General features: G+C 39.0%; 8 protein-coding genes across 34 annotated transcripts; 6 read left to right on the top strand and 2 right to left on the bottom strand.

Annotated features, from left to right (window-relative positions):
• The first annotated feature begins 131,029 nt into the window (after positions 1–131,029).
• Positions 131,030–182,414, top strand: MINDY3 (MINDY lysine 48 deubiquitinase 3). Of its 6 annotated transcripts, XM_051802650.1 has the most exons (16): positions 138,627–138,655; positions 139,306–139,365; positions 139,464–139,543; positions 141,454–141,511; positions 141,952–142,125; positions 145,656–145,707; positions 147,600–147,714; positions 148,126–148,199; positions 148,651–148,730; positions 153,593–153,663; positions 154,851–154,931; positions 171,334–171,406; positions 172,219–172,291; positions 177,220–177,307; positions 180,455–180,526; positions 181,363–182,414. In XM_051802650.1, exons 1-16 carry the CDS (start codon positions 138,637–138,639, stop codon positions 181,510–181,512), a joined length of 1,320 nt encoding a protein of 439 aa, XP_051658610.1. In that variant the 5' UTR covers positions 138,627–138,636; the 3' UTR covers positions 181,513–182,414. The 6 variants fall into 6 exon arrangements, with proteins under 6 accessions (XP_051658609.1, XP_051658614.1, XP_051658611.1 ...); XM_051802649.1 differs by lacking the exons at positions 138,627–138,655; positions 139,306–139,365 and adding an exon at positions 131,030–131,228; XM_051802654.1 differs by lacking the exons at positions 138,627–138,655; positions 139,306–139,365 and adding an exon at positions 131,574–131,591.
• Positions 182,415–187,339: 4,925 nt separating this feature from the next.
• On the top strand, positions 187,340–548,776 carry ITGA8 (integrin subunit alpha 8). Of its 4 annotated transcripts, XR_007907024.1 has the most exons (31): positions 187,340–187,690; positions 187,894–188,018; positions 199,168–199,268; positions 201,716–201,839; positions 203,316–203,377; positions 204,360–204,405; positions 205,367–205,492; positions 206,616–206,660; positions 208,576–208,619; positions 209,591–209,647; positions 209,834–209,886; positions 215,329–215,534; positions 217,678–217,869; positions 229,772–229,817; positions 231,733–231,840; positions 237,671–237,726; positions 238,264–238,418; positions 239,548–239,685; positions 240,149–240,216; positions 241,179–241,326; positions 246,589–246,681; positions 253,028–253,107; positions 256,143–256,223; positions 261,824–261,929; positions 263,737–263,895; positions 268,805–268,930; positions 272,173–272,286; positions 284,499–284,600; positions 292,690–292,812; positions 294,068–295,424; positions 548,765–548,776. XR_007907024.1 is itself a non-coding variant. In XM_051802543.1 (30 exons), the coding sequence occupies exons 1-30, from the start codon at positions 187,506–187,508 to the stop codon at positions 294,152–294,154; spliced, it is 3,156 nt and encodes a 1,051-aa protein (XP_051658503.1). In that variant the 5' UTR covers positions 187,340–187,505; the 3' UTR covers positions 294,155–298,153. The 4 variants fall into 4 exon arrangements, 3 of the variants coding, with proteins under 3 accessions (XP_051658503.1, XP_051658504.1, XP_051658505.1); XM_051802543.1 differs by lacking the exon at positions 548,765–548,776 and having other exon boundaries at positions 294,068–298,153; XM_051802544.1 differs by lacking the exons at positions 292,690–292,812; positions 548,765–548,776 and having other exon boundaries at positions 294,068–298,153.
• FAM171A1 (family with sequence similarity 171 member A1) lies at positions 350,981–439,524 on the top strand. Of its 3 annotated transcripts, XM_051802559.1 has the most exons (8): positions 350,981–351,449; positions 402,100–402,327; positions 408,171–408,263; positions 413,279–413,437; positions 418,425–418,601; positions 432,066–432,182; positions 434,669–434,783; positions 435,420–439,524. In XM_051802559.1, the coding sequence occupies exons 1-8, from the start codon at positions 351,356–351,358 to the stop codon at positions 437,119–437,121; spliced, it is 2,685 nt and encodes an 894-aa protein (XP_051658519.1). In that variant the 5' UTR covers positions 350,981–351,355; the 3' UTR covers positions 437,122–439,524. The 3 variants fall into 3 exon arrangements, with proteins under 3 accessions (XP_051658519.1, XP_051658520.1, XP_051658521.1); XM_051802560.1 differs by lacking the exon at positions 402,100–402,327; XM_051802561.1 differs by lacking the exons at positions 350,981–351,449; positions 402,100–402,327; positions 408,171–408,263 and adding an exon at positions 411,451–412,442.
• NMT2 (N-myristoyltransferase 2) lies at positions 449,674–485,444 on the top strand. The gene is made up of 12 exons (XM_051802569.1): positions 449,674–449,943; positions 458,162–458,297; positions 463,103–463,247; positions 468,077–468,195; positions 468,290–468,381; positions 468,488–468,604; positions 469,294–469,464; positions 470,593–470,701; positions 474,175–474,345; positions 476,573–476,740; positions 480,835–480,972; positions 481,174–485,444. Exons 1-12 carry the CDS (start codon positions 449,834–449,836, stop codon positions 481,192–481,194), a joined length of 1,497 nt encoding a protein of 498 aa, XP_051658529.1. The 5' UTR covers positions 449,674–449,833; the 3' UTR covers positions 481,195–485,444.
• On the bottom strand, positions 485,653–488,740 carry RPP38 (ribonuclease P/MRP subunit p38). Of its 4 annotated transcripts, none has more exons than XM_051802588.1 (2): positions 488,621–488,740; positions 485,653–486,700 (listed from the first exon to the last, which is right to left on the bottom strand). In XM_051802588.1, the coding sequence occupies exons 1-2, from the start codon at positions 488,699–488,701 to the stop codon at positions 485,822–485,824; spliced, it is 960 nt and encodes a 319-aa protein (XP_051658548.1). In that variant the 5' UTR covers positions 488,702–488,740; the 3' UTR covers positions 485,653–485,821. The 4 variants fall into 4 exon arrangements, with proteins under 4 accessions (XP_051658548.1, XP_051658549.1, XP_051658551.1 ...); XM_051802589.1 differs by lacking the exon at positions 488,621–488,740 and adding an exon at positions 488,201–488,252; XM_051802591.1 differs by lacking the exon at positions 488,621–488,740 and adding an exon at positions 487,782–488,035.
• On the top strand, positions 488,663–494,801 carry ACBD7 (acyl-CoA binding domain containing 7). The gene is made up of 4 exons (XM_051802607.1): positions 488,663–489,922; positions 494,168–494,285; positions 494,389–494,451; positions 494,536–494,801. The coding sequence occupies exons 1-4, from the start codon at positions 489,911–489,913 to the stop codon at positions 494,607–494,609; spliced, it is 267 nt and encodes an 88-aa protein (XP_051658567.1). The 5' UTR covers positions 488,663–489,910; the 3' UTR covers positions 494,610–494,801.
• Positions 494,828–517,513, bottom strand: OLAH (oleoyl-ACP hydrolase). 12 transcript variants are annotated; one of them, XM_051802595.1, is made up of 10 exons: positions 517,233–517,513; positions 505,533–505,672; positions 505,249–505,411; positions 503,206–503,361; positions 500,121–500,259; positions 498,362–498,500; positions 497,669–497,768; positions 496,502–496,677; positions 495,508–495,593; positions 494,900–495,295 (listed from the first exon to the last, which is right to left on the bottom strand). In XM_051802595.1, the coding sequence occupies exons 5-10, from the start codon at positions 500,248–500,250 to the stop codon at positions 495,162–495,164; spliced, it is 765 nt and encodes a 254-aa protein (XP_051658555.1). In that variant the 5' UTR covers positions 500,251–500,259; positions 503,206–503,361; positions 505,249–505,411; positions 505,533–505,672; positions 517,233–517,513; the 3' UTR covers positions 494,900–495,161. The 12 variants fall into 12 exon arrangements, 11 of the variants coding, with proteins under 11 accessions (XP_051658553.1, XP_051658555.1, XP_051658556.1 ...); XM_051802596.1 differs by having other exon boundaries at positions 505,533–505,628; XM_051802598.1 differs by having other exon boundaries at positions 517,258–517,513.
• CROT (carnitine O-octanoyltransferase) lies at positions 517,676–538,605 on the top strand. 3 transcript variants are annotated; one of them, XM_051802563.1, is made up of 17 exons: positions 517,676–517,699; positions 518,281–518,404; positions 523,848–523,972; positions 524,900–525,081; positions 525,264–525,388; positions 527,805–527,913; positions 529,848–529,941; positions 530,044–530,169; positions 530,601–530,702; positions 531,310–531,393; positions 531,496–531,603; positions 531,840–531,970; positions 533,276–533,399; positions 535,359–535,437; positions 536,217–536,310; positions 536,486–536,605; positions 537,670–538,605. In XM_051802563.1, the coding sequence occupies exons 2-17, from the start codon at positions 518,290–518,292 to the stop codon at positions 537,788–537,790; spliced, it is 1,839 nt and encodes a 612-aa protein (XP_051658523.1). In that variant the 5' UTR covers positions 517,676–517,699; positions 518,281–518,289; the 3' UTR covers positions 537,791–538,605. The 3 variants fall into 3 exon arrangements, with proteins under 3 accessions (XP_051658523.1, XP_051658525.1, XP_051658524.1); XM_051802565.1 differs by lacking the exon at positions 517,676–517,699 and adding an exon at positions 517,715–517,735; XM_051802564.1 differs by lacking the exon at positions 517,676–517,699 and adding an exon at positions 517,746–517,836.
• Positions 548,777–554,223: the final 5,447 nt, after the last annotated feature.

Here is a 554,223-nt window from a genome sequence, read left to right as displayed (position 1 = left end):
TTGAGCATGCTTAGTGATACCAGAAACAAGGAACTTTGCTGATGTGCCTATTTGTTACCATAATCCCACTGTTCAAGTGAATGTGATCAGCTGGCCCAGCTTCATGCAAGAGTTGCTTATACTCAAAGCTATGAGGCTTCCCAGGTTCTTTGTGTAAATATTTTCCTTTCCAAATTGAAAAACAGGACTCCATGTCTGAGTTGGATCTCTCAAACATCACTGAGTCAGTGTGGATGATTCCTCCACCTTTTGGGTTTCATTGTGATTTGTGTTTAATGATACACTTGTGGCTTTAGTTAAGAAAGGATTTTCCTTCAGTTACACATCTGCTATTGACAGCCAGCTAATCACAACAATTTGAAATCTTTGGGCCAGAAACACCACTGGTGTCATTTCAGTTGACGTGTACTGATTTCCTGAAGGCAGCTGAGGATGTGGCAAGATACACAGACCTGTCTTGCGACTTCTTTTACCTATCGATGGTTTGAGTGATCAGCTTCTACTGAAAGACCAGCTTTTTTTTTTTTCTTTGACCATAGTAAATCTGTAGTCCCTTTTCCCTCTTCTTAATCATGTGTGATGTTTGTTTTGGTTTCGTTTTTTGCTTCCTGTTTGTTTGTGATCTGTTTTCTGAATCTTCCTCTTAATTCCCTGTTTTACTCATTTCTCTGTGCTTCCTGGAAAAAGTATTTTGTTTTTTATTCCTAGGCAACATCTGACCATCTCTTCTGTCCTTTTTGCTTGTCACCATACTCCTTGCCAGAGTCAGCACAATAAGAAACAAATGTCTTGCTTGTCAGTGCTTTTTCCACGTCCGGCTGTTCAGACTGCAAGGGTTAATTCTCACTCAAAATTCAGTCACAAGAAACCTAAAGAGGGATTTTTCACACTTGCCAAAATATCCTTCCTCCATTAAAACTCCTTTTGAAATAAAATTATGAGATTTAAGTCTAACCATGCCCAGGTGAGTAATCAAAAGAATTTTCTCTATTACTCCCCGGAAGTGCTTTTATTTTCCGCTGAACAAAACAAATTTATTTCTTGCCAGCCTCCAGCTGTCTCAGAAGCAAATCACAGCAATTAACAGGTAAGACTGATATTCTGCAACTCGGTTGCCACTTGACTGCAGGATTTCATCAGCACTTAGCTGCTTTTTTCACTTCCTTGGGGTAATGTTTCTGATGGTAATCACCTCATCTATCAATTACAGTGGGTGTCTTCTCAACCAGGGTTGGGACTTTGCAAACTCTCGTCACTGTGACTAGTCACACTCACACCAAGAGAAGGTATTTCTGGTGTTTTAGGAGAGCAAGAAAAATGCAGAAATTTGGTATGGAGCATTTCTACCACCAAAGGAATGACAGACAGAGGAAGAACTGAATGGAGAAACACGTCCAGGGAATCAGGGAAACAGGGAAACATAGGGATCAGGGAAATGGCAAGTTTACTTTTGAGTTGCCTATTGAGGCAACTTCCAACAACCCTGGCCTTTGCCCAGGACAAGCCGCCCACCTAAAGTTTTCTGCATGTAATTTTTCATGCTGCAAAATGATCAGGAAGTCAGATGAGGCCAAGTGCAGCTCATTTAGATTTGTATAGCTAATTTAAATAAACTCGGTGGTTGTCTGTACGCCAGAAGAAAAAATAATTTTATTTCATGGCAGTTTTGTGTCAGTAGGACTGATAGTTTTCCAAGTTCTATTTGCACACAGCTGTCTCAGCTGTCCTGAGCACCTGTGGCCACCTTTACTCTCACAGCAGATAGGAGCTCACAGTCCCTAAGAAACTCATTGGTTCAGTTTTTGGCTTGAAGGTAAGATGACATATTCCAAGGAAAGATCCAGACTTTCAGCAGATGCAACTAGTGAGTAATAGCTATTCTAGAGCCTATCATGCACGAATCCTGGCTTTCTGCTAGAAGTAACTGTTTTTATGTATATATGTTTTGTTTGAATCCTTGGCACCCAGGGACTGACTGGATTCTGTCGTATCCCAGAAAGCAAGAAGAAAAGGGAGAATTTAGCAGTTTTCTCTCACTAACAAACCATGCTTTTGTTGATTTATTGTTTATTTTGCTTCTACTTTAAAATGTGGTGCTTAAGAACTGTATTTTAATTGCAAATGAAAGAAACATAGCCTTCTTGCTTCCGTGGGATGAATGCCTGCCTTCCAAGAATGACTGAGAGGAGAAGGCTCTTTTGGCTTTCCCCTCAGAAACCCTGGGGAAGATGAGGAGCGTGGATGAGCTCAGTAATGCCGGGGCTCCATTGGGCGGCCGGCGGGTGTTGTGACTCAGCCGGCGTGGGAGGCTCCCTGGCACCGGCGCTGTGGCTGTGTGGGTGGTGGAGAGGAGGCTTGTGAGAGTGCCGCGCCGTGTGGGATCATCCTGCAACAGTTCCTCTGAGCTGGGGTATCTCAAGGAGCCATTAAAAGCAGGTTGGGGCCACTATCCTGTGTACAGGATTTCTCCATAACACGTTTTCCCTTCCCCTCTCTGAGATCCGTGTTTGTTGCCATAGTGAGGGGACATAGCTCAGACAGCAAATGCTTGCTTTTATTTGACAGAAGTCTAAACAAAAATAAGGGCAGAACAGTCCTGCGTAGTCCTAGAGAGAACCCTTCTCTGCTTTCAGTGTTTGCCTCTCATCCAGTGAAAATTCATGCTGTTGCACGGAACCATGCTCAGGATGGCACACTGCAACCTGCCTCGGGGAACCCCACTCAGGACTGGAGCTGTTGGGACATAACAGGAAAAGGGACTACAAAAAGAAGATACAGGAATAGAGGAAAGGTAGTTCATTTCCAGGATGAGAAGTGTAGATGGTGTGTGAAGAAAGAGAAAGAGAGTTCAAGAAGTGTTTGGACAACACTCCCAGGCATGTGGTGAGATTTTTGGGGTGTCCTGCGCAGGGCCAGGAGTTGGAATCGATGATCCCAGTGGGTCCCTTCCAACTCAGCATACTCTATGGTTCTGTGATATCTGTACTGCTCACAATAGCCACAATAGCATGCTATGACCTCTCCAAGGCAGAGGAGAGCAATCCCATAGCCAGGGAGGAAGGACAGGTTTCTCCCAGGACTCAAGCTAGCAGTGCTGCATTTGTGGACCTCTGGAGTGCTCTAACATAGAGCTTGCCTGTGGTACCTGCATATCCTAGGGGTCTAAGAAAAAGCTTGTGTTTGATTCGTGTGCCCTGCACATCAGCAACTAGGTTTTCCTGCCTACCAAGATATTTCTACACAGTTTTTAATCTAAATACAAGTAGATACGCGTATTATCACCTACCTAGCTATCTCTTTCTCTGTTCTTACACAGAGAAAGACTCAGAGGTGGGCTTTTGCTCACCTCTGTTAAATGACCGTCTTTATGACAGTGCCTTGAAGGGAAGCCCTTCAAGGAGAAAGAACAAGAGTACTAGTAAGAAGAAACTCAGTCAAATATCTCCTAAAAAGGAAAACAAACATCCAGGTACAGAAGGCATTGATCATGCTTCCTGTGTGATCAATGGGAGTTTTGCCAATGACACAAATGGGAGTGAATTGGCAGGAAAGAGAATGGGAAATATTTGTGGAGAAGTGCATCAGCTTTGCATGTATAGAAGAAAAAGCAGCTACATTAGCAACTGTCCCATTAGAGGGTACTCAAGGGAATCAAGATTCATTGCTTCTATCTTCCAGGCATTAACTATAAGTTTTTACTCTAACTTCCAATTAGAAGATTTAATTGGGCCAAGTCCCTTTACCCCCCTCCCTGTATGCAATGTAATAGGCTCAAGACAGAAGTTAAGTTTAGAAGAAATGAGAGAAGTCTCACACAGTAGAGTGTATGAGGGTGTTCTTTCTTCAGAGACTGAGATTTCTGCAATCCCTCCCCAGCAAGTGCTCCCCAGCAAGGGGACAAGAAGTGACACTCGTCAGTGTCTCCAGCTTGACATGCATTTAAACATGACCTTCTCTGCTGCACATACAGCAGACAAGGGGTATCAGCCCTCAGCCATCTCACTCAACCACATCTTTGTCATTACCAGGTTTGTGAAAATTTTATGAAGACTTACCAAGCACAATGGGTGGGACATTAAACGCAATTTGCAAATTTGGAGGCCCCTTCTGAAAACAGGATCTCTGATGGTAAAAGTTTGTCTGGGAAGATACAGTAGTGTAAGTGGGAATAGTCCATGATTTCTTGGGTTGGCAAGTGAATAGTGAGTGCTCTTGAGGATACTCCAGAGTGCTGATTCCCTGCAGGACCTAAAACTGATCCCTTGAAAGAGTGGATTGGCAATCGCAGCTGAAAGCAAAACTGACCAGAACACCAGATACTGTGTTAGATTTAAGCTTTCTGGATTACCAGAAAGTTTTTCTGATTAAATAGAAGCATATTCAATGACTCTACTAATCAGCTAGGTTTCCATATGTGATGTTATCCTCTTCATTAACCAGATTTGTTCCTTCATCTCAGTTCTCTAAAATACCAGCTTTGCTGAACTACTAATTCTTACTTTCCAACAGCCAGTTATGAAAAACTGTGGTTTTGAAAATATTGCTCTTCTGTGAGCAGTCTCAGCCTTCTGCAGTAATGATATCCTAAAATACTCCTGGAGAAAAATGTCTACCCCTTTATTACAGAAGCAGGTGCTCCTTTCAGTAGTAAAGGGACAGTTACTTACATAGCACCCTTCTTTATCAGTGACATGGAAAAATTAAGCAATACTAAAATATGGTTGCAGCAAAGATGTCTTCTGATATGTAATTTTTTCCCTCTTTTATGTAAAGAGCATATTTGTTTTTTACATGAAATATATTCTGAATATAGGAAAAGAAATTGTTGCACCAGAAAATAATGCAGAGACACAAATCAGAATAATATGAAGAACTTGGTAACCAGAGGACTAAAACAGATTAGGTAATAAAATGGGGTAAAATGTAATTGCACTTAAGGGAGAGTGATGTAATCTTTTAAGGTAAACTGGGAATTCATAGGTTTGAAATGAAAAAGGAGAAGAAAACTGGAGTGTGTCACTCAATGACAGTGGTTGTAAGCAATAATTGTCATGCAATTGTGAAAAACACAAATTTGATACTAGCATATGAAGCATTTGCAGAAAAAAAAAAAGAGAAAAGTATAAAAGTCGTTGTACAATATAGATTATTGGAAATAGTTCTGGCTATCTGTGTGCTAGAAACATGAATTAAAATTAGAATTAGTGGAGGGAGTGAGGATGGCCAGAGGAATGGAGATCAAAACAGTTGGTTGGTACAGCTTAGCAGACGGGCTGGGTGGAAACTGGGAGAACATATGATTGTGCTCTATAAATGTGTAAAGGACATATGTAGTCAGAGTAAGACAAGCTATATAAGCAAAAGAATCATATAAGCACAGAACAAATAAATATGTATTTTAAGAGGGGAAAATAGGAGAAGCGTGTTTCCAATTGCTGATAAGATTCTGGAACAGCCTCACACAAGAGGTGGTTTCAGCAGTCTGAACACGGTGAGTTTATGAGAAGTACCTGAAGTTGCAGAATAAAGGACACAAGAGTTATCTTCCTATTCCAGTTCATAAACTGTGTTTCCTCACTTTCACATACAAGTCAGTAAAGAAGAGACAACAAAGACTTACAAAAGGACAGGAACTTCCAACCAGCAGTCCACACCCATCCATGTTTTCTCAAGATGAACAGCCATAGCCAGATAACCATGTGTGTGACCATTGCAATGGCTCTTCTTCAGACAGCGTACAAAGAGTCACCGTCTGACACCAGGGAGTAAACTGTGTGAATCACTGTCTTCAGTTAAATGTCATCACTGCTGCAGTATCTCAGACAGCCACTTATAGGAGGCATCCTTGGTTTGGGCCCAGCAGCAGAAGCCTGTGCAGCAAAAAACAGAGGGTCCTCCCTCTGCTGTACACACCAAAATGCTGCAAATGCAACATTCAGTTGCTAATGTGACAAACGACAAATTCAAACCGTGTTTAACTGATTCAAGGCTATTATGGAAAGTTTCTAGTCAAGGCAGCAAGTCCCTCTCTGGAACAATTTCTGTCACAGAAGAATCTAAGAACAGAAGTAATAAAAAATTATTGGTTTATAATAAAAGAATCAAAATGTTTGCATTGGCTCTCCTACCGGCTCTCTGAATAATCATTCCTGCCCTAAAACAGGTAATTATTTTATTTTGTGTCCATGAAAAGCACCCTTTCTGGTCTTGCATGACAGATTTTCAATTCTGATTAAGCTTCAAGCACAATTTTCTGTCGGGAATTGGACTTTCTCAGAACAAAGCAGTTTTCTACTGTGCACTGTAACTATGTTCTCCATGGCTGAGTAGCAAAACCTGCAATTCACCCCCAGCACCCAGTTATGCATAGTATCTGGGGAAAAGCAGTAAATTAAAATGACAGAATTGTCCTCAGACTCTGAATATTATACTAAGCATGCTTTGGCATCTTATATTTAGAGTGAGCTATTTTATGCTCATTTCCTCTTGATACAATTTAGTTAATAGCTAAATTCAGTCACAAAACCACTTGTAAATAAGCACCTTGTTACAGATTACAGTGTTCTCAATCCTCATGGCTCTTCGACCCAGTCTATCAGCCAATAAAATCTACCAATACAGTATATAATTTCTGTCATGTTTGAGTGTTTTTATACATTAATGGAGCAGCTTGTAATTTCACCATATAGGCTATGCACTCCTGGATGTACAGGATATATGAGATAAATAAGCTGTCCAAAGAAGGCATTTGTATTGGATGTTCACTGTTGGTTTCTTCCCATACTGCCCTCAGATGCAGAAGCTGCCCTGGGAAATGAATGTGCCAGGATAAGTTATCTGGGGCTCATAAAATCTTTTTTAGAAGATTGAAATAAAGTCAGTGCTTGCAGAAGACAAATCAATTGTGACATTTCTGAATAGAGTGCGATGCATTTAATTAGCACAAGACATACTGGCAAATGCTGAATTACCCAATAAATCACTGAATGCTGGAACCCATACAGAGCCAGGAATCAGCTGTCTTGAGAGATGTACAGCAAGTGATAATAGGAAGATCTGGCCATTTCTCCTCCATTTTCTGCTAAATTTCTTCCATTTTGACATTTGCATGCCAGACCATTTTAATTATTTTAAAGTATGAAAGAATTTCTCCAGCCTAATCTGAGAAATCTGTGCCATTATCTGCATCTGCTGAAGAATGAAACACATATCTTACAATATGCTACAGTTCTGCTATTCAGTTCAAGGCAAATAATGGAATTTTAGCATCTAGGAATAAAAGTATTTATAAGAAAATGTACAAAGCTAGTCCTAAGGGAAAGCGTCATAGGACAGGCCTTGTAGTGACCACTGACATTGGCCTTGATGTGTCAGGGTCTCCCTGTGTGATGAGCAGAAGGGGCTTCAGGCTTTTTGCATCAGGGAGAAAGGGGAACAGTGCTTCAAGGTTTACATGTGCAGCCGTGCTGGAGATTCCTGGCCAGCAGCTCTCTCTGCTCTACAGCAGAGTTATGATCACATCTGTATGCATGTAGGCAGAAGTGTTGTCCTTAATGCACAGTCCCCATGCACTCAGTATGCCCTCACAGAGCCGCTGATATGCCTGGTATGTGACGGGAGTAGTTTGATAATAACTTTTATTAACGTATAAGAAATCTTTCCAAGTGTTTACTATGCTCTCACCACCTTGCTACCAGAACTCCTCCCTTTTATCTCGCTTCTCTGTACTCCACTTCTAAACATTACAAAAAATTTGGAAGCTAGGTGTGGTTTTCCAAAGACTTGGGCATCTAGAGTACTTCAGAAACAAGAAAAAAAACCCCAAACAAATAAATTGTAAGATCCTAAGCTATATATGTGCTTTACATCAGATTCTTGTTTGCTTGTTGCTATAAAGCTTAATCACAGCTTAAAAATACAGTTGTTTAATGGGGAATGATTTTACTGTTTCAAAACAGCCTCAGGCTAGACTGAGCTGTCTTTAGGAATAAGATACAAAAGACATACACAACTGTACTGCTGATTTTGTGCCTACAGTGAAAGAAAACTGCATATGCAACTACAACCATGGGATAAAGATTTTGCACTCATTAGAATGTCTGTGATTTTTAAAATTTGGCATTTCATGATATCCAACCATTCAGGAGTGGCCTACAGTCCCTGCCTGGCATCCTTCATTAGGCAAAAGACCAGAACATAGCCTCTTCTCAAGAAGAAATCCAATTGCTTTGGGTGTTGTTGGTATTTGATATTTATTTAAATCTGTGTTTATCACCAGTATAAAATAAATATAAATTTAGCTTCATTGCCTAATTTCTCTATTTCTCCTGGCTGAATATGTTCAATTCAACATTGTGAATATTTTGTAACCTATCCTTCTTCTGTAGAGAGTTTATTTTATTGTCAGTTTTAAATGGTCTTGTGTTTGTGTTCAACCTAGTTGATGTCACTTCCCTGCAACAGATGATCTAAACCTCTCTACCAATCTTAGAAATTATAGGTACAACTCAGATGACACTTTTGTCTTCTCCTTATCCTCAGGGAATCACTAGGGTGTCCATTGGTGCTAGTTGAGGTTGCCCAGGAGTAGAACTGAAAAAAAAAAAGGCTGAGTGGTTTCTAACTTTTGTTTCTGTCCTGTTCATATAACATCAGCAGCCTCCAGCTTTTCGAACTGATTTAAATTATTAAGAGTAATTAGTCTTTGAAATAATTGTTGTAAATAATGATAATTAGCAAATACATACACTTATTCTTATTTGCAGAAAATTGAAACAGAGGAAATTAGGAGACCTTAAAATCATAACCTAGTAATTTAAAAATCAGAAAATCAAGATCAAAGCAGCAGTCTGGTACATGGGTAAAGATGAGATGAGGCGAAATCCTCCTGTACCCTCTCTACCCTCTTGTGCCTAATCCTATAGAAGGCTGATTTCCCTCAAGCTCCAGAAGCTGCAAAGTTTCCTCTTGCTCTGAATTTCACTAGTTCTCCTGAATGTTAGGGTCTTTTAAGGCAATGAAGCACATTGATTCCTCAATTAGCCATGGAGCAATACACTGCCTTCCCTTTCCTGTAATCTCTGCTTTATCCGTTTATGAAGGCCACAGAAACAGGTGTAATTTGCATTCCTCTGGTTCTCTGTGTCTTTCCTTAAGTTCAGAGCAGTAGAACAACAAAACAACAAAACAGAGATGTGAGTCCTTTTTATTATCTATAAAGATGATTCTATCATCACTTACTGAGGTATTAAAGTTTTTATCATAATCAGTCTGCCAAAGGCCAAGGACCTAGAAACCCATTACTGTACTCTTCTCTGAGAGTGCTTACAAAACAATGTTTTCTGTAAAGAAATAAATGGTTAGAAATTCTTAAGCTTCTTAAAATGAAAGTACATGTGAATTAATGTGTTTAAACTAGTTGATATACATATTAACAGAGGGATTTCCAGCCTGAGATATTGCTCAGGTTGGGGTTGTCCAGATAAGGGATGCTACTTTTCAAGCACATCCTCCTCTATCTGTCTTCCAAACAGTGACTGTTATGTTGTGTCCCATAGATCTTTACGCTGGGATGAAAAAATGTAGCCATGCACACTGATTCCTTGGTCACCAGCACAGACAAAATCGGAGCTTCCGTCCCAACTGCCCAGACTTTTGCTTCCATTGTAATGCTGCATTATTTCATCGGTAGACACTATTTCAATTATTTTTTAAAGCTGACTGCAAACCAGCATCTGATTAAAACCTTTGTGAGCCTCTGTGTCTAAAACCACCCATGCAGAATTACACAGAGCACTGTCAAAGCAAGCATGACACCCAGCAAGACCATGTCCCTCTTCATCCCCTTCATTCCCCATTGCACTGCATGTTGGAGAGGTGACCCAGTATATCCCACTGGGGACCAGTGCCGAAGGTGCTCTGAGAGGGAACGGGCTTTTGATGTTAGTGCTTCTCGAATCCTTCCTCCCAGCTCTCAAGCCCCAGGGCTTTCAGATCAAAGCTGAGGCATTACTGCAGAGAGCAGAACGGTTTGCCAAAAAGAGAAAGGATAGTCTGCCAAAAAGAAAGCTCACTGAGCTTTGGGGTGTGTATTAGAAACATCACCTTTGGTTCTCACTGGAGCTCAGGAGCCCATGCAGACCTGTTTGCCATGGGAGCACCAGCACCTGTCTCCTTCCCAGTTTTTCCTAGGGCTCCTGCAGCCTGGCGTTAGAACAGAGAAGCTGCCCCATCCCGGAAAGGGAATCAGCTTCTGATCCTGATAAAACTCAGATACAGGACAACAGACATCTCTGTTGAGCATTTTATATCACTTTGACTTAAAAATTCATAGTTCTGAGATAAGCTATTTGCTACAGAATTTAGACTGCTATCTTGGAGTAGCCAAAAAGGAATTTTTTTGCCCCTTCCTACTAAATCCTGGTAAACTTCTTGTGCTAATTGTGTTACTATTCTGTTCCTCTCCTCCCTGTCACTAAGTTACTGCTCTTTTCTTTTGTGTTGTTTTGAATCCCCATCACGATGCTGGTACTCCCCAGTAGGGTGTCAGAAGCACCCAGATCATTTTGTGCATCCTTCTGTTTGTGTCAGTACCATTAGTAAAAATTTTAAGCATGCTACATCCTAAGACTTGTGTTTTGGGAGTTCCCCCAGTAACTTTCCTGTTTCTTTTCCCTTTGCCATCACAGTCAGTTTCTGAGCAAATTTATGATTCTTACACTAATACACTTACACTTCAGTAACAGCTTAACTGTTTCTCATATGGCACCATACGTAGATTATCTTAAATTTAGATAAATGAAATTTAGGACAGATCATCAGCAATTACCATACAACTCCTCAAAATATCAGGATAGTTTGGCTTTATCTATTCTGGAAAAAAAGTATATCTCATTTCCTATATGTTTCTATATCTTTCACTTTTCTTTCCTTAAGAATTCTTTCTCAAGTCTTGCATACTGTTGATGACCCTCATAATTATAGATTTTCAATTAATTGATGTTTGATATGTAGCACATCACGTGCCCGAATAGTTCACTTGAGACCCTTCATGGAGAAATTCTAATCCTTTCTTTCTTTTGCGTAGGGATTTGGCTTCCACTTTAAATGTACTATTTTCTATCTCCCTTCTTTCACTGGTGCCAGTGAGACTTGAATCTGGCCTTTTGTTGGAAGCAGCAAGCGACAGCGTGTACACAAAGCTGGGAATGCAGAGGGGCAGATGGGATTTCAGAGGCTGTTTTTGATAATTTGTCCTTACACATTTGTCCTAGTACACATGAGGCATAATAGTAAGCAAAAAAAGGGAAAATTAATCATCTTGCTAATGGACAATTTGTCTCCTGGATGGTCTCTAATGAGAGGCATCCCTCACAGGCTGTTGTCTTTGTAGAGCTCAAGCCCCATGCGGCACTGTATGTATTTTGCTCTGTAATGCAGAGTTTACCTGCTGCATTTGCCTTTTAGAGAAGCTGAATGTGAACTTCACTGAGTTTTTTCTGGATCATAGATATCTGACCTACCTGAGCCAGGGCAACTGCCTGGTATCTGTACAGGCTGGGGGATGAAGGGATCAAGAGCAGCCTTGCTGAGAAGGACTTGGGGGTGCTGCTGAGTGAGAGGCTGGACATGAGCTGGCAGTGGGCACTTACAGCTCAGAAAGCCAATTGTGTCCTGGGCTGCATCACCAGCAGTGTGGCCAGCAGGTCAAGGGAGGTGATTTTTGCCCTTCTACTCTGCCCTTCTAACTTCACCTGCAGTACTGCATCCAGCTCTAGGACCCCCAGCACAGGAAAGACACAGGCGAGTTGGAGCAGGCCCAGAGGACAGCCACAAACATGGTCAGAGGGATGGAACACCTCTCTTGTGAGAAAAGGCTGAGAGAGTAGGGGCTGTTCAGCCTGGAGAAGAGAAGGCTCCAGGAAGACCTTCTAGCAGTCTCCAGGCAACTTATAAGACAGATGGGGACAAGCTTTTTAGCAGGTCATGTTGCAAAAAGACAAGGCATAATGGTTTTAAACCAGAAGAGGGTAGATTTTAACTCACTAGGAAGTAGACAATTTTTACAATGAGGGTGAGGGACTCTGGAACAGGTTGCCCTGTGGATATCCCATCCCTGGAAACATTCAAGGTTAGGCTTGATGGGCTTCTGAGCAGCCTGGTCTAGTTGAAGATGTCCCTGCTCATTGCAAAACTGTTGGCTCAGATGACATTTAAAGGTCCCTTCCAACCCAAGCTATTCTGTGATTCAATCATCTTCATAGTCAAGAACATTCCTTGCTAGTTCTCTTTCTTCAATACCTTGCACTAACAAAGTAAAATAAGATTTAATTGGTTATATTAAGACTTATGTATTTCATATATTACATTTATTGCAGCTATTGTATCTTCAAAATACCTTTCTCCTTATCACTCAAAATGTGAGATGGCATTTGACAGTATATATATTTTGGTAGAAATGAGAGCAAGTTAACTGGCTGATGGCATTTTAATTATTTTATTGAGATGGCATTGGCCCAGCATGCTTGGTGGAATTTACAAATGTGCGTTGATTTATATTTTATTTTGTAAACCAGGCCCAAGAGGCTGACTAATTAGAAACATGACTCAAAGCTATAAGGGGTACTTATTGATTCAGATCATGAAAAGACCAGAATGATCAAAAGTAAACATCTATCTCCCTCTTCATCTGGGGTTCAGGAGGTTAAGTGCCATTTGTCTCAAATCCATGGCATTATCTCTCTCTGTAATGGAGCAGACAATTAGCATCTACATCTATCCAGTTTTAGTATGCAATGTATTATTTAAAACAATGTGCTTTTCATGATTAAACCATGCACAGTAATCTATTGTCAACTTATTTCATTAGCTGATATTTTGCTTTTTTCTCCCCTTAACTTATATTTTTCATTCTATTTATCTAGAGTTTGAAATTAAGGCTTCATTTTAGAAAAAATAATATGATTGTCTAAATATACAAGTTTTGTGCTGCACATCTAATTTACATACTGTGGCAGCATCTAATCACTTCATTACTTACTTGGGACCAATTTAAAATGGCATCAACACTTCAGTGTTGCCACAATGCAGCAAAAATGCTAAAATGTTAATGCATTCATGGGGTTGTCGCAGAAAAGGCAACTCAGAAGCGTTTTATACTGTCTGGCTGCTCCAAGTCTTCACTGGAACCTGGCTTCAGGATTGAAAAGGAAGGCAATGTGTATGTTGAAAACAGAGAGATAATTCAAACCCCTCCTTAATGCAGCTGAGAGAGAATTTGTTTTCTGGGGAAGAGAGCAGGCAGCATCCGTACCTGCTTCCTTCTGCCCCATGTTCTGCCAGGATGGGCCCAGTTTTGACCTGATCTGAGTCCATTCTTCTGTGCCACCAAGGCACTGCAAAGGGACATTCTGTTTTCATGGGTGTCTCAGATTCTTAGGCACCTTTTTCAGACTGAAGAGCCTAAAGTAAGAGCTGTGAATTACTGTTTAGTATGTAAAAAAGCACAGATAAATGTCAGAGTCTTTAGAGTACTCTTCTGTTGCCCTGGCAGTGTTGTCTCACTGTGGTGCACACGCAAAGCCAAGCTAATTGCATTAGCACTGGGGTGCAGCAAGAAGCATATTGGAGCTGGGCTTGGAAAGCAGTGCTTGCAGGCCTATGCCTGCTGCAACTGCCTGTGCCAAAGCATTCATTACTATGAGCTGGAAATATTCACACCCTCCCACACACAAGGACTGGATTGAGAAAGCTTCATATTGCAGAGTTACTGAAATTATTAAATAGAAAAACAAAGGATGTCTGATATAGGAGACTGATTGAGGTTTAGCAGTGCTAATGGGAAGCAGGACTTTCCATTCCAGATCAATGGGCTTCAGTAACCACAGCCACCAAATCATTGCAATCTCATTGTTGCTCAGTGCCACAGCACAAGTGGCTTAATACTCTATACCTTCAGAAGAAAATAAAAGGTATTTTCTCTAGTGACAATTTCACAGCCTCACGTGTGAGACCAAGCATTGAGCATCCTCAGCTTTCCTTGCTGGTGCAGGGACCTGAAGGTGCTCAGCATGGGGTGCACTTGTGCTCTCTGTGCTGCATTCCACTTTCTTTCTCAAAGGTGAGAGTTTCAAGTTGGAGCTCCAGTAGTCACAGGGTGTCAGGCAAAACCGCTTTGGATGTCTGCCCACTTTGTTCCTGCTCAGTGGGTGACCATTTTGAATAGGAGTGGAAGCAATGGTGCCATGAAGTGATCCACAGGTTACAGATACAGCTAAAAGGTTTCTTCCTCCCCCAAGATACCCTATCCCAGCTTGTGACCAGCTGTGTAGTAGTCTAAGTCAGGTCACTTCCAGTTTGCTCTGATTCAGGCTTTGGCATGGCAGAGCCGTAAATGACACTGACACGGCATCTATTTACAAAAAAAGGAAAAAATATCTGCAGACAGCTTTTAAAAAACAGGCTTCTATAACCAAATCTGATTTCAAGTGCAGCCTACAAGACAGATGATTTAGTTGAGCTAATCTAACAATTACCTCTAGGGAAAAAAAAAGTGTTTGTGAACAAGTGCTTTAAAAAAAGCTCTCCCACAGTGGAAAAGAATGGGAACCACTGCTTAAAGCTTTGTCAAGCAGAAATTTCATTTACAAAGGACTTAAAAGAGACATTATCATGTGGCTAGAACAGTAGGTTGGAATCATCCAACTAAATATAGCTATCCATATCTGAGTTGGTCAGCTTGACTATGTTACAGTCAATGGAGGAACGCTTTATATGATAAGTAGAGCATAAAGCATGATTCCTTTCTTCCTAAAGGTATCCAAATTAGATGAATCTCAGCAATTAAAATGCTTGTTTCTCACCAGAAAGGAACCTCTGGAGACCAGCTCAGACACGGATCCTTGCATTATAGATGTGTGAAGATAAGTGAACAAACCCTTCTCAATGTGACAAGTATTTTTGCTTTTTCAAACATTCTTACCATTGCTTTTGTTCAATGAAATATTTGAACTGCAGTCACCTTGCCTCCTTACTCTTATTGTTTTGGTCTGTACCTTATTAATTTCTTTGTGCTGCAAAGGCTGTCAAGAGGACATTGTTCTTTGCCTGACATACCTACTTACTGCAAAGCACTGTGTACACTACTGTATAAATAACATCTCTGGAAAAAAAAATGAATAATTGAAAGGGATGGAAAACTTTTTTCAGTTGACTGAAATAATCTAGTAGAAGCTAAATGAGAACAGAGTCTACTGGGACAAAATTTCCCAAGCATATATCTTAGGAATTCATTTTGGCAGTTCTGAACAGAGTTCTGTAAAATACAAACCAGTCAACATACGGTTTTAGAGAACACAAGTGGTTAAGAACAAACCATGGAGCCCTGCTGCAGCTGAGGATAAGCTTATTGATGTCTGTTTCTAAAAATCTTCCATATGTGGAATAACCAATAAGAGAACTTAAGGAAGCCCATTTCCTAATGGACTAAAGTGTTTTATTTTCTATCTAGATTGCAAAGTGTTTGGTAGCACCTTTTCACTTTTCTTGATTGGTGCTGAACCTGCAACCATTTCCCTGGTACAGCACTGTCCCACTGCCTGCATTGACAAAATACACAAGGATTTTCCAGGATGACACTTTGAGGCTGGGTAAAGGGCTAGTCAGGTTCAATTTAGATTGCACTAGGTGAGGGATCTGTGGTAAAGATTCATGAGGAGTGGATGGCTTTTGAACATTACTGTAGATTCCTTCACTGGTCATGAACAAAATCAAATAATTTTTCTTTTCCTTTGTGTCCTGCTAAAGATTTTGGTACCCTAATCAGACTTCCTTTCGTGTTTTACACCTGTCTTATTTAGATTAAAAACTTGGTGTGCTTTTTACTGTAGTAGCAGGCTGACTGTTGCTGGATTCCTCACACTCTTCTCTTGCTGCAGCGTGGGGTCCCTTCCACGGGAGACAGTCCTCCATGAACTTCTCCAACATGAATCCGTTCTGCAGGATGCAGTTCTTCAAGACCTGTGCCAGCATGGGTCCCTTCCATGGGGTGCAGTCCTTCAGGAACAGTCAGCTCCAGCATGGGTCCCCGTGGGATCACAAGCCCCGCAATCAAACCTGTTCCAGCATGGGCTCCTCTCTCCATGGGGTCACAGGTCCTGCCAGGAGCCTGCTCCAGGCTTTCCATGGGGTCACAGGTGGGCGTCCACTTGCTCTAGTGTGGGGTTCTCTATTAGCTACAGGTAAGTACCTGCTCCAGTGTGGACCCCTATGGGCTGCAGGGGAATCTTGGTTCCATTGCCTGGAGCACCTCCTCCCTCTCCTTCGACACTGACCTTCGTGTCTTCAGAGTTGTTTTCTCACATATTTTCACTCCTTTCTCTGGCTGCAGGTTCTATTCAGGATTTTTCCCCTCATCTTACCTGCATTATCCCAGAGGTGCTACCACCATCATGATGGGCTCAACCTTGGCCAGCAGTGAGTCCACCTTTTAGCCGGCTGGCATTGGCTCTGCCAGACATGGGGAAAGCTTCTGGCACCTTCTTACAGGAGCTGCCCCTCTGAACTACCTCAAGGGCCATCTGAGGGAGGCATCATTCCAATGCTTAGGAAGTGGGAGAGCTGGCATTCCTGCAAGCAGCAGTGGACACCCACCCCAGGCCCATCCTCACCTAGGTTAGATGCAACCAGGCAGGGTCTTGGCAGAGAAGAACAAGCTCTGGAGCAACAAGATCTTAAGAGGAGGAGCAGAGACTGTCCATTTGGACACACTACCAAGTAGTAGTGTGCTGGGTAACTGGTAAATGCAGGCTTTCAGCCTCCCCCTCTTGTGAATGTGCTTACCCCCGTGGATAACCCCATTTTATCATCTTCGTATGTTTGTGTAATTTTTGTCTCGCAGATAGACAGGGTGTTAGCAAGGCAAATACTTCCCTGAAAAGTAGCATCTTCTGTATGCCCACATCAGTACTGTCTTTTTTTAGCTCTAGAGCTGAGCATTTTATTTTGTTTGAAATAATAAGTTTGGGGTTTTTTTTAAAATCTTTTCCTGGTTTGCATTGAATATAGTGTTTGTGGGGGTGGGACTAAAAGAGAATTTTGTTTTGTTCTAGTGACTGATATTTTCAGTAACTGTTTTCTGCCCATGGCTGTGTTGTTGCTAACAGTCAGATTTGGCCTTTCTATATTTGCTATAAACTGGACCATGAGATCACACAGCTGATAAAGCCCTTCAACCTTTGCAGGCTGTGCAGGTTGCCAATCAGTATTAGACATTATATTGTAACTTCTCACAGTATGCATACCCTTAAGAAAAAAAGAAATATATTTAACCTTTTATATAAATATATATTTATCTTTTATGCACTTTTGAGCCACTCATAAGGAACTAAGAAAGGTGGTATGAATTTGTAAATTATCTATTACAACACATGACTTCCTACTCCAGTAAAACCCCCTCACATTTACATACAAAATGCATCCAGGAAGAAAAAAAATCTGGCCAGGATCAGACTACTACATCTCTCCTCCCTACCTTGCCTCTGCCTCTGCTTTTCCTCCATGCTCCTGGTTAGAAGTGCGGGGACCCAGAGACTGGCTGGTCTCTGTAGCTGGGTGTCTGTCTTTGAGGGAAGCGCTCAGAGCAATGCACTGAGCCAGGGGGCTGCTGCCCCCACCTGCTGAGACATCCCTGGAGGAGGGCAGGCAGCAAGTGGCCTTGGTGGCCATCAGCAGATGCACTTCCTGCACTTCCTCTGCACTTCCTGGCCATGGGGAAAAGCATCGTGTGGAGAGACAAGCTTGGGGTCATGTCTCGGTGCAAGGCAGCATCTCTGAAACCCCACTTACTGCAAAAGGCACATGCCCCACAGTCAAGCATGTTGTCCTCAACTGGGCTATATACTTGAAAATGCATTTATTTAGGTATCAAAATTAAACATGCAATAAAGACAGGCCAGTCATTCTTCTGATTTTGTGTCATTTTCTTGTAATAAAGATAACAGTAAAATATCAGCAAAATATGAAAACCAGGGCTTTTTAAAAACTTATGGCTATTGACTGGTATTTATTTTAATTCTTAATGCTAAGTCTGTAAAGGGATGGTCACTTCTGACCTTGAGTTACAGCAGAGTCCTTACAAGAAAATAAACTCAAAATCTTGTAGCAATGAAAAGCTAGGTGCTTTTTGGGAGTATTATTACTTCTACATTTCATATAGCTGCTTCATCATGTTCCTTATATTGGCCAGTGATCCCCCAAAGACTCCTCTCAAATGTGTTGGAGGTCAGTCTGACCTTGTTGAACTGCCTGCCAGCAATTTTACTTGCCAAGATCAAGGTAATCAGCATCTGGAAGTAGCTCTCTCATGATTGCAAGAAGATACTACATAACCTATTGTTAAAGATGAGAAATAGATGAATCATCCTGATGGATCACCAGAATAAAGTATCAGTATTTCAGCTGATTTGGGTCTCTTTATGTGGCACTGTGGTGCCCTGTACAGGCATACATCCACTAAGCTGTGATTAGGTACCACAGGGTGACCACAGTGTCTACAGTCCTATGAACCTTCCTGTGCACGCAAGCCTCCTGGTTTCAGCAGCAGTTTCAATGCATGCAAAGGGCAGCAGGTGGCTCCTACTTTTAAATGACAAAGAACTCCTAGATCCAGCCTGCATAGAGATGGTACTGCAGTTCATGAATCAGATTCGCGGAGAGGGCTGTCTAGAAAAATTTGGATGCCCGTAGCCTGTAAATGATTCTGAGTACGTGGAAGAATAAGTTAAAAGATTGTACAAACAGATGACCTGGCAACATTAAATGATGACAAATTGAAAGTTAAATGCGAGTAGCAGTATTGGAGGACATTACTAACTAGCTTAAATGGCAAAAGTTTTTATGTATGATATGATGCCAAAGTGAGTGGGTGACAACGGAGGTCCAAATACCAGCAGGATTTATTAATGTTAATATTGCCTTGAAAAGTACTTACCAAACATTTAAAATCATGTTTCCACATTCCTCACTCAACTACAGTCCCTCACGTCTGATTTCCATTCCAGATAAGTTGGCAGATAAAATGGATGGGTTTCCCCAGGATTGGATGTTAGTTTGTGTTATTTGTAGACGTTTTCCTTTATTGCCTGATGGCTTCCATTGCTATGGAACCTGTATCCTTCAAATACACTTAATCTGTCTCACTGTATGTGTCCGTAGTTTTCTGTTCTGACAGATGATGGCATGATCCTAGGCTAGGCTGAATGCCTTGCTGTTGGCAGTGGGACATTACTCCCACAATATAGGTGTTCCTGTTGTCTCCAGGTTCACCAGGAGACATGATGCCTAAGCTGCCTCAGAGTGGTTGGTCACATGGGAGGTTGGGGGCAGGTTCAGAAGTAGCATCTACATCTTATGAGTCCATTGGCCTCCCAGGAACTTGCACCACCTTACATCCCCTCAAAACATCTGTTTCTTCCACTACTGTACCATATAGCATCACAGAATGGTTCAGGTTTGAGGGGATCCTGGATGTCACATGGTCAGAGCTGGACTAACTTCAAAGCTAGACCAGATTGCTTGACTGCCCAGTTGTGTTTTGGGTGTTTTCAAGGATGGAAATTCCAGAAACTTGCCAGGTAGCGTGTTCCAGAATTTGTTTAGTTTCACTGTTAAGATACTTTTCCTTATGTCTTGTCAAATTTCTCTTACTGCATATATCTTACTGATATATTCCCTATATACTTGCAGGAATTGGTTGAAGAAGACAATAAGATCTTCTCTTAGCCTGCTCATCTTCAAACTGAACAAATCCTGATTTGTGCTCCCACCCTGTAATTTTCTTGTTATCCTGTGGAATCTCCCATTTGTTAATGTCTTTACTGCACTGGGGAACGCAAATCTAGACGTAGCACACCAGATGTGGTCTCATTAGTGCTAGAAAAAGGGGAATAAACACATCCCTCGATCTGTTAGCTTGCTTTTCATAGGCAGCCCAGCACATGGATGCCCTTCCCTGCCCCAAGAACTCATTGCAGACTCAGGTTCAGCTGCCCCTCCACCAGTGCCCACACCGGACCCAGCCTGTGCTATTGCAGGGGTTATTTCATGCCAGATGTACGGCAACACAGTGATTTGTGAGCTAGATCAGGTACAAGAAAGGGGATGGTCTGCCTTTTGAGTAAAATTTGGTGTGATTAAATTTGTGTAAATGGCATACAAGGTAGTTGTAGTACCTCTCCCACCGTACATGGTAAGATGTGCAGGGCACTTCACACCTTTCTATTTAGTGATTTAGGATTAAATGAAACCCTGCTTTACTAAGACAGACAAGGACTAACTACTATGTGAAGAGGGTTTAGGCTTATCTGTTAAACCGAGTTCACAGTCTTTTACTAGTGAAATGAACACAGTGAGGGGGAAGAAAACCCAAACAAATAGGAAGGCTCACGTGGGCTACAAAACTCCTTTCCTTTCTGATTTTCATGAGAACATGCAGATAGGAGGTAACTGTACCTCTGTTAGTCTCCATCATGGAATGAGACAGGGTACGAGGCAGCAATGAGGCAGCATCACCATTATAGCAGTGGGGCAACATCTCTGTAACATGTTGAGCCCTCCATACCACACTGGCAAGGCTCTGTGCTGTGGTCAGTGGGCAGCAGGAGGCTAGTCTGTGGCTCTTCATTGCTCAGTGATATGCTGTCAGGCAGGAGACATCTGTTCTTGAGAAATTATAATAAGAAAAAACTTATGGTCTGAAGAGTGCTGGGACCAGTCCTGGTCAAGAACTGAATGAGACAGAGCTTATGTGTGCAGACTGATGTTGCATGACAAGGATCATGAATTGCCTGTTAAGGAGTCATTCAAATCTCGTCAGCTTGGTAGGCAATGTTTTTACAATGAGTTGAAAGCAGATCAAATATTAGACCAGCCTATAATTTCTCTGATACTTTCTGTGGTTTTATAGTCTTTTATTTCTGGGTTGGATTTTTTTCAGTTTTAGTTTGTGAGCCTGTGTGTGTGTTTCTATAATTGAAGCAAATGTCAGGTGACTGGCTAAATTCCTTTAAGAGAGTGCTCCCAGAGACACAGTGTCAATAAACTGAAACATGAAAGATTATAATTATCTGTGATCTGTCTAATAGAATAATAATTTAATATGGTTAGGCACAAAGGGTCAGTTCTGTGGTTCAAATTAGCATGTCTCCATTGAATTAAATGGAGCTCTGACAGACTTCAGCAGCTGAAGAAATAGCTCAGTATCTTCAGGCAAATTGTGATTTCAAATAGACAGTTCACCTTAAAAAGTGTGTTCAGCAGTGGTGCACTCAAACTGCATCACAGAAGAAGATGTCACTCTCTGTAGAGTGATTTGCTACTTCTTTCTGTATGGCAGTCTGGAAGTGTGTGTGAGCTCATTATAGTGTTCAAAGAGGAATTCCACAGTTCCAGAAAGTGAATGCTGATCTTTACCATCAGCAAGGTGCTAAATGGGGTACAATTTAGTATAAGGAATTAGTAAAATAATACAAAACATCTTCTCTCCCATGAATGTAGAAGTGTTTTTTTCTGATTCCCAGAACATAACCTGTGTTGATTGGATGACATGACATTAAAACTGTTGACATCCTCGGAGATGGGCTGCTTGTTTACAATATATTGAAATTCAGATCCATAGTGTCTGAGCAAGACTGACTGCAGACAATTTCATATTGTTTTCCTTTTTTCTGAACCATTTCTCCAATGATGTGTTCCCCCAAGAAGTACTGGTTTCTGCCAATGACACAAAATATGTCTGTGCATCAAATTCAGAAGCATGTGCTGGCTCAGGGGCTTCATGGTTTCTATGATCCATTAAAAACTTTATGATTTTATATTTTTTATTTTCAGAAGATAGATCTCTAGTAGACTGGTCATTTAAAGAGGCTTGTGGGCTAAGAGCTAGGCTGGGCCATGCTGAAGCCTCATGACTCCACCTCCTGGCTATTTGGAGCTGAACATAAAATCCACCTCTGATGTTCCTGTGGTCAGGAAGGGAGCAAAGATTTGTGGTTTAAGGCATTGCAGATAGTTTGGAGAGAAACTCCTGAGTTATGGCACTCATTGTTGTACTGATTTGTTCTAAAGGCATAATTGGTTAATGTACATCACCGCCCTCTGTTACTCAAAGGAGACAGGCTTGAAAAGACAGCAGTAATTTTGAAATGGGCCCATATCTACTCAGGCTTAGAAACTTCATAATTGTCCATTTCCTGTAAATGATAGAAATAGAAGATAATTCTGAGTCAGTATGAACTGAAGATTCATGTGATTTAAGACTTTTTTTTTTCATATTGGAAGTTCCCATACTACTTGCTGCTATGTGAAATGTGGTAGTTATTAAAACATATGGGTCCATGGAGACCATTTACTCTTTAGAATTTGTGTATGGGACACTGAAGATGGGATGATGCCCTCTGATGACTGGCCTGTTTGCATATGGCTGCAGAACACAATTGGGAAGAGGTACAATGTTGCATCACCCAGGGTATGATCATTCCAAATAAAAGTTTTGTACTGGAGTGAGACAGAAAAACTGATGAGATGTTTTATGGCCAATGTGTATTTTGTCGTGATATCTGAAGATAGTGATGATTTCTTCCTATCCTGTTAGAAGGCTAAAGCTTACAATGTTTTCTTTTTGCAGGCTAAGTTTATTGCAAAGAAGATCTATACGCCTTAAGATATGAGAGTTTCAGGGCATATGAGATCTATAAAATAAGGAGCAGCTCAGAAAGAGTTAATGGGGAATCAGTGGTGGCTCTGACACATTCACTTACAAGATCTGAGGAACATATAACTTCACCAGCAGGTAGAAAGTTCAAAGCAAACAAAGGAGATGGTTTTTGCATACTATGAGATAATCTGTAACCCCTTGAGTCTGGATTCTGTGAATACTAAGAATTTGCACAGATTTAAAAACACAGCTAGATAAAATTCACTGAAAAGAACCCATGAGCATCCTTTAAATGGAATGGCAACAGCTCTTGTTCAGAAAGTCTCTAAGCTACAATGTTTTTTGGAGTCAGGGACAGAACTCATGGAAAATATAACTACCTGCTTTCCTTGCTTTAGTATTCCTCCGTTGTTGACCATAGTCAGGAACAGTGGTCAACAAACCTGTGATCTGCCTCAGTAACACCAGTCTTGTGTTCTTATGTTGTGCTGCATTATTGGACTGGATCTCAAAATTACTGTAAAGACCCATTATAACTGGAAAAACAAGGGGCTGAAGGACCTCTTCTGAGACTCATCTCTTGTTGTTAATTTGCTTGTTCATTGGAGCAGTATTTTGTGCCATAAAAAGTTGCGGATCTAGACCACAATGTATTCATTCTATTTATCTTAGTTGAAATGCTAAGGCATTTTCAAAGGCTTGATAACAATTGAATAGGAACCTCAAGTACATGAGTTTTGAAATGGAGTCTCCATTTGTATGATCCTTCTTCCTTACACTCCAAACCAACGAGGTAGAGTCGTGCTACAAATGTCAGATCAAGCTAAACCAGTTTGCATTATCTGAGGTTTACATATATGCAATCTTGTCAAATGAAAGCCATAACAAGCTTGATACAATAAAGGACAGAGTGAGCTCCTTATGCTGTTTGTAGTGGGAGCACATAAAGCGTCATCCCTCCTATAACGGCATTATGTTTAAAGAGACTGGGAAAGATGCCCATGTTCTAGCAATTTTTTACTCGTCTGTGTTAAACAGAAAGCAAGTTACTGGCACAGTAAGAAGTCAGACTTTAAAAATGGTAGAAACATGAGTCTTGGACCTGTTATATATACATACATTTATCAGCCCCTACAGGAGAAGAAAGCATATTATAGTGATTACCCACAGTGAGGAGCTGCTAGAGTGCTAATAGCAATCTGTCCTCTTGAGCTTGCAGAGCTCTCCACTGAGCCTGGAGACTCTTCTCACTTTTAATTTAAGCATATTGTCTCAAACAGAAGTTATTTTGCAAAGCACAAAAAGGTATTTTTGTAAAATGGTCCAGCCTGAATTGCTGACTACAGGACAATTCTGCAGCTTCACAATAGGAATTGTAGGGTTCCTGCTGTCTTCTTAACTACATGATAAATTGCAAATCTCTTGCTTCTGTGCCACAGGCTCAGAGAGTATTGTGTGATCACCATTGCTTTTCTGATTTAATTTTCATGGCTACTGGTGCCCATATAAAAAAATATCTCTGTTTATGCTCAGGCTTCCTCAATTTTTCTCATGGGTTATATAGTGCAACAGTCAGATTGGCAGTTAATGTAAGCATATATCATGTATGTAATGTTAATCACATTTTAATTCTCTATGTCCATCACATCTGTCATCTCAGTTTGTGCACTGTAGCTATGAGGCTGTTAATCCCATCATCAAGGCTCTGAAGATCGGTTTACTCAGGTTTGCACAAGGCCTGGATCTGCACAATTTTGTGTACATAGCAACGCCAAAGTTTTCTGTTTTCACACAGAGTTTGCAGAGTATTTTGCTGTGCAGTGCAAGGTGTATGTACCTGTTCTACTTTTCTTCTACCTATTGTCTATTATGGCTGGAAGGTGCCCTCAAGCGTGAGTAATATATGGGGGCTTGTTTTCACCCAAATCTCTGTGACTAGTGTTTTTCTTTGTAGAGGTTCTCAGGGGCATCAGGGAGTCAGTTTTCACCACTGTTAAGGTACAAGGAATTGATGGAATTTTGTTTGTTTGAATATCTCACTGGGGACCTTAAGTTCACTGAAATTAACAGAAAGCCTGGTACTGGCTACAATGAGATTTTGTTCCAACTCAGGAGTGAAGACTTTGCCCTGAACACTGTATAACTTGAATAGGTCAGATGAGGAAAATGCCAGATAAGAAAAACAAGAGAGTAGATGTGAATATATGACCACAGATGTAGGGGCTTTCATAAGAACCTTTCTGTGCTGGTGAGAAACTGAGCTGGTTAGTCTTCTCCTAAGCCTTGACCTTGCTGGGTTGTAGGTGTAATCTGATGGCTTCTGCTCCTCAGTGAAGAGATTGAACACATTTGAGCCTAAAAAGAGCCCCCACCAATGATTATCTCTGAGATCCACCCAACTGACAGTTTTAAATCTTTTTTAGTTTGTGCCTCAGTGGTTCATTTAAATGTTTTTAATCAGGATGTCATACTATATCAAGTAAAAGAACCTTTGGAAATCTAAGTGTATTATGTCAGCTGTCACTTTTTATTAATTAAGCTTGTCAAAAATACTAGCAGTATTTCAGTGTTAAATGCTAACATTTAAAAATTTACATTTAACAGGGATGCTATTGTTTTCATTAAGGTGTGTTGTCAGTCTTTCTTATTTGCATCTCACATTGTACTTAAATCAGTCTTTAACAATAATACATATGTCATGCTCAATCTTCCCTGCGATTTTGCTTAGGATGAGTGCTAAGCTAACAACCCAGCAGTCAGCCATGTGTCGCCTTTTAGCCTTTGGAATTTTTGCCCACCAGTAATACTTTACCTATTCATATATCTGCATCTGTCATTGTGAGCATCAAACACAGACAGCTGTTATAAAAAAGATAGATTTTGGTGTAGGTTATATATGTTCTGTATGCAAAAATTTCAGCTCTACCAAAAGCACCTACAGATGCTTTTACAAATATTGCAAAGATAATCACAGCATAACCTCTAAATTTGGATGCAGCCTCTGGCTCTTAACTCCTGCATTTACCACAAGCATTGTTTGGTGGAGTTACAATATGTCTACATTGGTTAATATTTACACAGTGCTTTGAAGATACAAACTACTGAAGTCCAAAATGGTATTCAAACCTACATAAACTTACTGGTTTAGTACTAGCACTAGAAATATAGGCCACCTAAGGCAATATAAGATCTTGGTGAGCAAGAGTGTAGTTCAAAGCTGATGTTCTAGAGTGACAGACAGGGTCCTGCTTTATTGAAAAATACAGAAATATCTTACAATTAGCTGGCCATTATGAAACACTGTAATGTCTAAGTTGTGACGTGGTTACAAGGAAAGGACATACAATGACACTGAGCAATTGAATCAAATATGCTATAAAATAACAGTCCTAAAATAGTAAACGTTGCAATGAATTATTAAACTTGCTTATTTTAACATTTTATTTACTGAATTTTGCATTATTAAAATTACAAATCATCAACTCACATTGTGCTGTCATTGAATTTAGCCTTCCTGAGATTTGCTTTATTCCCATTCAGTCTATCCAGCTAGTTAACATGAACTTGGCTCCTGACCTTTTCTTCATTACACCCTTGTGATTCATGCCACTGACTCCTTGGTGCCCATTCTGCCTCATTTGAATTTTCTTGGCTGTGCCAGGAAAGCTTTGCAAAGCTCCAGCACACCATGAATCTCTCATCATGTGTTTTCCCATGTGCAACACCTCTTGTCCTCCTTGTCCCAGGGTGCTAAGTTACTAACTTATTTCATTTAATTTTATCCCTGGCACTCATCTTTCTTGCAATACACAAATGAAAAAAAAATTAAAATTGCTTTGTAAAATGAAACTCCTCATGAGATGCCCAGTATATGCCAACTTTCCTTTGATTGTTTTTATACTGTATAAATTTTCATATATATTTTTTCTCAAATATGTAGCATGGTTTCATGTACAGGTCAGTCAATGATTTGTTTAGCATGGTGACAAGGACAGACAACTCCTGTGACATACCCCAAATGGACCAAGACTTTGAGATTAAATTCCCTAAAGGGAAGGGAGGAATCTGTAATGCTAAAAAGGAACACATGAAACAGATAACTTTTTAGACAGAGTGAAAGTACAAAGGTATAGAAACGGTTCTACCTATACTCTTCCGAGTTCCTGAGAAAAGCCTCTGTCCCATCCAAGGAAATAACGCTGGCCCAGGTGCAGAATGACATCCCGGTCTTTTCCTGCTTGTGTGTCTCTCCTCCTCCATGTCTTCTCCGATGACCACCCACAGCCTTTAGTGTAAAACATGATGTGTAGACACACAAAAAAAGGAGAATCACCCATTGTGATTTTAAAGAGACCCTGAGAGGGCAGGTCTCATGGACTCTTATATCGTCTTCAACATAATTTCTGTCCTTCTTTGAGGTCAGAGAATGTTGGTAATGCTGATTCCTTCTGGAGCAAAGTCACAGCACAGATAATCCAGGCAGCAACAGCATAAAACAGGGTCTGTCTTCTCTTGTAGCTTGGATGCTTTATATTCAAAACTACCTAATTATAACATTTCTCATATGAATGCTAAAATAGTATCTGCCATTTTTGAAACAACACTTATCTGTTCTGGTGAAATCATTTTATTTTTGAAGCTACCTACCTTATGAACGTAGTCATACTGCTGGCAATGACAGCTGCGCTTTGACTCAAGTCACTCTAGAAACAGTGTTTTGCCATTACACCTCACTTGCCTTTTTCTCTTTGAAACTTCTCCAGACAGATGAACTTTTGGATATTTTCAAAATACCAGTTCGGTGGCTGGTTAATTTTGAGACTATCAGTGATGCCTAACGTCTGAAAAGGGATGCTAAGCTGACTATCTGAGCACAATGCTCACTGTCCGTGGAGCAGTCTGTGTGGGAGGACAGGCTTCCCTGCTCATCAGCCAGGGTAAGGCACGTGTTTAACTACAGATGGATAGTTGACAAGTGGCACTGTTAAACCTGCTACTCATCACTACCTGAGTCTGAGATTTTCACCTTGCTCCAGGGAGATGCAGGTGGTGCTGGCCAGTGAGAGTAGTGGGAGCTTCACCCTAGCCTGACACAGGTGTCTAAGAGCTGGGCTTGTTCAACTGGAGGAGAGACATGGAAGTGGAATGTGATTGCTGTTCTCAGGTACCTGACAGGGGTTAGAGGGAGGGCAGTCAGATTCCTCACGGAGACAAGCAGTGAAAGAAAACCTTCCCACACTGCAGCAAGAGAAATTCAGATTAGAATCAGAGAATCATTTAGGTTGGAAAAGACTTCTAAGATCATGAAGTCCAACCATAAAATTTACAGTGCCACTTCCACTACTAAACCATGTCCTTAAGTGCCTCATCTTTTAAATACCTCCAGGGATAATGGCTTAATCACTTCCCTGGACAGCCTGTTCCAGTGCTTGAATTTTCATGCTCCAGTTTTGACTGTAAAAGAGATTTGGTGAGTCATGCCATAAGCATGTTTTGGGGGCCATGCCTTCCCCTCCAATGACCCTGCAGGGGAGCTGGGGTGAGCAGTTCAGCTGGAGGTGGTGGCACTGCAAACACCAGCTGTACCACAGGAGCTTCTTGTCTACCCTGCTTGGAATCACCCATCTGTTTGCCCTTTGGTCCTTTAAGATATTTTAAGAATAATAATAGCTTCCTTAGTAGTCACTGAACTCTTTTTAAGGACACATAAAGTAGAATCCATACATTCTAGCTTATTGTTATAAATGGGCATGCATTTGATATACAGAGAATGTTTCTACATACATTTTCTTTTTCCTAAAAATGCTATTGCTTTTCTTGGGCTTAAGCTCTCTTTGTCATTAAAAATGACAGGTGATCAGGTAATCATTCCCAGAATATTTCCATTTCAGGCTAACAATCGGGAAAAGCAACTACTGAGGTAGAGTGTAATTTAATACTGCTGTCAAATTCTTCAGGTTTTTCCTATAGAATTATTTATGCTCCCTCACAAATGGTTCCCTGGAAGGTTAATCAAAATAATGTCAGCGTGTATTTTCTTCTTTGGTCAAGCTATTTGTTCCAGAGCAGTATGTTTATGTGGAAAAGCCAAGATACTTTTCCAAATGTAATACCTAGCACCAAGGCTTTCTGTATCTGACAGCAATAGGAAGAGGACTTGCAGATGTTGGCCTCTGCGATGTACTCTGTTAACTTGGCACAATCTTGTTTTGGTAGGATTCCACTCTTGCTGGGATTGTCACAAAATCTGTCAACGTAGGTGGATGTTCAATGCTGAAAAAGCTTTGTTTACTATTTTTGCTAGAAATGAGTCAAAAAGCTCTATGATCATCTTCTGGCCAAAAGGTAATGCTAGAGTTTTCTGTCCAAAGATAATTTGGAATCTTAACATTTTCAGAATCATGTAGAAAAAAAAAATTGAAATCCCACAGAGACTGAATAACATATGAAATATGGTTTATGTGTGTCCCAAAGACTTCTGCCCAAGCTGGAATGAGGGGATACTTTCTCTTCCTTTTGTTTCCAAGGCAATTTTTTTGCACAGCCTCAACCAGTACTCTTGACAGAATGTAAAAGCAAGAAAGTTCTCTTTATAGTATTTGGAATTAAGTACTGCACAGATATTTTGCTAACATCTGTCTGCCTCAGTTTAGGGAACAGAAACTCATTCATCTGAGGAAGCTGCTGGCAACTGACATACAGAAAAGCTGAATCACAGCCAGCATCAGAATCACAAAAATCCACTGTTTTGTTCAGAGAGAAGAATTTTGTCATTAGCCATGCCAAAACCTGCCTTCCTTGACAGAAATGGATGAGAGCACGTTATCTTATCTCAACATCCAGTTTAGCAGGTCACACACTTACAGAGACGTAATTGCATGTGGGATCTTGCAGAGGTGATAAAGCCAAGCTTGTTCCTGGCTCAGGAGAAGCTTCTTTATATGTGTGTCTTTGAAAATGGGTTATGTGGCCATCCTCCCCCATGGCAAGAGGCAGCCCTTGTGGGGAACCCCCTCTATGATACTGCTTTTTTCTCTTCTTCATCCCCTTTTGGAAGGGCTCTGTTGTGAAGGTGATGATATCTGGAGACACCAGAAACCACTGGTACTGTGGCTGCTCACTAGTCCTACACTGGTCCACTCAGTGAAGTCCTCCCTGAATAAAGGTTTTGCCACCCCAAAAAGCCTGTCAGGTGAGAAATGCACCGTCAGGAACAGGAGAGGTCAGACCTGCCCAAACCCTCTGTTGCTGAGGATGGGAATTTTGGGGGACAATACTTTCAGCAAGGAGGCCAATGGAAAACATTGTTCTCTTCTCCAGTCGAAAAGTCATTAGAGAAATTTCTGAGATTTTTCAAAACATAAATTTCTTCTGAACATTTCTGGATTATTTTAAGAGGTATTTTTTTCTTACTCATTGGTTCTGAGGCCCTATTAAGGAACACTGCAAATACTGAAATGAAAAAAAGAGAAGGAAAAGTCATATATCTTCTAACTTTTTTTGCTTTGTCATCTTGGAAGGAGCCTCAAGTACTTTTTTTCTTCTCTCAAGTTGTTTATACCTCCTGGGAGAGACTTTTAACAGAGGAAAAACAATTAGATGGCTCTAGGAATGTCACCAGGAAAATACTGCCTTCTCTTGACTATGTGAGAGCAACCGTGCAGCTGAGCCTGCTAATATGGACAGATGCTTGTACAGCATCTTTAGCACTTGTGATAGAAAATGAAAGACTGCATCAATTTAATAGCCCAAGCTTCTATTCAAACAAAGAAATTTTTTACATATAATACCACAGTTAAAAGACATTTGGAAGTGATAGGCAAATAGCTTAAGCTGAGAAATAAAAAAACAATATTAATAATACAAGTAATATCAGGCTGTGTTGATCTTAAGAGAACTTACTCCTCATTTCAGCTGGTTACATCTGACTTTGTTACTGTGTTGCATGACTTATATCCAAAACACATAATATTGAAGATTTTTCCAAGTCTTTTAAGGAAAATTTGAAGACAGCAGGGCCTTTAGGAACCTATCAGCCTTTGTGGTAAGCATATGTTTACAATGATCCATTGAGTGTTCACTTTAGCAACAAATGTTCAGGAGGCAGAATTATGCACCTTTGCTCATGCATTTCACAGTTGATTAGATTGTACAGCAAAGGGATCTCAAGCTGTTTGCATACTCATTTTCAGGTATTCTCTAAGAAGTCATCTAAGGATTTGAGGAAGGACTGCAGTAATTAATTGAATTTTAAATTTTTGAAAAAAATATTTGACATCTATATGAGGAGGCTGGTTTTTACTGTTGTGACACATATCAGAGAAGTTTAGTGTTGTCGTGAATGACCATGTACTTCTGGAAACATTTCTAGGAGACTTCTTAGGTCTCTAGACCTTTTGGAGGACCTCTTGCATCAACTGAATTTCTTAATCTGCATTATGCCTCCATAATAACATTGCTGGTTTAAGTTGATATGAAACTAGAGATACACTGGCTCAAGTCAAACTCCTCCTTCCCTGATCTCATTGTAAGTGCCTTGAAGATATTATAGGTGAAAAAAGAAACATTTTTTATGAAATTATACAGCTACTCCCATATACTCTATATGCAGGTATGAAGAGCTCAGATGGAAAATACTTGTAGTAATACCTTGCTCATCCACATCTTTTAGAAGGTCTAAAAAAACCCAATAAAACCAAATCTGTATTTGTCTTTTCCCAAGCACTTCAGGGAGGTTATTGTAAAAGAAATTACATTGGGTTGTCCCATAATACTAAGACAGCAACATTGTCCAAATATGCTACCAAATATGTTTTTAAGTCATTGTAGCTGAATCACTGAGCTGGAGTAAGGCAATGAGGTCCTGCAGTGTGCTGGGTGCCTTCTCAAAAGGCAGTGTACAGGGGAAGGCCTTGAGCACAGGTCATGCCCAGGAACTTGCAGGATGAGTCCTCTTGGAAATGATTTGACCATCCCTAGATGGTTTCATATGTTTTATCAAAAACTTCCCAAATAAACTTGTTCCCAAAGGAACCTCTGTTATTCCCAGAGTTGGGAAATGACAAGTTTCTGCTCTGATGAGGAAAATATAAATAAATAGAAAGGACACAATGTAAAGTGAAGAGTCAAAGGCATGCTGCTCAGAAGTTTCTTATCAGAAAGCAAGACCTATCTCAGAGCTACTGTAAATTACTCACTTCCCTGTAAATGATCTGAAACTTGTTTGTTGCAAAGTGCCCCGTGACATCCTTCCAAAGGATGCTGTGTGGTAGTATTTTTCAGTAACTAAAGGATTTTTTGCAATAAGGGATAAATCCATGGGGCTGTGTTCCTGCAAAAGATTAGCCTTTGAATGATAGTTTCATCGATGAGACATTAAGACCATGAGTGAAAAGATCTGGAAAATCAGATAGAGAGGAACTGTGATCAGGTAATAGATGAAACTGTCCTGAGAACAACATGGCTACTAGTGACCTTACAAAAATCAAAGTAAGTACACAAAAATTTGGCAGGTTTAATTCAAAACTGCACTTTGACCTCTGTCTACCATGGTTTTTTTAAAGATCATTTAAGAAAACATTATCCTATAGGTGGCATTCAAGGATAGCAAATTACTCCAGTTTTGCACACAGGTGTAGTGTTGCCACACTTGATCACACAAGAATGTTATGAAAGTGCTAATTTTTTCATAAGCTGTGAGTATTACAGTGTCATTCTTTGTGGGACAGGCTGGCCAGAACAGGAAATGCATTTTCCCTGTCATTGTTTACAAAATCAGAGAACCATAGAATATTCTGAGTTGGAAGGGACCCAAAGGATCATCTAGTCTCTTGAGTGAATGGCCCATATGATGATAAAACACGATACTGGCATTATTAGCACCAGGCTTTAACCAGTTGAGGTTCCTGGAAGCTGTCAGCTGTCTTTCTCCACAAAGTTCTGTGCCACACTACAGACCCTCCATTTTTATTTTTGGTGCTGAATTGGCAAATGGACTGGGTAACAGGGGGTCCTGGGCTACAGTGTGAGCTGAGCTCCAGCCTCATCTGCCTTACCCTGGCCAGGGTGCAGCGTGAGCTGCATTAGCAGAGCCAACATACCCTCTGCCTGCTGCCTGCTGCTTGGAGGGAAAGGTCTAAGCAGACTGCAAGCTCCAGCTGCCAAACCTGGATGTCAGTGGCAGTGCCTGTGCTGAGCTGGCACTGCAGCAATATGGATGTCTCCCAAAGCCAACCCTGGCTATGCTCTTACATATTGGTCTGTACTGGAAATAAAATCCCAAGCAACTTTATTTCCTAGCAGAGACCAAATCCTGACAACCCCAGTGCCTGTAGTCTCTATGAGGGGCCATTGGATGTCTTCTCTCTAGATCATACCTAGGTAGGATGACCAGACTGCCAAAGGCAGTGAAAAAATAAAGTGTTTGAAAAACATAAAGAAAGTAATAGTATCACCATTTTCTTTCTTGCAAACATTAGTGCAGCAGAACTTGAGACTAGATGTGGATGAAGAAGCACCTGGGAAGGCTGAGGGGCAGTCTGGGACTTCGAGTATTTGCAGGGACAGGGTGTTGGTTTGCAGACAAGAATGATCCCATATGACTTGTTTTTCCCAGACATCCAAACACTGCCCAAGCGGGTCCCACTGTACCTGCCTGAGCCCACCCCTCCACAATGGGATTGCACTCCTTCCCTGTTGTCAGCATTCAGAACAACTCACACTGCAACTGTGCCCTGGCACCCAGGCCACCCTCAGAAATGAGAGGTTTGCGTCTCTTTGAACCAGCACAGCAAACCATCACCTTGGTCCTCAGCCCAACATACCCAGGAAACAGGGTATACAGTCAGGATAACACAGCATAGCACCATCTCTTTGCTAAGACACAAACTACATAGGAGTGTTGTCACCTGTGCAGAGCAACCTTTTCTCCGAAGTGAGCCTATATTCTATCCATCAGCACAGGCCAATCCCTCAGAACAACTTCCTGTGATTGGGGGATTTTATCCCCCAATACTGCCCTCATACCTCACCCCGACTGGCACTGGGGGACGCTGGTGTGCACCTACTTCCATTCATGTCATTGGACTGGAGATCCCCATTAGGAGTAAAAATCAGACACAACCTTTTTATCTCCTCAGCATAGCTGGTAAACTTCTCAAGTCTCCTCCCACTCTTACAGTGTGTGGTTGGTGAATTCAGTGGCCTTCTTGCAGGGCAAAGCAGGGAGTTGCTCCCAGCATTGTCTGCCTTTGCTAAATTCAGAGGTCTGCAAGGCGTGAAGTCTGCTAATCCTTCACTTAAAAGTTTTTCTTACTAAATCTATGTTCTAGCCAAGGTCAAACCCTGTTTTGCCATTGCTGTGACATTCTCCTTTGTAGAAGAAACTTGTCCGCAAAGGACTTTTCCCCTGTAAATTTTGCAAAGCATTGTACAGGGGGTAATTAAAGCAGTCTGTTTCTATGGCACGTTCTGTCTGTTTCTTCTTTTCATTATTAGATGTGATGACACATTTGCCTGTGTGGCTTCCCACAGATGGCACGGAAATTTTGTGATCAAATGGTAAGAGTAAACCAACTGTCAGCTCCGATCACAGCTTCCCATGTTGCTCCGCTGGTGTAAGAATACCGTTTTAATAAGGGCTTCTTCTTTTTAAAGTGATAGGGTTTGCAGCAAGGATGAAGAGAGTTTGAGAGTAAGATGTCTAGTTCAATATTAACAGATTCAGGGCTCCATTGAGAAGTTCTATGTTCTAACTATAGGTTTTATTTGCAAACACTTTTTAAAAGGCAATAAGAAGTGAATATTATTAGAGAGTGTGTTTTAATCCACAGGAAATTTTGACGGCAAGCTGAATAAAATACAAAATAATGTGGGTGGTGAATAATTCAAATGCTTTGAAAATTCTGACTTCACAAGTGTAATGTAATGCATACACATACACACAAAAAAGAAAAAAAGTCAGACGTTGCATGATTTTATTTGGTTTAAAACAGAAAGCTGGTTTATAGGGAAGATAGATTTTTCCTAGAGACGCCCAGCATAGTGCTAATACAAGGCATATACATGCCTAGCACTGACCAGCTCAGCTCAGCCTCCTCTGAACAGATCAGACTTGTCTTAGGGGCAAGCAAATTTGGATATGACATTGAGGAATCTGAGTAGGAGTTCTGCTTGATAAAGCAGATGTTGACAGAACAGCATAAAAGATGCAGATCAAACATTTATTTGCTGTTTTAGCTTTTTCTGCTATTCACAAATTGTCTATGAACAGAATTTGATTTTGACAGATTTGTTCAATATTCAAAATAGGCAAAACATATTCCAGGTTATATCTTGTTTGCAAATCATTTGTTTTCAGCACAGGTGTGCATTCAACTGTTTGCTGAGCATCATCCTCTGCTGCTGGTTGGAGGAGCAAAAGATTTTACAACAGAGAAAGGAGAAATCTAGCTTCCTCACACTAACAGGCACCTGCATGAGCAGAGCAGACTCTGCCAGAAGGGTTGAGATTTTCTTACAGAGAACTGATGGAACCACCTGGTATTGGCTGGCCTTCTCCCTGCTTCACCCAGAACCTTGAGCCCCCTGGACACCTTTCCCCATCTTGATCCCTCCCCTAAATGTCCCATAGGACATTTCACACTCAAACCCTTTAAAATGTCCCATAAGTTTTGCACAGCTCTTCCCCCATACGGTCCAAACTAACTCCCACGCTACTGCGTGCAACGAGCCCTTCATTTGCTGGAGATGGCCAGGGAGGGAAGGATCAGTCCTTGACCCATTTCAGTGGGTTTTATCCCAGGAACAGTGGTCTGCTTGGCCTCCTTGTATTGCTTCAGAGTAGCTGATTTGGGGGCTCTGGTTTTGTTCTCTTTATTGGGACCTGGTGTTTCATTTGCTGAGTCTTTGGTCAGGGAACCTAACCAAAAGGTTTGAGTGTCCTCCATTTTTTTTCCATTGTCATTACAAAGGGAGAGGAAACCTGCTTCAGTGGGGCAAGTGGTGAAACCAGCCAGCGGTCCAGGTTTGTGAGTGGAGAGGGGAAAGCCCTCAATATGAAAGCCGGGTGCCCAAAGCTAATCCCAGGCTGACACTTCCACACTAATCAGATACTCTTCCATCTTTCTGGTGCTCTCAAGAGACTGATTAAATCGAGGGATCAATGGATGGCTTCACGGTAATTTCACACTCAGAGAGGATTCCTTTCACCTCTTGTTATAATTAAAATAACTGACATTTTTCTATGTTAATAAGCTACTTTATTGCTTGGTGTGGCTTGGTAGGGCATAAGAAACTCCAGCATGGACTGGTTTGCTAATGCATATTGTCCTTTTTAGTTCTATAGATACAGATAGTTTCTCAATACCACATGAAAGATCAATTTGACTAAGATACGGTATTTAGTATTAGAATTTCTCATGCATGTATTAAACAGTATATTTAAAGGTCATAGCAATTTAAATTGTGATCTGATGAACCTTGTAGTTTAGTGCATTATACATTAGATGTAAGTATGTTCAGATTTTTAAGTCAAAGACATTAAAAACCATTCTTTTATAATTTTATTCTGAAATCGTTGGTTTTTGTACTAGTGACCTTTAGTGCTTTCACCTTGGGCAGAAACCGTATGATTTATTTTTACACCAGCTCCTCTAATCCCCTTGGCAGTGGGGAATGCCCAGCACAGAAAAAGGCATGATCACAAAAAATAATCTGGACTTGGAAATATTGTATACCGTCTTGTTTCAGCAACACAGAAATAAAATGTCTGGTTTTTAGAAAAATCAGATCAATTTCCTAAGGGTCTGGTTAAACTGCCGAATGTAAATTGCAATTGGAATTGACTGTTAAAGATCTTGGTTGAGCAGGTTAAACATCTGCTGGATGTATTACAGTTTTATTTGTACTTCATCTGTAACTGGTACGATTAAGCCAATCAGAGTAAGTGAATCAAATCTAATTTACTCTCTAATGGACCAAAAAGGAACGAATAAACACAGCAGTATTAGATCCAAATGATTAAACATGTCTCTGAGGTATTTTTTTTTTCTATTTCAGCGTACAAGAGTCACAGTGTTTATGCTGTAATTAATCACTAAGGGGTGATGTAAACTAGTTTGAACATTCATTCATTTTTCATATGGTTTCATAAAAATGCTAAACAAAACATGTGAATGCAATGAAATAAATTCCATTGGAATTGGATACATTTATTCATATAACCATTTACCTTCTATCTAAAATCATTATTGGATTGACACAGAGAGGCACATTTATCAAATTGGATGAAAATTTGTTGTAGCAATCTTTTTCACATTACTAGGCCTTTGGAAAACAAAATTTAGCCTGTGTGTACATAGCTGTCTAAGATACACATGTCATGTTCAGGTTCATTAGGTGAGCATAAAAGCTAAATTTCCATAATCAGGATTAATTTGATATTTTAAAACTATGCAAAATGGAACTGCTTCTGCTCTGCATTAGCTAGAAGCTGCACACTGTAAGTTTGGAGTCCTTCCTGCTTCTCAACACCAGAAAGTAAACCTCAGCCTACAGCTGTTTGCTCACACTGCCAGCTGGAAAGAGGATTTAATCTAAAACAAGTAAGCTAAAGAAGAAAACTATTTAAAGCATTAATAAACAGAGTACACAGAATGATTTAACCATATCACATGAAAATAACCCTTTCCTTTGGAATGACTTGCTTTTTTTGTGCCAGTGTGATGCCTATAGGTTTTCATACTCTGGGAGGGCCCATTTATTAAATAGCTTCCTTTGGTGTCTCTGGAGACATTTTACCACGACAGGAGGCAGCTGCAGTCCCCATGGGGTTGCTTCACACCCCCTTGTTTCTCATTGCACCTTTTCTGTCATCCTTAGCCTATATGATCTTACATGGAGTTATGTTTTGGCTCTTCTGCTGTGGCAGAGAAAGCATAATGTCACATATGAAGAGACTGGAAATAACAACTACTTGATACGTGTGAAGGTGTTTTATTCCATGGTGAAACATCTTTACAAATATCAATATTCTGCTATGAATGAGTGTTTCCACAACCTCTTGAAGTTCTTTGTCAGGACTTTGTTAGGGCACCTCTAGGACAGAGTTAAAAGGAAAGTCAGAAATTATTCAGAATATTTTGTGAGAAAGCATGTTGGTCTGGAACTTGTAAGTTTACTTGGATACTTAGCAAACAACTGAAGATAAAAATAGCAGGATTTGTACTCTGGAACCAGTACTTTTTAACAACTCAGGCTATCATCATTCATCAAATCACTTACTTTAAAAAGCAAATTCTCAGTGACAGTTTTCAGTCTGGGCTTGTACAGTAACTAGTGTGAGGAGTCCTGGCCCACAGCTGAGGCTTCGGAGTAACATAACCATCAGACATACTATGTTGCTATAGCAAATTTACCACTGCCTTGGCACAGACTATAGCGCATATTTTTATCAGTCAGTACCATTCCCAAAAATATTTTTGCAAGTGGGGCCACTAAGATGAAGGAATCGTTTCCACAGCCTGTGTCAACGTGTGATTCCTGACCCGACTGGGATGTGACTTGCAGTGATGGTACGGGGAGCTCCTTGTTACCTTGGTGAGCTGCATAGCCCCACAGAGGCATCGCATTTGTGTCTGGGCTATGCAGACTGTGGTGGAAAGCACACCAGCACTAAGCCTCAACACTTATCCTGGCCTTTGGAATGCTAAGAGAGACAACAGACCAGGTGTTGCAGCTGTGAGGCAATTTCAGCAGGTCCTCTGTGCTGCATCCAAAGGGCTGGGCGGGTAACCCCATCCCCCTTGTGCCTCCAGACACTTACAAGCCAAACAACTGGGTTCCAATATCACACAGCCTGTGAGCCCAACTTGGCTGAGAGGAGATGACATTTTAAAATCACCTTGTGGTTGTCCCTAATTGTATGAGTTTTCTTTTCAGAGCAAAATCAGTTTAAATCACGACTGACCTGTGCAATTTTGCCCTGAAATGGCATGGGAGAGCCTGGATAGTCAGTGAGAGCTGAGAAGGCTGGAAATATAAACTTGGTGTAAGTATATGGAAGGATTCAACCCGTACTAAATGTCAAATACAGATGAAAGGTTTGATTTTTAGCAGGTATCAAGGGAATGAACTCAGCACTAATGCTCAGCCACCTATCTGTGTAAACATGCTATTCACACACATCCTTCCTTTACTTGGGTTGCTGCTGTCATGTGACACAATCCCGACGACAAGAACCAGACTCCTAGGGCATTTGTACCGTGCATATGTTCTATCAGGAGTGAGATGCATGCCACAAGCCTGGTGGATAATCTGCAGATCTTTTTTAATAGTCTTTTCTTCACAATGTTTTATTTAAGGAATTGAATCAATAAACCTCTTCTTGTAATACTGTCCTGTTGCCTTCAGTGAGTGACTTTTGTGATCAATGATCCATGGAGTCAGTTCAAAGGATGCATGTACTCTGCTTGCTGCCCTGGTGTAATTGCTGATGCCAAGTCACTGGTTATGAAGTGGATTGGCTTGAGGAAAGTGAAATCTGCACATAAGATTTTCAGAGCTGAGTGTGAGAATGGATGTTGAAATGCAACATCTGCCTACAGATTTCTGTTTCTTTCATTTTTACTCAGGCTTACAGCTGGGTGTTAAGTAATGCAGCTCTAAAACATATGTAAAGGGCAAAACAAGCTGTTTATTTTCAAAGTGGCAGACAAATTCAAAATTACAATGAATAATTTAACTAGCATGATTAATAATTACTTCCTCTTAAAAATATAATGAGTATGGCTTTGATGGGTGGATTTAATGCACTGTACCTAGCAAATATTGTTTTTGAAAACCACTTTAAAATACCCTAACTAATCACCTGGAAAATAACTGTGTGCCAAATGAAAGGGACAGGAGCAAGCAATTAATTAGCAGCATGACAGTGAGAAAACACCTTTCCAGAGTCATGACATCAGAGCTAAAATTCAAAGTATCTATCACTGAAGAAGCAATGGTGCAGATATACAAAGGAGTTTAAACGCCTACAAATGGAAAAAGAGTAAGGATGAAAGACAGAGAAAGCCTAGAGCTCTACCTGGAGATGGGCTAGAAATGGGCTACCAAAGGGAAAACTGCAAAGATGGTTTTGGTGTGAGGCTTGGTCAGAGGCAGGAGCGGGAAATAGCAGCTAGAATAGAAGTGAGAGGTCTTTGCTCAGAAACAGGGATATAGACGTGCTAGATGTTTATAGCATTTGCTTTTCAGAAGGATTCTTGGGGTTTAATTCTTGATCACCATATCATTTCTTTTATGCAGTGTGACTGCATGAAAACTGTTTAATACTGTTTAATGCATGCTTTTACTCATGTGTTAGGGCAAAGCTTGAATTAACGCGCTCTGTCTAAACTGCATGCTATCTTTACAGATCTGCATCATCTTGCTTTCTCCTACTGTCTCTCCTTCTGACCATAAAATTTTTCCCACTGTTTTGCACAGTAGGGAACATGTACCAGGCAGGAGGCTCATCCCAATGTGCCATACAGATCTGTCTGCTGGGAAATGAGCTTGATCTGCCTCATGCTGGAAAGGACTCAGATCTGAACACCAGACTAGCTGATAAAATTATGTTGCTTCTGACTATATTTTTTAAAGAAACAAAGGGAGCTGGTTGTCTGTACCCAAAGGGATGATTTAAGTGACAGAGTGTTGGTCTGTGAATCTCACATATGTTTTTTGAGTCTGGGGCCAGAGAAGGAACAGATGTCTAAGTCTGGAAGAAACACTCTTCCTTTTTTAGCACTTCCTATTGACTATTATAAGGTGTCCCCTCATTCAGTAGTGATTCCTCCACATCTAGTTCTCCCTGTGCCTAATGTAGATGCCTAACTTGGCAGTGAGAGCTCAATGGAGGAGCAATGCTCCTGATGTAGTGCTCCCTGGTGAACACCTCCACATACGGGGGCTGCAAACCCACGATCGTAGCGAGCAAAGGGTGCAGTACCTGTCAGGTTCAACTTCAGTCTTTTCATCTCAGCTCTTTATAAGTGTGCTTAGGAGAGCAAGGTTGGTATGGAAACTGCCACTCACAAAGGAAAAGTACTTTGTACCAGAAGATCCTGGAGGAAGAAGATGTGTCAGGAACTGAATGATTTTTTTGTTTGTGGCAATGACCTCTCCAGAAATGCTAATAGTCTCTTGGTAGATATTGCTATACAGATTAGCCTTTGTACGGAATAAAGAGCTGTTGGAACCCTTCAGCTCAGAAAGGGGTGGATAGATATTTCATTTTTGAATCTGTTGTTCTTTACCACTTGCTGTAGGTATTGCTAACTCCTTTGGCAGAAACGTTGTAATCAGGAGGACATTGATGACTGAATTGCCAACATTATTACTTGCTCTCTTTGTTCATTAGAGACATCATAGTATCTGCTGTTCCTGAAGCAGACTTTCAAACGTGGGAAGGGCATATTTTCTTTAGGTTAAGTGGGATTTACTGTTATTTTGAAGTTAGCATGAGTTCTGTTGTGATCTTATCTTAAAACAGGAAATAATAGTCATCCATTCTCATTCTACAGCACCTAAAATACTGATAAAAATCCGTTTCAAGTTTAAGTGCATGGCACTGTCTTTGCCATGCAACCTGTGGGCTGGCTTCCTAGCTGGCTGCAGAGCACCCCTCGTGGGTTTTTGGATCCCCAGCAAAGCCAAAGTGAGAGGTTGAGACTGTGCTCTTCACCCCAACTCCACCTTTGAAACCTGCACAAAGAGTTGAGGTCACACATGGCAGGAATCCAAAAGGTGACTTGAACACAGAGGTTGCCATGGAAGCCCCTTTTCCTCAGAGGTGCCATTGCCAGCACCTGTTGCCAGCAGAGAGCCCCTTGAGCTGCAGGCTGTGTGCCAGCCCACTCACCCTTTCACTCAGACCCCCTGGCACCCCTCGATCATCCCAACTAACCTGGGACTCAAGTGCACACCATAATTTACCCAATCCACACAGCTAGCCATCTGAATAATCGTTCCCAGAGCACATCCCACTGCAGGACCTGTCCTCCTACACAACTCCCCCTGTCAGGTACTGTTACCTCATATCCTCCTTCAGCTCTCTCTCCTGCTCGTGGATGCTGCAAAGATGAGCATTCATAATTAGTTTTTGTTTTTAATAAGATCCATTCATCCATTCTGTGACACGGTTCATTTGTGACTTTATTATAGAAACACAAAATTTTATTTTAAACAGAGGTAATTTTATGAGTGAAGTACAGAGTGCTGCCAGTTTTCTCCCCTGTCGCTCATCTACAAAAGTATTTGGGTGGATATAGGAGAAGGTAGATCAGAAACTTCTTCACACTCTGCCAGAGAATATAAAACTCGAAGGCAGCTGACAAAAGGTGGCAATGAGACAGTAAGAGAACCATGTTGTTGCAGAGGGATAAAAACCCAATGCCATAAAGAGAGCATTACTGAAAAATAAATTTATGAGCACACATTTAAAGAGTACTTGAAGAAGGCAGCAAAATCATATTTATGTAAAAGAGGTAAAATCTGTGGTTGCAGAGTTTCGAGAAGCTTCCAGTTGACAAGACCATTTATTGGCCTCGGCATGTCATCAGGCTGGGTTAGCACATCACTTATCACAGCCAGGTTAGCCCATCACTTATCATAGCAAACTCCTAGCTACCCTTCCTTTATATTTTTCTAAACATCTAAGGTTCAAGCTGCCTCTTAATGTCTGAAAATACTGATTACACATACCTTACTGATTAATTGCAGTCTGAATACTAGTATTATAGATGACACGATTTAAAATACCCTTTTTGATGATACAGTGTGGATAAATTTGGATTACATATGTCTCCTTATGTAAAAGAGATCTTCTTCTTTTGGTAACACATTGTCTGCTGCGTTTGCCTAGCACCCCCTACCATATGCTCTTTAAAACAAGCTGTTGCATTTCAAGAATTGTCCCTAGTAATTAACAGGAAAAATATTGTTAGTTTTTTCTCTGAATAAACTAGAACACCTTGCATCAATTAAGACTAATTTCTTCCCCTCTGGCTAGTTGTTCCTGTAAGACATAAAATCACTTCCTTCTGTTTAGTTCCTCACCTCCTGCCTGTCAGTTCAGCCTTTAGCACACTCCTCCCAGTAAATACAAAGCAAGCTTTTTCCAACCATCTTTTCATCTCCCTTTTCCACTTTGTCTCTGAGCTTCTTAAAATCCTTAAATTTAATTTGCTCTGAGATCTCCTTTTCGTCTCTGTTTTGCTCTCTTTATTCTTGTGCGTAGGTTTTTCCTCTCTTGCTTCCAGAAACCTATGCCTAAACCAGTCTCAGAGCTGCTATTTGCATCCCCTTGAACCTCTTTCTTGTTTCTGGATCAAGAATTAGCTTCCTTCTTTAATTCCAGAAAAATTTTGCCTCTGTGACTTTCTGTTCTTCCATATAATCTCCCTAGTACTTGATCAGTCAATGCTCTGGGCCGTATGGGCTCTCTGTTCCCTCTTTCCCTTTCAGCCACTGTAAGACTTAATCTTCAAATCCTTTTCTTTTCCCTCCAGTACATCAAATTCTGGCCCATGACATTTGCTTATTGATAGCTATAGGTATATTATATACATGCGTATTTGTGTCTATAACTATGAGTCTCATAGAGTCCCTCAACTCTGATTTTCTTCCTTCTTACAGTTCCTCTCCTTTATGGTCTGTCTGATATACCCTAGATACTCCAAAGCTTTCTTAAATCCAGAGTGGTGGCAGTTGAAAAGTTGTCCATCACTGTCGAGTTCTCTCCTTTTTGTGACAGTTGCAGGTTTGCTTGATATCTAGCCATCCAAAATTCAGAAAACAAGATAACTGTCCTAAGAGAAGAATGTTTTTCATCTCTTGATGCCTAGAGTCCCCTTCTTCAAAGTTACCAAAATGACTTTGTATTCTATTGGTTTTAAATTATTTTCCACCACTATCACATAGGAACAGTTTTCATATAAACCTATAGCTAAGTTCCCAACAAAATGAGGAACCTCTTCAACCAGAATTTTGCCTAGGTTTTGTTTAATTTGTGGTGGGTTTTGTTGGTTTGGTTTTTTTTTAAATGGGGCCAGAAAATGAGAAGGTTGCTTAAATGGCAAGCTTCTTCTTTGGCAAAGAAGACTTTTTCAGGAATATTAACGAGTCCACAGCTCTAAAATTAGATCCTCTTGACTGAACACGCAAAAGAAATCTTGAGTTAATTGCTGTCTTAAGAAATAAAGCTGTTGTCAGAATCTGATCTTAATTTCAACTTTAGGTATTGTAATTCCTTGTGCAGGTGTATTGATTATTTTGGCCTGCTCTTCAAATTGGAAAGAGATCAAGGTTTCCTAGAAAGTTAACAGGAAAAAAAGGTGTTCTGAAAACTGGTTCCTTGTTACTTGCTTATCTGGTTTTCACAGGGTCTGACCAAAGTCTGAAGATGTGCACGGTTCACTGCAGAACACTGAATGCAGTGGAAGACAAAAATAGTATCTGAGGAATACTTCAAAAAGATTGCTGCTTTTTTGACTAGGACATGTCTTGCAAGGTGTAAGCAAAACTAAGCTGGAGGTAATCTTCTATGGGTATTTTGATATTTTAGAAATAGTGGTGGTTTCCTCAGTTGACGGTGACAGTTTTGTACTCATTTCAAGAAAGCTTTCTTTCAACCTTGACAACTAGTTTGCATGTCCCACCTACCCAAACAAGTATCTTGCAAGATATTTCAAGGGCATCTCCTCTTGAAAGATTTCTACCTTTCACAAAGCCTCCTTCAAGAAAATTGGAAAATCCCTGTTTTCTTTAGATCGAATCTCCACTTAATTTTAGCATGCAGGGGCTTTGTTCAATTTACAAAGACCATCAAATGTGTGGAACAAATACAGCAGCAGTTCAACTCTGCCTCACAGAGAAATGTTAATCCAACACTTGGACGCATCAAGTGATGATTTGACTCCTCTTGGAACTCATAGGTGATGGATTTGCTTCTTCTAAAACAGCAGCTGTTTCAGTTATGTGTTACCAATTAGGAAATCATTTTCCCATATATTGAGCCTGTAGAACATATGGTATTTTGAGGTCCCCATAATCACATTCGTATGCACCCTCACCACTGATTACAACCTAGAGAATCTAAAACTCTGCTAAATACAGTGTATAGTCCCTGAAAGAGACCCCTATAAGGTCCAGTCATTACTACTACAGGAGTAAACACCCACTGGTGTGGCCTCCAGCTATCCCTCCAAAATTACCCTCCTCTGGTGAGATGGCTATCAACATAAAAAATTTCAAAAGTTCAATTATATATAATTTTGTAACAAACATTTATTTCTGAGCATTTTTTTTTGTTGTTGTTGTTCTCTGTTGTTTTCCTATTCTAAACTCCAAATAAGATGATTTTTCCCTTGGGTCTCATTGCTGTATATCCCATTCTGCATGAAAGGATATGATAAAGCAGAAAGGAAGTGTTTGCGTTTTCAAGCCAGTCCACAGGTCTCAAGTGGAAATGTGTAACGGTTGTACTGTACAATGGCATCTTGTGAGTGTCCTAAGTGGCTTAGGGGGCCAGGCAAACTGCCATACAACAGTGACATTACACCACAATGTGATAAAAGTGGATCAAAGGGAAGATCTTAGCCATACCCTGTGGAGAAGTGCAAGAATCTTGGAGAGACTTGTTCTGTCTAAGGCAGGAGAAGATGTTTTTGCTACTCTGCATTGAAAAGCACCAGGTGAGTTCTTCTTATTCATTCCCTGTAACACTGAAAGCTGCTAAAAGCTGGTTGAAGAGGAGGAGTTTGTCTGCTCCACTGGCTTGGGAGAACCTTCAGACCAGCTGGTGGAGAATCTGCAACCTGCCAGCACCTGAGTGAGGGCTGCCCACAGACGCCTCAGAAGCCTGTCTCATTCACAGACTGATATTTTGCCACCTGACTCAAAACAAATCTCTGCTCAGAGCATGCTTTTTAACAGCCAGCTTTCATCGCTGCTTCCAGATACCATCTTCTTCTTTGCTGCCTGGAGAAGGATGGTGGTCTGGGTGATTTCCAGAGAAGTAAATGTTAGTGGTGCTGGGAGCAGCTTCCCTGCATTCAGATGTAATGGTAATGAAACAAAAACAGTGTTGCCAAGTATCACATCTTTTTTCACGTATCCTGTAACACATAATGTTCTCTAAAGCTTCAGTTCAGAATATCATCACAAGAAAAATCTATCTTGTCTTTAATTCAATTGCATATAACTTCATAGATATACCAAGGTAAAGTAAGTTTCAAACAAAATTTAAAACATCTAAGAAGCTCAGTTTACATTGATGTTCACTTGGTTTGTGTACTTTGGTATAGTAATGAAATTAATGCCATTTACAGGTAATCATAGCAACTATCAATGAAGCAAAGTTTCTAAAAAAGAAGTAAAAATTAATGACATTTTTTTGAGTTGTGTTGCTGGGTATGTCTTCTTATTCTGTTATTTTAACTCTAGCTAAATCAATTTTTAGGCTTCTAAGTTATTTTAAATTTTAAATAACATTATTTAACTTAGTTTTACCTAAAAAGTTTTCAACATTCTTTTAAATCATATTCAAGCTCTGACACTTTAAAAAGCACTGATACATGAATATACACTGTGGAACTTAGTCTTTAAAATAAATTGTGCTGGGATGGCAAGGACAGCCAGTAATGGTAACAAGGAACACCACACTCTGGGAGGGGAACTGTAGCAAAAACCAGGTATTGGCTGTCTCATGTATCATCAGTATGGAAGTGAGAAGTTTTTTATCACTACTCTCAGCTAGTTACATGAAATTTATTTCTTCCAAATTCAACTAAAAAATACATAATTCTAATTTTGCCTGTGCATACGTCCTGTACAGGGCCAGGAGTTGGACTCAATCCTTGTGGGTCCCTTCCAACTTGGCAGATTCTGTGACTCTGTGATTCTGGTTACAAGAAGACTATACCTGTGGCAGATGCATCAGTCATTCAAATTAGTAAAGACCAGCAGGAAAGACACATTAACAATAGGTTCTTACTGTGGAGTTAATATACAGGACTCTCACAGAGTTAGTGGTATAATGAATGCATAGGTGAAGCAGGTAGATCTTCCTTTTTATTGTGTGGGTTTTTTTCTTTTTTTTCCCCCATCCTTAAAAGGAAATATTTTAAAAAGTGAACTATTTGCTAAAAGAAACCATATGTACTATCAGTTCACTGCAGTGGGAACCACTGGGCTGTACCAGATGGAAACTCCTATCTCTGTGTGTCTATTGAAGGATGACTTCATGAATTTCTTGCCTGCTCTACATTATCTAAACATTTATAAATTACTTTTAAACCTGAGATGAAATACAAACGTGTGGGACTTCCTGTCTTTGACAGAAGTGTATTTAAAAGACTGCTGGCCATATTCTGGTCTATGAAGTCTCATACATACAACCTTTGATGCTGCTCCTCCCACAAATCATTTGTACCTTAAGCACACTGTATTTTTAAAGGTGCAACTAATAAGACATGTTTACTGTCTGCTGGCTCTGTCTCCCACAATCTCTTCCTTTTGTTAATCTTGGAATAAAGTCTCTGAAAACTAGCAATATCCTTGGTGTATATATAGTTCATTGGGGCACCAACCAACTGCTGCATTACAAATTACTATTAATAAATCATTGCAAAAATTCAAAGATCTTAATTGCAGCAGAATAATGGTTCTGCTATAGAGAGAATGCACAAGGGGTAAAATTGCACTGCAGGATTGGCAACTGTTTGCCTTTAATATTAATAGATTAATTAGAGAGTGCATTTGAGACATGATTGCCTGCAAAAATTTTCTTCCCAAACTGATGCAGTGAACTCAACAAGATGAAACTTTGGTTGTCAATGGTTACTCTGTAGATCTCTGAAGAAATTTATTTTTGTAATAACTTACAAAATATTGGCATCATCATTACATGTTCAAATGTGATTAAGAGTTCAGTGAGTGTGATATTTCAAAACATGTTCAAGATGTTTAATGCTAATGCTCTTGAAATAAATCTTATGCCTTCCTAAGGTAAAGATTTCCTTTGGTCTTTCAAGACCCATACCGTCCCACGAGACATACAAGCCCTATGGATTTTTTGAAAAGATTTTTTTTGTTAGTAAGTGGAATTGCCACAATCTGAGCTCAAGTTCCAACAGTAGCAGCTGGTCTATGGAGAAGTGCCTGGGTGAAAAAGAACACAACAAAGGAAACAGTGAAAAACATGATTCTGAAATGCACAATGGTACAGTACTGAATCAGTGCAGCTGGGAGTGTGAACTGCCATTCAGACTAATTGGTGATGTATTATCAATGCTGGAGTGATGTGTTTGAAAATAACTACCTGTGACTGCAAACACAGCACTGGCACCATCTACCAAGTACTTATGCTTGTATGAGAGCCATTGCAAACCTAGTGAAACAGCATCCCTGGATAACCTGTGGCAGAATATGTAATCACAGTTTAGAGCTATAGGGAGCAACACATGTCTGCACTGAAAAGTTACAAACCTAAAATCTTTGATTTCTGACAGTTTCTTCCTGCAGCAAGTGAAGTATGACAGTTTCTTCCTGCAGCGAGTAGATTATTGTCCAAAGAAGCAAAAGAGCAATGAGTTTAACTCATGGCAAAACAATCCCAGGTGAGACAGTAGGTTAAATTCCATAATGGCAATGACACAATAAGGCAGCAGGATGCAGAGGATACAGGCATGGCTTCTCTGGAGCTGCAGAACTCTGAGCCCAGCTGCTGTGAAAAGCAAAGGCAGAGCTGATCCTGCAGTGGGGAAGAAGGAAGGGAGCAGATCATATGTGAAGACTGTTCCTAGATTTATTTTTCCATATCTGTTATTTTCTTGTTTTGCGCTCTTCATTTTGTTTCTGTTTTGTATGTTCACCTCAAATATAAATATATGCTGCATCTAAGTTTAAGTAGCATCTTATGTCTATATAGTTATTCTGTCCAGTAACATGAACTGGTTTATACAACTGGGATGCAGCATTTGACGTTACAAAATGAAACAAAAAGTACAAAAGCATGGTACTACACTGACGTGAATTTCTTTGCAGATTGAAATTCTTAGCCTCTAGCCCTAAGAAACTTGCTGTCTTCCATTTTAGAAACTTCAGAGCTCTCATACCTTATAGTTAATTAATAATAAGCTGTTACATATAGTCAGAAAAAGCTGTCAGAAGTTGATTTAATCCAATATGATGCAAGCTTGTCTTAGAAATATTCCTAAAAGGCATAATATGAAGGCATGGTACTTGAATAGCAAAACAGCCAGAGACAGACTCTACAGCAACAGGCAGCTGATGATCCGCCTTCCCCAGCTGTTAAGCTGCTGTTTTGCTAACAAAGAATCTGCTAACCTCACTCTTCAGACAAGGTGTTATTAGGAATTAAACCAACTTAAGTGAAAGTGGAAACACCTATGCAGGTGTTTCAACAGCAATTAAAAGATTACTGAATTTTGTCTCTGATCTTCAAATCAGAATTTTAATTAACTTTAGTTAACTTAAGGGCAATGAGAAAAGATGAGAGGGAAAAAAGTAACAAGACAACCAAAGCTCCTGTATTCTCAGAAAGAATCATATTGCCTTCATGATTTCAGGAACTACTTGCAGAAGTCTTTGCAAATGGAGATAAAGTGTAGGTCTCAATTTCAAATGTATGCAAGTCATTTATGTTCAGCAATGGGCTATCCAGCTGAAGAGCTTGGGTCAGGGTTACTGAGGTTATTTAATTCATTTGAAATCAATGGATCTAGAGTTGCTGAAGATCTTTATACATCCCTATGAAAGTTTTGTGGTTTTCAATGGCCTCATAGCTAGAGAAAATAGGAAATACTACTTTGGTTACAGACATCCTCAGTGGCTTTGAACAGATGTTTCTAGCAAGGCTGTGTGCCATCTCCACTTTAAAAAACCAGTATTTTTTCCTATGGCCTTCCTATGTGCTGTGAAGAAAAATCTGATGGTAGAGTTTTGACGGTCTCAGTCTCAGCAGCAGATATTCTGGCTGCAAAAAATGACACCCTTTCATAGCAGGATGAAACAAGAAACACTCCAAATACTGAAGAACAATAAACTGACCCACCATGAAATAACCAATTACTAAGCATTTAGGGTGCTAAAGGCAGTGGGAAATGCAGGCTGAAATCCTTGTGTACTTCATGCAGAGCAGGGAAGGGAACCACGGTTTCTATGCCTTGGATGACCAATTATGGGGAGAAAAGCTTCCTTTCCAGTTAAAAATTCTATTCAAAGCCTGAAAGATCTTTTTCAGTGAAACTATATACTTTGCCTCCAAGTGCTTTTTTTGACAAATGCAAGTTTCCAAACAAAATTGTGTTGCCAAAACATTCCAGTCAACTCTAGCACTCAGCTGGTGTGCAAAAGAGCCCACCTACACAGATCCCTGGAGAGGAGCCCCAGGGAGTCCCATCACCATCAGAGTTTACTCCTGTGTCACTGGAGTTTCGAGACCCCTTTGCTTTCTCACTTGTGTTGTTTCATTGGATGTAATGTCAAAAACAAAGCACAAAGATCTAATGCAGCAAAACACAAGGAAACTCAGAATCAGAGACACCCTGTCCAGTGTGTACCTTGTCCTAATGCAGCAAAAGAGATAATTCTGTCAAAGACACAAAATAACTAGGTTATTTAACATTGTCTACTGAATTCTTGCTAGGTAACCAGTAAAGGAAGATTAACCCATAATCCTCCACCTGTTTCTAAGGGATGCTGAGCCACAAGTGTCTTATACTCCCTCTAATGTCACACTTGAGTGACAGTCCATCACCATTTATGTTCACTAATAGGATGTTGAGAATGAAATCTCTGCTTTTTCATTGTGTAGTGCTCCTCCATGTATATATCCAAAGGTTGGCTATCAAGACTGTCATGAGCCTTCAACTCTCTTGGGCACCACTGTGATGAGTACAAAGCATAAATGTCTGGATTGATAAAATGAAAAGTTGACAAACTGCTAAGGCAAGATCAATCCTGAAATCACAGCATGGTAAGCCATGGGAATGGACAATTCAGCTTCTAATATACAGTATAACAGAATGATAATTTTTCTTTACCTTGCTGCCTATGGACTTCTGTCTTAGACTAAAGTTGCAATTTCTGTTTGTCATGGATCCACCTTTTCCTTCTGTTTGTACAATGCCTAGGACAGGGATGTTGAAAGTGTAATGTGTCCCCCTACTTAGGCAAGACTGCTCCTACAACATTGATAACAATTATATAGTCAGTCTTTCCAAGAAGGAAGGTTGCATGAAAGGAATAATGAAATTGCACCTGCTGTTCCTATATTGTGTAAAATGTCTAAAATGTCCATTATTTTCTTATTTAATATACATGTAATGCTATATATGTAATAATATTCCAGATCACTCCAAAAACAGTGAGACCCTTATTAATTTCACTTGTGATCATAACGCTAGCAGCAGTGCTTCTTAATCATTTGAATATGCAATTAAGAAAATGGCATGCAACTTCAAATTGGCAATGCGTAGGATAAAACATGTCTTCACCCTGAAGGGACTGAGTTAAGCTTCCTTAAAGCAACATCTTTCAAGGCTGCCCAAGACTTTTTTTTTCCATTTCTCTCATTCTTCTTGTTAATATAACCGCACACCAAGCCATACGGGCAGCATAAACCTTTTCAAATATCTGGTGTGCTCTTCCTGCACAGCTGAGAAAAAGAAATTGGAAAAAGTCAAATTGCAAAGCTGGTCCTTTGCTTTCCATGGAACCAAGCCCAGGCTTTGGCTCTGTAGTCAAAGCTCTAACCATGGCAGGAGTAGAGCAAAGGGTTAGAGTTCATGTTTAAGTCTCTGTTTCCTTACACTTTCAACTCCACTAATATGCTTTCATTGACACTCAAATTTATACAAAAATTACAAAACCCCTGAAGTCTCTGCCAACCAATAATAATGAGTGTCAGTATTTTGATACATGAAGCAGCTGGTATCTCCTACTAATATTTCAATTAGCAATATGAATGCTAGTTATAAATATTTCTGTGCACTTTGGAAATCTACAGTTGGAAGGCTTGGCTGGAGAAGATTTGGAATTACTAGCATTTAGTGACATAACCTGAATACCTCTTGAAGCAGCAGGTGGAGAGGCTGCTATACAGATACTACACAGGTATGTTTTCATATTGCAAACAAGATCCTGGCACTGCTTGTATATAAGATTTGGTATTGATTCCCATTTTAGCCCCTCTTTTGGTTGCTTATAAATTTGCAAAGCTGTAAGTGCTCATATGTGCTGTGTCTATGAATTTCTGTTTGGAGAATAAATTTGGTTTTGCAGGACTCAGCCAAAAACTGTTTGCAGAAAAGCTGGTGCTCTCACACAAGTTAAAACATTTGAGGGGCTGACAACTTCCAGTGCCCCAAGCAGGAGCATGAGGGAACCAGAAAGCTCTGTTTATATGTGTCAAATTTCTGCCCAAGTTACAATTTGAAAATTCACTTGGCTTAGGATCAGTTGAGGTTTATTTAAATTTAGGTTTTTAATGCACTGACTATTTCATGATATGCATGACTTGTGTGAGCAAACTGAGAACCTGCAGGTAGGTGAAAACTGAGATGAAGGGAAGATGTGAAGGAACAAAAATGGGACTGGATAGGAAAGGGTGCAATTTACTGATGAGGTATGAACTAGATCCCAAAAAGATCCAGAGTCAGCAGGCACGTGAAAGACTGAAATCCAGGGAGGGGAAAGGAGAGAGTCTGAAACTGAAGACTAGGATTGCCTGAAGGAAGGGATAAAAGTGGTCACACTTTTGGAGAAGCTTCACTTTCGACTTTGCCTTCCCCCCCATCATGAATTAAATATACAGCACAGCAAGGGCACACAGATCTTTGGCCATCCCAGGAAAGCAATGGCCTTGTAGTACTGGCATAGTTTTCTTGTTTGGATTTTCTTTTTCCTTTTAGCTAGAGAGCTGCATAGCTATTTCACTTTATCTTATAAACAGAATTAGAAGAAAAAATCACTCTTGCTGTTATCTTTCTGTTCCCAGAAATCCCCACCTCTGATGTGGAATGCTGCTCTCTGTTCCCTGTTCCTGTGCTTCCTTTCTCCTCTGCTAGATTTGTAGTCTGGCCATGTAACAGAGCATGTGACTTTTTATATCCTGAAAACTAATGCAGAGGTGTTAGAAATACTGTCATAATTGTTTGAAGAAAACTGCTAGCCTTTCCAGAAGGAGAGGGGAACAGCAGGAGGGTTCTTTTAATGTAAGTTTAATTATCATGGCCAAGTAGCTCAGCACCATCAGAGCATAAGTTACAGCTCCTTGTTTATCATACACCTGCCAGGAGAAATTTCAGATTCTTTAAGATATGTGTCTAATAACTGGTGTCAGTCCCTAAAGGCACAAGCCTTCTGCTCCATATCCTTTTCCACTTTAAACTGATCATTTTTTATTGAACTACGAAAACACATAGCAACAAATCCTCCAAAATTAATAACTTATACAATGAAGTGAGATTAATGAAATTCTTTATAAAACAGCTTAATCAGCGACAAGGCTAAATGCTGCAGTTCACAAGTTCTGAACTTGGAAATTCGCAAAATAAATCACTTCTGTTTACTCACGCTGAGTTTATGCAATTCAGACGGTAACAGTAACCTTCAATGGACGTGCGAAGATTCAGCGGAAGAAGAACAAAGCCAACAGATGGTACCACATGTAATTCCTTAGCAGTGTTCGCTAACTTTTTATTTCATTAAATTATCTAATTTTGCATGGCCATTTGTGAATGCATCAACAATACTCAATTTAGTATGTGACACAATGTTTCTTCATGCCCATGAGTAGCAGGTCTAAAATTTTCAAGGCCAGTTTTAGCACAGCTATAAAAGCTTGAATGGAGTCTCAAAATATTTTATATCTGGAAGCTGTTTTTTTTTTTCCTCTCTGCTTTTTCACTGACTATCAAGACTGTTGCAGAAACACCTCCCAGGCATGTCATTGTAGAATGTCTGGTGGGTGTGCAATGGTCTTCAGCTGTGCCTGTTGTTGTAGGAGTGCTGGGCAGCAGTTTTGGACTGTATTATTGACTGTGTGCCAGCCTTCAAATCTGGTGCTAAACTTAAATGCTTGTTGTCAGTGGTACTATTCCCTTGAGTATTACTTGCAGGATTAGGTATTACGTGCACAAAATTACCCAAATTGTATGGTTGCTGCAAAGCTGAGAGTAAGTGTTCTGGAACTATGCTCTGAGATTCTATGATGGGCTTTGCTTATTTTTAACACTAAATCACAAGGAACGTCTTCTACCAAGATACCAGTGGTGTAAGTCACAGCTTAAAAGACAGCCAGAAACAGAATCAGGCAAAACTCTCCAAAACAAATGACATTTTTATAGTACTTTAATTACACATCTGAGAAAGAAAAAAAAGAGGTTGGAAGAGGATGATTCCTCCCACAGACCTTTTCTGGCAACACTATGTCTCCTGGAGACCAGAGTACATAACAAAACCCAGGGTAGAGTTGTAAACTGGTCTTTTCTCTTCTTTTCTCTTCATCAGTGCTTGCCAGGTTCTCCACTTCCATTTCCTCAAGTTCAAAAATAAAGTATTGTCTTCAAATATAGAAATTAAATTTCATCTATGGACAAGAAGAATCTCTCATCAGAGGTCACTGATGGAGCTGTAACATCTCTTGAACAGTAAGAAAATATATGCAAAACTTCAGGTGTTTGTCTGCTGTACAATTCTGATGTCCACTTCCACATTTTCTGTTGAAATCTGCTTTTCTCTTCCATATAGTGTACTCACCTGCTATATACTTGAACACCTTATCCATTGGAAAAAAATACTCTGGGTTTCATTCTACTGCATTCGTTATTTAGACATTGTAGTAGTAGTATATTCATTATCAAAGCAAGATATTTCTGGGACAATGTATTTAAACACAAATTAAAGCACTAAAACCATTTTTGGACTTCTAAATGAGATACTTACTTTCCAAGAGTTCAGAAGTAAAATGAAGCGGGTTTGAGCCTCCCTGGATATTGGGACAATACTTTTATTTAGATATCCGAAAACTTTAAAAGGATCCCAAATTTGGATGAATCCAGTTGATAGTGCTAGCCCCATATCTTTCTCCTGAAGCTGGAGAGATGTGGAAGATGAAATGGGGATACTCAGAGGATGGGAGAGAGAAATGCAACATCTTTCTGGTAATGTTGTCATTGCCTTTCCCTACCCATTGATATAATGAGTATTTCACAAATACACTTTGTTGTCTGTTCCCCAGGAAAAGAAACCCTAACATCAGCAGGGAGCCCTGGTGCCACGAGGCCACACTACTCAGCTGCCACTGACCCATGTGGGAGGGGAACAAGAAGCCCAAGGAAAAATATAGCCATTTTGCATAAGTCAGAAGATCTACAGCTGCAAACCTGAAGAGCACTTTGTTACCCTCCTAAATCAAACAGTATTTAGGAATATTAAACTTGAATTTACTGATGTGAACAGTCATTTGGGAAAGGAAACAGATGATTGTGTGGTAAATGTCAAAAAAATCCCAAAGCTGTTCTCTGGTGAAGTTTAGTAATGTAAGCTTCCCCTACTTAAATACAGACTGCTGTTTAACAGGGCCAGTGCTGAGCTCTTGCTGAGCAGGACGACCCTATCACAACATTCCAGTACCAGCAGCAGTGACTAGCAGGGGCCAGGGGCCAACTGGACTCTTCTGGGATGATGCAGCCCATGCTGGTACAAGGATGAAGGGACCACTGGGATGAAGCAGCCTTCAACAGACCTGGACCTGTGATACCTCTTTGGGACCCACTAACCGATCTGGGGCAGAGCCACCACAGACACTTGAACCTGATTCGAGCGGGCAACGAGAACTGTGCAAATATATTCCTCTGATCAGTACTGCTGGGCCCTTTCTGTGCCAGAGGTGAAAGGCGAAAAAACAGGTTCTGGGGCTGAACTTGGTGACAGTGGGACAGCAGCTGCAAACCCAAGGTGCCTGGTGCCCCAAGGGGCTTGGCAGGGGCTGCTAGAGCCCTCCCAAACATGCCCTGGGTTTTTGACAGGGCTTTCAGAACGGGGAAGTGAAAATCTGAGGAGTGGTTGCAGGAAGAGAGGGGAGAAGTGAGAGGTGGAGAGAAAGCAATGACTGAAGGTGATGGAAGCATCAGTGGGAGCAGAAATCAGAGTAAAGTCTGTACAGAGGTGGAGTTGGAGGGGACGAAGCATTGCAGTGGAGAGACGGAAAAGGAAAGGAGTGGTCTGAGAGCCTGCGTGTCTCTCGTGGGGAACAACAGTGAATCTTAACAAGACATTTTAGTTATTACAGGAGCATGAGTTTAAGGATAAAGAGCAAGAAACTGCTATTTTACACAGGTGGTAAGTTAACCTGGGCAGCTGACACTGCTGGGCATTCTTCATGGGCGGTGTGGTCAGGAAAATATCAGAGGCGTCAGTGCCAGGGGTCCTCAGGGAATATGCTGGAACTACTCAGTTGTGCCTGCACTCTCAGCACCTTACTCACTTGGAAAGTGGTAATGAGAAGACATTTACTTAAAGGCTGATATTTAAAATAACAACTACGAGTTTTACAAGCATTGACTTGTACCAGTTAATAAGTGTGCCAGAAAAATGGAAGGTATTTTTAACAGCCAGTTCCTCAATCTGAAAGCCCTGACATGTGAACAAGCTACTCCTAGAATAACAAGTTACCAGAAGGTGATGGCTAAATTAAAAATTGCACCACTATGGCTTTAGATCAGCTTAAAATAAATTTAATTAAATCAAGTAAAACCTCTATTTCTTCCAGTTTATCCAAAGGTCCTACAGACTTAATCTGAACTGTTTTAAAATCATATGAACCTTCTTTAAATACAGTCAAGAAATTCCTGTGGGTCAGCTGGGCCTTGTGTCTGCCAGTGGCAGAAGCACACAACTGAACCGATGAGGTGCCTATGACCAGAGTCAAGTTGGGTAAATGGGAATGTTTTTCCTTATTAAGTAAGGTGCCTGTCTGTGTGCTTATTTGGGCTGGGAAGATGGCCCTCAGGAACCGGAAAATGAGATGGCATGGTAGTGGTGCAGAGATTTGCACGTGTCTGATCCCTCTTTCTGTATACTGACAGCTTTTAGGTGGCAGCCATATTAAAAATAGACAGATCTTTTGCATAGTAAAAAAGCAGTAACAGAGAGCTGGAGAAAATAGTCTTTTTTTTCATTTTGTTGTCTTTTTCACACATAGCATTTTCTGTGACTGTTTAAGTCTGTCAGCAAAACCAAACTCTCCTTATTAAAAATATATGTGTTTCTGAAGGGAAACACGTATCCAATATAACCTTCATTACGATGCTTCTAATTAATCAATCTGCTTCACAATAAAGTATCTAGCTGTCATCAAAATCAACACTTTTCAGTTATTAATAGATTAAGGAAAGAATGTTAATTCTTCTAGCTCCATTTCATTTGGTCTCATTACTTCACAAGCCAGATGGTTGCAGGGCCAGACCTGTCAGCAGACACCAGGAAGAAGAACACACTTGCCGAGTGGTAAGCTGCAACACACACAGCATTTGAAAATCCACACTCTGGGGCAGCTGCTTACAGTTCCTGGGAATTATTCTGCAGAGAGAAAAAGAAATCATGACTTGATGTAGTTTGGTATTATTTTTCTCACCTTTCCCTCTATGGTATCCAACATCATCTCCAAAATAGCAGTGTAGTGCACGTCCAGCTTTGAAGGAGGTAGCTCTCTGTTCATTTTAGGTAGCCAACTAATTGCCTTTTCCGTTATGGTAACGGGTTTCTTGGTCTCTTCCAAATTGGCTAAGGTGATGCCAAGTTGGAAGAATTTGCTAGAGTCTTTCTTTCTTCAGTATAAGTCTTAGGACTAAGAGAAAAGCACTTTGTCTTGCTGATCAATCAAAATTTGTGGTGCGTTCCCAGGCTCACATGGCAGTCAAACCCAGAAAGAGAAGTTCACCTCCATTTACAGCCCAGGTAAAATGGCTCTCATGTTGAAATTTTAAGAGGGTTTTTTTTCTCGTCTTTTAAATAAATTAAAGAATTCAAGGGTTTGAAAGATAATCACCACTAAAACTTCAGGAAAAAAAAAATCCCATCTGTTTTTCATAAAATCTCTCCAAGATTTTATTTTTAATCAGAAAAACAAGAAAAATTTCGATTTGACCTGAAACTAAAATTTGAAAATGATTTTCTCAGGTTCTGTTTTGTCTTCTAGAAACAATACAGGGAAGGTAGTTCAGGACAATACAAGTCTGGGTCAGGTTATCTTTCCATAATCAGACATACCAAGGCCATTCTGGAAATATGTTCTTGAAACATTCCATTGGGAATTCTGCTATTTCTCTGAGTAGCCTGTAACAGTACTTTTCTATTGTTAGAATTAGCAAGGTTTTCCTAAAGTCAAACCTAAACCTTCTTTGCTGCAAATTAAGCCAAAGTCATCTTAACCTTCCCTATGCTGAACAATGGATTATTTACTCCTTTAGCATCCATTTTGTGTAAGATTATTAATGTTTCCCTACCTTGAATGTCACTTTCTGTGTATTAAAAGGATGTCTTACTTACAACAAGCCCAAATTTTCCAAGTTTATTTCCATTCTTGGTCCTCTGTCTGTCCTCAATGATGTTTTCTACCCTCCCCAGCTTACCAGTGTATCCATGACTGATTTTTTTATCTTGTTCACAGCTGAAAAGCAAAACTAATTTAAAGTAAACTGGAATGTTTGTCTCAAAAAAAAAAAAAAAGGAAAATTATGAACATTTTCCAGAAAAAGAAAGTTCCACTTTTTTATAGAAAATGGCCTTAGATTAAAATATTTTACTACCCCAAAACCACTATCTCATCAACTCCCAAAGTGTAAATGTAGAAATGGTAATTTTTGTAAAACATTACAGTGAAAAGGCTCTGAATGGAAGCAGAGCACAAATATACTATGGCGTGGGGAAACCTGTGAAGAAAATATATCTGTGTTTATCCACCTTTTGTTGCCTCTTGTTTTGCTATGGGGAGGCCAAGTTGCAATTTCCTTGTCCATTTTAGATGGGATGAGCAGGATGATGCAGGCAGGCCCCTCCCAGCCCCATCTCACCATGGCTTGCAGCCCAGAGAGGGAGCAGCCACAGCAGCTGCTGCAAGTTGGTGAACTGATAATAGTAGTGGTAAAACTAATGGCAGACAGAGATTAAAAACTATCTGATGGCTCTAATTATGGAGTCAGTTTATAGAGTTTAAATATAAAAGGCTTTCATGCAAACTCGCACATATGATAGCCATATCAATTAGATATTGCAGAAGACCTAGATTAATAGTAATAGAGGCCATTTTAGAAAGGCCATCTAAAACTACTCAGAAAATTAATTGTCAGAGGAAGAATAGAGGCTTTGATGGGGAATTTATCAGAAAAAATATCTTGTCCTTCATCTGAATAATACCGAGGAAGGGGAAGCAAGTAGCAATATCAAAATGGTAATCTGGCAAGAAAAAGATAATAAATCCCATAGTTTTTAGGAAACAAAATGATCTTCAGCTGGTACCACACATAGCAAAAAAGAACTATTTTTCCATTGTGCACAAAAAGGCATTGCTCCTGCAACTTTGTTTTGGCCTTCACCAACCTGTTTTCTCATCAGAGCAGAAGAAAACAAGCTTAAGACCTCGACTGCTACATTTGTTAAAGTTGAATTTATTTCACTTATACACTTTCTTGGTGAAGAGTCTTTATATACAGAGAGGATAGATCAGCAAATGCAAGCAAGGTCAGACCTTCTCTAGACTTCCCAATCTTTGCCGCAGGGTCATAGGCCTGAAAGGTTCTGTGGGGATCTTATAATCTGCTCATTATCGAGGCAAAATCAGTGATAGCCCGGACTCTTCTGAGAAAAGCTATTTTAATCTCTTCTTTAATCGTTAATCTGGAGTTCTTAGAGAACTCCAATAGTGGAGGTGTTGCAGATTTCCTTGCCAATTAATTCTTGTCCATTTTTTAGTACACACATATGATATATATATATTAACATGTTATAAAACTTTCTTGCAGCAATTCAAGTCCATTATTTCTTTTTCTATTTACTCCGGCATAGATTCCTCCCATCCTCGCTGCAGTTGTGCTGAGGATTGTTATCATTAATTCTCTCACTGTCTTGTTTAGACAGTCCCTGTTCATTTGTTCTTGCCTCATACATCACTTTTTCAAGTGGTTGATCATCCTTGACGCTCAGCCTGTGAGCCATGTCTCACGTTAGCTTGAACTTCTTCTTCTCAGGGATGCATTTATCTGAAGCGCAAGGTGTGGTGGTAAGGCTAGTTCAGTCAGGGCTTTTGTCTCCGAAGATCTGAGATATGGCTAACATCAGGATAAACCAAATTCCTCCCCTGAAGCAAGTCGCTTGTCCTCTAAATGCCTCATTTCCTTAAAATTTCATAACATTACTTGCCTTTGCCCCTACATGATAAGCTAAGAAGAAAACCATTAAAAAAAGCAGAATGTCTGTTGATCTTGGAGGTCCCTTCCAACCCAGCTGATTCTATGATTCTATGATTCTATTTACTATACAACAATATAAATGCTAAAACTACCAGTAGTATGGTATAAGATAGGTTGGGATAGTGCACTTCATTGAAGCAATTATTGAAACAATTATATTGAAGCTAGCAAAAAAGAATTATCAAGTAGAGATATGATGTAACTCACCCATACCAATGCTCATGAGGAGATCTCTTTTTCTCAGCCTCCAGGAGTATCCTTGGTGGGCGTCCCCAGCCAAGGGAGGAATCTCCACACATACACACCAAGAAGGGTGATGTTAGAAGAACCTGACTATGAGAGGGGACTGGACTTTTATAGTGTAAAGTGACTGACTGCTAGTCACAGATCTACAAGCCTCCTGAGTAGCTTATCTGTCCAATTGTGATTCAATAGCAGGATGTGTATTCAAACTCTGGTGAACCAGGATGGTCTTAGCATAGTTTAACACCAAGACAGCATCCTAGCCCAGCAGCTGATAGCTTGCATTGTATTAGATTTTAGGTCTGATCTCCCAAAGAAAATGAGGGGGAGGGGAAACTAAAGGATTCATATAATTAAAAATAAAAGGAGTTAGCTGCATTAAAAGTAGGAAAGAGTGATTAAAGATAGACTGGATATGGCCTAAAGATTGATGAATATGAGTCCTTAATTTTCAATAATGGTATACCAAAAATCTTTCCAACATTTAAAAAAAATAAATTGTAGAAAAAGATTTTTGAGACACTCGTAAAAACAGGGATTATAGCAAAGGACTGGAGACTAGCAAATATGGTAACTATTTTTAGGAAAAGGAGGACAGAAGAAACGTAATCCTCACAACCACACTATAGTTCATGGTCATCCCAGAGCACTTTTGAGAACAAAGTATGAGAATGGTGTTATGAAAGACTCAGAGACAAAGAGATGAGGATTTATCACACCAGGAGAGAGAAATTAAGGGGCTCTGTGTCCTCTATCCCAGCAGCACTGGTTGGTGTTACATAGGTGGTACAGCCGCTGGAAGGTTGGTAGTCAGTGGTGGACGAGCTCTCACGTAACTGTGCAAAGGCACCATTCAGAGCACTGATGTTTCCAGTTTCTGCCTGTAGGAAGAAGATAGGATAAAATTCAGGATAAGATTCCCAATTCTCTTCTGATATCCTAAAAGTATCTACTGTTAGAATAACCCAGTATCTTCCCTTGACAATTTGTTTTTCCATGGCAGGTGGCAGCGATTTCTGTGCAGGAGCAATGACCGAACAAATGGCAGATATGGAGAAAGGCTGCTGGGAAGACAGCTAGGAATTAAAAACCTGAGACCTGAATCATTTGATTTGCAAAGTCTCTCAACAGGTAGGCTGACATGATCACTTCATGGATGCAACAAGGAATGACAGAAGGAAGGACAGAAGGAAGGAAAAGAGCTGTTCCAGTTAACAGACTTATATTAATCTATGAAGAGTATTGAGCTGAGGACAAAATTAGGCTGGACACTAGTGGGGTCTCCTACCATAAGAAAAATTATGTTCTTGAATTGCCCTCCTGCAGAAAAACTGGGAACAGAAAAATCGCCTAAGTCATTCTAAGATGAAACAAGATAATTTTATGAAAAGAATTACATGATACGACTGACTGAGACAGCAGTAAGGAAGATTTTATAATTAAGGAGGACACTTCCAACCCTTCTCTCCTGTTTCTATGTGGATCAACATTCACTTTGTGTGTTAATCAAACATTTTAATTTCTAATAGCAGCAAGAGAACAACAAAATGTCTAAATAATTCTGAGGGTTCTCATAAAGAGCCCAAGGCTTTCCCACAGAAAACTGTGAAGAAAAATCAATCTGGTCACCCTTCCCTTCCTTCAGGCTACTGGATAGCCATGGAATTTGCACCTTTGATACTTAATATACTTATTTCAAATGCAGCCCATAAGTGACTTGCGAATTAGTAATTAACAGTAACAGCCTGACAACTCTAAAATGCAGTGCTAAGTCTCCACAGCTGTGCAAGTGTGCTCCAGCTTGTGGCCTCTAGATCCAACCCTCTGGCATCTAGATTGCAGAGGCTCCTGGAGCTCAGTGTAATTCTCTCCTTTTCTACTCCCATGAGTTTCCTACTAAGTGTACTGCCTTGCTATGGTTAGCAGTGACTACAGAGGTTAGGGAGCAGCTATGTGTCCCAGTTTAAATTTATATGATGATAGAAAGGCAGGACAACCTCAGCGATAATCTGGCTCTGGAGGAATTTTATGGATCTCCTGCATTGCATACCTTCTCTTTGACCAAGTTTCCTCAGGTGACTCTGTCAAATGAGTGTGGAAATCATCATCCCAGCTTACTGGATAAGGGCTTGAGAAAGTGCACACCTGTGATCATAGGAAGTGGGCTTTTTTAATTCAAGAGGGTAAATATGACATGTAGTTGAGTTTCATGTACACAGGTGTCCCATTAGTAGGCAGAAATGTTTGCTTTGCCAATAAATGCCCATTATTAAATTCTATATTGAAATATAATGAGAATAAAATGAAAGATAAAATCTTAGCTCCAGAAAAGGTAGCAGGAGATTGAATACTTATAGGAAAATATTAAATAACTAAAATCTAAATTTCTAAATTTCCTTAAAGAAAACTTTTTACAAAACCCAGACTGTCACAAAGTCTAGATTACCTATGTAAACTCACTAAAGCTTAAACTATGACTTTTCCCAGGCTGATTACAACTCTGTTACCCTTCAGTTCTGCCAGGACCTTTTGACCAAAATGTTCTTAGAAAAGGAATCTCTCTGACTTTTTCTGGGGAAAATCAAAGCAGGATGAAAACCTTTAGAAATTCAGTGTTAAGTCCTTGGAAGTTACTTGTCCTTTCCTGTTGTTTTCACATGATTATGAGCAGCTGCTGCAGTCTGAGCCCTGGTGGACTGGGAGCATCTGAAAGCTGCGGGGCATCACTGAAAATAGGTTTAGGCAGCTCTGTAGAGAACCCTGGAGCTGGTGAGTGAGGGCTGATTGCTTTACTCTGGCATAGCCTCCTTAAATAAACAGATTTTTTCTTTCCATCCCCTGCTCCTAAATTTGCTACCCAGGAGTCCCTCGGGATGCTCACTGGTGACAGGCAAGCACGTCCACCCTGAACGTTCTGCCCCCAGGGCACTGGCACAGCCCAGAGTCCTTTGGCAAACTCAGCTTTGCTGTTCACAGTTGTTTTCCTTTTCTACAGAGCTTGACTGGGAAACTTAATAACTTGCCGGAGACAGAGTAGGATTCCCAGTCTTTCTAACCCAAGTTAATGCCAGCATGTCTGATGATATGGGATAAGCTCAACTGCAAATCAGGTGTTTTTCCAAGCTAAAGCAAACCAAAAGATTTCAAAGACTTTGCATGCAGGTTTATAGGAGAAAATCCTTTTTGCACTTGCCTCTCAGCTTTTAAATCCTTCATCCATTTCCTAACCCATCTTCTTTTGTGATCTGAGAGAAATAAAAGGGACTAGAGCAGTTCTTTCCTTATATCTCATCTCAGTTCCCTTTTCTTCAAACCACAGGAAACAACAAGAAGGATAGCACAAGTATTTTTCATTTGTTTCGTAAATTTGCTTCAAACACGTGATGCACTTTGCTGAGAGCACAAGACGTTGTCTCTGACATGAAACGGTTAAGATGAGGGAAAGAAAGAAAACACTATTTACATGAGGGAAAGACATAAAATGTAACTGAAAGGGAAAGACATAAAATGTAACTGAAAGGAACTAGCTGACAAGAGCATGTGACTCGGTAACTACCAAGTTTGATAAAGATTTGTCTTTTTGGTAGTTGCGAAAATCAGGTCAAATTCTGTGCTCTTTAATCTGCCTCAGCAACTCAGTCACCACCAGCTCCATACAATACTGGTGGGATCTTTATCAAGCTACTTTGACTTATTCTGAGATGTTTTCTTGTGCTGTTTCAGCAGGCAGGTATTTCAGATGGGCCCACACAGACAAAAATGCAGGAAAAATAAAAAACGTTCATTTGCAAAAGGTTAAAACAGCACCCTAGTAGTAGAGCACATTTTAAGTAGTTTTAAGGATTGATCTAAAATGCTTGGGCATGGGTGATTAGTGGGGCTGACTGGGTTGTGCTTCTACAAGAACTTTCTCACAGATCATTGCTTACTTAATGATTTCATTCATGGTTACACACAAAACCATTGTTAAAAACACTGGCACTGACACAAATGCCAGCAGAATGGTAAAGAGCAATGAGACAGAATACACAGGTATTTTAATTAATGACAGAATACACAGAGCCGTGTGTGTGAAACAAAGCCAGATGTTGAAGGGGAGATGGGAATGTAAGACTCCCTGGTAAGGTTGTAACTTTACATGCTGATCCAGGCTGTCTTGTCCAAGCATTCGCCTGTAACTTCCAGTCTCTGGTTTTTGCAATGCAGGGGCACAGCTTCAGAGGAACACCATTTCAGATTAGCTAAACTGGTCAGAAGAGCAACTTCTAAAAAAAAAGAAAAAAAATGAAAAATTTGATTTGAACCTACCACAATGGCCAGAGGTTAATCGCTTGCTTCCCGTGAAAGTGTCTGAGCACCAGTCTGTTCTGGAAGAGACAGGTACCTTCTCCTCCAGATTTAACTTGTGGGCTTTTATTTTGGGTCCCAAGTCAGAATGATGCTGAGTCAGAAAGGTCAAATATCTCCTTTTAAAGAGGTGACAGTTACTAAAAGGAGAGTGTTGATTTTGCTTTTGAACCTAATATCAGTAAGGATAGCCACAAAAGTCTGCATTTAGTTCTGATATCCACATACTTACAGGCTAGTTTGAAGGAGAACACAGAGGAATGATACAGCAATTCAAAAGCTAGAGAAAACACTTGCAGAACATCTTTGCACCCAGCTACCAGCCAGGAAACTAAGGTACATTGACTATAATGTATATTTTTGCAAAGAGAGGATGCCACATATCAAAAGATTGCTTAAAACCTAGAAGCTCTTTTTGTACTCTGTCAGTTTATAAAGTAAATGTGGTTATAAACTACAAGTAAATGTAATGTTCTAATGTAATTTTTTCAGGACACTAGGAAGAGTATTGCTGCAAAATTTTCATACCTGTTCGGGCTCTACAACCCTTTTCTGACCAATACTATTCACTTCTTGTTGGCCATTTGGGTGGGTTTGAAGTTCGTAGTTGAAGTCTTTCCATTCCTACATTTTTCAGGAAGGGCTTTTACTTGCTTGAAGTGGCTGATGGTGCCCCATAACTTACTCTCAAGGACATTTAATGGTAGTATGAGCTAACGTATATATGTAATACTTCCAGAGGTTTCTCTGATGTGCACCACAGAAGCACAGAGAACATTTTTTATATGGCAAAGTGTGGCCACTTTGCCTTAGACCAGCACTCTGCTAGCCCTAAATAACTCATGAAGCCTTTTGTCTTTTCTTCTGACACTAGCATGCTCTTGTTTTTATCCACATTTTCTGCCAAAATGCTTTCAGGAAATATGAGTGTCTGTATCTTGTGACCCCCTCTAGTTTCACACAAACTGAATCATGCTGTACAGTTCAGCTGAGTAATAAAATATAATCTGATTGGCAGGAGGTATTAAAGCAGGCCACATCATTACAGATCCTCTTTTAACCCAGTTTAACAAGTTGCTCCTGAGAAGTTATTTATTCTAGCTGTCAACATCTTGTTGTTGAGATGACAGCGATCAAATCTCTGTTAGATCCTAATCTTATTCTTCTTACTCCACCTTCAAGTATCTGAGAGCCTCATATAAGCAATATCACTTTTTGTCAGCAAAATGATTTGTTTGACACTGATCGTTTGCTAAAAGCCACAACAAAGTATTTTTTAATATCTACAACAATTATTAGCATGAGATAGGGATGGAATAAATAGCAGGCAATGGTGAATCAGAGACCACTGAAAGCCTGAATTGTTGCTATGTTGAGCACGCTGATCTGTATACAAAACAAGAATGTATTTCACAATTATGGAAACTTAGCAATGCATTCCCAGGTGCATAGATGTCACAGCAGCAAATTATTAGTCAGAGACTGATGTTCTTGTAGTGTCCTGGGGACATCTCACTAGCTAGCAGAGTGCCAGACCCATCTCTGTTATGAAGTTATAAGAGTTCTTTTATTATGACTCTTGATGCTAGGAACTGGGGAGGGAAAAGCTATATATTATTTGTCAGGCAGACTCCACCTCAACTTGAACAGTCCTCTGACTTAGGAAACTCTAGTCCCTAAATGATGTGTTCTATTCTGATTCTATATTCTCCAGTTCCCCAGTCCTAAGAACTCCTGCAACTCTATCATGCCATGCATTATACTGGACAGTGAAATTCCTTCGAAATTCCTTGAATGTATTTGCAGACTACTTTACAAGAAGGTTTTAAAACATAATTAAATCTTGAAAAATACCTGGAGTTTTCCTGAAAGTAAAATTTAGTATGTTATTTGGAATTTGTGATTTTTTTTTTTATTCTTGGAAGCTTAATATTTTAGGCTTAAAAAAAAATTGAAGGAAAACATACCACCTACTGAGTTCAAGCATATTCATTTAAGGTGTTACCTGTCTCTTGGGCCATTTGTGAATGCTAGCACATCTCATTCCTTCAAAGGAGTCTGAAAGCACATTCACTTTCAAATGTGGGTACTTCAAGGTAATAAGTCTCATCTGACTCATCTGAGATCACCAAGGCATATCCTTCTAGTGAAAAAATTTTAAACTCAATGCACAGTATATTTATGTCAGAATGGACCCAGTTGGTGTTTTTGAAGGTATTCACAAAAGTGTGAAAGTATTGCAATTGGTGGAAAGAGAGCCAACCTAATTAGCCCTGGACCTAATTGACTGGGCAAGAGGGTTGTTCTGCTGGGGGGTAGCAAAGCTCTGTAGAGGGATTTGGGCAGGCTGGATCACTGAGCTGAGGCGAAGTGCTGGGTCCTGCCCTTGTATCACAACAACTGCATTCAGCACTACAGGCTGGGGTAAGAGTGGCTGGAAAGCCTCCCAGTGGAAAAGGACCTCAGGGTGCTGGTCAACAGCAGCTGAACATGAGCCAGCAGTGTGCCCAGGTGGCCAAGAAAGTCAATGGCATCCTGGCCTGTATCAGGAACAGTGTGGTCAGCAGGACCAGGGCAGTGATTGTCCCCCCTGTACTCAGTACTGGTGAGGCCACACCCTGAATCCTGTGTCCAGTTTTGGGCACCTGACTACAAGAAAACCATTGAGGTGCAGAAGCATGTCCAAAGTTGGTGAAGGGTGTGGAGCACAAGTCTGATGAAGAGCAGCTGAGGGACATGGGGATGTTTAGTCTGAGTCTTGGGGGGAACTTGTTGCTCTCTACACGTACCTGAAAGGAGGTTGTAGCAAGGTAGGGGTCGGTCCCTTCTCCCAGGTGACAGAACAAGAGGAAACAGCCTCAAGCTCCACCAGAGGAGGTTCAGATTGGATATTATGAAAAAGGTTTTCACGGAAAAGGTTGTCAAGCATTGGAACAGGCTGCCCAGGGAAACATTTGAGTCACCATCTCTGGATGAATTTAAAAGACGTGGATGTGGCACTGAGGGAATTGTTTACTGGTGGACTTGCCAGTGCTGGGTTAACAAGTGGACTTAATGGTCTTAAATGTCTTTTCCAACCTAAATGATTCTGTGATTCTATTTTTATTATGCTGAATCACTGCTTTTATTTTGGGATCTTATATTTTGGAGACTAGCATTTTTGTACATAAAAGGAAGATACGTTACTTTCTGACTCCCCTTGCATAGATTGGTTTTCTGCGGTGATTTTAATGAACTATGTATTTCATACATATAAGAAAAAATCTGTATCACACCTCTAATCCCTCTTATCTCCTCCTCATTACAGCAGAGATTCTTATATTTTTTACATTATTTTTCTCTCTCATCAATGAATCAATTTGGCTTCATATTTTGATATAGTTATTTATGAAAGTGAAAAGCCTTGAAATTCATACTAAAACATTGATTTCTACATTTTGTTGGCTGGCTTTCTTTGCAATTTCATAGCAGATTTTATATAATTAAAAAATAGTACTTCTACATCGGTTTGTACACAAAACAAGAAGAAAGTCTGCTTTTTTCCCCCATAGGAATATTTTTGAGAAATATATTGATTTCCCTCTTTGTTGGAACTACAGATGTAAGCTATGGGGAGCTTTTCATGGTGTCTATTTATTTCTGGCATTCCTGCAGAAATTTCTGCATTTCAGAGCATTTCAGAGCATTTCTTTTTGTCTGAATGGGTGAAGGAGACGTTAAGATAGGAAGCTGCTCGTGAAATGCTGTAGAATTAAAAAAAATTCTCTTAAAGCAAAATGACTAACAAAGGTTACTTCCCATGACTTTGGCTTACATTTGAATTCTGTGGTGTCCAGTAATGCTCAAATCTAGATATACTACTTTGTAGAAGACTTCCTTGAAAGCAAGCTGTGAAGCAGGTACAATGGGAACTGCCCAGTTGCTCCTACTGGAGAGAGTCACCATGCTCCAGAAATGCATGTCCCAGGCAGGAAACTGGAATGACACACTCTTGGGAAAAGAAATTCTGGACCCATTCAATGAGATAATGGGCTGGTTTGAGACAGTGGACGGGTTTGAAATGGGTGCTCAACATCATTCCTTCACAGCAAAGTGTTTGATCATGACAGGATGTGATTCCGTGACAGGAATTCTCCAGATGGGAATTTCTTGCAGTGCTGGAGATTTTCCCCAGGCAACAATTTGTATGCTCAGATGTGTTGATTAGTACCCTGACTGGAATGTCCTAGAGATGCCCAGGCTGCTTCTGCTGTAGAACTGATATGTGTGCATAGATAAGACACTTGAAAATAGTGGAAATGGTTCCTGCAGCTACAGAAGTAGTCAAAAGACCCATTTTTTAATATGTAGTTAAGATATTTAAGAGTTGTTTTGTATGTAGTTAAGATAATTACGTGCTGAAGGTGGTCACGTGGGACAATGAGCCAACGAGGCTAGAACTGAGCAAAGCAGCAGCTCTGGGAATTAAGAAGACTGAGCCACAGTCCTCTCAGTGACACTCAGTGACAGGACAAGGAGTAATAGGCACAAACAGAAATATGAGAAATTCTGCTTAAACATAAGAAAAACCAGTTTTTTACTTTGCAGGTGGTCAAACACTGGCACAGGCTGCTCAGAAAGGTATGCCATCTTCATCCTTGGAGATATTAAAAGTCTGACTGGACATGGCCCTGAGCAACCTGCTGTAATTAACTCTGCTCTGAGCAGGAGGTTGGACTAGTCTATCTCCAGAAGTGCCTTCCCATAATTCTGTGATTCTGTGGAAATTGTTCTGATTCATAGCATCTATGCTAAGTCTAGTAATTTTTTATATATTATTTTCTTTCTTTTTATAGTTTTCCTTAATCTTAAGGAATGTGCCGTATCTCTAGCATAACATTCCACGAAAATTTTCTAATTTCAAAGATTTTATGATTCTCCTAAACTGACCTTCCCATAAAAATTTTCATATATAATGAACCTGACAAAATTGTCTAATATTTAAGAAATTGGCTTCCTGTCACAAAAAAAAGTATGTAACAGGAACTTGGTCTTTTGCTTGAGAATTTATCTAAACATGAGAGTCTTGTATCTGAACAATTACACTATACAAGTTAATCTTATATAATCTTTGTACAGGGCTTTATCTCGAAACCCTTGCTCAGGTAATAGAAATTTTCTCTAACTAAAGATCAAGAGGAAAGTACTTTGAAGATATATTGCCTCATTATGTAAATTTAAAAAATTTACTGAGCATTTGGAGCATGAATTCCATACTCTGACCTAATTCTTGCCTACAAGTACACCATGAACATATTGAAAAAATGGAAAGTTTATCTTTTGATCTCCAACTCTGCCTAATTAGGACAAAAGACGTGTTTTCAGTAATAAAAACAAAATATTCCATAGGAGAAAGTTGGGGTTTGTTTTACTTTCTTGTGTGAAGTTAAACCTGTAGAATACCATTGCAAGAAGGTTAAAATCATAGAATCATGGTTTGGGTTGGGAGGGACCATCTATTTCCAACCCCTACTGCCATGGAGAGGGACACCTGTCACTAGACCACATTGCTTAAATCCCATCCAACCTGGCCTGAAACACTTCTAAGGATGGGGAAGCCAAAACTTCTCTGGACAACCTGTTCCAGTGTCTTGCTACTCTCACTCTAAGCCTACCTTCTTTCACTTTAAAGCCATTCCTTCCTTGTCCTGTCACTACAAACCCTTGTAAATAGTCCCTCTCCAGCTCTCTTGTAGACTCACTTCAGATACTGGAAGGTGCTCTAAGACGTCCCTGGAGCCTTCTCTTCTCCAGACTAAACAACCCAAACTATCTCAATCTGTGTTCACAGGAGAAGATGATCATGTTCATGGCCCTCCTCTGGACTCACTCCAGCATGTCCATGTCCTTCTTATTTTGGGGGCCCAGAGAGCTGGATGCAGTACTTCAGGTGGGGTCTCATGAGAGTGGAGTAGAGGGGCAGAATCACCTCCCGTGACCTGCTGGCCATGCTTCTATTGATGCAGCCTGGGATACGTTGGATTGCTGGCTCATGGGAAACTTCTCATCCGTCTACACCCCCAAGTCTTTCTCCGCAGGCCTGTTCTCAGTCCATTCTCCCTACAGCTTGTATTTCTGCTTGAGAATGCCCTGACCCACATGCAGGCCCTTGCTTTTGGCCTTGTTGAACCTCAAAAGGTTCTCACAGGCACATCTCTGAAGCCTGTGAAGGTCCCTCTAGATGGCATCCCTTTCCTCCAGTGTGTCAACCACACCAAACAGCTTGGTGTGACTGGCAATCTTGCTGAGGGTACACTCAATCCCCCTGCCTATGTCACTGACAGAGGTGTTAAACAGTGTCAGTCCCAATACTGAACCCTGAGGCAATGTCTCCAGTTAGACATTGAGTCATTGGCTACAAGTGTTTGAGTGTGACCATCCAGCCAACTCCGTATCTACTGTTATGTCTGTCTGTGTGGTCTCTCCAGCAGATATCAGGGTGGTGGGAGATCTCCATGAGGACCATGGCTTGTGAATGCAAGGCTGCTGCAATCAGTCTATCGAGGGCCTTATCCACTGAGTCTTCCTGGTCAGGTATCCTCTGGTATGCTCCAGATGAGGCTGACTTACTGGTTGGAGTGGTTGGAACAGCTCTGTGATGCTTTTCAGGAGCTCTCCTGCTGATGTGTGATGCCTCTTCAGGTTCTGTGGGCATCACAGTGGTAAGAATGGGATGGACTGAGGTTCCCCTCCCCTGGCAACTTTAGTTTAATGCCCTCCCCACCACAGATGCTCTTCCCCTTCTCTGACAGATGAACCCCACCAGCCCCCAGGAGATGGGGTTTCTCAGTGCGAGACCCATGACCTGAAGCAGCTGAACCCCTGGGCTGTGGCCCTTCCCTTTGACCAGGAGGATTGATGAAAAAAGTATCTGCACTCCAGAGTCCCTTACCACTCCTCCCACTGCTCTGTAATCCTTGATATTCCTTAGGCTGCTCCTGGCTGTATCACTGGTGCCTACATGTAACAGCAGCAGCACATAATAGTGTTACGACCCGCCCCAGAAAAGGGAGGGGGGGTAACCCAGGTCCTTATCAATAATCCCCTTGGGGTGGATTAGAGTGAAACAACACTAAATAATCGGTGTTTGAAAACATATATAGGTAGGGTTTATTTTAACAATTTTGTTTAAATAGGTATGTTAGCATTTTGGGTGTTATCATCTATATCATCTATAGCAATATGGCACAGAGATAACCTTTAGGGAAAATGCATAAGGGAGAGAAAGGAAAGACAGGATAAGGGTAAGGGAGAATAAGGGAAAGAAAAGATGAGAGTGGAAAGATGTATATAGTCACTGCCCACGGGGTCCAGCGATGACACTTGGTAGTTGCAGCTTCCATGTCTGTCAGTCGAAGTGGTGGCCTTGATCCACTGAGGGTGAAGGAGGGAAGCCCCCATACTTAAAGAAGTTATGAGTTACTATATCCATGGATAGTGTCACGGGCTATGCCACGAGCCTCTGACATCTCCTGGGCCTGTGCAGAGTTCCTGTGTGGGGCCTGGCAAAAGGGTTTTTCTTGCCTTTTAAGACTGGGAGGGGGGGATGGGCTTTGATGGGCCATCGGAGGTGTAAAGCAAAAGTCCTGCAGAAGCCTACAAAAGTCCCTTGGCAATCCTAGAATGCATAAATCATTAACTGTTTCAGTCTCTGACAAATAGTCAGTGGACTGTAAGAGGCCTGGTAGTCTCTTGGTGGCATCCCTGATACAAACACCTGGTAAGCAGCACACCTCTCTAGAGTGTGCATCAGGTTGACAAATGGGTGTCTCTGTACCTCTCAGAAGAGAGTTGCCTCCTATCATCACCCTTCACCTTTTCTTAGTTGCTCTGGTTGTTCTATGAGGAGCAGATTGGGCTGCCTTACTCAGCTCCAGCATCTCTCCTGATGTGTGTTAAATTAAAATTAGACTTTTTTATGTCAAAAGACTCTCAGAACAGCATCTTTGTGATATTGTACTCAATAGAAGACAAAAAAGCAATATTCCTAGTACTAGAAAATTAGGGCTTAGAGTTTCTGTCTTTGAACTACAGCAAAGTATTTGACTAAAATTCCAGTGGAGCAAATAATGCATCAATAATGTTTGCAATGCTTCCTTAGGTTACTTATGCAAAACAAACAAAAGATTTACTTAAGGTTGGCATAACTATTCTCCCCATTAGTTTTGATCAATTGCTTTGTGGTCATGTTCATTAGACAGCCTAATCTGAACTGCAATTAGATTTTATCCTTTTAAAAGACAAAGCAGAATCCCAAGTCATTAATTAAAGGATCTGACTACAGTTGGTTACAAGATGGATGTTGCTTACCCTTTAGTGATGACTCAACTCAGCAAAACAGAGCACTTTAGTTTTAAGTGGCAAATATACTCTAGCACTAATTGAATGCAAACTTTTGCTCTGGTACAGCTGGAGAAAAGGCTGTGTAGATTCTTGAAGACATGAACTGCTAATGAGAACTGTGTGAATAAACTAGATTTACATAGGGCAAACTGCAAGTATGAGGAAAATGTTTAAAATAAGAGAGAGTGATTAATATACATTCCTGTACCATCTATCTGTTGTATTATTTCTCTCAGACACTGAAAACCATTAAATATTTATTTTTCAAACCCACTGTATCTAGTGCTGCAGTATCCCAATGGCAAAAACCAATTTATGATACCCAAGAAATCAAAAAGGTTATTACTTTCTCACTGATAGTACTCCGTGGGTGTTCCCCACTTCTTGCTTTGTGGTAGGCTACTCCCTCATACTGTCCAAAGTGTAGGATATTCCCCTTTCAGATATGAATGAGTCCGTATTCTTCATCCCTCTTTCCTAAAAACACAAAAAGTCTTTAAAGAGTTGCTGATTTTTAAGGTCTGATGTAATTTGGCCAGACAGCAAGCTGCACTCTACCATTCACAAACCATGTTACGCCAAATGATCCAGGTTTATGTTTCTGCTTCTCCAAAGATTTCCTGTACAACCATGGATAATATCAGAGGCATTTTAGCCACTTTTGAAGACAGGTAAAACGTGGTACCTTTAATGCATGAGACTCAGGTTTTGTGGATAAAATGACAGTATTTCTCAAACTCCCAGTCAAGGCTCTCAGCACCAATGGCAACTGGGGAGAAGCACAAAATGTGAGGTTGCAGGTAAAGGTGAAATTTGGATTCAGTAACTAAAGGTTTAAAGGAATTTTTATGGGATTTTTTTTCTAATTGAAAATAAAAAAAATTTTTTTAAAATGCAGGACTCACTGAGGCTATTATCTGGTGTCTGTTTGGATATCTTTCCCTTTCCATGAGTTTGGAATAACAAGACTTTTACCAAGAAGCTTTAAAAGGAGGAGGAAAAGCTGCTTCCTGCTAGTGAGGGAAAAATATAATGCAGACCTTGGCAATAAGGGCCTGCAGCTCTACCAGTCATCTCAGCATGTAGCTAGAGTTGCTAACTCAGCTATAAGAGAGCCAAAGCACACAGAGAGGCTTTTTTTTTTTAATTATCTTATTTTCCATTATTAATAGGAAACCCACAGAAAATAGAAATACAAATTGTAGATGAACACAAAAGCCTATTTTTAGTCTGTGAGATATATAAGAAGGTATATTGCAGCCACAGGAGGTTATCTTCCATTTCTCTGAAGTTTTCATCATAAGTTTACCTACACAGCTGTCTGCTGCATATTATCTGCCAGCAATGCTCTCTGGCACTACCAAATGCCCTTACATTGGGCTGAGGGGATGGCAAAGAAGAGCCTTGCAGACAGTTTGAGGAAGGTTGTCTGGTATAAATGCCAGGATGAGACTGAAAATGAAAAAAAGAGCTGAGTTCTCCCACAATAGCCAAACAGACAAAAAAAAATCATGAAAATATGGGACCATCATCAAGAAAAGCAACAAAACTAAATAAAAAATTGAAAGTTAATAGCAAGAACAGGTTTTACTTCAGCATTACTAGCACAGGGAGTCAGAATTTAGTAAATAATATTTCTCTTCTGCTTGTAATGATTTTCTTGTAGATATTGATAGACCTTTGAAGAAATCCTAGATATCAAACCTCTGTTTCATCTCTTTCTGATAGTGAGCAGAACGCTGAGCTGAAAGCACTGAGGTAGATTATCATCTTTATCAGGTTGTTTTCAGCAGAAAACTGATAGTGAAAATCATGCTCAGATTTATATGTGATATATCATTCGAGATTAGAGACACATGAAGGAAATACATCCATGAATAGGAGGAAAAAAGGGAAAATGTTCCTGGTTTTCCTGGTTGTGGGGAATCTGCAGAATTGTTAATTGAATAAGTAGATAATTTATTGATAAAGAGTTTTCTTATTGGAAAATGTTTAAACCAAAATATGGGAAAAAATCTATACTTTAGGTTACTAAAAGAAAAGAACATTTACATAAACAACACAAAACTTTTGATGTTACTATTCTAAGAAAAGGATATGCTAGATTTTCAGTTCAAAATTACTTCTGTACTGACATTTAAGTTACTTAAAACATAGAAGTTGGAAGCAAAATAAAATATTTGAAGCCACAGAAATGACAATTTCACCCATGTTATTGCTTAATGAAAATTCTCAATATTTTGATTTCTGGTATTTCTTTGGTTTAAATTGTCAACATTTCTGAATTTTTTTAGGACAAAAAATTGGTTTCTCCTTTTTATTAATTAAGTCTTTTTGAATGGGATAATGAAGACACTTAAAGGGATGCTTTGCCTGTGATGATATATATTCCTTAGAGGAACTACATCCAACCTTAAAAGTAAGAAAATTAAGCATTTGATTGAATATTCATGGATTAAATGAGCATTTCCTCATTGATTTCAGTGGACTATTTTTCTAGTACAACATGAAGGGCTTCACTTTCAGAAATGCAGATGTACTGTTGTGTGTTTAAACACTAATAGGCAAGTAATTGCGAACTTTCCCACTGATCACATGTAGAGATTGTCCTTCCAGTCTTGCAGACTTTTACACATACCAGAAGATGACATGCATATTTGTGTGCCTATCATGTATCTGTATGGAAAATAACATAAAATATTTATATATTTGGGGCTGCAGCTTCAGATCGAGTATGCTTTTCTCTCCTAAAAGGAACACCAAAAACACCCCAGAGATTGGTAGAAGCCTAGATTTGTTTAGGGTTTTTTGATATATTGCTGCCTACTTGCTCATTAGACAACCTCCCTCTTGCTAATTCATCACTTCAAAATCAGATTCAGCACAAAGAACCAGACTGCAAAAGGTAAAAAAAAAAAAATAATTATAAATTATACTGACCAGTTCACATTAGTGTGAGTGTTAGCAACACCAAGGTGTTTCTATTTATCACCATTTGCTTTGATGGGGCACCATTCATTTCATTTATCATTTGATTCCTTTCAATTATTTCTTCTTGGGAAGAAGTAGAATCAGCATTATTTAGGTAGGATTGTGTTTGCCCAACAGGTTTTGTAAAGTGCACTAAAAGAAAACAGTTGCTAGATAGTTGTGCATTGGGTCTGGAGTTTTCCTCCGATATGTGCCTACTTGGTGATTTTAAAATCTATTTGGTTTTTTTAGTATTACAGGAAGCCAACATAGATTTAGGCATTTAAGTTCAAAAGAGTGTAGCAAAACGATATGACTACTTTTTTTTACAATTTCAGGGTAACACACTCCTGTCAGGAATAACAGGCAATTTGAAAATCTACCAGGGATTATTGCCGTCTAGCTTATTGTTTGGGTTGGGGTTTTGGGGTGTTAAGGATTGCGTTGTTTGGGGTTTTTTCCTCAATCTTGGAAGCATTGGCAATCCTCAGTAAAGATATGGAACACATGATTCTAAACATAAAATAAAAATCCCAAAATTATCTCTAGTTTTGCACAACCTGCTCTGGTGCACTGAATTATTATAGGTAATAAGTCTGCCACCTCTCACACCTCTCCTTCCCCTACCATCATCTTTCCCAAGCAAGACTGACATAGTTGCATATATCCAAGGGACAACTCAGTTGTGTGCACCCAAGTTCAGGGAGGGCTTCTGGAATGTAAATCCCAAAGCAGTTCTCTGAGCATTTCTGCATTATTCCCTACCAACCGGCTGGATATGCTGGGCATCATGAATTTAATCCAAGAGAGTTGGGTATCATGAATTTAATCTTAACCTCCAATTTGCTCTGGGAATCACATTTCTGGACCCTGACATTTTATGCAATAGCAACCATTTCTTGTATGAGCACCTGACCCTCAGCCCCTTTGTTAATTTGAGCCTTACTCTTTAAGTATCAGAGGATGCAATACGGTGAATAAGTACAAAAATGGTGCCCAGGAGGATGAGGCGACAGTCAAATGTCAGATGTAAATTTACAAGTGTGAGTTGATACATCACTAACGAGCTGCTTTTACTTTCAGTGACAAATTTCTCTCCTACTTCTGACTTTTTATGTGGCTCTGGGCTTCTCTTGCCCCAGTCATGGAAACCTAGATGTTAAAGAATATTGAAAAGGAGGAGATCTTCACCTGAGAGTTTGTACTGACACCAAGGAAACAGTATGTTTGAGGGTCCAAGACAAATTCTGGTAAAGTAAGAGGAACAGTACTCATCTCTCAATATTCAAATCATTACACTTGGATGAAGAAGAGTCTGACTTCTATGAAACGTTAACAGTTCTTTCAAATTTTTCATTTGGCCCACCTTTACAGGAGATGGCCAAGATCTTTCTGAGTGCCATTTTCAGACTGCCAGTTAATCATTTGGTTGTCCCTGCAATTAAATACTTTTCTGTGCTTCACTTAGCCCCAGCTGAAAATGAAGATAAGGACAGTGATAGGTTTAGCTTGAGGCTTTGAGAACTGTGGAAGAGGAGCACTGTGTTTAACACTACCGTGTGAGACACATGCCACCCCCTGAGCTTTACAAATCTCTGTCTTTCTCTGGGTAGTAAAGAGAGGCAGGGAAAAAATTCGTATTGTGGGAAATAAAAGCAATTTTCAATAGCTTTTTAAAGAAGAAATTGCAAAAGATGCCCCTAAAGTAAGAAGTCTATAAATATTCCTGCACCACCACAACAGTCACACAGTCCCAAAAATTTCTGCACAAGAAAACCTCTTGCAGCTGAGGCTGATCCTATTTGGCTCCGGGACTCCCGTCTGTGACAAAACACACCAAACTCATGGCAAAGAGTATAACCTGCATCCTCTTAACCTCTAAATAGTAGGAAAGTGTTGTGATTAGATGTCCGGAATATATCTGCCTATGTGTTTTGTTTGTTTGCAAAGCAGGGACTCTTGGGGGCACAGCAGGGCAACTGGGCCTCCATCTGTTGTGCAGAGCTACATTTTTTTTCTGCAAGGTATACAGGAAATAACCAACACTTCATTAGGAAAGAATAATTTGACCTTCACTTTAAAATACGCCTTAGTTTGCCTAAGAAGCTATAGCCTGATGTCCCCAACCTTACCAACCAGTAGTACTGAGAAGACAAGAGTCATGAAAAAAAATAGTTTGTGCACCACCACAAATATCTTGAAGGATCATGTGGAAGCTATAGGCTCTGAGTTTTATTCCCATGGTGCTTCCCTAAGCTACAGGAATGATGTGAGAGCCGAGGACACTGACATATTCTGTGTGTTGCAACGTGTGGAGAACAGCGGTGATTTATTCAAAAAAGTAGGATACAGATACAAGTTTCCCTTTGAGTATTGGTTTGAAGGCTTGAAAAGGCAGATTCAAGTGCTTTAAGTGGTACATAGATATTTGATGATTTTTACAAAAGTCTGTCATTATTTCATTATCAAACTTAGGTGTCCCCACCTTATATGCTGTCCAGTCCTTACCTGCAAAATCCTATAAGGATTTGCAGATGTTTGGGACAAACAGCTTCCTTCCCAGGGAGATACCAGCTCTTCCCCAGTACCACCTTTACGCTACCCCAAGACAGCCTCCAGGACACCACTCAGCTCATCACCAGGTCCCCCTGTCTGCCTCAAACCTTTGATGTGATATTTCCAACACAAAGCAATGTTACCCAGTTGTTCAGTCAATACTCCCATGATCTTGGAAGTGGAGGAGGAAGTTATGGAAAGGGAGATGGATATGGAGAAAAGGTTTAGGGATTTTTGTTGATTATACCTGTTAGACTTTCTGAGGTACCTGGATAGAGTGGTTGTACAAGCCATGACTGGGTTAGACAAACAGAATCTATATACTGAAGTTTCTGAAAGGGCACAATCTGCCAGACATTCCCCCATTCCCCATCACAAGAAGTGAACATGATTCTGACTAAAGTTTTCTTCATAAATACTTTCCTTCTCCAAAGGGCAGCATCTGGACTTTAGAGTGCTATCATAAAGCCTATCTTTTGGGGTACAAGATGTACAGCTTAGAAATAGTTTAGACAGTAAACCTGGAGGGCTATTAGACATCAGGAAAAATACCAAAGGAAAGAACAAGTGCAATTAATAAAACATAAAACATTTGCTCCATAAAAATCTATAATATCATCATTACTGCTTCAAATTAGTTGAAGAGTAATTATCCCCAAGATGTTCCGTTACCTTCTACATCTTGCTTGCAAAAGTTTGACAAAACAGGAAAGACCTGGTAAAGATAAGGCTATAAAACTCTGTTGGATTAATAAGGGGGAAAAAATTAAAATAAATTAAGTGGAATGACAATACAAACAAAATTGAACAGCACTAGTTATCTGCGTAGGGAATGTGCACATGCCAGTATCTGAACCTCAGTGAAGGTGACCTTGCATAGTCTCATCTGATAGAAAAGCAGATTAAAATTCCTATCTATCTCAACTATTGTCATTACCACTTTCAATAAACAATACAAACCTAGTGGAAGAATCCAGCTGATTGTTTACGTGAGTAAGTGCTTGATTTGCTGAAATTGTGCTGCCTTTTGTGCTGAAGTGATTTAGACAAAGATTTTATTAACCACTTTTAGGGGCAAAGGAATGTTCTGTGAACAGGGTGGAAAAAGTCCTCATGAAGCTTTACTTTAAAGAAGGTCTTCACACAAGATTTGTAACATGGGATTCGATATCGTAAATATTTCCAGCGGTTATTTGTGAGAAGGAAAAAAGATCACCTCTATATCCCAGTGTTGTAAAAGCAGCAGAAAATTCAAGGTTAAGATTGTCTTTGAGGCATATTCCTCCTCTGTCCTTTGAGGCATATCCCACCCTCTTTCCAAGACCAGGTGAGATTTACCAGAGACAGCAAGTGTGTGCTCCAGAAAGGGGTGAAGACGATGAACTCTACAACCCTTCAGTGCCCTGAGTGAGTGTCAGGTACAGCAGAGGAACAGGCATCTCTTCCTTGCACAAGAAAAAAGGGTGTGGGGGAGGAGGATGTGCTGAGAATGTATGGAGAAAGTGAAAGGAAAGAAAGATGGGCTGCTGGATGCCCTTCCCTCCCACCAGCTCCTGAGAAGAACAATACTGTGCTCTATACTGTGCTAAAACATGACATTTAGACTTAAGCACTTTAAACAGTCCCCCGAGCTATGTTGAGGGTGCAGAACAGCTGTATGTATAATTAAGTAAAGCTAATTACAATAAATTAACTAGAAAATCAGTCATAGCTTTTATTCCTAAAAGATCTGTTGTTGTTGCCAGAGATGAAACTACTGCAGGGCAAGATGCTGGGCCACCCCAGATTGTCAGAGATCTAGTCACTTAGTTTTATTTTTAAAACAAAATTGGTAACTAGAAAATGTTGGAGTAATGGGAAGGTTGTTCATGTGTTCCAAATTTAGCAACTAGACAAGGCTGCTGATCTCTCTGGGATAATTGTAGAGCTGAAGTACATGCCTTCTCTTTCTCTTGGCTACAGAAGGCTTCTGAATGCTCAAGTTGGCACCAAAATATGCTGTGAACATTTCCTTTGCCCATCAGCCCAGTCATGCCTGCACAGCTCTACTCTGAAACTGTAACAGGTGCAAAAACTTTTGTTCTAGTTCAGCTTTTAAACATAACACAGAGTCCCGTAAAAACGTAGTCCAGCTTCACCAAAGTCAGCAGTTATATAAATTTGCTGATAGTGAGTCCATTCAGAGAGCAGGGTTTGCCTACCCATTTATTGAGATTCCTCTTTTGAGTTGTGCCAGGGAAAAAGAGGCAACTTGCCAGGAGCAAGCTTTATTCTGTTGCAACTGGTGGAGAATGTAATGCAACCAGATGAACGGTAGATACTTTGGATTTACGGTGGCATCACTGCCCTGAGGATTGACTCCAGGGAGAACAATACACAGTATTGGTTGCAAAAGCTTTCTGAAGAAAACGTTGTGCAGAATTTGGCTCTAGCTGAGGAAATGGGTGAAGCACAAACCCCTGGAATCCAGGTAAAGACACCAGGAAAGTGTCATTGTTGCCTTTTTCTTACTTTTCCACAGAACATCTGCTGCTGTCCACTCTCAGAAATAGGATAGGGGGTTGAAAGGATCTTTGATCTCCCCTTATACGAGTATGATGATTGCACAGTCTGCTTCTTCAGTTTCTGCTCCTTCAGTTGCAGGATGTATTCAGGAAGGAACAAACTGTGGTTCAGCTGGCACACAGCAAAGAGAAGCCAAAGGCTGTGAAAATTCCTCCTGTGCCTCAGAGCTGGATGCTGGATTTAAAGACCAGATTGTGAGAGGGAGAGCGATCTTTCTTTGCAGAGTAATGACTTTACTCTGTGCAAGGAGAAAGGAATTATATTGGCAGCAGCTTTGATTCTGCCTTCTCCCCACAACAAGGCAGTTCCCTGTGCTAGCAAATATAGACTGCTCCATGCATCACTGCCTCAAAGTCCTTGCTTTTCTTCAAGCCTCTCCTGGAACAGTGCAAAAAATGCCCCTCCATTGCCCTAAACTTGAGTAAAACCAGGAGTCAGCCTCCTAGCAGCAAAAATACCATTGAAAACTACTTTCAATTCATCTGCATTTACCTTATTGGATAAGAAGGGATGTCACCACAGTAAAGATTTTTAGAATAAAAATGAGTCAGTAACTATCTTTAAGGGGCTCAGTTTAAGGGTAGGCATAATGCAATCCACACAGACTGTGAAACTATTCTCATCAGGAGGCTTAAGGGAATGTTTCTGGGAACCAAGGTGAATTAAAGTTTGACCTTCTTTTTAATATTGTCTTTCTTGCCACTTTCCCTTAAATATATATACACTTATTCTCAGGTTTCAGGAATGAGCTGCATTGATCCTGGTTTTGGAGATCAGTCATAGTGGTAAACAGCAAGTCTCTGTGATTTATGACCAGGCTTGCTGATAGTACCTTAGAGATGTCTGAGCACCTGCAGCTGAAGATCCAGCTTTAGGAACCAGGTATTTAAGCCTTTCAGGTATAGCCTTCCCAGCTGTGGTCATTTGTGAGATGAAAACAAATCAGATGAGACAGCAGTGATTATTACCAGTGATACTGATCACCGTTCAGTACATGAAAAACAGATTGTTCTGGTTTTATAATATTCTTCAACATCCCCTTCCCTCAAGCCATCCTTTATCAACCCTTTAATAAAAGCTAAACATGCAAAATTTCTAATAACACCAATAATAATGAAGATATACTGTCAGTAACTATTACGCATGTCATAGATTTAACAAGATTAGTAGAAAATTTTTTAGTTCGTGAAGTATTCAGACCAGTCAAAAGTGTTTTTATTGTTGTATTGACTCACAATGTGATTTCATACCAGCTACTCCAAGAACACAATTACTATGTGTAAGTCCTGGTTAGTCATCCTAAACGGCAGTAATACAAAGTAAAACTGTATTTGTGAACACTAAGATTAATGTGTTTGCTTGCCATTATACTTGGTGAAACCAGGGGCAGCACAGAACACACTCATGCCATAGCCATGCTCACACCATTATCTTTTCTTTCTGTCTGACAAGGATGGATATAAAGGCATCCTATATTACAGATAAACCTGTCAGTAACAGGAAAGACTGAGTCGGGAAAGACTCTCCTTAAACTCCTAGCTTTAAATTCAGCAATTTTCACTGCAGACTAAGTGATACAAGAATAAACTTGACTACACAGGGCTGGATGTTGCCATGATATTGATAGAAAAGGCTGTCGTCCGCTGCAGCTTCACTTCTAGCTGCACAGCATGGAGCAGAGCACTTGAGGGGAAGTCTACCACCCTCTGAGCCACTGCTAAATCTACCCTTTGGTACTGATGGGAAAATGTCAGAATGCCTGAGATTCATAAGCTGGTTTGTAACATTACATCCTTTGACACGAACACAGCAGCAGCAGCTAACAATTGTGGGGAAAATCCTGCAGGTAAATGGCACATCTGTATTGATCAAGAGCCACTTAGAAAGGCATTGAAAACATGCCACTCTTTATTAGCAGTGATTGAAGGCACAGATTTTTAAGACTGGGAGGAATCATTATGACTTGATAGCCTGGTCTCCTGTACAACATGGATCAGAGGAATCCTCTGGCCCCAGGCCAACTGCCATGTTTCCAGGGCATATTTTCTAGGAAATAAAGTGTAACCTTATTTTTTAAAAAAGTCTTTGAAAGAAGAGCCATCTCAGTCCTTCATAATGTGTTCCAATTGCTAATCACACTGAGTAGTACTGTACTCTACTCTACTACTCTTACTAATCTCTACTAATCATTTTATAGATATTAAGAGTAAAACTTAACCAACTTTGGACAACTTCAGTTGTGGTCTGCAACTGTGCCAGTCATACTATAGGTGCCTTTCACAGACCACAGAGCAAATAGAAACTTTGAGTGATTCATCTAACCTGTTTCAGATATCTGCTTTAGACTGAGATGAATTGTGCTTTACAATCCGCTGAGAGTATTGCTTAGATCTGTATTGACATACAGAGCTTCTAGATGGACCAACTCAAGTACAGACATCTATATTTAGCCAGATGTATCTTACCATCATGCATGACTTCTTGCTGCTGAAGAGTTTGGCCTTTCTCATCTAGATACTTTTGGATTATAAGCAAACTATCCCTCAGCTCTGCCCTTGTTAAGGGAAATACAACAAGGTCCCTTAGTATTTGACTTGTTTCCTAATACTAAAAAATATTCTTGCACTCTTCAAATTTTCAGTTTCCTTCTTGGACTGTGAATATCAGAACTAGAGAACTAATCATATATCAGTAGCAGGAACAACAACATATGACTAGCTGTACTAGGTTAGACCCAAGGTCCATTTAGATAAATGTCTTGTATTTGACAGAGATGCGTAGTGTATGATTCAGGGGAATTTTAAAAAAGAAAATATGAGTGATATTTTCTGGACTCCTTTACCAGCCTCCACTTTATGAAAAATACAGACACCTCTGTGCTCCATGGAAGAGGCCTCCATGGGAGTAAGAATTTGCCTCATTAGCATAAGCTTTTGGTCTCTATAATCATAGAGTCATAGAAAAGTTTGAGTTGGAAGGGACCTTAAAGATCATCTAGTTCCAACCACCCTGCTGTAGGCCGGAATACCTTCCTCTAGACCAGGCTGCTCAAGCCCCAGCCTGGCCTTGAATACTTCCAGGGTTGGGGCATTCAAAACTTCTCTGGGCAACCTGATCCAGTGTCACCACCCTCACAGTAAAGAATTTCTTCCTAATAGCTCATCCAAACCTACCCTCTTTCAGTTTAAAGTCACTATCCCTTGTCCTATCTCTACATGCCCTTGCAAAAAGTAATATTATATGCCAATTAGTTTAGTAGTTTACTTATGGAGCATTTTAAAAAATATTTCTTTTTGTTTTGAATCTGCCACTCCTTACTCGAGATCGTCCTGTTTATCTACATTAGCGGTTTCTTTCCACAGCACTGAGCAGCAGATCATCTGCTCCAAATCCCAAGATGTTTTCCCAAATTTCTCTTTCTAGAGGTGTGTTCTTTAATGTCGTAGTCTTTATCCCTGATATTTGGGCCCATACTGTATTGTTTAGCATTATCTACCAAGCCTGCAGTCTCAAGAGGAAGCACCAAGAGACAAGAGCTGTTCTCTTCACATCCACCTTGGTGGAGGAGGGAAACTCCTTAGTGCTGTTTACAGTTTTGTAAACAGAACTATAGTGAAGTGCTTTGTTAAAAACTGTTATGAATGAGTAAAAGCTTTCTAAGATATTTTTGCCCATTATTGTCTGTCATATTCTTCCTTCTCAAGCTTCTTGGGAGCACAAGAAGCAATTCAGAGGCTATAATTAGACTACAAATTAAGCACAGTCTGCAGTTTAGATCAGGCTCAAACAAATCTGTTCTTTACTGGTTTGTGTGCCTAGTTTTTCTACCAGGAACACAGTAGGTGTCATGGTACAAGCCCAGACATCAGTGCAGAATTGCTACCTGGCAGGCTAGACTTAACTGGAGAAAACACACGGGAGCAATTGGAGCCTGTGAGTGAGGAGCTTGCTTTGTAACCTGAGGTACCAGCCAGCAGAGATGCACTTACTTTAAAAAAACAAAGAAACAAACAATGAAGTATCCAGAATTGGGAGTGTGCAAAGATGAGAACCATGAATATCTACGGCCCAAAATCCTTTGGCTGAGAAGAACTTGGGACCAGCAGTAGAGCCCAGTGTCTTTTCAGAGACACATCAGGTTGCAGGAGACTGCATGCAATCAGATCGCTGTCTTTCCCCAGCACATTTGTCTACAGAGCAGAATAAAAATATTTCTCTTTTAAGTCAGGTAAGAAATGGCCCTGCCCCCTGCTCAGAGCTCAGTCATCACAGCTCAGTTTAACACAGTGCTGGGCTGGTGCAGGGGTGGTGTTCATGCCGTGGGACACATCCAAGTTGCAGCACGATGTTACAGAAGCAGCAGCACGCATGGCAATCTTGCCACCGTGACTGTGGCAGTAACTCTGCCCTTTCTGATTTTCCATTTTTCACTATATTTAAATCTCACTTGTGCTACTGATCGCTGGTCTGTGGCACTTGTACTTGTAGAAATATCTTCTGTCTTCTTTCCCTGACTTGCCTCAGTCAGATCACACAAAACAAATTTCTGAAGGAGAAAATAGGACTTTCAGCCTATGCATCATAGCCAAAAATAGTTAACTCTTAAATGTTATTTACAATTTTATCTTCTTCCTCCTGGAGGTAGAAATGCTCCTGGCATCCTCTATAGGAAAGATGCTCACCAGAGGGTGGAATATATGAAAAAGGATAATTTCCTGAATCATCCTGTGAAGGCGGCCACACTATGGAGGAGGAATGGAGCGACCTCTTTGCTTCTTCCCTGTTTTACTCCATCTGGAGATGGATGTTGAACACAGGGAGTAGGAGGTAGAGGGGAGGCACATGGGAAGTTTTGTACCTCCCACTCGTCACATTTGAAGGCGCCATCCCACTCGCACAGGTTTGCCCTCTCTGCTTTAGGTTGTTCTTTCATATATTAAAGAAGACCAGGGAGCTATACCAAAGCAAACATTCTACATTCAAGTTAAAACGGCTATTTTATACTTTGATATTTTCAAATACACTCTGGCTTGCTCTGTGTGCAAAACTTAAGCACAAACCCTGGATCCTGCTCAAAGCCTCAGATGTGAGGGGTCAGTCTTTATACAGATCCGTCATAGAAGGTAATTTTTGTTGCCTGCGGAGATGAAAAGAAGGAAAGGTAAAGTTTCAGAATATTTGAGGTAGCAAGGGGCATGCTTAGCTCTGTGGAAGCAGTACCTGTGAGAAAGACATATCAGTCTTGCTACACCTATTAAAAAAAATAAATAAAATTGTCCCTTAAAAAATTGACTCATCAGTGCTCAGGCAGCAACTAATATCTCTTATGTTACCAGAAATATGAAGGGTTGATGGAGATGTCAGTACACAGTCAAAGAACAGACCCTTCTGCCACCAGGCTTTCATTTTTACACTATCAACAAAAAGATTTTCTTGGGGTAATCACACAACCATAAATCCTTAATGTAATATGTCCTTTTGCGCACTAAAAGTGCACCTTAAAGTGTCCTCTGATTAGATAATCTCAATATTTCAATTGACTAAAGAGTACCTGTGCTTGTATATATGTATAGGAATGAAAAGAAGACAAGGATAGACCTAATGAAAAGGTTTATCATTAAAAAATGGTTTAGGCTGTCATCAGAACAGCTAAATATAATTGTATATGAGCTATGTCATTTCAGGTTTAGTTAGGATTTTGCAATCTGTGTCAGTGATCTAGAAGACCAGTTTCTACTGACACTACTGTCCCCTGAAGACTTTATGAGTGTGGCCCAGGGTGACATTTTCCCTGGCTCTATAGCTGCTCACCAGCACAAATACAACTTAATGCACTGCATTTGAATTGCCAGAGATATGTGGATCTATAGGATCTGAAGGAACTATATTTTTCTTAAATTTAGTGGCTCTATGTCTGAGGAAAATTTGGTATTGGAATTTCAGCATCAAAAACTGAGAAAAAAAATCCTGTGGAGTACATCCATGGTGTAATTATGGACCCTAAATCAGCCAGCTCCAGAGTAGCACACAGTGAAATGCCCATGACCAGTAACTCAACATCCACTTTGCTTGATCTTTGTATCCCCACCAAGAAAGGATAAAGCTTCGTGTCTGCCTGTGAAGAGTGAATATAAATTACCATCATTTTTGCTATCAATACAGTAGCACAAACATCAAGACAAAGCTGAGCAGATCGGCATCTCTATGGAATATGTGGTCATACAGATGACTGACACAAATGCTTCTGCAGGATTTGCAATAGTATAAATATGAAAACTGACTTTGAATTAAAACCATCTTGTTAAATAAGCGTTCATGTCAATGGCATGGACAAAGCGTTTATTTTATCAGACATATCCACTTACTCCACTAGTTCAACAAAGCATTGTACATTGATTTGACAAAGATACTGTCAAATCATGCTGAGTGACTGCTGTTGGTACCAGTAAAAACCTTAATCTATATTCTGGAATTGTGCCCTCTCTGCCATCTTGGATCTTCCTATAAAATCTTATAAGATGCATGAAAAAAATCTATTCCACATTTTTCAGATTTATGACTCTCAAATGAAAGAAGGAACAGAAATAATCTTTCCATTTGTCAGCCTGTCACCTACATGGAACATACAGAGCTACTGCTGATGCAAGAAAATTCTATTACAGGTGCAAAATGGACATTTTCTTCACAACTTTTTTTATTAATTTTGCATAAAAATCTATGAAATCCTAGGGCAGGAGAATGCTCTTTTCATCTTATGAACAAAAAGACAAATTCACTTCAGGTTTTGACTTTGTTATTTTGTGCAGCTGAAAAGGTAGCAAATTCTGTGTAGTGCTCAGAGATGCACGTGCCTGGGTTTGAGAGAAGTAATGTGCAAAGCTGCTCTTTCACTTGTCTTCCACCAAGGAAACAATGATGGGAATCCCCACAATATCCCTTGAAAGTATCAGGGGACAAAGGTCACACACTCCAGCAACCTTGCTCGCTTATCTCCTCAGTCAGTTATGCCTGAGCACTGTCTCTAGACTAGAGATAACTAAGAACAAGTTATTTTTTTAGGGAAGAACATGTTGCTTAGGAAATACACTCAGGTGTGACCCTTTCATCAGTAAGCATCACTTTGACAGTAACATGAAAATATATCTGAAATATGAAACAAGGAACAAAATTTAAATAAGAATAAAATCAATGTAAAAGAAAAACTTTAGGAGAAAAAAGAAGTCCTTACCTAACTCACCATAGTGGCATGCAATATCCCTGTGCTCTGTCCCAAACACTTTCACAGGAGACAAGTAGGAATCTGGAGCATGAAATTTGACTGGAAATGTGCAAGGTGCAAAGAGTGCTTTGCTGTGTGCTTCCCTTTCAACCATTCACTCCTCGGGAGGAAGCAGCTATCTCATCCTTATACAGCAGTTCATTCGGAATCCCATTTAACTAAGGACTTGACCATTGCTTCCTGCCCTGACCTAGTGTAGTCAGACCTTGCCCTAACTGTCTTTTGTTCTCCTGGGTCCCTTGAAACTATTTATTTTTCTCAAATTTGCATGGGTTCCTTTCTCCCCCTCCTTTCACTCTTCCCCCTCATGTCCCACATGTAACCTGAAGACCCCTGAGACAAGGGGTTTGCTGGCACCTTGCAAAGGGATGCCTCACTGTCCCCCACCTTTCTACCTTCTCCCTTTCGTCTTCCTCTCCAAAGTGTAGAAGAACTAGTCTCTCTGAAGGTCAGTACAGAATTTAGCATGATGTTACCTCAATAATATTTCTGTAACAAAGTTCTGAGAGATGATTTCCAGAAAAACGAAGTTTCCCTTTTGCAGTTACTTCTTAAAGCAGACTGTATTTCAAAAAGAGAGATCCTATAATGTAAACAGATTCCAGCGTGGAAACTTGATTTTTGCCCTATTTTGAAAAGTTCTAGACTTCATACAATTATTTTCAATTAAGAGATACTTAACACTGGTAGGATAATAGAAAAATCTGCTGCATTCAGAATTCAGGCATGTTCTGCAGCTCCTGTATTTAATGACATATTATAGATGGAAGGAAATTTTTTTCATATTCTAATTCCTTACTAACAGAATATATCTAATACAAGTAACAGAAAAAAGGAAAAAATAACTAGAACTCGCACTCTTTTCCTTCTCTCATGATGACATGAGTAAAGCTCTGATTTTCTGAGAAAAGTTATCTTAAAGTTTTGAGACCAGAGCACTAGATAACTCACCATTTTTATTCTAAGACTACTATGTTTATCCTTTGGTTTTAGTGGAGTTGGCATGCTCATAAATCCCACCTTCCTCTGGCTGTTATTTCTGTCTGGTAAATTATTTTTTTATTCACAAGGCAATAAAAGGTCACTGGAAAGAGGAATATAATATTCACTCTCATAAAATAAAGTTAAAGAGTATTTAGCATTTATATCTTTCCAGGGTGGTAAACAAAATATGGTTTATTTGACTCAATGAAGACCTATGATACTGAAAGAGATAAATCTAATGACTTGTTTTAACAAAATAAGATAAATCTTTCGAGACAAATCTTCAATAATGCCCTGTTGTTCCTGTGGAAGTCCACTACACAATTATACATAAGTGCACATAGAAAGAGCAGCACTTCGGCTCTTACCTGCCAGAATTATATATGAGATGCACAAGTAGATTTCTTAAACACCTCTGGAAGTACAACACACTTCTAAAGTGTTACTCTATTAAATTATAAAAGCAAAACATTTCTTAATAAAGTTTAGTACTAAATTTGTTCATAAAATTACCAGAATAACAGAGATTTTCCATTTTTCATCAAGATCTGTTTTGACTGAGGGCTGGTTCATGGGATTTATTTTTGAGAACTAAAGCAAATTAATTCCTTTTGAAAGGAAAATTTAATTCTGCTTAGTAGGAAAATTTAATTCTCTAGCTTGGTTTAAAAAAAGATATAGCAGCTAACCAGTGAATGTACCTAAGTGTATACCACAGACAGCATAAGCCATAACTTTTTAGAACAAAATTGTATGTGAAAACACAGTGAAAGAATGCATAATAAAAATATGCTTTGCATTTTTCCACAACAATATTCACTTTCATTTTCTTTTTTCTGTGATTTCTTCATATTAACATTTTTTAAATGCAGACTGTAGGAATGGGAGTTCTGACAAAGAATTGTTCTGGCCCCAGGTAATTCCTTAACAAGGAGGAGAATTTTATATTCACAGCCCAGATTTTTCCTGGTTGAACTCATCTATTAATTGTGATCTCTTATGTGGACATCTGACAGACCTAAAAAAAAAAGTTATTCTGCCAATAGAAAGTTGAAACAAGTTTTTCTCCTAAATGTGGACTCAGTTACAGAGTTTAGAAAGGAAAGTCCAGTAATACATAGTTCTTCATCTGCTCCGTGACTTCTGATCAGTCTCAGCCTGTTCAGCTCTTTGCAAACCACAGCTCATTTCATTAATCTACATTTTGCATAAGTAACAGCAGTGGAAGCATTCATTTCTCAATAACTATTTGTTCTTGTACTTGCTGGCAAGCTGATGCCCCACCATGGGGGGGGACTATTGTAGGGGAAGTCCTTCTCAGTGCCAACAGCACCAAACAGTATAAGGCCAGTCATCCAGCTGGGAGGAGGGAGGGTGATGTGGGTGTGTGTTATTTGCCCAGCACACACCTGTGCACCCACTAAGCATATTGCAGTAAGACAGAATTTTCATACAAAATGCTGTTGGTAGACTAAAAAAATTATCTTGCAAAGTTAATATTTCTGTTCTCTGAGAACCCTAGATCAAAATGACTGGCCCATGTCGACATATGGTAGACCTTCAGATTTCAAGTTTTTACTGAAGGATTGCTGTAAAAAAGCCCCATAAATAGCTTTTTTTAATTTGGGCAACAATTTCTTTATTCTTATTGCTCTCAGAAGTTACTGAAATATTTTTTATTTAAAAGGAAGAAAAGAAGGAAAGAAAGTACAGAAATCTGGGGAAGGGAAGGGAAGGGAAGGGAAGGGAAGGGAAGGGAAGGGAAGGGAAGGGAAGGGAAGGGAAGGGAAGGGAAGGGAAGGGAAGGGAAGGGAAGGGAAGGGAAGGGAAGGGAAGGGAAGGGAAGGGAAGGGAAGGGAAGGGAAGGGAAGGGAAGGGAAGGGAAGGGAAGGGAAGGGAAGGGAAGGGAAGGGAAGGGAAGGGAAGGGAAGGGAAGGGAAGGGAAGGGAAGGGAAGGGAAGGGAAGGGAAGGGAAGGGAAAGTGTTTTGAAAGAAATTATGGCATCTTCAATTTATGTCTGACGAAGACAAAGAACTGGAGTTTTAGATAAATTGAAACCCTCAGTTGATACTGATGAGAAAGAACCTGAAGTAGAGGTACTATCAATAGCTTTGTATAAATTATTCATATTTTCAATCAAAGGCTCTTAAACTATTTCAGTTCTGGGAGGTGGGAAAAATGAAAAAGAAAAAAAAAACAAATCTTGTTACCTAAAGCTAGGAATCTAAACAGAAGTGATTGTGTTTTCCCTTATTGGTTATTTCCAGCATTCCCACTGGAGTTATGGAAAGTTTCAAGCACTTAGCATCTCCTACAGCTCAGCTTTTTTGTTTAGGTACCTATGTTTAAGCAGACTACGATGTTGTTTCTTTCTGGTAAATAAGCCTTAATCTTTACATAGTTTTTCTCTCAATTACTGATACACCAGGCATGTCTGCTTTGAAAAAAGACTGATCTACTTACTGCTTCATGCTAATAGAGTCATAAAGAAAGTGGAGAAATAGTCACAAAAAACCATACAGGAAATAAGAAAAGTGCTCACTGTTTTGCACAGTCATTTTGAATATCAATTTACTTGCATTGACAACCATTTCCATACTACTCCATTAATTAGATACTAGAACTATTTTCAAGAGTAATACAAGCAAGGATTTGGCCAAAGCTGAAAAAATCCTTTATCAATCACAGTTATCCACATTCAAAATCTAAAAACTAATTCTTCCCTTGTTCAGCTGCCAGTTGTAGGTTTGGAGAATTCTTCTCCACTTCCATGATCTAAACAGTCCAATCTTGTAGAAGAAAAAGCTGCCCCTAATCTGCCTGCTTAAAATCCACATCTCCACTAAGGATTTGGTTTTTGACTATTACTTTTTTTCAGTGAAGGACCATCCTGATTGGATGCTGGAAGCTGCCCTAATGCCATTGTATCTGGTAGAAAGATATTTCCAGAACAGGATCTCAAAGAGTGATTGAGGCTTGATGGAACTTTTTCTTCCTTTCTATCTTAGTATTGAAAATCAAATATAATCACTATTTATCCTCTCACCTGAACAGCTCCCTGCCTTGGGCTTCTCAAGTGGCACCATGTAACTTCATAACTCCCATAAATCAGGTAATCCTGTGTATTCAGTCCTACAGGTGCCAGGAACTCATTTTTTAACCCAACAAGATTTATCAGATGGTGATTTTTCATGCCTTCTGGCACCTCAAGACAGCGGATATTTATATTTTTCCTCCCAACTTATTCTCTAACATTTCAAAGCAATGACTGTATATCACAGTTTGTGTTCTAAAAGTATCACCTCATGACGAACTCCCTACGCATTGATACGTAAAGGATCTAAGAGTTTTGCCATTTTTTTTCCCATGGCTGACTGTGCTGCAGGTTTTTGTACAAGAGAACGGATGTGCCTGGTACAGTGTGCTTTGCATTGCTGTTTTGAAAGACCTGATGATGTACCAGCATAATGGATCTCCCCATTTCGGTGTTTGTAGAAACTGGCAAGCTACAGATAGTACATTATGCCCCAAATGACAATCTGTTACCAAATCTTGTCACCAATTTTTCAAGAGACTATTAAGAAGATAAATTACTTGTAAACAGGCTACTGCAGGGGGTTTCTGTCCTAATACTAAAGTGTCCTCACACTCCAATGACCGAAGATGGAATGATTGTCATCTTTGTCAGGAAAACTAAATCTAATGTAGGAATTGGTGATAGTACAGTTTTACAGATGTAATATTGTCATATATACGAAATTTCCTATTCTCATACTGAAATAATGAGAATTGAAGGTTCCTGAAAAGAAACCATTATGAAATTTATAATACTAGAATGCCAATAATACTTATTTATTATTTTCGCTTCACCCTGACTATTTTCTTTCTAGGAGGCATTTTGCAGTTTTAAACATTCCCTGATTATATTTATCTGTAATCCTACTGTTATCTCTAGGAAAGCTGCTGCTCTACTATATGCCATCACTTGTCATCATCTACATATGCATTTTATAACGTGAACCAAAGCCCTGTTTGAGTCTCTCATTATTCAATATTTGAGAAGTAGGGCCTAGAAGTGAATAAAACACAGAAAAAAAACCCCTGTATTTTAAACTCACTATGAGTAAAGCATGACAGTTAGTGCCTGAGAGTTTATTAAAGTTGCAGAGACTGCTTTGATCTGCATTGTACTTTAACAGTAAAGGTGGAATAGCTACGATTAATCTTGGGGTTGGGGGCGCGACTATAAAAGAAAGTGCTCCCACAAGACCAAAGAACTAGGAAGAAGACTGACACTGGGAGGAAAACAAACAATTTATATGGCAAGTGTCCCAGACTGTTTTTAAGTTCAGGGTTAGGACTGAGTCGAGGTCAGGGTCACAGAAACATGCTAATTTATACAGCTTGATGTTCAAATCAATTGCAGTTTGGGAACAATTTCTGTTCCCATTAACTGTGTCTGGATAATGGCTAGCACTAGGAAGTGCTCTGATTAGATTTACAAAATGTAGATGATAAATTATTACTTTTGCTACATGATCTTAGAAGAACAAGGACTCAGGAAAAGGACTTGGGCCAAAACAAGGAGTACTTTTTTTATCCTTTTTTGCTACTAGCTCTAAAGGTGGAGTTTGATCAGTGCCATAGACACCAGGAACTGACTTTTTTCTTATTACTTCTGTATGAAACTTAACACCTGAAGAGATAGGATGGCAATGGATGCGAAATGGAAAATCAGTTATGCTTGATTTTGGCCAGGGGAGAGGTGTCTAAAGTGCTATTAAGGATTATTGTTAACATTAGGACGAAGGCTGGCAAAAAGAATTAGAACAGCGCCTGAGGTGCTCAGTTTATTTCTCTATCTTGCCAAACCCACAGGTTAGCCAGCAAAGCTGTCCCAGCTTACAGTTTTCCAACAGTCATTTTCATAGTTGGAAAAGAGTGTTTATGATAGACTGTGAGGACCTCCAGCGACTGAGCAATAAAATCAACACGTGCTGGACCTCTGCTTGCCTGTTACCTAACTCTACTTGGCCTCTGTTACATGTCTCAGAATAGAGTGAAATAGAAACCACCATTTTCTCATCAGTCCTCAGCTAAATCTGTGTGCAGTATCAGTATCAATAACAATATCAAACCACTTATCTAGCAGTTCACACAAAACCAAAGTTTTCTTTTTTGTGAAGATAAAATCCACACCCTGCCTCAATCAGATTTGGCTTCATGTGGCCCAACATGGCTATGAGCCATCCACTGCCTTTACAGCATTGTGCCTAACAATAAACTTGAGAAGGGATTCATGCCTGAGGCTCCTCTGCAGACCTCCTGAAGGGCCTCTTCAAAGCCACTGGTGGTATGGTCTCCAAGTTGGCCTGGAGTGCAGGCGGCCTAAACTGCAACCTGCTGAATCTTGGTACAGGATAAATTAATGATAAATTTAAAAAAAATCTGCAAGAATGAGGATTTACATGGGCAGATAGTGATAGGACAAAGAGGAACAGTTTTAAACTAGATTTAGATTAGATATTAGGAAGAAATTCTTTCCTCAGACTGTGGTGAGGCACTGCAATAGATTGACCAAAGAAGCTGTGGATGTCCTATCCCTAGAAGTCTTCAAGGCCAGGTTGGTGGGAGCCCTGGGCAACCTGATATAGTGGATGCTATCCCTCCCCATGGCAGGGCTGTTGGAACTAGATGATCTTTAAGGTCCCTTCCAACCCAAACCATTCTATGATTCTATAGCACTATGATTCTATGATTTGTGTATTCCACATGCCCAAATTAACTAAGCTCCAACTACTTTCCATTACTAATCTACATCCAAACCTATCTTTAACTTTGCTACAAAAACCCACACTCAACAGGTACACAAAGTGTAGGACCCTGTGCGTCTCAGCTCTCATTCCCACTGTAGGAGATAAGCAGAATTCAAACATGAAGCAAATCTAACAAACTTATAACACTATCCACAACCATATAGACACTGCTATACCAGCAGCACTCACAAAGCTCTTAAACCAACACAGACAAGGTCTCAGAGGATTGAGGAGTAAAACAAACATCTCAGGCCTCAGTCCCAGTCTCAACACTAATTCAAACTGTAACTTTGAGTCTAGTCCTTCTTGCCCCTTGCTCATTCCTGTTTTGTCCTATAGAACAGTCTTGTACAATAGAAATTTGAACAGTAAGTCTATCTCTTCAGCGTTTCCCATATACAACAATAGGTCAAGAAGAAATTATATGTTAATCTTTTGTCATAAATCAATTTCAATTCAATTGTCACAGAAAGCCCCAATACCTGGCTTGGTTAAACTACTATCAATAAATCATTATATTTCATATGCTGCATTTTGAAGACTAAAACTAAAAGCAAATTTTTATCCCCTGAGACTTTAGTGAAGAGTAAACTAAGTCACTAACATCCATAAAAATAATCTGTTTCAAAAGTTTAAGATATTCTACAAACAACATTTATTCTTCTGAATGCTCAGTTGTTTTGGAACCATCTGGAAGGAATTCTTTTGAGAAATACCAGATAAAAATACCTAGATAAAAAAGGCTACTATTTTGGCTCTCAGAAACATGAACAGACTAAAGTTAGGACCCTGAAAAGCAACAAAACTGAAGCATGTTGTAAACTAGAAAGATATTGGAGAGATGTGGAACATTTAGCAGGATTGACTGAATCAGAGGAATGATTTAAAAATTTACAGTAGTTCTGTTTGGAAAATTTTAACCATGTAGAGTGTGCCTTCTTGAAGCCACAGCAACTGTCAACATCTCTCAAGAGAGGGACAGCCCATATTTTATGCCTATCAGTCCAAAATTTCCTTCCCAAAGCTTTTCAAGTACACATATATGAAATGTGAAGAAAAATTCTTGGGAAATATCTAAAAAAAAAATCAGTTAAGATTTCTATGGTGCATACTAATTTCATATGTCCTATGGATGTATAATTTAATAGATGATACTGGAGAATTTAATATAGATTATGTTAATAGGTTATGGATTATGCTAACGGAGTGAGTACTTGAGGAGCCTAGAGAATAGGATAGAAAATTTCTTCTTTTTTAAAAACTTTTTTGTCTACAGCAAACACAGAACTGTTTACTCAATTAGAGAATTAAAAATAACTTAAAAGATTTTGCCTTATGCTTTCCAGTATGAGTAAAAATGACAAAATCTCAAAAGGTGACAAAGCACATTTAGGCTCAGCCCTGCCACCTGTCTTGCTGAACTATTTGATAGCACCTTATCACCCTCAACACCAAAAGAGCAGGTGACATGTCAGCAGTGGTGACACTGGAGCTCAGGAGGCAGCTCTTTGCAGGGCTTGGGGAAAGGACTCGGCTTTGCTCAGCCAGAGGTGCTAGAGCTGCAGCCCACCCCGCCAACAAGGTTGCCAGGGTTACCACAGTCATCCCAAGTGTGGAGATTCAAGATTGTAATAGAGAAGCTTTGCTTCACTAAACAAAAAAATAACAGAATAGAGAGAGATAATTAAATACTAGAGGATTGCTGCAGAAATAAATAAAACCGAATAAAACCATTAACAACTACATACAGGCAAAATGCCAGAGACAGCAAAATTATCGCTAAATCCTGAACTATATGTTGATTTTTGAAAGTGTTTTATAAACCCATGGGGAATTTTTTGCACAATTACGTTGACACTGCTGTCTCTGTTATACCCTTTGCCACTCTCACAGTATGCTCACATTTATCCCAGCTATATCATGGGGAGACAGAGGTGTCTTGTTCCTCGTGCAGGACAAGATGAAGCCTCAGATTCAGCCATCTATGCTGGTTCAGCACAGCTCCTCCTGCATTTGGCCATAAAAAGTCTCATCCAGGAATTTTTTAGCTGAGCTACAGGTTAATTCAATGTTCAAGTATAAAGCACTGTTTGAATCAGGACAGCTGCTGTGCATTGTCCCTTTTTGGTAGAGCAGATTTTTATATCAGGGTACCCAAAGCCAAACAGCAGATCACAGGCATGAATTCGTGCTGCTGAGTGTGCCACTAGTAGCCCTATATAAGCACAGCAAGAGTGTAGCTAATTCTATAACAAAAAACCTAATTATTACAAAATTACTCAGCTTGTATCTGAGTACAGAATTAAGCTCCTGGGATAAACATATCTTTCAAATATAAGTTCAGAAACTACCACTGGATGCTGTGAAATGTAAAAACACTTCAAAAGCCTCCTAAAATTTTGAGAAAATTCTATCGGAGTCTTAAAACTGCTCATGCTTTTCATAATTTTCTTTTATGGGTTTTTTTCCACATTTTTCTGCTTCTATTTTATAGTCTTTCATTGAAGAAATGGCCTTGCTTTTGCCTTATTTAATTTATTTCTTAAATGGAGGCACATACATTTTCATGATACCCGTGCAAATTCTTATATGATCAGCATAAAGTCAGGCAGAGGTGACTTATGTAGTAAAAGTTTGAGAGTAAACTTAAAAGACCATCGTCCCATCACTTATATAATTATTTGCAATAGAATATCATATTGAGAAATTACTTTGAACAACATTTACACTTTTTTTTTTGAGGAATTGTATTTTGTATCCGAAGTCCAAACATCTCATGCCTGATAATTCCTTCAAAATATTATTCCTTACCATAGACTGTTTCTTTGGCTGTGAAACTTAGGTTGGACACTTGTGCATTAGTATTCTAAAGCACTGCAGTTAGACAGGATATCTGTTTCTACTATAAGCCATTTCTTTTTTAAGTTACTAGTTTTAAAGACAGCTGAACAGGAAATGGGTGTCTGGATGTATTTACTCTATAAGCACCTATTAAAAAATAAAATTAAGAGAGCAAATATAAGAATGAAAAAGAATATTTAGTAAATCTAGAAGAGAAGTTTACCTAGTGAAAAAAAAAATGTTCTGAGCTTAGCTATTTAAGCTTGCATCTTTATTGATTGTGCAGGTTGTCAAGCAGTACAATCTAACTAGACAATGTTGATTCATTATCTTCAGGTTAAGCCCACATTGTGAAGAATTCCACAAGGAAGCAAGAAGGTTTATTGTAACTATTTCTGCTTTTGCTGGTTTATATTGGTAAATCTCCAGTGATTTTTGGAGACGAAGGAAAGTGACATAGGCAAGAGGTCCAGGATACTTCTATTTGCAGGACTCAAATCAGTGTAAATGAGTAATTTGTCTATTATCCTTGGTAGTGATTGGTTTGAACACGAGAATCTTTTCATCTGGAGTGATGAGTCTTGTATCTCCTGGACACTTATAGAGGATTTGACCTTCTAGGGTTTTTAGGCACCTAAGTATCAATTTCTGTGTTTCTGAATGCTTGGCTTTCTCATAGGAGAAAAAGGGAAAGTCTTAGGTTTCTGGACATTGTACTCCGATCAGCAAACCTTGTATTTCTGTCTCTGTCTTCCTGTGGACACACTCTTCAAGCCATTGTGTGTGATGGGGATTACAGGACCCGACTCTCCCTTCATCTTACGGAATTTGTAATGCCTCCACAGCCTCTGCTTAGCACACTGCAAGAGTACCTTCTTCTGCTGCTCTTTTCAGGAGATTTTAAGCCTCTTTTCCTTTTGCTCTTTTCATATCTCCAATTGGAAGAGACTCAAACTGCAAGAGAATGTAGACAGGAGACAAAATACTGCATATGCTTCATCAAAATCCCTTGGCAGTAGAATTTTATGTCACAGACAGGTTTGGGGTTTCATTGAGGTATAAAGCTGAAGAAGGAGATGATAAAGATGAGAAAAAATCTCCCAGAAAATGGAGAAAATGTAAGAAAAAAATTAATGTAGCCAGATAAATTGTTGTGCATACAAATGGTGTGAAAGTCTATTTTCAAAATATTCAACATATACATGGATTTATTCAATATTTTTATGTCATTCTATCCATCACCAGACTTCTGCAACTCTGAATTGTTGGACCAGATAACTGAATTTTTAAAAATTATGCTTAAGTGTTTAGCAGTAACAAATGGATATAATATAATTTCAGTAATACAATTATCGCATGTTTCTGGGAGTTTCACAAAAAATGGATATAATATCATTTCAGTAATACAATTATCACACAATTCGGGGTTTCACAAAATTAAAGGGATTAAATGTCTCTCTAAAGGTTTATAGTTTGATGCAAATCTATAACTCAAAAAGCCTGCCTGCAATTCAGCTGCCTAAGAAATATATATTTAAAATGCACACAGAGCTTTTGATCTAAATGAGAAACATGAAGAAAAAAGTTGTCATGTTAAAAATTTGAGGGTACATTGAGGTTGACTTTTTGAATTTTGTATTTTTAAGATAAGTTTAGGGGCAACTAAAAGTATTTTTCCACCTTATCTAAACTGAATGTGAGGACAAAGGGAAGACTGTCCAGAGTACAAACGATGACCTATGAGATTAAAAAGAAGTCTCTTTGTTGCAATTCTATCATCACTTGTAAGTGACAAAGTGCCAAAAGACAGGTTTCTGGCAGCAGCAATATATTTTCTTCGGGGCAGGAAAATCATCAACAAGGTGTCTGTATACGTGTAGCACTGCTTGAATATGAAAGCAATTTTCTGAAGCCCTGTGGCTTAATTCTATTGTTTTCATCAGGAACGAATATTCTGGATCACAATCTTCAGCAACTGATAATAATGGACACACTGTGAAAAATGGATGAGCAAGTTCCTCAGATGACTGCTGGACAAGGCTCCAGTACCATAGACAGCAATATTTGCATTTATCTAAAAAGAGATTAAATGCTAACAAGGTTTCAGTACATTTATCTGTCTGGCTTCTGTGTATGGTTTCCATTAGATTAAAGGGGGAAGGAAAAAATGCAAAGGGAATAAAATGTAGATTAAAAAAAAAAAGGCATGCTGCATGTAGAGAGTCACTATAATCTTCCATTTCCGAAAATACAAATATCAACTAGAGATGCAGAAATACAAGCAGAGATACAACTGCTCAATCAAAGTATAGGTAATGTGGGATAATACAAATTATTGCACGATCTACCTCTAATGTAGTAATATACCTTCAAGAAAGCCTAATTATGCATCAATATTCATACTTAATACCTTCTGAAAAATGCCTCAGACATATGAGAACCAGTTATTTGGCAGCAGAACCATATCCTCCAGCATTTGATGGCAATATAATTTATAAGTTTCTTTAATTATTCATTTCCACCCAGCCTAGCCGGCACCTTTATTATCTTCCCATGCAGAGTATCCTCCAACTTGGAGCAAAGACTGTGTATGGGAGCACGTTCTGTAGACAAGCTCAAGAGATTCTCTTTATATTGGCAAGTAGAGATAGTTGTTGACTTCTACAGCCACTCAAAATCTGCCCAAAAAACCACTGGGTTTGTCCCAGTTATGGACCTGAATTAACGTTTTTTGTAAAAAAAGTCTACATTTTTTTCATTTTTACACTGCCTTGAAAATTATTTCAAAGCAATGTAAAATATTTGCATTTAATTCTACTCCTTCTGTAAATAAAGGGAAAAAATGTATCTTAGGTAGGAACAAGATGAGAGTCCAAAGGCATTTGACTTCATATAAAAATTCTAGATTCTGATCCTGATCAGGCAAGAATATAATCTAGGTATAGACTTTACTTTATGCACATAAGCAGCTTCATTTCAGACATGGCAGGATTAAAGTAGATGGAGTTAAACATGGGAAAAACTGTATGTTCAGTTCTTTTCACATTTAAACTAAGGCTTATATTCCCAAAATTTCAAAATTATTTGGGTACCTTAAAAACTCTGAGAAACTAAAAATTACTCAGAAACTGTTGAGCCATGTTTCTCCACTAAACAAAGCTGTAAGAAAATGGTATTTTAATGAATTTATGTGATTAATCTTATTAGAAAAATATTATGATTCTGTATTCAAATGTATTGTCTTGATTTTGACTTTTTGCATTTTTCTCACTAAAAAAAACTTTTATATGAATTTTAAACCACACTGTCTAGTTAGTGCAAAAATTAAGCTATTAAAATAACATTGGGAAAATAGGTTTTGGAAGTACTAATTATTTGTTTATTTACAAATGGAAACTTTCCAACTCTAATCACACAGAAAGGTTCACTGGCTCTCCACTACAGGAGTAACACAGTTCTGCTTAAGACACATGTTATTTATTTATTATAAAGTTCATAAAGGTGGTTCCCTAAGATCAAAGCACTGCCCATCCACAAAATTCAATGGAAGCTAGCAGCGCTTAGTTAAGAACAGCCTCTGTCCTTACCTTTATCTATTTCTGCTTTTCCAGGGTAACAAAATTTTATAGCCACCATAGAACATGATATCCAAAATGATAACCAGTGTATGGGTATGCATATGGTGCTATCTCTTCAGTTGACAGAGAATTCCCAGGCTGCAGTGTCTGGTTACAGGACCCGCAGTCTACAAGGTGATGGCATCTCCCATAGTGGGACTCTGTGTTGGTTAAGCTAAGAAATATTTTTGCCCAACCTCCAGGAAAAATGTAAAACTACAGCAATCTGTCTTTAACTCCCACTCTGATAAACTGTGAATAATAAATGGCTGAATACAACTATCACAAGTCAGGCTGCTATTTTGGATAAATATAATAGCAGGCACTGAATACATGAAGGGCCATAAGGACAAACGGGAACAATTGGTGTTGTTAAACACTGACTGCCTAACTAGTGAAAAGAATGTTCTTTATACCTCAGATATGAAAAGGGAATCATGGATACATTTCTATCTAATTCCTTTCAATGGCAGCAATTTTTGACATGTTTTGCTATAACAATGAATTTTATAACACATTTAAATAAACATTTTGCACATCTATTATTCTTGTACATATAAAACTGATATGAAACCAGTATTGTGAATGTCTGTGGTGTCTGCTATTGTCTATTTGAAGATAGAATTGAATTCACCATTGAATGAGTTTATCTCACAGCTGTAAAGATAACTCTTGGTTTTTAAAGGAAAATCATAAAAGAATATACTAAAAGATAACTCTTATTTTTTAAAGGAAAATTGTAAAAGTATATATTATTACAGTATAAAAAAAGGTAAAAAGTGTTTTGCAGTGAATTTCAATGCCATATAACCAGCCTCAGATCCTGCACTTTGATTTCTTAAATTTCTTCAAAACTGAATCTCTCCATGAAAAAATAAAGCTAGTAAAAATGCAAGCCCATTACTGAATTGTGGAGGCCAGTCCTATTAGGATCTGGGACTCTGGGAGGGAGCTCCAGAAAGATCAGAGTATCAGCAAGAAAAATAAGTCCATTATTTACCAAGGTATTGGCATTCTGTCTCTTCATTCAACTACTTCTAACGCTGCACATGAGAACTACAGTAGTGAAAATGTACTGCATCAGGAATGGCACACAAGATCTATGAACAATTTGTCCCTCCTGTCATTGCCAGAACAAGCCTTACCACAGATCAGAAATGAAGCAAAACAAAAGAATAACCCTAAAAAACTTCAGGTAGCAGATACTCCATTCAAACAACTGACATATCAGGGGCTAAATTTTCAAAATTTGCAAGGTTCAAATTGCGTGACACAATATTTATATGAAAATGCACAACACATACATACATCAGTGAGGCATTTCTGAGTGTACCTATCCAATTTCTCAGTTAAGGTACAGGTATCTGTATTTTATCCTGTACTTGATACAGCTAGAACCCAAAATCACATAGATACTTTGTTCAATGTAAACATCATAAAAAATTTCAAGAAATAAAATTATTTAAATCCTTACAGGTTAAAAGAGCAACTAAGAAACTGTAACATTGGAATGCTTTTTATGAACCATATTTCTATAGTATTTGGCATAGATGAAATAAGATAGTCATGCAATGATCTCTGAACCATCAATCATATAATTCCTTTCCTACATTCCTCAAGATCCACCTGAGAAACTAGATGTCTTGTCTCCACATCCAACTATGCTGGTTTTGCCTGGGATAGAATTCATTTTCTTCACAGTGGCTGGTATGGGGCTATGTTGTGGATTTGTGCTGAATACAGGGTTGATAAAATAGAGATGTTTTTGTTATTGCTGAGCAGGGCTTGCATACAGCCAAGGCTTTTTTTGCTTTTTGTACTGCTACTGGCAAGGAAATTGGGAGTGCATGGGAGATGGGGAGGCGACACAGCTGGGGCAGGTGATCAAAGGGATGTTCCATACCATATGACATCATGATCAGTATAAAATGTGGGGGGAAGAAGGAAAAATAAGGGACATTTGAAGTAACAGCGTTTGTCTTCCCAAGTAACTGTTATGTGTGACGGGGCCCTGTTCTCCTGTCAATGGCTGAACACCTGCCTGTCCATGGGAAGTTGTGAATTAAGTCCTTGTTTTGTTTTGCTTGCATGCTCAGCTTTCTCTTTCCCTAATAAAGTCTTTATCTCAACCCACAAGTTTTCTTGCTTTTACCCTTCCAATCCTCTCCCTGATCCTACTGGCAGGGGAGTGAGTGAGTGGCTGTGTAGGGCTTGGCTGCTGGCTGGGGTTAAACCACATCACCCACACACAAGATTTGCACAAACTCTCTTTCTCAAAGGTTGCAATATTTCTTTATATTTTAGCCTAAATTTATTTATTCATGTTTACTCATCTATACTCATTTGAGTCAACATTGCCCTTGAGTTTAAGCAATTCTCAATTCTTCGTGTCCCATTCCTGATGTAATTAAAGCAATCACATCCTCTTCCAGCTTACTTTTTACAAGACTAATAAAACCCAGCTATGATCTCCAGCTCCTTGATCATCCAGGAAACTTTACTTTGCAATTGTTTTGACTTGATCTCAGCTTCATTGCATATAAGTGTACAAAATTGATCAGTACTCCAGACGAGATCTCACGTAAGGCCTTATAAAATGGCATTCACGTTTCCTTCTGTCTTGGAAACATTTCACCTGATATATCCTAAGACTCTTTACTTCTCACAGTCCTGCATCCAACCCATTTCAGTTGTCCTTTGACCAACTAAGACTGTGTCCACATTGTTTAAAGCACCTTCTACAGGCTACAGCAGAGGTCACAGCGACAAATGATGCCGAATTACTCATGCCCACACTGCTTGCAGTCCTTTTCTAGTGACCACCAGCCAAGTCTAAATTGCACAGCACTTGATCTGGGTCCCCTCTGGTATCTGTATGACACTCCTGTGGCCCTAACAATTAATACTGATTCTCTTGTGGCTTTCCAGTTAAAGTGCCCAAAATAAAAGGGAAACTGAGTGTGCCAGAGTAATGCTAAACCAAGGACACTGTTTGGAGATGGGTGATGTGTGAGAGGTACTGGGTTTGCTTAAACAGGTTTGGATGGTTACACAGTGCCCCATAGGTCTGAGCTCTCCCTAGCCCTGTATGAGAAACAGTCCTGGGAGTAAGCTACACCTTCTTACTAATAACACACTTGGATTTTCCCTAGGAAGGAATTAACGGTGAGGTCCAAGAGAGAGCTTCATACATGCAGTGCAGCTGATGAGGAAAGTAGCCAGAAACTGGTTGAGAATTTTCATCATTTCACCACTGTATACATATATATTCTTTTTCCTCCGCTATTTCCAAAAGATGGTGACCCCTCACTTGACAGAAAATGTTGCTATTGCTCTCCGATGACCAGGTCAATGCAAATTGCTTTTGCATTTTCTTTATATTTAATAAAAAAATATTACAGTCACCTCTTTGATTACTTTTTGTAGCCATTTCACCCTTAAAATCTCCACTATTCCTCTACATTGAATATAAACCATCAACTTGTATTGATTCAATGATTGTTTATTGAAGAAATCAGTCTGATCTCTACAGATACACCACTAAACAAAACATCAGCAGTGAGCAGTGAAAGTCCTCCATCATGTAATTATTAGAAAAGTCCATGGTATAATTTTCCCCCGTGCCAACTAGCCATCTCAGTCGACTCCAAAGCACAATTTACAAAAGCTGGCACAGAGTGTCAGTCTGAGCATGCATGGAGGTAAACTGCTGGAAGACTAAAAGCACTTAATAATATGGACATGGGTTATGCTATTCTGTTGGCTTCTTCATCAGAAAATAGCCCCAGGCCCTCTGAATTTTCTGGTGTAGACTTGGATCACATGATTATTAGCCTTTCTTAAAGATATTCAACTGGTATTATTGCAACCTCTTAAATACATTTAAATCTAAATTATTTTTAAAGTGTGCAATGGTTTGCCATTTTGTCAGATCTTTAGGAGGTGAGATATTCAAATAGAGTCTTCTAACCTTGTTTGAATATACTGAAATCTAATCGTGAACATCCCATCCCACTTTATCTCTGTGATGAACAGAGGCAGTCACTGCATTCAAACACCTCTAAACTTTGAGCTGTGATGAATAGAATCAGTCCCTGCATTCAAACACCTCTAAACTTCAGGCATTTTGCCCAGTTTTGCTACTGGCATGGAAAAACTGATATTTTAGTATTACGGGGTTTTTTACTATAACAGTAAACCCATCAAATTCCCGAAGGATATTTTTTGTGCATAGAAAAGTGAACATAAGAAAGAACATAAACCTGCGAAGGTGGTCAGAGATTGTGATCATACACAGTTTGTGAAGATCATACAGAGTTTCAGAGGAAAAACCTTATCAACAAAGACACAGCAGCTCCAGCCATTATCCTGCAGAGACACACACATCTGTATTGCCCCCTTGCACACATCACTGACTCCAGAAGAACTACACATACATACAGAGCTCAGCAGGATCAGGAACTGCCTGTTTCAGATTCTTCCATGACCCTGACTGGCTCCTCTGGGTTTTTAGCAATTAATAAGTGATTACCATAACGCATTATGCATTCAAAAGTCTTTTATTATATGGCTATTCCTTCATTCTCCCAATAACATATATGTTGAATTCTTACTAAATGCATCGCTCTAAGTGACTGTTTTATACTTAACTTGGGCCGCATCTTTGTGCCCTTGCTTTCTCAGCTGCTCTCACCAATGCTCAGGAAATGCCCAGGTTGATTTTGTTAGCGTTTTTATAGTACTGGGAGCAAAGAGGGAGGGGGTAATGAAAAGGAAAAGGATCATTTATCAAGACAGAATTAAAAGCAAGACTTTAACAAAAATATATTTGGGTTAAGATTTTAAATGGCATTCGCCTGAATTGTCTGGGAACCAATTTCCATCTGCTCTATCCTCCTGTGGCCAGAAGGCTTATACAATGCATTTTACACTGTGGTTTTCCCCATATTATGAGGGGGGAGTTATTTCAGATTCTACCATGCTTCCAGAGTTTCAAAGCTGAGTCTTAACCTTTCAATCTGCTTATTAATACTCATGTCATGGCTCCTATTGAGAAAGAGGTTTAGTGTCACCGTCCTCAATCAGTGTCCTTTCACTCACTTTCATTAAAGAACCATGTTTTCCTGACAAAGGATAACAAATGGACCCTGTGGGTCCCTAATGTGCTTTTTGACTACAGAGCCTGTACCATTTCTCTGAAGCAATGGCAATTATTTGTCATTTTAATATGACTTGGCAAGGAGATCCAAAAACATATGACCATTATTCATCAATATGTATATCTTGTGCTTGCATTAATATTAGAATATCATTATTATTACTCTGACATTGTATGAGCTAGACAAAATTACATCATGTAAAAAATGTATTAAACTATGTTCAGCTATATCCTTGCAGCAAAGCGAAAGCAATTTAAAGATCTGTAGCAGCTCTGTGTTGAATGCAGCTATTCATTCTGATTAACAGTAAAGTCCTTTTACCTGTGTGTTAATGAAATATATTTCAGTATTGCTCCACTGTTAATTGAAAACAGCATAGTTCTGTGTTACTGTTGTTACCACACATACAAAACGATCACACCAATTTTCTTTGTTCCTAAAATCTCTTGATATTTAATACTCCCGACATTCCTGGCAAATGCTAAAAAAAAAAAAAAAGTCAATTTATGTTAATTTTCGGGAATGGCATAGCCATGTTTTTTCCCATTTATTCTAGGTGTTTTTTGTTGCTACTGTTTTTGTTCAAGCTATTGCACATTTTAATAAACTTAGCTTGTATATGATACTTGAGTCCAGTAATAAGTTCATTATAGTTTTCTACAGAGGAAAAAAAGAGTTGTGCTTATGTCAATGTCTGTTTTTTTGAGATCCAAAATTACTGGTTAAAGCCAGAGAGATACTCCTATTGTTTCTTGGGTTTGTGGAACATGGACATAAAAGTGGATGAAGAAAACATCCTAACAATATTTAACATTTTTCATCTCATTACACTCCACCTGATAAATAACACTGCTCTGTGAAAAAAAGTGAAGTAGAAAAGTCTCAGAATAAAAGCTCTGTAATGAAATGCAAGAACTGTTCTTTCCAATCAGGCTATTCTGGTTATTGCTCTCAAGATAATATGACTTGAGGGAGAAAGACCCCACCATGAAATAATTCTTGAGTAGCTATGTTTTCCCAGGTGACATACTTATCTTTTGCATGACACTAACAAAGCTTAAAAGGATACATTGCACTTAGCAATGCAACAAGTTCAGGCATTTAAGACACTTTCCTGGTAAATTGTTAGAAAATACAATTAAAAATTAAACGGCAATAGCAAAAATTATGAAAGGTAATGTCAAAGGCAAGTGGCTTCAAAATGCTCAAAATTTAAAAAAACTTAATTTTTATTACAAAGGCAGGAACCAACATGATGTAGCAATTAGTTTGATAGCTGACAAATTGTGTAAACTTGATTTTTCACCTATTCCCCTCTCAGTTGGAATAAGTTACAATGAGCATGATAGCCTACTTACAAACTCATGTGTGAGACTTTTTCAGGTCACTTAGCCCCAGGTATCCTGGTCCCTTCATTCAGTAGGTCTGGACTAATATCTGCTAGGATCTCCAAAGGGCATGGGACTCTTCTCTTTGTTTATTCTCCTTACCTTCCACTTAAAAACAAAAGCTACATTATTTTACATCTTTTACATAATTTTCCCATTATTTCCTATTTTCTCCAACCATAGCAATCTATCAATTTTGTATCAGACATTTCTGTTAAAATTAGGTTACTCTAAAACATTTAAACACATCACACAAACCATGTACCTTACTGTGCACTATGTACTTAGATTAATATCCATTCTAGAAAGGGCTGCACTTTGGTCACTTGAGTACTTTCTGAGTAGGCAGAAAAAGTGAATTGTAAGATGCCATTGAACTCCTTCATGGAACAACATAATGAGAAGCAATAGTTACATCAACTTAGGAGCAAGCACGTATGACAGCCAAACAAAGGCACATCAATTATGCGGGTGGAGGGATTTTTGCAGAATACCATTTTGTGCAATTCAAAGACATGAAGAGAAAGAATCAATAAATCAACACTATGCACCGAACAGCACTGTGATTATAGCCCTAAAAAAAGCCCAGCAAGAGTTATGCTGAGTGCTATCTGAAAGAGGCTTATAATTCCTATCATTTCGAGCACTCTTTTCTAAAAAAAAGGATGATTCCAAGACACCTGACTCCCTCAACAACTTCTCCTAGAAGAAATATCTCATTGACCAATTTCTCAAGCCAACAAAAAAGATATGGGTGTATTCTTTCCAGTACTGTTCATACGTCTTCTTCACTTATGTGCCAAATAAGCAGTTCGGCCAGGAGATAAGTAGGTCTGGCCAGAGCAAAAGCAGGATGGGGAGCAGAGGAAGTGAAGATGTCAGCATCATAACGACCACACAGTGTAGTGAAGAACATGCAAAGAGACATCTGGACTGCTCTTAAATATGTATTTTTATAAAGATTTTTGAGAAGGGATTCCACAAGCACATGAAACTTCATGGTCGTTTTCCATTCTTCATTAAGTATAGGAATGTTTTAGATATCTCAAGTTGGAAATATATTTCTTCAGAAGTCAAATCCACAGAGACTCAGCTGCTCTAAGACTGCTAGGGATTTGACAAATATTGAAAAAGAGTGAAATCAGGAAGATGATAGCGAGCTACCCTGTTTCCATCTCAGAACTCATTTCTGTTCTGTAAAACATGACAATCAAGTGAACAGTAGTGCCTAATACCTTTGTCAGGGATATAGACGATGAGATCAAGTGCACCCTCAGCAAATTTGCAGGTGACGTCAAGCTGTGTGGTGCAGTTGGCACACCTGAGGGACAGGGTCCCATCCAAAGGGACCTGAATAAGCTCAGGAAGTGCGTCTGTGGGAACCTCACTTTGTTCCCCATGAAAAAGTACAAGGTCCTGCACCTGGGTTGAGACAACCTCCAGTATCAATATAGGCTGGGAGATGAAGGAGCTGAGAGCAGCCCAGCTGAGAAGGATTTTAGGGTGTTGGCGGATGAGAGGCGGGACATGAGCCAGCAGTGTGCGCTCACAGCCAATCGTACCCTGTCCCTCTGCTCTGATGAGACTCCATGAGGAGTGCTGCATCCAGCTCTGGGATCATCAGCACAGGAAAGACATAGACCTGTCGAAGCAGGTCCAGAGGAGGGCCAGTAAGGTGATCAAATGGCTGGAGCAGCTCTGCTGTGAAGACAGACTAAGGGAGTTGGGGTTGTTCAGCCTGGAGAAAAGAAGATTCTGGAGAGACATTATAGCAGCCTTCTAGCACCTAAAGGGGGCCTATAAGAAAGATGAGGACAAACTTTTTACCAAGACCTTTGCAATAGGACATGGGCTAATGGTTTTAAGCTAAAAGAGGGTAGATGCAAACTAGACATAAGGAATAAACATTGCACAATGAAGGTGGTGAAACATGTTGACCAGAGCAGTGGTAGATGCCCCATCCCTGGAAATATTCAAGGTCAGGTTGGAGAGAGCTCTGAGCAACATGATCTAGTTGAAGATGTCCCTGCATGTGGAAGAGGAGGTGGACTAGATGCCTTTTAACAATTACTTCCAGCCCAAACCATTCTATGATTCTACGTACAACAAAACAATGAAGTAGTTGGAGAGCATGGTCAAAGAGGAAGGATCCAAAGCTTAACTACATGGGGTGGCTCTCTGAGCAACGACAAGATCTGGAGACAGTGAGCTATGGTTAGGTGTTTAACACCTGCTCAGAGTGGACTCACTAGGATGTACTTTTAATATCACTTTGGGACTGACTTTCCGGTTCCTAGCTTTTGATGCAAAATGCGGGATGGCCAAAGTAGCTGCACCAATGTTCAGTTATTGCCTGGAGTACCTAACAAATATGCTTTTTTGGGGTTTTCTCAAGTTCATATGTTATGGTAAGAGCAGCAATATTTCTTCAGTCTTCTCTAAGCAAAATGGAAAACACAGCACAATTAAGATCATCATCCTTAAATAAGAATAGCTACACTGTAAAGCATTGAAGAAAATCACACCAATTCAATATTTTTAATATGCATGTGTATTTGGCACTTTAGTTGTGAATCTTTGAGATTTGGGCTGTTTATCTTTTCAGTTTTTAGTGAACAAAATACAGCTGGAATAAGTTGCAAGAAACCACTTTGTGCAAAATCATTTGTGGAACATTAGAATAGCATCTGAAATAGCAAATCACCTGCTGGTGCTGTAGAGACAGATGATATCCTAAAAATAACATAAAAAAAATTTCAAACTGCAGCCTTTACTAGTTTTCTGACCAGGCTTACCAATGGGAACCACACTACTGGGCCCATTGGCACGGCAGTGGGGGAGGCACACAACAGGGCAAATGGCTTGAAGTGAACAGTGGTGACAGAAAAGTTAAGGGTGCTACTGAAAGAAATTTACATTAAATGTGGCACAGTAAAATAAATCTTGGGTAAGTTTTATGTCTTTTTAGGACTGCACATCTATGTAACTGCTTAGAACACAGCAATATTTTTTTCCTCATGCTTCGTTGGAGAGGACCCACAGGAATACATTGTACATGTGCTTGGTGGCCACTAGTAGTGGTATGAGAAATGAAACCTTGTATGAAGTTTTGAAGGATGGCCACAGATATTTGAAGGATACAAAGAATAGTTTCTCAGGATAATCTAGAACAAAGATATTCAAAGCCTGGAAAAATATGGAACCAATAGTAGAAATCCGCTAATGATCTTAAGGATTTGGAATAGACACAGAAAAGCAGTAATGGCTTTGCTGTCATGGAGTTCCATTATAATAAGACCAGATCACTGGAGAATAACAATGATGAAACAAGACTTTTAATTTCTATGATTTGGGCATTCTCTTTCATCACTTGATCAATTTCTACATTGTCTGTAGAAAAAACAGAGACATAAAAAGAAAAAAATGCAAAAGGTACTACAGACTATGCTAAAATACAGATAGAATTTAATAAATCTAAAAGTCTTTTATCTTCATGCAAAAAAAATTTCTCACTTTTCTGTTTCTTGGATCCATCACATTTGCTGTTTTTTGAAACATTTCACATGATGTAGCAATTTTCTAGCAAACTCTCTGGAACAAGGTTTGTCTCCTATATTTGTTAATACAGTGCACAGAATACTGAAACTTTTGTCCCTTTTTAGGTCCCCAAGCAGTGGCACTGAAAAAAAAAAGAAAAATTAAAAAAAGGTTATTATCTTGCACATTTTAAAGCTGCAGATGATATGTATTATATTTTTGTTGCTGCTTTTCCTGTTAAGGCAAATCTTTATCTTGAGAGGTCAACTAATGCATAATAGCAGAAGGTATCCCAGACAGTACAGTGCTTCACCAAGAACTTCTTCAAAATCCTCTTTTAAAGGTTATTTACTGTCCTTGACCTTGACTGTCCTTTTGGGAAGGAGAGAAAAATTGGTCTTAGCTTTGCAAAGCAGTAGCAAAAGCTAATCAAACTCACTTTCACTTCCATTTCCAGCATGTGTGTTGCCTTCTGATGAAGACTGCTGCACACTGAGAGCTTAACCCAAATCAAAGACATTTCCCACAGGATCTCCAGGTGAACTGACATAGTAAATAACTCCATGTCAACTTCAACAAGTTCTTAGCTAATCTGGGGTCTTCTAGAATTTACCTTCAGCATCCCAATTATGTTTTGAGCTGGTTAGCCTGGCATTTTATGATAAACTTGTGACAGTAAAGAATAATCAAATTCCTTTAGTCTAAGGGGAAATTTTCCAAAAGGAAAGAGGGGTTTTATCCCATTCTAGCTTCCTCTTAAATAGAAACACCATATATTTCACAGCTTGTAGCTCCACAGTGACATACTTATGAAAAGACAAAAATAATTTCCTCCTAATAGATATAATTTTTTTAAGTGAATCTCTTCTATAAAGGTAGAGCAACCACAGCAACAACAGAGGCTGAGCTCTACCATTGGCTTGTGTGATACAAGAATAAGTGGGTTGAACACCTTTCACATCTATAAAATCAAGATATTTAATGTATAAAAATCAAGATAGTGCTCTTAAAAATGAAACATTACAGTTGTATGATGTTTCCAAGAAAAAAGCTTGCAATAAAACATATTTACATCTAGCTGACCCGTACCCAAAGGTATCCTCATAAACATTTTGCAGTCAAGCAAGCTAGAGCTACTTTAAAAAGAAACTGTCAATAATTTCTAAAACAGAGCATAAAAATAGCTAAGGTGTCATTTTGATCCTTCTGAGTATACTTTATTTGTCCTTGAAAAAAATATATCCAATGTACCTTTCAAAATGATTTATTATGTGTTATTGTTACAGTGTTCAATATTGTTCAATACTGAACTACTGTACTGATTACCACTCTCCCAGTCTGCTTTAGTTCTATCATGTGCTTTTATTTACCACCTGAGGCAAAAACATTTTAATTGGTTTAGGGAAGCTTGAACTCTCTTTTATCAATGACACATTTCATCAAAATAGAACAAAGCCAGAGCTGTACATACTCTCCCAGTGTTGCAAAAGAATGGGTTTGTTTGAGGGCTTAAGTTTGGAAATGGATCTCTGCAGTGTAAATTACTTAATCACTTGAATAGCAATAGCAGAACATCTTGATTTTGTTCTTCTTTTTTTTTTAATAGTAAGAAAATTTATAAACAGGTTGCACTAAATTTCCATATCTGAACTTTATTCTAGACAAATACATTCTGCAAATTGACACAAAATCTACCGAAGATCTAGAATATAACATTACATGGTTCATAGTACTGCAAGTGAGTGACTGAGCTAAATTAGGTACTAATGCCTGATTTAAGAAGTTTCTGTTAAAATAATCATTGTGCGAAACAGAGAATTGTAGTCATGTTTGAAGTAAGTTTCATTGTTTGCACTGATTTGAAAAAAAAGACCTCATTTTTCCAGATTAAAAATGCACCTTTAAGAAAGTATATAAATTTCTTAAGGAAGATATCATATGTCTTGTGAACAAGTAAAAGAACCTGTCTTTCTATTTTTTTTAAAGTGCTTACTTGACTAGGCCAAGACCCCACTGGAAGCCTCATATTTTTAAAAGTTGTTGAAAACAAAAATATATGTATAACTACAATATATTAGTTAAAATTAATTATAAAAGAAGGAATAAATCTATTAGCTCTATCAATATTTTCAACTAAGATAATAAACATTTTACTTTGAAATTTAAGAAGAATTATACACATAAATATTTTTTCATGAACAACAGAGTTAATCAGCCCTTTTCTCCTAACATGTTGCATAGCACACCCCTCACAAAGCTTGCTGCTACAGCTCCTGCTTTTGTCCCAGCTGTCTGTCTGGGCAAAAGGTGCAATAGCTGTCTGTTATCATACACATAATCAGCCAGTTTCTGTTTCAGCACATGTTACCAGCTCCACGTGTACTTACACATATAAGGGTTTTTTGTCTTTTCCTCAATGACATAGATATTAGCTATCCAAATACCAATTTTCACAAAACATCTCAAAATTCATTACCTTTCGGTTCTCAGATCCACCCTGTCCATATTGCTTGAAATTAGTTTTAGGATTCAAAAGTTTTTAGATATAGTTGGAAGGAAAGATGCACAGACAGGCTGAAAGAATAATTATATATGCTTTGTTTGCTTTAGGAATTCAAGCTCAAAAAAACGGAATTAAGACACACTGATAATTATATTTACCTCCTGGTTTGCACAGCAGTACTTTATTGCATGTCAGAGACCCTTCAGTGTTACTGTAAAAGATTTCTGCTTCCCCCAACATCTGTGGTGCTTGCTTTCTGCCTGTTTACTGCAGAGGGAACAAAGGGAACAAGTCTGCAAACTTCAGACACTGCGGAGGATGTGCCAGGCATCCAGGGCACTTGTTATGATGTCCAATGGCCCTGCTTCACAGATTCTTTACAGGCTGGGGTGAGGAATGCATTTTAACCCTAAATCACACTTAAGACTGGTTGAGAAAAAAATGGAAAAAAGCGCATGACCTCCAGAACAAATAACACATTTAAAAACATTCACAGAATACATTGACATAACTTTCTGTATTGGGTTTGTGTTACAAGTAGTGGGGGGGCTACAGAGATGGCTACTGTGAGAATCTACCAGAAGTTTCCCTCATGTCTGACAAATCCGATGCCAGTAAAATGGCCAAAGCCGAGTCCATTGGTAATGGCAGTAGTGCCTCTGGGATAACAGATTCAAGAAGAGGGAAAAAAGTGCTGCAAAACAGCAGAAGAGACAAGTGAGAATATGTGAGAAAAACAACTCAGATGCCAAAGGCAGTGAGTGGCAGGAGGAGGTGCTCCAGGTACTGGAGCAGAGATCCACCTGCAGCCTGTGGTGGACCCCATGTCAGAGCAGGTGGATGACTGAAGGAGTCTGTGACCCCATGAGAAGCCCATGCTGGAGCAGGCAGCTGGCAGGACTTGTGGCCCAGTGAAGGCAGGAGCTCATGCTAAAGCAGGTTTGCTGGCAGGACTTGTGACCCCATGTGGGACCCACACTAGTGCAGCCTGTTCCTGAAAGACTGCACCTCATGGAAGGAACCCAAGCTGGAGCTTTTCCCACGGGAAGAACTCACATTTTAATACAGTTTTTTTCCCTTTCTGTCTCAGTTTGAAGAGACTGGAATGTTTGCTAAAAAGGATGAGTTATGAGACAAACCAAACTCCTCTCTCTCATCAATTGTAAATTCAAAATTACGGGGCTTTAATCAAGGAAGTGTGGAAAAAACAGAAGAAATAACAACCCTTTATTAAAAGATATATGTATGTTGGCAAGAACAGTAACAGAACACACAAAAAACCTAGACCATAGTCCTGTACCCAAAAGTCCCCTCCAAACAAAAGAAAAGGTCTGAACACTTCCCTGTCCTTAGCGCAGTTCCAATCCCGGCCGGCAGGGGGCGCTGTTGGGTCGCTGGAGGTGCAGGGCCTGCAGTGCTCGGTGTTGGCCTGCAGGGGGCGCTGTCGGGCTCTGGCGGTCACCATGAGGGGAGGGGGCTGGGGGGGGTCTCGGATCGCGGGAGAAGCCGAAAAGAAAATGGAGACCCTTCCCCCAGTGGAAGAAGGGGGAAAGGAAAGCAGTCCACCCCCACAGAACTCACTGTTGTCCTCAGATGACGGTGTCTCAAGGCTCCTTTTTTTCTCCCAGTGAGCACAAAAACTCTCCGATGAAAACACAGCAGGTCTGAGCTGGAGACAAAGACAGCTACCCCGTCTCCGTCCCAGAGAGAGAACCCAGCAAAACTGACTTCTCCCTCCCATGAGCCTGGCCAGCTACCAAAAAAATCCCAACTCCTCCCCCCCCTCTCCAGCCTTCAATGGGCCATTAGCTAGGAATTTGGCTTTGCCAGCCAGACCTTCTGTAAAGCTAATTGACCCCCTTCCCTCTTCCCATTCGAACTTGGTTTTTCTTACAGTGGAACAGGAGAAGGAAAAAAATTCCCTCCTGGGATTCATAGCCTACAACACTTTCACAGTTTCATAACAGTTTCTCTCACAGCTAGTAAGGAACTTAGAAAAATGAAGTGTTATGAGGATTGTATTTTTCAGTGGACTCCTATACTCTTTATCCATTTCTGCATTAGAAACATACATGAGTCAAATATCTAAGGAAGCTGGCTTAAGAAGACACAAATATTTAAGGAAACTAGTACTGAGTAGCTTATTGCTTTTTCATCTTGAAACATGATCTTGGCAGTTATTAACCACTTCAGGGTCTTGGGTGACTGATCTTCAAGCTTTTCCTTTTAGGCCTACCATAGCAATATGGTTTAGAGAAGCTTTTGAGTGCTCTAGTTGGAGCTGAATGTATCATGTGGGGGATTATTTTGGTGAAGCTTTTCAGTTAGCTTTAATTGTAAAATAAAACTGATCTCTCCCATTTTTTCAACTGTTCATGATTCTGAAGAAGTATTTTTATCCAAAACCTCCATAGATGAAGACAGCATTCAGCACTGGGAATCCATACTGAGATACGGGGAACAGGATTTATATTTCAAAAGACCAAGCAGACTTTCTATTGCCTTCAGTGTTCCAGGTGAGCGGCTGGAAGACCATTTGGCAAAACTCCGCCAGACTCTTAAGCTAACACAAAGTTGAAGGTCTGGCACCAGCATTTGTGCTAAATTTCAAACTAACAGAAATTTGGGCAGATATTGAACATGACTTTTATAATGTACTTGGCATCCAACATCAAAATATTTCCAACACCATCTCAAGCAAGATTTTTATATAATTTATTCAGAAAAAGGAAAGAGACTATCTTCTATCTAGGGAACTAATACCAGTATTTGTGTGATTATTAAAAAAAGTGAATATATAATTTTAAATAACTTCCCCTGTGAAAGCTGTTTTGCTGTGGTTCTTGAATTATGCTCTATAACACAGTTTTGTTGACAAGTCATAGGTAAGTACAGAAAAATGACAGCCCTTAAAAACCATTTGTTGAAAATCCATCCAAATTTGGGCCTTTTTGGCCTTAAGGTTCTGATCAGATAGTTGACATTACTGTATTTCTTTACAGTTATATATAAGAGGATAACATATTTTCATGCTTATTAAAAACTTGCTGGCAAAAATGTTAGTAAGATGTTTATTGAAAATACTCCAAAATCATACTGCAGGAGACAATGCTTACAGACCTCACCTAGTTTCCAACAAGTCAATAACAAATTTTTCCACTGAATCCTAATTCTGTTCAGTAATCTAAAATAATAATTTTGACATATCAAAACAGAGTCAAGAAGGGAAACCAAATACTGCAGACCATGACTATTAAGAAGCTCAGAGACAGCAAAAGACCCAGCTATAGCAGAATCTATATGCAAACAGCAAGGTTGCTATAACATTCGGTAATATGGGAAACATTCGGCACATTATTATTTCAGTCTTTACTTACACAAACACAGTTCAAAAGAGTGCACTGCAAAATTACGTTCTGTGGTTTCCTATAAGGCCTGGTTGATCTTACATAAAACAACGATATGAGGAAACTAAACTAGGTCTTATGATTTACAATAATCTTTCCGTGTTATTTATTACACTGAATTACTTGGGATATATAGTATATATATTTAATATTAATCTCTGGATTGTTTTAAGTTAGCATATTATTTCTTAAATTCTATTCCCTTTCTTTTCTTCTGTTTATGGGGTGTAATAAATTCTTATTGTTTCTCTTTCTTCATTTTACAAGGTAAAAACTGTTCCTAATGCCTCATCTTACGGGTATAAAAATGGAAGTTGATGGAGTACACGCTTATGATTTATACAACTTCACCCAGAACTGTCTGTGTATTTAACCCCATAGTGAGACTATAATGTGTCTGTAACTACCATTTATTTCTGATTAAAATTATTGGATACTATAAATAAATATATAACTTTGGCAGGGGGGAAACCATTACAAGAGAAAAAACCAAGAAAGGCTAGAAACAGATCCATTACTAACATGAAACAGTCAACCTATCTGAACATATACTTGAGTATATGTTGCACATTGGTTTTGTCTTGGTGCTTTTCCTCTCTGAGCATTGGCCTGAGAGAACAAAGATGATCCCATAACTAAATACTACCTGCATACAAACCTTTCTCTTTTAAGCTTTCAAATACTGGACTGCCAGTGGGGGAAATCTCAAAGCCTGTAAATTTTCTAGCTAGTAGTGGGGTGGGAAAGCACCAGGAGACTTCAGTTCAAGTAGGAAACTGTTAAGCTGTTAATCAAAGCACTTGAGATATACAACTGTATATATCTCTGTGTGTAGTTGCTGACTCCAGAGAACTTAGCTTCGATGAAATTACTTCACCTCTCCACTGAAGATGAGACTTCAAAAAATACTAGTAAACTTCTCTCAGCAGTAGGAATACACATCATCATCTTTGTCATCATAATTACAGTTAGTCTGGGAATCAGAAGCTACAGAAAAAAACCAACAGATCGGTAGGTTTCAGATGGATCACTATCGGTGTGTGCAAAGTTACATGGCGTGATTATCTCCAACATGAAAGTGAATGCAATTACTAGAAAGCTCTTATGAGAAAAAAAGAAGTTATGAAATTAAATATCAAAAAGACACAAAGATGACATACATCTTTGTGTCTTTGTGTCAACTTTGGAAGTCCATGCACTTCCAAAACTCAAGTAACATACTATACAAATGAAAATTCACAATTCATTTCTTCTTCTTTCATTTTAATTGTTTCATTTTTATATTGTCCCCTGAAAAACAAACATCCATTGACCTGTACTTTCCACTTCAAGAATAGGAATGAAGAGAGATAGATGTCTCTTAGTGGCATCAGTCCATATGCATTCAATGACTACCATGTAATGAATCCCTTAGACAGAATCAGGACATTTGGAAGGAACCACGGGAAAACACACCAACGTCCTACTCAGTGTGGGTTATTTAGATCCATACGCTGAAGACAGTGGCTAGTCAAGTGTCAAGTATGTCCTAGTTACAGGGGCCAGGACAAGTTTATCACTATGTGGGCATAACCAAAACTGTGTATTCTACACCCTCTGTGTAATTTCTGATGGACTGTTAATAATGGATCATTTTCAGCAGGTGACCAGGGCACACCTGACACCTCAGGTTACAAGCTGGGTGTTAAAGAAACCTGCGAGGCAGAGGAGTGTTTCTTTGTCTTCACACCAATGTGACAACTTCCCTCTGGGGAGGCATTTGCACCTTCATGCCCAGCCTGAGGGCTCATCTCTGCTAATGGGCCGTAATGGACTGTCATAATAGGTACCTGCAATGACCTGGACCATCAAAGGTTCCAAAAATATCCCAGAGTTAACTCACAGAGTTAAACCAAACGTTGCAAAATTCTCTGCCCTGGGGGAGGTACTGGGCATTCCCACCTGAACCTGAGCATATATCATCTTCAGGTTTTGGGACTTCTGGTACCACTCGTCAGATCCAGAGGAGGACCAGAACTTCCACGAGACTGCGACTGCCACTCTCAACAAGACTGTGATCATTACCTCAACAGAACTGCCACCATCATCTGAACCAACAAGTTTCCTTTCCTTTTACTTTGCACCCAGGGGGGTCACATGGTTCTCAGCACAGGGGCTAACAAACACCATTCTGTTCTTGTCCCAGGGTGTTGGGTTATACATCTATATTTATAGATTAAAACCAGTTTTCTCTGTATCATTTTATTTATTGTAATATTTTTTAGTGATTTTTAACTCTGACTTGCAATCTCTCAAGTCGTGTTCATTTCATTTAAACATTTAAACCAGCACAAAGTATCTCCTTGAATAGATATTCCACAAGTATAACGGCAACCTGTTGCAGCATACTCTCAGGGCAAAGGTTTTCCACTTGCACTAAGATGGGTTTCCCATGCTCTAACTTCTGGTCACAGCCTCTTGTCCTTCCACTGCTTCTCTGAGAATGGTCCTCTGTCTCCTCAACACTCTCTGGTAAGGTAGTCATAGAGTAGTAAGTTTCCCCCCCACAGCATTAGCTTTTTCCTCTTAGGACAGAATCACTGAATCACTGAATCAACTAGGTTGGAAAAGACCTCTGAGATCATCGAGTCCAACCTTGTCTACTAGACCATGGCACTAAGTGCCGTGTCCAGTTTATTCTTAAATACCTCCAGGGACAGAGACTCCACCACCTCCCTGGGCAGCCCATTCCAATGCCAAATCACTCTCTCGCTAAAGAACTTCTTCCTAATGTCCAACGTAAACATCCCCTGGCACAGATTAAGACTGTGCCCTCTTGTCATAATGCTGGTTGCCTGGGAGAAGGACGGAACATGTCTCTCAGTCTCTTCTTGCACATCACGTGCTAGAGCCCCCATAACATCAAAATGTCCCTCTGATGCACTCGCTCCACTATGTCTATGTCTTTTCTGTGTTGGGGAGCCCACAACTGGACACACCACTTTTGAGGTCATGGCAAAAGTGCCAGATAGAAGGAAAAAGACACCATTTCCCTCCAGCTGCTGTCTACCCTCCTCCCAGTGCAGCCCATGGTGCCTTCTTTGCCAGAAAGGCACACCAGTGATTGTGCAACTGACTGCCCACAAGGGCCTTGGGTCCTTTCTTACAAAGCTGCTTCCCAGCCAGCCAGTGCTGCCCTGTCCTGTTGCATGGGCATATTCCATCCCAGATGCAGAACTCTGTATTTGCCTTTGGCGATTTTCATGTGGTTCCTGACAGCCCATTTCTGGAGCCTGACTAAATTCCCCAAACAGCAACCTTGCACTTCAGTGTACTGAACACCCTTCCCAATACATATATCTCCAAACTGGCAAGGGATACACTTGATCCAGTCATCCAAGTTGTTACTGAGAACAAGCATGGTTGGCATCAATTTCTGGGTCAAGTCACTCATAACCAGCTTTGTACCAGTGATCACTACCCTTAGAGCTCAATGGTTCAGAAAATTTTCCACCCATCTTACTGTCTATTTATCCAGTCTATGGTTCAGCAGTTTGGCTGTAAAAACACTAGGTACAATGCTAAAGGCCTTGCTAAACTCAAGGTATACAACATCCACTGCCCTACTCTTATAGGCTTAGCCAGTCATCTCAACACAAAATAGAAGGCAGATGACCCTCCCAGACCACATAGCACAGAGGATATATAGGTAACCTAAAGAAAGTTATCACACATGAGAAGCAGCCAGAGTACACAGGAAGGAGTTGCTCAGCAACTGTTTCCAACTGGTGCAAATTAGAAAATAAAAATCCAGAAATCTGGGAAGACATAGCCAGTTCCTTGCTGGCTTTGCATTTTCTTCTGAAATTTTGTTGGGAAACTTCTCTGTTCCCAAGGGTTCTGCTCATTGCAAACATGATGTCTCCTGAAATTCAAAAAAAGGAGTTAGGATTTTAATTTTCTCTGACAGTGTGGCAACTTCTCATGCAAATGCAACAACAAAGGAAGCTCAGAAGTGCAAGATTCCTAGGGTATACATCCTCATCACTTATTGACTGAAATGAATGTATTTCTTCACTAAAATACACAAAGCTTGTTGAAAATTTTGCTGTGCTAAGCTGCATTTCTTTTCAATGTCATATGAAAAAGGTCCCAAGGCAAAAATGTTTCTCTGCTGTCATGCAATTCATCATAGGACTAACTTACATTCACATCTCCTGATGAGCTCCTGAGTTTTGTTTTCAGTTACACTGCTCCAGAATGAAGCTATCACAGAAAGAGGAAAGCTTCACTGGGACTTCTCTGTATATATGTGATATTGCTGAAAGTATATTCATGTTAACTGCTTATGAAGATTTTTAAAACAAAAAAACTAGTGAAATATTAGGAGAGACAAATGGATTTTGAAACTCATCCATACACACTGCAAGCAATGCTAAGTTTTGTATAACACTATGCAAGGATGTACCATATGTCAAATTGCAGAACAGGCTCTGATGCTACCAGTTTCATACAATTTAATAACAAGCATTTAAACTTCAACCATTTCTAGTGACTCAAGTGACAAGATGTTTGAGTATCTGACTGTCTCCTCTGTTTTCTACAGCCAGCCACCTCAAGATGAAAATTGCCATAATACTTAAGATTTATCTGCTGATTATTTTTTTGTACCAGCAGTGTTAGCAGCAGTCCCAATGTTGTGCTAAATAAGTTTTCTTTTTAGCCTTGATTTTCAGGAGTTCATATATTTTTTTCTAAGCATATGTAATACCTAAAGCTACTTAGTATATTTCAAAGAAGCAGGAGGGAAGCAAGAAAAGAAAAAACTCCACCTCTTAAAAGGCTCAGGCCGTTCTGGAACTGAGAGTTTCACAAAACCCAAAGAAAACTGAATTTGTACAAAACAGGGAAACTTGTTTATTTCCATCTAATGGTAAAATTTCAAAAAAACCCCTAATACTTGCAATTATGGTTCATAAGGACCATAAATCATTCCAAGTATTTTATTTCAGGAATAGATGGTTTTAACTAACAAGGAATGTAGTGTTGAGGAAATACTCCTATTCATCTACACAGTTTTTAACTGAGAGGAATGTTTTTAACTGAGGATATGTTCCTAATTAATCTAGACAGTTCTAGATCACAATTATCTCTTGAAGCTTTGACGTCTACCAATTGGTACTTAGAATGATAGGAGAGAGGTCACTAGATTTTACTAGTCTTTATTCTTCTGTTTTTTTAAAAAATAAGAGAATGGGAAGAAAACAAAAATATCAGCATAATTTTCTTTGGGGAGAAATTAAAAAAAAACAAAACAAACCTCAAACCAAACCCTAAAACGATTTACATGTTCAAGAACAAAAGTTGTCAGTAAAAATGCCAACAGTTTGTAAAACAGAGAAAAGTCATGGTTGTTGTGGGAAACTGTAAATTTGAATCCTTCCCTTTGTGTGTTCCAAAGCAGATGTTCAGCTGCTATAAATCAGCAAAACTGACCCTTAATTTCTTAACCACAGGAATGCGCTGAGGATTTTTTTTTTCACTGAATTTAGTTAGACTAAGTAGCAGTATTCTAGCTATTCTAAGAACTACAACACCCTCTGTTGGGCAAAGAATTTTCATGCAGATACATAAACCAATTAATTTCAATGAACTGAAGCAACAACTGGTTGCATTCTTCCAAAGGCTGAGTTTGAGTGCATGATGTGCTCATATACAGCTGATACAAATGAGCTATATATAACTACAATGAAGTATAAATTCCTATTATTTGTTTTGGTGTGATGATAACATTCCATAAAGAGGAAGTAGGAATTCATCTTCTGATGAAAGAAAAGACCCATCTCAACTTAATTCTGAGGTTACTCATGACATCCTTTTCCCTGAGGTTTCTCATCTGATGGGTGCTTTTCCCAATACTGCCCAGCATCTCCTCTGAAAAATTATTGTCCCCAACATGGTTGCTTCCTTTGAATTTGATCCTTGCATTCTTACCTATGTATTCTTAAAATGTCACAAGTATGTAATACTTTTGCAGATTGCATTGCAGACATAAATGTGTCACAGGCCCAAGGAACTCACAGACTTGCAGAAAAGGTATCAGTATGAAAGCAGATAGGATTTTCAGCTACCTCTGTGAATTTTCATCACAGATCTGAGGGACAAAATGTCATACAGGAAGAAATAGAATGTTGCAAGAATAAAAAAAGCAGTAACATTTAGATTAATGCTTAGGAGATAAAAAAATGGTTAAGGACGGAAAATTATAAAAAGGCAAGTATCATTAAGTGTAAGTATTGTAGATGAAAAGGAGATGAGAACCAGTGTGTCAGGTTTTTAGAAAAGAGGAGTTTGAAACAGAAAACCTGTAAGAATAAGAAAAAGAATTTAGGGAGCAAGACACTTAAATGGTTTTGAACCTCCTTAGAGAAGGAGGTTCCTGCCCCTCTAGTACAGACCACTTTCTGAGTATCTTTGTGTTCTCCTACAAGCAATCTGAACCACCTCATCGTTCTGCATTTTCCAACACATTACCTGCTTGGAAACAAAACTTCCCTACTAAAACCAACTTTTTTCAATCTCTCCAAGATAAGAATTAAAGCTAGTCTAAATAATTTGATGGCACTTTCTGCAGGAAATCAGTCCTTTTAGAAGACTGGAACTTTCCTGTTCAATATTGACTAAATTATGCATATTTAATTCTTTTAACATTTCAACGCAATTAATATATTTCAATTCAGCTTTATTGAAATCAAACCATTCAGTCTTTTGCATCAAATAACTTTTTAGTTTGAAATGTAGTTCACATAACTAAAATTGATGACTCTACATACCTCTTATGTTTTCTTCTGTGCATTATCATTGCTAGGTAAACTCCACAATTAACCAGAGGGTATTGACAGCATAGTAAGTTATTAGCCCATTCATGTTGTACTGAGCTTGTCTGAGCCACTTCTTACTAATAATGCTAGAGATATAGTACTAGCATCACTGTGTTGGAACTTGACAGTCTTAATTTAATCATACTCCTAATAGTCTTAATAATTACAGGCTTTTTCTTGCTAATTACAATGCCATTTTTTTAATTTTTCTTCAATAAATTTGCAGTCCATAATCCAAAGACGTTTGCTGTGAGCTACACACTGACCATACAAAAATAATAGATATTTAAATTTACCTCTCTCTGTAAGATCATTTTATTTGAAAATAATAGAAAACCTCAGTATACTTTGGAAGAGAGAAGACAACTCTTGTCTTTAAACAACGTGAAAATGGCATGGTAACTTGTAAAAAGTGAATAAATGACTGTTTCTAAAACAGTCCATTTTCTGTCATACTTTTTTTACCACACATTTATGAATCTTAAATGAAACACAACAGTGAGTAGAATTGTTATCTTCTGATGTAGCTTGTACTGTGAATACAGGGGTATTCGTTCATTGGTGTTTCTGCAAATGATGGAGTTTAAGCTCCAGCCGTTTTAAACAGTTTACCTGAAACAAATCTATTGTCTGTAGTATTAAGACACTATATATAAGTTATATACACAAGAAATAACTCCTTTTTCACCTTTCTATATGGGTTATCACAGAAAGATGTGATTCTCCAGAAATTCCTTCCCATTCCATATGGATGTCAATCCCAAACATTCACATGCACAGGACAATCACTGGCTTGTTTAGTCTCATCAACAGATTCTGAGGGCAAATACCTATCAAGAAATTGCCCATTTTCTCTTTTCTATAATTTCAGTAGGAGTCAGTCACCTAAGAACTTCTTCTAATTCAGCACTAATTTGTCATTTCAAAACAGAAAATGAGACACATGAGAGCTTTCTGTTTCTTAGACTTGGACTTTAACTTCTCAGAGAATCTGGTGCTGATACACAGGTCAAAATATAATTTTTACCCTCTTATTAAATAAGGAGGCCTAAGGAGAGACAAAAGGGACCATGCAAGTGTCAGGGCCGTAGTATGTCCCTTGACAGCTGAAGAATTTAATTTTTGTGCCCCAGTTTCCCTCCCCATCTTCCTGCTGGCAGAAAGAAACTTATTCTGCCCATTCTCTGGACTGTAGGGTCTTTTCCTTTGCCAGACAAAAAACCCTGCGGAGCTATCCCAATTCAGGATGGGGACACTAAGCAGATGAGCATGACACCATGGCCTTATCTCTTCCACATAGTGCCTCACTGTCCAACCTAAGCAAAAAACAGGGATCAGCATCTCACTTTGCCATCACTGCTACTACAATTATCTTTATCTCTTAACCAAGAACTAGCTGGAAGAATCAATGTCAGCCACAGTCCAGAAGTTATCTCTGCTGCAGGGGACAGGCTAATCAGCACTTTGTAAGCTGGTGACATTCTTTATTCCCCAGACACAAATGTGCACACAATGGAATTTTGAGTATGACTTTTGATATTAAAATTTCTTCTCAGAGATCACGCTGAGAGCAAATAGGTATATAACACTTCATGCTGCACTATAAACGAAGTCCAGATACATTCACATCAGCAGTAAATAGACATCCAAACAACAGGCAGACAACTAAACACTTTTATGATTTGGTTCAACAGCCTTTTCTTGTCCACTCTGATGTTTCAAATTCTTAATAACGTTTTTTCTCTATAGACTTGATAGTTTGATTTTTGTTTTGTTGGGGTAAGGGGACAGAGGGACAGGATGATATAATTAAAAGATAGGAGCAAACAGAAAAGGGAACTGGAGAAAACTTTAATTTAAAAAATCATTTCTACCTCCTCAGAACAATTTAGTAACACACCACCACTGTGATTTCCTTTGGAGCTGTACGGACCAAGTAGCCTTGCATTTATTAATGTTTTTGCTACAACCCAGGCCAGTACTTTTAAAGACAAGTAAGGCAAAGCTACTTCAGTGTAGATGAACTTTACTGAGATTTGTCTGTCAAACATGTACAACGTCTATAACTTGTACTGCTGTCTGTCAACAGTTCATAGCAGTAAACCCATAATTCTCAATTAACCCAAAAACTTTTCTCCCGAAGATACTTAACACTTAAAATATAAATTAAGTAAACCTAAAGGGATTGCACACATACAGAGTATATGCTTATGTTCTTTACCTTCTCCTTCTGTCTAGTGGAGAAGTGTTCTAAGATGTTACATACTGCTACCAACAGAATCAAACTAATCTGAGTGAAGTTGAATTAGAGATTAGAAGGGAGACAACAGCAGCTGCTGTGTTTTCCTAAAACCTCAGCCCCACCACGCCAGCCTGCAGAGGGAATTAACAGCATTTCACACACACACACACACACACACACACACACACACACGCACATGCACACACACACACAAAGTGAATAGTGCATAATGTTTAAAAGAAAAAACACCATGCACGTATTTTTAAAAGTGCACGTTAAGTCACCAAACCAACCACATGGTGGCAGTCTAACATTAAAAAAAAAAAAAAAAGGAAAAATGCATGTAATAGAAACTATTTGAAAAAGTAGTTAAAAATCTATGCATACTACTCAGAATATAATCAAACAATGCTGTGGAGCAGTAATTTTGAATCTTTTTTGATTTGCATACCTCTAAATATTTTAAGCAGTTAAAAACTCAATATGCAGATAAGTTTCATGTTTATCTTCCATGAAGGCCTGTACCTTTATGGTACAGTTTGTACATCCCAGAGTCCACAGAAACAAGATTTAAAGACCAGTTTCATCATTCTAGAAAATACTATTTTCATGTATTTGTATGCAGATTTGCACTCTCTTTGTTCAGAGTTTTGACTCCAATCCACTCACATTTATTTCTGAAATACAGCATAGATGTCAACCTGGTATTAGATATAAGTGAGCTTATAGTTTCTCCTAATCCTTCTTTTTAGTTTCCTCCTCACTAACTGCAACTCAACTGCCTACATAAATTCACACACAAATCTTCCTGTCCAAATCTTTGGTATGCATATGCAACATATCACTGATGAATGCCCAACACTTAAAACATAGACAGTGAGAGATCAAACAGCATAACTGATGTTATCCACAGCCTTATTTGCTCGGATTTGGTTGTTATTGCTACAGTTGACTGTACAGTTTGCCTTTTCCTATTTGTATTAGTGAGGGTAATGATTCCAGTGTTATTTTGTGGTATTTCCAAAATAATTTCCTATTGCTTTTCCTAACCAGTACATGGCAGATTGTTCCAGCTGGCATGCATGCCCAAAATTGCTCCCTTGTCCCTAGATTCATTACTTTTTATTTTTCTATATTGAACTCTGTGTGCTGTATGCCAGCCAAATCAAGATGGGTCAAATCACTTTACATCTTGTGTCTCTCATTACTGTCTTTGCTTTTGTCAGTATTGTGACTAACTCTGAAGAAGCATTTTCTTATATGGAGCAAATTAGCAATATCAGTTATACATCAGTTGCTGGTGAAAGCATTTTTACACAACACAAGGCATTAGATTCAAGCTTGTCACTGCTACACAAAAATACTGCTACTGCACCAAAATGTGGCTATTCATCATTATAATTCAGGTCAGAAATATAGATCTAATTTTATATTGTGACTTTACAGGAGTGTTAGCTGCTACCTCACCTGTAAATCATCAGATTTGCAGCTGATAAGCATTCTTCCACTCTATGATGAGAAAGTAAAACTGTTGCACTTTAATTTGGAGTGCGTTAAACTGCAGGATCTCTTCTTGCTCACAGCTCTCCAGGTTGTGACTGAGCTTTTACTTCCATATGTTTCATTGTGGATACCTGTTTGCACCCATGAAATCAAAGGGCACTCTCATTCTAATTAACTTGCTTTCCACAATCATCATAGAGTCATAGAATCATTTAGGTTGGAAAAGACCTCCAAGATCATCAAGTCCAAACTTGGACTGATCACCGTGTCAACTAAACTGCAGCACTAAGTGCCACATTCAGTCATTTCTTGAACACCTCTAGGGATGGTGACTTCACCACCTCCCTGGGCAGCCCATTCCAATGCTTGACAACCCTTTCTGTGAAGAAATTCTTCTTGATGTCCAACCTGAACCTCCCCTGGTGCAGCTTTAGAGTATGTCTTTTCGTTCTGTCACTAGTTGCCTGGGAGAAGAGCCTGGTCCCCACCTGGCTACAACCTCCTTTCAGGTCATTGTAGAGAGCTACAAGATCTCCCCTCAGTCTCCTTTTCTCCAGGCTAAACAACCCCAGCTCCCCTAGCTGCTCTCCATATGACTTACTCTCCAAACCCTTCACCAGCTTTGTTGCCTTTCTCTGGACACACACAATGTTTTTCTGGAACTGATGATTCAATGCATCAGAGATGGAAGTGGAGGAGGAGCTTTTCCAGACTTTTGGTTCCTCTGGGTGGTGCCACACAACTCCTCTGCCATACAGCAGTGGGTGTCATCCAACTGTAGGTTCAGCACCCTTGTTTTACAGTGCCTTCTCCTCTCCGTTCTCCACTTGTTTACTGAATTGTTTTTCAGATTGCACCCTGAGTATCCATGACAACATAAATTTGCTTCCTTAGAACAAGCCCAGGAACTTAAAGAGATGGGCTAAAACTTGCACTTCTTTCCTCCACCTCATAAAGCCTTCCTATCAATGTATAGTTTGAACTTTGTTGAGCTAGCTGACTTAGACTTGCACCATCAGACCATTTTGGTACGTACTTCTCTGGAATATTTCAAGTGTATATACAACACCACACTTTAAAATAAATGTACTTTGTTATTTTCCTCTTGCTCGTGGAATGTTTACAATTTCAAGTCTGGTATACCCAGTATTAAACTCAAAGTACTACAAAAAAAATTTGTATTTTACTGCACTATTGATTCAAAATGCACAAAAAACTAGCAACATGATGGCCTTTATTACAGTATGTAAAGAACACGATTTTGCTGTTATGATGCCTTTAATTCTAAATAAATTCCTTCCCGTTGTTTCAGAGTTCTTTCCTTATGCTAAAAATGAAAACGTGTCCTTATAATTGCATTAGTTATGCAAGTCCAGATCCATTCTGTTCATCAATACTGAAGGAAAGTGATGACTTCTCAGTAATTATTTAAAAAAAAGCTAAATTGTACACATAAATGAAAACGTTTAAAAATCAGAAGTACAACCACCCCACCTTCTGATGAATTTGTGGTATGACATGTCAGAAAACATAAACACCCTTGATGTTGGCTGCTCTCATACTTAATTCAGAATGATTGCCTCAGTATGTGCCCAATCTCCATAAAAGCACTAATTGTATGATGAGAGACAAGGAACTATTGGAGAGGGTCCAGAGAAGGGCCACAAAAATGATTAAGGGGTTGGAGCATCTCTTATGAGGCAAGACTAAGGGAGCTGGACCTGTTCAGTCTAGAGAAGACTGTGAGAGGGGATCTCATTAATGCATATAAATATCTCAAGAGCATGTGAAGAGGACAGTGACAGCCTCTTTTTGGTGTCCAGCAATATGACGAGGAGCAGTGGCCATAAACTGAGCAAGAGGTTCTGCTTCAATTCGAGGAACAACTTCTGTACACTGAGGGTGGTAGAGGACTGGAACAGGCTGCCCAGGGAGCTTGTGGAGCCTCCCTCTCTGGAGACACTCAAAACCCACCTGGATGCATTCCTGTCACCTGCTCTAGGTGACCCTGCCTTGGAATAGATGACATGAAGATCATCACAGGGGAGATTCAGATTAGGTATTAGAAAACAATTTTCACTGTTAGGGTCGTCAGGTATTGGAATATGTCGCCCAGGGAGATGGTGGAGTCACCGTCCCTGGAAGTATTTAAAGAGGCGTCCGGATGTGGCGCTGAGTGATGTGGTTTAGTGGTTTAAGGGTTACAGCGGTAGTGCTGAGTTTTTGGTTGGACTTGATGATAATAAAGGCCTTTTCGAACCTTGATGACTCCAGGACTCTATGTCCAGAGGTCCCTTCCAACCCTAACGATTCCGTGATTCTGTGAAGCGGGTGAGCGCAACACCGCAGCTCAATTTCGGCTGCACGCCGCACGAAGAATTCCAAGTGTGGACACACAATCGTTTCACCTGGGTAACCTTCCCCTCGAAAGGCTCTTTCCTAAGAGCACACCTTCGCCCCGGTTTTATCGGGGCAAAGCTTAATCACAAACGCCTCTCACGCACCAACCACTCCACCCCCTCGGGCCCGCGGAAGCCGCGGGGGCTGCTGGGCAAGCGGAAGGGCCGCCCCGGCCCCGCCCCCGCCCCGCGCGCGCGGCCCCGCCCCTCCCTGCCCTGCGCAGGGGCCGCCGGAGCCGCTGGAGCCGCCGCGCCCGCCCGGCCCCGCGGCCGCCGCCGCCCCGCCATGTCCGAGGCGGGCCAGGAGCTCGTCCACCTGGTGTGGGGCAAGAAGGCCGGGCCCCGCGGGCTGGCCGACACCATCTTCTGCCGCTGGGCGCAAGGTACCTGCGTGCGCCGTGCCCCGCCCGGCCCTCCCGCTGCCCCGGGGCCCGCCCGCCGGGTCACACCCGAGGCTCCCCCGCCGCCCTCGCGGGGTCCGCCCGTGGCTCCGTGTCCGTGCCCTGAGGGGCGCCGTGCCCCGGGCACTGCTCGTGTTCCTGTGTCACCTCGGCGTGTGGCCCACGCCAAAAGAACGATGCAGCAGCTTCACTTGCTAAATAATTATTTTATTTTTTCTCAGCTCGCTCGTCTTTAGCCACAAATCTCCAAGGGAAATTAAAATTGAGTAAAAAAAGGAAATGCATTTCTTGGGTATTTCGTCTCATGCCGTGATTTTACATAGCTTATGGGAGCATGAGCTTAAGGTCTGCTTCGGTTTTCGTTGGTTTTTGTTTGTTTTGCTGAAAATATGTGAGTCACGAATAGACTTAGGAAAAGTGGGGGCAGGCTTGGGACAGAGACCCACAGATTTTTTTTTAAACGGGTTCTTTGGCCAAGGAAGCAGGTGCATACCATCTTTAGAATGTGGCAAGAGATAAAGCAGCAATAATGATGGGACCTGGGGTATTTGTAAGGGTTTTTTTTCTATATTTAAATTACGTAGCCTATGCATTGTTTCTTCTTGGTGGAGACTTACTGTGTTCTCTTAAAACTACAATTGCAAGGTGTAATATGGAGGCTTACCTATAAAAATGATACGCAAGAAATCAGTTTGTGAACCTGCCCTGGCTGAAAGAAGGGAATAATAGCCTTCTCTATAACTGACTGTGGGCTTTGAAGAGTTCTAGTAATGGTTGCAATGTTCCTGAAAAAACCACTAATTCCTGGAGAAGATTCACAAGTGATAGTGGAATTTACAGATTAAAAAAAAAAATTGCATTCAGGTCTCAGGGTAAAGTTGGTTGAAAGAGAAGTTTCTTGGTGTTTTCTGTTCCTTGCTTTTTTTTTTTTTTTTTTTTTGGTAATAAGAGTGTTGTCATCTATGTAGTTTCAGTAGATGCATGTGTGGTGTTGATTTGGGAGCTGCACAGCTACTCCTCATCACAGGACACAGTGTATTACCAAACTCATATCTTTTTCCCTAGGTTTATCTGTGTTCAGATAATTCAGTGATAATACCTGGGGGGAAAATGCTAAATTTCTTCCAAGATCTAGAATTTAAGCAGGCATAGTAAAGCCATTACTTTTCCTAATGAACTGATTATTGAAATATAATTACTTTCTGAAATATCTCTTTTAAGTTTTAGTAATGTTGCCGTTTCAGTACAAGTTTTGTGCAAAGTCTGAAAAGAAGTATCGGTATTAAAAAGCTTAATTATTTATTTAACTGGTAGTGTTGGATTGCCACGATTGACGTTTTGAAGATAATTTGTATGAAAAGTTTTAGCAGTTTCAAAATGTATTGAAAGGTGTATTATAATGCCCCACACTTGTGAAGTGGGCATAGTGAAGGATTAATTGAAATGGTCTCTGGTGTTCTTGGTGGCTTCTGCAAAGGAGCTGTTACTTCCTATCTGTCTTCAGAGAAAGTCCTGTGACTATACTGTGTGGTGTATCTGTTACCTTCTCTATATCCTCCTTAGTATAATCAATTTTGTGTAGCAAAACCCAATAACTATGAGTGCAGCGTTTGGGGGTCTCGTGCTGAGAATCAGAACAGTCAGTTTGAGTCACTTGTGTAGCAGCATAATACTTTTATCCAGCTTTCTGTTTCTATGCAGTTGAAAAAGTTCTGTACCATTTGCTTACTGCAAAGCAGTCATGTCAACACTGACTCATGAAGATTTAACAGAAGAAAACCACAAATAAAAATATCAAGCTGTATTATTTACAAAGACTTCAGAGTTTAAAAGATAGGCCCTCGTTTCACATATGTGCAGAAAGCATCAAACAACTAGTTTGATGTTGGGAGTTTTTTGTGTCTGTTTTTGTTTTTTTCATATGTAATGTAATTATTTCAGATACTTGGTAGATGTTGTCTGATCCTTTCTCAAACCCTTTGGAAATTGGGAACTGTGATTTTAATTTGGAAAGAAAAGTAGAGAGTAAAGGAAAGAAAAGTAGAGAGGATGTTGAGGAATATAAGACTCAAACCAATCAGTTTTTCAGTGAAGACAGCAGTATTCCAGGAATCCCCCTCATGCATCAAACTCCATGACCTCATTTGGTCAGGACTGAAGGAAGATGGGCTGATCTGCAGGCAGTTAAACAGAACTGACCCCACTCATGTGCATGTGCTGTTGGAAGTTAGCAACAGTAATTCCCTCAGTTTGCTGCATTGGCAACTTTAAGTATATTGTTTTTATTCCTGACTTAACAAAGGCATGGCTACAGATTTGCTGTTGCAATTGTTGTGAGGTTTTTTTTGTGGGGGGGTTCTTTATAGAATTTTTTTTCTTTACGATTGCAGCAGAATTTGCAGTTTGAACCTTGTGGAGTCTGTTTACCAGAATCCTCAAAGCAGACACAAGAATGTAGTGCAAAGCTTCAGTCTGTGCTTGGGTATTTCCTGGCATAGATACAATGACTTGGGAAGGAGTTAGTAGGAACACTGAACCCTAAAGAAATATACCCATGTTAGGAGTCATTTTCCTCATTGATCCAAGAGTCAAATTCCATTTATAAAGCTGCTCTTCAGATAAGCCCCAAGGCATCACGTATCTATAATATGAATGTCTGGCAGGTTTGAGCACAGTAGCCTTTCAGAATTGCATAAGCTGTAAAAGTATGGGACAGTCTTTTTAAAACAACCATTTATCTGCAAAAGCATGGTGTGAAGGTATTAATAGTACAGTTTGTGTATATATGGGTGATGTACAATGTAAAAATGTCCATTTTATCTGGATCCTCTTCCAGTTTCCAGGTTGAAAGCTGGGTGAGTGGGCTGAAACTTTCCTTTTCTTCTCCAGTCTTCTTTCCAGGCTTCCTTTTTTCTCTCCCATTCTTTCCAGGTTTCCTTTTTTTATGTGCCTGGAACTCTTCTTTCTGACCAAACATCACCAGATGGGCTTTTATTACATGGTTAGTTTAGAAGCTGCATCCTGTAATGTTTTTAAGTCATTTGACTTGTAATATTGTTAGACTATGATCACGGCAGTGCTAGTAGGAAATAATATTTTTACCAGACAAGCAGATACATTTTGAGTAAAAAGAATACACTTGCCGTTCTTCAAAGTCTGAAGTAGAAGTACAATTTGAAAGTGCTCCTCTGAGTTTAATTTAGTAACGTTTAATTCATTTGCTTGTTGGTATCTGTGTAATTTTCTTAATGTTTTGATGACTGTCATTTGTAGAATATTTGTATTTGTGTGCTTTCCATCTCTTCAAGTTCCATATTACTCAGTGCAATCAGTTAATCACAAAGAGGAGAAAAGCATTTTTCATTTAATATTCACAGTTAGGGTATAGACAAGTGTGGATTGTGCAGACAGCTGGAGGAAGTGATTACACCTGTTGACCCAACTTTGCCTACTTGCTGCTGCTTGTTTGCCATAAGTATTTCCTCTTCAGATCTCTTGGTGGAACTGCTTTTGGAGCCTGTGCTTTACTGATGCTGGTCACACTTAGCAAAGGAAGCCTTTGTGAGTAGTCTTCAAGTCATGGTTTGTGAACAGCTTTTAAGGCATCTGTTGAAATTAGGCAAGAAGCTAGATGCCAAATCTGCTTCCAGGAATTTGCACATCATGGGGAAAAAATACTGAGGTCTTCGAGCACAGAAGTACTGATGATTACTGACTTTGAGCTTCTCTTTAAATAGAAGTAGGTAGTACTTGACAGTAGGAGGCAGACTGTCCTGCTAACACAGGCTGCACTGTTAGTAAATGTGAGACAACAGTAGTTTTTGGAAAAACAGCAGGGACAAGCTACCTAACAGCCTTCTCCAGGGAAGTTTTTGTTTTCAGTTTTATACTTGTGGGCTTTTTTCTTCTTTCCTTCCTCGGAGCGAGGTATTGCTTTTGGGATAGTGATACTGTCTTTACAGAAAAAATAACCACATCTTGCCGTTTTAGACAGATTGTCCAATCCCTTTCTGTTATATATGACATTTAAATGTTTATTTCGTACTTCCATAATACAGAGTTATCTTGATAAATTCATTCTGAAGAATGCAAAACCTCATGTGAAGCTTGCTGAATGAAAAGTTAGGCTTTAGGGTGGAAATATGGGTTTTTTTGAGGGATTGTGTCGTGTAACAGCCCTTTCAGCACTCTTATACTGGAAGGAGAAAAGGAGGTAGCATTCACTGTGGAAAAAAATGAGGTGTGAACATATAAGTTAAGCTGCTAAGAAGGTTGTATTTTCTGGCTAGTGGGTGTGGTGGCCAATGTAGTTGGAATATGCATAGAGCAGTAAGAATTTGAAATGCCCTGTAACACAATTATCTGAATAATTAGTGAGCCTGAAACTCTCTTCTGCTGCCTGGGCCAAAAAAGGAATAGCTGGAAGCTATTGTCCTTACTTTAAGAAAGAATATAGTGCTGGTGAGTCCATTCCTTACTCTGAATAAGGCTGACAGGCTTAAAGAAAATGAAAGACCTAGAGGAGCACTCACATAGAAAGCTCTTACCAGGATACAGATTCAGAAGTTTTCAGAAGTATCTGAATTCTGTAGTAACAATATTCTGTAGCTGTTTTGGTTCGTGGTTTTTGGTTTTTTTTTCAAAGGTATTAACAAAGGAAGACACATTGAAATCTTACCTTGTTTTCTGGAACTTTGTTACCCAGTTTAGTAGTCACCTACTAGGTAGTTTGGATATTTTCCTCAAACCCTTCCAGGACTTCCTGGCTTTTTATCCATAACCCATTAAGTGGAGTTTTGTTGTAGTATTATACTAGTAAGTGCTCCTTTCTTTTCGTGTGTGGGAAGAAGTTGTTTGGTGTGTTGAGGATTTTTTTTCTTACAGAAAGTTTCAGAAGTTTTATTTTACTGTAAAGACACACTTGGAACACCCAAAACCATAAGCAAAATGTCTCTATGATTCTACACCTAGCTCTAAAGAAAGGGTGAAACGTTAAGATGTGTTGTAAACTTCATGCTTGGGTAATAATGGGTTATTCTAGTATTTCTGTCAGGCAGTTCTTGTATCCCAAAAGAGAAAAAAATTAGAGTTCCATGGTGAGAGGCCGACTCAACAGAGAATAGGACAAAAAATTAATAGCACAGCATCTTCATAGCTAGATTGGATCAGAGAGAGAGCAAGGGTTTTTCTAATGTGATTGGCATTGCATGCTCTTTGCTATTCCCTTGACTCTTTTATTCAGTTAGAGTTGGTTCTTGCACAGAGTGAAAATACTGAAAAGACACAGCATCCTCTTTGAAATGATGGTGTTATTAATGTCTAAGGTGCCGTGGGTAGAAAAAATAATTTTAGAAATAGGCTAATAATAAAAAGATGCAGAAAAGTGGTGGAGTAGTCATAATAGAAGAATGAATGGTTTTTGTAGTGCTTTGGATCATGATGTGGTGTATTAGATGAAGGACAAGAGTAGGTAACTAAGTCGTAGGTTAATTTTGGCAAACTGTACATAAAAGAGCTGAGAATTAGGTGTGAGAAAGAAACATGGGCCTTGGTAAATGCTATATTTGGGGGAAATAAGGAGAATAGATCTTTTTGTGATTTAAAGATATAAAGACAGATTTGGGAATGTCATAGCTCAAAATGTTGGGCAATACACTGATTACTAACATGAATCTAGATCTACTCCCTCCCCCTTCTGCCCCAAATGCAGTAGAGCTGTAGTGATGTTGAAAAAATTGTGTCAGTGGAGCATTTAATAATGTTATAAATGACACAGAAGATGAATGGTAATGGTACTATTTTGTGTTTCTTACAGATAAATAGTGATAATTGCACTTATGGATAAAAGGCAGACAAATCAATTAAAGAATATTATTTTGGCTGCATTACATCTCTTTTCTTCATGAAATTTTATCTTGAGTGAAAAGAGCTGTATGATAGATATGACTGGTTAAGAGTGAGAGTAAGTAGAAATTAGTCTGGATCAGAGATGTTCATCTTAGTTGGTAGCTTAGAGAGTGACCAGGCTATTCTTACAAATCATAAGGAAGAATGATGAATATTTACAGAGATTGCCCAAGATGTGACTGTTGTGGAGGGTTAAAAAGGTAAGTAGGTCTGATTGAAGGCTGAGGTAGACTTGAATCCAGCTGGACTTCAGACTACTGGTTTCTGAAATTTTATCTGAGCTGACTTCAGATTTTGTTGAACTTTTTTAAAAGAGAGCATGACCATACTATCTGAAGCCTACTTTTCTTTAAGATTCTTAAAGCTTCTAGAACATTTATGTTTATTAAGCATTAAAAAGCATATAAGTAAATAGAAAACACGTGTTTCTTCAAGTAATATTTTTTCTGTGGTTGTATTCTGTCAAATTCTGTGTGTTATCAACTTTACCTTGTCTGTCTCAAATTTGTATTTGTTCTGGTGGATCATGCTCAATGTTCTTTATTTTTAGGAAGCAATTGTGAAAAAGAGGGCAGGGTTAAACTGAGAAAGTTCATGATTTCTGTAAGAAGCCTGGAGAATGTGAAGCAAATTCAAGATTTCTAAAGTGTTGTTTAATGGTACCACATCCAAGTATGTTGTTTTTCTGCAGTGACTGAATCATTAAAACAACTAAAAAAGTCTTATTGTTGCAGTGTGTTTAGATGGCATGCAGTAATGCTTCAAAGTAGAGGAGGACTTACCTTTTAGTATGCTAAGCCTGCACAAACTAATTCAGAAAGTTTAAAGGACTGGTGATATTTCCTATTAGGGCATGTTAACGGAGGAGTGAAATGACACTACTGCAAACTTTTCTTGAAGTATGAATTAGTGAAGCTTTGTTGCTACATTAGATGAAGCTAGATCTATGTATGTAGGCTTGGCATGCATCTGGGTTTTGGATATAAAATACATCTTTGTAATGCACATTTGCACATGTGCTTAAAAACAGACCTGGAACCTTCTGTCAGATACAGGGGAAACCCCATGGCTACAATGGTCCTTTTTAGAATAAAAAAATTCACGTTGTTGTGAAACAACTACCATTTCTGTGATGAAATGTGGCCTACAAAACGTGCAGTAGTTCTCTCTTGCCACTTTGATGATGTACCTGTCATGCTGCAGTGTGGGGGGGGATGTGTTTCCCCAGCTCAAACTCATATCCAGGGATTAGAGATGCTTTTCATATGGCAGCATGTAATGATACAGAATTGGGAAAGAAGAAACTGTGGGAAACAGGCATTGAATATTCTTTCTGCTGAGACTGACACTGTCTGTGAAAAGATGCATGTGTGTTTTTGCCTGCCCCCACTTGCCTGTTGGTTGCTGACTACAGTTGCATGGTTTCCAGGTTACACTGGACTAGAGTCACTTTGGCACAATCTTCTCAGCACTTACAAGAATAATGCAAAATATCACTCACTGTAAGTGTCCATGTATCAGCTTCATCAAATTAATTGTCCATGTATGTGCATTTATCTATGATAAATGAAAGCTATGAATCCCCATATCTTAAAGACAAGTTTAAGGGCAAGATGTTTACAGAACAATTTTACTATAATTTCTATGGCATTTGCTTTATTATGTGACTGTAAGATAATTCTGAAATGCAAATACATTAAAGATGGAGAGGGAAAATAGGTGATGTTGCCTCTCAATAAACCTAGTGTATCTTCTGTGAAAGAATACCATTAAGGGGCTTGAGTCAGTGGTTACAAGAAAATATTTGTTACTCAGCATATTTCAGTCTTAATAGAACACACTGATAGGCCAAAAATTAGATCAGTGGGAGGCATAGTGTGCCCTTCATAGGGAATAGAAATGTATTATGCATGTTCAGTGACGGTTCAAAGATGTATTTTTTTTTTTACAGATGTGAAACAAAATATTATCACAAACAGATTTTAATGTATCGATAAAAAGTACACTATCATAAAATAAAACCTATGGTTTAAGTAGAAATTCTTTTGTTTAAAAGCTTAGCTGTTGGTGCTTGGTGGTTATGATTTAATTGCTGAGATAAATAATTAATTTCTGTCCTTTTCACCTGACTCATGACTTTTTTTTTCTTCAGATAGCTTAACCATATTCTGTTGCATTATCAGGGAAACAAAAACTTATGTCATCTTTAAAGGTGAATAAATCAGGTGTCATTTCTGTTAGGGAAGGAATATACATAAACATGTTCTTATTTACATGTTTCACTAAATATAATCTTTTTTCATTTGGCAGGATTTGTCTTTAGTGACTCTGAATCAACTGCATTAGAACAATTTGAAGGTGGCCCTTGTGCAGTGATAGCACCTGTACAGGTAAGATACCTTTATTATAGGAATGGTTTAAAATTAGACCAAAATTTATTCTTTATATATTTGAAATTAAAATAAATATGAAAAAAGGAGGGTTAGCTGTATTTTGATTTCATAACTGAAGTGTGGAGGAAACAAAGAACTCTATAAAAAAGCAGAGATGGGCATGGGCTGATTTTGAGCCATAATTTTGCAGAAGGACGTTTGTTTGAGGAAATGCAGCAGGTTGATTCAAGCAAAAGTAACTTCAAAGTGGGGAATGCAGAATACAGAGGAGAAGGAAAAGATCAGATGTAAAAGTAATCCTCATCCCTTCTCATCTCTTGAACTCCCTGCCTAAAAGGGTAGTATCAGTGTCACAATGACTGCTTTAGCAAACTGTATTAGAAATACTTGAGGTAGTTGATTTTCAAACCTAAGAAGGTTTGCTGTGTAATAAAAGGGGAAATGTTATACTTTCAAAGCCCTAGCAGAATAATTGACCTGTAGAGCAGTTTGTCTAACTGTGACCGCTCTTCATTCTCCCAGGAGCACCCTGCAGAGACAGGCAGGTACTGAGTCATGGGCCAGATTACTTTTTCTGGTAACTTACTCTTGACTTCTCTTAAAGACAATTCAAATTCTGCAGGTATGTCTCAGTCTGATTGGAGGCCTTGTCCACTGACTGGGGACATATTGAAGTAATGTAGCAGAGTGAATCTGATCCTGAACTGGAAGTATCTGGGTCAGACAGCTGACACTGTGGAATTGTTTGCACCTCTGGTGTGTACAATGCAATTGTCATATAACTCTGTTATGGCTACTTCAAGACACTCTAAACACTGGTCCCACCAAAAAACTTGTACTACAGGAAGGAGCACTGATTATTTAAGTGGCAAACAATAAATTAAAAAATAATTTTATGAATTACACTCCACAGTATGGCTCTGTCTAGTTCTGTGGTCTTAAAACCAGATGCAGAGTGTCTGGTCTCTGATGTTAGACTTAAAAGTCTTTTATTTGTGGGGAGTGGAGAGAGTAAAGAATAGGACCAGTCAGCTCCTCTAAGGCAATGCCAAGTCTTTACCATATCAAATGTTCTTATAGACAGTGTTTTTTTCAGATTTATATATAGTTCAACTTCCTTGAAATCAAGTGATTAAAGCATGATTAAAAGTGAACTGAGTTCCAGCTAGGGAAGGAGGAAAGGATCAAACAGATCTTGCAGTGCCTGCTGCTGCTGTGAATTACTAAAAAGGTGGGCAAAAGATCTTTGATGGGAAAACAGGGTGAGTGTGTCAGGAAAGAAGTGAAAGTTGAACCAGCTGTTTTTGAGGTACTGTGATTAACTGAAATGGCATCTAATAGAGTAATTAGAAAGACCAAGACTCTGCTTCTCAAAGTTTGTTCTTTCATTATTCTTTCTGTATAACTTAGAGCATATCTTTTTTTTAATTGCAGCATTAGTGTTGATGGAAAAACAAAGCAGGGATGTGGAGATGCATAGGTTTTCTTTAACCTGATCAGCAAGTTATGACTTGCAGTGGCTTAAAAGAGGTGGGGTTGTTAACTGCTAAAGGGTTTTGTCTGAGTAACTAGGGATGTCTTGTACTACTGGTCAGTTATCCTGAAATATATTTGTGACTCCATTACTGCAGTCCTGTGAATGTGGAGGTGTTTGTGTCAATATGCATTCTGTGCATTGGAGGTGTACTGAAGGATCAAGCTCAACAGTGTTGAATGTTATGAGGCCACCTTTGTAGCTGGTTTGATTGGGAAAAGTCAGTAAACAGTGCAGACTCATGGTCTCATGAACGATGAGCAGCTTGAAACCCTTCTAATAACAAGCAAAAATGCTTTGGTATAAAGTTTGTGACATAATGTAAAAGTTGGTGTTCTGTATTTTAATATTATTTTATTCTTTGATAACAAAGGCATTCCTTTTGAAGAGGCTTTTTACCAGTGAAAAGTCTACTTGGAGAGACTGTTCAGGTACTGAGACCTCTTTTCCTCCCCTCTTTATTTTTCCATTTTATATTTGTAAAGCATGTCTTAGTACAAAGAATTTAAAATATTCCACACTTTCTTTTTGTTTAAGTGTGCTCCCATGTCATATGTATAGTAAATGCTTCTAAATTCCCATTTGTGAGGTCTGTCCTTGTTCATAATACTTCTACATTTTATAAATATTTAATTGAAATCTATTATTAAAAAAGAGAATGGATTAGAAATCATGTAAAACTACATTTTTCTAAAGACAACTTTTTAATTCTTTGGTCCAGTATGGTCAAAGAGCAGTTAACATTATTGCTTTTATCTCATTATTAAACTCCATTATTTAGGTAGCATTAATGTATAAAAAAAGATACTAGGATCTTATATACAACAGTGGTTATCAGCAATTGAACTCAAGTAGGTTTCTGATCTTTCAGAAGAGGAGCAGAAGAACCTTCTCTGTCATACATTATGTGATATTTTGGAAATGGCTTGCTCTGATAATTCTGAGTCATACTGTCTGGCAACATGGATAAGAGGAAAAACAACTGAAGAAACTGCTAGTATTTCTGAAAGTCCTGCAGAATCTAGTCGTCAAGAGGAACAACCTTGTAAGATGTATTTCTATACTCAATTACCCGTCACTCAGTGAATTATTACATAGTTTTTGAGGGACTGCTGCTTTTTATTAATTCACAGATGGGGTTTTTGCCTTTGTAATTCTGTTAGCAACAGACAGATTTTTTTCTCTTGTAATTAGAGACATTGATCCTTTTTTATTGAGAACAATGTGCTATCTATCACTGGAGTTCTAACATACATGTTTCTTTTGAATTTCAGCAATTTCTGTAATCTTCTCAATTTTGTTTTGTAATTTATTGGCACCTGATGTATTTTTCATTTTGAAACATCCGTGCTTCCTAACACAGGAATAACGCTTTAACTTGTCACTTGTTGCTTTATTTCAGAGGAGCTTTTGTAGGAAATTCTGCAGTGCTTTATCTGTTCTAAAATATTTTGGATCCCCTGCTATGGAGAAGTAGCCTTTTTCTTAAATCACCTTCTAGTAGATTATCAGAATTTTTCTGTAGGTTGGAATTTTTCAGTTGCCTGCTTTTTGCAAATGTCTTGATTCTTTCATTAGTTGGTGGCATCAAGGATCTAGGGAACATCATCTGTTGCACTAAGATACAGCATCCAGTCATATCTAACTGCTGCAGAGCCAGTGACATGGAAAGTTTGTCTGTGCACATATGATCGGAGAGACATTTATTTATTAATCTTTTAATGGGAGAGATCTAATGTGTTAAAAGATAAGCTTCTTTTTCTTTTAGTTTTTGTCCCCAATGTGTCCCTTAAGAAGTATGAAAAACTCTTCACATGAGAACATGCCTATAAAGGTGCCATCTTTTGATGGAAGGAATATGTTATTCAGCAGTTTGTGGCATAACTACAAAGTAAGAATTGTACAAATAGATTTATACATGTGCAGCTAGCTATAGCAATTAGTAGTGCTGGAGCTCTTTATGTTACAAGTCATCTTCATCTGCTTCTGGCAAACGCTCCATGTGCTTTAGAAGGCTCAAACAATAAGAATAAAAATCTTTACTTAATTGAAAAAACAGAATATCAGCACTTAAGTGTTCCAAACTGAGCATTTTTTTTTAAGTAAGAAAAAGTATTATACAGAAAATTGTATCTGCAACTCTTCTGTAAAAAAGAGGAATCTTCCTTTGCAAGATAAGGCAATTGTAACTCAAATTCTTAATTTCTGTGGATTTTCCAATTGTCTCTGAAACTCTTGCTGATATTATGAAGTTTCCTTTGAAGAGAAAGTGAAGCAGAGCCTAGTTGTCTATAGGTTTTTACTGTCGTGCTTTTTAGTGCATTGCCTTATTCCTAAAGATGTTTAACTGTAGAAAATGTTCAACAGAAAGTCTTTTTAAATACACACTCAGAACTCTCAACACTGACACTTGTGACCTAATCCATTCTATTGCATAACTACTTTTTTCATGCTTCTGTACAAGTCTTCCAAGTTCTGCCTGACTTGTCTTTAATATCATGGAATGTGCTTAGGAAGAGCAGGATGCATTTACCACTAACAGTGTGCTTGTGTCATGGACAACATTAATCTCTTTCATTGTTCCTATTCTACATTCCCTGCTAGACACTGAATGTACCTCTTGTATGTACTCTACAGATCAAACTGTATTTTTTCTATACATATAATGCAATACACTTACTGATTTAAGACACATTTGTTAGGTTTGGGATTTTTTTCCTCTCTTCTGTCCTGCTATTTAACTGTAAACCAGCTTCTTAACCTGGCTAGGTGTGGGACGAAGATGTGGAGGAGAAGATATTGTTACTAATGCAGAGTTGTGTAACTACTAGTGCAAAAGAATAAATTTATTTCTTGCTTGGCTACTGTTTTCAATAAAAATAGAAACTGGCATTGTCATAGTTGGTAGGACTTAAGAGATGAGTTGGGAGGATAGGGAGTGTTACAGATACAGTTCCATATGGCAGGCTACTGCTATTTGGGAATTAATTATGGGGATGTATTTATAATAAACCCATGAAATATGGTTAGACACAGCATGATAGAGTATCATTTTAAAGAGCTTCTATACAGATGAATTTCTCATACATCTCATGTTCTCTTGCTGTTAGTTCTTTTTCTTTCCATTAAGTATTGTCTCTATTTAGCATTGTTTGGGTTATGTATAGCTACACTTCTCTTTAGAATTTCTACTTCTTTCCCTTTATTTCAAATAGTAATTCTCTTACCATTTCACTCTGTTCTTTAGTAACAGAATGAAACTGCCTGTCATCCTGCTGTGTGAACAAAAGGCGGATTCGAGCACACTTACTGAATGCAATAGCACTTTTCATCTGCTTTTGTGGTGTATAGCAGTGACTTGTTGGCCATGTGTTGGCTTTAGTAGTGCAAGTTCCCAGGTTCAAAATTGCTTTATATGATGTAGTCCCTCTAACTTTCTGCTTACAAAAACATACGTTCTTGAAGCAGGTTTAGTTTCTGCAGCATTTTCTGCAATTTGGATTCATTGTTTCATATTTTTTAAAAATACATTTTTTTAAGTCTAGTTTTGCTGTGGTAACCAAATTTTATCAATTCCTTGTAGTTTTTCAACAGATAAAAACTAACACTCTTAAGACTGCTGCTGCCATATTTCTGAAGTAGAAAATTAAAGTATTCTATTACTGGAGAATCAGTTTTATTTGCACGTAGGCAAATCAAGTACATCTGTCAAAGTACAATTGGAATGGGCATAAAAAGCCCTTTCTGGAATCTTGTGGTAAGATTTGATCATTAGTATTAGCCCTAATGGCTTCAGGTCTTAACTAAATTGTATGCAGTCAAATTCAGTAACTAGATGATCAGACATTGTTTAAATATTCAGCATAAAGTGGCCTCCATCAGAAAGCAGATCTGTTTTGTGTATTGTTCTACTAGCAGAAAGGTAAAGAAAAGATAAAAGAGAGGTATAAAGCCTGTGTTGAACTTGGGAAGACACTAATGCTGTATTTTTTTTCTTTCTTGGGCACAACACTTACTTGAAAGGCTGTTTATTATTAAAAGAAAATAGAATTTGTTTAAAAACAAAATGTGTAACACTGTATAGAATAATTCTACTCATTTGTAATAATGAACACTAAAGGGAAAGGAGCCTACTAAATTTTAGTAACAGAAATGTATATTTGAAGAAAAAATACAGCTTACCTACATTAATAAAATGATCCAAATAATTATGCTTGCTTTTTTAGGAAGAAATACTTCTTGCTGACCTGCAAAATTATATCTTAGTATGCTTGGTGACTTGGTAACAGCCACGTTTTGTACAAAATCAACAGCTTAGTATTTGACAAATATTTCCAAGGCTATACACTCCAGTGGCTTAGTGCTTTTAATAAATTGATTAGTCCAAATAGAAATGTTCTCACTAATTTGTATGCTGGAATCTTAATGTTGCAGTAAATTAGTTTATACTAATCAGTTAAATGTCAAGGGAGGATTAAAAATATAATTAGAGCTTGAAAGTATACTAGCTTGCTGTGTGTATCTTGTGTCATTTTTTTGCCATGTGTAGTGCTGAAAAGTGTCTCTTGTGTATAGCTGCCTTGGCTGTCGAAGAGCTTGGCTTTGAGCGATTTCATGCATTAATTCAGTAAGTAATATGTTGGAACATTTAAAATACAATATTTTGAAGTTACATTAGTATTCACAGGCCTGAAAGGGGTGTGTTGAGGAACTTGGTGTGTTAAATTTCAGGTTAAACTTCGATTTCAAATTCTGGTTTGGGGGTTTTGGTGGTTTTTCTTTGCATTTTGCCATTTGAAATGGAATATTATTTTAAGCGTAAGTATTGGGCTTTAAAATCAAACTGGAGCAATATAATGTGCAGTATTGGCCAGATAGCTTGTGCCTTTCAAGTATGTGAGCACAGCCAATCAAGGTTCACACTGAAGTTAAAGATGTTAATTCTCTATATTTATGCACCATGTTCTCAGATGTTTCTATCTCAAATATTTGTGATGTATGTACTAAAAAAGAAAGTCATCTTGATTTGAGATACCATAAGAAACTTTTGTAAAACTATTTCATATAAAAGACTCACACTTTAAAAATTATTTTCTTTTTGGGGTGTAATTAGAGAGCTCACAGTTCTAGTGAGTTTGTATTTAAAGGTAACAGCTTTTTATTTTCAGAGTGGACAAATAAGTTCCCAAAGAGGAAATAAAGAGCAATAGAATTCCAGAAAACACCTGAGATGGAAAATGTTGCTAACTAGAACTGAAATTACCATTGCTTATTGTATCATTAGTAACTATAATTTATTTTTTAAACTCATTACTCTATAAGGAAAAGAGAAAGAGGAGAATAGAAATTTTTTTTAACCTTATCAAAACAGTAATTTCCTGCCCTCCCTCTCTCTCCTACTCACTCCCTCAATCTTTGGACTTGTGATACCCACTTAATTTTTCTGTATTTCTCACTGGAAATGAATGCTCTGGCATTTGCTTTTAGAGCAAGCAGAGCAGTGGATTTCAGAACTGGCTTTGCCTTGTGTACCTTGTATGCTATGTATACTCCACTGATGCAGAAAGGTAGTTTAAAAATCTCAAGTATTAGCCAGAGTAAACCTATCTGTGGATATATTTTTGCAGACGTTTGTTTCTTTTGTAAACAAAACTTACTAAAAGTGCAAGAAATCAAAAAGAAAATAATATATCTAAGTTTGTGTAAGATAAGCAGAGAGTATGATCTAGTTCAAATTAATAAAAACTAATGTCCATGTTCTGAAAGCAGTATTTAGCTCAAAATATCTCAAGAAATAGAAAGTGTATTGCTTCACTGGAATCTTGATGGTATCTTCCTTTCCTCTGCTTTTATTTTACTTTATTCCTTTCAGACATATGATCCCATGGTGTTACCTTGTCATCCAGGCAGCCACCATATTTCACAACCAGATAGTGTCCCAAATGTTAATGTACCACTTGTGGTTGTGAACATTTTGCTTTTTCCAAAGCTAGAGTCTAACAAAGTTAAATTCTGATGGGAAATGTAATAATTTCTTCAAAAACCTGGAAGATAGTTTTACCTGGTTAAGTAGAAGGGTTTTTTTTCTCTACTGTTTATGGGCTGAATGTCTTTCAGAACACATAAGGCAAATGTTGTTTTGGTGGCATGCAGTCTATTTGCAATTTCAGTAACAGTGTTTTGTAGAATTACTGGTTCAAGCCACCCAGCTCTTTCACAAGTAAATGTATCTTCATGGTTAGTGTTTGCATAAAAAAAACACATTCATTTTTGCATATTGCTCCAGAATTATTTATCATCTTCTGATGGGTAAATACTAATGACTCTATGACAGTTACAGTAACTTCAGAACAGCTGCTCTGTCATTCTGTATATAACAGCAGATCTACTATGACTTGGATATTTTCATATTAGGTATTAGTAATTCTTTTTTGTGCTTTGTGACACTATTCTAATGCTTCATCTAAATACATTCTTCTTTTCTGCTGTTTGTTTGTTTGTTGGTTTTTTTATCTTTAGCAAACGAGCATTCAAAAGCTTCCCTGAACTGAAGGATGCTGTTTGGGATCAATATTCAGCATGGACAAACAGATTTGGAGTATTACTCTTTCTGTATTCTGTAATACTGACAAAGGTTTGTGGGTTGTTTGGTATTTTTTGTGTGAGTTTTTTTTTATTTCTTTAAGAGGAAATTTGATTGTAACCCTTTTTCTGTAAAAGGTGATAAACTGATAAACTAAGTCAAATCTAGATAAATGTATGGAATGATATCTTGACCCATATTGCTGTACATTTCCAGCCTAAATGCTTGAAAAGCTCAGTCCTTTGCTTTTTGGGTTTTGCTTTGGTTTTTTCCTTTTCTGACCTGAGAATTACATGTTTTGGAAACATCCTTCCTTATATATATCAAGAGAAAGCTGCCCATTTAGTTATCAATTCATATAAGAACATCAACCTCCTAATGTTTTACTATTGAATTCTGTTGTTGTATAAATATTTTAATTTGTTCCTTCAGATAGAAAAAATATTTGCAATTTTTCTGCAGGGTATTGAAAACATAAAAAATGAAATTGAAGATGCAACTGAGCCATTGATAGATCCTGTTTATGGTCATGGAAGGTAAGCTGCAAAATATGGTAGCTACCACTTAAAATAGCTTCGTGGGGTAATTTTTTATGTTTTTCTAACTGATCATTCTTTTGGAAAATCACTGACATGACACAGATTCAATTATAACTTTAACTAAAAGCCACACTGAAAACTGTGTGCCTTTTTCACTGCTAACTCCGTTTAGTGCATCAGTTCTGAGGAAATACTTCTGTTATTGCTGAACTTCAGAGGAATAATTCTCAAATTCAGGGCCACATTTTTATATGAAGTTTTTAGTTGAAAAATGGAGATGATAATTAGTGTTGCTGAATTACAAACACATGCTAACTAATGGCAAATAGTTCCAAAATGATTAGCTGGGTAATGCAATAATTTTTTCATTTGTTAGACATAAACACATTTTCAGAAATAAATTATACATCCCTTTTAATTTCTTATATAATTTCTTTCTGTCATATAGCCAAAGTTTGATTAACCTGCTCTTGACGGGACATGCTGTTTCTAACGTGTGGGATGGAGACAGAGAATGTTCAGGAATGAGTAAGTTGATTCTAGTTTATGCTTATTTGTAATTTTTACATACTATGAGACGCTGACCTACTGATTTGGAGTATGCTCCATTTCTGTTTGGACAGTCTCTTTGCTTACTGCCCTTTGATTTAAGCAGACTTCAAATGGAAATAAAACATCCTTGCATGAAATTTCTCATGTTAGTATCTGGAAATAAAGGATTGTCAGCTACAAGTTGAAATTATAAGGTACCTGATGACCTGGATGATGGAAGGGAGTACAGTCTCTGCAAGTTGGGAAGGTTGGCCAGAGTACTGGGGACAGGGCTGCTGTTCAGAGCAGCCACATCAGAGTAGAGAAATGGACTGACAGGAACATCCCAAGTCCTGGTTGAACTGAGGTTCCAAACAGATCCATTAAAGACTTGAAGTTAAATGCTCTGGTTTGACAATGAATGAGTAGTATAATCTCCTTTGAGACATTTTAGACTTGCACTTGATTATGATTCCCTACAACCTGTATTTTTTGATGTATAGAATGTCATTTGGGTATTTTATCTAACATTTTTCTATTTGGTAGACTTCTTACCAGGGCATTCAGAATGGGTTATTGCAGTGTATTATTGATGAGCCAATAGTGGCTGCTTTTTTTTGTTTGGTTGGTTTTGGTTTTTTGTTTGTTGTTTTTTTTTTTTATCTTCCTAGTAATGCAAATTGATTACTAACCCTTTAGAGCTTAAAATCATCCTTTCTTGTGGGTTTCTCCTCTAGCTTTTTATGTTGTTTTTGCTAGGGTAAGGACCTGGTTTTCCCTTTTCTAGTTTTCTGACAATTCCTATATCTTTGATATGTGAGGTAATCATTAGTGCTTCAGAGACTGACTTTGTCTAGCTACTTGAGTATTATATAATGAATTTCATTAAGATCTCGAAGCTTGAACAGGCCTGTCTTATATGCAGTTTTTTAGCCAATTTTATTCTTTTTTTTATGGCCGACGGCATTATCTCATCATTACTCATCTTGAGTATATAAAGGTATATCATATACCTTTTTGTTAATTAAAGCAGATGGCTTTCAATACTTGTATTTTCTTTATCTCATTTCATTTTGTGTTTTATCACTCAATTCCTACCCTGATTCCTGCTGCATGTATAAAATATTGTTGTCACTTATCCCCCCTATTTCTAACTGAAATTTGTTGTCATTAGCCTTCTGGGTTTTATCTGTGTGTTCTCTTAAGTATTTTTAATTTCCCCTTTTTGATAGTTAGATTATTTTTTATCATTCTGAATTTTTAGATTATGGTCAATCAATCTGAATTGTTCTTGCAGCTTTCCTTTACATGGAGATAATTTTCTCTTCTGCAATTCAGTAAACTGTTTATGAAACCTGTGAGTTCATTCCCTTTTTTGTCTTTCAGATTATCTTTGTGGCAGGCCTTATTCCGTAGTTCTTCAAGTTGGAATTCTTTCCTTTTCTGAGAATGCTGAACTCATTTTGCACTGAGTAATATTCCACATTTAGATTCTCAGTCAATTCTGCCCTAAAAATCCAGAAGCAGAATTCCCAAAGAAACATCTCTCTTTTTTGGGGGAGCAGAAAATGATCTGTAGTACTTCTTGAGGATTTGGTGTTATATGACCTGCTAGTTTTTGACCAGTCAAGTAATTGGACTTTACTATTGGGAGCTCTCCATTTTCTTCAAGCCCTTGGGATAATTATAGTCAAAACCAGCTTATTCACTGTCTTAAGTCTCTAATCATATCTGTTATCAACTGATCAAGAGATCTATCAAGTCTATCAAAAAGAAGGAGCAACCAGTACTGTTCACAAGTTCTTAGACAAGACTAAATTTTGGATGCAGCTAACAATCCTTTTTGTCATCTTTTTTTCTTCCATCGTTTCTTTTGTATTTTGTGTCTCTTTGTACCCTTCAGCTTTTTTCGGGCCAGTGCTGTGAGTTTGTCATCTGGAAGAGTTGCAGATGTCAAAATAACAAGGACTGAATACGTTTGGTGACTTTTTTATTCACAAGTTATCTGAAGTCACTTGACCTCTTGTTCAGCTGTTTAGATAAGCAGTTTTTAATTATTAGTAAATCATTAAAATAGTTTATAAACCACTTTAAAGGTACTGTCAGTAATTTTAGCAGTGACAAAGAACATACTGAATTCCAAACTTGAGGAATTACCAGGTAGTTTGCAGATTGTACTTAGAGCTCTGACTTTTACACTATTGCATATTTTCCAAATACAGTAGGAGTTATTAGCTGGAATTGTTCTTGGCCACCAGTGGTAAAAATACCTCTTCTTTGACTGTCTACATATTCTCCTTTAAACCTTTCTTCTTATTGTAGTCGCTTCTCCTGCCACAAATATCCACAGTGGTAAGATATGGGGAAGTAGATTTTTTCTGCTTTTTCCAGGACTGTCATTCTTATGTGCAGTGTATCAATTTCCTGTGGGTTCAGAGGAGGCTGTAACTGCTTTTCCCAAGCAGTGCCCGGTGTTTGTGGTGTTTGGTGTCGCCGCTGGGTGGCGATGTGCCGGTGCGGTTGGTACCAGAATCCTCACGTCCTTAGTTTGACTGATAAACCATCCGTAGTTTGGGCCTGACTTTTTTTAAAGGCTCCGTTTTTCCATCTGTTTAAAAATTTGAGTACTTTGTAAAATACTTTTCCAAAAAAGAGAAACTGACTTTCTTGCAAGGGGCATAGTTATTGATTTTCGCAGGTGATCTGTGGTGTTATCAGATCTCTTCCAGGGGTCTTTTCTTTTTGTGGAGTGAGGATATTCGCAGGATGAACTTTGAGGACAGCTAGTCTTCCTTTTTTTTTTTACTCATAAGTCATCCAGAAGTGATTTTTGCTTTTGTGTCTGTCTTCTCCGTTGGCTAATTCTGAAGGAGGCATGAGTAGACACCAATGACTACAAGCTGAAGTTAACGTAGTAGCTTCCAGACACACAATCGATTGAACTACTAACTATTCAGGATATTCACACTCTGTGGCTACTGTTGTGCCCAGAATCCCATCTTTCTCCTTTTCAGTCAGAGTTCTCATGTAGCTTTCTGTCGGGGAACAAAGTATGTGATAATAGAATCATAGAATTTTTTAAAGTAATTTTCTGAATAATAAATACTGTTTATATGTGGCTTTATTGTTCTGTTCCAAGCATTGGATCCTAAACCTGAAGCCTTTGTTTAGCAGACTGAACCTTACATTGATTTTTGTTTTAGAGAAATACATGTGATATTTTTAAGAAATATATGTGATGTATAAAATTATTTCTTAAACGTACTATTGCTTACTTTTGCCACTTGTTTCCTGTCACTGCACATATAAATGTACTGTTTCTGTATGATAGCTATTCACTAGTTTGAAGGATCCTTCACTATTTTTTTTCAGTTGGGCTATAGCTCCTCTTGCTCTCGGCTCAAAGAAAGGATGAATTGCCTCAGTGTAGGGCAATTTATAGCAACACACCTATAAGTCAGTGAGATAATGGGGTTCTGCAAATTGTTTTTGTGCATCCCTGAATGTTTTAATTCCAAGCAAATTTGAAGATAATCCATGAAAGCACAGTTTCAGATCAAAGAATTTTGCACTGCAAGAGCCTTTTAATATGTATAGCCAACACTCTAAGGAAGGAGTTGTGCTTCCAGGCCACAAAGGTAGTGAACAAGTTTGTAAGTTTTTTGGGTTTTGATTTTCAGAGTTGGATGAATTTTTTTTCACTTAACAGTAGAGGGAAAAGTTAAACCACTACTATAATAATTGTTCTACACTGTTGCAAAATTCAGTAAGCTTGGAGTTGGTGAAGGGAGCATGGTATACCATGCCTAGTGCTGTGAGTTACAATGAAATGCAGAGTTGATTTCTTCCAGTCCAGAATTTTTTAAGATTTAGAATGGTTTCTTACACTTGCTATTTTCCTGAGGCTTTAGCTCATAAAGACTTCATAGTTTTATGCTGGTGTACATGAATCATCAATGTTAAAAAATATAGTTGCAACTTGGTGTTTTAGAGGGAGCTTTCAAATGCGAAAGTCAATGTTCACTGGAAAAAAAGGAAATCCAGATCTTATTAAATTGATCACGGTGTATGTTTCCAGGTATGTGTTGCTCTTGTTTAGGCAGTGTTTGGGGACCTAGCAGAGCTGTTCCAAGCAGACAGTACTTGGAACTGTTGAGATGATGTATATGTAAGCCCAGACATTCTTCCAAATCCTTATAATTCGTTTCAAAGCTTGAATTTTGAAGTACTTTCTCGTTCTTTATTAGAGAACCTCAAATAAGGCTCTGTAAGTGCTCTTTCAATCAGTAGTACATAAATATTTGAGCTATTCCTGACAGCTGTGTGTGTGTTTGAGAGTTCTATGATACATTAAGTGGAAGTCAGTACAGGAAATCAAATTAATTTTCCTACTAATGAAACTATTTTTTTGCAAAATTGTGTTTTATTACTCAGAATGTGAAATGTTTAGATAAATATGGCCAAGGAACTCTTTAAGAAAAAAAAAACAGAGGGAGGGAGGAAGAAAAATACATATGTGCATATATATGGGATTTTTTCCTCTCCAAGATAGCTGTTTTTTGTAGGTTTTTCTGAGAATAATTGTGGTGTAAGTTGAAAGTACTTCATCTCCTACTAATTCCAAAAAAAATTGAAAAGAGGCTATCAAGAGTAAGCTTTTAAAACCATGAGTTTGACTCTTACTTTATAGAGAGGGAAGTTATTAAACCTTTATAATTTTGGTTGTACCTTAATGATTTGCAGTTACTAAAAGTGCATGCCTTAAAGTTATTACTTGACTAATTTTAAAAGTAAGAAAAAATGGGTTGAAATAGGATTTGCAGATTTTTCTCGAACAAATGTTGTTTTGTTTTGAACAGAACTTCTTGGCATACACAAACAGGCAACAGTAGGCTTTTTGACATTGATGGAATCTCTGAGATATTGTAAGGTAAGCTGTTTTCTATATAATTTAAAAATTTTATTTCATTAAGGCATTGTGGGCTTTTTTTAACAGTTTTACTGAAAGCTTTACTATGTACAATTTGAGATCTTAACTTTCAAATTATGTTCAAATTAAAACTGAGACTAATATGTTAAAATAGTAGAAATATAATAAAATTGTTAAATGCATCTTATTGAGTAAATGTTGTTTGATGCTACTTAAATTAGAACTTTATTGCACTCATTTATTATAGCTAGTTAAAAGCTTATGTTTTTACTGAAATAACTCTTAATGCAAGTTATGTAGATGGTTATAAAACTGTGAGGTCCCAAAGTGGCTTCCTGTTGTGAATGTGTTTATCTCTGAACATCTGAAAGTAACTGATGGACACCCTAGTCCATATTGTTTCTTCCTGTTGTGACACAGAATCTCTTGATTTCAGGTTCTTACTTGAGAACTTTTGTGCCTTACTGTTGTGGTTTAACCCCAGCCAGCAGCCAAGCACCATGCACCCACTCACACACTGCCCCACCAGTGGGATCAGGGAGAGAATCAGAAGGGTAAAAGGTAGAAAACTTATGGGTTGAGATAAAGACAGTTTAATAGGGAAAGCAAAGGCTGCTTTTGAAACAGTGTTAATACTCTTTGTTTCAAAAGCCTTTCTGGTTGTTCTTTGCTGTCTTTTCAATCTCTATTGAATTCCTTTAGCTTATCTCAGGGTTAAAGAGGTTAATGTAGGTGGCAGAACGTTGGTGTGTTGACTAGCTGTCCCTTCATTTATTAAATACATGTCAATTCTGAATTGATTCATCCAAAACCAGCTAATAAGTCAAGTGGACTTCTACCTCATTTAGCATCCGATTTTAGTATTGCTAAACATAGGAGTAGTGTGCAGTGTTCGGAGCGTGTCACCACGGTTGAAGTGAAGGATATCATTGATACCACAGTCTTATATATATCTGATGTCTTATATATCCTAAACTATGTTAATTATCCTAAGCTATGTTGTTTTCCAAGTCAAACAGCAATCAGTGATCAAAATTGGAACCTAAGTATTTTACACAATTATGTCATTTTACTGAACATATTATATTAGTTGTCAGAGCACTGACTGAATTTTCATTAACTTGGTCACTAACTAGGTGACTTTTCTGGGTTTGCTTTGTGTTTCTGATTTTGTTGTGTCTTTTTAGGTTGGTTCCTATTTGAAGTCTCCAAAATTTCCTATTTGGATACTTGGCAGTGAAACACACCTCACAGTCTTCTTTGCCAAGGTATGTTAGATGTGATTTTTGGTAACCTCGGGCAGATAAACACCACATAAATTCAAATTACAGATCTTGCTACCGTGTGAGTTTCATGTGGCTTTAATGTAAAAATATAGTCACCAAACCTTTCAATTAAGCCTTCCCTTGAAGGTAGAGTTGTTCACATAATTTAGTGATACCTCATAAATTTCAGTGAAGTCTTTTGGTTTTAGCTTAATTTATTGGGCTGGGGGTGGGGTATGCTTTAGAACACCATGCTTGGGGTAAGTACTATCTTAAATTTCTACAATGCAAGAGAAACATAAAAAGAAAGTAGTTAGTGTAGGTGACTTTAGTAGTTTAATCTTCCTAACACAATTTTTAATCTATAATGATAGTTGGTTGTTCTAGATTAAAAATAGATATCAGCACTGTTGTGATATTTCCTTATATTTACACTGTCAGGTATGTAATCTGTGAGACATCCTTTTGAGAGTACCTCTCAGTTTAAAATCTTAGACCAGGTTTTCCAAGGAGAGAATTCTGTTTCTTTATTGGACAACTGCAAGTTGTTTTCCCTACATTTTATTTTTATAGAACATTTGTTTCTGATTAAAAATTTTATTGAAACTTCAAATGGTACTTACTAGTGTATTTATTAGTACTTATTAGGAATTAACTTCCCTGTACTTAATACCTTAAAAATTAATATTTTAGGTATAAATCTTAAAAATAGATAGTAAAACATATGACAAAGATAAAGCTATAAATTCTTGAACTGTTGAATTTCCTTAAGTAAAATTTTTACCTAATCTTTAAAAAGACAACACAAACGCTAAGATTTTTCTTACTAAAAACCTCTACTTAGGCTGTGGAAAACTTCAGCTTGTGGTTAATATCTTAGGAACTAAAAAGCAGAATAAGGAATTGACATGGTCTTGGCAAAGAATTCCCTAGGTTTTTTTTTTTTTTTGTTATTATTAAACAAAGCAGGAGCTGAAGATGTGTAAAAGCTCTTGAGTCCTTGAATTTGCATGTCTGACCTCACCCTTTGTAAAGTAGTGGTTGTTGAGCATTTCAGGTGGAGCAGAGATGTTGACTATAGTGGAAATATGAATCATGTTGACAATCCATTATTGTATCAATTGAAGCTACATACCAAAAACTACAGGAAGAAACTTGAATTAATTGCCAATGGCTAGTCAGCAAGATGTTAAAATAGCATGTGTAGTTGTGTAGATGGTGTTTGATACTGAGGATGTAGCTTCTAGTTTGATGGCGAGTTTGATTACATGAGAAAGAAATTTTCAGAATGGAAAGAGAAAAATGAACTGTGGAGTCGAAACCAGTGCTGATAAAGCTTTTTTTTTTTAACTTAAATTCTTTCAAGCTGTGTATGTTTTACAGGAGCCTAACCCCTTATGGTTAAGTAGAAGAATGTTAGGCAATTATTAAGCATAATAGTAGTGACTTTTGTCATTAGCTGAGTAATTGGGTCTAGAAGTCTAGAAACAGCAATCTTCCTAGGCTGCTGTCACTATGGACAAGTAGCATGGGAAAATGAGGGAACAGGACAGTCTTCACTGCTATCCCAGGGACTTTTCATGAGCATGGAGATTTAACAAGCAAAAGATTTTACTCAAATTCTGCATACTACCCTACTTAAAAAAGCTGGCTGCTGTTCTTTAATACTCAGATTTTTTACATTTGATGAATGATAAACATTGTGGTATGAATGATAAACCACCTTTACTATCTTGGAACATTTTGATTTAAATACTGTAGACATCTATTGCTGAATGCCAGAATATATCTGCACTTCTCTAAATGTGGACCATTCCTCTGTAGCTGTGACTGTGAAAAATGTTTTTCAGTCATACTTTCTAAAATAATTAAATCTATTTGTAGCTGCCATTCTAAAACTTTCTGTATTTTCAATGGATTGTAATAAATGGGCAAAACGAAGCACAGTATCTTTGAGCTGAAGGTCACACAGCTTAAAGTGAAAAAAAAAATAAATAACTGAAGTATGTAATTTGGCTTAAGTTCTCTTGCAACTGCTGCTGCATGAAATAACCTTAAATGGAGACAGCTGAGTCATCTCCTAGTTTTAACAGAAGTCTGCAGTGGGTCCGCAGTTTCTCTCGTTAATAAAAGAACAAGTTTTATTCTATCTGCATGGTCTTCATCTCCATATGTTGATTGTCATAGCATTTTGTATATACCAGGATTATTAGCCTCATTTTACTACAAAGAATTGGATGTAGAGAGAAATAACAAGAAATAATTTCTTCCTTAAAAGTGCAATTTTGACTGAAGCACATTTTATTGAAGAGAATATCAATAGTTTTGCTACCTGGCACTTAGTTGACCTGTTATCAGCCAAATGATTTTTTTGTAGTTAGATCTTTTGGAAAGAAAATAGAATCTGGAAACATCTGAAATGAAACCTCACGTCTTCCATATATTAATTTCTAAGGTTGACTGTCTTGGCCAAAAGTACTACAGCACGTTCTGCTGATGAGTATGTTATGAAGTCAAAGGCCACGTGAACATCTGTATTACCTAAGTAGTTCTTCAGAACTCTAATATTTATATGTGTCGTAATAGAGCAGGAAAAACATCAATAGTTGGGAGGGCAGACAAATCCTAGCAATGAATTAATTAGTAATTAATTATTAAGTCACTGGTACAATCATTTTCTTTCAATTACAACTGTGTGTGTAAAGTCAGAAAGTTGCTTAATGCTCAGCAGTCCAATTTAACATTTTCTGAAAAAATTCGTATGGCTATTACTCTTAGCGGTCATGGACTCTGCATTTTGCAACAAGGTAGAGTTTCCCTGTAAAGGTGAGTATGTAGATTCTTCATAGGCAACTAAATCAAAGCAGCCATCATTTCTGCCTCTCCCTGCCCTCCCTTCCTTTCAGTGAATAGGGAAACTTTCAAATGGCCTCAGTGCAACAAAAGCAGACAAGATAGCTTTCAGTCTGACACGCGGAGACAGGTGGTGCGAAGGCAGATATATGGTATTGTAAATGTCCTCTAAAAATCAGCTTTAAGACTACAGGGGTTTTTTATTTTTTTGTCTTCTTTATTGTAGGGAAGAGGAGTGAGAAGTGGGGCAGCTCTATTTAAGGCTGTGATGTTTTTGATGAAATGCTGTATGGGCAGTTCTTAATTATTTTTATGATACTCATAACATAGGAAGTTATGACAAGCTGAGACTATTCAGAACCTTAAGGAATGTCCAAGTGTGGTCAGACACTTTATAAAAGAATACCAACAGGTTGAAATGTTATGCAAAATATAGTAAGAAAATGTTCCAGTGCAAACAATAGGAAGACCAACAGCAGGTTAACAGGTGCTTTCCAAATACTATCTGCTGACATGCAAATCCACACAGTCTGGAAGTTTGAATTCAGACTCTTTGAAAGTGAAAAGAGCATGGAATGAATGTCTGGTGATTGAAACTGTCCGTGGGGACACTTCAGCTGCCTAAGTTTTAAAAAATTCCCTTAGTTTGTGTCTAGGTTTTGGAGCACACAGGACACAACAGAATTGGCTATCCATTTTCAGTTATGGTATTTTAGCATTTCTAGACATGAAGAATCACAGTTGGCAAGGGGCACCTCAAAATAAAATACTTCTGAAAGGTATCTACCCTATTCTAGCTTTGTGAGCTCACAGAGCTTAACTTTTTCTGCTCTTTGTGGGTCTACTCCAATTTTACTTGCCATGAGTTTGTTCCTGCTACAGGTGGTTCTTTTTATGAACAGGCACTTCTGGACAGTTTCTTTATTGATTGTTTGAGATGTTTTCTGTGGGAGAATTTGTGCTTTTTTCATTCATGTAAGTGATTTTCAAACCAGTGTTATCAAGTAACTTTCAGATTTTGTCTACAATAAAAACTGTAGACAAAAAGAGACTGTATGTGATGCAACAGTGTGTGGTGGCATATTTGTTTCTAATGAAACCAGTTCATGATATCAATTTATCCAAAGTCATTGTGGTTTTATCTTCTTTGAAGGTAACAAATCTGGATAGCTGCTAGGAAATACCAGATCTCCCTGTATGCTCATAGTTTTTGATGGTCTGTACTTCAGCTTTACTAAAAGAATTTTTAAATAGTGGAGAAAGCAAAGCTCCTTTGAGTGGCTATACCAGCTTTGTACAGAACATATTCTTTTTCACATCTTGCACAAAGTTAGGGAGAGAGGAAAAAGGTTGTGAAGACCCAGGTATGCCCTCTCCAGTCCAAGAGATAAAGAACTAATTCTGTTTTTGCCACCTCCCTGGCATCCACTCAGGCCTACAGAGTGTCTTGGAGAACTCGACTTCCAAGAAGAGCAGAGATATGTGGAGGATAACAGAAAGGTTGAGTGGGAAGATTGAGGTTTATGTCTCTGGTAGACAGATGGGGCTGATCTGCAGAGCTAAGGGGTAGGGCTCATAGATCACTGTGCTATAAGAAATTCAGTAATGCATATTACAGAGGCCAAATAATGTTCTAATGCTGGAAACACTGTGATGATGACATACATTGTTACATCTTAAATCAGAGAGTCAAGAGGCCATACTAAATTTCCAGGATTTTTAGTGAACCTGACTTAGATTTTCAAGTTTTAGAGTCGGTGGTCACTCTTTATTCCAGAGTCAGGCAGGACTCTAGTTGCTCAGCATTTTTGGATGTTTCAGGTATTATTAGAAGGATGGAGTGCAATATAAGTTCCTGTCACACAGTTATAAAGAGACTTTGAAGTGGAGATCTAGATGTAGAGATTTTATTTAGGTTTTAGCCTAGTATAGTAGCTAAAAATATTGAGCTAGGAAGAGCAAACCATAACCATGGAATCTAAGATCTCATGGCTGACTTTTATCAAGACTGGAGTTCAACTGTATACCTGTAGATGTTGAGGAAATTGCATGTAAAAAGTATTAGAGAGCACTTTGGTGGTCCTCCAGTTCCTGAGGTTGGGTAAAAAACTCGATGTCTTTGAACAACAGAGAAATGAATCTTTGGGCAGTGGTGGGCATTTTGACAATTTGTGGCAAAGCTCTGAAGCGAGAACATTTAGAAATTAGGTCCAGATTGTATTGCTCTTGTCAGAAGTGCTGTGCATACCATAGTAATGAGTAGCAATTATGAGGACTTGCTGCTCAGATCATAAAGAGGTAACTCAGTCATGAGGTTTTGCATTGTTTGTTCTTACACACAGAAATTGTAGAGATCATTAAACTGAGAGACACAAGACTCTGCATGTTAATCCAGCCAATTATTTGGGATTTACCTTCCTAAAAGAGTTTTATTTGCTGTGTTTACCCCATTTGTCTGACTGATTTCAACTATTTAGTCATATCTGTATGTTCTCTGAAGTTTTAGAACATTTTTAACTTTCATCCCATTATATACAGCTTTCACAGTGATCATTTAAGGACATTTTTTCATGGTTGAGTGTTACAGTCCATGAAATGTAATTGTATGTGCCCCTAAGCAAATAAGCAGATTACTTCCTTTTAGGAAAAAACTTCTCATCCATCTGTTTTCTTTCAGAGAGGGAGGTTCATTTTTTATATATGAAGTAGCTGAGAGTAGGTCTGTTTGGACACCACTTGTCATGTGTTTGAGTTGTTCCAATTTTTGTGTCACTGAAAAGAATTCATCCTGAAATGTTACACATTTTGATACTGTTCTGTGCTCAGGTAGATGAGAACACCTTTGTACTGACTCAGGGCACACAGTTTCAAAGCCTAGATGAAAACTTGTAAAATGGGGTGTGGGGAGTGGTTCTAGCAGTTCCAGTAGGAACTTTTTATCCACCAAAATTTAGCTTATAAAAATTGACAATAAAACACTACCACTTGTTGAATGAAATACCCTTTGAAATGAAGGAAAGAAGGAGGCCTGAAAGATGGAAGACTAGAAAACCAGTGCAATGCAAGAACCTTTTCTAGATCCACAAGTGAAAAAATTAATTACCTACAAACTGCTAAGCTCTCAGTTTAATATGTTGTAGGAGCACTTCCGAATTGGAAAACTTAGAAAGCAAATATGCCTAAATAATGACCATGAATATCACATTAAACATTTTTAGGATATTTTTAAAGTCTCCTTAATCATTTTAAGCCTGTTTTAAATACAGTTAGGATGAAAAGTGATTCTAGAGGTCATTTATCAATTCACTTTTCCAGCTTCTTAGTTCCCTTCCAAGTGTGTGCTCTGTTGACCTTCCCCTTGCTGAATATGCATCAGTTGGTTAAAAAACAAACTTTTGTCTGATTTTTAAAGATAGTATGGGAACATATTTGAGACTAATGTACAGTCATCTCCATGAGACAGTATTTTGACAATAACTTGTCAACTAGCTGGCTCTTTTTTCAGTTGAACAGCTTGTAGTGGTGAGCATGTAAAGCACATGTAAAAAAGGCAGAGCGGTATAGAAATGGTGGATCACTTACTCCCTGTTCATAGCGCTGTCCTGAGGAATACCTTTTCTTTTTCTTCATATTAGAATGGATGATTTTCATATGTAAACTGAAATTGGGGATTGGAAGGTAACAGATTGGGTCCTACCCCATAGGAGTACTTATTAGCTTCTAGAAGGAGTTGCACCCTCCTATTTCTGGAAGGAGGAGGGTATGAACAACATCTAGTTTGCATGTATGTTAGCCTATCGAGTGAAAGACTGATATTTAAAGAAATACATTTTAGCTGTTTCATTCTTTTTGGTAGACTGTGCAGAGTGGCTTGCAAATAGTAAATATATCAAAGAAATTGCTAAATGCAATTTTATAATTTATAAGGCACTGTATCAAGTAAACTCTGAAAGTAAAAGTATTGCATAGAAACAAAGGCTGAGAACTTGTATCATTCTGTATCCCTTTTAGGTGTGAAAACAATGTTGGTTCCAGCTATATTTGATACAGTAGCGAAGACATTGGGCCTGAGTCATCACATGACGGGTAGATATTCTGTTTTTGAAATCTGGAGGAAAGACATACTGGCTCATTGTTAAAACACAATTAATAAATTGATAAGAGTTTTTAATAGTATTGTAGTATTTAAATATCAATCAAATTGATATTTAAAGAAATGTTGTATAAAAAAATGTTATTCGTAATTCCAAATCAAGTGAAAAACAGAATACTGATGGCTTTTTCCTCCATCATTTGGTTCTTCCACTAGTCAGGTGCCCTCACCTTTCCAGGTACATGTCTCACTTAATTCTGACACAATTATTTTATTTTCAGCTACATAAAATAGCAAAATATTGTTTCTGCTGTTGCTGGGGTAGCAAGGCAGTAGGATGCAGCCATCCATAGAGAACTCACCTGAAGTTTCCTCAAAAACACCTTTTGTAATATAATGTCCTCCTGAATGTTGTGTTTCTTTTTTTATTCCTGCTGGGGCACCAAGCACATCCACCTCACTTAATGCATTAATATTTACCACTTGATTCTGCATTTGGCACGTGTTATGTTTGTAGCTATTGCAGTCTGCTGGTAATGTTCTGAAATTAGGTATTGTTTATAGATATGTCTTTGCATAATTGTTTTACAGTGACCTTCCTTCGGTGGGTCATTGTTATGGAATATTACGAGGCACAGCTTGGAATCCTTCCGGTGTCTGATGGTGAATGAGTTAATGATTAGTTCATAGTAGATCTTGGCCTGAAAAATAAGCTCTTCTTCGTAAACCCTTTGCTTGTTTGGATGTTTATGTCTTGGTTTTTAGTGTTCAAAATTATTTTGCACTACACTTTAGCTTTCTGCATGTATTAGGATACTTCTCAAATTTCCCCAAAATAATAATACTGTCCTTCTTATTTGAGCCCTCTGATAGTAGAGGAGGTAATATTACATCCTAACCAATTTGTAGTTTGTTCAATATTTGTGAGTAAGTGGAAGGGAGAGGCATAAACTTCTCATTGATTCCCTCAAAGGCCTTCTAAAGTCTTAGACCAAAAGTTTTGACTTCAATAAATTTAGTGCATTTTCATTTCCCAGTAGTTTACAAGTCATTGAATGGTACACAAACAGTTAGGAAGAAGACATTAGCTTAATAGTTATTCTGGCAACAAGTGAAGAATGGAAAGAAGGGAGTTAGTTTTATGCAGTAGAACACTCCTTTGCAGAAATTCTGTAAATGCAGTGGTATGCTCCAGTGGTCATATCAGGCTTTGACGTGATGGTGTATTTATGAAGGAGATAAGGCAGAGGTCAAAGATGCTGTTCTAGTCATAAGATGCAATCTCAGCAAATGGAGAGGGGAAAAAAGCTGAGTTTTGTTTCCTTTTTTTTTTAATTTTATTTTAACAAATGTTTGTATGCATAGATGTCAAAGTTTCTAAACCAATGCAGGTCAGTAAATAATGAATTTAGGACAGCAAATAGTGTATTTGTAGTCAGGATTATCTTCATGCAACCATTTCAGAAATGGAATTTTAAAAGAGAAATGTTACTGAGTCATTTCCACACAGAATTTTTTATAAGAGCCCTAAAATCTAAACCACTTTCTTCCAAGTTACCTAATTTAATATGCTTATAGTATCACAATGAAGAGACTTTATAGGCAAGTAGAATGAATGTTCCATGTACCTTTAGACGAGGTAGGAGGTAGATGTCATAAACCTTGATAGTGCCAGGCTCACACCAGTCAGCCTGCAGAGTCTTTGCTCTACGAGCCATCTTCCTTTTTATTTTACCTTACCTTTTAATTGCAGCCTGCTAACTGCAGATTTTTATTACCAGATAATGATACTGGGAATACTATTTTTCCCATTTTTATTAAGACTTATAACTGGGACTTTAGTATTCACTATGTTAGCAAACAACAGTGCCAGTGTGTGAACTGATGATCTGCCTGTCGTATCTCCTGTTTGAAAAAATTAATCTCCATGAGTGGCTGTTAATCTGTGCACACATTATAAATACATGTTCTAGATTGATTCCTCAGATTCTTTCTTTCCCTTACAGTTTTTCTTCCTGAAAAAAAAAAAAAAAGATGTCCTGAAGGCATTAATGTATTGCAGAACTTTGGAAATAGAGTTTTAAATATAGTTATTGAATGCCTATTAAAGATATTTTTAAGTGAAGTGTTCTTGGGCTAAAAAACAGGGAAATTATTTTGTGGCCATTTTCTCATTTTCTGTCTCTATGCATATTTTTTCTCCAAAATGTCTGAAGACCAGATGTTCTTTTTGAGCGGGGCACCATGTATCCTTGAAAGTGGAGGCTGACATATTTTTTTATTCTTTGTTCAGCCTGCTTTATTCCCATGTTCCCAAACCCTACTGGGATAGATGCAGGGAACTAGAAACAGTGAATGAGACTGCCAACATGCCATATGCTTCAATAATAAAAATATACTTTAAAATAGTAACTCTTGTGGTCCTGTTCTGAAGCCATATGCCAAGTTCTGCCTTTTGCAGAACTCACAAACTGCCTAAGAAATGCGTGACATGACAGACTGAACTTGTGTAGCGAATCAGTGTCATGATACTTAAGATAATTTTATGAACAGCAGGAACCTAAATCAGTTTGGTTTGTAGCTGATGTTTGAACCACACAACCTTAATGCATATGAGAGCTGTTGAATCCCCAGGAACATTGGGGTGAATCCATATACAGCATCTGATTTAATCCTTTACAAGTACAAACACAAAGACCTTTAGTAATCCATTTCTAACCACTTTTTAAGAAGTATTAAAAAATAAGTTTTTAATCCCTTTATTGACTTTTCATACCAATAGCAACATTTTTGTGTACAGAATAACATCTTTACCTCTTTTGATAAGGCAGCTCTACTTTCAGGTTAGGATATATGTGAATGAAAGAATTGAAAATCTAAACATGGAAGGAGGAAAAATATACCAAAAAAAAGAGGGGGACAGGGATTATCTGTGGTGGAGGAAGTTTTGAACTCTTCCTAGCAAAGGTGAAGAATATCTAGTGATATTTAAGACTTTACCTTCATTTTCTGTCTTTACTTCTCCACTTATATAACATCGGAAGTCACATCTGAATAATAGATTTGTTTGTTTCTAAGACTGTAGTAACCTCATTTCAATATTTAAGTGCATTTTTCCAAATATTGCTTTGTTTTATTTAAGAGTATGAAATCTGTTTTCTCTTTGTAATTTGTGTTATGGGTAGTCCAATGCCATTTTCGTTTACCAGTGGATTGTTTACAGTATCCTTATATACTTATACATTTATATATGTACTTTAAAAATAGCTGCTTTATGTTACAGAGTAGTGCCAAAGTTGTCAGTCAAAGACATAGATAAGACACTTAGATATGGAAATACTGAAACAGCGCAGATGTACTTAGAAAACAAGTTCAGTCACTGCCTACATGTAGTTAAGAAAGCTCGTAATTGGTGTGAAGTGAGATGGGCTTTATTAGCTTTAATGAAAAATATCACCATTTTTGTATTAATTAAAAGAATGATACTGTTTTTCATAGAAGCTAATTGCTCTATTCTGCTGCTGCTGGAATTAGCTACCTGAAATACCACATTCAAATATGAAACTCAAAGGCAACACTGTTTTAGTAATATGTGAAACTGTGATGTTTGTGAATATTTAGTGTTTTGCTTTCTTCATTGCTTCATAGAGCTCATGCATTTCACACGTAAAGACATAAAATATTACTGTTAGAATAATTAACCAGGCTAATAATTGTCCTTTAGAAACACTTTTGTCTTATTTGAGTTATAAAATAGTAATCTGGTCTGTTTTCAAAAACATTTCATCATTTCTGGATTAAAGCAAACTGGAGGGTTTTCGTCATGCCAAGAGAGAATTATGTGGTTTAAGTGGGAAACTGAGCACTGTAAGCTGGTTTCCAACATTAAGTGCAGCTTTTAGTACTGTGAGAACTGTATTTAGGAAGATTTGAATTTCTGCAGTAAATCTTCACTGGCTTTAAACTTCACTATCAAATGTTCCTGACATACTTGTTCATTTCCCACATCCTTATTGTAATTGCCAAATAGAACTAGTATGTTAATACCACAGCTGGTATAGCAATCTACTCATGTCTATAGGCTGAAATAATATTAGATATAGAAATAGTATAAAATACAGATATTATATTTTTTACATAGAAAAAAAGGTAACATGATAATAGAAGCTAAAGTTAATACTGAGTGAACAATATTGTGAAGGTTTTGGAAGTTGTAAAACATGGAATTTGCCCACTTACAGCTTGATCCCTTTTAGGCAACAGATAATTTGAGAAGCTCCTTTCAGATTAGACTTGTGATTGGTGGGTAGTATGTAATTTAGTAATTAGATAAGAATTCCAGTAAACTCAAATTTGCTGACTCCTTGTCTATAATTCCAGTAATGTATTTTTGCTTTCAAAATAAAGACTTTGTTCTGTATTGCTGAGCAAAACAAGCTAGTAACTAACAAAAAGACTACCTAATCTTTATCAATTTACAATAATGTCTTGTAATATGTCTGTCAAAGCAAGGAACATGTTGAAGAAGCTCTTATTTTTTTAATGGGTCAACAAGTGAATTGTTGCCTTCTTGTAATATTTAAACTAAACCATAACCATCTTTGGCAATATAACTGTTAACATGTATTCACTGTACTTTGAGTTTCTCTTATTTTTTAAAAACTGCACTGCTGTGGCTTTTTTTGTTGGCTGTCTCATTAAACCATCCTCTCCTACAGGAATGGAGGATATATTGTGATTTCTATAACTTGAGTGTATGTTAAAAGCCCAGATTTCTAGATGGGTAGGCTGACAGGGTCTTCAGATTCCTGTTATTAATTCTTGCTCTGTTTGCTTTTCCTCCTCAGCTTCACCTCACCTTTGGATCAAGTAGGCTCTCTTTTCTGTCAGGGTAGTATGGATGAAGGTGAAAAAGGATTTGAAGTAGTCCACATGTAGCATTTCATTCTGCCCTATTGAGAACTCTCTTCTGTTCTCAGCAAGGTACTGCAGGTCCTGTCGAGTAAATGCAGTCCTTTCACTCTTACAAGACAGCACGGCAGCTGGTGCCAGTTTGCTTCTTTTTAATGGCCATGTTGCAACAAACTGCTTACCATGAATGCTTCTCCTCCCACCACATCTATCCCTTTGATATAAACTGTGTCATCTTTTTCTGGTCTGAATTGCAAGACCTGTATTTTATTTTCTGACCCCTGATAAGAACTCAGCTACTTCGGGTGTGGCAAAATTCCTTTTGTGCCTCTTTCCTCTCTTGTTCAAGGAAAGGATTTTCTTTTGGCATTTTCTGAATCCCAGATAGACTCATAGCCCTTCTTCAAGGCTGAGGAGGGTACAGTATATGACATTTAACACGTGCCATTCTGAAGTGGCTGCAGAGTTCTTGTATAGTGACAGATAAGTCAAGGACCTTTCCTTCAGTTCCTCTATATACAGCTCTCAAGGGGGGAAAAATCTGATATTCCTTCAAGTATTCTTTGGCTGTGTTCCAGTTGTTTGTCATTTTTTTTAATGCCTTCTCTCATAGAAGATAATATGTAGCAGAGTAATCTCATATTCCACTGGCCAGCACAAGAAAATAATTGTAAGCAGTCTGTACAGGATACTCCCATCACTGCTACAACCATGGGCCAGTGACCGTCCAAACTATTGGTGCAAATGATCTCCCTGAAAACAAATGGGAGTTTTGAACTAGTCTTCATTGGCAATCTGCCTATTCAGAACCAGACTTGTACTCCTTCAAACTACTTTTATGTCAAATAGCATCAAATGCCTTAGGCTGTCCTAACCTTTGCAGGTTAGGGCTCTAGGATTTGACTTGCTTTGTTGCCATGGCATAATTCTCAACTCTGTCCCTTTCCAGACAGACTCTTTACAATAGTCTGCCTAAATTGACAGTAGACTGTTGGTGAGTATTTTTAGAACAAGTAACTTCATGCCTCAGGAATCTCAATACCTATTCATTGGTGCCTGAGAGGAAACAAGATCTATGGTCTTCCCATACCTGTTCTGTTCTTTATATGATGGTAATAATGGCCTCCTGATTCAGGTCTTAAGGACTCTCCTTTCCTTGATTTGATAATTATCTCCTAGAAAGACCTGCAATAAAGCTGTTATTTAATTTCAAGCAATGCCCAAGTTCTATTTAATCTTCTCCATCTTAATGAGAATCAACAACTAGATTTTATATCACTGCAAGACTTTGAACCTCTTTTTACTTCTGTAGTGATGATAGCTTTCCCACTTGTGAACTGATGCCAGCCTATGTTAAATTTTACTCTTTGGTTTACTTCTTAGCCAGTCTCTACAAGTGAAAAAGTATCTGACACCTTTAGGACACATAACCTCATTTGTATGTGTGGTGATACAAATGGCACTTCTGCTCCTTGCCTCCACGTAAAGCTGCCTTCAAATCTATTCTCAGTTAAGTGGGTTGTTCTATCTCAGGCTGTAAAGAGCATTTCCTCTATTCTGGCTTGGGAGCAGGATTCCCTCACCTTTAAAAAGAAGAAACCTCTGTGTCCTCCAGGATACTGGCATAGGATGTGGAGATTCATTTCAAATGAAAGATTACAGCCACAGGAGGAACTGAAGCTTCACATTCTTATTTCAGAGCATTATCCAGTTTGAAATGCATTCTGATCATGTGTGAAAGACTTATGCATCCAAATTATAATGATAGTTACCTAGTACATCAGTAGGATTGTGTTAAGTGTCTTTTCTCTTTCAAAAGATAATCTCCAAAGGAACCTTACTGATATATAAAATCAAATTTCTTTTTGAACCAACTCCACAGTGAGATGCCCTGCCTGGCATCCAGTTTCAACAACCAGTTGTGAGACTCCATTTCCTCTGTAAAACTGAAATTGGCAGTGGATTCAAACGTCAGCTGGAGAGATGGGAATCAGTTACAGAGATCCCATCAACCTTGTTTTCTTAGGAAACCATTTTGGAAAAGTTGATGCCTTTAAAGCCACTGATTATAGCATTGAAAAATACACAGTTTTCTCTGTAATACAAGACTGGAATAAATAAACTTCGGTCCTCCAGATCTGATTAAATTATAGCAAGTTAAAAAGTTGATAAATAATAAGTGTTTCTGTATTGTCTCTAGGCAAATTTTTAAAAAGAAAGTACTGCAATATATAATTCTTCCACGTATCACTCAACAGTGGTAGTGTAGAACTGTAAAGGAGGGAGTATGAGGGCTGATCTCATTATACAAGTCTTTCAGGGTACAATCTTTGTAAAAATTCATAACCAGGATTTCTGTGTGGCTTAACCATTATGTTCTGCTTTTGGTTTGTAGAATGAAAGCTTCTGGTATGTTTTCACTAAAACTTATGAAGAATATTTTTTGCCTCTAAGGGTAAACATGGGATCTTAAAATAACTGGTACTACTGATGAGAATAACTTTTCAAAGTAATATAAAATGACTTGTTTGTGTATCACAAAAGCCAACGAGTGAAACATGATTTTTGGGACATGTTGTACTTAGTATTGGAAATAATTATTGTAATTGACTGTTCATGGGATACCCTTATATGGAACTTTCAATGCATGGGTTACATCAAAATACAATTCATAGGGCTGGGATGGGGAATATATTTTGGCACATATGGTGAAATATCAGCTTGGGCAGCTGAACTATGTTTTTGTTAGATGTTTGTCACGTTTTCAGCTTTATTACGTGAAGGAGCTATGGTATTTTTTTCCCCCTGGATACAAATATATGGACTAATTGAACTTTCAAAGCTTTATGAATAGTGTAAATGAATTATATGCTAAGTTAGAGGTTGTATGGGATTTGTATATAAAAATTGAAATATTGCATTTTTAACTTTTTATAAGACAATAGTCTCAGTGAAAAGTTAGAATTATTTTGCGGATAGAGGAGTGGGCTTTTTGGTCATCTTACCAAGGCAGGTAACTTTTCTAAGTTTCCTTCTGAAACTACTTGCTTAGAACATCAGTAAATCACATTTAATGAACAAAAAGTGGTAATATGTAATAACTTGGATACTGTACCGTATTTAAAAGTTCAGTTGAAAGACACAGAGTTTTCAGTATTGGGCAATGCATTCAGTGACTTCATCTCTGAAGTTTTTCCTGTGTACACATATGTGAACTGAAATAACTAAGGACCTGGAGGACCTGGAAAACTAAAATGCCAATGGAAATATACACTATTTGCAATTGGACTATCAAAAAAAATTGTTGGTAGTTGCAGAAAACTTACTTTAAAAAATCCATTTTGCATCACATGACACTGTAGAAAGTACTTTATTGACAAGGTAATTTGCAGGGAGGGTAGACAACCCAAATTATAGTCTTTATTCTTGTATTACATTAAGATTGTATGGAAAGATCTGCATATTCATAAACCAAAGTAGAAATATGGAGTTTACATTTGAAATTATATGTGCAGTTGGAAGTTACTTTGGGTTATATCCTTCCATGCCACTGGAAATTTTAATAGTTCTCTCTTGTTACGTTGGCTCCATGAGCTGCTAATTCATTAATAAGAACCTCCCATTATCCCTTCTTTAGAGTTAAATCCTGAATATTAAAATTGCTGATAATTTTGTTGTTAATAAGCTTTATATGCTATGGCATCAATTGTAAACTGAGAACTATTTGCATTGGTTTACTTTAATACACTGTGACAGTGAAATCTACTCCTGCTTAGGATGTTTTGTATTCTAAATTATTTAAGAGTTGATCACATATTATGAAATTTTACAGTCTATGTATGTAGCTTATATAATCACATAAGTGTTACCTATTATGACAGGGTGTGTGGTCAACAACTGCACAACTTCATGCATCATCTGGCATCATGAAACTAATGGTCTTTCTATCTGAAAGTACTTTAAAGAACTTGAAGATACACTGTATTGGATACAAGTATTGGTTTTCTGTAGATGTTCTAGTTATTAATTTGTGAAGTCACTGGAAAACTTTTCATTAAATAGTGGGTTTGTTCCAAATAAGTAATTTTTATGGAACTTTAAAATTACATTATTATGATACTGAATTACTATAAAAATCTAGTGTTTCTATTTTCAGTATGCAAAGCAAGGAATTTTCAAGTTGTTCTCACCAGGAGAGATTAGCAGGATGAAGGAATTCCTCCCAAATTGGTTCCTTCCATATGCTTTTTCACTTGGGGCTCTCGAGTACAGAATGATTGGAACTGTAGTTTCCAATTAGCTTTTGTGCTACAACATCTGCATGAAAATACTTGCATAAAATTTGTCTAGAAATTTGTGACACAATTTTTAGCGTGTTTCTTGATCATTTTATGTCACTAAAAGCAAAATTGCCAAATTACCTTAATTTTTTTTCCTGTTGTATTTAAATTTTCATTAATTTAGGTTCCAATCAGGTGTAGTATGGCTTAGTAATCTGTATGTGAAGTAAGAATATTCTGAAGGTTTTCTTCTTTCCCCCCTCCATAGGATATGGCCCTTGTTGCTCCTGAAGCGCCTTCAGAACAAGCTAGAAGGGTTTTCCAGACATATGACCCTGAGGGTAAGGGCTGTACTTCTTGCTGAAATAAGATTTTTAATAGAAATGTACTCATTAAGAGAGGAATGAAATGCTGAGTACTTAAGAAATGTCCAATACAGTAGTCAGTCTATAAGTGACATTGAGCACCCTGGTCTAGTGGAAGGTGCCCATGGCAGGGGGTTGGAACTAAATGATCTTTAAGGTCCCTTCCAGCCCAAACCATTCCATGATACTATGAAGAAATTCTCTGAGACTTCTGAAGTAAGGGAAGTTGTGCAATAGGAATTAGAGTTCTTAAACATACATTTTTTTAACCTTGTAATGTTCTTTGTAATTAGCATAAAGTTAAATATAATTTGATTTCTCCTTCATTACACTTTCATAACACAACTGATCTGATGTGATTCATTCTTCATGAGATTTTGTTCTTGAATGTGTATAACATACACTGAGAATTTTCTCATGGTTTGGAAAACAGAGGATATCTGACATTCAGGTACTATTTTATCTAATCAAAAGGGGAAAAATGTACAGTTATTATCCCTAGGTATTTAGTGGAGGTGAAGATTACTATACAAGATTGAATTCTTAGCAAGTATTAAGCTTCTAAGTGTATGAATGATAAACCCACAGTTTCTGTATTGCACTCTGTTGGGTCAAATACAGTGGGAGAGAAGTGTTTGAAAACTCTGTTCCCTCTAGAACCCCACCGTTTGGTTGCAAGTTTTACAGATGTAAATGTAATATGTAGCGTCTGTATTTTTGAGTGAAATTTTTACTCCTGGAAAGCATTTTGTTTCTTTTCCTCACAAGAATCTTTGCTGTTTCTTCAGATAATGGTTTTATACCAGACACTCTGTTAGAAGATGTAATGAAGGCTCTGGACCTTGTTTCAGATCCTGAATAGTAAGTATAATAAAATTTAAATATACAGAAATATCAATTAACCACATTAATTATAATATAGGCCTTTTTTCTGGATTCAGTTAACCGTATATTTATTATCATTTCAGGGTTGTTTGGTGTTTTTTTTTTTCATAACTCAGATTTTTTCTTCCTATCTTGCATTCTGGGAACAGAATGTTATTTTGAAGTGTTTAAGTCAGCTTTAAATTAAATGGGAGGAATGAAAATTAAGATATCTCTAACTTTGGTAGAGATAACTAGAAGCCAAAAAACCCTCAGACCTGTTGCATTACTATATATTGAGGAGATAGTCATGAATGTATTTCTGTATGTTAAAAAGGGTGAAACTGTGTGACAGGAGAGCCAAACAATCAAGGTATTCAGAGGCAGATTTGCATTATATTACCGTTGGATCTATCTACAGCGTTTGTAGCTGAAACTGTTTCAGTTACACTTCGGTTTCCACCACCATTCAGGACCTTGTGGTGTTTATAATTGTAATTTGTTTCCAGAAATGACACATTGATTCCTAGGATTAGAGTTAAAACTCTCAAATTAAAAAGGTAACTTGTTTTGAATCTAATGTGGACAGACAGGACTAACATTAGGTAACAACAGCTGTCTTTTGGTGTCAAAACTTACCATGTTTTGCCACTAAATGCTTAACTCAGAAAGATGAGTTAGGTACTTGAACTTTCTTACTGCTACAAATGATGCTTCTGCCCTTTTGTAAACAGGTGGCCTAGTTTAGTTGGGACTAAACGGGTTGTTCTGCAGAATGGCTGTGGTGGAGACTGCAAGTTTACTTCACACAGCCATCTGAAATGTGATTGAGGCCGTTTTCTCTCCTTTCAAATGTTAAAGTATAATGAAGTTTACTGAGCTGTTCTCTGGAGAATAGAAGTGAAAATAGAAATAAAGAGATACCATGAAACTAAACCATAGTTTCATGGTAACAATAAGTGGTGAAATCTGCAGAAGATATTTTTTTAAAGGGAGGGAAAGAAAAAAGACATAGTTTAATAGGTCTGAAAAGCTTTCTTTTGGCCTTTTTGTTCAGCTGTCTCAATAAATCTTCAGAAAACCTCTTTCCTCATTTAGCATTGTTTCCACTTGGCTGTGTGGCTTTTAGGTTATTTGTGGCATAGACCTGTCCTATTTTATTGTGCATAGTACATCAAATATAAATTGACATAGGAAGACTCAGTCATAATATTGATACTTGATATGAATATAGCTATATTGAAAAGCCATGGTCAAACCATGAAATATGCAGCCTTGAATCATCTCCTCTCAAATAAATATATTGCCTAATATTACTGTCTGGAGGACCTGCTCTGTTCTGGTCCTGGATGTCCTATCTATTTAATGTGGAACACAAGTATAAATCACACATTTCAAATTCCATATAGGCTTTTCTGTTTGGTTTTTGGTTTTTTTTTTGTTTTAAAGTAAAATTAAAGGCCTTGCCTCTAAGTATACTGTTTACATTTCTGTTAGTCTAATTCAAGGTGTTAAGCTTCTCAGAATCTCAGGATGTATATGGTCAGACCTGCTTAGAGTTTTAGAACTATAAAGGAGAAAACTCTGTAGAACAGATGTGAATTAGAAGGGTGGATTATTCAATACTGAATACCATTGCATGGGATTTTAGTAAAATTTTCTAGTCTTCTAGTAATTAATCTGAGAATCCAGATGTCTCGTTTTGCCTTTTTGTTTCTAAAAATCATTTGATGCTCTTCAGGGCACCGATTTCAGTACATCTATCAATCTAGGTTTAGCTTGTTTAAAACATTTTACCCTGTCTCTGTATTTGACCAGTAGTGGAGGCTTTTGTCCCCACGCACTTCCCAGCCAGGAGAGTACAAAGGCCATCGGTATCATCACCCCAACATCCATAACCTGTTTGGTTCAGGTGCCTGAGGAGACCGAGGCACAAACACGTGTGTTTGTAGCTCTGCTGCAATACCAGTAGCGCTGAACAGCATCAGCCATTTGCTGAATGAAAAAGCCTCAGCTGAAACGTATCACAGTCAAAGTTTATTAAATCTTCCCTCCTGCCTAATTGATTGAATTTTGTACACTGACCACACTTAAAAACTTAAAATGGCTCTGTATTTTTAAACAGTTCTTGTATTTCATCAGTGAGTATATAGCTTGCTTTAATTTTATTACATGATTTTAAGTGCATTTTCAAAATGAACTGCCATGGTTCTGTTTACAAACACAAATGTTTTTACAACTGTTACAGCATTTGAAGAATTTGAGCAGGTTTCAAACAGGCACTGAAACATCCAAAATTTTGTACTTTGAGAGCAGTGAGAATGAGGAATAGAAGGATTGAAGTCCAGTATCTTGCAAATCCTCAGTTGCAGTTTCGCTTGAGTAGTAAATTTTTTTAAGATATTAAATTAACAGTTTATAGGATATCACGTTCAGTTTTATGGATTTTAAAATTCCTCTTCCAAGGACCCTAACAGAGCCACTCTCTTAAGATTTGCATAATGTATTCTATGTGTATTGAGGGAGAAACAAAAATAAGGCAAATCATTTACTAGTAGTGCTGTGGTAGGACCAAGAAAGGAAGTTACTTGAAAATGAAGACACGTAAGTGGTTGTCTAAAGGATAAAATACTTCCACACAACAATCAAAAAGACCTTAGAAATTATACCTTCTGCCTGCAATCCCCAGCAAAAGGCACCTTTTGGCAGTTAGAGACCTAGGTGGTAAAAGAGGGATCTATGAGAAGCTAAATGTGTCCTCTGAAAGGAAGATGTAGTACCTACATGGAAAAAATAGGGAAGAATCTAGATTTATGAAATGTTAAATGTAAAATACAAAGTAAAGCAGAGCTAAAAATCTTCTGAAGACTAATCTGCAAAGTTATAAAATAATAAATTTATAAAAACTAATAGTATTCAAATGAGTCAATCAGAACCAGGAGACTTGCAAGAAGTCTGTAGTTTGGATAGATGATCCCCAGTGTGTAAAAGTATTCCAAAATAGTTATTCAAGTCTAGTGAGTTCTTCATATTCCCCGGGGAAGATGATAGGGAGCATCCTGAAGAATCCTAGGGAGCATCCTGAATTCTTCTCCTAACTATTTTAGGTTACATACGACTGTGAACTCTGCTGGTACCAAACAGTATCAGAATAAGAAGTGACAAATGGAGAATAGCACTTAGAAAAAGATTAAAAGGCCAGTCTGGGGAAAATTCACATGTAAATATTTCATGTGTAAACATGGAATAGGAAGTAAGTTTTTTTTTGTAGATAAAGAATTAATCAAAGAAAAAAATAACAATTTTTCATAGTGGTGGGAGATCATTAGAGGAATTTTACGGGACTTTGTGTTACATCTGTGAAGTTTATTGTGGCACCAGTGAGGATATGGCAGTAGGGATTTGTATAATAGTTTGCTGCTGATACAAAAGTGTTCAAGATGTTAAAAAAAATATACAGGAGAGCAGTAGAAGTTACTAGAAGGTACAGTAACAGAGAAGTCTCGCTACAGTAAATGTAAATTGTTTTATCCCCCGAGCAACAATCTTGATTTTACATACGCATTGTTGGCCTGTGAACTAGATATTACTGGTCAGGAAACAGATCTTAGGTTTAAACTGATTGTGATAGACAGACATATGGAGTAGGATTTCTAGGAATTATGCCATTATATACATGCCTGACATTTCACTCCATCTTAAAAAAAGAATATTGTAGATGAGTATCAGGAAGGCAACAAGGCTTATTGAACGTACAGAGTGCCATTAGTACAAGGAGAAACAAGGAGTACATTAGGACTGTTTGACCTGGAAAAGGTAGACAACCATTGGCACAGTAAATAGGGAATGATTGTTACTTGCTTCACACAATACAAAAAAAGAGGTGTCAAACTGAATTATCAGGTGACAGCTTCAAAACAGAGAAGATACTTATTTCCATAATCTACAGCTCAATTTCAATTTTCTGAGTGGAGTTTAGTAGGTACCAGAAGTATATATGGGTTCATAGCCAATTAGGCACATGCATGGAAAGAAAAATATATATCTTTGTGTTTTAGATACTGCCTGTCACTGAAGATGTCTTTGAGCAGCAGACTGCTGGAAATGGGGAGGGTAAACTAAGGATGTATGTTTGCCCTGTTGTACTCTTGTCGTAAGCACCCACTACTGACCAGGGTCAGGAACAGGACACTGGGCAAGGCGCTCTGTTGGTTTGACCCAGGGAGGACGTTCTTGTGTACGGTACAACCTGTAACTTAGGCAAAAAGGCCATGTAGATGCAAATAGATGTGATCTCATGCCTGTAGAAATATATTGCTTAAATAGAAATATAGAGTTATAATTGATATTCATTTGTAGGGACCTGGAATTATGCCATAGTTGTGTAGTAAGGCTTTGGGATTAATATTGTTAGTATTTCCATTGTTTGTTGGTTCTGACTTCTTTGATATCAAGTATGCGATGTAAATATGAAATGTATCTGGTAAATTTGAATTTATTTCAGTGTTCTTAGAAAATCTTGGAAGCTTTTCAAATCTCTATTTAAAAACAGGTTGTTTGGCAGTTACAGAGCTGTTTTTGAAAGATGACTGGTTTTTGTATCTTTAAAGAATGCTTACAAGACAGCAAAATGCCTTTTGGGCTGTAAACCTTGTTTTAGATTATATGGGTTTCAAATTATTTTACCAAATATGGTGGTCCTTCAGAATTATCACTTATTTAATTTAAAACAACAGATTACTTTTATTTAAAAATAACCATGTTTTGGCAACTTGCATGCCATTCTGGTGCAGTTGTCACTTACGATTAAAAATAGAATAGTATTGCTATACTTGGCAGTAAGTACTGTGGTAGCACAGCATAACTTAGTCATGCAAGATAAAAGTGTCTTACTCATACTTTTATATTCAATGTTTTTGTCTTAGTGTAAACCTCATGAAGACCAAATTAGACCCAGAAGGACTGGGCATCATATTGCTGGGTCCCTTTCTGCAAGAATTTTTCCCTGAGCAGGTAATCAATATAGTTTTATTGCTGAAGAGCATTGTCTATTCTGTTTGTCTTTGAGATTCATTAAACACTTTCATCAATATCACAAGAGTTATTTTTAATAAGTATTCCATTCCTTTGACACAGCTGACCAGCAAATAACTTCTGTATTACACAACAAATGGTAGACTTCTGTTTTGCATAACATGGCCATGATTTTGTCAGCTTTACACTGGAAGGAAACTCCATTATAGTGACAAGTTCTAAATTTATCTTCAAGAAATACATAATCATTTTGCATATGGAATTGAACTGGTTTCCTACTCAGAAAGTTCATCTGAGTTTGTTTTTTCTGAGAATAAGTGACCTCAATGTTTACAATAATCAATATTACAAATGTTGCTAGCAAATGGAAAAAGGTTACAAACATATTTATAACTGTTTTTATGTATGTCTCTAATAGTGTGAAGTTGGTGACAGTTTAACAAAAAGTAATGATAGACTTATGTTTAGCATATATGGAAGTCCGTATCTGCCAGGGTAATCGAAAATTATTTTCAAATTCTGTGTGTTCCATATATTCATTGAGACAGCACCACCACTGAGACACATGTGTTAACTTAGCACTGCTGTCCCAGAGGGTGGGTGAGCAGTGGAACCGGCCACTGGGGAAGTGGTTACAGCACCAAGCCTGACAGAGTTCAAGAAGGACAATGTTCTCAGGCGCATGGTGTGATTCTTGAGGTGTCCTGCACAGTGCCAGGAGTTGGACTCGATGATCCCGATGGGTCCCTTCCAACTCAGCACACTATGATTCTATTATTCCTCTTCTCCATTTGCCCTGGATCATTTTCCTACCCTTACCCTGCCTCTGTCCTGCCACAAGGAGCGTCTTTGTACAGATATGTGGTAAACCAGAAGAGGGAGCTGGTCGGAATAAGAGCTCTCTGTGCAGGTTTACAGAGACTTGTTCCATGGCCAAGCAAATGCTCCTGAGAGAAGTACTTCTTTGGAGGCTTTTGTAGCCTAACATGTCATTGAAACTATGTGACCTAATTTTTGCAACCCAGGAAATGTGAAACTAATTTTTAAATGCCTGCAGCAAGACTCTTTTTGTTGAAGGTTGTATAGCACTGTTTGGATGTAGCGTTCTATACTATGAAACAGTCTGGTCATTTAGAAGACACTAGAACTGTGCTGCCAAAGATGGTAGGGACTGAGTATATCATTAAGAGGTTATTCATCACCCAGAGGAAAAAGAAGGAGTTAGTGTTCATTTTCTCTGGACTTTTAAAATTATATCTGCATTGTATATTTGCCAGCTGTTTCTTGTTCCTTTCATTTGTTTATCCAGAAGTGGAAATATATGTACAATTAAATATAGTTTTGTTCTAAAAATTATATTACACTTGCAAATCTGGAAGACTCCACTGCTTAATTTTAGGCCTCAGATACTTAGAATGAAGTTCAGAAAGCCAAGCACATCCTCCATAATTGTGCCTAAACTGTCCACTAGCTAAGAGTTGCTGGGGCAACTCTTTACCTGCTGTGTGGTTGAGCCCCCAAGTCAATGCCTGTCTGTGAAGTGCTAATTCCCTGCTTTATGTGATTTCCCACCAGTTTTGCCTGTGCTGCTAAACTTTTGCTGACTCCAGCACAAAATATGGAAAGTGTTACTGCCTTAAGAGTACGGTTTGAACCATCAGGTGTTTCGGACTGGAACCTGCCAGTTCCCATTACTGAATGCTGAGGGCATAGATACAATATCCAGTCCTTCTGTGCTCTGTGGATCAGGTAGCAATAGCCCTTACCCATATTGACACCTTGTTCAGAATTCTTTCTGAAAGTGAAATTCTACAGAAATGAAGATTAATATCTTTCTTTAAAATACTGTGAGTAAATAGCAGATACCAGTTATAATTGGAATTGTTGTGTTCCTCTTTATACAATATTTGACCATGTAGCTAGTGCTCGGGAGATCCAGATTCAATTCCTTCTTTGTTGAGAATATTCAAACCCTTATTCTTACTCTCCTAGAAAGTACTAAACTCCACCTCAAAAGCAGGAAGGTATCTTAACTTTCCTTCTCAAAGCTGCTGGCTTAGAAGAAATTTATTCAAAGCTGTTCAGCTATTCCTGAGAGAGCAAGGTGACTCTTTACTGCTTAGGGCAGTCACCTGTAAAGGGGAATTCCTGGATTCCCCAGTAGCCCTTTTTTGGGGGGAACAATAACTGCACAAAATTCTTAATATCCAGGGGACAGGAAGTGGAAAACAGCATTTCTTTTCCTTCAGGGTGAGCATAACTTCCTCAGGGAAAAGAGTGAGTGTCCTCTTTCCTTCCCAGCAAAGCCTAATTTTACCTCTTTGAAGCCACTTCTGTAAGCAGAATTACCACTTAACCTTCCTTTTGCTACCCTCCCTCCACTGGATAACGAGTTGCTTTGAGAGACCCATACACTGATAGTTTGTGAATCATTCAAGAATAGAAAAATGAATGAGGGCTTTTTGTAATCTGATGGATGTACTGTAACCTGAGCAGATCTATTCTCATTCCAGCCTTTACTTCCATGTGCTTAAAAAAGGGATAAGCTTTTGTTTGAAGCCTGGTCCAGTAGGCATAAAAGAGATTATACTACACCTGGTTTGTGGTTCCTGGTGCAGTTAAATCCAAAGCTTTTCAGTCCTTTTAGGATTAAAGCATTAGGTCAACAACTGCAGTACATTTGCAGTTAGAACTCGGCTGAACGGGTGTCTTCAAAATTAGTTTACTCAAGCAGCCATGGGTGTAAATTACTTTTTTGCTCTCAAATGGAGGGCCAGAGATTGGATCTGGTCCTTGGTAAAAAACTTCATCGAAACAGTCGTAAATACACGTGAACATGACTACTGCATGAAAAATCAGGACAGCTTCTACATGGTCAGTACTGAAATTAAAGTTCAAAGTCGCCCTTGGGGGCATTACCCTTTGGTTTACTGACATCTGTTCTTTTTATTTCTGATGAGAAAGGTGAAATTAACAAAATTTTCAACATTACCACTGAAAAGAAACTGTACTATTTTACAGTTTCCTTGAGTCTTCCTGCTGGAACGCATCTATCTAGTTGTAAAGAGAAGAGACTTAAGGCACAATGTATACGTCCCATGAAATTAACTGTCTTCTTTCTACTAGGACTCCAGGGTTTCAGAGTCATTCACTGTTTACCATTACAATGGACTGAAGCAATCTAACTACAACGAAAAGGTAAGATTTACAATTAAACCCTAATAACAGTTGGTGTGCAAAACTGAATATAGTTACAGGCAAAATGCTCTAACTTGAAACAGACTTTTTACAAGGCTGTTATTTTGATAATTTTCTTCCAAAATGATGCATTTGGAATTGGGAACTGCTTTGTACCCTTGATGATGTTTGAACTAGTATACTTGAGCTAGCATATCACTTGGCCAGAACACATCTCTTAAGCTCTGTGTTTTTAAAGGGCACTTACCTGTCAGAAGGGAATCTGAACTGTAAGGGACAATGGAGACGTAATATACACAAAGTGCAACTTCTATAAGTAACCCTACATCTAAATTAAGATGTTTGGAATTTTCTATGAAGTATTTTAGTAGTCCAGACTTGCATCAAAAATCAGTGTTTTTTGGAACCACTTAGTGGGAGGACAAAAATTACCTATTTCACTTTCAACTTTCGTGAAAGGAGGGGTATATGTGACACACCATGACTGCTTCTAAGTTAGTTCCTGAAGCAGAATTAAGGGTAAAAGATTGTGAGGCATTATTAGACATAAGAAAAAAATTACTTCAAGTAAAAAAGACTCTTTGAGAAAATGTATATACTCAGTCTTTGGAATAGCTTTAGTTAAGTCCTTAAAATTACTCCTGTGAAATCTCCAGCAGTTTCATACCCCAAAATGTAGGCAGAAGATTAAAGGTTTTCAATTTCAAACTTCCGTTTCATAAAAAAAAAAAATATGTAAAACTTCACAGATTTGATTTTTCTAGTAAAGTGATGAAAAGAGTCACCTTATCTTAGAGTTTCTAACCAGGCTGACATAATGGGGTTTATTTTGACAGGTCATGTATGTAGAAGGCACAGCAGTTGTTATGGGATTTGAAGAACCAATGCTACAGACCGACGACACTCCTGTGAAACGCTGCTTGCAAACCAAATGGCCATATATAGAACTGCTCTGGACCACAGATCGATCTCCTTCTCTAAACTGATATGTTGCCCATAAAGAACATACTGCTGTCGGATCCTCGAATGGGGATGCAGGAGTTGGTATTTGCTTGGAAGTGGTATACTTTGTGTGGAGTTATACACTGGTATCATTGATGAATTGTAAATAATGATTACAAACACTTTTTCAGTGTTAATTGGAATATTTAATTTTTTAATCAGATTTATTTCTATTATAATAGTTTGTCTTTTTTGGCCACTGTAGTACTGTTAATGTGAGTTATCCTAAAAAAAAAAGCCTTCTTATAAAGTCTTACCATTTGCCATCTCATGAAGATTTGAAAAATTCTGATATTGCAGAATCTGCATATTAGATGTCAGATCTTCAAAACATAAAACATATTCAGCTTTCTCAGAATCATATAGGCATGTTTTATTATTTAATTTATACTAGCTTACATTACAGTACCATAATATGTGGACTAGACTGGCCTTTGCACTGGATATGTTTTAATGAGTTTAAATTTTCTGCAGTTTTTCCTAAAATCTAATTTTACCTAAAGAGCTTGCACAATGTGACATAAATATGATACATTTTTAGGAATAAGTATAATTCTAAATATTCTTTCTTGGCAGTTGTATATTACTGTGGCTTAGTTATTGGGCATGTTAAAAGTGAAGAGAAATTCTGAGAAAAAAATAGATGTATTAATATTTATTTGAATTTGTATAAAAGAAATGTAAAAACAGCAGAAAGAATTTCTTGTTCTATAAACTATTCAAACTTATAATATTGCCAAATACCTCTTAATTTGTCCAGACAGCAGTGTAAGCCAGCGTTACTGTATGTGTTAAGTGCATGAGAACATCTGGTATTACATTATTATATTCCTTTATTTATTATCAACTTCTTAGCCCTAAAATAAAATCTTTTCCTTGAATCATATATTATTTAAAGTTTGGTTTAATTGGACTTGTTTACTGCATCTCTGAGATTCTGAAAAGGGACCACAGGTTTAGAAATGTCAGCTTTCAATGTGAATACATCTCGGGGGGGTGGAAAAAAACCCACACCAAAAGGTAATTTCCTAACTTCAGAAATTACCATGACCATTATTTAATGTAAACTGACAGCAGAGTATCTTAACTTTTTTCAGATATCTTTTTCTGAAAAAAATAATTCCTTTGCAGATAACAATAATTTGAGAAGATTCCTTAATTCATCTTAGGACTTACTTTGAACACAAGTTTCCTGTCTTGTGGTGTGGGCCTGATGTGAAAAGGCTTGTGCAACAGTGGTAGTACTACTCAAAAGTATGGATAATAAATGAAGATAATCTGCTTGGCAAGTGTGAAACTTTGCTTTTCAGTAAATACTCAACTTGATAGGTATTCCCTTCAAGTGGTTTTGCACATTTAAGATAAATGTCTTTAGGCAGCGTTCTACTGATGCCTTGGAAGGTGAAAATTCACTTTTCTTGCTCTTTCTCCTGAATTCTGTTGTCTGTCTTGACCTGTGCAAGAGTATCTCACACCAGAGTTTGCACTTAATCATAGCTTGATTGTTAGAATAAACATCCTTTTTTTTCTAGTCCACTGTCAGATAAAATTTATGTGCTTTCTCACAGGAAAAAAAAAATTAGAAACCCTGGTGATGTGAGATCTGTGTATAAGCATTACTCTGGATTAAAACTTCTACTATACTCCAGAGAAATTTAGCTGATGGTGGTGTGGTATAAGACCCCTTCTTCCTGTATCCCTTTTCCTTCATACTGCTTAGTTGTTAGAGGCCTGACTTCTTATTTTTGGACTACAGTGGCTAACTAGCTAGTCTGAGCCTCTGCCAAGTGAACCTTTCTGTCCTTTCTTCCCTGATAAACAAGATGGGAGAGCTTCTACCTTTACGAAAATTCACCTTTTTCCCCTAAGAGTGTGGTTATTTAAACGACAGACACATATAATATGTTGGATAATTATGTCTGGTAATTTAGATTTGTTTTCATGGAAAAATGACCAGAAACATAAATAATTTTCAGAGGTTGATGTGCTCCAGGTACTACATATGTGTATGTGTATATAATTGCAGTTTGCAACTGAGGCCTAGTCAATAAATAAGACCAGAGCATTCTATGGGATTAAATACATGCTTTAAGTAATCAGAGCAAATTGATTGTGCTAGATATAAGAAAGCACATGAACTAAATATGCAGTTAAATTACATTTTGATTAATACTCTAGGTGAATGATTTTTTTTCATATTGCACAGTGGTTCAGTTTTAGAGGAAAGATCAGTATCTTCTGGGAAACAACTGATGTCCCAACTGGCAACATAGTACAGTTAGCAGGACGTTGGACAGGTGGTCTGGAACACTGGGTTCTTCCTCCCATGTCTCAAAGCCTTTAGAGGCAGAAAGTTGTTCAGATACATGTTGGTGGCTCTTCGCTTTAAATTCACTTTCTTAATAAAATGATGAGGGGGAAAAGAAGGGTCCTGGGGTCAACTGCTGGCTAAAAGGTAAAAGAAATTATTCCCACTTCAGTGTATACTGAGGTTCACAGTCAAGATACTCTAAATAAATTACCTAAATAAATAATGGAAAGACTACTTTCAGTGCATCATATTAGCCCAGGTGAGTTATATTTGAAGGCTGAAGGCTAACAAATACGTATGTGCTTTGTTAAAGTCTGAACTGTTCAAGGTAAGCAGCCAAATCCAAATACCCTCGTTATAGTCCACACAAAGAGCCCTTTAAAGCAGGGAATCACTTAAATACTGGCTGGGCATTTTGGTTTCTGGATAATTTTTATCCTTCAGATAGTTATAATTTCTGCTTATCTGGTCCATCTGTATGCTTTTTTATTCTCTCCTGTGAGTATGAGTTTAGGGCAAAGAAGAGATCTCTTGAAAAAAAATTTTCTACAGTCTATATGCTTTGATTGATAGAAGATGTAGTCTGCTCTCTCTAAAATTAGCTTTAATGCTTTTCACATATGAATTACTTTGCAAAGATTTTTGACTTGGGCAATGTTCACAAAGGTAAGGTTCAAAACAGAAAGCTGAATGTCTTCTGTTGGCATGTCATGCTGAATTCAGATCCCACAAGCTCCTTCTGTTTGTAGAGCATGGTCACATCCTTGTTTTATCCTCTTGCTTTGAGACAAGATAATAAGTACAAAATACTGTCTTTTTGTAATGGCACCAGCCTACAGAGACAAAACTAGGAAACAAAGAAAAGGTAAGGTTTTTTTATGGAATTTGGATACTTCAGCTTCTGTATTGCTGTGTTTTGAAGAGATTTAGAAAATTGTCATTAATTTTGATAAGATTCATCTTAAAAGCCCCTATGATTCTTTGAAATACTTGCTCTTCCTCTGCTAGCAGGAACATTCCAAAATAATGGCATAAAAAACATTAAAGCTCTGATAATAGTCTTCTATGAAATATTAATGTTTAAGTTTTGCTTGAGAAAAAATTTTCATAGAAGATTTGACTGATCCGTTTTTAAGATTGGAAAGATCATAATGACATATTAACTTCACCAACTGCACGTAGTCTAAGCTATAGAAATCCACACCATGAATCTTACATTTATCTGCCTAAATTATTTGGTCCCACATCTGGCTTTCCAGTTATTCTGTAAGATAGATAATGACTTTTGGACTCTTAGCTAAATGATCATAAGAAAGCTTTCTATTCTGGCTTCAGGTCTGGTCCTAGAGCCTGTTAAGACTTTTTAGTTTGATATTCAAAGCAATTAATGTATCTTTTAGGCCACAGGTATGGTGAAGTCCAAACTTCAGTAAGCAGTTGCTTACCCTTGAAGTAGTGCAGATCAGTGTCCACTCCAAAGATTTCTAAGGTCTGAGGAAACTGAAATAAAGTTCCAGTGATCAGAACAGGTCCAGGTTATTTAGAGAAACTGCAAATCCTTAAAAAACAAAAAATAATATTCTTTTTATTTCTCTCTTTGATTTAGAATATCCTACACTCATGTATCTCTTCTTTATATGAAGGGAGAGGGGGAAAAAAAAAGGAAAAAAGGGGTAAGGGGAGGGAGACTGCTCTATGTTAACATTTTAGAGGTAACAGGATCTTGAAAGAGATTTCCTTCTTTTCATTCCACGCTGCCCTCCATGTGGGTTTTAGTACTTTTAGCCACTTGAAGCACTTTTTTCCTCTTTTAGCTCAAACCAACCAGGTTAGATGCCATATTTTTCTAACTATGCCCCTTTGGCTTTTCACCTGTGGGAATACCTATTTCCTATTGTGCTCGTTACTGAATTTTAACTCTGTTTTGGATATGTCTTACAAGATGGCTACAGTACCAGAATGTGCTGCCTTCTCACTCCTGAGTGCCACAGGTCTGGAGTGCAATCTGAGCAGTGCTCCAAGCCCCAGAAACTTCCTTTGTGACACTCAGCCCTGTCACGGACTGTTGTGCTGAAAAATAACAAGGCATTATTATTAGCATAAGGCAACACAACTTTTAAATGCCTTCAATTGCCTTAAAGTTGAATGATTTTTAAGAGTAGGTTTTAGTCCTACAAGTGATTGAGGTCCTTCTGAATTTATTACTGGTGCTTAGATCTCTAAGAGATACTTGTTCAATGTAAAAGAGTGAAATAGCATCAATGGTGATGTTTCGCTCCAATGGCAAAAGTAAATTTCATATAACTGTAAGGCAAGTAGAATTAAGGAATATTACAAGCCTGTGAGGACAGCTAAGGGTCATACAGTTAATGCTGGAAATAAACACACAGTTCTATTTTTGTGAAAAGGAATGTTAGTCTTATCTGAACAATCTTGCCATAAAGCACTTAAAATAAAACAAACACAGAAGAAACCAGAACCTCACAACAAAACTACTCTCAACTGCTTTCATAGGTATGCTCTACTGTAACATGTTTATAAATGGGTTCTCTGTCCTTCTGATCTTTCTCTGATATTGTTTTGGACACATCTGTGTTTTAAATTATGAAAAACAATTCTTTTTTCCTTGTAACAGTTGATTATGTGGAAAATAAAATGTTTCTCCTTTTCTTTCTAGCTTTGAGTTGGCCAGGAAAAATACAAATCATGCTGTCACCTCAATATGTGGATGTGACACCCCATTTAGCTTTGTAGGGGAAGGGAGCATTTCAGGCAGTCAGGGATTTTTTTATATATTCTTAAGCAGTTAAAACTCTATGGTGGGGCTTGCAGGGGGCAGAACAACTCAGGACGGGAGTTACACAGCCTCATCGGTTTTAATTACTTTTATGAAGAAATCACAAGAGGAGCCTTTTAAAAGTGCCATTGTATGCCCCGTGCAATGTACTAGTATTGGTTATTTCTGCGGCAGAAGAGGCAGGACACCTGCTCCTGCACGGAGCCGTGCTGAAGGCTCGCAGCAGTGCAAGGTTTTCCTCCGGTGCGAGGTGCCCCCTTCAGCTTTTGAAAGCTTTACGTAGCCAGGCGGGCACCCACGAAGAAACTTGAGAGGAATGCGTTTTCTAGTGCGTTCAAAACTGTGTGACTGGGTTGACACCTTTCCAGTGGTTAGAAGGGGTTTTTTCATTGCTGTGGTTGTTTGGGTTTTGTTTCACAACAGCCACGCCGGGCGTAACAGTCTGATGAATGTCTACGATTTTTTTCAACGCACTCCGATTTCCCAAAAGGGATTTTCAAGTGTCAGGCTCTGATACTTGTTTAAACTCAAGAGTTGAAACTCTTGAAAATGCTACAGGTCCAGAGAAACTCGACTGGAAACCACCCGCCCTCACTCGGTCGCCTGAGGGCGAAGCCGCTGCCCCCGGTCTGCCGGGTGGGCGCCTGGCGCGGGCCGCCAGGGGGCGCCCGAGCGCGCGTCCCCCGCGGAGGGTGAGCGGGGCCGAGCGGGGCCGAGCGGGGCCGAGCCTCCCGCGCCGCCCCCGCCCGCGCACCGCGGCAGCCGGGCCGCGCCGATCCGCTCTGCCCCGCTCAGCTCCGCTCTGCAGTGCTCAGCTCCGCACTCCCCAGCTCCGCTCCGCTCCGCTCTGCCAGCGGGAGCCGGCGAGGATGCTGCGCCTCAGCCGCGGGCGGCCCCGCCACCGGCAGCGCCCGCTGCTCCTCTTGTCAGCGCTGCTGTGGGCGCCGGCGCTGGTGGCCTTCAACCTGGACGAGGAGAAGCGGACGGTGTACAGCGGACCGCCGGGCAGCTACTTCGGGTACTCGGTGGACTTCTACATCCCCGACCCCAGCACGTGAGTGCCGCCGCCGGGGCTGGGGGAGTCCGGGCCGCCCGCCCTGCCCGGCCGGGGCCGGGGGGCTCACGGGCTCGGGGAGCGCTTTGGGAAGGAGCCTTTGGGAAGGCGGTGGGCCAACAGTGGCGACCCGGCCACGGGGTGACAGCGCCCACCGCCCGCCGGTCCTCATCGCCCCAGTGACCTGCTGGTTTGTTTGGCAGGGTCAGTGTCCTGGTGGGAGCCCCCAAAGCCAACACCACGCAGCCCGACATCGTGGAAGGAGGAGCGGTGTACTACTGCGCCTGGCCCGCCGCCCGCTGCCGGCAGATCCCCTTCGACAACACCAGTAAGTGATCGGCTGGTCCCAGCGCAGCGCTCGCTGTGCCGCGGTCCCTTCACTTGGGTCACTTTGATCCGAGGATCTGCACTTGGCCGGAGAAATCCCCCTCCTGGGGGTCCGAATGCATGTGCGCTTGTAGAGAAGGGCTTAATGGTCCCCAGGGAAATAATAGGAGTATGACCTCCAGGATCGGCACGTAGTTCATCTTAATAACTGCCCTTTCTTTTTCCTTTTTTCTTTTTCTTTAATGAAAGGTATTTGTGTCAGATTCCTCCTTTTGAAAATAGTTTTGAGTGTTCAGAAGGCAAAGCCCCAAAACCCACATCTCACACTTCTCTGAGTCTTGGAAATAACAAGATTTCTAGTCTTTGCTGTTATTTTCAGCAAGGGGCTTTCCGGCTCTTCAGATGGATGAAGGACCTCATGCGGCATGCTTATTTAATTCTTTTCAGAAAGCAGGAATTCTGTTTCAGAACATTGGAAGCTAGATGCAAACCCATTTAGGCACAGTGTGGATAGATGATATCCACTTCTAAAATCCCAAGACAGATGTTTCTTATTTAATTGGAGGGAACACACATTTTAAACAATTCAGGCTGTTTATGTTTTCTGTTGTCTCTTTATAGGTCTTGAAAATAATTTAAACCTAGTGTTTGCAGAGACTTTAAAACAAATTCCTTTATTTAGATAGACTTTGGTAGTTTGAGCATTAAGCGAGAGTTGGTATTCTTTAGGTTATATTTAATCTTAATATTTGTGGTTTATTGAAATGGAAACACAATATAACTCCGTTTTTTTCTGAGAGCACAAGTTAAATAAGAGAAGCTTACTTAAATGTAGCAAGTAAGCAGTGCAGTTCTTTACCCCTCCCAGCTCCAGCCACCCACATCCTATTACTATATTAGTGTCTAGGAACTCTGATCAGGATGACTGTCCAATCACGCTGGGAATTCTTTAAAACAGAGTAAGTGGTAGTTCCTGAATGTGTATATGGTTACTTGGGCATATGAAACTATGTACAGCATATTGTAATATATATAAATGTAAATGCACACAGACAGTATGCATGCATTATTTTTATTGTAATATGCCCTGAGTGTACGTATTTTAAATAAAACCAGGAAATAGAGAAAACATTCATGTATTTCCATCTATGATTAGATAGTTCATGTAACAAAAATGGAATGTTTTATCTATACAAACGAATTGCAGGTTTGAATAGAAAACTTACAGACCAAATGAAAACTCTGTCATGTTTTCAAAGAGGCATTTTTGAAAAATGAATGAAAACCTATTGATGAAACATACAAGGACATCTAACTTTCCTGTGGGAAACTCAGGACAACTCTATACTCTTGACAGAGATGTCCTTTTGCAGATACTGTGTTTTGAATAAAGGCACAAGCAGACTGATAAGTACATCAGTAAGGCTTTGGACTGTATCACACAACTATTCAGCTTGGAATCTCCAAAGTGTGGTTCATTCAGTCTTCCAGAGATGGCTGTTTGTGTCCTCTAGATACAATCCTGACTTGTAGGTAGCTGAAGTTAAGCCAGAAGGAGCCCATTGTGTAGATAAAAGTGCATGGTCCTTAGAGAAGGGGTAGCAGCATAGGCAGGTTTAGCAGTGTTGTCATTGGCTGTCTAATTCCAGTTCTAAGGGCAGTTAAGGTGTCATTTCACACAATTCAGCAGTGTCCAGCTGCCTTTATAGACAGGGACCCCAGGAACGTTTGCATAGCTTGTACCAACCTCTATTCTTCATTGCCAACAACAGAAAGGCCACCTCCAGTAGGCCTTAGATGACAGGTTTTGCTGATGTATGGATGTGTTTTCATGTAATTTTTTTTCTCTCCAAAATCCACTGTTTACAGGAGCAAATCTTCCTTTTTTCCACTTTTCCCTCAAGCAGACATACAGTCCACGTGAGCTCTATCCTAGATGAAACTATTTCAAATAGTCTGTGACACACAGTTCCTTTTGAAGCCTTTAACCATTTTATGCCTAGTGGGCATAAAATATTTATCTATATATATACTATCCTTAGTAAATGTGGAGAGTGTTTTCAGTTCATGACCCTTTCTTGTACAAGCGTCTTCTACTCACTATGTGTTTTCCCTACAACATCACTAATAAATATTGCTATTCCCATTTCATATTTATATTCCATTTTAATACTTATTCTAGTAAACAGAGTCATTCTGGGTTGTCAAAGATCATACAGGAAGTTGGTGATGATACTGATAACTGACCCGAGATTTTTTTCCTTCTTCCTCCTGTTCCTGAACCACAAGATAATTCTTTCTTCCAAAGCAGAAACACCCAGAAGTTGTTAGAAGACTGAAAATTCAGCTCTAGCAGCTTTAATTTTAAAGATTAATGCTTCATGCCTCATAGGAGATCTTTAAAAGTCTTTTAAAGCTTTGGGAATGTTTTCTGAAACAAAACAGAAAAACGACAGAGGCTGATACAAGGCTGGAAGATTTCACTTTGATGCATTTTTATACAAAGCTTCCATTTTTAAGTACTTTTTTCTTGACTCTAAATAATATCAGCTCTTTCAGTTAGATTCACTAAGCACAATAAAAGAAACAAAACTGCTGAATAATTGGAAGCATTCTAAATTAAGTTCAGACATAAAAACTAAGTGGAACTAGAAAGAAAGGGAGAGTATAATGTAACATTTAAAGGCAGTGTGAACCAACAAGTAGATAAAGAATTTGTTAAATCAGTATTTTTCAGCCAAGAGTTCAATGGAGGACTTCTAAAGAATTTGTAAAAGTAAAGCAGATATATACTCTATCCAACGTTAGAGGTGTGAAATTGCTTCAGGTAACAGAAACTGTGAAATTTCCACTATAACATAAAAATTCAAAAGATTCAGGCCAAGAGATTGACAACCACTGGCTTAAACTGCGTATGAGCATGAGGGCTCATGTCTTCCATTTCTGCAGACTGGATGCACAAATGAAGCTCAAGTATATTACATTCAATGCAACTGTTCATACTTCTACTGCCACAAATAAGTGTGCAAGTGGGCATCTAATTGGTAAGAAATGTGTAGCTGTACAGATTATTTCACTTTTTCCACAAGACCAGTAGACCTAATTTCAAGAAAGGTTCATTTTTTTTTGCATATACTTTGATGTTATTTATATTAACACAATATCTCTGTCCTACTAACTGAAAATAGTGAGAACACTGACTAGTAACATGTGATGGTTTAAGTCAAGATTCTGGACATTTTCAAATATCATGGTGTTACAGATGTGGGGTTACTTTGTAGTAATTTATAGTTATAATGTGTTTTACAGTTATTGAGGTGTTCATGTAATGAAAGGGTAGATATGCCTTGTTATGGAGGTGTAAAGTATAACAAACTAAGAAAGAGCAAAATCTCTCTTCACCAATATTTAAGGCTTGTTAAGAGGCAACAGTGAACAAGAACAAGCTCATGAGTCAGGGAAGGGAAAGAAGAAAAAAAATAATGTGTTGGGTTTCTAAAGTATATATTGCCTTAGACAGAGGGGGCATTTTTTCAAGAAGTGATATCAGGGAACCAAGTAAGTAACAGACACCTTCGTGAAAAATTTAGTTGTGCTTAGGTTAATTTTATGATGTTATGTGCTGAGATAGGATGGTCTTTGGTCCTGTAAAGGCTGTTTTGTTGAGGAGTTTTATTTATATTGTCGTTGTTGCTATTATTATTATTATAATAACTAAAGTGTTAGTTTAAAGAACCTTATTCTATATCCTATATGCCATGGAGTCCTGAAGGGAGAACACGAATGCTAAGCCTAAGTGAACATGACATTCTGATATTGGTGTGAAACAACTGCCATGTCCCAGTGTAGATCAGGGATATGACACTGCAAGGATTGCACCCAGAGTCATTGGCAAGGTGTAGCTAACCTACCTGTCACTACAAAAGACTGTGGCACTCAGTCCTAAACTTTTTTTTTCTGGCTCATGTAAGTTTTAAATGACAAAAGAAAAATCCTTATGGTTTGTGAAGCCCTCTTGCTCTTTTTTTTCTCCTCAGAAACTAAGATCACATGAGGGAGTAGACATTGCATTGAATAACATATACCCAACAGGAACACACAGTGTTCACCCACTTCACGATGAAAGATATCAAAAAAACTTTAGAAAACATGTTATTACTTCTGAGTGCCATGTTCTACCTGTCAAACACAGACTGATGAGTCTGGGCACCTTAATACCGGCAATGATATTCAAAACCAAGAGTACTCCTGAAATCATCTCTGTGGCCCTGTGCATACGTCAGGAAGCCCAAGCTAATCTGAGTGCTGTGGGCAGCTGCATAACTTGTGTTAATGTGGAAATGCATATGGGCTAAACTACTCTGATGAGAAGATGGTTTAATTGAAGTTAATAGAGGTGCAGGAGTATCTGCAGCCATTCCAAAAAATCATACCACCTAACTGAAATTGTTCTACAAGTAGTTGTCCCAGATTGTCACTAATTTCTCAGATCACAAGGAACATATCTCTGTTCTTCATAGTAGCTAATCCAGAGATTTCCAAAGCAATGAGATGATTTAATTGCATCAATAATTAGTCCTATTGCTGAAATCTAGTTCCTGAAATGCAACAGAGGGGCAGAGGAGGGAAGGAGGATAAAGTTTTGACATGCTGTAGGATTTGAGCCAACCCATCCATAAGCAAGTCATGTAACTGGACATTCCCATATGGGTTTGCCAGTGATATGGCCTCCAGCCAAGAAGGGGCTTTAGCAGGAACTCTGTGTTTCCTGCTATTGATACAGCACTGACTCTGCAGTCCCATGTTTGCAGTTCTTTAAAGCTCCATAAGTCTGTTCGCCGGGGTCAAGACCCTGGGAAGAACCTGCCCCTGAGAGCAAATGGGTGCTTTAACCTGCTCCATTGCAGCAGGTAGCTGAGGTAAAGTATAATGGAAGGGCTTTTAGTATCCACTTACTTCAGGAGATACGGATTGAAGGGCAGAGACTCTTCTCCCTTGTTTCCCTATTTTGTAAAGCTGTCTGGCTGTATTGCAGCGTACAACTGTGATACTCTTTGAAACTCAATGAGAGGACAGAGAAACAAGCTTTGGCATCATATTAAAGGCTTGTGATCTGTCTTTCCTCTCTTACCTACACAAAGCTAAGTTCTTTTGAGTTTCACCTGTATGAAGTGAGGTTTACAATGACTTTTTCTGCTTTAGCATTGAGGTAGAATTACCAAGACTTTGTTTGAGCTGTGTGCTCTTCCAGTCAGCCACCAGGAGAGGTAGCAGGAGAGCAATATGAAGGAAACTTTCTCCCCACTTGATTAACTGGGGAACTTCTGAACCATTCAAAACCTCTTGCAACCAGAAGTAAACTTAAATAGCCCCTAAAATGCACTATTGCATTTGAAATCTGGTAAAAAGCTACTAGTTCAAATTTCAGAAACTCATTATAATGGTCACTTTTAGTTATAATACATTACAGAGTGCATCAAGTTCTTATGTTTTAAGTTAGCTCCCTAAGGCAGAATTTTAGATCCTACTTCCTCTGAGTTTCCAGAACTCACTGAGGTGTTGTCTTTGGTAACTATACCAATTTTAGTAAAATAGGTTATATTTTTCTAAACTGGCTGGAGAAAAATCTGAACAGCCTCTGAAGAGGAGCAGGGGAGGGGGATGTAAATCAGCTCTGCCCAAGCGTGCAGTTGATAAAAAACATGAGCTAATCTGGCCAGCAGTTGAGCTGATTGTAACAGAACCCAGGTACTGTATAAGGAAAAGATGTATTGTGGGACTCAAGAGGTTCAGTTACATGAAAAAATCATTAGCTGAGGAGATGGTAAGATTCTGGGGAAAACTTAGAATCCCGTTATAAAAAAAGAATTTGCATCTCAAGAGAAATTGCTGAGGGAGAACTTTGTTGTACTTCTAAACGTTGACACTTCTCAGTCCACTCTGCCAATAAGACCTTATCTGTAGCCTCATGGTGCACTTGTAGCATTCCAATTTATAATAGACTCTCATGAGTTTCTTTTGTAAGTCTCAGCCTTATCTAAAGAAGGGAAAAAAATACTCTTAGCTATGTTAGTTCAAGCCCTGAGGTCTTAATTTGGTTTTGATCAGATTTTACTTACGGGAAAAAAAATCCTATTGGGTTTGATGATTCTTTTTTTTTTTTATTCATGGAATGACAGTCCTAATAAAGCTCCCTAGATATGATCTATCAAATTAAAATAACTCATATGAATGAGTTAAGTTTACTGCAGCTAAGTTGCAGTAAAAACCAGGAATTAAATAGATGTTTGCAGAACCAGATAAATCTAAAAATGGAAGCAACTCTTGTCATCATGCAAGCATTTTGCATATCCTTACTGTCTCTAAACACCATGGAGTCCTTTTTTCCCCTCAGCATCAATTAAAAACAATTGCTTTGCTTGGTTCCCTAGACCATACATAGTGTTTGGCTTTGCATTTGAATTCTGTCCCTATGGTGAGGGTCTAATATCAATGACCCTGTGAATGTTACTGAGTTACCTTTGCTTTGTAATAGGTGGTATCATTGAACTCTTTTATTGTAGTGATATGAAAAAGATATCACTGGTAATAGGGTTGACATGATTCCCTCTTTTCCCTCACTTCTAGAATATGGGAGCATGTATGCCAGATCAAACCCTTCCCTCTCTCTCTTCCCTTCTATAAACCAGAACCCTTATGATGCTGCAGATCTGATTTCAACGTTAAATGAGGTTACTCAGAGCCTTGTGTAGTCAACATCTGAAACCACCCAAGGGTGGAGATACCACGGCCTCCAAGCCAAGTCTTCTACTGATGTCTCAAAACTGTACATAGCATTCCAGGTGTTGACTCTGTTTCAGAGGGATATTCCTTTTCCTTTACCTATGTAAATTTATATAAATGTTTGTTGGTTTTATATGTTTGTATTCCCATTTTATATAAATATGAACAGATTGAGGTGATTATTCACCTCTACTCTGTATATATATAATTACGTAGAAATATATGAAATATATATATTTCATTTTATGGTATCTATGTTTTTGTATATATGAATGTGCATAAGTACGTACACACATATTTCAAAACAGGTATTTGAAAGGGATTTGCCATCCTGGATGTAGGTACAGATTTGAGGGAAGAGTATAACTGAGCCTGCTGCAGCTGCCTCATCAACAGCCATTTGTGTTTATCCAGCACATACAGGCAAATACACATAGAGCAAGTAAAGATAATACTTTTCAAAGTTCCTGGATGGTGAGAACTTACTTGAAAGAGTTGCAGGTTTATTGCATAGACAGATTTGTTGCTTTGATTAGAAACATTGTTTTCCTGTGTTGTTTGATTAAAATATTTTCACAGAATCATTTAGTTTGGAAAGGACCTCTGAAATCCTCAAGTTCAACCTTTGACCCATCACCACCTCGATTTGCTTTTGTTCATTTGAATATTTTCAAATTATAAAAGATGATGCATTTTTTGCTTATTGTGTTCAAGATCCGAATGAATCACAATAAGCCACTACCAGCGTTCACAAATACATCTGTTTCTTATGCAGATCTTGATTAGTACAAAAAAGGGAAATGTTTGTAAGAATAATGTTTGATTCATGCTTATTAAACTGTTTATAATGTGCTGACTCAGTGACTGAGAGGAGACCAAACCCCAGAGAAAGCACCAAATTTAGTCTAATGTGTGCAAATAATGGATTTGCATTAACACTTACTCCATGTTCAGGATTTAATTCCTGCAAATGATCCCTGTACTGTTCCTCTTAACATGGGTTTGCTTTTTACTGTCTAAAGTCAAATTTTTCTACTTGTCCAGCTACTACTTTGGCAATGTAAAGGGCCCCTTTTCCCTTTGGTAGCCTTTAGGTACCTCAAGACTAAAAGACTGGGTAAAGAATCATGTTTCACTATCTCCAGAGACGCTTCTGAAGCTAGACTGTGGGGAAGTACCATGGATAGGATTCATGGCTCCTGCAGTAGAAAATAAGGTCCTTTGGGTTGCTGAGATGCAGTTTAAGGATGTCCTTGCACCTAAATTCCTATTTATAAGTCTCTCTGCTCTTTGCATGCTCCTGGTTGTCTCGGCCTTAGTCTGCAATACAGTCTTAGGCAGTACAGTCATGAGTGACTCCAGAGCTGCGTTTCAAGCCAAATTTGCGAATCATCCAGACTGTTGACCATCTGGAACAGATCCTGGCTGGCTCTGAAGCAGTCCAGCTGGTACTCAGGCACTCCCTGGACCGCTTTGTGGACAGGCTCAGGCGTTGTGTGCCCAGCCCAGCTGCTGCCTTGTATTCCAGCTATCCTTGCATTAGTGTCACATATCGTGATACAAGATAGCTTGGACTCCTTCCTAAATGGGGCCAGGCGTTCTCTTCCAGAAGAGAAGATGACATTTGAACACAATCTGAATTCAAGCCAACTTTTTGCTGTTCACAGAAATATAGCTTAGTCCGTGGGTAAGGTACAGTATAGACACATCCTGTAGGCCTCAGATCCCCATAAATAGCACAAGGAAAGATATCTCTCCATCATATAAAGTTGTTGTCAGGATACAGACATGCTACTTTTTGAAATGCCTAGGTAACGCTGTTTTGAGGAATGTACCAAAGACAGACTTTTTTATTTTTGTAGCTGGAGTGGGATTTATATGGGTAAATGGATAGTTTTTATCTGAGTCTAATCTAAGCTGGTCATCCACGGTTATCTACAGTTGGTTAAAAAAAAAAAAAGTACTTTTAGGCCATGATTCTTCTGACCTGCTCAGGTATTGGCTTTAGGAGAAGAACTAGCCTAGATCATGTCCTGAGATGCAAGTGGATGGCTAGCTCAGAAATGGACAATTATAGTACAGCACAGTAATGACAGCCCATGTGTATTCAGACAAGTTAGTTGTGTATATAGCTTCATTTTGATAAAATTATAGGGAAAGCAGTAAATGGTTTACAGAAATCCGAAATACTGGCTGGTGTTTACATACAAAAGACTGAACTGAATTTTAAGGCACAACCTTAGAAACTGGGAGTATGAATCCATAGCTCCAGCAAGGATGCCAAACAAAGGTGATTAGAAAATTTCTATCAGAAGAGATTATCTAGGGAAAAAACTATTTATTAACTTGTTTGTCTACGATATTTTGCTAATAATTTTATAATGAAAATCCCATGCCACGTGACAAAATATTCCTACTACACCATGGGCCACTAAACAGGGTGGGAGTGTGTGTGTATCTGTCTATAGTTCTTGCAGATTTACTGGTGAATTCAGCTGTGGTTTTATAAATCCTGTGAATGGCTGTCCTAGTTTTAAAATTTAACTTCTTTTCAAATGTTGGTATACTTTGCCAGTAGACAAGTATGTTGTTTTGATTGAAAATGTAAGCTCCTTTTAATTTAGAATACTGGTTATGACTATCCTCAGAGCCAGGGTAGGGTTGGCTGCTGTAAGCTGGCCATGGCTGATTTTCAAACTTCAAAGCCTTTGTTTCTATCAAGACCTCATCTGTGGACATTGATCATGTTCATATCTGTTGGAGCGTTAAAAAAAGAAAAGAGAAACCTTTAAAATTTGAAAAGGTCTGACTTCACTGGAAAAATTAATCAAAAGAAGTATTGCCAACTACAAGGTAGAAGTTGGCAGCTCTTAAAAAGTGGTGTGTCAGATACACTGTCTCACACTTCACACGAGTTTAGGCCTAACTTAAATAAAATGTGTTTTTAAAATTAATACTTTTAGAGTAATTTTTAAGATCTAAATATTCCTGAAATTTATTTCTCTTTTTTCACTAAGCATGGGCTTCCATAGTAGCTCCTGTAATTGGCACAATTACAATAAATACTTATATGAAGGCAGATGTTTCCTCAGAGACTTTCAAACTTTAAACGATTCATTCTTACTCAACTTTCCTTCATGTTTATTAGAAAAAAATACAGAGAGAGAATACCCTTTTTTCTCCAAATATGATGCATTTTTCTTCCCAATTCAGTTTATATTTACATTTATTATACATTTATATTACATTTCAGTTCATTTTACTATGAACTGAAGTCACTTGCAATCTGATGTCCTAGAAAAGCATTCAGGTACCTCCTGTATTCCTGTTGTGGAAATCCCAATGAATGTTGGCTTTTTAAAGTGTTGGCTGCATTTTTTCTGTTATTTAAAAATGTGTGGAAATCCATAGACTATAACATGACACTACTTTTTTTTTTTTTAACATTCCAAGATAGACAGTATATGGCTTTATTTTCACTTAGAGTGAATAAAAAGGATTGATTCTTCTGAAATCCCTCCTGATAAGAACCAGAAACAAACATAAGAGAATGCAGATACAAGAGGGAAGGAGTAATGCCCTGCTTATGTGTAAAGTTCATTAGGAATGACTGGTAAGGGAAGAGCATGGCTCATGAACATATGGGAAATCAGTTTACTTCAGAAAACTGAGGGCGAAAGGAAGGGATGTCTGCTTTTTATTAAAACCTGAAATGCATTATAATTGTCCTGAATCTTTGCCCAGATGGCTTCTCTTATGCTGACATCTGCAAGAGTGTATATAAAGCAACATTAAGAAGCTGTCTCTTGTGACACTGTGTACACATGTAATTCTGTTAAAAACTAAGTCGTTTGCTATCTGTAGTGTTGGATTTTGAATAAGCATGCTGAGAAATGTCATTTGTTTGACAAAAACTAATTATGGAACATGCTTTTTTCATGGAAAGTTTCTACTACATCTGAAAAACTTTTTAGGGCTTTTCACCTAGTTTTGTAGATTCTTTTTCATTCTTCATCATAAATTCCAGGTAAAGTGGGGGGGTTTTGTCTCCTTTTGGTTTGTTTTTTAGTTTGTTTTGGAGTTTTTTGTTGGGGGGAAACACAGCATTTCTTATTGCAGTCCTGTGTATTTTTTTCTAAAATTTAAGTGTAATTATTTTGAATGTTCACATGTGAATTTAAGCTGTTTTCCACTGACCAGTGAAAAGCTTAAATGATACTAGGATGTCCATTTCCTATTAAACAGGTTGGATGATAACAGTGGATGCAATGTAATATATCCATTAGTCTGTTCACTTATGTCTGTAACTCACAGGATAATACTTTTTTAAAAATAAACTGTCAATATTCTGCTTCTTCCTCTGTCAGACAACAGGAAAATTAAAGTCAATGGCACCAGGGAACCTATTGAGTTTAAGACAAATCAGTGGTTTGGAGCAACAGTCAAAGCTCATAAAGAAAAAGTTGTGGTAAGTCTTATGCATTTAGTATTCATTTGGAGATAACATTTATTTTTCTCAAATGTGTATCTTTAATAGCTCTCTATGTGTATATTGTGGAAATAACTTTGATTATGCATGAATTATAAAACAGATGATGTATATAATTCAGAAAATGAAAGCAACTTACAGAATCAGGTTGAACTGATCAAGTGAAGATGATTCTGTTGCCATACGAAAACAGCAGAATGTCATATTGTTATGGAAGTGAATGATGATATTTTTTAAACAGATAGTGGACATACTTTGGAGATACAAAGTTACTGATAGCTCTATGCTATAAAATGTTTTGTATTACGAAGGTATATTTGGAATGTTAAATACAGAATGTAAAGAAATTATATGTATTGGAATGTAATGAAATGTAATGAAAGCCACGAACCTCTGCTGAAGTTCAGTTTGTAAGAGAAAGCACTGATCTCTTTTGTCACATTTACATTGTTTTCAGCAGCTATGTCATAGTCATGCTAAAACAGCTGAAAAAAGTCATCAAAAAAAGCTCCAAACAAGATGGTGTCAAACTGTAATGTCTGTTTTCCAGTTTCACTGAACATTTTTCCTGTATTGATAGAGGCCTTTAGCAGTGAGCAAGTATTTTTATTATTTAGTAAAGTGGTGGTGATGCTTCTTATACACAGAGATTTTATATTTCCAATATATGCACTCATTGAAAATGGCAGTGAAGTAATTGTGATAAGAAAAATTAGTTTGGTCATTAGTTTTATTCGTTTTTACAATTACAAAAACAATAATTTGGTTTTGGATTTGCTTAAAGTCCCAATTATTACTTTAAAAAGCAGTCATAAGGGGGAAGTATCAAAAGGAAATACTTTCCCTTGTATCGTGTGCCTTGTGATTAACCTATGGAAGGATTTTGACATAAAACAGGTAATGAATAAAGCATCACCCTATTCTGTTACAGAGCTAAGTAAACATAAAAATTCTAAAAAATTCTAGAAATAGCTGAAGATATTTCATTTTAGTACAACAATTCACCAATGGAAATCTTTACCGCCACTTGCTAAGTCTTAATTAAGTGAGCAGAAAACCTCATCACCTGAGACAAACTGATGTGCTGTCTCTGTACCAACAAAACTGTTTTATTTCTGATAACTCTTCTCTGACTGAAACGGAGATAGAGTCAATACTTTTCAGGCAAAAATTTGGACAGCAAAGCTCAAAAACTTTGTCTGTTAATCTTGGTAGGCTGAAAGGAAAATGACATCAAACTGTCAGCAACTTTTTAAAGCTACAAATACCAAATGGACCTAAAATCACCCACACATGACAATTACTCCTCTTTCCTGCCTCCAGTTTTGCTCTCTGTTTTAATATGTGAGGCTTTCTAGGCAGGGGCGTGTTAAGAGTATCTGTTCCTTCAGCAATTACTCCAGAAGCTCTGACTTTTATGGCAAGCTCTGAGTAGCACAGTGATTCATCTAGCTGGAATTGATTGCAAATCAAAGGCTTATACAACAATGTAAATAATAGCAATACTTTGCCAGAGACAGACGGATTTCTCATTGAAAAAGTAGGATAAGGTAGGACATGAATGAAGAATTTATTTGTATCTTGCAGAGGCAAAGTTGTAGGGAGAGGTAGTGTCTTCACCCTCCCAGGAAGTGAAAAGTTTTAGGGCACAGGACCCACTGAAGCATGACTTGCAGACCTGACAGTTTATTATTTTTATTTTTCTAATTATCTGGATTACCTCAAAAAGAGATGCCTCTCTCTACACAACTTATATATCATTTATTCTTACACTGTCATGTTTGTAACGCCACTAGTGTAACACAGATTAAATATTAGTTCTCTAGCCAAAACTTAAGTAGCTAAAAACTGTTTGCTCAGACTTTTGAATGCATTATAGCTGTATCATATCTACAAAGATTTGAACCAGGGATTTATAGGAAGGAAGACAATCTGATGATTGTCATAGATAATATGACACAAAACCCTGACAAATCTCCTTCTGCTAAGTGGAGTAGAGTGGTTGTGCTGCAATACCTTCTATCTTAAGACATATCAGCACAAAACTGGGATTGCCTTAAGCCACATATATGTGATTTACATCTTAAGCTACAGAATCAAGTCCTGTGCAATGAGCAATAATAGAACAAAGATATTACTTGTGGAGCAGGCTTAGAGCATATTTGTAACATGCTTAAATGTGCCTTGTAGTCCCTCACAGATTTTACCTGCCAAGGGCTATAAGTAAAAATCAGTGTGCTTTTCAGGTAATAGTGAAATTCTCTGAAGCAGTGGTCCTGCATTTTCTTCTGTCAATGTCTTGTGATCGTTGCTGCATGAATGATTCAGTACCAGAGAGAGTCTTTGTACACAGTTTACTAAAAACTGCATTTGCCAGATGCATGAACATGTAAAAGGTATGTGTGATATTGTTTCTACTTTGATAGGCTTGTGCTCCTTTGTATCATTGGAGAACCCTTAAAGATAGCCCTGAGAAGGACCCTGTTGGCACCTGCTATGTAGCAATTCAGAACTTCAGTGCTTATGCAGAATATTCACCTTGTCGCAACAGTAAGTATTAATATGAACAATCCTTTGTTGAAGGAACTGATATTGCACTTAATGTTTTCATCCTTTTAGTCTTCACACAGTCTTAGTTGAATGAATGTTGCTATATGATGTTATTTCATTGAATGAGAGTGTAAAGAAAAATCAACATTAAATTATATTCCTGTAATTGGATGCTTTATTGTATAATTAATTGAAAGAGGAGAAATCAAGTAAATTGTGTGCAGTTATAGTGATGAGCTATAATTGGTTCAATTTGAGTGGCTTTAAAATGTAGCTAGATAAGACAGATCTAGATAAGAACCAGACAGCATTTTAAACCAATTATTCCTACTTATGCTGAGTATAAATCTCTCATCACAAGATCATCATTTGAAGACCAGACCCTGCACAGAAACACACAAGCCTGTATCATCATTCATGCCAATACCATCCACAATATCTCATTTGTGAAGAACTTTCAGCATGGAAGAAAGACATGCAAATTAGCACTGCTGCTGCACACTCTTCTCTGTGCTGTTCTGAGGATGCAGTAGCCATCCCTGGGCCTTGCTTCTTGGGGAATAGGGAAAAACTGCATGTATACTTAGAACCACATTCAGTTACCTAGAAATCTGGAGAAAATACCACACATTAGATTGTATCAGTCATTCATCTCATTCAGCATCCTATGTCTAAGTGTTTATGATGATTATTAATACCCTCATTACCTCAGTGCTCCATATTATTAAAAGCAATATGAAGTATCCAGTGACTTTACTGAGCTTTGGATTGAGCTGAATCTATGGCAATTTCTACAGTACAAATCAGAGAATTTTTTTTCAGTTACTTTTTCTAAAGGTGGCATGTGTAAGATACCAAATATGATGGGCTTACCTGTCCCTTCACAGCAAAGCTATGGCAGTGTTCAGTCTCACTGATGAGTAGCTGCTTCAAGTTGTGTGCACCAGCTGATAACACAGGGAGTCTAAATGCAGTTCCTTGTCATGATACCCCTTGTAAGAGACCCTGCTACTGCAGATAATGTTCTTGCTGTGTGCACATGGGCTAATTTGAAATCACACTTTTTAACTGTTCCTCTGCTGCAAACTGTGCTCCTGCCTTAAATTTTCTCATGGATTATTTTGCCAAGAATGTAACAGGCATTTTACAGAAAAATTAGGCATAATTAAAAGGTCTCTTTTTCATCTCCAACCAAATTCAAACTTATTCCCTGATAGTTGTTGCAAGGGTCCTTCCTTGGCAGTGAGGGGAGAAAGCCCCAAGCAGCAGGTCCTATTTTTCAAAATCTTCACAAGGGGCTGTGTGTTCAGGGTACTGTAGAAGGTCTTGATTTGCTCTGCCTCTTCTCAAAAAGAGTACATATTTTCACATATTTTGGCAGATTTGCATTTACAACCTTATAGCTCCAGAGGTGTGTATGCTATCTTCCACATGCACTGGGAAATCAATAAAATGCTTCTACCTTCATAATTGCAGGCAATGCGGATCCTGAAGGACAAGGCTTTTGTCAAGCAGGTTTCAGCTTAGATTTTTACAAGGTGAGATTCTGCTTCTGAAGTATTTTGATGAAATGTAGTTGTGATATATCCCTAGTGTTCAAATGCTGCCTCACTGATCATGAGTTTATCCCCATGCTGTTGCATATGGAAGGTTTCGTGACGTTATTGCAAGGTCTTTCCTGCTTTTCAAGTTCCAAATTTTTGGTTTCATTAATATAAGAAATATTCAGTCAGCACCTGTTTATCTCTTTGCAGCACTCCAATCTAACTCTGCTCAGTCTATCTTAATAGATAATTAGGCAAACAATTATATGTGCTTCGATCTCAGTCTGTCCCACTTACAGTGCTTTACAGGGACTTGACTTTCAGAAAGTAATGGGTGGGCACCAGCTAGTTTTAAAAAGTTTAAATAACTTGTATAATGATGCTTTTGGAGGCAGAGTAGTCATTAAGACCATTCATGTGACGGTGAAAGTGCTTGAGGGAAAGAACTAGTTTTTCTTAATGCCAATATTGTGGGACAAAGGATAAACTTTGCAACTATTGTTATCATCTGTGCCATTATTACAGCACCAGGACCTCACATAACTTTGACCATTGTCATTGTTTTCAGTGTTCTGCAGCTGCATTTTTATTTACATTATTAATAGCTATGAGGCTAAGACTTCCTTGTAGGGTAGACAAAAGTATACTTCTCTATAAAATATTGCTGTTGCTTCATTAAATGTAAAGACACTCTTTTATGATAACTTTGTTTTGTTACAAATAAGCAGCAATTTTTAGAATGCTATGTTAGCAGTAAAAAAATTACAGCTTTCATTCAAGTTGCACAGGGTGATCTTAACTTTTTTTAACTCTGAATTTTTCTGTACATTCATGGACATCCTTTCCTTGAACATAACTATTCTCCTTTATCATGATTCTGATATTATTTTGGTCATTTAAATAGTTTTATCCCATGCATGCTTACTTTTGTGATGTTCTTTCGTTGTGTAACTTTATTCAATTCTACTTTTTGTAGAATGGAGACCTGATCGTAGGCGGACCCGGTAGTTTTTATTGGCAAGGTATGTTCATCTGGATGGGTAACTTGATCTAAGAAGTGAAGCAGAAAGTGTTGTTCTTCTAGATTTCCATTGTTTTGTCGGTTTAAGGTAACCGGTCCGTGATCTTATTTTCAACAAATGTAAATCAGAAGAATTGCTTAACAAGCAACTGAACATAAAAATAAGTCAGGGAAAATTCAGGATGTAGGTTATATAGCAAGTGAAACAAATACAAATAACTATTTTTATGTTGGCATTTAAGCATACTTGTAATTTAATTAATAAATTGTATTTTTCCCTAGAAATAATGCAGATTTAAAAATACCTAGTATTTATACAGCAAATGTACTTTTTTTAAAGTTTTTGTTACTGTTTGTTTCTGAGCACAACCCTTTATAGTTATCTGCATATATTTGAAGTTCATTTGTGGCATCTCTGTAGTTTCCAAGATGTAGTTTCTCATGTAGATAAAACCTAAAGTTGTTTTGGTAAAGGGTTAAAAGGTTATTTTTGTTTTAACCTGTTTTGACATGTATAATATAGCTGATTCCCAGCCTCTGCCTCCCAACTTGCCCGTTGTCAGCCTCTTTGATGTGTGTTTTTGCATTGTCTTTAAAGAAGGAAGAGCTAATTGATTGTTGTAGTAGGGAATTCATAGCTCTGAATTCTCCACTGAGAAATTGCTTCCATTGGTCTACTACATTCATGCAGTGCAGTGACTTTAGTTTGAATCAACACATTGAAATGGGTCTGGAGATGTTTTTGTGATGGTTCAATAGAAATTCAATGCCTTATTGTATGGATTTATGTGTACTCTTGAGATTTTCAGGGTAATAATGGACAAAGATTGAGAGAAGGTATCTATTCTTCTCATCCATGTTGTATTATCCCTTCAACTCTGTTCTGATCTTCTGCCAGCCCTATTTTATAGACTCTGGCTCTCTTCTATGCTCCTTTTATTTATGAAGCTGTTTGAATCCAGGTCAGGTAATCACTGCAAGTATTGCGGACATCATTGCAAATTATTCCTTCAAGGATATTCTGAGGAAACTGGCACGAGAGAAACAAACAGGAGTGGCACCACCCTCGTATGATGACAATTACATGGGTAAGCTAAGCTTTACATAGGATAGCAATATGTTCTAAAAGCATGAGTCATATAAATACGAAAACAAACCCTAAATTACTACTGTCACAATTGTGAGAGGGTTTGAACATGTTTTACCTTAAGCACAATAGCAAACCAGTAGTTTGCTGGTAACTTCAGTAAGATTATTAACATTCTTAAAATTATGCACAGCAACAGGGTTTGAGGGTTGAGATCTTAAATGACTCATTAGGGTTCTTATTATTTGATCTTAAATAATTAATCAGAAATACAAATTTTTTTTCATTCCAAGATGATGGATTGAACTTAAACTAATCAAAGACTATTTTAATTTTTAATAGATAAATGAAAATTCAGTTCTGTGGTATTTTGTACAGTGCTGCACAAATACCTAATTTACTCTTACTGGTATTTAAAAGATACAATTGAAGTAAGCAATAATAAAAGTCAGTTTGAAGACATTGTGTAATATATAGAAAAAAGGCTCCTTATCTACCTTATATTAGTACTGATCTGTAAGAATTTTCGTGATGTTCACATGTCTCTGCATGTAAGGCAGGTTTTTCTTCACACAGTTATAGAAAAGAGTCAGTGGAATTGGAAGGCGAAGATGCATCCTTTCACCCCTGCTCATGGATTTGAAATTACACTCTCTGATACCATCCAAAAGTCTTTACTGTGACAATAGCAACTATCTCACAGTTTTACTAAAGTTCCAAGAGGTGCTTAACTGCATCTATGGAAATCTGTCTTCCATATAAAGCTCAATCAGGACACTCATACATTATAGTACAGTAATGAAGACTTAAATTGTGTCAACAGGTGTTGAGGTAAAACACCATAGTACCTGCTGTTTTTTTCAGATAAATTATTAATGATTTAGAAGCTCATTTTTGGAGAAGAGGGATCAATTTATTATACATTCAGACCTACCATTAATTTAGTCATAATTATGTGATTAAAAATTTTCCTTTTTTTCCACACAGTTTTAGTATACTAATGATAGAAAACTTGCATTTAGATGATCAGCTAAACATACAAATTTGATTGGTCTCGTGTATTTTTTGAAAGAAATTGTTTATCAAGGATTTTATTTTTTTTTTTGTAATTTATCTTTAAACAGGATACTCAGTGGCTGCTGGGGAATTTACTGGTGATTCTGAACAAGGTAAGAAGCTATGTAGTTGAATGAAAACCATATGGCCATGCACCTAATAAATTCCTGGGTTTGGGTCTCTACACAGGAACATACCTATTATACATTTGAAACACTTATGAGACTTAAGCTGTCTGTAAGGCAAATATTTCCTTAGACAGTGTAGCACAACAAAATAGAATGTAAGTACACAAAAATCTGAATCTGTTTTTATGGTATCATGATCATGCATGTGGTCAGAAGTCAGTGCTGTGACAACATTTTAGATGGAGCCATTCAGTCTCACCTAATTTAGCCAGTTTGATGTGCTGAACTCATAACATGAAGTGTTGTGGCAGGAAAACTATAACCAAGCTGAACATGGTCTAATTTTTAAGTTGCAAAGTAAGTTTTGTTTGTGTTTTAGAAACTGAACAGTATTTTCCCTATGTCTCTGCAAGTTGGTTCCAGTTTAGAAGAAAAGCTCCTGTCAGAGCTCTCTGTTTAGTAAAGTATGTTAAAAATAACAATTTATAAATAGAAATTTGCTCATGATTTAGCTATTTTCAGATGTTCTGATATTGCAAAGGATTTAAAAACACGTAGTTAGTTAAAAATACCTGTGATCCCTGGTGTTTCATACCTGAAGAGCTGTGTTTCTTGTGTGAGGCTGACAGTCAGAAAATTTAAATATTCCTTTCCTGAGCAGGTGAGCAGCTATGTGGTCCAGACTCACAAAGCCAATAGAGACATAATACATTTCCCAAATGAACCCAGCTCTCCAGAACTACTACTGCTTAATCCCTCTAAAGCTAGAATTGCCTGTCCTGTGTTGAGAAGCATTTAAAAAAATAAGTAAAAAAAGACACAGTTTTGAGCCAAACACTATGATATGTGAAATGATATATCTCTGGTAATGGAAGGCTGTATTTTTTTTGTGGTTTTTTTAATGCATACTCAAAGTTTTATAATGGATGATTCTTGAATCAGTAAGTCATGTGAATGACTGTCACAGAAAATTGCATAGGTGGCTGACCTGAGCCAGTGTCCTGTTCGGTCCTTCTTTTTTACTTCCATTTCCCCTTGACCAAACACATTCAATCACAGGGAAATATATAAACCCAGAGAGGAACAGAGGAATGGTAGGTCAGTGCAGGAGTCTGTGGTGCTCTCTCTGAAATTCCTTTGGCTGTCTTCTGGCAAGGATATCCTAATGAGGGAAAGTTTAGACAATAAGTCTGCAGGCTGTGACTTAGCTTTTTCCTTCTGATTTTTTACCCATTTTTTCTACTGGTTGTTTAAAATTTCACCATTGAGCAGATTTACTCGTAGAAGGCACCTTGGTCCAATGTTTCATGTTCTTGTTCAATGGATGTCTCCAGTGCTGCTCACTAAAACTTCCTTGTAACACTTTTAGACAGCCTGTGCAGAACTTGTCAAACACTTCCATGGCATCAAGCAAAATAACGGATGAGACAGATTGTTGTGTAGCCAAAACAAAAAGAAGTATTCAGCTTCTGTACTCTAGTATGGGATGCTAGGACTAATTCTGGTTCCAGCAATCCACAGCTGTCAGGTAGCAGGCTGAATTGTACCAAAAGTACAATTTTGCTAAGTAATGCTAGGCAGAAGGAGACCTATGGATGAGTGTGTTCAAAAGTCAAGGTGTAACTTTTTATGCAAGTAGATGCACTGAATGAATGTTAAAATCTTATGAATTAATGTCTTGAAGTGATTTACAGATCTGATACATATCACAAATCAAAATCCTTAGGGGTTTGAGATAGATAGATAGGTAGATAGATAGGTAGATAGATAGATAGATAGATAGATAGATAGATAGATAGATAGATAGATAGATAGAGAGGGTTTAAGTGGCACAGGATGCATGTTGCATGCACCACTCAGATAGCATAACCAGTTTACTGTCGATCATTTATCCTTTCAGAGCTGGTTGCTGGAGTCCCGAGGGGAGCGCAGAACTTTGGCTATGTATGTACTGGACCCTCATTTTATCCTTTTTATAGTGAGAAAGCAATTAGACTATTTGAAAGGTTAAAAGCTACATTATATTTTCTGTCTCTTTTATAAAACACTTCTAAATCAGAGAAAACTGCCACTGACTTTCACCCTCGGTCTTACCTGGCTGGGTTGGAATGCCTTACTGGTTTAGGCTTTGAATGGTAAGCACTTACTACCTTCCAAAGTCTGTTTTCAGTAGGCAATTACAAGAATGCTTAGAGTGTGACTAGTATCTCTATACTCACCAAGTGTTATCAGACCTAAGCTTACCTTTAGGTTAGCACATTTCATGTGCAAGGCTGTGTCTGCAGTGGAAAGGAGTCCAAGTTCAGATTATTCATACCCAATGTTTACCTTCAGTGCTGTAAGTATATACACTGAATACCAGATGCAAAGAATCATGATAGGAAGTTAGAAGCGAAGGGAGAAAACAATACACATTTGTGGATACAGCTTTTACCTCACAGGAAAAAAAGTTTTACAACTAACCTGACTGGGAAAAGAGATCCCAGCCACAGACATATTCTCTAGTTTTGTGGACCCAAAATTCCAGGTATCTCTGGAACTTATTCTTAAATTTTTTCAGAAGAAAGGTGTATATGTATATATGTATTTATGTATATGTGTATATATTTCTTTATGTTTTAAGTTCATGTTTTCATGCATGGTTACTGATTAGCTGATAGTCTGTGATTTGCTGCTGTTCAGTGATTAATAAGGAAGGGAAGTAGTCTTTTCCTTATTTTATTCATGGGGAACCTGAGTCATAAAATCTTAGTGATTTGTTCAAGATCATACAGGCAAACCGTAGTGAGACAGAAAATAATTGTTTCTTCTTGGCCACTTGGACCATCCTGCAGCATGTCAAATTGTTTTGCATTGATGTCATGTTGTAGCATCTCCATGTGGGCTTGAAACTTTCTATATTTTTCTGTTACCAGGTCTCAATTATTAATTCTTCAGACTTGACCTTTATCCAGAACTTCACTGGTGAACAGGTAATGTCAAGCAACTACGTGATGAAATATTATATCTCTAGAGGATATAGTTTCATTAACATAGTTTCAAGAATATATAAAATAATTTTTGGTATTAATGACCATAAAAACAAAGAGGATTATCAGTAAAAACATTTTAAAATTGATATCTGATATGAAAGCCTATCTGTTGTTTTTTATTTCCAGATGGCGTCTTATTTTGGGTACACAGTTGCAGTATCTGATGTTAACAATGATGGGTAGGTTACCAAATATATTCAGCTCCACTGAACATTCATAGAAGCAATGCCTGATATTTATTAATAAATGCAGGTTTTCAGGTGCTTCATACCTCAAAATGCTTTTCTTGGCTTCTCTGCTTCTCTAGTTTTAATTGTTCACATAGGCTTATCTTTGTGTAATCATAGTGGCACGAGTATTTGCCACTATGTGTGAGTTTGTGTGAGTTTGTCTTTTGGGATATTTATTCATAGGAGTGTGTCAGAGTGGGAATGTCCAAAGTCTTAGGAAACAGATCCCGGTAGGGAAACAGTGAATAAACAGCACTAGCTACAATTGGGAAGAGATGGGTGAAAGTGAAAAGTTCATTCTCCCATTCTCAAAAGCAGGTAAGTCTTCTCACATGTGCGCCATCCATAGCTTCACTTCTCAATTTTAAATCTTTCCAATATCATCAGCTCCTCATTCCTCATTCCAGCACCTGTTGGTTGGCCATCCATTTTTATCATCCCAAGGACTAACAAGTGTCTGTGTCCCATAGCTGTTATGGCAGGCATTCTGCGTGTCTGAGGGAGAACACTGCTCAGCTCCCAGGGTCATGCCTCAGACACTTGGATATTTCAGGCCCTGTTGAACAAAACACTTGTTAACTTTCAACTCATGTAAAGTTTGATTAAATATTTCAAAATATTAGGACTTTAGTGAGGTAATATTGATAGTGGCTTTTTAGCAACGAGATAAAGATCTCTGAAGCTCAGAGTCTTGGTAGTCTGCACAAAAGGTGAGCCAGGACCGTAATTTAGAGATGTGGCATACTCTTGTCTATAGCGAAGTGTCTCAGATGTGTCTACCTCATATTTTTTTCTTGTGATCATTTCTTAATAGGTGCTTAAATGTAGAGCATTAAATAATTTTTCTGGGCTAAATCATTGCTTCCCATCATTGACTAGTGACCCTTTAAAGAGTGAGGGGTACAAGAAAAGAGAAAAGTAAAAAGGTGGTAAAATCTTATTGCAGTTACAAAACAAAACAACAAAAACCCAGAAGTTTCAGCAGCTTCAGTAGTGGCTTCATTGTACTCAGATCTTTCAAGCTGCTGAGATCAAATTTTCATAGTACCACAGCTTTTGAAAATTCATGTTTTTGTGATTGTATAGTGAGTCAGGATTAATTTTGTCCTACTAATGTATTACGAATGTGAAAGGGTGGAGAAACATTAATCTAAGTTCCAATAGACAGTCATTAGACTTCCAGGGAACTTGCTATTTAACTTCTCATTGAACCAAACTATTTCCTTGGCAGGTTATTTCCTGTTAACTGTAGGGTTACTTGGCAGGTCTCATATTTTCTGTGTACCTCTAAAACCACAGTTTAGTCAATAATATAATCAAACTGTTATTGAGGCCTGTGTGGTCTCCCAGTCTATATCTTAAAAGAAATCTAATGACTCTTCCTGAGATCCAAACATCCCACAGAAAACAAAACACAAAAAGCTCTACTTGATAAACATGTCTGATTAGATATGTAGTCTGTCTTTGCTGGTTTGCACATATTGTCAATTGAAATATTTATCTGAAGAGTAAAAGAGAGAAAAAAAAAGCAAAAGGGAAATTAACACTTCAAATGCACTTAGGCTTTTTGCAGCTAAATATAAGAAGGTAGTGATAGCCTTATCAGTATGAGAAATCTAATTATTTGCTGAAAAGATTAATAAAAGATTAATAGGAATGGCGCTTTGCTGTAGCTCAAAGATTAGGCTCATCCTAGGAAAAAAAGCCTTCTGGTATACCTTCTGCTCCAGCAGTTCTGCAGGTATTCCATGGTGACTCTTGCAGTTTTTTCTGTACCACATCAGGATTGCGGGCAGGACAGGGAAATTGAGGATACTGTTTGAACTAGTGTTTAGTTGTCTCCTGCTAATAATGAGAAATCCACAATGAAACTTAACAAATCAAGATTTGCCATCAACTCACAGGCTACATTCCTAGTAAAGAGAGAAAAAGAGAACACTTTCAATTTAGGCTGAAACAGTCCAATAAAAATAGTGAAATAAACTGTTTACTGGGTTTTTTTTAGTTGGCCTGTATCAAAGCTTTCTGTAGTTATACTTTGACCTCTTGACATTTCCCATACTCCTGCTTTTTATTACTCGGCAGGATACAAAGGAATGGCATACAGTCTCAGCAGGTGGTCAGCTTTGTGCTTTTTAAAGATTTTTTTTTTATCAGAAGGGAAGTCATACTGGCTGGTTACCTTTCTGTGTTAGAACAAAAAATAATATATAATTTATGTTAACTGTAACATCTTAATGCAGTAATGAAATAAATCCAATGAACCAGTTCAAAATGCCACTGCAAACTGAACTGCACTTCGTGGTTGTCCAAGGGCTTTTGCTTTTGCTTTACTCTTATACTTTTTAAAAGGAATCACATCAACCTGAATTTGGCTCAAAACTCTCAATTTTGTAAACATAAACTCCTTCAGTTTAAAAGACCAATTGGAATACCCTCCTTCACCAACAAAAATGCATAATACTGATCACATAGGTACTTAGAACACAAGTACACACACACCCCCACACCTCCTTGGCTGCTTGTTATCGAAATAATTAAACTGTAGAATCTGAGAGGCAAAATTGACCAAAGTATGCTAAGAAGCAATTCCTTGCTCATTTTATCCACTTGGAGAGGAACGAGAAATAAGTAAATGAGGATTAGGGAGAACTGGCTAGCTGACAAATCCTTCCTTTTTAGCTATAGTACAGTTATGTGTTAGCTCAAAAAAACCCCAAACTCTGAACACAAACCCTTAAAATTGCCTGAGGGAGAATTCCATCTTGCAGAGGATTTGCTGAAGCAGCTTGCCTTGACCTACAGAGTTCAGCACTGGCAGAGAATGAAAAAATCAAGAGAGTAAGGAAAGGAAGGCTTTGGTAGGGGTGGTACATGTGAAGACCTGGAGGGAAGGCAAACCAAGTCCTGCGGGTGTTCCAGGGAGCTCTACTGCCCATAACCAGTTTAGAAATAGGTCAGTGTATTGGATGAGTGCCTTCCTTTCATCTTTCCCTCAGTACATCAGATGATGAGCCATCTTACCTACTGAGTTCTGGTCCCTGCTCTCTGGACTATTCATGCATTTTTTACAGTCGTTGTCATTTATTTTAGCAAAGTACAGATTTTCCTAGAAAAATAACCCAGCACTGTGCCCTTCTAGCTGAGATGCTGTACTCTCTGTACAACAAGCTCCAGCTCCTGTCTCCTTGCTTTCTGTCTCAGCTGGTGGATCTTGTGTTCTGGATTAGGCTTCTGCTTAGAGAATTTTAGGCCGTGATGGATAGTCTGCCTCTCTTTTCACCATTTTAGGCACTCTGGATATTGCTCTATGAACTATAAAGTTACCTGGGTATCTATATATTTTACATCAGTGTACTGGGAACTTCCTGATTCAATTATTTGGTTCCTTACCACTTCTGAAAAAATCTTTCCTTAGTCTTACCATTGTTTATTTGTAGAATATTCATAAGAACCCAGCTCATCTTTTACTTTATGTTTTATAAAGCACATAACTCCATGGAGTCCCAATTTACTGGGAATATGTGGACTGCAATGTAATAGAATAGTAATTGCTGATAGTGCTACTGTGTAATGCTTTCAGTTCATGGCATACATAAAATAAGTTATTTTAAAAATAGTATTTGTGATTGTTTTTTGTTATTGCTATTGTTTCATGGCAACCATTTCAGCTGATATTCTGTCCCAAGCACAAATATCTTCCATTAGTAGAGGAGGACTTTTGATGTTCGATGTAAAAGGAAAATTCCCACCACAGATGTCGAGTCAGCATGTGCTTCCTTCCTTTTTTAGTTATTCTTGCCTTAGGGTAAAAATCCAACATAAAAAACAAACAGCTGTACCAAAGTGACATGACATTTTGAAATACAATTTCCTTTATGGAAACATACTATAAAACTTAATAAGAAAATAACATTTCTAGAAGTACTTTGTCACATCTTATAAAATGTGTATGTTCTACAATGTGACTAAAAGGCTTCTAGATGAGATATTCTGTGCTAAATTCTGTGGTATCTATCTTAGAATCATAATGCATACTTCTGGTAAAGTAGTAGCTGATCTAAATCATACAGATTTTTTTTCTTCCAGGATTGGGAAAAACAATGTAGTGCAATTTTACTAAATTGATTTACTAATAGATAAAGCCTCAGGAAAATGTTGGCACTGGGAATAAGATTAATTGGGAGTAAAAGTTTTTCTATGAGTTTTACAAAGTTTGAACAAAGTTTCATATTAGAGCAAGAGAAAATGCTTTTCCAAATTAAAAATTCTGGTATCAAATAGTACTAGTTAATACAGATCATCAATGTCCACTGAATGTAATGGGAATTATTTTATTAGTTTGCATGGGCTTGAGAAGCCTTCAGCAGTTTTATACTCTCATTTAACATCTCAGCGTAATCCATTAAAAATACTTCTGCTTGCTATGTATCTATCAATCTCGCTGATTTTATTCTTCACTGTTTATATCTTGTTTTCCCACTAAATAAATATTGACAACATGTTTTGAAACATGCCTACTTAAAACAACAACATGCAAAATATTGTTTATATTTGATTAGTCTGTATTCTTTGACTGATTCTTCTTGGAGTAACAAAATGGACAGAAATTTTCTGTTATTTTGCCTTTAAGTATCATATTTTTGTGATTTGATGATGTCCTTTCTCTTTAAAACTCCATATAGCAAATTATGTGAGCACTGCAACTATTGATGTGCCTAATATGGAACAGAAGTGTTTTCAGAAATAAAGCTGTGGCTTTGTCTCCCAACTTTTATTTGAATTATTGATGAGGAATTCTCTGTGAATTGATGCTCACCTTGTATTTCATGTATATTACTCAAAAATTGGCTGTAAAGTGGCAGGGGTTTTTTTCTGTTGTTCACTTACTGATGTATAAGTTGCAGAAACTAAATTTTATACTAAGATTTGTCTCTCACTAGCACTGTTGGCAGAACAGATCTACAGAATTTGTTCTAGTAACACAGATTCCCCATTAGTTAAGTTGCTGACTTCAGGATTGTTAACTGCAAAGTATAAGTTTTCAGTGTCTATTGTGAGCATAAATTGAAGTGCAAGAAATTCTGTTTAAATCTAAAAATAATTTTTTTTGCTGTGATGGTGATCAAACACTGGAAGCAGTTGCCCAGGGAGGTTGTGGAGTCTCCATCTATGGAGATATTCAGAACTGGACTGGGCATAACTGTGGGCAGCCTTCCCTAATTGACCATGCTTTTAACAAGTGTTTGGACTAGAAATCTAGAATTGCCTTCTTACCTCAGTTAGAATATGACTCTATGATAATTATCAGCTTCCTCTTTAGCAAATGCCTAAAGTGTGTTGTTTGCACTCAATCTCTCAGTGACACTGCTTTTTGTTTGACTGTTCCAGTTTAGATGATATCTTAGTTGGTGCCCCTCTCTTTATGGAACGAGAATTCGAGAGCAAGCCTAAAGAAGTTGGGCAAGTTTATCTGTACCTGCAAGAAAGTGCATTCCTCTTCAGAGATCCTCAAATTCTGACAGGCATGGAAGTGTTTGGTAGATTTGGCAGTGCAATCACACACCTTGGAGATCTTAATCAAGATGGATATAATGGTAATTTGTATTTAATGTAGTATATCTCTGTATAACATTAAAATTAAAAATAGCTAAGCAGTGAATATGAAGTGTCTGTGCAGTGGCTGAAAAAGGCTTTTTAACTTGTAACAGCCTTTGAAGGTCATGGGAATTTACACTAATGTTAATGAAATTGATATTGAGAGCCAAATCATGAAAAGCTTCCCAAGAAGAGGGCAATCATATTGACTATAGTACTACTTTTACTAAATATTAGTATGTTCATTTGAATAAAAATATTATTCTTTGGTTTATGACTATAATTTCATTTATTTACTTAGTTAAGCTGTTTGCACTTGTTTAAAAGCAGAGTTCTCAAATGCTGGGAAGAGTTTGAGAATTGAATGAGGCTCAGCACATGAAGCATTTTGTCAACAATGAAAGAATTGGAGAAGTACAGAAATACTTTGGAATCAACCTTCCATTGGTACTTAGGCACCAAAAGAAACACTTGCATAATGGGTCCTTTTTTCAAATGCTTATAGCACATACACACAACAAAATGTTCATGTAAGTTAACTGGCAGCCTACATTGAAGAAAACAGTACAAGTAAAGTAACTGCCATGGCTGGGATGCCTTGAGCACCTAGAGTTAGCCTCCTAGACATGGTCAGTAGCACCTTGGTTTTCTCTGCATGCGTTTCCTTACTTATTTTCAGGGTGTTAGGGATCTTCAAAGCAGGCATCTCTGCATCTAAAACAGCAAGAAGTTTTTCCTAGCGGAGCTATTTTGCACAGTAGCATTTAAGATAGTTGGCCCACAAAGGAAAAATTAATGGATTTTGCTCCTTCATAACTTGAGGGCTGTTTTTCACAGTGTTCTGGCCACTAGATTCTGGGGCAAGGTCTTCATTGTGTGGCTGCTGTGCAAGAAAAAAGTCATGTTGGGAGTCATAGGATTGTATTGGGGTTCAGACTGCACAAAATATGAATACCATCCTGTGGGTAGAAGCCATTGGATTGTGACTGCTGAGAATACTCTCACTGGCTTGTCCTGGAATTCCACAGTGGAGTTCAGACAGCTGAACCCCATGGTGGAGACTTCCTGTTTTCTACCTGTGGCAATAGCAGATGCCCTCAGCTACTCTGGGCACGGAATATTGGTCTGCTCTCCAGAATTCAGATAAGGCAGGCAGGAGACATTGCTGGTTTTCTCTGTCACTGTGTAAAGACTAAGAAGAGTCTTGAGCCAAAGTCTTCTGCTTCATAACTGAAGATGCCAGTTATAGAACATTGGTGCATTTCTGCCTTTAGAGAGAAGCTACAGATTCCAGGTGCTCGACTTAAGTTTAACAAAGAAATTCAGCATCAGCTTCTACATCAGAACCTAAAAATTAGAGTTGTAGATATGTATCCTCTAGTGTTTTCTATTGGCTAGCTCAGATAGTATGGCTGTTGAATCTCAGTCTAGAACATGACAGTCTCCACATCCCATGCATAGGAAGTAAGAAGAGCACTGTGAGTTCTGCTTCTTGGATGTGGCACCTCATTTTTAAGGACTGAAGTGTTTAATTGCACAGTGTCCAAACCCTCCTGTTAGATTCCTGACTTGGAAATATTCTTATTTCTCAATAAGGTGATGGCTTGGTATAAATGAAAACATGATATTCCATTGTTCTCTTTTGTATACTAGAGCACTGCATGTTTAAGGGATGGAATATTTTTGTCTATGTAGAATATTTTATCTGGAAAAAGAAAATTAGTTTTATCTAACAACTGTTCCTTTTTAATTAGGTGATAGAGGAAATCAAGGAAAATTTGTGCCTGTTTAAAAATATTAAAGTAGAAGCAGGCATTCATTAGTTCTTGGTTTATTAAAGCTAGTTAATTGCCCTGGAAATATGTGGAGGAATCCAGTGTGGACTGGCTATTTAGTATAATTCAATAACATTTTCAAAGGATTATTTTATAAGCTTTTGTCATGAAACTTTGACACAGAAAAGACACTGCAAACATTTTTGTATATTTGCCTTAAAACTAGAAGTATAGAATGTTGAAGATCTTGCATGTTTGTAGCAGGAACCACTTGTGTCAGTTTTCCTGCAGGGAGTTAATTTTTAATTGTGCCCATTCTTTTTTTCTTTTTTTTTCTTTTTTTCTTTTTTTTTTTCCTTCACTGCAGACATTGCTATTGGTGCACCATTTGCAGGAGAAGACAGAAGAGGGAAAGTTCTCATTTACAATGGATACAGTAATGGGTTAAACACTAACCCTTCCCAGGTTCTCAATGGAGCCTGGGCCTCACAGTCCATGCCTTCGGGATTTGGCTTCACTCTAAGGGGAGACTCAGATGTAGACAAGAATGATTATCCAGGTAAGATTTTTCCATTAGAAATGGAATTTCATACTTCCATTCTCTGGAAAATGCATCATGCCTACACTGCTCCTTTTGGAAGGCAGAGGTCAGAATAAAGAACAGACATTTTTGGATAGTTCTTGTTCACTTTCCTGAGAGTTAAAATCAGACAAAAACAAATACTCCCTTTCCTGTCAAAAGACATGATCAGAAAGTCAAGAAAGGGCTTAAATAGTTGTATTAACATAAAACATGTGAAGTTTACAATAAAAAGCTTAACCCTTTCCCCCCACTTCCAAAAATTGAAAGCTCTCAGCTTATTCAACTTGTAAGGTCTCCTTCATCCTGGCATTCTTTCTTAATTAAAAACATGTTGTATTGTAAATAAGGGATTGACTTGGTTGTGTTGCTAAGTTATTTTTTGCTGTCGGAAGAGACACAGCTATATATAGTTAATGGCTTTCATTGCACTACAAAAAAGCAGAGAGAATACAAATTACTTAAAGGTAAATACTTTATTTGGACCTTTCTGTCTCTGTTTTCGTTTTGCTACATGGACTCCTCATTTTTAGGGTAGCTTTGATTCTTCCTTATTAGCTTATCTAATAAAGTAGGTATTTACATTTATCAAGTTTGTAACACAAGTTTCACAGGGAAGTATTTATTTTTTAAAGAAATTTTTTTCCAGCATCTAAGTAGTGTGAGTGTACTTGTATTTACTCTCTCTCCTCTGGAAGCAAATATATTCTGTTTCTTTTCTTCACAGTCCAGAAGCCTTAACAAGGGCATGCAGTAAAACGTCGTATTTTGTTATTGTGAAAGGTTCATCCACAGTAAAATGCTAATAGTCTGCACTTCCCTGACTTACTACGAAATCACTTTTGTTATCCTGGGTTATTTCAAGGCTAAAGTTCTTAAAAGTTGTATTATTTCAAAAGTAAAAATTTTTCAAAAGGACAAAAATGGGATCTCTTTTACCTTTTTGTGATGAATTGTAAAAACCTTGAAAAGGGTGCCTTTCAAAACGCAGAAGGGAATTTCTGGGAAGGGGTGTTTACAATAGAAATCACAGTTTTACAAACAGAAAAGCTGACCACAGAGTAATAAAGTGAGGCTATCACAAGACTGCAGAAGAGGATCTTTAGCATTTGAGAGAAGAAAGGGCTTTTAAACGCTGTTTTGACTTTTTGTATGCATATTGTTGATGTTGCTATTAATAGTCTTTCATTGTCCATGACTAATGAGGTTCTTTTGGACAACAGAGCTCTTTATTAAAGTTTCAACATTTAAACATCTCCTCAAGCACCCACAAGGCCCCCCACCAAAACCAAAGAAAACAGGATATGGCATTCCTGACATTTCTAAGATTGAAAAGATAGAGGGAAGGGAGAGATTCTTTGACTCACATAGGGAAGAAAGTGGAGTAGAAATCTCACTACCGTATTAGCATACTTTATATGGAGCATCTTTTCAGCTAACTTGTGGAAAGTTTGGGTAATGAGTCTTGATCTTCCTAATATGTACTGAGGAACTACTATAGTTGTGAGATTTCTTGGAATTATTCTACTTGTCATTGTTGGCTCCACCATGCATTCTACTACCAGAATTTGACATTGTGGTGTTAACTCACTATGTGTTAGATGGTTCGGTTTTATTACATGAATTACTAATTTAAAAAGAAAAAAAAAAAAAAGGTAAAAATCCACCACCCTGCATTTACTGTAACTAGCTTTTCCCTCCATCCCTCAGCTGAATATCTGGATGAGCAGTGCAGAGTACTGGGGAGGATCTTTCAGAAAATGAGAAGAAAAAGCCCTTACTGTCAGTCAACCACCTCTTCCTTAATTCACGAAGTCTTGAAGCACCAAAACAGAGCTGTAAAAATAACACAAACATGGCACAGTACTAGCACAGAAATAACCTTCCTATGGGAAAAAGGGATAAAAAAGAAAGGAAATAATATGGGGAAATGGGAGCACAGAACAAATATGCTAGGCGATGAAATAAGTAATCCTTCTTGTGTCAAAGAGCTTTTCTTCTTTGCCTCCTGACGGAAGTGCTGAAGGGCAATCCTTGTACAAGGAGGAAGTGAGGTACTGAAGTTGGAAGGAATAAGAAGTAAGTTTTATTTTAGATAAACTGAGTCTTGCTGACTATAGAAGGTCTGGAAAACTAGCCTTTAATTCCATGCTTCCCAAACTACCTACAGTTTGTGCCTGTAATTCAAAGAGGATTGTGAAAGATTAGGGAAAAAATATAATAAAAATTTTAATTAAAGCTTTTTAATGTTTTTATTTTATAAGAAGAAAAATGTAATAAAACCAAATTATGCTGACACATCACTCTCAGAAGTTCTGACCCTATAGACTGAGAAATGAGAGCCAGCTGTAATGTCTGGCTGCAGGCATAAACATGTATTGCCACTGTCTAAGGTGAGATTCTCCAAGCAATTAGCTCTTCCATGGCTAGAGTTCAAGTATTCAGGACTGACTTGTATAACTGTAACTGTTCTTGTATAATTTACTCTAGCCCTTGTGCCTAACATTGTTCATAAGTCAGGCATACGCCTGCTAGGAAGTGAGAGGCTGAGAGATGGGAGTTAATCTTCCATTTCATTTTTAATGCACTGTGTAACATTTTCAGAGCTTTTAGAGGTTTAGACCTTCATTAGTTCAGATCATGTATTCATGGTTTTGGACCAGGTCACTGACCTGGAGGCCGTAAAATACCATGTGTTTATATGGCTTCTTGTCACAACTACTTAGATTCATCCTGGGATCACTGTATTGAGCCCATGAACCAGTGCTATTTGATTACAAGTTGAGGAATAAATACAGTTCCTAAAAAGTGAGGGTGGACCACAGTCTTAATTTTTCTCCCATTGGAGAAAGGTTAAAGCCCCTCTTGGCTTGGAGTTCAATTCAGTCTGAATTTAACCTGTCAGCCTTCTGGAGAACAGCAGCCATTTGGCACAGGAAGTGATATCTTTCTCTCTTCACCCAAATGCCAGTATAAGCTCAGGGACAGAGAAGAAAAGAGGGAGCAGATGAAGGGTCTCTAGTACACAGTCCTGTTCATATCCTCCAGCTTTCCTGTGGATGGAGTGGTTTCTCCTTCCTTCTCTTCCTGCAACTCTGGCCAGCGAGAGAAGAGAGTCCCCTTCCTACTTCTTGCTCTTATTTAGGAAAAGAAGAGGAAGAGCCTCTTGTCCCCCGTGAGCCCAGTTGTATAACAAATATGGGATAAAACAGACCATGGATGGGTTTAATGGTGGAATAGGAGAGCAGGCGGGAAAGAACATAATACAGCCATATTTATACAGATGAAAAATCTGTCTAGCACTGTGGCATGTTTCCAGCAGTGGCCAACAACAGATATCCAGGGAAACATACAGTTATTGTAATATTTCCCAGAATAGTCATCCAGCACTAATCAACCAGAGGAGTAAGGTGGCTCCGAATCAGAGGTGGTATATCTAAATTTAGTAGCCCTTGACAGGCTTTTCTTCCATTAATTTGACCAATCAGCTGTAGAACTCATGTAAACTTATGACACATGCAACAGAAACTGCACAAAGCACAGGATACAGACAGTTGAATGACTACCTGTTCAACATCGTACCTAAAAATGGAACTTTCTCTGGTAGGGTCAGCATGCAGGCAGGGCTGCTTTTCCCTCTCATTCGCAGTCCTGTCAGTGTAATGACCGTCGGTCTTCAGCTGTCCTGGCACAGATGTTATCACTGCAACAGTAACAGACCTCTACTCTCAGCATTGTGAAAATACGGAGATTTTTCTAGCCTTTCAACAGGGAAGACTGAGTTTTTGTTACTAAGCACAACCTTTGGTTTACATCTCCACAGCTTTCCAGGAGAGGAGTTCTGTAAATTGTGTCATACTTACAGACACTCCAGATGTTATGTGCACAAATCTGTTCCTTTATCAACACAGACAGGGGTGATAACATGGTAGTCGCTGCTTTGCAGGCTTTGGAGGTAGTGGGAAACTTTCAACCCTGGGAAGCAGCAGAGGCCGAAAGCTGTGCTGATCATCCTAACAGTTCTAAAGACATGCAGCTGCAGCTGCCCTCTCTCTGTGTTGGTATTCATCACCTTCAGCCCCAAATAGAGTATTCTTCCTCACCTAGAAGGATTGCAGTACCAAACAGTGGTGATGGTGGCAATGAATGGATGGATGCTCCCATCTTTGTAGTCATGTAAGAGTTAGAAGGTAAAGACCAATTAGTCCTCTTAAGCTACATCTACACTAGTAAATGAAATATGCTGTCTTTGGTTCTGAACTGTCACTGAACACTCCTTGTCCATACTATCAAACTCACTTTTTTGCCAAAACAAGGTTACTGCGTTCTCCCTTTTGGAGACTAATAATTGGCATAGGCCAACTGCTTTAGGGACATTCTAATGATACCACTGCAGACAGTAAAGGTACAGCACACAGGCACATTCTCTGCCACTAATTTACTAACACTGACATAATTGTAACATCTTTCAACAGATGATCCATTTTACTGTTTTCTGACAGCTCATGTCTAAGGTCATATTCAAAGAAGGGGATCTGATCTCACTTCTGCTTCCATAGTAAATACTAGCTTAACACCGTTACTCTGGATTGTCAGTCATATGAAAAGAATAAATGGGATTAAAGAAAAAAGGCGGTGAATGGAGTGAAAAAGTGCAAAAGATTGGCTTTTTCCATCAGTTAAGTGCAAATACAGGAGTAGTTGGAATTCTGCATGAGATTCTGTGCTGCTGTTTTCAGTGCTGAGGTTAGGATATGGCAAAGCATCACTGTGCTGTGTCTGAGATCGTACTGGTGAGGCCCGTAACACAGTTTATATAACCATGGGATTCCCTGTGACAGAGCTCTTCAAGGTTTGCATAAAGGTATTATGAAATTCCTGCCTCAGCACAGTCTTCCTTGCTCCCTTCTCCTCTGGGACATCTGAACCCCATGATGGTAATTTTCCAAGACAGCTTCCACTCTCCTGTAATTCTGGGACTTTTAGGGCCCCTTTGCTCCATCCTGAGCTTCATGTGTGTCATCAAGGCCTGGAGCAGGGAATGAAGCAAAGGCATGCATTTTGCATTATAGTTTATTTTATTTATAATTTTATTTGTCTTTTTCTATTAACATAGTTCAATTTTCATAGAAACCAAAGAAATCCATAAATCTCTTTAATGGGAAAGAAATTTGTTTTTTTTGGCTTCTGGGCATCCGTTCAAAGCTAGTCCCCACTGAGTGCTTGGAGCCTGTGATTGTCTAGGTGATGGTGCCGCACTTCCAGCTGGTTCATCTATCTGTGCACAGCTCAGGCATTTGGAGGCTGTAAGGTTTCCACCCTCACATTTCAGCATATGTTCAGTCACTTGGTGGCTGATTATAGCTAAGCAAATAGTTTATAATGAAAAACTTACTCATTAAAGTTACTTTCTTCTTGTGGCATATCCTCCCACAGACTGTGGTTTCTTCAAATGTGTTTGTGAACCAGGATGATTTATCCAGTTTCTTTTAACCGTGTGGGTGGATTCAGAACAATGCTCTAGATGAAATCATTGTTCAAAGACTGTTGATTAGTTAATTAGTTAATTGCTCAAATAAATTATGCACTGTTGTTTCTTCTCCCTAGCTGTTTACATGCTTGTGTAACTCTTCCTTAGTAATTTAGAGAGTCATTCTGGAGTCAGTGCCACTGAAGCTTCATCTTCAAGATATTCTGCTTTAGTTCAAATACAGTTGTTGGCCTGTTCTTTTGTTTGTTCTTTTTAGTCAAGCCTTTGTCAGCAAAGGGAAATGGGTAAGGCATCTTCATGCCTTCTTATTTTGGATTCCATTATTAGCTTAAGAATATCATGTAGTTAATATAAACAGATTACTCTAGAAACATTTTAAGAAGGAAAGAAGTGTGATAATCAGACAAAATTTCCTCAGAACTTCAGTAATCCAGTCTAATCTTATTAAAATAGGAGTATTTAACAGCTCCATCTGCTGAGTACGTTAACTCAAACAGCAGGAAGAAAATCCTCAAGTTTCTTTCTTAGAGGCAAGGGTTCTTCAGATTCATAAATTTTTTTGTGAACAATAGGCATTGTGCCAAAAATATCACAAATCGGAATCTAGTCATGATTAAATTATGAAGTTGGTCCAGGAGCTTTGTGGAAGACAAACAAATTAAATCAATGAGAAGCTGCATCTGCTCTACCAAGAGCAGACTGCTGTGTGTGGGAGCCAGAACAACGGCTTGGGTTTTGCCAGCAAATGCAGAAAAGCTGAACTGCTTCTACCAGTTAATTACGTTTTCACATGAGTAATCGATCAAAACTGTAGAGAGAACCTCATATTTGCTTACAAATTTGTTCATTTTATGGCAAATTAATATCCATGTAATTTATAGGTGTGCTTTTCTAAAATTCTTCAACATGCTTAATGAAATCACCATATTGGGCCCAATACAATATAAGAGTAAAGCCATTGATCCCAATAAACAGTGTTTTACTGAAGTGATGATACACTAACTACCCTCTTTGGGATTTATCTGTAATATAATAAATAATATAGTTGTATTATAAAAGAGACTCATTCAGACAAAAGGGAGAAGTGTTGATATGAATTAGCCTTAGGTGGTATACTTAACAGACCTGCTACCAGAATGATTGAAAAACAGAGTAGGATCAAGGCAGTTGAGAATAGTAGGATTGGAAGAAAGTGTCTCTGTTTTGTTTGGTGGCTGTTTGTAGTATTTAACTAAAATTCTTGAGTAAAGCTGGCTAAACTGGATGGTCCTGTGTTTTTTACTATGGTCAAGCCTGAAGTGATGGCCATTTAAAGGAAATTTTATTTTGGACCCTTCCTACTGAGATTTGGGATCATAATGGATGTTGAAATCCTAGAAAACAAATAGAAATATGATCATTGGCCTTTTTGGCAGCTGATCTGCTGAGGAAAATAAAAAGCAAAAAGGCTCAGAAAGATTTTTTTTAACGGGGTTTGCAGCTAGGCAGTTTTCTCACTTGCTTTTATGAAATTTCTATTAGCACCTGTACTCAGATAGAATATAATCCTAATTATTTTCCAGTCCCTTTTTATACTGTCCAATTAAACTGACAGACTATAAAGTTATATCTAAAGCTGTCGGCAAATCATTCTGATTCCCCGAAGTTAATGTTTTCCTGCCTATCCTGATAGAGTTGCATTGGTGAGGTGACCCAGCTGTCATTTCATTTTTATGTTTCTCAGAAGTGAGGTGAGTGCCAGTTACGTAGTTGTTCGTGGCTGTTTTCCTTGGTCACTGTCCCCCATGAAGCAAGATGAGATACCATGCCTTGGCAATTTCTTTTAGGGTTACTGGACGAACTCAACCCAAATCTAAGGTGCTGAACACGATGCATGTTCCTCCCTGAGCCTGTGTCTCTCACAGGTAATGGAGATGTCCTTTAAAAATACCAGGGTATCAAAGAATTTTCTCAAGTTAATAAATGAATATATTAATTGAGACTGGACCTTGTTGATCTTCCTATTTCATTTGGTTGGAGACCTAGGAAGGGAGTATCATGGCAAGTTTCTGCCCTTTATCATATGGTGTTTCAGGTCTGGAAAAGCCATATGGCAGAAGGTGCAGGTAAACAGACCAGCTTGCAAATTCCAGTGTGCCTTTCAGTGCCATCTCCTTAACTTTTTATGATAATTTTGTCTCGGAAAATGGATTCACCAGAGGGCATCTTGGAACCCTTCTCTTCAGAGCAAAGTAAAATTTGAATTAAGCATTAGGATTGCTTAGCTTTGTGCCCCTTGACATCAGTTAAATACATGCCAAAGACACTTGTTTCAGGATTAAGCTCTGTGAACTCTACCAGTTGGGACATTAATGCATGCAACCCGTAAGCTGTGTTGAAATGGAAGATAAGAATTCCTGTGGAGTCACTCCATGCTTGTTTTCTTAGTTTTTGCAGTGTGGCTGTGACCCCACAGCTCATTTATCCCACAACAGCAATGAGGCAGAAGCTCACGGCTGCTGCCACCAGTTCCCTCTTCCAGATCTCGGCTTCTCTGAAGGGGAGCAGCTGATAAAAAATCTTCTGAAAGAGACAACATAGGCAAAGTGGTCATTTACCTAAACTGATGAGGCCCCTCATCATCCTGAAAACATGAAATATGAGAAAAGAAGAAGTTAAGGAGATTTCATGATTCTGATACTTCTCCTTCGTTGTTTCTCTCTTTATATATATATACATTTTAATCTGAACTTGAAAAAAAACCCTCACTAATGCAAAGGAGTAAAGGTTTTCATATGCTTTTCTTCAGGCTCTGTTTGGAAGGGTTATAAGGAGTTAAGCTGCTTTTTTAAAGCTGGCCTTTTTTTTTTTTGCTGTGTAATTGGTTGTTAAAGCCTTGTTTTTAAGCAAGTGACCTTTGCATCAGTGATGTTACATGCATAGCATTAACAAGTATTAATAAAGACAACTTCTCTCTATTTTTAGGAGGGGAAAGTTGCCAAACTTCAGATAATTTAGACGTCTCATGCATTTTTTTTGTAAAAATGATTAGTAACATTCTTCTGCAGAACAAATTCAAAACTTCTGCTTATAAAAGTGCTCTGATTGGATGTATTTTCAAATCTCATGCATTTGTATCAACATCAAAAATGTTTTTTCCAGTGATAGGTATAGCAGTTGCACCCCACAAAGCAATGAAAGAAAGAAGAATAAAACTGCTGCTCTGTAATAGAACAAGAAGCAAAGAAAACTCCCTAATGAATTTTCCAGCAAATACTTTGCTTGAATATATAATCACTTTGTCCTTGCATTAGATCGTAGATGTCACTACTGGGTATAAATATGTTTTATTGTTTGCATATTCATTCTTAATTCCACTTTCTCTACTGAGTGGTTTCACTCATTCAAGATCTTTGGATCAAGAATAAGCGTGGTTTAGAACAGAGAACAAAGGACACATCAGGGTAAAAGTAAGAGCTTCCAAAAAAGAAACATAAGCACAGTCCTGGCTGCCCTTAGAGTGTGCTCAAACAGGGCCTTTGTGGTGGTGCTATGATTGAAAGTCTTCATCTTTTTTACTGTGTCACCAAACCTGGCTGAAGTGGCAGTGCGGAAACACTGCTCATGGAAAACCAGAAAGAAGTTTGCCAACGACACTAAATTGAGAGGAGCTGTTGACTCCCTCAAAGGCAGGGAGGCCCTGCAGAGAGACCTTGATAAGTTAGAAAGCTAGACAATCACCAAATCTATGAAGTTTAATAAGGGCAAGTACTGGATTCTGCACCTGGGATGGGGTAACCCTGGTTCTGTGAATACAGTGGGGAGCAAGGGGCTGGAAAGCAGTGCCACCGAAAGGGATCTCGGGGTCCTGGTCGATAGCAAGTTGAATATGAGTCAGCAGTGCCCTGGCAGCCAGGAGGGCCAACCATGTCCTGGGGGCCATCAGGCAAAGCCAGTAGAGTGAGGGAGGGGATTGACCCTCTCTGCTCTGCGCTGGGGCAGCCTCACCTTGAATATTGTGGTAGTTTTGGGCACTGCAATGTAAGAAAGGTATTAAACTGTTAGAGAGTGCCCAAAGGAGACAACAAAGATGGTGAAGGGCCTTGAGGGGAAGCTGTATGAGGAGCAGCTGAGGGCACTTGGTCTGTTCAGCCTGGAGAAGAGGAGACTGAGGGGAGACCTCATTGCAGTTACAACTTCCTTATGAGAGGAGGAGGAGGGGCAGGCACTGATCTCTTCTGTATGGTGACCAGTGACAGGATTTGAAGAAACATCATGAAGCTGAGTTGGGGGAGACTTAGATTAGATATCAGGAAAAGTTTTTTCACTCAGAGAATGGTTGGGCACTGGAACAGGCTCCTCAGGGAAGTGGTCAGAGCACCAAGCCTGACAGAGTTCAAGAGGCATTTTGTCAATGCTCTCAGGCACATGGTGTGATTCTTGAGGTGTCCTGTGCAGGGCCAGGACCCTGGTGGGTCCCTTCCATCTCAACATATTCTGTGATTCTATGATTTTTTAATGAAAGATTGGATTATGAAATCATCCCAAGACCAGGGTCCAGATAAGTCTTGGATGTCTACCTGTTTTGTCTCTGCCATAACATAGCCCTGAAACTTTTTGATTTATCAAGTCTAGTATAAAACAGTACATGCTGTAAGTCAAGTCTGTTGCAGCATTCATAAAGAGTATCCACCTGTGGACAACAGAACAGAAACCCCTTCCTTCTTGTCTTTCACTTTCTGTTAATAACATAACATTTCTTTTTCATTAAAAAAAAACCCAACAAGCAGGGGAAAAAAACTAACACAAAACCCACAGAAAACCTCAAACACAAAAAAAATCAACAAACTATTAAATGCTTCTGGAGGGTTACTGTGGGTGCTGCTATCAGTGAGCTTCCAGGAAAAGTTTTGCCTAGTGTGGTGTAGCCTTTATGATGATGGCTTTGTCTCAAACAGTTATTTATTTAAACATCTTTAGATTTGGTACTGTGTGCAAGTTGTCTAAAAAAGCTACTAATTAAAAGTACACATAAATATCCCAAAAAGGAGTTAAAAACAACACTCATTTTCTTCTGCTATTTAAAGTGTTCCTGACCCTGAAGCATATTTCTCTAAGGCCAATGAAACTAGAAAAATGTAAATGTTGTACAAAAAGAGGATCAGACTCGTAAACTGTCCATGCCTTCTCCTATTAGTATGTTAGTCAGTGGAATTCAGTGTAGGACCAGCTGATGCCCATGTGAAGTACTTTTTTAAACTTGTGAAATCCTGGCCATCTGAAAGACAAAGGAGCACTAGAAAACAGGCTACCAGCCCTGGATCAAACCGATCCAGCTAATGAACATCAAAGCTTTGTATTTGCATCATGCTCGATTACTTCTGGGCTTCTTAAGCAAACCAGTGCTAAAACTATAAAAGCAGCAAGTAAGGCTTTGTTTACAACCCTGAGTACTGGTTTAATTAACTTATTTAAATCCATTTAGGTTGCCAGTCTGTACCACTGCAAGGTCTGTTGTAAGGCTCAGTGTACTGAATCGGACACGTGTCAATTAAATCGTATAGTAACAACAGTGGAGTGAAAGGAGTGCCCAGATGGACATTTGGGGGCTTTGAAAATGAAACAAAGCTCTTTCCAAAGTCAGAGGCAGCAGGAAACTTGATCTTTTTTCATCACTGCTTGGCTCCAGTTTTTCTCCAGCAGGCCTGAATGGATCCAGCAAACCAGTCTGGATCTTTCTGGGGAGCCTTGTGTGAGGGCTCGAGACAAAAAGAGGAAATATTTAGTCCTGTAGATTCCCAAACCCAAGCTGACGACCACTAACAAAGAAGTGCCCAAGTCCCAGTATAGCATTTGTGTTGTTGACTCCATCTGTTTGGAATGGTGAGTGTTGGGGAAAAAGACGGCTTTAGATGGACAACTGTTGTAAGCCTTAGTACATGCTGCTGCAATACTGGAAATATTAGAAGCTCTGAAAACAGCCATCCTCTGCCCTTGCATTGTCTTTATGTGCACAGAGATGTAATGCTTAAATTAATGACCAAATTACTTAAAACACAAAGCAGGACAGAAGAGACTGTGAGGAAGGAACATCATAAATTTTCAACATGACTTGTATGAAAGTGGCAAGAACTTGATTTGCATCTCTTTGAGATACAAGTTGGAGAGAAGTGAGATTGTGGATTGGGTGACCTTGTGTTAAATAGGTTGGCACTTACTGGGTACAACTGAGACAGTCTCTGACAATGTGAAGTGTTTTCTTTCAGGTACACTTTCGAAAAAAATTGCTTATAAAGGAATATTGTATTTGTTTTATGTTACTGCATTTTTAATGTAAATAATCTAATTTAGGCAGGAAAAAATGTGTGAGAGATATCTATATATCTCTTCTGAAGCCATTGTTTTTTCCAGATTTAATTGTGGGTGCATTTGGAGCTGGGAAAGCCGTTGTTTACAGGTATGTGGCAAATACAATGGATTTTATATTTTACAGCTTTGGTCAGAGATTTACAAATAAACAAATTTCAGATTCCCGTGTTACTCTGTTTCAATGCGTAAAAACAGATCACCAGCGATGATAAATTAAACATCTTGTGAGAAACAAATGCTTTTTCCCATGCTCAGAACTTGTAATTTTTAGTGAAAATTTCCATACTTAGTCATAGCTTAAGAAGCTTCTGGAATGTTTGACTCCTCAGTCAATTTTAAATAAAAAAATTAGAAGGCATAGAATTGAAAATTAATTTCTTTTCACAGGGAATGGTGCTAGTAAGAAATTTCAAAGTGACTCTGGTTCTTCAGAGGTCGTATATGTTAAGATGAACTATTTATTGAGAATAAAGACTGCTCCTTTTAGCCTCAGTTTAAAAAAAATGCACAAGATCCCGTTTTACAAAACAAAAAGTTCTTGCTGACTATGGAATTCCACTAAATGCATTTTTTAATTAGAGTTGTAATTTAAAACTAAACCAAGTACATAAACAAAAATCTGTTACTGCTCTCTTTGTCCAGCCAGGCTGACAGTTGTTCACATTTGAATATTCACCATCCATTGCTACAACCAAGTAGTCATGTTTCTTGATTCCTGTCTGTCTTCCCAGCAGCACCTGATGGAGAGAAGGCATGTTCTACTTCTCAACTGAATGCTTGTGAAAGCATAAGAATTTTGTAAAACAGGAATGTTAGCTCATTTCAACTAACACTGTAGAATGCAGTGAATAGACCCAATTTTCCTACTTCCCTGTTAAAGAATCATTCAAATACTTTGCAATGCATCACTTTGCAGTGCCATGAATGACTGCACAGGATGTGAAATGTTGGAGAATTAGATCCACTGTGTATTTTCAATAACAATAAAATCTGTTCTATTTAGTTTAAGACAGTGAGTAGCAGGTGGCCATTTCCTGACCAGAACGTACCAAATATGCAATCTGTCATTTTGGTGAAATAGAATATTTTTAACCAAAATTTACTAGAAAAAAAGGGTTTCCCTGTTGCACAAAAATGAAGAGAGTAATTTTATTTTTCAATGTCTTGCTGAAGTAATATAGATAAGTAATCATAAAAGCTCAAATGTGTATTAAAATATGAAGAAAGTAATTTTGTAATAAGCTGAGTTAGCCAGAATTATGTAAGTTACTGTAAAATAGTACTTCTACCTTAAAAACAGTAGAATCTGGATACTTACTTGTTTTCATTTCTCTTCTAAATTACTCATGGCTATAGATTATCTCATTACTTAATAACAGTTTCAGAGGGGTGGTCCCCATTACCACAACTATATATCCATGTACTCAGCAGAATTTACTGATGATTATTCCTGATTTACAAAGTCAATTTTCTCAATATATATCAGATAGAATTTACTTCATTGTTTACTAAGGATACCCTACATCAACTTCTACTTTAACCAAATTATTTTTATTTTTTAAGAATCTTAAACAGAGCTAGCAAGTGTGAATATGTTACTGTTAATGGAGACAGTACAAAACAAATGTCCAAAGGACTGCTGTAAATCCCAAAAAGGCAGGCTCTGTCCCTTTGTGAAAACTCAGTGTGATGAAATGTATCTGATATGCTTTAGTCCTGGGACTCATCTACTGGTTAACTATAGGATACTGTTTCAGTGATGTGTTAACCTGTGCTTTTTTTCATGAAGAACTGTCAAAATCTCAGTAGGACGTATCACAGCTTCTGAGCCAAAAAAAAAAAAAATTCTTTTGGGTAGGAGCAGCATTATAATAGTGTGTTCTCCTAAGTAACCCTGCATCTCTGGCTTCTTTGTGGCCATCTCAGTTAAGTGTTTTCTCTGCTTCAACTTGGGTACTCTTGTGCTCTTTCTATGTGCAGTGAACCTTATTTCTGTCCCCCAGAGCCAGACCTGTTGTTACAGTGAATGCTCATCTTATTCTGAACCCTATGATTGTGAATCCAGACAACAAAACTTGTCAGCTCCCTGACTCTCAGCTTTTAGTGGCCTGGTAAGTTCATGATTACTCAGAAACCATCCTTATCCTCTTTCTCAAATAACTTCTTATTAATAAGAAGTTTTATTGCAGCTTTTTTTGAACATGTTCGAAGTTCAAAATGTTCAAACATGCTCTGAGCACAACAAAAAAACTCCTATGTAGAGTTCTTTTTTATAATTCCAGTACTTCACAGATTGTCAAACTGTGTCATAGCTATAAGTTGAGTCCTTTGATATACTGAGTCTACTTCTGCTTAGGAGGATGCTCAGTGTCTCTTACGGTCAAGCTGCAAAATTATATGCAATGTTTGGATGAATGAAAGATAAAACAGCTAAAACAGATGAAACACATAAGCATTGATCTGTCAAAAAACATACTTTTGTTGAGAAAATGCAACAGTGAAAATGACGCAGAACTTGTGGGCCCACCATTTTCTGTTGGAGAAAGACGGATCTTGGTCCTTTGTGGAAGAGAGAATATATCTGGTTGACAATTCCGAGAGAAGTTCACAGGATGTTGTTTCTGGTTGTCTTTGGTCAGAGGAAAGGTTTTTTTTAGTGCACCACACAGGACACCTTTAAAAGAGAAACCCTTCACCACAGTAGCATTTAACTTTGAAAACAAAAAGAACATTAAGAAACTCAAAGCTAATTAAAATAATTTAAGATCAGTTACAAATATAAAATGCTTGCAGGACAGTTGGAGGCTATCTAATAGCACATAATGCCACGGAAAGGCACGTTTACTGCACTAGAAAAAGGTCGCTTAGAAAGGACCTCAGAACAGTTGATAAAAGAGGTTATTACAAATACAAATACAGAAAAAAGATACTGCTTGAAAGTGGAAACCATAACAAATGAGGAAGCTAAAATCAAAACAGAACATAAACATGTGCACGTTGAATATAAAATAGTAGTATGTCTTGCCAAAGAGACTGTGAGGAACAGATTTCTCAGACATAGAAACATTAGAAACAGAAAGTCTGCCAGGACATGGGCTGGATGAAAACAATATTAAAGTGTAAAGGAGGACTCCAGAAGATACATGACTGCAGAAATTTTTCACTGCTTTTAAACTAGAGATGGTCAGAGGGATTCCTCACACTGGAGATGTTCTTTATAGGAGATGAGTTCTGAAAATTATCTCAAATGTAAAAGTCAGCAAAAGAATCTTTAGAATACATTGATAAATATGAACCGTAAAAAATAATCATGACCAGAAGCAGTTCATTTAAAAGCCATAAAGGAACTAAATTCTGGTACACTTAAACCCCTCTATATGTGGGCTCTCAATGTATATGGGATGGGGCTGCCAGGAGATTTTCACTCTTGCACTTTTCTTTTACACTTTTTAGGACTTCTCGTATTTGTCATAATGTTCTTCATTTCTACACCCAGTGTAGAAAATTGCCCATCTACAGAGCAATGTAGAAGGCACTTGGTAGAACTACACAGTCCTAAAACTCCACAAAGCTTTGATTGGAATAGGATCAAGATTAAGGACAAGACATGGAATAGGAGAGATCAAGATCCACCCTAATTTTTTAAGTACATTTTGTGTTAATAGTTAATACAGAATTTAAAATATCAACTCTTGGCTGAAGCACGTTCATTGATCAAAATTATGTTTTTCTCACAACTTCAGGTTTTAAGACTTTTAAAAAATGCTTAATGTCATACTGAAAAAGATTTTGGAACCATAACATTTACCAAGAGAGTATTGAAAGAAAAAAGGTGGTTTTTTGCACAAGAGAAATAAATAAAAATATCTCTTAAAAAATACTCCTGCTGTGAGGTATTTTTTAAAAAAGGGAGTAAAAAACAAATACTCCTGTAGCATATTTTTTTCATTACTTTTAATTTCCCTGCTACAGTAAGCCAGAAGATGTTTGGTTCATATCTACAAGAGCTTTAATAGGAGCATAATTTAATTTCTGTCTGCTTAATTCTAAAATATTGTTCCCTAAAGATTTAGTTTGTATTACAAAATGACTGAAGAGCAGCTGCTATTTTCCATGCTGTAATTTTTCTCCTTAGTTGATATAAGCTTGTATTGTACATATTAAAACAATGAGTAGGGAAACTCCAATAAGCAAAGAATTCCTCAGTCCCATGGGATGAATCTGTGTATCTCTTAGTCAGCTGCTCAACTTGTATAAAAAGTCTACTGACTGACACAGCAAAGTTAGAATGAAAGGAAACCTCCTACCAGAAAAGTTCCAGGAAGTGTGTTTGTGAATAATGTGGATTATTGTACATCTCCAAGTATTAGGAAAATATTATTTTTGCCATAATTGAAAAGCTGAAGCACAGAGGAAACATGCACAAAAAGTCATTTCTATACACAGCCCTAAGGGAATTGTCCTGAACTTGTAGAGGCATATAATTCATTCTCTGCTGTGTGTAAAGTGGGGCTGTTTCTATGTTCCCAAAACTAGCAAATCTGGAACAAATTCTGCAACTTTGAAGCTATTAAAGAATATGGGGGAAAGACTTTTTTTTCCCTAAGTGTGAAAGATGCAAGTTAATATCTGTAAAAAGGGGTAAATAAATCAAACATTTTAAATTTTCAAAAGCTGTTTCCACATCATGTGATTTATTATGTCCAAGATTGGGTTCTAGCTATTGAGATGTCTAGTTTACCCATGCATTGGTATTTTTATTACTATTTGAGGTCAGATAATTCCCTGGCTACCTTATTGCTACTTTGTGCTTAAATTGTATCTGAAAGTGTTATTTACTCACTTTGCACTAATTTAAGGTAAATATTGTTATTTCCAATTCCTAAAGGAGCAAGAGGTCGGAGAAGTTACCTGACTTACCAAAAGTAGTACAGAATTGTCCAATCATTATAAACAGTCAAGTTGTAGAGTATATCTCTTATTTGTAAGCACTTTTTGGGTTCGGATGTCTGATTTAAGATGTGCTTTGCAGGCTTCTTTAGGCAACCCAGCTATCCACCTTTTCTAAACCCATTAAACCAGAGGTAGACTTTTTAAAATTTCTGATCTTCAAGTTCCTACTATCAAAAATACTCTGAAAAAAACTGTCATTCTTTTATCTCCAAATGTACTACTATTAAAATAGTAATAAAACATTTATAATCTTGGGTCAATTAGATTCAGTAAATGAGACATTTCTACATACATTTAAAAAAAAAAAAAGCTGAATACAAAATGCCTACGGAAAATGTAAAATCCAAATATAATAATATTTCAACCTATCCTAACTGCATAGATTTTTCTAATTTGGCTCCTTTCTATTGCTAGTATTTTCTTTTCCCATTGACCTAATTTGAAACAGGATGTGATTGATACCCTATGGATATGGACCTAAGGACCATTGTTGAGATGGATTTGTGTGAGATTTTCCACAGACTGTTGGCCAGCCTGACTCCATGGGTCAGACAGCAAAGGCGTGTGGCCCAGAGTCAGAAGATGGAGAGTCAGCTCTCAGAGGGAAGGAGGCAGGTAGTGACAGTTGCTACCAACACAGCTGCATTGCTATGTGGGAGATCTCTGAGCCAGGTAGTAGTTTCAGTAGCCCTGGAGACATCCAAAAGGCAGTCTTTTGAGCTATCCAGCAGCCCTGGTGTTACCATGGCCTGTCCACACGGTGTAGCTTAGCCATGGGATGCCTTCAGCATTAAAGCTCTATGTTGGTCACTGTCTTAGACTTTGGCATAGCAAAATCTAGAAGCAAGGCAAGTATTAGAGCATCATAATAGAAATATATTGACTTGCTTTTACATATTATACCTCAAAGAGGAAACAGTTTGTTTAAAGGTTGTTTATCAGTAGACAATAACGGTCTCTGCATTCTTCTGTAGAGATTTGTGACCTTGCAGGATGGGTATCAGCCTCAAACAGAATGGAAGTCCATAGCATTAAAGCTTAAATGACCTTTCTGATAAAGCATTATCCATTCTTTCTCTCCATCTGCAAACCTGTGTGCTAAAGAAATTTTCAACAATGACAAATGATCTGGTAATTCCTTGCTTTTGTAATTACAGTCAAATACTATTCAAACCGTGAGCTTATAGTGATGATAGACTCAGCAGAGAATAAATGTGATGTGGGGATCTCTTTGGAGAGACGAGATTGATAGCACATAAAAAATTCATATGCCTTAGGATGATGGGCTATTTCCCAGCTGTTTCTTATCTGCTGAAATTTTCTTCCTTTGATTGTTAATTGCATTGTTTGGTTGATTGTTCCTATGAGAAAGCTCAAAAGCTCAGCTATTTTATTTCTTACTGTGTCTAGGAGTCAGATCTTGAATCTCCATAAATCCTTTAGACTGCTGTCCTCTTTTGTGGTCTTTGCCCCTACTTTTCTTTTTCTTGAAACTGAAGCATCCCCCAGCCTCTCCACAGCATATTCCTGTCGAAGTGATGAGCATATCTAAATTCATCTGGGTTTGTGATTGAAATCTTTGATGTCTTTAGAACAGTTTCTGAACTAAATAATAAAATCACAAATGTGTGGCAGAATTCTGCTAAAGCCATAGCGTTGCCTCTTGTGTGGCCAGAATCTAGGAGATTATTCACTTCACATATTTGCTCTTTGGCACTGCCATTCCCTTTTTGACGTGCTCTGCCTGGAGCAGAAGGAGTAAATCTTGACTCTTACAGTAATACTTAAGAACGTGACTTCAGTTTTCAAGTATGTATGATGAACTATTCTGTTCATCATAGTAAATAAAATGTACACTGAAATTGTTCTGTTGAACAAGTAAAGCATTCCAAGATGGATGATTTAACCCAACCTTTTTTCAGACATGGTAGTGTAAAAATTATTTGCCTTCTCCAAATCAAGATCACTGAGTATATTTTTCTTGAGTTTGCATTTGAGAAAATACACTTATGCTCTGACATACAAGACTGGCCTGTGAAGCCTGATTTCTAAATTTTATTTGTGCAATTGCACAAGCTTTCCTCAATTTTATTGTTTTGTCCTTATGTATTAGGAAATAATTGGTTCTTCATGTGTTAATTCATCCTTCTGTAAAGAAGTAGGAATATGACTGAATTTGCAATTTCTGCATGGATTGGATTGTCATTTGAAAGCTACAGTTTAGTAGTTTAGTGGCATAGTGACATTTTTGTCCTCAAGAATAAATGCCTTTTTTTACCCCCATGATAAAGAAGTGTTTATTAAGATCATGAGAGTGACATGTATCCCAGATGTGGCACAGTTCCATTACGTTGGTCAGAGGAAGCAAACATGCAAATAGAATGTGATTACAGGTTGTTTTAAAGGTTATGTTACTGGCTTTGCATCCACTGCATGGGGACACTAGTATATAGCATAACAATGGTGAGAAGATGAAGAGCAATGGCTAATGCAATTTTTTTTTATTTAACCTCTTGAAATAGTAACGATATTATAATAATGCCAGTGGAACACATTGTTATCCTGTGTATTTTTTGATTTGCTAGAAAACAGCTTGAGTATTGACTACATGCTCAAAGATTTTTGTGATTTGACCATGATGAACCAGAAGGACTTCTGCAGACAGCCTCTTACAAAGGTGGTTTGCTGATGGTCAGCATTAACTTTCTTGATAGTATTAGAAGGGTAATCTCTGTAGGATGACTCAAGAAATACTGGTAACAGAGCCTCTTCTCCATACTTTTGCCAGGAAGATAGTCAGAGACTCTTCTGTGAATACTGAAGCCTAGGAGACTTGCTAACTTAATTAATGTAATAGGTAGCTAAATACAGATCTTAATTACAGCTTTTTAAGAAAATTAAAATAACTTAAAGATACAACTTGGGAACTGCTGATTCCCAGGGGAGTTTTCTTTCTGCTAATAATCACTTTTACTCTTTTATATGTAGCTTTACTGTAAGAGTCTGCGCAGACTTTGAAGGTCAAAGTATTTCAGATGAGATAGGTAAGAAATGTTTTCTATTCATATAATTTACTGTGTCCTGCTACATTTCAGGTGTAGTTTTTTCTTACACTTTGAAAGATGATAAGAGTGAGGTCCTCCGAAGGCAAGAAAATGCAGTTAAAAAAAATGTATACGTATATATATGGCACAAAACTTCTGTAACTGAGTTAAAGGATTTTTGATTCAGATTAAGCCATTTTCCAAATAAAACCAAGAATGTACCTTGTTGGAGAATGTTCTGTTTTGAAAAAAAAAACAACTTTAAAGCAACAGAAGTCCTGTACATGTATGATCTGTCAGTGAAATCAGAAAGCTTAAGTTACACATCTTCCATACTTTGCATCAAAAACTAGTGGGCTGCTAAAGAGACAGGTACTTAAAGCATGGATTAGTTTTCCTTGGAAGACTTTGTTAGATTAATCAATTGTAATACTATGTTATAATACTATAATATTATAATACAATAATAACTAATTGATTAGTATTTTCTCTTTCTATATTAAATCATTAAATGTTTGATTTATTTGTATCCTTTAGTGCTGAAAGGTGAATTGCAATTAGATTCATTGAAACAGAAAGGAGCTGTTAAGAGGACCCTTTTCTTTGACTACCATCAGTCACATCATTACTTCCCCATTGTGATAGAAAGACAGAAGCAGCTCCATTGCCAGGACTTCCTTGTTTATCTCAGAGTAAGTAGTTTAAAATATTTTGGACTGTCATCATCTTTTGAGTAATACGAGGGATCCAAAGATAGTAGTAAAAAAGTAGCCACCAGAAAAGGAAGAACAATTTCCAAAATTACAGAAATGTGAGATAAGATAGGCCTTATCTGTATGTCTAGAATGTCCAGAACATATTGCTACCTTGAAAAAAAATCCCTATATAAATCTTTGGCTGATCTTTTGTCAATATAAGTATAAAATAAAGACTTCTTTTGAAGAATGTACAGTTTTTCTGTGTAAAAATACGTTAATTTCATGATCTTCTGGAAATTTTGATCAAATACTGCATCTCCTGATACAAAAATGCGAGATTACTTTCCATTTTCAGTATCCCTTTATTTTTTAGCAATCACAGTGGGATAATCAGCTAGTCATGTCAATGCCAATTCAGTTGCAACAGATATTTCAAAGAAACCTCACTAGAAATATTGACCTAAAATTCATATATTTTAAAAAATACTTTGAAGGTATTTAAAAATGCTTTTAGAAAAAATAAAACCATGGATCTGAAGTTGTAAAGAAGAAAGGGTCAATAGCTACTCAGTTGCAGCTGGAATTACCTCATGCAATTGAAGTAGATTCCAAGTCTGGTCCAAGAAATGCAGTGGGAGTTGAAGTGGAGAAGTTTCAAGCACTATGTAAGGAAGTACCTAGGCAAGAAAGTTTTACCATTGCTAACTCACATAAGTTCTTGGTTATAGTACAAACCACCTGTATTACCTCCACAAATCCACACATGTCCTACCTCCAGTTAAAAAGGAAGGTGGGCAGCAGCTGATAGGAGTTGGTTCTGTGTGTCTCTTTTAAACAGCTTCATTTTAGGCTAATGACTTTGAAAAATTTCTGAGTCTACTAAGCTAAGCTGGCTTCTTCCAGAAGGGGCTGTGGAGGCAATGTGTTCTGGTCATTCCAGTCACTGCTGAGTCACTTTACTTTCCTAATAACACTACATGCAGCCAGAATTTGACCAGCAGCTGTCAAAGAACCATGTCTTTACATTCAATAAAGACTGAAGTCTGAAACTGTTGACATACCATACTAATCTGAAATAATTGTATTAAACCACTGTTTTTTATTGTGTGATTGTCACTCACAGGATGAAACAGAATTTAGAGATAAATTATCTCCCATTAATATAAACTTCAATTATAGTTTGGATGAATCCGGTTTTGAAGATAGTTTGACTGTGAAGCCAATACTGAACTATTACCAGAAAAGCTCATTAACAGAGCAGGTACGAATTTTGCATGCCACATTTTCTGTATATAAACATGAAAGCATTTACAAAATGCTATGTGTCATTTTCCTTAAAACAGAGAATTATGGCCAGAAATTACACAACAAGGATTTAATTAATTCAAAATGTAAATTGAATATAAATATAGAACCGACAGGCCTTTAAAGTATTTCCCAAACTTTGTTGTGCTCTTAGTTTTGATTGCCTTCTAGAATATGTAAGCCAAGTTTGTGTGGGAAAGGGCCTGAAAGATGATACTGTTCTGCTAAGGATGTAGTTGACAGTCTAGTCTCCAACTACCATGTGGAAAGGAACTTACAGAAAGGAGACAGAGAATTAACTCATGAAGTCAGTGCTAGTGATATTTAAGACACTTAGATTAGTGATTTTTAAGGAAGTGATTTGGACTTTGAGGCATGTACTAACTGTATTACCATTTTTTCACTTTACAATAATACAGGCTTACATTCTAGTTGACTGTGGAGAGGACAACTTGTGCATTCCTGACTTGCAGCTCTCTGCTATACCGTAAGTTAAATAAAATAAATGATGCTGTGAATAAGGAAGTCCAAACATTACTGACTGTTGTAACAGAATGAAGTATGGAGAACACAGTTCTGTTGTTTACTAGAGATAATAATTTTCCAGATTTTAATTTGTGCATCCATTTAATCTAGAAAACCCAGAAATGGAGAAATATACACTTATAAATCACGGTTTATGATGTTTAATGGTTGTCACAGAAAACAGACTTTGCAGGTGTTCATTAGAGGTGGTTCTAGTTCTCTGAATGCCAAGAGATAATGCAAATTTTTGTTCATAGGAGGTTTCAAATTTTTTTATTTCAGTGTGCCAGTGACTTTGAACTTGGGACACAATCCTCCTGACCTCAGTATACAGCCAGAGTATAAAGTGAAGTAAATGAATTTCAGACTAAAAATATTTCAAAACTTGGAAACAATATCTCGTGTGGGGAGGGGAAGTGGGCTAAGCAGGAAAAATGGGAACCTCTGACTCTGTGCCATCAAAATCAGTCTATCATTCCTGTGAAAGGAAAGGGCACAGCACTGTTGCAGATCTCAGGAGAATTTTTGTCATTGTTCATTTTACAATGGACATGAGAGAAAAACTACCACCTTTGTACCCTGCCAAAACAATGCTGATGGCACCCTTGTGGCAAGTAATTCCTCCACTAAATACTTCTTACTGGTTAGAAACTAGTCAGACTCTGAAATTTTATACCAGTAACTGAGAAGTTCTGTGGTAGTCTGCTTTGATTGTCCGTGGTGCTGTTTTCTCTTTACCTCTTTTCTACACAGGTGCTGGCATACTTTTCCATGGGGTCATTTCTTTCGGAAAATCTTTTATTATGTTTCACAGAATATTTTCCAGAACAGATGTTGGGAGAGCAAAATGGCCTTCTGCTTTATTCATATGTAAATAAAAATTGTACTTGTTCTAACTCCTGACAAGTAGTATTTTCTATACAGAGATACAGATCAGTTAATAATTGGAGAAGAAAACTGTGTCATGCTCATAATAAATCCAAGGAATGATGGGGAAGGAGCCTATGAAGCTGAGTTACACATAAAGATTCCACCTGAAGCAGATTACACTGGGGTTGAACGCAACAATAAGGTAAATGAAAATCAAAATATTAGCAATAATAAAGCAGAAAATTGGACACTGCTGTCTCATCTTCCCAGCACAGCAGTGTTTTACCATAATTAAGGGTGTCCCAGTCTGATATCCTCAACAGTTGAACATTAACTGCAGTATAAACTTGACAAAGTTGTTTTCCTTTGTCATCAATTATTCTATGTTATGGATGGGCCAAAAACTCAGTCATAATGTAAAATGTGCCAGTGTTCACAGGAGGACTAATGTTGACTGAAGTCCTGCTGAGCTGTACTGAACATGCAGTGTTTCCTTTTGGGGTCTGTTTGTTTTTTAAGAGCAAAGATGAAACACTATCCTGCAAACAAGCAGAGTGTTCATGTATTCTCTGTTGGACAGCAAGTCTGAATCACCTCATCTGCACATAAATCTCCCAAGCTGTTGCAACATGAGCCTGCTTTTTTCTGTTAGTGCCTGGAATGTTCAGAAGGGCCTCAAGGGTGAGAGTGGGAGAAAGCAAGTTAATTTCCTTTCTAAAGGTAAATGTTTTTAAGGCTGAAAGTAACTTACAAGGTATTTCCTTATTCTCCTTCTGTCAGTGACTTTATTAATGGGCTTTTAACCTAATTTGAAAAAAAATTACAAGAGGTAATGATGTCATCGAAGATGACAATATGGAAATTCTCTGCAACTTCACATCTCAGAAGCATACATTAAAGAAACCAGCCTTTTTCTATTGCCTATTCTTTTGTTCTCTTAGCAAAGCCTCTGGTTCTTTTGACTGTGATTTACAAAAGTTCTCTTTGATATACCACACATGGTTACATTTTTCATTTGTTGCTCTTTAGGAATATTCAGCTGCTCTTTTGGACATTACAAAGGATGTCAGGGGAGGCACTTAATCCAAAACTCACAGCACATATTGGCACATGTCTATCATTTGAGGGACTTGGGGGTGGTGGTGGACGAGAGGCTAGACATGAGCCAGCAACACGCACTTGCAGTCAGAGCCAACCCTGTCCCGGGCTACGTCAGTGTGGGCAGCAGATCGAGGGAGGTGACTCTGCCCCTCTACTCTGCTCTGGTGAGATCCCACCTGGAGAACTGCATCCAGCTCTGAGGTCCTCAGCACTGGAAGGACATTGACCTGTTGGAGCAAGTCCAGAGAAGAGCCACTATCTGATTAGAGGGATGGAACACCTCTCCTGTGAGGAAAGGCTGAGAGAACTGGAAAAGAGAAGGGTGACCTAATTGTAGCTTTCCAGTACCAAGAGGGAGTCTACTAGAAAGATAGAGAGTTTTTACAAGAGCACGTAGTGACAGGACAAGGATGAATGATTTTAAACTGAGAGTAGGTTTAGATTAGATATTGGGAAAAAAATTCTTTACTGTGCGGGTCGTGAGACACTGGAACAGGTTGCCTGGAGAAGTTGTGGATGACCCGTCCCTAGAAGTGTTTAAGGTCAGGATGGATGGAGCAACCTGGTCTAGTGGAAGGTATCCCTGTCCATGGCAGAGTAGTTGAAACTAGGTGATCTTTAAGACCCCTTCCAAATGAAACCATTCTATGATTCAGACTGGAGAGAGATAATTAAGGACTTTATATTATTTTAGGAAAATTTAAATTTTACAGCATCTGCAGGATGGACTTGCGGAGAAAGAAAGGAAAAAGACATGAAATATTCTGGTGCTTTGGAAGACTAAAGAGAAACTAGAATGGGTTAGGAAAGAGTGCTAACATTCTTTTTCTTTTGAATAGAAAATTGTAAAAGCCCAGGCATTAGGCAAAGCATTGCCAGCCAGTGAGGGAAGTGATTGGTCCTCTCTGCTCTGCACTTAATTTAATACAGAGTAATTTCAGCAGACAGGTGGATTTGTGGTAGAACCTGTTGCAATGATGCTCTTAAAGCTCTTCCTCTAACATTTCATTGACTTTTGGTTCTACTGTGTTTACAGTCCTCTGTGTAGCTGTTTTTCTCTGAACTGCAGATTCCTGGTGTTAAGGTAGAGATAGTATTCACCTCAGCCAGCAACACAGAAAGATTGAGACCAGAATATATGAAATGTAATCAGCTGAATAAATAATTTGATACATTTCTGATGAACTGAAAAATCTTTAGAATCAAATAATTTCCTCTATGATACTCATAGAGGATATTTATCTACTTTATTGTGGGGCTACTCTGGATTTAGTCTACCTAATAGAGAAACACATTTATCCCTTAAGTGTTTCCTGTCCAACCTGCTTTTTTTTTTTTTTTATTTTAACTACTTTTTGGGCTATTCTATATCATTTGAATTACACTCAGAAGCTGTTGAAGTCAACAACTTAACTGAAAATTCACTTGCCTTCTATCTCCTGCATTCAGCTTTATGCAATGCAGTGTTTGACCTGCCTCGGTTGTCATTATCTTGTTATCTCAGGACTGATTCTGTAGAATATTGTACACGGGCTGTGCAACTGTACCAAAATGAGTAACATTTTGCAGGGATATATGTGATCATATGAAGGTGGAGTGGGAAGTGAATGTACATAATCTTAAAGTTTGAGGTCAAGGATGTGATTTTGGAGCTTCATTGTTTCCTGAAGATGCTGACACTTCCTTCAGGCAGAAGCTGATTATTGAAGTAAATGACTTAAAATGAAATCAAATGTGTTGTTTTTTAGTTGTATTGTGGAAACACTTAGAAGGTCCAGAGACCAGGTAAATGAATAAATTACTACAGCTTTAGTAGAAACCTGTAATTGGTTTGTAATAACTGTTCATATGGATAAGGTGTAGAGTTACTAGAATTAGCTGCAATGAAAAACATATAACTACATTATATTACCTCATATAACTAGAAGTAAATTAGGCAAATGCAAAGCCCTAATAGATATTTGTTCCAAACCAAAAAACATTATGTATTTTGGCAGAACTGTCTCTGCTCAGGCTGGAAACTGTGGAATGGTGAGTTCACATCCAGATACATATTGCAATGGATAAGGTCTGAGCCACTTTCTTTCTGAACTAAAGCATGACACTCATAAAATAATAATAATAATAAAAAAAAACCAACAAAAAAAACCAAACCTGAAACCTTCTTGTATTATCTGAAAATTCCTAGAATAAGTACATAATGGCTGGCTGGATGAGATGTGATTTGAGCCTTATGAGGACAAACACTACTTCTTTATACATCAACTAGAAGAGAAGCTAAATTCTGGCACCTGGTACCTAATCCATCCACTTCTTCTCAGAAAATAAAATTGGAATGTGATGATCAAGGAAGGAGAGGAGGTGTTTTACTCTTCAGCCTATTGTGCTTAACTATTCTGGCATCAATTAGTAACTCATCACTACGACCACCAAAAAGTTTCAAGTTTGTAGACTGCCTGGATTACTTAAAGCATCCACTCGTTTTCTAGTTAAAATGCACCCTGGGAGCACATGTGTTAATTGTTGGGGTTTTATTTCTGCTCAAGACTGCCAAGAAGACCATGTGTTGCTATAAAAATATAAATTGCTACCAGTGGCAGGTAGAAGAGTTTTGTGGCAAACACTTCCATGTGGCTGAGTTACATATGAACCCACTGATACTGACAATAGTAGGTGTACAAGTCTCTGAGCTTGCTTGCTTCCTGCCTGGTTTCAATTTTCCTATTTTGTATTTAGCCACCTCAAAAAGGTGATCAGTGCAAAAATGAAGGCAGTAAATCTCATTATTGAAAGAATTCTACCAAACTTGACCCTTTGTCACATCTTTATGCTGCACAAATTAGGTTTTATGTTGCTGGTCGTATAAATTCTGTACCATTAATCATTTTCTGTCTTAAGAGCATGCCATGCAAACTGCAGAAAACCTCCTCACAAAACTTCCCTATTTTCTCAGCCTTAGAAGGACAAAAAAATGTGTGATAAGGGCTAATTTACTCTGTGCAGGTCTCTGATACAGCATTTTAAAAGAAACTGCCAAATGTCCTATATCAATGAATATTTATTTTATAACATTTAGACCTCAATTTCAACCCTTCTTGCCTAACAAAAGCAAAACTATAAACCCACACATCAAGCTAAAATGATTAGTTTTCCAGACAAGTTTGATTTCAACTGTGTTAACATCCTCTCTTCTCCCGTGTGTTGCTTCCCACCTCTAATTAACCAGCTGGAAAGAGTGTAAAAATCCTTCCCTCCCAACCCTAGAGAGGCTTGGGAAGGCTGTTAGTGAACTGGACATGCTGTGTAACCAACTTTGTTTCCTCCTAGCAAACTGTAAAAGTGTCAGTGTACAATGAGGTGTGTGCTGAGGGCATGCTTCATATGGGCTCTGTTTAGGACATGCCCTATCTTTTCATTTAAATTCAGGAAATGATGAGGATAGCATGTCCGTGCTGGCTTTTACAGATAAGACAAATTGGTAGTCAGTAGTCTGGAGATTTCCCAGGTCTTTTTATATAACTCACACATACTGCTTCATCCATGAAAATCACAGATGAGAGAAAAGGTAGTGTAACTTGCTGCATCCTGCTTTTACAAAGCTTGTTTACTTCTGCACATATATGGAAATACCTTCTTTTATTAAATATATCAAAGAGGAAAACAACAAAAAAAAAAACACCCGCATTTTGTTGCTTTGTCTTATTCTGTATCTCCTAATTTGCACTATTCTATAGCTGTTCCTCCTTTTATACAGTCTGTTTTGTTTACAGATGACGCTACTAGTGATAAAGATTGCTATAAACAACAAAAACCTTAATTTCTGATAATGTGAAAACCTATCTCCTTTGTTGCCAATTTATAAACACAGATAACAGTTTATGTTTCTACAGTAATATTTAATGTTCTAAGTATTTTAACATAGATTGGAAAATAAGGGTCTAGACTTGATCCATCATAAAGTTCTGCCAATGCCAGAAATTCACTATAGAGGCTTCTGGTGGTGGACAACACAACCATTTCAATTAGCATGAGACCTTTTTCCTCACCCAGGTTTGCCTGCTCATTTTTCTCTGTTGAGTCATTATGGCTATAGGAATGATTCACAAAAACAGAGCAGTATGTTAAAACTAGACATGGAGTGATCTCATCCTGATTCTTAAGGTTCTGGGAAACTATCCTCTTCGGTTTTCCCTGGCATCAGTTTTCCCCTGTTTTCTGACAATAAGCAAGTAAATGTTTTGATAGTGCACTGAGCAGGTGTCCGAAATCAAAAGAAATGTCACAGTCAAAAAGGCATCACTTTCCCAACTGGATACATTTCACTGTGATCTCTGACCTCCATATTGGTGTCCTTTTGTTGCAGGCACTGCGTGTATTGAGCTGTGATTACAAGATGGAAAATGAAACTAGAATGGTGGTTTGTGATCTTGGGAACCCCATGGTGGCTGGCGCAAATGTAAGGGAAAACCAGATGCATTTACTGATTTTTATCTAATTGAATTTTAAAGGGGAACAAATGGAAATCTATTCAATTAGCAGAAGGAGTCCCAATAAGCAGCATATAAACCAAATTATTTAGTTGGACAGGAAATTGTTTGTGTAATAAGAGGCAGAACTGTGCTTCTAAAGACTAACAATTTCTTTTTCTAAAAGATTAATTATGCTAGAACCTGTGTTTTATTTCATTTATTGTAAAGAAAATGAGTGACTCAGTTTAAGTCACAGAAGTTACACTACTATAATGAGAAGAGAATCCCAGTCTGCAATGTGATCTGTTTAATTTTTCTTTTTTAGTACTACCTTTACTTAAGACATGTATAGTAAATGACAACTTCTTTAGTCTGATTCTTATCTTCAGTGCATAAGGATTGTCTTATCTGTTTATATCACAATTTATATCCAGGAAAATGGGGTTGGAATAAAGTTTTACTTCAAGTTATTGTTATAAATCTAAAGATTTTCCTAAGACAGCCTCTCATTAATCAGACTACACATTAGATGGAATGTTGGTAGCCTTGCTTTTAGGCAAAAGTGGAACTGAATAATGACTAATGATGGACAGTAGGTAAGGATTAAAAATACGTTTGGAGATAAAAAAGAGCTACCTTTTCCACAATTATCATCCTTTGTCCCTATTTCATGACAAAACAGTCTGGGAAATCCCAGAAGTGTTAAACTCAGGAATATTCAGCCATGGATGCTCTTGCAGAGGAATTTAGTGTTTCTTATAAATTTGTAAATGTTACAAATATTTAACTAAAAGCAAATAATCCAAACATTTATACGTAGATAAAAAACTATCCTAATAAAAATGAAGTGGTCAACAGCATGAACATATATCAGGAATAAACAACAGTTTTTGACTGAAAACTACCACTGCTTGAATTTCATATTGGACCTGTGGCTTTGCAAAGAAACTAAAGCAAATTTCATAAGTATTTTCAAAATTCCTACAGAGTTAAGGTTTGTCCTACAGAAGATCAGTATTTCACTCTTCAGACTCTCTACAGAGGGGATCTTTCCTGGTCTCTTATGATCTTGAAGTGGTTCATGTCTGACCCTCGATAAAAGAACCAAAAGAGTCATACTCCCCATGGGAGACTGGGACTAGAACAAGTTTGTTTGGATCCTAGGGATAGCCTCAGATCAGCCACAGAACTGAAAGTGAATGCGAACAGGTGTTTCATACAGTCATCTGCTTGCATGGTCACAAACAGTCCCAGGGACTCTTTGGGATTACAAGGAGCTGGAAACCACTGAAAGTTGGACTCTCGGTAATGGACCTCCTGGGAAGAAGAATCTTCCTGGTGAGTTTCTTTCTCCATAGAACCACTGTGAACTAGAAGTCTGAAGAGAATACTGCAAACATTTTCTGGGAAGGACATAGACAAGAGGGATAAAAGATTTTGAAGGTTTTGTTTTATTCTACTAAATGAAACTCCTAAAAGTTAAGAATAATTGAAAACATTTCTGAGGAATGGAATTTTCATAGTGGGATTATGGGAGGCAGTGATGGGCCAAAGCACTGGATAAATTCCAAGTCAAGTCAAATAAAAATGGGGATTCATCCAAGAATCCTCAAAGAGCTGCTGATGTCATCACAAACCTCTCTCAAGGACTTTTGAGCAGTCTTTGGAAGCTGGAGAGGTCCCAGCTGACTGGAAGGTGGAGAATGTTATCTTGATTTCCAAGAAGGGGAAGAAGAAGAACCCCAGTAACTACAGACCTGTCAGTTTCCCTTCAGCACCTGGTAAAGTTATGGAGAAGATTATTTTGGGAAGTATGAAAGACAGCGCAGTCGCTGGTCACAGCCAGCACGGCTTCATGAAAGGAAAGTCCTGCTAGTCGAACCTGATTTCCTTCTACAACGAGGTAACCCACCCAGCTGACCAAGGGAAGACAGTTAATGTAACCTTTTTGGATTTCAGTAAAGCTTTTGATATTGTCTCTCACAGGATCCTTCTGGACAAAATGTCCAGCACACAGCTGGATAAACACATCATGTGATGGGTGAGCAATTGGCTCACAGGTTGAACACAGAGGGTAATAGTGAATGGGGTAACATCAGACTGCTGACCTGGCATAGTGGAGTTCTACAGGGCTCCATCTTGGGCCCTGTGCTCTTCAACATCTGCATAAATTACTTGGATGCAGGACTGAAAGGGATACTAAGCAAGTTTGCAGATGACACAAAACTGGGAGGACCTGTTGTCTCCCTCAAAGGCAGGGAGGCCCTGCAGAAAGACCTCAACAAATTAGAGGACTGGGCAATCACCAACCATAGGAAGTTCAACAAGGGAAAGTGCTGGATTCTGCACCTGGGATGGGACAACCCCAGGTGTACGTACAGACTGGGGAATGAGATGCTGGAAGGCAGTGCCATGGAAAGGGACCTGGGGATCCTGGTCAATGGCAAGTTGAACATGAGTCAGCAGTGCCCTGGCAGCCAGGAGAGCCAACCGTGTCCTGGGGGCATCAGGCAAAGCATCACCAGCCGGTCAAGGGAGGGGATTGTCCTGCTCTGCTCTGCACTGCTGTGGCCTCACCTTGAATATTGTGTGCAGTTTTGGTCTCTGCAATATAAAAAAGACATTAAGCTGTTAGAGAGTGTCCAAAGGAGGGCCTTTGGATGAAGATGGTGAAAGGTCTGGAGGGGAAGCTGTATAAGGAGCAGCTGAGGACACTTGGTCTGTTCAGCCTGGAGAAGAGGAGACTGAGGGGAGACCTCATTGCAGTTACAGCTTCCTCATGAGGGGAAGAGAAGGGGCAGGCACTGATCTCTCCTCTGTGGTGACCAGTGACAGGACCTAAGGGAATGACCTGAAGTTGTGTTAAGGGAGGTTTAGGTTGAATATAAGAAAGAGGTTCTTCACCTAGAGGATGTTTGGGCACTGGAACAGGCTCCCCAGGAAAGTGGTTCACAGCACCAAGCCTGACAGAGTTGAAGAAGTGTTTGGACAATACTTTCAGGCACACAGTGTGAATCTTGGGTTTGACTCCTGTGCAGGGCTAGGAGTTGGATTTGATGATCCTTGTGGGTCCCTTCCAACTCAGCATACTCTGTAATTCCGATTCTGCAGTCTCTTGTATTGAGAAACCAGCAATTTTAGTTACCTGCTTAGTGGTTTCCCAGTTAGTCTCAAGGCAGAAGCAAATTCTCAAGATACAAATGGAAGTAGACAAGAATCTTGTGGATGATCAGGATGCAGTGAAGGAGGGCAGGAGAGCATAAAACCCCTTGGGTTTGGAAGAGAAAAGGAAGACTAAACACGAGAGACTCTCGCATGTTAGACTGCAGACCCTCAGACTCCTCTCTTTGAATCCAAGGCCATGTTTCCACATCATCCTTGACTCAAAATGCTAGCAGGGTGAAGACTTCAGGAATGCCCTTTGGTGGCTATTAAAGCAGTACTACTCTCACCTGTGTCCTTATGAATTTTCACAATGTAACTGATCCTTCTTTTCTTCAGAATCAGTTCTAGGGTTGCCATTTATGGTTTGCTGTTACCAAATATTCCTAAGCAAAATACTTTGTAAAGAGTGACTTAGAAGTAGCAGAATAAAACAACAGAGTTTATAACATATTTAAGGATGTTCTGGTTTATAACAAAGTAATCCAACCCTTTAAAATTGAGGCATGCAAAGATAGAGTATTACAAAGACAGATGGCTAAATTATTTGATTAGAGTGAGTGAAATCTTAAATCCAAAATTTGTCTTTGAAACCAGCTCTCCTGGACACTCAGGAAAGGTGAAAGGACTTTTGCTTTTTCAGTCCAAACATATTTATGATGGCAAATGTACTTCCAAAAGCAAAATACCAGCCCTTTGCACAAATTGCATAAATCACAAAAGGTTGCTCTGATCTATTTCCAATTTTGCAAAACAATTCTGCACTGGCAGGAGATCAGTTATTCTCAAAATACTCAGTCAGAAAGGAACTCTTTGTGAAAGTTGTGAGTGGAAAGGAAGGGTTAGGTCAAAATCGAACATTGCTGAAGTTCTTAACTATTGAGTCACTGTCATGGCTTTTCAGCACCCTGAAATCCTAGAATTCTTGAACTCTTTAAGATCAACTTTTGGGTATGAGGGTTATGTTGGGATTTTGTGATGTAACCCATGGGATATTACTGTAGTGGACTACAGGGTTGACTGACATTTCGCATCTTCAAAATGCATTATTGTCATCTGTGTCCTTAAAACTCTTTACTGACCACAAAAAAATACTTAACCTTTTCAGTAATATCTTTGAGGTTAAAAAAAGAAGAAAAAGTGAAAAATAATATAGAAAGGTAAGGAAAATCAGAATACCACATGACCCAGAATGCAAATTAAATGGCTGATACCATCTCACTGACAAAGAGTGCTCAATGTACTTATTTATGACTCTTAAATGGATCAGACCAACAAGCTTCCTAATGCCTGTTCAGTGGCGTTAGCAAGTGAAATATAGGTTTTATTAAAAATTCTGCTAGATTTTTCTAGCAGGGAGTTAATAGGAAACAAGAGTAATAAGATTATAAGACTGGAGGATTGGAAGATCTTGCCTGTTTCTTGATATGTACCAAACTAATTCTTCAAGAGCACAGAGGTTTTATCTTTCTTATGCACTGTAAGACACTTTAAAAAAAGCTTTCCCTCTGCCTCCCAGCATACTTCTAAATCATGTGAAACATGGTAACAGATTAACGCTGATCACTAATAGCAGGAATGTCATATATTTCAAAGACACATGATGTTACAAACACGGAAAAATTGCAATTTTAATGAAACTAACTTCACTTGGAAAATTTTAAAGAAAATTAAACTATTCTGATAAAATTTATGTCCTAGTAAAATAAGGAGGTTGAGTGATTGCTAAGCTACAAGTTCAAGCAAATTAAACTTCTTAGGCCTCAGTGGGTCTTCAGCAAGGGCAAGTGAGCATCTTTGCCCCATTATTAGTAGCAGTGTCAAGGGTTACTTGACATTAACAAAGTCATGCAACTATACAAAGGCAACATCTGCAGCTTATTAGAGTTGTACAGTAGGAGTGTGTTTCACCATTAAATAGGGGATTAAGCCTCAGGGGAGTAATAGATCATCAAAACTACAGTTCATGTCTGCTCTGTCTGATGAAAATTTTATCTTTGGTTCACCACATCTTTTTTCTTCTATAAGTGGAAATAAATTTATTTAGACTGGTTAGTAAAAACAGTGAGAGAAATGGTGAATTGAATATTTGGAATTTTTTGTCTAAAAGACTAAAGAAAGTCATTATATTTTTAAAGGTGAATGGAATTTCAATACTATTGTTAACATCATCTCCAAAAAGAGACCTTATAAAGAGCTTACATCTCTATTCCATCTCTATTACTGTTTTCAACTTCTGAGTAATTTAACGAGCACTGTCTTTTCATCTGAAAGATTCTGCTTCCAAAGAGAGAGATCAACTATAACTGTGACATTAAAATAATCAGAATTCAAAGATTTGAACTTGCCATTTCCTTTATGATGACAATATTGCTTTCAGCATTGGCCAGATGAAAGTAGTAGTTGAAACATGTTAGGTAAGTCTTGTTCTGGAGATGGATTAAGACTCAGCCATAGGAGAGGTAGACAGGGAGTGAGAAGCAAATGGAAATTGTCAAAGGGAGGAAACCACATCTGCAGAAACACAGGGGAGCACCAGTGGAAGCACTCGTCTCCTTCAGTTTTGGGAGCTGTGTGTTTTACCCTCTATCTCCTCTGCTCACACACTGCAAGCTGTGGCAAACTAAATTGCAAATATAACTTTGAATCTGTATTCCTCTTAACAGAACTGCAATAAAACCAAACCAAATTAAACTAAAACTGCTACTAATTTAGCCTTAGGTGATCAGTCAGCCCCACAACACCTAAAGCATGCATCTCATAGGTCACAGTTGCCGAAACAAGGTGGGGAGCAGGAAGCCCTGGAGACCTGGACAAAGGCGTGCATAGATGGAGGCAGGGATGAGAGGTGCCAGACAACCATTATTTTCTTTTGGCTTAGCAAAGTAAAGCAAAGACTGTCTGAATGAAGAAGGACCCACCACTGTTTTCTTGGGAGTATGCATCTCTGTTCCTCTGATCTTTCCTCTGTCCAGCCAAGTTTTCCATCTGGTGACATACACAGGCAGGATGGTATTTTTTCTTAAGAAAAACTAGATGATGTTATTTCATACTAATTTTAAAAAACCACAGCATCCAGTATGTCTGTGAAATGCAATGTTGAACAGTACTGCTTTATTGATCTGGGAGATCAACCATTTTTAATAACCTGCTGTTTTGTTTCTTTCTCAGTTCTCCACAGGCATTCGATTTTCTGTTCAGCATTTTGAAAATGCAGAGTCCAGCATCAGTTTTGAACTGCAAATAAAAAGGTTAGATATTTTATCAAGAGCATGGTTATTTAAATTATTAATTTCTATTGATATATAAACTTTAATATATAAGAAGGTCACTCTAACTCTTGAGTGTCAGTAATAATTTCATGGGCTTTCCTATGGTAGCTTACTTCAGGAGGATTTGTGATATTGGAACCTTCCTAGCTTTTAGCCAAATCATTTCTTTAAAATTCAGATTAACTGACTTTGGTCAGTAATCCAAGGATCTTCTACAGTTTTGCCAAAATTTTACCTTGTTTTCCACTTCCCAATTAATGAACAGTGATAACTTTGTAACAAAGTTGCATATGTGCAAACATATCAGCTATGAAATTCAGAAAAAAGACATACCTCTTCTTCACAGCAATTTAGAAAATAAAAGGAGAGCAGTTAAAATCTACTCAACAGATTTGCAAGCATGAAGAGAAAGAACTGCTTCAGTTTGATGCAGGTGAACTTCTGTCATTTTTCCATTAGTTTCCTCCCTCAGGTCCCTTGTGGGCCTCACATACTACTGCTGGAGAATCTTCTGGTTTATGCTGAGCAGTACTTCTTCCACAGGGACAAAAAGCACAGGGCAGGCTGGGTTAGGATAAAAGCAAGAACAAGCCTGGGACTTTTTCTGAAGGTGGCAGGGCTTCTGCTTCATCTGTCCTCATCAAATACACGCTAGAGTTCCTGCCCTCTCTGCCCCACACACAGAGACTTAAATGCTCATGTCTGGCCTTTAATGAGGGCCTTGATCATGTTCATTATGGTAAATAACTGAGACATTTAAAATATCTAAGTCATGTTTCCCTAATGTAACCCTTGAAGGAAAGGGCATGTAGAAATTTGGAAGGGCACAGCAATGCCACAGAAGTCAGTGAGGTGCTCGGTCAGGCCTCAGGCCTCTCCCAGAGATCCAACTGGTGAGCTGGAGGTCATGCAAACCTGGACATGGGCTACTCCAGAGACAGATACAGCGAGTAACTTGTAGGTCCCCTGTCCCTGCCACTGGTCACTTCTTAGTGCAAGCAATACAGTTTTAGATGGCTATGTTTAGAGGCTCATGGCTCTAAACCCTTTTCATGCTATGAAATTGTGGAGGCTCAGAGCTTTTTTGGATAGCTAAATCTGTCTAGGTGATAAGAGTTGAGGGTAGGTCACTGTTTTAGAAAAAGTGACATGAATTTACTGAGGAATAAGTCTGAACCTCAGAAGAAAACAGGATCTCATGCTTCCTCCTTTAGTGTGGCTCACTAAAATGAAAAGGGAGGAAATCTACTGGGCTACCAAAACCAAAGATTTTCAGAAACTGGTATGATAGTGCTGAAGAGCACCCAGCTACTTTAAAACCAAAAGAAAGAGTAAAACATCTTGCATGGGGAATGTACCCTACACTTAAAACTCACTGCTTGGTACATTCTTGCTCAAGCAGCACTACAGTTTGAGCATTTCTGTGTCCTTAGTGAACAGGTAAAAGAATCCTGAAAGGAAAAGAGAACAGAAATTCATGAGGCAGAAAGAGGAAATTACCTAAAGGGAAGGAAAAGGAAGAACATAGCTGAATTTGTGTCCCAGTCTAATTTATTCAAAAGAGAGACCTTTCATTTACTTCAAAACATCAAGTGGAAAATAAATATTTATTACTTATAGTAAAAAAGCAACAGTCTGAGTAGTGTCTTGAAATCTGATTCCTTTTCTGATGTGGACTTTGCTAGGCAATTATATACTCCTTAGAAAGGGAGATGTCCTGGCACTTTTCTTTAAACTATTTTCTTCTCTAAAAAAATACCATAAATTATGACCAAGATTTAAATACCATATATATATATATATATGCTCAAAATTTGTATTTTAGCTCCATGGAAAGTGAGGCCACTATACAAATTGGAGAGCAGCTTATTCTAACAAAGTAGTGGTTTAGTAATTTTTATACTTTAAACAATTTCTTTACTTTTGTACTCAAAACAATGGCTATAGAGGATCACATTAAAAGTTCAAATAATGTTTGGGGTGAATCTGCATTAGTTTACAAACAAATTAGAGCTGCTCTTAATTTTAGAAATCTGTAAGCAGAAAGCCTGGATCAAAGCAGTATTGCACTTTAATTCTCAAGAGTCAGTCACTGGGAATGCTGGCCTCCCCTGAATGTTTCCATTTGACTGATGCTACCCAGATGTGATAACAGCAAATTGTGACAGCAATAGAAACTTAGTCTTCATGAAGCAAGAAAGTACACACTTGCTTGAAAAAAACCATCCAAACTTAGTATTAAATAAATTCTAAGTCTGTCATTACTTATTTTCTCTTTCTTTATGAGTTTGAACCTGAAAACCTTCCTTTACATAAGTGGACTATAGTCATAGGAATGGTCTTTGGAAGTAAGAGTAACTACCTTTATTACTAAAGATTTGCAATAAGGAAAGACAATCAAGTGAGTGAGAGCACTAGACTTTAAACATAGGGATCTATTTTCACTGGTTAGTGGGATTAAGAGTGTAAACACTCTCTGGATAGGGGAGGGGAGGGAAGAAAATAAGAAAAGTAAAGAAACAGTTGAGCTGTGTTCTTTTTCCTCAAAGACTCTGTCATTCAGAAGTCACAAGTTTGGAGAGCCATAAAACCAATTTTTTTTCATTAAAAGCCTGTCTTGTTCACTAACACTACCTTTCTCCAGTGCATGAAACAAACTTGGATTTTATTAAGATACTTCAGACAGATAGCCAAGTTGAACAAGGGAATTTACATGATATTCTGAGCTGCATAAGTTTGTATCATCATATTCATCATAGGATTCTCTAAAGGAAGCTTGACCTGATTATATTACTAAGCATGTGATGAGATCAAGTAATATCAGACTTAAATACCAGTGTCCTGCAAGACTAAAGAGTGGCAATGGGAAGCCCATGCTGTAACATGTCCAATGGCATTGCATCCTAACTGGGGCCTTGTGGTATTCAGTGCTGTATCTATAACAATTTCATCATCATAACAATCTAGACTTCTGATAAATAACCTTTATTAACACTTGTACATATCTTTTCCAGCTCTAACAAGATAAATCCCACTAGCAATTTAGTTAACCTCCATATCAACGTCAGTGCTGTGGCTCAAGTACAGATCAGAGGGTAAGTATTCAACTATTTCAACTCATTAAGATAAGTACTTTCTTATTGAATCTTTCTGCATAATCCCATGTAGTGAATCTTTTGCCATGTTATAATTGCAAATACCTTGTCCACCTAGTATACCTGAGTCTCACCCCTGCAAACCTTGCAGGATAGAGCTACTAAGGACTTCCTTAGTTTCTGTGCAAATACAGCAACCTGTACAATCTCACATTGTAGTAACACAACTCAGAGCCAACATTTTAGTTGGGCATTCAAATTGTGCATGGATGTTACTAGTACAAAATGCCTCTTCATATACTTAGGTCTGCTTGTGCAACCTCTTGGACACTTAATGCTGAATACTAAAACAGAATCTACTGCTTTCGTGACTGGAAATGTGAAACACATTATGGCAAGGCATATACTAATAGGGAGCAGAGTGAGGCCTTTGGAGAAAGGATGAGTAAGGAATGAGTTATGACAAAAAGTCAACCAGCTACTATTGCAGGATTCTTTCATTTCTGCCCGAAGCAAGTGCAAATCCACTGACACAAAGGATGCCAAAACTAAACAGGCACAGGATATGAAAAAGATGATTATTTCTATTTTCAGATACTTGGTTTTGGAAACTATAAAATGCAATTAGTTGATAATTGCCAGTTGAACATGAGCCAGCACTGTACCCAGGTGACCAAGAAGGCCAGTGGCATCCTGGCCTGTATCAGACATAGCATGGCCAGCAAGACCAGGGCATTAATTTTCCTCCTATACTCGGCACTGGTCAGGCCACACCTCAAATACTGGGATCATTTTTTGGGCCCCTCACTACCAGAAGGACATTGAGATACAGGGGGGTGTCCAGAGAAGGGCAACAAAGCATGTGAAGGATCCAGAGCACAAGTCTTGTGAGGAATGGATAGGGGAGCTGAAGTTGTTTAGTCTGAGAAAAGGAGGCTCTGGGAGACAACTATCTGAAAGGAGGTTGTGGCCAGGTGGGGGTCAGTCTCCTCTTCAAAGTAATAAGAGATCAGATGAGATGAAACAGCTTCAGGTTGCACCAGGGGAGGTTTAGGTTGGATATTAAGAAAATGTTGTTCACCGAAAGGGTTGTCGAGCATTGGAAGAGGCTGCCAAGGGAAGCGGTTCAATCACCATCCCTAGAGGTATTGAAAAGCTGTGTAAATGTTGCACTGAGGGACATGATTTAGTGGTGGACATGATAGTACGAATTTTATGGTTGGACCTGATGATCTTCAAGATTTTTTTTCAACCTAAATTATGTAATTCTATAAGAATATCAGACTACCCTGTAAAATCTTGGAACTAGACTTCTATCCTGGCATCCTAGAGGAATTTGGCAGGATGCTCTATTAAAGCACGTAATTGCCCCAAATGCTTTTTGGCTGAGATATTACATCTCCTATATCTCCTCTTCCAAAGTACAGCTCAAGACCTTAACCATTGTCAGCTCTGCAAGGGGAAAATAGGAAGGTCATGGCCAGCTTCATTTCCATAGTCAGGCCATGAGGCTTGGCTGATGCAAGAGGGCTAGATGTCTCTTATACAATGCACCTCAAGGGACTACCTGAGGTCCAAACAAATAAAAATGTATGTATTTATAAAAACTATTTATTGTTATCTCTTTTAAGACAATATAACTACATAGTGCCAGCAATAAATCAAATAATTGTGCAGATCACAGAGACCATGTTTTCTTCTCTAATATTCAAGCTAAATCAGTGAGATTTTAAAAGTATTTTTCATCATATTTTGTAAGTGTATTCCAGGTAAAGACGACTAATCCTAAAACTAGAGTTAGGTGGAAAAAAGAAGGACTAGCACTCAAAGACTGTGCGGATATATGTTAATGATTGAACTTCTGAAAAGGAGCAGTTGTAAAACAACATGTTTAGTAAGAACAGAAGTGAGAATATTATTTCATTTTCTGTATTTAGTAGTGACCTAGGGAAATGAGCTGGATAGGAAGAGAGGTGAAAAATACAAAATGAGGGTAACACAGAAACAGAAGTAGAAGCTGAGGAAATAAAAATCAAAGGTGTTATTTAATGGGCTACAGATGTGTGAGAAAATGTTGGGAGCCAGCAGCTCAGATGTTGCCATGGGTGAACACCCAGGTTACAGGCTGGCTGGAGTCTCAGTGTATCAGCAGAAGAGTTGTGGTTACACACACAGGACTTCTCAGTAAGGGCTGCTTCCAGTGCTGTGGATTCTGCTCTTTTAGTGAGGTTTCTTGTCACTTTCACAGAAAAATTTTGCAAACCATTTTTCCTTTGCAAACTTTTTGGAAAACTTTTTGTCTCCAACATGTTCTCTCTGTACCACAGTGTGTTCCTTTTAATGAAAAGTTCTGTAACAGGTAAATAGATAGACTGAAAATGACCAAAACATCCTCACTTTTTAAGAGCTTGGCAACAAGCAGAAAGAGTCTTGAATTACTGCCTATAATGCTAAGAAACAAGTCATTAAATACAGAGGAATTACTTAATTGAATGACTTCCAGTTTCTTTCCTCTTAAGTCTTTTCATTTTCTTAGTTATAACATGCATGTACAAAGTGCTTTGTTCACGGATTTTGCTAATTACTCAGAGATGCTAAAACATGCAGTTCCAGGGGAATTTCTCACTATTTCCTAGATAAAAATAAAACAGACTATGTCCACATTTGGACAGGAAAATATTCTGCATTGGCTTCTCTACTGCTCTGCACAAAGTTCCATGAAGTGGAACTGGATATGTTGTACATTTTATTGAGGAAAAGTAAGGCGTTAGGAAGTTTTGAATATGCATACATGCATGTATACCTGTACAGTGGAACCATGCAAATATTTCCTCTCTGAAAAAGGAAGAAATCTTCTCCAATATTGTCTTCTAAAGAAAATTAAGAGAACTCCTTAGATAGTTCAATGAGCAGTTGCTTTGACAAGTGAGATTTGATTATTTTGCTTATCTTTTTTTTCTATAAAAATGTAAGAGTTTTAGTGTTGTAATTGTTATCTACCACTTCTGAAAAAAGCACCAGAGGAATGAGGAATTCAGGAAGGAAGTCATTTGGATTAGGAGAATTTGCAGCTGGCAGAATTCTTATTGTATATCCCACATAAGCCTTTTCTGTAGACCATACTTTGTTTATCTTATTTTTCAGTGCTCTTGTTTGACTGCTAATTGTCACATAAAAGTCTAGGAAAAATCCTTGCCTAACAAATCACTCAAATGTTAAAAATATTCTCAGTTAAATGCAAAATAAAATAGTCAAAAGAAAGGATTTCTTTTTCATTTGACCTGGTGTTTCTACTTTTATGTCAATAGCAGAAGTCCTCAAAATAACTCTGAAATCTGTTAAAATAAATGTCCTTTTATATTTTAGAATAATTTTAATTGAATGTCTACATTTACACTCTGAATTTTATAATTCTGTGGATAAGAAAAACACTTCCCAGGGAATGCAATAGAAACCACTAGTTTTTGAAACCATGCCTGCTTCTTTTTGTCTGTGTAGAGTTTCTGATTTGCAAATTTTTGCTGTAGCTTGGGGGTCTATGTGCCTTGGTTGTTGTATCAACACAGGAAATTTCCTATTCTCCAACAACAATCAATAATTAAAATTTGTATTGGAAACAGGACCATTTGTGAAATGTCTTTTTTAATAAATATGTTTAATTTCCTTTATTATTTGGGTTAGCTTGTGAATTTGTCCTCTGGCATACTTGTTAGTACAAACTGCTGGCCTTTTGAAGTCTGAGGAACTACTTAGGATACCCTAAATTTCACAAAGAGTTGTACTTTAACTGGATGATATTAAATTGTTCTCTGGGATTCCTTGGTGCTTTGAGAAACTGTATGCTGTAGGAAACTTTCTTTCAGACATTTCATTCTTTGTATGTGACATAAGAACTGTAAGCAAGACCAGTTTGTTTCCTCCTGAAGTATTTTGTCGGCATTTGCAACAGAACCATCCAAAATTCTCTTCTTCAAGGGGCAATCTGCAGCACTGCAAAGTGATTAACATCAGTGCCTAGAAGTCCATCATTTTATTCAAATGTTATATTCTAAAAAAAGTCCTTAGTGATTTTTTTTAACAGTTTTCTGTCAGCAAACTTCCTGCTTTGGCAGAACAAGCATTGAAATTGTATGGCTTTTAAGCTAAAGCCTGGAGAAGAGGAGGCTCAGGGGAGACCTCATCACTCTCTACAACTCCCTGAAAGGAGGTTGTAGCCAGGTGAGGGTTGGTCTCTTCTCCCAGACAACTATCAGTAAGACAAGAGGGCATGGGCTTAAGCTGTGCCAGGGGAGGTTTAGGTTAGATATTAGGAAGAAATTCTTTACAGAGAGAGTAATCAGGTGTTGGAATGGGCTGCCCAGGAAGGTGGTGGATTCTCCATCCCTGGAGGTTTTTAAGATGAGACTGGATGTGGCACTTAGTGCCATGGTCTAGTAACCGTGATAGTAGTGGATCAAGGGTTGGACTTGATGATCTTGGAGGTCTTTTCCAACCTGGCTGATTCTATAATTCTATGATTCTATGATTCTATGACTCTGTAAACCAGCAAAACTGAGTGAGATTTCACCCTTGCAAAGAAAGGATAATACCATTTTAGCACCAAGATCTACTTGCAGTACTAGCAGATGACAGATGTCTGTGCCAAAACTCACCTACCATGCTGAAAGAAATTCTTGGGTTCTGATACCCCAACTTCTGAACACCTGAGTGAGGTTAGGTTGGCATCTGAATGGGATCTGTACAAGGAACTTCCAGTTTTTATTGGAAGTAAAATGTTCGTGATTTAAATAGAAATGTTAACAGATGACTGCTTTCTTGCAATCGGATAGAGAAGGAAAGATAAAATAGCAGATCGAAAGAAAGATATCAAATATTAAGTCACCGTTTTCTTCATTTATGTTTTATTCATGTGTTGCAAGTTGCGACAGTATTTCAGGGAATGCCTTAGCTGTCACTTCCTTTGCAAAGCAGTTGGAAACCTGGAGCACTATTTCAGGCTCTAGCTCTGAGTTCAGTTTCTCAATACACCAATTTCCAATATGACTTCATGGAAGTCACAGTGTGTTGTTGGTTTCCCACCTGTAAAATGAGATAGACTACTTTGCAAGGGTTTTTAAAGGAATAAGAACGGAGGTTATAGAAATTTATAGTCAGAACAGTCAAATACCTAAAAATGTTATACAGGGAAGAAAGATGCATAGCTTTAAACAGCTACAGGCTTTAAATGGGAATGGGAAAATTCATTTATTTATGTATCGTTACTCCAGTTTTTTGGATAATATATCCAGATGTCTGAATGTCAGTGAGAATGATGTAAATGCCCAAGAGACTGGTGTCCTCTCTACCAACAGAGTTACTCTCTTGTCTGGAAAGGACCATCCATCAGAGGAAGTATGAAAATAAATGCACACCCCCAGTCATCTGTAAGGACTGGATAGTACTTTATGAAAGCAATGTAGTGTTCACCTCACGTAATTCAAATTAATGTGCCTAAATAACAAGCCCTTGAGAGCTCAGTTTTGGTCTTAGTTTTTTTTCTAAAAGTGATGCAGTCAGTCACTGGTAACAATTACTCTTTTAATTTGTTTTGTATATTACAGAGTGTCTCACCCCCCAACAATTATTTTGCCACTTCACAACTGGGAACCCAAAGATGAACCTACAAAAGAAGAAGAAGTTGGTCCTTTAGTAGAACACATCTATGAGGTAAAAATTATATATGTTGCCACAGGACCCCACACTGCCCCCATTGAAATCCTGATGAATTTGGTTTAATTTCTTTATCTGCAGCTAGATAAAGCCACAAATGTAAATATTCTGACTTTAGCACATGACCTAAATTTAATCTGGGAATTCACAACCCCATTATCTGTTCATGTGAGTGGAGGAGATGTTGATTTATGTTAGGAGTCTGTCTTTGATATTTAAAGGATTTATAAACATTTTGGGTGTTAGACAAGAAGTAAAAACAGTGCTTAAAAGTTCATTCTAATCGATGTCAAATACCTTCTCATTAGAAGCTGTGAGTGCTGTGCACAGGAAAAAAATTTTCCTTTGACATTTAGCTAACTGAGAAAAAATTGTGGACATACATGTAACTTGTTACCTCATTGCTCAGAAAATGATCTGCTGAAAATAACCCTCAATATTTGAAGAACACATGTTTCTACCTTTTATTGTTGTTGGTCTTTTCCTATGGATGATTTGTCAATTAAAAGAGAAGAGTTCAGCATAGAAAAAGGGCATTGAGTAAACTACATGGAATACAGGCCATCCTTAGAATCTAATAGATGACCTTTATTCTAGAGGGTAAAACAGAGTGCTTCACATATGGTTATAATTCACAAACTAACCCTCAAGAAAACATAAGCAACAGAGCTTAATCAGCAATGTAAGATTACAATTTGCATGCATACTAAACTGTAATGAATCAGACTGAAAAATACAAGTTATCATTTGTGAATTCCTCATCTTAAAACATTTCTCTAAACTGAAAAATCCCTAAAAAATCTTTCTGTCTCAAACATTTGGATTGTTTGTGAAACTATATATGTGACTTCAAATTTATTAAAATAGTTACAGTGATTAGTTACACTTATTAAGGAAACCATTCTCATGGTTTATATCAGCAAACCATAAAAAAGGCCAAACACCCTCCCAGAAGATGTAAGATTGAAAATGGGTTTTATATAGTTCTAAATAAAGTTCATCAGTCACAAAAGTTCTACACATTTAAAAAAAGGAGGTTGTCACATCTCTAGAAACTGTACCTAAATCTCCATGGTGTTCAGCTTCTTTAGATTTTCATGCCCAGTTATAACACATATCCAGACTTCCTGTGGTCATTAGATATTTTCATATTGTAAACTGGTATAAGGAAACTATTTTAATAGCCCAGATTTTTAAAATGTTATTATTTCTATCTTTGCTCTTTTTTTCCAAGAAATAATAATGTTCTGGGATGTTACCTTAGGAAAACTGGTTCTTTTTCTTCTTTGGAGGAAATCTGAATTGGCAAGTATTGAAAATAGAGTTCTTAACCAGAGAAGCTAAAGTTCTGCTATACCTTCTATTCCTGTGCCCTGAAGTATGATTCTTTTGTATTCTGAAGTTTTGACTACTATTTTCAAGTATGATCTGTTATGGTTCATTGTTCATAGTTCTTTAGCAGTTTTCTGCTAGTGTGTTTTGTGTTGGGTTTTTTTTTTAAGGTAATTTCAACTCTTCATATGTAGGAAAAAATGAGAAACGGGTCGGATTTCTTGAATACAGACTGACAGAAATTGCTGTTCTCCCAGATTTGCCACTGGCTTTATGACTAATGTACAGAGGTCCTCGTCTCCTACCTGCCAGAGATTCTCCACCAATAAAGCGATGTTAATAATCTATACATTCTTTCCAAAATACTCCAAGGCTGTGGACACTAAGAATTTGAAAATACCTAAGTGGTTGTTGCTGTGTCTTTTGTTGTTATTTACTGCCTTGGAAAGTACTGATGATATTTCTTTGACAGCTGCACAATATAGGACCAAGTGCCATCAACAATACAGTTCTCCATGTCGGTTGGCCTGTGTCCAGTCAAGAAGAATTTCTTCTTTATATTCTTCACGTTCAGACACATGGACCATTGCACTGTCAAACAAGCTCTCCCATTAATACAATGCAAATAAAGGTAAGTATTTTATTTCTATCTCTGTCTGTAGTATGCTTGATTTTTTTTTTTTTGCCTACACTTCACAATGGGATGGAGCTTTGGGGGAATTTTTAACAGAGACCCTAAGATCGTTTTCCTGGGTAAAAAGCAAGAGTCTATAATATTTCTAGTATGACAGTTGTGTTGCATGGTACATGTTTGGTTTCCTTTTTTCTCTTCCTATAAAAGGGGGTTATGTTTCCCCTTTTCCAGTCAGTGAGAACATCACCAGACTGCCACAACTTCTTAAACATGTATAATTGCTTAGCTAATGAATCCGCCAATTCCCTCAGGATCTGTGGATGTGTCTCATCAGGTCTCATGGACTTCTGCACTTTCAGGCTTCTTAGATGTTCTCAAACCTGGCCTTCTCCTACAGCAGGCAGTTCTTACTCTCCCAGTCCCTGCCTTTCCCTTCTGTCACTTGGGCAGCGTGGCTGGAGCACTTGCCAGTGAAAACTGGGACTGAAAGGCGTTGATTGCCCAAGCGTCCTCCCCATCCTGGGTAACCTGGTCTCATGTTTCTTTCTGAAGAGGGCTTAAATTTTTCCCTATCTTCCTTTGCTCACCAATGTACGCATAGAAGGTTTTCTTATTGCCCTTGATGTCCCTTGCCAGATTTAATTCTGTCAGGGCTTTAGTTTTCTAACCTGATCCCTGGCTGCTTGGACAATTTCCTATTTTATGATTTATGTTTATGATGGCAGATCCCCCCAAAAGAGCTTAGTTTGGCTCAAAGTCAGAAGATTAGCAAAACACAGCTCTACATATTATCCCATCAAAAACAAGGTATCCAATTTATTAAGCATAACTGATGCCAGACATTTCTGAAGTAAATAACACTTTTCAAGTTTAACCAGTAACCTATTAAACATCTTACAGAGAGACCTGCATTCTAACTGCTAAAAGTGCTTTACGTCTTTTGTATACCAGGAGGGTTTTGAATTCAGTATAATGGATGAAAGTGGAGACATCTTTCTAGTGATGGGGATTGCTCATAACCACAGCAGCTACAAGTCAAATCTTTAGCTTAAGGAGAGAGAACAACAATAAATACTTAAAAGAATAAAGAAAAATGTATGTATACCAAATACATTACGGCTAGCTTTTTGTGTTTCATCCAGGAAACCAGAGAGGGATTAGGATTCCCCCATTTTATTTAGCTCTCTAGAGGAGATATGAGTGATAGGAAACAGAGGACAGGAAATGTTTGCCTTTTATACCCTGAGCACAAGAAGTTTGGAAACGGAATTTTTTTGAATTTATCTTTTCCACCTCATTTCCACATGTTTTTCAAAAGCAGCAAGAAGGAAGAAGCTGAGGTGCTGCATTTGTACTTGCAAGCATAGCACCTTAATCTCACTGCTCAGATCAGGTTGCAAGCACAAGAAAAGGAGTAAAGAAGTTCAGCATCCTCCCTCCCTAGCCGCTGTGTTCTGTTTTAGTTTTGAATTAAGAAGCTGAGTAGAATACTGCCACAGTTCTTAAGGACATTTTCAGGCAATGTTTTTTTGGTGGTTTTTTTTTTGTTTTGGTTTGGTTGGTTGGTTTTTTGTTTGTTTTTTAGTTTGCTCTTGCTTCTCCTACTTGATAATGATTGCATATGTTTCATAAACAAGACTAAATTCTTGTGAAGCTTGTGAGAAATTTTCCTATAATAATGGTCCATCTGTTTTAGTAGAATATGGCTTTAGATTCACGATTATTATTTCAAGAATTTAAATATCCTTTTGTTACTTCAGTTTTTCAAAGCACTGAACAGGATGAATACACCAATCAGGTTTTAAATATGTAATGCTTATCTATTACTTCGTATGGGAAGAGGATGCAGAGATAACTTCCTTCAGGTTTTGTATAAACAGCAAGATGCTTGGCTCAAATTTCCAAATAAGGCCGAGGATGTTATTTACCTGGTTTCTCTTGGATTTCTGAACTCAGCTCTCTTAGGGCACTCGGTCATTTCCCCTTTGAAATTACTTAGACTGTTCAGTTTCAGTCAAAGAAGTGTATTCCTCCCCATTGCTGATTTTCCTATCTTGTAAAAAAGCTTCCTTCGTGCTTTTTTGTTTCATCCACAAAAATGAATCAAACCTGTGCACACATGGGAAGACTCTTTTCTGGGGACTTTTCCTTTCTGTAGCTTAGCTTTCTCTGAAGGCAGCGAGGGATTTGAAAGGATAATAAAATTATGAATCCTGAAAAAGGTGTAAAGAGGAGCAAAAGTACTTATCAAAGATACGGAATGAATTCCATTGCAGAAGAACTCAGTACAGTAGGATGCATCAATCTAGAAAGGAGGTGACTATGCATAAATATGATCCACAAAATGAGTAGTGGTGGGAAGAGCATGGCTGTGGATTTACTGTCCTCTGCCTATTCCTGCACAGGAACTGGAATACTTACTGAAGCCTGGAGAGCTACATTCAAAACAAGCAAAAGGAAGTGGTGGTTCATGATGACAGGTCTTAAGTGTCTGGAACTTGTGGACAGAAGAAAGTAGTCATGGTTAAAAGTTTACATGACTTTAAGAGGAAACTGAACAAATTCACAAAAGAGAAGTCCAGTGAAGATTAGTAAATGAATAAAAACTTCATACTAATAAGTAAGCCCCCAAGCAGAAAACATTTGGGAGCTGAAAGTTATTAGGAGAGCATTGTTATGTATGCCCTGTTCTTGCTTTTCCTAAAGGTAGCTGAGGTGAGAAGAGGGCTCAGCTAGATGGCCTGAGCCAGTATTCCTGATGAGTTGGTTTTTTAGTCCCAGACTGATGGCAAAAAGCAATTTTATGAAACCTATACCTATTAATACCACAAGTATAGGCTTCCAGCTTCCATGGTAGACTATACAAGGTGACACACATGGCACATTCTCAATAGCTGAGAACTGAAGTACCATGAGTGAGGCACCTGTCAGGGAAGCAGTGAAGTAGCAGCTAAAATCCACCACATGGGCAAGGTATATCCACCAGCATGACTGGCAGGAGCTAACGTCTCTCAGATCCAGTCTCCTCACGCTGCAAAACTGTTATTATAATGTGTAAGTCTTGGTCTTGGAACAAAATAATACCATCCAGTGCATTGCTCTTCAATGGTCACTGACACCTCTTGTACAGTAGCTTTTATTTAAAGTCTTCTTCCAGAACATTTCTGATGGAGTTCCCCATTGCAGCAGAGGGTATTGCCTGGCTAGAAAAAGAGAAAAACTAAAAAGTGTTTTGAAATGAAAAGTGAAAAACTGGGGAGATCTGTAAACCTGCTCACAGTCATAAGGCTCAGGAGAAGAAAGCAGTACAGTTTTCCATGGTGGGGAAGCTGAGACAGTCTGTTGTAGTTAAAGGGAGGGAGCGACAGTCCATTTAAGATATAGTGTGCTAAGTATGTGGCATATAAAATATCTATAGAGTTGTACAATTCCATACTATTGGCTCAAGAAGGATAAAATAATATCTTTAAACTGAACATCTAGGCCACTGTAGAAATTCTAATTTTAAATTGTTTCAGGGGACAGGTATGTTTTCTCTTAACCATAGAGAGCTGTTTTCAAACCTTTGCTGTAATAATTCATTACTGAAGATGATAACACTCTAGGATATATGAAAAAAAAAAGTAAATATGAAAATCATCTTGTGTTCAAATGGATCTACATATACATCAGTTCTGATCATATATTGCCAGCTTCTATATAGGCGTATCATTATACTGTGTTTTTTTAATTTTTCATCATTAAAGAAGCCTATATATGCTGGTGAAAGAATTCTGGAAGGAGAATTCCAATGTTACCACATTGAAAAGGAGAGATGTACTAGCTACTTAAGTGTTCCCTTATTGCAAGTAGACAATGTTAACCTCATTAAACAACAGAAAAAAGAGGATTCTTGCTTTTGTTAATGGGTTTTCATCTGTTAATGAATTACAGTATCTTTCACTTTTTAGAATGCTTTTGACTGAAGATCTCAGACTGTCAAAGGGTACAAATTTTCCAAATCTAGTACTACACAGCATTAAAGTGTGGAAGATTTTGTGTGTTTACAGCTATTCTCTTCCCTTTAGTGCTACAACATTTATTACAATTACAAACATTTTCTTTAGGAATTTGTTTAAGATATTTTGTGTTCCAAGGTTAAAGGAACTGATAAGAAGGATCTGATGTAACTCTTGATAATCTGAGATCCTTAAGAAACAGTCTTGGCTATGTTTAGGGGAGTTCCTATTGAAATCTTACTGGAAACTTCCACATCTATCTTATTCTGATTTTATATGATTAGATTGTCATGAATTAAAATTTATCTTTCCATCTGTTTCCCAGGAGTTCTTTAAGGCTTCATAATAGAAACCATAAATGCTCTGTGTAGAAATTAAAGATAAATTTCCAAAAAAAAAAAAAAAAGTAGGTTTTAATTGGAGAATAAAAATCTGTAAATATAAAGCTGAAGAAAAGAAATCTGTAACAAATAATGATCAAAAATTGTGTTGTTTGAATTCAGATTTCCCTTTTTTTTCTACTTTCTGAAACTGGTAAAATCATTATATTTCAATAGGTAGGTTGTGATCTGAACTAATGATCAGATTTCTGTGTGACAACTCGGAATTTATCCTGTCATATATATCAGAATCTGACCCCAAGAGTCTAATAAAATTCAGTAAAACAATGAAATTGACATCAGTAAAAAGTGGAAAAAAATATTATCTACTGTAATTCCTATAAATGAGCAATATCTTACTGTGCTATTACTCATTGTGCTCCTAGTTGAAGATAGTATATTCTCATGGTTGTACTGTTAAATTGAAAAAACAGTGTTAATCCAAAATTCAAGACCTCTGAGAGGGAATAAATCTGTTAGAATCATTCCTAAGCATGTCATTATTATTCACATTTTTTGTCTTTGCAGTTTGCTATTCCACAAGACACTCCTGAACTTGCTGCTTTTTTGTATAATTCCACAATTTCTCATTACATCAGGAGAAGGGATGTTGCAGTGGCAGAACCTCACAGGAAAAACTCTGCAAAAATATTGGTGAGCTGTCTAAAAACTATAAACTGAGACTGTGCATGCAGTGTATCAAGGTGGCTGTTGATTTGATTGCAATTTATTTACAAACTTTTAAATATTTTTCTAAGTAATTTTAACCCCTCAATTTAAAATGCTGTTTATTACATATCACCATTCCCCAGGTTAGAGAATTTGACAGATTTTTACGTCAGAGATCATGCATGCCAAATTCCTGGCTGTTTGACTCCAGGCTGTTTGCAGACAAACCTCTGTGGTCATGCACACTTATCACAGGGAATTTAATCACTGATTTAGAGAATGAGGCTCTCATCCACAAAATAAATTTCAAGTTCTTATTTCTGAAAACTAGGTCTCTTCTTAACTTGACTCCTAGCATTCTGGCTCTTTCTTAAGGAGTAGCTCACGCTTTAACATTTTCATGTAGAATAACAGTTCTGACAGACAAATAGTTTGCAGGATATTTGTTCCCCCCAGTAAGTACTTATATACACATGGGAAAGTGAGACTCTCTCTCTCCCTTTACAGTACCACAAGCAAGGCAAATGGGACAGGTCACTGCATTTTTAAAAATCCAGACAATGCTGGAGCAAGAGGAATGATTTCTCTCCCAGCTAAATAGCTTTAATTAGTCAGTATTTAGACTTAGCTGTATTTTGAGAAGTTGTTTTTTCCCATTCCTCTATTCAAAGTCCCATCCTTAGCATACTTCAGCATCGTAGGTATCAGCTCCCCTTGCCTAGAGGCAGCATTCAAACTTGGTGACCTTGAGGTCAGTCGAAGGATTCATGCAGTCAGTGCTTTCCATCTATTTTTATGAATCGCAGGCAGAGTTTCTTTCATGTTTTCCAGTCTCTTATTAAGCTGTTTACTGCAAGCTCATGTTTGAATTCCTTGACATGACTAGAATTTTGGTAGGAAGAAAAGAACCTCACAGACCTAAGTCTTCTGGAGTAATAGAATAATTAGAGTGCTTCTGAAAGTTAATTTGGCAATTTTTGTAACAGGAAGAAGATAGAATCTGAAAGTAATGAATACCATAATGTTGTTAAGAACAAAATCACAGATGAACTCATTTTAAACAGTAATAACTCTTGATTCCTATGTCATTCTTTCATCAACCCAATACCCTGGAAAGAATCTGATTCCATTGGGGCTGAAGGAAAAATGCCTGGGCTCTCAAAGACTTGCCAGTCAATATCACAGAACACATAATCTATTCTTCAATAATACCTTAATTATCTGTTATCTTTCTTAGTGATTAGGCCCATAGGCTGCAAACATAAAAATTACTGAAGCAACTGGAAGTGGTTAACAAAGTTCTGAAGTATGAACTGTGCCTGCAACTTAAAATATGAAGCAGAGAATTTTCAGCCGCTTGATGTAGACAGATCAAATATATTTAGCTGAGACCTTAATAATGTGAAATTGGCACTTTGATGAGCAGTCTTCTACTACAATATGCTTTTGATCAGCACAAATTAGGATAGGATTGGGTATAGTGCTTACCACTGGATATATAATAGGACTTTTTCAGATGAGCATAGAAAAGCAATGTTATTAGTTCAGTTAGAAGGTGTCCCAGTTCTGTGTGCCTTCAACATTATGTGCTACAGATGCAAAAAATTTTTTTTTATTTGACACCGTAGAAGTATACATGAAAAATGAATGCTGCTCTAGGAAAAGGCTGATTGGCCAAAGATAATTATTTGTTAAAATTTGTATTTTTCTTCAGAAGAAGTTCTGTTATTTTCATCAAAGCATTTTCACAGAGAGACAAAATGTTCCGAGAACCTCTTACTCTATTCATACTGTTTATTAAACATTTGGTTTCTCTTCTATTAGTTCTAATGTTACATTGTTCTGAAAATCACTACAGGCTAAATGCATTACTTAAAAAAACAGAAATATGTATTCAGGTCTTGAAATGTCAGCCAAAAGTAGACTTTTTGCATACTAATGATTTATTTTGTTAGTATGTGATTTTGGCCACTATATTAATGAAAACAGCTCTTCTTCATCCTGCAACATAAATAAATCTGGTTGGAGGATATTTAAGGCCAAAGAAACAGATACTTTAAATTATTCATTTTAAAAAAAAAGTTTATAGCTGCAAGTTCCAGAGTTTACAGTTTCATTTTCAGGCAGATATAGAAAACAGCAATTAAGCATACAGCTTCTGCTTATCCTGCAATAAGATAGAGATTTGTGGGAAAACTGTCTATAAAGATAGAGGATTCCTTAGGGGTGTTTTCAGATCGGTTCCATACATCATCATCTCATTTCCTGAAATATGGGCACTGGTAGTGCATTCTCACTCTCACTAGGGAATATACTTACTTGTGAAAACTTAGCTTTGCATTTGAGGTCACAAGGCCTTCTGTCATGGGAGGGATTCTCTGCTTTGTTATAAAAATAGGAATCAATTAAAACCTCAGCCTTCCTCCTGAATTAAACAAAAACTTTTCAGATAAAACCCATTTGTATATATAAAATTTTTTTTTTTGTACACACATTTAAACATTTTTCTTTGAGATCCTTCTCCCATTCTATGCACTAAACAACCACATAATTTCTGTGGTTACCCCACAAGACTCTGCTCATTCCCTTCAGTGGCTTCCAGTCAGCTTTTAACCTTTTTTGTAACATTTTTCTGGCAGACTTTAAGAGTATATAGTTTTGAGTTGCATTGCTTGGCTTTTGCTTTCCAACCTGTATATGAGCCAGAATCACTGCTCATCAGGAATGTTTCATGGACAATAAGTTTGAAGTAAAGCAACTAATGAATCTCAGCAAATGTTCTGGCTGCTATAATGTAAATATCAGTGGGAAAATCAGGAGAGTTAGAAAAGATTTAGGAACATAAATAAACACTTTTCCATGCATAAGGGCAGAAAAAAAAGTGTTGAAATCATAAAATTACTGATAGGTGAAGACAAAGCACATGATTCAAAAGATTGGTAAATACCTAGACATCTTAAGAGTTCTTTGGAGCAGATATTATTGAAAATTTTTACTTTTATCTTCATTATTACAGATAGGTGGTTGTACCCATTGGTGACACAAAAAGGATCTCCCCTTTGGTTTATAGTTCTCACAATGACTCATGGGGTACCTCATGTATATTACATGAAATTAATGATTTCAGACTGCTTAGCTCTTTAAGGGAAAGTTGATTTGGTTTTACTTACTTATGATTTTATACATTTTCAAAGCATGAGTATGACTTCCCTTTGTTTTGTGCACAGAACTGTACAAACGTGAAGTGTGTCCTAATTTCATGCACTGTGGGACAACTGGAAAGAGGAAAGAGTGCCGCGCTAAAAATCAGGTCCCGGCTCTGGGCACAAACATTCCTGGAGGTAATACACACAAAGCTCTCTGTCTATACACAAAGACCCCTGTATATTTTATTTGACCAGATATTTAAAAATATAAAATATTAAATTAAATGGGTCAAATGCAAATGCTTTTTGCTACCATTTTCTTTGAAGGTGACATCTCACTGGTTCCTGTCCAGGTTGTATGCATGCTGCTTACTTTTCTTTTTTTCCCTAGCACTCCCTCTCAAATTTATGTCCTAAATCCTACCTGGAAATTCCAAGGTTATTTTTAAACATCTTTCCTGGACTGGCCCAAATCAATAATCTCTTAGGTCACCATGATGTGCTCTGTATTCATAACGTCTTTCCCAATGGAAGTTTTTTCTTGGAGCCAAACAGCATACACTATGTCCATCTTAAAAATTCATTGTTATTCATTCTCTGTTAATCTAGGGAAGAGTAATATGTATCAAACTCATATGATATACAACACTCACACAGTGACAATCTGTGTCTTGCTACTAAAGGGAAGGGACATTGCAGACCATGGAAAAAGTGTGGAAAAAGGGCATTTTCTGGTTCAAATACAAAAACATGACAGCTTGAATGTCTCTCTGTCCTTCTAAATCTGAGAACTGGGATGGACATCTTCTGGTGCAAGCTTTTGCAAAGGTCTCACAAAATTTTGCATGGAAAATGCCAGTATGCAAGCATCTCTGCAGTGATAGGAAAAATGCATCTGTTGGAAAATAGGATGGGAATTTTATTCCAGTTTTTTCTAATTCCGCTAAGAGACTGACAGTCCCACACTGGCTAGTCCTTGTTAAGTTCAGGTAAGCACTTAACTGCACTAGTTCACTGCTCCTAACACATAGAGACAAGCAGAGATGCAGAGATATTATCTTTGACTGGAACAATGTGTGACAATTTTGAGCACTGCAGTGTGCAAGCAATAACACAGTGAGCGTTCATAATTTTGTTACCAAGGAAAAGATAAAGCTTAGCTCCTTTAGCTAGCTACCTTATTGGGAACTGAACCCAACCTATTCCCAATCCAGTCAAGTCTTTCTCTTCATCATTCTGCTGGTGAAATCTAATTAACTCCATAAGGGGCAAAAACAAGGTCTTGTGAAAAAACAAACTCATAAATGAGACCTTGTGCACGGATCCTTAGATGCCAATTTTCTAGGCTATTTACAGCTATTTCAGTGGGAATTAGCCTCATAAAGATTTTTCTAAGTCCAGTTTAGTATATAACAAGAAATAACTGTAAGAGATTAAAGCTAAACAATTGTAATGAGAAACAGAGAGTTTTCTCTGAGTTTTTGGCTGTGACAGAAGATGTGTAACAGTTGGATCAAGCTAGCTACAGAAGACATGAAATCTCCTTTTCTTAATGATTCCTACTAAAACCAGAATCTTTTTCTTGGATGTAACCTTCGTTAGCTTGACTTTGGTTCAGAACAAGGATAACTGCATGAAATTCAGTAGCACATTTAAAACAGGAGCAGTGGGACCCACCATGTAATTTTAGTAATCTGAAAGTTAGATGCCAAAAGTGGTTGCCTGACTGTAGACAGTGACAAGACAGAAAGGTATCTTCAGAACATGCATCATCCAGCTGATTTGAAATGTCTTTTCTGCTCTCCTTCTGATATGTATGGGGGAGAAGGGTCAGAGCTGGGCCTTGGGATATGGGTGTGTGCAAACACACCAGGCAGTGCCAGCACTGCAGTCCCTTTAGCTTCTCCTTGCTCCTTAGTAAATCCTGCTTGCTATGCCTGCACCTCCCTTCACTCAGTGAGCTCCAGGCAGAGGTGGAACCTTACACCAGCCTGTGGGCAGGGGTAAGGATGAGCCATCCTGTACACTCCCTGGGTGCAGAGACCTCATGGGAAACACTCCTACAAGAACATCATCTGCTTACTCCACTGGCCTTACATACCTTTGGTATCAAACAAGGCTTTTATGGGCCATGATTTTACCTTTTCTCTGCAAACATTTCTGTTTCCTTTGAATAGTAACTTGCAAGTCTTATAAAGACTCAGAAAACTTCACTTAAAGCAACAGGATTTTTTCCTAAGTAGGAAAAGGTAGTCCCCAGAGAATTGTTGTATCCTCCCATTTATGTCTAAATAGCTGCTGGAATAACATGATCCCTGCTTCACGTGCAAGCTGAGAGAGAGACAGTAAATAGTGTCCTAGGGTCTGGTTGCCTTCCTCCCACTCACCTCAAAACAGTTCCCATTTTCACAGCCCCTTTTAAAATTAACAGTCATACAGCCATCACCATAAAAGACTGTAGAGCACAGTTTCCTAAAAAGGACACAATCTGCTCCTAGTAAGTCTGCAAACTTGTAGTTCCTGAAGTTATTCCAGAAGTAAACTGAAGTATATTTAAAAAACAACTGTTGTTACTTAGGCTGAAATCTGCAAATTCAAACTGAGGATTAAAATGCAGTCAAAATAATCAGGATGTGGTGATTGTGAACCAGGAAGGTTTTGTGAAGAAGCTTAGGGGAAAGTCTCTACAGCAACATCCCAACCTCTTTTGCACATGCAATTAATGTACAAAATTTTCATATGCCAAAGAAAGCAGGATAATGGTGACATACAACATTCCTGAACTGTGTTATAATCTAAATGAAGACATGATGATCTGCAGAAGAAATTGTTTGTGCTCATTAAAGCCAAGAACACACTGTCATGATGTATTTTCTTCTTATAGATATGTTAATGCAAACCTGAGAAGGATTTTATTGAAAATGATTGATTTATGCTAGGATGAAATAATTCATGTTTTTCATCAAAGTTATACGGATCAGCCTGTATATTTTGTTGCCACAAAATATCTGTCATGTATTGAGTGACTCCTTCCTCTTCCACTTAGTTTAACTGACAACAGCTGACCCCTTGTCTCTTGACAGTTGTAATCTGTCACCTTAAAACTCAAACTCCCATAACAAATAACAGTTAAATGACGTGCAATGATTAGACATGTTTGAGTAAATAAAGCAGCCCAAATTTCCCAACCGGCCAGCAAAGATAGAGACAGACATTGTGCAAAGGGCAAGAAGAATCACAGATTTTCTGGATTAACTTCAAAGCCTGGCTGTAAATATGAACCCTCTAGTAAAGCTGACTTTTGGATTCAGACTTGCTGATCAAGCAAATAATAGCCTGATTCGTGCAAAAGAGAAACAACCTTACATGGTTATGTTACGTTGTGTTCTGATGGGGCTCCATTATGTCCCCATTTGTCTAATCATGATATTTCTGAGTCATCAGAGGGAGACCTGAGGGGATCTAGCCCAGCGTTCTTTGAACTCTGGTGGGTATCTTTTAATATAAGACTTGGGAGTTGTCTAGTAAAACATCTGTTTGGAAAATGAATTTCTAAGGGATGAATCTGTACCATCTGTCTGATTTTTGACATCCTTCAGGCTCCAAGCGCTTTGGAACTTTTATAACACTGTGGGATTTGGAACTCAGCTCATTTTTAGCTATTATTTCAGCCTGTACTGAAAATTCCTCACAATGATACAAATCTCTTTCTGGGAGAGCTTGGGGAGGCAGTTATGTAGAAAGACCACAGAGGGTGTGTGAAGTTCCCAAGAGGTTTGAAGTTTATTTTATCTTCTTTTAATGTTATTGAATATAATTGTATTGTTTCTCTCTTGACTTTTAGACAGTTCTAGATATGTGAATTTGGCTCTCCTAACTGCATGAACTTTAATAGCTAGAAGGGAGGAAAATCTAGTTTATATCAGAAAAAGTTGAAAAGCAAGAGAAACACAGCAGCCACACTGCAGTAGGGTGCTCTTAGTACCCAAAGTCATGTTTTGGCTTCTCTCTTAAATATTGATTATTTCAGTGTGCACTGATCCTGTTTCTTTTAAGTGCCTAAAAATGGAAATATATGCTTGACAAAATAAAGGTGGTGTGTGCTGCAACAGCTGTACCTTAAGTGCCTGGCCTCAGACTGGTATCCAAAACCTGGAACTAAATACCTAGGCTCCCTATTCAGCACATGGAGACAATGAGGTACCTCAGACAAATTGACTTGCTCTAATCATCGGGGTGGTGGATGAGGGCTATCCCTTATCAGGGGGATAGGCACCCAAATCAGGATTAAGTGGGAATATGCCCACCCTCTCAGAACGCAGAATCCAAAGACTACTTGGGAGATACCTGTGGAACTAGTTGAAAGACTTAAGGAGGACTTTTTTTATTCAATATTCAGTGTGAGAAGCTAGAGCTGGCAGTCTAGTGATTAGAGAATTCGTGACTAGAAGACTCAAAATTAATTTCTCTTCAGCTTGAGAGGCCTGCTTTAAAAAATGATGGGGTTCCCTTCTGCTGAAGTTGCACTTTTGCAGGAACATAAAAAGAAATTGAGACATCTGGAAAGGTATAGAAAATAAGGAAAAGCCTGATATAATGCCTTGTTATTTTGGACCATCAGCTACAAGTCCTTCCAGTCCTCTCATCCGCCTTTGCCTTCATTGCCTGGACCTGGAGCTGTCGTCGCTGTTAGAGTGAATGCTCTAATTGTATTTCCTTGATGAGAAATCTTGTTGGGAATCTCCATATTTTATTACTGGTGAACTCAGAGATTCTTTAGTGTGATAGAAGTTCTTTAGCCCAGGCAATGTTTGTGGGACAAGGATTCAGTTTAGTGCACAAAGGCCATTGGAGGCAGAATGCACACAGCCTGTGCAGTGGGGCCACACAGACTGTGCAGCACACGTTGTTAGCAGAGACTTGGAACTCAGAACAGAACTGAATTGGTGAAGGTGGTCTGAGAGATCTAACTCTTGTATGACCCTTTATTCAATCACTTCTCTTCCTCTCATCTTTACTATGGGAGCAATTATTCCACCTATAAGTGGGATATGACCCCAAGGAACAATAATTCTATCCTCAGTATCCCCCAGCACAGAACCTATTTCTGTGCCCAGTGGAAAACATCTCAGTCAAAGGAAGATTGCTTAGTGTTTTCAAAGAATAATTCTGCCGCCAACCTAAATTCCCTGTCCATGGATGGAAGTGGGGAAGCAGAGAAGTTAGTGAGAGAGACATCTTGTTCCCTCATTCATTGACATATATAAACCATATATGGGAGTTTAAGTAGATTGTTTTAATTCAGACTGAGAATTAAAAGCCAAAACTTTGATGAACTGCCCTTCGAGCTGTATAAAAACAAAAGGAGGAAGTCGTCAACAAAATTTGCCTTTACGTCAAACAACTGTTGTTATTTGAAAAAACAAAATAAGTAAGAAATAAAATTGTGTGTGGCCAAAAATACTATATTATACTAGATTTCATTGTTTATGTGGAATGAAGGCTACAAAGAAAGAGATATTTGCATGGGGCTGAACTAACGAGGTTTTTTGGGTGTGGGCTGGTTTTTTTTCAATCATTGTTATTTAAAATATTTTAATTGTTAACAAGAGCAGAACATGAGACTTTTACTAGTTGTGCTAAAGTATAGGTAATGTTAGGTTTATGAAGAAATAAGCATCTTAAATAAATAACCATTATAATCTGTATACCAAAGTCTTCTGGAATCACAAGAAAATATCTGTCTCTATTATAATTTAACATAATCTGTTTAAATGAATATAAAAGATATAATATGTGAAGTGTAAAAAGTTAATGATAGAGAGGAGGATGTGTTGATTTTCAGAATTTTGTCTTTGGTCACAGGTACATTTGTGTGGGCATACCCTCTTGTTTCAAATAGCACAAATACTTTTTGACCATGTGCAGAGTCATATACACATTTTTAAACAGATTAATACAAGAACAAGTAGTTATATGACCTCTACTCTCAGCATTTATGTAAGCTACTCTATTGGCAGTAGTTCAGGTTTTAGGAGGTATCAGTCAAAGAAAGCAAGCTAATGAATTCCCAAGGCATATATTTAAAAGCTATTGCTTACTCCTTTAAGTGTGCCAGATTCCAGCAGACACAAAGGGAAACAAGTTTTAATCAAGTATGGCCAATATTGTTATAACAGCACTGAACTCCATATGCAGTAGACATAAATTCTTGGGGGGAAGATTCCACCACAGCATGCAACCTGCCATAGAGAAAGTGTGTGTCCTTCTGTTAGGGGTGCTTCACTGGACTACATCTAACCAGAAAAAAAATTCTGTGAAGTTGAACAATTCTCCATAGAGGAAATGGAACAGAATCATTCTGGGGAGTCTCTCCAGAAGCTGAACTCTTCAAACCCGCAGAACAGTAATGATCTGTCAGACTTTAAGCTGCTAAAGGTTTTGTTCCTTCTTCCCTCAGTCCAGCTCCCTGTGAGCCAGATTTGTCCCTGCATTTCAGTCTACTCTCTGACCAGGATGACCACATGCCTTAAAGATACTTTGGGGGGAATTCGGGTCTGTACTTGAGCTTCCTGCAGAAAGCACCAGCATTCCACTGGAATCTGGAAAACTGTCCTTCGATTTGTCGAAGATTTTCCAGCACTTCTCATGTAATTTCTGTCCCAATTGTACTTAGGGAAACACTAAACCGAATATTTATTGGGAACATTTTCCTTCATTTCTGGCTGCTTTTTTGTCTCACAACTTTTAAGAAAACAAAGGCTTCAGTTCAAAAATCTATTTGTAAAACAAAAGTATGCAGGGAGAGAGAAGCCTTAATAGATACACCAGCAGGATCTACCACCCAGGCAACACAGGGGATGGCTGTGCCTTGCCTGCTTCCCAGATTATTGCAAACTACTGTCTCGGCTACGTGTACAAGAGCAGGCTCTGCTTGTTCTAACACAAGGGGAACCTCAAAAGGTCAGTGTACTAGGGCTGGGCTCCCTACTGTTGGTCATTAGACACAGACACAAATACCAAATTCTTTCTTCCCCTTCCTCTGAGCCATAAGTCCTCAGCTTGAATTTCAAACCACAGGTCCTGCTGCTTCCAGTAAACACTGAATATTTAAACATATGCTATTTAAAAAATGATATGGTAAAGAAACGCTGTTTCTTACAATTGGCTTGAGAATTATAAACAAGGCTGTAGGAGAGACAGCTGCCTGTATCTCCAAGGTGTTGGTATAAGTAAGAATCCTGTTTGCAACTGATGTTGACCACAGTCATTGTTTGGAAGCCCTTTGCACAAATGCATAAGTCTTTAAATGCAGGAAAATGCTCTTTAGTCTGTTATATTCTTCATTCCTGTATTCCAGCATTTCCAGGAGCCTAATCAAGGGTTGAGCCGAGTTGATAGCTGTGGTCACAACCCAAGCTTATTAACCCCAGCCAAGCATTAATCCACAGGAAGTACCTTACTCTGATGTTCTTATTGGGATATAAGCTGAAAATTAAATAAGCCATGTCTAGTAGGTGAAAGGATTTATTTTTCCACGAATGCTATGTTTCGTTTATATGAAGTTTCAAGAGAGTTAATGCCTTTACTGTACCTTAGCCAATCAGGCTGAATATCTAATGCCTTCTTCTTTAATAATATAACATATCCTGCTCTCCCCATTACAGATTACATTTATAAACCATAAAAATCATATCCAGAATCCTGCTTAATATCCGTTGCTTAGAATTGAGGCTTTATTCGCACTTTTTTCTGAATGCAAATTGTTGCACAACCACAGAAACATGCTGGAACTTTGTGTGAGAAGTCTAGTGCTGAAGAATAAGAGATGAAAAATGGCCTGAGTCTGAAAACAGAAAATAATTAATGTGATAAGGAAAAATTATTTTTCTAAATATCATCTCATAAATGTTCAGCGTCATGAAAGTGTATAAAACTATTTATTTACAAAGTCTATTTTTTTATTTCAAACAATGTTGATAGAAAAAGTAGTTCCCTTTCATTAGATGCCATCTGTGTTAAAGAGCTGATTTGACTATCCCTATGTAGTCATTTAAGATGGTTTTTTTCATGTTACTCTTTCCTAGTTTAAGCCCCGAGGAGAGGTTGAATATTCTGATAGTAACCATTCAGCTGCTCTCAATATTTTAAAAGAACAAAATTATGGCATAGCCAAATGAGTTCCAGAAGGCAATAAATGTGCTGGCTTTATATCACCAGTAAACACTCACATATTTGCAGAGAAAAGTAGTTTTTAAAAAGAAGACAGAATGGACAAGGCAAATACCAGACCCTGGACCTCAGGAGAGCAGCCTGCAGCCTTTTCAGGGATCTACTTGGAAGAACTCTGTGGGAGATGATCCTGGAAAAAAAAGAGGAGTCCAGAAGAACTAGTGATTCTCCAGGATCACCATCACCTCCTTTAACTCATGAACTGTCCATCCTGACATGGTAAAAATCAAACATAAAAAGGTGATGATTGGCTAAAGGTTTGACTCAGTCTTGGAGGTCTTTTCCAATCTTTATGATTCTGTGAAACATAAAGGAGGTGCAAGAAGAGTCAGTTAACCCGGTGCAGGGGCTGGATAAGGAATATAGATGCAGTGTCTGAGCATGCAGGGACAGAGTTAAGAAGGTAAATGCCCACCAGGAACTGAGCCTAGCAAGGGGCTTAAAGGGCATTAGGGAGGCTTCTATATTAAAGGCCAAAAGAAGACTAGGGAAAATATGGGTCTTCTGCTGAATAGGATATGGAAAAGGCTGAGTTACTTAATGCCTCCATTGCTTTGGTCTTTACTGGTAAAATCTGCATACGGTAATTTGAGGCCTCTGCAATCAGAGAGGAAACCTGTAGCCATCAACATTTACCTTCAATGGAGGAATATAAAGTCAGGGGGACATTTAAACAAATTGGACATACAAAATTCCAAGAAACCTGATGGAAGACACCTACAAGTGCTGAAGGAGGTATCATGGCAATGTGAGACCTCTCTCAATTATCTTTGAAAAATCATAGTGATGGGGGAAGTTCCTGAGGACTGGAAGAAAGCAAATGTCACATATATCTTCAAGAAGGAGGATTCAGAGGACTATAGGCCAGTCAGCTTCCAGCCTTGGGAAGGGGATGGAGAAAAAAGCCCTGGAAGCCATTTGCAGACATCTGAAGGACAAAAAGGTGATTGGGAGTTGTCAGTGTGGATTTACGAAAGGGCAATCATGCTTGACAAACCTGATAGTCTTCAATCAGAAAAATGAGGTTCATCTTGGTGAACAAGGCAAGAGAAGTCACTGGGTTTTATCTTGAATTTAGCAAGGTTTTTGACACTGTCAAAATGAATGAAGAGAGGTGGATTCAAAACTGACTGAGCTTCAAGCGTTTGATCAGCAGCATGAAGTCCAGCTGTCAGTCTGTCAATAGTGGTATACCCCAGGGATCAATACTGGGGCCAATACTGTTTAACATCTTTAATGACTTGGATAATGGGACGGAGTACACTTTCAGCAAGTTTGGAGATGATAGAAAAGTGCAAAGAGTCTTTGATACAGCAGTTGTTTGTACTGCCCTTCAGAGGAACCTTGAGAGGTGGGAGAACTGAGTCAGCAGGAATTTCGTGAAGAGTGACGAAGGGAAATGCAAAGTGCTATACCACAGGAGGAGTAACCCTATGCACCAGTGCAGGCTGGGGGCCAACCTGCTGGAAGGCTGTGTTCTAACAAAGGATCTCAGAGTCCTGCTAGACACAAAGTTGAACATGTGTGGCCCATTATGTGTGCCCTTGCAGCAAAGTAAGTCAACAGCCTCTTGGACTACATCAGAAAGAGCATTGCCAGCAGGTCAAGGGAGGTGATTCTTTCTCTCAGCACTGGTGAGACACATCTGGAGTCCCATCCTGGGCTCCCTGGGACAAGTGAAACATGGGCATACTGGAGCCAATGACCACAAAGATGGTTAAGGGCTTCGAGCTTTTGATATATAAGGAAAGGCTGAGAGAGATGGGAGTGTTCAGTCTGGAGAAAAGAAGGCTCAGGTAGGATCTCATCAGTGTGTATAAGCATCTGATAGGAAGGAGGGAGGAAGGCAGAGCAGGCTCTTCCCAATGATATCCAGTAACAGGAAAGAAGCACAAACTGAAATACAGGAAATTCCATTTAAACATAAGAAAAAACACTTTTTACTGCGAGGGTAGTCAAACATTGGAAAAAGTTACTTCTTGTGTTTGTGGAGTCTCCATTTGTGGAAATATTCAGAACCCAACTGGATGTAGTCCTGAGTATATTGCTCTAGTTGACTCTGCTCTAAGCTTGTACTTGGAGTAGACAATCTCCAGATGTTCTTTCAAACTACAGGAGTTCTGTGAAAACTTTGAGTTGGGCCATGGTCATCCAACTTCATCCAAGTGGGCTCCCAGGTTTAGATTATGCTTCTTTCAGGTCATTTTCACAAACAAACCTTCCTCCATCAGTGAAGGAAAGGAATAGTAGCCCAGATTATCACGGGATCTTCTCACCTCAGTCTTTTTTCAGCAAGACAGCTGAAAGGGGAAAAGCAATTCTTAGAGAGGGTTTATGCCTTTGATGCAAGAAGGAATGCCAGAGAAAACACCAGGGAGGAAAAGATGTTGAGTAATCATATAGAAACCAAATCTTCTCAATGAAGCAGAACTCCTAAGTGTGTGAGAAATAGAAGGAAGGACAAAGAGTTTCGCAGAAGGGCATTTAGGAAGTGACAGCAATGTTCCAAATATGATAAGAACCTGGTGACAACATGAGAGACTGCTTTACTAACAAGACTCTGTCTTCCTGTTCAAATCTGGTCATCGTATTTAAGAAAGAATTGATACAGGTAGCAAAAATGGAACATAATAATTTTAATAATAATAATAATAATGAGATAGAAAAGAGATATATTAACAGCCATAATTCCTAACCATCTGGATTCCATTGGCCATATTAGCACTTAACAGTCTAATGCTTTTCAGTGAATATCAAAGCACTTTCAAAGGAGAACCGTATCAGTACCCCAACTTTACATGGGAAGGGATATACAAGATAGTAGTGCCACCCAAAAAATCAGTTGCAGAGATGAAATTAGATTTGTTGACTACCAGAAGAGAATGGTTAACTATTCAGCCATCCTTCCTTGGGATAAAAACAAAGAAGAAGAGAATGTTCTAAGTTCAGGATCTTCTCTCTGAAAGATTTACTTGATACCTGATGGATTTAGCCTTCAAAACTAGCTCCAGTTAGATATTGATGATGCCAAGAGCTCAACAGGATTCAAAATATGGGTGTGGAAAATATTTGTATCCATTGTAGTAAATGTTGTAACCATTCCTTTAAGGGATATGCACTTTCCACGTATCAGAGCTTAAGTCAGTTCCTAACAAATATCGGCAGGTATTCTTCCAGCAGACATAACAGCACTTAACTATCATTTAAGGCGGTTTTCACAGAGTGGGAGGTTATTCTCAAGGTCAGAACAGCACAATGAGACTTACAATTGGTAAAGTGTAGTGTGTCACTGCCTACCTGGCACCAAATGAGATGAAAGCATTAATTAAGTCACTGCATGAGATACGTGATGTAACAGTTTTTAGTAATTCTAAACTAGGTAAAGTAATGCCTAATCTAATCTAATCTAATCTAATAATGTTTTATAAATATAAGCAATCATAAATGAAGCACAGCGAACTGACAGAGAGATGCATTTTGTTCTGTCTTTGCATCTTTGGGTTTGTTGAAATGCTTAATGACAGCTAATAAATATTTTATTAGGCAACCAGTTAAACAATGGCTGCTATACATTCCTCTCACAGTGGCACAATTTAGTAAACAAGCAAGGTGAGTGGGCAGGGAATTTGGACTAGATGATCTCCAGAGGTCCCTTCCAACCCAAACTATTCTGTGATTCTGTGATCCTGTGTAAATGAGGTGCAAAGACGCTTGTTCCTATTGTTCTTTGATGGGAAGGCACAGCCATTTCTTTGGTGCTATCAGGAAACTCTACCAACCTGGTCTCAACGTAGACCAGGAAATTTTCTCAAGATACCCATGTTGGTTGTCAGGCTTGGTGAACAGAGCCAAGGTTTTAAAACATGGACACCCCATCAACTGGGCCCATGCTTCTAACTCACCTATTTCAGAGAGAAATAAGAGAAACAACTGTATGTGTCTTTCTGCATATCTAACCCTTCTTCCCCATTTGAACATGTGGCCTTTGTATTGCAGCCTTATGCTGTATTTATCCCATGGACATGTACAGGTCCCAGTGTTCCTACATTCTTTACCAAAAGAAACCATCTTTGCCTTAGGAAATCAGTGCACTGTATTTTTCCTCTGCTTATTTTTTATAATGCTTTTAAATATAAACGTGGTTTTTAATAATTTCTTTTGTTCTGTAATTCCAGAGAAAGAATGATCTCTATAGTCTTTCTTCCAATGTTTCCTTCGAAGTTAAGAGCATGCCATATAAGGTGCAACCAGCAAAGCTCCCCACAGGAAGCATAGCAGTAAGTAACTGAAAATTATATCTTTGTGTGAAGTATATGTATTTGGTCATTCTGATCACAGCTGTGAAAGTTTTTGTAGATGAAAATATTGAGATTGGCCTTTCCTGTGTTTCTAGTGTAAATTCCTGAAATAATACCTAAAGGAAATACCTTTATTGCTTCCTGTGGAAGGTGGTGATATATGATACTGATTACATTTTTAAATAACTTCTTGCTGCACTAATGTGCAGACTGCTTTATTGCAATCAGGATGGATTTTTCACCCAGAAGAAAACAACAGAACTGTGAAAGCAAGTGTCTAGTTACTTTGTTTGGGGTAAAAATAAGTCTGGAGGAAATTTTTGTGCAAAATCCAAAATCATGTTTCTGTCAGGTTTAGAGATCTCACTCTTCTCCCAGCCAGCAGTTTTCTCACACAAGCATATGGATTATCTAAGCAATTCCTCTCTTATCTGTATTAAGCTTCTTTGATACCCTCTGATTTTCAGAAAGGTTTGCATACCTCTCTAGGCTTTCAACCTCACAGCACATCAAGTGCAAGATATAAGTTTACCAACTGATGTGATAGATAGATGCTAAAGTACTTGCCTTATTTGCAGACTGAGATTTGTATGGCTCTCAATTACTATATGAAAAATAAACCTTGGAGGCATAAGTTTGATTTACTTGTTTTCTTGTGACAAAGCATTGACTTTTGGGAGAACCTTAAAGGAATTTGCTCCTTATGATATCTAATACCATGGTTAAAATTCACTCTATTTTGTCATTACTGGTAGAAATAAGTAAAATATGAGTGCAAAAATTGGATCTATTATAAGTAATCTGAAATTTTATGGCTTATTGTTCTTATCTTTTTGAAGATTTATCAGTTACAGTCCTTCTTTTTTGAAGCTCTTTTCAAACTTTTCCAAGTTAAATCATGGTGAAAATACATCATACTGGTCTGTTGAGATGTGGTGGTAGGGGCAAAATATTTTCTTATATGGAAAACAGATAAAACATTTTATGGCTTACTTTGAGTGTATTTTAGAGGATACAAGGTATAAAGTTGTGTTTTGAATATGCACAGATTACATGGTTGATACGTGCTCGGGGGAGACCCAAGGTAAAATCTTGGTCCTGTATGCACAGTGACTCCAACCTCCATCATCAGGAGAACCATGATTTCACCACAGAGATTTGGTGCTTAATGCAGTATTCATCCAGAAAGGTTCAAAGGCTCCAAGCTGACAGATATACTCAGGCTCTTTTTATTTTCTTGCAGCATGTGTTCCATACCAGAAACACATGTTGTGCAGAGCTCTGTTGGTAGTGGTGCCTTCATCTGGACTGAAGTGCTTTATCCCAGGTGATAGCCTGCTGTTCTCAACAAGTGTCAGATGATCTACCAAATGATCAGATAAGCATTTTATTCTCTTATTCCAGCCAGTATAATGCTTGTTATTTGCTGCAGATGATTTACAGCAAAATGCCAGTAATGGCAACTGTAAAATGTTGAAAAATGATAGTGCTTTTATGTCGTTTCATATGTGGACATGGCAGTGGACACTTGCCAGCTCTACAGCTTGATGTGTTATATGCACCAGTTCTTTGATGTTCCACTTGCAAAAAGAAATATTTGCTTGAAGTTGGGCAAAGCTTAATATTTTTGCTCCTTCTGAAAAAGATCACTAGTTGTGTTTTAAAAGTTTCTAAAGATTTATTTGGAAGTTTATGGTTTTCTTTTAGACAGTGAAAGGATGGAAGAGGAATAAAGATTTTAATATTTTAAAATTAATTGTCAAAAGTATGTATCTCATAATCAGCTAACGCTTTAAAGTTTATATAGAGAAGATAATATCGTTAAAAGAACAGAGCATATGTCCTTCATTTAACTCATACAATGCTGTGTTCCAATTATGCAAGTTGATATTTATGTTTAGTTTTAATGGCATGAATAATCCCATACTCAGTAATCAACAGTCATGCAGTCATATTTGCAGCACTGAAGTCTTTATTTCCATCATCATGGAATGTAGGTCTTTATCTTGAACAGAGAGAGGGCCATGATAACAAAGGTGTGTGAAAAGTTATATAAATGTAAGAAAATCTTAATCTTTTATAGTAAAACATTAGAGTAAAAATGCATCAAATGGAAAATTAGCATGAAATTTAGTGGAGCTTAAACCAGAATCCACTGACATCAATAATAGTATTTCTATTAATTTTCATATGCTGGGAATTGCAGCTATATATTATACAACTGAATGGATTTCCTTGCTAACAGCTCTATCATTCAAGAGAAATTTGTCATTTTTTCTTAGAAGTATCATTATGGTAAATGATACTATCTTATTTGATGAATTCCATGTGAAACTTGAAACTACTTTTTATTACAAAAAGTACAGAGTTACAATAAGCAGCAATTTGTTCTATTTTATTTTATGATTCTTGAGCCAGTTTGGGAGTTTAATAAATTATAATTGCTTTTCTTAAATGTTTGATAGGATCTTCGGGGGGATACTTTAATGTAAACTGTTTGACCAGTGTCCTACAGTGAGTAAAACTTGTTTCAGACTAAGGCTTATACCTCCTTTTTTAGCTATTACATGGTGATAGTACTTTCATTTTAGACATGCTTATATTCCTTATGACATATATTTGCATAAACATTTGTAAAGTGTAAGCATAAATTTCAATATTAATTATGACTCCAAGCTCAAGGGAGCTTTTACATTCTATTTTGATAATTTTTTCAGAGCACATAAGAACATCATGCTTCAAAGGCTGGAATTCCTGTTTCTCACCCTCTGTAACCAAAATTGCTGAAGACTAGAGAAAGGTCATCATAGGCAGTAAAAGTAGTAGCATTAGAATAATAATCAATTTAGCTACTGTTTCTTGAAGTAGCAGAATAAATTACGGAGAAGTTATTTTTATATTTTAAAGTGTGTCTTTTAAAGGACCAGAGAGAAAAAAATAGCTTTGTGACAATCCCACTAGCTTGCGCTGAATTCTGACTATAGATGCTGGATGTTTGCACCAGTGAAACCTAATTCCTATCTTTCCACAAGGGACTGCCATTGAACCAGCAGCTTACCATATATGTTCTTCTCTGCCTTGTACTGCCTTCCAAAGGAATCAAAGACAATTTTGAGGACACACTGAGTAGCACCAAAATCAGGAGCAGAATTCAAAATGTACAAAAACCAGCAGCAAAAAAATTAATAGCTCTTTTATCTACTTACAATGTGCTTAAGCATGTCACATTTTAAAAAAAGGAAAATAAAAGCCCCTATAGAAACACTTTCACGATTAACAAGTGACTTTCATGGAACCACAACAGGGATTCTGAAGTTAAGACTATCAGAGAGCATCTGTGTGTGGATTTTATTTCCAGTTGCAAACAAAGGCTCTGTCCATAACTCTTGGGTTGGCTTCACCCTCATCTCAGTGCCTTAGCCAGATGGCATTCTTTGGCACCCTTTCCATACAAAAAGGTGTGAGACATTCAGCAGTATGGAAGACCAAAAGTCAGATGGCTCCTCTGAAGTCTGTGAGCTGTGCTTTTCATCCTCCTGACAGAGAAGCACAGTGTTTCCAGTGTTCAGCATAAGAAAATCTTGTCCTGAACAGAGAGGAAAGCCAACACGCATCTGAAGTACGACCAATATGCAACACTTGTGTAAAAATTCCACTTCTTCACATTGGCCACCTTAGATGAAAACAGATAAATCTCCCCCAAAAAATTCTCTGGCTCTGATCCTGCAGTACTAAACCTACCACATGGAGAAGAACTTCAGAAATCCAAGCTGAATAATGCAGACTTGTCTTTAATCAAAATCATATGTAATACTGTTGTGGACAGTATGGGGTGGAGGAGGGACAGTCTTCTGTGGAAATGGTGAAACACGGCAGGCAAAACTGAAGGGATGCTTTGTTTTTTAATTCCCCTCCAGCTTCTGCCTCAACTCTGTGGGTGTTCAGGACTTGTCCTGTCAAACTGTTCACCAGCAATTGCATTAGTAGCCTTGCAAGTCTTTGTGTAGAGTTTAAAGGGGGCAGCCCAGGGGCTGCGTATTCTACTGGTATATAGGCAGGAGTGAGACTGATGTCTACAAATAATCCACTGCTCAGGAAATAAATCTCGAGCACTTAGCACAACCCTTCCTTACTTTCAAAACCTAAGACAAAGAAGGATTCATGAAAAAGGGTATGGGTGTGACAGGATGGTTTCAAGATTTTAGCAGGCAAATACTTCATTAGCATAGGCCCCACTCAGGCTAAAAGAGGAGAGAGATGTGGCAGCTTTGCAGCAGCATTCTCCCTGATACAAGGCAGACCTAATTTCTGCCGTCTGTTTGGCTCATTGCTGATAATCTAAGGATTATAAACATGATGCTCTGCACTTCTATAAGATTACAGTTTCTTGTTTATGTTTCAACATTTGTCAGGCTCCAGCTGAGCTACTGAAATTACACTGCAAATTTCACTCGACTGTCTGCAAAGGCAGAGCAATAGAAGGAAGAGGGGAGAAGGGAGAAAGAATTCAGAACGCAGGCGGGACAAGCAAGGCTGAGTGTTACTGCAGCACTCATAATTGATTAGGATCCTCAGGAAGATCCACATGTTCTTATCTGGATCCATGCTGATAGGTGCTCTATAGCTATCATAAGAGCTAACTTGCCTTATTGTTTTCGTAGCCTGAGGAAAGAAAACAACACACAAATACAGCAAACCTCTAGGATGTGGCACATAAAAGAACACATGGAATGGCAGCAGAGATACTTGTAGCTGCATACACAGCTATCAGCTTTGTCCAAAACCTGATGAAATCCACTGACCCTGATGAAATAGACTGTTTCCATTGATTTCAGCAGGATCTCAATAAGGCTTTGAAGTCTGGATTGACTGTACCAAATTTTGAACAGTGAACTGGTGCACATGAGTCTTGTTGCTGTGCTACCAGTAAGTGGTCGTGTGAAATATTCGAACACCAGGCAGCACTTCACTTCTGTCTGAGAGCACCTGTGGAGCTGACGTAGCTCCCCAAACTGGATGAGAATAGCCCAAGGAGACAGGAGTGACTCAGTCAAATACCATCTGAAGAAATATGTAAAAGAAAACCCCTTCCACGAAGTAGTTGCCCATTCTGATAATTTCCACATTCAGGATGAACAATTTCAGAAGACTTTGGCTGAAGCTATCAGTACCAGAAATGATGAAATAAAATCTTTACATCTTCCCTCAGGTTTGATCTTGCTTTAAAATTGAGTCATTTTGTCAAATTCGAGAGGACAGAAAGTACTGCTGGGGTTTGCTTTTTGCTGTTGTTTTACAAATATTTGTTAAGATGGTTTTGGTAACTGGTCTATTGCTTTACTGTTCCAGCTTCACAACAACGTTAATATATGTAATCTGTATGTTGACAGTGTCAGGTTCCTTCCAAACCATAATTAAAATTTGTATCTTCCTCCATGTGGTACCTCAGAGTTTGTCCAACAGAGGAAGTGCACAGCATGGACGAGCTGGGGTTTTTTAATCAATCTGGTTTTGCTGTCTTGGAGCCCATAAATTTTCATCAGCAGTTCCCAGCTCTTGTGCTGTATGTGATCAGATCTTCAAGGCTTGCTTCAGGACAGCATTCATGAGGATTTTCAAGCAGTAGAAGGGAGATGCTTTCTTCCTGGTACAGCTGAGCTCATTACTTTCTATAGGCTTCATGTATCCCATCATAACTGCATCCCTTCTGTTTTCCCTGGCCAGTTAACCTCTTACTTGCATTCATCTTTTTCCTTAACTGGCTTTTCTGTGGGAGGAATCTCTGCAGACAATTCAGATGACCTTTTTCTCATTTTCTCTGCCCTTATGTTTAAATGCCACTCTGAACCACAAGTAGAGCTATTCAAAAACATTTTATCCTTACTAAATGAGCACTGCTCTTGCTGAATCTAATGATACAGAGAGCCTATGAAATTCTGCAGTGGTTAAGAAGTGACCCAAAGAGCAGGCTGGGGAAGGGAACTGTATTCTTACAGTGGCATAGTTGATCACTTGATCGCACCAGCACAATACCTGTTGGGACACAGGGGTGGGATTTCATGTGTTGAAATATTTTTTTCTTAGTTTAATTAGCCAACATATTTATTCTTTGTATATGCTATTCTTTTGAAACATTTTATACTAATAAGTATTTACAGCTGGTCCAGAGATGCATATTAGGTGAATGTGTTTGTTACATCAATGGTGGTATGGCCAGCACTGCAAGCACTTCATCCTCAGGGTACAGGTCAATGTTAAAATGCTGACAGCAGAAGGACTCAGCAGTGTCCTGGAATTTTCTGCATAACTCTCAGGGTAAGCTGTGGTAGAAGGCAAGTGGTATACTACATATAAAGTTGTCACCAATTTCTGTTCCCCATAACAATGAGGAATACTATAAAAAAACATGTACATCAGTAACACTCACCAGACTGCCATCTTTGCAAATACCATGTCAGAGGATGGAGCAGTTGGCTGTAGAGTGCAAAGGACTATTCCAAAGTGTCTTCCAATTAAGCATGGCAGTAGCTTGGAGATGGATCCACTGGTGCTTGCAGAACAAAAAGTCTAGCAAAAGAAAGAGGGAGAGAGGAAAGGGCTGGATGTCACTGAAAAACTGAAATTGGCCATCTACAGGGAGAGGAGTGAGAGGCACGGGAATGGAATCAGTTTTGAGCTAAATTAGAGAGTTGTGTCCAGTCTTCAAACTTAAGCTGCTGTTCCATGAATGAACAAATTAGAAAACAGTGTTGTGTTAAATTTTGGGTGCATCAAGCGGTAAGTTAATAGCAATAGAAAAAAAAAAGGTTAGAAAAGAATTTGCGATGAGTGCAGCTCGGGGACTGGACAATAGCCAAGAAATTTAAGAGTAGATTTCCTAACTGTACCTTGAGCACTGAAGAGGAAGACCATTTAAGAGTTTGTGTAATCAGTTGCTTTGCAAACTGATTTCATCATGTCATAAAGAAAATAACTTCCATCTGTCACATACTTACTCTGTTTAAGGGAGACTAGGAGTAGATGAGAGAAGTCCAACAGAAAACCTGAGAGAGAAATAACTTCCTAGGCTAACAACAAAGAGGAAAATTTGAGAAAATAAACTGACATTGAAGAGACATATTCATGACTAAAGAGCTAAGGAAAGCTCAAATTCATTCCTTCCCCCTTGGGAGAAGAGACAGAGCAAACATTCAGTGAGGTTGACAAGGAACCTTCCAAGCAGAGTCTGAGAGCATAAAATAAATTTGTTAAAAGATATGGAAGGGAGAGTGAGGAGGACAGCATGGATGGTCCCAGAAGGTCAAAACAGGAGGATTATTATTACTCTGTCCACATGAAGGTCTAAAGAGAGAATTTTGCCAAGTCAGTTAAAACCTTTGATAACTCATGTTAACACCTGCTGCTTTCTAGAGCCTCCTACAAGGAAAGAGTGCATTTCATGCTTATTTCCCACTTAGGTAATAGTCTGTATGCTTGACTTCTTTTAAGGAACATCATATCATACTGTGCATTAGGCTTTATCACAAAGACAATAAACTGCTACTTGAGTTTCATTTTTGGACTGCTTAGCTGAAATGCAAATCATCAGATAAAATGTATACTGATATATCAGCAGAAATTAAAATAAAAAAATGCAACTCATATCTACTGTGGTTTGAATTAAGAGTTTGGGCTGAAGTCAACCATTGTTTCAGAGCAGTTCAGTGTAATTCAGTTATACTGGCCTAGGCTGTGTCAGTATGGATGTGAGCAGAACTTTGCTCCTTGAATATTCTTGAAGCATCTACTCAGAAGGGTATTTTTTGCTACGCTGTATTAAGGGAAAATGGTTTGTTTGTCTGATTTGACATGAATTTGGTGTATGTGTGAATTCCATTTCTAAAAGTTACCATGAACAAGTGGAAAGGAACTTACAGTAAAAGAAGCCAACGTGGGAGAATTTCGGGGAATGTGCATTTCTAATCTGCAAAATGCTGTTGAAGTGAATGCTTCTAACCTTTGTATTCTACTGTCAGATTTGCTTTCCTTGCTTCACTTTTTTTCATTTAATGTATTCTTTTCATTTCAGATCAGAACATCTGTTATTTGGTCCACCCCAAATGTCTCCTTTGAAATCCCTTTATGGGTTATAATACTAGCCATACTTCTTGGACTACTAGTACTAGCTCTGCTGACCCTAGCTCTATGGAAGGTATGCTGTATTATTACTGTTACTGTTGCCTAAAAAAAAACCTGAAAGATACTGAAAGATACTAGAAGAGAAGATAAAGAAAGGCTGGAATTTTGTGGTCTTTAGCAGCTTGGAGCAAAAGCAACAGTACACGTGTTTTTTTTGTTTTGGCATTTCTGACATGCTAGTGTCACTGACCTTTTTGCAGGGAACTTGTTTTCAAAGTCCTCCTTTATTACTGAAGTCTAGTTATAAATGGGCATACAGAGTTTGGCTCTGTTTCCCAAGACCTATGATCCTCTTTCTCAGGATGTTTAGGTTCAAAAAGAAGTTACTCTAACTTTTGTTTTCTCTGAATAATTCAGGGATTTCCAGTTTTTGTCAGCATGGAACAACATTCCCAGCTCTGAGAATTAATTTTTAGATTTCCTTTTATGTTAGTATATCATATCTTCTGGTTTTAAAGTTTTCTACTTCTCTGTTAGTTGTTACACTCCCTTCACAAGTTTTAAGATAAGTTACTGGAAACTGCTATATTACAGGGAGCAAGTGTAGCTTTTGGCCATCCTCTCATTTCAAATTAAAAATAACTTCGAAATAATTCCTTAACTTAGAATATGGCTCATCTGTCTTTAGCAGCCTAAAGGTTATGGTTAGGTGTGCAGTCTCTGCTAACTTCCCAAATTCATCTAGTCAGGTAACAGCAGCAAAAAGCTATGTGTAAAACACGCAAGGATGAGAGGAATTTTAGCAGTACCTTTCTTTCACCTCATGTGAACATTCAACCTCGTGACTGGAAGGGTAACTTTTTGGCACTTAATTTTAGGTGAGAGGATCTCATCTTTAGTGATCTTTAGTCTAGCTTACAACACTGTCCTGTACACATTTCCCAACACACATTCCACCTCTGTTATTGTTACTGCTTGTCAATCTAAATACCTTTTCTGAATGAGCATCTTGCTGAACTGAAATTAGCAGTTTTCTCATTAGCATCACTCCGTATCAGCATTCAGACCAACTTTACATCTCCTGCAAAGACATCTTTCATATGATTTGAATTTTTAAAGCTATATTTTGGAAGTCAATGCCTTGTACATAGAACTAATTTTTCATAGGGAATGATTTGAATAGAAAAACAATATCTTCACAGTCTATCTGCCTGCCATAGGTTGTATCTGACCTTTCAGGTTGACTGAGTGAAGAATCAAACTGCAGCTGAATCTTCCTGTGGTTGTCTTACCATGACACCTTTGTTTCTGTTGATTGTTTTCTGCAGTGTGGCTTCTTTGACAGAGCTAGACCTCCTCAAGATGACATGGCTGACAGGCAACAGCTGACAAATAACAAGACTACTGATGCATAAAGGAAGAGAGCGACAGTTAAAGTCAGAATCCTGCCTGAGACTAGAAACACAATGAGGATTAAATGAAGGATTCCTTCCACCAGCCTTCCTTTGTACCTGCAACTGACATGGTGTCTTAATCTGATCTATGCAATGTTCTGATAACATGCCACATGACGGCCATCCCTGCCAAAGAAAGCAGCTTTTTCACTGCCTTACAAAGATATTCACCGCTGAACAGAATGTTTATCCCAATTCCAGTCAGTCTACGTTTCAGCAGGTGCCTGTGAACGTGTGGTATACTGAGATGGTTCCAGAACAAACCCAGATCTCTCAAGGAGAGAATGCCTTCATTGCTGTTTTGTCTAGAAGATGGACCAGGACAAACCTTCTGAATGCTACTGTATCATACAGAATACCTTTGAAACCTCCCTAAGAATAAGAACTTTTATGAAATTATTGCTCAGGGAGACAAGCAAAATATCAGTACTGTGACAGTACTTCTGAAAAACAAAGGTAGTCTGTAAAAAACTTTATAGATGGGGCACAATTATTTATTTTTCCACCTTTTTGGAATAAGTATCTGTAATAATAATCAACATAGATTTTGAGAGAAGAAAGTAAAAAAAAATAGAAATCATGTCCTTACTTTACATGTAAATAGAAAAGTACACCCATTGTACACGCAGAACACAACTTTCTTGGCTACAAGGAGTTTTGCAAAGCAGAAGATCTATGCAACGCTTTACAAGATGAGACATATGACAAACAAGTACATGTTGTATCTCTTTCAGCCCAGAGCTGGCAGTATCCCGACCAGATAACTAAATCCATGCACAGCATAGAGCAGGGGATAAGGTACCCCGTTCTTCTCTTGCTGTACAGCCGACACAGGATACAGTCATTTCTGAAAGACTGTTTTAACTTATCACAGCCACACTGGTGATATTGTGAAGTCTTAGGGGGTTTGGGGTTGGGGTAAATCTTCTTTTCCATTTCTCTGTTACTTTGTTGAAATTGCCTCAAAATGGCTATTTACAATTGTAACTTGAAATATTTGCCTTTTTTTATGTTACAGTCTACAAGCTGACAACTCTAAAGTGTTGACTTCAGCAAAGTTTAGGGCTGAATATAATTATTTCTTAAGCAAAATCTTGCAGCGAAGGTGGGCAGAATTTGTATTTATGCAGAAAAATAGGATGCCAGCCAACCAAACATGAACATAAAAAAGGAAAAATATTTTGAGTTAAAGAGTAAAAAAACACACTTAGAATTGATTATTTTTTTCCAGGTTAAGGGTTCTGAAGAAGAGATGTTTCATTATTTCTGTTCTATCGGCAAATGGTCCGTATCTCAATAGGGGCTTTAAGCTCTGATATGTGCAAATTTGTACCTGAAAGCTTGAGTCTTCCAGTGCTACCTGTGAGTGTGAAATTAGCTACATTGTGTAAACTTCATGAGGAATTGTTCATTTTCTGAAATCTACACCACACTTGCCTTCTCCTGAGCTCCTCTTCTTTCCTTTCCATCTCAGCTTCTTGATTGGCAAATGGCCTCATCCATTCTGTCACTTTTAGAAAACTGCCCTTCTGCTTCCTAATACTTCAGGACAGGAGTAGCCATGAGGCATTGTCACTTCTGTCAGTCTGACACAAGATTTTACAATTTTACCATCTCCTGCATGCAGACTAACCTGTGCAATCCAAGCAGGAGCTGTGTTATGTCTTTATTTCCAAGGCAAATTTGCAAGAAGATCTTTATGGGGTCTTTAGCTTCTCAGATGCAGAGTACCCATGAGATTAAATGAGAGGAGGAGACATATGCCTCCAAAAATGGAGGTGAAGCATCTGTGTGCTTCACACGAGCAAGAACCTCCGTTTTCTAAGGCTGGGGAGGCTTGACCACTTCCCAGTCCTCCAGAAAACCATTAACAGACTCCTTCACCCAGATGGGTTTGAGCTGACCCCTTGTAGGTTAGAGAGATCAACTGACAAATATCACCACAAAGCAAGCCTATCCCATATTTGCACACCTCTGTATCCCATGCATTCCAGGCAAAATTGTCCTTCCATGAAAGACAGTGCGCTTCTAGCTTTTGTAAATATTTAATTGTTGTGTGTAGCAGCTTCTGAAACAAGATTAGCTAGCTCATTGCAATCACATCATCTGCACAACTCTTACTCTGATGAGATAGCACCATAAGGAGATACCAAACATAGGACTTTTGTATGTGCAATACTTTATATTACTTATATACCTGAAGCATGTTTACACTGGCATTTGTGTTTGTTTTTTAAACTTTTGAATATAGTGATAATGATTACAATAAAGAAAAAAGGATTGGAACAAAAATGAAAACAAACACAGCTCTGTTCAGTATTTGTTGCAATGTGTTTTCAATCCTACATTGCTCTGAGGATGGGACTAGGTGACCTAATAAGTTCTTTGCATTTGTAACATCTATAGTTCACTTTTGAGCAATTACTCTCCATTTTAATGATGGACAAAACATGTTCAGATACTAAATTTAAACAATAAAGAACCTCAGTGACTGTTGAGCCTGGCTGGAATCCATTGGCTGCAGCTGTGTAATGTCACTGGAAACCAAATTAGAGGCACATGATCTGACAAACAGTTACTTTGAGCAATACTTTGTTTTATATTTCTACATCCTTGTAGATTAAACTTCCCCCATGGAAATGTCTGGAGCTGTGTGCTGTCAAGGACTGTAGTCTTTATTCCCAGCATTTGTGGATAGCTTTGGCTGCAAATTGCAAACAGCTTTGTGAAGATTTCTGGGTTTCAGTGCTTGCCAAGAGTGTTTATTCCCTGGGGAGATTGCATCCTGGATGTGGACACTAGCAAGCAGTTGACATAATCTTCCCCCCCAGTATATCAGTAATGTGCTGCATGATAACCTCTGCCACATCCCTACGTGACTGAACTTTTGTTTCAGTGACATCAGCCTTGTAATGAGTTACTAAATGCAGCTTTGTGTACTGGTAATTCAGCCTTATGCTTCCCAATGTATGTGGTGAGCTGCTGATGGCTGGGAACACAGCAGTAGTCCAGAGAGCAGGAAAAGCAAAAGGTTACTTTAAAAATTAGAGTCTTTTAAAACTCCATTGCTATGACCGCCACAGCACTCTAGTAAACAGAAAGACATTAGTCTTTTATTTCACATGCTTCTTGCTGAGTTTGAGAAAGGCTGTCAGGTTATTTAATCCATGCAACAGACTGTATCTAGTGTCAAGTGGCATTTTCTGTTTCATGAAAATTTCAGAATTTACATAACAGGGATCAGTACATTTGAACATGTTTTCACTTGCATATTTACAGTTTTCATTTTACCACAGGTTAATTTTTTGTTGTCACCATTCTGTAACTCATTTACAGTTTTTTCTGTCTTCTGCTGATAGCTTTTGCAGGTTTCCCACGTTAGACAGCTCTTGAAAATGGCACTGATTCTCTCTACCTTTTAGCTGTGAATTTCTCATTCATTAGCATGAAGGATCTTCTGGTAGGCACGGCATCCATTAACTAAAAAGCCTTTTGAAACCAACAAATCACCTAAGCATACAAAGGGGAAAGAAAACCCCAACCAGCCATGGCCTATAGTATTCCACTACATTGCAGCAAGGGTTTTTTTAATGAAATACCGTCTGACACACTGCGTTTAGGAATTGTTTATGAGTGTGTGTTTTATTTATGATTGTTGGCAAAGATCCATATTAAAATGTAGTGTAATGGTAGTGCCTCTTGACAATAAAAAGTCTTGAATTCAGCTCGTGCAGGCGCCATGATGTGACACAGCAGGAATGCTTTTAATATTGAAGGACTGGTCTTGTTTTGCCTGTGTGTTGTATTTGAGGGGCACTTAACTATTCAAGATGCTATCCTACTGTACACAGTGATTTTTAGAAAAGAAGAATGGAAATAATTGTTCAACTCACTTTTCAGATGGTTTCATTTGTTTTCAACATGTTTCTCTACTTAACCAATGCACCACATTTCATTTGGTTGTGTATTGTTCTGTGTTTCAGTAAAGATTTGTAAAGCAGACTTCAGTGAAGGCTCACAGGAGACACAGGCTTAGATCTGGATTAATCTTTTTCCATTTTAGGCACAGAAGAGGCATCAGGAGTTATCTCAGATGTCTGCTGAGACTTCTAAGAATGTTATAGCGTTTTTGTAACAACTACTCCTATGCCAACTACAAGAAAAGCAAGACTTTATTTTTGAGGATCCAACAGTCATGCCCTCCTATGTGCCCTGTATATGAGGGTATATATACAGATATACCTACATACATATATATATATATATATACATTTACCAGAGCATGGGTAAATGGCACAATTAAACTAGGGGTAGGATGAATTATTCACAGTTTGACTTGGTGCACCAGGAAGAAACTTCCCAGTGGAGAAGGACGAAGACTAAATTTTTTCAGTGCCTAAAATTAGGAAAGATTTCTTTTCCTTGAGGAGACCATGACACCACGGAAGTCCTGTCCTTCAAGCACCACGGGTACAAGCATAAACACAAGGTGTCTGGGCACAAGGGACTTGATATCAAGCAGTTAAGGAGGCTGCAGGATACTACATTAACTATAAATGACAGAGAGAAGGAGTAGGAGGCTCTAGAGGAGAAATCAAACCTTTAAACACATAGATGTTATCACAGAGTAGATCAGGAACAACAAGAAGGTTGATTATTAGGAGGGATGGCTTGGAAATAAGGCTCAGCTACAGGATATGAGAAGTTTTGACCCCAGAAAATAATGAGACTAATGATCTACTACAGTGATATTTTTTTTCACAATGGCCAAATGATTCACTGCTCATGCAAAGTTTAAGGAAAACCATTTCCCTAGTAATTAGATAATGAAAAGAAAAAATATCTACAGCTGTGACAGGACTGTTGAGTTAACTGTGAATCTCTCTCATTCTTAAATGAAGGGCCATATTCATTGACTTTGAGAGAGGGAAGGAGGTGGTAAAGACATGACGAATTTCTTCCAGCTTTTGGCTTCATTGCTGTTTCAGAATGACTTCAGTATTTGCTGAGGCTGTGTGACATCTTTCACTGCAGTAGTACAGACTGTGCTATCCGAAGGTAATAGAAAGGCATTTCTTTCAAACCAGTAAAAACTAAATCTTTTGTGGAAACTTTCTGTCTATGTCTGGCTTACCCAGCAGACCCAAGGAGTAAAGTGGTGTTTAAGCGGGATGGTTTTTATTGATCAATTGTTGCTACATACACAAAGAAGCTTCTACATGCATGTAGGAAACTTCAGTCCTTATATACAGTTTTAAGTAGTTTAACTGAAGTAACAGATGAAGGAGGCACAACTAAGTCAGCAATGGAATTGAAAAGTTAATTGATGTAGTGAAGATGACAGTCCTATTTAATTTTGTCTGTAGTGAGTGTCTTGCTTGATATTTTCGAAGTTTACTGTTTCTTTAATTCTACATTTAATATATTATGGTACTAATGAAGCACTTAGACATTATAAACAGTGATATTTGTGTTTAATGTAACAAGATACTTGCTAACAGATCAGACAGGGCAGTTACTCCCACAAGAAGAGAAAATGCTGACACCATAAGGGTTTTCAGTCCTTTGGACATATTCCTTTTGCCTCAAAGATTTCTGGAGCATCTTGATCAGCTCCGTTGGTTGCAGCTGATTTAATATTATTTGATCCATTGGCTCATCCACTATCAATGGGTTTGGATCACAGATAATCAATGCCATCTCCTCTGCATCTGCTTCTTGTTTAAAATGCTGAGGATATCTCCCATCTCGTGAACATGTCTGCAGCTTTTCACTGATTCCCATATGATTGGTGAGAATCTATTCTACTTGATTTTGAGGATAAGGCATGTTTAGTCTCCACCCCACTTTTCTAATGCCCATATATACACAAAAAAATCAGTCCTATGGTGTCTATTACAGATTATTTCACTAAGCAACCAGCCAAGTCTTTGTTCTGTAATTTAGTAGAACAAAGTAAGCCTGAACTTGACCCTCCAGCCATTTTAAGCAAACAACATCTGTGTGAAGCCATTAGATTTCCACTACATTGACTCACTGCAATGTCTTCAAGAGAAAATCTTCTTACATAACATGTTGTGGACTTCTCAGTGTCATCACTACAGCTGGTATGTTGTATCAAACATATACTGATCTTAGGTGGACCACTTGAGCTCATTTTATTATCTCAAAAATGCTTTATCTGGAGAGTGGGAATGAAGTGCAGGAAAAAACTGTGAGTTGTCTTTTGCAAGGATGTTCAGAAAGAGACAGTGAGTTTTTAACTACTGTCCCTCAAAAGGGACCTCCTGGGCAGGTTTGCAGGAGAAGGGGAGATGGCAGAGAGGGGTGTTAGCAGCACCAAGGAGGAGCAGTGCCTGGAAAGATGCAGATTGACTCCAGCATACAACATTTCCCCAGACCTGGCATGAAGAGGGGCTTCTTCAGCTGCCATAGTACTGAGAGGCTCTGTGCTTGGCCTCCCTTTTTCCTCCCTACACTCTCTTCCTTTTTCTTCCTACCTTGCTCCTTCCTGCAGGCTGCTGGCTTGTCTACCCTCCAGCTACCTCACAGATCCTCCTTGTGCTTCCAGGTGTAAATCCCCACCACCACTACAGTGGCACCAACTCCCCAGCTCGCTCTCCCTCTCTCCCCACTTCTGACTTCACCAGCTTCTTCTTGGCACTGTGATGGGCACCACAGGTCTCCCAAAGACTGATCTCACTCCATGGCTACTCCCTACCTCCTCTCCAGGGAGGCTTGGGCTGAGCTCAGTCCAGTCAGAGAGGATACAACGACTATGTGCTTCTCACAGGGCTATGGAATGGATACATGAGGAGCAGCTTCTAATTGCCATTTCACACAGGTACCCAAGTACACATTGGGGATAGCATCCCCAAATAACTCATATCCTGCTGTTTCACACACACATATGCCTTCTCAAATATAAAACATCTCTCTGGTCTGCTCTTGTTGCTCCATGTACTGTCTTGGATCGGGGTGTTGGCATGCTTGTACTATGTGCTAAGCATTGAGCAAATTTGTGGCACAGAAACCCTGCACTTCAAATATAAAATATGGAGCAGCAGATGGATGTAATAAAACAGAACCATACGGAAACAATGACACAATTATGAACAGCATAATAGGCAATGGTCATAGCATGCCAGGGCCATAAGCAGACTTCCTATTCTGGATTCCTAAATTGGGCATCGTAATACCTAAATAGAAGCCATCTGGCCCATCAAGGCAATCCGAGGCATCTCTCCTAGTTACTCCAATGTCTTATACAGCCAGTAGAAGTGACAGCTGTGGGTTTACTTTTCAGCAACTCCCTTGAGCCCATCCAGCAACATCCGAGTCTGGTGCCAAGGAGGAAACAGCACGCACCAAGTTGGGCTTTTTTTCCTGCCATGCTGAGGGCTGAGGCACTGGGTGCTGTCTCAAAGCCACTTTTCAGAAGAGCACTGGTGTGCAAGGTAGGGTAGACAAGCAGCCAGAGTCTGTGCCCACCTCATCTCAGCCCTGTGTTGCCTGCTCTGCTCTCAGCCATGCTGCAGTTCACAACAGCCCACAGTGCAGTGGGACTACAGAGCTGCAGGTCTGTAGGGGTTCTCTGGCTGCAGTCATCCAAATGGAGTGATATTCTGGGACTGGAAAGTTGTGATCTGTGCCCATAGTAGTGAGCAGTTTGCATCGTCTGTATTACAAAAATGCACAAGCAGGCCCAAAGCATGGACTTTCATGCATCCTAGGATGGTCCTCTCTCCCTAAGTGCCACAAGGACGCTTGCTCTCCTGTGGTTCCCGGGTGTCCAGCATCCTTTTCTGCATCAAAGACACTGATACCATGAGAAGGTTGAAGCATATGTCTCTTACCAGACATGTCCATCACACAGTTATGCTCTTCTGAAAAATAAAGGTTGTTCAGATCCTGAAAGGTTGAATAACTTCTAGCATTCACTTGCACTGCTTTGTGGTTGAGCAGAGTAGCCAAGATGCTGTTATATGCAGAGTGTCCCTTTCTGCTTTGGTCCTTTCTTGAGCCTGCCCATGTGTGGTGTCATCTAAACAGGCTCAGTGGCTTTGGGCCTCCCACAAACTTTAAGTTATTCTGCACCAGTTGCAAAAGCTCTGGCAATGAAGTGCTCATGCTGAGACACTTCTGAGTATGTGCAGTAAAGCGTGAGCATTTACAGACAGCAGCAGTAGAAGCAGCACTGCTGGATACCTCCACAGGCTGCTGCCCCAAATGGTATATGGTCCAAATTACTTTGTTGAATAAGGCTCCTAAATTCCTCTTAAATCAGCCTTAGGTTTGCTAACAGTTAGTCTAAATGTGGTCCCTTGTCAATAAATGAACTTGAAGAAGTCTGGAATTCCAACTATGTTCTTTGAGATCCCCAATGAATATCTTGGAAGGTTTACAGCCTTGCCATGTTCTGTGGATCATTTAAGCATTTAATTTGTCAGATGCTCAGAGAGTCACCATTTTCATGTTTAATTTCCTGAATATACCAGGCAAAATTTTTCAAACTTGATCACTTACAACGAGCACCTGTATTTGTATATCAATGCCTTGCTCTGCCATGCTCTGAACCCTCATGTCTGAAAATCAGCTGCTCTAGATACCTACATATGGCTTTAGGAACCTAAGTTTTGGCAGCCAAATTCATGTTTGTGATGCTTTCACGTGTTTTTAATAACAATCTAAACATAAACCAGACCAAAAAAGAGAGAAGTGAGGGGAAGGAAAAAAAACCCCAATACTCTGTAGGATATCTATGTGTTGACATAAAATATGGAATAATCCCTGCCTACTGCATCTATGTGTGCAGAGTTTTCTTTCAAATGTGAATTATTGAATCAGTAGTTCAGACTGTCCTTGGAAGAGAACTACTGTATCTCACACTTACCAAAACAGCAGGCTCCACACTGAGATGTTTTGCAGTGGAATTCAGGTGCACACCATGCTTCAACAGAAGGTCTTCACTTGCTCCCATGTCCTTACCTTATTTTCCTGGTATTTCTCAAAGATGAATTTTGGTGTCACTGATAAGTCAAGGTTTTCATGTTTTCTGTTCTTATGCTGTTGTATTAGCGGGCTGCAGCTCCGGGCATTAGGCCCACCCTGCAAACTGACAGCCTCAGGAGGGCTTCTGGGTAAAGAAAAAGTTAATGGTATGATGCCACGTTTGGCAGCACAAAGGACATGCCCAGGGTTGCTGGCATCAGAAATTACTTTGGTTTTAAATTTGCAATTTGCCAATGGGATTTGTTTTTAAACTTACAAATATGGTAGGCTCATCAGCTTACCTTCAACATCAGAAAAAAGCTGCCTGAAGCTCCCTTGGCAAGCTGTGCTTTAAGCTTGTTCAGGAAAATTAAACCCACATTTTTTGTTTCATTAATAGGGGCAGACAGCACACCACCACATCAGCGGAGTCAGTACAATGGGGTGGGGAAACACTATCTCAATGATTTGAGACTGCTGCTATGATTTCTCCATCCAGTAGACTAAAGGCCAAAAAATCCCAAATTTCTTCTGGGGATTACACTTACCTCTCTCTCCACAGTTGGTTCTCTGGTGAACAGCACAGCTGTGAGCATGTTTGGACAGGTCCATCCACAGTTCCTCTGGGAGGAGAGCACAGGCTGGGGATTTCAGTTAAAGGACAGAGCACCTTTATCAGCACTTCAGCTTTTACCACGATGCTGTTACTCACCAAAAAGGCCAAAATAGCATCCAGTTGTGGTCCCCTCATTCCTGCCCTTAGTTATAGTGTCAGACAAGGCTCTCAGGTTGGGGAACTCTTTTATCATGCCTAGGAAGTGGTTCAGCTGCAGTGACCCTCCAGACATGAAAAGCAGGAAGTGTTTTTCACACAAAGACTGGAAGGGCATGTGCCTATGCCCAAAACTTTAACTGAAATTCAGAATTATCACCATACTCTCACCAGAAGAACATTTAAGTGTGAAAATTGAGCGCTTTCACTGTGTACCTTCTTCCTGCTCCAGAGAGAAGCTACAGAGAAGAATGAGAGTTGTGGAGCTGCCACAGCCTTCTACATACTGTTTGCTGTGATAAAATCCTCCCAAGCAGGATGTGTCCAGAACCTTCAGATTTCAGTCTGGCCCAGAGTTTGCAGCAGGAGCTACAGAGGCCACAAAGTTCCTTGCTCAAGCCATAAATTTAGGCAAAGATTTCCCTTCCTGTGTTTGCACCAGCACATGCATACTCCTTTCCCATGCAATGTTAGGCAAGAAGATGAATTTCACCTAGACAGAAGCATCTGATGGGGTTTAGCACTTCCATGGCTTTGTGTGTGTGACTCAGCTCACTGGCTGTTGTCAGATGTTCTATAATGCCTTCTTCATTCTTTACATTCAGTACATCTCAGTTTGGCTTACACCAACCAAAAGTCTTTTCCATGTTTTTCTTCCTTACAAGGAAAATAAACTTGTAAAGAGGGAGAAGTGAAGGGTTACATCTGGAAAGAGTTATGGCTGTGGCTCAAAGGAACAACTGGAATGCCTGTAATGCGGAAGTTCCTTCCACAAAGTCATTTCTTTCCTCATCTTGGGAAGTACAGATGCAGGCTGCTGCTGTTCACAGAGCATAGCCCCAGTGCAAATTCCAGTGAGGGATGCCAACAGCATCCCTGCTGAGAGCACGGGTGGTGATTTATAGCAGTGCTACCCACTCAGCCTCATGGACACCATCAGGAGCATCTCAGCATCAGAAACTCTGCCTGTGTTGAAACTAATTACAAGAAGCCCCAGCCATAATAGTAGCAGCAAATTTTATAATTGGTTAATTCTTGGTACATAATTTTTGGTACATATTTCTGACAAGCTGAGTGCTTGCAGACCCCACTGAAGTCAGCTGGCATTGGGGGTGTTGGCAGAGGTAAAGACCCTTTGCCCAGATGTTAACTCTGAGATCAGCAGCACCAAGTCCACCACAGCCTCACAACTTCATTCACCTGTTACAGGTATCAGGTTGGAGGGTGACATCTTCCACCTTCAAGCTCAACTCCAAATTTTGAGGAGCATGTGGAATGAAGAAAGGAAAATGGTTTTTTTCAGTGTAAATTAGCGATGGGGAAGTACATATACAGAGGATCCAGCCCACATCTCTTGCATGTCTAGGATTTCCCTCTGACTTCAGTTCTCAAGAGTTGGGGTTGACTTTTTTTCTTTCACACAGGTGAATGATATGCAGTTCAAAACCACTCCTTTCCAAGCTGATGTAGTTTGTCATTAAATTGTTTTTAAACAAAAACTTGATTTCTTGTTCTGATATTTAAGTTTTTTCTGCATCTGCTTTTATTTTTAAAATAAGTTTTTAAAAGAAGAAACTCATCCAGATACTTAAGAAGGTTCAATTTTTGAAACCATTAATATTTATTTAAGCAAAATTTACAAAGCTATTTTAAATTCACGTGGTATCTGTAAAACTATTGCCTCTTAATTTTTTTACACAGAGTTTGTAAGTTTGCTAGTTCATATACAAAGCAATTTTAAAATAATGAAAATCAGAGAAGATAATAAAACAAACTATGAGGCAGTAGCGTTTAGAGTGATGGATTTATTTTTATCCATTCATAAGGCATAGAGTGTTTGTATATAGAGTATCCTGCACGCTGTTCTTGTTTTGCTTTTCCCCAGCATGCCAGAGTCAGGACAAGGTTCTGTGAGAAGTATTGAACTCTACTTGTTTTTAAAAATACCATTCAGTGGAGAACAAAAACTACCATTCCCCATTGTGGATCTTCCCTTTTTTGTCTGAGATATTCTAACTTCTCTTTGCAGTCACTTTTTCTTTCCTTTCTGAAGTGTCTAATACAGAACAAAACTACACCAAAGTGAAAGTATTGATTAAAAAAAGAATTTGCTATTCATGATGATGTTTAGTGTATTTTTTGAAAGAACTGTGAGCAGAACAGCTACCAGTGTTCCAAACAAGCAACATCTGTCGTGCATCTAGCAACTGACTTCTCAAACATTTCCATGTGTGCTTGACTTGCATCTCCAGCAGCTATTCCTGGTAGTTATATGTGTCACGAGAATGGGTGTAGAGGAGAAATTATGTTGGAAAACAGTGAAAATCACTGTGGAAAAGCTTGCACAGACACATGGAGATCTCCTTGCTCACTCTTGGAACAAATCCAGTGGTCCCTATTGAAAGCACGGGTCTAACAGTCCATCATGATGAATCCAAAGACAATGCTGTACCTCGGATTTTGCCATTCTTCATGCTTGGGTGCTTATTTGCATCTCCTGAGCATCCAGTTATGCAGGAATTAATTATTCAATTCATCTGAGAGATATTCTGACTTGCCAGCTATTTAGCTGTCCTCACTATTGAAAATTCATGTCTCAATTGCAGTCCATATTTATTTTACTTCAGCACACAGCAGTTACTTCCTCTTCTTACACTTTACTTTTGAACAGGGAGTTTGCTATCAATGTTATATCAATATCAGTATTTTATATAAGTATTACAGTAATGCTTGTGTTTCCTATGAAATTATTGATAAAAAACTTTAAATAACACAGGAGCAGAATTGGATACCTCTAGAAATACACTCACTCATTGAAGACACTTCAGTGCCAATGTTGTCCTGCTTCTAAATCATAATTTGTCATATATTGTCTATTTAGTTGGTAATCCACCCAATGTGAGCCACACTGATTCTGACTGAAGCTACTTTGCAGTCAAAGAACCCTACAAAATCAAATGTCTTAAAGAACTCCGCCTTTCATCACTGCTGCAGCTTTTATCAAACACATTTATAGTCTCATTTTTGAGATGCAGGTACACAAGAGCAGATTTCCCATCAATGTTTCTTGATAGACCAAAAAAATATGTTACCCACACTGCACTATTAACACACTAATGTGAAGCCAGAGCCATTAGCAACAGAGAACACAGGGCTACTCAGGAAACTACAGGATTTATTCCAGATGGAACTGTTCCATGTCAACCTCCTTTTGAGGTACTAACTTAACCCTAACAGTTAATGCAGAATCTTTTCTTGACATCTGAGGTGACATCCAGCAAGGAAGGGATAAATCATTACATTTTACCCACATTTAGAAAACGTGTACCACTGACAGTGACAGTTTTAGTCAGTCCCAATGATAAAGACAACCCTGTTTCCTTGCCTAGCAGGAGATTGGTTGCCCCACCGAGATCAGTCATGTCTGGGCCCTGAGTTTGTGGGTGTCTCTTCTGCTTTAAAGAAATGCATTTAGATGGGAAATGCATTGTTCTGAAACCAATGCTGAAGAAAATAATTCAGGGAGGTGGTGTGGTGTGCAAAGAGAGCAGGAAAAGCTTGTGAGCATTTATGCTACAAAAAGTTAATTTTGGACTTGTTTGTCAAATGTAAAAGAGAATTCCTCTTTGGAGGCACTGATTTTAATGGTAATACTATAAAAGCTATAAAAGACTCAGGAGCACTGAAAAGAAAATTGCATCCCTTTGTCATCACAGAGTCAGAGCTGCTACCAAAACCTTCCTTCTCTCCACATGTGGTGGGGGTTGGAAGAAAGAGGATGAGTATGTCTTTGTGGATATCTTGACTGGTGTGGGAGAGCAGCTGCTCTTCTCAAAGCCTTCCACAGCTTTCTTAATGAACAAGGAAAGGGAAATTGAAAACTGGAAGTTGATAAGCATTCTAGCTTGCCCCATTTCTGGCTTCCTTATATTAGAAACACACAAAATGTAGTGGGAGATAGGATGCCTCTGTATGACATCTCTGTTGTAAATGTGTTAAGTGTTATAACTGTGCGTACAGACATACTGACACAAAACTGCTGCAATCATACTTAAAGTTTGGCCTTTACTCCTAAAATGGAAAGCAGCCATGTAATTATTTACCATGACAAGAATAAAATAAACCTTGCATGCAGCATAGGTTTAAGGGGGGAAGGAGAAGGATTTTATATATAACCATGCTCTAAGGATCCTGATTTGGCTGGGTTTCCATTGGTTTTTCTTTGGGAAATATTTCTTATCAAGATGTTTTTTGGGATCTTTCTTGTCTTTTCTGTTCCTTGGAATTTTTTCTTAAAGAAAATGTTTTAAAATTCTAAGTATAATCACAATTTTTTATTCTTTACCTTTACAAACTCAGAGGTGCCCTAGCTTCTACCCTACTCAACATAGACTGCCAGGTAGCTGGGGGAAAAATGCTTCTTTACAAATTGAAGCTCAAGTTTCTTCCTTTCTTTACTCCCTTGTCCAGTCACCCAGATTAATTCTGAATTGAGAACATAATTTAGAGCCTTTATTGCTTTCCCTGATGCCAGAGGACATCTATTTTTTTAATGGAAAATCTTCATAAATAATACTTTGCTTAAATAAATGTGCTGCAGAAACTAAATTGTTCTGAGCCTTTTCCACCCAGGCAGCCTGCAAATAAACGGCCTCATGGAAAGGGCTGGGACACGAAGCCAGGACAGCAGTTGAGATGTTTACTAACTGTGGTGGGATGGTCTTCTCAGGTGTGACACATAAACACAGCCACTCACCTGTGTATCCACAGCAGCCTTATTAATCCTTGTCAACATCCTGATCCACACTATGCTGTGTGCTGATGTGCCATGGCCAGGCACAGCAGAGGACACCCTGCATGGGCTGGATTCACAGCTGCCAGAGCTGCTCCTGCCCCTCCACTCCCACCAGCAAACATCACACCGATATAAATGACAAATGTGTTGAGGGGAATGAGATTAGATAAGGAATGAGAAAGAGGGAGGAGGCAAAAGAGAAACGCACTCCTTCTGCTGACATGTCATCACTGGAACATCTGCCTTATGTCTGGGTGTGCTAATGATCTCCTCTCTGAAACCCCACTGCAATACAATTAGGGCTGATAAATCACAAGGGGGGTTTTTTGGAGTTTTTTTCTAGTTTTAAGGTCCCAGATGCTACAGTGGAAAAAAAGGAGGCAAAAAGAAAAGAATGGGCCATTTATCTCACCTAAAATCTACTGAGTGCTGACACAAAAAATGTAACTTTAAAAAGATACCAGACTGCCATAAAACACAAAAAGAGCAGGTTTTTTCCACTTTTGTCTGAATTCCAACTCATGCACAAGGTATTCTTCATGACTTTCTGCTTTTTTTTGTGGGTAAAATAAAATAAAAAAAAGGAGCCTGTTTTTCCTAGTCCTTAAGACTTATGTGTGCGTGTATATATATATATATATATATATATATATATATATATATTTATATATGTGTGTTCTTGACTGATGAACTTTTATGCACACATGAGCTTGTTCATCCAATAAAAAGTAATTTAAAAAATCAAGCCATAAATTATAGGATGATTTCATTGCAAAGGTTAGGAGAAAGTCAGAATTGTTTGCTAATGTTTATTCTTTCCCTCTCTAGGACATACTCAATTACAAGACAGTATATATCAAGGGCTTTTCCAGTTCTGTTTGTACACATTGTCTCCCACACCCTCACACAGTGGTGGGAAGCAGAGTGCATACTGTTTATAAAGCTAAAGCTGGACAAACTATCTGCAACAGATTGATTAACCTGTGCCTCCATCTTGCTCACAAATTCTCTGATAGTTGATCTTGGTTTCAAATTAGTTTACTACTGAGATTTGTCCCAGCAAGGGACAGATTGGAGGAGCTGAGTGTCAACTGCACCACTGGGGGGCTGTAGCAGCTTTTCAGAGACCCAGGAGGAACTGACTGAAGTTTACAAACACTAACAAGCAAGTCAATGCACCACAGGACTAGTAAACATCACCTGGAGTCGTTGTCTGGAGTTTGTTAGTACAAAACCTCTCTCTCCAAAGGGTTCTGGAAAAACAACTTTCAGATCATCAAGGTCTGTTGTTTAAACCAAAACAGAGACAAGCTCCTGCAGGAAACCGATGCTACACTCCTGTTGTCCTTCATTGGTCTACCACTTCCTGTATTTCCTTCATTAGAAGACATGCCTGGTACTCAGTTCTTTGATGATGATGATGATGATGATGATGATAGTAGAACTAGAGAAAACTGCAGAGGATGGTGTCAGTAACCACAGGTGCCATTATCATTAATAACACACAGCAGTGCCAATGTCAACTGATATCCTACATATGCTTTCACTGGGCAAGACATGTTGGTGCTGGCATTGACCTTACACCACAGTGGAGAGCGCGGCTTTCAGAGTATACAGTCCTAGAAGTGCATGGTTTGCTTTGCAGCCTTCTACACCTCAGTGAATTTCAGTCTGGGAGCTGCACCTTCTGTCAGGCCATGGGGGCTATTGAAAGCCTCTGACCCAGTCTGTCTATTTGTAACAGTTGATCTTCCCTCTAAATGGAGGGTGACCATGTGCCATGAGACAGAATCACCCTTTGCTCTGGCTGGTGCTAATGCAGGTGAGAGAGAACAAGCACTTGCTTTACTATTGATTAGTCCACACATGTGCAGAGCTGGACATGAGTTTTAATAAGACCATTTCCCACTGTACTGAAACACTTTGGCATTTGCATGAAAATAAAAGACAGAAATAGTTGGCTAAGGGTCCTTCTGGCCACCTACCCTCCCTGAAAGGGGATTCTAAAATTCTTCTTGTGCAGGTTCTGGGGTTTGAGTGAGAGGGTTGCCCAACAGAGAAGGAAATTAGGGGGTGAAGCGCAGCTCTGTTTTCCAGCAGTAATGCCTGTTATGCCAAAAGCACACAAAGCAGCTGGAAAAACACCAAAATTATTCACAACTCAGATACCACCACACTTAGGCAATAAGAAGAGAAAAGCTGCACCTCTGCTTATTGCCAGTATTTTAAAGACATGCTTTGATGAAACTCAGAGCTGCATTTTAGTAACTTCATTATTCTAAAACTACAAAGAGGTTGCAGAAAAGCAGATTGTTTGTAGCTGGACAAGTCTCCTGAAGTTGGCTACTAATGTGATATCTTAAATATCTGCTACTGAGAGACTGCTCTCTTCATAAGGAGTCCAGGAAGCATGTGATTGAGAAGACCTGCAAGGTCATCCAGTCCATCTCCTTGACAGCGTTTGTTATTTTGTTACTCCCTGGTTTCCCATGTCTTAATTTAAACTTGTCCTTATTTCCTTTCTTGCTATCAACCATATGAATCTCCTTTAAAATAACTGCCCTCCTCTTGGTATCAGATCAGATAATAGAGCACATATTTCATGTCTTTCGCTTGTAGAACATGAAATTAGTCTGTTTCCACTAAGAGTTCAATTGCAGTTATTCACTGTTGTCCTCAATCTTCTTTTTTTGCTTGTTCTGTGCATTTTGTTTTTATCAGTTGTGGCAAATAGTCCCTCTCTCCCTTACCCACTCACCTGTGAAATTTCACTTGCACTTAGTCACACAACCTTTTTTAATTATCTCTTTAATAATTAGTGAATATTTGGATCTGCCTCTGATTTTATTTTCATGAAAATTAGCAGTGATTAACTTCTTGGGCTAAGATAACGGGCTTTCACTTGTTCTTAGTCAGAATCCCGTTCTTCCTTGCTTGCAGGTTCCTTAGCTTGCTGTCTCTATAATTCCCTTGAAGCCTCTTTCTCACCTTCTTCCCACTGATGAACACTGATGAACACTGAACTGATGAACACTGAATCTACTTGTAATACTTTCATCATTATTTCTTGTAACACTTTTATTTTCATCCCACAACCCTGGCTGTTGGCTGCTTGGCAAAGCTATCCTGGTATTTTCTAAAGGAGTTGACCTCAGGGTAACAACTGCTAGTTTCAACTTAAAACGAGTGACTAGTCACAATTAATTGCCCAGGTACTAGCTTCCTTTGACCTTTTCTGCTTAATCATGCTTATTTAAAATGCAACTGAAAAATATATCAGTTTTTCAATAGATTTCATGATACTGTAGCAGAAAAAAAGATATAGAGAGACATACAGAGCTATATAGATATATGTAGATATATACATATAAAATGTCATTACTGATCTCCTTGCCAGCACTAAGGATTTTCAAGCAGCTGCCACTCTTAATACTGCCCCTTACTAGAATGCTTTAGTGGCTTTTGGATTACTATGAAGCTGCCTGTCATTGCAGAGTTAGATTCCAATTAACTAGTTCTGCCCCAGCTTCCTTGAAAAAACAATTCATGGGATTTTTCAGGGAGCAACACATCCTCCAAAGAACAAGTTTCCATCATTCTCTGTGTCAAAGAACTTCCAGATCAAAAGCTGAAACAAAGTCTGTTGACTTTAGCAAGACAAAATGCTGTGACTTCACTCAAATGAAATGTTCTGATAAGGCCACTTTGGTATTCCCAGAACTCAACTTTGGGGAATACTTGGTATATGGGGGAGTATGAATTCTAACTTTTCATCCAACTGAGATGGAAGCAAATTCAGATGGCTAATATTTTTTCTCCCCCAGAACAGAATTTCAACATTTCAACTAGCTTACAACAGATTCCCATTTACAGTGCGGATTTCCTGTCTGCTCTACAACCTTCTCTAGGAGTTTGAGGCTAAAACTTTCTGTTCTCCTCCTCAGTAGATCAAATGACTAAAACAGTATCTGATCTGTAGTAGCCAAGGGCTATAGTTTTTAAAAAACCTCATTTCCCTCTGCCTTTTATTTTTGTTTGCCCAAGGAAGTGTAGAAAAAGCAAATATTATCTACAGACATTTTTTTGGTTTTCAGAGGCCACATGCACAAAGTTCTCCCCTCCTTGGAGCTGCAACAACTTTCCCTGTAGCTCTCTGTGCTAACTCATGTATCCTTCCTCTTGTTATTTGTTGTGTGTCTTCCAAAACAAACACAACTGCAGAACCACAGGATAGCTTCAGATTGCAAGGCTTAGGATCAAAAACGACATCAGCTTTAGGCTGGAGGCAACTGCTGCTCTTGGGGATTCGAGTTAAACCTCTCTAAAAGGCTGCTATTTTTTTCTTCCCCCTATAAACACTATAGCAATGTTCACAACAATGTCTTCATGTTTTTCAAGAAGCAGCAGCCACTTGATTTCTTGTTTTGATCAATAAGAATGTTCCTGCAGCAATTCTTAGTGGGAAAACTTTATCCTATAAATGCACTCTGAAAGAACTTTCTAGAGGATGTGGGATGGTTATTGGTAGAGCCAGGAGGGCAAAATCATGTTCTGTTGGGCTTTATTTGTGTTTCTCAGATGGGAGTGTGGGGAACTGGAATTCCAGTTCAGCTTGTTTCTGTGTATATTAGTATGTGGTCATGCATTGCACAAGATAGCATAACCCATATGCTGCATTGCACTCAGCACGAAAGACAAAAATGGTTTCATATTACCTTAGCACTGTTGCTCGGTTCCTAAATAGCCTTTTCAAACAAGTGAAGTACCAGTTCCCCAGACACTACAGGAGAAGGAAAATGCACATGAACTCCAGCAAATCAGCAGCAAGACAGTCTATTTTAGAAGCTGAGCTTCAGCTAGTAAACTTTGAAGATTTGCTGTTTTAAAGATGAACCAGAAATATATGGAAATTTGTACCTTTTGCACAAATGTGAACCAGAATGCACAAGGCAATCCATATGTTCTGTGTGATAATGCATTTGCTTACTGTCAGGGAAATTGGAGAGACTTTGGGCAGAGGAGTGCAGGTAGACATATGTTTTTTCTGCCTGCAGTCTGAGCTGGCAGGAGAGGAGCCAGCTCCCATCTGGAAGTTGCACCATCACAGTAGTGTGGCACTGTGACACACCTAATGCACACACCCACCTCCCAGCACTTGGTCTGTGTTACAGTTCCATATTGTTCATTATAAGGCCCCATGACTCCAGTCAAACATAGGAAATGGATACAACTTCTTCGCAAGGTTATCAAATACATGAGCATCACACACTGCTGAGTTAATCACATGCCAATATTAAGTTGGAAAAAGAAGAAAAGATCTTAATATTTTTAGTTAAATTTTCATCTCTTCAAGGCTATTCTTCGGACTCATCTGCTCCAGCTTGCTTCTCAAGGTCTAGTCCTACTTCCTCTCCAGTCACCTGTACAGTTTCCCCATAAAGAGACAGCAAATATAACATGGTATTCCAATGTAAAACATAAGTAGAAAACTTTTCCTGACTGTAGGAAATTTCAGATTTCTTTCAAGGGACAGCTCTCAGGATTCTCTAGTTGATACTATGATTGTTGTGAAAGAGAGAAAAAAATCAGAATTGAAACACCAGAACTTGATATTTCTAAATGTTTACTCTGATTTAGTAGCTCTTCCCTTGATGATGTAACTCATGGCAGGTAGGTAGTATCAATAAAAATATTTTAATTCACACAAAGGTAGCCTCAGTTACAGAAAGCATGAAGTTGTGCTTCCTTGGCGCAGCTTAAAGTAAAGACTCAGCAGAACTACCTAAATATTAGAAATAGCAAGCAACACATGATCTCATTTCTACCTGTTCATGCTATTTCAAGAAGTTTCAGGGGCAAAAAAATAATTATTAAATATTTATGTATAATATTTAAATGTTACATTTAAAATAAAAAGATATACAACAGCTTTGGCCACAAACCAAGCTGACAGCTATAGCCAGTTGCCCAGGACTAGTGGGTCTCTCAACTCACTCTCGGAGGTGAATACAATATTCAGAAAGTCAGAATTCTCTAACTCTGGACCACATATAGTTTGACCAGGATGGTAGCACAAATGACCCCAACCTCCATTTTATGCTGTGGTTGGTTTAGTCAGCTGTGGAAATGGGGCTGTAAGAGGAACGGGGCCTCTGTCAGGGGCTGTAAACAGCACTTCTGAGCCACTTCACTGCCTCAAGGATGTTTCAGATAGTGCTGTGTAATCACAGTCAAACAGCAGAGTTGAGAGGAACTGACATAATATTCAAGTATTTGTTTTCACTCTGAATAAGAAACAGATGAAATATGCGGAATTAAAAAAAAAAGTAAATAAAAATACTTGGAACGATATCTAAAGAGTGCACACAAACCAGAAGAAAGCACTTTCTCTGTTTGCTTCGAGAGTAGAAATAAAAAATGCAAGAAAGAGTGAGATATAAAAATGCAGAGGAGGGCAAAAAACCCACAGAAGTGTGTCCGTAACATAAGAAGGGTATGGAACTGTTGGAACAAGTCCAGAGGAGGGTCATGAAGTTGATAAGAGGACTAGAGCACCTCCCCTGTAGTGATAGGATGTGGAGTAATGGGTACAAATTGAAATAGAGGAGATTTAGGTTAGGTTTTAGGAAGAAATTCTTACTGTGAGGGTGATGAGACACTGGAACAGGTTTGCCCAGAGAAGCTGTGGATGCCCCAACCCTGGCAGTGTTCAAAGCCAGGATGGATGGGGCTCTGAGCAACATGGTCTAGTGGGATGTGTCCCTGCCCGTGGCAAGGAGGGTTGGAACCAGATGATCTTTAAGGTCCATTCTCACCCCTTAACTCTGTTTAGGGAAGTGGAAGTGTTCAAGAGGCGCCTAGATTTGGTGCTGGGTGATCTAGTTTAGTGGTTTAGGGGTTACAGGGGTAGTGCTGGATGAACAGTTGGACTCGATGACCTTAAAGGTCCCTTTCAACCTTGACAATTCCACAAACATTCTATGTTAAGCTATAAAATAATTTCTAAATGGATTCGGTGAGACCAAAGAATTTGCTTTTATCTTCAAACCAGAACCAACAAAACGGGATGCCTGCCCTGAGGCCCAGAGCTGTCCTTGGTGCCTGCCTCTGCCTACATTTTGCCACCAGGCTCGGGCTGCGCCCACCCCCGGGCAGGGGGAGCCTGCACCGCCCCGGCGGAGCTCTGCGGGCACACGGCTCTGTCCGCCCAGCGACAGGGCACAGGAGGGCGCAGCGCTGCCCTCGGGCGCCCGCCCCAGCCCCAGCCCAACCCAGCCCCAGCCCCAGCCCCAGCCCCAGCCCCAGCCCCAGCCCCAGCCCAGCCCATCCCCAGCCCCTGCCCAGCCCCAGCCCCAGCCCCAGCCCAGCCCCAGCCCCAGCCCCAGCCCAGCCCAGCCCAGCCCCAGCCCCAGCCCCTGCCCAGCCCCAGCCCAGCCCCAGCCCAGCCCCAGCCCCAGCCCCAGCCCAGCCCAGCCCAGTCCCAGCCCCTGCCCAGCCCAGCCCAGTCCAGCCCAGCCCAGTCCAGCCCAGCCCCAGCCCAGCCCCAGTCCCAGCCCCAGCCCAGCCCAGCCCAGTCCAGCCCAGCCCAGCCCAGTCCAGCCCAGCCCAGCCCAGCCCCAGCCCCAGCCCAGCCCCAACCCAGCCCCAGCCCAGCCCAGCCCCAGCCCCAGCCCAGCCCCAGCCCATCCCAGTCCCAGCCCCAGCCCAGCCCAGCCCAGCCCAGCCCAGCCCAGCCCAGCCCCAGCCCAGCCCATCCCATCCCATCCCAGTCCCAGCCCCAGCCCCAGCCCAGCCCCAGCCCAGCCCATCCCAGTCCCAGCCCCAGCCCCAGCCCAGCCCCAGCCCCAGCCCCAGCCCCAGCCCCAGCCTCAGCCTCAGCCCCAGCCCAGCCCAGCCCAGCCCCAGCCCAGCCCAGCCCCACACGCACCCCCGCCCTCAGCGCCGTGGCGGCCGCGCCATGGCCGGTGTTGCAGCGCCCCCCGGCGGCCGCGCCGCCCCCGGTGCCCGGCATGGCGGGTCCCTCAGCCCCGGCCGTGGGGACGCGAGGGCCGAGCCCCGGCTCCGCAGTGTCCGCCCTGCTCTCCCTCCGGATGGGCGGTAAGGACCTCGGTCATTTTAAACAGCGAAAATAACAGTGTGCGGGCCCCGCAGTGCAACCGGCGGGAGCCCACATCAAATGTCCGTGCTTAAATATTACCTGTAAAACACAGTTCGTATTTGTTATCATGAAATTTAAGATGACTCTTGTCAGGGAGAAACAGACACCTTGAAGCAAAGTCATGGGTGTGTGTTTCTGGAGAAAAATAGGTTTATCTGATGGGCTATGACCACCTTTGTTGCTGTTTTTGTATGGAAAAAGCCACATTTACTGCATGAATATAAAATTTGATGAACTGCAAAAAATCGTATAATGAGACTGCAAGTCAACTTCTTTTAAAATCTTTTGACTTTACTACGTTTTAATTACTATAAAATAAATTTTTCCTTAATCCGTAAACCATGTCACTTATCAGATGGCAACACATCTGTAATTATTATTCAAACCCAGTATAAAGCAAGGTTCTCTCAAAGGAGAACCCTGCAGAACAAAATTAGAAAAATGAAAAGATGTGATGACATCCCACTGTACACCTACTGAACATTTAAAGGCTAAGTTCTTGTAAATGTCAGTCCTTTCAGGACAGTCATATTACCCCCGCGATTTACTTCGTGTCTGCTGTGTGGCTGCACACAAGTTACATCAATTGGTCCATTTCATATTGGCAATCACTACTTTGTTGCTGCACAAATAAACATCCATCACTGAAGGTATGGAAATAAATACATATTCATTACATTTATCTAAATAAAATAAGTTGGCTTTTGGTGCTTATGCCTACCTGAAAACAATGAACTGTAGTTCTACATAGGGATGTTTTTGGACTGGCAACTACAAAGAAGGATGTCACAATGAGTAGAAATGATTTTACTTGTCAGTCATGATTTTTAAATTAGTTCCTATAATGTATGCTAAATATATCTACTATATCTTAAGATACCTCTTAAAAAACAGACAAAATTTTAGGCTTACTAATCGCTTTTTACATTCTCCATCCTCACTGAACACTGCAGGTTATTATAGATATGGAACAGACAAAATATTGAGAATAAACAAGAAAAGGAGGTAGTAAATACAAAATACACTACATTTTGTGTAGAAATCCAGGATGCAGAATTCCAGGAAACTGCTGAGGAGGGTAAAATATATCAAGCCTTTTCAGAAACAAACTAAAAATAATCCTATTGCTACTGACATCATTAAACTCGTTTATTGAGCAATTAGGGCACTGTCAGCTCTTCCAACATGCTCCAGAAATCATATGGAGAACCTCAATATGAAGTGACAGAGTCATCATCAATGGAAGCATCTCAAACCCACCATGTACTTCTTTTTATAGTCATCCAAACACAAACATTAGCTCGTTTTTTCCTAAAGGAATGGAAAATAAGTGTTCCTATTTATGCCATCAAAAGATTCTTTTGCCCACTTTGCATAACTTGATTATCATACTACTTAGCAGCTGAGGCTGAGGCTGGCTCTAACACTGCAAACAGTGGTCCCTCTCCAGCAGGAGGGGAAGGCTCTTGGTCACAGTAACCATTCCTCCCGCTGCACTCGGAGGTAGCTCTGAGATCACATCTGCAAATCATTCAGATAAGTGACTTTGGTTCCACATAAAATAATGTCTTACAACTGTCCAGTTCTGGAATTTATATGTGGTTAGCGTGATAAATGTTAAATGATCTTGTATATATATACACACCAGACAAAGTATAATCATGGGGTCAATGAAAAATGATAGTGAGGAATAGATATTGGGTGATAGCAAACAGAACATTTGTTGAGCAGCTCATTTGTAGCTGTCTGCAGACAGGAAAGGGAGGGTGAGAGCCTGCCCAGTGTTAGAGATAACAGCAGTATCAGCTATAAAAACTCTAGGTGTACTAAAAGCAAACAGAGCCTGAAGTCCAGATAATGTATATCTGTAAGTTTTCAGGAGAGGCACATCTGCAATCCTTTCACTGACATTTTCTAGAAGTTCACAAGAGTCAGGAAGAGATTCCTGAAGATTAAGAAGTAGCAGATTTGAATCTCACATTTTCAAGAGGGCAAAGGACAGGAAACTATAAACTAGCAAATGGAACATTGTTTGTAGATAAACCTGAACACTGCTTAAGTGATCTGGCTAAAGAACACCTGGAAAGGTTCACTCCGATTAAGGAAAGCTAGAATGGTTTATAATTCATTATATTGTTTGAGGTCTTTAGAGATATTACTGCCATTGGTGTTCTTTATAGGTATGGTGACTGCTGTGAAAGATACATCCATTTTTATCATAATAATGTGAGCATGGTTACTGTGAAGCAACAGCACATACTACGGGTTTTCAGTGCTCCAGCTGAAATTTCTGTGCAAGGCTAAATGTGAGACAGAAGCCACTCTTTTTGCTGGTAAGAAAGAGGTTAAAAAACAGAGACTATTAGAATACCTTTTTTCTATGGATAGAAATTCTTCTTTTTCTAAAATCATATTTTCATCAACATTTGGGAACATTATATTAAATTGTTTTTAGAATAAGTATTTTATTCTTCCCTTGATATATTGTACAGCAACTCAAAGAATCCTAGTATCTTGCAATGAGAGCAAAATTGATTTCAGTGGAAAAGTCCACTGAGATGGCAACAGATCCCCTTCCAACCAAAACTGAGAACTTGGGGCAGGGAGATGAACACATCTACACCTCACACAGACCTGCAAAGCCAGTTGTGCATTTGGTGTTGCTCTCAAGAGTGCAGGGTTAAATGGAGCTGCAGTGGGGACAGGTGTTTCTCCACCTATCCTGCTTGCTGAGGTGAGGTTTTCTTCCAGGTTTTACCATCTCAGGCAGAGACGATGTTTTAGTGGGACTCTCTCCTTACAGATTTTTTTTTCTTCTCTACTGACAGTTGTTCTGCAACTGTTATTTTTATTCAAGCAATCCATACTGAGCTACGGAGCTACGGAGCAGTCCCTGTCTTCCCCTTCTATCAGGATATCAGTTTTGCTTTCTCCACCAACCCCAGCCTTTTGAAAACAGTGGTGGTTGAGTCTGGATGCTGCTGTGCAAAGCAGACCTGTCAGGGGAGGCTGCTCTGCTGGTACCTCACAGGTTCACATACAATCAGATTTTCCAGCCCTAAAAGAGACTGTGTTTGAGGAGCAAATAGCAACTACGATTTCTGGAGACTTCCCACCTTCTAGCAATCTGATCAAACAGGGCTGGCTGCCAATAAAGAAGGAAAACAATTTACTACCACTGTGTATTGGAACATACTGGAAAATTGCTTACTGCTCAGCATTGTCATTAATTCAGCAATAGATATTTATACGGTTTCCATTTTCACAGGCTAAGGGCCAAATTCATCCCAGATGTAACTTCATTAGTGCCAATACAGCTACACTGAGAATAAATTTGGCCCCATGATTTTAGGATCAAGGCATGTGGGGATTCTACTGTAATTGTTGTCTCTCTTTGTGCCAAACCATGAGAAGGCCAATCTCTTGGAGTCACCTAACAGATCTTCCCTGACCGTTCTTCAGCAGAGGTTATTTAAAATTAACCAACTCAAGATTGGGTACCTCTTCTGACCAGGAGCTCCACAACTGAGAGCACTTTTCCTGGTACAGTGTGAGCCAGGGACAGAAGAAGGAGGCATGTACGGCCCCATAGCTGTATCCCCCCATCCCTCCCTCAGGGTTAATGCATGCCTAAAGCCCGGGCAGACTGTGTGATAATTCACTCCAACCACCTCAAATGTGGTAACCATAGTTGTTCTAGGGGTAGAGAGATCAAATAAGTGATCCTAAGAGGGGAAGATGGATTAAAATGTAGAAAGCAGAACTGTCATGAAGGCAGTGAAGAATATGGAGCATCAAATGTTCCCAGAATTCTCCTTATAGATAATTTACTGTGTAAAATTCAAATAGAATATCTTTCAGGCATTTTATAGATGGAAGCAAACCTATTTTGTGTGCCCAGGCTCTCAGGACTTTTTAAAAGTACAGTGATGTCTCTGACACTGCACTCTAGCCTGAGTATTCTCAAGCTACTCAAGGTTTCATTCAGGTACTTGCCAGTGAAAAGTGCTGTTAGCATTTTATGAAGAGTTAAATTTCTGAAGCTAGAAACTCTGAAGCCAGAAACTCTGCACTCAGTCTAGGCCTCAGTACGCTCAGTACCCAGTGTTCCTCCTGTGAAAGTTCCTCCTAACGAAAGTTTGAACAACTTCTATAAAAACACCATTGATCAGGTTTTTCTATCCATAGCTCAGATGTGTCTTTCAAGACTCTATTGTGCTTTGGTGCTACTAGTGATGAGGATAATTTCATGCTTATGTTTAGTCAATCCTTACATTGCCAAGCTCAATTTCTCTTTTGAGGCAGCTAATTGATCTTCACCCAGTCTTCTAATTTCAGTGTTACACTCAGATTAATGACATTTATTCACTTCATTAGAGTTCTCTATGTGTATCAGAACACAGAATCAAGCTCAGATCTGGATCTAATTTAATTTCAGAATATTGATATTTCCTTTTAAAAATTTGTTCTTTATCAGAGTTTGTACCAAAACAATACATTGTTTTTATCTGTTGCACAAAATGTTACATTTCACTCTGCACACTCATTTTCGTGTTACTGCTCTGGGCCTGGCCTGAGTTTAAATGCTTGAAGTTAAGCAAGTGCTTAAATATTTCATAAGGTGAGATCCTCAGGCCTCACAGAACTACTGAAGAGACAAATAAGGCTTGTTTCTCTTTTAAAGAAAGGTGAATGAGTGATGCTCATGAGAGTGTTTAGTGTCACAGAATTACTTAGGGCTTATTCTTGGACAGGAACTTTCTGTGGTTAATGTTAATGTTCATCTTTTCTCATTTCCTTCTTTTTTGCAATGACAGAGGTCAACCTCAAGGTGTGTCTTTCTCATGAGTTTTAGCCCTGGATGGCATCAGTAAGCGCTTTACCCCTCTCCTATACATTGTCAAAAGACAACATCTTACTGGGCATTTGTGGCTGTCCTCACATTCTGCACCAGAGATGGTTTAGCTATGTCACATTTGGTCCATAATTTATAGTTTTTGCTTCTATCCTCTTTTTTCATCTTTCTGATGGTTTGTTTTATTTTTTGTGTTTTTCTCGAATGGCTCTTTTTTCAAATGTTAAGAGGTTGTTTTCATATTAGTGTGTTTATATTTTCAATGTCTGTTTATTTTACTGCAAAACACTCCAAATGGCCTGGCAAAAGAAGTAGCAACTTTTATAGTCATTACTTTAATTATTCTGATTTTTAACTTACAATGTATTTTTATGTGACTCGAGAGATGCAAACAGAAAAAATTCCAGGCCACACTTAATCAAATAAGTATTACTTTGTTTAGCTGTATTATCAACAAGAAGTCTGGTCTTGGCTCACTGCAAGCTGACTTTTATATTTATCACCAGAGGCTTTCAAAATTTCAGCCTACTTATTTTCAGGTAATGACACTCCAATATCCTGGCTTTCACTAAGAATGCAGGAAGACATTCTTTTTTCCTTTTGAACGTAGGGGATTTTAATTACAAGAGAATTTTACTGAAAAGCTTTTACTGGTTACTTTATGATTTGGATCCAGATTGCCAATCATAACTTCTGTGACTTCATTAAAATATTTCCCTCTCCCCAGATGCTTTAGGTAGTGTGGCTCTGCCCATCAGCTCAGGCTCTGCTGGCACAGCAAACACTCTCTGAGATGATGTGTTGCCAATGCATTTCCCCCTCTGTCCAAAGTACACTGGATCCAGCCCTATTTTTGCAGTGGATTTAAATGAATAAAGAATCAATTGAGCTTCAAAGTTTATGAATTTATAATGGAACAAAATTCTTTTCAGACTCTTGTTCAAGTGTTCTCTCGTTAGTGCTGAAAAATGTGCAATGATACAGCAGCAGGTTTTATGCACACTGCGACTCCTTTTGCAGTGCAGCTTCTCAGGGCAGCCACACCCTTCGTTTTAATAGACAAATAGACATGCACAGCTAGGAAAGAGCATTCAAGTAAAAGCAGTTCATTCATGTGATGCAGATTTTGTAATGAGCATTTCATTGTGTATCCATCAGATTTATGTTCGTAACAGCCCAATATTATGTTATATATTAGAACCACCTTTCGGTTGTGTCTTAGCGTAAACCACTTATCACTCAAGTGTAGGAGTGCTTTCAGTTGACCTTTTGCTCTCACATCCTTTGATGGATTTTGTGTTCATGTGGGAAAAAAAAGTCTATGGCAATGATGGTGTCAAAAAACAGCAGAGAAGAAATTCTTCAGCATAAATGTTTGATATACTCTGTGGTTATCCTGCTGTGAATCTCTGACTGCAACACCAGTAATCTTGTTCTGGGGGCCCAGTCTGCCACCAGCACCTTCTTTCTGTATCACTTTTCTCCTTTCATTCTTTGTCATAAACTTTTCTACATGTAAAAGAAGATAATAGACATTTCTTTGGCACCACATCTAGCTGTATCTTCTTAGGGACTTAGTGTATGCAGACTGACTCCTCTACTTATTGCCTGAGTTTTTCTCATTTGGACTAAGAGCTGTTCCTCAGAAAAGGCTTTTACAGTAATGGAAACCCTCTTTTTGCTCTTTCCATTCAGGTTTTTTCCTATTGACTTGACTTTCTAAGGGACCTATTATTAGCATTCTTTAAAAAAAAAAACAACTCTGAATGGGAGAGCCATAAAAACATTAAAAAAATCTCATAAGGCAAGAAAAATGTGGGCCCCACTGAAAAGTGTAGTATTATGTACCACCTGTAGGAGAAAAGATGGAAAGTTTTGTAGTTTCACATATGACTTGATAAAGTTACAGATTTAGAGGTAGATGAGTATTGGGGTTTATGTTAAATGTTGTACATAGCCTATTTTTATTTGTTCTGTTTGGGCTTATTTGTGTAAAATGGATTTTTGTTGTGCAGTGATTTGTGAGAGACATTTCAAAAAGGAAAAAATGAAGTGGTAACAGTTAAACTCTTTCTTTTGGGACTATTCTGTAAAAAGCCACAATGCTTAAAGTGAGCTTAATGATGGCTGTTCTGATATACCTGAACACAATTTTCCATTCAGTGAGGGAGAGTTGACCACATCTGAGACTTTCTTAAGAGCAGGGCCCAAATAAAGTAACTTATTGAACTGAAACTAGAGCTGGGACTGTTGTGCAAACAGTCGAGGAAACTATAGGTGCTGGTAAGCCAGTTTGGAACATTAAAAGGCACAGTATGCCAGTCTAGCTCCAACCCCATAAATTATTTTACAGTGGCGGGAGGTCTGTGGGAGTGTTTATGTTTGCTCTCTGATGTCCCTTTATTTCATTTTTACTATGTATGATAGATGTCATGTTTTTATTAAGCAGTGTTTTCAGAACAGCTTCCCTCTAGATAAAGAATCAGTAAGCCAGAGAGCAGTGGCCATCCCTTGAGAGCTGCAGCAAGGAGGGCTTGGAGTGGAAGATTCCACCACATATTTTCAAGGACTGAACTTTTTTTATGCAAGGGAAAATGAGGAATTTGAAAGAAGCAGCAGGGCTCTGTAGTCCTTAGGCAACATCTAAATAATCAGACTTGAAACAAGTTCCTGCATCCAGACTGGTAAGTCTCTTACCAGTGTGAGCTGTGGATGTATGGCTTGACCAGTCCTCTTTGTCTTGCCATACACTGTGTTTTTTGCAAGACGGGAAACCAAAACCCATGTTGGAGCATGCAAGCCAATTCCACAGTCAGGGATAAATGACCACCACACATTCATCTCTCCTGACTGTGTTTGGATCATACTGTAGCTAACAAACCCAGGCTCTTCTTATGCTGCCCATAGGCTTCCTGTGTCCAAGAACCATTCCCAGCCTTTGCAGCACTCTGGCCCAACTGGGAGCAAGGTCTGTCTGAGCAGACTTGTGGTCCCAGCAGCCCATGGTCTTGTTTCCCAGCCTCCCACAGGGTCCCCAAAGCATAATGCTGTCATGAAGGGCTACAGTTCTTTTTACAGACCCGTCTAAATCAGCTGTAAAGTTGTCTACAAAATATTAACATATTTTAAATAATAACAAGGATCAATGCTTTTTGAAGAAAAAACTGAAATCTGCTAAAACATGAATATGTCCAATTAGATGTGCAATCTATGCAGTCTTACATTGTAGGAAAAAAATTAGAACAGAAAGTTCTGAATTGTTTTACAAGAGAAATATCTAATCAAGAGCTCAGTTATTGAAACAACACATTCTTTTGGAAATGTAATAATTAGATTATGGAACTACATTAGATAAGCAATAAGTACTCAGGAAAAAATTTAACTACATAGGAAATTACAGTTTCTCTTTTATAGTCATTATACATGCTGAGGATTCATAGCTTATTCTGCAAGACATGAATAAATAAACTAAAGGGTTTAGAATAGGGTTTTAATTTATGTTTTGTATTTAAAGACAAAATAACGTGAACGTTGAAATTTTTTTAGGTTTACAAGGATGTTATTACGACTGGCAGATGTAAAATTTAAAAGACAAACTACCTCCTACAGAGACTGCATTTCATTTTATGGCATTCACCTGATAGCTTGCAATCCTCAGTTTGGAGTTCATTCAGCAGTATTAAAAAGCCAGCTTCTGAACCTGAGTGCCCAAAAACCCCACACATGTAAAATCACACCCACAATCTCCGAGAGCTCATTTCCACTTCTTCACTGTAAAACCTTAGGGTTTGAAAATGAAACAACTTTCAAGCCTTAAAAGTGAAATTCACTTCACCTGCATGAAATCATAGTTATCAAATTTTTTATGGGTGAAGTATAGGAGGGGAAAGGCAGGAAAAAATTTACACTCCAGAAGTGTGGGTTCAAGTCAGGAGGTCCCACACAGTCCTTTTCCCTTCTTCCCTCTCTTGCAGCTGCTCCTTTTTCTGGCCTATTGACAGTATCAGCAGCTGGAATTCTTCAATGCACATGAAAAGGTAGGACACTTGAGAGCTCAGTCTGCCTACAACCAGGAGCTCTTTCTCCAGCCCAGTGTCTTTCCTGTCCCCCTGGGCTCCCATCCATCCATACTTACCTTGAGACTTGCTTGGGGTTAGTTGCCTGACTAGTTGAACCATTTAGATCAATACAGAGCTCCTGAAGGCTGGAAGAGCTTTTCCAGTCAATTAGAGATTTAAACTCCAGGTGGGTCCCTTAAAACAAGCAGGATAATATGAAGTGTCAAAATGACTGTAACTGGAGAAAATCTGGGACTGGTGCTAGACGAAATTGTTGGGATTCACCAGCAATGGTAAGAGCAAACCCAGATTGTCTAAAGCAGATTTCAATAAATTGCATTAATACAGACCTTCGACAGCAGTAGGGTGAAAACTGGACATTAAAAGGATGTGTGCAAGAGGTGCTATCAGAAATTAAATAAATAGAGGTTGGTCTATGGATGTAAAAATGCCATGTCTTTATGGGAAAGTATCATTAGATGAAACTGGCTGTTGCCATTGCACAAGGGATATTGCAAATATTGTAATTAAAATGCAGAGATTCTTTTTATCCATCTGCAAATACATGACTTTCAAATAAGGTACAAACTCTGAGAGCTGTCAGAAGTACAAATGCTATTTTTGCTACGGGATGGAAATTGCAGGAATGCCAAGGAAAAAATATAAATTACATGTGCATGAATCTGATTTTAGAACATTACTGAGATGAGATAGTGTTAGATAAGATTTGCAAAGGCTGCAATTGCTGGTGAAATCCTGCAGAAATAAATTCAGACTGGGAAGGATTGTACTGGATTGTCATTCTGGTTTAGCAGAGTGGTAGTTCCTGAATTGTTGCAGGAAACTATGCTATGAAGAATATATTGATGTAATTAGTGGAGGAAACAAGATAGAAGTGATGTTTTATAATAGTCTAAGATGAACACTGACATTAGGAAAGCAGTGTTAGACGTATGCCAAAATTCAGGCCAAATTAAGCAACAATTTTCATGATGTGGTACAGGAAAATTGGCTCCTGGGAACAAAGTAACTGTAGATTTGTGCATGTTGGCTGGAAAAAAGTCTCTTCAGCATTTCCTAGACCATTATTCTTGCTTCTCTGAGGTGGCCTCACTTAAAGAAACTACAAGTGATTGTGTATACCCAGTTTGACTTTGCTACATACGTTTTACTTGTCCTGGAAGGGTTGAGTGTAACTGTAGGGCACAGAACATGATTCTGAGTGCTTCGTAAAACAACAGGCTTTTAAATACACCTTCTCATTTACATGGCCCCCTATGACAGGTTCTTGGGGGAATGATATCGGAATTATGAAATGTCCAAGAAAACAGTTGTGGAGTCAGACACTGATCACTGTTTAGCCCCTTAATGATAGAAAAACATAGAAGCCAGTTCTGTGGATGCTGCCATGGGAGACCTGTTTCCCTTTAATCACTAACACTAATTTTTCAGCCATTTTGATCTGGACAATGCACTTGCCAGGCCAGCAATTGGTATTGCTGGTGGTTCTTCTAGTTGGGCAAGGAGAAGTTGTGGCTGAAAAGATGTGGCTGAAGTTGTGGCTGAAAGATGAGGAAGACAGTGTCATCTCTAAAGCCAAAACAACTTAGTATGCACAGCCTGGCACTGTCTGGGGTAAAAGATGAGACTCTGACACAGCAACATTTCAAAATGTGTGCTTCATTTGTGAACACTTACATTGACTTTTAACTGATATCCTGGGAAAATTACCAAATGAAACAATGGGTTTAATTTTGGGGGACTAATACCAAGATTTTAGTTTTCTGAATTTACATCTTTTTTTCCATGTCTTGCTTCCTTCTGTCATTTTTAACAAACACTTAGACCATGTGACAAAATCCCTGGTGCCCAAGTTTCAGTTCCACACAGGGTTAGCAGCTAACTTAGACCCTTACATGACTTACAATAATTTGGAGAAATGTTGGTGTGTTTTGAGTAACTAATGATTACATTACATAATTCTGCAACTGATGGTGCTTATAATCAATTTACATTACATATATAAGTAAGAAAAAGTTTGTAGTATCAGAGAGGAATTAAGTGAAACATTTTGCACCTGAATTATATTCTTTCACAAGCAAAATAGAAATATAGCTATCTGTGAAGATAAAGATGTTCAAAATAACTTTTAAAAGTATCTTGCATGTTGATAAAGTCAATAGTTGTTTTTATTATATGTTACCATTAAGATTTAAGCTAAAGTTTTCACACCTGCAGGCTATGAAATAAGTGGCTATACAAAAGAGTACTGCTGCTTGCTCCAGACATTGCCAGAATCCTCAGCATCAAATACTCAGTCTTGGATCAAAGGCTCAGCAGTTACATATTTGTCAGTTCTTCCCTGACAATAGTGTTGCAGAGAGAGTGCAGGGGACCTTCCTCATGGTTGTGCTGTTCTCTTCACCTGTACCTTATTAGAGGAAAAAGGTTCCAGCACGAGATGCCAATATTTTAAGGAATGTAACAGACCTTTTCATCTGTGGAAGTATTTCCTGCTCTACATTCTCTGATACAGCCTGTGGTTCAGAGACAGTCCTGGGTAAAGACTGCGTTTATGATATTTTCTAGCTGTGTTCTCAGTGTAGAAACTTCAGCATTTAGCCTCCAGCCTAGCTGGAGCAGTCGATGGTCACTCCATACATAAATTCTTAGATCTTTTCACAGATGAAATTTTGAATGGTTGGGGTTTTAGTTATGGTAGAGTGGGCTGGAATTTTGTTTTTTACACTTCCATCTCAAAGCCATTGCTGTTTTCCCAGTAAATTGTTTTCTGCTTAGTCCTGCTGCATAGTTGGAAAATAAAGGGAAAGTTGTTATAATGCTTTGGCCCCAAATATGGTAGTCTCGTTTTCAGGAATCTTCACAAGAACATACCCACTCTGGTGGCTGCTGTTATCTCCAGAGAATGTCAATATACCAATAATCCCATACTGATTTTTACTTCAGAACTTTACTGAAGATTTTAAACCCTAGGAAGGGTGCCTGTGTGGTCCTGCATCCTTTTCCTGAGTATAAGCATTATGCACTTCATACAGCAACGTGCCATGTGTGAAATTGCCTTTTGTTACAATTTATATTTCTTAGACTATGAAAAAAGAAATCCTGGGGGTATCCTTCACCCCAGAGAGCCTTTTGTGTGCAAAGGGGTCGTGGTGCAGAGCATGGACTGGCACAGCCTTACCTTGACACACATCCAAAGGGGTGAGGTGTACATCTTGGAAGCGCTGCTGTGCATCTTAGGGCTCCATCCTGTCCCAGGAGGTCTGCCAGCTTGGATCACAGGATGTGCTGGCTGCTCAGGGCTCTCTTAAACACGAACTCTGTATGGGAGTGTCTGGATGTCTTCAAATAGCTCGTCTACTTTTCAGGAACAACTTTTTTTTCCCCTAATAGTGCTTTTGAAGATTAAATAAGTGTGAAATAGCCATTTATATGATTCCTGTCTATAAAAGATGTTATCTGCCTGCTGAGCTTCCCTCCCCTGTTTGCTAATGGGAGTCAAGTCCTTCAATTCATGGTGCTAAATTTACTGTAATTAATTATATCTCTGTTCCAGTGGTGTCTTTGTAATGGGTAATAATTGCATGCTCTACATAGACAGATGTTCCTTCATTACTGTCCCAGGCGTGCCTAGGCTGGGATATGAATAAACTCACAGAGGTAATTGAAGACTGAAGATTCAGCTTTATATTGCAGCAAGGAATCAGACCACTACTTCATTTTTTTTTTTTTAGGAACTTAATTCTTTTTTTTAATATTTCTTTTCATAGGCTAAGAAGTACAAAATGCAACAAAAAACAATTTCACACATGACACGTTGCTGTAGGAAGTGCATGATGCTTATGCTCAATAGATACTGTACAAGAGAGTTTTACAAAGCCATTACCATTAGAGGTGTTCAGGGGAAGCACAATACTGGTTGATTTTGTTCCCTGCTTTGTTTTGCAGAGGGATGAGTGGGAAATGAATTTCTGTACCACTGAATACTGTAGGTTTAGTATCTAGATATCTAGGTTTTTAGGTCAATTGCAAAATTTCCATCTGAAACCTGTTTCTTAGAATACCTCAACAGTATAATAATTATCTCCTGTTACTGTTAAAGAAAAATACCAGCATGGCATGTCCAAAGCTCATGGATGACAGACTCTTGGTTCCCCTGGCAGGGCAATGAAACCCTCCCTGGAGCCATGTAGGGCTATTGATCACTGCCAGAGCAAACCATGGCTGTGCCCATGACTGGACCTGTTTAAGTGAGCAGTCTGGGTTACAGACCTTTGTAATACACAGTTTGAGTGTGAAGAGAGTGAATTATGCTATTTGCTGCACATGTAACTTGCTTTCTAGTGAGCAGATCCAGTTAGGACTAAAGATCCCTCAGTGATTTTCCAAAGTTTGTTGCCGGTTTCGTAGATCAGCTTATATGTCACTCAACTTGTTTCTTCATTTCTTTGATTGCAGATCAGGGGACTCAAACCTGACTTCTTGTCAACTGTTGGTAAAAAGCACTACACAGAACTAGATGCTCTTCTAATTAACATGGCGTATGACATCTGACTTCATGACATCTACTGCTGAAAAGTAGTATGCAAAACTAGGTGCTTATATAATTAACATTGTTTATTCAGTTTGTACAAATAAAAATAACTATTTGCATTCTATATCTTACAATGGTTCTCAGTGGTAGAACTTTAGTGTTATTAAAGAACCCTCTGTAAATATATTTAAAGTTGGGGTTTTTTTCCCCTTAACATACTTGAACCATACTTGATGAAAAGGAAGGATTTCTGGGCTGTGTCTTGTATACCAAAGAGAAATCTGGAAAACAGTTGTTAACATTTTAAAATGGAGTTATGAACTCTTGAAAATATGAGCTTTCCCTGAAGTTTGGCAGGAGAGCATACCCTTTTACTAATCTGGCTTGCAGATGATTTTGTGTTTATTAAACTCAAACATTGTATTCTTGAAATTTTTAAGTGGTGAAATGCCTGTGTTTTTAGCCCTGTAGCTATACTTCTTGAGATTTATTTATTCACAGAGATTTCTCTTTCAGTTTTGAAAATGTAACTTATATTTGCTAAAAGTAGAATTTCAACATGGTATTTAGGGGAGAAAATGCCTTCTTTAAGGCTGTAAGAGAATTACAAGTTTAAATTTGTTTAGCCTCTCAAGGGATGTTTCAGCAGGCTTGTATATTTGCCAAGTATTTTCTACATAAAAGACTCTACTTGCATCTCTTCTCTCCTGGTGTTGTGGGGAGACTGCTGCATTATGGAAACTGAACATTTTGGATATTATATTTTCCAATATCTAATCAAATTTTCAACCTGTCCGTATGAATATAACCTAAGTTGTTTTTTTCTGCTGGCCAGGAGTCATTACCAAGAACTAAACAACAAAACTTCTCCTTTGAGAAGCATATAATCTGTGGAGGGTTTCAGAGAGATCAAAAAATGGCATTTTTCCAAGTCTTATACTACAACATTTGGGAGATACTTGGATTAAAAATGTGCTTAGGTGGTGTAAGTACCAAGGAACCAGGCCAGCATGAAGATGAATTCTTCATGAAATGACTCAGGCATCATTCAAGCTGTACTTTGGAGTCTGAGGCCCCTCTATCAGGCTTGTGGGTGAGTAAAAGCTAGAGAACAGTGAAGAAACAGCAGTGAAATGTAATATATTAATGAAATTAATTAATGAATTAATTTTTTTTTAAAGAAGTGTGGAGGTTGGCTGCTTTTTCTTGGTATTTATGTAGCACTGATTAACGTGAAGAATGATGTGCAAGTGGGACACACTCTGAAGAATACACTATGAAATTTCTGCTTTTACCTACCCAGTCAGAACCTTTTCTTTTCTTGCTACTCTTCTATATTGCTGCAGGCTTGTTTTGGTTTTGGTGTTTGGTTTTTTTTTTAATTTGGGAATTTTAGCTTATTTCAATAAATTGTTTAAGATCTATGGCAACTGGGGAAGTACTGAAATGATGAATTCACAAGTAAATCAGGTAATCAAGAGGAAAGCCCAAACTTAAGTGAAACTACTTAGCAATCTCTGCAGAGAATGATTTAACCTTACTTAACATTTAACAAGAGCTTCATTTGCACAAAAAATTATGCAGTTAAGATGCCAGAGCTCCTCATAAAAATCCCTGAGTCTTCCTGCAAGTCTTGCAGCAAAATCAAAGAATATTAATTTCAACTTTCTTGATCTTTCTAAGGCAAATACTTTGGACTCTTTAGGAAAAACTGAAAACTTATTTAGAAGAGAATACCTCACTTTGTTGAAAAGTTTCTGTGAGCTTTATATTTCCTTTGAAAATAAAAAAGTTTCCATTGAAAACGTTTAAAGTAAAAGCACAAATTATCCAGTTCTCTTCAGATCCATCCAGAAATGACACACTCATTAAAACCACTGTATTTCTTTAATCATTTCATAAATTGAATTAAACATCAAAGATTAAACACACATACAGAGAAATCATGTGTGTTTATGTAGAGGCCCTTAGGAGAAGGAGAGGGGAGAGGGCACAGAGCAGTCCATGGTGGAGGTGGTTCAAAAGCAGAGTGGGCTGCTCCTGTGAGGACCCCAGTGCTCACACACACCTTGCACCAGGTGTGTTCAGCATCCCTGTGGACAGTCAGCATTGCCAGTTCTACCCCTCCATGAGGACAGATTGTCATTGAGATAGGTCTGCAGACTTTGAGACAGACTTTGAGAGAGAAATGAAAATATAAAACCGATTTGGGGCAGTAGAATTTAAAGTAGAAAAGTTTTAAGTACATAGAGTGGCACATATATTTTCTCTGCCTCAAACTGGAACAAGGCATACTAATGAACACATCTTTTTCTCTTGATGCAACCTTTCACAAGCTCCTTAGGGCACAGAATTTTAATTTCCCATCATATAAAGGTCATTGACAGTGTTAAACAGCAAATAACCTTAAGTAACTACACATGTATTGGCAGATAATTAAGTATTGATCTGCTTTTTAAAATAGTACACCATTTCTCTATGACCTGTTTGATTTTAGAAACCATTATGGGTAGGGCTATTTTTCTAACTATGAACTTACTGCAAGATACAATTATGCTAACAAAACATACATGCCAAAAGTACATCTACAGATTACTTATGCTGAAAAAAATACAAAAAAGAAAGAGATACTGATCATGTAGTTGTCAGACTCAAAATAACCAATAGCCCACTTTTAATACCACCTCTAAATATTTCAGGGAAACTAAGCTATGAACTTGTAGGGTGGGGTGAAAGGATAAAGAGGACTGACCCTCTCAAACACTACGTACGACTCTCAAAAACATAATGTATGTAGTTTTTGCAATGGTGTGTGGGGTTTCATTATTTTTAAGCTGGATTGCCATGTTTGCCTGTCTTTCTACAGCTTACTTTGTACTAACAAAATAGTTGTGTGATCCCATTATGCAGATTCATCACAATCACAGTGAAACATACTCCAAACCCAAAAGAAGTAGGAAAGGAAATTAGTTTGAAGTCATTTTCTGTGAAGAGCTAATGTACAACAAAGGGTGATGTTTTGCACTTTTTTCCCAGTTCCCCTCCAGCAGGACAACATTTCATAAGAAAGGAGCTGTTAATTTCAGGCAAATGTCAAGGTGTGCCCAAGGATCAAAATAAATATTCTCTGTTTTGGCAAAAACAGGTCTCTATAAAAACCCTCTTGGGCAGCTGTCTCCCTTCTGTACAGCTGAGGCCGAGGTAGCTGTGGGCACAGAGTCAAAAGCCATTGGATGCATTATCCTGCAATACAATTACAACGATTAAACTTATTTTCCCTGTCAATGAGAGGCAGAGAAAAGGAGGATCTTAGAAGCTTGAAATTTCCTTAATCCCATTAAGTGAAGCTCCCTCCTTTAGTCAAAACCAATCACATCTCTACTGGGATTTTATGATGTAAAGCATCTTAAAGCTTGTTTGTGGATATTTTGTTTTCCCCAATTCTTTCCCACAAAATAAAGCTGAAGCACAGAGGCAGGCAGGGCAGTGGCTGCCCAGCCAGCTGGACAGGAGGCATGGCAGGAAGTCCAGTAAATGCTTCTAAAGTGAGTTAAGGTTTGTTCCTGAAACACTAATCTCCCTTTTTCATTCAGAAATCCTCACAGGATCAGCTTTGCTGACTTGAGGGGGGAAAAAGGAAAACTTTTTCTTTCTGTAAATACTTAAGCAGAAAGGAAATTTCACAGGGGAAAATGATTGTCATAAAAGCCATAAATCTTTAAGGAGCTTAGTAATACAAAGTGTCTGGAGTTAAAGAATCTTTTAATATCACCTTAGAGAAACTAGAGGTCCCAATCCTCAGCCTTCCTGCTCTTAAAGCTACCTTCCATCTGACACTGAGAGAAAAATGTGGGAATTATTACTTTCTTGCATCATTGCAAAGAAAAAATAGCCCATGACATTCACATATCTGGCCACACAGGCACCAAACAGTCCCGTAAGTGGCCCCTGAGTGCGTATAAATCCTGCAAGCCCATGTTCTATCAGCACAGACTATACATTTCATATCTTTCCAGCCACCTCTGTTCTCACAATTGGCTAGTGGATGGTATAAACCACAGTCTACATTTTAAAAGGGAAAACAAGGATTTATTTTTTTTTGCAATGGTCTGGAAAATAATAGCGATTGGTTTAAATGGTAGAAATAAAGTGGGAAATAACATAAGTGAGTCAAATTAACTTTAAAACTTAATTTGGGTTGCTTTTCTTCACTTCCTTTCACCCACTTTCATTATCAGAAGCTTTGCATCGGGACTAAATTAATTAGAAGTATATTTCTGATCCTGACAAGACATTTAGACTGGATAAGGATGAACAGTATCTTTTTCAGCTTGTGGAATGACAGAATTTGCCACTGCCTGTAAGGTCTCCTTGGTAGGAATAGAAAGGTCAACTGCAAAGGTTTCTTTGACACTGAAATCAGTCATCACTCTGAATGCTGGGGAAAAAAATGTAGTAAGTTTGGTTCAAGTATTTCCTAAAGGCTAAACCCCACTCCTCTGATAGGCCCCAGGTTGGAAAGATTCATACATATTCATAGCAATTATTAAAAGATTCCTCCAAAACTCTTCATAAAATGAGAAATCCCAGACATTTTGAAGATATTGAAGTAAATACTTCTTATGCAATTGGGATCTACTACTGTTTAAATTTCCAGAGGTGATAGACTGCTTCAGTTGAATGTCACAGATCTTAGAGGCTGAAAAAGGCTGTAATTTCTCTCTTATATTTCAGGGTACCTAGAGACCCCAAGAAAAACCATTCCTATTTGTTGTAGCAGATATTTTGCAGAGGACAGTCTTAGTGCTGGGTTATTCTCAGCTTTGAGAGGAAATGGTTCTTCCTTTGGGTTGATCTTATCTTCTGGCCCAGCTATATTTGTTATCTGTTTATGAAACAGTGCTTCTCCTGCAGAGGACAGGGTTGAGGACACTCAGGCTGCCTCTCCAGTCCTTCCTTCCAGAGACAAGAGCTGATACTGGCTTCTACAAGCACTACAGTAATTCCATACATCTGGAAGTGGAAGAATCAAACTCATACCTCTGTGTCTCATTGTTTCCATGGAAATGGTGTCTGAGGAATAGAGTCTGTTCTGTTCCTGTCTTGCTCCAAATAACAGAGCAGACAATTCTCTGTTGAAATTAAAGATACATCAGATACAGTTCAAAGGTCTGTCCAAGGTCTGGTTCCAGTTTTAAGGGCTTTTTTAAAATAATTTGTATACTTGAAAGGAGAGCAGGCATTAAATTCACAGATGACCCCAGGTTGGGAGAAACAACAAGACTAATGGAAAACAGGACAAAAAATCAGAATTATCTAGGCATATTAAAAAGGTGTTCTGATAAGATAAAGATGAAGCACAGTAAAGACAAGGTGCTTAGGTAATCAGATATAAGCAACTGAACAAATGCAGGATGGAGCATGACTGGCTGGATAGCATTTTGCAGAGGAGAGAGCAGGGAGAATTCCAAGACAAACAGAAGTCATGGACCTAAAATGTCATCTCCTGAGCTGTATAAGCAAAAGCATTGTCTACAAAACATAGAAGTATTTCTTCTCTTATTATATTGATGAGTCCTTAGCAGGAGGATTATATCTGTGGGCAGCATATCAGAGTTGATATGTTCTTGTTCTGAATTTTAAAACACTGATATGCCTTCCTAGTTCTTCAGGGTGTGCATTGTTCTTCAGACATCCCCAACTCCTTTAGGGGTGCTCTGACTTTTACTTCTGTCACAGTCATGGCCACGTCATGACTCTATGGTGCTAAAGGCAGATCTCAAGAATGGGACAGGAAAGCAGCTGCAGATTTCTATATTGCAACCTCAAAACCCATGTCACCTATTAAAATAAAGACGAAATACAAGAGCAGTTGATATTTCACATGTTTTTAATAAAGGCAAGAGAGATTTGAGTCTTAAACATGGGAAATCCCACATTACAAGGGATGTTTGGCAACTCCAGTTACTCTGAAAAAGATGTGGATGATCCAGAAGGAGTCCAAAGAGGGCAGGAAGAATGATTTGCTGTCTGGAAAGATTGATGGCCAAAAGGAGGGAAGATTGAGGAAGCAGACAGCCTCAAGCTTCCAACATGTAAAACATTGCTTCTGCAAGAGGAAGGAAGTAGTTGGTTTGCCATGTTCATGTTGGATAGGACAAAAAAAGAAAGGTTTATATGTCACTTAGGGAGATTTAGGTTAAATGTTAGAAAGTGTTTCTGAACAGGTAGAGCAGTGAAACATAGGAATCATATTCCCTAGGGAATGAATTGGGATGTACGGTCTGGATCACAGAGCTAGCTGAGAACGGGCTGCAGAGACTGAGAATAGCCCAAGGCAGAAAAATAGTAAGAGCAACCTTGCAGAGTCCTTCCAAGCACTGGAAGTCTTCCCAGTACTATTTGTAAGTCTATCAACAGCAGCAGAAAGAGGTAATCAGCTGAGTGGCAATCTTTTTTGAAGTATTGTCTTGAAAAATTCATTAGCTCTTCAGGCAACGAGAATGCTCCCATAGCATGCTTTGGAAAGTACAAAATTCACCTTTAATAATCCATCCTGCTTTCTTTGAAACATTCTCAGTTAGGAAACAGTCAGTACAAAATAAATTACAAAATTCAAGTCAAAGTTAAGGATTAAATTTTGACTTTTATTATCTGCCTTTCTTTACAGACAGGCATCATCTACAGGATCAGGGAGTGCAGTACTATGCCCTATAACGTGGTAAGGAACAGAGGGAGTTTGGTTTTTATTGCAGTGTTGATAACTATATTTTTCTTTAGGCAGTGCCTTGTCCCTGAATCTTTTGTCATGCATTACACAAGAAAAGTAGATTTCACGTTAAATGGATAGGTGTGATAACTAACATTAACACTACATCAAATATATATATATATATACACACAGCAAATACATATTTATTCTCCTACAATATTCATTACTTCGATATGCCTTAAAGGACTATTTGCTACATCTGGTGACTGGAGATACTTTAATTTAGACAGGTAAATTTTCTTCATTCTTCGTAGGGTTAAAAATGCCATTTGCATGTAAAATCTCATGACTCCACATGGAGGTTCTAGGCTCAGTTTATGAAAAGTTCATGACTCTAAGATTGAAAACCATCAGATTATAAGAATAATATACTCTAATCAAGGCAGAACTGTCATGACTATGGCTAACCTATCATTTTAATTATATTGAATGATTAAACAGCTATATTTAATAACTTCACTAATGACTAAGTCTTATAGTGCAAGACATGGTATGATTTTTCTTTAAGATATTAATTTTATCCTAAGACTTGATTTTTTCTGACATCTATATTGTTTCTGCACTGGCATCTTCATAGTGCAAAATTAATTACATCTGGGTAGTTAAAGTTACTGAATTCCTTTGTATTTTATTGTATTCTGGTTTTAATATTTGAAGGTACCATGAAAAAATATTTAAATTTCTCACTCTTTCATTGCTCTGTTTCATTTTGAAGCAATACACATTTTTCCAGGACCTAATAAAGGTGAAACTGTTCATAAAAGATTATTTTTATGATCTTCTATTTTCTGTATTCAGTCACATAAATGTGAAATCATTACCCTGTGGGGATTGTGGTTTTTGTTTGCAGTGGCACCCCAGAGACAGTATAAGGATGCATTTACATAACCATTGCCCTCAGAAATGTCACAGTATCAGATTTAACTTACTGAGTAATAAATTCTTACCAGCTTTCAAATCCAAAAGGGGCAGCATGGGAATGACTCCTTATATTACGTCTTTAAACATGTATTTCTTATACTTTCTAGGTGATAGAAAAATTACAGTGAAGTAGGGAGGAGGGAAAGGAGAAAGAAACAGTAATCCAACCCATGTTGGGGAAATTTGAAAAGGTCATTTCTTGTTTCTTGTCTGCTAGCACTGGGGCACACTTTTTTCTGTTTCTCTGCCCACCTTGTACTAGTGCTTTTGAGAGGAGGTAAAGATTCATCCACCTTCATGATGCAGTTCTGTTTCTGGGTGAAGATAGGACCAAAACCAAAACTGAATAAGAATAAATAATATTGGAAGACGCTTTCAGCCAAGTCTTCTGGATTTCCCCCTCAATTCTCTTTTCTGACACCAGATTCTTCTTCTGACACCAAATACTTGAGGAAAAGGAACAGTTTCCTCACCATCTTCTCAACTACTAATTCAGCTTTGACTTAACATCTGGTTTTACCTCCATAACAGGTTTTATGAACAGCCCAAATGACATTGCTCTTTTGGCTCTGATTGTTCAGTTAGTCAGACTCTTTCTCTCTCCTTCTTCTTAGTCAGTATGACTTAGGAACTGAGAAAGTATTGTTTCTGATGGCATGTGTGAGCCACAAACTAGAAGTGTTAGTATGGCCCCATCATTGCCCAGTTCTGGAGTCATTACATTTAAAATTGTAAGCAGAAGCCTAGCAATATTCAAATATACTCTACTGCTAAACTATGCTTTCTACATCCTAATCATCCATAATATGTATGCACTTATAACTACAGGCTGCTAATTCCCATTGCAGCAACAGGCAAATCTGCAGCCTGGCCAGTGGGTGGCAAACTGGAAATCTGATCCGCCCCTGCTATGTGGCCCCTAGTCTACAATATTTCATATAATGCTTTCAACATGTCACTCCCATCAGAGGTCCTGCTATAAAGCTTCAGCACTTTACTGCTCAGAAAGGCAGCTCTAATTCACTCATTTGTGGTTCTGATCCAAGACTTCACTTTTTACTCTTTTACTCTCAGTATAGGCCCCAAGATCAATACGGTCCATCACCATGACAAGCACACTGACTCCAGAATACATAATGCCATATACATCCCTAGGAAGCTCTAAAACATCTGCAGCAGTAAAAACAGATTAAGCCTCAGGGATACAGGCACGCCAGAATCCAGTACATGAATAGGCAGAGGATGTCCCCAGTGCTCCTCCTCTCCATCCTACCTGCCTGGAGGGAGGAGACTAAAACTGGCTCCTTCTTTCCCCTCTTCTCCTCCAGAAAGATGCTGCTGTGACAAAGTCAATGTGGGAGGCAAAGTGGCAAATAACTACGCTGGCAGGATTTCTGAAGTTTGACAATTGCATTAGGTATCTTCCCACTCTTTATAATATTTCTCCTTGCTTCTATCGGTTTGACTATTATATGAAAACCAGCAAAAGCTAAATGATGTGGGAAAAGGAAGTTTAGAATTTTCCTGAAATTCTAGGTGGAAAAAAAGAAATAAAATACAACTTTTCCATCATTTGTAAGAGGCAGATATTTAGCATTTCTCGCTTCCTAGTGTTATAATGTTCTGATATATTAAAAATTCAGTCATCTCCAAAACTATTACTGGACTGCTCTACAATAAAAATGGTTTAAGAGCTGGGTACTGTCCTTGGCCAAGTGCATCAGGTGACAGTGCACCACCACCATCTACTGATCAACTGACTGTACTACCAACAGAGACCCCCACTCGGACTGATTTGGATTTGCAGATTTTAATTCACACATTAAAATTCTTGTACGGAACCAGAGTTTGTCACATTGAATATGCCTGACAGGGAGAGTAAAGACAGCTAAATTTAGGAGTCTGGAAGAACCATCAAACTAAAAAATTTCAAGGAGCGATTTCCAGCTGCTGCTGGAAAAACTAAATACAGATTATTCAAATAGTATTTTGCTTTGACTTATGAAACATGAAAAAATGGTGATTGTATGGAAGGTAACACTGATTAATGTTGCACTGAAAGGATTAAATGCTGCTTTCTTTTCCTCCACTTTTACTCATGCTAATAAAAATCATCATCAGTAAATGATCTCTGAGAACTCTCCCAAGGTGTAAGGCTGCCTATGTCCATTTGAAGGGGTCAGCAATGTAATGCATTGCATTGCATAGGGCACACACTTGGTTTTTCAGCCTAAGCTCAGAGTACCTCTATTCAGAGGAGCTAAGCTGCTGCTTCTCAGTATGTCTTCTTTAATTTGATTATATAAATTAATAATTATTTCATGGCAAGGCATTTTCATAATTATGAAAGCGCTAAATCGATGTCAAATTTCTTAGCTTAAAAGGGATTATTTTGGTTCATATTCTTTATAAAGTAAGTGGTTCTTTTTTAACCTTTTAAGTTCTCTGTGTACTTAGACCAGCTATTCACTTTTTCAAGAGGCTGCATAGAATCTCTTTCTGCCTCTGTAGCAAAAGGAATTTTTTTACTGGAAAAGTTATGGACGTTTAAAGTGTGATCTCTCAGCCTTTCTTATGTTATTGAATTTTTTTGTTCTGACACTTCTGTAAACCAAGTTGATGTGAATGAGGATTAGCTTGGCAGATCCAAGTTGTGTAGAAGTGGGAGACTATTAACAAGAATCCTGCTTTGTAGCTTGTGCAATATCTACACTGTGCAAAGGGATCTATCAAAAATACCCAGTCAGAGCACAGAATTTCACATCTATTCTGTCTTGGCGTAAATGTCAGTGCATTGTGTATGAAGACAGAGTGGTGCTCAGAGACATCCTTTCCACCTCAAGTCTGCTGCCTTTTGTTAAAGTATTCCATATGGCTTCTTCTTCAATCCACTTATCTTCTTTTGCCTATGCTGGTGAAGTTGTGCCAACTTACAGCAACAGATAATAAGTCATTATATTCTGTGATAGTGTTACCTCTGTGTTCAACTTCACTATGTCTGTGCACTAACTTAGATGATCAGTGCTTGAAGCCAGTCACCTTTGATTTATTGCTGAGAGTGCCATGCACACCTCTACACAATGAATAGTGTGATAATAACAACTTACTCCCATTGAACAAGAAATCAGACACTAGGTAATGACCCAGTGGGCTGTCTTGTCTTTGACTGCGGTCAGGGAATTTACAGGTGTTCAGCTGGCCACAGGAGGGCTCTCATATTGTTCCCTGGATTCACCAAGGAATACTATATGAACAAAGATCACATAATTCAGATCAGACAAATTCTCTCTCTTTCCAGATTACACCCATAGTTTAAGAAAAAATGAAGTTTTTTATAGTTCTTAAACAAAGCCTTTCCATCAGGATTAGGGCCAGCTGGGATCACTAGATGTTACAGAATATGAAACCATTGTTCCCAATATTTTTGTAGCCGGAACTCCCTGCAACCACCTTCTCCACTTTCCCAGTCCCTAGACTTCATCTTTGTCTGTCTGGTGGTTTCCAATTCTGTTTTCTTTTTTGTGCATTCCCTCATTTTAGTGTCTCTTAATGGCAATAGCAGGGAGGTCATGCTAATTATCCCAGTAGGGTTTATTAGCCTGGACTCCACTCACTGCCGTGCTTTGCTTCTAATGTCATGACTCTATTCTGAAGCACACCTGAGTGACTGGAAAGTAAGAACATGAGCTTTTGTTTTTTTCAAGATGTTTTTGCTGAAAGTGTAATGTATGTGTGCCTTTACACAGTATAGTAATTTTTAAAGAATTAAACTAACTCCATAGGCTTTAAAGTGAACAAAGAATGAAAGTCTTTTCATCAGTTAATACTTTCCTTGTGTATATGTATAAATATATATGCCTACCAGTGGCATGCATAGATACCATTGTATGCATACATATATGTATTTATGTGTCTTGATATATATCTATGTATCCTTTTACAATATGTACATAAGGATTGAAAAAGAACAGCACTCCACAGTGACATTGCAAACACATAAAGAAATGCTTTTCATGGAGAGGAGATATAAGAAAAGCACGCTTGAATTTTACAATGAATTTTACTTGCATGTTGGTATTACTGGATTTCCATTTTCAATAGTTTGTGCGTAGCCACATACATGTGCATGCATGGTTACATGGTTACAGCCATGGTTACATAGTTAGGCCTGCCATTCAAAGAGTTACAGTTTCCTATGGTGATCATTCAGTAGTGTTTATGAAGGCTATGACCAGCCTGAAACCTTCATTTTAATGGGAATTGTGTGTCTAAACATTCCTGCGAACACTGTGTCTGACAGTCAGAAGTACTGAAGTCCTTCAACCCAAAGCCAGCACATCTCAAAAGCAGGATGGTATGCACTAAGCCAGTCTGAAACAGAAGCAGACAAACTCAGGGCACATTTTGACAGCTTCGCTTTTGGGACTAGTCTGAGTCACTCTCGTGCTGAAATAACATCCCTGTGCCAGAACAAATGCAGGGCTTCCTAGGAACCTCTCACTCTCTGCAAGTATGTGATCCAGTTTTTTGTCTACTTTTCTTGGGTCAAACCCACTCATTTTTATCCTAATTTTCTCCAGCTAGATAAAATCAGAACATTATAAGACATGAGTAATGAGTTCACCTGTCATCTTCTGGGCTTCCCCAGAAAAGTTTCATTCATTCTGTTTTGGAGAATATAAATAATGCAGTCCTGCCCATCATTTCAGTATTTCATATTACTTACATTCTGTCTTTTCCAGATGATGAGTAATTCAGGCAAAACCACCTGCAGATGCTCCTTCTCTCATTCTTGCTCCCCTCCCTTGGAAATCTGTGGCAGCATTTGATTCAGACAAAGAGTCCTGCAAAAAATTGGGAAGAGTGGATTTTTGGATAGCAAATGAGACAACTGCTCTCCTATTTTTTTAATGTCATTTAATAAAATTTTCAGCAAATGTTCAATTCTGGTACATTTGTAATCAACAGCACAGGGGGCAGGTTTAATTAGCAGTCAGGAATTGGGTTCTGTATTTGTGCTTCAGTCAATATGATCTCCTGCATATCAAGGATAATGCAAACTTACCGTGAAACGTATCACAGTTCAAATGATTATTCAGTCATGTCACAGAATACTCTGAGTTGGAAGAGACCCACAAGGATCATCAAGTTCAGCTCCTGGCCCTGCACAGGACCAAGAATCACACCACGTGCCTATACCATATCTACATGCTTTGGACAAACACAGGGATAAAACAAAGTGCAGACAGAGTTCTGTGCACTTCTAATAAGTATACAGGAAAACACAGTGGAAGATATGCGAACCCTGAGCCTGAGAAGTCCTGGCACAAGTGTATAAATATTTACCAGTATGGTAATTAACTTCTTGGCTGAATCTAGATTGCATAAAATGTTCAGTTTCAGTGCACTCAGAAAAGAAAAGCAGTGGACCACAAAAAAAAAAAAAGAAAAAAAAAAAAAGGAAGGGTGTTTAAATATAATAATGAATTGCCTTTCAATTTTTTAGTCTGCAGGTGAATCCCCTTTATTTTTAAGTTTAGCATTTGTATTTTAAACATGTAGAGAAAGAGCTGCTATCTCCTTTTCACTAGAACAAGGACTAATTTAATTTTCTCTTAAACTCTGGCATAGAGAATACTGTCATCTCTTCTTCCCCTACCCGACAAAAACTCTTCTATTGTTCATCAGTCCGTTGATCACCTTCCTCCAACAGGTTTCTGATATTGCTTTCCTTCCTTCCCTGCCAGATGCAGCTTTGACACCTGGTTTTATGTACAATCTCATTTCCATTGCTTCACCCCACTGTGCTATGCACAGACAACGAGTGCACTCCGGGTCTTCAGGGGCAATCCGAAAACAGCAGGACTGCAATTATCTTTACTTCCAGGGAATGGCGAAATCTTAAGGGTGTTGGGTTTGGCTTTTGGTTATTTCCAAAATGATGGGAGATAGCAGGACAAGGAAAAGGCACAAGTACACCAAGATGCTTCCTGAGACAATGAGCTCTGGGAACCATAAGGCTCAGAATAACAGCAAGTAAATCATCAGAACCATTTGTAAGCATAAATTCATGTGAAAAAAATGAGCAGTTTCCACATGCTAATATCACAGAATTTAATACTTATTTGTCACGTGAAACAACATGGTAGCAAACTCTGTGAGCTTGAAGACATTAGTAATGAGCTTGAGTTTAGCAACAGAAGGGAGAAAATGATGTTGAAATGTGCACCATGTTAATTGTTGTGGGAGGGACAGTGTTTAGCACAAGCTAATTCAAAGCCAGGTCCCTGGGAGCTAAGAAACTAGTTGCATTTGCTGGCACAGCTGTGACTGTCTAAGAGATTACTAAGCCCTGATGGGATGTGTGTGGCAGTCAGATTCAGCAGAACAGTCATTTGAGAAAAATTATATCAATAATTGTCTCAATGCTTTGGGTTTTTTAGGTAGTAAAAATTAAAATATTTCCCAAATTACTTCCAGTAAGAACTGGTGTTATAATATGGTGGAATGAATATCTGAAATATTTTAAAAGTAAAGCTTAGATAGAGCCTTGAAAGTTCTACTTTACAGAGGTTCCAGGCTTACAATACAATTCTCTGTATTTGCAAATTACCAATAACTGTGAGCTATTTTTAAGCTGCTGTATAATTGCATTTGGAAAAAAACCTGAGCTTTAAAAATGGCAAGTCTCTAGCTCTTATGAAGAAACAATGATTCAAACTATTGCAGCACTGTCTGTTGGAGTCAGCAGGTGCATTGACACCAAACAAAGGTAAGGGGTGAATTCTGATCAGTCAAAAAACCCATAACTCAGTTTTAATTAAAGAAGGAAAGAGGTTGAAGTGGGAAGGTGCAAATGGATAGGGAAGAATCTGCAGTAATAGAGATTAGGTAAAATTGCTAATTGTGGCAGTAGGTATGTTTAGGATAAAGCAAAGTTTAGAAATATGAACTGGGATAAATGTATGAGATAAAACAAGTGGGAAAAGAAGATGAAAAAAAAACAAGAAAGTGCTGTTCAGAAGTCTGGGTGAGAGGGAAAAATAAACAGGTTTTAAATGATAAGGAAAATGACAAGGTTTTTGAGCAGAATGTCATAATTTCCAGTTGTAAAACTGATGTGCTTGAAGCTAAAGTTTGAAGTAAAAAAAATTGGAGCAGAAAGATGGATGAGATTTTTGGTAAATGCAGACAGTAGCTGAAACCATGAGAATAAGTGAAGTGTCCTGGGTGACAGGAGGTCTGAGAGCAGAGGTAACAGGCACATGGGAGGAAAGGAAGCCACAGAAAGACACAATTGATTTGGGAACTTCAGAGAAATTTTGTTTCAAAATTCTTAGTAAAATTATGGTTTCTGGGAACAATGTTTGCCAGTTTTGTACTGATTTGTAAAGTGGTTTCATTTTTTTCCCCCCAAAGACTAAAATCTGTACTGAACTTGTAATGACAGATCAAGGCCATTAAGCAAGTCTCTGCTGCTGAACCCAGCCTCCTAAAACCCTCATTCTGACTTCAAGACTCCCTACTAGCCTCTCCTCTGCAACCTTTATGCTATGCTTACAGAGCTTTTTTTTTATATCTCAGCCTGGTCCTATTCTGGCAGCTCCCACAAGATGCATATAATTTTATTTAATATAGAAATAGGGCATTAAAAGCTACTTTTGGCTCTAGTATTTGTTGAAGCCTCGAGCTGGTCCACATTCAGTTGTCTACCAAGGGATTTAATGTAAAGTCAGGTATGGGGATCTGTTTCACAGACAACTGTCTCACACTGACTTCCCTACCTGAACAAGTACTTAGATCTTGCTTAGGCAAGCATTTCTTTACCTTATGAGCATGTGTAGGCACTAGTTGACTCATATTAATGGCACAGCATGTGGGAACTTCAGGGTAAAAGCTATTTATGCAAAAGACAGCATTTTGTTTTGGTATCCACATTCAGTATGGCTACAACTAAAACAATGGGAGTACCCAAACACTGCTAGATTTCATGTAAGAATATTAACTATTGTTTTCTTGGCCATAAAACTTTGCTTTTCTCTTTGAAATATTAAGGAATAAATAGCTTCTATAATTTTCATGTAAAATGTGTAATACCACATAACCTGTAGCTGTCTCAGTTTGTCAGGAGCATTGCAAAATAATCTTCAGGGCTTTGTACTTTGATGTTCACTCTCTTTTTGGTTTAAGTTTAGTTTTGTGTGATCTTTCATATGTAAAGTAACTTCTCCACTGGTAAACAAGAACTCTTCTAAAAATAATAAAAGTACTTCCAAAGCACTTCTCAAATGCACAGACTGATGCTGCCAACCAGAAAGGCTAGATAATAGCCTGATAGAGATATGCCTTTATTACAAACATTTGCACCTCCTGGTTCGATGAATTCAATTGCTATATAGAAAATATTTAACTGTTAATCCATTATAGATTTGTTGTTGGCTGTCTGAGTACTGCTTTCATAACTTACATTTGTCTCTGTGGAAATAATACCACAAGAAATACGGTACTAGAAGTTGTGAGAGAGAATAGAAAAGAACTAATTAGCCCAACTTTTTGCTTAAGTATATTCAATACACCACTCAAAAGTGTCTGAAAACTGAAGAATTAAAAATTGCAAATGTTAACTATAAGCCTAACTCCAAAGGAATCTGTATACTCTGCAAGGCACTCATTGAAAATGTCTGTCTAGTAATGATTGGTACAGAGAGCCTCATTAATAGGTAGTCATGTTGCAAGTATATTAGTATTCATTATGTGAATGGTCAACTGTTTGAAAATGTGTTTGTACAATTTAAAATATAATTTATATTGTTTGTATAGTGTAAAAACGTACTGTGTGTAGCTTCACATAGGAAATGCTGTAGAAAGGAAAAAATTCCCACCTTGGGATAGACATAGGTCCGGCCATCTAGTTTCCACTGCACCTCCAATGCTAGGGGTCAAGTATTTTTTTTGAATAGAAATCACAGAATCACAGAATGGCTGAGGTTGGAATGAGCTTATGGAAGTCATCTGGTCCACCTTCCTGCTCAGGCAGGGCCACCTAGAGCCAGTGGCTCGGGATTATGTCCAGGTGGCTTTTGAATATCTCTATGGATGGAGATGCCACAATCTCTCTGGGCAGCCTGTGGCAGTGCTCAGCCACCCTCACAATAAAAAAGTGCTTCCTGATGTTCAGAGAGAACCTCCTGTGTTTCCTTTTGTGCCCATTGCCTCTGGTCCTGTCACTGGGCACAACTGACACAAGCCTAGCTCTTTGGACCCCCCCCTTCAGGTATTAATATACATTGATCAGATCCCTTCTGAGCCTTCTCTTCTCCAGATGGACCTGTTCCAGTTCTCTCAGCCTTTCTTGATAGGAGAGATGGTTCAGTCCCTTCATCATCTTCACGACCCTTTATTGGACTCTTCCTATACCTCTCTTGTACTGAGGAGTCTATAAATGGACACAGCACTTCAGGTTTGGTCTCACCAGCGCTGAGTAGAGGAGAGGAATCACCTCCCTTGGCCTGCTGGCAATGCTTTGTCTAATGCAGCCCAGGATACCATTCACTGTCTTTGCTGCAAGGGCACACTGCTGGCTCATGCATGACCAGAGTCAGAGCTGAGCTCTCACTACAGCCTGACTTTGGTCATATTATTGTATTAATGTTATTTATTGACACCTCTCCTCTGGTGTTTACTCAGGCTGCAGTAAATTGTCTCCTTTTTTTTTTCTTTAAGGGTGTCTAGCCAGTGGTTGTCAGCAAACAAGGCATGAAAACGTGACTGGTGTATAACTGATATTTGCTTAAGTTTGAGGAGGATTTGAACTGAGCTCTGAGACATCAACTATCCCATGTGTCACAGAGAGTTTTCATCCAGGAATCAATGGCATTACCAGTATGTCAGTATTAGATACTTCAGTGCTCACTGAAGCAAGGGAGAAAAGATCATTTCAAGAGAAGCTATTTGGAGGAATAGCTCAGCTTCATTACATGAATGGGTGCATTTATGAGAGTGCTACCATACAATCATATAGATAAATTTAGCTTATTCAGGTAGGAAACAAGCCCTGTGTGCCCAGCATAGTCTGTAAATATATCTGGTCTGAAATACAGAGTGATAATGCAGGGAGTGTGTGGCACAATATATAGCTTGTGTTTTCAAAATCTGCAGCCCAGAGGTACCTTGGGCTGCATCATAAGAAGTGTGATCAGCTGGTTGAGTGAGGGAGGTGATTCTGCCCTCTACTCCACTCTCATGAGAACCTGCATGGAATACTGTGAACAGCTCTGGGGCCCCCAAATAAGGACATGGACCTGTTGGAGTGAGTCCAGAGGAAGCCACAAAGATGAGTAGAGAGCTGAAGCATTTCTCCTATGAAGAAAGGCTGAGAGAGTTGGGGTTGTTCAAGCCTGGAGAAGAGAAGGCTCCAGGAAGACTTTATAGCAGCCTCTCGTACCTAAAGGGGGCCTCTAAGAAAGCTGGACAGGGACTTTTTACAAGGGTCTGTAGTGATAGGACAAGGAGGAATGGCTTCAAATTGAAAGAGGGCAGGTTTAGATGAGATATTAGGATGAAATTCTTTATTATGAGGGTGATGGGACACTGAAACAGGTTGCCCAGTGAAGTTGTGGATGTCCCATCCCTGGAAGTGTTCAAGGCCAAGTTTGATAAGGCTTCAGGCAACATGATCTTGTGAAAGTGTCCCTGTTCACGGCAGGGAAGTTGGAACTAGATGATTTTTAAGGTCCCTTCCAACCCAAACCATTCTATGACTTTGTCTTCTCTGTGCAATATCTCGTTCCTTTTCCAGCCCAGTCATTAAGTGTTATGCACTGATGTTGCAAGGACTGTTGTATCTGTACTTTTTTTTTTTTTGGGGGGGGGGGGAGACATGAGGGGGAGAGGTGGTTTTTTTGGTTTGGGTTGGTTGTTTTTTGGTCTGATTTGGTTTTGGTGGGTTTTTTTGTTTGGTTTGTTTGTTTGTTTGTTTTAGTGGGTTTTTTTTGTTGTTGTTTTATTTTTTTGTGGAAAGTATACAACTATATTCAGGAAAAGAATACAACTATATTCAGAAAAATGCATTTTCCTCTCTGTAACAAATTGCTCCTGCTTTTGTTATGGACAGAAATAGGTTTTATATAAATTTCTAGCTCTGTGCTCATTCTATTTATGCTAATTTAAGTTCATGCATGTCCAGAGAAAGGGAAACAGGTTCTCAAAAAAAGATGCTATATGTGATTATTTGCCACATGGCCAACCTTCTTTCTTTAAGAAGGAGTTGCCTCACAGTCACTAACAGCTCCTAAACTATGATTAGTTTTCTTATAAATCCACTAGGCTCCTCAGGCCATGCTCCATACAAGATAACTGTTCATACATGCCATGAATTTACAATATTGAAATCTTTGTTTATGATAAGCAAGAGTAAGATCACATGATCTGTATTCACTCATTTGGTCTTCTCTGTGAACAGAATTGCCTTTTTGTACCTTGTTCTCTTACAGGACTTAACTTTACAAATAAGTCCTCCAGATTCTCAGGATACAAAGACAAAGTTGCTGTGTCTACATGGTATTTATCAACACTCAGAAAATGTATTTGAAAAAGTAAACGGTAAAACCAAAGTGAAATATATTGTAATCAATTGTAGTGCCTCTAAAAAAGTCTGGAAAATCAGTTTTAATACTTCTGGGGCACTAGAATTTCATAAAATTCATAAAAGGAACAACCTTGTGGTAGGTTATGGTATAGCTACTCTGGCCAAATATTGAAGTGACAAAATAAAAAAGTGTACTGCTTCTAAAAATCAATTATAACGCATTGCATTTTTATTGACAGATTTTATTTAAAAATAGATATTACAAATAAATCCTGAAGCATCGAGACACCTTGGGGAGATTAAACTTGTAGGTATACGAACTTCAGTCTTACAGGCAAACTGAAGCATTGTCAGTATTTGGGAACAGATCGTGGGAAATTCGTGAGCCAGTGAGGCAGAGGCTTTGCTTTGCACAGCTGTGTAAAGACTTGCCATAATAGCTGTCTGTAGCACCAATCTCTGTGCTGGAGGAAACATGAGGAGCGCCTGTTCTCCCTCCCTTAGGACACATAATGCTCAGCAGAGCCCGGGAAGGGAGGAGTGACGGCTGTGCTCTTGTGTTCAGCCCCCGCTGGCCTGGAGAAAAGCACTCCGAGAGATGCTTTTGTGGAAGGTGCAACACGGCAGCGAGGAAGCCCCAGGGAGCCTGTCCTGCCCTGGGCAGTGTCCGCAGCGCTGCCCCGGCCGTGCCCCGCACGGTGCGAGGCGGGAGCCGCCGTGCCCGATCTCAGCCCTCAATGCCACCGTTTCCAACCCAGAGTTCGCCGTTCCCGTGCAGTTTGCAATAGCATTTTTTAAACAATTTTGCGTTTAAACCAGTAGATGGGTGCATTTGCTGTTGCTTTGTGGCTGGTTGTTTCGTTGTGGTTTTAAAACCCGCTTTAAATACCACAGCAGCAGCAGTAGCGGGGGCCCCGGCCGGGGGTCACGCGTGGCTGTGGGGGACCCTGCGACCCCAGGGGTCCGAGCCGTGCGGGGGAGCGGGGCACCGCGCCCGCCTTCCCGCCTGTCCCTCCCGCTGGCTGCGGCGAGCGGGGCCGGCATCGCCGGGGAGGCCATTTTGCAGCCGTTCGGGGAGGGAGAGCGGGCGGCGGGCGCGGCAGGGCAGGACCCGGCCCCCCGCGGCAGGTAAGCGCGGCAGCACCTGGCGAAGGGCGGTCGGGCCGTGCGGCTGCCCCGGGCAGCGGCCAGGGCGGCGGGGCCGGCCCGGGGCGGCGGGGCCGGTTCGAGCCGCTGCCGCCGGGCAGCCGCGACCCCGGGCGGGGTAGGGCGGGGCGGGGCGCGGGCGGCAGGGGGCGCTGCGCCGCCGGCGCGAAGCGGGGCAGGGCAGGGGGTGCCGCGAAGGGTTAAGGGGCGGGCGGGGAGCCCGGGCCGCTCCCGCCGGGAGAGCGGGGGGATACGCGGCGGGGAATTGAAGAATAAACCCAGGCGAACAGGCAGCGGAGCCGCGGAGTGCTCTCGCCTCCCCCTCCTTTCCCCCGCCTCCGCCGCCCGCGGGGACAGCGCGGGACGCGGAGCCGGGGCGCAGCGGCGGGACGACAATGCAGCAGGCGGAGAAAGCAGGAGGGGCAGCGCACGGCAACATGGAGGGAGGCGCGGAGCGGGCCAGCCCCTGATGCGGCTCTTTCTCCTCCTCCTCCGGGCAGCGGCTCCGGCGGCGATTCCCTCCCTGGCGGCGGCTGGCGGCGGCGGGTGGAAATGAGCAGGTCGGCGGCGCTTCTCCTCTGCCTGCTGGGCTGCAACGTGTGGAAGGCGGTGACCAAAACCTTAGGGGCGCCCGAGGCGGCTCAAGGTCGGTGCGGGATGGGCGGCGGGACTGGTCCGCTTTGTGCGGCGGCCCCTGGGGCGGCGGGGGCTGCATTGTGGGGGGCCGGACCGGGGGTCCGGTGGGGAGGGGGGGGCGGCGGTGCAAGACCTCTCCCGGCTCTCACCGCCAGCCGCAGACCCGCAGCCCGGGGAGGCGAAGGTAGCCCTGCGGCTGGGGAGCTTTTGTTACCGGCAGGGGCAGAGGCTGCACTGGCCTTATTGTGCTGCCCCCTCCCACCCTCCGTCCCTCGGCGCCGCCGGAGCTGTTGCATTGCGTCCTTCTCCCTTGGTTTCCCCCTCCCCGCCGTGCCCGCTGCAGGGCCCGACGCGGCGGTGAGAGGCGGGCGAGGGGCAGCGGCGGCCGCAGGCCGTGCGGGGCCGCCGGGCTGGGGTTCGCCCCCCGCGCTGGGTTCGCCCCCCGCGCTGGCGGCGCGGCTCGGCCCGCGGCCCCGGGACGTTTCCGGGCCTCGGCCGGGCCTTTTGTTCGGCGCGGTGGCTCCCGCCGGCCGGGCGGGGTCTGTCACGGCCGCCCCTGGGCAGCTGGGCAGAGACGCTCCCCGGCCGGGCAGGGTCGTCCTCTGCCCTCGCCCGAGCGTGGAGCAGAAGCCACAGCGAGTCCGTGCCCGAGGGGCCGCGGGGGCTCCCCCTCCACCTGGGGCTGCTCCTGGTGCTCCTGTGCTGGGCTGCGGGTCCTGCCCTGGGCTGCGCTGCCCCGACCCTCACCTGTGCCGTGGGGCGGCAGCCCCTCGGCCGGCGAGCTGCACCTGCCCTCCAGCCCTCGGTCCTGTGGAAATTTGGCGAGGGGGGAGACACCCTCGTGCCCCGCGCACCCTCCGCCTTGCGTTTGGTGGTAGGAGCGTACCCCCTCTGTCGGGCTCCTCCCGACGGACTTCGACAGGGATTTTGCGGCAGCATCGTGCCTGCCGGGACCTTGGGTATGTCAGGAAACAGAAAACTTGTGTACGAGACGTGCTAGTGCATCCTTACCCGGTGGTCAGTGTTGACCTTGTGGCAGGTGTTGTCAAGTGTCTAAACGTGTCATCTGGGATGACCGATCATACGCCGGCTCAGCCTTCGTGGCAGCGGGCTGGCAGCACCCTTCCCGCTGTGCTGGGGTGGGAGTGCACCATGCGAAGGGTGATGTCCTGCTTCCTCAAAGCTTTCCTGCCTCGCTTGTCGGTAAGAATCAGTAAGCGATTCCTTGCTGCAAGAAGGAGGACATTAGAGGTAATCTTTTTTGGACTCTTTCTTTCGGTGGTTGTGTTTATGGTACACTGAGTAAAATCTAAGTGGACCTGTGCTCTCATACAGAGTAGTCAAAAGGTGAAGGTGTCTTGTAGAAAAACCTACCATGCTAGGCAGTCTAACATTAAATGTAATGTCAGACTCTGCCTTTTTTTTTTAAAGGACAAAGCAATAGGAGTTTTGGATGAGAAGTACTAAACTATAACTCAAAGGCCACTAAAGTCAGGATATACTGAGTGTATTGATAAGCATACCAGAAAACCAGAGCTGTGTTTTTCCCATGAGGCTATCACTTCAGATACTAAGATAATATAAAAATCTATTGTAATTTCTGTATAATATGGAAGATCTCCTTCATGTATGCCATCGAAGTGGTGAGCTATTGGCAAAATTAGTGCCTTTCAACTGCCCTGTCGATTTCATCTGCTGTTGTCAAACTCAATTCAGATGGTGTGGAAAGGCTTGTCTCTGTAGCTGCTACATCTACATCAAGACTGATGACTGATTATTTAAGTAATAGCAGCTATGTCAGTGAGTAGAGAACATTCTTATCTAAATAGAATGGTCTAATTTTATCTTCCGTGTAAGAACATGTGAGTTTTCAGAGATATTTTCATTTTCCAAAGCCCAATTACAAGCCTAATCTTTAGTCTTTGGACATGTACATTGGTAAAAGAGGATATGTATAACTGATCTCATATCAAAGTCTATTCTGCTCTCTAGTTACCAGCTACTTACTGTGAATCTCTTTTTGAAAGTTTATGTCATACCAGCTTGTAGCCTTGAGTAAGTTTCTGAATATCAGGTGTGAACACTTTCTGTGGAAAACAGTTTTAGCACCAGGTACATTCCCAATATGTATACACACAGCACAGAAGGGAAGTGCTAAATGGTTGTAAAGCCTAAAACAACTGTTTTTCCCTCTTGCCCTTTTAGCACCTTGGTGATAGCTGTAGGTACAGGTGAAGGGCTATTGTGAAAGTTCAGGGATGGTTGCAGGTGACTGGCTTTCCCTTTGTGACTGGGAATATACTAGTTAAAAACCAAGGGATTGGAATAAAGGTGGATGTGAGAAAGCCAGAGGATGCCATTAGGGAATAATTGCTTCAGCTGCAGTATTTATTGTTGGACAGTTTACATAAGACTAGGGTGGAGAACCCTCCTTGTGGTGGAACAGATTAGATGAGACACAGTTAAGATGTTCGATGTCTGTGTTAACAGACCAAATAAATAAGTCTTGGATTTGGAGCTATTTGAAGGGTAGGATTTGTAGTCAGTGTTCTGATTAAGGAAGGGATGAGGAGGGATGCTTTGCATCAAGCATTTCTCTCCTTCATTACTCTCAGACGGATGTTCAGACGGTCCCAGCTTCAAATTCTCCTCAGCCAGACTGATTATGTAATTTGTGAATATGGAAAGTACTGGTAATTAAGCTCTGCACTTAGCACACTATTTAGAAAATTGAATGACTTTGGCACAACTGTTACCTTATTTGATTCATTATGCAGCTCTGTTGTGGCCTCTGAAGGTCACAAAGGTACCCTCTAACTTTCAGTACCTTGTTTTCTTTCATATGGTAAAATCCTCACAGCTGAGTTGTTAATTTTTGTTGGTGTTGGTGCTTAGAGCCCCAGCACAGAGGTCATTAGACATCCATGAAGGCACACTTTAGGACTGGTAAGGCTTTACCTCTGTAACTTCTCTCAAATACATAAAACTTGACGAGTATTTCAGATTAGGAATAAATGATGGTTTTGAGGTTTTGGTTGGTTGGTTTTTTTAGTTGGTTTTTAATTGTTTTATCAGGTATTCCAGAGCTTAAACTTGTTTGAATGCTGAAATGAATGTGTAGCAATTTTAATTAAGAAACTCCAAGCCAACCCTTAAACTGCAGTGCTGTTGACATTGGTGATTTTTCTGATGAGTACACAAAATACACAGTGCATGTTCTTCATATGAACAGTTTGCTTTTAAACTTAGGGAACCTTGGCAAATAGGAATTTAACAGTTCTATGAAGAGGTAGCGCTAACCCAGGGGTAATGTAAGCAAAATCAGTGTAATTTGAGAAGGGATTAAATTTCTTCACTGCCTACAAACTTTGCTTCTCAGTAAAGATGAGGATCATTCATTCGTAGATACTGGGGAGGCTCTTTTAAGAGAAATCCTAGAATATTGTGTCATAGTGCAGAAATCTGGTATTACTTTTGTCTGCTGTAGTGGGTATTGGTTTTAACTCTTATCTTAATTGATCTTCCTATTTTATTAGTTAGAAGAAGTTATGAATAATAAAATAACATTTGAGTAATAAATAGCACCCAGTAGATGAATATGCTCAGGATGTCCCACCGTCACACTCCCAGAATGAGATAAGGCAGATACTTTTTTCCCCAGTATGGTGGTGAATAAAAGTTCAGCTGTTGCTGCTTAGTCAGAATTCATAGTATCTCCTCCCCCTGTGTGCACAGAGGACAGGAGCGTTGATGCTTGAGTGCTGCTGTTTGGAATTGCCTGCTTGCAGACAGCCATTACAGTACTTGACATTGTGGAAACTAACTTCACAACCATTTCAGCTGGACATTCTGCAAGGCTTCTTTTCTGGACAGCACAGTAACAGCTGTGAGGAGGCCCTCAAGTTCTTGGCTTTTTTGTTTTTTAAAGCCAGTTATCCAAACCTTGCAGTTTTAGCCATGGTGATAGAGTTTAAATGATGCAGAAATGAAGTCTTTCCTCTTGCACTGCCGTATTTTCTCTGCAAATTACTAACGACCTTCAAATGCAAACATTTATTTCATTGAGACCACAAATGGACTCATCAGAGTAGAAGCTAAATTGCTCTAAAGCAGTGCAAAAGACATTGCTTTATTTTAGTGGAGAAGCAAATTGTTTACTTAGTACTAGATAGTATTGTAAAGTCTTCATGAGAATGATGTATTTTTTGGTTTTATCAGTTGTCAGATCCAGGTAAGCACTAGGTTTTCATTGGTTGCTTTGTTGGGGTTTTTTTTCTTGTCTACCTTGAACTGCTAATGCCTGTGAATGCCTAGTAACTGATTTCTCTCAGTCAGATGAACAAGTTACCTAGGTGATCTGGGGGTTTAAAACTGCAGTCTTTTTCTCCTAAACATTTGTGTTTACCCTTTCAGCTTGTGGTACCTTGCAGTAAGTGATTCAGCTTACCTTAAATAATGCGTGTATGCACGTGTCAAGTGATGGCAAATTCACAGGCTGGCTTTCCCTGTGGTCATTTGTCCACCTGCATCTTGAGATGGTGTAAACTGCCATCTGTTACCTAACACAAAGGTTAAACTAACCTTTTTCCTTCCTCCTCACTTGTCTTTTTTTTTTTTTTTTTAAACCCCACACTGATGCCTCTTCCTGCTTGAGACTAGAACCTGGTTCATGAAATTTTAGTAATGGCTGCTTTCTGTGCCAACTTTTGGCCAGGTGAATGGTTTCAAATAGCACTCCTGTTTCTGCAGGAGAGGTTTCTGGTAGCAATAAAATGCAATTTTATCATTGTTAATTGTAATTGTTAGTTTAACAGAAGCCTGGCTATATGTATTTGTGTGGTGGGGAGAAAGAAGGATTGTGCATTTAGATTTGTTGGAAAACTGTGGAAATCTCTTATGGTTTTGGTGCATGGAGGAACAGAAATGTCAATCTGCTTCCTGTTAGTAGAAACTTCAGAGTAGTTTTTTACTCTTCTCTTCTGTTGGCAATGACTAACCAGTCATGGTGCATGAAGAAAACCAAGAGGGAAATGCATGGCAAGGAAACTCAATGCATAGGTTTTGTCACAATAGGTTTGTGCAGTACCTGGTAGCTTGGTGGTTCAGCTTTAATGGCATTTCTCAACAACCCTGCTTGAAGTCTGGCCATTGCATAGCAGTGTGGTTGTTTCTCTTCCACATTTCAAATTGCTCTAGTACAGTTGATCAATACATTGTTGCGTATCTCAAGCGTATAATTTAGAGAGAGTTATTTTTCCAGTCAGCCATAGGCAAACAAAGTAATCTCTAAAAAATACCTGCAACTTGAAATCAACGTGTGCACTTTCAGTATTTCTATTGGCGTATACACTCGTTACCTTATGCAAGCTGCATTTTTGTAAGATTAATTTTCCTTTGCTCCAGTATATATCTGTTCTGCCTTCGGATATGAAAAAAGGCAACTTCTGAGAGAGCTGTTGCTTTGGTATTCTGCTTCTCCCACAGGTCTCAGTGGTTTTACCATTTACCTGCCAGGGAGCACAAATAAGGGAGGCAAGAAACCTGTGTAAATTTGTTGTGTTTTACTAGAACAAATTGATTTAATAACACTAGGTATAATACACACTAATAATAAACACTAAAACATTTTGTTTTAGGAAATGACAAAGAGAACAGAGTGCTTTTTTTTTCACTTCAGAAATTCCAGAAACATTTTCCTGAAAGCTGGTTTACATTAAGCTTTCAGTTAATGCAATGTCTGACTTGCTGTGCATGGATAATAAGCATTATACACATGCTTTTTACAAATACTGTAAAAATATTTTAGTTTTATTAGAAACTGGAAAATATGTATGTATTTGTTAATTATAGAGCCGTAAGAATGTGAGCATACTGTAATTTCTTGTTGCTTTTACTAAGTGCATTGAATCTTTCACTTTAAAATAGTAAGACAGTCACAGCTGACATAATGGCGAATCTGAGCCCTTGAAAGGAGTATTTAAGTATATTTCAACATAGAGCAACGTTTTCGTTTAATGTAAAATGCTGATGTTCTGACTCAGATATATCCATTCCACTCTTGCTAGCTGGGAGAGCAAGAGATCTTGAGATGAACTGAAGGAAAAATTTAATTTATATGCAGTATAGTCTCTAAATTTGGCTCCCTGCTACTTGAGGGATTGGGTGTATTTAAACAGAGCTGCTGTAGATATAAAGTATGTTTTGAATAGAAGCAGTTTCTGCAGGGAGCACACAAAAGTCCCTGGAAATCCAGCACCGAAGCTGTCTTTTACTTGTTCCTACTCTTAGTTATTGCAGTTCTGTGAGCTGTCACTGCCTGTGCCATACTGTGGAGGCATACTAGGGAGAGAAATCCTGTCTTTATTCATTATTTGTACACCTCGTGCACTGGGAGGTGAAGCCTCCCTGTCACTGTGAGTAGAAATCTGCACCATGGAAAACTCTCTCTTCTGCTCTATTTGCTCTTCAGATGGGGAGGCAAGAGCACATAACAGTAGAATGGACACCACATTGTGGGTGGAACTGGGGTGACTTGTAGGGGCCACCCTCAGCCTCTCTGCCCTGTAGGAACCTGACTTTGAGGAGACACAGTGGCAACTGCAGTCAGCAGAGAGGAAATGGAGCATGGGGGGAAGCCAAGGGGAAGGAAGTAGCAGCATCCTTTTGACTAGGGGACAACAAAGGAACTCAATCCAATAAGGTGCAAAATGCTTCAAGTTTAGTTCTAGCTGCAGGGGTGCTGAGAGCTGCTGTACTGTGGGGTAGGTGTAAGTAATACAATAGCAATTTTTAACAGTAAAGGGGAGCTTGCCTTGACAGTCAGTGAATGCTGAGGTAAATAAGAGGTAGAGGCAGAAAGTACTCCCGTTTTGTAAAAGGAAACAGTGCCCTTTCTTCTTCCTGCAGTAATTAACAGAGGTGATACTGGTGTTTGGTGCTCCCTCTTATTTCATCCCACCTTTGTGATTGTCATGACTGAAAACACAGTGTCTTTCATCCTTTATAAGCAAGGGCACATATTAATACTGCAACAAGTATTTCTCAAGTGATTTAGTGAGACTTGGTAAGAAAACACCATATTAAGGTAAATGCTGCATTTGTACTGCTGCTGGGAGGAAATTAATGTATCAGCAGTTTTATCCAGCCCTCTTGTTCTTCACCATACCATGAACAGTTGTGCAAAGTGAAAGGTTAAGATCCAAAGATGTCATCTCTGTGTGTACTTGCTATGTGGATGTAAGATTCCTCACACGGGGATATGTGGTTGTCGTCCAGGGTAGGAGGTGTCTCGTCTGACTTGGGTGTCTGCAGCGTCTGCATCTTAGCAAGTCACCCACGGTCCTTTTACAGACGTGAATATCTAATCTTCTCAGCTAATGGAACTGAGTATCATTCCTGTAACCTGGAGTTAAGTACATTTGGTCAGAGGAATCCTGCTGTGTGAATCCCTACTGACGAGCGTGGCCGCCTGTACAACACTGTTTGTGCCCTCATTTAGTCAGATGAATCCTCCCTCAGATACTGTAACTGAAAGTTTCATGAGGTCGGTGTTGCCCTCTGGCTTGGCCTTGAGCTACGGAATATATACAATGTAATAAACTGTGTAAAGGAACACACTCTTGGATTACCTGGCTGGGTTATCTTGTGTTTCTCAAGGCTGAAACAAGAGTTATTGTCTATTTACATTTCTAAACCATTTGTCTTTGTAGCATTATGTTTGTTATGCCTATTATTATGCCTGGGTGTTTCACTCCCAGGAGTAAATAAACAAAAAGAAATCTTTAGAAACAAATATGGAGGCTTGCAGAGTTGTTTGGACTTGTCTACGTGTTTTTGCTGTGCTTTTAATTAGTTTTGTATTCCCAAGGGTTGATTTATTTTGGATTAAACTACTTTGTTACTCTCACCTTTATCTCTTTTCTCTTACTGGCATCAATGTAGTAAACCAGATCAAGGAAGTTATCCAACTGAAAACTCCTGTATGTACCAGTTCTCTCTTCATCTGGATCATTTCCCTGGTTGGAATTAATCAGAATTATACAAATGCTATTGCTGGTGCAGAAGAAAGGGCTGAGAGGAGGTGGTAAAGGAAAATAGGGACTTCATGGCAGCAGTGCCCGTGAATGCATAACTAAATTTTTTTGTAGAACTAGAACATAATATGTAAGGTACAATATTTAGCAAGTTCACTGTTTTAAAAGTTACTGCTTAAAGGAAATTACTATTGTGTGAAAACAAGATAGCACCTCATTGCTCGAAGTAAAAGCATAAAGAATTTCTTAAAAACTAATTTACCTACAGTAGACAAAAAACTGTGCTGTAGCAGTTAATGCTGGCAGACCTGGATCTGAGTCCTGCCACATGATTTAAGACACTTTCAGTCACAACTGTCTATGTCTCTGTCAGAATAGGTTTTTGTCCCTGCCTGGGATATTCCACTTTGTACCCTTCATGGAAGTTTAAAGAGAGTTTCATCCACAGTTTCAACTTGAGTGAACTGTGAGATGTAGTGCTCATGAGTGTTTCTCCCATTTGTAGGGTAACAGATGGGTTAGTACCTGGATGTTCTGAATGGCTTGAGAGAAAATGATGTATTTTGGCCCATTTGAATGCCAAAGAAATGTGGTGGAGCAGTAGAGGCACTTAGAATAGCCTTCTGGTAAAGTAACTTTTGCCAGCTAGCCATCAACATATGATTTGGTGTAATTAGCACATGAGGCCTCACAGTGTCTAGTTACTCCTCTGATCTGTCTGTCAGCTGGAGAGATTCCCACCTTCCTGCAGATAATTGCCTTGCTTTCCTTAGTCACTGCACTTCTGCAGTGATGACTCTTAGATTGGAGTGTCTGCTGAGAGATAAGAACTTTCGTTCCTAATCCTACCCTTCCTTCTTCTGTCCTTGTGTTGGCCCTCCCTCTCCTGTCCTGAAAGACTTGGACTGCTTTTGCTGATGACAGGCAGGAGAGCCTGCTAGGGACTGCTAGGGACTGGCCTTTCCTTGTTTGTGTTTGAGTTGGGCAGGCATTGCTAGGGAAATAAATGGATCCAGGAGCTCTGGAGACAGGACTGATGGTCTGCAGGGGTTGAGGCAGACAAGGGCAGGAGGGGATAAACTTGTCCAGGCGTTGCATTGTGTTTGCAGGATGGGAGACATCAGCTCAAGATGGGAGCAACAGTTGCTTGCTTTACTTCCCTCTGAGTCGTGCTCCTGGCAACTTCTGGAACCTGCTGAGTAGTATGCTGACCTGGGCAAGTATTACAGTAGTTAAAAAAACTACTTGTGCTAACAACATTGACAGACACAGTGAAAAACAGCAATATACTTGCTCTTTTAGCTTTACTGCTAGTACCCAGAATATTCTTGCAACTCAGCTTATTTCAGCATGTGGTGTTGCATTTGAGGTCCTGACAAATAAGTTAGAGCCAGTCTCTAGGTTCATGATGTATGATTTACAGGACTCATGAACACAGATGTTTGAAAGGAGAGCTGTAGTTTTTTTGTTCTGTGGTGTACCTGTGTGTGGGACTGTTACTTTTTCCCTACTGTAAAAACTTTAATTTGAAGACACTAATTTTCTTCAAAGGTCAAAGTTTCCTTTGGTCTTATAAGATAGTTATTTCATTATTTAGTATACTGCTAGTTAAAACTTTTTAGAGGGAACTATGGCATTAGGTTTACTTAATGTAGGTATTGACATTAGCAGGTTACATGAAAATTAAAGATACACTTTCTTCAAGCAACCTGAAGCAGTAGGAGTAAGAACTTCTAATGGGATGAATTTCCAGTTTACTTATTGCTGTAAGCTGTTGAGTTATAGCTGCAGCAGGCTTTGGAATATTAAACTAGTAAAAGTACTTTAAAAATCAGTTGTTGAAGGAAAAGAACCTGATGTACTAAAATTCTTGTTGAAAACTATTAGTTTTTCTAGACATTTGATAAGGCTTCCATCTTTAGTTCAACTTTGAATATCTACTCTGTGAAGCTTTACATCAGCAAAAACTACTTGACATTCTTTAGCTATGTTCAGAATCTTGATGGAGATGTTGTTTTAATTAGTAATTTTACCTATGAGTATGTAATTAATCTTTCAGTGATTCTTGGGGGTTTTTCTTTCATTTGGTTTTTTTGTTGTTTTTTTTAAGGTGTGGTTTACTATTGCTGTTGAAAGAGCTGAGTGAACCCTCTCTGCAGATGTTGTCATTAGAAAAGGGATCCGAGTAGTGTCATGTCACAGGCTGACTTTCTATGCACAGAAAAATATCCCTGGGTTTTGAGGGGTGAGAGTCTAGGTAACTGAGTTTTTGTGGTGGTGTCCTAGAGGGGTAATGTTTATTCCCATGTGCAAGTTAATGCATGCTTTTAAGAATACGCCGTACTTTAATAAATTCTTTTGTGGTGAAGAAAAATCCAAAAAGAGTATATATAAGCTCTCAAGATCAAACTCATAAATAAGTGATAGCCCTGTAGGTTCCTTCAGAGCAATAGAGAATCTTTGCTTACCATGGATGATTGCACATAAACAAAGATGCATTTTAACATCTAATTCATTCAGGTATCAAGTCTTGCATCAGTTAGCTGCTCAGAATGATCAAGAGTCATCTTCCCTTACCCCTAGCCTAACTGCATGGGGGAAAATATTAAAGCTAAAATTCTTATGGCCAAACTCCCTCAGATGTTTCTTCAGTCCAAGTGCTCTGTGTGCCTGTGGTGATGTTAGCGTTTCCAAGGAGGAATATATTGAATGGGAGGAAAAGCAAATGCTCAGCGGTGTTCCCTGACCATGATGCTGACATGGGGTAGAAAATCTCATTGCTTCACTGTTACTTCATGCAGTTCTGTCTACTGCTATAAGGTTAACAGATAGTAAGGATGTACTCTAAATACTCTGTCCTGAAAGAGCTTTGCTACATCTGGAGCTGGCTATAAACAAATGGTATCTGACAGTATCAGGTTGCAGATCATTGCTTACTTTCTGGTGTGTCTTTGTGGAGACAGTAAAGTGCAGCCTTAGTTACTCCAAATGTTGTTAAAATTCCAAACAGCTTTTAACAACCCAAAGGCTTTGAAGGAGGTGGGTATGTTTGCCAACAGGAATAGCACTTTCTCTTGCTAAGTTGCATCTTTAAGTTATTCTTATAGCCTCTTGAGTGTATAATAAAAGCTAGAATTAATAAAAGTGTATCTTCCTTGGAGAAGAAACACTCATTGCTTGCTCTCTAGTCACAGGATGAGGAAGATATGTCTTCTGCAGAAAATAAAGTCAGGAGTAAAGAGAAAGTGCAGTGACCATGATGATCTATTGTCTAGGTCAGGGCTGGGAAGTAAATCAAGGCCACACAACAGTTGGGTCTTAATTCATGCCATTTTTACTTTAACAAATAGGGAACTTTTAGTGAATTTACCAATACTCAGTAATGGAGTTTCTACTTGGACCCTTGTGAAATACTTTTCAGATAAATTCACCTTCTTCTTGCAGTTCCATGCGTTTCTTCATTGCACTTGCATGAGTGTAAAGGGTAAAGCCATATAGGTGCCTGGTAGTGGGCAGCACAGTGGTGTGTCATCTGTCTGAGCTTGCTTTCAGCCTCCTGGGGAGGCAGGCAGCTCCCACCTGCTGCACTGATGTTCAAATTTGAGTTGGTTTTTTTTTTTGTGTAAGTACATACACACCCACTTGCCCTCAGAATGAATGGCAAGCTTGGTTTCTGAACATATATATATGTTAAGAAAGTAAGAAGATAAAAAAAGGAGGCAAAAAGAGAAAGCATAAAGATGATAGGAAGGCATGTTAAAGTTCCTGTGTAGGAAATGAAATTTGAATGGATTCCAGCTACAAGTCCTAGGATACATTTTCCTTTTCTCCTTGCTTTTTTCCTCACCTTCCCTTCTCTATTTAGGTGAGCTTAATTTTTAGCTTTATTTCAGTCTGATGAAAGACAACCTACAGATTAGTTTACAAGACTGCTTTAAAATTGTATTTCAACTTGCAATTTCTTGCAAACTTGATGTTACAGGTAACATCAGAATCTCATTTCGTGCTCTGAAGCAGCTGGAGGATAAAACTCTTCAAATTCAAGGTGCTTTTAAAAAGTTAGTACTTGTCTGTAGTTACAAGAAAATACCGTAGGAAGCAATTATTTTAATTCAAAGAATGAGGCAACACTGATAAATGTTGATTTCAGGCAGTTTGCTGATAACTAATTGCATTCGTAAAGAATGTTCCCTTTGCTTCTAGTATAGTATTTGGTTTCACTTTTTTGTGCTTTAAACCTAGACTGATGATCTATGATTTTTATGAGGTAGCTATGTACTGCATTCACTGGACCTCTTAGCCAGAGGGCAAAATAAAAAGACTGTATGTTTTATACCACATTAAACAAAATAGGGAAAAAGAAAAGAACTTAATAATAAGTCCATTGATCCCTTTCCTTGTCATGAATTATTCACATATTGGTGTGATTGGTTTTGTTAGGTTTTAGGGGGTTTGTAAAAACCTTGTAAAGAGAAGACCAAATATGAACATAATACCTAGTATCAGTATAATACCTAGCTATCTTCACACCTTAGTTTGTCTTAGTTAATTACTGGGTTTCTGAGACCAAAATAGCGAGTCAGTATGATTAGTTGTCCTGACTGATTCTGTAAAAACTATGAATTTATTGTTTTTTGGAATCCTCCTGTCTTCTTACTTCTGCTAAGAAACTGGGATGGCTACAATTGCGCGTTGGAGACCTCGACACTCATGCACACATGTGCAGACATGCACACATGTTTGTCCTGTGAGCCCATATGGTATGAATCAAAGCTTACTTCACAGTAGTAAAACTGCAATGCATTTTCCACCATTTTCAGTTATTTGTTCATGGCATGATATTCTGTACTTTGAACAATTTACAGTGATGGTCCTTTGTAAATGGTCATTATTCTATGAAATTAATGTGTTCTCCAGGACACTTGGCTTCAGTTTTGTCCTTGGATTGCTGTGGCTATTTCAATAACACCAGAAGTTGTATCGTCTTTTCTGCTCCCTGGCTTTGTTCAAAGCAGCTTTGGCTTGCAAATGCATACAGATGTGTTTTGTTCTTTCCTGTTTGTGGCAATAGATTTGCAATAAACCCTTGCTAGCAGATAGAAGGCATGCGAACTAATTGAGTGTATGAGTATGTACTTCCGTGTTCAGGATTTTTAAACAATCTGTTGAGACCTCTAATTACACATCACTGGCTTCTGGTTGGCTTTTTTTCCTGCAGTTTTCATGGTATTTGTATGCTATTATCAGGAGTTCTTACAAATTAACAACTTTATTATTAAAATCCACCTTTTTTTCGGATAGACTTTTAGATCTTTTACATAAAACTGTATAATTTAAAATTTTTTCTCTCATCCCAGTAGTTCAAGACAATTCATCCTTTAGGCTGTGATAGTGCCTTTGATACTATTAAAAATTATCCTTTATAGAAACACAAGTATGCTTAGCATTAAAATAGAGATCGGACCTACTGTTTATCTTTTTTATCTGTTTCAAGATAACTATAGTTCCAGAGGTAGTTAAAACACCCTAAAATTGACCAGGTGATGAATCAGATGTGTGAATTCCATGTATTTCCATTTCTTTTCCCAAAGCAGTGGTGCTTTGTGCTAGAGCCTTGTGATTCTGTAGTGATGGTTTTGTGACCAAAGGAAAAATAAAAAGCATACTTCCAAGGTAGTATTACCTCAAAGTAAGGCAAGACATTCAACTAAAGCCACAATACCTCATAATGAGAGAATGGGAATTTCATGGATATTCTTAATACAGGTAAAAGTGACAGAATAATGTCTTATTCTGCAAGTTACATTACTGAAAATCCGTACTGGTAGATTCTTCTCTTTGGTAGTGATAGTAGGTCCTTGACTTCTAACTGCTCCTGTACACTCTGTATACTTGTTTGGAACTGATAGGCTGTCATTTTTCTTTATCAGAAATATAAAATAAAATTATGCCTACTTAGATAAATGTGTAAATTATGTGTCTTGTATATTGATCTTTTTTAGTTTGTAAACACTCCAAGCCATCCTTTCAGAATATATCTGGTAGCTGAATCTTCTGCCACACTTGTCGTTTTTGACGACAGGACTTCTGTTGCCAGCAGCTTTGGTGCTTTGGTGTAGATAATGGCCTCGGTGAAGTGACCAAGAATTTCTTCACATAGTAATGATGACCTTGACTTTCAGAGGAGATGAATGTGTGTCCTCCTCAGTATGCTTCTATGGCTCTCTTAGAGCAAGGGGCATGCTCAGGCCGAACTATGAAGGAGATGAATAGTTCATCGGGGAGTTTTGCTGAGAGTTGCTTAGTTATTTCCTGATTCTTGTTTCTGGAGACTGTCCGTCCTTGTTTCGACTCTGGAGATACTTTATGGTTTGTCAGATTCACTTGAACTTGCTTCTGACCCATGTTTCCAACTGTTCATTGCAGAAGTTTTATTACCTGGGTGTTCACTCAAAGAATCATAGAATCGCTTAGATGTGTAAAGACCTTTAAGATCATTGAGTGCAACAGTTAACCCAGCACTGCCCAGTCCATCATTAAACCATGTCCCTGAGTGCCACATCTACATGTCTTAAAGCAGCTAGTTGTCCCTGAAAACTTGATAGTGTTTCAACCTGTCCTTCCGGTTGTTTGAAATACATCTGTATTTTGGCTTCTGAAATGTTCTCATCCATGTGTCTTTTCTTCTCCCAGATTCTTAATCCCAATCAGAAGTGATTGAGAAGGATTTGGTTGCTCAGGAGTTCCTGGAGGGAGATGCTTGTTGTGTAGGTGGAATAAGGCATTCCTCTGGCTTTTACTACCGCAGAGGGATCTGCATAGATGGGGCTGTAGCGAGCACTGTGTTTCTCTGTGTTATTCATACTTGAGGGAAGATTAGTTGGCTTGACAGCCGTGGCGATATCCTGTGGCTTCTTATCCTTGTGGTATTGACCAGTCCTTTGTCTTCTTTTTGGCATGTTGCATCCAGACTTAGAAGGTCTGTTGTGTTGGCTTTCTGTCAACTGAGGATCCTAAACTGCAACTTCTTCATTGTGGGCTGGTATGGCAGAACATACAGCAATGAGCAGGCTGTGCTCCTGCTCTTCATGCTCACCCCAGCCCTGCTGCTGCTGCCTTTTGAGTAACTCTGCATCCAGATTGCATGAATCTGTGCAATAATTAAAATAAAAGGATGATTCTTATGAATATTTTGTGAACTCATTGGGGGAAATGAAAAGGCAATCATCTTGTTGGCTTCCATTCAGAAGAATGGTGGCTGCTGTGCAGTTGTTTTTGCCTTGCTGCGTGAGCTTGTAAGAAGTGTCTCATTGTTTTGCTCTCAGTTCTTGCAGATGCTGGGCTTGCACTGCCTACCACTGCTGTAACTTCTTGCTTGGCTGTTAGATATCTGTAAACAGCAGTAGTGCATGAGGGCCCCAGCCTGTGACTGAGGTTCTGCTGGGCTGTAATCTGTCAAGTTTTTGCGTTTTTTAGTGTTCTCCATTGCTAAAAGAAAGGGAGCTAAATAGCAGAAGTTCTGCTTTGTGACCACTTCTAATGCTGTCAGCTGTGCAACAGAGAAAAGCAAGTAAGGTAGAAACAGAGGAAAAAAGTTCACATGAAAATGCAAGTGATTGAAAGAGGTAAACAAAAGAGAAGAGAGTACATGAAAGGTACTTATCTTTGTCTTACTGGCTTTGGTTCTTGTTCTAAACTGGTAAGGGAGGAATGTGTCCACCCTAATTTGCCAAAGGCTGACATGCTCAGGATTGGTTTAGAACTACTATCCTGAAATACTGAGTACAAGATTGGAGGGTAGTTTACTGTTCTTTAATTATTGTTGGCAGCTTGGACTTGATGGAAGTGGGTTTTTATAGATGAGGTAAATTTAGTGCAAGGTTATGAAACGATGGGGTAGCATTTTATCTATCTTTAAATATTAGCTACTTTATTCATGTTTGGTTTTTCTGCTTTGAGAGGGTGTTTGTATTGCCCAGACATTGGGGCTTAATGTAGTGATGTGATGTTTGTATTATGGAATAGCCTTTCTCCATATGTGCAGAAAAGATGAGTTTATGGGAAAAAGGGCATTTCTTTGAAGAATTCTAAACATAAGCGTTTCTTACTTGTGTAAAACATTCTGTCCCAGGCATTCTGTTCAAAGACAGTCTCTGATTATGTGGTGCTTGCCTGGCAGGTCTTGCAATGCTGACCTGGTCTCTGATCCAAATTTGCTGTGGCTGTGTTTTAATGCCATATGTTAATCTTTATTTTCTGAGCACCTTTAACATGAAACTGGTGTGTTGTGTGCTTGAATACTGCTTCAGACTGCTCCTTTTTAATAACAGTGCTCAAGGTTTTATGCTTTTGCTTGTCCCCTTCAGTGAGGAGTGTCATTGACTCTGTCATTGTCCCTCCTCTCCATATATCTTTTCCCTCTAAGAAATCATACTGCTCTCTTCAGCCTTACCCGTCACTTCTATATAGGTCATGTCTGATTCTACATACTCTCTTAATTTTTATTTCTCTGTCTGTCTGGTCTCAGTCAGCTCCTGGCTACACCATAATTTATTACAAGTGACATATTTGGAGGAGGAGGTCCTCTACTATATCATATCTCTGACTGTTGTACTGATGGCAGATGATTGTGCTATGACATTCCCCTGCTTGGGTGTTTTAAAAAAGTTCCAGGGTGGAGGAACTGACATGCTCTGCAATTTGTAAAACCCAAAGGAGTTTAAAGTAACAGCTGCCAAACAGCTTTAACTCTTTACTTTCTCTCTTGGTTTATATTACGAATGAAGAATAAAGTTAATATTTTTTTAATAAAAAATGGACTGCATTGTGAACTGATGAGAATCAGATGCTGACTTTTTATTGTGTGATTCTTTAAAGAGTTAAAACATGATAGCAAGGGTGTTAATCAAGCAAATGTCTTCCGGTCTTGTTTTAAACCCAGCATGAACAGACATGGATGTTTTTAATAAAAAGACAGATATTTAATTCCAAGAAATATACGGGTCTTATGCCAGAAAAAATGCAATTTGTGATTTCTGGTTAATTTTTTATTATTATTATTTTAGAATTATTTCCTTGGGGACCATTTGTAGACTTTGGAGCACTTCATAATTTTTGCTAATAGTCTCAAGACTTTGTGTATTACATAAACTTCAGATTTCCTTGCTAGTAATCTGTGTTTATTTGACTTTCTGAAAGCTATTATAGGCACCAGCAATAGCCTGTACTTGATTTTTTTTGGGTTGCTGATTTTTTTATTTTTTAACTTTTTTCCCCACTTCTTTGGTCTCATAGGTCTACCTTGTCTCCTTTGCTTTCAGTCTGGAGCAGGATGATTGTTACCTGCAGAACATGAAAAGCAAATCATTCCTAGCTGGAAGTAAAGGGAGTCTGTCTCGTTTCATGTTGTTTTCAGAGTGAGTAGATTGTATGCATGGTTGCAGTTGGTGCTTGTATGCAGAACAGAAGTGGGGACTGGGTGAGATGCCACAGTATTATATTGTGGATCACACCAAATGGCCCCTCTACCATCCGATCTGTGAACACAGTACTGCAGAAATTACAGGTGGTATGCAAGAGTGACCACATCTCCTTCTGTAGACACTGAAAGGTAACGAAGTGCAGCAATATGTTAACTTCTGTGTTTGACCTAAATATGCTTGGAACACAGTTTTGGATATGAATCATGAGCCCTATGAAAGTGTGGGAGTATGGTACTGGAACAGACTGGATTTTCATCTCCATAGCAAGTGCCTTGTGAGCATTTCTTGAATCTGATTGACCTCGTCTTAAAACAGAATTCTGCTTCACTTCACCATTGTGAATCAGAGGATATTTCCAAGCATTTCACTGTTAGTAGTAATATTGTACTATCCAGTGCAAAATTTTCAATACTTTTTATCTGCAAGAGTGACTGAAATAGTGAAGTCATAGTTCATGGAATAAGGCATTTTGCTGGCCTTCACTGCCATGCAGGGATGTGGATAGATGGGGGTGTAACCCAACAGCTTGATCCATCTGGTTGAGTTCAGTGAAAGTTGCAGTTGTACAAATACCCTCATGTTAGAAAAAAAAAAAAAGAAAAACAAGGTAAAAAAAAATTAAAGTTTTCACAGATTAAAGATTGGGCACATGGGGTCACTACCAACAGAGATACTGAAAACCCTTAGCAATACAGAGCCACAGGTGTTCAAAAAAGAAAGCAATTAATTCCTATCCAGTTGATGATAAACTAGTGAGAGCCTGATAATCCCTCATATTTTCCTTCTATGGTGTTATCCAAATGAATGTAGCTTGCACATGGTCCTGTAAAATTGAAAAACAGCAGAGAGGCTTTTATAAAGATTTTATCCATGTCTCTGACAAAGTTGGTTTTCCGACTTGCACATACCTCAGTACAATTGCTCTGACTTGAATTTGGTTAAGTTAATGCTGAGACAAGCTGAAGAGGGAAATAAGGATGGTTAATCCATTACATTGGGGAAAGGAAGGCGCTGAAACAGTGTGGAACTACGATTACAGAATCACAGAATGATTGAGGTTGGAAGGCACTTCTGGGCCCTGCTTAGGCAGGGCCAATTAGAGCCAGTGGCCTGGGACTATTTCCTGACATCTTTTCAGTATCTCAATAGATGGAGACTCCAAAACCTCCCTGAGCAGCCTGTGCCAGTGCTCAGTCATCCTCACAGTGAAAAAGTGTTTCCTGATGTTCTAAGTTGATGGCAAGTTGAACATGAGTCAGCAGTGCCCTGGCAACCAGGAGGGCCAACAGTGTCCTGGGGGCCATCAAGCAAAGCCAGCTGGTTGAGGGAGGGGATTGTCCCACTCTGCTCTGCACTGGGGCAGCCTCACCTTGAATGTTGTGGGAGTTTGGGTCTCTACAATATAAGAAAGATGTTAAGCTTTACACAGTGTCCAAAGGAGGGCAATGAAGATGGTGAAGGACCTTGAGGAGAAACCATATGAGGAGGGCTGACGTCACTTGGTCTGTTCAGCCTGGAGAAGAGGAGACTGAGGGGAAACCTCATTGCAGTTACAACTTGCTTGTGAGAGGAAGAGGAGGAGGAGGCACTGATCTCTTCTGTATGGTGACCAGTCACAGGACCTGAGGGAATGGCCTGAAGTTGTGTCAGGGGAGGTTTAGGTTGAATCTTAGAAAGAGGTTCTTCACCCAGAGGGTGGTTGGGCACTGGAACAGGTTCCCCAGGGAAGTGGTCACAGCACCAAGCCTGACAGAGTTCAAGAAGCATTTGGACAATGCTCTCGGGCACCTGGTGTGACTCTTGGGGATGGTTCTGTGCAGGGCTAAGGGTTGGACTCAACGATCCTTGTGGGTCCCTTCCAACTCAGCATATTCTGTAATTCTGTGAACACAATTATGCCACATTCAAAGCTAGTTTTTCCAAGTTGAACTTGGCTGGAAGGTGCTGCTACTCTTAAGACCAGAGTGGAAAGTTCTGTGTTTGAAAAATTATCAAACTTTTACTGATTATTTATTGAGTAGAAAATATCTGTCTTGGAAATCAAGCCTTGCATGTTTCCTCAAAATTGTTAATTCCATGCCAAAGCCAAGAAGTTTACAGTATGCCAGGTTATTTTGAGTAGACTTGTATTGCTTTCATAGCATTGTTGTTAAAACATGAACGGCAAAGATACAAGGTGAACTGCCAGAAATTCTGGATGTTTAACAGTTGCCTTTGGTCTCAAGAACAATGTTTTCACACTGCATCTGTCTATCCAGTGCTCTGGCTGTGTAGAATTTAATATACACTGAGCTGTGGTGGTGCCCTGATTGTATGCTTTTAGTGCCATATGTGTTGGCATCTATGTCTTATTTGATAAGCAATTTTATAACATATTCCTTATACTGTTTCCTCCTTACAGTTTAAAATATGATCATATTATTCTTTCAGGTCTGGCAGAGTCAACAGTTATTGTGAGATTGCTGTTCCACAGTTCGGATAACTTCAGTTGGTTTTCACCTAAAACCTGTCAGCAGTATTGTTGCCTGAAGTCACTCCTTGGCTGCTTTTGCACAGATAGAGATGAGGTGCTCAAGTAATGCTCTGCAATCCTTCAGCTGTAGGAGTAATAATATTCAGATGAGGGATGGTGCTATGCAGGCTGGGCATAAGCATCTTCATCTCCTGCTGATGTTTGTGATTACACTGTTTCGTACACCTTTGGTGTGTGCTGTGAGCAGCTGTTACAGCAGTATTTGACCCTGTTCAAGAAGCTGTCTTATTCTTTTGGCTGATCATAAGGGAATGTTATTTACCTATACGGAAAAGGTTGCCATTGCTAGCCTGAACTCACAGCTTGGTGAAGCCATGGGGGACTGTTTTTATTCTCTTGTTATCAGTTTGTGCCACCTGGCACAGCTCCATCATATTCAGTATTTTCTCTTTGCACGGAAAGGAGGAAACAGGCACTTGAGGCCCTGAATAATCATTGAAATATCAGTGTGTGATGATTGGAGATAATAAATGAATTATTAAACTTTATTTTTTGTTTTTATAATGTTCATTCCTGCCTGGCTTTTGAACTACACATGAGCTTGCTCAGTCATACTTTTTTTCTCATGGCATAATTAACTTAGTTTCCTCTAGTACAGATTGCTGTGTTCTTTTTTGATTACCTTTGAATTAAAAAAAAATTTGAATTCCTTTGAATGACCTAATACTGCATTCCTGTACTGTCAGCTGTGTATCCCTCAAAAAAAAAAAAAAGAGGGTCAGGGGTTGGGGAAGATTTCTTGATATTTTTTACTTGAACTGGTTGTCTGAAGGCCAGACTCTGCCATCCCCAGGTTAATCCCTATGACCTGCTGCCTTGCTTCAAGAATAGATTCCTTGAGTTGTGTTTGGTGTTGGGCTTTTTTATTATTGTTTGTTTGTGTTTCTTGTTGCTTTATTTTGTTAGGGAAATTGTCTGTCATTTTATACTACTTTTGCTCTTTATCTGTAAGACTTGCAAAATGGTTGTGACAAAGAATTTTCTGTGAGTGTTTTAGTTGTTTTCTGCAAAGCTGAAATTTGGATAGATAGACTCCTGTAAAAGCTATTTTGGATCTTTCTTCTTTAACATGTTAACATTGCACATAAGTTTCTGTTAATATTGAATGGGATAATAGTGTTGTTCCTCTTAAGATTGTGGAGCCCAAACCTTTCTGTGCATACAGTAACAAAGCTGTTAGTAACGTTTCATAAGGATCTTCCTTTCCATTTGGCATTGCAAAAGTATTACTGTGTGACCAAACACACTATCCTGTGAATGGTTGCTAAGTATTTGTGCTAGTGTTAGTGTTTTTTCATTCCCATTTCTAATAAGGACATTTGTAAAGCTTTGATTTTTGATAAATTCTTTACAACATGAAGCAACTATATTACAGTATGAATTCGTGTCTTTTGGGACCAATAACATTAATTTGTAAGTTGGAGGCTTATCAGCTGTTAGTTATAGGGGAAGAAACAAGAGTTTTGGTCAATCACAGAGCATTTTATGAGTCATCAAAGACAAGTGAACGGTGATTCTCTCTGCAGGTATAGAAAGGACCTGTTTAAAGAAAGAATAACAGTTGACAGTCTGGCCTTGAGAGAAATATGCAGGTAAAAGAAATAACCATTGAGGAATGGGGTTGGATACAGCAACCAACTGTGTAGGTGTGGAAGATGAGTAATTACTTTTTTAAGATGGAACTTGAAAAACTTGAGCTTTTTTTGTGGTTTATGTTTCTTCTGGTGGCAGAGGCCTGGATTTGACTACCCACAAGACTCCTTTATGTCCTTTATTCTAATTTAAAACATTCTTACCAAGAACAAGTTTGAAAAGAATAGAAATGCAAAAAAAGTAATAGCACAATGAAGATCCAGCTAAATTATTTTTTCTTTGTTTTTAATTTTTGCTTTTTGATGGAATACAAAAAAACCCCTTGCCTAAAAATGGCCTGAGGTGACTCAGTATTTAAATAAAAAACTAAAACCAACACAGGATGTTGAAAAAGTGACTCTCTTATTTCTTGAGATTTACAATTCCTTTTGTACTTGTTTTGCAGCTAATTAGGGATTGTATTAGTATTCTATGAAATTTCTATATAGAGATTACTTTTTTCAAAGTAATTTTTGTCCATTCTTGCTGCAAACAAACTTGTACTCTGTTGAAAATAGTTAGTTTTATTCTCAGTGCATATGGAAAGTTATTAATGTGTTGGATAAGGAACTGAAAAGCAAAACACTGTAACTGCATTTCAGGGCTGATGTAAACAACAGTTGAATATGGAAGAATTTGCTACCTTGTTTGTGGTGGGTTTGGTTGTTGTTAAAACATTTATACAAAACCACCACTGGATAGCAAGAGGAACGTGAAGAGCAAAGCAAAATTGTAAATGCAGCTCCTAATTTTTGGAAAAGCTAAATGTCTGTTAAATGCATATTATATGATCACACAAAGGTGTGACTGCTGCACATGCTGCCTTTTGAGTTGATGGAATGAAATGTATGTAACGCCTGTGTTCTTCAGCAGATCTGTTTGAAGAACATTAGTCTGTGGGTTTCTTTGTGTACTCATTTGTTGTGTAAAACATTTGAGTGATAAATTAACGTCATAATTAACGTCATATTTAGCTATAGTTTGATGTTTTGACCAGCAACCAAGATAATTCAGAATTGTAGAAACATTAGATTTTTTTTTTTGTGCAAATGTATAAAGTTTTAATGAAGCTCAACTTGTTTATTATACAAATTGGATTGCTTTTGAGAGGAGGTGATCAGATTTGTTTCAAGAAGCTTGTAGTGCTTCCAGAAATGGTAATTTTTTCTTTGCCATTTGTAGTGTTTAGGATGGGACCCTGGGACAAGTATTAAGTTGGGAACATTATGTCACTGAGTTTCACAGGAGAGCAGCAGAAACCTCTAGATTTTGGCTGTGGAGAACAGCTAATAGCAGTCTTTCTCTCTGGAATGCTGTACTTCATCCTGGGAAATTCAATCTCCTTTGCATGCTCCTTTGCCTTTATTTCACATCCACATTTAAAATGTAATATTTTATTTTAGCTCAGTTTTTCTTCGTGGTTCTTAGTGGGAATTTTCCTTCAGGTATTTTGCAAGAATGCTTTGGGTTATGGAATACCCTTCATCATGAAGTCTCACACACAGCTAAGTCTGTCCAAGTTACTGCAAATAACTATTTAGCTATTTTCGAAAGTATTTAATGTTTTAACACTTTTTCAGCCAAAAAATATTCCGTTTTTACATTTGGCTTGACAAAATTGGTTGTTAGTTGAAAACCAAACCCAAGTGAAATTGCAGTAAAAATAGATACTAAGAAAAAGTTCTTTTTCTGCTGTGTGGCCTTGTCTTGTGCCTTGCTTGCTGCTGTGTCTATCTATGAGAAATGCAGATTTGTCACCTAAATCAGTCTGACCTGAGCAACTTTTGGCCTGGAAATTTTTTTTTTTCCTCCTGTGGTAAAATGGATGTGGGAGTTATTTCCTGGTTATCCAAATAACTCCATCATGGGAAGTTTCTTGATAACCATGAAACATCTTAAAGGTTATATGTTGTAACTATTCTCATCTGCCAAAATGCAAGACTGTGTAAGAAAAATGAATATGCTATTTCTGCATACATGAAAATTGGGATACAACTCCACTGTTCTTGACCCAACCACTCATCTCTCTTTTGCACCACCTTTCAGCTGTACTGGCACCATCACCACTCACTACACAGTGTGTGACTTGATTTTTTTTTAAAAAAATATCCTTCCCTTCTTAATTAAGTTTTTTAACTAGAGTCTGTTAATCAGCCCATATATATATATGGGGAAGTGGAGTGGATCAAAGGTCTGCAGAGGTTTTTCCCTACTAAATGCAACTATACCACGGGTATGTCCCTTCTGGAACCATCTGAAGAATGTCTCTTCTTGCACCCACTGGAAATTTTCTTTCTCCATTAGTTCTTTTAAAAGTGCTTGACAGATGAAGCCCCATCTGTCATTATACCATTATCTGTTGTATTTCTAAATTTGCTCCCACTCGTAGTGCTTGTGAGAATACTTTGGCACTGTTCTTAATTGTTCTTTGGACTGCTTGCAGAGATATAACCTTGAACAGTGAATTAGCTCTTGGACAAATGCATAATTCATTACATGATTTTATGTAAGACAGTACACTTGGCCCTATCCTTTGTTCTTTTAATTTCATATGTCTATGTTATGCAACTTTTTTTTTTTAATTAGGCTGACTTAGTAACTTTCTTGCCAGTCTACAGTGTTGAGCCAATGCCAAAGGCAAATACCACGTTAGATACAGTAGCGGCCTGATCTGGTGTGGCAAATCCTATTTCCATTCCTTAATTAATTTTTTTAAAAATATATCTGTTAGTTTAAAGTCTGATTTACTTAAATCCAAGCCACAGTGAAATATTTCTAATTGCCTTGTAATAATTGTGTATTTTGAGACTGAGTGTAGATTAAGCTGTATCTAAAAGTATAAAGGAGTGTATGGCCTTTTAGAGTGTCAATATAATGGTTTAATCAGGTGAATAGGTTTAATTATTTCAGTAGTCACACTAGTAAATTGCAGGACCCAACAAAAGATAATGCAGTTTATAGGATTACTGGTTTGAGTTCAGACCATATACATCATTCAGGAGTCTTTGATCTGTAAGCTAATATTTGCAGCTACCATTAAAAAACCCACCCAAACTGCCTGAGGACACATTTTAGTGGTTCAGCCTCATTTCCCAGCGTTGATACTTGGTTTTAGTCAAAGCAGTGACTGAGTTCTGTCACAGAGGATCTATCAGGTGCAGTGTACCTACCCTCTGGCTCTGGATAACCCTAAATTTATGTGGCTAAAACCCATCTCAAACACACAAACAGGAATCAATGGGTTAGTCAATTTTCTGCCTCGCTTGTTGTCAGTTAAAGGACACTGTAACCTGCATTGTAGTAGGGGAATAATTGCAAAATGTTTGTTTTTTTGAGGACAATAGAGTTTTTCAAAGAGATCATTCAATAGTGGAGTTGGTTCATTTTAATATTTTGCTTCATTTTTATTGATATCTCAACAAGTATAAAATGACTGGCCAGTTAAGAGGATATCTAGTTTTAAGTGGTTAGTTGAGGAGGTTGGTGGTAATTCAGACTCTGTTGTAGATATTCCCTTTGCTGTCCAGATACAATTTACCACACTTGACAGGGGCTTACATTGAACTTGAGTTCATATGCTCCCAGAACTGCCTGGAGAAGAGTTTTCTGATTAGATAGTTTTCTTATCTTGAGAAAAAGCTCTTTTCAAAAATCTTATGGCTGAAAAGTGGCTGGAACTGGGATGTCTAGTTGTCTCCTTACACCAGCAAATGTGTTCGTTTTGTGCTCTTTCTAATCTGCTGCAGATACGTTCACTGGCAAGATAATTGGGATGTGTGGAATATGGAAAAGTTGATATTTAAAGTCATTAAAACAACTATCATGACATAACAGGAATGTGAATCTACTGAGTAGACACATGAGGACTACTGGTACATTTTTAATCTGCCCATCCTTGCAAGTGTTCGGCTCTTCTGTAGCTCTGGTTAATACACTGTAGATATTGCAGTGATACTGACCCCCAATCTTGCCTCTTTATAATGTGTATACAGAATTTGGGCTGTCTTTGTAGAATTGGCACCAGAGAAGCAGCAATTTAAACCAAGGAAGAGCTTGACTCTTTGCTGCTTTTTTATGTAAATGATACTGCTAAGAGGTAGGGGAGCAAAAAGCTTGTAGTTGGCATAAGAAGAGAGAGGAAATAGATCTTTCTCTCTGGAAAAAATGAAGTAGCTTTAGACCAAGTTAGAATCTCATCTGGAACGTCATGAAGGTCATGATGCATCAGTATTTATAGCTGGTTTCCCTGCTTCCCCGCACACATGCTCACACTCACTCTTTTTCATAGCAAGCCAGGGCTTGGAAGAAGTGATAACCAGTATTCCTTAATCCAAGTAGACCTCTCCTTTTAGCATTACTTCCTATAAAGTTGAAGAATCACTACACGTGATCACGAGACTACTAAAAGAATAAATGTCTTTATTCAAAGTAGTTATGAATATTAACATTCTTAATGGAGTTTTTCTCCTCCTATCCAGACAGTATGGTCATATTCTGATAGCACTTATACAATTAGAGAACAAGAGAGGTACTAAATGGACAGATCTGCAGACCCTCCAGATCTTTCTTGCCAAGGTTCCTCTGAGGAAAAGGACTGACTTAATGGTTCATTTCACAAAATCATAGAATCAACTAGGTTGGAAAAGACCTCTTAGATCATTGAGTCCAACCTTTCCTTGATATTCATCCTTTCTGTGATGTGTGTTGCCTAATCCGGAGTCCTAAAATGGATGTGTGCTATTGCTGAAGGAGCTCAGAACAGTTCTGATATAGCTGAATATGGAGTTCTGTCCATTACAAGTTAACATGCTTGAAATGCCAATTTTGTTAGTACTTACATGAATTTAGTATCTTGGAGAAAAAATGCGACCATTTAAAAACCTCGGAAATTAATCAAATTACACCTTGAAATTCTGTATACTTTGCTTCCATGTGATAATTGCATCAATGCTGTTTTCCAATGGTGTGTGCCAAGAGGAGCTTTCTGTCCTCAAGAGAAGGAAACTGTACATTTGTTCCTTTTGTCTTCTTCCCCAGCCCAACACATGAAAGCAGATGAGGGATAAGGGGTTGAGAGCTGCAGTATTCTTGTATGTTATATACCCAGGAGAAAAACATCCCTGCAGTCAAATATTCATGCAGTTAATTGAAGACATTTTCTGAAGATTTAAATTTACTCTGTCTTCCCTTATGTAGTTTTTTTGCCCCCTCTTCCGTGAGTAGATTGTCTGAAATCATGTGTACTGTGTAGTTTATAAATGCAGGCTAATGTAGTTAGTGAGCCTTTTCTACGTTCAGGACAAAAGTCTAATTGAAGGCATTTATTGAATAACTTTCCAAAATATTTACAAAAAAATTATGGCAATTTACCAAAATTTTTGTCATTTACTGTAATGATTAAATCAGCTAACAGCCTTAAAAAAGAAACTTTTTAAAAAGGCCACAAAAACCAAGTTGGTCATCTAAGCCAATTTAAATTGGCTTAATGTGAAAGATTATATGTAGTATTTGGAAAAAATGGAATTAAGCAGTGTGGGTTTGATTTATATTGTTCTTGACAGGTAAGTGGTGCTGCTTTTGTGTTATCACATTGCCTTTTTGCTTGCTTGTAATATGTTGACTTGTGAGCAATCACATTTTTACTTGAAAGTGAACATTTCATTGCTCTTTAAGCCCTCTTTGTGCAAAGCAAGCTTTTAATGAGCACGCGCATTTAACTGTAACAGATTGAAGACAGGAGGACTCTCACAGTAGAAAAATTTGTATTTTGAAGTGTTGCTCACTACTATCCTTTGTTTATGACACTGTAGTAAACTAATGCAATGCTACAGCTCTTGCTTCTACTTGTGGTCAGGCTCTTTTGATTGTTGTTGTTTGGGAGGGAGGATTGACTGTGATTAAGATGATATATCCATTATATTCATATACAGGAACTGTTAGGTAAGATACCTTCACCTTCAGCTAACATTTAATGTGTATATTAAATCAAATGTCAAAGGAAGTTGAGGTGCAAATACAGTCATTAGGAGGCATCAGGAATGAAAGCACTAAGGAGAAATGGAATCCAATTGATTTTAAAAAGTGACTTGATGAAGATAATGTTCTCTGTTAAGTATGGAGAAAAAACAAATTGCTTTTTAAACCAGTTTCCAGGCTGCTTCAGTGTTCTGTCTTTTCCATGCTGCTCTTTCACTGTGTTTTCTCTGAGGACATCTTTCAGCAAGATCTCTCTTTCACCATGGTTTAGAATAAGATAACGTACTGCAGCAAAATTTGAATGAGGCATGTTTCTTGCTGTATAAAGTTATACAGCATCCACTCTGCTTTCTCTTTTAAACATAGTGGACTGCAGGCAAAAAATATATGTTTGCAACTAAAATCTCAACCTTCTTTTCTAGGTGTAATTAAAAGGCGAGGGGAGCAAATCAAGTGCAGGAGTCTTAATTTAGTAGGCAGGCTTGTTTGTTACCTGCATGTTTGTGGATTGACTTCATGGAGCTTCTAGGAAAGCTGGAGTTGAAACATTTGAACACTAGAAAAGTACCTCATTTCATTGCTGTGGATAATTTTCCTAGTAAACTGTGTGGGTTTTATGCATTGTTTTCACCTTCATAATGCTATCAATATTGATAACAGGCTAATTAAAGTACATTTTTAGCAACTTTGGAGTGGTCAGAAAGCAAAAGAGGATAATACCACTGAGGGTTAAAGATTGCTTTGGGAAATTGCTCTAAACTGACAAATAATGATTTGCTGTCTTTGACATCTGTTAAATTAATACAGCTGAACTTAATTAAATAAAGGCAATGCTGCTCAATCAGTCTCCTTTTCCCTTTACTTACCAAGTTTTTCTTGGAGAGACAGTTTGACTACAAACCTTTTTTTCCAATTGCCTTGTGATTTTTCTGCATATATCTTCAAGTTAGGTATGTGTAGTGTTTTTCAATCTCAGTTTTAAGCTACTATGGGCGTTTAACTTACTTGCAAATAGAAATACCACAATAAGGATCCTATACTCTTTGCATTCTCACTGGAGAAATCCTGAACTTCCCTGAAGATGTTGGATTTGAATGCTTCTGGCAATAAAAACCAGATGATATAAAACCCCCTCATTATGTCTCCAGTGCAGAATTTTTATGCTCTTGGAGCTTAGTCTGATAATTGCAGCATTTTTGATCCATGAAGAAAAGAAGTCAGAATAAGATAAAATATCTGAAAAGCAAGTGCAATGTCAGGGAGTACCAGTCCTGCATGGAACAGTCCTATTGCTTCCTTGTGGTGATGAAGCCGCTGAGGAGCTGTGGTCATGGGGAACTACCTCAGGAGACCTGGAGAGCCACCAAAGACCATTGTGGTGCAACTGTCCTGCTCACAGCACTGTCTGACAACCCCCGAGGTCGGTAAGAGGGAAAGGTGGATCCTCACAGAGTTCTGCTTCTGGCTCTGTCGCTGTAAGATTTTACATCAAGGTAATTTTTTATTAGTGGGCATGCTGTGCATGGATGGTGTGATTCCAGCAGCCACACCACATTGCTGGATACATCCTGAGATGTGACATATTTTAATTCTTCAATACATTGTATTCATATGGTGATAAATAAATATTCCTGGTTTTGAGCTACATCTGGAATCTTCTGGTCCTCAAAATGTCAGATACAATAAGTTTTTACTTGTCACTTACAATTAAACAACCACCAAATTGAATAATGCTGAACTAAAGTTTGTCTAAAATTGTAGTCTGATTAAGGCCTTTCTGGTTGGGTTTCTTAGCTTATTATTGATACCATATGGTGGAGTATTCCAGCCCTGAAGAAAGCCCATGTGAAGTGGAAACTGTGGTTTCTTGATTTAACTGCAAGGAAGTTAGTCCTCAGTCTCCTTTATGCTTCTAAACCAGTGCTTGTATTAAAGATGGAATGCATAAGGAGTGTAACGAACTCCACAAAGTTTTGTAGGAAAATAGTATCCTAATTAAGAGAATACACTGCAGTAGTCAAATTAAGGGATACTCTGATTTTCAGATGTTTCAATTCTGACTTGGCTGAAGGAATTTAGAAACTTCCCAGCTAATTGTTTCCTTTTTTACTAAGTGACTTATCTTAAACATTGTTTCTTTCTCCTGCATGAAAATAGAACTTCAGGATAAGCAATGTGGTAGTGTCACTAGTAGCTGTAAAATGTATGAGGGTGTATGCTAATAGAATAGGTTGAATTCCCATGGTGGCCACATTTTACTCTGCCTCTGGCATAAAGCATGACAAAAGCACTTGGTGTGCAGCAGTGGGCTTTTAGTGCATGTCCTGCTGTTACCTTCCCCTCCCTATGAGCACAGGAGGGAAACTGCTACTTTTAAAACACCACCCACAGATTGAATTTTCTACATTACCACAATCTCAGAAACCTATTATCTGTTTCAGTAGCTGTCAGAGTATTGACTGTGAACGTTTATAATGCAAAATGAAAAACTCTATCATTGTAGACTTGTCAAAAAGTTGCAAATCTATTACATGTTAAAAAAGCAAAGTGTAATTAGATGTCTCAGTGATCTACACAGCCTTTCTTTCTCCTTCATTGTGTTTTCTTCTGTGAAGTGAAAAGAGGCAGCAGCATCTCTGTGCAAAGCAAGTCCAAACCCGAATAACAGTCTTTGTTTTTCACTGAGGTGCTGTGCAAGTTTATAGGTCTTTGAGTGAGCCTAAGCCTCTGCTCAAAAAATCAGCCATCTCCTCAAAGCACAAGAAAAGTCCAGGAGTATTTTTCTTGTCTAGTATTATCTATGGGGTCAGGAGTGTGTGTGCATGTGTTGTTTTAAGGGTGAATAAAGGTAAGCTTCAGATTGTGTCTTATCTCTGGGACTTGGGTGTGGGGAGTCCACGAGATGGTAGAAGAGTGGTTCCTGGTTCCCCATCTGCTGCTGGCTCTTTTGGTTTCAGCAATAAAAGGAAATCTGTTTTCAGCACTCCCACATGATGATTTCTGTGTTGCTGTGACAGCAAAGCAGGGTGAGAGTTAGCTTCTGAAACAGGCACACGAGGGGTTCGGCAGTAAAAAATCAAGGCAGTGATTAGTGCGTCACCAGATTCCTGCTTGTTCTCGCAAAGAGATTGTCATCATCAGCCCACTCACCCCTTTGTGAGCCCTCTTGAGCTAGCTTTGGATAAAAGAGGCATTGTGAACATAGTTGCCAGGGAGTCAGTCTTCCCTTCAACACAATGAAGAAATACTTCTATGTGGTCACCACGCAGTTCACTAAATATCAAGCTCTTATCAACCTCTTAAAAAAAAATTTAAAAAAAAAAAGGCAGTTAATAGAAATGTCCATTTGCCTGCAGTCACCTGTTGGTCCCATGTGTCATACTGTTGCATCTCTGTCACACTTATCTGGAGGAGCAATGTGAGAAAGAGCACTTTGACTAGACATGCCGGATTCCTTGATATGAGGAGTGTTGAGAACTGAGAAACTTCTCTCATGTCTGCCCATTCCCTCAAACCCCAGGAGTGCTTGTCATCCTTTCTTCCTTATAAAACTTTAGCCAGTCACCTTTCTACCTGACTCTGTATCCAAGTATAGGCAGAACACAGGCTGAAAACTGGTCACAACTTCACAGCTGGTTTTACTACATTAAAATTACTATTGAAGTGGTATTCTAGGAAGTAATTTTCATACACGTCAGATGATTTAGGGTTTTTTTATTATTATTTTTTAAAGATAATCTCCAGTGAAGAAATTAATGTAGGATTTTTCAGATCAGATAAATAAAAATAATCGTAAATATTCTCTTTTATGTGGTTTTTGAAGCTCTTTGGTATGAATTTATTAAGTGTGTTCTTTCTATTTAAAAACACAGGTTTATTAAATCTTCAGATTGTGGTATAAAGCTTGGATTAATCTCTGTTTATTAATAAGCTGTCCTCACTGATGGCACTTTTGAATCTTTCAAAAATCCTAGCATAGCAAAAGCCAAAATATTGCAAAGGAAGCTTATGAGTCTGTAGAAGGTAGATATGATAGACAATGCTACTCACACTTCTGGCATTGTTGGCCTTGGAGGTGTTGTCCATGTGCTTGCATCTTAAAAGCTTACTTTTCTGGGTGCTCATTTATGGTGGTCTGTCAGCTGGTCATGAGTAGGGTGGGGAGGCAAACAGCTGCCTGGTAAACTCTTCATTTTCTATATGGCATCTGGCACTTCAAATTAAAATTATAGTAGTGTTAAGAACTAACTATTTTCTTCTTGTACTAACCTCTGAACAATTTAGAACTAATTTGTTAGATGTTAGATAAAGGCAGAGCATTCAAAAATATGAGCCTAAACTTACACTCCAAATGTTGCATGACTTCTTCCCAAAGGTATGCTGATGTCATAGGAGCATGAATCCCTACAGCCTTTGGAATCATGGAGGTGTACATGCACAGAGTACTCAGACATCTTAATTTTCTGGACTTGGTAGAGCTTGTGGTTTCTGAAGTAGCTGAACATGCAAGTGAGAGTCCTACAGTTGTCCTTTGTGACACTAGTGAACGCTCCAGATAAAACTCTGCTGGAAAATTCCTGTGTAAAAGCTAGAAAATATTTCACTGTCCATGAGGAACATAATTAAACTAATTAAAAAAGAATCTGTAGTCTTTTACCTTCAAAGGAACCTGCAAAGATTTTTAGAGTCAAGGCGGGATATAAAAAGCAGCTATGACACACGTTTTGCATACTGTTTTACTCGTTTTCACTTTGGCTATTTTGGGGTATTGCTTCATATCTGATTGCTGATGTGTAAAGATGTCCTCCACCACCATTCCTCTCTCCAAGTGACAAATCTTTTCCATTTGACTCTTTTTTTTTATTATTATTATTTTTCCCCACAAAGTGTGATTTGTAGATCATCTTCTAGCACTTATGTCACTACTTAACCTATGGTTTGCTGAAGTGTTTGCAAGAACTGTGTTACTGTTAAATGCCTTTCTCATTGCAACTTGCTCTGGTTTTATCTTGCAAACTGCAAGTGTCCCAGCTGCTGAGTGCTGTCACACAAACTATGCCAAAGCTTCAGGGGGAGAAGAGTCCACCATGTGCTTTTTCTGGCTGGGGTGGGACCCAGGTGGGTTATAGCTATTTCAAAATTTCATCTTGTGGAAAGCAAGCTGCAGAAGTCAGAGGGATGGCATACTCCTGGGTCTCCTTCCAACATGGGATTGGGATCTGTCGAAGCAGTGCATACAGATTTGGGAGCCAAGGCATGTCCTAAGGTCCCATGACAGAAGATTGGAGTTGGTGTTTGTGCACAACTCTGGTGGTTTCTGGGCACACTGTTTGATATACCTTCCCTCTCTAAATATCCTGCTGCTGGTTTTGATGCTTGCATGATGTGGAGTCAATGCTGATGTGAGTCACTCTGTGCCTCTGAGGGGTGTAATACTCCTGCAATCCCTAAGCAGCATCAGAGCACAATGTGTGCATAAACAAGTGTTTGTATCTGTTAGCCTATCCTGCTGCAATGGGAGAATCATAGAATCAACCGGGTTGGAAAAGACCTCCGAGATCATCAAGTCCAACCCTTGATCCAACACCGCCGTGGTTACCAGACCATGGCACTAAGTGCCACATCCAGTCTCATCTTAAAAACCTCCAGGGACGGTGAATCCACCACCTCCCTGGGCAGCCCATTCCAATGTCTGATTACTCACTCCCTCTGTAAAAAATTTCTTCCTAATATCCAACCTAAACCTCCCCTGGCACAGTTTAAGCCTGTGCCCTCTTGTCCTGCTGCTGGTTGCCTGGGAGAAGAGACGGACACCCACCTGGCTACAACCTCCTTTCAGGGAGTTGTAGAGAGTGATGAGGTCTCCCCTGAGCCTCCTCTTCAACAGAGCCTGGGATTATTTGGTCTCTCCTGCCCATCTCAGTTCTTTGGCAGGTAGCTGACAGCCCTGCGGGTGGCAGGGTGAGAGTGGTATCTGCGGGAGATAAGAGACCAGTGTGACCCAGCAGGCAGGAGAGTGTGCTGGCTGTGGAGCTCCCCGGTTCTGTGACCTGGCTCCATGATAGCAGCCTACAGCCCTTGGGCTGAAGTGTCTCAGGACAGCAGTGATGTGCTTCTCTGCAAATCAAAGGGAGCAGCTTGAAATACTCAACTTCTGTCTTTCTTTTCTTTGGGTTTTTTTTTCCCTCCCCCAACACTCCCACATGCAGGGGGAGATACTTTACATGTACAAAACCCACATGTATAGGAGGATCTTAAACTTGAACAGCCAGCTGCTGTAATAAATAAAACATAGCAAATGATGTCAAAGAGAAAGGGGAAATGGGAGTCAAAAGGCCAAGGTGTTCTGACCCAAAACAGATGTTGGCAGTGTCTGGGGTTGTATCTGTTGGCAGAGCTGGAAGAGGAGTGAATCTTGGATGATGTCAAGGAAGTGTGTAGGCCCAACAATGGGGGATGGGGCAGCCCCCCCAGCAGAGTGAAGGGAGCCCAGCTGCTCTTGGCTGTGGGTGGGGAACAGAGCTCTGTGCTGCCTCTGCTGCCTTACACCTCTGTTTAGAGAACTTGGCAGGTAAGGAAAGTGCAGTGATGGGTGTATTAGCGAGCAGGGCCTGTGGCACCACGTAGGTGTTAATCTTTCACTACTGCAACAAGGAAAAATTTTCTCTGCAGCTTGCTTTTCTTAATGCTTTTGGATCATTTGTAAAGCCAGCCTAAGTAAGAGCAAATTGCAGCAGTCAGTCCAGAGCTGATTGGAATTACTGGAATGTGATAAAGACTTCTAAAGGAAGGAGAGTCAGTATTTGGGAAGAAAAGCCCTTATGTTGGACCTTTACCTTTCCTGTAAGTATCTCTCCACATTCTCGTTTCCCTGTTGCAGTGGATGGAGATTGTCCACCTCTTCCCATGTCTTCCTGTCCCCTCCCATTTTACCCAAGTGACAGGTACAGCAGGTAACCAGGCAGGCTTTCAGCTGTTAGCTGCGTGCCTGTGGTGTTACAGTCCAGTTACTGTTCATCCCAGATCAGACCAAAGGCCCTTCCTTCACAAGGATACATTCACTTATCTCTTTTTTATGGAACAGGAGGTGAAAGTCCCACTGAACATGAAACATTTTGTAGATCCTCTGCTAGCTAACAAACTGTCAGAATAAATTTATTCATGGGCTTTAATTAAACTCATGCAAAAGCTAGATGCTGCTCTATCTTCGTAACATTTTCACCCCCTGTTGTACTATTTTTTTCTCTGAGTTAAGAGCTCCTTTTCCTAAATAGAGTCTGTGACTGTTTCTTAAGTACCCTAAACCAAGAAGCAACCCCACTGCCATCTTAATAAACTCCATCATTCGGCAGTAGTTTTTAGCCTTTTTGCTTTTATGGATCCTATTAAAAATATATTAAAAAATCCAGTAACAGTAAAAATGGCAGTATAACACTGGTAAACCTCATGACTTGCTCTTTTTCAGGTGTCATTTATGACTCTGTTGATGTAATCTGTAGGTTTAAGGGCATTGTACAGAGTCTGAAAAAAGCTACCACGGGGGGAAAAAAACCAAAAAGACTGGCAGGTGATTGCTTTCCTCAAAAGGGAGTAGGTCAACTAACATCTTTAACTGTTGCAACTGAGTGATAGGCAACAGCAATTAGGGCTGCCCACACAAAATGAGAGGAAGATGCTGCTTTTGTGTGAGTCTGCTGGAACCTGCGTTTCCACACCCTGGATGTAGGAGTTCCAGAGCTCTGGTGTACCAAAGGGCCATCCTGCTGCTCTGAACTTCGTGATCATACTGTGTTCCAGATATTCAACGTATTGTGCTACATGATTTAGTGGGCTTCTTTTATCTCTGGATTTAATGGATTTGGGAAAAAGGCTTGGTACCTTTGCAACTGAGCTGCTACAGTTGCTGGAGTCAGCCTGCCTGCTGTTGCTGCAGTAAGTAGTGTAAACAGGATGCGTGTTTTAGGAGGACTCTTTTTGGGAGCAAAGTAGCAAGGGTTGCAATGAAGCTGGTGAAAAATGAACAATCTTAATTTAAAAAGCAATTTCAATTTTCTATATGTTTTGTAGAATGAACTTCTGAAGCGTGTTTTTCTCTGCAGGTTGATACAGTCTTATGTGAAAATTGGGGTGGTTTGTCCCAAACTTTTGCAGAGAGAGACAAAGTACATGTGTTTTGTTGTTTTGGTTTTAAAATGTGGCAGGTCTGCTATTTAAACGTATTTGCTGTCACTGCTACTTAAATAAAATGAAGTTTAAACAAGACATATTGCTCTAGTGTAAATGCATTTATTTGAGGTTATTAAAATTAATCACTTGATTGAATTCAGCAGACTTTTCTCCTTTTCCTTTAAAAAAAAGTGTATTAGTAAGTAAAGGAGCCTTGGAGCAGGAGAACAACAAGGCAAAGGTACCTAAATATGAAGCAAAGTGTTTCACAAACAGCTCTGAAAATTCATAGCTGAGGTACTGAACACATCTTGTCATCTTATCCAAATTATTTCAGCAGCAGCTCATTATACCAAAGAGGTGGTGGTTTTAAGCCAAATGAGTCTTCAGCACAAGAGTGGAAAGTAACCCAGACCAGGATTCCTGGGTGAGAGACCATCAGCCTTGAGCACCTTCTTACGCTGCTCCAGGGACCTAGCCTTGGGAAGATGCTCTGCAATGGCTCTGCCTGCCAGAGAGGCTTCAGGGCTTGCAGTGCAGCTGCCTTTCACACACCCTTTCTGCACGTGATGTAGCCTGGGCAGCAGAAATCAGAGAACTATCAACATGAAGGCAGCATCTTTGGAGTCCAGGCTTTGTTACAGCTGATGTAACAGGCAGTCCCCAGGGCATTTTTCCAGGAAACCCCTCTAATTTGTAGAAAAGGATAGGCATGGTTCAAAAGTAGCTTATGGCCTGCAAAGCCATCTGCTTCTACCACTGTTTGTGTTGACAGTAAGTTTAGCACTGCATCCCTAAGTGGATCATGAAATCTCATCCATTATGCTTCACAGTTACCTATTTCATTTTTTAAAAGTCCTTTCTACCAAGGGAATTGGAGCAGTGGCTCTTGAAAACACTTTGGCTGAGGTTCCTGGTTGAAAAGAGATTTTAAGTAATTCCACCCACTTCACCACAGTTTTAACATGGCAGTAACAAGAATGAATTCCAAAAACGAGCCTCCAAAGTAGGCAGCAGTGTTTTATATGTAAGCATACCAATGAAAAGAACATGAACTGTGTTTTGCTTGGCTTTGGTACTGCAGATAACATAAGAATTACCATGTTTTAAATGAGTATTTATACACTATGAGTATCTTAGCTGTGTGATTGTCTTTCTGTTATGTGCTGTTTGTGACCCCAAGCGTTTTGGGCTGTGTGTGAATATAACCACAAAATAATTTCAGCGTAATTTTAATATTCATGTAATGGCTGGAAAGATGAACTTAAAGTTCAAATATTAAAGATTGTCTCATTTGCATCAGCTAGTAATGATTTTTACTTGCCTTGACTTTTCTTTACTTAACTACCAACTCGGAAGGGAATATCTGATTGAGTGGTCCAAAACTGAAGTTGAAATCCTTCTTGCTCATGTTGAGCATCTTGGCATTAGCGTAACTCTGTCATTTCTGGGAGAAACTTGAGTCTGCAGATAAACTACTTTACGTTGCCATTTAAGGCAATTGGATTTTTAATTGTTTTATTTGTGGGTAGAAGACGTTAATGTGCCTGTATAATTTTGTTGTAACTATGTAGAATCGGAACTATTGCTATTTTGCTGTGGTGTGTTGACTGATCCTGTACTGGGGTAGTGGACCCAAATTCTTTTCTCTTTGTTAACATCTAAGGCAACTCAAGTGATTGTCAGCATCCTCGAAGTAGACCTCTAGTTCCAACAGGCTGCTGGACTTCCTAACCTCTCCACTTTCTGTGATCTTTAGAATTATGCATATTGTGCTTGTCCAGCTGCTGGCTGAAAGTCTCAGTCATGCTGTTATGGTAGCACAAGGCTACCTGGGAATTCAGGCCGACTTTGAGCAGTAATAGCAATCTGCTGTCATTTTATGCTTCCCTTAAGTAATTTTGCAACCTCGTGAGAACTGGCCACTTGGGTTATTAAACCAGTGTTGAAATAAATACACCTGTAACACTCATGTAATACTCAACTGGAGTTGTATTTATGAGTAAACAGGGTAGAATAGGTTTTAAATTTATTGGGCTGGTTTCTTTAAATTCTTGGCTATCTGTTGAATATATTTTTTCTTAGCAGTTCCTTTGTAAATGTGAGAAGAGAATTAATTACAAACAAAGAGATGATATATCTGCGTGAAATATATATTTTCTTAACTTCAAGAAAGTATCTGTAAACTTGTTTTTTGAATGGGTTTTGAGGAAGTGGTATGTACTGATAGTGTCAAGGAAACTTTAAGTAAAGCTGTCATTTTTAGTGTGATTAGCTGTACCTTGTGTGTCAGTTTAACTTAGAGTACATATATATGCATAACATATGTGAATCTTTCATCTGCTAATCATAGAAATTTTAAGGTTGGAAAAGACCTATAAGATCATTGAGTCCAATTGTTAACCCAGCACTGCCATGTTCACCACTCAACTGTGTCCCCAAGTGCTAATAACATTATATTTATTCTGGGCACATAAAGCGTATTTTGCCCTTTCAGAAGTTGATTGTTGGTCTTGTATATCTACTTTTTCATTTGCTTCCCAGCAAATTCCACCAACATTAACATCCTTTTAATGCAGCTTCTGTGTATAAGTTTAGCCTCTGTATGAGTTGGGTATTTAGAAAGGCCTTCTTCCTGCTTCCTCTTTAAGCCTTCCTTGCCTGCAGTAGATCACTTTCCAAACATACAGCTGTTTGTTTAAACCAGTATAATACTTTAATACAAATGCTTGCTTAATGTGTAGACTAAGTGGCATACAAAATATTCATGTTGCTGCCTGTGCCAAGGAAGCAGAGCACACCGCTGGAATGTTTTCAGTTCTGCATGTCTGCTTGTTAATGGGAGAGTGGCCGTATTTGTCAATCTGGAAACGCCAGCAGCCCTGTGTGATAGTGTTACTTACAAGCAGATGTGTGTTTTGCAGCACGAGTATAAGAAATAGACAGGTAAAATGAAAGAATTTGGGAGATTCTGTGCTGAGGGAGAGACCTTGAGCAGAGTGCTGTTTACAGCTATAAATCCCTAAGATGAGTTTATGCCAGAGTGTAAGCACTAACTCCTTTATGTTGCCAAATGGACAAATTAGTAAATAATGGAAATGTTTGTCAAAGTCCTGCATGCTCTGACCAGACTCTTAGGTTGGCCATGTGTGGAGGGTAGAACGTGTAATATCAAATGTATTTATTTGGAGATATTTAACATTACGTGGGATTTTTGATTTAGCACAACGATACAAAATATACTGAAATAACAATACCAATGTTAATAGGAAATACAGTAACAGCAAGTTGTGTGGCACATGTTGCTGGTCTCTGTAATATGCTCACCATCACAGTGCTGGGCTTCACCAGCTACCAAGAAGGACTATGTGGGTTGAAACCAGCCCATAGCTGCCTTTGAATTTATTTGTGTTGCTAGTTGTTCAGTTTTTATACTCTCTGCTGGTCGGAGTCATGTATACACGCCTTCCCCATGCTGGTCTGGGAGACATTCCCACTCTTTTAATGAACTTGGAGAAAGATTTGATCCACTCAACTGTGGTGTAGTCCATTGATTCACTCAAATGACGTAGCCGTTCATCTAAGACAAAGGCCACCCTCGGGTCCCATTTGTATTGAGATACAGTCAGCTCTGTTTTCAGCAGCTGTGCACAGTCACACCCTGCATTATTCCCTGAGCTTCAGGGCACCTGGCCCTTGCTCATCTGCTTTCAGCCTTCTTCTGTCATTTATTGGCCAGTCACAGCACTTCACACTGAGATTGATCTCTAAAGAGAACAGATAATTCACCGATCTGTTTGATCAGCTGTGATTCATTGATCTACAGCATTTTGATTTGTGAACCCCGAGAGTCCTTCAGCAGAGTGCCATCCCCTTCAGACCCCACTTTAGGAAGGCATCAAACAAATACACTTCTCCAAGTTACTTTCACACATTCCCAAAGCTTGGTTCATGGGCTTCCAAACCTTTGTTTCTAGCTACAGAGGTAGTCACTGGAATGTGATAAGCACCACTGGGAATCAGAGCTACGAGGTGACCAAGAAATACAAAGGTATGTTCCAGTGCTCTTCCCATCAGGGAGAGCGATATAAGGTGTATAAGCAGCTTATCAAACCCCTGTTAAGTGTCACTTTTTGGTTTTTATATACAATGAGTCTGTAAGAAAGATGAATATTGCAAGTGTAACTGTAACTGTACCTTCCCATTATGATTGTGAATTTGTGGAAGAACCAGTAACTTCTGATTTACATAATTGACTTCCAGTGTAGTGGAATAGAAAGTAACTTTTTAAAATTCACAGTTTTAGTCTGATTATAATTTTTTTCTCATGAAATCTTAACAGCCCTAAAATTAATCCCCTGCCAAGAATTAAAATCACCGTGGCTGTTATGGTAATTAAACTGATGCAAGTTTTGGTTGCTGAGTCAGTTATGTATTCTCTGCATATATATGCAGTCATCATAGCTGAAATACAGACAGTACAGCAGCCTGGTTCAAAAATATTAATTGAAAAATTAATTGACTTGGATGAGAAGGTTTCTACTGTGTGATTGAGATTGGATGAAAGAGTAGACAAAGGGCAATAATAAATGGCCGTGTGTTAAGCTGCAGATGTTTTACTGTGTTAGGATGAAGGGAACTGTAGTGGGTCCTATTTTATTTGAAGTTCTTATTCATTATCTAGAAGAAGATCAAGATCACAGGTTAATTAAATTTTTAAGCTAGTCCAAATGAGGAAATTTAAATATTGTTTGGAACAGAAAAATCTCGAAAACATGGAAATACAGTAAATATTTTTGGAGAGTAAGAAAGTTTCAATATTGATAAGTTGGGTGGTGATTAAATCCAGGTGCTATAGTGAGAAGAAAATAGAAGTTACAGCAAGTGGCATGTAGAAATGTTGATAAAAGCAATCCTTTTACAGTTAGGAGAAAACAACAGTAACCTCCTCCTTCCACCCAGCCAGAAATACCAACAGGATCGTAGAGGTTTTTGAGTGTTCAAGAGCGGTTGTAAACACTGTGTAGTGCCTGTGCAGAAGTCCTCACTGCTCCATATCAAACCCTTTCCTGGCATTGTCACAAGCATCCTGTCCTTATGGAGCCAGGAAATTTAACTACTGTGGTGCCAGTATGCAGCAGGTTGGGAAGCATTTGGGAATCAGTATGGGATTTGGGAGTAATGCAGAATAAAGGTCTGCTGCAACTGTTCATGTCAAATACTGACCTCAACCTTGCCTAGATCAGGGGATGGACAGGCTTCCCTTCCAAAGTGACTGTAGGGGTACAGTGGAGCTAACCTTATTGCCCATGAACCAGCAGGGATGGTCCTGAATCCCTTCTTTCCCTCTGCCAGTGTTGCACTTGGCCACCACTCTCCACCCCCACACCTGCCTCTTCTGCTGATTTTGGCACTTGAGGCTGTGTTGCTTCAGCAGTTCAACCTGATAACTTGGCATTGAGCCATTTGATATGTTAGGCCGGTGCTGTGCTGGGTTAGTAAATGGAACCAGCACAGTGACAGGTCCAGGGAACAGTAGGACACCACAAGACAAGGAGCAGGAGTCCATGGCCAGGCCACAGAGATGGGAAGGGATGCTCCTGGTTTTGCTGTGGAATAGCTGAATAGTAGTGCTGCATTCCTCATCACCCTGCAGAGCTGTCTGCTCAGGCTGGCTGGGCTGAAGAAATGAGGTTGTCACCATGTGTAGTCTCACCTATGATTTAATTTTCTTGTCTGCCAGCTGGGGATAACCTCTCCAAGTGATTATAAATTGACTGTTGACTTATTTGAAAAAAAGGAATGTGCAAGTGCCTATATAGAATTTTAACACAACAGTTTGCCTCTGTACCTGTATGAGTTTACATCAGTGGAGTACTGAGAAAAGTTTGCACTGCAGGCTGCAATGGGAATGTGGAGGGTTACTTGAGATGGATTTGTTTCAATTGTTACAGTGGTTTGTTTAAAAACAAACAACTTCAGTAAAAATACACTCTTCCAATGTTATATCTAGGTTTGCTTCCACAATAGGTTTTGGAAATAAGTAGAGATTAAAGCTGCTTGGAAATGAGTAAAAAAAGTGCTTGTCACCTCCCTGCCTCATTGCATACACATTAGATCACTTAAACATGGAATACATCTACTTTAAATTGCTTTCATCAGATGCATAGTTTTATTAATAGAGTTAGGATAAAGTTGTTCTGAGAAAATGTAACACATCCACTTGTGGCTAAGCAAATCCAATCTTTCCCTTTCTGCTCCCCGCCAGACTGGACTGATGATGCAGTAGGTATAAAGTTGGTTTAAAATCCCTTGGAGCTGCACAGTGGCTGAGCTTGATGTCATGTTATCCTCAGAGCTGATGTTGCAAAATCAGCTGTGGTCTTGTTTGAGTCAGTGGAGAACTCTAATGCTGAGCAACTGGAAAATATCAGTGCATTAACTGTTCATTCCATATTGATCTCCAAACAGAGTTTCAAAGAACTCTATTATGAAAAAAGAGGGTTTTAAGCAGGGATTACTTTTTCATGACTTGTAAAGAATACATTATGCATGTGGCAAGCTAAAGCTTTGAAACTCAACTTCCATCTGCGCTCCATGACAGTATTTTATTTAATTCCATGTCTAAGAGACAAGGTTTGGAAATGAAATTAGTTTGTGTCATGCACAGTTCCTGTAGAGATCAAAGGCAGACCTGTTAATGCAACTATTGCTATTCATGAGTTTCATAGCCATGTGAGTTTCAAGTTAATTATAAATGCTTGTTTAATCACTTAACAATAGGGTATCAGAGTCTCATCTGGGCATTATGCATATAGCTCCCACTTTTTTTAATTAAAGCAAATTCCTACCTTTTTTCCCAAGAAATTAATTTTGGTGGTAATGCTCTAGGCTCTAGCAGGTCAGAATATGCAAATCTTCTTTTAAATGTTGGACAGTTGCATGATGAATGTCTTTATTTTATTATCCTACAACTGCCCCTCCCTCCTCTTTGAGTACATGGTTATGTAGTAACCTGGTTGTCACTGTACATGGCATAAATTGCTTTAGTTCATATACTAGAGTTCTTTTTGTGACATTTTATTAAAATGTGTGTGCATTATCCCTAGGAGTTAATGTATTTTGAGATAAACTGATGTATTTATGATTTTAGTTTCCAAATACTTTGTTTAATAGATTTTAAACCCAAAGAGGCAAGGAGGACACCTGTCTGACCTTCATATCATAGACCACTGCTTTATTCGAATACTGAGGATTAAGTCTAATTATTGGATAATTAAGATAAACCATTTCAGTCCCCTGGAAATTAAATTCTTGTGCACTAGAGGAACTAGTGCCAACAATGCCTGAGGCACTTGCAGCAGCAAGGAATATTTGATGAGAAATGCAGATGAATCAACCTGTGCTGCAGAGAAGGGTGAAAAAGCCTCAAGTGCCATCTGAGAGCAGCCTCCTTCACAACCTGGGCTCCTGCTTGTCCACAGAGCTGAGCTGAGCAAGATGAACAGTTGGAGCATCACATGGGGGCTTCTCTGTGTCAACTCTCGTTGCACCAGGTCTCTGCTGTTTCTGAGGAAGAGCAAGGGGGAGGAATAAAAGGAAAATTCAGAATCATAGAATCAACCGAGTTGGAAAAGACCTCCAAGATCATCCAGTCCAACCCTTGATCCAACACCACCATGGTTACTAGACCATGGCACTCAGTGCCACATCCAGTCTCATCTTAAAAACCTCCAGGGACGGTGAATCCACCACCTCCCTGGGCAACCCATTCCAATGTCTGATTACCCTCTCTGTAAAGAATTTCTTCCTAATATCCAACCTAAACCTCCCCTGGCACAGTTTAAGCCTGTGCCCTCTTGTCCTGCTGCTGGTTGCCTGGGAGAAGAGACGGACACCCACCTGGCTACAACCTCCTTTCAGGGAGTTGTAGAGAGTGATGAGGTCTCCCCTGAGCCTCCTCTTCTCCAGGCTGAACAATTCCAGCTCCCCCAGCCTCTCCTCATAGGACTTGTGCTCGAGTCCCTTCACCCAACTCATTGCTCTTCTCTGGACATGCTCCAGCACCTCAATATCCTTCCTGAACTGAGGGGTCCAGAAATCAGTCAATTGTGCATTTGGGGAAGAAAGTTCCTTCTTGACCTCTGAGGTGTGAGTGTTAAAATTATAGACATCAAACTGCAAGTACTCAGTGTGCAGAGGACTCTACTGATAGTCTTCCCCATGACCTGTAAAGCACAAAAGTGTTTAGCAAATTCTTATTGCTGTGCTAAAAAGAAGCACCACAGATGACCATTTGGGTTGGCTTCATAAATGTTCTAGAATCAAGCCTTAATTCTCTTAACCCTTAACATTAATTTTAAGCCTTAATTAAACACCTAGAACTAAAATTAAAGCTATTAAAAAAATTAAGAAAATAAATCTTCCCATAGCCTGAGTGAATCCACCACCTAGTAACCTGTTTTCTTGTTGCACCTGAATTTGCTTAGGTTTTGGCTGTTGGCTATTGGCTGTCCCTGTCAGCAAGACTGAAGGTCTTCAGCTGACTTGTTTTTTACGGTTTCCCTGGTATGCACAGTGACCCAGCCTTCTCGTGCAATAACAGGTCAGGTTCTTCAGATGGCCAGTACTAGGGCTGCTTCCCGGTCCCCTGGATTTTTCTGTGGCTCTTCTCTGAACCTCTGCTTTCTAAATCTTTTCTAAATCTGGATCTGAGAACCAAGCCCTGTTGTGTGGTCCTTATTAGAGTTCTGATCAGTGCAGTAAGGAACTTTCTTCTTGATGCCAGGACTGCAGCAGCCTTGGTATAATTTGGAGAATCACTGAACAGGCAATGAGCAGACTTCCTGCATTCTGCCCTCTGCATAGTTGGATTCCCTGGAAATCAGTGGCAGACACTCACTCCAGTTGAAATCTTGGTCGCCTGTGGTGGATGGGAAAGTTGTGTAGCACCACTGATTTTCCTGTAATGAGGACCAGAGCTGGTTCTGAACAAGGGATACCATTGTCTTTGCTGTCAATCTTCTGCAAGCATGCCTAGTTTGCCACTTGAGGTGGTACCTGTGTACTTTTGGAGGCATGTTACATACAGGTTTCCTTTTCTTCATATGAACTTACTCTGCTGCTATTTTGAAGTGTGGTTGTCAGTAGAACCTTATTGATGCAGCACATTAGAAAGATATGATGATATGTAGATGCTTGAGTTGGCATCTGTGGCTAGGGGATGGGGAACACTCCTTTTTCTAGGAAAATGTTTTTCTTTAGATAAATGAAAATCCTATTGTTTGGCTGAGGATTGACCTCACACATGGGCAAAAGGTTAAGAGGCAGAAAGGCTTATCCATTTGGCATGTAGGATTCAAAGCCAGGCATGTTGCCAGTAAGCTCAGTCAGAGCAGAGGATACAATTTTAAATAAAGTTCATAATGGCATTTTTCAAATGAGCAGGAAGTTTTCTTTTTCTAATCAAAACCTAGATAATTTAAATATCTCTTTCTTTGGTAATATCCTGACATTGTCCATGGATAAAGGACCCCCAAAGGAAAAGCGAAGTGATAACGGCTGCCTGTGTCAGCCTATTCCCAAAAGAGATCATCTGTCCAGCAGACGTCAGTGGGAGTCTGCCTGACAGAGGGGTGTGTGCACAGAAACCAAATTGCAGAATTGGGATCTGAATAGGATTGTGATCTTTGATTTCCAATCTGTGTCATAATTTTTCTCTGTTTATTCCAGTATTTGAGATCTGACAGTTTGCCTTTGCTCAGATCGCTCAGGATTTTTCTTTCTATGTTACATTACTGATTTAAAAAAAACCCAACCAACAACCAACCAAAACCCAAAACCACCAAAACCCAGTGCTTTTCATTATTCAAGGATTGGTTATAGAAGACAGCACTGAGGATACCAGTTCTGAAGGAAACTATTCCCAAACTCAGAGTTCACAGCAATATAAAGAGCAGTTGTGAGTCCAAGAAGGGGTTACAACTGCAAAAGTAGTTGTCTTAAGGTTAATTGTATTTCAGGGGAGGCAATAGGGTTCATATAGCAGATGGCACAGGAAGGATTGCTCAGAGAAAGTTTAGACGTAGTAAAATCTCAAAATCAGATTAAGAAGACAGATGGGATTCTGGATTAGAATGCTACCATTTAAGGGGTTTTTTGTCTTTTTTTTCACTTTCCCAAATTATAACCTTGAAGATACTAGAGTTTTTTATATAGCTTACAATAAATTTGGTACTAGGAGACTGAGAGGAAGTTACACAGTAAGCAGCTGTTTTCATGGTAACTAGTAGTTTTGGTTTGCACTCATTTGAAAAACAAGATGTTATTGCTTGAAAGAAGACAAAGGAACATGACTGTAAGAGAAAAGACTTACTTGCTTGAGCATACACATACATCAGCCTTGATCTCTTTGTGGAATTTACCCCTGTATTTGCTGGTTTTATTTGCTGTTTTCCCACTAACCTCTTTTTCCTGCTTTGCTTTGGGGTTTTTGAAGCAGAATTGCAGGTTGCACTATTTAACATCTGTAAGTGGCCCATTCCTACCTGCGCTTCTAGACAGGGACACGCAGGCTTTTTGCCCATCCAGGAAGGATCTCTTTGCCTGTGGTTTATTTTCTGGAAATGAATGGTTATCGTAAGTGGCTCTTGCTTTGGACATGAATCTTTCCTGTAAGAATATAATGACAGGGCACATGCTAGTGGTGCAGGCAAATGACTCTCCTCTCTACCTGTGCCCACCTGTGCTGCACTGCAAGCCAGCAGGACAGCATGTGCCAGGACAGCCAAGGTCTGAAAGAGTCACATTCACACCACACCAGTCAGGACCCAGGTACATTAGAAGGGCTATCACTCAGGCATAGCCTGTCCTGAATGTGACTGGCTTGTCTGGGGAGGTGAGAGAGATCACAGCTGCTGTGGGTAAATTCATCAGCTGGGGTCTGTCACCTCAGCCACCTCTGCTTTGCTGTTGAATGAAAAAACTTCAGCACTTTTTACCTTTATGTCCCCTTCTGCCCTCCAGGACCTCACCAGTAGCTCAGAGCAAAGCTCCTTCACAACTTAGTAATTAAATATTCTTGCTGTACATACAACAGTATGACAAATCTGTGGGAGAATGAAAGAGGCTTCTCTTTAGCAGTTCATGTTCTCGGAGTTTATCTTCTGCAGTGCTCTCAGTTCCCTGCCTCCATCGTGTTCCCTGTTTACTGCAGATGTTCTTCCTTCTCTGAGTTCATGTGTCCTTAATTCTCTGTGACCTCCTTGCTGTGGTAGGCTGTAAAACTCAAGAATAATATATCTGTTTTGCTGAGAGTACCAACTAAAAAATTTACCAGATATTTTAAACACTCTATTCCTCAGCTAATAATGAGTCTTCTAAGCAGCTTTTTCTAATTAATTTCTTGTACTATACCTAATGTTTCAGTCTAAGACCTCCCTCTTAATTTGAGGTCAGACTGATCTTGGGTCACTTGCTGCCCCTACCCTTCTCTTTTATTTCCCTCCTTCAGTCCTCCCGATTTTCAAGAAGTGTCTGAATATGCAATTATGAAACTGACTGTCTCTCTTTATAGGTTGTTCTCATCATATCACTGTTTGAGATGATGTTTTCTTCAACAATTTCCCTCCAGTTTTAAGATTTTTATTCCGTTGCTGTGGAAATTTCAGTGATAATGCAGGTTTAATGTTCATGACTTTACTGCTGCATTAGATAAGAAAAAAAGGGAGCTGTTGTGTGGGAGAAAGCTCTGAATTAAGCAAGTAGTATACATTTCACACGTATGTCAGGGAAGATAACACATGAAAAGGAATTAGGGTTGTTCAGGGTGCTAGAATTTTCTCTATCTTCTCAGGAAAAAACAAGTCTAAATAACAAAAAGAAGGAGAAAAAAGCTCAGTGTCTGATCTAGGAACTGTGGTTTGGAACAGCAGTTCCAGTCTGTTGCCTTTCAGGACATCAGTCTTCCATCTTGGATGATGACCTTTGTTGTTTCTGTTTGGAAAGAGGATTTTGGAAACCCTTAAATCCCTCCTTACCAGAGAGAAGGATGCAGACAGAAATCTTTACATAGCTATGAAGGGAAGGATAAAGAAAGTTCCTACTGGAGATACTCATGGCTAGCTCTCTGATTTGAGAAGAGAGACATGGATTTGTGTATACAAAAGAATTTTATCAGTTTTTATCTCTTAATCAATTTTAGTAGTAGTCTCTATTCTAGAATTTTGGTTGTCTATAAAGAATTAGATAGATTTGATACTTCTGTTGTTTTCTTACCTTCTTCCTTAATTAATATTTAATATTCCAGAGCTTCTTGGTTGCTTCTTATATGTGGTTGTTTTAGAAAACTAACGTGTTACTAAAATTGCTAACAGCAATGTTCAGCTTGTCCTGTTCTCTTGCTTCCCCTTTAATGCATCACCCATTATTCTTAACCTCATCTGTTCTTCAGCATTCTTTGCTAGGCAATTCAAAGTGGAAAATACTAAGAGCACAGCTATCTGACTTTGGATCTAAGCATATAGTTCCTGCACATTTTGAAAATTAAAATTTATATTGCCTTTTGTCCTCATGTTTGTAAATACATGTACAGTTTGTAAATACATAAATACATATGCATTCCTCCTTTGATTAATGTGGCTGCCTTTCACATGCACAAGACATCACAAGTTTCTTGGTGGTCAAAGCAAGGTTTCTAAGGAGGCACTCTGTATGTGTGCACCACAGTGTATGGACACAGGTTTTCAATATACATTGTTTGCTTTGACTACTATATGCAAAACTGGGAAGAAGTCCAGAATCTTTAATAGCTAGAATGTCTTTCATGCTGATCCCATCTAAATTGGCATCCTCTGTTGCCAAGTTCTAAAGTGAGGGCTGTGATGATGATGACTTTCTCTAATGGGGTTTTTGTTCAAGGCTGCCCAATATTTGTATTTTCAGTACTGCAGGATTCAGACAGAGGGTCTCAGCTTATAAAAGGACCCAATATATTTCTGGCTCAAATGCCTTTAGGACAGATGTGCTGATGTTTTTGTATTAAATTCTGACATCCTTTTAAAATTTTATGCTGTTACGCTATGTTTCTCAGCATACTCAGTTGTGTCATTTCACTATTGAAACTCAAAACAGAGATTTTGTTCCTTGTTGTTCTTCTTGGTGTTTTGTCTTGCCATATGCAAGTTCTTAAAATTGTAAGGCACAGTAGTAATAGAACAGAACTGTACCACCAATACTGTTCTGTAGAAATCAGTGTATTGGTTTTAAGTATATATGAAAAAGGGGTCACGCTCTCTTTTTCTGGGCATCACATGCAGAAATGAGTTGTGCATGGAGTGTAAGCATCTTGCTTGTGAGAGATTTAAGTCCCCTGACACAAAAAGAGAGTTGGCAAATACCCTCTACTACCTTGGGGAATGTAGTAAGCTGATGTAGGGGACTTCATGCAAGAACAACAGAATTTTCAAAAATTAGGGTAGGAATGAGAGAAAGGGGAGAATGGGAGAGAAGAGAAAAGAGGGAGGGAGGTATTCATTTGGGAAAACAAGGCAACTGGAAATGAAAAAAAAAACCAAGGAGTGTCTCAGTAGAGGCATTGGATCATTGCATTTAAGTCATAGTTATTGCAGAAAGTCAACAGCTGCTACTTTAAAGCATGAGGCAGAGCAACTATTGCAAGCACAGGAAAATAATTGTAGATATGGAGGAATGCCTTCCAGAGGGACTGTCTTGCACAAGCCAGTCCATGTTATGTTACAAAAGCCTGGTGACACAATGCATGGAGTGCCCGGAGTGGGCAAGTATTGTACATCTGGAAACATTTAAACTAGTAATTAGTTTCTGGAAAAAATGGCAAATTACTCAAGGAAAATGTAGTCCATTGTGTTAGCTTCTGAATCATATCTGCAAGATGTATGATTCTCCTAGCTGCCTTAACCATCACTTCTTTGCTTCTCACGTTCACCAGTAGTATGTGGGGACAGATGATACAGTAGTGTCAGGGCTGATAGGCTGACACTCTAGGGGCTCTGACATTTGGGCAGAAATGTCACAGAAAAAGGGCTGGTGAACAGAGAGGAGGAGGAAGTGTTCCTCTCTTCCTCACTCCTAGCACTCTGTATCCCACCTAGTTGTCCTGTGCTTTGAGGACATAGACCTGATCTTGTGGGATTTCACCACCTTGGTTAGACATCACCAGGGAAGTCTTGTGCCAGCTGGGGCAATCTCTCCCACCAGAGTTCTCCACTGTAGCACAGCCTGCTTCAAAGCCCACTTTCTTGGGCTTCTGTCACAGCAGATTTCCTCTGTTTGCTACAGGGAGAGAATTGTTTTGGGGAAGGGGTGAGGCAGCACAGCCCACTTCCAGCCTTTCCCTCTCCCCACTGGTGCTGGAGAAGGCTGGCAGGAGCAGAGGCACCAGCAAAGTAGGGACCTTACATGCCATCCGTGACTAATACATGATGTTTGATAGCACACACATTTAGAATTACAATAGTACTGTGTGATTGGTGTGTTGCCCATCAAAAGCAATACTGGCTGCCCCTGGTGATGTGCTGCCCAACTACATGTGGGTCACAGGTGGAATACAGATGCCTCCACAGTTGAAGTTAGCAGTCGGGCAATAATTCAGAATCTGGTCTTCCCTGTGACAGAATCTGCAGTGTCTCTAAAGATTGCCTGCCTGAAATGGAGAACTGCAGGCCAGTACAAGAGGTTGTCTGTGGCACCAAAGTGTCAGAGCCCAGTGTCTTTCCAGTCACTGGTGTGCCAGCATGTTCTAACTTCTGCCTCCTGCAGAAGCTTTCAGATGATAATTGCTGTGGTTGTTTGTCATTACAGAAGTAACGCTGAAGGTCCATGTAAGCGATGCCAGCACACATCAGCCAGTAACTGAAGCCTTCATTGAGATTTTTACCAACCAGATCTCCATTGCATCTGGAACCTCAGGAGCAGATGGCACTGCCTTCCTCAAGTTTCAGTATAAGTTGGGCAATCAGCTGATAGTGACTGCTAGTAAACATGCATATGTGCCAAATTCTGCACCATGGAAACCTGTAAGATTGCCTGGTAAGAGATCTTTATTTTTGTTCTGAGGTAAGATTTTGCATCTAAAGGAAGTTACACAGTTTTGTATGATGTGTATCAATGCTTGAGATCCTGGGTGGGAGGAGAAACATCTGCGCCTTTCAAAAATAGTAATGTTTATTCCTCAGTTAAACTGCAGCATCAGGGCTGTGCAGAGATTCACTCTCCTCCTGGCTTGTCCTCAATACAGTGCTACATCAGTTTTCAAACAACTGTTGGTGTTCTTACAGCTCCATAGGAAATGGAAATCCATCCCAGATCTTTTTCTTTATGGGAACTCTGTTTCCAAGAGCTTTGTTTCAGCAGCTGTGAGGCATTCATTTGTTTCTCCCCCAAGGTGTAGCAACAACTGTTGCACTGTAGGCTGTAGTGTACAAAAAATGTCCTGCCCTTTTAGTTCTTGGCCATGTCCATAGGACAGTTTTAATCTGCAGTTATGTTATCCAGATGTAAGGATTTTTACTAACTTAATTAGCATGGTTTGTTTCTTCCATAGGCAAACAAATATAACAGTAATACTTGCATGTCAGTTTTTATCAGAATGCCTCAAAATTGTATGGAAAGGGGGATACTTGACATTAGTTGTATGTGAGGGAAAAACTGAGTCATGAAACTTATTTCTGTACCTCTAAATAGAAGAGATTGAGGGTGGCTTTCAACCCTTGAGATGTAACATCTATATGAAGGTCACATCCCTAGTTTCATCTGCCTTTCCTCTAATTCCCAACCACAGTCAGAGTCCAAGTAATTTGGGAACGGTCCTATGCTTTATTGTACCCAAATCACACCTAAGTATCACCTCAGATTTGGTAATTAGCCTGGGCCAAAGCCATGACAGGTTTTAAGTGCACTAATATTTAAATAGTGTACATGTTCCCAGGGCAGAGTTGAATTCCATGCCTTGGCTCTATTTTATTTATTCATATCAACATAGCCAGAAGGACTGCGTGACTTGCTGCAAGGTCAAGCAGCAAATATATTTTCAGAAGGGGAAAGGAACGTGAATCTCTTCAAACTCAGAATTATGCTTTAGGCATTTCAACATGCTGTTTACTTATCTGCATTCACTTGCTTCAGATAAGATAAGACTGACTTCTTCTACGTTTTCTGTCCTGTATTCTGCCATGTTTTTCAGCTACTTAATGGAGCAGCAAAGACTAAGCCAGGCTCTTTGGAGTGTAGTGAAAGAATAAGAAGTAACTGAAATGAGTCACAGCTAGGAGAGTTTCAAATAAAAAAAAGGCAGTAATTCTTTACAGCAGCAGTAGTCAAAGATTCTAATTTCACAACCCAGAAAGGCTGTGAAATTTCCATCTTTAAAGACATTCAAACCTCTACTGGATACCCCTCTGCTTGGTGGAAGCAGGTGACGTCCAGAGATCCCTTTCAGCTATAATTGTTCTGTCACTGTTCAGAAATTTCCTTGGGGTTTTTTTCTATCTAAATAAGATGAAGTGCATCTTCCTCAGCATACTTCATGTGCTTTTTAAAGACAATCTTAAATGATTAAAGCATGCAATAACCTTTTCTTGCCTTGTGTCTCTTGTCTTTCTTACTCATACCCTAGATCTTTTGAATGCAATGTACTCTTCCATAGCCTGGAGTTTGTTTGGTTAGGTTTTTGCTTGTTACTTTTTCTTAAATATTGGTTTTGAGGGAAGAGAATGAAACAGGGCATTTTTGTTTTAGTAAGTCATTGAAGTTTAAAGAGCAGTAATTGTATAGGTTCCACAAAATCTTTCTTTCCATGGCTGAAACATGAGCTTAACTCAGAAAATAGATTCCTTTCACCTCAGATTCTCAACCATTGAAACCGGTAGGTACTTTGCCATTGATTTAATTAGAAGTAGAATCCTTTCATTTGCTTTCTGTACCTTGAACTTAATCCTTTCTTAGATTAAAGAAACAACAAGTTACAACTTGATACACCCCGTGTAGACTTAATAGGGTTGTTCTTAGAATGTCCTGAAAAGGGATGTGGCATAAAAGTTGAGGCCCAAGATAATTAGGCTATTATTTCTTGTATTGACTAAGATGCCTATAGTCTTTAAAAAACTTTCCAATAACTGTTTGTATTTAAATGCCCTGTATTTAAAGGCCTATCATGCTTGTAATCAGCATAGTAGTTAGAAGTTAGAAGTTTTGAAAAATGAGCAAGTTGTCTTATTGTTATTTTTTAAGCTGGTTTGAATGAAGGGGAACAGGCAGCATATCTCAGTCTTCATTCTGCATTGTGCAGTCTGGGCACACCCATACAGCTGGATCCTCACTTCCTGAAAATGCCTTTTGACAGTTCTAGGAGCTGTCACCCACAGAGCAGATCCCCCACTCGGAGCAGTGTTCTACTCATGGCAGTGTTTTAAGCTGATGTGCCATCCTGTGTGCTCTGGGAAATGAACTATGGACATATTTACTTCAAATGTTGAAATGATAACCACAAGCAGGGCGTAGGTTTGAAAGCTATAAGATGGTAATGTGTAAAGTACTGCAGCAGAACTTTGCCAAAGGATCAGGATTCTCCCATCACAATCAATATGCAGTAGTTATAACCTTATGCTGAAAAGCTGTGCAGCCACTGAACTTGTGATATAATTGTGATACCTTCAAGAAGTAAGCATCGAGGGTTTTCTGTTCTCATTTGGCAAAAATGAACTATTCTTATATTAACCAAAATAATTACTAACTCTTTGCCACTTAAGCAGGAGGGTTATTTATTTACGTAGTGATAAATGGTAGGAGGAAAAGATTAAGATCGCTTTTTCCATTAAAATATTTATCAGCAGAACCATGATTCCACTTCTTAACAGTTCATTAATTTAACATCACTTGAGTTGTTGAAGTGTTCGTGATGGAAGCTGTTTTCATCAGTCTGCTCTTAACTATGCATAGATTTTTCTTTGTAAATAATTTGGAAGAATACATTTGTGATGGGTAATACTTATTTAAAAGGACACTTTTTTGGACTAGTGTATGCAGTGAAGAGAGGGCAGTTGCTGAGACAGCACAATTCAGACTAGGTGGTAGGGTCAGTGTCATGGTTTAACTCCAGCAATCAGCTAAGTACCAGGCATCTGCTCGCCCCCACCCAGCCTTGGTGGGTGGGGAGTAGAATCATAAAAAGGTTTTATCAACCATGGGTTGATATAAGAGCAGTTTAATAATTAAAATAAAGTAAAATTTTGTAATAATAATAATAATGAAACATAACAAAAAGAGAGTGAGGAGTAAAACCCAGGTAAAACAAGTGATGCACAATACAATTGTTCAGCCCATTTCTGAGCAGCAGTTGACCCCTCCCAGACAACTCCCCCCAGCTTATATACTGGCCAGGACCTCTGTGGTGTGGAGCATCCCTTTGTCCAGTTTGGGTCAGCTGTCCTGGCTGTGCTCCCTCCCAGCTTCCTGTGCAGCTCCTCATTGACAAAACATGGAGAACTGCAAAGTTCTTGACTTAGAGTAAGCGCTACTCAGCGACAACCAAAACATCAGTGTGCTGTCGACATTATTGTCATACTGAATCCAACGCACTGTACTCTACCAGCTGCAGAGAAGAAACTAACTCTAACCCAGCTAACCCAGGACAGTCATGGGAAGGCATGGCAGAGGATGATGCTCATGGTATTTTTGGGAGAGGGAGCTCATCTGGAATAGTTTAGCTGTAAAAATAAGGTAAAAACTGAGAAGGTGGAGTATAGTATTTCAGGACTTGTCCTTGGTGCAGCCACTCAGGGAAATGTGTGTCCACTTCTGGATCCACACTTCAAGGAGAATGTTTAAAACTGCAGTTTTATCAGGAGTGATTAAAAGATTGGAAGGTATGGCTTACAGGGAAGGACTTTAAAGTGCTTAATTTATTTTGTTCACTAGAGAGAAAGTTCATGGGGTAATTTGATCATAGTCTATCAATACCCTCATAGAGAACAGGAAACTGGTAAGAGAGAATTCTTCTGTCTAGAGGGCTTGTGTAAAAAGATCAAATGGCTGGAAATCTAATCTCAATAAATTCTGATGGGTAAAGAGGCACATAGTTTATCCGCGCTCATAATTATTCACTGGAACATTGATGTTGTGGTGTGTTCTTCACTGCTGGACACCTGTAAATGAAATTTAGGTAGTTTTTCTACCACATGTTTTCAAGTTTAGGTACAGCTGTTGAATCTAAAGCAATAATTAATTCAGGGAAGGCTGTAGTTATACAGGAATAAGGCTGGATCATCACTGTCATCCTTCTGGCCTTGAAGACTATGTCTTTCTGTCTTTGTCATGCTGAGAAATGATTGTGCAGAAAAGCCCTAGGGAAGTTTAGAAGTTATATATTCATTATAGTCTGGCATATGTGAAAGAAGATGTTGGCATAGTTTACTGTATTGAGCTCCCCAGGGTGTCTAAATTATATTAGCTTTCTTCATACAAATTAAGTTACTGGAGTAAAGACAAACAAATTTTGTAATTGTGTGGCTTTAGTGCTACTTATGCTAGGCTTTCTTACTTATGTTGCTTGATGTGTATATCTGTTTACATGTAGGTTGTTGGAAAGAAAATTCCAGCTGTACTTGCAATAACTTATTTTAGTTTATTTTAATGTTCATTTGTATTGTTAAGACCATCTTTTAGATGGTGGTTCTTATCAGTGTGTTTCTCCTAGTTTCTTCTCCTTTCTCCTTTACTTCTTCTGAACACTAAAATTTCTGATCTCTAAAAAGAGAATATATTTCTTAAAACAGAAAAACAGTAGTCTCCCTGTTGGTAGCTAACATTTATAGTGGTTCTTGGATTAAGTAATATGTAATAATTTAGGGGAAATTGATGAAGTTCCAGAAAATCAGAAGAGTTTGCACTGTTCTTCTACTAACTGGTTCTGGGAATGTCTTCCTCAGCTTGTGGTCACTTCAGACTGGGATGAATACTTTCCAAGTGCAAATGTAGGATGCTGCCCAGTTAACAAAAATTACTGGTCTGCATTAGTCTTCTCCTTCTGTCTTTGAAAGCCACTGGTGGACTGTAGGCAGTCATTCTCCTTACTGTTTTCATGGATGTGGGAGTCAGGTGTGCTCGGTGGCTAACTCCTTCCAGATTTCTGGTCTTTTGGGTCTGAAGAACTCAGCGTGAAATTAAATCCTGTTTTTCACTCTGCAAAGATGTGTGTGCATATAGACACAGCCCCCCGTAAGGAATGTCAGTACCCACTGCAAAGGGAGGTCCTTGCAGGCAGACTTCTTGCAGCAAATATCATTTATCTGTCCCCTTTTGCACCACTGGTAGGATGACAGTAGTTCTGCTATATATATAGCACTTCTCTGGTGTAGGTGGTGACTCAGCAAGGACATGCTGTATTTTAAAGCAAATTATTCTGACTTATTCATCATGCTTTGCCTTTCTGTATGACTTATGTAAGCATCTCAAAGTACTTAAAAGTTAGGTTTCATTAAAATCTTTCTGAGGTAAGAAGTATAGCCATTGTACAGAAAAATAAATCAGCCAGACTGAGTTAGTGTTTCTCTTCTCTTTATGTAATGGCATGTCTTTCTGTGGAGCTGGGAATTGCTCCATGAAACCCTGCTTTACACTGTGCACTTCTGTACTTTGAGCTACTATGCAGAATGTGCAGGAGGCAAAGCGTAGAACATGTTGTTTAGTTCAATAATAATTACTCTGGCAATGTAACTGGTTTAGAAAGTGTGTGTGGTTTCTGTCACGTATACAATACGATTTTAATAGTTTCTGTGGCCTGCTTTTGCAAAAATGTAGAAGAAAGTAAGTGCTGTTGTTGGGTTATGTTTATAAGAATTTAAATATATCCCACTTAAACCCCTTCTCTCCCACAGTGTTCTCTTCACTGAGCCTCGGCCTTCTTCCTGAACGCTCAGCTACTCTGATGGTCTATGATGATGTAGTCCAGATAGTCTCAGGATTTCAAGGTATGCTGGCTTTTGGAAGTTGGAATTGAAATCTGAGGGGCACTAAACAAAAAACCTGACAGCCTGATACTTTCTGAGCTCTGTCCTGTGGGTGAGACTGGTATTCTGTGGGGAGTTCTCAGTTCCCTGAGGAATGCTTCTCTGTGGGATGGTTTTACCAAATTAATAGCTGAATTCATCGCTAGCTGCTGTGACTAGAGAATTCAAGTTACATGGTAATAAAGGAGTTGGGACTTCAGTGTGCTATTTGAGAGGTAGAGATTAAATTTCGTACGCTATCTGTTGGATGTTTTTTCATGTAGCCTCATTTAACTATCCTTGCAGTAGACATTTTGTGATGTTCTTATTGTCTAAGAATTTTCTTTGGTTCCATTTTGTTTCTTGCTTCCTAGTGTGAATGACTTAAAATTTTGGGCACAGAAAAACTGAAAATTTATTGTATCTGCATTGTTGTATACCCTGTGTAAACTTGTTTTTCTTAAGTGTTTCCTTGGACCCTTTGTCAGACTGCCTGCAAACACACATAGTACAGGATGAAACTTACTGTTTTAGAAAAATAAAGTTTGAAAAACTTCTTTGTAAGGCCAAACTCAGATGTTAAAGCAACTTTAGTATCAGTCAGATGAACAATGTTTTCTGAACTGCACAGTAAAGAATACAATATTCATCTGACTTAGGGATCCAACCTAAAATAGTCTAATTGATGTGATAGCTGAGGTTAACAAAAGAACAGAAGCTTTAAAAGATACCTTGATGAACCAGAACAAGGGGACCTCCTTTCTGTGAGCACTCTTATTGTGCATAAATGGTGTCTTATTCACATGTCTTATGCTTACCATCATTTTAAACTCTACTGGATACTTAATAAACAAGGGAATACTGCCCTCAATAATATTCCAAGATAACCTTGTTTTATCTGAGGGAATATGATACAATTATGCCTTCCTGAAATTTTTTTTTTAGAGTTAGAAACCATCCAGATGCAATAGGCTTTTCATTAATGATAGCACTAGATGTGACTGGAGTTGAAAAAGCATTAAACAAATTAGGTAGCTGATGGAATGCTCAGAAGAAGCTGGAGAACAGCACAGCTGCTGTACATATATTCTGCAATTGGAGACCTGACATTGTCTAATGGGGTAAATTAGATGGACGGTGAACTGTGTTGAACCACAAGGGCTTCCATTAGGCAAAACATGAACCATTGTTTACCAACAGCATTCTACTATCATGGTGCATTAAATACTCTTATTCTTTTGCAAATGTGCTAATATTATACAATTAACTGAAAAAGGACAGTATTTTCATGTTTACAGCTTCCTTCAAAAAATAGGTGATACTTTTAAAGGACTAGAAGGACATTTAACAGCTGAGTGAGACTCCTAAATATTTTCCACATGATGTTTCTCCCTTCATTGAATTGATCCAGTGTGTTCCCAATATATTTAAATTTGAATAATATTACTGGTTTTGCTGGGATAGTAGAGAAAGAGGAAGAAGTTGGTACCTCGGGTATTCTAAGGGTTGGAATTTGAACTCTCAGCCTTGCCCAGTAAAATCTATTTTATAGGTCCAGTCCACATTTCTTTTCTTGAGAATTCTCTTGTAATGAAGCCTAAATGAAAGACAGCCTAGACATTGTTCCAGTATTTGAATGGAGGCTCTCTAGTCTTGATCCAAAATCCTTGTGACCTAGTTTTTCTCTGTTATTTCTCCAATTTGCTTCCCAGTAACCTCGTGCTGCTTCAAAAGAGCTGATCAGGAATTACCTTAATGCAAAAATGAGAGCAAACCAGAACTCATTATACCAGGAACAGGCTGGCAACACTGGTGTTTGAAGCACCAGTCAAAGGGAAAGAATGGCCTGTCTTAGTACAGTAAGTTACCAATTGCATTTGAATAATTAATCAAGCAAGCAACTTATTATGCAATTGAGAAGTTTGTCTGAATTGATGCAGGCAGCTTCATTTTCATGATGGCATTACAATCCACTGCTGTGCTCTGTCAGTAATTGTGAGGGATGGAGCTTGCCAGCCACTGGGTCATTTAAGTTATTTAATACCAGCACAGTGATGAGCTGAACTTCAGCATTCAGTGAATGGGAGCTGTATGGGGACCCTCTGTCTGCCTCTGACCTATGAAACATGAGACATAATGAATCAGTGAGACTTCACATTTTACTTCACATGGATTAAAGCTCAAATGCTAGTGTTGTGCCACATGTCACACATCCAGCATGACAAGAGGTGCCTTACAGGGACTCCTTGAGGTTAACATCTTCACTGTGCACTGGCAAACTGGAGCTGACAGCATTTGAATCATGGCTGATATGTTGACAGTGGGATGTTTAAAGAAGATCAGTGCTCAGCAGTCCTTTACCTCACGACACTAACCAAGTGGAAAGAGCTCACATGCCCATTTTAGACTTGAATGTATTTGGGTGCTATAAGTAAAAAATAGGTATCTTCAGTAATAGAAGCAATACTAGTAATCCACTCCCAATGATAAGTGATGACTTGTTGAAAAACACTCTAAGAGTCTGGTCAGCACAAGTTTCTCCAGTTTACCACTTCTAATTCCCTCAATAAGTCTATCCCCAAACATATGCCCCAAAGTCCGCTATGACCTCTGGTAAAGGGGTACATTGGATTATCTTCTAGCAAGGTGTTGAGAGAAGGTGAAAGCCTTAGTAGCTCCTTCCCTCACAAGCCTTTCACTGGTGGCTCCTGGTCCTCTGCCCCTTTGAGGTCTCTTGCTGGGTGTGGGGAGACCCAACTGAGAAGATGAGGGGAAAGTCAGGATGAGTGACAGGTTTTGGGTGAATATCAGTATGAAGGAGTTTGTTAATCTAGGGTGTGAGTTAACTGCTCTACACTGATTTATTGTATGTGTATGCACTATCTACAGAGGAAGCTCTTTCTTCACCCTTAAAGCTTGTATCCAAGTTGATTGCACTGCTTGTTTCCTGCCAGGTTTGGGGCTTAGATGTAAGAACACTTTTTGCTGACTGCAGAATTCAAGGCCATTGAGGTTGGCTTCCTGAATCCTCCTTACCTAGTTAAAGTCTGGCAGCTCATGGCTCTCCCAGTACTAAAATACAACCATTTTTTTAGTAGAAAGCCCATAAACTACTGTATTACAGACTCAACAACAGTTATTTTGTTTTTAATTTTTCATTAGCTGGTATCTTTGGAAATATAATACCACTTCCTGACTACTTGAATAATGTATCTTAACCAGAGATTTAGGCAGAAAATCCTAAAATTTTACATCGAACTGTTAGTGATAATCCTAATGCCAGTTTCTTTGTTGAGGTTTCTTTTTTCCTGTTTTGTTACTGTAGATGTTTATCCCCATGGGCCTTAGGAGTCTGCTCAGCAGTGCGGTCGGAGGTTTCTAGGTACCTGAGCAAATCTGTCCCTGAGGTACAGCAAGCTGCTACAGCATTGCAGAGCACTCAGGAGATGAGTCTTTTCTGAGTTTGTTGCAGCCAATTTATTTAATGTTTAATATTGTTTTCCATTTAAGTCTAGAAATTGGATAAGGGAGATTTCTTCCCAAGTCACATGGGTGCTGTTTAATGACTCTTTTAAACACTTTGGATGCTACCAGTCTTGAAAGCTTGCTGTAAACACTTAAATGTTTCAGTAATTAAAAAAAAAGTAATTTTATAGCTTTTTCTTGCAGAATTGTCAAAGAAATGACAGCTAAACAATGATCAGCTCTTTGGAGGTACTTACACAAAAATTTTTTTGGCCTATACAAAGGTTTTTTCTGTTGAGTTTTATGTCTTCTCATAGCTAGAGTTCCTGATAGAAAATTATGCAAGAACATGTTTCAGTCTCTAGGTTAATGACACTGGCAGTTATAAAGCTTAGGAGCAAGTCAAGCTCTATTCTTCCTCACAGTGAAGCTACATGTAACCTAAAAGTGCTGCCAGAGACTAACAGGGTAAAAGATGCAGAAATATATTGAGTTGACATCTTTGAATTGCATAGTCAAATGTGAATTAAGAAAAAAACTGCATGCCTCTTGATTTTGTGCTGTGGGAAGCGTTCTGTGAGTATGCAGAATGAGCTCTGGAGAATACAATAGCTTTTGATTTAAAAATTAATTTGCATGTTGTGCACACAAACTTGCAGATGGAGTCTTGCTGTGTGTTGCTAAACAGTATTAATGGTGAGTATCCTTTGAAAAAAACTACTGACTTTATAAACTGGGATTTAAATGAGACATGAAAGGCGTAGTGCATGAAACAGTCTTAAATCATATTTCAGCAAAGACCCTTCAATTAACACCTAGTGATCTTTAAAGAAACACTAACAGTATACAAGACAGAGGAAAAGAGAAATCTTACATGCCAAATAATCTGGTTCTGTTTACATGTGTTCTTTGTGTGGGAAAACATGGAAAATCTTTTCACTCAAGGTTTATCAAGTGAATCTTTTCTTCCAGTGATTTAAATAGAGTGAATTGTTTCAGTTCTGGAGATAGCCATCATGGCCAAAGTTTTGTAAAAACTAAATACAGAAATTACACAAGTTAATTGAGCCTGCAGGTAGAATTGTCTCTTAGAAAATAATTTGAAAGAGTATAAAGTACATTTATCTTGCTATTTCAGAAAAAATAAAATTTAAACAAATATGGTGAACTCGATACCTTTCTAAGCTATCACGTGCCCTACCTCTAAACTTAGTTTTAGTTACAGTTATACTCATTAAAAGAAGCATGTAATGAAATTGGAGGTGATCTGGGGAAATAACATAGTCAGAAAAGTTTCTGACATTAGCTACTTCCACACTTTTGGTCTGTAATACTTGTGAAGAAATAATGACAACTTTAAAATAAATGTAAAAATACTGGTTTTCCCTCTTTTTCATAATAGCCTTCTAATGTCTCTGTCCTTCTCAAACTACTGCAATTTATAATGAAAAAAATGTACAAGTTCTTCCATAAATATGAACACCTAAATATTCTGCCCACCTTGGATATAAAGTCACTTTTAATATTTTCAGGTGCACGGACTCAGCCACAAGTTCACTTTCAGAGAAGATCTGTGAAATTACCAGAGAACACTAGCTACAGTGATTTGACAGCATATCTGACTGCAGCCAGTTCACCCTGGGAAGTGGACAGTTTCCCTTATTTGCAGGGATTAGATGGAAATGGAACAGGTAACCCACTACTTTGGTTTTGCTCTGATTTCATATTGGTCCAGGGCTTGACTTTTGGTCATATAATTTTTTCCATTCCCCATTCCAGCAAGAGTTCTTTCAAATTTGGGTGACATGTTAAGTTCAAATGCCCTACCAAAATACTGTTCCAATGAGCAAGAGGGCAAGGTCGGTTATCCCTTAAATGGGGCCACTGAATAGCAAATAGGAAAACTCCTTGGCCTTGGGAGATCAGGAAAGTTGGTTACACTTATAGTTCAGAGCTGAGTCTCCAAATGCATTGCATGTGCACATACAAGATTCAAGATTAAAGTGTAGGAACAAGAGAGAATTTAACTCAAGGATACCATAGAATTCTTGTTAATCTTTTTTTCTAAAAATAAATGAAATGCCTATATGTCAAGGATTTAATACTGTATTGTTTCAATGGCCTCGCTGATACTTTTAAATCTAGCTTCCAGCCCAGATGTGCAAATTTGTCTAGCACCAAAGGGAAAACAATGAAAATTCATAGTAAAAACACAACCACTGTTAAATTCACAGTTATGATACATTTCTATGACTGCAACTGCCTGTTATTCTTCCACTTTTCATTCAGTCTTGATTGAAATAATTGGTGCTTTGTAGGTAAGAGAAAAATAGCAGAATCAGGCACAAAAGCCTTCAAATTCTTAAAATGCTGGTGTGACAAGGAGAATAATGTTTTCTCTGTGCCTGTATTGGGTTAGAAAGATATCAGTGGCCATGCAGTGTAGCAAGAGAGATTCAGGCTAGTGATTAGGAAAACCTTGCTATGGTGAGGATAGTTTAAGCTGTAGAATCAATTGCTTGAGGGTGTTGGACAGAGTTAGTGACTTGTGAGAATGGCATAGGCAGAGCTGAGCCTGCTTTGAAGCAGGCTGAATATTCCCTTGAGGTCTCTCCCTGCTGTTTCTCAGGATGCATTTACTTGTGATGTGTTGATCTAAGTGACTTTGAACACTGGCTCATGTGTGTAAACGGTATCTTGCTAGCTTCTCCCTTCTTCCCTTTGTACAAATCTGCATATCTCCTTTTCTATTATGAGAAATGTATCTGGTACCTTACCCCCATCCTTCTGTCTGCTCCAGTGAGTACATCTTATCCTATCTCATTCTATCTCTCTGTCATTTTCCTATTCTCATCTTCAACCTCCAATTTTCTCTGACTTTTCATACTCAGACACGATCAAATATCTCTATCCTTTTTAAAATGAAAGAATTCATTTGATCTCATTCAGTTGTCTACTTCCTCATCTCCTTTCCTTTTATCTCTAAACCAACTGAAGAAACTGTTGACAACGTGTGTGGTATTTCTCTTTCCCAAATCTTTCCTTAGTACTCTGCAACCCATTCTTGCATTTATTTAGTGAGAACAGGTCTTGCCAAGGCTTCAGGTGATTCCATCTCATGGGAACAGCACAACTATGATATTGTCCTTCTCCTGTTTTACCTTCTATCCCCCTATAAAATATATGAGTGCACCTTTGGCTTTTTAGTCTTCTGTATGCTTGCATGACAGAAACTTTTTTACTTGAGCATAGGGATTCTGGATTTGACTTTTAGCCTTCAAGTAAAAGTACATCACAAAAGACCAAAATGATTGGCAAAGAAATGGCATTTAATGGGGTTCTAAACACAAGAAGTGCCTTGTCTTCTGAATACTGTAGTATTCCATATAATGTAATACAGACTACAAAACACAAGATATTGTAATATATACTATAATATAGGTAAAATGTCCTCGATCTTTAGTAGAAGTTTCTCTTGATGTGGAAACATGACACTTTAAAACCCTAAAGTTGGATTGACTTTCTATGTCTGCATCTCCAAGTGACTTAGTGAAGACTTTGCCTGGAAAACTTCTGAAGGAATAAGAAATTAGGTCAATACCTGCTGAGGATTTTTTAATATTTCTGTTCTCAAGAGAAAAAAAAGTACAAATTTTAGAATTCCAAAAACCTAGCATTAATTGGCATGGGAAATTTGGGAATTTGGCAGAACACTGCCTCTTCCCTCTCTCCCACCTCTCCTTGCCCCCCAGTTACTCCTCTGTGCTTTCACAGTTTATTTACATATCTGTAGGGTTTTTGAGAGGTCCCTTCATTTGTTTCAAACAGATCAGTTCTCTGGCTAGTATTTGTCCAGAGTAGTTTTAGCTAAAACCTGTTCTCTATGACTTCAACAATTATCATAAAATCCCAACTGGGTGTTGAATTAGTAATATGGAGCAGTGAAAATTTAATGCATGAATCAGCATGTTCTAAACATAAAAATTTGAAGAATTTCATTGCAAGTAGTGACAAGCCTGTGTAGTGTTAGCTTATTGTTTATATTAATCACCAACTGGAGAGCAGTAGGATGATTTCACAAAATCTTGTCTTTTTAACCCAACTAAACAAAACTTTCCATCTTCTGTATCAATGGACCAAGCTGACTAATAAACCATTACTCCTCCTGCTCTTGTAGGCTGCTTGTTTCTTTATAAAGAGTCATGTCCAAAGTGACAGTGGATTCTCCTCTGATTATTTTTAGAGCTCTTTACAGGTCACCAGATGTCAAAAATGACAAGAAATAAATGAGAGCTGACATTTATTGAAGTTCCGTTCCCATTTAATCTGTGTGTGCATTTATCAGTTTTATAGGATGCGAGAGTTTCATAAGCATTGATTTCAATTTGCCTTCACAACAGAAAAGAGAAACATTTTATCTTTTTAATGAGCATTAACATACTGTACAAGGTGGCAAAGTGAAAAATTATTTCTTCTTGCTAGAGATCAGTGGATTTCAGAAATTTCTTCATTTTGTACTATAACTTGTTCAGCCCAGTACTGAGCAAAGTGTCAGTGCATCTCAAGTAAAAAAGATGCAAGCAGTGTTTCACCATCAGAATGCTTTTTCTGGGACTGAAAAGTCATTTTTACAGATACATGCTTTATCAAGACAGTAATAAGAGAAAAATTCAAAACTTTTAATATCTAAAAATATGTAAAGTATAAAGCATGATTTAATATTTTATATTAATCTAAACTCCAAAGTTTTACCTTTTTGCTGTTGGGATTTGCATAAGCCAGAACATGGTCAGGTTACAATGCTCAGCCAAAGGAATTAATTTCTCTGATACCAGCCTGAGGACCTTACTGGCCCAAGTCTTGGGAACAAGCATCAATTTGACAGAAGCTAAAGGTGCATGGCAGAGACAGTGTATCGAACAATCAGGAATAAAGGAACAACTTTTCCCCCACCATTTCGTTCCTCTGTCTTACTGTTTCATATTCTAAGGTGTTTAGGGGTTGATATTGTGAACCATTGAAGCCTGTAATATACAGATGCATGGGCAGGCTGGCAACTTTCTCTTATGCCCTAGCTGAATTTTCAAACCTCATATTTTATTTTCAGTCTTTTAGCTCTGTGGCTCTCTTATATGGCCCTCTTCACAGAGCCTGTTTTCTCAGCTCTTCAATCCCTCTGTAAGAAAAGCATCTGCACCTCCATTCACAGTTGGTGAAGGCAGCGTGTGTGTCCCTTGCATGTCAGCTATGCAACGCTGGCACTCGCCCAAAAACCTGGGGAAAGTGTGTGTCAGAGTAGATGCTTTAGTAAATAAGCCATATACAAGGTTCCTTGTGGTTATTTTCCATTTCTGCAGTTTGGCACCTCTTGCAAAATCCAAGGAATTTAAAGTTCGGAGGAGTTTTGTCACCTTTTTTTCCCTTCCCTTTACCACTCCCCACCCCTTCCTTTCCTGGTGATATCTTAACTTTGGTGAGCTGTTATTCAGAGATATCAAATTTAGTAAAGGCCATGCCTTGAGACTTACTCGCTGTTATTAGAAATCATAAAGGTCTCACTGCTTTCCCACCATTCCCTCAGGTGTACTTATCCTAAGGAACACTGTCACTGAGATGCAGCGTGTTCCTGAGAACCCCTTGTTGTGCCACCACTGCTGGGTGTGAATGTGCTCCCACAGGCAGTTTATGCAATGTAAGGCACCAGGGTTACAGCAGGGGCAGTACCCCCTCTCTGCCAGCCAGGCACCCCTCTTCCTCCTTTCTGATGAGCCCCTCAGCAGAACAAGCAGCTGCAGAGCCCCTGGAGCCAGCACAACCGAGGCAGCAGGGATGGTGCTCTTAGCAGGCACGTGGGCCTGTGGGGCTCAAGCCCCTTGAAAAACGGGAAGCTCCAAATCTTCCAATTAAAACTATTCCTACTATTGCTTTGAGCTCCAGATCTCTTTCGTTTTAAACCTCAAGTTTGGGTTTTTGTCACCCGAGTACATAGATACATCTGGGGTATTTATCCCTGTCATTGGTTCATTTGGTTAAATGATTGAAGGGTTATAATGCATTTTTAAATCATGTTGTTATGAAGTAACATTCATTGGCATGCAGTTTAAACATGAAGAATAATTATAGTCTTATATAGATAACACTGTATATCCTAATAATCCATTTAGGTTCTTTGCAGTGGAAGGCCAAAGGAAATGCAGCCTGTCATTCTTAAACACGTGACCGATTATCCTTCCAGTGCCACTGTTCATTTAGGTGTTTGTTAGTTATGATATATGCATGTAAGGCTATAATAAAGACTTGTAAAATAATTTGGCTTTGTTGTGATTACGGCTATTATACTCATACAGATTTATTTAGGATTAATTAAGAGGAGAAAATATATGCAGGAGATTTTTACGTTGTAGTTTTCTTGTCTTTAGATTTTTTCCAAAATTAAGTGAAAAACAGACCCATATACATCTTTCTTGGAGTTTGTGGTTTGGGGTTTTTTTTGGCAGGGGGAGGGTTGTTTGTTTCTTGCTTGGTTGGTTGGGTTTTTTTTTGCTGTAAGGCAGGGAGGATTGCTGCTACCATCCCTTGAGAATTGTGTTGAGGCACTACTGCGGTGTTGAACCACATGGGTGTATCCTAAATTCTGGTACCTTCTGTAGTCACAGTGTTCATTCCCTCTCTTGGCAGGAAACAGCACTAGGTATGACCTCACCCCTGTCACTGCCGTCAGCGTTCATCTCCTCAGCAGTGATGGGACCCCCATCCCTGTGAATGGCCCCATCTATGTAACAGTGCCTCTGCCAGCAAACAGCAACTTGAAACACAATGCACACGTCCCAGCATGGAGGTTTGACCAAAAATTTGGTAGGTAACATCTCATTGTGGTTCCCTAGATGGCTTCACTTCTCTGAATCTGGTGTCTCACTGCATTTATTACGTTAATATAATAAGGTCTTCACTGGAGTGTACAGAAACCTGTTTTCTGTCTAAACGAAACAAAGATTGAGTTTTACTTATCAAGTAATATATATACAAATATACTTGACTAGCATTGTGTGCCACTTTTAGACAAATTTTTTTTGTAAATGCACCATTTTGCAATTATTAAATATTTTATTTAAAAACTATCTTGCGAGAACTGGATTTCACCTACAGACTGAGAAGCAGAGAGATGTATTCACTATGGCATTGAATTGGAAGTCTGGAGAAATGGAAACTTGCCTTATCTTTGTCAGCAGCCAGCTATCTGACCTTGGGTCCCTCTCTTGTCTCGCGTTCCGTTTCCTGCCTGTCAGATAGGAAACATAGTACTGACTTCTTTTGTAAATCACTTTGAGATTGACTAATACTATCAAGGAAAGTACATGCAAATAAATTTTTAAAAATATTTAAATGTAAATAAAAGAATTTTTAAAAAGAAAAAAAAGCAGGAAGGAAAATTCATTAAATATTTTGAAAGGACAGAATGACTAATCAATAAAATCTGTAAAATGCACTGTTCTTTATATTGCAGAATATTGTTTGCCATTGTGAACAGGAGTTTTCCCAGAAATTTGTAGTTAAGCTATCTTTTTTTAATTTATTTTCTTTATTTTGTTGCTTTCTGGTATACTGTACTGGCCTTCTTTACAGCTTCAAAGTTTAAAGGATTAAGTAGTGCGTAAGTTTGTCCTGGTGATCCACCTTCAGTTGTTGCACTGTGTTTTCTGAAATATATACCACAGGATTGTTAAGAAACAGAAGAGTGGAAGGTGAGAAAGATAAATGTGAGTCAGGAAGATAGGAAAAAAAAGGAGCCAGAAATATGGATCTGTATTGCTGGGCTTTGTCCCTGTAAGGCAAGTGTTTTGAGCCAGTTGATGATCACATCCAGAAGCAGAGCAATGAGCACGAAAGCAGCATGTTGGAGGAAGGGAGGAAGAGAGAGGTGAAGGGGAAAATAGTGGTTTTGCTTCCTTCCTCCCTCTGTTTGCTGAAAAAGGTGATGTATGCCTATGAATCTTTTGTCAGAAATTGGCTGTATTAGAGAGTAAAGCAGCAGGATTTAATGAAAAATAAATTTGAATATTATATAAAATGGAATAGTAGAAAAAGAGTGCAGTGAATGGATTTGAGGTTCCCTTAACTGTGGAAATTACACTCTTCTTCTGTCCTGGCAGCAAGTTTCGCTACATTCTTCCGGAAACTGATTTTGATTTGTGATTCTAGAAACCATTTTGTTTTCCCTTGTTCAAAAAAAGACAAGGAAGACTGACTCACATTTACTTTCCCCAGAAGAAGCAGTCCTTCCACAATCCTTCCTGTCAGCTCTAGAGGTTTAGCCTGCCTTATTGCTACTTACTTATTGCTAGTAAAATGGTTCTGATTTTGATTATGGAGCTTTCTCATATATGGCCAAATTTCCATGCCCCTGCAGTGAGGCCACAAAAGCTCTTTTTTAGTATGGAATATGATTTTTACTTTTGTCTATAAAGAGCTAGTTATCCTATTGTGTGCAATATATATTAGTATAGATCAATACAGCTTAGTTAATGTTGCAGGCTGAGGCTCCCAGTCTTGAGACAAGTCCAGCCTTATTTGATTCATGACAAACTACTAGACTACTTGTGTTTTTAGAAGGAGAAGGCATGAGGACTGCTAAACAAAATCTTTGTTGGGACACTTAGCTTCACAAAGCTGTGGAGAGGAAGATATTGAAGGCCTTATGCTTCGACTCCAGCTCACACTTCAGCTGAAGTAAGCATCTTTCCGTGCAACCAGAAATCTTGAACAAAGATGCATTTTAAGCCCTGCCTGCAGCATGCCAGTTCTAGTAGAATTTTGGCCACATCCCAACCAATTTAAATTAGAGTAGCCTAATTTAATGAATATACCAGCCACACTATCTCGTGCGGGCTACATTAGCACCCTAAGGGCTGTCAAAGTAGCCATGTGTAGCATGAACATGGTGGTGTCCTGTCATTCCCCACCCTGATGTGCTTGGATGTGAAAGGAGGAGGATGGATAATGACTGGGATGGCTCCATGCTGGAGAAATCCTTAACTGGCAAGTAAGTTGTTGTAACCCATTTGCATCATCAGATCTGTGCCTTGTCAGGATAGGACCTCTAACCTTATTATTCTGATTTTGTCTTTCATTTCAGGGCTGCTATTTTCCGTGCTAGTTATATTGAGGTCTCTCCTTAATAGATTTTCAGTGGCTTAAATTTTCACACTTGTATCTGAACATTGAATAAATGCCAGAGATGGAAAACTATGACTGTATTACTGGGCACTAACACACTGCTTCTCTCTCATGTATTAGCAGTACAGTGGGTGCTTGTTCGTGCAAGCCATTGTTTTTGTTTAGAAACCATGTGGTTGTCATCATTACTGCATGAAGAACAATTTCTGCTCTAAAAAGCAGAAATATTTTTCACTTTTGAGGGAGTGGAGAAGGGACAGAAATGCTGCAAATATATTTTAGTCCTTAAAATCTCATATGTTTTGCTGACCTCATGATGTACTGATATGAACCCAGAGGCATCTGATTGGAAGTGCAGAGATTTTTATAGTTTCTACAAAAGTGAGGCATATGATGGCTGCCAAAAATAACTAATGGCTTTTTGGGATGTTTACCATAAACAATCTGTATTTTCATGACCATGGTTTCTGTCCTTGGGAGAGAAGGGGGAGAAGCAGCATAGTCTGCTTAATGCTGAGAGTGGCTCCACTCACACTGATGAAACACACAGACAGAAAATATAGCCTGACATCAAAATAAGACAATCTGCTGCGTCTATTTTACAATGTTCCAAATGAGATTTTTCGTTACGAAACAAACTTACTGCCTTATGTGCACAGCAAGCAAATTAAATTAAAGCAGTAATACCTTTTGGAATAGTTAATAAAATGAAGATCAGCTGTCAATGCCCTGGAGATGTTTTAAGGGTGAATGAACCTTGTTAAGGGTAAATCTAACCTCGTTCTTGTGTTGGTGCACCACAGTTTTCTGAAGCATTTCTTAGTGATGGTAATAGTAAACACAGACACATTGATGTTATAGAGACATATATGCTAAAATGCAATTTAATCATTCCATGCTGTTGACGTACCATGTCTCTTGTGTTTCACACTACTGTGGGAGAGTGGTTTTATTTCATATTACACACTTAAAGGTTTGAACTTAGAGAAATGGATTTGCATTTCTATAATCAGGATTGTTTTGTGAGGTTTTCTAGGGTTTTGGGGTTTTTTCCCTGCCAAGTGCTGTCTTGTTTTTCTCAAAATCTAAAGAGGGTTGAAAAACTTTCTTCCCTTTATCCATAAACAGATGGTTGAGATCATGACTTTTTCTCTGTATATTTGCCTTGATGTCAGTAGGATTTACAGCAATATAATTAATCTCTCTGTTCTTGGACACCAAATTTCTGTTCAAGACTTCTTTCTAGCCTTGTCCTCTTCAGTCAGAAATAAATACCACAGATCCCAGTAGAAATGAAACTTTGTACCTCATGTGTCATCTCCAGCTCCCACCAGCTGGACTGAATAACACAGCATTTGCTCAACTGTATTCTCCTCAGTCCCCATTTAAATGATTTTTGGGTCTTTTTGATGTTAAGGTGTCTGGTTTTCATTGGATTCAGTGAGCAAAACTCTATTCTCCATTTTAAGTCCTCAGTTTCATCCTGTGTGTGGTATGGAGGCACCTAGACCTCTAGCTCCACAATTGGAGCTGTATATAGGACTTCAAAATATTACCAAATATTCCAAAGTGCATACTACAGAAATGTGATTTATTAATATGATGCAACTGCTAGTTTATTAATCCCACCAAATAACAGGAAAATATTCTGAACGCTGTTTTCAGCTTTGTGTGCCAAAGGACTCTGTAGGGAAGGGGTCAAACCTCCACTTTTTTGTTCATCTTCCCTAAAATGTGTTATTTCTTGCACACTACATGTAAATGAAGTTCAGAATACTGTTCTTCTGTTATTCTCCCCAAGCACTTGGTGTACATCTTTGATGTGACCTTGTTATCTTTAAATGACTAGCTTTCTTGAAAAGGAAGTTTCCCCAGTGCCTGAAATTTCAACCATGCGTTATTGTAAAGTGGTGGCAGAATATGGAGATGAGTATCTTGGGAAACTCTTTATAGCTTTATGAAACACAATACTTTATGTACTCTGCTGTTCTTGGTCAGTGCTTTCTGACTGCATTTAATGCCATAATAGAGTTCTAAATACATTTAAAAGCCTGGTACTTGCTTTTTCTAGTTGATGTCCTGCCTTCACTGGTAAAATTTCCATTGATTTTTGTAGTCAGAATTTCCTGATGTTCCTTCCTCAGCAAAATGAAGATAATGTTTTCTGTGCTCAAAAGAAGTCATGGGGATATACTTAATGTATAAACAGGATCGGTGCCTACTTAAACTTGACTGCAATATGGTTTTCCTGTATTTCATGGAGGTGACAAGATGCTTGTTTTTTGTTCATAGTGTTTATAGGGAGAGAGCGACAGCTACTGTCAGGCAGAGAATGTAAGAGGATTACTGTACCTCTACCTGTCTAGTTCACTGCACATTGCTTGCAAATAAGTTGATTTGTAAAATTCTCTGATTTAAGTTTAAAAATAAAATGTGTTTCTTTTTGTTGTGAATGTAATTAACTTCTGATTGCCACCACATTCATACCCTGCATGAGACAGAAAATAATCATTTAACAGAAACATTCTCAGTCCATCTCTTGATCTGACACTGAGTGTGAGCCCCTGAACTTGGATAGATGGCCTGAATTTGGATTGCAGGCAGCTGCACACACGGCCTGGGACTTCATGCACTTCTCCATGGGTTTCATTGGGTTTTCTATGTGTAAGAAATGGACGTGCTTAGGAAATCACGTTCCTCACCCCCAAAAGCTTGATTTTCATATAATCAGCTCCAGAACACATGGGTCTAGACCAGATTCACTGGTAATATGGAGATTTCTTTGCAAATTGCAAGGAGAAAACGACAAAAGCTCATAGTTCCACTATTTCTGTAGTTTACAAATTCCTTGACAATTTGATTTCGACTTCCTTTTTTATCTCAGCTGTGAAGGTTAAATTATTCTTTAAGACTAAATACACTAAGGAATACAAATTCATAACTAACTGCTCTCAAAGAATTTCATATTTTGTGTGTTGCCATAGAAATTGCAGCTACCAAATCCAGCTTTTTACCATGTACGATGTCTACATAATAGGTGCAGATATAATTGCACAGTATTAGACAGACTTCATCATTGAAAGGAAAAGAAGCTCTTCCTCCAGTCCTTCACAGTGTAGCTCCCTGAGGTATGTTTTCACTATCATGATTGCTCTGGAGAGGATCATAGGAGACAGTTGTGTTTATTTATTAATATGTGGGTTTTTAAAATGGATGTTGTGGCTTACACATGTGAAAGTGATGTGAATGAGTTGTTTAATCCTCTCCCCACTCCATATACCACCTGAGTTGCATTTATGGCAAAGCAGACGTGGTATGGCATGATGGTGGAGCTTAAGGGGACATTGAAGGAATCAGGTTGGTGCCAAAGTGTAGTGATATGTGCAAATAATCTACTAATATGTAGTCAAGGAAATAAAATTGGAAAGAAATCCCATGGCTTCTGGGAGCAGGTTTCCATGCTATGTGTTGTATCATGTACATGACCCTGTAGCTCCACCTACAGAAGCCATGGAGCAGAAGATGGGAAGAGGTGGACAACAAAACTTCCGAAGTGGAGAAAAGACGTTTCTGCTTGTGTAGTTACAGAGTTTGAAAAAGACCTAGACATTGGTGGGAATCCAAGCAGGAATGCATAGAGCAGGAGTGGGAAGTGTCTGGGAGGGGCTGGAAGAGGCTGAGGAGGACCTGGGACAACCTTCCTCTGCAGCCTTGTGATAGATCAAATCCCATTATGCATCTGCTTCCACTTCCAGTTTGAAAAATAGAAGCTGAATGTGAGTGTGATGTGAGGCTGAAGGAAGGAAAAGGCATGCAGTGTTTTGAATTGTTTTGTGCTTCTATTTATTAGTTGTTCTAATAATCTTGTCAGTAACTGACTGAATGTGATTAATAATGTGGTAAAGCAAATTTTGAAGGCGGTGTCTTTCACATATACCACTATCGAGGGATGGTGGTGCAGCAAGCATAACTAAGCTTTTCCTTTTGAGATACAATTGTTAACCAGTAATTACGTATGGAATTAATTTTCTTTAATAAGTCTCTTCTGTTCTGGCATGCTGGAAGGAAATACTGAGAGGACCAAAGCAATGCAAACAGTTCTGTGGACAACATGCCCTGCCTTCTGCCCAAATGTAATTAAGACTATTAAATATTGAAAACTATTGTGTTCTTTTGTTAAACACTTGACAGGTGATTTTAAGGGGAAAAATGAGAAAAGATGGCAAAACCCACAGAGCTTCTCAGACATGAGCAGTAAATCAAACCATCAGATTTCCTTGCCAAGGTATGATGGTAAAAGCATTTACCTTATAGTACACCAAATAATAATGGTGCCACTAGAACAGGAGCAGAATTTAGCCCTGAAAGGTAAGAGTAGAATAATAATGAAAGTATGGGCTCAGAGCAGGGATGTTTATTTTTTCATATCGCCTAGCAACCCCAAAAGCAAGATTGTAATATTGACTTAAATACTATGAATTTTTAAACCCGTGTGTATAGAGGGGAAGGCGAGGAGGACAATAAGCTCTACCAATATTCAAGAAGGAATTTTTCAACTTCAATTTCAGTGGCTTTTAGCTTTTTAGAAAATGAATAGAAATAAAACCAAAAATCTCATCCTTCTGTAGTAAAACTTCCCCTGCTGATGCAGATTAGAGGTGATTTTTGGTTGGAAGAAGAAATCTGATAAGCAGCTTTCAACTGGTGGAATGAAAAGCTACAATTTATGTATGTCAGAACATGCTTTAGGAAGTTATTTTCACAAACTTGCCCTTGATTAACTCTTCATAATAACACTGCCATTTGAAGTGTCTAAATTAATTACTTCTAGAAGCACTGTTAGTGTGTTTTGAATCTCCTTTGCTGTCCCACACTGTCTGATAACAACCTGCTTCATTCCTTTTGACACCTATAGCTCCATTTAACTGTGAATCTGCCTAATCAGGGCAGTCTTACAAGACATCGTAGACATCACAGAAGAGATCAATGCTGAAGGAAAAGCACTTCTCATTAAGGAATATTTACTTAAAACATCTATGCTATTTAGTAGTACACTTAAAAGTATCTTTCTTTTCTTTCCAAAGCTCTTTTGTCCAGGGAAGATAATCTTGTGAATAAAAATAAATTCATATAATGGGATTATGTTTAATTTGCTCTCTGACTAATTAAATCCTCTTATTTGTCAAACATATTGGATGAAAATAATTCATGTTGTAAATAGCACAGTTTTGGTTCCCTGCTTCAGTGGGATTGGATGATCCTACTGCTAGTTTAAAGAAACAACATAAAAAGTAAACAGTATTTGATCACTGGGAGAGTTTTCTACAAAAAATTCACATCTATAAGTAATTTATGGAAATAAACCACCATAGCTACCACATATTTAAACACTAGCAATATTTAGGCTTTATGACTCTCCTTAGGGGAAGCTGCTGGCTACAACACACTCCTCTGACAGTCATTTACCAGAACTGTTTTGATCAGTGATAGAAAGAATACACAGTCAAAATCAGCAGAAGTCCCTGCAGATCTAGGAGGCTCTGGAATGGTCAGCTTGGGAAGTTAAACCTGAAGTAATCATCATTATATATCTTCCCAGAGACCCAAGCTCTGTGCTGAGATGCCAGCGAGCAAACTCCCCTCACAACCAGAAGACAAGAAGAGGGAGTTTGTCTCCTTTCTTCTTGACTGTAACAAGAGTCATAGGCATCTCTCTCTAGAGGAGATGGCCTGGTGTGGCAGCCCTGCCTGGACAAAGTGATCCTGCCTCACGTAGGCCAGTAGGAATTTTGCCATTTGCTTGAGCTGGAGCAGTGTGGGATTGTCAGCATGCACAGTCACACATATGGAAGCCACAGAGGCGTACGATTCCCTGGATTTCACTACAGATTAATTTAAAATCATAAGGTCTACCTCTAAAATACGAAACAATGTCTTACTCAGAGGCATCCTGTATCTAGAACACACAAGCAGATCCATTCATGCTGCCTGGTTCCAGCAAGCTGTCACATTGAATAGTTGGTGTCTTTGAAGACAACAGGACGTCTATTTTCTGGGCAGAGCAGCCGTACGTGCAGTGACCTGATTGTGCAGGGAAATAGTCTAGAATAGCTGTTCTGTAATGGCTTCTCTGCAATAGCTGCCCATCTGGGCACTCTTCTTGCTGAAAGTGCCATTTTTCAGTCTGATTCAGAAGTAAATTAAATTAAATTAAATTACAAAAAGGCATTTTTAATGCAGAAGGTGTGTTGAAATGGAGATTTAATGTGCAAACTTTTTACTGTTAAATTTACTCATGATAACCCCTCCTTGTCCCCGCTGGCAAATCCTAAAAGCTTCCAGAGATAAATAAATGTGTTCATCAGTATCAAAGTTACTGCAAAGTATTAAGATGCTTCTCTCTAGCAGAATTTATTTCTCCTGCTCTGCTGAAATCTTGGACTTGTTTCTGATATTTCTGCAGCCAGATGGAGCTCAGCTTTCTTTATCTGATTGTTTTTTGATTTGTGTATCTTTAAAGTACTCTGATTTTTATATTCTTTGCAGTGTTCTCTTACCTTGCTTTAAGTTCCATAAGCAAAGGAGTGATGGGTAGATGTTTTATAAACTTTTAAGAAGAAATGAAGAATAAATTTGTTAAATTACACCATTTATTCCAAAAAGCTAGTAACAGGCAATATCATTTTGGTGAGGAAAGTGTTAAACTTCTAGGTTCTCCTCCTGCCATTAGTGTGAGCCAGGAGACAGCTCCTCTGACTTGAATCTTGGATCAGCATGTTGGCTAAACTCAGCAGTAATAGAGGAAAAAGAGGAAGAGAAATGTAAAAATGATCTATAAGCAAAAATGTCTCTATATATAGAAGTTTTCCATGAAGCACCAGACAGTCTTTAAGAATTAATGGTGAATTGGACCAAATCATGCAGTGCTTACAAACTGTACTGGGCTTGCTGTTTCTGCTCCAAAGATGCATTGACAAGTTTTCTTTGGAACTACACGGTCTTAAACAAAAATTATCAGTTCCATTACATTCAGCTATTTTTACCAGTGGGTTGGTTTTTTTATATAATCCTGTACTGTTTGTTACTTAACAGTTATTGCACATCAAGTGTAAAATTTAATAAGCAGTGAAACTTGTTGGTTGTGCTGACTTGGTTGGGGGATAAAGTAGATGTTATAGGATATTTGGAGAATAACAAATTAAATTATTATAACATAGCCATGCAGGATGGTAAGACCTCTCTTCCCTCCTAAATCCTCTTGGTTAGTTCTCCTGCAGTTGTAATCCTGACCACACAGAAAACAATGAATGCTGCTTGCCCTTCTTCCGTTTGCAGGCTACTGCATAGGAAAGGACAGAAAACCAGACAAAGTTCTTTACTCGCTGCCCCTCAGTCTCCTCCCTTGCTTACAGCAGCAAGTATGTGAGGACACAGGATAATTAGCTTCATTTTTAGAACAGGAAAACATCTTGTTTCCCACTCCAAGGAAGAATCTGGAATAGGATAGGGAACTCCTTCTCAAGGCTGCACAGCAATGCACTCTTGGTCACTTAAGGCAGCTTGAAATGCTGGGAGCACGGTCAGTACCATGCAGTTGGGTTTTGCTTGGTAGAAGATCCAACATTAGTCATTACAGCAAGGCATTGCATGTAGGGAGCTACAAGAGCACTCCTTGTTTAATGATACTTGAAAAGCAACCGGGATATTAGAACCTATAAAGGATGAAATATGAGAGAGACCTGGAAATGCTCTGATGGATTTGCAGGATACTGGAAGCATGTCAGTTCTGTCCAGTAATACTAGGTTGGCTTTCAGCTATTTGATCACAAGAGAAACAATACAGGACTTTGTGCTTCAGCTGTTTCCACTCAAGCATGTTTTGTCACTGCTGTTGTGAAGGATGAAGTTCTTTATTCTCTTCATCTGAATGATGCTCTCATTCAGAGCATCAGGGAGGATGCTCTGTTTTATTAGTGGACTATTGGTAAGAGATGGTGAAAGTTTAAGAGGAGAATTTAGCACTGAAGTATTGGACCAGGAAAGTATTGAAATATGGAGATGATGAGAACTCGTTGTTCCCAGGAAGCCACACTTGGTGTTGTCCTGAGGAAGGAATGTGGGACAGTGTCAGTTGAAAAGTAATTATTTTCTGTCATCATATACTAATTTATAGGGTATGGTCAACAAAAACTTCATCACTTTTGTTTAAAGATGACCAATATTAGCTATATGTGCTATGCTTTTTAAATTCTTCACTGAGAGATTCATAACAGAGGGAGGGAATTTGCATTTTTCCCTGGTTTATACAGACCAGTACTTGCCTTGAATGTGTTCAGTGGTTAGTAGAAACGGGTGACCCAAGTGAGCAGAAGACAAGCATGAAACCTGACTGACCTTGTGCAGTGGACTATTGTTTACTTCCATTGCAAATACAGGGATTCCTACTGTTGCTAAAATATGAGCAATCTCAGCAGCTGCTTGTTTGGCAGGATGGCAGCAGAGCTCTGCTCGAAGCGATGAGTGCAGCCTCTGTTAGCTTCTTGATCACTGCATTATGCAAGCAGAGTATTACTGAGCAGAAGGCTTTTAAGGAGGCATCATGAGGACTGTGTTCTTTGGAATGCAGTATAATGTGGATAAGGCATGCTGGACACAAGTTCCCCCTAGTGAGGGAATCAGTAATAGCTTCTGTTCAAGGAGGTAGCTGTAAAAATAGGCAACAAAGATAACGAACTTTGCTAAATTGCATACGTCTGTGTTCTGCGTGTGTGTGAATTTAAAGGGCTTAGAGATGGTAAGAAAAGTATAGGAAACATGATGAATTCATCACCCAGGTCCTTCCATTCTTTTTTTTTTAATCAGCACTTTATATCTCTGTTGAAGTTTTGTTGCACATCGTTGTGTATTTGAATAGCTGGTGCATATTTTCATTGTCTGAATCTTGCAGAAAAAAAATAATTACAAGGTTCAAGGTTACAGAATTTTTACCAAATGGCATTTTAGATACAAGATATATGCAATTTTTAACCCTAAGGGCTACTTTTCACCTTGTGGTTCAGGGCTATTAGAATGACATCTTCCCCAAAACTGCATGGATAGAAAATCTGATGGGTTAGCAGCCACATTAGTGGAGAAAAAGAAGTCTACATTTCCTAGTTTTTCCAGAAACTTCACACATAACTGGACAATTTCATTCTATTCTTCCTGAAAATGTTTCCCTAAAAGAGGTAAACTCATGGCTACAACAGTTTCAGATGCCACATGTGCAAATCTATGTATGCAGATTTCTGTACTTTTGGTACTGTGAATTAAAATTACTTGTCCTGTGTGAATTTCTTTATGAAATAACAGATTATTGCTACCCTGTACAAACTAGAAATGATACTTGGAAAACTGAAAATTCCTTTCCCCTGTTGCACACAACAAATTCAGTTTGGTTGCAAATACCGTCACTGTGTCTGGCAATAGTAGTCACCTAGAACTAGAAATCCTCTCAACCATGTATTTTTCTAAACCTTTCACTATATTAAGGTGGGTTTATTATTAGCCTAAGATGGTGGTCTTACATAGGAAAAATCAGTAACAGGGAAGAAATAAATACTCAGAAAAGCCGTTCTCTTATGTTCAGGGTTGGCATAGATGGATAATCTAAGGAACACAGAAGAAATTATCAGGGTCTTGGCAGTATTAAGAAAAACAAACACAACTGCAGCATCTCTTCTGCACTCACTGTACTGTGTTCTGTACTCACTGCTAAGTGTTCAGATGACTGTAATCCACAAATTCTGCTGCTTAGTCCTGAGTGTTGTCTGATGAAAAGCACCATTTCGGGAATTACATGCAGGAGACTTATTTAAAGGAAGGAGAGTCACAAGTACATGATGCAGCTTACCTTTCAAGTGAGCATTTGAAGTGAGTAAGGGAAATACAGCATTCTGCCCCCCCCCCCCCCCCCCCCACTCTGCACAGAAATAGAGAGCTGTGCTGCACAGGTCAGCATACTGGTAGTGGCCACCAAAGTGTGTGAAGGACCTCCTTAAGGAGGTCATGCCCTCTGTTACGGTACCCACTGGAGGTGCCAAGCCAGGACTGCAGCTTTGGGAAACACTGCCTGGCACCAGGGGTGGCTTCTCAGTGATTGCTCTCAGTGTCCAAGCCAGCAATTCTGTGTTTCTTTCAAAGAGAAGAAATATGAGAGCAGTCTACAAGCTATTCTGGACATTTAATACATCAGAAACTAAGGTGATTTTTTTCTCCTACAGGCCCAGAATCAGGGGTCTTAATGAATTACAAAAAGGTATTCAGCTGATTCAGTTGTAAAGTTTTTTTCATACCCCAATTCTTACAATAAAATTAATCTTCAGGAAGTAGAACAGCTCTCAACTAGTGCAGATTGTCAATCTGGACTACTTAAGAGTACTAAATGAATTTAAACACATTGCTTTAAAATTTTTAGTCTTATTTATCTTGAAATTATCATTTGATAATTCTAAAAAGATATATTTCATTTCCTTTAAGAAACATATTTTAAAAAACTCATCATCTGTTACCAGTCAGTGTTCCTGGGAGTACTACACGCATTCTGAATGGCTAATGAAGTTGAATCAAAGTGATGGTGCAATGTAATTCTACAGTCATTAGCAGTAACAGTCATAAGCTTGTTTTCTGTATACAAAACCTAACATTTTTAGGAAATGTTTTCTTGTCTTCTAGAAGTTTGCAGCCAGAGATGGTAGAAAGGTGGTATGCAGAACTCACGTGTGGTCTGGGAGATGCGATGTCTTTTGAAATACAGTGTTAAGTGGGTTGTCTATATATAATCAGCTTCAGGAATATGCTTCTTCAAAAATAGAGGAATCTAATATGACAATAAATATTTTCTTTTAACAGTTTTTGAAAATTTATTAGTTTTATTTAATCTTAAATGGTTTTGTTTGGGTTTTTTTTGCTACTGTGAAGGCCTGGAGGACTTACTTATGGGAGCTCTCAAATGCCAGTGACCAGAAGGCACAATTGCACTTCACAGCAACACACATAATCCCTACAGCTTATTGATAGCTTTTGTTACCTCTTGCTTTTCCACTTTTTAACAGAGGAATGTGTAAGTGTACCTGTAACATCTTCCTACAACCTTTACATTTACAGGGACATGGCTGAAGAGTAGTTTGGGCATTGTACAACAAGAAGGAAATCAGTTGACTTGGACTTACATTGCACCTCAGCTGGGCTATTGGGTTGCAGCTATGTCACCTACTATCCCAGGTAAGATGGAATTGAATTTTATTGATACTTGCAGCACTGAGTAATTATTTATTCACATATAATATTTATATTTTTCAGAATGACCTCATCTGAGATGCCACAGCTTGATCAATAATGGATTATTAGAAAACAGAAATCTGAAAGTAACGGGCTAAATCTTTATGGGATTGTGGGGGGCAACCCTCGTGGTCAAAATATCTGAGTCATTTCAATGGGGAACTTTTGAAAGTGTTCCTTCTTTGATGCATTTATGTCACCACTGCCTGGTAGAGCCATTGCTAGAAAATGAGAGGAGTTACAGCATCTATGTATTGGTGTTACAGCAGCATCTAGAAAAACAGGTGCTGTGAAGTTTCTGCACAGAAGCTCACAGAGATACGGATTCACCTAAAACCAACATCATCCTGGGTTAGACGTTTACTAATGGTTTGATTGATTGATTGATTGTCACTTTTTTCCTTTTGCACTGAAGATGCCCATTTTGCCCTGACGTGTGCTTTGTGTCATCTCAGTGACTGATAAGTTTACACCATGAATAACTTAGTGCAGAAGTTCTAGGAAGTGTATTAGAGTGGCATTAGTAGATGAGCTGACCGGTTGCCATCTGCAAGCCTCTTGTCATAACTGTAGAAAATGGCTTTGAACTAGGCATTAATTATATGTGCTTCTGTGCCTGTGGAGATTATTAATGTTGCAGCTTGCTCTTTCTTTTTTTCTCTCTGTGGCTGCCTCAGATTTCTTGGTAGTAGTTCTTCAGCCACCAATAATCTGAGATACCTCTGTGTATAAAAGAGCCAATCAATTAAAAAAAAAAACAAAACAAAACAAAACTCCTCCTCTTACAGATTTTCTTTTTTAGGTTTTCTGGCTGGAAACCTAATCCAGTAGAAATGAAAACATTCTTGCCCTGGCTATGCAAGCAAAGTAAACTATATCTAACCAACAAAACAAACTCTTACATGAGGACAGGTTTTAAAGTCTACTCATATAGGGCATGAAGTTGTTTCATAATATGCAAGCTTTTTATTTGAGGTTCTATTAAATGAAGCTGCTGGAATATTCATCTGACTCATTGCTGAAAAGAGTTTAGAGATAGGTGCAGATCTGAATAAGCTATCATATTGCATTTAATGGAATTTTATGAAATAATCATACTTTAAGAAAAAGGAACTGCTCTGAGCCAAACATTTCCCAGTATAGCTCTGTCCCAGATTGCAAGGAAGTTACACTAGTCATGAAATTGTGCTTGTAACTCTAAGGTTACAAGGCCTGTAACTCTTAACAGGAGAAGGCTTATTTGTCCTTGCAGTTTAACTTGTTTGGAAGAATTTCTGTTTTTATTTTACTTTTCCTTCTTTCTGAGGGCTAGATCTGGGTTCCTAAAACTTTTTTGCAATGGAAACAACATTTTCATGAAAAATTCAAGTGATTTATCTCATCTACTACTTTTTGCTTAATGTCCTGAAGCAACAGTAACAATCAATTATGTAAAGGTAGTAGTGGGACAGAGTGCATAAATATTTCGATTTCCCAAATGCAATATAATTTATAATATTTTTAATGAGTTGATGTATTTTTTCATATTCTGTCTTCTAATTGAGTCTGTTTGATTTCATATCTCAAAAAATGGGCAAAAATGAGCTTTGTATTCCTAGCAGTGGCTCTACAGACCACTCAAGATCCACAGATGAGGTTTTCCAAACCTCATGACCTAGAACCTTCAAGTTGGCCAAGTTTTCTGTCCTTCACAGTATGTGCACATTAGTCTGCCAGCTGATGCCCTACGTCCTTGCCTGCAGATGAAAATTTGGGTCTTTATTTCAAAATCATCATAAGGATTTTACAAACCAACCGGGTAACACACACATAATTATGAACAGATGTTGCCCACATGCGTGCGTTCCTTTGTATGTTAGAACATTGACTAAGCATTATTTAAAACTGGAATTACAATGCTGTTTCACTAGTGGCCTGTTTTAAAGCTACTGAAGATCTGCTTGGCTTGGCTTGATCTAGATTTTAGAGCACCAATACATCTTCCAACAAATCCCATACTGCACTGTATGTACTGTTCAGTGTGAAGCACCACAGATGTTACACAGAATTGTTGCCCACAGTGCTGCTACTTGCATTATGGTGATGGAAGATGCTGTGATGACTTTTGTCCAGCTGTGAGAGCTTTGGCACACTGTGTCAGCATTAGGACCTGGAAGGCAGCATTCACTGATGCATGCTCCCATTGAAACTAACTGCTTTTCCACAGAATGATCTAGTTGAAGTTGCAGTCATGAAAACCAGCACATGCTTTCTCCACAACCTGCTCCCTCCTCCAGAGATGGTCTGCTCAGTAGGCACCAGAGCTATGAGTGGCAGTGTTGCTTAGCACCCTGATAACAAGGGAAGATGTCCCTCTCCTTGTTTAAATGTTTTTCCTTTTCATGTTTGCAGGTTGTTACAGTTCTAAATTCTCTTTTCTGGCCTTCCAGGTCCCGTTGTAACACACGACATTACCAGCTATCACACAATGTTTCTTTTGGCAATTTTAGGAGGGATGGCTCTCATACTTCTAGTCTTGCTGTGTCTTCTTTTGTATTATTGCAGGTAAGATTCACCATCCTGATTATTTAGTTCATGTTAGAAATACAATCTTTTTTGTGCTTATGAAATTAAAAAACTTTCGTATTGAAACATTTTTACTTTTGGCAGGGAGGGAAGCAAGCAAAACTTGGAAAAGAAAGAAATAGTGAGATCAAATTTCCTGTGTTCCTGGTTACATAAGATTCCTGCCTTTGGTAGGATGGTAGTTGAATGAATCACACACATCTGTACCTGTGTTGTCTGTGTAACTTCCTATCAAACATGGGCATAGGTTCAAGATCTCTGTCATTGTACCTGTTATGCATTTGCAAATGATCTTTATATTAGCCTTATATTAAAATGAACATTAAACTTTTATTAGCAAGTGTCTATTAATGAGTGATTTTATATTTGCCTTCTCCAGACATTTGCTCTAATTTGTAATTGGTACTTGAGATATTTCCCAATTGACGTTAGTTATTCTTTAATTTTGTCTTTTCAGCTGAGATAAGCTTTTAATTGTTAGGTTATGTAATAAAAGTTCAATTCCCCTAATACTAATCACTGCTTAAAAATCTTCTGTTAAGACACTCTCAGTGCTTTTGTTTCTGTGTACAACAGTCATAAATGTGTAACTTCTTTTGTTACTGACTTTTATAGAAGAAAATGTTTAAGACCACGTCAACATCATAAGAAACTGCAACTTTCAACAGCACTGGATGCTTCTAAGAAGGATCAAGCAACCTCAATGTCCCATATAAATTTAATATTTTCACGTCGTGAGTCAGAATTTCCTGGTGGCTTGTCTGTTGCTAGCAATGGACACACGGAAAACTCAGGGGCAAAGGAATTAATCAGTGCTGTCCACATGGAGATGGTGTCACCTAGTGGAGAAGCAGATATGCATACACCTATGCTCAAACACTCCTTCAGTACTTCCCAGGAGTTTAGCTCCCGAGAGGAACTGCTCTCTGACAAGGAGAAAGACAAGAGCAGAATTTCCTTGGATGACCTGACTCCCAGTGGGTCTCTAAGAAAAGACTACCACAAATCAGCAGATAGTTTTCCTTTAAAGACAAGAAAATCTACAGAAACAGCTGAAGGCTATGAGTCCCCTATCAAAGATGAGTATAGGAGAAGTTACAATGCTATGCTGTCTCAGCCTTTGTTTGAAAAGCAGGAGAGAGAAATTCAAGTATCTATGAACCATATTGCTACTGGAAGTAAATACAATATTCAGGAACAAATATACCCCACACCTTCAGCCCCTGAAAAAGAGCTGCTGGACTGCAGACCTACTGATTGTATGATGTCTCGTTCAGTTGATCACCTTGAAAGACCCACATCCTTCCCTCGACCAGGTCAGTTAATCTGCTGCAATTCTGTTGACCAAGTCAATGACAGTGTTTACAGAAAGGTTTTGCCTGCACTGGTCATCCCAGGTCATTACATGAAATTGCCTGGAGAACACCCTTTTGTTAGCCAGCCTCTGGTTGTCCCAGCTGACCAGCAGATTGATATAGAAAGACTTCAGGCTGAGCTTCCTAACCCTCATGCAAGGCTTTTCCCACATCCCCCCCAACAGCTGCAACCCCAGCAGCTGGCATCCCAAGCAATATCTCAGCAACATTTGCAAGATGCAGGTGCAGCTGAGTGGAGTCAGCAAAATGCTTCCATGTCTGAATCTATTTCCATTCCTGCCTCACTTAATGATGCATCCTTGGCTCAAATGAATAGCGAAGTGCAGCTTCTTACAGAAAAGGCTCTGATGGAATTAGGAGGTGGAAAGCCATTGCCTCATCCTCGAGCATGGTTTGTTTCTCTAGATGGACGTTCAAATGCTCATGTTAGACATTCATACATCGATCTCCAAAGAGCTGGTAGAAATGGGAGTAATGATGCCAGTTTGGACTCTGGTGTTGACATGAATGAACCAAAATCTGTCCGAAAGGGAAGAGGAGATCATCTGTCTGCACCACAGAGTCACCCACCAGTGCAGGAGCACCAGCAGAGAGAGCGGAAGGCTTCAGATAGCACAGCTTACACACAGCTTGTGTACTTGGATGATATGGACCAAAGTGGCAGCGAGTGTGGAACAGCAGTTTGTAGCCCTGAGGACAATGCTCTCCGATGCCTCCTGGAAGGCACCAGTAAGAGAAGTGGTGTGCAGCTGCCCAGCCTGCAGGAGGAAACAAGAACTGTGGATACCAAACCAGAGCCATTAACTAGTCCCGAACACAGAACATCCGTTCAAGATGATGATGAGGACGAGGAGGATGAGGAAGATGACCAAGGTGAAGATAAGAAGAGTCCTTGGCAGAAACGAGAGGAAAGACCACTAATGACTTTCAATCTAAAGTGAGATATTGTGAAAATCCACCCTTCAGTGGAGTATAAAATTGCCAAATATCCTTTCTGTGGAAGTGCTTGATTTTTTTTTTCTTTTGTTTTTCCTTTTTATTTTTTTTATTGTGGAGAGAAAAGATAAAAACAAACTGTGGTGAGCAACATTTGAAAGAACTTCAATGCATTACTGTGTAAATGTTAGAAAAGAATTAAAATCATTCCTCTGATTTAACGGCTGTCTCCGGTGAGATAGCTGAACAAAGAGTGTGATTGTTATTCCATATACTTGATATTGGTCATCCAGGATGTCGGAAATACTGACAAATTGTTTTGGTTGGTTTATGACCTCAATCTCCCTGTGAATGGGAGCTGGTAAAGCTTTTTTTTTGTAGGCCAATTTTATGTTGATAATGCTACTGAAAGTATCTTAAAAACAGGAGTTTGACACATGGTGTCCAAAATTGTGCATTATCTCAATGAAAGGCTATGCATTGCTGCTTTTAGTAATATTTTGCTTATACTATGCTTTTCTTAATTTTACGAGTTGGTTGTAAACATTTTATGTCCTTTATTATAAACTACTCAGCAATTTATTTTAATGTACAACTGCAGGAAACTTGAGTAGCATCCCTTAGCATTGAAGCCTTTTTATGAAACCAAACTGAACTTTGTGTCGACTAAGATTCCTCCAATTCTGGTCCCATTTTCTCAAAGTGCCTTTTTTACAGTAACAATGAACAGTCCCTTCTTTTGCTAAGTCCTTTTAATTGACCCCATTTGAGATTTTATAAACTTCTGAACTTCTACCTTTTATTTTAAGCTGCATGCCAAGAGCCCCATTTTGTGCTGAGCATTTCTCATTTCAAAACAGTGTATTCTGTAGTTATCATGTATATTGTGGATTCTGTTTAGCCAGGATAGACTTAGAAGACATTTTAAAGGGCCCAGAGTAGCCAAGAAGATAGTTTCATTGACTGTATATATTGTTAGTTTCCTCTGGAATCATATGAGCTAATCATGCTCATATAAAATGGACTATAGACCGAGCAAGTGGACTGAATGTGTCTAGAAAAATTTTGGGAAAAAAAAAATGTACTCTCCAAAAGTGCCAGAATTACTCTTCTGTGCTTTCTCCATACAGAGCTGCTTGGTTATCCAAAAATTGTAATTGAAAATAAACTGCAAAAAATATCTTTGTGGATTTTTTCCTCTGTTGGTGGTTATCACATTATTTTATGTTATTTAATAAGAAAAATACTTTGATTTTACTTTTCATGTGCATATTTATGCTTGTGTGACTTACACACTTTCTTTTGCAGCTCTCATGAACTTCAGTCCATACTGAAATTTAGACCCCTTTTCAGAAAAGCATCCTCCATATCTTGATAAGTGCTAATGATTTGCTTAAGTATCACTGAAGACTTTGGAAATGAAATCTTGCTATCACCAAAATTCCCTGTGGAGTCGCACTTTCCATGGGACCAGTTTTTTTTCTGTGATTCCCGTAGGTACTCACATTTATTGCACTCTTCTGACTTTGTTATAAATTGGGTTCAAAGAAGGAAAAGAATGTGACTTCCACTTTTGTGGAATCCTTCATGTACATTCAGTTTGTCATGTTTCATTCAATTATTTTTATGCAGCATTAGCAGCAGTCATGCTTAATAAAGTTAATTATTAAGTAATCTCTAAAGTGACTAGAGAAAGTGCTATATAGTTCCTATTTAATTTTTAATAATAAGCCCCAACTCAGATTCATTGCTTTATTTTCAGTGGATTCCAAGGTTTTCTTAGAGGCGTGTGTTGTAATTTTCATCTTACTGTATGTCTTACCTGGGAGTCTGATCTCAAGCCAGGAACTGAACTACAATTCCCAGTTCCCAGGCCAGTGCTCCTCTCCATCCACAAAGCCCTATCACCTCTGTTTTGCTTTCATTCATGATGGGAAGTGGTATGTATTGTAAAAGAAATCTAGAATATTTGTGGAGTGCATTGAATATTGACATCACCATATTAGCAGTAAGTTATGTTTTACTTATCATGTGTGTTCCAGGTCCTTTCCTGCTCTGTTTTTTTGCTACTGACCACCTGTGAACTGGTTTTGGGCTCTGGGTTACTTACTGTCAGTCTGTGCCAGGTCACTGAACAGAAAAATACTACTTTAAAGGAATAGTATATATCAGATGTCAGTAAGTGCTGGTAATACAGTGTCACTTATTAATCAGAATACTGCGTAAACATTCTGGTTAAAATTTCTGCATACTAGAATTATTGTGCTATTTAATTTTCAACTTTCTGTTGTCTTAAATCTGTCATTTTTAATTACGTACTTTTTTCACATTCCTTTGCAAAGTTTCCATCGTTACTATCTTGTAAAGTGAGATTGTTGCTATTAAATTGCAGTGATTTGTTTCTTTAATTGTGTTGGGTTTATGTTCAAAACACATAGTTTGATGGTTTGATGATTTGTGGTCCTAATACAGCAAATATATTTGAACAAACACAACGTGGGTATGTTGCAGATTTTCTTTAAAATAGCACTTTTTAATTGTTGTAATATCACCAGCCACCTCATAGTTTGATTTTGCAGAATATATAGTTTATGTAACGTATTTCTCAATATATCCAACACACCTGAGCCATAGTAATTGGAACAAAGTAACACAGATCAGATAACAGGCTGAGATTAGAGTGTGTTCACTGTATGCTTTGCTTAATCTTAAAATCCAGTGATAAGTTCCATGCTTTAATTTTCAAAAACTTACCTTGAAAGATACCTTGGTAAAATACAAATGAGTTTTGTTGCTTGTATTTTGCAATTGCACAGTGAAGCAAGTAACAATAAAGCTTATAAAACAGAGAGAACAAAGCATAACTTGACTAGGTCTTGGCATCAGCAGCTCCAAGTGATCTTAGTCCATGTAGAAGATCATCTAGAAAAGCAACTGTTTTCTTATTTTATGATGGCAAGTGTTAGTGGGTAAAAAATGCAAGAGTTTGTAATGACAAAGCTTACAAAAATAATGAAAATATGTTGGTCTTAAAAAAAACACTAGGAACAGGTTTTCAAAGTCCATTTGTATCACAGTCTGTGAAATGTTAGGACTCATTAAGAGTCCATTTACTTGGTGGTTGTCCCCCAGTTCCCACTTTGTTCCTGCTCAAATACTTGATTCTCAAATCCTATTAAACTGTCTGTAAAGCACCTTGACTTATCACAGTAATGACCTTTTATTACTTGATTAAGTGCTTTGTCAGGGTACCAGCATACTAAACCCTCTGCAAATACAGGGACAAAAAATGGATCTTTCCCTAGAGCAGGATCTAATTTGCCCCTTTTGTAATCTAAAATGTTACACAAATTATACAAAATTGTGGTACTAATCTGAGATAGATTACAACAGAAGCCCAGCATTTGGAAATTGCTCATGATGCTTTTCTCTGTTACAGGAAGGACTGAGTAGCTTTAGTAGAGTGATTTAAGCAAATACGTTGAAATACCTTGGCAATATTTTCATTTTCTACCTTTCATTCTATTCATGAATGCTCTAGAGAACTAATTTTATTTCACTGTCCCAAACCAACGTGGTTGAAATTGGTAATTAAATGTCCCATGTAAGGTTTAGCCTATAGAACAGTACAAGTATAAATGAGCAAGTGTTGGGTTAGATATTTACTCTTTCTCTAGAAAGGTCCCTAGTGAACCAAAAAGGCATTTTTTTCTTAACCAGCAACAATTCATCTGGGAATTAAAATTTATTAAACATGGTACCTCTTAAACTATCAATAGTCTGTAACGTGGGGCATAGCAGCATCCATCCAGTACATCCTTGGACTTGGTCAAATGAGAAAAGTGTCCATTTGCTCTTTTAAAATATATGGGTGATGGGTAAGGTTTTTCTGAATCAGTGCTGCCATTTGGGTCTTCAGCATTTGAAATTCGAGATGTTGTATCTGCCACCTGGTGGTGAACTGCTTCTCCATATGTACTGTGTGTAAAACACAGTTTACAATTTCAATATAAGCCCAGTTTAAAACATCAATAACACCACAAGGCAGCTGGAACAAGATCATCAGTTGTTTCCCGGGCCTGCTGTCAGTCCAAGTGCAGAGATCCCTCTCAGCTGCGAGACCTTGCCCAGCCTTCTAGCTGGGGCAGGATTCAGCTTCTGACATCTCCATTCAAATCAAAACGCATCATCACTCATCACTGATGGCTGTGTATCACTTCTGTCTCCTGAACAGCACCTTGGTTTTAGGTTAAAATAAAGTAAGAACAGTTTAAACTACTAATTGTTTCCAAAGTTGAGAAAAATAAGAGCAACTCAGTTATTCTTTTCCTGTTCCTCTGCTTACGGACAGATGCAAGCTGTCAGGTTCAGTGCTAACCTTACACACATATAGAGATACCTATGAACTGTAATACATAATATTATGATGTATCATATACTGTGATACATATATATCTATATACACACTATATTTTCATATCTGATATTTTCATTTCTATTCCAATTTCAGGTCAGTTGGAATTGGAGCTTCAGGTAGACAAGTCAAGTATCATTTTCAGAACAGATGAGCACTTTTTTATATTACTCATGTAATTCCAACTGGTAAATTGAGACCAGGTACTGTTTTCTATTTGTCAGTAATAACAGAAAGGGTATCTAGTTCTTTATTGCTATAATCTGATTTCTACAGGTTATTACTTTGCAAAATGGGGTGCCTGGTCTATTATCACAACTGAAGTACTTCTTGTTTTATTGACGTGTTTTTCTTCTAGGAATTAACAGTGCCAGTTAGTGTGTTTTATCATTAAATAGCTATTCTGCCTTGAAAACTTATAGCACACAGGGAAGGAAAATGAGATGGCAACAGGGAGGTACAAATTAAATACTTGTTTACAGGTTATTTTTGTAATTCTGTAGAGAATGACTTTGTGTTCACATGACTGGAAATACAGACTCCTCAGTAAAACAAATAGAAGAATGCTCCTCCCAGTTTTATAAAGATAGGAAATGGTACTTGAAATACTGCTGTGAGATGAGAAATCCCACTTCCAAAGAAACAGCTGATCCTGCTGCAAGAGATGTTTGGAATCAGAGCTGGAAGAAATTATTTCAAGGGGCTCAAGGGATTACAAACATTGTTTTTTAAAGGGTTTTAATGGTTGTAGGGAGATTAAAAAGCCTCAGGACTGTCTTCTCCCCAACTCTTGCCATGTTTTCACAAGCCCACTCCCAGTAATGTTGGCTCCTTAGCTTCTCTCCCTAAGCAGAAACACACCACTGTCCTGCTCTTACACTGGAGCAGGACAGCTCTGGCTGTAGCATATGCACCACAAGCTGCTCCAGGTAGGTTCTGTTCCCTACACATCTTTTCTGGGAGTTTTCCATCAATAAAGGAAGAGGCCAGAACCACATGGCAAACTCAGGAAAATCTGCATAAAAAAGAAAGTAACACAGCAGGAGACGTGCCCACACTTCCCTTACTTACATGCTTACAGCTGGGCATTTCTCCCAGTGTTCCCTGTCCCTGGAGATGAGAGAGGCTATGGACCTTGGCTTCTCTCTCCCCTATCTTCAGGAAATGCTCCTTCTATAAACGCAACTCCCTGATCCCGCCTTCAGTTTTGTGCTATGCTGTGAGGCCAATATCAATGGGACATACAATGTGACACTGCAATATTAGACTTTTCAGTAAAGCTACTTTTAGGCCTTGGCGAGAGTGAGCTTTCTCAAGGTATCTGCATCTTTATAACTATGCTATTTGCTCTAACTTGTATTTAACACCTCACAGTTCTGCATTAAATAACACAATAAAAATGAGAGAAGCAGAACGTGATAGCCAAGTTCCCCCATATGAGGAATGGTTTTGTCTTGACAGGTGGATTGGTCTTTTGTTCTTTGAAATCCTTGAAAGTATACCTACATAAATGTGTGCGTGCGTGCATGCATGTACATGCATACACATTCACAAGTATGTATATAAATGCATTTAATAGAAAGGTTTATAAAGCTTATAAAATTAAATACTAGTTTCAGCATTTCAGCATCAAGCAATGCCAAAATAAAGGTTGCTCACCTAGACTGACTGGAAGAACCGGCATAAGAGCCCATAAAGGCTTGTATTAATTAACTTAATTGTCCTTGTGGTCTGACATTGCAGGGTCAAAACCATGCTTGATGCTGAGTTTCTGCCATGCCTGTGCCTTCAGCTTCCACAAGATATATTCACACTTGCCTTCTAGCCTAGACCTGATGTCTAAGTTTTGTGATTAAAGGTTGTCTAATACCTGTATTTTAAGTAAATTACTCTGGAATTGTTGCACACTTGAGAAAGGCTTTTCTTTTGCACAAAGTTATAAAATTCTGAAGGGTAAAATCGTACTGTTAAATCTAAAAAAAAATTGCATGGAAATGGAAGAGTTATAATAGAGTCTGACTTCCCACTGTCATCATAGGGAAGACACTGTGTCTATGAGACACTTCTTAATTCAGTGTAATTCTCCATGCAGTAGGTGTGCATTCTGACTGAGCCATCCTGTTAGTCTGTTTTTAACCACCCAGAAGGCATGCAGAACCTTTATTAGCATTACCCCTTTATCTGATTTGTAAGTTAATGAATATTTCTAGTTGGAGCAACCTATAGAACATTGGAAATTATTTTCTGTTGGCTATCATGGAAATGTGAGAAATACAGCATCTACCCAGAAGTAACAACATACTGTGACTGAGCAGGTTGTCACCACAGGGAGCATTCTGATTGTCAAAAAATACTATTCTCATCCAAGGTCTGCTTGTTGTTTATGCTAATGGAAATACGTAATGAATACTACAGGATTTGATGGACATACTATTTCTTTGGGGATAGCCAGACCTTTTGGTTTCCTTCTCTAGACCCGAAGTTTGAGAACTATCCTACTCAATATTAAGAAGGTTGAAGGTTTCCAGACTCTCATCTCCATTCCAGGATGTCTAAAAGTGTTAAATACCCTATGGCAAACTGGGCATGTAGGAGCACCCTAATAGTTGTAGTCTGTTACAATTCAGAGTGGTAGTCAGGCTGTAGCCTCTTCACTCCAGCAGGAAAAAATTTATATCTGTCACAGGAAAGAGTTCCTTTTTGTTTGGAGGTAAAGAACTATGTGAAACAGACAAACAGAAAACTCAAAAAACTTTATTTTGGAAAAATACTGAAATGGTCAAGAGATGAAGAGTAATTTGTGTATCTATCACTCCCTTCATCCAGAGTGAGGGAAAGAAAGCATCTTTGCTGTATCTGCAGCTTCCCTGCAAAGAGAAGGAAACAGCAGGTACATTGATAGGGGGAACTGTAAAAGGCTGGTGAGAAAACTGATTGCAGAACTGACAGGAGTAAATTGGATTGATTTGGAGATTGGATGGGCAGAAGTAATTGCTGAGTGTTGGTCTGAGTTTTTGCAGCACCAGTGTCAACACCATCTTCGTCAAAGAATCTCTCACCACTAATTCTCACTCACATATATAGTTTGAAAAAGGTCTTAGTTAGAATAAAAATAGACATTAAAAATGTAAAAGATTTATATAGTTGTAATTACTTGTGTCAGTTCTGATTATTAAATATCTTTTCAGGTAAAGCATGATTTATTTTTATTTTTTTTTACCTTTTGGGGCTAGAGACCCTAGGAACTGAGGAATTGCAGCGCTGGAGCCACATTGGACCTGTGTGTTATCTAAAACTTGTATCCTGCTTCCAACAGTTATCAAAACCAGATGCTTCAGAAAACTGGGGAAGAAATCTCCACTAGCGATAATAACAGGATGGAAGTCTTTCTATCCTTATCACTCATACCCTTAAGCATGAGGGTTTGTATTTATCATACATATTTTTTAATGCTACGATATGTTTTCTCTGTGCATGTCAATGTCTAACCCTTTTCAATGCTGTATAACCCACAGCCCTTACCAGTGCAAGCACCAGCATGGAGAAGTGAATGATTCTGTGCAATGGTAAGATGTAAAATAGAAGAGCTGTGGTATGAGCTGCATTTTAAAATGGAATTACACACAAAAAAATGTTGAATGAGAGTGTAGCAGAAAGAGTGGGATGTTTTGAGAGTGCTTGTCCCCCAGTTTGAATGCTGCAGCCAGTACAGGCCATCAGCAAGTGGGCTGTGGGAGACAGGCGAGGCTGCAGCTCACCAAGCGTGGTATGCAGCAGGAGGCTAAAAAGAGGTAAAGTGGGTGAGAGAAACCATAAAGATCAGAGATGTCATCTCACATGAATACAAGTGTGCAACATATGGGGGATCACAAGCTCATTTCATTCCCTAACCATTTCTACTTATCCTGTTGTTAACTGTAACAGTTAACAACAGAGAATTGTTTTGGTGCATTTGTTCTGTTTATTTTCAATCTGTATTTTCTTTCCCTTGCCTCATTTAGAATTGATGAACACACTATTTAAGCTTTCACCATAAAGAGCAGACAATTAAAAAAACCATTGTGAGGTAGTACTAGTAGGCACTTGTATGAAACAAAGTCTAAATATATTTGTTTGCTCCATAACTTTTTTTTTCACGTGAATTAGAAAATAGGGAAAACTCTACACTATTAGCTAATTTTCAAATGAGATCGGTTTTGTTTCCAATTTTGTTTCCAATTTTTCCAAGATTAAAAAATGGTCACACAAGTTGTTTATTATTATTACTTGCAATCAAAATCCATTTTAATTTATAAATGTCACAAATATTTCAAAGTGATGTGCAAAGGTAGGAGCAATCCTAAGACTGCATGAAAATTTCAGGTACTTTTCTTCTGCAGTGTTTAATACACAAAACACATAGACAAATCAGACGATGCCAATAGCCTGAATGCTGGATTATATATCACTAGCTGACAGGGATGTAATTAATACTTGTCACTAGGCAGGTAAACAAGTCTGGATTATGCCTGGCTGCTTGAGAGAAACAGTGTGTGTGCCTGGCTGGCTTCATTCAGTCGCAGAAGAGCAGAGGGAAGGAAGGTACAACCCTGACCATATGCTGCACAATCTTACTTGATGGTTCACACAGCAGGTGAGATCTGAAAAATATGTTCAGCCCTGGGAGTTTAGGATTCCCAATCCCCAGAATTTCTTACCGCCAAGCTTAGATGGCTCCTCCCTCAGTAGCTCAGGGTTCTTTTGAGCTCACGTTGTCACTGAGATGCCCAAAGTATTTGAGTGTTTGTAGGGCTTTGTTTTGAGTCCTGGAGTTTGCTCTGGGAGTCAACTAGGAAAAGTGAAACATAGCACCAGCAAAGTCCATTTGTGGATCTGGGCCTATACTCATATACTTACAGTCACCTCATGCATTTGAGGTGGCTCGAAGCCTCTCAGAATTACAGGCACAGGTTAATTTTGTTTAGCCATGACTGACCCACAATCACATTCTGTTATGGAAAGCAGAGGAGAGACAGAACTTGGAAGGAGAAGTAGATGGGGTAAGATCCAGAAAGCTGGGATTTATGGTAGTGTGATGGGTCTGCAAGACACTGGTCTGTTCCTTGGTGGCTGACAGTAGTGGGAGCAGGTAGGCAGAGCTACATCTGAAGTAATTTATGTGCCTTTTTCTCTTCCTTTCTTCCAGTTTGTTGCCATAAGCAACTGGATATTTTGTCTACATCTAGCAGCAAGAGTAGAGTCACTGTGAAAGCTCTAAAGAGACCTATGAAAATAACCAAGCAATGAATAATTCATGACATGCTGGAATTATTTTAATTGATTTCATGATATGCTGTTTAGTATTAAGTGAAGCGTATCTCCTCCAAAGGAAGTCTGTTTTCCTTTGTTATTAATTTTTTAGCTTTTGTGTAAAATGACTGTGCTTTCCTCTTTTCAATCTTTATAAAATAATAAAAAAAGGCTTTTATCTTCCCTGTACCTCTAGGAAGAGGTCTTTTAATCAGTTAAGAACAGTAAGTTCACACCTTCACAAACGCTGGCTCTTTACCTGGTGAATTTAAAATGAAGCATTTCTGATCACTTTTGATGGTGTGCTTAGACTGGTGTGAGTCTGTGGGATGTGTCTGCAGTATTCATATGCAGCATTTTGGGGAGTTCCTGGACATATCCACATGCAGCAACAGAGATCTTGGAAGTACAGATGCCCACAGAGAGACTGTTTGGGCACAGCAGAAGCCATTCTTGCTGCTCACTGTCCTAATGGTACATACTCCTTTAACTCTCTGTGGTTGAGCCATGTGGGGTCCTGAAATTCAGAGGTACATTTTCTTATGATGCTGCTCAATTTTCGGAAGACATCATTAATGTGATAGCCAACATCTATCAAGTAGTGTAACTTCTGAGCAGCTTCTGTAAAGTGAATTTAAATGCTCTGTGGATCTGTCTGGTAATTTCAGAAATGCAAAGCTACATTAGAAATCCTTATTGCAGGACAGATGCATAGCTCTCGCTTCTAGTCAACCTTTCTACTTGTGGTATAAGCAAAAGTCGCATATTCATGAAACACAAAGCACAATTCAGTGTTGTCATTTGACCTTGTAACAGTCAAATCTGGATAGTAATCTCGGTTGTGCCTCTCGGGATATAAGCTACTATCCATAAGGATATTCTTCATGCATGCTGTGAAGTATAGAATAGCAGCCATTCTGCAGCTATACTCCCCCTTCCAGGCAGACCCCTTAGCAGGAGACAGCAACAGGTAGCTTGCTGGGAGAGATTCACATTGCCTCTTTTATTGTCACTATGAACTGCAATGAGAGTCAGGATTCAGGCTTCCTATACTCTATTTGTCTCAATGAAGTGAAGAAAAATGTGGTAAAGAACAGAAGATGGTTAAACCCACAGCTTCTCTAACACAGTGATTCAATATAGCTGTTTAGTCATTGACATACTGTTCTTCGCTTTCTCCTACACATTATTATGAGAGAAAAAAGTCATTAGTAATCACTGGATTAACTTCTCTCTGGGCCAAGGGACAATTGCTTTTTGTTACTGAAAACTATTGGGTATTGTGCCTTTGTTTTGAGATTTCCTTCCTCTCCTACGCATTACAACTGAATGAAGGTTTACTCCAAAAGATCATTTCAAACTGTAATAACATGGTAGGCACATTTCCCCCCTGAACTACAGTGACAGCTTGACACTGGGAGGTCATACTTGGCCAAGTGTGAATTACAGACTCCACCTTATGCGTTTGAATTACAAGTTCCTGTGGCAACTCACAAGTTGTAAAGGACCAAGTGCAGTGGGGGACAGAGAAGCCCCAGTCTGGTGCACAGTACACAGAGGCTCAGAGTTTGACAGTAGGAGGGACATCTAGCTGTCTTCTGCTTGGCCAGTAAGATCTCTTACTTGACATGTAACTTGCAATACATGATAGAGCAAAATATAACACCACCTTAAATAAAAATGGGAGGAAGCAATAGCCTCCTCACATTAAATTACTTTCCAGGGGGCAGTGGAGATTAGGAGAAATCACAACTGATGCACACTATTTTTATGTTTTAATGTGATGTTCGGCAGCACTGCCAAAGCAAGCATTCAGAAATTCTGAATCTCATCCAGAAAGTTTGATATGACCCTGAAAATCAGGATAGTTCAAATATTTAACACAAGTGGCTCTTTATTTCTTTTCCTGGGTTCAAATCATTACCATTCAACTCCAGTTTTTCTAGCATGGAGCTTGTAGAAATACAAAAGGCTTATGGAAAACAGCAAGTGCTGTGAGAGCTGGTGGCCAGTGGCCACCATGCTGGGATCACCCTGACGGTCTCAGCAGCCTCCACCAGCAGCAACTTGTGTTTGTAGGGCTTTGTTTTGAGTCCTGGAGTTTGCTCTGGGAGTCAACCAGGAAAAGTGAAACATAGCACCAGCGAAGTCCATTTGTGGATCTGGGCCTATACTCATATACTTACAGTCACCTCATAATTTTGTTTAGCCATGACTGACCCACAATCATATTCTGTTATAGAAAGCAGAGGAGAGACAGAACTTGGAAGGAGAAGTAGAATGGGGAAAGATCCAGAAAGCTGGGATTTATGGTGTAGACACTGGTCTGTTCCTTGGTGGCTGACAGTAGTGGGAGCAGGTAGGCAGAGCTACATCTGAAGTAATTTATGTGCCTTTTTCTCTTCCTTTCTTCCAGTTTGTTGCCATAAGCAACTGGATATTTTGTCTACATCTAGCAGCAAGAGTAGAGTCACTGGGAAGGCTCTAAGGAGACGTATGAAAATAACTTGGCTGTCCGAGTGTTTATGGTGTGGGAAGGAAACACGGGGACCGGCAGAACTCGCGCCGATGCTGCCGAGGCCCGGCGGCTGCAGGCCCGGCCCAGGGGGCCCGCGGGACGGACACGCCGGGGCCGCTCCTCGAGGCTCCCGCGCTGCGGGGGCAGCGCCCACGGGACGGGGAGCCGGGGCCCGTGGAAGGCCGGGGAGGCGGGTTGGATGTCGACACGAGAAGGCCAGAGCGGGACCGAAGCGATGGACAGCACCACCCGGGTGTGCGGGCAGGGCAGGGCAGGGCAGGGCAGGGCAGGGCGCGGAGCTCCCCCTGCACGGCCCCGCCCCGGCCCCCGCGGGGCGGTGAGAGCGGCCGGGCAGCCCCGGCGGCCGCCTCCTCCTCTGGCAGCGGCAGCGCGGGGAAGGACCGCAGCTAGAGGGAGCTGCTCCGGACCGCGTCTGCCCGTGCGCCCCGGTTCTTTCACAGGCTCCCCCGCCCCTCCCCTCCCTCCTTCCCCCGTGATGGCGGAGGACAGCGAGTCCGCGGCCAGCCAGCAGAGCCTGGAGCTGGATGACCAGGACACCTGCGGCATAGACGGCGACAATGAGGAGGAGACCGAGCACGCCAAGGGGTAGGGGCGCGCTGGGCGGGCGGGCACGGCTCGGGGAGACAGCGCCGTGTCCGCCGCCGCGGCAGCGGCCGGGCTGGCGGTGGCCGGGCCGGGCTCCCCCGGTGCCCGGAGCGGCCCCTCGGCGGGGCGGGGGCCGGGCGGTCCTGCCCGCCTGGGGCGGCCTGCGCGGCCCGGCCCGGCCCGGCTGCTCCGCGGCGCCTGCGCTGGGCCAACTGCGGCCGAGCGGCCCCTGCCCGGGCCGCCTCCCGCCGCAGCGAGCGGGTGTGGGACGGCCTCGCGCCCCTCTGGGGGTAAGGGGAGAGGCGGGGGGCCGAGCCCCGGCCCGTGGTGAGGGGGCGGCGGGACTGGCGCTTTCCCGCCGGACCCGGCCTTGAAATTGTGTCGTGAAAGGGAGGGTGAATCCTGCCTCGTTGTCGGCGCTTCAGGGCTTGGGGGCGTTTCTGGGTATTTTTGGCCGTCAAGGAAACCCCCCTCCCCCGCCTCCCCGTAGCGGGGGAGATGCCCCCGTGCCCCTCGCTCGTTCCGGGTGGTTCCAGCCGAGCGGCTCCGCGCACATCCACAGCCACATCCACCCCCCGCTCCCTTCCCGGCCGGAGACCTGTCCGGGCATCGCCTGTGTCAGCCCGCCCTGCAGACGCTCCTCCTCGTCGTCACCCATTGTCCACAAGGAGATGGTACCTTCAGATCCACACGCTGTGGAGAGCAGAGTGCGTGTTTTACCGCGGCATTAGCCGGGGCAAACGCCGTTGTCTGGTTGTAGTTCCATCTCCGCTAATCTTGCGTCTTAAGTCTTCCCACGCTGTGGATCAGGCGGTGTCTCCAGTTGCCTGGGGAGCTGACAGAGAGGCATCCGGCATAGATGCGGCCCCTGGCACCCGGCAGCTGTTGGGCTGCCTGCAGTGTCGTCTGTCCGGGCGCAAGGTGCCAAAGGTCTGGCTTGCTTTGCGGGCTTTCGGGGCTGGGAAGTGGAAGGAACGTGTTTTAAGAGTCGAATTCGTTTAAATTTACTTCTTTTGCTTTTTTGAGAGGTTAAGAAAACGTGATTGCAGAGAAAGTGCTTTGTTGTCGCAACTAGGAGTGGCTGGAGTAACCCAAAATAGAACTAGGTTAATCTATACACTGCTACACAAATATCTTCCTCGTGAATTTCTGATTGATCTGGTCGAGAGCCTTCCTGTAGGTGCTTGATGTTTGAGGATGTACTCTGTTTGTTGTCTTCTGTCCCTAGGATTTGCTTGGCAAACATGCAGCACTGCATCTTAAATGTGACAAGGGAAATCTAAGAGACTTAGGGGAACGGACTTGTCAAAAAGGCAGAAAAGTGGAAAACTTTGATGCTTGCAGTTCTGTCATTGAATTAATGGCATGCACACTGAAATAGTTGTGTCAGAAATAATTACAATAGTATGAATCTGGGATATTAAAAAGGGAAAAAATGGTGTTTAATTATGTTAGAGCTTTTGTTACACTTTTTTGAGTAAATATATCACCATTGATGATTCCTGAATATGTAGAAGTTAAGAGCAGAGAGTTATTATTTATTGCTCTTCATAGGAGCCAACCTGATGTCCTTGATGATATTGTTTGATAGCCAGATGATGCCTGTCTGGAATTCATTCGGACCATATTCCTACTTCAGTTTCTTGTCCTGTTTGTTTGTGTGCATGCCCGGGCTGTAGCTGCCCTCTGCAGTGCTACTGTGTGCTCGGGCTGCTGTGACAGTGAGCGCAGTGTGTGAGAAGCAGCCAGGGAACAAAGAATTGCACTTCAGTGTGTTCCCGATTGCAGCTTGTGCTCTGCTCCAACTTGGGTTTCCCTGAGCTCTGAGGGACAGCAACTGTGGGCTATGTGCCCTTCTCCCTGAAACTTGTTTGTGTTGTATATCCTAAATGTATTTTTGTGAATATTTCAGAAAAAGCTGTGTTATTCATCTTTAAATAAGAAGGTGAATACTTACAAGTAATATGAAGTTTAGTTAAATTAATGGTAGATCATTCCAGTAGGAAAAGCCTCTTAAGTATTAGTATCTGCTGCATGAAGTTAATATCGACTTTTGAATTACTTTATTTTCTTGTAATCACCGAAAACCTTGTTTGCTACTCTTTGTCTAGAGGCTGAAATATTCAAACAAATTTCAGCAAATGAAAGTAAAAATCTTACAGTACAGCAAACCCAAAGATCTCCTCTTGATATGGGAGAATAACCAATGGTAATAGGAGCCTAATTATTCCCTGTTTTCTCCCTATTATCATATGGTAATTTTTGAGGTCACTTTAAAGTTTGCTTTGAGCTTTTAGATTAAGTTTTCTATACCTCAACATTTTATGAGCAGTCCTACTACTTGAGACTACCTATGACTGTTTCAACTGACTTGCTAAATTCTGAGTGGTCTCCATTGCTGCTGATCAGTATTTAATCTCATGCTATTTTAACCCTCATTTTTTAGAAAAAGGTAGAATATGTGTTTTATGTCAGTCTCTAGTAGGATTGCATTATAAATTAAGTCACTTTCAGGATGTTTCTTGGCATCTGAAAGTAGATCCTTAGAATACTCACCACAGGAAAACATACTTTGTGTGTATATATATATATATGTATATATATATGACTTTTTTTTTTAGAATTTGCAGGTTTCTTATGTGTTTGAACACTGAATGAGTGCAGCAGAAAATACCACTTTATAGCTCTCAACTGTGCAAATGTCTTGTCCTCTGATTCTGCTCCTGTTTTTTAGATGCAGGATTATGTATGTTGTGTGACTCATTGCTGTTTTCCTATTCTGTGTCTGCAGCTTGCTCCTGCTAGATGCATTATGCTGTATTTGTTCTGTTTTATAATAAAGTGTTGTTTACAAAATATCTTTGTTAGTGTGTATGTAGAAAAAATGTATTTGTTGCACCTGAATCCACCCTGCTGAGCTCAGTCTTGTAAGGTCTTTCAGTTCATTCTAAATAGCTTATGCTCAATGCCAGAAAGGCCTTGGGCACAGAACATTTAGTAAACAGATGAGGAAAAGGTATGACCTTTAAAAAACTCCCCCAACCCTCACAAATTATTTAGTTTGAATGTTTTAGCAGTATACCCCTATGATTATTGTTAAAAAGATGCCAACTTCATAACCAGCGCTACTTTTAGATTTAAAAAAGGAACAAATATTTTTAAGGTACTGGAAGCAGTGCTTAGTTTTAACAGGCAAGATTTACATCTTGGAGTAGAGCCTTACAGACTTGGAGCAGGAGGCAGAGGAAACATGCAGGATCTTTAAGGAATATCTCTTGGGTTAGGTTTTAAGGTAGTGGTACTGGATTCTCATGCTCAAAACCCTTGCCTTTTTAAGTATTGAAATATATGCAAATGAAATCTTCATCCACAGAGATTAGTAGTAATAACAGTTTATTAGTAAGTGGAATTTGAAGGACATAAGCCCTTCTGGTCAGGACCTTTCTATTCTCTTGAAGTGGTAGTAGTCTTACATAGCAAGGGGAAAGTCCTTTGCACCTAAACCTCCATTTTCTTTATGAACCAGGGACAGCTTTAGTATAAATAATACTGCTTTGAAATTTTTTGGAGTCTTGCCCGTATACATGAGATCTGATTTTTATGATCAAAAAGTGGAACATCTTCATATGTACATGAACATATGTAACATCTTCAGAAATGTAACTTTGCAACCTCACTTACTCACAGAGAAGTACTGTGAAGGCAAGAACCTTTGCAGTTTAAAAATAAACATCAAAGTACATGTTTGGTTTTAAATCTGAGAAATTGCTAACTTAAAATTACCATTCCAAGTAACTTAAAACAGATGTTGATATTACAAAAAGCTGTTTCTGCTAAAGCAAAATTTAGTGTTCAAAAAGGCAATTAAAATAACATTGACAGTTATTCAGTGGAATAGATAATCTCAAATCAAAACCAAGGGAGCCAAATAAGTCTGACTGCCTAAGCAGAGTAATTGTCACACCCCTCCTGATTCTTCCATCTCACCTTTTCATTGGTTTGCTCTGAGCTTCATGAAGTATCTCTGCCTTTGCCACACTTCTCCTCAAATGCAGCAAGTATCCCCATTTTTCTGTTTTAAAAAACCAAAACCGAAACACCACCACATGCAGGGAGAAGCAAAAGTCTTTTCTTTTTCACGTCTATGCAAAACACCAGATGTGTGTACATAAGTGGAAAGGTGTGTGGGTGTGATCATGGGCTTGCATTTGTAACTTGCAGACAAAATCATAAAACTGTAGGTCTCAGAGTCCTATCCACAACCTGTTTCTGGAGCAAGTTAAAGTCTTTTGGGTGCAGAATGAGGTCTTCTGACCCTTCTTTTGCCTCAGCTCAGTTTTGATTTGCATATCACTTTCATGCTGGCGTCAGTTTTTTCTTGTCCATCAGGCTGACAAAATTGTCATTGTGGGTGCAGTTAAAAATAGATCATCTTTGTGCTTAGGTACACCAGGACCTCAGTGTGTAGCCTCACCCTCCTGTCAGTAAAGTTTTCCTGATATATGCTTGTCTCTGACACAGTCAAAAGTCTTCCCCAACTCTAATGTTGAATGATTTTCTCGGTATAACAACCTGTGGTGTATGTGATGGGCTGGTCCTGAGCTCCAAGTTGTGTCACTTTAACAGTTGCAGGTTAGTTTGGAAAAAGAGATTTCATGCTTAAAAGTCAGTTTTCTAGAAATGGGAAACTTTTTTCTCCCCAAACTTCTAAGAGTAAGATACACTTCATAGTGTCATCATACAGGTTTATCTGACCAGACAAAGGAGAACTCAGATCTTAGTCAGCGCACAAGAACGTTTAAGTCAGAGAAGAGCTTTTAATAGGAAGTTTTGATTTGAATCTTGTTACCTTTGCATATCCTTTGTGCTGTCGTATCCAGCGTAATTCGTACAGGCTAAGCAATGTAAGTTCCTTCCTTCCCAGTCATTCTCACTCCCAGTTTTAGAGCTTCTCAGATCTATTCAAAGCAGATCATGAGAAGGACAAAACGTTCTGACGTGTTTTGTTTTGCTTCTGCCCTAATTTGCTTGGTATCTATGCAACTTGTGCTGGACAAACCTCTTTACTGCTTAGAAGTTTCTGCATGCTGCCTGCCACCAAATCTCTGGGTTGCAGGTGTGCCTAAGTAGTAGGATGAGTAGAACTCTGTTTAAGTCCTCTTTTTATATTTTGTGTACTGTAACAGTAAAACAGGACTGACCCAAGCAGGAGACTGCATAAGTAACTGCTCTGAACAGTCCCTGGATAACCTGTCAGACTAAGATACCAGTATTTATTTTGCTAGAAACAGTGTGAAAGCATGAAACCTGAAGGTCATAAACCAAAGACTGGGATTTTAGAAGATTTGAAGAAACAAAAAAAAAGTGTAGTTTTGAATGTCATATATATTTTACATCAATTTAGTACTGTCTTCCCTTTTCCCCAGCTAAAGAACGTGCATTTCTATATGAAAAAGACCTTGAATTGGTCAAAGAACAAACTAAAATTATCCTGGTAAAAGTACAGTTTGACTGGGGACAATATTAGTAAAACTTGGCAAAACTGATTTTTCTTCATAGCTGCCAACCTTTTTTTTCTAGTACAATTGTTCATTATTTCACCAAACTAAATAAAACATTGACCCTCAGGTAATCCTAGTGAGCAAAATTCCCCTGTGATATAAGTGGCCCAGCTCCTCCTGAAAGACAAGAGAAGTGAGCTACACTGGTGCAACTCAGGGAGCAGTGCCTGCTGAGAGCGTCTCTTCAACAGTGTTTGCTGAAACTCCTGGTGTTCAACACAAAAGCCCTCGGGAGTCAGCTCAAGGACACAGTAGCATCATTTGTTTCCTATATGTGAGATTTTAGAGGGAAGGATGAAAGTTTGTGGATGGTTCCAGAAAGTAGAAAAATACATCATTAAATGAATCTTAGCAAGGGTAAAATCACTTTCCCTCATATTTTTATCTCAGTTTTACCACATAGAGGTGGTGAAGTCCTAGGTCTTATACCTCTGTGGGTTTTTAACTGTTTTGTATTTATAAGCTCTTGCTAGGCTTCTGGGTCTGTTCTTGTTTAAATTCTGAAGAAAATGTCAGCTTGGTATGCAGGCATTTAGATAGATTTAAATTTTATTGTTTTAAACTGAAAGCCAGCAGCGTGCCCAGGTGGCCAAGAAAATCAGTGGCATCCTGGCTTGTATCAGACATAGTGTGGCCAGTAGGACTAGGACAGTGGTCGTCCCTCTGTACTGGGTTCAGTTTTGAGCCCTTCACTGGGCTCAAAACTGGTTCTGGAACATGTGTAGAGAAGGACAGTGAAGCTGGTGAAGGGTCTGGAGCACAAGTCCTGTGAGGATCAGCTGAGGGAGCAGGAGTTGTTCAGCCTAGAGAAGTGGAGGTTTGGGGCATCTTATCACTCCCTACAACTACCTGAAAGGAAGTTGTAGACAGGTGGGGGTCAGTCTCTTCTCAGATGACAAGAGAAAACGGCCAAAGTTGCACCGGGGGAGGTTTAGACTGGATAGTAGGAAAAACTTTTTCACAGAAGCGATTGTTGAGCACTGGAACAGGCTCCTCAGGGAGTCACCATCCCTGGGAGTATTTTAAAGATACATAGATGTGGCACTGAGGAACATGGTTTAGGGTGGGTAATGGTGGGTTAATGTTGGGCTTAATGATCTTAAAGGACTTTTCCAACCTAAGCAATTCTGTGTTCCTCTGAAATTGTTAACAAATCATGTAGGTGATATGGCAGTATCTTCATTCTGCAACAAAAGATTTTCTCCCTGTGTCACTTATGCAAGTCCATCTTTTTTTTTTTTTTCTGAAACCTTCCAGTAAATACTACAAACTCTTTTATCCTGTGTGTTTGGTCTGCTGTACTGTTTTCTGTTGAGTAACTCCTTGGTCCTGCCCCAGAGGCTGCTGTATTTACAACTCTCTCTTTCCAGGAGCATAACTTAACCCAGTGTAACTTTGAATGTTAAGGACTTCTTGGGATTGATCTTTCGCTAGAGTCTGTTCTAAAGTACAGTAATGATCACGCAAAAACGAGTCTTTGTGTAGTTGTATTGTTTAATTAATTGTAGGCTTTTGACCTCTCTACTGGAGGGAGGGTGTTTTCTTACCAGTTTCAGCTCTGACAAAGTAGAGATGCTACAACTGGGCATCATAATCTTGAAAGTGAGCATGTTCCATGGCCCTTGCAAATGTGTGGATCTTAATGTCTTTAGTTATTCTTTTATTTCTGTTTGTTTGTCAGCATGATATCTGGGGGTTTCCCTCTCCAGGATTAAAATGAACAGTTATTTTTTTCTTTTTCAGTGAAAAACACCCAACCCCCTCAAACTTCAATATCTCTCTTGAGTTCCAGTATGTACATGTGGTTTTGCTGAGAGATTAACCTCTTGAAGGGGATTTGGTGTTAACTGACTCATTGCCTCCTTATTTTCGTTCTGTCTGATAGTTGCCAACACATCCCACACTTTGCAAATCTAATCTTGATTCTATATCTTCATTATTTGTCAAATTAGAATCTTAAAGAAAAAAGAACTTATATTATTAATAGGCAAAGTATGTCAGAATCTACAAGTGCAATGTTTACTTTGTTGCTGGGTTTTTTTTAATTAAAGTTTACTGCACTGTGTTTATTGTTTGAAATCACAAATGTTTGGTTAGTTTTGTGTTGTTTCTTACTGAGATTTCAGCAAGACTTTCATCGCTACTTATGTTAGGAACAAAACTCCCTGAAAACAGAATGTTTTCATCTCATCTGGATTCATGTCAAATTTAGATGTGCCTGATGGTTGAGTATGAAAGGGGAAAAGTATTGGGCCACTAATAGTTACTGAATTTCCAAGCAAGTTACTTTCCTCAGTTCCCACACTTTCCTGTGTTCCTCCAAACTCTGTTGACTTCAGTCATTTCATGTTTGTGTTGGGTAATAGCCTGGAGAAGAGCACTGGCAGATATATAGTGTCACAGTTTGACATTAGTACGTCAAAATGCCTGGTTGTGCTGGTGTCTGAGTATAAAACAAACTAGACAGCACTTGCAGGAAGTTTTTAATCACTGCTTTCAGTTCCCCCCTTCCTTCCTTTCTCCTGCCTTTTCTTCACATTGGAACTGCTGTTAGATTTTTCATATTAAAATGCTGGGTTTTCCATATTTAACTATTTTAAAATTTAGGCTCAGTGGTACTGATTTTTCTGACTGCGCATTCTCTGAATCTCTGGCAGAAGTCCTGGAGGGGATTTGGGAGCGAAGAAGAAGAAAAAGAAGCAGAAGAGAAAAAAGGAGAAACCAAATTCTGGAGGCACCAAATCAGATTCTGCATCTGACTCCCAGGAGATTAAAATTCAACAGCCTTCAAAAGTGAGAGCCTGGTTCTGTTTTAATTTGTGCTTGCTTCCTAATTTAATTTTAATTCGCGCATTGCTTGTTCTAAAAGCAAGGTGATAGTTCTGCCTTAACTCGTCAGAATTGAGCAAATGGTTCCTGTCCTGAGCAGAAACAGAAGCTGGACAAGACCCGGTGTTTGCAGACTGTATGAAGTGAGCTGGAGAGCTGTCGTCACCACCATGGTGGTGAGCTGTGAGAAAGGCAGAGGAGGAGATGTTTTGTCTTTCTTTTCCAGCAGTTAGAACTCAGGCTAGTGACAGCCTCGTTGCATGCAGTCTTAATCTGCAGTAGTAGTGCTTTTAAATTTCGTGTTTGATGAATAGCCTTTACTTTAGCCACCATGGCTATACTTTAGACCTGGCTTAGTGAAATTTCGGTAACTTGTACGGCACAGTGCTGTCTCAGCAGCAGCAGCAGCAGCAGGAGGAAGGTGGACCTGCTGTGCCAGCCAGAGTCTTATTTGGACAAGTAAGCAGCATGTCAGTATATATAAAATGTGGTAATCTCAAACATGCAGATACAGGCTGAAGAAACGTTTTGCCATCTGAAAGGCCTCTGCTATAAATAAGAATGCAAAATTATCTGAGAGGATGCACAGTCCTTGTGGACTTTGTGGTAAAATATCATTGTCTATGTGCTTTTGTCTACCGTGTTCTGAATGAGCAGTGAATGACATGATTTGGTGTCTTTTTAGCATGCAGCTTTTATCTCAAGAGAAATCTGAGTTTGAGAACTGAAGTTTGTAAGACTAAAAAAGTTTATGGAGCACTGAACATGTTGAAATAGTTCTATTTGCTTTATCAAGTTAATGTGTAGAGTGTTACACCATCGTACCAGTAGCAATCTTCATCCTGTAAGATTTGTCTGTGACATTGGGGCTACCAGCTAATTTTAGGGGGAAAAAGTTGTGTGGCTCATTAACACACTGGAAGATTCTTGTGTTGTCTCTAGATCTTCTCTGTGTCCCCCTGATTACTCTGAATAGACACATTTGGCACAGGGGACACTTTAAATATGTATAGATCTGATTTTGCTGCATGTTTTGGACAACTATCCTGCTTTAGATTTTTTTGAAAGAATTGTAGACTGCTGATCTGGCTCAGTGTAGAAAAGTATTTTTTTTTTCTCTGCTACTTAAGTAATATTTAGATTTTGTATTCCTTCTGCTATGTGAAATATAGGGAAAAAAGGCTTGTAGCATTTGCTTGCTCTTGGTTGAAAAGAGCTTTAGAAAATATTTCAGAGAAAAGTGACATTGTACACCTACCTCTAAGAGAATATATACAGGATCATCATGTAATACTCAGTGGGGCTCCTGAACTCATTGAAAATGATTTTGAAAAAAGATTTTGAGGTCATGTGAGTTTGTAAACGGGTGTATCTGTTTGGACATTAGGAAAACAGAACAGTGAGTCTCCTTGGCTTCTCCCTTTCTTATGTGTGATATTAGACATTTTGAGCACTGATGTGAGTGTAACCACAGCAATAAATGCTTGTTGTTAGCACTGTATGTTTACAGTGAGGACACTTCACTGCCCATCTCAAAAGATTTTGATCACTCTCTATTTATTACAAGTACCAGTGATGTGGATTCTCCACACTGACACGAAGGAAGCTTGCCATATCTGCAGTGTTATCAGTCATTATTTTAGTCACCAGTGGCCTAAACAACATAGTCCTGAAATAACAGGTTGGAAGGGACATATGGAGGTCTTTCAACTGACCTCCTGCTTAGAGCAGATCCAGCTAGATGAGGTTGTTCAGGCCTAGATCAGTCAGTTTAGTCTCCAAGGAGACTCAACAACCTTTTTTGGAAACCTGTTCCAGTGTTTGACTACACTTTTGGTTGAAAAAAATAGTAATTCCTTGTATCTAAATGGATTTTGCATTTTTGCAACTTGTCTCCATTGTTTCTTGTCCTATCATTATGCTCCTCTGAAAAGATTTGGCTCAGCTTTCTTTACATCCTTCCATTAGGCAGTAATAAGATTTCTCTTACTTCCTCAATCTTCTCTTCTTAAGGTTGAACAAACCAAGGTCTCTTGTCTTCTTGTGTGTCATGTGCTTCAGCCCCCCATTAATCTTGGTGGCCCTCAAATGAACACTCTACACTCTGTCAATGTTTTCCTTGTAATGGGGAACATTTTCTTTTAATGGAAACTGTAAGATGAGACCTAAGGGGTGCCAATAAAGAGGAAACCTTGCTGCCCAGTCTTTCAGGTACGACTCACTATTCAGCTGTCCTTTCCTGGCCAGCAGATTGCTGGCTCATGTTCAGCCCTTTGCCCACCAGGACCTCCAGGTTCTTTTCTGCAAAGCTGCTACCTAGCCAGTCCTCTGCCATTCCATGAGCTTTTTCTATCCCAGATGGAGGACTTTGCATTTGCCTTTGTCAAAATTAATTAAGTTTCTGTTTCCAGCCTGTCAGAGTAACTTTGAATAGCAGCTCTGTGGTCCAGTGTATCAACATTCTTGCCAAGCAGGTGTCATCTGTGTACTTGCAGAGAAAGCGCTCTTTGTCATGTCATTAAATAGTATTGACCTCTACATCCTCAAAATCCTTCCCCTTGCCTTCTTGAAAATGGGTGTTTCCTTTTTTCCATTTGTAGGAAACCTCCACCACTTGCTATAACCTTTAACTCTTGACACTTGTTAGTTGCACTAACATCAGACAGCTCCCTCAGCACCCTCACCTGCATCTGGCCTGTTTTGGGGGACCTGGCATGATTTGTTTGCTAAATGGTCCCTAACTTTCTCTCCTGCTGTGGTTAATGGAAGTCTCACAGACTCTGCTACAGGGCTGGGGGACATCAAAGGCCTGAGGTCACATCTTGCCACCAAAACTGAGGCAAAAACGTCATTGTGTACCTCAGCTGTGTTGCACAACAGTGCTGTTTTGTGCTGTGAGGAGATATTTGTCCTAAACTGAAATTACACAAAATAGCTCTTTTTTTTGCTAATTCACGTCAAGTTCTGTGTAGGTTTTTCTTGCTTTCCATTAAAGGAAAACAAAAAGGGTTGAAAGTAAACTTCTTAGCCAGGCTGATCCCTGAACGTTTTAAACAAAAAGGGGATTCCTCCTGATGTCCCTAACAGTGTTGTATTTAGTACCAGAACATGAACTTCTTACTTTACTATTATGCTGGTGCAATCTTTCTTAGAACCTAATATTTTAATTTTTTTCTTCGATTTCCTGTTTTCTTAATGTAGAAAAAACAAATCAATTACAGTTTGTCAACATTTATGTGTGATTTCATAAGGTATTAATAAGATTTCAGAATTTATCTAGTGGCATTAGAAGTATTTGGGTCAGGTCAGTGTATAACAGACAAATTGATTTTTAATTGGGAAAAGTAACTTATGTCTCTGTAGTCTGGATATAGAAATACAGTAGGCTTTTCATGCTGCAGCAGTGTTGCTCTAAACTATGTTAGTATGTTAATTCACAAATACTCAGGTGACAGGTGTTTAAAGCATGCTTACAGGTAAAATTTTGCAGTACTTAAACATTATGCATTTTCTTTCATTACTTTAAGTAAATTAAGATTTTATTATAAATAGTAAATGATGGACTGCTTGAGCTCCAGGCACAGACTGCTTTTGTGACAAAGGATACTAGAGGCAGATGTCCACCCAAACGAAGCTTTACTGTCATTATTACATTTAATTTATGGTGGTTTTTCAACACATGAATACTAGAAAGAAATATGGAAATAGCAATCCATTGCTATTCAGTAAAAAAAAATCTGGCTTGAAATCTCTATGCAGAATTGCTTAGAATTTCCCAATGGACTTGAGACTATTCCTTCAAATGCATTATTGCACTGCAGTGTTGGGAAACTGAGCCCAAGCATTCTGTTAGTATACCTCAGAATAGGACTTACCACTTGGCAGATAACAAAACACAACGAGTAAATAGCTTTTAAAAGAGGGGAGAAAATCCCTGTAGATTTAAATGTCTGTTACCATTATTCTTCTGCACTTTCTTATGCAGGTAAAATTCTCATTCCAGTTGCAGTTAGTCAGAGTGATCAAAAGTGAGGGTTTAACAGCTTAGTTTACAAACACTTAGTCTTAGGTTTATGCTTTTCAGATAACTTTTCTATAAAGATTTTTCAACTTCTAAGTGGAAAGTTGGTTTATTTTATGTTTGTCAGTTAAAATGGGAGTGATTGGGAGTGTTGGCACACTTGACATTAGTGGCAAGATGGTTAACTCCTACACATATGATGTGGAAAGTTATCTAATAATTGCAAGGTAATAAAGGCAGATGCGATATAACTAAGGTTAAAACGTGGCACTCCAGTGTACTTGGGTACTACTGAGCCATAGTGAATTTAAATATTATTTTATATTGTATGTGTAAACTACAACTTCAAACAGCTCCATGTGTTCCAACGGTATCTTTAGATTTTTGTATATCTAAGCTGACCTGCTGCTTTTTGTTTTATTGTATTTTACTAGAGGGAACAGGGACTATAAGAAGCTCTTACTATTGTGATACTGTGTCCTGTCTTGATGCTGCAGTATTTGTGTTAAAAATGCTGAAGTTTCATGGTTAAATGCAAGTGCTACTCAAGACTGTTAACTATTTTGTGAAGTTGCTTGCTATTGCCCACCTTTTTTCCACCCTCCTGTCTCCAAGGATTATACCCAAACTAAGCATGATGAGAATACATGAAAGAATACATAAAAGTAAAAAAAATTAACAAGTTTTTACAGTTATTCAAAGTAAACATGCTCAGTAATCTTCCTCTTCTGTTTGTCTATGTGTGCAGAATCCAGCCATTCCAATGCAGAAACTTCAAGACATCCAGAGGGCAATGGAGCTGCTCTCTGCATGCCAAGGCCCAGCAAAGAATATTGATGAGGCTACCAAACGTAAATACCAGTTTTGGGATACACAACCTGTACCTAAACTTAGTAAGTTTAATGGGATCTGGGCAAAAGATCTGTCTTATGACCACTGAGGGAATGTGTGTGCCAGCTCTGTGGCGTGTTCTCTAAAATGGGTATTAAGTTGGACTGTGTGTGGTAGAGATCCTTAGTCTTTTGTATAGTTTATGTGGAATTCTTGATGTTTTCTAGGAAAGTGCTTACCTCCCCTCCAGATAATTTACAACAAGATACAGTGTTAATAAATCTCATTCTGATGTTCTCTATAAAAATTGGAAATGCTATTGATGTAGCATTTCTTTGTGTATTTTAGGTCTGAACTCTTGAACAATAGAACCTAGAGGTCTTTTCCACTTAAAGGGAAGTAAGAACTCTTTAAGTGGTGACTAAGTGTAAATTTAGATTTTTTTTTAATTTGTTTGTTTGTTTATATTCCCTTAAATTCTTTTCAACAGACAGATTTGCTGTCAGAGAAATAATGACTCTCCTGCTGTAGGTTACACTGGTTTCATACAGCTTTAAGTGGATAATGGCACTTTTCTCGTGTGCAAACTCTTTCACTGCTGTGTGTTCATGTTCTCCACAATGTACCCTGCCTCAAGGATGTGCTTTCTCAGAGTCTGTTCTCTGTTCTTGATACCAGGTGAAATGGCGAGGTGACCTCGCCTTGCCTTTACATTTCTAATGAATTTGGAAAGTTACTTTTTATACTGATCTGATCCCTGATAACACAGTTGGTATATCTTAGTCTTTGTTGAAAAAAGATAGTTGCTCTAGTTGCTGGCTGTCTTGTTTTTTCTGCATTGCTTTCTGACTCTTCTTTTTCTGCTTTCGTTATCTTCAAGTTAAGCAGTTGTAGCTTTTCAGTGCCCACAAAACATGGGGGCCTCAGAAGTAAAACATTCTCAGCACAGTAGCTGTCATTGTTTGTCCTTCAGGTTTCTCTCCATTGCATTGGAGACTGGTATAGAATAAGCAGAAGTAGGGTAGAGTGTAAAGCATGGTAGGATGCTGCTCTCTCTCCCCACAGGACAGAATTTCACATTAATCCATGTCTATAGCTTAATCCACAGTGATCTCATTTCTTCACAACTTTGATGTGTAGAGAAGTCCAGAGCAGAATCCCTGCATACTGTATTTTCCCCTGGATTGAACTGACCTGCCATGGCTTTTTTCCATACAAACTATCCAGATACCTTTGTAAACTGATGGTAGTAATTGTGACCAGCAATCCTGCCAATGTAGAGAAGACCTTAGCTGAAATAAGTTGATGTGTAAATCAAAAAATACTCTTACCATAATGAAGCTTTTTCAGGCTAGTTCAGGTGTCTGCACAGTACTTCCAAGAGTTCAGTTCAGGTTAATCAATATGTCTTACAGCACTTACATAGAGACGAGAGTCTGCCAATTGTCAGCCTAAAAACGTCAATACATTGGCTTAGAAAATGATTTGTTAGTGTTGTTCAGGAGAAATATGCTTTGTAAAATTTGGTTAGCAAGGTTTTGTCCAACAGTGCCTATGAATTTCTTCTTAATCCCATAGATTTTTTTTTTTAAGCTTTTCCTTTATCTGCTGAATGAACAGATGGGGAATTCATCGTTATTCGATGTGCTCTGTGTGTTTAGGTGGAAAAAATAATCTGTCAATTCAAGAAATAGTTGTAGGGATCTTTGCATTAAATTAACTTCGGAATCCTTCTGTCTTCAAGCTGAGATTGTTAGCAATGGGTCCTTTAGTTAAGCCAAGCCTGCCATGTAGTGGCAGTAACATTGGGGCTGTTGGTACTTTTCAGAGTTTGCTTAAAGGTGCTAATAATGGTGACCTTCCGAGCTGGATGGCAAGCCATAACTATTTGTCAGGAATGTGCATCATTTGGGAAAAATTCGTACTACTAAGTAATATTTGACTCTCAAGAGCCTGATGATTGTTATGATAGGATTGAGTGTTTATGGGTGAGAATCAGGGGGAAGGCCAACAGGGCAGATACCATGATGGGAGTCTGTTATAGAGCTCCTAACCAGGATGAAGAGGCAGATGAAATATTCTGTAAGCAGCTGGAAGAAGTCTCACAGTTGCTGGCCCTTGTTCTCATGGGTGACTTCAACTTACCAGGTGTCTTCTAGAAATACAATACAGTGGAGAGGAGACAGTCTAGGAGGTTCCTGAAGTGTGTGGAAGATAACTTTTGACACAGTTGGTGAGTGAGCCAACTAGGGAAGGTGCTCTGCTGGACCTGTTGTTCATGAAAAGACAGGACTTTTGGGTGATGTGATGGTTGGAGGCTGTCTTGGGCACAGTGACTGTGAAATCAGAGAGTTTTCGATTCTTGCAGAAGTAAGGAGGGGGTCAGGAGAACTGCCACCCTGGACTGGAGGGCAGACTTTGTCCTGTTTAGGAGCCTGGTTGGCGGAGTCCCTTGGTAGGCAGTCCTGAAGGGTGACAATGTCCAGGAAAGCTGGATGTGCTTTAGAAGGAAAACTTAAAAGATGCAGGAATAGGCTGTCCCCATGTGTCAAAAGATGAGCTGAAGGGGAAGAAGACGGGCCTGGCTGAATAGAGAACTTCAGCTGGAACTGAAGTTGCAAATCAGTAATTTGGGCCACTTAAAGAATCACCATGAAAGATATCAGCAAAAAACAGGTTTTAATATAAATTTGTGGAAGTGCAATTTAACAGAAAGTTCAATGGCAACATTCAACATAGATGAAGCATACATAGGAAAATGGAATTAGAAGCAATTTAGAATGATTTACGTGGAGGCTGAGGATGCAGAAGAGTCAGGGTGCCAAGGATATGGGTGCAAAAAGATAAGGTTGCAAAGGAGTGTAGCAGTACTCTAATCATTGACTAATTTAACATTTATGAAGTGATTCAGTAGGATACTACTATTATAACAGTGACTTAATTATAGATTCTACATAACAACATTGATACTATACTCAATTCACACACATTGCATGCAGGCACAGAGATGTAGACGTGTTTAGGTATGCAGAGGTATCTGTTAAAAATTCCCCTGCAGTTCAGTGACATACATCAAGTCCATTTCCATTTCTCAGCAGGAAGGGTTGAGCCTCGAGGAGCGGGGGTGTCAGCTTGAGGTGGTGTTGAGGCCTTGACCTCAGCAACAGTCTTTGGAATATCGCAGACTTGGGGTTTACAAGCTCTGAGAGGCTTCCCACTCAGAGGGAGGTGCTGGTGCAGCCCACTGTGGTCCAGGACAGCTTAAAGGGCCTCACTTAGGGCCCCTCTTCATGGGGTTGCAAGGTGACTGGCTTTAGTCATCAGTAAGTTTCCATCCTGGCCATAACCCACATTGGTAACTGCTTTTTGGGGGAAAAAAAAAGGTCCAGTAGCAGTGGTACCATTTCACTTTGGCTACAGTTCAGGTAAATAGTGTTCCAAGGCTGTCAGGGGGTAACTGATTATCTGGGGATAAATGATTATCCTTTGTTCCCCACCTTGTTCAGGCAGTGGATGATCCTGATACAGTCGGTGTCACTCCCACCTTTACTATGCCGGAGCTTCTGTTATGGTCAGGGGATGTTTCACAGCCCAACTTTGGTAGTTTGGTCAAGGCTTATCAGGAACTCCTGAGATTGTAGAGCAGGCCCAAGGAGGGATGGGGCACACGCACCACCCGAGGAATTCAAGAAAGAGAATGATGGTTTATGGCCTTTGGAGGAGGGGCTGACAACTCAGGAGGCCTGTAGGGATGCTGTGAGGTAATGCAGGGAGAAAATCAGATGGTCCAAAGCCCTTAGAACATAATCTGGCTACTGCCATAAAAGACAGTGCTACAAGAAAGATATTGAGTTGCTGGAGTGTGGCCAGAGAAAGGCAACAAAGCTTTTGAAGGGTCTGGAGCACAAGTCTTAATGAGGAGCAATTGAGGTTGTTTAGCCTGGAGTAAAAGAGGCTTGGGGGGACCTTATTGCTCTCTACAAGTACCTGAAAGAGATTGTAGCAAGGTGGGGGTCAACCTCTTCTCCCAGATAACAAGCGATAGAACAACAGGAAACGGCCTTGGGTTGTGCCAGGGGAGATTTAGATTGGATGTTAGGAAAAATGTCTTTACTGAAGGGGTTGCAGAGCATTGGAAAATGCTCCCCAGGGAAGTGGTAGAGTCACCAGCCTGGAGGTTTTGAAAAGATATGTAGATATGATGGTTTAGTGGCAGGCTTGGCAGTGTAAGGTTAGTGTTTAGATTATGATCTTAAAAGTCTTTTCCAGCCTAAATGATTCTGTGGTTTAGCATGTGCTGCTCCATAGAAGAGGAACAGCAGCTGTCAATAGCTGTACACTGAGGGACCGGAGTTGTAAAGTAAGGGAGGAGAAGAAAGCATGCCTTCATGTAGGATTTTAGGAACACTTCTCACGTATCAGCAGTATCTTTTAAATACCCTGGCTTTGCTGTGCCACTGCTCCTGAGTAATCCTGTTGAGATCAGGTCTGTTCAAGTCGGTGGTAAACAAGATCTGAGCTTGTTAGATGTGAGTACAACATGTCTCTCATAATGAGACTGTGGATCTCGTGGCTTGCTAAATGCTGTGCATGTGCTGATAAGTTGTCCTGTGTTATGAAATAGTGGGTATCAGTTGAGGTAGAGTGGTTCTGTGCATATCTATAAATATTCTGACAAGACAGTCATTGATCTGAATGTGATCTGTGAGAATGAAAAGTAGTGTAAACTAATAATACTAATTTTTTCACCATTTTTTAAAAGCTTCATGTTCCTATCACATAATTATGAGAAAATACATGATGTGAATTAAATGCAGTTTAGAGAACTATCAGGAAAGCTAGCAATATAACAGTTTTTTGGTTTTTTTTTTCCCCCCTCCTCCATCAAAAGATGAAGTTATAACCTCACATGGTGCAATTGAACCAGATAAGGACAATGTCCGCCTAGAGCCATATTCTTTGCCACAAGGTTTTATGTGGGACACATTGGATCTTAGCAATGCCGAAGTTGTAAGTAAAACGATTTTTATATGTATCTAAAATAATTCAAGTTTATTCTCATTGATGCATGGATAAATCTTTGTATTTTTTTGTGTGTTTTCAGCTGAAGGAGTTATACACACTGTTAAATGAGAATTACGTAGAAGATGATGATAATATGTTTAGGTTTGATTATTCGCCTGAATTTCTTCTGTGGTGAGTAGCAAGTTCCACATTCTGTTCTGCCTGAAGTGCAAAGAAAGGTGTTTTTATTACATCTTCTTAGGCAGTAATTTGTAATTATTTCTGTCATCAATTCTAGGGCCTTACGTCCTCCAGGCTGGTTACCCCAGTGGCACTGTGGGGTTAGAGTGTCTTCAAACAAAAAACTGGTAGGATTCATAAGTGCCATCCCTGCAAGTATTCGTATATATGACAGGTAAAATGCACCATTAGTTTTGTGTTTGTGAAAGAATAATGCCACAAAACAAATCTTCAACTGCTGTCCATTGCTATAGAAAACTTAAAAAGAGAGAAGGAGGCTCACTGATCATAAAGAGTCAGAAGAATCCTGTGTATGTAGCAACTTTTTTTTTTTTTACTCTTCTCACCACTTCCCCTTCTTCCTCCCTTAAAAAAAAAACAAACTTGTGAGCTCATTGCATGAAGACTATTAATAAATATATAAGGAATTTTCTTACTGATGAATTATACAGATATTGGCATACAATTTTCTGACCACACTGGAAAGTATTTAAAGGATAGTCAATCAGCTAGTCTTCTTGGACAGGTGTTTGTACACTGACAAACATAAAGCATTATGGTACCACGTAACATGTGCTTGGATGCCCTTCTGCATCCTAAAGTAAGGCAATTGGTTGAGTCTTGATAGAATAGAGCTTTGAAAAAGGACTATAGCAAACACGTTAGACTTAACTTGCATATTGCACAATTTGCCATTACAGTCACAGTATCATAGAGTAGTATTTGTTGCAGATGTACTTTGTCACAGGCCAATTTATTCTTACTTCAAATTCTTCTGTCAAATATGGGAAACTGTAATTATGCAAATGAAAACATGCACTGTGTAACTTTCTTTAATTTTTCCTCTATTTATTGTCCTTTTAGTGTGAAGAAAATGGTAGAAATCAATTTTCTGTGTGTCCATAAGAAACTGAGATCTAAACGGGTAGCACCTGTACTAATTCGGGAAATAACCAGAAGAGTAAACCTGGAAGGAATTTTTCAAGCTGTTTACACTGCTGGAGTGGTACTTCCCAAACCTGTGGCCACTTGCAGGTAACCTAGGTGATGCTCATAATAACATTGGTTCCTACAGCAGTCATTTTAAAGAAAATTTAATGTAATTGCCTAGAAACAATAAAAGCATAAAATTCAAAGTTATTAAATGTTGTGGCCTTGACTAACCTGAAGGCCTGAATGTTTGTCAGGGTTGGTTTTTTTGATTTCCAACCCCCCCTTGCCTTGGATAAAACAGCTTCTCAGACTAAAATTTAATTTTGGGTTTGTTAGCACACCTTAAATAGACTAATCAATATTTCTGTTGACCTTGTGGTGAAAGCCATGCTAGCATTGACAACGTTGTATACCTGTGTTTTTTCAAGTGGCCTGTTTCCCTGCTGGGACACTTCCCTGTTGACCTGGTTGCTTGCCAGAGATGGCAGAGCATTTCTGGGAATTGTATGATTTGCTTTTTTGAGATACTTTCATCTTTCCTGGAGAAAGGAGGTCTTGATCGGCATTTGATAAAGATGGGACAACTGCCATGTGGGAAGAGTTACAACCAAGTATAATTTTGTTTGCTTGGAGTGGATTATATTTCTACTAGGAAAGGTTCAGTTCCTGCAGTTTTAGTCCAGCTGTCTAGCATTCTGGAGGACAGAGTAGTTTTTGATTTGAAATTGTTTTGTACCTACCAACAGCAAAGATCCTGTAAGTTTCTGTAAGGAAGGATGGGGGGGAAAAAAGCCATGCTGTGTTAGTAACAGAGTAACAGTGATCTGTTGCTCAATGATCTCCCAGGAAGGGGAGATCTTCAACAAAAGGCTTCGACATGAGCAGAGCGTCCTGTCTGCACAAGAAAATAAATGTTATCCATGTAAGTATGGTGAGTTTTTCAGAGCTATGATAAGTACTAAAATGTTTAACTCTGTGCTCACTCATTCTGTATCAAAAAGCATTTGCTTAAATTCAAAATACTGTGATAGCAGGCCTGTTTAAAAGCTATTGCTTGGATATAGCTTTTCCTTAATTTTTTTGTTGCTTAAGCTTCTTACAGACATAGTACAGGCTTGCTTAGAAACAAATTTGGAGAGGAAAGGAGCAATGCAGTAAAGCAGGGAAATGGATGCAAGTAAAGCTGACACTTAAAATAGTATTTAAACTCATTATTAATTTTATTTCCAGGTATTGGCATCGATCACTAAATCCCAGAAAATTGGTGGAGGTGAAATTTTCACATTTGAGTAGAAACATGACTCTACAAAGAACAATGAAGCTCTACAGACTTCCTGATGTAAGCAGTATGACTTCTAGAGAATCCCCACAGTTATTGTGAAGCCTAAAATAACCTTCCATCTGTCTCTGACAGCACAGGCTTTTCTGTGTAAAGGCAGTGTGTGCAGGACATTAAAAAAAATAATCTCTGGTTGATGAAAAAGACATTAAGGGCTATACTAAACAGAAGAGGCTATTGCTGGAAATTTTGATCTCTGTATGGAGAAAACATAAATTTTGACCTAAAATCCTTAAACAAAGGAAAAAACCCCAGAAACCTTGACTTCATAAACATGTGGGATTGAGTTGAAGATGCATAAGACTATTTTCAGTATGTTTAATCTGTTAAGAGATTACTGGTACAGAAAATCAACAGTTCATGTCTTAAAATTCTCAGAGAAGTCCATCAGCAACTTGGCTGAGTACAGTCATATTCTTGATTCCACTCTAATTCACATCCTTTTCTGTTCAGTCAGAGAATGTTGTTCTTTGCAATGAGCAGGCTCAGCAAAAGCCACCTCAGTATGTTGTGTACTGTTTGTTTGCACGGTCTAGTAAAAAACAAGTGTTCTAGCATAGCTAGGTTAGTTAAAAATATTTTTTCTCATGTTTGCAGCTAATAGTTAAGCTTGCAAAAAGCCTTAGGGTGCAATTTCCATGACAGGGCAAGTCAGTATAAGTACTATGTACTATTAAAAAATCTCACTGCTGTCATTAATAGCCTACAGAAGTCAGCCTGAGCTTTATGGTGAAAATAATTTCTTTGCTTGTAAAAGCCACCTTTCAATTCGAAGGGATTGCAGAGTATACTTTACCCGTACCTTATCAGTAGACCTTTTTTTATTAAAACAAACCTATTCTTTTGAGTTAAAAATACACGTTTTCCCTCACTCGTAGTACTTTGTAATAATTTATCTGATTTTGGAGAATTGTGTCTTGTTAGCTTGATGCTGCAGATTCTCCTACTGCTGAAATATTTGAGTGGTACACTGAGCACTCCTTGGAATAAAGCACGTGCCATGGCTTGATCTGTGCTCCTGCTGCTGTCGGAGAGACTCGTTTCCTGCACTGCCTGCGTGCCAACTGTGCTGCACACGCAGCTTCTCCCTTGCGTGCAGGGCAGCAGTTTTCAGAGCTTAAGAATTAATAACCAAATTAATTAGGTTTTAATCTTGGAAAGCTAAATATAGCTTCCATCCAATCTTGAAGACATTTTTAAAAGTCTGAAAAAGTGCAGTATACAATTTCAAATACAGGTTTTGGTGGCAACTCTAGTAACATTTCTCATGGAAACAATTCAGGAAGCGAATAGTTTAAAGAATAAAGATCGATCTTACAGTACCAAAACTACAGAGAGTCATTAGAAACAGCATTTATACCCTGATCATCTTCCTTTAGCATAAAACCCAGTTTCAACAGAAAAGTGAATTATGGAAAACCAATAATACATCATATCTCATTACTATAGGTAAGGCAAACATATACTTTACACAGAAGTGCAAATAGAAAATGGGTGCTTTCAAAATCAGCTTTTAAAACTAAATGATGTAGGAATCCATATACCTCAGTTATTTATTTTTAGTCTGGATTTGGGAACTTCTCCCATAGAAAATGAAGATTTAATCTTTGTGCTAATATTTTCTCTCTAAGTCTTGTGCTTTGGGTTTATTTGGATGTTGTTTTTTTCCCCGAGAAAGGGTTTAAGTGCTGTTGAGAATCTTTTTTCTGAGTCTCAGGCTGTTATCATAAACAGGACTGTCACACAAATTTGACAATTCAGGCCATGCTATCCTGTCCCTCAGCACCAAACACTGTTTCTTGCATTTTAACCTCTTTTCTTAGTGTCCTTGGAATATCATTGCCACTGGGAGCTCATCTCCCTTTAAGAGAATTAATCATTCCTAATCACTTGAACAGCCTGAATTAAAAAGGTTTTCAGATATAATAAGTACTGTAATTAATAAATACTACCCTCGCTAAAGGCTGTGCACATACCTTTAGATACAAAAAGTAAAAGGTTTTTTTTTTCTAAGTGTTTAATGTCTTGAGAAAGGAGTTTTCTGAAAGAGGTAGATTTTGTCTGTATTTAGAGTAAGGAGAGGAGCATGTTTGTATGTCTTTTCCTGGCTGACTGAGATCCTGACACTGGATAGTCGCATGAATGTGTGGCCAGTGCAGCTTGTTATGTGAAGCAGAGAAACAAATTTTAGCCCAGTTCTGTACACTTTCTCTCATTTCTGGGGTTGCAAATGATCATTTACTGGTGGACATTCTGAGCATTGCTGGGAGAAAAAGATGTTCCAGCCCAGCTCTTTTTCCTCCATCCTTTCTGTTAGTCAGGTGTACACTCTTATGGAATAAAGGCATTTTAAAATATAGGTGATGTGCTGTTGTGGAGTCAAACCATAGTCCCAGGCTGCTCAGAAAAGCAGGAAGACTAAACACAGTCCAGAGCTGCAGCAAAATGTGCCTTGATTTCTCATCTGGCTGCTGACTCCCGGAGTGCATCAATAATACCTCCCCCAGAATAATGCCTTTTGGCCAAAGCCTAATCAGCTACACTAATTTCAGGCTTCCAGTAATCAAGTCTCTACCTGGCTGCTCTTGCAATTGACTTTGCTATGATTAATGTGATACGTGCCCAAGTATGTAGCTCAGGCAGATGAAGCAGGATAAATGAGCTCTGAAGAGAACAAGTGTTAGCCTCCCTAAAAGGAAAGAGTCAGGAAAGCTAACAAAAGCTTGCAAGAAATTTTTAATCACCTTCGCTTGTTTAAATTAATTGCATAGTACTAGAAGGCAATTTTTTTCTCTTCTGATGTTTAAAGTAAAAAAACAAAACCTGTTTAAGTACTGTAGGTTTTTCATTTCGGGCAGCTGTAAGTTATGAGAAGCTTTCTTGTTAACAGAATAGCAGTTGTGCCTAACTTGGGTTAGCAAGGGAGTTTGCAAATGCTAAGAATAGGTAGTAGTACACTAAGCAGTCCTTGGGATCTTTTTTGTTAAATAATTTCTAATTAAACTTTATCAGCTGATTTTGATGTATAGTTTGACTGTAAGTTTGAATTGCTTGTGTTCTTGTCTACAGATTAACTTCTGATGCACAAGTTACATTGTTTTGTTTCTGTGTCTGGGCCCTAGGTAGTTTACAAGAAAGTAAGAAATAAACTGACCTAAAAAAAAAAAAACACAAACTGCACAAAGTCTAAACTGTTGGCAATGGTATGTCTTTCTCTGGAGAAATGAAGCTCTTTCAATAATGAAATATAAAGATTGAAGTGCCCCAGACTGTTTCAATAATTAGAAGAGAGGGAATTCTGATTGAAAGCCATTTGTAAAATAGCATAATGAATTAGGTGGCTGGGATGAAGTAGACTAATAATGAATGCATTATAGCAAGTGTAGTGACTCTGCAACCTACTTTCAGCCTTTGCTGTGTTTGCAGTTTTCCTTTCAACATCTTAACATGTATTTTTCTTTTGTTACAATAAGGCCACAAAGACTTCAGGTTTGAGACCAATGGAACAAAAAGATACTAAAGCAGTACAAGAATTAATCAACACTTACTTGAAACAGTTTAATCTTGCTCCTGTGATGGATGAAGAAGAAGTAGCCCACTGGTTCCTGCCTCGGGATCATATTATTGACACTTACGTGGTGGAGGTAAAATACGCCCTCACGGATATGAATGTATATGTGAATGCCTCTTACAATAGTTCATATCAGCATCAAGTTTTTGAAATGTGGGCAGTATGAAAAATGTGTGGTATAGGTAGAATTTGATACCATGATTACAGGTTTTGTTCTTTTTATTGCATTCTGTTAACAAAAAAAAGTTTGGTTGTGATACATTGCAGTGCTCTTATAATAGGATATCTTAAAGAATTCTGAAATATCACTAGAAAAAAAGGAAGAATGATGCAGTGACTGAGATAAGGATTTGGTTTGAATTGACTGTCATTCTCTCAGGTGTAAATGTTTCTGCCATACACCAGTAAAAAACTCTTTAAACCAAATTTTAGATGCACCTGCTGGGAAAATTATGGTTTTTGATGATCTGCTTCAGTAAAATGTGGGTTTTTTTCAATAAATGTATGTATATATATAGGTTTGAATTTCTGTATATATATATATAGTATATATCTACATATAAAATATATATGCACCTACCACCTCCACCTTCCAAACGGTTGGTGCTAATGCTCCTCTCAAAATAAGCAAATGCAGGAAAAGATGAGCATTTGGAATGGGTGCAATAAAGCTAGTGGAGAAAGATATGCTCTTCCCTTTGAGTCCATACAAAATCAGTTACAGACATCATATTTAGATAGTGTATTACTTTGTTTAAAGTAATAATGTTATTTAAAAATGATCAGCATAACATCCTTAAACCTACCAGCTCCTCATAGAAGCTGCAGGTTGTGAAGCTCAGTGTTCCCACACTGCAGCCTGAATTTGTGCAGGACCCTCAGCTGAGTTAGGAACCTTAGTGCTGCTGGAGATGAGTGGTCCTGCTCAGCAGTTGTCATTGTCCAAGCTTGGCTTTCTACTTACTTTTTAGTGGGTCTAGTGCTCATTGGGCTTTTCCATTTTCTCATTTATAGTCCCTCCCTTTTCCACACCTTCTCCCTGCCCTCCGCCCTGCTCCCTGGGTTGGCTTTTGGCTTTGTTTGTGACTTGAAACCTGCAGGAGAGCACAGAAGCACCAGGATCAGCATGAATGTCACACTGGCAGTGCCATTCTAACTGAACAGCAGAGTCTTTAGTTGCTTGTTTTACACTATCTCTTGAACTAGTTTTTCACTATAGAAAATGGAAGTTTTTTAATGCTGGAGATTGTAACCTGGAGATGTTAGTGTCAGACTTTTAAATCATCTTGTAATGTGCAGAGCTAAAACCTTAAAATACTCTGTATAATTTCTGAGTTAACATTTTCATCATCCTTACTGAATTCAGTGAGTGACTTAATAACTTTTCTGTTACTCTCTACTACAGGATCCGTACCTGCTCTAAGACAAATAGCTTTTCTGCATGTGATAGGTTCAACTGTTTTACTTTTTACTGTAGCAGTACAGTTAATTTAAGGATCCATGTGATGTCCTTCATTGAGCACTAAATAGTGAGCATTAGTCATTCAAAAATAAACAAGCAATAACGAGCATTTGTGTGTCTCCTTTGCCTTATCTTCTTGGAAATACCAGGAGAGAAAATCTGGGTAGTTTTTTTACCCATGTTATAATTATTTCCCATTTCCTGCTAATCTACGCTCTTGGAGATGGTTAAATTTCCTTAGATGCGTGAAATATTAAGAAGTTTTATGTAGTATATTTTAAATTTCTGTACAAGCACCTTTTTTGATGACTGTTGGTTTTATTAAAATTTCAATGTGATTTAGCACTGTTATCCAGATAGTTGCTTGTGCTTGGTGATTAATAATCATAAGCTGATTTAAATATGCTTTGTACACCAGCACAGTATATTTTTTCTCTATTTTTAGAAAGATGAGAAAATTATTCCTCAACATTAACATCATTGGATTTTTAAAAATATCCTTAATATTTTGTTAAAAATCAGTTGGAAAAACACCTACATACTTTTTTTTGGAAGTGTGCTTTGTTAGCTCTCTCTATAGCAGACTAAGCTTGAGAAACAAACTGAACTGCTTTGACAACTGCTTGTCAAAGTGTTAGTGGTATAATAGACTAGAAAAATCTAAATGTTTGTTTCCTCAAATCTTAGCCAAGATTAGTTGTTATACCATAATACTTACAGTGCACAAACCTTGCTGGATTTATTATTTACCTTGTGTAGAACTGCCATGTTAGCCTAACCAATAACTGAGTGTTACTTCTTATTAATTAACTTGTTTGGGCTTGGGTTTTTCTTGTAGGGCTCAAATGGTATTTTAACAGACTTCCTGAGCTTCTACACATTACCTTCAACAGTGATGCATCATCCTGTTCATAAAAGCCTCAAAGCTGCCTATTCCTTTTACAATATTCATACAGAGACTCCCCTGTTGGACTTAATGAATGATGCACTCATTATAGCCAAATTGGTAAGTTATGGGTTGTTTGGTTTTTTTTATGCTTCATTCACGAAAGTATTCTTAGGAGTGGTGGCAAGGTAAGAACTGGCAGCAGTTTATCCATGCCATTGCATTTACTGTCCACAGCACAGAGTGCAGTTGATGAGACATATACAATATGTATATCAAAGTACAAAGCACAGTGCTTGTTTTTCCTTTTTACTTTGAGTGATGCTAGGGAGTGACAAGTGCATAAAGATCAAGCACTTGCAGTAGCTTGAACTGTATAAACACCCAGGAGTACATCGATGACCATAGTCACTAAGTATCAGAAGAATGGAAAGTATCACTAAAATAATTTCCCTTGGAGATTAATTAATAACTTCTATCAAATACATTTTTCGGTTTTAAATTATTTTTTATTTCTAAAAAATATAAAAGTTTATTTATGTAAGCTTTATTATTTTATTGTGTTACTAATTGCTACCTCTACAGCTTCGTAGGTGGTGTCATGTTGTAGCTTTTACACATACCTTCATGCATGGAATTACACTGACAGATGGTTTGATTGAATGGAGGGAAAAAGACTGTAAATGAAGTTCTTAAGCAGAAGAATTTTAAGAGTTTAGTACTGTCTGATGACAAACTAATGCTCAGCTCTTAGTCATCAGGGTTTCATGGGAGTGCAGTGTCAATACCAATGGTCACGTATTCTGTGGCCCAGACCTGTTTAACCTGGGCAATTCACAGCACTGCACAGGCTCCATCCAGTCCATGGCATCTGTTCTAGCAACCATTCCCAACATGCTGCAGAGCACAGGCATGTTTTCTGCTTTTCATGCTTGACACTTGCCTCTCCAACTGAAGTGTTGCCGCCGCACTGCTTGTGGTGTCACTGCCAGGTGAGTGCTCGGCGCAGGTCAGTCTGTGCTCTGAATGACCACGCTCAGAGCCATGGCATGTGGCACAGGGATTTTTTTGTTGGTCCTATAGGAAACCGGTGATGGTCTGCAAAGGCTGCATCTGTTCAGACTTCAGGCTGCATGATAGCAGCCATGGTCTTCAACTTGTCTGTCTCAGCCATGATCGTTCAGCCCTGCAGCTGAGCTGCCATCTATGGCAGGAACTGCTTGCTGAGGCTGTTAACCTATAAGTAGTTCAGTAATTATTTGTCAGGGAAAACTCCTGAATAGTCATGGGGAATACAAAACCCTGTTACTCAGACTCCAGAATGATACAAAGGGAAGTTCAGAAACAGACTTTAAAAGGCAAGTATAATTTTCAGAAGTGGCTAAAAATATTGGTACCGATTCTTAAAAATCAAGATGGAAAAAGGGATAATGGTTGGTCTCCATTTGAAGTGTAGCATAGAGAGCCAAGTGTCTGGCCATTTAAAGGCCATAGATGGAACAGGTTTGGAGGCAGTTACGTGCTGTAACTGCAAGGATGTATACCTTCCCCTGTGTACATTTCTCTCTGAATGTGACATGTGATTCTTTTCTTTTGAGTGGATCATAATATAGCTACAATATATATAAATCCCATTAAATAATGGGATTTACACACCTGTGGATTTCAGAAGTACCTGCTGGGCCTGTCTGCATCATTAGATGCCTAATTACATTTGTAGATCTGGCACTTGAGTTTTACATGGTGAGAGCTGAGGCAAGGAAAGAGAACTGATAAATGCAGTCCTATTCACAGCTTTCTGTTTACAAACATACTGAGTCTGGCTGGGATGGAGTTAACTTTCTTCCTAGCAGCCCATATGGTGCTGCTCTTTGTGACTAAAGCAGGGCTGATAACACACCAGTGTTTTGGCTGCTACTGAACGGTCTTGCTCAGCCTCAAGGCTTTCTCTCTTTCCCCCAGCACGAGTAGGCTGAGGGTGGGCAAGAAGCTGGGACACAGCCAGGAGAGCTGATGCCAACTGACCAAAGGGATATTGCATACCGTATGATGTTCTGCTCCATAATAAAGGCTGAAGCAAGGGAGGAGGAAGGGGGGATACTCCCAGGGATAGCATTTATCTTCCCTAACAATCATGCGTGCTGAGATCTTGCTTTCCAGGAAGGAGCTTGACATCTGCCTGCTGATGGGAAGTAGTGAATGAATTCTTCTTTTTACTTTGCTTGTGCCTGCTCTTTTGCTTTCTCTATCAAACTGTCATTATTTCAATTCACAGGACATCTTGCCTTCTTTCTATTTTCTCCCCATCCTATGGGAGAGAAGCAAGCCACAGGCTGTGAGGGAGTTTGGCTCTTGGCTGGGGACAACACACCATGGTCCCTTCTGCACTTTCACTCCAGATAATAGGGTTTGGAGGTACAAATTTAACTCAGCAAATTGCTTTCAGGGTTTGCGTGCCCGCTTAATGTTTATTTTTATCTTCATAACATACTATATAAAATTAGCTTAGAACTAAGTCTAGTAAAATCTTGGCAGTTACAGGATAAAACACATGACCCTCAAAGTAAAACCCAGAATTTAGAGTTATTCGCTTAGGTTCCATGCATTCTGCGTGCCGAAAGTGGGATTTTGCATCAGGATAATCCCTCCAAAACCCTATGTATTTTATTGTGGAAGATGATATTCAGTTTCTAGATCTAGAACAGGAGAGAGCCTAGAAACAAGGAAGAAATTTACTTCTGAGTCTGCTTCAATAGTCTGTGAAGAGCTGTGAAGAAACTACCTTTGAACAGGAACCTTTTTATACCTCTCATAAGATACTAACCTCAATCTAATATGCTAATGTTTAGATACTGGACTAAAACTACATCTGTAGAGTTCATAATTTATTTGAATTTTGAGTGCTTAATTGCAGAGTTTAATGTGTCTGTACCTAGAGTGCTTCTCTATTCTCCTCTGCTTCCCTTCCTGCCTTCTGAGATTTCTGTTAACTATCTATTACTAACTTGGAATATTCCAAAATCTGCTTTCAGTGCTAAGTGTCAAATCCTCACCACCTTATTTGTCTTGTTTCTATGTGGTTTTTCACAGCACATTTAACTTAGCAAAGCTTCATCTGCACACAGAGTGATCTTTTTGCAAGGTGGTGGGAAACCTTACTAAACTCACTGTCTGTGCTTGTGACTTTATTTTGAATAGTCCTGATGTGGAGCTTAAAATGCTCATTTTCCTCAACCCCCTTTTTTCCTAATATGGGATGCTCATTTAAAAGAAAAAAAAAACACCTGATTTTTATACTGAGTAAAGAATGTTCCTTACCCCATCTTCTTGTACTTAAGTAATTGAGCAGTATTGTTTTGTAACTTACTTTTGTCTTAAGAGTACATCATGTCCTGCTGGTGCACTACCTTGGTGCTGTTAAGACTGCAAGATCTTAGTTCAGAATCCCTTGCAGTTAGTTGCACTTAAATGGACTTCTGTATCCACACCCCAAGCAAATTCAGCTATCCATACATGCTGGTTGTCACTCTGATGGCTTAACTGACCTTGGGTTTATGCTGCTTGTTAAGAGTTCACAGTAAGTTAGGATTTGGGTGTGTTTGTATTGCTGCACAAAACTCTTGAGACTGATTTGGCCATGTGGCTCTTCTGAGAGAAAAAAATGACTCTCTGAGTGGTGATTTGGGAGATTTATGAAAAGAGGAGATGGTAGAGGGTGCATGAGTAGGGGAGGGATTATCACCTGAAAGATTTGAGTTCTGAAGACAATGGCATTTCAGAAAAGGACTGAATCACAGAAATATTTTTATTGTTAACAGAATGATAAATTGAAAAACACCATAGGCTGTATTTATGCAGCTTCAGCTGGAATAGGCCATGTGTGTCAAAACACTGTATGTGATTTTAAAAAGTGTGTATCTGTAAGGATAAAATTACAGAAAATGCTTTAGGGACCCTTCAGACCTTAGACCCTGAAAGTGGCTATAAAATTTGTACCCTCTTGGAGATAACCTTCAAGAAAAGCTGTGCTTTATACTTCAGTTTTTATTGGGAATAGACTTGTGTGTGTACCTAATTAAAAGACAAGATTTATTTCATTGTCTTCTTTTCCTTTTAATTAACCTGGTCTCTTGGATACTGTATGCCACTGTGTAAAGTGTCATTTGAAACTTTAAAAAGTAAAATTTTTTTAAAAAATGTTTTGCTGTTGCCAGAAAGGATTTGATGTATTCAATGCACTAGACTTAATGGAAAACAAAACATTCCTGGAAAAACTCAAGTTCGGGATTGGAGATGGAAATTTGCAGTATTATTTGTACAACTGGAGGTGTCCGGGCATGGAATCTGAAAAGGTAAAGGAGAAAAAAGAGTTTCTGAATTCTATTAGATGTAATTGTACATTAATCTACACTGGCCAAAAATGGGCAGAAGTTTTAAAATAACTTTTTTAATTGGCCCTTTTTATGATCCATAATTGAGGTGCAGGAAACTACTGATTTTAAGATTTATTGCTATACTTAGACTAAAATACTTTTTTTTTCTTCTTTCTTTAGGTTGGTCTTGTATTACAATGAGGACACTCACATTTCTAGAACTCTGAGGCCATCGTTTTGAGTTAATTTGATGTCCATAACTCTTGGAATGGTATTGTTCAAGAGGAGTAAAAGCACAACGTCGGTGATACTGAAATAGTCCATTAAATCTGAACAATGAAAACATCCACATGTGACCAAATTTATGCATTTTCAGATAGATCAGAAGGCCCATGAAACTCTTCTATTGTCCATGAAAAGAATAAAAAGCACATTCATTTAAGTTTCAAAGCTTAGCTTGCACCTTGATGAGAAGAAGGTATTTTTTTCCACTCTGTAGAAAAGACTGTTTTGTACAAACTGAACTTCAGTGGTGGATTAGGGTACAAAAATATTTGCTATTATGTGGATGAACTGCTGCATTTCTATTTATTAAGTGGTGGTGTATGTTTGTCAGTGTAACCGAATGAAGGATACAACTTCGAGTATCTTTGCTTATTTACTTCACGTGGATGTCATCATTTGGGGGAAAATCAAGAAGTACGATACGTTTGTAGCTCTGTGAAAGTCCTGGATGCTTTTGTAACTGGAGCAGTATGACAATGTACTGGTTTAACTAGTGCATTTGTTTCTCCATAAGCAACGCTGCCAAATCAATAAAAAATACAGATTTGTACTTTGATCTTCAATAGATCAGTGGATTGATTTAACAGTATCGCACTGTTCAGTGCAGGTGTTATCTATGTTGCCGGAATGATAATACATTACTGTACTTAATTTACAGTTGTGGCACAAAACCTTAGTTTTTCCTCAGTAGAATAACATCAGCCTGTGTGTAAAACTAAGAATTTTAGTAGTGCTATCAGGATGTTTATAGTTTGAATGTTTTCAACGCTTCTGCGAAATTGCACATATTCCTTTGTCTACTTTGATTTCCTATGAAGTCTGTAATTCTAATGAGAAGTATCTTGTGTAAATATGTATTCATAAATTGTTCCTGGTAGTGTTTTTATCCTGAATTTGGAACAAGAAGTTTTGCTATATATATGTGGCTGGTAAGCAGAAGAGAAATGCTCTGCCCTCAGTCCTTGGAAGTCTCTGTAACTGCACTTCCTGAAATGTAGGAGGGCTGATCTTTATTGTTGGGTGGAGCTGTTTTAATTCCCTCATGAATGCTCAGCAACGGGAGTGGCTTCTGAAGCACTTTATATGCATTCCAGCATAGTGTCATAGCTAGATATGATAGCAGTTCTTTCAGCTCATGGATGCTGCAGTAATGGGAGCACTGAGAAAATTGCATTAAGAAACTGTTCTAGCTGAAAGTGCCAAATTGTGGTAGTGAAGCCTCTGTGCTGTGAGCATCTTTTGAATGTGACTTGAATATCTCATGAAATGCAAATGTCTAACTTTCCTTTTAAACATGCCTGTAATTCTGACAGCAGATTTTGCTGAAAGTTTAATTCTGTACATGAAGATAAATTTGTCTGTTCTTCATAACTGATAGCCCTACCCACCTCCTTGTAGCAGTGGGGTTTTTCTTTCTTCCTGCTCCTTTTCCAATGTGTGAATGGTTTGTGTTTTGGTTTATTTTTCTTGTTGAATTGTGGTGAGAGGATTCTGCCCTAGAAACAGTGATACTTTCCCTTACTGCATTATAGCTCTGTGATTAAAGCATCCGACCTCCTTCAAACAAAGGAAGGGACTGAATGTGGTTTGTCTGACTCCTGGGTGTGCACCAGCTTGGGACCTCATGAATTTAAAAGGACTTTGAAGGAGATCTAATGGTGCAGTTGGGCTTTATGTCTCTGGCCACTCTGATACCTGTCTGCTAGTAGCAGTTACAACAGATGGTGCAGAGGAAGTTTGGACTCTCTATGTGAGGCCTGAGGAGAATTAAGTGCCTGAAAATATCATTGATGGTAGCGGTATCTGAGATAATAAGAAGGATTTAATCTCAACTCCGTCAAAGACTTAAGTTTTTAACTCCCAAAAGGCACGAAGGTGCCCCCCTGGCAGGGCATTCTCACTGGAACCCTCTGGGATGAGGAGGAAGTTCACCAAGGGGCTCAGTGTGGGCTGCTTAGGTTCTAAGGGCAGAGCCTTGTCAATCCTTGCTCGGGGCTGCCTAATGTGAGGTGGGACAGCAGAGCACAGCTCTGTCCTCATGTATAAGGTACTTCCTTGCTAAGAAACAGTCACAACCCAGCTCTTTCCTAATCTGGATGGGTGGTGTTGAATGCCAGGTGGAAGATACGCTCATGTTCTCTGCCTTCCTTCCCCTCAAAAAAATGCACGTGGAAGAAATGTTAGGGAGGTGTTTTCTTTTCTCATCTCTTCTCTGAAATCGGAAGGCAAATCCTCCCAAGTACTGTTGTATGTAAAATTGAGGCCATGATGTGACCAATTATGCCCTGGTAGAAGACAGACTTGAACCTGGGTTTCCTGCAGCCTGGCTTTCTGCCCAAATCTACAGGTTAGGGCACATGAAGAAAGGAGCATGGCCACTCTTTTGCTCTGTTCTGGTAAAACAGTGCCATTTGCTTCTGAATCCAAGGGGTAAACTTCTGTCTCATTTTCCAGCTCACTTTCCATGTTAACTGAGGGTAGGGAGGGCAGAGTTGTGCTCCTGCAGAAGCTGTGCAGCACTATAACTGGGAGCAAATTTATCGATCAGAGCATGAGGGAAGTGGGCAGCTGAGCCTGAGTGCAGGGGCAGTTCCTGGAGGGTTCTGTTCATGAACCTGTGTGTTACCTAACAGCTGTGCAATCCAGCATGGTCTCTTCTGTCCCTCTTGAGTGCTCTTCACCTCGAAGAAGTACTGCTTTGCTGAAGTATCACAGCGTCAAGAGGACATGAATCTTGAAGGTGTCCCAGCCCACACGCACACAGTAAGACAGTTACTCGGGAGGTGAAAATTGTGGCAACTCACTTTCGCTTTCTAAGCAGGTATTTAACAATAGATGAGTATCTGTGTGGGTGTCACTGTCAGCAGCTCAATAAGAGAGGCTCTTCTGTTGTTTCCAAACCTGAACCTGTGCATTAGGCTTGCTATAAAGATAAGACTCCTCAAAACCCAATAGGTGTTTGTACAAAAATTGGCAAATGTAAGGCTTGCTCCACCACCTTTCCCACCCGCCTTTTTAAATATCTTTTGATGTTGAAGAAAGAACATCATTTCTTTCCCAAAGTAACTTCCTATCTTCAGAGGGGACACAAGTCCCTGAAGACAGATCCCTGCAGGCAGGCAGCAAAGTGCTTGAAAGATGATTGCTGTGCTTATGTTCTTTACCAAAGCTAATCCTTGTGCTCTGTGTAAATGCTAAGACTTCTATGTTATGGTTAGCCAGCCTGGGAATGAAATACACTAGTGCTAGCATGCCTTCAAAGTTTTATTCATCCAGAAAGCCAGAAAAAAGGACATGTATGAAGGACTGCAAAGCAAGGGAAAAAACCCTTGCCTCTTCTTGCCACCCTCAGACAAGGACAAAAATTTTAGCATTGAATGTTTTGTTTAAACTCCAAGGAGCATCGTGACTACAGAATCATTGCTATTGTCTGCCTTTGTAGTTGGTATCACTGACTTAAGTAATTTCTAAATAAATCCAAGAGACAGATGAGCTATCGGATGGCATTGGAAGTTTGGATCAACAAATCTCTGAAAACTATGTGTAAATTCCACCTTTAAGGAACTACCCAGTAACTCAGTTATTTTAAGCTTTCTTTTACAAGTAAATTCCTAGGCTGTTGATTGTCTGAATTGCAGCAATATTCCCCTTCCTTACTATAATACAGCTGTCTCATTAGGAAACTGTTCATAGTCCCCAGTAAAACTAAAGGAAAATCAAAAGTTATGTGGTATGTTTTCAGTCTTGTAGCACTTATAGCTCTCATCTACTTTATATACAACAGTATATGGCTTATCTCAATTTCCTGGGAAATAATTTTAGACTTCCTTTAGAAATCTAATTGAGTTTAGATTTACATTTTCTTACAGGAATTGTGTTAATAACGGAAGTATTTTTTTTTCTTACTGCAGCAGTAGTAATTTGGTTGTGTTTTGTATTTGAAAATAAAGCTTTTCCTCCAGCATACCCTACACCAGGTATCAGGTGAAACCCAAGTCTGCATACATTTGTGACCAAAACAAGTTTATTGTTCAGCAGAAAAAACTATAATAGAGTTCAAAAGGGAAGTCTGCCTGTGCTGTTACAGCTGTTTACTTGAAACCAGCTTTAAAAGACTTATACTGGCATGGACCTTTGTTTAAATAAACTTTCACTTTTGGTATTGATTTGTTTGAGTAATTATACTTAAATCTGTTTTGCTTAAAGCATGCTCATCTGTGTAAAGATACAAAGTTCATTTAATGCTTTGCATTAATTCCAGAGATGTATTAATTCTCTCTTAAAATTACTTTGCTATGTTCATTGCCAACTTTAACTCTCTGATCTCCAACTACAAATGAAATACTTACCCCCAGGTACAGACTGACACTTAAGTCTGAGCAATATTCTTTATTAAAGCAGAAAGTACCTCAACCGAATGCAACATAAAATTCACCTTGTATTCAAAAGCTTTACACTGTAAAGCCTAAAAAGATTGTTCAGTTAGGACTGTGCTCCATTCTGCATGTAAAAAATCAGTTTAATAGAACCAAACTACAATCAGTTATGCTGAAAAAGCTTTTTTCTTTTTGCGAGGTGGTTTCTTTATCTTATTGGGATTTGGGACAAGTTTCTTGATTTTCAAGGGCTGCAAAATTACATTTGAAAGATCAGGCTGATTGCTTTCTGAACGCTTCCGCTTCTGGCTTGTGAGCTCATCCCCCAGTGCCTCTGCAAGCTCGTCAGGTTCCTCATTTTCTGAAGAATCTGTATCTGCATAGGCCACAGATTCTTCAGTTCTGTACTGAAACCACGGCACTTCCAGTGCTGGTATCTTTGGAATTATTGCTTCTATTGTTTCAGTGAATTTATCAGACTGCTTTTTGAAGCCTAGTGCTAAAATGGATGTTAAGCCAAGAAGTGGCGCGACTGTTTCACTGAGCCGGGGCACTTGGCCTGCGGGTGTGGCTCGACTCGCGCTCAGCTCAATGAGATGCGATGTGATCATGGCAGGCTTTGCAGACTTGCACACCAGCAAGAGAAGCAGTTCGTTTCTTTCCAATGCTTTTGTAACTTCATTAACTCCAATAGCAAGCTGTCTTCTGATACTTATGTCAGTCCACCCTGGTTTTTGTTGATGGCTTTCTGTTTCCTCCTCTTTAGGGAGTTCGTTGGTGCTAGCATCGCACTTTCTTTCCATTTGTTTTTTTGTAAGGGAACGTTTTTTCTTCCTTGGACTCTCAATCTTTTTAAGTCCAACATGTTTAATCCTTTCTTCTAAGGTCTGTAGTATAAAATGCATATCTTTTCCATCTATGGTTTTCCACTGAAAAACAAAGGGGTTATCTAGACATGTTTTTACAGTGATTTTCTTTGCTTTACGAAGTGTTGCCGTCCCTTGCTGAATTACAGACATCCTGAGGTTCTTCTGTGTTTTGTCACCCTAGGGAAGAAAGAAACATTAGTCGAAGTACTGTACTGTTTGCTGGGAACATCACTACCACAAGCCTCTTTTGGGAATGCAGAAAAGAAATGTCAAATATCCTATGTCAAAGTGATATTGGCAACTATCACCTTCTTCACCGTGCTCAGTGCTAAGTTGCTTTTTTTTGTTTATAAATAATAAAAAAACTAGACTGGACAGCAAGGCAACAGCAGTGATGAAACCCTTCAGAAGCTGAACAAAAGCAGCTGGAGGTATTACAGATGTAAAAAACAAACAAAAAACCACAATCAAACAACCCCACCCCCAGAGTCATGGATTGAAAGACCACTACATTTTTGCTGTTGCACAGCTGCATTGTCCCCCATGCATGTGAGGGAAAAAGCTGAATCACAACATGCTCCAAGTCCCTAAATTTATTTAAGATTTTTAGAAATTTGTCTTTTCAGTCTTTACTCCATGCCTTTGTGTTTTTCTGCATTTGGAAGGCATGACAGAGATCTGCCTCAGATTCTTATTAATTTATGCTGTGAACCCTATGAAATGCCCTGGGCCACCCCAGCAAAGGCCCATCCAGCCCTGCTGTGTCTCCAGCAGCAGGAACTAGAGAAACTGTTAGGGAAGGACAGGCTGCCATTCTCCTCAGCTCCCAAACACACAGAATGGTTGCATCTGGGATGTAAGAAGATCTGACAGCTTACCCTATTAGTCCTTTATGGAGCCATCATTCGTGCAGTTATCTAATCCCTTTTGCTAATCATCATAGTGGCAACAACCAAAAAGTGGAAACAACTAAAGAATGGAAACGACCACGAGAAACCTAAAATGCGACCGAGTTAGAAATGGAAGCTTATGACAACTTAAAAAAATTAGCTCTAGGTTATATCTTCTAAAAGCTTTTAATTGGGGATGCTCCGATGACTGTTTACAGGGGATATCAAGCAAAGTTAGCAACAGACTCGTGTATGAGAAAGAAGCAAAACATGAGGGATTTCCCAGCTGAAAGATTACAGTTTTCTTTCCAAAATGGGTACTGCTGAGGAAAACAAGCGTGCAGGGATAAGATAAAAACTACAAACACCGTGCTTCTCCTCCTCGCGCCGCTGTCACGACCTCCTCGCTTCCCGCGGAAGGGAGAACGGGAGAAGCGCCGCCCACGTTCACCTCCGCCAGGAATCCCTCCAGCCCCTTCCGCTCCGCTCCGCGGGCGCCGCCTGCTCCCTACGCAGAGAAGCGCGGGCCCGAGCACGGCCCGGCAGGACGCGCTGCAGGCGGCGGCGAGTCCCTGGGGCGGGGGCTCCCGCCGCCCCCTCGGCCCCGCCGCCGGGACCGAGCACCCGCTCCCCGGGCCGCCGCCCGCCCGCCGAGCGCCTGCGGGCCGGGCCGGGCCCCGCGCAAACCCTGCGGCCGCGGAAGGTGTGTCCGCTGCCCGCCCGCGGGCCCGGCCCGCAGTGCCCCGGCCCGCAGTGCCCCGCGCCCCCCGCGCGGAGCCCACCCTACCTCGGCCGCTCCGCCCGGCCCCGCTCCCCGCACACGCCGCCGCCGCCGCCGCCGCAGCTCGGCCCCGCTCCGCCCGTGTCCCCGCCCCCGCGCCTCCTCCTCCCGCCCCGGGGCCTCGTCCGGAGCGAGCTGAGGAGGAGCAGCGCGGCGGCCGCAGAGATGGGGGGCGCTCGGGCGGCCGAAAAATGCCCCGCGGGAGGCGGGTGCAGCGCGGAGGCGCCGGGTCCCGGTCCCGGTCCCGGCTGGGGCGGCTGAGCGGGCAGGCGCCGTGGGCGGGCAGCGGAGACCGCTGGATAGCACCGCATCTGATGGTGCCGCTGCCCGGGCTGCGGTCGGTGCCACACGGAGAAACAGCGCGTTGCGTTGGTGGAAGGCAGCACTGAAGCGCTGGCCCGGGAACCTGCGCCTGGCGGGTCTCACCCCAGGTTTAGCACTGGCGCTCCCGCGTTTTGAACGCTCCCGGTAATGGGCGCGTAGGCGATAGCAGATTTGCTTTGTCATATGTGAGCTGGCGGCATCGTGGCCAAGTCACCGGGTACTTCATAGGGACTTCACAGCAACCTCGCTGCAGTGCAATAATGCAACACACTGCACACGTACGTTACATTCTGTAACTAAGAGGACAGGTAAGGACTGGTTACGTTCAATGTTTCTCACAGTCTGCCCCGAGCCATTAACAAATTTTGACACACACATTCGGTTTCTACATTCACCTTACTGCACGGTGTGGTTACACGCAGCCTCTGGGCCTGAAAGAGCAGAGCTTCCCCAGCAGGAATAAGGGCTTCGGCGCTTCAGAGTTGTTTTCAAATTTATTTAAAATCTTGTGTTTACTGAAATTTACGTGTTTTTTTTTTCTTGTTAAATCCTGGCTTAATTTAACGTGGACTTGCTCTGAGAGAAAACACTCTTTTTCACGGTTTTATGGAAGTTAGTGGGTTAAAAACATGCAGAAACACACAATATTGTGATCAAACTATGCTCAGGGAATGATGAACATAAATGTAAAGAGGTGTGAATACAAATAATTTATTAATGGATAGGATAAGCAGGGATGGAATTTTTTTTCCTTCAGTGGTTACAGTTGTAGGCTAGTTTATCAATTAATATTCTTTTTATTCTGTATTTAGTAGAACAAATTAAAACCCAGCGTTCACAAGGTACCTTCTGTGTGTAGCTGCTTGTGTGAGGTATCTATCCCCGGGATGACCTGCAGGTTTTCCAGAGTTGCAGCTGGACAGTGCCAGGTTCCAGGCCGGGCTGGGCGTGGGCACGGGCAGGGGCTGCACCAGAGGGTCGAGCAGCAATAACCGGGCTGGCTGCCGTTCAAGTCACCCAAGAAATTTCTTTTTCAAACAAATGGCTTGAGAATCCTGCTCTATCGCTGCTCTCCAAGCCTGGTGACATAATCCTCAGTGGTATGGAAACGAGCTCAGGCTTTCTGAGGAAACGACTGTGGGCTTAATGCTCGCTGCCCCCACCGCCCCTTCCCCGGGGTTCGCAGCCGCTCAGCTGTGCCGGCAGGGCCCGGGAGGCGCGTTGGGAGCGAGCCCGTGTCGTGCCTCAGCCGGGAGCTGAGGTCACTGGGACCATCCCAGCGCCACCGCGCCCGCGCCGCGGGAGCCCTCAGGCAGAGGCGCCGCGTCCCCGCCGCGGAAGGAACGAGGCCGCTCCCTGGGCATCCATCCTCGCATCCATCCTCGCAGCATCATGACTCTCCAGGTAAGCAGTTCTGCATCTGGTGACACAGAGACGCGAGGAGAGGAGAGGCAAGGGATGCACTGTCTGTCTGTGCAATGCCGTGTTGGAGACTGCGGTATTTCTGCAGCATAAGGATTAGTACTGCAAAATCGAGGTTACCTTGCAGCGAGGGAAATTTGCCTAAACCCTTGGAAGTTAAATAATGCATTACTTTCCTACAAGTGGAGGGTGAGAAACATGCTGGTTATTTTGTACAATTCATAGGTCATATAATTTTTAGGAGCCTTACCTGTTTAGAGCATGCGTGAATTATTTTTCTTGGCGTCTGCATTTGAGTTTGCCAGGACTGAGTTAGGCATTGAAAGGCAGGTAAATACTTATGTTTTAAGGATCTAGCTAGTTACTTAGAGCTCTAAGATGAGGAGGGAAACTTCTAACACTGAGGCAGTGGTATATGTGCATTTGGGAAGCATGAATAATTTTTAAGTGAGTTATGCGTATTTTTTTAGATTGTGTGCATCTTTGTTACATTTTGATGGGCTTGTGTTGTAGGAAAGCTTCTACTTCTTACCTTCTGGCTAGAGAGAGCTTCCTTCTTCCTTCTCTCTGATTAGGGCTTTAAATAGTTCTTGGGGAAATTATCTTCATTGCTGGCGTTTATCCTCCTACATTTTCGAGAAACTATGAATACTTCCCTTGTCTTACCCATGCCATGATGGATTAGGCTGTTTTTCTTTGTTAGGCTTTCCTATTATCCCTTTTACTTTAAGATTTGCAAGCCCTTTTATCCCGGTCTCATAATAATGTCTCTCTCAGATTGGTTAGTTTGCAAAGAGTGGACAACACAATGCTCTGACCTAGATGCAGGGAGTGCATTGCCAGTAGTTCAGCAATTTTCTTCTGAGCTGCAATTATGTTGAATAGAACAGAGGTTTCATTGTGGTGTGTTACAGCTAAGAAGAAGAAAACTATTTCTTCAGTGGGTCAGAACTGCCAATCCCAAACATAACACCACCTTTGTTTAATTAACGATCACCAAAATTATATTTGTTTTATTCTGCCTTGAGTTTACTCTAGAAATTGAATTTATTATCCTTATGATTAAGCAATGAGCCATAAATCACAGTTAGAAAGAGCTGAGTGCAGTATGATATGCTGTTCCACTGTGGTATGCAGTTACACTTTCACATAAAAATCAGTGGTTGAAATACTGCAATGTCTTTACATATTCTGTATTAGACATAGAGGTTTTCTATCCACATTGGTTTGGTTGACAGCCAGCATCCATATTGATAAAAATTTATTGAATCAAGCTATATGGGAATGAGGACAACTTAATAATATTTTCATTAGGGAGGCTTAAAATATTTAAAAGTTTTGCAGACTGTTAAAATATTCTGCATGAAGAACGAAGAATGTTTTTTCCTTTGCAAAAAGGGAGTATGAGATAATAGTCTGATAATTTGTGCATTTATCCCTAGTACATGTGTGTATGTTTCTCTGTAGATATTTTTATGCTTTTAATTTGAGGAGTGAAAGGGAATTTCATTGGCACATGATTAAAAGGAAATTATATTTGTATAGGCTGCTCATAAGCATGTTGTGTAAGCAGGCAAATTCTAAGCAACAGTCTGTGCACAATGATTAGTTAGAGGGGGATGAAAAAAGAAATGTTTAGTATTTATATTTCATTTCTGCATGTTTCTTGCTCTGCAAGATATGCGTTTGCCTATTTTTAAACAGTATCTTGTGATACTTGCCTATTGATGCATATAGAATAAAACTATGTGAAGATAAGATTATTAACTTGATGGGTTCCTTAATTTATTTTTTTTATCTTTTGTCTTGTATAATCTAACAGTGCTTCTGGTTCATTCTTACTCTGAAGTTGTGGTTTAACTCCAGCTAGCCACTTGCTACCCTTTCCCCCACCATGGGATGGGGAGGAGAATCAGGGGAAAAAAAAAAGTAGGAACTCGTGGGTTGAGATAAGACTAGTTTAGTAATTAAAGCTAATTTATATATAATATATAAAATTTGTTAATAGTAATAAGAGAGAGCGCATGCACAATAAAACCCAAGAGAAACAAGGGATGCACAACACAATTGCTCACCACCTGCTGATCAGTGCCAAGCCCATCTCTGAGCTGCAGTCAGCCCCTCCTGGCCAATCCCCCCAGTTTATATACTGGCCATGATGTTCTGTGGTGTGGAATATCCCTTTGGCCAGTTTGGGTCAGCTGTCCTGACTCTGCTCCTCCCCAGCTTCTTGTGCCCCTCCTCACTGTCAGAGCATGAGACACTGAAAGTCCTTGGCTCAGTGTAAGCACTGCCCAGCAACAACCAAAACATCAGTGTGTTATCAGCACTATTCTCATACCAAACCCAAAACCAAGCACTGTACCAGCTACTAGGAAGAAAAATTAACTCTATCCCAGCCAAAGCCAGCATGGAAGTTTGGATCAGAAAACAATTCTTTTAATCGTACATCATGATTTTTTAAAAACATCCCTTTTAAATGTACCTCTCACTGCCTGCTGCTCCTTGTCATAACTGTGGTGTTACAGATGTACATTCTCCTGAGGCATGCACTTTTATTCTTAGGAGACTTGTGCTTTCCCTTGGTGGGTTTCAAATGGCAGTTGAAAATTTTGCAAAAAAATTAGAAATTCCTCAGAAGTTTGTGTCTGGGGAACCTCACTAGCCAAACTAAATTTCCATACCAAAATTAAAAAAAAAAAAAAGTGAATTCCATCTCAGGAGACAGAGGTAACTCATTTAGTAGGAGAGTGGCCAGTTTTCTGTGCAGGAAGCTGCAGTGCACTCAGCTACCTGCCCTTACCCTATTTCACCTGCTGCTCCTGCCTTAATGCAGCCACCAGCTGATGTCTCCTTACATCAGTGAATACGTAGTTTCATGATTCCATGAATGGGGCCTTTCTGTGAAGAAAGATCCATGAGCATCACTCTAATTAAGTTATTTCCAATTTTTTCTTCTTAGATTTAAAACCAGAAATAGCCTTTCTCTTGTACTTTTTCTCTGTTTAAATAAAGAATGCTATAGTGAGTCCAGCTCTCATTCATACTTGCTTATTTCTATCACCTGATCCACCCAGCACAGTCGGTTGCCAAGGAGAAAGGCATCAGTTAAGGAGACAAACGTGCATTAGGTTTCCTTACTAAAAAAAAAAATAGTCTTTCCTATAACTAAGGGAAAAGGTGGTCTAAAGAAGCACAGTACAGACTTCTGAGGTAATACTAGGATCTCAGTTGTTTAAACAGAGCCACAGCATACACACTGAAACCAATGTTGAATATGCTGCTGATTTTAAGACCCAAGTTTTAAGATTTTTTTTTACATTTTATATGTATATGTGTGCGTGTGTGTGTGTGTGCCATAGCACATCTTGCAGGATATAGTGTGCTTCTGCAAATGCAGATCCAACTTAAAAGCTAAACTAATTATTGAAACCAGCATATAGCATATGAAAGTACCTATACCTTTTTGTGTTGGAGTAGTGCAGTGACCTGATGGGTCAGTGGTCACTGTATGAAATCTATCTCTCTGAAATGTCCTGAGCATGAGACAGAATGCCAAAGTCTAGCCCAAGACTTACTATATGGCCTCAGGTTGATGTGAATGTGTGATGCATGATGATGAAAGGAGTACATTTACAGTGCACTCTTGTGCTCCACTGTGTTTGAGAGCTGGGTGTGGAAGGTGGTCCTGGCAGTAGCACTGCTCATCCCTGTGAGGTGTCTGTGCCAGCTGTTGATCACCTACTCTGCTGTCAGCAGAGCTGTGGAAATGAAAGGTGAAGTGGGCAGTGCCCCTCAGAGGGTTTTCAAGCTCCACCACTCGAATCAACACTACGGAAGCAGAGATTACTGCTGGGGTGTAAAGTTCAATGAACACCTTCATACCCACAGTGTGACTGCGAAAGACACGCCCTACATAAATTGTGGAGGCTGCCTGCATGAATATATCTGTAGCTGTTCTGGCACTAGACAGTCTGTAATGGTTCCAAGTGTTTAGATGTAAAACTATTTATCTTAGAAGTACAGACCCTATCAGCTATGTAATCCTAGTTCCTCTTCTCATGACGTACAGTTTCATTAAGCTGCTTTCATGGATAAACACCTCGACTTACCACTAAACCCAAGCGAGTGATTGAGAATATGTAATGATACTACTGTGTGCCCTGTGCCTCATGTTTTAAGCACGCCCCTTGAGAGGAAAACCAACACTTTCTGTTCTTTCATCAGGCTGACTTTGATGGTGCTGCAGAAGATGTAAAAAAATTAAAAACAAGACCAACTGATGAAGAACTGAAGGAACTATATGGATTCTACAAACAGGCTACCGTTGGAGATATTAATATTGGTATTCCTACATATGCTTCACATTTACTCCCATACCTTGATGAAATCAAGCTGATGTTATGTAAATCGGCATGATAATCAAACGTATGCATTTATTTTGGCAGAATGTCCAGGAATGCTAGATTTGAAAGGCAAAGCCAAATGGGAGGCATGGAACCTGAAAAAAGGTGTTAAACCAATTAAATTTACATCATGTAGTCATGTTTAGAGGACAAATGAGGAAAGATAATGATTCCTACTTTCCTTTACAGGTTTATCAAAGGAGGATGCCATGAATGCCTATATCTCTAAAGCAAAAGCAATGGTAGAAAAATATGGGATCTAGAATATTCAAAGTAATTCCCACTAATAATTAACTCTTCAGTAGCTAATGAACTAACTCTGTTGAGAACACTGCAATACTTACTGTGTAGTCTGACTAATATCTTTTAAGCATAAGTTGACTGTAAAGGGTATTTATATACATACTCTATTTTTAGATTGTATCTTATTCTAAATAAATTTGAACCTAATAAATTAAGCTTTCTGTAAGAATTGTGGATTTTTGTGGGTATTAAATTATATTTAGCATTTTTACAGAAGCAGGCAAACAGAAGCTCTAGAAGTAAAATAACATAGCTGTCATTTTTTTCAAATGAGGTTATGGAATGAAGTGAAGAGTTTGTGCACATGCAAGATGAGAAGAGGGAAAAGATGAAACCTGTTTTTTTAAGACAAAGCCAATGTTTATTTTCAGAAAAACCCAGGAAACTCCCCCTTTTAAAGGATTACAGAGGACGAACAGAACAACTCAGGCATAACTGCATGCAGAAATAATGACTTATGAAGTGCTGTGGACTAATATTACACCTTCTGCTATTAAAATTGAGGGAAATAGTCATAGACCAGCATTTTCTATGCATCTTGTTATGTGTTTTGTCAAGAAAATTTCATTAGAGGGCTCTAGCAGATAAAAGTGACCTCCAGGAAGCTCATAAAAGGATGTATCTCCACTTGTTAGTTCTTGCCAACCTGAAAAAGATATGTCAGAAAAATGTCAACGATTGTGACAATTTTACATAACTATTTCAAAATTATTATTTAACAATTATTTTAAATCTTATATCAACATTGAGACTGCTCTGTTGGTTTGTTTCATTTAAGAAGGAGATAAAAGACTCTAGAAGATGCAATTCAGCAGGAAAATGTGTAAGTATAAGAGGAAAACCATTTAAGAAAAGTACCTTGTAAATCATATGGTTTATCATCACCCCCATTAAAGCAGGTAATATCACAAGAGAAGGGGATATCCATTTCTGCCTTCTCAAAACTGTGAACATAAAAAGTAGTCCTAAAACATTCAATAAGATACCCATATTTGGAATTTTCTTCCACATACAAAATAACTTTTTCATTCTCGTCCAAAATCTAACAAACTTCAGGAATTAGATTATGCAGAACATCAGAAGAAATTACCACATCTGGAAGGTTCTTAGCTCCTTGCCCTACTGCAATTAGGTCTAAAATTGTAAAGAAAGAATGACCTGATAGTTAGGGGAGAAAAAGAGCTTCAGCCTGCAATAAAAATTCTCACCTACCATAAACAATCATGTTACCTGCTTATATTCAAGTTCTAATGTTTCAGGGCCTTTCAGTGTCAGGTTCCTAAGACCAAAATGGGTCCCACATCCAAGAGTATCGTTGTCTTTGCCAAGGTGAGAAACCTTAACAACTCAGCCACGTTGGCTGTCATGTAACATCCAGTGGGGACAGCAGTTAGGACAGAAGAAGCTGGTTGCTCTCAAGGTGCCCAGAACACAGGGACTCTTTGCTTCTGGTTAGATTAGGGGATCTTGGATCAGGAGGCTGAATGCAGTGATCCTGAAGCATGATCAGCTGAGATTAGTAGCCTCAGAAAACAATAAAAGATGAGAGAATATTCCCTTTTAGTGGCTGTTAACTGTGGATTCTCAGTATAACTGTAATTCTACCATGACACGTTCACTACTGCAGTAACAGTTTGCTGCTGCAGTGATTGATACAGTAAGCAGTGTTTTCATCTAGGGCTTAAATACTAGAAAACAAATAGAAAAACACACAAAGGAGAGAACTGTTTACTGTTTCATAGTCTTTTTATAACAGAAATGAGAACAAAATATGAAAAAAGAAAAAACCTGACATGATCAGACAGAAGTAAAAATGTAAAATACAAATGTAATACAAAATTGTAAAACTTACGAAAATGTCTGAAACACTCTAAAGTCTTCTTTAAAAGTAAGCAGCAGATTTTTCCTAATGTCTTCGTTATGCAGAAGCACAGAAGGAGTTCCTCCTACAGTTTGTAGATATTCAATAACTTCTTCATCTTTTGCATCAGATACAGAAATGTTTTTGATTGGAAGAATTGCTTCAGACTGTCAGTACCAGATAAAACAAATGAGGTGTTGTATATATTATACTTTAAATTATCTTTTCATTAAAAATCATTTTAGTAAGAAGTACAATAATTCTTCATCTCCAAAATACAATGGCTGATTAATTTAACATCCAAAGAGAACACTTCTTGAAAAGGGTTAGTAAATTATGACTGAGCCAAGTATCTTCCAGGTCTGAAACTTCCACAGACAAATAACCATTAATTCAATTTTGTTCAAGTTTGACTCTTACTATTGAAATGCACCTAATAAAATAATCTGTTTAAGAGAAAGAAAAGCCTAGCAGTGGACATAAACCTGACTAATGTAGGACTGAAGAGACCAACTGATTATGGAAATTTGCAGGAATAACAATTGCTTCCATGAATCACTAGCTCATACGAAGGATTGCTAAGAAGCCCCAGAAAGAGAACGGAAATAGCAAATGCTGACTGAGGACAGGAGGACTGGGAAAAAGCCACTTCACTGCTGTTTTCCTGAGAAAGACTAGCAGAATCAGCAGAACCTGAGAAGAAACTGATTAAAAATCCAACAAAGAATGAGGGAAAGAAATAAATGGACAAATGTACTGAAGGCTGATGCAGGCGGTTTATGAAAGACTAGGTTAAGACAGTTATTTCACATGTTACAGAGAAGAGAGAGCCACTTAGTATTTTGGTTTGATTACTTTTTTAATTTTAAGCCAAAGGCCATAGTAAATAACACAGTATTCAAAAAAGGTAGCATTAGCTCAAGGAGATTGTTCTCCTGAGGCTAAGGTCAGCTAGCAGCAGTGAATATCATGTAGTGCAAAGTTCTGCATCCACCTCATATTTAATTTCCTCTAAGAAAAAACTTTTCTCCATAGATTCTGAAGCAATGCTCATTTTGTATTAAAAGTAATTCTCATGCCATACTGTCAAAAGTTATTTTTACTCTTGATAGCTAATGTACTGTTTTGTTTCATATTGTTAATGATTCTGCAACTTACATTTGGGGCATGTGCCCCCGACACGAAAAGATGGACCGGCTCTAGTCCATACTTTTCTTTCAAATGTAGTGCCACTGCAAAACTCAGGTAAGCTCCAAAACTGTAGTGAAAAGAGAAAATAAAGCAAAGTAAGCAAAAACATACATAAAACTTGGAAAATTTAAACATAGTTCGAATTTCAGTGCTAACTGGATATCTTGAACAGTTACTGAAGCCCTATATGACATATAAATTATAATGATATTCATTAATTGACATGAAGTGTATTCCTACACAGTCTAGTTTTACAAATCAAACCTTTTCTTAATCTTTCTTTTAGTAGTCTCCTTAATTTGCAATAAGAACAGTTATTTTGAATACTTTGGACTAAGCAATCTTCAAAATCTGTGTTTCACAAATGGTTCAACCCCTGCATTCATACAGATCAAGAACTGACACAAATATTAAAAATAAATGCCATAATAAATTATAATTTATCAGAAACACAGTATATTCAGATGTTGTGCCTGAAGCAATAAATAAATAACCAGAGTCTTTTAGAGCAACAGCATGTTTTCGGATGACTTGACAAAAGATCTTGCACAAGCGTATTTTCCTAAAATTTTTGCATATAAAAACAAGTAACTGTCTACTCAACAAGTTCAGAGATAGAAGCTCCTTCACCGAGGTATCTAAAAATGTATATATTTTTACCTGTGACCAAAAAATGCAAATGGTTTTTCTTGAAGTTCTTTTAACAAAACACTTGTAACTTCATTAACCATGCTTGTCATGTCTTTTGCAAAAGGCTCATTAAGACGAGTTTCTCTTCCAGGATACCTTACACAGAACACTGCAGAAGAGGTGGAGGAAGTGAGAGAAAAGGATTATAGTTATTTCAAATAGATAGAGTAAAATAATTTTAATTCAGTTTTTTAATTATTATGCAGAATATACAGATTATTTAAATTAATCCTTCTTACAGTTGATAACCATGTATTTGTTATTGCTACTACTCTGTTTTAATCATATGAGAGATTAGGTTTCCATTCCTTCCTTTACTCACAAATTGATCTGATTTATTCTCCAGTTGATCTGATTGTTAAGTGCCTTGGCTCAGAATCCACAAGGTCTTGATTACAGCTGAGGTTTGAAAGCAACTTTATTACTATTAGGTTAATAACAACCACAAATTCACTCATTTCAATAATAGTAAGTTAAGGGGTGTGTGAAATACATCCTTCCCAGGGCAGCACTATAAAGTTAAACTATATTAGCATTGTACAATCCCTGTTTTCTTCTTTGTTGGCTCTTGAGCATTACACATAGTAAAATGTGTAATCATAGTACAAATTGATGGATATTTATATTTACTTATATTTATCTGGAAGGACATTTTACATACTTTTATTATATTCCTTTCAAAATTGGGGATTTTCCTCTCGCTGTTTAGTGAAAGTAAGAAATGAATAGATCAGAAAAAATGTCGATTTTCTGAACTCTCCTTGATGTAATGCATACTGCTGAACTCATGTGGAAGTAATGGGTCAGACACAAAGTATTTTAGAATAGACGGAATAAACCACTACCTAATACGATACTAGCAGTACAGAAATGTCTGCATCTTCTGTACTTTCTTTCTGCAGAAACCATCTCTGAGAAACCATGCTACACCCTGATTTTATTAATCTGTGTCTGCAGTTGCTCCTAGGCTATTTTCTTAGTAACTTTGTTGGAAGTAGTTCCAGTGGAAAAAACCTCTTTTATTTCTTTCTCTTTTTTTTTTCCGTTTCAAGGAAAATTTAAAAATTTAATGTGACTTGGGCAACTGCTTACCAGAAAGCATATGAGCATTTAGAGGACTGGTACAACTGCAATGGCAGTGCTCGTAAATATAAAATTATTTTTTCTTTGTGGAAGGTCTGTAAAATGGCCTTGGTTCCTCTTCAAATAGTTCAAGCAATGGATCTTTTTTAGTGCTGATACAGCTTGAGAGCAATGAGAAATACTTTGTACTTTAACATAATGTCATTTCACTGTTATAAATTCATAGTTTGAACTTCAGTTTTGATACAAGAAGTGCAAACAATGGATAACAGATACTCTGTGCAGCCTCTCAACATTAAAAATGGTTCTCATATCTTCACCGTTACCCTGGTATATTAGCAATACACAGTGTATTATGTTTGTGAATCATACCAATAGTTTCTGAAGCAGTCAACCATACTATAGTCTTGTGGAACTTAGCTCTGAGGATATAACCTTTAAACCTAGTCAAATATAATTTGATGCAAGGTGGTACAGAAAATGCACCCTGATGGAAATGCTAGTTCCTAATGAATGCTAGTTCCATCCTTTCCGGAGAAGACCCATTGGATAAAGATTCCAGTTATCTCAAGAATATTATATTCCATTCAGAAAATTGGGCTACTGTGTATTTCAGACTTGTGCTTTAACTACAAAAATGACAAACCTTCAATTGAGTTGCTTAACCGTTTGCCCCACTGAGCAAGTAGAGAAGTTCCACCTCCAGCCCATGGAAAGCAAATCAGCCTACAGAGAGCATTTTGCCTTTTGTGCACACAAACAATCAGCTTCTCCATTCCTAAAAACTAAAACAAACAAGGAAATAACATTTCATTCTAGAACAGGACTCTTCAGGTATAGGAAAATTAGATTGAATTAAATCTAAATTGAAACAACAGCCTGCAATATTTTCTGTCATCGGAACTGTTTGTGTTACAACAATTTGTTAGATATGAGGTAATCTTCCTGCAACAGCGTAAACCAGTTCTGCTTTTACAAACAATGGTGGAATAGTATTGAGCAATACCCTTGGTTAATTTTTTCTCAGTCACTAACCACAACATTACAAGCAGCAAAATAGATTGATAAGATATTTCAGGATGACCATTTAAAAAAATAGGCTTTTAGAATATACACAAAAATATAAGGTCTATCTAAAGACCTAGAAAATATAAAGACCACCTAGTTCAATATTCTCTCTACCACAGTGGTAAAATAGATGTCTAGGGAACAGCAGGATGTAGTTTCTTTATATACAGGAAACATCTATGAATGTTTCCTGTGTTCTGGTGTTGGATCAAGGGTTGGACTTGATGATCTCAGAGGTCTTTTCCACCCAATTAATTCTATGATTCTATAAATTACTCTTTCATGTATTTTTCCAGTTTCCCCTTAAATTCCTGTGAACAGGTGGCATCTACAAGATCCTCTTGCAATGAGTTGCACAGCTCTACTGTCTGATGCATAAAGAGTGATGTCCTTTTTTTGTTTTTAATCTGACTTCTACAAATTCATTTGATGGACACAGGGTAGAATAGTAAAGACAGTGAATAGTGCATCCCTCAGGGTTTGCCACTGAGCAGTTTTAAGGTTTTCTGTCATACCGCCTCTGCCCTCCCTCAGCTCTTCTTCCTGAATGAAAAGACCTGGCTTGCTTAGGTATTCCTCAATGGCACTAATGACCATCATCACTGCCATCTCTGGACTACTAGTTTTGTTATTTTCTTTTAAGATGGTGGAGTGACCAGAGCCACATTCAGCTTTATCACAGCAGCTTTAGTATTTTCACTTAGTGACTCATAAAAGTAACAGCTAAAGCAAGATTTATAAGTACTCCTTCCTTCTTCCCGAGAAGGAAGAATAGCATTGAAGATGCCAAGTTCATTGTCTCTAACATCAGATACTGTCTTTATTGTCTGAAGAAAAAAGCAATTCTCAACCATTTCTATACTTCTTTCCCAATTTTCATGTTCTGTTGAAAGAACCTGGGAACAGCATGTGCGACAGAAATACCTGGTGGAGATAAATTCATTAGAAATATACTGATAAATAATTTTTATAAAATGCAACCATTAGGATAAACTCCCATGTTCTTGTTAAAAAGATTGAAAAAAATAGTAATTAGGGGATACCAAGCAGCAAAATTCCATTTCTAAAATGCTGCAAATCACTAAGGGTGTTATCTCTTGCCTTGAAGGCAGCTTAGTGTGTGCAAAGGCTGATTCACCATAAAATACACATGTGCCTACACGGTCTTTTTTCTCTCTACAAAAAGTTTCAGAAATGCAACCAGATCAGAATAAGCAGCAATCCAGACCTTAAAACTACATAACATAAGCAAGGCAGAAGAAAACTGATGCAAATGTTGCTGTGGCAGTTGCTTGATTTCCAAGTGTTTAAACTGAAAAGTTTGTCAACGTTTGTTAAAGAATCACTTCAAAGAAACAATAAGAGCAAGCAAAAGAAAAAAAAGTGTATCAAAAATCACGGGACAGACAATGTGAGCTTAAAAGTAGCTGAAGGATAGTGGAACCAGTGCTGCAGAAGGCATAATTCCTCTGAAGGATTCATTGAGCTTCAGTACAGTTAGTTCCATTTACATAGTCACTTCTTCCACAAAAAGGCACAAAACCTCAAACATTTCTGAAGCCAATGTTTTAACTTGACAGTCAAATAGCAAAAGAAGAATCTCTTCTCAAACTATTCCAAAGGCAATATAAAAATTTCAAGCATGATAAAGAAGCACAGTTAGTCAAAGTCCTTAGATTATTAAAAGATACATCCCCAGTCACTGAGAAACTTTCCCACTTTATACTCATACAGATTTACCCCATCACCATCCAGCTTATTTTAGATACAAATACCTGAACAGTTGGGAAGACCACCAGTGCCAGGAAATGACAGCCCGAGGGTGGATCCCCTTCTCTGCCGTGCACAGCAAGAAGCTGCACAACCATCTGCTTTTAAGTCTTTTCTAGACTCCAGGGGAGGAGCTCACACCCAAAAAAGGGCAGGATTGAGGCACACAGCATCCCAGAAGGCAGAAACATCACGTGTTAGATGTGACACACGGAATTTGGCAGAAAAATAAGGAAGACACACCTCATTAATCCCAGTGATTTAAAACACACAGGTTGGCATGCCCATGACAGAAGTTGTAGCACTTTCAATACATGGAGGCCCACAGCCTCGCTGACAGAAAAGCCTGCCTTTTTTAAGAACTGTATCCAGAAGTACAGCACTCACACCTCGGCTGCAGAGTTTTATAGGGTTCTGAAAATGCTCATGTAGGAGACCACCACCTGATTTGATTAAAACATTGCATTTGGTTATTAGGCCAGTTGCAATTTCTGCAAGCTGAAAGACAGCATTTCATGAACTACACGCTGTGGTTACGTATCCTGATTTCATGTGAGCTACCACGTTATGCTCCTGGTGACCAGATGCTATCAGTAACCTAAAAGCATCAGTCTATTTTGTAACTGCATTTGTAATACCAGGAAGATTGGCTTCCTTCCCACCTTTTTCTTTTTAATGTTACTCTACCAAGAGTATCAGTGACAATAAAATAAAAATATTCACAAACGGTGATAAAAACTAAGGAACCTGAGTGCCAAAATGGGTTCTGATGCTTAACTTGGACATGTAGGCTGGACTACTTAGTGGTTTTCACACTGTTCTTAATTCTTACACATTTCTCTTCATCATATCTAGGAAACTGAAAAATCTACGGTGTTAAGAGAAAAGCCCACCTTTTGACCAGCCAGTCATTAAGCACTGCTCCTTTCCCAAACAAGGGCTGCAGTCTTCTACTCATTTCTGATTTCTGCTTTCCTGGAGAACCTTAAATCAACCCTTGTGGCTGCAGGCTCTGCATCGAGGTCTGGTCCCATGCTCTGCAGCTGCCACTTCTAAAAGGCAAAAGTACAAACTCACAGTACTTTTACGTTGTAACTCACAGGTTTTATAGTATATTCTGCATTGCAAAGGAACCAGATGGATCAAGTCCAACTCTTTAAGTGAATGGCCCATATGGGGATCAAACCCACAACCTTGGTGTTATTAGCACCGTGCTCTAACCAACTGAGCTATGGAGTACAATGAGGGACACCTATGCTTTGAAGGTGCACGATTTAAAGCATCTTATATTGGCTAGTCCTGACCTGTGCTGCTGTGCTCAATACTGCTTCTCCATATGATATATCTAGTAGCAGAGGCATTTGATTATAAGTTACAATTTGTAATAAAGCACCTAAGACACTTTATTTACTCCTACCTCAAATTGTGCCAACAAAATAATCTGACACTCGATGTTAATGTTACAAAAGCCAGCTGTTATAAACATCAGGCTCACTAATAATATTCCTAAAAGTAATAAAATACTACTGGAAACAATTATTTCCTAACTAAGGCTGAAAATAAAAGAGGTTAAGAATAAGATTTTGAAAGTACAGCATTAATCAAATAGCAGGCTATTTCCTTAAAAATAATGAAATGAAGAATTGTATGTGTTACTTGGTTTTGTTTGCCTTCTAATTCTTTGTGTCAAAGGACTAGAAAATTTATTGGGTTTCATATAAAAAATGAAAATTTTTACAAATTAAGTAGTTCCAGGAGATGCCACTTTTATCCAAAATTATGCTTGGCCTTTCCAAGGTTGAAGGTAAAAAAGGGCTTCACAGAACTGATTTGTCAACTCAGCACTAGTACACAGAGTAGACTAGAATGTTTCAGTTGGAAGGGACTTAAAATGGTCACCTCATCCAACTGCCTGACCAATTCAGGGCTGACCAAGTTAAAGCATGTTATTAGGGATTGTCCCAAACCCTCTTAAACACTGACAGGCTGGGGGCATCAACCATCCTTCTAGGAAGCCTGTACAATCTAAACCTCCCCTGGCACAGCTTTGAACCATTCCCAAACGTCCTGTCACTGGATACCAGAGACCAGAGCTCAGCACCTCCCTCTCTGCTTCCCCTCTTCAGGAAGCTGTAGAAAGCAATGAGGCCTCTTAGCCTCCTTTTCTGCAAAGCAGACAAGCCCAAAGTCCTCAGCCACTCCTCAGAGGACATTCCTTCCAGCACTTTCACCAGCTTTGTTGCCTTTGGTGATGTGTTTGATGCACAAACCCCAGGATGCAGTTTGCTTTCCTGGCTGCCTGGGCACACTGCTGACTCACAGTGAGCCTGCTGGCAGCCAGCACCCCCAGATTGCTTTCTGCAGGGGTGATGTCCAAAGTTATGGTGAAGGCCGTAGTCCTGGAGTCAGGTATTGATATTCTGGGCTCACCTGTTTCTTCCAAAGTCTCCTTCCATTACTGGGAGGACTGAGGAAAACATCGCCTGTGCTCTGGAATTTTTTAGCATTCTTTCCAGGGCTCTTTTTATCGTGACACCATTTGTATGCGTGTGAAAGAGCAGGAATAAATAATAGTATGAAGGTTGTATTAGGCTGTTCAGTTTTGTGGTGACATCCCTAATTTGGGCCCCAGGGAAGCAGCAAACTTCTCTGAAAAGAGGGTCTGGTCTGCAAATGAGTGCTTCCATTCCATACAGAGGGAGTCACCAGTGCCCATAACTCACCACTGTTTCTTCCTGACGCACGTCTTAATGCAAGTTTTGTTGCAAGAGGTTGATCTCTCTGACCTTGGCAAGACTTTGTACAAGGGCCTTGTACCTGTTCTGTCAGGGTATCTTAGAGGGCAACTTGAAGGGTAAGGAGGGGTTTCTTTTACCACTCTGTCCTGTAATATTGTTCCACCCCTCCTTCCTTCTGGTACAAAGCAGATCCAGAACCTACCTCTTAGTGGCCATGCCGACTTGGCTTCCACGTGTCACAGATGGCAGACTATGGCTCCACTGATTAATCTCCCTCTCAGACTCTTGAATGCTCCTCAGAAGTTCCTCATTTAAAGCTTTCTTAGCTGTTGTTTTATGGTAATTTTCAGTCTCTTTTGGACTACAACAGAAATACAAATGGATGTAATGGTAAGTCAGGAAAGTATAACTGTTTCAGAAATCATAAAGATATAGTGCAAGAGTAGATTTTTATCCAGTAGTTATTAATGTTGAAAACTCACCAAGGTAATTCTTGTTTAAGAACAGAAACATTGCTTGGGGAGTTGCAATTCACCAATAGTGATTTAATGAGACTCATTTTGAGCACATATAGATCCCTGAAGTAAAATAACAAAGAAGCATGTGTTTCTCAGTTGCACACCTAGCATTTAAAGAACCATGTTGTGTATGTTGCTTAATAAAAGTTGACATCTATTACTGACAGTTGTGAAATACATTGGATTATATGTACTGTGAGCAATGTAATTTGTTTTCTCCTCAGTGATTATTTATTGTCTTTCATTATTTATTATTTTAACAAATCTGCACAGCTTTAGCACCTTTACTGCAACTATACTTCATTTTCTAGTCAATCAACTTCAAAGGATAAAAGTAAGGATGCACTTAGATCTTTCTCTTAAAAATGACCATTAGCTGCTTATATGAAGAGACATGAAATTAAGCAGATCTCATGCCATCCAAAGGAAAGCAGGAGTAACCCTCATCTCTATGAAAGTCTTGAGACAGAGACAGTCAAATGAATCCCAACTTATTATTACTCTTAAGTATGACCTCAGAGGATTACACACAAGCAATAGAAGCCATGCAGATGAATTATGGAGGGAACAGTGGATTTTGCAGAAGAGAAGACTCAATTTAGAGATGCATTAATAGGATCTCATGGAGATATTTGGAAACATGAGTGACACTAGAGTACTGAAGAGATCTCACTTGGAAGTGTTGTTAAGTTTCTTCAAGAAAGGTGAGTTCAAACCAGATCTGATGCAAGGTGTGGCTAGAAAAGAAAACTTATGAAAGAGAATACATAACCTTTTACAAATACACTGGAAGATGAGGCTGAGGGAAGCGAGGACATTCCAAAAAATGGTTACTGTTCATGTTCTAGTCATGGCTAGAAATAAGATTTTTAACCATTGTACCCATCAGACTCTGGAACAGCTCCAGAAAAGCTGCCTGCTTTAAGGTGGACATTCAGGTTATTACAGTGGTTCTAGAACATGTATATGTCATGGCTTGGTGAATACTTCCAGCACCATGCACCTATTAGTTTGATGCAGGAATGAGTCTGTATGTGTGTGAAAAAAGCCAGCAAGTTGCAATGCTGCAAAATAGTCTTGCTAATAGAGAACTCGTTTAATGTAACAAATACAGAGGCCTTTTGTATTATTGTATGCAATACACAGAACATGCACTGAGGTCAGTCTGCTAAGGTCTGCTGACCAAGAAAGAAAATAAAATTCAAAGGTAGTCAGAGAAAACAGGAAGTCTGGAGGGACTAGAATACAGTAGAAAATCTGACTTTCAGTCTTGCAAAGAGAAATAAAGTGTGAAAGTTACATAAAAATAGTCAGTTTATATACAGGCCTGGCCATAGGAAATAACAGAAAACAGAGTGGAAATCTCTGTTGCTGTGTCAGTAGAAGACAAACATGAGCTGAGCTACTATGTGCATCATAGTAACTGACAGAACTGCTTCAATGGTCCAACCAAAAAAATTGCTTCTTAGAAAGAACAAAACTCTACCAAGACCAATTTGCCCCTGTTCCTGCCATGTGGTCAGTTGCAGACACAAAAATGCACCATGGCAGGATCCCAGCTTCCTAGAGGAGAACTGCCTAGTCTTTCTCCTTGCAGCAAACTCTATAACCAGGGGAATGGTGTCTGAGTTCAAAAAGCCAGATTTTATAAGAATCAAAATGCTAACAATGAACCTTCAAATAAATTTGGGCAGGAAACAGACTCTCTCATACTCTCAGCTGCTCAGCCCACATTGCAGTCTTTAAACTTCTACCTAAGGGGGCTCAGATGCTCCCTGTCTAGGCACTCTGCAGAAGTCACCATTAATGTAGAGTGCGACAGTGTTAGCAATGCAAACTGCTGGTCAGTAACAACTTCCCATAGGAACAGGGTCAGGCATATAAAATGATAAAAAACAAAAAACTCCATATACTATTGGCTCAGATACATCACACAGCTTAGAACCCAAATTTTAGTCTCTAATTTTGGAGACTCATTTACAGCTTTAGGACAAAGCTCACTCTACAGAGATTCTTTCAGTCAGAAAAGACACCTAAAACACTCAAGGCTGGGATGCAAATTTCAATACCTAGAACAAGAGCACGTGACATGGTCAGTTGTACAAACGCTCCCTCCTTCTCTCTCTGTCTGTCTGTAAAACAGAGTCACATAAGCTGTCAACACTCAGCCACTGAAAGTGAATAGCAGTGCTAATTTGATGAGAACGTGTGTGTCATTCAGAGTTTGACCCACTCTATCTGCCACATAAATTAGGGCAAAAAATGGGTTTATCCCATTTACTTCCATCACCATGCACAAAAGTATGTCCTGGAAAAAAGGGGGAGGATGACCATAAGCAACTGAACAGTGCATTGTATCTTTGCGTGCTCTAAACCAGACAAGGCTTGTTTTCCTTTCCTTCACAGGTGCAGATGTTGTCCCTGTCAGCAACTCTTGATGCCAAACTGACAAGAATCTGGAGAACTTGCAGAACTGCTACTCTGGAGAAACAGCAGCTTCAGCAGGAAATCCCTCCATCTCCCACCAGTGCTGCTCTTGGGTCCTGGACTGCCATTTTAAATGGTGGGTGACCAGTCAAAATTACAAGAGCGGGAGGGAAAGTGAAAGGACATAGCAGGTTACAAAAGAGAGAGTTTTGCTTTCCTAAAAGTAATGGTAAGTGAGGTAGTATCAGGACTTACAAGAATAAAATACACAAACATTAGGAAACCTAGTAGGGTAGAGAGAGAACCTGCTTAGACAGAAAGGCATAAAGGCCACAGATAACAGGAATCTGCTCCTTTCATATCCTGTGCATAGAAGGTACATGTAGCACAGAGAACGCTGGCACTACACTTTTACCACAGCAATCCAGATCTTGCAGTGGGATGATAACATGCACACTCCACTTCCCCTCTACAAGAAATAAGGACATGACTAAAATAGGCATGAGGCTTACAGATATCAAGGTTTAGCCTCATAATGCAGTGGTACAGAAAGTATTCAGTGGACTTGGCCATTTCAAGTTGATTACCCACTGACAAGCAGTAGCTGCAAGGCTTCACAGGGCCACACCCTTTTAAACACAAATATTTTTGTGAGATGATAGTGCAATCCTCATGCCTTCTCACAACCAACTCTATCGCTTTCAATCTGAAAGTTCTGCATTCATTACTGGCTATCCAGCATCCTATGGGTGATATTGCCCCATCAGCTGGAACTCAATTCCTGTGTCCACACCTATTGGCTCCCCATCAGAAGAGGAAATTCAGCAGCAAGGACTCCAGGAAAACCATTCCAAGTGTTTTTTTATCTCACACAAGCAGAAATATGCTAATAAGGAATGGAAACAAATAAAAGAATCCTGTAAAAAATCAGTAACGGGGCCAGATTTCTTAGTCATAGCATGACTTACAGGAGTATTTGATGACAACAGGAGTAAAACCATATTCCAAATTGATTATTGCCTTTGCTGCAAAGAAAGCTGTTGTGGGGAAGGCAAGTATGGGGTGCGGAGAAATTCTGCAGTTCAGACAGAACATAACTTAGACAAAAACGTAACTTAGATGCAGATTTGTTATCAGCTTTGTCTAATCTTGCTGATAATGAAGGAGATAATCTCTCCCTTCCCAGCTCCTCAGAGCATAGCATTCTTACCCCCATGTTTTTATTAGCACTAGCAACTACGTATCTCTGTAGTAAGAGCACATTGTTATCAAGCTGAAAACTAATACTTATCCTGTAGTTTGGTTTTCACCAACATCAGTCAGCTGCCCCTATACAGTCTCACCATCCTCCTGCTAAAAAGGAAAGAAGCCTTTTATGACCTTTTTGCAAGCTTTGACCCACTTAATCCAGATGGACAGGTGCATGTTGATATTACATATACAGCCCCAAGGTTTGGATGTAAAAGACACTACTGTGCCAACCTAATGGAGTAATTTGCCCTTAAGAATTATTTTACAACTCCTCCTGAAACAAAGAACCTGCAGAGTCTGTCTTACTGGCTTAAAGATACATTCATCTTATCTAATCTTCATTCAGGAAAAAAAAAGGCTGTACAGAAGAAAGAATTACTACATGAATAAATAATCTTCTTGGGAACTAGGTGAACTACCATCAAACCTTCGTGATGCAATCATCATCACCTTGTATAAGAAGAAAGGAGATAAATCAGACTGTTCAAATTACAGAGGTATTACTCTGCTCTCCATTGCTGGTAAAATCCTGGCAAGAATACTTTTGAACAGACTAATACCTGCTATAGAGAAGAACTTCTACCTGAAAGCCAATGTGGTTTCAGAACCAACGGGAGTACCACAGACATTGTATTTGTTCTCAGACAACTGCAAGAGAAATGTAGGGAACAGAACAAAGGTCTCTACGTAACCTTTGCTGACCTCACCAAGGCTTTCGATACTGTGAGCAGAAAAGGTCTATGGTAGATTTTGGAACATTTAGGATGTCCCCCCCAAGTTCCTTAAAATGATCATCTCACTCCATGCGGATCAGCGCAGCCAGGTCAGATATGGCAATGCACTTTCTGAGCCCTTTGTAATAACCAGTGGTGTGAAACAAGGCTGCGTTCTCACACCAACCCTATTCACAGTCTTTTTCAGCATGATGCTCCAAAGGGCCACTGCAGACCTCGAGGATCAGGACGGTATCTACATTCGATACCGTACTGATGGAAGCCTTTTCAACCTAAGGTGACTGAAGGCCCACACTAAGACCTTAAATCATCTTGTCCAGGAGCTGCTTTACACTGACGATGCTGCCCTCATCGCCCACACAGAAGCAGCTCTGCAGCATTTAACATCCTGCTTTGCAGACACTGCTGAGCATTTTGGGCTGGAAGTCAGTTTTCTATCAACCAGCACCTCAGGAAGTCTTCCATCATCCCCATATCACCATTGGCCAATCAGAGCTCAAATCAGTCCAGCAATTTAATTACCTAGGATGGTAAGACTGACGGAGAGATAGACAACAGGTTAGCAAAGGTATATAGAGCTTTTGGAAAACTCCATAAAAGAGTTTGGTGTAATAAACAACTGAAGAAAAGTACAAAGATCAGTGTTTACAGAGCCATTGTGCTGTCTACTCTTTTATATGGGTCTGAATCATGGGTCATCTACCGCCACCACCTGCGACTCTTAGAATGCTTCCATCAATGCTGCCTCCATACAATCCTAAACATCCACTGGTCAGATTAATGGCTGTTCTTGAACAGGCAGCAGTTACAAGCATTGAGGCCATGTTGCTGAGAACACAGCTGTGTTGGGCAGGACATGTCTCCAGGATGAAGGACCACCACCTCCCTAAGGTCTTGCTTTATGGTGAACTTGCCACCAGCTGCCGCATGAGAGGAGCCCCAAAGAGGAGATACAAGGACTCCCTGAAACAACATCTCAACCTTGGCCATATTAATCATCATAACTGGTCTACTCTGGCCTCCAATCGGGAGGTCTGGAGACACACTATTTGCAACACTGCTGCTTCTTTTGAGAATGCACACAGGATCACTCTTGAGGAGAAAAGACAACACAGAAAGAACCATGTCCTGTCAATACCACCTAAGGAATCTTTCTGCTGTGCCTTTTGCAATCGGACATGTCTATCTCATATTGGCCTTTTTAGCCACCAGCATGCTTGTAGCAAGTGTGGATAGAGTCCTTCCCAAATCTTCATTCGTGAAGCCTAGCCACGATGAATCTTCTTTGGAGTACATTCAGCTGAATCTGGATTTATTTGAAATAACATATCTGGTTAGGAAAAGGTCTATTTTTATTTCTCTCATTTTTTACAAGGCAACAGTTTTAAAAAAATGGATTATTTCCAAATTGTCTTTATATTTTCCTCTACTTCCACCTATTGGCCTTAAACCTAAGATCTACCTCCGACCCTATTACAGTGAGGACAGGATACATAAGAATTCTTCTGCATAAACAAGCTTTTATTTTATTAACTATAAATTTTAAGTTAGATGTGTGATCTGATGAATTAATGGCTGACAAATCTGCTTTAGAATGTTCACAGTCAAAAACAATGTTTCTTTCTAGAACTATTGGCAAAGAAATGGTTCAGTGTGAGAAAAAAAAATGCCAACCTGTATTTTAAGAAAGTATTTCCTGGTTTTTATTCTCTTTACATTTAAAATATAATGAAAATAAAATTCTAGTTCTATAAAGTGCTGTATAAAAGATTAAGAACTACCAGTTAAATCACAGAGTAATTTTGGTTGAAAGAGACCTCTAAAGATCATATAGTCCAAGTCCTGTCTCGTTAGGTGTTGAGTATCTCCAAGAATGGAGATTCCATAACCTCCCTAGGTAACTATGTTCCACTGTTCAATCACACTCATAGTGAGGATATTTTTCTTTCTAATTCCTTGTTGTGACTTGTATCTGCAAGTCGTTTGTCTTTTTGCTGAGTACATCCAAGAAGAGTCTGGCTCTGTCCATCCTCTGCATATTGTTTCATTAGGTAGGTGAAGACATCCTCATTTAGCACTCCCCTCTTAAGACAAAACCCTTTATCTCAGACTCTCCTTGTGCACCACCCACCCCAGTCACAATTGCAGGGAACCCTGCCGCACTTACTTCAGTATCTCAACATCCTTCTAATGCGGTGGAATTAAACATGGACACAGATGTGGCATAGCAAAGAAATTTCTGATTATTTTTCAAACATGCTTTGGAGACATGGCCTTTCAGGGCATGATGAGCTTTTACATTAGCTTTATTCATTGCCATGGCATCACTTTATGTAGGTGAAAAAGTACTAATTGAGAAGTAAAATTGAAAACACAAGCGACAACAAAACTACTTTTGCACTGATCAGATGCTAAGACAAATGGACCAATAGCCCCATCCTGCAGGGAACATAAAGCCAAAGGTAAAGAAACACCAAGTGCTTGCAGCATAGGGCTGTTTTGATATTTCCCTAAGGAAAATATATTGTATAGCATACAGTCTAGAAATCTGTAGAATGAGTCTTTGTGAATGGCAAGAGTGTGGTATTTGCCAGTGGGGCAGTCCAGGACCAGAGAAGCTTCTCAGTATCTAGGCACTTGTAAATCCTACATCCTAGACCCATCCCATTCAGGCATACATTGTCTGCAGACTCTGGAAGCCAGGCAAAAAGCAATCATATCCCCAGATGGCAAGTAGAACCAAGTCTACTTACAGAATTTAGATTTAAGCTATTTGTTCACCTCCCACCAATAACTGCAGAAGTGGAATAGTGAGCTGAGAGTCAAATGATCCACTTCACTGGTAGGTACAGAGTCTGCTGTCAAAGCCACTGGATTGCCTACAGCTAGGCAGGCATCTGAGAAGCCTTAACAAGTCAGGGCATCGACAACTTGGTATCTGCAATCCTGCAATAACAGAGCTGGCAGACTGTAGGACAGTTAGGCAATGTCATTCTCTACCGATTTTATCTTCACAAGAGGAATGCAGTTTGTGCAGCTGAGGGATACCAGTGTATCTCAGTGTCCTAAACATTGCGAATTTCTGTTGAAATTTTTTTCAACCACTGGAAATACCTTGCACATTACCATATCATACATGTTTCGTTACATTCATTACTCACACAATCATTTAAAAAAGTTAAAAAATATGTATTTTCGGGGTATATACTTAGGCTTTCTGGAAAATTACAGGTTCATGAAAAGAAGTGTCCAGTTAGAGAGAAAACACATCCGTTACATACATCATAATATTTATTACAGGTTTTTAAGGATTATGTACTTATATCCCTAGAAATTTTTCTACTCAGCGAGAAGCAATGGTGTGATTTCCCACTTAGAAGACAGCAAAATTAATAAACCACAGGAAAAAATTCTGTGGGAAACCATATCTCAGTAGACCCTGAGTTCAAGAAAATACTGGTCTTTGCTTTTTGAAAAATAAAGACAAAGGCAATCTTTCATCATTATATCTAGACAATATAAATTAATGGAAAAAGTAAAAGTAAGGAGCATACTCAACTTTTTTCTCCACTGGTCATATTTTTCCCAGCAACATATAACTCATGGCTACATTTTTAGCAGATTATATTCCAAATAGGTGAATGTCACTGCTAACATCTAAAAGCTGCTGCTGGAAAAAAAAAAAGTCATTACCAACTGAAATTCTGTCCTCCAGAAAGCTGTCTACTCATCCTTTATTTAAGCTTGAAAAAACGTGGAAAATTATTACAGAGAAACTTACTTGTGGGAGACTTGCAGCTGATATGCTCACACCATCAGTAATACAAAACTGTTGAAATAAATGATTAAAATAAAACACAACACGCATTCCCCATTTTACTAACCGGACCTTCCAGGATTTTGAAACTGCAAACATACAGACTATGTAGATGCTTTAAAAGTGAGTGTGACAATATAATCTCCCCTCCTTTCCTACTGTCTCTGCTGTCAGCCTGGTTCTGCTATGGCACAATTGCATAACCTTTGCTCAGATTTTTTAGGAAATCATTAAATTGAGAGAAAGCTCTATGAAGAAGTCCACAGAGTCGAGTCATGAAATATAAGAGAGACAAAACTGGAGATAAAGGATGCTGAGATTGGGCCAGGCAAGAAGCTCAAGAGGAAGAACATCAATGTGGAAAGATGATTAACATCTCAAGGGAAAAATTAGGTGGAAGACAATCTGGATGAGGGGATCGAATGCACCCTCAGTAAATTCACAGTTGAGTGGGACTGTCAATCTGCTGGACGGTGGGATCTGGACAGGCTGGATCAATCGGACGAGGCCAATGGTGTGAAGTTCAATACAGCAAAGTGCTGAGTCCCACCCTTGGATCACAACCCCCCCATGCACCGCTACAGGCTTTGGGAAGAGTGGCTGGAAAGCTGCCCGATGGAAAAGGACCTGGGGTTGCTCATCAACAGCCAGCTGAATACGAGCCAGCAGTGTGCCCAGGTGTCCAAAAGGGCCAATGGCAACCTAGCTTGTATCAGACCTAGTGTGGCCAGCAGGACTAGGGAAGGGATCATAGCTCTGTTCTCAGTACTTGTGAGGCCACAACTCAAATACTGGGTTCAGTTTTGGGCCCCTCACTAGAGGAAAGACATTGAGGTGCTGGAGTGAGTCCAGAGAAAGGCAATGAAGCTGGTGAAGGATCTGGAACATAAGTCCTATGAGGAGCATCTGATGGTACTGAGGTTGTTTAGCTTGGAAAAAAGAAGGCTCAGGAGGGACCTTATCACTTTCTACAACTACCTGAAAGGAGGTTGTAGCAAGGTGGGGGTCAGTCTCTTCTCCCAAGTAACAAGCAATAGGACAAGAGGACATTGCCTCAAGTTGCACAAGGGAGGTTCAGGCTGGACATTAGGAAAAATTTCTTCATTGAAAGAGTGGTTAAGCATTGGAAGAGGCTCCCAGGGAAGTGGTGGAGTCACCATCTCTGGAAGTCTTCAAAAAATGAGCAGATGTGGCATTTTATGATACAATCTAGTGGGCATGGTGGTATTCGGTCAAAGGCTGGACTTGATTATCTTGGAGGTCTTTTCCAATTTTAATGATTCTATGACTCCGTGATCAAGCATGTGCCACAGGGAGCAGTGAAAGCTTACCCTTTTCCATCCGACTAGCAAAGACTCCATAGGTGGTTAACATTCCTTTAGTAGGGCATTAATCTTGACTATCTGTTGTGTGTATTAACCACAAAGTAACTCCTTTACATATAAGTGCACATAGCAAGAGATGACAGAACAAAGTGGCCCAGAAAAGAAGAGTGAGATAGGTGTGCTGGTTTTGGCTGGGGTAGAGTTAATTTTCTTCACAGTGGCTAGTATAGGGCTGTGGTTTGGATTTGTGTTGATAATATAGAAATGCTTTTGTTATTGCTAAGCAGGGATTCCACAGAGCCAAGGCCTTTTCTGCTTTTTGTACTGCCACACTGGTAACAAAGCTGAGAGTGTGTGGGAAGTTGGGAGAAGGCACAGCCAGGACAGGTGACGCCACTTGATCAAAGGGATATTTCATACCATATGACATCATGCTCAGTACCTAAAGTGGGAGGGAAGAAGATGGAAGGGGGGGGGCATTTTGAGTGATGGCATTTGTTTTCCCAAGTAAATGTTATGGGTGACAGAGCCCTGCTTTCCTGGGGATGGCTGAACACCTGCCTGCCCATGGGAAGCAGTGAATTAATTCCTTGTTTTGCTTTGCTTGTGTGTGCGGCTTTTGCTTTCCTTATTAAACTGTCTTTATCTCAGCCCATAAGTTTTCTAACTTCATCTGATTCTCTCCCTGATTCCACTCATTGAATGAGCAGCTGTGTGGTGCTTGGCTGCTGGCTAGGGTTAAGCCACAACAGTAGGCAATGGGAAGTCATTTTGGCAGCAAAGGTATGTAGTAACAGAGAAGCAAACTGAAGGTGCCACTGCTGCAGATGGAAAGAGGAAAGAAGTCAAGCAACAAAGCCTTGTGCACATTAGCTCTGAGTGACAATGATGACTTTTGTTCTAAGCATGGCAGGTTATGTCACAGAAAATATTTAATTTATGGATCTAGGCCGAGCCATAGCTTTTCAGCACAAACCACCCATGTACACATGCAAGTGTCAGAGACCCCTTCAGTGAGCCCAAGACCTGGGCAGGCATCTCTGAAAGCAGACACCTCATTAACCATGGGAAGTAGGACTTTGTGGGCCTCACAGGTCTTTCCCAGCATAAGTGGTGCTTCACCATGTGGTGAAATATTTGCTCCATGATGTGACAACTTCTCCAAATGCCACCCACTCTCACTGCTGGCGGTTTCTGCTTAATCCTGCTCCCATGAATCTGCAAGTCACACCCCACAAGCCTCTCTCCCACACACCATTTTAAAAGGTGGCACAGAAACCCATCAGTCTAGCCCAGACCTGCTCCACAGAAACACCCTTGCAGATTCCTGAGCTACTGCCCACCCACAAAGCAGTTGGGCCACCTACCCTGGGCGAGGAGCCCCCCAGGGCCAGCCAGGGCTTGCAGCTGGGCTTAGTCCAACTAAGGATGCCACTGGACTTCAGAGCAGAGCCCATGAGGGACAGCAGCTGGGAAGAGCCCATGCACTCAGGACAGCCCCAGCTGTGCTTTCCCCACATGTCACAAATCATAGAATATCCTGAGTTGGAAGGGACCCACAAGAATCATTGAAGTCCAAGTCTTGGCCCTACACAGGACCATCCCAAGAATCACACCATGTGCCTGAGAGCATTGTCTAAGTGCTTCTTGAACTCTGTCAGGCTTGGTGCTGTGACCACTTCCCTGGGGAACCTGTTCCAGTGCCCAAACACCTTCTGGGTGAAGAACCGCTTTCTAAGATCCAACCTAAACCTCCCCTGACACAATTTCAGGCCATTCCCTCAGGTCCTGTGACTGGTCACCACAGAGAAGAGATGAGTGTCTGCCTCTCCTCTTCCCCTAACAAGGAAGTTGTAACTGCAATGAGGTCTCCCCTCAGTCTCCTCTTCTCCAGGCTGAACAAACCAAGTGACCTCAGCTGCTCCTCATACGGCTTCCCCTCAAGGCCCTTCACCATCTTCATTGCCCTCCTTTGGACACTCTCTAACAGCTTAATATCTTTCTTATATTGTCGTGCCCAAAACTGCACACACAGTACTCAAGGTGAGGCCGCACCAGTGCAGAGCAAAGCAGGACAATCCCCTCCCTTGACCGGCTGGCGATGCTTTACCTGATGCCCTCAGGACACAGTTGACCCTCCTGGCTGCCAGGGCACTGCTGACTCACGTTCAACTTGCCATCGACCAGGATCCCCAGGTCTCCAGCCTCTCGTTCCCCAGTCTATACTCACAACCAGGGTTTCCTCATCCCAGGGGCAGAATCCGGCACTTGCCCATGTTAAGCTTCACACGGTTGCTGACTGCCCAACCCTCCGATTTGTCGAGGTCTCTCTGCAGGGCCTCCCCTCCTTCGAGGAAGTCGACAGCTCCTGCCAACTTAAAATTGTTCTTTTATTTACACCCCACCCCAGGGCCCCCGGAGCGCAGGAGGCGGTCGGGCCTCTCTCCGCTCCCACCCCTGCGCCCGCCCCGCCCCGCGCGGCTTCCGGACGCGCTGGGAAGTGGGGCAGAAGCGAGGGCGGCGGCGAGAGCGGCGGGCTGGGCTGGGCGGGCCGGGCTGGCAGCGAGCCGGGCCGGGGTGAGTGGTGGCCTCAGCGGGCGTCTTTCCTCGGAGGTGTGCGGCCGCGGGGCAGAGGGGTGGGCTCGGCTCGGATCTCTCCTTACTCCCGGCCCCGTCCGCTCCGGGGCAGCTCCTGGGATCGGCCCTGAGCTGCTGTAAGCGGCGCAGCGGTGCCGCGAGCCCCGCGCCCTGCTCGGCCCGCCCCGGGGAGCGCGGGGTCGGGGGCACGGCCGGGGCCTCGGGGAGGGTCTGCGGGGGCGGCGAGCTGGGGCCGCCAGCCGGGCCGGGAGAGCGATTCCACCTTCCCCAGTTGTCCTCCGGTCTCGGGCGGGTGTCCCAGGGCTGACTGGCTTCTCCTCGGGAAAGAAAGCGACAGTCCTCGAGCTGGTTAATCGCGACATGCTGAGCATCAATAGCCGCCTGGGCATCGTTTCCCCCTGTTATGTGTGTGCCTCTCGTGGCTGCAAACCAACAAGAAGTCCTCGGTCCAGGCTTTGTCGAGGGGTGTTTCCTGATATGTCTTTTATCGTCTAAATGGCGGGAGGCCGGAGCGGGAGAGATTTGTCATCGAACTTTGATTCTGTTTGGTTTTGCCGCAGATCTGCATCATGGAAAAGCAAGTGCTTGAATCCACAGAGGAGCGGACGTTTCAGTACCAAGATTCTCTGCCATCCCTGCCAGTACCTCCTCTTGATGAATCTTTGAGTAAATACCTCGATGCAGGTAATGATTTAGTGTGGTAATGGTAGCGTGGCATGTGCTGTTTTAACCAGGCTGATCTGAAGATGTTTGCGAAGTGATTGTAGAGACAGCTTGTATCAGCTGGTGTAATTGGGGTGTGGGATACGCACAAGCTTAGAGTGCCAAAGGTCTTTTTCAGGTTCAAACCCAGAACTTAATTGTCCAGAGCAACCTGAGTAAAAGTTTTCATTTTATTCCTAATTACCTTTCTTCAAGGGAATTGGGCATGTGGGAAGGTTAGCTTTTTGGTTTGAGGGTGGATTTTTCGACTGTTTTTTCCAGCCGTATCAGCTGGTCTAATAAAAGATATTTCTCCGTCAACAAATTTTGTTTTGCATAACTGCTCGTTTATGACTGTGTTTGACCAGGATCTTTGTAAAAAACCAGTTGTTTCAAACTTTTCATACTTAACATCAGTGAGAAAGAAGAACATTTACTAAGTATACAGTAGTAGGAAAAGGCAATGGTGAGCATTTATTTGATAATTCAATTTGAATAATTTCTTCCTTGAAATGTTGACTAGTCTAATGACGATCACATAAAACTTTTGAAAAATACGTGAATGCACTTGTGTCTAGCTTTGTTTACAAAGCAGAGATGACTAGTTGGTTCTTTATTATCAGGTCTTCATATATTGGGATTGACAAAGATACATTATCTTGATACAGTATCTTGAGATTAATTTCTTATGTTTCTTCAATAATTTTCGGAATTCTGAGACATTGAGGTTTTTTCTGGAACATTTGCTTTGTGTCTTTACCATCTTAGATGTATTGGAGGAATACTAACAGAGTAAGACTTGGAGTTCTCTCCTTAGCAGGAGCAGACTACACCAAAACTTCCCTTTCCCAAAATAGAAATCCTGATGTTGACTCTGAGTTCCCATTTATTCTGAGTGTAGTGGAAGTGGCCCACTTCTTTAATGTTCATTACATCATTGCTTTTCAATGCAGAATGTTGAAATGGTGGTTTTAGAGCAAAAGAACTGTGTATGTATTCATGTCTGAAAAATACATTTTAATTTTGTTGGAGTACAGTTGTAGTAAAGTTGTGCTGTAATAGTAGTGAACCTGCGATAGCAAAATTCCTGTTTTGTTAGCTGAGCTGGCTCTCCAAGTTAATATACAACTCTCTCATGGAGTGATAAAGTCTTGACAGTGATTTGTTTGCTCTTGTTTTCTGATTATGATCTGTGTTTTCATAAATAACTTATCACATGTCCTTTTATTTTCATGCTGAAGTTAGTTGCTACTTACTATTGCTTGTACATAAATCATGCTATAACGTGAATCATTGTTGCTCTCCTTTAGGCTCACTGGCAGTAGGAGAAAAGTTAATCCAGTATTTGCTGTTCTGCCACAGTCTTCCCTTGTAGAAATCACTTAAAACCAAAGTGTGCAGTGCACAGTTCTAGACACTAGCTGTGTGGTTCTCATTGCTGAAGCTTGTTATTTGTTTTAGTCTTTGAAGGTGAGTGAAGGAACGGAGGTGCTTCTGAAGAACAATTCAAAACCTCCAAATGACTTGATAGAGGCTCTAAATCATTCCAGGAAAACTGTCTTTCATTGGAGGAGGACTCCAGGCACTTGTCTTTTTAAAGCCAGTCAACTGGAAAAGCTGTCTCAAAATATGCCTTATTTAAGGCTTTACAAGTAACTACCTCTTCTTTAATGAGTTAACCTTGTTTTGAAAGTAAGCCTTGAGAAGAGAAGGTGGCCATAGCCACGTTATTTAGCTTTCCAGTTCACCCCAGAGGTCAAGATTCATAAACTTGGACTCAACATGAGAGTATGAAAACCCAAAGTTCCAGCTTTCCAGAGGTTCCTTAACTATGCAACTGAAGGTGTCTTTCATGGGATACTTCTTGTTCATGGACAGAGCTGATGTCCTGTTCAGAAAGGAAGACAAGATCTGTGGGCTGGAGAAAGTGGCAAGAGAAGTTTGACTGAACTCTAGTGAGAAAGGGACTGAGTTCTGTTCCTTCCTAATAGTGCTGCTTCTGCATCTCATTAAATAGTTTTTCAAAGGAAAGAGGCCCTGTAGTCATAGGGTGGGAAGAGTTCATCTGGACTAGATTCCTGTTCAGAGCTTTTCCAGCTACAGCAGGTTGCTCTGGACTTGCTTAGCCAGATTTTGTTTATCTGCAAGGATGGAAATTCCACAGCCCCTGTTATGTAACCTGCTCTGGTGTTTGATCACCCTCACTATTCAGAGGAGGAAGGAGACACAAAAAAACAAACCAGAAACTTCACATTTTCCTTGTCAGAAATTTCCCATATTCCAACTGTATTCCATTTTCTGTTATACTATTTATCTGCATCTCTGAGAGGAGCTATGCTTTATCCTCACTATGCCTTTAAGTTCAGTTGAAGAGTACTGCAAGGTCTTTCCTTTGCATTCTCTTCATAAGCTGAACAAACTCAGTTCTCAGACCCATCTCATCATGTTCCAATCTAAGGATTCTAGGAATAGAGACCAGAACCTAGTGATTTTGCTTTTTTTTTCATTTTCTACGTGCATATTACTCTGTAATGACTTTATAACTTGAATAACAGAGGATAATCACTCTCTCTTTCAAATTGTATGTGTTAATAAGGTTACTCGCTGTGAAACCTGAGTGTTGGACTTCCCTCAGTCTGGGAAGGCTTTCAACTTCAGGTTTCCTGGGTGAAACTGTAATCTGCTATATGGTATAGGTGAATGGCTCTCTCACTTATTATTTCTTTCTTCATCTGTCTTCGTAACTGGTGGTGTGCAATTCAAGCTGCCTCTAGGTTAGGTCTAGATGTGTTAAGTCACTGCGTGAGTGTTCATAGCTGATCATCTGTGGTGAAGGTGTAAGGGGAATGCTGGTACCTTTCCAATCAGGATAGTCTTACAGCGGAACTTAAAGAGGTCCCAATGCAATTTAAACACAATCACTGTATGCTAATATTTGACAATGGATGTTCTGTCTTGCTGCCTAAGGTTGTCAGCATATATTTAAAACTACATTTGTTGGTGATATTTGGCCCTCTCCGTGTCTGTCCTATGGAATAGGAAAAATATTACTAGGATTTGCATTATACTGTTGTGGAGTACCATAAGGAGGCCAGGATGCACCTGAAAATGGATCCTTATCTTTCACGTCAGGACAGGTAATGCAAAATGCTGAAATGTGTTATATAATTAGGATAAAAATTGAATTATTTGGAAGAGGAGTGAGGAGGACTTAATCTTGGAGGAAGAGGATCAACACTGAACAGATTACACGTGAAAAACTACATGAGTCATGTTGGGATGTGCCCGTGAGTGCTGAGGGAGCTGGCCTTTGTCATTGGAAGGGCATTTCTGATAATCTTTGAAAGGTCATGGTGATCGCTGAAGGTTCCTGAAAAATGGAAGAAACCAGATGTTACTGCTGTCTTCAGGAAGGACAAGAAGAAAGATTTGGGTCACAACAGAATAATTAATCATGCTTCTATCCCTGGCAAATAATCATGGATACTATTTCTGATCATATGAAGGACAAGAAGGTGTCTGGGAGTGGGCATCACTGGTTTGTAAAGAGGAAATTGCACTTGACCAACTTGATAGCTTTTTATGATGAGGTGACTGTCTCGCTGGATGAAGGAAGAAGAGTGGATGTTGTTTATATTGATCTTAGCAAGGCTTTTGGCACATCAAAAACTTTTCTAAAAAATTCCTCATAGATGAACTAATAAAACATGAACTAGGTAGTGGACAGTCAGTTGGGCTGTCTCAGCTGCTGGGCTCAAAGGTTTGTGATCAGCAGCGCATATTCCAATGTAGGCCAGTCTCTGATGATGTACCCCAGGGGTCCAGTAATTTTTAATATGTTCATTAATGACCCGTGTTAATTAGTGTCCCGTGCATGATGGGACAGAGTGCACTCTGCATTTGGAGAAGATACAAAGCTGGAAGGAGTGGCTGATATGATGGTTGTACTGCCATCCAAGGGACCTTGACAGGTTGGAGGAACAGGCTGACAGGAGCCTCATGACATTCAACAAACAGGGAAATGCCAAGTCATTCACCCAAGGGGGAATAACTTGATGCGCCAGCACAAACTGGAACCGAGTGCATGGAAAGCAGCTTTGCAGAAAAACCCCTGGGATCCTGGTAGGCCTGAAGATGAACATGAACCAGCATGTGACCTTGCAGCAAGGCATGCCAGTAGTCTTCAGGGCTCTCTTAGGAAGAGCGTTGCCAGCAGGTACAGAGAAGTGATCCTTTCCCTCTGTTTGGTGCTGGGGAGGACGCATCTGAAGTTCTATGTCCGTTTCTGGATTCCCCAGTACAAGCAAGATATGGGTGTACTAAAAGGAGCCCAGAGAGGGGCCATGAGGGTGATTAAGGTCTTGGATTATCTGACATATAAGAAGAGACTGAGAAAGCTGGGATTGTTCAGATCTTTGTAATATGTGTGATTACTTGTGGAGGAATAAAGAAAGTGGAGCCAAACATCATAGTAAGAGATGATGGGCACAAACTGAAATACAGAAGATTCCTTTTAAACATAAGAAAACTCTTTTTATTGCAAGAGTGGTCAAGCAGTGGAACAGGTTGCTACTAGGGCAGTTGTAGAGTCTCTGTCCTTGGAGATATTTGAACCCAGCACAGCCCTGAGCAACCTGCTGTAGCTGACCCTGCTGAGATGAAGTGTTTGACTAGATGAACAGAAGATACTTTATACACCAGGTGAGTATAAGAAAAAAATGAGGTGTGCCTGTATGGAAGCTGACATCAGCAGTGCCTGTTACTGATTTCATGGTAAAAAGGCTTTAAGGAGGGTTTAGATTAAAATAATGACTAGTTTTGCAGATGTTTATGGAGAACTTTGGCCTTTGTGGCACACGATCTGAGAGAAATCCAAAAGGATTTAAAAATAAAAAAACTGGCTAGCAGTATCTGCATTTGATATCATTCAAAGGTGGGCATAACCCAGGGACAGTGAATGAGAATTAAGTTGCAAGGGCAAGTTGCTTGTAGACCATGGACTTGAAAATAAAGGCAAGCAGCTTATAGTTGGTGCAGTAGGGTGGCAGACATATGTGGCATAATGTGTTAATTTACAAAATTCCTACAAATTTAATTAGTTGGTGAGTTCTGTCACAGATGATGAGGTTGCAGAATTCTGTAGTATTTCCAGCTTATAAATATATTTGATTTAGTTATCTGTTAGGTATTTCAGGTTTTCAGCAATTGCTTTCATGTGCTAGCTTCTGTATTTATTTAAAAGTATATATTTATGTTTTATTAGAACACATTGATTTATTTAAATATTTTTAAAAGGTGTTCTCTCTTCAAGTACTTGTTTTAGAAAAATAAATTTTCATCCACTCCCTTGCCTGTGGATATCTGAATCTTGGAGTAAATCTCAGGATACAGTTGTCTTTAAAATAAAACTGTTTTCTTTTTGCAGTGAAACCATTTCTAAATCAAGAGGAATATCAAAGAACTGAGGATATAGTTAAAAAATTTGAAAATGGCATTGGGAAAGAGTTGCATCAGAAATTACTGGAAAGAGCTAAAATGAGAAGGAATTGGGTATGTGTTTAGATATATAAGAAATCTTAATTCAACTTATGGAAAGTTGGTTATTCAGAATATAATTCAAAGAGTCATTTCACTTTTTTAAATCTTAGGATCTTCCTTGTATCTACCACTTGGCCTGTGGATATGAAAGCATTTATTTTCACGTGTGACTTGGTTTTTTTCAAAACTGAGTAGCTAAGAGCTCACCAGCTGAAATTATAGTTACTTACCAGCTTTTGAATGCTTTGTCTATCAATCTCTCCTTCTATGACATCTGTCCCTGCTGTCTCCTCCTTAGCAAAAAAAAAAAAAAAAGGCAAACAAAAAACAAAAGAGAAGCCCAACAAAACAAAAACCTGGAATCTAGGGTTTGGTCTTTCTCTTTCACTCCCCAGAAGGAGGCTATGTGGTAGCATTTTAAAGTTGTGTTTCAACAGAGAAAGGAATATGAGGAAGGTCACTACCAAGTGGAATTCATGAGAACTTTGTAAATCTTAACATGACACATCAGAGTAGGGATTTTGAGATGATGACGAAAACTATACATTATAAACTCTGTCTCAGATCCCCTCTTAACACAAGTGTACTTTCCTTCCATTCTCCGTGGAGTAATCTCTGATATTTGCAGCAGCCACAGCTGACATCTGCAAGACTTTAAGATGATGAATATCAGGGAAGAAATGTTCATGATAATTTGCAGTTTAATATTCTTAAACAGTATTGAATTTTATTTCAAGCTTGAAAATAGAAGAGCTAAATGTGTTGTTACCTTCAGCAGTTAGTTTTGAACCACTGTCCTGCCTTGTGTTATGTAGGAACTACTATTCAAAGTACTAAAAAAAAAAGGAAAAAGTGCAGGCAATTGAACACTTAGGTGATTATTAAAGAATTAATGACTAAAAATTAATTAGTTCTGATGCTAAACATTTTTCATTTCAGCTGGAGGACTGGTGGCTGAATGTGGCTTATCTTGATCTTCGCATCTCAACACAAATACACTGTAATATGGGAGGCCCTGGTCCCTATATTGAACACTGCTGGCCACCAAAAGAGGGCACTCAGATAGAAAGAGCATGTGTAAATATATGGCACACCCTGAAATACTGGGATCTGTTACGAGCGTAAGACTTCACGAAAAAATAATTAATCCTAAATATGAATGATCTATGTATGCTTTAGTTCAAATATATGTTTATGTTCATTGATATGCATTCTTTGCAGTAAAAGACAGGTTTGTCTAACTTTCATTTAGTTCCATCATTATAATTTCTCATATTTAATTTTGGTGTATTTGTTACTACAGAGAGAAGGTGACCATAGAGAGATCTGGGAATACTGTTCTGGACATGAACCAATTTCGAATGCTCTTCTGCACTTGCAAAATTCCTGGAGTTACCAGAGACTCGATCGGCACTTATTTTAAAACTGGTAAACAAATGAAAATTGGGGGTTAATACAAGCAAATGATTTTTATTAATGGGCCAATGGAGTGCTCACTTTAACCATAAAATACTTGCTTCCTCAAGCACTAGGTCAGATACTAGTTGTTGAGTGCTTATATAAGAAAGCAAAGAAGACATCTCACCTACAAGTGCCCTTTTTGGTCCAGTATTTAGTCCTTACTAAATAAGAGTAAAAAAAAACTCTACTTCAAAATGTATGGTACCAGTCTGATGCCTATAATAAGTGTGCCAGCATTAAGAATTGAAAAAAGACAAATTCTGTGTGTTATAACTGTGTATGGATTCCATGTATTATATGGACAGAATTTCAACATCATTAATAATTGCATGTTTTTGCACATTTGAGAAGGTATTTCTCAAGTGTATTCCCATATATTCTGTTGGGATAATTCTTGCTTATTTTTTATCATTGTGCTCTTTCTTGGCTTGGTCAGCTGCTTCTACTGTCAGCCTTGAAAGTACTTCATAGAGCTCCATAAAGGCAGTGTCTTAAACTTCCGACAGTTTTCTAGGGTTCAGGATCAAGAGCTAGAGTGTAATGTTCTTATTCATCCTCCATTTCCAAGTACTGTAGCATTAGTAATCAGCAAACTGAAATCATAACAGCCCTTCCACACACATTCTGATGCATCCAGGGTTGTTCAGCAGTGTCGCTCTAGATGTCGTGGACTCAGGAATTCAAGAAGAAAGTATTGCCTTGCTCCATAGAAAATATCCAAGTAAATCTCCATACCACATGAGATGATGGGAAAATGCAAAGTTGAAGTCAGTTTTCAAGGGGGTTTTTTTGGCTTTTTTTTTTTAGCATTACAGTTGAAGAGTCAATTCAAGTACTAAAACTTAGAAGAAACATTCAAATGGTGGGAAGTCAGTGTTCTGTTATGATCACACTTAATAAACAAAGGTGGAGAGGCAGTTTATGTAATTCCTCTCCCTATTCTACCTTAAAATATTGCAAGAACATCATTAAACAACAATCTTGCTTATGTAATTTTTCATGTCATACACAGCAAGTGATATCCATTTCCATGTAGATTGTCTGCCTCCAGGTGAAATATTTGGTCCAGTTAGTTGTCTTGTTTCTCTGTGGTTCATGGAGAAATACGGATACCTCCAGTGAAGGATTTGGGCCATTAAAATACACAAGTATGTAAGATAGGTACTGTCTAAGGTAGAAGGAATTGCCATCTGGAAAGGAGTCTGTTTTTCTCCATTGGCCATAGGGGGAACTGACATGGTCTAAACACTTGAAGTAGTATTTAGATTGCAGAGTAGAGCACCTAAAATTTGTCAGGTAATGTCAACTTGGAGTTAAAAACTGTACTAAAAGCCGAGGGAGCTGTTTGGTTCAGCCTGTAGCAGACATCTCCATGTGAACAGGTGAGGAGCTCATTAAATGTTATTGAGTGTATTGGGTAGATTTCGACCACTGTATGACACTGTAGTGACGTATCAGACACGTAATTCTAGGTATGGTAACTTCCAAACTTAATTCTGCCCTTTCCTGTAGACAGCTAAGGTTAGGAGAATGCTACCTAAAGTAATTGAATTGGATGTCATCTCTTCTGATTTTTGCTGTTACAAATTAATTTCATGATCTATGAAGATGAGGTCTAAATGGAATGACAGATTCCTCACTCTAGATAGAATGTCTTTAAGCAGGTAAATGTTAAATTGTGTTGTTTGATTTAGAAAGTAGGACCATAAAGGTAGATATAACAGCCATATAGATAAGGTTAGGATGCTCATTCAGTTCCATAGCACCTAGGTCGTGTCTTCTCCAGCTTTAGTCTAATTTCTGGGTAGATGGGTTTGGTAGGGCAATGCTGGATAAATATACCTGGCCTGGAGCGGGCCAGTACCATCTGTGTTTATGTATAGTGGCCACACTGGTGTGTCAGTGCTCCCCTCTTACAGATATGCCTGTGCTGGTCAGGTGTGATTGACATGGCAGTGCATCACGAGATGCATAACCAAAACTAGCAGCAGACTTGTTCAACAAACACCACTCATTCAAGCGAGAAATATTGCTAGATCAACTTTTCAGCAGGGAACACTCATTTCAGCAGAGGAGGTTCCTGCAAGATAGCCAAATAAATGACACTTACTAGTAGGTAATGGCAATGACTTGAAGTAGTTTATAACAATGAAAGTTATGTATGACTTCTGTTGGTTTTTAAAATGTCATCAAATTTGCAGTAAGATCATGCAGTTGGACTTAAAAAGTTACTCTTTTTTTAATCTTTCCTGTTTTTAACTGTATGAAGTCTGCCACATTTTGAACAAAAAAGGGTTTGTAGGACTTGCTGAGTTTTTCCTGTATCTGTCACTCACTTTATCCCCAAGGTTGGATTTTTATTTATTCTTATTTTTCATTTCAGAGGCTGAAGGTGAATGCCCATCTCACTTAATAGTTCTGTGTCGAGGTCGAGTGTTTGCATTTGATGCTATACATGAAGGCAGTATGGTGACTCCTCCAGAGATATTCAGGTTTTCAAAATACTTGTCTTAAATGAGCTGTCCTATTTAAGCTACGTACCAAGGAGGCTTTCTTTTTTCTATGTCCAGAGAATTAGGTTTGAGAGAGGCTGCAGCTTCTCCTCTAGCTGAAGGTTCAGATTTGACTAAATTCTTGTTTATTGAATGGCAGCTTCTTTCTGTAGAACATAATTATTATGTACTGCTGTACTATACCCATACAGCATCATACAAAAGGCTGAAATAAGATACTTTAGTAGAAAATATCCATTATATATGAAGCTTCTTTACATGGAAATATTAGGATTATAAGTATCATCATTCCTTTCAGGAATGATCCGCATAGATAATTGTCTCATTGCTACTTAATCATTATCAAAGATGAAACACCACTGTCATGTTGATTTAAATCTAATACACTTGTGGTCAATTTTCTCAAGAGTAGAGAGGCTGGAATTTCTGTTGGTGAGTGCAGCAGAGTCCAAACCTGTAGCATGCACTGATTGGCTTCCCGCAGCTACAGGGCAGTACAGCAGCATTTCAGTTACAGTTCTTTTCTTTGCCCCAGGCCTGTGACAACCAGCCATGTTTGTGGCTCTTCGTGTTCCTGAGCTGCTGCAAAGGAACAGAGAGAAAGAATTTGGTTCTTCAAATACTAAATTTCAACAGTAGTGTAACAGGCAACGTTTAAAGCTTTTCTGTGCTGTATCTCCTGTGTCCCGGTAGCATGTTCAGGTGCTAGCTTTTGAATTGTCAGTGCAGTTGTGGCCACAAAGTTTCCCTGTTGGTCTACCTCTGATGTCACATGCAGAAGTAGTTTCAGCATAAGTCTCTTGTGATCAATTTGGGATCTATATGCATGTACTAACTAAGAAAGGGTTGTTAATCTTATCTAGGAATAACTTACTACATTTGTCAAAGTGCTGCTTATAGAGCACAACAGAAGGCTTGTAATTAAAACTGGCAAAAAGTGTACAACCAAATTCCTCAGGCAAGACAAAAATTAGTTAAACTAAAAATCACTTTTTAAAAAAGTCTGGTACTTTAATATGTAATATTTTAATGTACATATTTCTGGTTTTTGTAGCTGTACCTGTTAAGCAGGTAACAAATAAATGAACACCTGGAATACAGACAAAACCCTCAGTAGCATTAGCTACTGTATATTGGAAGACCAGGTTGGGTTGGGTTTGGTTTGGTGGGGGTTTTTTTTGGGTTTTCTTTTATAACCACATAATGGGTGCCTTATATTTTTGATAACTATGTAACTAATGATCAGTAGTGAAGTTTAATGGGCAAGAGTGCCAGAACAAAGCACAAGCCAGGATTGAGTGCCTGTAATTTTTCGGAGTTTCTTTAACACTAGAACAGCATGTGAAAAACTGAATTTGCAAACTTAAAATTACCTCTCTGCTAATAGTTCTTCTAAAGGAAAATGCAAGGAAAAGGTAGGAGGAGAATTACTCTCATGTAATTCAGACTCCACCTTTAGGATATACTAAAGCTAGTGTTCTGCTTTAAATTTCAGGGTTTATCTTGAGTGGAATGTTTGTCCTGTATCTGATTCATTGCTATAAATCTGCAAAGCCTGCAGTATTTCAGATGTCTGCACTCCACGAAGTCTGATCTACGCTGTTGAAGTCTTAAGTCTAGTTTTAAATGAAGTGCATAATAATGCTTTGGGATCATGATTGTTTATATATAAGTTTGCACCGGGCTCGTAGCTGCAGTTTGAATTAACCATTAGTGTCTAAAAACAGAGCAGTTCTTCAGTTGTCCTTAGAGTGTGAGGGAAATGATTCATGCTTCCTGAAAATTCACATTGGCTTGTGAAGGTGGAACCAAAACTCCAGCTTTGCAAAAAAAAAAAGAAAGGAAAAAAAGGTGACTTTTGTTTTCTCTCAGTCTGTTCTTTGTTAACTTCAGGTTTTGAAATCTTCTTACAGGCAACTTACATATATTCAGAAAAGATGCCATAGTGAGCCAGATGGACCAGGACTGGCAGCCCTAACAAGCAATGAAAGGACAAAATGGGCAGAGGTAGGAATACTTCAATAGTTGGTTCCTGAGGTATCAGGAAAAAGCCTTGTGATCACTGGAAATACATTATTTGACTTAGCTTTGTCTTTTTATGCTTTCTAGTTACGGGAGTATTTGATTGATCTTGATCCAAAGAACTTAACTCTTCTGGAAAAAATTCAGAGAAGTTTGTTTGTGGTCTGCCTTGATGATTCTAGTCCCCATGCAACTCCTGAGGACTATACTGAGGTAGATAAGGATTTTTGATAATTTATAACTGGTCATCTTCTCATCAAAATTTCTTCTTCCTATATACAGTAGATTTTTGCTCTTTCATAACAGAAAATGAAGCAGATAAATATGCAAATAATACTTCTTTTTGATCCATAGGAAAACTTAATAGTTTGAATTCTTAGGACATTAGAAGGGGGAATGGCTGAAATCTACCTTCATAACCTTTTAACCACCTGTCCTCCAGGGTTTTCAGAAACATAGTCATCAACTTTTTATCACACTTCTAATTAAAACTTGAGCTTATAATCATATTTCACTTGAACTGGATGAAAATGTCTTGTCTACAGGGAGATCTCAACCTCTTAATGTAGACTAAGTTTAGCTGACAGAGGTTGGCAGTGTACTCAGTGTTTTTTAAACCTCACAGCATGTAACCTTTGCTTTAGCTTACAAGGCTGGGACTAACAGGTGATCCAACTGTACGCTGGGGAGATAAATCCTACAATAGCATATTCTTTTCCAATGGAACCTGCAGCGCGTTCTGTGATGTAAGTTGAAATTTTTTCCATCTTATAAACCCTTTGAGTATTTGTTTACTGAATTTCCCCTTTCAGAGTATTATTTTAAATGCTTAATGTGTTCTCTCTAGTATAGCCTTGTTTAGCAGGCACCTTGTCTGACGACTTTCCATAAGCAGTCTGCTTTCTCAGTGTTTGATATTATACCATACTTGAATTACGAACATGAGATCTGAAATAATTTCTTAGAGTATTTAATGACGGAGTTCCAAAATAAAAAAAAACACAGTGCACAAGAAGGCTACTCTTCGTATGATGCATCTATTTGAACAGCTGTGTTTTTTAAACTCCTGGTTTTTCGGACTCATTATTGCATGACCAGAAGGGCTTACATCTTGCCTGAAATCTGCCTTTCCACAGCAGCAGTACATTGTGCCTCCCTGTCCAGCTGCAGAGCAGTCAAAACAGTGGGTGGATTTAAAGCAGTTTTCTGTTTATTGTAGAACTAGGAAAACAAGTCCAACCCTGTGCAGTAAAGCTGTTGATCTGCAGGTAAAAGAGTGGGGTAGGTAAAAACACAATTTGATCATCTTGCAGTCATGCAAATAATGTGATATCTTGTCTTCTCTGATTTTAGCATTCTCCTTTTGATGCCATGGCTTTAATTACCATGTTAGCTTATGCCGAAAAGAAGATTATTGAAAATGAGGGAAAATGGAAGGTATCTATCCTTTATAAACTTTCAAGTTTATAGTTAACATGTATTTTCTTATGGATAATATATTCTGTTTTCCCTTTTTTCTTTCTGTCTTCATCTTCCCAGGGATCAGATAATGTGAGGGATATTCCATGGCCAGAGGAACTTGTATTCACAGTGGATCCAAAAATTATAAATGAAATTGGACGTACTAAAGAACTGTACTACAAGCAGGTGGAATTTCTTGATGCTTCTATTAGTTGGTTTTTTTCATTCTATTTACATGTTTTTAGTTGGTCTTTCTCCGTGCTGGAGAAGACGAATAAATATGTTATTGATGAATTGATGAATCGAGGAACTTAACAGGTGGTTAAATTTGTTGCATTGTTGGTTTATGTGACTGTCTTTTGAAGTGGATCAAGTTGTGATATTTCTTGACTTCTGTGGTTTTTTTTCCTTTGGTATGACAGGTATCTGACTTGCAGCTGGTGTCTTATGCCTTCACATCCTTCGGCAAAGCATTGCTTAGGAAGAAGAAACTTCATCCTGATACATTTGTGCAGCTTGCCCTTCAGCTTGCTTATTACAAATGCCACGGACGGTAAGAAAACATCAGATTAGGAATAAAAAAACTAGTTTCTTGAGTAAAGAGGTGCAGTGGCTTTGCTGTGTTAGTGTGTAATTTGCTATGGTGATGTAAAAATGAAGAACTAAGGGTTTTTTGAAGTAACAGTTGCATAAGACCATACTTGCTTCAGAATTTTGCCCTTGTGACCATAGGGATAACGTGTGTACATATTGTGGAATGGATGGCAGAACACAGTCCACAAAAAGGTGAATTTTAGCTGTACAGGGGAAATATTTGGGTAAACACCAAATGCTTAATGGGTCAGGACTCTCTACTGTCGAATAGTTGGTCAAATAGAGAAGAAAGCTTTATCTGTAGCAAGTGACAGCCATCAGTAAAATGTTTAGTCTTCCAAGCCTGTAAAAGGCCTCACAAACCTCAGTGTCTCACTGTCTTTAGCAGCATTGGTTGTTAAGGTTTGAGCAGAATCATAGAGATAGAGAACCTCCAAATACCTGCCTTTACATTTTTGGATGTGGCATTTTATTTTGTATTATTGATCAGAGGCATCATTCTTCCTGGTATTGGTGTTCCCAAATTTCTATTTACTAACTAGCACCTATTATGGCTTGAATAAGTCATTACTGACCTGGCGAGTATTGCGTGCTTCAGAAGGAAAGTTTCATCATAGGAGTGTGATGCTTAGTCACTGGTGATGTGATCACATTGTAACAAAGGCTGGTAGATCTCTGTTTACTGAACATTAGGATAAATTGTCTGACTGAAACAGCCTGTTTGGTCTGTTGTGAACATACAAGTATGTTTCACGGAAGTTGTATTTTAAATGGTAGACTGTCACAGAGCTGGACATGCTCCAGGTAAAAACTGGATGGGTGTCAGTATGCAGCAGACAAGGTTTTGAGCCTTTTCCCTCTAAATACATTGAGACACATGGCTTATTTTAAATGTGTCACTTAATTTTTGAGGGTTTGGGTGGTGTAGGTGGTTTCTTCAGTGGAAATATACGGTGAAACTGAAGTTTGGGTAATTTCAGCCTGTTTTTGCTAGAGCCTGGTAGATCTGTAGTCTGCAGAAAATAGCCATGAAAACACAGTCTTTTCAAGGTATGATTATAGTACTGGCACTTTTTTCAGTCATCTGTCTCATGAGAGTGCATAGAGTTCCTTTGTGGCTCTTTTTTGGACGCATAACTTAAAGAAAATTAGTGGGTTTCTGGTGCTCGTAACTGAGCTAAATGTGTAAGATCTTTGGCAGGACTTTTTGAGCGAATAGTTTTGTTAAGGTAATGAGTTACTCTTCCCTAATTTTTGTTCTTAGTCCGGGCTGCTGTTATGAAACTGCCATGACCAGGCGTTTCTATCATGGCCGCACAGAGACCATAAGACCGTGTACTATGGAAGCAGTGGAATGGTGCAAGTCCATGCTGGATCCTTCTGACAGTGTAAATACTGAAATCCTGCTTTAATCATCATGTATTTAGAAGGCCTGTCATTTGAACTGCTTAAAACGTGCTCTTGTGTTGTGTCATTGATGGGAGTTGGCATCTTTCCAGTGAGACAGATTTCAAATGTTGAGTTGCTTAAACTCTAGTTCTGGTCATTGTGGCTGAGGTGTGCTGTCATGTATGGGCTTGTTTGTTTTTCTATCCTATTTGACTTTTGGTTTCAAGAATGTAACTGTCTTGAGTTACATTCACACTGATATTTTTTCATACCTCAAAAAGTTACTGGGTTGGATCTGAAGTATTCTGCTGTGGTTATGTTTTTTTAATTTCCAAGTGAAATCAGGAAATGTTTATCTAATATTTGCATCAGAGAGCAAAACTGAAATCTGTTTGTGTCCTAGTGGCAACAGGAATGTATTCCAGAGTGTCTCTGAATAGCTGAACCAGAGACCTTTTCTTTTCCCAGCAACTGCCCTCTGGTACTTGGCTGGCAAAGCATGTCATGCATTTCTTTCCCAGTGAGAGCTGTACTAAAGCTCTTTTTGTTCTCCTCCCTGCACATTTCTCAGAGCCTGAGAAATTAAGCAAGGAGAAGATTTTTGAAACAAAGGTCTATGTGTCTTTAGAAAATTCAAAGGGTGTATATTATTAATGCATCTGAAAAACATACAGGAATATGGCTGTCAGAAAGTATGTGTGATTGATAATTCTAGCCTTCAAGAGAACTTTTTCCTGGTCTTCACTGACTTCTTTTGGCATGTGCTGCAGCTTTAAAACTCAGTTTTCTTTCCAAATCTGCTTTCCTGTTATTTCCCTGCTCTTCATTTACCTTCTAACCATTTATCAGGCTTCCAACACTAATGGTAGCCTTTTTCTCTTTGCAATATTAAATAACATCTCCAGATATTGCCCTGTTGTTTTTTTTAATGCTGAGCTCCTGGGGCTTAAAAACTGTGTTCAGTAGTATTGAAATTAACATGCTTAAAAGTCTGCCTTTAGGTACATTTTAGTACCTTAAAGTTATATACTTTGGAAAAAACACTTTTATCTCAAATTTTCTTTTGCTCCTTGTGAGCTTAGTAGCTTGATTTTTATTCAAATTGAGTGGCTGCTGCTCTTATTTCACATTCTGTTTTGCAACCTCTCGTGTAATGAATAAAAGGACAGAGAGTGCTTCTTAAGTAGTTAAAGAACTAGCAAGATCTAAGATCTTGGAAGTCAAGATCTTGAGTGTCCAGAACTGTTTCTCCTTTATAAAAAACATACTATTTATATTCTCTCTGATTCTAACACATAAGTTTCAATATAAAACTGAATAAAAATAACGTTGGGCAGAACTGACAATTAGCAGAGAAAATTTGGGAATGCAGTTGGCATCTGTATATATTAGTTAGAGTCTTGTTTTGTTTTCCGCTTTTGTGTTTTTCATTTTTTTCTTTCCTTTTTTTGTCATGAAAAGTAATAGAATACAATATTTCTATTGGAAGGGGCCTACAATGATCATGTAGTCCAACTGCTTTGTCTGATTCAAGGCATGATGATCATGTAAGTGCAACCACACCTGGTAAAAGCTAGTGTCCTTCTGACTAAAGGGCATTATAGAAAATTTTGGGGTTTGATTACTTTAGTTCACAGTGGTTACTTTTCATTGTTTCAGATTTTTGGGAAAGGAGCATGAGGTTTAGAGTATTGTTCAGTGCACAGGTGATCTGAGTAACAGAACAGAGATACAGGAAGCAAATGAGCACATTCTTCTGAAAAAGGAATTTGGATTTAGGAGAAGGAGTTTGAGAGAGCTTCTAATGTACCTTTAAAGTTCTTCCATTTTCTTCTATCTAAAATTGTTAGAAACTGTGAAAGGGAAAACTTGCTGATCTGTGATTCCTAATGTGTTACTCATTTACATTTTTTTTCTTTTTTCTTAAGTTTTGTTCTCTCTCCCCCTACTTTACACAGACTTATCAACGACTACAGCTGATGCATAAGGCATTTGCAAAGCACAATAAAATGAGGAAAGAATGTGAGAATGGAAGAGGTACTCTGGCATCAAAACTTTTTTTTGTTTTTTTTTTTCTTGTGGTGAAAAGGGAATATTGTTGTATGCTAATACATTTTCTCTGTCTTATTTTCCACCTGAGTAAGAACTATCCCTTAACATTTTACACTTTAATTTTGAGAAGAACTAAAATCTAGTCCTCAGACCTTTCCTTGTACCCCAAAGATATGTTCACTTTGAAAGTTTTTCTGCCTAGCTAAACATTATTTTGGAATACCTTCCAGTCAAATATATGCCTGTCTGGAAAATGAAAAATGTGCTCTTCTAAGGCAGAGGAGAGATTTGGGTGAGGTTCTAACCCGTCTGTGATAGTGCAGTACATTATTTTATGAATGAGTCTCTGGGAAATTATCACCTGATGAACTTCGTACTCTCTCCATTCTACATGGTGTGTTATCTAGGCAGTTCTGGCCCTGAAAGCCTTTTTGCCTTGTTCACATAATTGCTAGTGGGCCACTTTCACTCCTTGGCTCAAGTGGGAGTTTTCTTGTGTTTTGTTTTCCACAGGAACTGTGCTGGGTTTCTGTTACTTAGATAATTTGCTTTTGTGCTCAGTGCTGCAAGCTGAAAGTGATGACGGCCTCTTAGATCAAACATGTGGGAAATGTTTTTGGATGCTACAATACTACTTTGTTAGCAGACTGTGTTGTTTATCTGTCCTTCAGCTGTTACTTGAGCTCCTAGCTATGCAGACCAGAAGAAGCGGAAAAATGGGAAACGCTGCTGTTAATGATTTTGTATTTGCATTTATTTGACAGGCTTTGATCGTCATCTTCTGGGTCTCCTGCTCATAGCACAGGAGCAAGGACTGCCAGTGCCAGAACTGTATGGGGATAAGGCCTTCACAGCTAGGTAATTGATATTCTTGTCCTGTGGGGAGTTGTATCCCTTGATACCAAGGCCTTTGTCGCATGGACCTTATATGTGCTGATTTCTTAATCTCTAGGATAAAATAACTATTTTATTAAACTCACTTTGTTTTAAATTACTTTTAAAAGTGCTGCTTTTGTTTTGTGTTGTTTTACAGTGGAGGAGGTGGGAATTTTGTCCTTTCAACTAGTCTGACTGGCTACACTAGGTTTAGTGGGTCTGCACTCCCTATGGTACAACATGGCTATGGCTTTTTTTATTCAATCAGAGATGACAGGTAAGGTTATAATTTCATTTTAGGTATGGCTCTGCCTTTACCACAGAGGGAGAGGTGGCTAACAATTAGAATGAGAAAAGGAAAAGACAGAAGAAATGTGGCTGAACGTGTCAGGAGAGGTTGAGAAGTGAGGTACATGAAATAGAGACACTGATGTTCTGGGAAAGCATATGTGTGAGGCAGGATGAATGGTTGAGGTGAAGTGAGCACCAAGATACTGACAATGAGCAGAAAGTAAAGGATGGGGAAGGTGAAAGAAGGCAGTAATAAAAAAAGTTAACTTACTTTAAAATAGGCTGTCATTTTAGAGATCATTTGTAACATGCAGAGGTGTTTTTTGAAAAGTTTTTTAACTGAGCTAGAGCAGATAAAAGTACAGATGAGCACACTGCCCATCGTTCATGGAGTGACACACACAACTGAAACCAGACCTTTTTTGAGTAACAATAAGAGGCTAAAACATTTGGTTTCACTTCTGAAGTCGTAAGATTTGAAAAGATTCAACTTTGGCTTATTGGTCTTACGGACAAAAATTATTGCTTTTTTATGACATCTAAAAATACTTCAACTAGAATGTGTAGAGATAAGTTACTGGTTTATGACTTAGGTGTAATTCAAATGACTTCTTCCTAAAGCTAAATATAGATTGCGTGCACATTTGAATCAGTTTGAGTATACAAACCATTTATACTTTGATCTATGGCTCTCTTAAAATAATTGGAACTAGATAAAGATTTATCTTTCATTAGGTAAATAGAAAAAAAAGTACTTAAAACCTTAAACTAGTTGCAGAAGAAGAATTATAATTTACAGCATTTTCAAATATAAGCAGAAAAGTAGTGTCACTGCATATGTAGTAACGGGTATTTAAATCAAAGTACCTGGTTTCAAGATCTGTCATCATTATTGCTTACTGAAGGCACTAGTGATCTGAGTCTTTTATTAATGTTGAGACAGTATGTTCATGTGACAATTTTTACTTCAGAATTTGTGTTCCTTTGTGTGACTTCATCCTAGACCATGACAATTAAGTGTGGTAACCTCATTGTTTTCTATATTGATAGGATCGTTGCAACCTGTTCTTCTTGGAAATCATGTCCAGAGACTGATGCAGAAGTGCTGTGTAGAACTATGTTCCAGTGTTTTCATGACATGCTACAGTTAACAGTTACAGCTCAACTGTAAGCTTGATAATGATGTAAAAGGCTTTGCAAGGTCACGAGTTATAGGTAGTAATTAAAAATGAAATGCTACTCGAGAGTACTGTTAAATTCAAGACATTTAATGATCTATGTGAAGTCTACCTACTTTTATGTGATTTACTGTGGTAACAGTACCCCTTGAAGAGTAATGTAGCCATTTGCAGCAGCAATGCAAGCAGTAGTACCTTATCTGTGTAGAACTATGCAATATTAAAATATGCCTCAACAATGCAAATGTACTTCGAGACAAGATGTTGGAGTGGAGAACTGATGGGAGACTTGTATTTATGATCTCAGTAGTAGCATGTAGAAATGTAGAATAGTTTGTAGTCTACTGATATTGTTTTTGCCAGTGGAGCACTTAACTGTGTACTTAAGAGTAACCACACTACCCTCTTAGGTGATTATGCTTCCTGTTCACAGTGGTTTGTGAAACAGAAGGGCTACCTTTATTAGGTTATATGGTATAAGTTATCTTTCATTTTTGCTATCAGGATTATACCAAATAAATCTTGCATCCATTAATGGGGATGTTCCCACTACATTTGTAGTATGAGAACACTACAATCTGAAGTATTTTGAAAAAGAATTACTCAATAAAGAAGAAAGCAGCATGGGTTTCAAATTTCTTAGTTTTCATCTTCTAGTGAACTGTGAATATCTGCTGCTTTACACTAATAGTACACAATAAAAATAAGCACTGAATTGTTTGATATGGTTCTCAGGATTTTAATACTTGATTCCTCTGAGCAGCTTTGTATTTTCCTATCATAGAAATAAAATTCTTCCAAAAATCAACTTTGTATTAATTGATTTATGGCTGGACTGTTTATGTGTAGCAACACTGTGTGAGAGAGATGATCTTGGGAACAGGTGAACTTGAAATTAGGATTCTAAAGTACCCATTGTATTTTCTCTAGCTTGTAGAGTTTGAGAGAGATCTTATTATTTGTTTTACAGAAACAGCTTCATTCTTAACTAACATGGAGCCAGTTTCTGTGCCCTCTGAAAGCACTGTTGCATATTTATTGTCCACAGTAGCGAGAACAGTTTCCCTTTTTATTTCCTCCCTCAAAGCCTGATACTCCTCTACAAGCCAGGGTGTTACACTGTATCTTGTTACCTCAAAAAAATGGTGTCCTCATTTCAGCCTTTGTCTTCCCTGCCTTTACTGGGCTCCTTGTATGTTCTCTCTCAGTTAAATATGACAACCATTCATTGTTTAATGTTTTATTTGAGATCTTCCAAAAGTCATGCAGAAAAAGAATCCACTCCTGTTCAGCAGTGCTTATAATAACTCTCCCTCTTTTTTGGACATAAATGACTTTCTGAAATCTCTCAATTAGTGAAGCCTGTGTCTTCATTATGCTGTGACTTCTGTGAGATAGATTAGGATTTTGGGTCAAGACAGGCCTGCTGATTTTTATTCTCTATTTTAATAAGTTCTGTTTGACAGTTTATCTTTTACCCCTCAGCTGCATTAGTAAACCTGGTTGCAGCTGCAATAAGGACAGTTTGCTTTGAACATACAATTTGTATTGACTTCACCTCATACATTCATTAAAATTATTTTCAAAATCATAATACAGTTGCAATTCAAATTTTCACCTGACACACGAGGAAAATCTTCAAGAACTTTTGAATTTCTACAAAGCAGAAATTATTTCTACAGAACAAATCTTTGTGCTTTATCTATATTGAACCAAATCAAAAGACAATTCATGAGGTTTCATGTGATCTGCAATAATACTTGATAAAAGAGCAGAGTGAACAAATACATAAGCTGCTCTGCAGGTCCACCCTTCTGGATCTTGCCTCAGGAAAATCCCACTGATTTTTATAGGGATGTTACCTAAACATACAGGTAAAAACTGCCTTCGGTTTGTAAAACAATAGATTCCCTCAGAAGAAAGTGCTGTGATTATAATGATTATAAGAATTATTAAAGCCTCCATTTCAAGAATTACAGCAACCCTTTACAAAATCATGGAGACTTCAGGGGAAAACAGGTAATTTAGAACATTACCTTAGAATGATATTTAAAATGTCAAGAACATTAGCTTGAAGGGAAAGATAATATATATTTTTTATGTCAAAGCTGAGTTTAGAATGGAAGATTTTATTGTGCACTGACAGAGATAATTTGTCACTCAGTTTATTGGTGTTAATTTATGTTCATTTTTAAAAAGAATGTTTCAATATATATATTTTTAAGAAGCATTCTTAAACCTGTGTCATGCTTGCCAACTTTGTCCATACCTAAGCTCATTTTTTTTCCCTGAGTCAAAGTAACAACAATTCAAATATTTTCTATTTGAAAATAGAAAAATTTTCCAAATTTGCTTCCAAAGCGATCTGTGTCTAGGAGCAGATATTAATCAGCAGAAAAAATTATATGGATATTTCTAGACATGATTAATAACTGCCATAGAAGTATGTCTACATACTGTTGAAAGCATAGCTGCAACATTTTTAGATATGCTGCTGTTAGATAGATCCAATTAGAATGAATTATAACAGTGAAGTAGAGGCAGCATACATTCCAGCACAGGCCAGCAATGAGAGTTTATTTTCCATTGCTCTTGTGCAACCTGTCATGAGGATAATGTCAGCGGCTGTCATCACTGCAGGAGCACAGTCAGGATAAACCGAACAAGCCCACATCACTTGCAAACGCATTTGGAACTGCATGTGTCCACATTTTCAAAAGCAGCTAGCGATTTTGAGCTCACCCATAAAGAAATTATCTTTCACAGGGTATGTTCTCAGCATTTTTTGAAAATCGGGAGTTTTTCAAAACTCCTAAAGGAGAAATTACAAACTCCTCGCCATTTAAAACTCCTAAAGGAGAAACTTGGAACCACTGGCCATTCCTAAAAATGTAAAGACACATTTTCCTGGCTCATACAGCAGCTTGGCTTCTAATCCCTATTCATTTTATATCCTTGAAAATATTAATGTTTTGCGCAGAAGAAAAATAGCAGTTTTCAAAAATGATTAATGAAGCTAGGTACCCAGTCTTGACTGAAAACTAGTGGAAGCTCATGCCTTAATTTTCTTGATGTTCCCAAATATTAAGAGGATTTACTTCTAGTAAACAAATATCAACAGCAAGTCTTTTAACAGCAACAGTTGATTTAGCCTTGGTTAAGTATCCAACAAATCAAAACTCAATATGTAAAGCAGCTTGGAAAGCAATTTTGTAAAGTGTTCATTGACCACTATACTCACTACTCATAATATAGTTTTGAAGTACTCGTTTTATGGGAAAAGAAAATTAAAAATTATCCACTAGATATGTCTAGAAAATAACACAGGATGTGGAACTGAAGCTCAGTTCTTTCTCACTGTCGCTAGTGTAAGATTTGTACACTGTGGAATCCCACTGCCTTCACAGAAGCTTCCCATAGTGTCTGTACCACTCCGAATCGTGTGCCTATGGATTGTACCAGGAGCTACTTGACTCATTAGATAAGTGTATGACAAATTTTGCTGCTCATAAGGAAGGCATGAAATACATTTACTCTCTTTTAGCTATGTCATTTTTTCACTGCCTTTTAATGAGAGTAGTTTATTATTACTTATGATGTATGAAGATGGCATTTCTCCATAGGTAGTTCTCCAGGAAGAACCTCTCTTTTAAAAAAGTAGATTTCTACCTAGAGTTAAAATAGATGCTTGAGGCTTGTTTTCCTTCAGGTTTGCTTGATATGTTGCGAGTGAAACACTTTGCTGAATTGCATATGTTTTAAATTTTGCCAGAAGCTGGGGATCTGCAAAAAATCATTTTGGTTAATATAGTCTGCCAAAACCAGATATTCAGGTCATCATCTAACAGTCATGTAACTCGTCTTACAAATAGTCTCCAAGGAAGTTGGCATGAGATGATAATCAGCAATGTGACTATGAGATAACTTTGAAATATTTCAGTGCATTAGAATGCACTCAAAAAGGTTGCTTGTTTGGCAAAACTTTACGAATAATTAGTGACAGTATTACGATTTTTTTCTTGATTACCCTATCATGTAAAGAACATGTTTCTTTTTTTTCAACACATATATTCTTTTAAAAATAAATCTTTTCTAACTTCTTATTTAGGCTTGTGAATCATCAGCTTTTACTGTAAATGTAGAAAACAGCTTGGAAGCAAACATGACTTGCCCTCCAACTCAAGAAGCCTTGAAGCGCTAAATTCAAGAGCTAACCTCCAAAAACTTAACTATACCCATACATTTAGCAGATCCTTCTCTCTATGTAAGGAGTAGAATAAATACTTAGACAATCTATGAATACAAAACACAACAGATTAAGTAACATATAATCATATAATCATAGAATCATGAAGGTTGGAAAGACCTCTAAGATCGAGTCCAACCATTTAATCCAGCACTGCCAAGCCCACCGCTAAACCACGTCTGCCACATCTACATGTTTTGTGAACACTTTCAGGGATGGTGACTCAACCACTGCCCTGGGCAGCCTGTTCCAATGCTCAATAGCCCTCTCAGTGAAGAAATCTTTCCTAATATTTAATCTAGTGGCCTCCTAGGACAGGGTGACTGCATCAGGTTACACAGATGTCATTTATCTGGGCTTTGGTAAAGCCTTTGACACAATCCCCCACAACATCCTTCTCTCTAAACTGGAGAGAGATGGATTTAATGAGTGGACTGTTACATAGATAAGAAATTGGTTGGCTGGTTGCATCCAGAGGGTAGCGGTCAAGAGCTCAGAGTCCTGATGGAAATAAGTGACAATTGGTGTCCCTCAGGGGTCCATATTTATTAAATATTAAATTTATTAAATATTAAATATTAAAGTGTTATTTAATATTTTCATTAATGACACAGACGAAGGGACCAAGTGCAATTTGCAGATGACACCAAGCCAAGTGGTAGGGCTGACACACCTGAGGGATGCGATGCCATCCAGAGGGACCTGGACAAGCTCAGGAAGTGGGCTTAGGGGAATCTCATAAGGTTTATTAAGACCAAGTGCAAGGTGCTCCACCTGGGTTGGGGCAACCCCTGTGCATGTTTGGAAACCTCTTTGATCCCAGACTTAGGGCTATATCAGATTATCATCCCAGTGGCTGAGATAAACCGCTGTCTGTAGTGAGTGAATAACAAGGGAGTGATGTGTCTAGTCTCACACTGCTCTGCTTTCTACTACTTCAGGGAACATGTGCATGCCTACAGCTGGGTCAAGTGAGAGTAAAATTTAATAGAAACTCAGGGAAGGATTGAATTTACACTGTGGTTTGAAAATAAGACACTGAACACCAATATTTCCCTAAAATACCTGATGAATTAAAAAAGATACTTGGTAGGATATCAACTGATAAGGGTAGGAGTGGCAACAAAAGAGGGAAAAAAATACCTGAATTAGTTCTAGCTGTGCTAAAATACAAACTGGAAATGCTGTCAAGCCTTCAGGGCAGGTATCAGTGCAGGCTGTTCCTCCCAGGTAGGGTTTACCAGTTTTCACTGATACCTTTCACACACTGTAGCTGAGTAGGGATGCTGAGCAGCTCACCACTGCACCAGCTCCAGGAAGCAGTTAAGGGTAATTCTCAATTGATGTTGATAAGGCTGATTAGAAGCCTTGCTGTCCTACTCATTGCTTAGCAACTAGTGCTTGGATCTCAGGCTGATTACTTTTAAAAATTATATAATTTGTTGCTGAATCTACTTCAGAGCCCTGCTTCTAGACCTGATCCCCACCTGGCTGTCTTTGGCACTGTGCCAGCTGCAGAGGAGCAAACACAAGTTTAGTGAGTGCAGTTAGTCAAATATCCAGGTCCTAGTCCATACATGGAGTTAGCTGTCCATGAAGACTGATCTGAATTTCAGATTCAGTCTCTTAGAGCACAGCCTGCTTTCTCTGGTCCTCAGTCCAAAGGTGCTTTGATTTTATTAAAAAAGCTAAACAAACACTGCCATTGCCTTTGAGCTTTCCTACACTTGATCTATAGTTACATCAATAACAAGGTTGTAAAGCCCTTTCAAATATCTACCTGGACCTGTTATGAAGCTTTAGTATAATCAGCTTCTAAATTGAGCTTAAGAAATCAATGTGTCATCTTATGGATATGATTGTAGCATGACTGCTTAAATAAACACAATTTATGGGATATAACAAAACAAGCATTTCTAAAGCATCATGAAACTAAATATAATGCTTTTACCTGTCTCATAAGTGCTTTAAATACTATGGATGGAAGCCTCATTGGAAGGATTTTTTCAGCTTTGACTAATGTGAAATATTGTTTGAGGAAAAAAGAAAAAGCTTTTTTATCACCTAATCACATTTTCTGTCTTTTTCAGATGAATAAAGCAACTGTCTGCATACAATATTAAAAATATTATTATCAAGTAAAAAATATTCTAGCTGTAATTGAGGTAATCCAAGCTTTTAAAACCTAAATTTAGCACCTATAAGGTAGAAGAAAGAATAAGATGTTTTTTAAGAAACAAGTGTATATCCTGTAGCAGTCTTCAGGCCCCACCAGTGTTTCAATTACAAGAATTTTTTTTAATCCAACCTCAATCAGAAACTAGTTAGTTCAGAGTAACAAGTTTGGTGCTATCACAAATCATAGAATCATAGAATATGCTGAGTTGGAAGGGACCCACAAGGATCATTGAGTCCAACCCTTAGCCCTGCACAGGACCACCCCCAAGAGTCACACCAGGTGCCTGAGAGTATCATCCAAATGCTTCTTGAACTCTGTCAGGCTTGGTGCTCTGACCACTTCCCTGGGGAACCTGTTCCAGTGCCCAACCACTCTCTGGGTGAAGAACCACTTTCTAAGATCCAACTGAAACCTCCCCTGACACAAATTCAGGCCATCCCCTCAGGTCCTGTGACTGGTCACCATAGAGAAGAGATCAGTGTCTGCCCCTCCTCTTCCTCTCACAAGGGAGTTGTAACTGCAATGAGCTCTCCCCTCAGTCTCCTCTTCTCCAGGCTGAACAGAACAAGTGACCTCAGCTGCTCCTCATACAGCTTCCCCTCAAGGCCCTTCACCATCTTTGTTGCCCTCCTTTGAACACACTTTAATAGCTTAATACCTTTCTTATATTGCAGTGCACACAATATTCAAGGTGAGGTCACACAAGTGCAGAGCAGAGTGGGACAATCCCCTCCTTCACCCAACTGGCTTTACCTGATGCCCCCAGGACATGGTTGGCCCTCCTGGCACTGCTGACTCATATTCAACTTGCCATTGACCACGACCCCCAGACCCCTTTCAGTGGCACTGCTTTCCAACATTTCATTCCCTAGTTTATACAAACAACCAGGGTTGCCTCATCTCAGAGGCAGAATCCGGCACTTTCCCTTGTTGAACTTCCTACGGTTGGTGATTGCCCAGTCCTCTAATCTGTCGAGGTCTCTCTGCAGGGCCTCCCTACCTTCAAGGGAGTCAACAGCTCCTCTGCAAACTTGCTTAGTATCCCTTCCAGTGCTGCATCCAAGTCATTTATGAAGATGTTGTAAGACCCTGTATTTGTTTCAGGCACTGTACAAATACCAGGGATTTCCCGCTCTCTAAGAGCTTACAGTCAAAAAACTGTAGTGCTGCTGGTTATTTTCTAGAGGAAGCCTCTGAACCTGCACAGATATTCACTGACTACAGCACAACTCAGTGTGCACAAAGACATATTGTTGAATCTCTCACTCCTGGGCCAGGGCCATGCAAGGTCAGACTACGCAGGAATGGGATCAAGGGCAGAGGCACAGAGAAAATTCTAAACCTCTTCCTATATTTTGAGCCTATCTGATAGTGCAAGTTCTTCATAGTTTTTCTTGTGTACTGCTTAACACTTAGCTGCTGAGAACTGCATAGTTGAGATATAGTGCCTCAAATACCATGAAAAATTGCAGTAACAAAAACTTACTTGTAGAAAAAACACAGCATTCAAAGGTGAGGCCGCCCCAGTGCAGAGCAGAGTGGGACAATCCCCTCCCTCGACCGGCTGGCGATGCTTTGCCTGATCCCCCCAGGACACGGTTGGCCCTCCTGGCTGCCAGGGCACTGCTGACTCATATTGAACTTGCCATCAACCAGGACCCCCAGATCCCTTCCAGCAGCACTGCTTTCCAGCATCTCATTCCCCAGTCTATACACACAACCAGGGTTGCCCTGTCCCAGGTGCAGAATCCAGTACTTCTTTGGAAGGTAACATCTCATGTATGAGTATAAAAAATTTAAGACAGGCTATTTCAATGTCTTTCATGTCATATGATATGACTTGACTGGTTGTAAAAAATGCTCCAGTAAATGCAGATGTTGCTCTGTTTTCATTTTTTCCTTTTCCTTATTTTGTGGCATAAGTGTGAAAAACATGAGTAAACAAGACTGAGAACCTCATCCTAAAACAATTAAAACATGAATCTGAGGTTACTAAACTGATTCAGATTCCTGCAGCAGGTAGATAAGATGATTAACTTCTACCATTCATGCAAATAACATGGCCCTGTGTTTTTTCTTGGTATGGCATGTGAGTGACATACAGCATATGGATACATGAGGCCACAAAGGCATATATACACTATCACATTCAGTTTTTCTGTCTTCTGCACTGTCAAAACCCTAATAATATCCCACACTGTATAAATGTTATTACCTTTTCAACAAAGTAGTGTGTGCTGACTGAAAATGTTACAAAATTCTCACCAGTATATATAAAATATCACTCTCTTGAGAAGGTAACTTCTTTTTCTTACACCATAAATTAAGGTTTACAGAAATTCTGTCTATAATGAAGAGTCTACTCAGAAGTGTTTTCTCACATAACTTTCATCTTATTGCGTTTGCATTGCCTTGTGTCACTTTATATCTTCTGAAAGGCTATGGCTGAGCCTACGTGGGCAAGACAGAGCAAGGCTCATCTTTCAGGTTCACACACCTTTTGGGGGAACAAGAGAAGGCTCCTGGGTGGTCACTGCTCCTGCTGACATACTGCCTGCTCTAAAGGGGTAAGGCTGAAGCAGACTCAGGGAGTTCAAGGGAGAACCTCTCCTCAATCAGCATGTGTGAGCTGATCTGGCTGAGGATGTGCAATTTGCGTCACTGCTCTGTGGGACACTGAGCAGACATTTTGCATTCTCCATAGCAAGGAGCTCTGCCCGATCCTCAATTTTGCAGCGCATATTTAAAAATAAGTATAATTTTATTGGTTCATCATAAAGGTCATTGGGAAACAATCATAAAAAGTAAAGCATACAATTGCTTCTTTGTTTTATACTCATCCCTATAATGTCTGCAATGATGACTGAAAATATGGATTGCAAGGCCCTATTAATAATCATATAAAAATATCGAATAACAAACTACAGCCATTCAGTTTTATCCAATTTCATAATTTTGAAAAATTAAACTGGAAGCACAATTTTATTCTAAAATAAAAGGATTGCATCAAGATACATTCAATACATTAATAAAGGGAACTGAGGGACATGTATATTCTTTATAATGTGCTCCTTATCCCATATTCCATGTTGGAAAACCTCAATGTACCTGATCTTTAAAAACCATACTAACTAACTGCAGAAATTCTTACTATTACTCAGTACCCAGTATAAATACCATAAAAGAAGAAGGACAAGACCAATGAATGCTATATAAACATCCCATTACTTCCAATAATAACAGTTTCTGCCTTTTCCTGAAAGGATTAGTCACAAATCCCACTTACCCTTCATGGGACTATCCAGAAAAAGAAGTTGAGACTTTAAACCACCTTTTGCATTTGATGATATTGAATATTAAAAGAACAATTCGTTACTTGTTGCTGAATATGATCTCTTCCAAGTTTAAGTCCTTAGAGAGCTTGATAATTATATCTTAAGTTTCAGGAATCTATTTGCTAACACAGACATTTTAGACAATAGATATCAAAACATTAGACAAAAATAGTTATTATTCTCTACTAATGGTGTGTTATTTGAGTTGTATGACTAATTACATGGTTTTGGTTTTGTTCTATAATTAAGTGAATTAACTTGCTATTAGGCTATTGCCACACACAAGTAATTTTGTTTCATAATATTACTCAAACTATTTTAAATATTGCAACAAACAATTAATTTTAGCTTCAGAAGAAAAGGTGTTTCCACAGAACTCTTGTGGGATGTTATCAATGTATGAGTCCTTAACCAGACATATAGGATGCCTTCCCACAATTTTTTTAAAAGTTACTCCCTCTCAAGTGAGACTGTGTTCCTTTCTTATCCCATTCTTTTCTTATCCCGTTCCTTTCTTATCCCATTAGATATGGAAAGCACATGCAGGTAAGAATATAGAGACACTCACAAGCTCAACAGATTTTATATTAAGTTCATGGCGATGTATTCTGAACCTTTTTTTGCTTTTCTAAATAGACTGTGGGTTTTATCCAGTCAGTGTTGATTCCTTCTGTGCTTCCCCTGGGACAGATGATGTATTTACCCTCTTCCTGTAACCAATCCCCCATTCCTGATACCTGAAGAGAAACGCAGTATGATGCTAAAAGTTGTTTACAGCCATCCAGAGGGACCTTGACTGGCTTGAGAAGCGAGCCCATGCAAACCTCATGAAACTCAACAAGGCCAAATTCAAGGTCCTGCACCTGCACTGAGGTAATCCAACACAAATCAGGGCTGAGCAGAGAATGGATTGAGAGCAGCCTTTCAGAGAAGGACTTGGGAGTGTTGGTTGATGAGAAACTTAACATGATCCAGCAATGTGTGCTTGCAGCCCAGAAAGCCAACTGTGACAAGAAGCGTGTCCAGCAGATTGAGGGAGGTGATTTTCCCCCTCTACTCCATTCTCCTGAGACCTGGAGTACTGCTCTGGGGCCCCAGAGAAGGCTGCAGACCTGTTGGAGGGAGTCCAGAGGAGAGCCATGAAGATGATCAGAGGGCTGGAGCACCTCTCCTATGAAGACAGACTGAGAGAGTTGGGGCTGTTAAGCCTGAAGAAGAGAAGGCTCCAGGAAGACCTTACTGCAGCCTTCCGGTACCTAAAGGGGGTACAAGAAAGATGGAGAGGGACTTTTTATTAGGGAATGTAGCAATGGGATGAAAGGTAACAGTTTTAAACTGAAAGAAAGTATATTTAGATACTAGGAAGAAAGTCTGTGTGGGAGGTGAGGCACTGGAACAGGTTGTCCGGGGAAGTTGTGGATACCTCATACCTGGAAATGTTCGAGGCCAGGTTGGATGGGGCTTTGAGCAACCTGGTCTAGTAAAAGGTTTCCATGCCCATGGTAGAGGAGTTGGAAATATGATCTTTGAGGTCCCTTCAAACCCAAACTGTTCTTTGATTATAGGATTCTACCTTATCTTGTACTTTCAAATGATAATATATTCTGAATAAAAGCTACAATTCCTGTCAGGTAGAAAGAAGATTGATAAGAACTGAGTAATTTTACAAAGCCCAATAAATTACTGAGTTTCATTAAGTCTTCTCTGCATTCAGTGAAAAACTTGCCATTACACTAACACTCATAAAGGGCATGTGTGTGTATATATGAGTGTGTGTGTTTTAGCCACAGAGATTTTTTTGGTTTTAATTATGTTAAGTTGTTCTGAAAATATACAGGAGAATTAACTAAGTTAACTGAAGAGACCCACCAGAAAGTGTCTTTAAAATCAAAAATTAAATAAAAGAACCTTAAAGTAAAGGAGAATCAGAAAGCCAGTGAGAGGGACTTTCAACGTGTGGAGGGAGCCAAGAAGAACAGGTGTAAAACTTCCAGCTATTTCAAAGTTAAGACCTGAGAGAAACTGTTTGAGAAATTCAGGAGAGAGCGTGAGAGATAATAAAAATATTCAAGGTAAACCATGTCTGAATGACAGAACTTCAGGAGTCTGACTCACTGAGAGGCTGTTGATTTGCAAAAGTATTTGCATAAAAGAGTTTGAGTTTTCACAATGAGGGTGGGAGGCAATGGAGCAGATGACTTGAGGGTGTGGAGTCTCCATCTTTGGAGGTATTCCAAACCCAACAGGACACAGCCCCAAGCACCCTGCACTGACCTCAGAGTTCATCCTGCATTCAGTGGGGGTTGGACTAGATGGTCACCTGCAATCTGAGTGATTTTATAATCCTGTGATTTGGAAAAGTGATCTGAAAAACAATGAGTTCCAGAACATTTTTGCCACAATGTTTATACCTTCTCATAGACTTTATTTTTAATTTCCTACTTTTAAAGAAAGATTTTGCTCAGAATTGCTGTGATTCACAACTTTGAATTAAACTTGAACATTTTACTTGATATGAATTTTTATTAATCTGAAGTTTAGCACTCTTTGGGGAAGCTTTTTCCTACAGAATTTTTTTCACAGAGAAAACACTGCAAAGCTGGAATTACCTTTTGGATCAATTCATTCCAGTTAGACTAACAGTACACAGTATGGTAGACTGAAAACTTCACTATGTCTGAAATTATATTAAAAATTTAAAATCATATCAAAAAGTAGAAGAAAATCAAGTTAAGGTCCTTCATTATAAAAAGCAGAATGCCCCATTCACATAAACAGTATACAGAGGTTCATCAGAGGTTGGTAAACCCTGTAGGGAAAAGTGGTCTAATCTACGCTGGATGTAAACCTTCTACAGAGGAACACGCTCAGCACAGCTGGGAAAAGAAAAATTAGGCAAGAGGAGGATAAACAAATGCTTGGCACACAACAGCTTAGCTTTGTCTTGCTTAACATCAGCAATCAGGGATAGTCTAGTCTGAGCAAGTCTTTCTGGCATGCTCTGCCAGAAGTGTCAACAGGAAGATTCATCTCACCATATGACATATTTAAAAGCTATATGTGGGAGGTGAGAAGCTAATAACGTGTTTAAACTAGCTGTATATGTTTTATATTGCAGCACTTAGTTGGGAATCCCACCAAATATGTCTCAATAAGCAGCTCTCTGTCCTGCTGTCTCTGGGATTCACTTGATGGGTCATGCGTTGGGAGAAAGGTCCCTGTGTGTGACAACTAGCACAGTGTCACAGAGTACTGTGAATTATCTGGAGTTAGAACTAGTGGACAAGTAGTCTAGCTCTTCCTGAAATTAGTGGCAATTGGGTGTCCAAGTAAATATTAGGGACTAAAAGATCTTTGACGATGAGAAGGTAGATTAGGTACTTCCTCTGGGATAGAATAGCACCTGCCAGAAAAATGTCTTCTGTAGATATTGTCCATAAAGAAACTGTGATCTTTGCTGCAAATGTTTTTGTAATAGTGGGAATTTGTCTTCATCCAGAGCATAAGTATAGAGGCATAGTAAGAGAAAGAAACAGGGGTGGGGTAAAAAAACATCACTGAATATGATTGATTCGGACTGAGGAATAGGTGAAACTGTTTTGTAAGTGGTTTGTAGACTTGCTTAGAGTGGACAACAAGGAATACAGGATTAGCTACTATTTTCAGTTGTCTGTGTGGTTTATAAATTATGTCTAGACAGCAGTCAACATGCAACAGCTGCTCTTGAAGACACCCTCGAGTTGTTTTTTCATTACTTTGCTGGGTGTTAATAAGAGCATAGCACACAGGCTTGGGAATATTTAGCTCTTAGCACAAGCTGAGCTCTCCAGTGCTCCAAAGACTAAAGCCTGTTTGAGAAGTCTGGTACTGTTCAGTCCTAACCCATAAGATCATTAACTGAATTCCATGAGCACTTACAAAAGCACTTCAACACTGATCAATATTGACCTTGTCCAGTGCTGCCTTCACATCTGAGTCACTGTCACTATCCAAAGCCAATGTTACCTCATCAATCACAAGAATTTTAGGATTGTGAAATGTATAAAAGTTGGAAACTATCAAAGAAGGCCAAGGCATATGATGCATATTCCAAAAAAGAAAGCAATACCCATAGAAATGTTGGCTGAAATAGCCTGTTTGATAGAAATGTGTTTGACATTTTCTTGATTTTTAGGTATCTGAAAGGAAAAAAATCCAAACACAAAAAAAAATCAGAACATACTGGAAATTACCTTTTCTTTCATTGTGTATATGCATAAATTTCCCGTGAAAAATATTGAAGATGTACAAAATATTTTTGTACACAATAGTCCAAGCCCAAGAAAGATCTTGCTAAGAGTAGAAGAAAATGTAATGACTACCTTTCATCTTGTGATATACTGAGCAATTTTATGTTAATGTAATTACAGATGAACATACACAGAAAAGGTCTGCAACAACAGTTTTTCATTTCCTGGGTCTTAGAAATTAAAAAGCATTGAGATGGTAATTGCACCAGGGATGGTTTTGAAATTCTAGTTCAGCCTCAACTTTCAGTAAAAAAAAAAAACACAAACACAAAAGTGCATAGTACCAAAAGCAAGGTGGTCAAAATAAATTAGGGTATTTTAATTACTGCATCTGACCTAAAATGGTAAGGAAGGAATGTGCTTTTCATGGTGATCATGAACTCTTTATTCCAGAGTATTGCAAAAACTGGCAGACATAACACTGGTTCAGTAACAAAGAAGTTTAGTGATTATTTCAAATTGTGGCTAGAGCCACAGGACTGAAGAGTTATTACGGAAACAGCAATCTGAGAAATTGCAAACTTTTATCTTGACAAAAACAGCATGGGAAGCTTACAAACAAATCCTGAAGAAAACAATAAGATCTGAAATAAATGGTGGTAAATTTAATCATGAAAAAACACATTATATCATGAGCTATGAAAGTGAAGAATAAACCCAATTACTTTTCTTTAGTACTGTTTTTTCTAGAGAGGCTAGACCCAGCAAAGTTAATCCACTGGGACTTCATTAATGACAAGTAATGCCAATTTATCCTAAAGCCACAAGATAAATTATTAAACACTAGTTGTGAAATAATAAAAGAACAGTAAGGTAAAAAACAGTTTGAAGGAAGACAAAAGTGTTCAGCAGGGAGACGTACCGAAGGGAGTTGACAACATTAATTCTTCAGTCAGTCTGGGATTTATTGTTTTTACTTATATTACTGACTTGGGCATGTAAACAATACTCATGATAATGAAATTTTCTAGATACAAAACTGAGAGGATCAGTACAGAGAACTAGTGAGACTAGGGCAAAGGAATACAGGATATCTTACAGGATATGTGATACTGGGCAGTTGTAGTAAGAGAAGCAGATGAACTATAATTATGTGAAATACAATATAACAAAATTAAAGAAAAATACGACCAGTGAAATGGCAAACTTATACTGTATGAGAAAACTAAAATAACTTGTTAGGCCTAGCAAAATGTCATCTGAGAGAGTCTATGATTTATTTCTATTAAAAAAATTATCACAGTATTCAAATGACTGTTTGATATGTGAATTCTCTAACATGGATTTTTAAGATAAAAGATTTAATGACTTACTCTATATAATGGTAAATGGATAAAAACTATATTCAGATGCCTAAAATATGTAACCTCAATCTGTTGGCTGGCATCCAAGTAAGTGGATGTAAATTGTTTATCATTTTGTCAGTTGTTTATCATTTCTGAAACTGAAGTCAGCAAGCGAAACCACTTGAAGACATTGAAATGATTCCCCCTGAATCAGGTGTAATATTTCTTACTGTGTGAAGCTTAATGTTTGCAATATGTTTTGAGAATTTACAGAATCACAGAATATGCTGAGTTGGAAGGGACCCATAAGGATCATTGAGTCCAACCCTTAGCCCTGCACAGGACCATCCCCAAGAGTCACACCAGGTGCCTGAGAGTATCATCCAAATGCTTCTTGAACTCTGTCAGGCTTGGTGCTCTGACCACTTCCCTTGGGAATCTGTTCCAGTGCCAAACCACCCTCTGGGTGAAGAACCTCTTTCTAAGATCCAACCTAAACCTCCCCTGACACAACTTCAGGCCATCCCCTCAGGTCCTGTCACTGGTCACCACAGAGAAGAGATCAGTGTCTGCCCCTCCTCTTCCCCCTCACAAGGGAGTTGTAACAGCAATGAGGTCTCCCCTCAGTCTCCTCTTCTCCAGGCTGAACAGTCCAAATGCCCTCAGCCACTCCTCACATGGCTTCCCCTCAAGGTCTTTCACTGTCTTCGTTGCCCTCCTTTGGACACTCTCTAACAGCTTAATGTCTTTCTTATATTGTCGTGCCTAAAACCGCACACAATATTCAAGGTGAGGCCACACCAGTATTTAGAAACAAAAGCTGTGGATAAAAACGATAGTTGAAAATTTTTGTTCATGTAGTGTGATACAGAAGTTCCTTTTAGTGGCATGAATACTGCGATGCTTTGTTTTTGGACATGATATGGGAATCTTGAGGCAAAAAATTCTGAAAATGGTTTGCCCTGTCCACAAGAAGGAGACAGGTAGGAAGTTATGGGCACGTGGACTGCAGCTGCTCTCCTGATATTTGAGAGTGATAGTACAAGGATCCTACTTGATTCAGTTGACCAGTGCTCAACTGCATGAGCAGC

Source organism: Manacus candei, unplaced genomic scaffold, assembly GCF_025592945.1.
Source record: "Manacus candei isolate 608988 ecotype Guabito, Panama unplaced genomic scaffold, ASM2559294v1 h1tg000056l, whole genome shotgun sequence".
NCBI lineage: Eukaryota > Metazoa > Chordata > Aves > Passeriformes > Pipridae > Manacus > Manacus candei.
This window is presented reverse-complemented; position numbering and strand designations above follow the sequence as displayed.

Excerpts from the sequence above, each read along its gene's own strand:
- MINDY3 (XM_051802649.1), top strand. The coding sequence starts at position 131,132 with ATGTCCGAGGCGGGCCAGGAGCTCGTCCACCTGGTGTGGGGCAAGAAG. Across the intron at positions 145,708-147,599 it reads CGATTTCATGCATTAATTCA|CAAACGAGCATTCAAAAGCT; the intron begins GTAAGTAATATG and ends TTTTATCTTTAG. Across the intron at positions 154,932-171,333 it reads TCACAGTCTTCTTTGCCAAG|GATATGGCCCTTGTTGCTCC; the intron begins GTATGTTAGATG and ends CCCCCTCCATAG.
- ITGA8 (XM_051802543.1), top strand. The coding sequence starts at position 187,506 with ATGCTGCGCCTCAGCCGCGGGCGGCCCCGCCACCGGCAGCGCCCGCTG. Across the intron at positions 237,727-238,263 it reads AAGTATTTCAGATGAGATAG|TGCTGAAAGGTGAATTGCAA; the intron begins GTAAGAAATGTT and ends TGTATCCTTTAG. Across the intron at positions 268,931-272,172 it reads AAAACTCTGCAAAAATATTG|AACTGTACAAACGTGAAGTG; the intron begins GTGAGCTGTCTA and ends TTTTGTGCACAG.
- FAM171A1 (XM_051802559.1), top strand. The coding sequence starts at position 351,356 with ATGAGCAGGTCGGCGGCGCTTCTCCTCTGCCTGCTGGGCTGCAACGTG. Across the intron at positions 408,264-413,278 it reads GATAGTCTCAGGATTTCAAG|GTGCACGGACTCAGCCACAA; the intron begins GTATGCTGGCTT and ends TAATATTTTCAG. Across the intron at positions 432,183-434,668 it reads TATGTCACCTACTATCCCAG|GTCCCGTTGTAACACACGAC; the intron begins GTAAGATGGAAT and ends CTGGCCTTCCAG.
- NMT2 (XM_051802569.1), top strand. The coding sequence starts at position 449,834 with ATGGCGGAGGACAGCGAGTCCGCGGCCAGCCAGCAGAGCCTGGAGCTG. Across the intron at positions 468,196-468,289 it reads ATCTTAGCAATGCCGAAGTT|CTGAAGGAGTTATACACACT; the intron begins GTAAGTAAAACG and ends GTGTGTTTTCAG. Across the intron at positions 470,702-474,174 it reads AGCTCTACAGACTTCCTGAT|GCCACAAAGACTTCAGGTTT; the intron begins GTAAGCAGTATG and ends TGTTACAATAAG.
- RPP38 (XM_051802588.1), bottom strand. The coding sequence starts at position 488,701 with ATGACAAAGCAAATCTGCTATCGCCTACGCGCCCATTACCGGGAGCGT. Across the intron at positions 486,701-488,620 it reads GCGCCAGTGCTAAACCTGGG|GGTGACAAAACACAGAAGAA; the intron begins GTGAGACCCGCC and ends TTTCTTCCCTAG.
- ACBD7 (XM_051802607.1), top strand. Across the intron at positions 494,286-494,388 it reads CGTTGGAGATATTAATATTG|AATGTCCAGGAATGCTAGAT; the intron begins GTATTCCTACAT and ends TTATTTTGGCAG. Across the intron at positions 494,452-494,535 it reads GGCATGGAACCTGAAAAAAG|GTTTATCAAAGGAGGATGCC; the intron begins GTGTTAAACCAA and ends TTTCCTTTACAG.
- OLAH (XM_051802593.1), bottom strand. The coding sequence starts at position 502,410 with ATGGTTGTGCAGCTTCTTGCTGTGCACGGCAGAGAAGGGGATCCACCC. Across the intron at positions 500,260-502,317 it reads TGGTCTTCCCAACTGTTCAG|TTTTTAGGAATGGAGAAGCT; the intron begins GTATTTGTATCT and ends TGTTTGTTTTAG. Across the intron at positions 498,501-500,120 it reads GTTAAGCAACTCAATTGAAG|TGTTCTGTGTAAGGTATCCT; the intron begins GTTTGTCATTTT and ends CCTCTTCTGCAG.
- CROT (XM_051802563.1), top strand. The coding sequence starts at position 518,290 with ATGGAAAAGCAAGTGCTTGAATCCACAGAGGAGCGGACGTTTCAGTAC. Across the intron at positions 533,400-535,358 it reads TGCTGGATCCTTCTGACAGT|ACTTATCAACGACTACAGCT; the intron begins GTAAATACTGAA and ends TACTTTACACAG. Across the intron at positions 536,311-536,485 it reads GATAAGGCCTTCACAGCTAG|TGGAGGAGGTGGGAATTTTG; the intron begins GTAATTGATATT and ends GTTGTTTTACAG.